Source organism: Balaenoptera borealis (genome assembly GCF_965194805.1).
Source record: "Balaenoptera borealis genome assembly, chromosome: 13".
Lineage (NCBI taxonomy): Eukaryota > Metazoa > Chordata > Mammalia > Artiodactyla > Balaenopteridae > Balaenoptera > Balaenoptera borealis.
The window spans coordinates 74,696,856-75,273,571 of record NC_138870.1 but is presented as its reverse complement, the minus strand read 5'-3'; the positions used below and the strand labels follow the sequence as shown (position 1 = coordinate 75,273,571).

Sequence of the window (576,716 nt, the reverse complement as noted above, 5' to 3'; positions counted from 1 at the left end):
CTGTGCTCCGCAACAAGAGAGGCCGCGATGGTGAGAGGCCCGCGCACCGCGATGAAGAGTGGTCCCCACTTGCCGCAACTAGAGAAAGCCCTCACACAGAAACGAAGACTCAACACAGTCATAAATAAATAAATAAAAGAACGTGAATTTCTAAAAAAAAAAAAAAAAAAAAAAAAGGCAGGGAAATATGTAACAACTATAAGGAAGACAGCAATGGGCTGGGATATATAATCCTCTTACAGGGAAAGAGGAGGTGAATATTGCAAACAATAATACAACCTACCACATGTTGTTGTTTACTGCTCATTTGAAAAAGTCTAGCCCTCATCCATATAGATAAAGTTAAGAATTATGCTGGTTCATCTGCATAAATCATGTTGCTATATTTTTCCAAATTTCTGATTCATTGCTCCAGTGATTCCCTTTTGCTGTCATTCAGAGCTATGTAAGCAATCGGGATTTTCATAGAAGTAGAAATATCAAGTGAATATGCCAAGCAATCAGCTTCAGAACCAATGACACATTTACAGTGAAGTTCAAACATAGGCACAGAGGTGGCAGGAGAAATTTTCTGCCAGTCTGAGTCAAAACAAGTCAGACTGGCAGCATATGTTTATATGAAAGTGGTTTAAACTGTCTTGGATTTCAATATATAACACATTTGTGTGTTCTATTTTAATTAGTTTTTAAAAAGAGTTAAACACTGAATTCAATTTTTAGAGCTTGGTACCTTTACATATTTAAATTGCATAACTCACAACCCCTGCTTTGTTTTCATGCTCACCATGGAAACTTCTCAGTTATTCATTCACTTATCATTCATTCATTCTTCTATTCATATACTATCAAACATTTGTTTAACCCTGAGTAGGCTCAGTATTTGTCATTGGAGAGACAAAGATGAATAATCATGTCTCAACCTGGAAGAACACACAGTCTAGTAGGGGATAGAGACACACAAAAAAATAATTACAATATGAAAGACTAGTGCAAAAGGTAGCCTGGTGAAATGGAAAAGAATGTGTTCTCTAGAGCAGACAGATCTGGGCTCAAATCTCAATGATTACCAGGTGTGTGACCTCAAGCTCTTTACAAAAGCTCCCTGTGCCCCAGCTTGCTTAACTTTAAAGATTACTGTATCTATTCTATTGGCTTTCATGAGGATTAGGAATAACATGTATAAAGCAACAACTACAGTTTCAGAACATAATACATGCTCAACAGAGGTGGCGTTGCTTATTATATTATGATATTTATTGGATGAGTTACAGCGACTCAAAATAACCCAGTTTGGAGTGAAGATACATCTGGAAACATTTTTTTCCAAAAAAGTGACAGTTGAGAGGGAAGTGTATTCAAGGTAAAGGGCAAAAAATGCCATATGGGAAGGGGAAAAAATGTATTTGGGTGTCTCTGGCCACAGAACACATACAAATGGGGAGAAACTGGGAAGATGTGACAGTGTAAACATTGAGTGGGACAGAGCATGAAGTTTATGTGCCATAGTTAAAAAAAATTGAACTCATGAGCTCTTTCCTTATAACTATAGCTGTCTGCTGTCTTCCACCCACCTCAGCCACATTAACCTGCCACCTGTAACTTGTGACAAATATTTCCAAGTTTTTCACTGTGGTCATTAGGAGATAAGATGTTATTGTGTCCTCCTGCCCCACCTCCTTGCATTCCTTCCCTCTAGCCCTAACCACCCCCATCCCTCTTCTTGGTTCTTCTCTCATCTCTGCCCTGAAAGGCTGTGCTACCTCTCACCATGCTTCCTGCTTTGTGAGACATTCCTCATGACTGCTCTGCTTGTCTTGAGGTTTCTATTTCCAGAAGCTAGTTAAGGATTTTTTAATGAGCTCATCCTCGAGACCAATTATTTCATTTTGGAAATATAGGCCTTCTTTGAAATTGCTTTACAAAATATTTTTCTGTTTTCCTTTTAAAACTTTTTGATGTCATTCATTCTATCATTTCTTTCATCACATTCTATTTTGAAATTGCTTATTTCCATTTCTGAACATCTTTTTTTCTTCAGCGAAGCATTTCATTTCTCCAGTCCTTCAACATGGGCTGATGGAACTGGAAACCTGCCCTTCAATAAGCATTTCTTTTTTTTGTTTTTAACATCTTTATTGGAGTATAATTCCTTTACAATGGTGTGTTAGCTTCTACTTTATAACAAAGTGAATCAGCTATACATATACATACATCCCCATGTCTCCTCCCTCTTGCATGTCCCTATCCCACTCCTCTAGGTGGTCACAAAGCACTGAGCTGATCTCCCTGTGCTGTGCGGCTGCTTCCCACTAGCTATCTATTTTACATTTGGTAGTGTATATATGTCCATGCCACTCTCTTAGTCCCAGCTTACCCTTCCCACTCCCCGTGTCCTCAGGTCCATTCTCTACGTCAGTGTCTGTATTCCTGTCCTGCCCCTAGGTTCTTCAGAACCATTTTTCTTTTTTTTAGATTCCATATATATGTGTTAGCATACAGTATTTGTTTTTCTCTTTCTGACTTACTTCACTCTGTATGACAGACTCTAGGTCCATCCACCTCATTACAAATAACTCAATTTCGTTTCTTTTTATGGCTGAGTAATATTCCATTGTATATACGTGCCACATCTTCTTTATACATTCAAGGGAACCCTCTTGTACTACTGGTGGGAATGTAAATTGATACAGCCACTATGGAGAACAGTATGGAGGTTCCTTAAAAACCTAAAAATAGAACTACCATACGACCCAGCAATCCCACTACTGGGCATATACCCTGAGAAAACCATAATTCAAAAAGAGTCATGTACCACAATGTTCATTGCAGCTGTATTTACAATAGCCAGGACATGGAAGCCATCAATAAGCACTTCTTGTCTTTAATTCCAAAACATTCCTCAAACCCATTCAACTACAAAACAATCAAGCATTGTTCAAGTTTGCCCCCTTCTGACACTGGCAGAGAGAAGAGGTGCCCTCTGAAATTTTCCCTGCTGTTGCAGGAGAGCACAAGAACTGTCCACATCAAGGAATCAATATCCTGGCACTGGAGCCAATACATCATTAATATGCAAGAAAGTGGCTTTAAAAGCAACTTTGCAAACCTCACTATGTGACAATATTGAGATCACTCATATTCATTCTCACTTCCTTTCCCTTGTTTTTCCTATTTGTATTGCTCAGCCTTCTTCTCCCTCCTCTCTCCCTCATTATTTTTTAATTGTCCTGACAAAATTACCACTGGTTTGATTTTCCAATTGTAACTTTTCAATTCTGGTCAATATCTCTTTATTTACATTTTTTTTTTTAAACTTTTTTTGGGTTTATTTATTTATTTATGGCTGTGTTGGGTCTTCGTTTCTGTGCGAGGGCTTTCTCCAGTTGCGGCAAGCGGGGGCCACTCTTCATCGCGGTGCGCGGGCCTCGCATTATCGCGGCGTCTCTTGTTGCGGAGCACAGGCTCCAGACGCGCAGGCTCAGTAATTGTGGCTCACGAGCCTAGTTGCTCCGCGGCATGTGGGATCTTCCCAGACCAGGGCTCGAACCCGTGTTCCCTGCATTGGCAGGCAGACTCTCAACCACTGCGCCAACAGGGAAGCCCCTATTTACATTTTTATAGTCTACCTTTTATGATTTCTCCAAGTTTTTTGGGGGGTCTCTTAACATTCTTTTAAATATCATCAACCTAACATTTCAACTGAGACAACCTCAGGGACCTTTAGGTAGAACATTTATTCTTCTTGGGGTCAGCTTTATTGAGGTATAATTTACATAAAATAAACTTCAGCAACTTACAGTGTATAATTAGATGAGTTTAGCCTATGTAATCACCAGTCAAGATATAAAACATGCCCATCAACCAAGGAACTTGCCTGCTGACCCTCTGCAATCAATCCTCTACCTCCAGCCAGTTCCTGCAATCATTGATCTGGTTTCTGTCACTATAATTTTGCCTTTTTGAAAATTTCATATTTCAAATGGAATTATACAGTATACTGTGTCTATCTTTTTCACTTAACATAATACTCTTGAGATTAATTTATTCTGTTGCATGCATAGGTAAGTTACTCCCTTCTATGGCTGAGCAGTATTAGGTTGTATGGCTATACCACAGTTTGCTTATTCATTTACCAGTTAATGAACATCTGGGCTGTTTTGAGTTTTGGGGTAATATGAATAAAGCTGTCATGAACATTTGCATAAAAGTTTTTGTGTGACCATATGTTTTCATTTTTCGTAAATAAGTATGTAGGAGTGAGATTATTGGGTCATATGTCCTGTGTAAGTGTACCATTTTGCAGTTCCAAGAGAAATGTACGAAAGTTCTCAATCCTCACTGATGCTTAGTGTTGTCATTTAGAAGAATTTTAGCCCTATTTTGTACCGATATTTAACTGTGGTTTTATTTTACATATTTATAATGGCTAATGATATGGAACATACCTCGTGTTCATTTGACATTCATGTATATCTTTGATGATCTGAATATTCAAATATTTAGTGTATTTTAATAGGGTGGTTTGTCTTATAATTGGTTTATAAGATTTATTTATATAATTTGGATGCAAGTCTTTTATCTGTTATATGGTTGGCTAATATTTCCTCCTAATCTCTGGTTTGTCTTTCCATTTTCTTAATGTCCTTGAAGAGAAAATGTTTAATTCGGGGGAAATTTATCAATTTTTCTTTTATGTCTTATCAAAGAAATTTTTACCAATCCAAAAGTCACAAAGATTTTCTCTTATATTCTCTTCTAGTGGTTTTATAGTCTGTTCTTGCATTTAGGTCCTAAGCTCTTTATATACGCTGGATTTGGCTCACTAAAATTTTTAAGAACTTTTTTTGCAACTATTATGTTGATGAAGGATATTTTTTAAATATTATCAGGCTAACACATTGATGAAGTGTTCTTTATTTGAAATGCCTTCACATGGTATTATTATCAGGATAACACAGACCTCATAAAGTGAATTGGGAAGTAGCCTTTTCTCTCATATTTTCTGGAAGAGCTTTGTAGTACTGGTATTTTTTAAATCCTTAAATATTTGGTAGAATTTACCAGTGAAGCCATCTAAGCCTGGGTTTTTTTTTTTTTTTTTTTTTTGGTCAAAAGATTTTATAATATGGATTCTTTGAGCTTTGAGCTTTGAGCATGAAAATAACTTTACCAGTGAAAATTGCTACTTTTATCAATTCTGACTAGAATTTTACAGTTTGCGGGCCCTTCCATTGAGGCTCATAAAGACTGTGTGTGAAAACCCAAAAGACACTCTTGTGTTGAAAATTTACATATATTTTTATTGGTTCTGAAGGATTCATTTATTTCAGAGGCCCTTGTTAACTCATTGTGATAATGGGGTTGGTCTGATTGACAGGAGCAATAATATAAACTGGAAACTGGGACACAGATATTTTTCTTAGCTTTACTTTGGTGGAGAGATTCTTGCAAGTATGAGAATGACAGATATTTCGATCTTCAGGGAATAATGGAAAAGCTGAAAGATATTATTATCACAGAATAGATTTTATGTCATTTTTGGTTCTCACTACAAAGGAAGATGTGAAAATGTGGTTTGCTAACTTTAGTACTTCATAGCCTAAGACAGTCTATGCTTTAAACCCCAGAGAGTTTTTTGGTACTTATTTCTGAAGCCTAAGTGATCATCAGATGAAAACTACCCTTTGATTTCATTGCTCTATTATAACAAATTCTCAGGAAAAAAAGCCACTGACATAGACTGTGATAGGTTGCAGAATCCAAAATGCTATTTAAATTGTTGCTTAGTGAGTTAATTTTATAAAATCAATTTTACATTGTGACTGGAGATAAATCTTGGCAATCTTTGATTGATAGGTTGTTTTTTAAACCCACTTTGCCCTAAAATTAACCTGCTTTAAAACTGATAGCTATATCACAATCACTTTTTTTTTTTTTAGTTTTCAAATTTTATTTTTATTTAAAATTTTGGTCATAAAAGGTTCCTATTAAATTTTTTAAACAATATTTAACTTAGGAAGTGAAAAGTCTTCTGTTTTCCCTATACTATGGTTGGTTATTATATATTCTTGCAGAACTTCTTGCATGTATATCACAATCACTTTTATTTTATTTTATTTTATTTTTCATAGAGACATCAGCAGTTTAATGGATGAGGGAGCTTACACGTCTGGAACAAGGTGCTGGAGCGACACCCCACCATGGGTGGCGCTTGGCAGGCAGGACATAGTGGCAGTCTTCGCTGGGGGTGGGGGATAGGGAATTTTACCAGTTACAGGGGAATTGACTTCAAGTGGGCTCATTGGTTACCAGGGAAACCAGTAGAGGGGCACGCCCCTCACCGCCCCTCTGATAAGTTATCACCAGCTGGGGCTGGGGGCAAGTACGTAGGAAGGTCAGTCATGTGAGTAGGTGCAGGTGAGGCAGGCACTGGTCAGGCAGGCGATGTACAGAGAGCAAGAGAGCAGCCATCTTGACCACACCCCCCACCCCTACATACTCTGCACAACCCTTACATCTTGGTCCTCCCCACTTCTGTGGGGTCAGGTATGTAGGGGGCACTGCAACCAGATACCACAAATTCAGTACAGACAGCAGCAGCCAGAGCATCAAGAATAAGACACCTAGTATGTTCAGAACAGTCATTTGTCCGGATATGGGCAAATTTTGGAGCTTACCAAGTCAATGGAAAGGGAGTCAACAGCAGCAGTGCCCTGTCCAGTTATAAGGAAGGTAAGGCCACCTCTGTTTTTCACAAACCCAGTTTCACCCCCATGAAGAGGGGAAGGCCTGGTTTTAAAAGAAATATACTGGCGGCCTAGCCACCAGACAGACTGTGTTGGTCACAGTACAGATCTGTCACCCCATGTAATGTTGAGTGCCATTAGTGGTGGACCCATTAGGTCTTTCCAAACAAAAACCAGTTAATCCCACTAGTTGGACCTGTGTGTCCAGAAGCCAGCCTATTCCATTCCACACAGCATAGTCCGGGGGGACTCAAGGGCAGTCAGTTGTACAGTAACGTTTACCAGTGGGGGGTCCTTCTGATGTACTGGCTTGTGGGACAGGAAGATGGTGAGAGTCTTTCTACCCCATGGTCAGTACTCCCCACAGTCACAATAGCCGGGTCAACTTTTCATGGAAGTCCAGAGGAGGACGACAATGGCACCTCGCTGTAGAACCAGCAGTTAGAGTCATTCCGCAATGAGGCCAGTGCTGCTCAGTCCTTGAATAGATTTCCTCCCTCAGACCTGTTCAGCAGTATAATCTGACACTTATCAGGGTCCTGTTATTGTCAAAAGGTTCTTCCTATAGATCTTCTTGAAGATGAAGCACTTCGTGTGCAATGCAGGGCAGGCAGGACTTGCTGGCAGTCTTCATTCCCCTATCACAATCACTTTTAAATGGCAGGCCTAAATTGTTAAAAGATGCTATTTTTTTTTAAAATCATCACATGAAATGTCTTTCCTAGGAATAGTTGTGGAGCCAAGCTAGGCCTTTTACTCCAGGGATATATAAAGCAATCCTTTCTACACTCAGATGTCCAAATTGCATGCTATTCAGTGCATATTTGAAGTAATGCTTGACTGGGCTTATTTCCTTCTGAAGAGTAGATCCTAGGCAAAATAATAAAGTTTACATTCTGTTTTCAGAGTCTGCAGTCTAGGTCAGTGATGAGTAACCCAAAACTCACCTAGCAAAATTTTAGATGCAAACTTTTATCGCATGCAAAGTATTGTGATCAAGAACAGTATCATAAAAGTTCCAGAAATTGGTTTTAGAATTTTTTTTTCTCAGAAACTGTGGGTTGCAGGGCCACACCATGTAAGCCAGTAAGTGCAATGCTGAGTCCTATAGAAAGCTGGAGATTCACTGAGCCCAGCACAGAGTGAAACAACCGTGGACCCCCTAGCTGTCTAGGAATGTAGTGGTCCTTTGAGTCCTTTGTGCTGCTCTGGGTTCAGAACTTCCCTGTCCACTGTGGGCAAAGCAGAGAAAAAATCCTACAAACATGGGAGGAAACCTAAGATGAGGAAGGGCAGACGTCCACATCTTACTTATCTTTGCATCTTCAAAACCTTTTACAGCATCTGGCACAGAGTAAGCATTTTGTTATGGTGAGTGGAATGAACTAATCCTAGCCTACCTCTGCCATTGATTGTATTATGAGCTCAAGGCAACCCAGACAACTCACTTTTGGCTTATTGAAACCCAGTTTCACCAGATGTGAAATGAAAATAAAGATAATCCTCTACCTTAAGGGGATATTTTGAGGCACTAATGATATGATGCATTTGTAAAAATGTATCTTTCCGATGGGACTCAAAACATTTTTATTTTACAAAAACAAGTTTGGAGGCCTATACATTTTATTTTTCCTGAATTGGACTATATACAAAGAAATTTTAAAAAATGATAATCTCATTTCCAAAAAGTATGATCTCTAATGATATTCTCTTGGATTTTGTACCACCCTTTATTTTTTTACGTAGTATGTTTACCTGTGTATCCTTATTTGTGTCTCCCAGTAAGTAGCCTTATGAAATAAAGTGAGGTGTCTTTCTTCCCAAAGATGCAGCAAACCAAAAGACAGAGTAACTAGTGGTCATTTTTCAGGTGCCTCTGAAATAGAAATGGTTACAGGCCATGAACCTGTCAGGCTCTTTAAGCCCTTTTGCATTGGCAACCATGCCTTCCCTGTGTGAGAGGACAACCCTATCAGGGCTGGAAAGGGAATGGTGCTCCTTGGAGTTGTGCATCGTCTGAAAATACTCCTTGTCTCTCAAGTGCAACAAACCAAGGACATGTCTGGGGCACATGGGAGCAACCTCAGAACTAACCCTTAGTGGTCCTTAGTGGTCCCTAAGTACCACTTGGTGGTTTATCTCATATCTCCCCACCATACAGCTGCCTCTCTGTAGCTGGAAAGTGATCTTCCCAAAAAACTCATACCTGATAGTGTTGCCCACGTCTCTCCCCATCCTCCCTCCCCACAGGACTTAAAACCTTTCATTTCCTATTGGCCCCTTAATAACATCCAAATTCCTTGGCATGGAATAAAAAAGAACGTTATTACCTAACGCCTGACTCAGCCTTGTCATTGCTGACCCCACCCTATCAACAAACACACTCTCTGCCCCACGTCAGTTTATGCTCCAGCGTACTGAACTACTTTCAGTTTTAGGAAAACTTCCATCTACACATATACTTACACATTCATGCACACACTCATCCAGTCCCTTGTTCCCTGGCTAATTCCTGTTCATCCTAAGTTCCAGCTTACATGACATTTCTCACGGGAGTCCTTTCCTGACTGGCTAGGACTAAGTTAGATATCTCTCTGTGTATTTCCATAGTTCTTTGTACTTTCCTCCATCATACAATTCTTGTCCTGCTGTATGCAATGTGTCAGTTTACATGCCATCTTCCCACTGAAATGTAATCTCCCTGAAGGCAAGGACAATATCTTATTCACCACTGTATCCTAGAAGCCTAGCACTGTTCCTGGTTGATCATAAACGCTTAATTTGTATTGAGCAATAAGATGGATGGCTGAAAGCATCATTAGCTTTAAGTGGTATCCTTGGAGAACTGTGAGTCTGTGCTTATATGTTAACACAACAGGGGTCAATTTTAAATAACTTCCTAATACCCTATAGGTTGTATAGGAACTATGCCTGATTTTTTTTAAACGATTTCAGGTTTTGGCAATAAAACCATTCTGATCTTTATTACTAAGCATTCCAAGATACAGCTTGCCGAATTGGGAATTAGCAAGGAGTGTTGCAAAACTGAATTAAATGTAAAATGTATTTAATGAGAGCTTCTCCCCACCCATAATCCCTTCCACAGAATTAAAAGGCCTTATCAGAGATACTATAACTCTAGAATTTAGAGCTATATTATTTGGAACTGCTTTAGATTAAAATACTTCATGTTGAAACTAGGTCTTTTCCATTGCTGATGCAGTAATCAAACTCTGATAAAAACTATTTTCCAGAAAAAAGAAAAAAAAAGACTAACACTTTTGTATGTTTGAATCAGGACAAATGTGTAAGAACAAAATCCATGAAATGGTACATATTTGAGTAGATATTGACAAAAATGAAGAGAACATAGCTTGCTTAGTGAACTGATTCTACTGCAATGACCTGTGTTGTGTAAGGGGATCATAAATTCTCAAGAAAATGATAGATTATGACATATTTGTCAATATTAGCACACATGAAAATATTGCGAGCCAGGAAGCTGTGGTCAAACAAGGGAATATTCTCTGGGAGTACCAACATGAGGCCAAGAATATATTTGCTAAATTGATACAGTGGCACAATCAGAAATCAACCTATTTTGGCCTCGATTAGAAAAGAAAATAATCATAGAAGTTTGGCTCAATCTTCGATTTGCCAACTGGGTATTTTGAAGTCATGCAGGCATTGTTATCACCACTACAGTTATGTCCAGGGACCTTTCCTGGGGCAGATTCTGTACATTCAAGTAAGTGCATATAAAGTTAGAGACACACCAGCAAATTCTATAATGAGCAGAATCAGAGTACTTTGGTTGAAGGGTGAGCTGTCTCCTCTAACTGCATGCTATTATGTTCATTTTAATATTTCCTAACTACCTGTTTGCTCTTCCTGATCTACTTATGAGTATAATTGCCCCAGAGAATGGCCTCGAATATGAAATCCCCAGGAAATTCTGCTTTAAGGATGACAATCAACTCAGAAGATGTTTGAGGTTATTTTTTCAAAAGAACTCTGTACATTGATGAAGAAAAGACAGGAGCAACCCGGTAAATGTCAAACAGTGATGGCCACACCCCATCAAGGAACATGGAAGTTGACTTGCCAGGCATTTAATAGAGTCAAGAACATGGCCATTCTAATCTCTAAAAATTCAGAATGATTACAGCAGAAAATGTTGAAATTAAATCAAGAATCTTATTATTATTAATATTCTTATAATTATTTTACAGTCCCCAAACTTTAAAACATTGTGTCTTCATGCCAAACCAGATTAGCCGTTTAACAAACATCACAAAATAAATCTTGGCAGTTACTTAGGTCACATAGCCAGTGGCATTGATCTTTATTCGTGATTGACTGAACTGAATTTTTTTCTCTTTTTTACATTAGATGCCGTCTGGTAAAGATTCAGTTCTGGAGGTATGTGAAAAGAGCCTTGGCCTGGGTCTAGAGCTGGACTATGTTCTCAATTTTGACACTAACTGGGTAGACTGAGGCTGCATGCTCTTCCTTTCTCTGTCTCTTAGACAGAGATAGATCAAGTGGAGTGAATGGGTCCATCCAGCTCTAGAACTTTCATTTGTCCGTGGTTCTTTGATTCACATAAAAGTGTTCAAAAAATTGGGCTGATGACTTTCTGTTTCCTGGTAAAGGTGCATCCAATCTCATACAGCAGGATAGATAGATAGATAGATATATCTGAATCACATGGCACAGGCATGGTTAAAACACTGTGCTCAATATGCTACCTTCCAGTTTTCTGGATGACAGAGAGTAAGAAGACCTCCTTCATGCAAATCTGATAACCCAGACTTGTAGTAGAACAAAGGCTTGGGGAGGATCAGAAAAGCTGAACAATTGGAATATAAATAAAACCCTTTTAATATTTCTGCTCTTCTTAAGCCAAGAACAGAAAATGGGATTCAACATCAATTTGATGATTACAAGGAGCCAATAATGGTAGTGACAGCAATCATTTATTGAGCTACAATGTGTCAAAAACTGTGCTAAATAATTCAAATATTGTCTCAATTCCTACCAAAACCTCATGAGATACACAACCTAATAAGATAAAAAAAAAAAAATGAGCGCCATAAAAGTCAGGTAACTTGTCCAAGATCACAGAGCTGATAAAATGGTACTTCCAGGAATATTACAAATCCTGTGCTATTCTTATATAACACTTTGCTTGCATGTGAGAGAAATCAGGGAAAGAATAGTAAGTAAATATGGCTACTAGACCTTATATTTGAACAGAGTGTATAGTGATAGGAAACCAAGGCCACAACAACTACCATTGAGGATACCCTGTTAGAATTTTAATTAAAAAGAAAAGGTATTATGAAAATAATTTAGCAAATATATGTAATAAACTTTTAAATAATCAAAATCTCACCTACTTAAGATCATTACTTCATTTTTATATATTCCCTACTAAACTTTTTTCTTAGGTGCAGGTATTTATCATTCTTCTTTTTTTTTTTTTAAACATCTTTATTGGAGTATAATTGCTTTACAATAGTGTGGGGTTTTTTTAATAATAGAAATTGATGGACCTCTTACTGTGAGTGTCAGATACTATTTTAGCCCTTAAACATACAATGGTGATCATTCAGCAAATGCCTTTTCTCATGGAGTTATATCCTAGTGGAAAGAGACAGACAATAAGGAGTAAACAAATAAATTCACAATATAATTTTAGATTATAAAAGCTAATATAAAAGAAATTAAAAACATGACATAATAGAGTGATGAGGTATTAGGTTGGGTGATCAGAGGAGTACTTTCTGAGGAGCTGCAATTTGAGCTGAGTCCTGATGGAGGAGAGGAACCTGATTATGCAAAGAGCCAGGGGAGAACATTTCAGACCTGGGGCTGTGTCCTGGGAACGCAATTGGTATGTTTGAAGAAAAGAAAAGAAGCAGGGGTGCAGGGCTTTTCACTAAACCACTCCTCTTTTTTGGGATCTTGAGATAACTTTCTATTTGAAAATATTATAAATAATGCTGCAATGAACATCTTCCTTTATACAACTTTTTGCTTTTGTTGAACTACTTCTTTTGGGTCAAATAATCAAACAGGTTTATGACTTTTTATGCTAATTTTTAAGAAGAATTTTATTATTATTTTCAAAAGTACTGCTGGTTATTCAGATTACTATAAATTCCTAATAACTACAGGTTTAGCCATACTTCAACATTGAAGTATAGAGACAAATTTATTGGGATTTAATTTTTTTTTTAAACGATACAAATAATACTTGTTATTTCTTAAAGAGTTAGGAGATAAAAATAACAACAGAAAAGCTATAATCTCACCATCCAGATATAACCAACCATTAGTAGGTATATACACTTCCTTGCTCTCTCTCTGTGTGTCTCTCTGTCCTTCTCGCTTTTAATTTATTGGTGGTTGTAGACAAATTTGTCCAGAAAGTACATATATTCAAATAAATAGAACATTTGTCATGTTTGGTTTTTACATTGAAATGTAAACTGTTTGGGGGCAGAAAATATAGTAACTTTTTGATTCCCAAAGAAACTAGCTCAGTGTTGAACAGATAGTACAAAAGAATCATAGAATTTTGAAGTTTAATATTAGAAATTATCTGATTTACTCAATTTATTTTATGAATAGGGAAATGGGCCCAGAGACATTGTAATTTTCCCCAAAGTCAGATGGCTAATATGTGGCTAAGTTGAGATTAGAGCAGAGGTTGCTCATCACCTGTATTGCTCATCAGCATTCTAGAAGCACTTCTTGAGATCGAGTTATATATTTCTTGTGGTCCTCACAAAATCTACTGTTGGACTGGCTGCTATTAAAGAGAATTGTCATGTTGGGATTTCTTTAGAGTTTTTTCTTAACTGAGGTGAAATTCATGAAACATACACTTGACCATTTTAAAGTGTACAATTCAGTGGCATTTAGTACATTCACAATATTTTGTATCTACCATCTCTTTCTAATTTCAAAATTTTCATCACCCCAGAAGAACACCCCCTACCTATTAAGAAATTGCTCACCAGTTACTGTATCCCCCATCCTCTGGCAACCACTAATCTGTTTTCTGTCTCTATGGATTTGCCTATTCTGGATATGTCATGTACAAGGAATCGTACAATATATGACGTTTTGTGTCTGGTTTCTTTCACTTAGTATAATGTTTTTGAGGTTCATCCATGTTGTGTTGTGTATAGGTACATCATTCCTTTTTATAGCTGAATAAATACAATTCATTTAATCCATTCATCCATTGATAAATACTTTTTCTTCAGAACTTTAACAAAATAAATATGTTTTTATCCATTCAAAGTTTGACTTTGCAAGCTCCATGATTTCCAATATGACCCCAGATCAGATTAATTATATTTATTCCTTTACCATTTTATCCTTCTTAAATTTGATTGGTTGATGTTTTACTGTTGCAGTAAATTTTCCTGTCATATATTTTATCTATTTCTCAGTATTATCATTTTTATAATATTATCATGTAGAACTTTGTTTGACTTCTACTTATAAATATCTTTTAACTGACTTTTGACTGTCATTTTCCACTAAGACTACAGGATTAAATGAAGTATATTACTGGGTAAATGAATCTTACTATGCTAGGCTGAAAATGACCTCCCCCAAAGATGTCCATATCTTAATCCTCTTACCCTGTGAAACTTATCTTATATGGCAAAAGGGACTTTGCAGATGGGTTAAGTTAAGGATTTTGAGATGGGGAGATTAACTTGAATTATCCAGGTGGGTCTGATGTAGTCACAAGTATCCTTATAAGAGAGAGGCAGAAGATTAGAGGGAGCAGTAGGAAATGTGACAACAGATGCAAAGGGTCAGGAGCCAAGGGATGAAGGTGGTCTTTAGAAATTGAAAAAGGCAAGAAGATGAATTCTCCCCTCAAGTCTCCAGAAGAACAGCAGCCCTGACAACACTTGGATTCTAGACTTCTGACCCAGAACTGTAAGAGAATAAATTTGTGTTGTTTTAAGCTACTAACTTTGTGGTAATTTGTTTTCACAATAGGGAACCAGTACACTCACTCAAGAGATAATAATTTTTAAACTTAACTCTAAAGTTTTATAGCCACCATATTCATATGTACATATATATAACCTATAATATTCATGAGTTTGACAGCATATATATGTGTAGCTTACCATAGCTTCTAAATAAAAATAAAGGACTAAATGAAGTTGTTATAACAAATGAGATAGATACTAGCAAAATTCTGACTGTTTTACCATTAAATAAAGTTTTTACCAATTAGGGAAAGTAATAATTTTCCAAATATGCTGAAATATTAGGTTCTTTGGATTCCTCAAAGGCTATGTGTATATTCTTTAATAACAATAAAATTTACTTTAGAATATTGTGTTTCAAAATGTTCATGTCCAATATCTATATAGTTCCAAAATGGTTTTCTGCCCAGATCTTCATGTGCCTTGAGATAAACATAGATCCTGTGAACTACATGTTTGAGTTTTAACACTGGACTCTGAAGGGAGAAGCTGGACCACTCAATTGACCTTGTACGTGAGAAGAAAATGGTAGCACTTATTTTCTTTACAGAATGAAAAAACAATAAATTTTATTAGGAAGCATTTTACAAAGGTTAAGAGTTCACTGATTCTGAAGACAAAACTCCAATCTCTTTTCCTCTGAGTTTTTCTGAATTTGCCCCAACTCCTAGTATTTATCTTATCTTTTAGCCAACTGGATAGTCACAATGCATGCACCTTTAAACACAGGAGCTTCTTGAAACTTTTTTTCACTACCTCAGGAGCAGCTTCTCCTTGGTGATGTCATGTTTCCTTCCTGACCTTGGGAATACCATTTAAAAGCAACCATTTCCAGGGAGTAAAAAGCATAGCCTCAGCGTCTCAAGTCATGCTACTGAAATAGTCCATTAAACGGTGCTTTTCAGCTTAGTTACATCATAATGACTCAGTCTCTTCTCCTCTGGACTGTGTTGATGACTATTCCCCACCTTTATCAATTTCAGTATAAATGTGTAGCTGCCAAAGGCATTAGGAGGGGACTAAGGAAATCCTATAGGAGAACAATGACAGGAAATTGACATAGCCATTAAGAAATCTGGAAAAATTAAGTTAGAAGAAAGTGGGGCTTGGCCTATTGCCATTTTTGGAATAAGGAAAGAACTGCAGGCAGGGATGGCTTTAGACAAGCAAACATAAAATTTAAAAAATAAGCATGGTTGTGTGTAAAGTGTACTGAAATAAAGGATAAGAAACTGAGAAAAGAGGTATTATGGTAGGAAATTGTTTTTGTTTTTGTTTTGACTAAGTTGGAATCATTGTAACTTGAAGTTCTGATTTTTTATATCTTTTTAAAACAAAGACTTCCATGGGCTTGTGACCAAGGGGTGGCCAGGCTTCTGAGCACAGAGCTGATTTCACTGAACTGGGGAGTTAGTGAAAGGAGAGATTTGTTTTTCTTAAACATCTGTAAGGAAATATGTTGTCAAATATTTATAGGTTTAGAGAGCAGTCTATAATTACATATCTTGATAAATAAATGCAATGTGTTAGGATCTGTTAACTTGGAAAAAATGACCTCATTCAGGGTATGATACAATGGGAAGCAATTATTACATTTAATTTTTTAAAAATTCATCAATGATTATTTGACCTCATCTCCATGTATCATATGCCCATATGTAAAATCAGTTAGGGAAATGAGAAGTAATGAAAGAAAATCCTCATGAATGACTGGATGAGGCATGTGAGAACAGATCATTTCTAAATTTATCCTTGTGTTGTAAGAAGCTCTTTCTTGCTTTTGCCTGTTGATTTGGAACTACTTTTTGCCAGATTGAAGAAGATTATATAAAGCATAGCTTTATCTTGATAGTCACTTGAGACAGTAAATCAGAGAGATTGGTAACTTTATAAATTTTCAGAGTTGAGAGACACCTTCAAGACAATCTAACACAACTCTCTTATCACACAGTTAAAAAGCTGAGGCTGAGAGCACTTAAATAATTCATCTGAAGTCACACATTACTAGAATAAACAGGTTTCCTGATTCCCAATCCGCTGCTGCCAGAGACTTACTGGGTCATTAGATCCTTGCCTCTATTAATTAATTTTGAATCCTATAGTCAAAGAATATGAGTCAAATGGGCTACTACTTATCATTCTCCAAGCTATGGTGAAATACATGCCTCATGTTAAGTAGATGATGGCTAACTCTTCACATGCAGAAAAAGAAAAAGTGCTGTGAGAGACCCGTTTTGGGGACTGAAAACCATGGCACAGTCAGTGTTCAACCAAGTAGATACTGGCCATGATCCTTGTCACTTGGATTCTATGGGCCTTGGGGCAGTCAAATGTATGTGACTGATCCTTTGGTCAGCTGGATCTACCCTTTATTTAAATTTCAAACATAAATAACACAGGTAAAGAGAAAAGTCTAAGCCCAGATCAAAGAAGGAAAACTCTGTTTTATATGTTATGTTAAGTTGAACTGTCTGCCCCCTGCACAGGGCAAGAGCAGGCCATTCTTTTAATCTACAGTGAGACTGAGAAAACCCCAGAGAGCTGCTTGGAACAGCAGTACTTTATCCCTGCATCCAGATCCAGAGCATTTCCTTAACTTGTTTCTCCTAGTCTCAGCCAGAACTAAATCTAATAATTGGATATTCAGCTACATAAGTTCATGCATTTACTTAAAAACATATATTGAGTGCAAGATATTTAATCTTTTAAGTTTTGGTTTTCTCATCTAAAATAGGGACATTATTTAGGATGGCCTTCAATCTTGTGAGGATTAGATGAGTGCTTGCATGCAAAACTTCCGGCACAGTTCCTGGCTCATAGAAAGTGCTCTAATGTCAGTAACGATGATGCAGAAGAAGAGGATGGAGAGAAGAGTCACAAAGTTCCATTCCAGATGCTAAAAGGAGCATTCTCAACCCTTGACTACAACATGATCTTCCATAGAGAAAGCCTTTTGTCATGGCAGGGCCTGTTTTAAAAGAAAGAAAAAAAGCAGAAGATTTGGGGATTTACTTAGACTGTCTTCAAACTAGACTTGTTGGAGCTGGTCTCCCAATAATTGAAAATAAATGGGTATTGATTTTATGAAAGAGTAGAATCCAGGATAGATTTAATATTAATAATTCACCTACTTCCAAAAAAGGATTTGAAGTGTAACTTACCATAAAAGGGATAGGTACTATGGCACCATTAAAGCAAGGATTAAAGAATGAAGGCCAAGTGATATGAGAAGATGCTTGAACCAGAAAGACTTGGTTAGGGGTGATTACTACAGCAGCACATAAAACTTGCTGCTGTTAAGATCAAAGCACTTAAATAATTCTCTTTATAAATAAAATGAAGCATATCAATTTACATTAGGTACATTTTCCCGGGCTTTCCACTCTGAGGGGAAATTTATCATGTAGACAGTGTCCACAATAGTAGTTTTTATTAGATGAAGCTATCTCTTTTATAAACCTTCATAACACTTGAGGACTTAGTGTTTAAAATGTTCATTCTCTGAAGGCATTTCCATAGGGAACAAAAGTAATCAAAGGTGATACAGTCCAGGAATTTGGCTTTCTGATCATTCAGGAAGAGAGGCTTAGATTGAATCGGTAAGAATACAACTTATACAATACAGTCCCTGTTGGACACTTATTGAATAACCCAGATTTTGCCTGAATTAGGAGAGCCATCAACTTGATATAGAAGTCATCATATGTGCCTAAAATATAGTTATTCTTAATTGTTAAAGGAGATCCATCTGCTTTAGATCAAATGCTTGTCATGTGTTTGATGAAGTTACCTATTTTGTTATAAAAATTAAAGAATCTGACCTGATTCTGATGTAAATGAAAAGGTGACTTTCACAGGTGGGTTGCAGGCAGACAGGTGGGCGGGTGGGGTGCGGGGGTGGGGGGCAGTAGGTGTGGTGGTAAAGAAACATTTCCTAGGAATCCATCTAGATCTCAAATGCTTAGAGACCCAAAGGTTGTTCTCATCAAGCAGTAGTTCCTAACTAGGGGTCCAGAGCACAGTCACTTGGGGCATTTTTTTCAGAATACTCTCTTCACACACCCACCAAATTTGAATCTCCAAAAGTGAGGCCTGGGTATGAGTATTTAAAAACAAAATCCCTAAAAGATTTTGATGCAAGTCTTGAATAAGAGCTCTGTCCCTAGGTTATCAAGAGATGAACTGTGGTCTGAGAGTATATGATAGCAGGAATTAGCTTCTACTGTCTAAAGACTCCAAATATGGTTCTTCTGGAATATTTTGTTTTGAGGAAAATAGCATTTCAGGAGTTCTAATAACTTCGGTTAACTGGAAAATATACTGTAAGACAACTAAGTGGATTTTCTGTGGAATAGGATTTATTTAGAATTATCCCTCTGCATGTCAACATATGCCAAACACTTCTGGTTTTGGTGAAAATGATATTGAGCTTGGTAATAAATTCAGATTGACTTGCTATTTAAGGCTACTTTTAGAATGCCACAGTAAAATCACAGGATCAGTATAGAGAAGAACGTTAACTTCCCATTTAGCATAGCAGGAAGGCAGACATCCTGTAAAAAATGATTTATATCATTTATGTAAGGTCCATTTCATTCTAAAAAAGGCTTGCAGTGGTATACAAATTCTTCATGAGTAAACTGAAGAGGAGGAAGGCTGGGATAGAGTCCTGTTTTATGCCATTTTCTTTTGACATTTAATCCACCAAGGGTCCATTTCTATTCACTTTTTTTAAAAATTAATTAATTAATTTATTTATTATTTGTTTTTGGCTGCATTGGGTCTTTGTTTCTGCACGTGGGCTTTCTCTAGTTGTGGCGAGCAGGGGCTACTCTTCGTTGTGGTGTGAGGGCTTCTCATTGCAGTGGCTTCTCTTGTTGTGGAGCATGGGCTCTAGGCGCACAGGCTTCAGTAGTTGTGGTGCGTGGGCTCAGCAGTTGTGGCTCGCGGGCTACAGAGTGCAGGCTCAATAGTTGTGGCGCACAGGCTTAGGAGCTCCACGGCATGTGGGATCTTCCCAGACCAGGGCTCGAACCCGTGTCCCCTGCATTGGCAAGCGGATTCTTAACCACTGTGCCACCACGCAAGCCCTCTATTCACTTTAATTCCTGTGCTGGTCTGAATATGAATATGAAAGTCTTCTAGGCTCACTTGGGATCTCAGCTAGTCTCATGGCTCTATAGAGATGACTTTCAAATTTACATCTTCTTCCCACAGCTCTCCAATGACTGCTTAAGATCCCCACTTCCATGTCTAATAAACAAATTAAACAACATGTCCAAGACAAACCTCTTGATACTTCCCCCACCCCAACCTCTTCCTTCTTTAGTCTTAAACATTTCAGTTGCTCATTCTTTTCTTCTTAAACTACTCTACTGAGGTATGGTTGATACACAAAAATCTGTACATATTTGATGTGTACAATTTGATGAGTTTGGAGATAAGTATACATCTGTGAAACCATCATCATAATCTAAGCCATAAATATATCCTTCACCCACAAGAGTTTCATCCCACTCTTTTTATTATTTTATTACTATTTTGGTGATAGCGATATTTAACATAAGACCTACCTTCTTAGCAAATTTGAAGTATACAATACAGTATTAATAACTATAGGCACTAGGTTGTACAGTAGATCTCTAGGACTTATTCATCATGCATAACTGAAACTTTGTGCCTTTGTCTAATACCTCCCTATTTCTCCCATCTCCTAGCCTCTGGCAACCACCATTCTATTCTCTGCTTATGTAAGTTTGACTATTATAGATTTTTTTTATATAAGTGGTATGATGTAGTATTTGTCTTTCTGTGTCTGGCTTATTTCATTTAGCATAATGTTCTCCAGGTTCATGCATGTTGTCACAAAAGGCAAGATTTCTCATTCTAAAATCTTGTTTATCCTACTTCTCTCCATCTCCTTGCCATTGGCCTAGGTAGGCTACTACTGTCTCTTACTTGGGTTATTCTAATAGCCTCCACACTAATCTCTCTGCTTGCATTCTTGTGCCCTAGTATCCATCCTTGACAAAGCAGCCAGAGAGATGCTTTCATTAACGCACAGATAATTAATAGCATTTCACCTAAAAAGATCCTTTAAGAAAATGTTTAGGTACTGCATGCATTGAAATGCCTTAAAGACTAAAGCACCCCAGTATTGGTTAAAAACCAAACCAAAACAACAACAACAAAAAACAATTAAGTGCTACGGAGAGTTTATAATCAACAAAACATAGGATGAATGGCATAGGATGAATCAATTTTTATGAGTAGCCTACTTAAGTTTGAAACTTATAGCGGTTGATTTGCAAACTTTTAATGGAGGTAGTCAGTGTAACAAAACATGTAAACTATTCTGCCTCATTAGATCACCATAGCACCATGATTTTTCAGAAAGCATTCAAAAAGATGGTTTAGGAGAATAGTCATTTATTTGTTGATTCATTCTGTTCTAGAAGAAGATGCTTTCTAAAATTCCTCTTTGCTGTGGTATACACATTTAATAACATTTTATTGTTTTCCCTGAATCCTCTATCATATGTGAGACTTTACTTAATCATGCCAGCCTTAGTTCTGCCAGCCCAGGTACTTTTAAGGAAAGTACAGCTCCTGCATTGGTGCAAAGTTTCTGTCATTCCATATGGCTGAAAGGTAAACTGTGAAATAGGACTTGGTGTCAGATGGGGCAGGGGTTAGGTCACATACCTTTCAAACTAGGTTAAGGAGTTTAGAGTTTATCCTGAAAGCAAGGAGAATACAAATGGCACTTGACAACTTTCATGTGTTCTTGAAAACTCTTCAGCTAGATGAAATGTCATTAATTGAAAAGAATTCTGTTATTTTAATGAGACATGTTCTTACATGTTCCATCCCAAATCAAGATATATGAACAATTTTCACATACAGAAAAATAGATATCACATGAACACTAAAACACTTCTATAAGTATGTGAATGGATATTCTGAACCCCAGTTTCCAATGTTTGTGTGTGGGTGTTTCCCCATACCAACAAGAAATGCTCCAACACCAGCTGGGTGTGCTACAATTCAACTCAATTCTGACACTATCTACCTGGAGATAACATCAGATCCCACACGTTAAGGGTTTAGTGCTACAAGACTGCCCCCACCCCCACTTCAGAAGCTAAACACAAGCCCAGGTTGTCACCTGTGCTTCTCACTAACGGCTTTAGATTGGGGGTTCCAACGACCCCCTCCTTGGACTTCAGACACAAGTCACAAGTCCAGTTTGTTACCTGTACTTCTGACCAGAGGTTCCTATGACCCCCTCCCTGAGTTCAATTAATTGGCTAGGGCAGCTCTTAGAGAAACATTTTACTTACTAGATCACCAGTTTATCATAAAAGGATATAATTCAGGAAGAGCTAGATGGAAGATATGCGTAGGGCAAGGTGTATGGGAAGGGAAAATGTATATGCCTTTTCAGAGTGTGCCATTCTCCCCAAATTTCCACTATTCACCAACCCTGAAACTTTTTGAACACCACCGTTTTGGATTTTTATGGAGGCTTCATTACATAGTCATGATCTATTAAATCATTGGCCACTGGCAATTAACTCAATCATCTCCAGCCTCTTTCCCCTCCCTAGAGGTGGGGATGGGAGGAGGATGGGGGGGGGGGGAGTTGGGGAGGGACTGAAAGTTCTAACCCTCTAATCAAGTGGTTGGTTCTCCTGACAGTTAGCCCCTCATCCTCAAGTTACCTAAGGGCTTTCCAAAAATCACCTCATTAACATAACAAAAGAAACCTTAATCACTCTTATCACAGGAAATTCCAAGGTTCTTAAAAGGTGAGAGCCAGGAACCATGGACAAAGACCAAATACATATGAGAAATACATTTTGGCCATCTGAATGACCAAATAAGTATTTCTTATAAGCCATAATATCACAATATGATGGTAAATACAATCTGTATGTATAATATATGATATGATACCTGAAAATTTATTGTACTTGCTGAAGAAAGAACTTGCTTGTGAGTGGTGGAGGAGCATGTAAAGGAGAAAGTCTTGGGAAGGGGCATATGGTTAACTGGTATTCAAACTGCACTAAAAAGGAAGTTTTCACACACACACACATATATACAAACACAAAATAGCTAGAAGCTAAAGGAAAGGCTAACAGGAAAATAGTGCATGCTCACAATAGACTAAAGAGTGATACCTCCTTATCACTAATTCAGCTTACGTAAGCAAAAACAACATGTTTTAGATTCACCCCAAAATTGCATTCACATCAAATTTGTCCTTCAATGTCACTTAAATTGGTAAATGTGCCTTTGCTTAAAATTGTAATGTTATTCCATACGGTGTATTTATTTAGTGTGTTTGGAAGTAAAAATAAAAATTGTTATACTAAAAAATAAGTTTTCTAAAAAAATAACCTAACTCTTCAAGAGCTGTTATAACAAATAGTCAATAACAGTCATTATGGGATGCACATCTTTTGCTAAAAACGGGATATATTCAGCAAGGGGAGGGCATAATCAGATTTGGCAGTTATGCGTACAATTGATTATAGTCAAGCATTTATATAACTGAAAGAAATGAGATGGAGAGTGAACGGATTGAAGCACTAGTTAGCAGATAGGTTTGACAGGACTTGCTGATTGTGTGAAAGTGGAGAATATAGAAAGAAAGGAGTTGATGGGTGATTGTGCATATATTGAGAAATATCACAGGAACAGAAGTAGCATCAGGGTGAGGAGAGAGAAGACAGAGTCTACTTAAGACTTGTTGGTTTTGAAGTCTCTACAGGAAACCTAAGTGGAGATGTCCAGTAGGGAGTTATACAAGTCTGGAGTACAAGAATAAAATCTTGGCTGAAGCTAGAGGTTTGATAGTCATTGTCAAATGGTATTAGAAGCCAGATGAATGGATGGCATTGCTTTGGGAGAGAGAATAAAGGGGACACAGGGGAAAACCTAAGGACCATCAAATTTTAAAAGATGAGCAAAAGTAGAGTTGACAAAAAACATTGAGAAGCAGCTGCTAGAGAGAGAAAGAAAACCAAGAGAGTATGGGGCCACAGAAGTTTTTCAAGTTTTTCAAGGAGTTTTTCAAGGAGGAAGGGTGAAATACCGAGAGGTCAAATGAGATAAAATTAAAAACTGTATATTAGATCTAGCAACAAGAGGATTGAAAATTATCTCGATGAGAATGATCCCCATGGGATATTGGGAGCAGAAGCTATTTGGAATGTGTTGAGGAATGTGTTAAGTTGGAAGGAAACTTGAGAAAATCACCTGGCAGAGTTGACATCTCTAAACATGAAAGTCAGAGTATTTATATTCAGAAACTCCTTTGGGAAGTTCTCATAGCACTTCTTATTTTTCCACAAACTGCTCAGCTGCACAAAGAGAGATGAAAAAAGCCCCTACATTCATCTCACTCCCTCTTTCATTTTCCCCTCTAAATAGAGGCTACAATAGATTTTATTTTACAAATTCAACTTGACTTTTGGTATATTGCATATTTATCTCCCGATTCAACAAACCATTTTGCATGAATGGGATACTTTTTATATGGGCAAACTGGTCCTCTCTTCTGAAAGCTTATCACAAGTTGACCCAGGGAGAACCAGCAATTTCTCAAACATCTAAACTCATGTTAGCGGTCACTTGGACAGAATTTAAAGAAGGATGCCAAATATTTCCTAAAGCAATTCTAAACAATCTTGGGAAAGACAAAAATTATAGACTTAAAACAAATTGTTTCCTTGTAAGACTCAGTTTTTGTTGATGGTGGTTTGTTGTTTTTTTTGTTTACTCTCAGGCTCATGTTTCTAGATTAATATTGGCTGCTTTTAAATGTAACTTATATTGCACTTTAAAATTTTAAAATAATTTTTCTTGTGCTGTTTTATTTAATTCTTTCAACAACTATGTGAAATAGATGCTATCTTAAGTAATTTCCCCAACAGTTGTACTCTTAGTAAGTGGAGTTAGGATGAAAATCTGAGTCGTCTGACTCCAAGTATTCTGATGTTCAATTTAGGAAAACCTGGACTTTTATTCATATGGTCATGTATTTGCTTATAAGCTATATCTTGTATTTTGATGGGTGGATCACGGTACCTTATTATTTTTTATATTTGCCTTTCTCTGATAACTAATGATGCTGAACACATTTTCACGCTGAGTGGTCATTTTGATATTTTTTTTTGTCAAGTGTCTTTTTGAGTCTCTTGCCCATGTTCAGAATGGATTGCTCATTAGATGTATCTGTCAGAAATATTTTCTCCCAGTTTATGGCTTGTCTTTCTATTCTCTTAATGGTATTTTTTGATGAACAGAAACTTTAATTTTAATGAGGTCCAATTTTCAATCTTTTAAGTCACTGTGATTTTGAGTCCTGTTTGAGAAATTTTTGCATATAATGTCATGCAGATATTCCTCTAACTTTTTTAGGCCACAAATTTTACTTTAAGAATTTTTTAGCAGCCAAACAAGAAAAGAATGCACAACCAAGTATAGAGTTCACAGTGTTCACAAGGTAAAAGTAAAATAATATTCAGAAATATCCTGATAATGAGGTCAGAGTAAAACTTCTCCTCTAGGACTGGTTTATATGTGAATTATAATGGTCAACAACCCCCCCAAATATCCTGACAGTATTAACAGTGATGGGCTGCTTTTTATAACATCCCTTGATACAGCCAGTCACTTCATGTTAAAAGGCAAATGAGTAAAAATACTTCTTGAGTCAATATAAGACAGATTTAATTCTAGGGTAGATCATTGAGTATCTAGGCAACTTCTCTAGATAATATTTCCCTTAATAATGCATTTGAAAGGTTTTGAGCAACTCTGAGTATAAAATTGTACTCTCAAAGAGATATTCGAATTCAGTTATTTCATTTTGCTGGATTATTATGGACCATGTGCTTTAACAATTGGGAAACCTGGTGTGGACACACTTGTGCATACAAAGCTATCCTGTTCTGCTGGAACTTGAACGAAGAAGTAACTTTTGTGGAGCCAAATTACCCTGTAGGCAAAGAAAACACTTGTGACGCCTATCAGTAAAGCACAGGTGCTGTGCAAAAATTTTTTGAAAGAATTTGATATTTCAAAACAGGTACTAAAATCATTCACTGTGTGAACAGTTAGAACTTGGATAGATTATTTTTATTTTATTAAAAAAAATTAAATTGCGTTGAGGTGACACCAAAAATCCTGTTTTCTGCTTATGTCCTCTAAATTTTTCCCTGTCCATAGGCCAGAAGAAAGATTCTTTGGCATTATATGGTATTTGGTTTTGATTTTTAAAAATGAAATGAGAGTTCCCCTTAACCCTTACCTGAGTAAGGGTTTCATCATTTCTATCACTCTGTCTCCAGAGGCAATTACTACTATGAATTTGGTGTGTATAATTATATATTACTCATCACAAGGAATATGTATTTGTTGTAGAACATTTGAAAAATGAAGGAAAATAAAATAATTAAGATCATTCACAATCCCATAGCTTAGAGACAACCCCTAAGATTTGATATGTTTCCCTTTAATTTTCTCTATGAATACTATATAAATGTTTACAACAAAAAATTTTATAACGTTTCCACATGCAGCATAGCTTAATGGTTAAGAACAGAGACTCTTGAACTAGACAGCATTGGCATGAAGCCCAGCTCAGTATTTCCCTAGGTCTCGTCCAGACCCCCTCCACACAACCCCCTAACACCTCCACAAACACACACAAAGTATAATACCCCCTCCCAGACCTTCTCTTAATTGTGGTTTATGTTCATTCTCATCATTTTACAGATGAAGACGCTAAAATGCAGGACAGTTAAGCAAGGGACCCAAGGTCACATTGCTAGGAAAGATGTACAGGGGTTTGTGGGGGGGAGGGCAAAGAAAGTATTATAGGCAAGGTAGTCTTCAAGAAAGGTTAGGGCCTGAATTTTTTAAATTTTTATACAATTTTTAAAGGTTACTTTCCATTTACAGTTATTTCAAAATATTGACTATGTTCTCTGTGTTGCACAATACATCCTTGAGCCCATCTTACACCCTATAGTTTGTACCTCCCACTCTCCCACCCCTATATTGCCCTTCCACCCTCACACACTGGTAACCATTACTTTGTTCTCTATATCTGTGAGTCTGCTTCTTTTATGTTATATTGATTTTTTAAAATAACCTTTTTATATTGGAATAATTTTAGTTTTACAGAAAAGCTATGAAGATAATTCAGAGAGTTCCAGTATACTCCCCACCTGGTTTCTGCTAATGTTAACATCTTACATTACTATGGTATGTTTGTCAAAACTGAAACTAACATCACATCAGTACATTAATATATTGAGATTTCTCCAGTTCTTCCATTAATGTCCTTTTTCTGCTTCAGGACAACCCAACTCAGGACAGCTCATTGTATTTAGTTGAACTAAGTTTTGAAGATGAATAATAGCTGGATGTACAAAGGGAAGGAAGGAAAGCTCAGGACAACGAGGTAGCTGCAGGGCAATGAAAGTTAGAGGTATTAAGCAGGACTAAGCAGTGAGATGTGAGGTATAAGGAGGGAACTGACTTGGCCAGAACAGGCTGAGAAGCAGGTAGTAAGGAGTGGGAAGTTTTGGAAAATGAATTTGGATAGGATAAGAATGGAATTATCAAGCAGAGCCATTGTATTTCATGGGCCTTATGGGGAGGGTAGTCAAGGGAGCAAGTGTGTTTAAGGAAGTTGGGGAAAGAACCTGGATTTGCAGCCCTTCCTACTCAGATCCGCTGCTGGAGAGAGTCAGAGAAGAAGTGTGCCTGGAAGAGGCTAAGGGACATTTTGTCATCTAATTCTCCCAGTAACCTTTCAGTTAAGTGTTATCATAATGCTCATTTCAGGAAAGGAAATTGAGGTTTATGATAAAAGTCATGTAATATGTATAAGGTCAAAATATAATAAGAGATGGTGCTGGAAATTGAACCAATGTTTGACTGACTCCAAAGCCTGTGCTCGATTGTCTAGTTCAATCTAAAATTTTCTTAATTACACTGATTGGAGTTCATAGTGTAATTCTCTTCCTCTTTGAAGCCGGTTGCTAGATGTTAGACATTTGTATTTCAACAGCTTTTTCTGAAGGAAACCACTTGGGACTTTGATGTCCTGCAACACTCCTTCACGGTTCAGAACATGTCTCCATTCTTTCATGGACAGTGGTTACACAATAAGGAAACCATTTGAGGGGATCAGTCATTTGAGTAATGGGGTCAGTTTGACCCTGGTGGGGTAATTATGTATTTTCAAATTTCAACTGACTTAGGGGGTTAGATCATGTCCCCTATTGCTGTGTAGAGCTTAGGCTTCCATATTTTGGCTTGGGACTGGAGCCAGAATGAAGACATGCAACACAAAAAGTGGCAGGAAGCAGCTATGGGCAGTGGCATCAGGAGAAAAAAAAGCCTGTATGATCTTTTTCCTTGCTGTGATTCCCGCTTGAAAATTAGTGTCTCTGAGAGGGGAAATACCTGAGGCAAGGTCTTCAGAGCACCTCTCTCTGACTTCTCCCTTCCTTTATTCCTCCTTCTTTCCCTCTACCAATTCTTTTCAGATTTCCAGGTTTTCTCCTGGACTTCTGAAATAAAATAATACTCATCACTTGGTCTGGCAAAATCATTAAAACATCAACATTGGTTCTACGATCACAATACTGACCTTCAAGATTGATTACCTGGCATTTTCTTGGCATCCTGTTAAGATTGTATTCATCATTTTTTATTTGTTGATTTATCTCTGAATTAAAACTGGTTGTCTTTTAGTTTTGCCTGATTTTCTTTTTACCCAATAATTCAATAGATACTCCTCAAACTCTCCTGATGACTTCTCCTCTTATAATTGATAAATGCCCCAGTCTCTGACCTTCAACCCTTCTCTAGCCATACTCCTTTCTTAGGTGAACTTGCCCAGGCCCATGACATTAGAAACCACCTAATGCTGCTAACCAACCGATTTATATCTCCATTCCTGACTATTCTCCCAAACTCAAGTCATGTATCTGATTGACTATTTGACAACGTCTCTTCTTGAATGTCTAATAGTCATCTCCATCTTATCAAGTTGAAAATAGAATTCTTAAGACATCTCAAATTTTATTTTCCCAAAACCCTTCCCATCACTGTAAATGGCAACAACTCCCAACCATTTGCTTAAGCCCCAATTTTAGGAATCACAGCTGGTTTCTTGAGTTCCCTGCCTCCTCACTTCAATCCACAATCAAGTCCCATTGCCTCAACCTAAATCTGACCACTTCTTATCTCCACTGCTACCACCTTAATCTAAACCACTATCCTGTTCAGTCTTAATATAGCAAGAGCCTTCTGTCTCCTTGCCTCCATTTCTGCCCTCTGACCATCTATTTTCCACACAGCAGCCAGAGATACCTTTAAATTTATAAAAGAGATCTGTCACTCTTCTGCTCAAAATTCTTCAACAGCTTCCCATCACACTAAAATAAAACTCAAACTACTTATCGTGGTCTACAAAACCTACCCTACACAGTCTGTTCCTGCTTTCCCTTCTGACGTCATATCCTGCCAATTTCTCCTTTTCTGTTCCTGACTGACCTTCTTGCTAGTCCTCAAACAGGCCAAGATTGTTCCCACCTAATATCTTTATACTTGCTATTTTCTTCTTCCCACCCTCCGTGCAGCTGACTTCTCCCAGGGTTAAGCATCTGCTAATTGAAACTTTCTTGGATAGATCTTCTTTCACTTCTTTTTTAAAACTGAACATTGTGTACCTTCCCAACTAGAATATAAACTTCTCAAATTTAGGGCTTCCCTGGTGGCGCAGTGGTTAAGAATCCTCCTGCCAGTGCAGGGGACACAGGTTCGAGCCCTGGTCTGGGAAGATCCCACGTGCCGAGGAGCAACTAAGCCCATGCGCCACAACTACTGAGCCTGTGCTCTAGAGCCCGCGAGCCACAACTACTGAAGCCCGCGTGCCTGGAGTCCGTGCTCTGCAACAAGAGAAGCCACCGCAATGAGGAGCCCGAGCACCGCAACAAAGAGTAGCCCCCGCTGGTTGCAACTAGAGAAAGCCCTAACGCAGCAACGAAAATCCAACACAACCAAAAATGAATAAATAAATAAAATTTATTTTAAAAAAATTTAAAAACTTCTCAAATTCAGGGACCTCTTGACTTAGCACATAATTAGACCTCACACTTTTTTTGACTGTTTGAATAAATACTCATCTCTTCCTTCTTGAGTATTCCAATTCTAAACTTCCATAAATCTTGAATTGTACAAACGTTCATTTTATGTCTTGTATATAAACCTTAGCAATTTTTATGAAAATAGAGACCCACAGAAAGCCAGGAAAGGCTAATTTAGCTCTTTCACGGTATCTATTGAAACTAACACTATGGTTAATCCATTTTCTAAAAAGTCTCACATGAAAGATGTTACATGATAATTCACAGCTTAAACCTAAAAGTCTGTAAGCATTTTTGTTCTCATTGACACAATTAATCCCTAAATGAAAGAAGATGGTGAGTTGGAGAAGGAGACCAGAAGTAGGAAGAAAAGAGATTAAAAATTATCAAGCACCTGTAATGTGAAAGGAAATTTTGCTGGAAACGTTACATATCTTTTTTAGTCCTCCCTAAAAACCTTAAGGTATGTTTTCACTAACTTTGTTTTTCTGATGAAGAAAATGAGTTTGACTGTTTAATAAATTGCCTGAGGTCAGATAGGTGATTGGTGGTGGAATCAAGGATGCCAGATCTATTCATTTCAATAGCTAAAACATTTTGCACTATATTACCTTGCATATCCAGAGTTATACTCACTATTCAAATATCTTATCCCTCGAGAATGACATGGTTTTATTGGGCCATAAAGTTTTAAAAGTAACTCCATTTGTATTTACTTTCTGCCTTATTTATGGACTTATTAAATCCAACTGCTATTTGATCCAGACTCACTGAAGCTGGTGCTGGTGGAATGGTCTTTTCATAGGTAGGGGTAGTCTAACATCCTGAAAAGTAAGTCATGCAAAACAAGACACATCGAGACAAAAAAAAACAAAAACAAAAAACAAAAAACAAAACTATTACAATAAGAGGAGATGAGAAAAAGAAATTATTCCCAAGTATATGCTTAAGTTTGGTCTTCAAAGTAATACCATCTAAATTAGCCCTATAATTAATCTCATAAATGTACTTCTACTACACATCTAATAAATAGTTGGGGGGACAGGAGGATAAGAAGACAATTATGCCTAAAATATTTTAGAAGTCAGTTCTCCATTGTCTCTAATGTTTTTCCTTATTTTTTACTGACTTTGTTTTTTGTTTTTTAGTTCAATGAACAAGTAGTTCCACGGCAATCATCCTACACTGTTTGCACATTGTTGCCTGTATCTTTAAAATCCTTTGTTGACTTTCTCACTCTTTAGTCAAAACAGTAGCTTTGGGCTTCCCTGGTGGCGCAGTGGTTGAGAATCTGCCTGCCAACGCAGGGGACACGGGTTCGAGCCCTGGTCTGGGAAGATCCCACATGCTGCGGAGCAACAGGGCCCGTGAGCCACAATTACTGAGCCTGCGCGTCTGGAGCCTGTGCTCCGCAACAAGAGAGGCCGTGATAATGGGAGGCCCGCGCACCACGATGAAGAGTGGCCCCCGCTCACCGCAACTGGAGAAAGCCCTCGCACAGAAATGAAGACCCAACACAGCCATAAATAAATAAATAAATAAATAAAAAACCAAATTAAAAAAAAAAAAACCATTAGCTTTCATTGGTATTACATTTATGATTTGTGAAATCTCTTAGATATCATATCATTATCCTAAGAACCTTGGGTTTGCCAAGAGCAGAGAATTTAGGAATGAGTGTCTGGTACTGGATTATCTAGGTTTCACTCTATCATTTAGTAGCTGTGTGACTATTAGACTTAATGCCTTTTTGCCTCAATTTCCACAACTGGGAAATAGAGATATAGACATGCGATACCTTTCTCATAAGATTTTTTCGAATAAAGTATAAGTGAATTAACACTTTAATTAAAAATATAATTATCATCTACTAATTTTAATCAACATTTTAGAATATTCTAAATGGAAGATATGGTTTCTTCTCATGTTGTGCATTTCAATTAGGTATAAGTAAAGCTCTTTCAATCAGTATTTAATTGGCTCCTCACTTGCTAATAGAAATTAAGACCAGGCTCCTCAGCTTAGGAATCCCCAATGTGGGGTTTCACTGTGTGCTTCATGAATAGGTATTAATTTTTGTCATTGCCTTGTGTGTTTTGCACGCCCAAATGGAAACACATTTATTCCACAGCACACTAAAGAATAATTTTGACTAATGATTTATTTGGAAAAATTTAATGATGATAGCTATATGGATAGCATATTAGAGGTTAGGATTTGCTCTCACATCAATTATTTTATGCAGTGTGCATACTTTGATATGTTCTTTTACATATAAGGAAAATCCAGAGATTCACTTATTTTCATACATTTCTACAAGCAATTTTCACACCCATTATAGGGTACAAGATAGAGTGTAGGTTCAGCCATTAGCACTTTTAAGTCTAAATTTCCTTGTCTGTAAACTGGAGATAACAAATACCTACCTCCCTAGTGGATTATTGAGAGTATTAAACAGATAATATGTAACAAGAACCATTCCAGGCACACAGTAGAGGTTAAGTCAATGTTAGTAGTGCTACTTTTAGATAGATGACAGAAAGAGTCCTTTGCATTTCAGTGAAACACTGAGTATCAATATGTATCACCTATAAATTAAACTGCAGTTAAATAAGTAATCCAAGTTGTGTGTGTGTGTGTGTGTGTGTGTGTGTGTATGTGTGTGTTACTGCATTGGTGGCTCAATGAGCTTTACTTAAGATTTTATTCTTAATATGCTTTTCCCAGAATTGGTGCTTATTATAATTTCTGTCCTCATAGATTATGTGACTGCTTTCTTAGAATTCAAAACAAGCCTCCAAAAGCCCATTCTGAACTATAACAACCTGAGATATCAATAAAATTTGCATGAGGTAAATATCCTCTTCTAGGGGAAGACAAGTCTGTAAAGGATATAATAAAGCAATTCCTTCAGTGAAGAAAGCAACAGTATACCTGGGTTAGAAATACACTGCATTTTAAAAAAGTTAATTAATTAATTAACTTTTTATTGGAGTAAAATTGCTTAACAATGTTGTGTTAGTTTCTGCTGTACAATGAAGTGAATCAGCTATATGTATACCTATACCCTCTCCCTCTTAGACTTCCCTCCCACCCTCCCCATGCCACCCATCTTGGTCGTTACAGAGCACCGAGGTGAGCTTCCTGTGCTATACAGCAGGTTCCCACTAGCTATTTATTTTATACATGGTAGTGTATTTATGTCAAACCTAATCTCCCAATTCGCACCACCATCCTCTTCCCCCTCTGTGTCCACATGTCTGTTCTCTATGTCTACATCTCTATTCCTGCCCTACAAATAGGTTCATCTGTACCATTTTTCTAGATTCCACATATATGTGTTAATATATGATATCTGTTTTTCTCTTTCTGGCTTACTTCACTCTGTATGACAGACTCTAGGTCCATCCACGTCTCTACAAATGACCCAATCTTGTTCCTTTTTATGACTGAGTAATATTCCATTGTATATATGTACCACATCTTCTGTATCCCTTCATCTATCATTGGACATTTAGGTTGCTTCCATGACCTGGCTATTGTAAATAGTGCTGTAATGAACATTGGGGTATATGTGTCCTTTTGAATTATGGTTTTCTCAGGGTATATGCCCAGTAGTGGGATTGCTGGGTCATATGGTAGTTCTATTTTTAGTTTTTTAAGGAACCTCCATACTGTTCTCCATAGTGGCTGCATCAATTTACATTCCCACCAACAGTGCAAAAGGGTTCCCTTTTCTCCACACCCTCTCCAGTATTTATTGTTCGTAGATTTTTTGATGATGGCCATTCTGCTCAGTGTGAGGTGATACCTCATTGTAGTTTTGATTTGCATTTCTTTAATAATTAGTGATGTTGAGCAGCTTTTCACGTGCCTCTTGGCCATCTGTATGTCTTCTTTGGTGAAATGTCTGTTTAGGTCTTCTGCTCATTTTTTAATTGGTTTGTTTGTTTTTTTGATATCGAGCTCCATGAGCTGTTTGTATATTTTGGAGATTAATCCTTTGTCCATTGCTTCATTTGCAAATATTTTCTCCCATTCTGAGGGTTGTCTTTTCATCTTGTTTATGGTTTCCTTTGCTGTGCAAAAGCTTTTAAGTTTCATTAGGTCCCATTTGTTTATTTTTGTTTTTATTTTCATTACTCTAGGAAGTGGGTCAAAAAAGATCTTGCTGTGATTTATGTCAAAGAGTGTTCTTCCTATGTTTTCCTCTAAGAGTTTTATAGTGTCTGGTCTTAAATTTAGGTCTTTAATCCATTTGGAGTTTATTCTTGTGTATGGTGTTAGGGAGTGTTCTAATTTCATTCTTTTACATGTAGCTGTCCAGTTTTCCCACCATTTATTGAAGAGGCTGTATTTTCTCCATTGTATATTCTTGCCTCCTTTGTCATAAATCAGGTGACCATACGTGTGTGGGTTTACCTCTGTGCTTTCTATCCTGTACCATTGATCTATATTTCTATTTTTGGGCCAGCATCATACTGTCTTGATTACTGTAGCTTTGTAGTGTAGTTTGAAGTCAGGAAGCCTGATTCCTCCAGCTCCATTTTTCTTTCTCAAGATTGCTTTGGCTATTCGGGGTCTTTTGTGTTTCCATCCAAATTGTAAAAATTTTTGTTCTAATTCTGTGAAGAATGCCATTGGTAGTTTGATAGGGATTGCACTGAATCTGTAGATTGCTTTGGTGGAATAGTCATTTTCACAATATTGATTCTTCCAGTCCAAGAACATGGTCTATTTCTCCATCTGTTTATGTCATCTTTGATTTCTTTCATCAGTGTTTTACAGTTTTCTGAGTACAAGTCTCTCGCCTCCTTAGGTAGGTTTATTCCTAGGTATTTTATTCTTTTTGTGAGATGGTAAATGGGTTTGTTTCCTTAATTTCTCATTCTGATATTTCGTTGTTAATGTATAGGAACACCAGAGATTTCTGTGCATTAATTTTGTATCCTGCAACCTTACCAAATTCATTATTAGTTCTAGAGAAATACAGTGCCTTTTGAACCTAGTACAAAAAGTGTGAAACATAATTTTGAGTTACCTTGGCAAGATGTGACTGGATGATTCAAAGATAAAAGGTATAAATGGCTTATAAAATGTTTCAAAGGGATTATAGAACATCAAAGAATTATTGCTAAACAAAAATTTGATTGAAAATGAATCAGAAACTTCAGAGCTAAATTCACTTAAAATGAACATGGTTGTAAAACTTTTTTAAAAAGGCAATGGTGAAAAGTGAACATTAGATTGGATTTTTAAAAAATTGAGAATCAAAGATTTGGTAAATGCAAACCTAGATCTAATGCAATTCTGCCAATATTAGAAATAATATTATTCTACTGAGGCAGAGGGGGCTGCAAGCACTGCACAGAATAGAGGGCTGGGTTATGATCCTGACCTCTACCAAGTGCCCTTGGATGGACTGAGGGCTCTCTCTGCGTTCAATTTCCTCATCCAGATAATGAGGATGTTTGTAACACCTGCTCTGCCTCCTTCCTACAGAGTGGATATCAGGATCAAAGGAATAGATATAAAAATAGGTTTTGAATTTTAAGATGTTCCACAAATGTTAGATAAGAGTGAGAAACAACAATGAAATAACACTGTAGCTTCAAAAAGGATACATTTCCAGATTTGACTTAAAACAAACAAAAATAAATTGTGTTTCTTTAGAAAGCCATGTGTATTTTCCATTAACTATTGCTATCAGTTATCTAACAAACTATCCCAAAATTTACTGGCTTAACTTACTTCATCATGATTCTGTGAGTTAGAAATTTGGGCTGGGTTCACTCGGGTAGTTCTTCTGCTATTCTCATCTGGAGTTATTCATACAACTGCAATCATCTGGAGGTTTAACTGGGGTTGGATGGTATAAGCTGGTTATGTTTCTGATGATTACTATTGGCTGTCAGATAGTTGGTTGAGGGACCTTCAGTGGGGAGAACCTTCTGTTCTTCTTGCTCCAGGAGGCCTTTTATCTTCGGTTTGTTAGATTAGGTTTCCTCACATGGTACCTCAGCACAGTGATTCAAGGGGGTGAGAACAGAAGCTGTAAGGTCTCCTGGAACCTAAGCTTAAAAGTTCTCTATCATCATTTCTGCTGTATTCTATTGGTCAAACCAAGTAATAGGCCAACTGAAATTTAAGGGCTGGGAAAATAGAGTCTGCCTCTTGATGGGGGAAATGGCCAAGTCACATTACAAAAGCCCACAGGGATGGGAGGAAGTATTGTGGCCATTTTCGCAGACAATTTACCACACCACAATTCGGTATTTGATTACTCATCTTTTAAATTATTGGTAAAGGAAGGACACTCCTTGAGGGAGTTGCAATTGCACAAATCCCAAAGAAAAAGTCACATTATCAATAGAGACACTTAATTAAGAATGGTAAATTTGGGAGTTTGGGATTGACATGTATATACTGCTATATTTAAATTGGATAACCAACAAGGACCTACTGTATAGCACAGGGAACTCTGCTCGATATTCTGTAATAACCTGAATGGGAAAAGAATTTGAAAAAGAATATACACATGTATATGTATAACTGATCACTCTGCTGTATACCTGAAACTAACACAGCATTGTTAATCAACTATACTACAATATAAAGTAAAAATTAAAAAAAAATAGTAGGTCAATGGCAAAAGTGAATCCATTAGATAGCAAGTACAGGAATAAGTTAGGAAAAGACAAGGCAGAATACATGGTCAAGGTAACCATACTGAGAACTACGTGGGTTAAACCAAAGGAAAGGAGTATTAAAGCCATGAAATAAGTAAAGTCACCTTAGGGTAAAAGACTAGAAACCATAGTGAAGGGCATAACTGGAAAGATTTTTGGAGGAGCAGATAATATAAATGAGAGTTCTCTCAATGGGACCCAAGTACGATTGAGTAGAAAGGAAATCAGGGTATACATAACATCATTTCTAGAGGTAGCAAGAGCAGGTGCTGTATTTGGTCCACGATCCAATACATGAAGTTGTGTGAGGACAGGTAGGGTCAAATAGCCTCAGTTAATTTGCATATGCCAAACTAGGAAGACGCTGACCAAGAGGAAAAGTTAGGTTCACAAATTTGAAAATCTATACAGAAACGAAAGAGAATCCCACCAGAATCAGTTCCTAGGGTTATGTGAATAATTTTCTCAGTTGGCATCTTTTCAGCCTGTTAATAGTGTATGTACTAATTACTTATCAGCAGCCATTCAAAAACACATATTCAGCACGCACAATGTTTTAAGCACCAAACTAGGCTGCGGGGATACAGGTCAAGCAAAATGTATTCAAGGGCCTACAGACATTATCAATACAAGTGATAATAGTTATAATAACACAAAGTCTAGGAGAAGTCATAGAAGGGACGTCTCACTCAGGCTTGGATACAGGGCAGGCTTCCTGGAAGATTAATGTCTAAGCTGGGGCCACAAATGTGGGAAATTATCACTGCATGGTGGGGAGAGGAGTGCTGGCTGTATGCTTAAAGGAACCTTAGGCCAAGTACTGCCGGACATATTTATAGAACTCTTGCTTGACACTTTTGCTCTTAGAATGATAATAACCATAATTACAATTGTTATCAACTACTAAATTCCTACTGCATGCTATACACTGTACTAGGCACTCTATATTATCATTAGTCTTCAAAAAACCAAACTGCATAGAGTATTTATTCCATTGCACACACACATACACACACACACACACAAATGCAGAGTTGGATAGGTTAGTAAGATATAGAGGTTGGTTTAGTGCCAAACCATAGCCCTTTACTCTAGGGTATATGGCCTTTTGATAAGACCATGGCAGACAAACCAGGAACTGTGTTTACCACCATCCTTGCTACTCTCAGAAAGACCATCAATTAATCTCAGCTAAAGGACTGCTTATTTCTGAAAAAACTTGCTTGTGTCTTACATTGTTTGCATCTTAAATTCTCTGATTTCTTCAACAAGGAAATAATGGTCATATACATTTACGTTCAACCAATATGTAGATGTGGCTATTTAATAATATTTTTCTTTTGAAAATTGAAAGCAGTGCTTCACAACAGGGTTGTGCACATTTCTGTATCTCTGAAGGGACAGCATATTAGCTTGCAAAGCTTACTCAATGTCATACTTTTAAATTTGAAAAGGGAAAGTCATATTGTACTTATTGTTTTTGTAATTGTTTTGTATTGTTTAACAGAAATGAGCACCACAGAATCTTCTGTGCTGATACTAGAGAGGCAGATGATATTGATTCTGAGAGGGGTTTGATGGGGAGAGGAAGATTTTTGCTGCTGTGTAAGTGGAAAGGATAAACATTTAAAATACACACACACATACACACACACACACACACATACACACACACACACACACACACTCAAAGGGCCCATGATCTAATAAAAAGATGAAAAATATCTTACAAAAGAATGGACATATCTTCTTTTTGGATACTTTCTGATTAGAGTAGGAATTATATAGTTGGGGGAGGGGCTTGCGGTACATTAGAGTCACAATGTGGGTCCTTATCTTCATTCCTAAGCTTTGCAGGAAGTCTTTCAGAATATAATACTGAGAATCTGTAAGACTACTTTTGACTTACAGTGGTCCATTTGGTGAATAAGGAACGTTAAGTTTTCATAAAAGCAAATTTATACATTCTTGGTCTCTAAGAAACTGACTATAAAAATCTTTCAAATTTTAGCCTTCGTTTATAAGGTTACACTTAGAAACGTGTATACAGACTTCTACATAGTAAAAGCAGCAAAAAAGGCACAGTTTTCATATTACTGGGGTGTCAATAATTTATCCAAGTCAAGCAGGTTTGTGGACTTCATTTGAAGAAAGCATTTGCTGTACATGGTGAAACATCTTTTGAAAAGAGTGATCAATGATTGATGACCAAAGAAAAATGACACATATGGAATATAAAGTTGGAGACATGAACACAACAAGCTTCAGAGAGAAACAGTGCAAGTGTATTTAGAATGGACAGCAGGCTTTGCAATCTGTTGCACTGGAGTTTTAGGGATTTACCAGAGACAGTGTTTGTTATTGCAGAACATTTTGCTTCCCAGGAGGAAGGAAGATTAACCGAAAGAAATACAACATTGAAAAATACACAGATGATACAGCAAAATAAAATCCTAGACTCTAAACCACAAAAGGCCCAATATATTTGCTTGGGAATTACTGGAGTGGCCCACAATCTAGTGCTTCCATCCTAACGATGTTTATAGAAAGAGAAGATTGAGTAATGCTTGCCCTGGCTTTTCAGCAAAGCCCCTGCTACCACCTCCCACAATCCCCACTCTCTTGTGGCTTCTTGGGCTTCTGTAATTTCCTTTTGACACATTTGACTTTTTGTCTCCTAAAATCTGGTTTGCCTGGGGAATGTGTGTCAAAAAGCAGGCCTTATTTACTCATTGGGAAAGTGACCACTAGTGTGGAGTTGGGCATACCTAATGGGAAGAAAGAAAGAAGGGCCACGTGCTCACCCACTCATCACACAGGACAGCCACTTCTGGGCAATGTGCCATCTTGTTCCTAACAGCGCAATGAAAACCTCAGGTCAGGCCAATTGGCGTCTCAGGCCTACAGTATGCTGATTAATTGATGTTCTAGCCAGAAGTCTTCTCTAAGTTTCAGAAATTCCTTCTTTGTATTCTGAGATATCTGAAATTCTTCTCTCTCCCTTAAGAGGACAGTCCCTAGGGTTGTTTAAAAATGCATTTGCTTTTTAATTCAACCACAATTGAGATGGTTGTTAGCTTGTAAATAATGTTTCTATGATATTTAACCTAGTTTCTTAACCCAGTAATTACTTTCGTTTTTATTTATTCTTCCTGGTACAGCAATCCTATGAAAGGAAGATAAAATGTAAAACATTTCAAAATAGCTCTATTTCATTATGGAAGAAGGAGATAGTATTATTTTTCCTTTAGGGTCATATTTTATAGCTTTGAATCCTGTTATAGTAAAGCTGGAGGAACTCATCAGTTGATACTCAATGTATACTGGCCATTCCCATGCTGTACTTCCTATTGGCTCTCTATAAAAATAACAACAATAACAGCAACAATAACAAAAACAAATATATTGATGAAAATAATGACATTGAGAACTCTAACTAGAAAATTTGTAATTCCTCATTGAATAGCCTATTATTGACCCCATTATATTATGTTATTGTACTGTTATTATAATAATAGTTGATACTTATTGTGGGTTTACTTTGTACCAGGTGGCTTACTAAACATTTCACATGTATTTTCACATTTAACCAATATGATAGCCCTTTGAAGTAGTACTAATAATATCTCCATTTTATAGGTTTTGAATTGATGTTTAAAGCAATTTATTTGAGGTCATGTAGCTTATTAGTGACAAAGCAGGGATTGCAATGTGTATATCTGTCTGACTCTAAGGTCCCCAAGTTCTTCAACCACTGCTTTACTTACTACCTCTACTATTCTTAGCCTCTTGAACAAGAGTTTCTCTTAAGTGCTGGTCTGCTCTTTGATTTTAAGTTCAGCTAAATTCAACTAACACTTGTTGAACCCTTACACAGTCCCAGGCATACAACCAAAATGTTTCTCTTGACATAGGTGTCTTTGCCTCCCTACTTTGCAGTTTCCTTAATGTAAATAAAGATAACAATACCTACCTCATAGGATAGTTAAGTATATTATGAGTAAAAGATAGCTATTATTATTATTATCATTATTAAAAAAACAAGTTCCTGGCATAAGGTGGGTAATTAATAAATGCTGGATGGATGAATGAATGAAGGTATAGTGAGACAGAGTCTTGTCTATAAGAAGTTAATAGTATGGTTGTAGGAGCAACAGAAATACCTTAGCTATCTGTGCTTCAATGCCATGAGTTTTATACTGATAAGACATACAGGTTCTACTGGTGCAGAAATGAGCACATTAACCTTGGGCAGGAATGACAAGGCAGCAAATTCTGGGAGGTTTCTTGGAGGAGGAAAGGAAAAAAGGAAAAAAAAAAGGCAGGCTGGAAATGTCAGTGTGGCTCAAGGATTAGAGTGGGAAAGACAAGAAAGAGGAAAACCAATTAGGAGATTATTTGATTATTGTAATCCTTAGGACAAAAAAAAAAAAATTGATGAAAGTTTGAACTTGGCAGTGATAGGGAATGAAAAGGTAAGGATGAATTCCAGGGGTATTGGAGTGTTTGGCAAGGCTTAGCGACTGATTAAATGCAGGAGGTGGAGGAGAAGGAGACAGAACTGTTTCTGGCTTGTTCAACCCTACAGAGGATGATGTCATCGAGATGAGAAACACAGGTTCTACAGTGTAATTCTAGGGAAGTTATTAGCTTCTTAATCTTTACTTTCCTTCTCTGTAAACCTAAGAGAGTAACAGTCCTTATCACATACAGTTGGGGTGAGGCTAAAGTGATATGACAACAGGTGAACAATTCAGCACAATGGCTGGCACTTAGTAAGTGCTCGATACATAGCTCTCTTACTCTGTGGGGTTGGCAGTAGGGCTGGAACAGCAAAGAGCAAATACATTCAGTGATGTGGTATCTAGTATGAGTTACTTACAAGTTATCTAGATCAGTGTATGGAATTCCTGAAAGAACATCTGGTACTTTGTGAATGTCAGGAAAAGAAGACACACCCTTTCGGTTGAAATGTGATTTTAGAGATGTTTTCAATTTAAGTACAAGAGATCACAAAATCAATCATGGCCCTTTCTGAGGCTTGATAATAGGGTTAGCCAGTAAGGAAGGCATGTTTGAGGATGAGTCTCTGTCACCCCCACTAGAGGACAAATCTAGGACTCTCACAGCCTCTGTAATTCCATCTTCGAAAGCAGACTGTGACTGCTTGCTTCTGGAATGCAGTAGTTGCTACCCAAACCCAGAAAACTATCTTCCTTCCTCCAAATTGCACTTTGGGGGGTCATAATCACTCTTGACTTACTAATGGGGGGGAGTTAAATCTACTTTTTAATTCAGATTTAATTGGTATGTTATCATGCTCAACCTATTGCTATTTTCTATTTGAGCACAGCTATTTAGTCTGTAATCATTTCTCCCACTTTATACTTTTTTACTGCTTGATATTGGTTTTTGGTTCATTTTACCATTTAAAATTTCCTCATGGTATTGATATTTAAAATAGCCCATGGTCTTTGGCTCTTTATTTATAAAATAAAATTGTATTTAGTTTATTCCTTAGTGAGATTCATCCCCTATTTTACTCAGGAACTGGAGTAAGAGGTGGACTCTTGCATTTTGCGGGATTTTTAGTGATGGCCTGTATTTTAAAAGTAAGTGAATGTAAAAGATGAACTCTTTATTCATACTAAATCCAACCATTTAGCACTCAGCCTTATATGAAAAGAAAATCCATGATATCCAATAGCCAACTATTTGCCAAATCAGTGAAATATCTGACTCTAGGATTTTTATATCATTTTTTGATAGCAAATAACTAACTTGTAGATTAACTTCAGTTCTTAAGGTATCACATAGACATGTAGATGTATTCTTTTCTAATTATTATACAGACCAACTCAAGTCATAAAAAGTACAATTCAGTTTCTTCATGAAGCAAAGTGAAGCACAGTTTAAAAATATATATATATGGGGCTTCCCTGGTGGCGCAGTGGTTGAGAATCTGCCTGCCAATGCAGGGGACACGGGTTCGAGCCCTGGTCTGGGAAGATCCCACATGCCGCGGAGCAACTAGGCCCGTGAGCCACAACTACTGAGCCTGCGCGTCTGGAGCCTGTGCTCTGCAACAGGAGAGGCCACGACAGTGAGAGGCCCGCGCACCGCGATGAAGAGTGGCCCCCGCTCGCAGCAACTAGAGAAAGCCCTCGCACAGAAACGAAGACCCAACACAGCCAAAAATAAATAAATAAAAATAAATAAATTTATATAAAAAAAAAAAAATATATATATATGGACCTTCTGAGGAAAGCAAAGCAGAAATATTTCCCGTTAATAGAACATTTAACAAACACAAAAAATAATTTGAAGAACATTTTCAGCTAAGGAATTTGGGGGAGTAAATTAACAGTACAGTTTGTCGAATCTTTGCCTGACATGTACTGTTTATGCAAAATATTGCCAGCAGACTCATATCTTAATTCACCCAACACCAAATGCAGCCCAGACTGTTTATGTAACCTAAGAACTCACTCTATAAGTGACTGTTTTTCCTTGAATTAGCATTTATGAAGCAAAAACTTACCTATTCACGGTAAATAAACTGACATTTTAAAACTTTGATTTGGAAGCTGTTTAAATATTTAGAGAATAGAATAAGTTCCAAATTTGTTTATGAGAAAATGAACATCAATGACTCTCTTCTGTAGTCTGTACTAAGGCACAAGAGCAGATTTCTGATTAGATTTTACACACTTTGAATATTTTAGAGTGCACATTCATTTTTATTTGTCAAAATTTTAATCCACTTGTTATATTGCAGAATAAATACCTTATTGAAGATTTATCTTATAGATTTGTTTCCCTTTTTCTTTCCATGATCAGAAAGTCACCTTGTTGTCTTTAGCCTGGTAAGCTACCTTTGAGGAAATAAATCACTCCCTTTCTGACTCTGTGTGTGTGTGGTGTGTGTGTGCATGCACGCACAGGTGGGAGGAGGAAATTATAGGGTTCTTTGAGGCAATCAGAATTACCACCCCAGGTAGTTAGGCAGGTTAACCCATAGCAGTGCTTATTTAAAAAGGGTGTCATGACCCCCTTTATCTTTCAGGAGCATAAAAAGAATTGAAATTTTGGAGTGAAATACCCCAGTGAAGGAAAGGGCAAGATGGTTTTAAGTTTGCAGATGGACACGAGAATTAATTCTGACACTCTTTTTTTAAAAATAATTTTATTTAATTAATTAATTTAATTTTTTTTTGGCTGCGTTGGGTCTTCGTTGCTGTGCGCAGGCTTTTCTCTCTAGTTGCGGCGAGCAGGGGCTACTCTTCATTGCGGTGCGCGGGCTTCTCACTGCAGTGGCTTCTCTTGTTGTGGAGCACGGGCTCTAGGTGTGCGGGCTTCAGTAGTTGCAGTATGTGGGCTCAGTATTTGCAGCACATGGGCCCTAGAGTACTTGGGCTTCAGTAGTGCGGCACATGGGCTCAGTAGTTGTGGCGCACGGGCTTAGTTGCTCTGCAGCACGTGGGATCTTCCAGGACCAGGGCTTGAACCCGTGTCCCCTGCATTGGCAGGCGGATTCTTAACCACTGTGCCACCAGGGAAGTCCCAATTCTGACACTCTTGAAGCAGCATTTTAAGGGACTGGCCAGCCTGAGGTGTTGTAAACAATACCAGGCTGAGGTTGGCTTGGGAGAAAATTCACGTTCCTGTGCAGGGACCTGGACCCAGGGTACATCCCCATCACCTCTGTGACTATAAAGCCTTTAGAACCAAAAGCAGTGACAGGCTTCTCTCCTTGGGGAGTGGAGGTCAGTCTTCCCACCCTTCAGACTCCTTGGACCATGGGCTTCCTACCAATCCGACAGGTGAGGATTTGACTGGTTTTATTTTTTTTAAATAAGCAAAACTACCATAATTTAAAATTGCTATAGCAATTCATAGCAGCTTTATTTTAGGTGACTTCAGCATTTTTGCTTTCTTTTGCAACATGTACCAGCATTAAGCACTATGCACTAGTGTCAGAGCTAATTGCATTTTCAGACCATGTTGGGGCAAGTGGTTGGAAATACAAAATAAGGAGCAGAAATTGAGGGTATCTTTTTGAATATAGAGTTCCATCTCACCTGAAGATACATTAATCTCTTGGGTAATTCAGACTACTCAACTGTCTCTAGAGTGGCAAATAACAGAAAAAAATAGAGACAGCGAAGAGATAGCTTAAGTGGTTGTGTCTTGGAGGTAACTGAAGTGCTCTGAGCCAAGGCCACAATGACTATAGCAGGAAGTTTCAAGGAGCTAAAACTGTGTTTGGGAATATAGGCCATGCTGGTTGAATTTCTTAACTCTTACCAAAATATATTAAAATTAAAATATATATACACCCCCTAATTTAACAATTCTACTATTGAACATGTTTCCTAAAGAAGTAAAAGCACTATTATGCGAGAAGAAATGTAAATGTAGGAAGAGATGGAGATGGAGATTTTTATGTTAATTTATTGACACAAATATAGAGATGTTTATGGCAGGATTGTTTGTGGTGGACAAAAAAAAAACCTGGGAAATTGAGAATATTTATCAGTAGAGGAATGATTGAATACATTTTGGTACATCCATGCTATGCAATATTATGCAAAATTAAAACAATGACATACAATTATATGTGCATTGTTCCAGATTGATTACTAGGTTACAAAAGTAAATTTAGGGTGATGTGCATAATATGATAACATGATCCCTTTGTACTAAATCAAAATAAAAACTGTGTGTGTGTGTATGTGTGTGTGTGGTACATGTGCACAGGTGCACATTTTTGTGAGTATGGAGAAAGATGTGGAAGGATACACCAGACTGTTATTTGTTATCTCACTGGAGCAGGATTGGAAGAGTTGATGGGGTAGAAGGTAGGATCTATAAACTAAATCACTTTTAATGACTAGGTTTGTTTAGAGTTGCTTGATTATCAGAGTTTTCAAATTCAGTCTCTTTAAAATGAAAAACAAAACAACAACAAAAAACACAAAAAATTGGCCTAAAGTTGCCAATTTTTTACTTTGTCAAAATAGAATATTTAAAAAATTTATATTATCAATATTTTATAAAAGAAAAGACATTTAAAACAAAAAGAAAGGAAAGGCATGAGCTAGAGGTGTTCTTTCCAAGAAAGGTAAGCTTTCTTTCTTGGGAAGATAACCACATGTAATATTGCTCTTATTTTTCTCAACATAATTCAGTGAAAACCTTATCATGGACCAAGTTTATGAGCCATTTGTCTAGTGGAAAGCACTGAACTCAGAGTCAGGACATTCAGATTTTAGCACTCACTTTCTCAGCTTTAGACAACTTAACCCCTCTGGGCTATCTCATCTGGAAGGTTCATCAGATAAGTCTTTAAAGCCCTTTTGCCTTGTAATATCTTATTATTCATGATGATTTCACTTCTCACTCTTCGAACAACTCCTCTGTTCTTTGTTTTTATTCATTCATTCATTTAGCAAATGTTTATGGAGCACCTTTCTATAGACCAGGCATTGTGATTGCCACTGGGAATGTAGCCATGAACAAGATAGGCAAAGTCCTTTTTCTCTGAAAGCTTAAGTTCTCTTGGGGGGACAATAAGGAAGCCAGTGAGTAAATAGATGGAGAATTCTAGATTGTGGCAAGTGCCTCTGTGGCAATAAATAGGCCGATGTGATGGAGTGTGAATGTGGAGGCTTTAAGGAAAAGTAACCTAAGCTGAGTTTCCAAGGAAGGGCTTTCTGTGGATTTGAGCTGAGACCTGAAGAATGAGTAGGCATCAGCCACATGGGATCTGGATAAAGAGCACGCCATGCAGAGGTAACAGTTCATGAATTAGTAAAGGACTTGGTGTCTCCAGGGACAGAAAGGAGGCCAGCGAAGCTGAAGTGTAATGAACAAATGGGGGAGGAGAGTGAAGGAGTAGGTTTGACCAAAAAAAGGATAAAGAAGTGGGCAGCCAGATCACAGATTGAATTTTCATATAAATGCAATGGGAAGCCATTAAAAGGTTCTAAGCATGGGAACAATATGATCTGATTTATATTTTAAAAATGACCACTGGCTGCTGGGTGAACAATGGATGGTTTGGATGGCAGGGACAACAATTTGGAAGCTATTGCAGCAGTCCAGGTAAGATATGATGCTACTTTGGATTAGGACTGTAATGAAGAAAATAGAGTGGAGTGGAACAATGCAAGAGTATTTTGGAAGTCAGATAGACTAGAATTTCTGGATTGGTTGCAAGGGATAAAAGGAAGGAAAGAACCAAGGCTCACTCCATTGTTTCTGAGTTGGGAAACTAGATAGAAGGTGGTACCACTTACTGAGATGGAGAGAGGACCCAGAATGTAACAAGATTTTTTTTCCCTTATTGGGAGTTGGGTGTGGGAATCAAGAAATTTGTTTCAGCTGTGAAGAGTTGGAAATGCTGATTAGCCATCCAGGTAGAGACATCAAGTAGTGGTTAAGGGGCTCAGGGGGAAAGTCAGGGCAGGAGATAGACATTGAGACTCATCAGCATATGAATGATGTTTAAAGTTATTTAAAGAGAAACAGGGTGTTGAAGCTTCAGCCCTAGGCAGTTCAATACCTATAGGTTGATTCCAGATCTACCAGCAAAGCTAAGAAACAGTGATCTGTGAGGTAGGAAGGAATATCCATGGTGTGCTAAGATGTCTGTAATTTATTTTAAAATATCTCAGCATAGACACTGTGATATGATGTATGTGTCATCAACTGCCTTACTGAGGAGTTCACGGAGAATAGTAGACTCAACATTTAATCAGAAAAGATGACACTCTGGGACATCTTTATTTTACGCTGGTGTAAGAAGCTCTACTTATATTGGAAGTGGTGTTTCATTGATGAAATTAGCTTTTCAGTTAACAAGAGGATGTTTATAAATGTTTTCATTATTAAAAATTAGTTTTATTTAAGTTATGTGAGATGCTTCTCATACACAGGATGGTAAAAATACGTAATTTTGTACCTAGTGCATGGAAGCTCTTCAATAATTGTTGAATGTGTTTGTTTGTTCGTTTTTTTCTCATTCCTTTGAAGCCATTATTTCTCTAAAATTCCTAATTTGTATATAATTTCCAAAACTATTCTTTAACTGTTCTCTTACTCTGGTATTTCTACTATGTCATTTGCTTTCTTTTTAAGGCGCTTAAAAATTTTGCTCAGAGCCTGGAACAAGAATATTTAATGGCAGACCTATCTTTATAAATCACCAGAATTAACAAAAGGTTTTAAAATATGTATAATGTTATGTCCTCCCAGGGGCTTGTTATTAAACACTTAAAATATTGAAGGAATATTTTATGTCAATTATGGGAGGAAAAACTTAGAAAAAGATTTAAAATAGTGAAGTAGAAGAGCAGAAAGAAGAAAAGAAAAAAGTGGTCTGAGGAGAAGATTAGACTGAAGGGCTTCATGCATGCACATGCCAAATATAAACTATTTCTGTCGATGGTCATTTTTGCTACTGGGCCACAGAAATGGACCACATTGTTCCCTGGTGATCTTTAGCAACGGTAAGGAAGATGGTTTGCTGATATTTAACCACACTAAAATATTGCCCCAGGAGAGCATGTTTTTGAAATTTGTAAGAGCTCCCATCACACTGTGGTTTGTGATTTGAACAAAATGCCCTAGAATGAGCTCTGAAACAGCCCAAATATTGCAGCCTGACTCATGTTCTCGTCTAAACTGTTCACAGTAAAAGACAAGCAAAGTACCCCAAATACCACAGAGTAGGCCCTTCAGATAACACTATTTTACTGGTGGAAAATATAAACACTTTTTTGCCCAAATTTCCATTGTGATCAAGGAAAATTTGCTGAAGAAGCAGTACTAATCTACAGAGAATTGTGAAACTTATGAGAGGTTCAAGTTACCCACGATTTGCCTTTGAGCCAAAACAAATGCAATATTTAGAAGCTTTCCCATAGGTATCTAAGGGAAAAGGGGAATTTTCACTGTGATACAAATACTGTTTTTAGGAAAAGGATATTGTGATCCTGATAAGAGAAAGCATGTTCTTAATCTGTGTCTCTAGCTTACTTACATGAGATGAGCAAATTAATGTGTTGTGGTTTTTTTAACTTAAAATAACTCCCTTCACCCCATACCAATTGTCTGCAGGTTTTCTAATTAGGTAAAGTGAAGTAAAGCAGTAACAGCCAGACTCTCTGCCCAAGTCTTTTCAGTGGATCTGTTAACAAGAATGTCTCTGCAACAGCTTGTTCAGAGACTCCTGTTAAAATTTTAGGCCATAAAAGTAAATCTACTGAAAGTATATAGGCATTCTCTGTACCCATAGAAACCTGTCTGCTTCTTTCTGAAATAATCTGCTGCTGCTGTCCTACAGGAATGGTCTAAGGATGTATGTATGCAAAGTCACAGATTAATTCACAAAAGAAAAGGCACAGTTTTGTTTGTTGACATTGTTGACATTGGACAAGCTTTATAGGTTCAGATTAACACTCATTGACAAACCCAAAGGCAAATAAAAAGCAAATGCTCTTTTGTAATATAGACTTTCAGGAAGAAGACTTAGTATAAATACCTAGGGACAATTTTAAAATTTACAAGATACTATATTTCACATACGTATATGCTTTATAACACAGCAAATATTATGGGTAGTTCTCATAATACTCTTACTGGAGGTAGTTGGTGAGATGGTCACATTCCTGAACAGAAAGGCAGCCTGTGTCCATGTGGAGTCTTTTTCAAAATTCTATTACTCTGGTCCCTTTGGGAAGCAGTATGAAGTAGTAGTTAAGAGCACAGACTCTGAAGTCATACTGTTTTCTTATCCCAGGTCTATCACCTGCTCACTGTCTGGTATTGATCAAGTTAGTCTCTCTGTGCCTCCATCTTTGCATCTATACAATAAGTTACAATAATATCTAACTCTTAGAGTTGTTTTGGAATTAGATGAGATCCATCTCTTTATTTTATTTTTTTTAATTAATTAATTTATTTTTGGCTGCATTGGGTCTTCAGTTGCTGCACGCGGGCTTTCTCTAGTTGCGGCGAGTGGGGGCCACGCTTTTTTGCAGTGCGTGGGCTTCTCATTGCGGTGGCTTCTCTTTGTTGTGGAGCACGGGCTCTAGGCACACGGGCTTCAGTAGTTGTGGCACATGGGCTTCAGTAGTTGTGGCACACGGGCTTAGTTGCTCCGTGGCATGTGGGATCTTCCCGGACCAGGGCTCAAACTCGTGTCCCCTGCATTGGCAGGAGGATTCTTAACCACTGCACCACCAGGGAAGTCTGATCCATCTTTTTAGAAACTTCTTAATAGAATTTTTTTTTTTACAACAGATTTAGGTTCACAGCAAGATTGAGAGGAGGAAGGTACAGAGATTCCCCGTATAGCCCCTGACCCTACATGTGCTTGGCCTCTCCCACTGTCAACATCTCCCACCAGAGTGGTACACTTGCTACAACTGATGAACCTACATTGACACATCATAATTACCATAGTTCACATTGGGATTCATTCTTGGTGTTGTACATTCTATAGGTTTTGACCCATGTGACATGTATAATGACATATATCCACCGTTACAATATCATACAGACTAGTTTCACAGCCCTAAAAAACATCTTGCTTCATCTAGTCAACCCCACTCCCCTCAAACTCATGGCAACCACTGATCTTTTTACTGTCTCCATAGTTTTGCCTTTTCCAGAATGTCATACAGTTGGAATCCTATAGCCTTTTTAGATTGACTTATTTTACTTAGTAATATGCATTTAAGCTTCATGTCTTTTAATGTCTTGATGGCTCATTTCTTTTTTTTCAGCTCTACTGAGGTATAATTGACAAAATTATAATATATTTAAAGTGTACAATGTGATGATTTGATATATGTACACATTGTAAAAGGCTTCCCACAGTCGAGTTAACACATCCGTCATCTAACATAGCTACCTTTTTTTTTTTTTGGTGAAAACACTTAAGTTCTACTCTTAGCAAATTCCAATTACATAATACATTGCTGTGAATGATAGTCACCATGTTACACATTAGATCCTTATTCATCTTATAACTGAATGTTTGTACCATTCTACATTGTTTCTATGAGTTCGACTGTTTTTTTTGGACTCCACATATAAGTGATACCATGCAGTATTTGTCTTTCTCTGTCTGGCTTAATTCACTTAGCATAATGCCCTCCAGGTTCACCCATGTAGTTGTAATGACAGGATTTCCTTCTTTCTCATGGCTGAATAATAGTCCACTGAATAGATATACCATATTTTCTTGATCCATTCATCTGTTAATAGACACATAAGTTGTTTCCATACTTTGGTTATTGTGAATAATGCTGCAGTGAACATGGGAGTATAGATATCTCTTTGAAACAATGCTTTTGTAATCTTTGGATATATACCTAGAAGTAGGATTACTCGATCACATGGTAGTTCTATTTTTAATTTCTTGAGGAAACTTCATACTATTTTCCATAGTGGCCATACCAATTTACATCCCCACCAACCGTGTACAGGGTTCTCTTTTCCCTATATCGCATCAGCATTTGTTATCTCTTGACTTTTCGATAATATACATCCTAAAAGGTGTGAGGTGATATCTCATTGTGGTTTTCCTTTGTATTTCTCTGATGATTAATAATGTTAAGCACTTTTTCATATACCTGTTGGCCATTTGCATATCTTCTATTTTTAAAATTTATCTTATTTTTTCATTGAGATATAATTGACATATAACATTATATTTGTTTTAGGTGTACAACATAATGATTCAATATTTGTATATATTACAAAATGATCACCACAGTAAGTCCAGTTAACAGCCATCACCACACACAGTAACAAAATTTTTTTTCTTGTGATGAGAACGTTTAAAATCTATTCTCTTAGCAGCATTCAAATATACAATACAGTATTGTTAACGACAGTCATCATGCTGTACATTACATCCCCAGGACTTATTTATAATAGGAAGTTTGTATCTTTTGACCACCTTCACCCATTTTGCTCACCCCTACCTCTGGCAACCACCAATCCATTCTCTGTATCTATGAATTCATTTGGGGAAGGGGGTAGATTCCATATATAAGTGAGATCAAATGGTATTTATCATTCTCTGACTTATTTCACTTAGCATAATGCCCTCCAGATTTATCTGTGTTGTCCCAAATGTCAAAATTTCCTTCTCTTTATGGCTGCATAATATTCCATTGTACATATATTTGCCACAACTTTTTATCCATTCATCCATCAGTGGAAACTTAGGTTTCTTTTGTCTTGACAGTTGTAAATAATGCCACAATGAACCTGGGGATTCAAATATCTTTTCAAGTAGTGTTTTCATTTCCTTCAAATAAATACCCAGAAGTGGAATTGCTAGATCATATGGTAGTTCTATTTTTAATTTTTTGACGAACCTCCATACTGTTTTCCATAGTAGCTGCACCAATTTACACTCCCACCAACAGTGCAGGAAGGTTTCCTTTTCTTCACATCCTCACCAATACTTGTTATTTGTTGTGTTTTTGATAATAGCCATTCTAACAGTAGTGAGGTGATATCTCTGTGGTTTTGATGTGCATTTCCCTAATGATTAGTAATGTTGAGCACATTTTTATGTACTTTTGGCCATCTGTATGTCTTTTTTTGAAAAAATGTCTATTCAGATCCTCTGCTCACCTTTTAGTCAGATTGTTTGATTTTTTAATTTTTTTTTGTTATTGACTTGTTGAGTTCTTTATATATTAACCCCTTATGAGATACATGATTTGCAAATATTTTCTCCCTTTTGGTGCATTGTCTTTTTCATTTTGTTGATTATTTCCTTTGCTGTGCAGAAACCTTTTAGTCTGATGTAGTCCCACTTATTTATTTCTGCTTTTGTTGCCAAATCCAAAAAATCATTGCTGAGACCAATGTCAAGGGGCTTACCACCTATATTTTCTTCTTCTAGGAGTTTTATGGTTTCAGGTCTTACATTCAAGTCTAATTTATTTTGAATTAATTTTTGTGTACAGTGTAAGATAGTGGCCCAGTTTCTTTCTTTTGCATGTGGCTGTCCAGTTTCCCCAACCAACACCATTTATTGAAGAGACTGTTCTTTCCCCCATTATATATTCTTAGTTCCTTTGTCATAAATGAATTGACCATATACACATGGGATTATTTCTAGGCTCTCTAGTCTGTTCCATTGAGCTATGTGTCTGTTATATGCCATTACCATACTGTTTTAATTATTACAGCTTTGTAATGTAGGTTGAAGCCAGGAAGCGTGATGCCTCCAGCTTTGTTATTTTTTTTCAGAATTGCTTGGCTATTCAAGGTCTCTTGTGTTTCCATACACATTTTAGGATTGTTCTATTTTTGTGAAAAGTGCCATTGGAATTTTTATAGTTATTACATTGAATCTGTAGATTCCTTTTGGTAGTATGAGCATTGTAACAATATTAATTTTTCCAATCCATGAGTGTGAAATATCTTTCCATTTATTTGTGTCTTCTTAAATTTCTTTCATCAATGTCTTATAGTTTTCAGTGAACATGTTTTTCACCTTCTTGGTTAAATTTATTCCTAGGGTTTTTTTTTTTTTTTTGATGCAATTATAAATAAAATTGTTTTCTTAATTTCTCTTTCTGATAGTCCATTATTACTGTATAGAAATGCAACTAATTTTTGTATATAAAGTTTGTATTTTACAACTTTACTGAATTCATTTATTTGTTCTAACAGTTTTTTTGGTAGAGTCTTTAGAGTCTTCAGTCTATAATATCATGTCATCTACAAATAGTGACAGTTTTACTTTTTCCTGTCTGATTTAGATGCATTTTTTTTCTTTTTCTTCTAATTGCTTTGGCTAGGACTTCCAGTATTATGTTGAATAAAAGTGGAGAGAGTGAACATCCGTGTCTGTTTCTGATCTTAGAGAAAACGCTTTCAGCTTTTCACTGTTAAGTAGGATGTCACCTGTGGGCTTGTCACTTATTGACTTTATTATGTTGAAGTGTGTTCCCTCTATACTCACTTTGTTGAGAGTTTTTGCTGTTCCCTCTGGGCAGAGCCTGGGTATATAGCTGGAGGGATTGTTCTCACACCCATTTAACAAACTGCTTCTTCGTTTGCTATATTTTGAGATTTGTGAATGCAAGCTCCATTGGCTCTCAGAGCTAGGCAATATGGGGGCCTGTCCCTCAGGTGTCAGTCATAAAAGTTGGAAGACTAGATGTGTAAACAACCTCTTTCTAGAGTGAACCTTGCAACCTGGTTCTATTGTTGGAGCAAGCCAAAGGGAGAAGGTGGAGGAAATGCCCACCACCTTTTTCAGGCTCTGGGGAAGATCCCAGTCAGCAAATACATGTGAGCTAATTAGGAGCTGACCCTCAACAGCAACTGGGAAAGTATACCATCAAATCCCTTCCAGGGTGAGTTGTGTGAAATAAAGAACCTGTTAAAACAAAGCTGGCTAAACAGTGCCATGTGACTATGACAGAGGTAATAGTAGCCAAAGAATAATCAAGTTCTGCATTTCTCACTGATTTTTCTAAAAGTTATATACTCATCTCTTATTAATGAAAAATCAACATTAATCCAATGTCAGAGTCTTTCTGTCCACATAATAACTATTAAATCATAGTATTAGGTTGGCCAAAAAGTTTGTTAGGGTTTTTCCATAAGATGTTATGAACAAACTTTTGGCCAACCCAATATCTGTAGCGAAATATTTCACAATACTAATACATTCACTTAACAGAATTATAAGAAATCAGAAATTCCAGTTTCTGCCATTTTCTTGTCAATCAAAGGAAACTGAGAACACCGATATTTGCCTATCTCATTAAACATGCACTAAAACATCTGACTATACAGAAAAGAGAATTGGGGTTGGATTAATTCTTTGTGTAAATATAGACCCAGAGACTTTTGGGGGAAGGATAGTTGCTTATTTTGCTTTGGAATAATAAAATGAAAAATGATACATTATATTCATAAATTGTTAACCAATCAGCAACACATGTATTCATATAAACATATCAACAATATATATATTCATATAGTGTCCTTATTCTAAAATACTTGCAATTGTTTAAATATCGTATTTTTTTCAAATGCTAATACCACAGGTAACACACACTTTAAAATATACTTATTGACTTCCCAAAGTTGTGGGACAGCAATAATAGTTTTAAAATCTTCCTTCAACTGAATTAATGAAATTTTGTTTCAAGGAACTACATTACTGCACCCTCAGCCAGCCTAGATTGTAGAGCTAGGCAGAGAGCACTCAGTGAATGAGATTGTATTTCCTTCCATCTCTGCTTGCAGACTGGCTGGCTTCAGACTGTGCACATAACTTTCTTGTAGAATTTTGGTAAAGGTGAAAGAAGTAATCAACACACCCTAGTGTAATAATGGGTGTCTCTCCCATTTCTCTTAATGGTACAGCCACGGTCAGTACATTGAACTATAGGAAACAACTGTATTAGTTTTCATCATCGAATAACAAAGTTCATCATCTTTTTAGAATATAACATCTGAGTCCTCCCCATCCTCCACTTGATTACTAAATCAATGCCAAACATATGGCTTCTATTACATGCAACCCTCGATTTCAAGCTCAAAATTCCTTTGCACTCAATGTTCAGTTACAGATAACAGAAACTACTCTAGGTAGTTTAAGCTGAAAAGGATTTAGTACAGGAAATTAGGTGCCTGGAAATCAACTGAAGGGCTAAAAAGCAATCTTTATGCTGAATCTCTAGAAATGACTCCCAGAACACCCCCATAGAATTGTACCATCAAGCAAGTTTCTACCTTCGCCATGATCAGAAGAATCAAGGAAGCATGTATACCATTCCATGCCTCTTCTGCCAGAATGTAGGGAAGGTGAGGCTGCCACCACATCCAGTTCCAGGACCACTCTCACTTAGACAAGATTCAAGCCAGTAAAGTGGGTATCAAGCACCCTGCCTCACAACACCTATGAAGCTAGGTACCATGCACAGGCCAGTAATTGCTGTTTCATAAAACCAAATGCCACAACTAAGCTCACTAGCAGAAACAGCATAAGTACCAGCATGGCTTCTCAATATACGAATGTCTGTTCAATGAAAGCTAAGGCCATTTGGAACCTGAGTTGTAAAGGAGTCTGAGAAAAGTAGTCTGTAACTTTTCAACATTTGTCATTCAGCCAAGCATGTTCCAAGACACCTGAAATGGACTGAAGTGAGTCAATGTGTAATATATGCCATAGGACCTAAAAGCCCATTAGTGAGAGAGGAGCTAAATGAACGGTGGAACATTTATGCTAAAAAAATATTAACGTTCTATTAAAAAGAATATATACAATGAAATGGAAAACTTATAGTACATATGTTAGGTATAAAGTCAAGTGTCATAAAAACTATGTACACATATATTTAAGTATATATGTATAATTAAATATATGGGGATATATAATTATATTATTTAAAGGTACAATTGAATAAATTTAAATGTGTAGAAGACAGAAGTTTGCATAACAAACTATTTACAGTGTTGCCTTTGGAAAAGATGGTAGAAAAGAGAAAGAAGTAGCCGAAGTGACAAATGTACAGTTTTCTATCAATATTTCTCTATTGTTTTAATATAGATAGAAGATAATAGTTATTTAAATATAATTTTACAAAGTTAGAAAATTATATATATATACTGACATAAAGAGATATCTATATTATATTGCTAAACTAAGAAAAGTACATTGCAAATTATTATATTCAATATGATCTCATTTGGGGAAAAAGTATATTTTTAGTTATATATATGTATATACACACATTATTGTATACACATATATAATATACATATGTGTATATATATATACATATTTTATATATTCACACATATGCGATGTACATATATACCTATATAAATACACATTTACATATATTTATTACATATATACACATATTTATACATACATAAATGCTTGTATATACACTGAAAAAAATATGGATGTATATACATCACTTAGTGTATACCCTTGGGAATTGGGTTGTATTGAATGAAAATAACTTTCATATATTCCTATCTACACTTTCAAATTATTTGACTTTCTATAATGTAATTTTTTTAGATTAAGGACTATTATTTTCATAAAATAATAGAAGTCTGTTATTTAAAAAATTAAAGCAATGCAGAAAGAAACAAAAAGGAAAGTAAAAATTAGTTTCAAAATCCACTCCAATAAATAACTAATGAGAACATACTGTATAGCACAGAGAACTCTACTCAATGCTCTGAGACTTAAATGGGAAGGAAATCCAAAAAAGAGGGGATATATGTATACGCATAACTGATTCACTTTGCTGTACAGTAGAAACTAACACAATGTTGTAAAGCAACTATACTCCAATAAAAATTTTTAAAAATAATAATAAAGCTTTCTCAAGTTACAAAAAAAAAATCCACTCCAACTCCTACTCCCCAGAAATAAATGTCAAAATTTGGTGGATAACATTTAAAATACCATGATATGTGCCTTTGTCCATATATGATAACTATATAGATGGATAAGTAGATAGAAAAAAATGGAATCTATTTCTGCTAATGTTAGAATAATGTACTAAATTTAATTTTACTCAATTTAGAAATGAAAATTAAGAATTAAGGTAAAAACCAAAGTAATTGTTATACTTCTTAGGTAAGTATATTCACAAGCATTATCCCTCTCAGAATAAGACAATATTTTATTGGAGGGTCTTGCCATAAGGATACTAAAAAGTAATGACTGGTTTAAGAAGTGGAAAAGAGGAAACTAAAGTCATTATTTCTAATGTGTGATATAGTTATCCACATAGGGAAACCCATAGACTCCCATCCAAGTATCTAGAAATAATCAAGAGTTCAGTAAATTAGCTGGATGTAATATCAACATATAAAAGTCAATTAATTGGACATCTGCTTCTGACCATAATGGAGAAATATGGGCCATACATAATCTTTTGACATAAATAATTAGAAAACTGGACAAATGGAGAAACAATTATTTTTAGACATTGAACAACAGACAGCACTATGGTCCAGGAGAGAAAGGAAGCAAATGAGGTAAGTCCAATAATCACCCTGGCTTTCTGCCTGGTGGCAATATCCATACCACGGGTACAGGAAAGGAGAATCCAAATAAAGCCTGGTACTCTCACTTAGTTTAGCAGATGGAGAAGGAATTCAGGAAAGCTGAGACAGCTGGAAATTGTGGGATAGAATTTTATAGACAAAGGAGCTATTAAGGAAAAGAACTTCAGAAACTGGCATTGAGGTCCCTTGAGTCTTTGCCATATATTAGTGTCTGCACGTGTGAGGTAAAATTCAATGAAGTCAGGCAAAGAGTTGTGAGATGAACAATCCTCAGATCCTGCACAAGGCAGGAAGACATCTGAGTTCTGACGAGCCAGTGTAGAGATTCTTCAGTCATCATTGAGGCATTCAAGAGATCCCAAGAAGGGTCATATCTTGGTAAAGAAATTGAAGTATACCTGGAATGAAAACTACTCTAGACATGCCATTGAAATGCTTAAAAATAAAAATTAAATGGATCAAATTAATCTTCAAATAAGTTAACTGCCTACCAGAACAAAGCACAACACTCTTTAAAGCAAGATCAAATTACAGATACTCAACAATATAACTTCACAATGTCTAGTATACAATTTAAAAAATTACTGCATATGCAAAGAAGCAGGAAGTTATAGCACATAGGAGAAAAATCAGTCAATAGAAACAGACTAAAAAAATGACAGGGAGGATAGATTAGCAAACAAGGACATTACAATAGCTATAATAAATATGCTCAATATGTTCAGAGATTTAAAAACAAAACAGGAATCATGAAGACAGAAATAGAAGCTACAGAAATATACCAAGTGGAATGACTAGAGATTAAAAGAAATGTGAAATGAACAATTCACAGGCTGGGATAAAGAGCAAATTAGACTGTGCAGACATAGCAATAGAATCAATCCAACTTGAAACACAGAGAGAGAAAAAAAAGACTGAATACTAATGGATAGAACTTCAGTGACTTGTGGGACAAGAGGAAGCAGTCTAACATACCTGTATTTGGAGTCTCAGAAGGAAAAGCAATACGTGAATTAAGCAAGATCACAAGATATAAGGTAAAGACAAAGTCAATTTCACTTGTCTATACCAGCAATAAATAGTTGGATGTTTAAGTTTAAAAACGTTATTTACAATAGAATAAAAAATGTAAAGTATTTCAAAATACATTTAGCAAAAGATATGCACGTCCTGTACACTGAAAATTACAAAATATTGCTAAAAGAACTTAAGAGACCTAAATAAACGGAGAGATATGCCATATTCATGGACTGGAAGATTTAAAATATTGTTAAGATGTCAATTCTCTAACTGGTCTACAGATTCAACTTCATTTATATCAACCTATAGGAAAGACATATTTTATTTAAAATGAAGAAACCGACCAGTGGTAACCAGGAGCAAATAGAATGACTGACTGTTAAAGGGCACAGGTTATACGGGTGTGTGCGTTTATCAAGACTTAACAGAACTGAACATTTGAAATGGATGCATTTTCTTATATATAAATAATACCTTAATAAAGATGATTTAAAAATAAGTCAATTGCATTTCAATACTCTAGCAAAAATTGGAAACCTTGAAAAAATAACCCATTTATAATAGCAACTAAAACTAAACATTATCTAGGAAGAAATCTTCCAAAAGTCTACAACACCTCTGTGGGTGTACATATGTGTGTGTGTGTGTGCATGTGTGTATTTTCCTATAGTCAATCAACCTATGCTTGATTGTATTTTCAGTTATGAGTAATCTGTTTTTTATGGCCTCTGTATTAGAAAGGGCTTTTATTTCTGTAATGGATTTTTTCCCTTCAATTTCTTTTTCATGATTTACAAGCTTCCTTTTCAAATATTCTCATTATCTTATCACATTTTGGCTACTTTATTCTTTGAGATTCTTTTTATTCCGGTTACTGTGTTATTTTAATGTCTTTGATATTATGAAGAACAATGTATCTGAACTATTTTTGTCTCTATTTCTTTGGGTAAGTCTTTATATGATGTAGATCTTTCATTTGCTTTTAGCTTATGTACACTTGCTGCATTTATATATAGTATTTATGTTTAGGTTCTGTGTTTTGTTTTGTTTTTGATAATTACTCATTTTATATTTTATAAATATATACTTTAGAGTAATATATTTTATAAATACATGCTTTATTTTCTTTTTTAAAAAATTTTTATATTGTGTATAGTTAATTAACAATGTTGTTTTAGTTTCAGGTGTACAGCGAAGTGATCAGTATACCTGTATCTATTCTTTCTCAAATTCTTTTCCCTTTTAGGTTACTACAGAATATTGAGCAGAGTTCCCTGTGCTACACAGTAGGTCCTTGTTGGTTATCTATTTTAAATATAGCAGTATATACATGTCAGTCCCAAACTCCCAGTCTATCCTTTCCATCCACCCTTCCCCCCCTGGTAACCATAAGTTTGTTACCTATGTCTATGAGTCAGCTTCTGTTTTAAATAGGGTGGGTGACACAGGGAAAATAAACAGGGTAGTTAACAGTTTTGTTTCTGATTTATTGTTTTGAAACCATCTCACCAAATGTTTTATTTCCTTTGCCCTGATAGTTCATTTTTCCTCAGTGTCCGATGTTTAATATATTTAAATAGCTTAAAACAAAGCCTTAAGTCACAGGATTTTGATGCTGAAGTATAGCAATTACTGCCTCACCTCCATAATTTATCCCACTTCTCCTCAGGAAGTTTCCCATGTCTAGGTTTATAATTCATAGGAAATGTAAATGAGGAGTAAAGATAGTTTCTTTTTTAGCGCTACTTTCTCTGCCTTTATGCTGTGTCCAACCAAGTTTACATAATGATACGCCTTCTGTTATGATCTAACTGCACCTCAAAATCTTGCCACTTTAATCAAGATATTTGGATAGGACTGACACTTTTAGGGAAACTGTTTCCCTCCTCAAATTTTGAAAATTTATAAGTCAGCCCTTAATTTTGTCCAGTTTAGTCCAATTTCAAAGTAGTTGGCCAGAGTATTCTATACATTTTTGTATGTAGCTAAATACTAAAATGTATAAATCAATGCCTCCTTCATCGATGACAATGGTTTTGGTGGGTTCTGGGGAAGGGAACTAGAATAAAAATGTCTCTGCAATTTTCATATGCTAATTTAAAAAATTAACCAACTTCATAAAAAACAAAAAGTTATACCAAAAATGAATTTACACATTACATATACAGGTAGGGAGCCGTAACCCCAAAATAGATTAGTTCCTTTTAGTTATATCTACCCCTAGACTATATTGCTTAGATATAAAGTGCTTATTTACACCCACTTTAATCAAAAATTTCCACAAAAAGATATACCTTAATAATTGGCAAGAACAGTAACCAAGAAGTGATCTCCAGAAAGTAGCTCTGACAGAGACCCAATTGTTTACACGACACTCAAAATGAGGGGCGAATAAATGTTAAAAGCCTCCATTTTTATTTTAATTAACAGACCAGCTCTGCTTGTATCACTTTTATTTCTTCTTATATTGTTAGCTTCTGTGATCCTTGAAGAAAATTCTTTTTATCAGCATGTGCCACAATAAGTGAATATACCCTTAAAATGATGATATATAGCTCATTTTTTTAAAGAAGCTGACCAACTAATTAGATTGTTATTTCCAAATCTAGTTAATTCATACGAATCCAACATAAATCATTTTTATAAAAAACAAAAGTGATGTTACCATCTCTGGCATCTATTTTTCCCTGTAGGTCCTTCTGCTTGACATTGTAGGCATTCAGGGACCCAGGGTGAAAGAGTAGCCAACATCTGAAATGTAATTGGAAAAAAAAGAGTTCTGGAGGATCCAAAATTAGCTATTAAATGCTTGGTCTAGAAATTACACACATCACTTTTGCCCAAAAATCACCGGTCAGAATAAATGTGTGACTAGAATAAACTAGTCACACAGTCCCATCTAACCATAAGAGGGTCAAGAGTTTAAGTATACCATTGCCCAGAACTTTGAGAACTAACCTTAATGACTACAGTGTAAATCTCCCAGAAAAAAAAATTAATGTATGGTTATGCAAATATGGGATAATCAGCAAAAACAACACATTACCTAAACTTCCTGAGGAGACTGATTACTATCCCACTGAGCCAATATTATATAAAATAAGAAATAGTAACATAGGACAGTTAGATGAGTAAGTAAAGTTATAGGCTTCCTATGAGGGCAGTTCAAGGACCTAACAATCATTTCTTGTTATGTTATATATTTTATGTAAAAAAAATCCGTTGGCAGAGACAAACATTGCATATTGAAACATATTGCCAAAGTTATGATCAAGGTTAAAGAAGTAAGGATAGGGACTCTTAATTCCCTGTTATTTTTGCTGACACTCATTCTGGAAGAAATTTTCCATATTGAAGCTAATGAAGATTTATTTTTATTATTACTGTAAAGTTTTACAGCTTTTCATCTTGGGCCAGTCAATTTCTGCTTAACAAATGTCTTTCATAAGTGAAACTTGCTTATCTTCTGGAGAGCTTCTAAGACATCACATTAAGTTTTTTAAAAGTATGTTCGCTGTATCATACTGCTTTTTAAAATCAACTAATTCATTTGAAGTTCCTGTTAATAAATAGTTGTATACAGAAAAAGCAGAGGTCTTGTGACTTTGATCATCAGAAACAGTTCATTTTCTGGGTGTTAACTTGTTTCTTAACTTGTTTCTTTTTATTACGTCATGAATTGGAATTCTCCAGATAGCAAGCTGCTGTCTGTGTTATTGTTCCTTATGGATAGTAAATGTGAAACTTTATTGTATTGAGATCCTCAGTCTTTTTCAAAGTTAATACTTCCAGGTAGCTGAAACGTGAGATGCTGATGGCAAATCATCAACCTGTTATTCATGAGTGTGTCTGAGGGTTTCCTTTAGATTATGAAAATAAAGTGTCCTGCTGCGTAAATTAGAATTTTGATAAAATTATCTATAGATTTATAACCCCAAACCCCAAAGAACTGAGGAAACAGAACAGGGTTATTTAGATATACTGTAAATACTTAAAAATAAGAAGAACCATCAAATTTTTTTTAAAAGTTAATACTTTCAATTATAAAAACAAAAATCATGCCAAAAAAAGGGAAATATTTCTCAAAAGCCAAAAAAAATTTCTGATTCTTCAGAACAATTTCTCCAGTTTCCTTAGGAGATCTCCAAAATTGTAACATTTATGATATTCATGTAGATCCTAATAAAGCAGTGATGTTTTATGTGGACAATGTCAGAGCAAGGTTTTTTAGGCTGCTCTTTCAAAATTCTCTGCCACTCTCTCTGGAAAGACAAATAAGGAGAAACTTGAATGTCTTAATATCTTAGGCATATTTATTATCAGTTAGTGATTAGAAAGGACAAACTCCCCTTCTTTTGACATTATATATATTAAAGTTATATAAACAGCATTTATATTCCAGAATAAAACTCATTTCAGGATCAATAATTATTGGACCACTGATATTTGCTATATGGCATAGTGAAAGTTTAATAAGATTTCAAGTTCTTCTAGCTACTATTTATATTATGTTTCTAAAATTTTCAGTCATGAGACTATAAAAACACATGTTTTTAAAAATATTTGTCTTAAAAATAGTGAAAATGCAAAATTAAGAACTTGAATGAGATTTCTAACGTCAGTCTATATTTGAAAGTCTGTGCCTATCCTAGTTCACGTATACACATAGAACCAACTTTCATTTACTCTGTTCTCTTGAAGATTGTTTCAAAATGAGCATGAACCAGATTTCTTTACTCCAGTCCCTCAGTTATCCTCTGGTGTGCCTTTGGGAGCCTTACTAATGTTCATAGAATTTCCAATGAAGAGTATTTGCAGGCATTGTGAACCTTGAACTTCCAGAAGTGTTAGAAAATACATCATCACTTTTGGGACTTGTTTAAAAGCAATCCAAATATGTAAAAAGATAGTCATCTTATTAGTAGAGTAGTGTAACGGTGAAAAGTTCATAAGAGCAAAGTCCATGATTATTTTATAAATTACTCTATGCATGATGTTACACATAGCAGGCACTAATAAATACTTGTTTATTAAATGAATGAAATGTCTAACTATAGCATAATAATTAAATAAATTACTGAATAATTCACTCAGCTCACCATCATAAACTCTTTAGGAAAACAGATTCATTAGGAAACAGATTCTCATACCATAATGGTGGAATATAAACTGATTCATTATTTTTAGGAGAGCAATTTGCCTTGTGTATCAAAAATTTTTAAAAATGGGCCTACTTGTTGCTCTGTCAACTTTATTTCTAGGAATTTATTCTAAGAAAATAATTACCATGTGTGTTATCACTTAGCTATAAAGAAGTGTATTGCAAAGTTATTCAAATTAGCCAAAATTTATGGAACTATGGCCATTATTTTTCTTTTCTTTCTTTTCCGTATTCTGTCATGTGCTTATATTTATTTACGAATCATTATACATTTAAAAATTATGTCATAGAAAAAGACACTACCACAACAATGCAATTTAACTACCCTATAGGCTTTAAAACCAAGAAGAAAACAACCAAAAAAATCATAAAATTCAATCATTATTAAAACAGTAAAACAAAAGTCCAACAACTCTTAAAGAGCATTAAATAATTCTTAAATTATGCCATCGAAGACCTACAGACCTGTTTTGGAAAAATTTGCCCAACCCCTACCTTAGCCTCACTGCCATGCTACAAGTCAATTATTTTTCCTTCACCCTCAAGTAATTGTTTTTCTGTCTAGTTGTTTTATCAATTACTGATGTTGACGTATTGACCTCTTCAACAATTAATATTGAATTGTCTGTTGCTCTATCTAATTTTGTTAATTTGTGTTTCACATATTTTGTGGCTCTGTTATTAGCTGCACAAATTTATAATTTTTCCTGATAAATTGACCCATCTGTTATTATAAAATATACCTCTTAGTCTCTAGTAATATATCTTTTACCTTAAAATTTATTTTGCCTGATATTTGTATAGTTACTCCAGTTCTCAGTTAGTTTAACCTATTTGAACTTAATATCAGTCTCTTACTGGCAGCATATATTTTGATTCTTGTTTTTAAACCAGCCTGATAATCTATACTTTTTAATTTAAAGTGTTTAATTCATTTGCATTAAATGTAACTATTGACGTGATAGGACTTACACCTGCCATTTTGCTGTTTGTTTTCTTACACATCATGTCTTTTTTGTTCTTCTGTTTCTCTGCTGTCTTCTTTTTCTGTTAAACATATTTTTTTAGTGTACTATTTTATTACCTTTGTTGTTTTTTAAGCTACATTCTTTAAGTTATTTTCATAATGGTTATTCTGGGGAATTACAAAGTACATATTAATTTGAAACAATCTAGTTCAGAGTAAGTCTAAGTTAACTCCAGTAATATTTTAAAAGTTTGCCTCAATCTAACTTCTCCTTCCCCTCCTTTGCGTTACTACTGTCACACAAATTACATTTTTTATATAAGCCCATTAGCAAAGTTTTATAATTATTATTTGATGCAGTTGTCTTTTAAATCAATAAGAGAAGAAAATAGTTAATATTTCCCTATGTATATACCTCTACTGATGCTTTTGTTTCTTTGTGTGGATTTGAGTTAACATCTAGTGTCCTTCCTTTTCAGACTAACAGGTTCCCTTTTTAATTTTCTATAGGGCAGTGTACTAGCAACAAATTCTCTCAGTTTTTGCTTATAGGAGAATGTCTTAATTTCGCCTTCATTTTTGAAGGATATTTTTGTTGGATATAGAATTCTTGGTTGACAGTCTTTTCCTTTCAGGACTTTGAATATGTTATCCCACCTTTTGGTCCTCATGGTTTTGATGAGAAATCAGCTATTAATCTTACTGAGGATCCCACGTATTTGTTGAGTCACTTTTTTCTCTTACTGCTTTCCAGATATTCTCTGTGTCACTGATAATTCAACAGTATGACTATGATGAGTATGCATGTGGATTTCTTTGAGGTTTTTTAGTTTGGAGTTCATTGAGCTTGTTAGATGTGTAGATTAATGTTTTCCAACAATTTGGGAAGTTCTCAGATATTATTTCTTCAAAAGGTTTTTACCCTTTTTCTCACTCCTTTCCTTCCGGGACTCCCATTATGTACATGTTGAAACACCCACAAGTCTCTGAGGCTCTGTTCATTTTTCTTCATTCATTTTTCTTTCTGTTCTTCATACTGAATAATCTCTATTAATTTATCTTCTTTCACTGATTATTTCTTTAACTTCAAGTTCACTGGTTCATTCTTCTGTTAACTGAAATCTGTCACTAAGCCCTTCTAGTTAATTTTTATTTCAGTTATGTTTTTAAACTCCATAATATCTATTTGCCTTTTTTCCTATAATTTCTGTCTCTATTGATTTTCTCTATTTGGTGAGATATAGTTGTCATACTTTTCTTTAATTCTTAAAACATGGTTTCCTGTAGTGCAACATTTAGGTTGCCTCAAGGACAATTTCTACTGACTACTTTTATTTTTCTGTGTATTGGCTAAGCTTTCCTGTTTATTTGCATGTCTTGTCATTTTTTTTTGAAAACTGGGAAATTTAGATGATACAGTTGATTCTTTCTATTCATGGTAGTTATGCTCTATAAGGCCACTGCAAACACTGAATTAATGAATACTAAACTATTACACATATATATCACACAGATTATAATCTTAAATCCTGAAAGCAACTCATCCTGGTAGACTATTTTATTTCACAAAAGAGGAAATGAGGTTTAGGAATGTTAATAACTTGCCTGAGGCTGCCCCACTACTGTCTTCATCCTTTGGTCACCTCTAACGAGAGCTAAAACAAGAAGGCAGACGGCCACCTTGTTTGACTTCACCTGCACTCAACATGCATGTTGAGTGACTACATTTTTGCTACTCTGTGCACTCACATTCATGTGAATGACTGTAAAAGCAAGCAACATGAATACTTATTTTGGTGTTACAAATAAATTTTAGTGAGTAGGTAAATTCACAAATATGGAATCTGAGAATAATAAGGATCAACTGTATATTGTAGCAACTCTGGAATCAGACACTACCCCCGACGATTTTGTTTTTACTGTTTTATTGTTATTGCTGCTGCTGCTGTTTGTTTAATGACTTTCCATGGCTAATTCTGTAGAGTATTCCCTGCAGTGTGTGGCCACTGAAATCTTTGCTTTTTATCTATCTATTTATTTTGTTGTTTGTATTTTTAAGCCTGGATTTGTAGAGTTCCCTCCTGGGTCAGCATAGCTTGGTGGTCAGTCAGTGGTTTGTCAGAAGTTTTCCTTCAGCCGACAAATCTTCCGCCCTTTCCAAGGGGATCTACATGCATACTGAAGCATGCTTCAAAATGCAGGCAGTTTATGCGTCTTCATTAGCCTTCACTCCTGCTTGCAAAGGGCTCCAAGGTCAGCCAGATATGAGTAAGTAAATGGGTCTTTCTCCAATTTTTCTGTGCATGTGCACACATTTGCATGGACCTACAGATCCTTAGGAATATTTGGGGCTTTTCAAACCCTTTAAGATTGGGTCATTCCCTAGATCTTCCTCTCAAAACTTTTGGCCAGCTTCTTATTTGTCCCAACTGGTATTTCTGCCTTAGACAGCTGTACTATTAACTACTGCAGCTAATTGTACTTGTTTTTAATAATGACCTGAATGTAGCGTTTTTCTACCAAGCTGAACTCCAAGTCAGGTTAAATAGCAACAAGGTCCTGAGAACGGGACTTTTTCAGAAAGCTCCAAGTCTGGTCAAATAGTGACAACACTCTGGGGAATGTGGTTTTTGCAGAGCTCCAAAATAATTCAGTCCCCTCAGTGGCTGTGAGGCTGGTACTTGCTGCAGCTGCCATGCTATGGAAGGAGGGGGAGGGATAGGAGTATCTTCAAAACAAAATGACACAGATCCTGCATTTGTTACTAAAGTTCAGTAGCTTCTCTTTATATTAATACTTTATATTAATACTTTATATATAGTATTTATATTAATAGTCTTTATATTATATTAATATATATTATATATTAATATATTTCTCTTTATATTAATACTATATATATAGTATGTTTACATATACATACTATATATATGCAATGAAATGCACAGATATTTAATACTCAGCTCCATGAGTCTTTCAAAAAAAATTTTATTGAGGTAAAATTGACATATTATATTAGTTTCAGGTGTAGGACACAATGATTAGATATTTGTATATATTGAGAAATGATCACCACAGTAAGTCTAGTTAATGTCTGTCACCATACATAGTTACAAAAATCTCTTTTCTGTGATAAAAACTTTTAAGACCTACTCTCTTAGCAACTTTCAAATATACAGTGTTATTAACTATGGTCACCATGCTGTACATTACATCTCCAGGACTTATTTATTTTTTATAACTGGAAGTTTGTACCTTTTGACCCCCTTCACTCATTTCACACACCCCCCTACCCTCCCACCCCCCTACCCCCCCACCCCCTGCCGGCAACCACCAATCTGTTCTATGTTTCTATAAGCTTGGGGATTTTTTCTGGTTTTTTTGTTTTTTTACATTCCACATATAACTGAGATCATATGATATTTGTCTTTCTCTGTCTGACTTATTTCACTTAGCATGAGTCTCTCAAAATCTATTTATGTTGTCACAAATGGCAATATTTCTTTCTTTAAAGGCTGAAATACACACACACACACACACACACACACACACACACACACACACACACATATATGCCATATTTTTTTATCTATTCATCCATCGATGGACACTTAGGTTGTCTCCATATCTTGGCTATTTTAAATAATGCTGCAATGAACATGGGGGTGCATATATCTTTTTAAGGTGGTATTTTCATTTTCTTCACCCAGTAGCTTTTCTTAAATAAACATTTTATACTTTGAACTATGCCTTTGGTTAATTTCTAGGATTCTGAAATGGTTGAGTTAGATCATTTTTGCTAGTATTTTCTTTGTTCTTACGGAGGAGATTTGCCAAGGTTTTCTCTGTCATTCTGGAAGTTCTACCTCAAGCAATTATTTTTATCACTTTGCTTGGAAACTAATTTTTGTAGCAGCAATCTATATCTTTCTTCACCATCATATTATGCTTATCTTACATACCTTCCCTAGCTAAACTGATAGGCTAATCAATTTTAGTATAGTCATTTCTATTTTCATTTATTCAGCAGTTTTTTAAGAATCCACAACATACACAGTCTTTGCTACCTACTGTGGAAAAATTAAAGAAAACTTCACACACTTCACCCTAAAGGACCTTACAGTCAAACTGAATAAGACAGACATAATGCAGATAAATAACAAAACCTTAAATTATGTAATAAATTCCATAAAATGATTGAAGTAGGCAATTCAAACAGTTTTAAGGAGTAAGTGATATTTCACCTAGAGGCATCATGAAAGGCTTCATGAAGTCATGGCATAAAAGTTAATGTATTCATGGATGATAACATTATCCCATTCTAGTTTCTAAATGTGTATTTTTAAGATGTCAACTTATCCACAATGTTATATGAATCTAGGTGCTTTAATCACTGAGACAGGTCAACGGGGAGACGAATTGGAGCAAGCAGGTTTTCAACGCCCCTCTGATCTTGCTATCTCAGTAACATTCTGTTCCAGCTGTACCATGGCATAATCCTCATTATCGGTCATTACAGCTTTTTTTTTTAAAGGTTACAAAGCCATCTAATATTTGCCTGTGCCTATTATCACCACCCATTTGAAAGTTATAATGAGAAGCACCTTTTTATTGGAAGGCAAGGATAGTATTTCACATAGTTAGAGAAAACTAAAAGCAGGTCACATATTAACAGACCTACATTGCAGCTATTTTCATGATAAGACAGTGTTAACTTTTATTTCATCTGTGAGCAGGCTGGTCGTGTCCATATTTGGTGCACTAGAAGATGCTGAATGAACGAGTGGGTCATCTGTGGAAGCCCAAAGAGAATGAACATCTTCCAAATAAATGTCTAGGCAAAAATAAACAATCAAAGAACAGGTCTGTTCAATTCCACTGTTTGCTCTAAAAATAGTTATACATGAAAATAGAGTCAAGTGGTTTACAAAGTACCTTGGCAATAAGAAGTGCTATTCCAGTGAAGTGTAAGTCCTAGGAATTCAAAGAGTTGGGCAAAGCAACTAAATGGTGAAGTTATAAACACTGGTTGCTAAAGGAAGAAGCATTAGTAATAATGACATGGGAACCCCTACACGGAGCACAATAAATCTGACTAACTAACGTCAGCAAGACAGAAAACAGCAGCCGAAACAAAAGATCTGAAAAACTTGCTGCAAAAAGGTCAGTGAGGGATTGTGAATAACTTAGCAGGAATACTAACGGACAATACCAGCCAGTCGTCCTACGTGACCAGAACATTACAATTTGAAACTACTCAAATAAAGATGAAATACTAGATGTTAAAATACATTCTGTGTGTTTACTGGAAGGTGGTTCATGTTAATCCTTTTAAATCTCTGCTCAGTATTAAAGCTTAGAGAATCCTTCATATGGCAGCAAGGAGTCATTTTTCAAAGGGAGTGTAATGGAAGGATAATCCTAATATTTGTTGCTTGATTTTTAGTCCTCATTCAGCTCATGTGAAATTAGGACTCGTTTTGCAGGTTGATTATAAAACATTATAAATCTCAAAATTTAGACAAAACATATACATGAGTGAGTTCCAAATTATCCATCATGTGAAGAGGGGGAGTAGGGAGGACGGAGGCTCAGCTCCAATAATGATGTTGCATTTTCTATAAATGTGCTACTTTTTGGATGCCTTAAGCTACCAAGAACTTTTTACAATAACATATTTAATAAGCTAAATAAATCTAGATACCACAACAAAGACTACTGCTTGAGACTTCTGCATCACTCCCCTGGGGACACTTTTTGTGGTATAAAATAGCACAGCAGCCTCCTGGCCACTTAATGTGGCACAGAAGCACTTGAACTGAAAGCCAGATCAATTGATGCTAATCTGTAATTATTCTAAGCATGGCAGGTGAGTTGGTTAATTTTATGTGCTGACTTAGTAGTCATGGTAATGAGTTTTTGTTAAACACCAGTCTAGATGTTGCTGTGAAGGTATTTCTTAGATGAAATTAATATCTAAATCAGTAGACTTTGACTAAAGCAGATTACCCTCCATAATGTGGGTTGGGCCTCATTTAATCAGTTGAAGGTCCTAGAAAAAAAGACTGAGGTTGCCCAAGGAAGAGAGAGTTCTGCCTATAGATTGCCCTTGGACTCGAGATTGCATCATCAACTCTTGCCTCAGTCTCCAGACTGCTGGCCTGCCTGTAGATTTCAGAATTGCCAACCCCTACAATCACATGAGCCAATTCCTTAAAATATCTGTCTATTTATCATCCATCTATCTACACACACATCCTATTGGTTCTGTTTCTCTGGATCACACTGATTATTACACCAGACAAAATAGAAACCCTCCCCTCTCTTCCATGTTTGGCCATCAGTGTGTCTAAACTACCTGTAAAGGTAAGTGGGTTGACGATCACTAGAAATGCTGAAGACTGTGGTATAGATATATATGCTGAATAGAATTCCTGTAGCTATTGACTTGAAGTAGTAGGCTTTTCCTTAACATTGGAGTGAATAGTATACTTCTGAATGCTTCTTTTTTCCCAGTTGCCTACCAGAAGTGAAAGCAATTTATTATAAGCACTGGAAACTGAATTGCAACATAAATCTGATGCTTTGCTGTGCAAAAAACGATGATCTTATTCCAAAACCAACGGAGTGTTTGGTATGGTTTTCCAGTCATGATGATGTCTTAAGATATGCTATATCTCCATATTTTATTGGTTCCCCCTTATGACCAAAAGTAGACAATAAAATACTTGAAAATTTAACCTTCTTTACCTCAATTCAAAAACATTTGTTGAGGGCCCACTATGTTCAGTGCTGGAGATAAAATGATGAGGAATAACTTCAAAGAGGTCAATGTTCAATAGGAACACAGCATATAAATACTTATTTTTAAAAAAATGAAAATGTCTAACTAACGCCATGTATTAAAGGCATTTTTACTCCACCCTTCAACCTCAAACCCCATCAAAAATAACAAATAAAAGACAAGTAAAAATAGAATATTCATTAAGATGAAGAGATTGCTGTGACTCCTAAGCTAGATTATGGAGCACACCCAGACTGAGAGAAGAGAACATGCTTAGTTCCAACACATGCTGTTTTGGATTTTGAGCCAGAAATAAATCCCCCCCAAATTGTCACATTCTAAAGGACATATACAATAATTTTTTTATTAGAAGGCCCAGTTAGACTGATTTTGACAGCCCGGAATTGTGAAACAGGGACCACATAAGGAAAATTCATGGTGGTGCTTATGTCATTTCTATTGGCCATGGCTTAGCTTCTCTGCCAAAGGTAAGGGATAAGTCAATGGAAAGGAAGATAGAAGAACTTAAAGACTATTAAGGCAAAGTTGCTGCACTTTGCAATGTAAGGAGACATTTGTTCCTCGGGTAAAGAAAATAACTTGAAGAGAGCAGAGTTTGAAATAAATCCCCAAACTTCAACAGCAGGTACTTACCACCATTTAAAGCTCAGTAATATTCAGAAAATACATCATGTTGGGACCTATGGCAGAAAAAATAAAAATAAAAAGAGGGGAAAAAATAGACTGGAAGCAAGCAAGAAAAAGAAACATGAGCAAAAGGCAGCTGAAAAACACACAAAAAAATTAAATTACATGATTCTACCTAGTAAAATTGTAGAGAATGATTAAAAAAAAGAAATTAAAAAGTTCAAAACAGTTATATAAGTGTACAAAGAAGTACTCGATAGAGCATGGAAAGGAATGAAAAACATTCTTTTAAAACTCAGGAATTAAAGGAAGACAAATAAAAGCATCATAATGATGAAAAACATTCTAGCAATAACCCCCAAAATGGGATAAATGCAACTGAAAAAGTCAGAAATATGGAGAATAGGTTAGAGAAACTATCCCCAAATGAAATGGAAAAACTATACATGCAAGATTTCAGGAAAGATAACTGGGAAGAACTAACACACACTTAATGGCTGTTTCTGAAGAAGAGAAAAGTGATTTTCTACTCATTCCAGGAACACAGCAAGATTGCAATTCTCATTTCCTTTGATAGGCATGGCCATGTGACTAGATTGGACCCCCCGAAAAGTGTGACTGATAAAGGCTTTAGGAGTTCACATTTGATTTACTACATTCCCTTTTCTCTCCATTTGGTCAACTTTGGAAACACGTATCAAAAAGGAGGCTTCAGTACTGCATGATATCACTTATATGTATGTAGAATCCCCCCCCACCAAAAAAGGTCCAACTCTTAGAAACAGAGAGTAGAAAAATGACTGCCAAGGGCTAGGGATGGGGGAAATAGGGAGAGGTTAGTAAAAGGGTATAAACACTCAGCTATAAGATGAACAAGGTCTGAGGACCTAATGTATAACATGATGACTATAGTTGATAATATGATATTGTATAATTGAAATTTGCTAAGAGAGTAGAACTTAAATATTCTCACCAAAAAAAAAAAAAGATAAATATGTGAGGTGCTGAATGTGTTATTAGATGGTGGGAATCCTTTCTCAGCGTATACGTATTTCAAATCACCATTATGTACACCTTAAATACATCTTATATCAATTATATCTCAATAAAGCTGGAAAAATAAAACTAAAATAAAAAAAGAGGCTCCATTAGCTTGGGTTCCTGAGTGACTGTAATCAACAGAGCCCTGATGACCCATGCTGGACTTGTAGTATCAACAAGAAATAACATTTAATGTGTTAAGCCACTAAGATTTTAATACTGCAGCATAACTTAGACTGATACAAATGTGGTATAGAAAAACATCTCAAGAAAAATAGTCTATCCCAAAAGTCTTAGTACAGTTTTAAGCCTTATTATGTTCAGAGGTATAAATGATACCAACTTATAAAAAACAGAATTTGAAAGTTTATCTACATTTCCTCTATACTTATTTTTGTTCTTGCCAATGCATTTTTCTTTTTTTGTGGTTGTTGTTTCTTTCAGTTTTTGCCATCTTAAATTAGAGGTACTGAAAAAGTTAAAGTTACATATTTATTGCTTGAAATTCACAAAACTAAATAAGTATAAAAACATATAAATTACTTTCAAGTGATGAAGCTGATGAGCAGCTGTGTGTTTCCCTCACTAGTTTGTGAACTACTTGAAGAAAGAGACTATGTCCTTCTTTCTTTTTAAATCAAGTAGGGTGTCTGGCATTGTATAGATGTTAAATAAACTTTCTTGGACAGAACTGACTTATTACTGCTTTCAGTGTCTCCATGTAGATCATTTGAGGCTGATACGTTTGACTAAGAATTATGATTGGAACTCTTTGGAATCTACATATATACACATGATTTAAAAGTTTTCTAGTTTCTTTACTTTTGATAGCATGGCTTTTATTTAAGGCAATTTAGCTGCATAGGCTACTGAATGTGCTTTAAGTTAAGTCTGGGATTGAAAAATTGCAAAAGAGATGATTGATAGAAGCCATTACATAATTATGTCAAAGTAATTCTTTATAAACTGGTTTAGAAATGACATAACAGCATTTTACAATTAAAATGAAGTTGAAATTGAGACATCTGAACATGTAACTGTCAGGGTTTTACTCTTTCTCTCTTTGAAAGCAAAGTGATCAGTCATGTTCTGGCAAATGAATTACATACATGAGACTGAGTGCATAAATATCTCAGTATAAATCTTTTAAAATGCCATAATTCTTCTTCTCCATTACACACTCGACTCTATCCAGATAATATATGTAGTCTTTAGAAGCCTCCAAAGATCTTTCACCTTCATCTTTAACATAGAAGACAGATTGTTAGAGGAATTCTTTTCAGGTAAATCACATAAGTACAAGTGACTCTTATCCTCTCTGGCTTATATTTTTGTTCCAATCTTTGACTAAATATGTTATCACACTTTTCTGAGTCTCCCCTACTTCTCTGATCACTATTACTTTGTTTCTTTTGCTGACTCTTCTTTTTCCTCTTGCCCTTTGTTTGTGGTTAATTTATTGAATTCAGTCGTCAGATCTATTTTTTTTTTTTTCTCTCTCTCTTTGAGGATTTCTTCAACTTCTATGGCTTAAAACACCGTCCCCGTACTGAAAATTTTCAATTTAACATCCTCAGCTCTAACCAGTTTCCTTAACCTCATATCTTCAATCTCAATTTCTTGTCACACATGCCCCCTAGAATTCTCTGCAGCCTCTGCAAACTCAGCATATCTAAAAGTTGATCTTACTCTCTTCCCTGGGCATGTCTTATCAGATTTTAAATCAATGGGTCTCAACTCAAGTTCTGGAGAGGGAAACTGAAGTTGTTAGAAAGTGAGACTGAATCAGAATTATGTATGGAGGTTTTCAAATCAATCTTTCTCCACAAAACTGTGTCACAATTTCCTGGGGCAGGGAATTGGGAAAGTGGACATAAAGTGAAAAAAAGCACATGGGTTATTTTGTCCAATCTTAATCTCCCACTACTTTCAGCTGAGAATGGCTATGCTAGGCTCATGGATACCCCAATCTCCTTCTTCCTCGTACATTCCTTGTGAGTGGTACCACCAAACGTGATCAAATGTGCCTGAGACTAAGGTGAGGGATTTCTTATTTATACCAGAAGAAAAATAGAGAAAGAAAAGGGGCTAGCAAGTTCTGTGGAATAGTCCTAATTCTGAAACATCTCTAACATGTATTTCATGTTCTTCATTCCCATTCCCTCTACAACTGCCTTTCTACAGGATTACCAGAATCACCTTGACTTCTTAATGTCTTCTCTACCTTTAGTCTTTTTTTCTTTTTCTCTTTTTCAGTGGATATTTGTCTGTTTTAATTTATTTTTTTAACTGAAGTATAGTTGATCCTTTAGTCTTTTTTCGATTTTATCCACCCTACCTCTGCTACCAGATGTATAAATATAAATTATATGTGTGTGTATTTACATTATACCTTGATTATGATATAGTTAAAATATATTTGTAATTTAAGAATAATTTAAATGCAGTAAAATTTGTCAATTCTTATTGTACAATTTGATGAATTTTGAAATTATATACAGTCATGGGACCACCATGACCCTCATGGTACAGAGCATTCCCATCTCCTGAAAAAGCTTCCTCATGCCTCTTTGCAGCATATCCTATCTCTCAACCTTCAGCCCCTGGACACCACTGATCTTTTTTTTTTTAATGTAGTTTTTATTATCTAGAATTTCAAGTAAATGGAAATATATATCATGTAGTGTTTATGTGTGGCTTCTTTAATTGAGTATAATGCTTTTTCATCCACATTATTGCATGCTAGTTATGGCTTAATAGTTATTCCAAAGTATGGCTATATCACAATTTGTTTATCTATTCACTAGTTGTTGGGCATTTGAATTGTCTCCAATTTTCAGCTAATATGAATACAGCTAATATGTGCACTTTTGTTTTCATCTCTCTTAGATCAATATATAGGAGTAGGATTGCTTTTTCCCAAGTGACTGTACCATTCTGCATTCTCTCCACTAATACATGGGCATTCCAGTTGTTCCATATCCTTGCCAACATTTAATATTGTTAGTCTTTTAATTTTAGCCACTGTAGTAGATGTAGAGTGGTATTCATTGTGTTTTTAATTTTCATTTTCCTGATGACTAATGATGTTGAACATTTTTTCTGTGCTTATTAGTCACTTATATATATATTTTTGTGAAATGTCTGTTAAAAATCTTTGTGTATTTTTTTCAGACTTTTGTCTTCTAATTATTGAGTTATAGTTGTGCTTTTTTATAATCAGGATACAAATGTTTTCCAGCTATATATTTCACATATATTTTAAATAGTGTCTTTAGAAAAGCAAAAGTTTTAATTTTAATGAAGTCCAATTTAACCATGTTTTTCCCCCATGGTTCATGCATTTTGTGATATAACTAAAAATTTTTTTTGCTTAACCTAAGGCCACAAAGATTTTCTCCTCCTTTCTTCCAGAATTTTTTTGGTTTTAATTCCTATGTTTAGGTCTACAATCCTTTCAGGATAATTTGTGTATATGATATAAGATAAGGGCCAAAGTTCTTATTTGTATAAGATATCCAATTATTCCAGCACTATTTGTTGAAAAGACTATCCTTTGCCCATTCAATTACTCTAGCTCCTTTGTTGAAATTCCTGCTCTCCCTTCTATTCCATTGATCTATACATTGATCCTAATGCCAGTATCACACTGTTTTGATTACTAAAGTTTCATGGTAAGCCATGAAATCAAGTAGTATAAGTTTTCAATTTTGTCTTTTCATCAAAAATCCTCTTTTCATCATGAATCACCTGGGCTAGTCTATGTATGTAGCATTTCCATGTGGATTTAAGAATAACATTGTCAAATTCTCCAAAAAAATCCTGATGGGTTTTTGAATGGAATAGCATTGATTCTATAGGTCATAATGGGAAAAATTTGAAGTCTTAATACTAAAAGCCCTGCTAAAAAACTCAGTATCTCTCATGTATTTATATCTTCTTTAATTAATTTCAGCAATGTTTTGTAGTTTTAGTTTATAAAATTTGAACATATTTTGTTAAATGTGTCCCTAAGTATCTCATATTTTATGCTATTTAAACTGGTATTTTTATTTTTAAGACAAATTTTTATTTTATTATTTATTTATGAAATTTTTTTTTTTTTTTGCTGTGCCATGCAGCATGTGGGATCTTAGTTCCCTGACCAGGGGTCAAAACTGTGCCCCCTGCATTGGGAGTGCAGAGTCTTAACCACTGGAACACCCAGGAAGTCCCTATTTTAACTGGTATTGTTTTTCAAATGTCATCTTCTAGTTATGCCTTGCTAATATATAGAAACAAAATTGATTTTGTATAATTGCTTTGAATCTGCAATCTTGCTAAATTCACTTATAAATTTTTCTTGCTTTTTTGTAGAATCCTTAGGATTTTCTACATAAACATGCCTACAGCAAATAAAGTCAGTTTTATTCTTCTATTCCAATTTGTATGGGTTTTTTTGCAGGGGAGGGGGTTTATTTTCCTGGCTAGGTCTTCCAGTGCAATGTAGAAAAAAAGTAGAGAGAGGGGACATGTTTGGCTCTTTCCAGTCGAGGGGGAAAATATTCAGTGTTTCATTATTAAGTATGGTGCTACTTGTGGGTTTCTCATAGATGTTCTTTATCATATTGAGGATTTTCTATTCTATTCCTTGTTTACTAAGAGCTTTCTAGCTTTCTAGTTTACTAAGAGCTTTTGAATTTTGTCACATGCTTTTTCTGTATCTATGCAGACAACTATATCATTTTTTTCTTTATAACCTGTTAATAGGTGAATTACATTGACTAGTTTTCATATGTTGAACCCAGATTGCATTGCTGAGAGAAATCCCACTTGCTCATATTGTAATTTTTCTTCATATATTACTGGATTATGTTATATTTGCTAAACTTTAAGTTTATTTTCTAAACTTTAAGTTATAAGTGTATCCATTTTATCTAATCCATCTTGCTTTATTGCTTGCATTGTTTCTAACAATGCGATCAGTCTTATTTTTGTTCCTCTGTATGTACCTGTCACTTTTTTTCTGGCTGCTTTTATAATTTGATCTTTAACACTGGTTTTGAGATATTTGATCACTACGCACCCTGGTGTAGTTTTCTTCATGTTTCTTGTCATCAGGTTTGTTTGAGCTTCTTTGAACTGTGGGTTGATAGTTTTCATCAAATTTAGACAATTTAGGCCATTATATTCTCAAATATTTTTCTGTCTTTTCTTCTCGCTCCTCTCCTTCAGAGACTCCAAGCACATGTAGATTAGGTTGCTTGAAGTGGCCCCACAACTCACTGATGATTTTTTCATTACTTTTATGTGTAAAATGCTCATATTTATTGTCTTTTTACCCGCACAATGACCCTGAGAGGTAAATACTATGTGGTTCATTTTGTAAAGGAGGAAAGCAAGACTGAAAGGTTGACTTTCTTGAAGTTTGTTATTTAATAAATATTTTTAAGCATCTACCATTATGCTGAACACTGGGGATACACAAATAAATACGACATAGTCCCTGGTTTTGTTTTCTAACTTTTCATTATAAAGAATTCCCAATATACACAAAATCAGAATAATTATAAAAATGTCCCATATTCATCACTCTGCATTAATAATTATTAATTTATTAAAAGTTTTATTTTACCAATGTGCTCATCCTATCCCCTCCCCAGCTTTTATATATTACTTTTAACATTTTATTTTGAAATAATTATCAACTCACATGAAGCTACAAAGATAGTAGAGAGAGGAGCCAGATATCCTTCACCCAGTTTTTCATGGTTACACCTTACATAATTATAATACAATATCAAAATCATTGATATTGGTACAACATGTATATAGTGTTTTGTTTGTTTGTTGTAATTGCATATTGGATTTATTTATTTATTTATTTATTTATTTTTGGCACGTGGGATCTTAGTTCCCCGACCAGGAATCAAACCCGTGGCCCCTGCATTGGAAGCGCAGAGTCCCAACCACTAGACCGCCAGGGAAGCCCTGGATTCATTTAACCACCACTGAAATCAAAATACAAAACTATTTTATCCCATAAATATCTCACTTACATTACTCCTTTAGAATCATACTTACCCTCTTCCTTACCATCATCCCTAACCCCTCAAAACCACTAATTTAATCACCATCTTTATAATTATATCATTTCAAGAAGGTTATATATGTGGAATCATGCAGTACATGCATTTTTGAGATTGGTTTTTATCATTTGGTATAACATCCTTGAGATCCATCCGAGTTGTTGCATGTATCAATAATTTTTTCCTTTTTACTGCTGAGTACTAATCCATGGTATGAATATACCACAGTTTGTTTAGCCAGTCATCAACTATAGGACATGCTGGCTATTTCCAGTTTTTGGCTATTGCAAATAAAGCTACTATCAACAACTGCATAGAGGTTTTTGTGTGAACATTAAGTTTTCATTTCTCTGGAATACAATGCTCAGCAGTGCAATTGCTGAGCCATACATTAGCATATGTTTAGTTTTTTAAATGGAAACTGCTAAACCAATTTCCAGAGTGATTGTAACATTTTGCATTACTATCAGCAATGTATTAGAGATTTGGTTTCTCTGCATCCCCACCAGCAGTTGGTTTTGTCACTATTTTTAATTTTAGCTGTTTCCATAAATGTGTAATGGTATCTGATCATGTTCTTAATTTTCATTACCATGATGATTAGTGATACGGTGAACATTTCTGTGTGCTTACTTGCCATCTATATATCTTCTTTGGTGAAGTGTTTCTTCACGTATTTAGCCTATTTTCTAATTGGACTGTTTGGTTTTTTATTGTTGAGTTTGAGAGTTCTTTATACATTCTGGGTATGAGTGCTGTGTCAGATATGTGGTTTGCAAATATTTTCTGCCAGTTTATAGTTTGTTTTTTCATCTTTCCACATGGTTTTTCACAGAAGAAATGGGAAGAGTGAGTCTTCCCATTTTATTCTTCCTTTTCAAAATTGATTTAGCTATTCTTGTTCTTTCCCTTTCCATATTAATTTTAGAATAATCCTGTCTATATATAAAAAATCATGCTGGGATCTTGATAAGAATTATATTAAATTGCAACTGGAATAAATTGACATCTTTATTATGTTGAGTCTTCCAATCCAGGAAACATGGTATATCTCTGTTTATTTCAACCTCTTTGATTTCTATCATTAACATTTTTCATTTTTTATTTTTTCAACATACAAATCCTACACAAGTCATGTTAGGTTTACACCTAAGTATTTCATTTTTTTTTTGAGCAACTGTAAATGGCATTGTATTTTAAATTTCAGCTTCCACATGTTCATTGTTAGTATATAAAAGTATAATTATACCTTACAGTCTTGCTGAACTCATTTATTAGTTTTTGGTGTTTTTTTTAATGTAGATCATCATATCATCTATAAAAAGGGACAGTTTATTTCTCATTTGTATGTCTATCATTTCCTTTTATTAGCTTATGGCACTGGATAGAATTTCCGATAATAGGTTGAATAGCAATGGTGAGAGTAAACATCCTTGCTTTGTTGCCAGTCATAGAGGGAAAGCATTTAGTTTTTCATGATTAAGTATGATGATAGCTGTAGGTTTTTTATACATGTTCTTTAACAAGTTGAAGTTCCCCCCTGTTGTGGACTGAATTGCATTTCTCCAAAATTTATATGTTGAAGACCTAATCTCTTGTACCTCAGAATGTGACCTTATTTGGAAATAGGGTACAGTAGTCTCCCCTTATCTGTGTTTTTTGTTTTCCCCAGTTTCCTGCGATGGGAGCTTAGATCATTAGTCTGTAAATTTTTCTTTTTCCATTGTAAGAATTTAGTGCTATGAATGTTCCTCTCAGCACTATTTTAACAGCATCCCACAAAATATATGTTGTACTCTCATTTTCATGTAATTCAATGTATTTAAATTTTTAAATTTCTCTTGAGACTGTCTCTCTTACTCATAAATTAGTTATAAGTGTGTTGTTGAGTTTCCAAGTGATTTAGACATGATATTGAGAAGCATATCCTGACCTGGACAAGCTATGATGGTCCTGTGAAAATCATCACTTAGAGGAAAATTTTGGAAATGACTATGAGATTGATTTTCATTGCCATTTTGGAATCATGATATTTCAAATGGAGGCTGGTATACCCAGAATGAAGTAAATTTATTGGTATAAGTCTAAGAAATTCTCTTATAAAGAATCAAGTTACAGATGGGTAAATATGGTCAAAAGGTACAAACTTCCAGTTATAAAATAAATAAGGCATGGGGATGTGATATACAGCATGGTGACCATAGTTAATAATGTTGTAATGTACATGTGACAGTTGTTAAGAGAGTAAATCTTGAAGGGTCTCATCCTAAGGAAAAAAAATTTTAACTATGTATGGTGATGGATATTAATTAGGCTTATTGTGGTGATCATTTTGCAGTATATACAAGTATCAAATATTGTGTTGTACACCTGAAACTAATATAATAGTATATGTCAATTATATCTCAATAAAAAAGAATGAAATTACACAGTTCTGATTAAATATGGTGGATTGACCATAAACTCCTGTATTTTCTCTTAAAATCATACTAAAAGGACCATAAAAGGATTTCAAAAACGGTACAAACCTACAAGGAAAAAATATACAGGAGAAAGGTGATAACTATGTTTTAGAAGCTTAATCAGTCTTTTAATGACTGATTTAAAAGACCAGAGAAAGCTGAAGCTTCATCCAGAAGGGTGGGAACCTCTGAAGCAAGCTAGTCACAATGCAGAAGCCCAGAAAAACTCAGGAATAGGAAACACCAGTTACCCTAAAGTGGAGTAGGGCAAAGCTGGGGCTTGTAAGGGGAAATTATTTTAAAAATCTGTTTAAATAGTAGTTCAAACCCCAGATCCACTCCCATGCTCCCATGCTCCTCACAGTTAGGAAATTCCCCTGTATACCCCAGTAGAAGATTAGATTTTGTCTTCTAGAAAGCTGAAAATGAGGGACACCATATACAAGAAATATAGGGGAGCAAAGTAAAAGGCTATATATAAACAGTGGGCCTCCTTGACTCATTTAGTTATGAATGAGTAGCTGGTAGCCAGTCTCATTCCCTTCAGGCAGGACATTACAGAATTCCTCTCTGGAAAACTGCCCAGTCTAAGAAAAGGAATCTGTAGATATTGATAGTCTTCAATACTGGTTCTCCAATGAAACAGCCCAGCCAGATCACACTATGGTGAAGCCCAGAAGTAGACAAGCCTGTTTTCATTCCCTGAACATCCAATTAGCATTTTAGCCTCTTTTAAAGATAAACGGGCAGCCAACAATCACCAAACTTGAGAGAAAATCCTCTAACATGAAAGGCAGAAATCAAAATGAACAATTAAAAAAAAAAAAAAAAAGAAAAACTGAAACAGACAGTGAAAGGAACAGGAAAAGACTCTTTGTAGAAACTATAATTGAAGAGAAATTAAATTGCATTATAAGAGCAGGAAGCAGTAAGAAAGATTCAGAGAAAAAAGCTAGTCTTGGAAATTAAAAATTGAGGAGTAGAAATAAAAAATTCAAAGGAGAAGTTAGAAGATAAATTTAAAAGAAAATCTTAGAAAAAATAAAGAGTTAAGCTGTAGGAAATAACAAACTGATTTTCTTTATAAACGTTATATAACTATTTCACATTTTAAACTATGTAAGTAGTTTTAAAAAATTGAAAGTGTAAGAATTAGGCTGGAAATTGGGAATTAATCCAACCAGATCTACAACTTAAGAAACAGGATTCTTTCCTAGAAGAAAAGAGGGTATGTAGGAGGCAGGAGATAGCTGACTAAGGGCTACTACCTTGATCTACCTGCAGAAACAAGATTTTCTCTAGACTGCTCTGGTGAGGCTAGTTTTCAAGTGATCACTGAAACTTATTTGAGGCTACGTGCTATCAGAAACTAGAGATATTGCAGAGAATGATGGGGCGGGAAATTCGCAGGAAGATTTTAATTGTGGTATAAAATGCTGATAAAATATAGGAGGACTGGCACACCTCTCAGTTGGGCTAAGTGACCACAATTATAAAAGATTTTCAGCATCCAGGATTAGTAATTTTATATGATCTCAAAGTTGTCCATGCATACATTTTGGTAACAGAAGGATATTTAGTAACACGGAGGAAAAGCTGATTAAGTATATCCATATATATATTAAAATTTAAGCAAATTTTTAATAAGCCATGAGACAAGATGCTGTGGAATACAGCTTAAGAAATTGGCCCTGATTAGGGCTGGTTCCTACCAAAGCAACTGACAACAAAGCCTTACTGAGAGACCTTCCCTGATCTGTGAATTACATACACATCTAATCTCTTTCCCCCGAATTAATACTTACTCATTCAACAAACATTTATGAACCACCAGTAGCTGTTAGATACTGTGAGAAGTAACAGAGCTTCAAAGAAAATGACCAGACACAGTCTTTGTCTTCATGGAGTTTATAATCTAACATGGAATTTGATAAGGGTAATAAGTAATTCCAATAAGGTCATCGAAAGGAGATGTCAAAGGTAAGAGTGACTTAACCCACTCTGATAACTCAGAGAAGACTTCTTTGAGAAAGAGATTTGAACTGATAGGTGGGTAATATTTAATTAAGCAAGTAGAGGAGTGAGTATCAAGGCATTTCAGGCAGAAAGAAGAGCATGTGCAAAAGCCTGGGACAGAGAAAAACATGGTGCCTTCAAGGAAGTGAAGGGCTGTCTACATGGACCAGCATGTGGTGAGAAAGAGAGGCATTTTGTGGATTAGGGGCTTTAACCCAAAGGTAATGGGCAGATGTTGAAGAGTTTGAAGCAGAATCTGATCAGTTTTGAATTTTGCAATATTGCTCTGACATCTTTGCGATGATCAGATTGGAGGAGAGGAAAAGTATATTCAAGGAAGCCAGTTGGGAACTTTTGCATCTCGCAAACATTTTGTTGAATTTTCTGTTCCTTATGTTTGGTGCTTTGTTTTCCTTAATAAGAAATAAGGAATAAAGAATAGGAAATTTCCTTGACAGGTTTTTAAGATTCAAATTATTGTTTCTTTAGGGGCCAAGAAACCCAAATCACTGAAATCTGAATTCATGCTTGGTAACCAACAAGTAATAGGTTAGAAACAGGCTCTGTGTGTGTGTGTGTGTGTGTGTGTGTGTGTGTGTGTGTGTGGTGAGGAGAGGTCAGAAGGGCTGGGGGCTTGAGAACTGGGTTCTCTTCAGTGTCCTTTATTTCTTTTGCTTTGTGTCCTCCCGCCCTCAGGCATCTCTTGCTTGAGGCATTGGGCTTGTCAGGGCAGCCTCTCAGCTGTGATGTTTTGTGTAAAGCACTCAGTCAGTTATCCCAGAGCAGCATAATTTCCTTCATGAACTATCAACCTATCTGTTGTATAATTTTATTATCTTAAGCTTAAAAATGAATATGTAAACTGGGGTCAAAAGGTCTGTGTTTCAATAAGAAAATGGATTTGGAAAATTAAGGGCATGCCCTCATTTTCCCTGATATAAACCTTTGCCTAATTTTAAGTGTAACATCAATCAAATGAGTTTGGGAAGAGAAAAAGTTTCAAGTAAGATCTGAAATTCCTGTATCCAAAGACCCCATTTTTTAAACTTTTGTTCCAGCGTAAGCTGCTTAGAATATACTGGAGAGAGGCTTATACAATTATATAAGTGGAAAACTCAATCTCTGTCGATTCTATGGCATGACTGATTGCTTAATCACTCTTCATTCATTCATTTACACAAGTAGTTATGAAGCAGCGCTGCTGAAGGCACTGAGACCCTTGCTCTCGAGTGGTTTTCTTTCAGGCTGAGTGATATAAATTGGCAATGATAACGTAAATAGGCAATTAAAAATTACAGTAGGTGAATGTGGTTGAGTAGCTCAAGGAGCACAAATAAGGGCATTTAACTCAGACTTGGAAGTTGTGTTAAAGGAGTGCAGTGCCTGATAGAAGTTTTCCTCTGGGTACATAGAATTATACCAGGCACAGCAGTGGAGAAGATGTTCTAAAGCAAAGGAAAGAGCATGGCATTCCACAAGTCCAGAGAGAGCACGGCCCTTTTGGGGTTAAGCGTAGTTCCGTGTGTGAGAAGATTGCGTGGGTGGACGGACTAACAGAAGCTGAGGCTGAAGAGGTAAGCAGGGACCAGATCATGATGTGAGCCATGGTGAAGGGTTTGGGTTCATAGTACTCTGTGAGCAGAGGAGAGCCATATAAAGTCTTAAACAGAAGATTATAATTATATTTGCCCTTTGGACACACATCACCGTGACTGCTAGGCAAAAAATGGACTGGAGGCAAGCAAATCAGTTAGGAAACTTAAAGTAATTTAGGCAAGAGATAGTGGTGTACCCTATGTTGGGGCCATGAAGATGAGGAGAATTAGATGGAATAAAGAACAACTTAGAAGTAGGTAAATAGGACTGGGGGATCGATTTGGAAATGGGGGGCTGTGGCTAAGGAAGAGGAAAGAGTCAAAGGTCATGCTCAAGTTTCTGGTTGGGATACTAGGTGGATAGAAGTGAGCATGTTGAGTGTATGGGGCCTGTGAGACATCTAAAATGAGATTTCTAATAGAAAATTATATTTACGGAGTCTAGAGTTCAGTGGGAATGGATGGGTAGATGGGAGGCGAATATCTTATCATGAAAGACTCTTTCATTTACAAATGACACAGTAGCTCACCCATATAATCAAGGAAATGTATTGCCTCATGTTATGGAAAAATCCATAAGTATACTTAAGATTTCAGACCCATCTGGATCTGGGACTTAAATGAATTAATCAGGACTTAGTATTTATCTGCTTCCACAGTAATGGCCTCATTTTTCTGACCTCTAGCAACACTGTACTTAACATCATTCTCACCACCAGCAATTCCAGTAGAAAGAACATAATTCTTCCCTGATGACTTAAACAGAAGTTCTAGGAAAGAATCTCCTTGGCTCTATTTGACCTGATTTGGGTCATGTGGAATCCCTAATTCAACCTCTGTGGCCAGATTGAATGGCTAAAAATGTCCACTGCAGTCATGTAATCCACACATTATAAAATGGACATAGGAAAACAGAAAAATGTCCAGGAAATTATGGTGCTAAAGAAACCAACAGAAGAGTATATTCAAGAAGTTGGAAATGGTCAGTTGTGACTAATGATGGTGCTAAGTCAACTACAAAAAAGAATGTAAAATAGTCATTTGATTTAGCAACAAAATGATGATTTATGACCTTGGCAAAGAAGTTTCAAAGTGTGGTGGGTCAGAAGGGAGAATGGAGTGCCCCAAACAAAAAATTGGTACAGTGGTGGAGGCTGGGAGTATAAGCAACTCTTTTAACTGTGAAGAAGAAGAAGTGAGTACCAGCCTGGTAGTTAAGTTCACAATTACATCTTCATTATTCTGGGAACAAGTAAACTTGACCACTAATGGAGTCAAACATAAGTGGTGCTGGAATGCCACCACCTCCTGCTGCCCCTCCTGGCACTGCCTCTGCATTCTTGCCATGCAAGTCTGGTGTCTCATTGTGAGCCAAAGGAGACTGACACGTACCATTCCTAACAAAAACAACCACAAAAGAGGGAGTCAACACCGAAAAGATGACCGCATTAATTTCTAAGGCAGCAGGGCAGAAGGAATGTGAGACAAAGTTTAAGAATGAAAAGAATATACAAAAAAGTAATGACTTAGAAGGATTTTTAATGAAGCATATCTACTTCTAATTTAATGAGCATCCATCCTTTAATTTTTCTAAATTGTTTTTGGGTCTGTTTCTAATGTCCTTGTGTGTGTCAGAATGGTATAGTAGTTAATTAAATGGGCTTTGAGATTAGAGAGATTAAGAACTGGCTCTAACACCCTTTGTGATTCTTGGAAAAATTAGCAAAGTTCTCTACCCCTCAACTTTCTCATTGGTAAAGTGTGGCCGATAATAATAATAATAATACTCATTACATAAACATGCTCTGAAGATTGTTACATAATGTAAGGAAAGCACTTATCACCATGCCAATCACATACAAAGTATTCAATTGATGTTTACTACTACTGCTATTACTACATTTTTAAAAATTTAACCCCTCTTTATTAAGTAACTAGTATATTTAAATAAGTTTTGTTCAACAATAAATGATGAGGGGCTAGTTTAAAAAAAAACTTTGGTGAATTTTTTTTCTCAATTTGTGATATGTGAACTAAACCTTTATACTTATATTCCAATGTATAATAATATGGGCATCATTAATTAAGAATAACAAAATGCAAAAGAGAAAAAAAGAAAAAAAATCAAGTTGCCTGTTTACTTTGTCCAATCAGATAATACTGTTTTTATTAACTTAAAACTCAGTTTCTACAAGTAGCCATAGCATTTATTAAGCATTCACTCTTTTTTAGCACTTTCTCTAAGCAAACCTATGGCCTTGATTTAGATTCCGGCAATCTCAGATTTGCACGAGAGCCCGGTCTCAGCTTAAAAATATCTTCAGCATCTTACTTTAATTATAAAATGGAAACCAAACTATTTAACAGCATCTTAGTAACAAGGTTCTTTTTCCCACTCACACTATAATTTTCTCCTAATTTGCAAAAAATTGTTGATGATACTAGCTAAATTATGGTTCCAACTACTAATGATGGATTCACAGCGTAGTAGCATCTCATGTGGGAATTAGTTAAGTCCAACACAATTTTTTCTCCAGTGTTAGTACAGAATTCTGCTTTTTTGGTTAATTACCAGATGACAGCTGGCTTGCATGTAAGGCATTTAAAGACCATGTCACAGAAAAAAATATTTACTGTGTGTTTAAAAATTACACTTACCACAGCAAGATACTCACACTCAGGTGGTGGGGAACTGAGATAACCAGGCAAACAGCAGATTCATGTCTTCCGTTTCATGCTCACTCAGAGCCAAAAATTCACCCTGTGGACGGAGGACAAAATCAACTGATCCTTTCCTTTCTCTCTCTCTCTTTCTCTGCCCTCTGCACACATATAATTGAATTTATTTAAGTTAAATAAACATATCATGCTACTCCATTGAAATATTTCCCAGTACACGAGACTTTTTAACATCTACGAACAAATTTTTTTACAACCATATATGAGAGTTAGACTTAATATAACTAAGAGCTTTTTAAAATATTTAAAACCAAAAAAAACCCCAAAGAATTTGGCAGAGCTATTGCCCAAACTACAACTTATGTTAGGAGCATAACAATGATAAAAAAAGATAAGTTATGGGGCCAAAATATCCAGACCAGTTATTTGCGAGGCCCTCCCACTACAGCTGTGTTGTGCAACCAAAATCTGGAAATGTCTGCCTTTTTCTAATATGGGAGTGGAAGAGCATGGGAAGTGTTGTTACAAAGCTGTGTGACCATATTGAATGTACTAATTGGTGTTACATGTGCTGAAATTTATCTTGGTAACTGAGATAAAAGTATTTTCTGAGTAAACACAACAGCAGAATTCCCCTACCACCACAGCTTCAAAAGATATCCTAATGGGACTTCCCTGGTGGCGCAGTGGTTAAGAATCCGCCTGCCAATGCAGGGGACATGGGTTCAACCCCCGGTCCGAGAAGATCCCACATGCCGTGGAGCAACTAAGCCTGCGCCACAACTACTGAGCCCACGTGTCACAACTAGTGAAGCCCATGCACCTAGAGCCCGTGCTCCACAACAAAGAGAAGCCAACCCAGTGAGAAGCCCACGTATCACAACGAAGAATAGCCCCTGCTTGCTGAAACTAGAGAAAGCCCTCATGCAGCAACAAAGACCCAACACAGCCAAAAATAAATAAATAAATAAATAAATTTATTTAAAAAAAAAAAAGATATCCTAACATATCCTTCAATGGTAAACCAGTAATTTTTTTTTTTTTTCTGGGAGCAATTTTACTTAATCTATATATATATCTATATATACCACAGATAAATAAGTGGTGTATCGGGCTCTACAGATTAATACTTAAAATTGAAAAATGAGTATTTTTTTCCTTCCTGAGGATGGACTCACTACATGGTCACATATGGATAGATTCATTGATTTCTATGTAAATAAAATAAAAATGGAGCATGTGTTTAAGGCAAAATGGAGAAATACATTCTCCTTTTCCGCCTAGGCCTATACTGACTTCTGTTACCTTCATAGGTCCACTATTTCTTTTTTGTTATTGTTTTATATATTTAACACAGTGTTGCAAACATTTGTTTGAGGAAAATGTGTAGACTAAGATTCAAAGCAAAGGAGGAGGGAAGAAAGGTAGGAAAAAAGGAAAGAAAGAAGAAAGGAAGAAAGGGAGGAAAAAAGGAAGAGAGGGAGGAGGGAGCAATTAAAGTACACTAGTGAACTTATGAAAGTTGTAATAAACTGGTAGTGTATTAAAGTCATATGGTTATATTTTAAAGGAAACCAAAAAAATTGAAAAAGAATGACAAATTAAGTCTGAAATAATGAAAAACACTCAATTTTGTCTCTGTGTGTTTAGAAACTAAAACACTTACTAGAGTAATTATCTTAGAATCTCAGAGTTGAGGGTTTTTTTTTGTTTTTTACTTTGTAAAATATTTGCCTCCCTTGCAGTGATATATGGAGTATAATAAAAATCAGTGTTGGACAGTAAATAGCCCTCAGTTCAGAGTGCTATTAGTAATTTAGGTAACTATTAAATTACAAGTGCATGGACTACTCATGCATTTCCAATTCTGATGTTAAGGCTGAATTATGATGAATCAGGTTTTAACTGGGCATTTTGTAAATAAAGCACTAAAGTCTCTATAGATAGTACAAAGAATCCTACACCCAAGGGAGCTTTAAAATTATACACATCATTTAATACAAAAAAGGGCATACTCTTTGGACCACCCCATCCCTCCAAAAGGAAAGAAAAATATAAAGGAAGAAAGAATGGAGGCAAGGAAGAAAGGGAAGAAGGAAGGATGAAGGGAGGGAGGGAGGGTGGGAGGAATTAAATTAGAAATATCTTTAAGAGTACACATCCCTAGGAACTTTACTGAAAATTCTGAAAAACTGAATAAAGTGCATTCTGTATACCATCAATGACATTATACCTCTTACCGACCTTCAAATAAAGTTGTAATCAATAAGAAATAATTGAATATTTATTTGAATAGTGATTTATTTAATTACTGCATGTGCACGTACTCTCATTTGAGTTTTTTTAAAAAAGATTTGAGCTAATATTACTTTACCCAATTAGATAGAGGAAACTGTGTTTCAGAAAGTTAATTCACCGAAGGTTATATCATTTGGGGGAGTGTGTTGGGGGAGGGGTGGGTCTCTGATAACAAAGCTCTTCACCTCGTACCATGTTGAAACCTCATTATTTGTAAATCATTCCTAGGATCGATTTCAGAGAAGACTGGAAGTCTAGATTTCATACGAACATGTCAGCTTTTCAAGCCGAAGTTAATGGGTTAGCTGAAGGTGCGGAGGACAGGAGAGAAGAAGAGGTTCTCTGGAGAGCGCCTTTTACATGCCTCTGTTTCTAGCGCTGGCCCCGGCAGAAAGAAATTACGAAGGTAACAACGAAGAGAAGCTATTTACTCCTGGACCCTGATTTTAAGTCCCATTCTATTTGGAAGAAGCGAATGTTTTCTCCCTCTTTCCAAGTTCTTTCCTTAGTCTTTTCTCTCCTCTTCCACTAGCCCACTTTCCAGAGGCCGAGGAGGAGGAGACGACGAAGGAGTGAACCAAGAGTCACAGGACTCGCTTGACTCAGATTCCACTTGGCTTTTTGGGATCTGCCTGTCCTCAGGCCTCCCTCATCTATCTGCTCTGCTTCTGTCTACCAGGTCAGAGCTCCTTGCCCTACAGGAGCAGGCTGGAATCTTCCTAGTGCTCAGCTGAGTTACAGTGATGCTCTGAAATTCTGTATGTAGTTTCTAGGTCTGGATTTGAGAGAGGAAGTAGCTGAGGCTAATTTAAACCAACAGTTTGCACTGTGCTTGCCGGTCTAACATTATAGGGCTGCTCATTTATCTCTGGCTCCTGGTTCAAAATTCAAAAGAAGAGTTGACTAGACATTTCTAGATTCCTAAAATAGTCTTTTTATTGTCGTTATTGCTACTAAGAAAGCAGGATATTCGGTACACCAAAGAGAATAAATTAATAAAAATTTGATCCCCTTAAAGACTCTAATACAATTTTAAGATGGTTAAAAAAAATGTTATGTTTTCAATTTTCTCTAGTGACTGCAATAACAAAATGGGAAGATCTCCAAGCCTTGCTTTTGGGGACATATAAATCAAAGGCAGTAATAAAAAAAAGTGGATAATTTCATAAGTTTTGCAGCTTGACAGTATTGCTTTAAAATCTGCAAATCTTTGACACATTATGGTTTAAGAATATGCTTTCACATGTCTAATTGCTAGCTGATAGAAAGACATGAATCTGCTTTGAATGCAAAGTTTCCATCTGTCTGGCTGATTGCTTCAATGTGAGTTTGCTAATAATGAATTTTATTTTTAAAAATGAACATTTTAAATGAAGATACGAAAATGTGCATTTCTTTTTTTCTGAAGGCTGTAATGTGGTTATATCTTCAAATCACCTAATCCCAGATTCCTTACCCTAGATCAGTCTCCCTGGTCAGGTACTCTCACTGCATCCTTTGCTCCTCATTTGGAGCTGTTATTGCAGGAGCAGTTAGGAAGTTATCGGTGTAACCATGGTTGATAGACTGCATCCCTCCATAGGCTGTAGACTCTATGAATAGAGGGATCACATTTGTTTTGTTCATCATCATATTTCTGCTGTCCAGCATAGAGCTCAATACATAACAAGTAGATAGACTTCAACCAAAAACAGCATATCATGTATATAATGCAGATGCAGATATTAGAACCAGCTATATTTAAGCCCGACATTAAGAAATTTGCAAGTTTGGAGAATTTAATCCATTTATGTTTAAATTATTGATAGGTAGGGACTTAATACTATTGCCATTTTGTTAACTGTTTTCTGACTGTTTTGTAGATCCTTTGTTCTTTGCTGCCTCTCTTGCTGTCTTCCTTTGTGCATTGATAACTTTCTGTGGCTGTATGTTCCAACTCCTTTATCATAATCTTTCTTGTTTCTACCACAGGGTTTTTTCTGTGGTCACCATGATACTTACACAAAATACCTCACAACATCTTATTTTAAGCTGATAACTTCAATAGCACCCAGAACATTTTACTTCTTGCCGCCCCTCACATTTTAGGTTATTGATGTTACAATTTACATCTTTTTTATATTGTGTATCCAATAGTAAATTATTGTAGTTATGTTTATTTTTAACACATTTGCTTTTTAATTTTTAATCTAGAGTTGTGATTTACATACCACTATTACAATATTAGAAAATCTGACCTTATATATTTATCTTTACTGATGAGTTTTGCACGTTCATGTTTTTACGATGCTAATTAGCATCCTTTTATTTCAGCTGGGTGTGGGGTCTCTAGTCAGACATGGTTACTCCCTTTGCTCTGAGGGCACAGAGCGGGTGCGTTGTCTGGGCTCCCCAGGCAGACGGAGTTGCTGTCCAGATGCCCAGGTTGGGTAGGGCCACAGGCTATGCTCCATGATTGGAAGGGGTCACTGATGGACTCCCTGCCTGGACAAGGCTTCAGGCTGTGTCCATCAAACCAGCAGGCCACATGCTGGGCTCTGCGGCTGGGTGGATGGTAGAATGGGCTCCGTGGCTGGATGGTACTGCAAGCTGGGCTCTGAGGGTGCTCAGGGTCATTGTTTTACATTGTTTTACTGGTTATACAAGGCCAGAGGCTATGCTCAACAGTTGCTGGCTTGGCTTCCAGCCCAAGTGGTCCTTAGGATATGCTCTGCAGCTCCTGGGCATCTGTGCCCATGCTTCCTGGAGGGCAGAATTGGAGACTATGCTCATCATTTGAGTGGAAGTACAAATTTGCTCCCCAACTTGGGCAGACACTGTTGGGGGGAATGTAAATTGGTACAGCTGCCATGGAAAACAGTATAGGGGTTCCTCAAAAAATTAAAAATAGAACTACCATATGATCTAGCTATTCCACTTCTAAGTATAAATCCAAAGGAAATATCCTGAAGAGAGATCTGTACCCTTATGTTCACTGGAGCATTATTTACAATAGCCAAGACATAGAAATAGCCTATGTGTCTGTAAATGGGTGAATGAATAAAGAAAATGCAGTATGTATGTATGTGTACACACACACACACACACACACACACACACACACAGAGGAATATTATTCAGCCATGAGAAAGAAGGAAATCCTTGCAACAACTTGATGCATTTTCAGGGAATTATGCTAAGTGAAATAAATCAGATGGAGAAAAATATACTGTTTGATCTTACTTACATAAAAAAATCTAAAAAAACACAAAAAACAAAAAACCCAAACTCATAGAAGCAGAGATTTGATTGGTAGTTACTGGGGACAGGGGTGGGGGCAGTGGTAGATAATGGGTGATAATAGTCAAGGGGTACAAACTTCCAGTTATAAGATAAATAAGTTCTGGGGATCTAATGCAAAACATGGTGACTACAGTTAACAATACTGTATTGTATACTTGAAAGCTGCTAAAAGTTCTCATCACAAAAAAATAAATAAAAAATAGGTAACTATGTGAGGTGATGTATGTGTTGATTAACCTTATTGTGGTAATCATTTCACAATACACATGTATATCAAGTCATCACATTGTACACCTCAAACTTACAAAAAGTTATATGTCAATTATATCTCAATAAAGCTGGGAAGAAAACAAATTTGCAAGAATGTAAAACATCGCCACTCTTCTCACTACTTTTTTATTTTTTATTATTCTGAATAACATGTTTACTTTTCATAGTAATAGATAAATTATGCTAACCAGAGAAAATCCAAGTCAAGCTTGTAGCAAAGTACCTGGAACATAGTAAGTGCTCAATTAATTACTTATTAGTATCATCATTAATAAAATTAGTACTATATGCTTATTGCATTCATAACACAAATGTGAAAGCCTGCTATCCAAATAGTGTCCAAAGCTATGTGTTTTGCCAGTCTTACCTCTAGCCCCTCTTTCCCACGCTATGCCCCATCCACAGAAAATTGTTTGAGATTCCTGTAGAACACCATGTCCATGTGAACTTCTCACCTTTGCATATGACATTTGCTCTGTCTGCAAGGCTCTCCTTTTCCTGGTCTCCTTAGCACACTCAGTCCTGACTTCAAGGCTTCCACATCCGAGTTCATCTCAATCTCATGGCACTTTGTCCATAGTACTTTTAGCACATTTTGCTTCATATTTTTATCTTAATGACTTTTACCCCTTTCAAGCTTCTAGAGCATAGTCAGCATATAACAGGCAAAAATGCTTACTGTGAGAATGTGTGAATGCAAATGAGCAGGTTGTTTACTTTTAGTATAATATGGATTTTTCATGTAGTGCTGTAAAGTTGTTTCAATTTTCTTTTCAGGATGGTAGGGCTCTGTTTACTAAGAGTGATTACTGATATTGTTAAATATATGGGTCCTATTACCTGCCAAACCTCACCAGGTATAGATGTGCCACTGTCTTTGTGTTTTCCAACATTTGCTGCTAGGACTGGCTTTCTCAAACACACAAATTAATTTAATTGGAGAAGTTTTTCTCACAGACTTTCCAGGGACAAGAGGTCACTCTCTGGGTACCCTGGCAGAAGGCCCTTGTTAACTCTCAGCCCAAATTCTTAGTGAAGGTCACAGCCTTTAGGACCTAGCCTGTCTGCCCAGACAAGATAGGACTGGCTTTCATGCAGTATGATAGAGAAGGGAAAACATTTAGAAAGAATTAAATGGTGCATGTGGTATACTTCTTTCTTAGTGGCTATGAATTCCTTAATCTCAGTTCAGGTTTACTGTCTTTCTTAGGCATAAAAGTTGGGATATTGAAAGCCACAAAGTTGCTAAGCGTTATAACAGGATCCTTAGGATAGGGTATATTTGCTAGGCTTCCAATGATGGATGTCTTATTTCTCTTTATTTTATTTTATTTTATTTTATTTTATTTATTTTTATGGCTGTGTTGGGTCTTCGTTTCTGTGCAAGGGCTTTCTCTAGTTGTGGCAAGCAGGGGCCACCCTTCATCGCGATGCGCGGGCCTCTCACTATCGTGGCCTCTCTTGTTGCGGAGCACAGGCTCCAGACGCGCAGGCTCAGTAATTGTGGCTCACGGGCCCAGCTGCTCCGCGGCATGTGGGATCCTCCCAGACCAGAGCTCGAACCCGTGTCCCCTGCATTGGCAGGCAGATTCTCAACCACTGCGCCACCAGGGAAGCCCTTATTTCTCTTCTTGGTAACATCCAGTCGAAATTGATATTGGAGGGTGGAGGGGTAAGGGTACCAGTTAAGCAATGTTTATGGTCCACATTACTATTACCAACTGTCCCAGTTTATCCAGAACTGAAGGATTTCCTGGGATGTGGGGACTGTCTAAAAACTGGGAATGTACTGGGCAAATCGGAAAGGGTTTGTCTCTCTAGCTGATTTGTTTATGTCATGCTTAGAGAGCTTTAGCAACCAGGAGTACACTATTTTATTCATCCCAATACCACCTGAGTTCTATCAGTGAAATAGAGTAAATGAGAAGCTATTGGTAGGAGGTGGGTTTTGATGAACTATATCTACATGTATTTATACTTTGCTTCTTGGGAGATGCATAATGCTTAGTGGCCTTGATTATGAAACTAATTTCTGCATCCATACCCCAGCTCTACCATTTATTTGCTGAGTACCCTTGGGAAATTTATTTAACTTCTCTGTGCCTCAGTTTCCTCTTGTGTAAAGTTTCTAATTCTAGAGCCTATATTATTGACTTGTTATTGAGATTAAATTGGGTAACTTATATCCTTAAAATAGTGTTTATTATTGTTATTGCTGTTATCATTGTAACTATTACTACTATTAATCAGCTATTAATTAGATATTCAATTATTCAATTTCCTTATCTGTAAAATGGAGATAATATCTCACATGGTTGATGTGAGGATTAAAAGGAAAGAGATAATATATGGAAAGTGCTTAGCACAGTAGCAAAATATAGGCTCTCAAGATTTTACTAAGTGTCAGTATTACTATTATTAAAAGTGCTATTATTTTTATTATTATTAGTTTGCCTCATTCTAGTTCCAAAGGTAGAAAACAGCACTCCGAATTACAAGCAAATGCTTTGGATTCTTGGGAAGCTTTCCATTTTCTAAGTTAATGTTTCTTGTGATATTTCCTTCATGTTTTGGCTCCAGCACCTAATAAACTATCTCATAATGACATCCTTCCCAGATGGTGATACAGCTGAGACAAGTTACTTGGCTTTCCCTAGGATGATTGCCCATCAAGTCATCAGACTGCTGCTTTATTTCTAGTATGTGGTGGTCAGGGTCCCAGAAAATTGAGGCAAGTGAATGTCTGGGGCAGATGACTGCCCTGTTTTTGCCACCCTTCCCAAAATTCTTAGTTTTTACAATTCAAGGAGTGCTTAGCCTTACTTTTTCTCCTAAACCTCTAAAGACATATTAGAGTAGATGTACATACATAAAATGCTTGTTGGGAGAGGAAATGAAAAACTGGAAACCTTTTTTTAAATCAAACATTTCTGACTATTAACCAGTGCAAGTGTCATGTTTGAGTTGAGGAAGGAAGAAAGGGAGGGGAAAGGAGATAGAAATTGTAAACCAATTGGGAGAGCTTAGCTAAACAATTAAGACCCCTGGGAACACATTATTAAGCATACGTTCCAAGCCTGTAATGTGACTATAGATTCTTTATGTCTCAGTATGGCATGACAGGTCACAGGCTTTGTAGCTCAGGAGGAAAAAAAAATTAAAAAACCACAAAAGACTGGTGTAAGTATTTAAGTTATAACACCAGGGCTTACATAAATACAAATCAATCTTAAAACAACATTTGATATCCTCAGTCCTATGAACAAGGTAAGCATATCCAGCCTTTAAAGTCTCTGAAAAGGTGTGGTATCAAGTAAAGAATGTCTGTCCTCACATGAACTCATTGTACAGTAGAAGGATTTAAAAGTAGTTCTATTTCTAAGAAAATGTACGAACTTGCCAAAGAGAGATATCAGATACTTTCAGGTGGCCTGAGCCCTGACTCTTACAAATATGTTTGGATGCTCAGTTCATTGACATCCTATGGTTGGATTTGGAGGGCTCTTGCACAAAACCAAAGGAGTGCAGCCAATATGTGCAATGGGATCCGTTTTATTCCATTTTTGTCCATCTCTATAATTCAGCCCTGTATAAAGTGACAAAAAAAAAAAAAAAAAAAAAGCCCTGAAAGGCTCAGCTGTTCTATAGCTTGTGATGTGATAGGGAAGAGTCCCTGTGAGCACACGCAGGATGCCAAATGAAAACCGATACGCGTTAAGTGGCAGGGATGCTGGGCAAAAAATCATGGGCAGGCACGTCTCATACAGGGACAGCATCAGCCTTTCTTAATGCCGGGGAAGACGGAGAAGATTTTCAAGATTTTAGAAGGTACGTAGACCCACTGTCTGAGTGAGAAGTGAATATGCTTTAGGGGTTCATTAAAGTGTTTCTATGAAAGTAATTTTATGAATAAAAGATGATTAGTGGAATTCATTACGAGTTCAGAGAGTCACTGTTTTTCAGGGCGTGTTCAGGAAGTCATAGTAAAATGAGTACATAACACTAAGCAGGCAAATAGAAAACATGGGTTTCTCTTTCTGGGAAGCTGGGGGGTATTTTCTAGGAGAGAAGTTACTTTTCGCCTTTCTACCTTACACGGAATCCATGTGAAAACAGGTCGAGCCATGCTGCATCAACGCCTCATCCATTATGTCACTTCCCAGCATTCCTGTGCTTACTTTTCTCTTAGTTTCTCTGAAGCCTTACCACGTTGATGCATTACAGAACTCATGCTATTTTACAATGACTCAACTAGACCTACATAACAAACCATTTCTCAAGAACTTTCTCTTGCTATGATTCACTGGGTTTGGCTGCTTGTAGTATTTTTCTAAGATCCTCAGACTAGTTTTTTTTTTTAAATAGTATGATTGGCCATGTTTAATGTCACAGTGCATCACTATTTCACTCTTCCCACCAATGGAATAAATCAGATGTGAAAACCTGGCCAATGGGAACATCATCATCAAACAATATTTTAAAATTATTTCATGTGTTTTGGGAATGCATTCAATATCCACTGTTCAACTCATTGATCAATATTTATTACATCATTTCTATATTCTCAGGCACTGCTAGTAGCTAACTGTATTTCTCTAAATTACTAAGCAATTTATTATCTGTAATATTCATTTAACAAAAACTCACGCATTTCAAATAATATATTTTTATTTCCTTCCATGAGTCAGGTATTAGGCTAAATGTTTTAGATACATTATTTCTAATCTTCCCCAAAATCTCTGCAGAGTAGGAATTATTACTCTTTTTTTAATAAATGAAGCCTTGAGACTCATAGGCACTGAGTGACACATCTAGGGTCACAAATCTAGTAGTGGGGGAGGGGTCTTCCACACCTAGACTGATGCCATAGCTCACCACTTTACATGTTAGGGGGGTTGTCTGCCAAATCTTACTGGAAAGTCTTCACAGTCAGGGAAATGTATCTTGAAATTTCACTGACTAGTATGGAGTTTTCCATGATTCATTCATTCAGTATATTTTTACTCGGCTTTTGATTAAATAAAGATCTTAGTTATTGATTTTAGGCAATGAATCAGCAAGGTTATGGGCTGGACAAGGAATGGAGCTAGAAAAAAGCCACAGGAAGGAAGATAATCTGAGAATTAAATCTATGTGCAAAAGATGAGAAGATCTAGACACAGATGATCACTGTGACTCTAGAATTTGAAAATTCTCCTTAGTTGAGAAAATTCTCCAAGGAGAAATCAAATATTCACAAAGTGACCTAGATTCTTTCTTCCTCCCGCTCTCCCTCCCTCCCTTCTTTCTTTTCTTCTTTCCACATTAATTAATTACTGATATGCAAGGTTCTGTGTTTGATGCTGAGACTACAATGATGAATCCTAGAAGACACGCATGTAAGGAGATAATTATAAAATATAATCAATCCTTTACCAGGTCCTAAGAGAGCAAAAACGGCAGTTGAAAATTGCCAAGGTAGAGAATTAAGTAAAGAGAATTAAGCAAATTATATGTGTGTGTGTGTGTGTATCCAAAATTTTAGTCATATGTATTATATATATATATATATATATATATATATATACACACATACATCATGAAGGTATATATACACAGTATTTGCCTTAGGAAAAAAAGTTTCTTGAGAGCATGCATGATGTATTATATTTAATGTTTTAAAATTCATCCACTGAACTTGATAATTCATCCACTGAACCCTGATAACTGATCCTTACTAAATACCTAAATCACTTTCTTTGGTGAATGCCTAAGCTGACAATTTCTTATTCTCTTCAGCTTTATTTTATCTGAGTTTTAAATTTTTTATTTATGTTGAAATTCTACTCAAGACCTCTAATAACAGCCACAATACTTGTACAATGTCTATCGCTTTTCAATTTTCAAAGTATTGTCACATAACTATCTATCTTTTTTCCCTTTTAACAGACTGTGTTCTAACTTTTCAGGTGATTAGACAGAGGTCATTGAAGGCTCTGTGACTTCCTTATGGTCACTCAGCTGGGAAAGGGACATTTAAATCCTGGGCTTATGAGCCCACAGCCCATGACATTTCATTGACTCTATGAGAAAGAATTTAAAGTGAGACCCTCACATTTCATAAGTCCAAAAATTTTCCTTCCACTCTAACAGAGTAAAGCAGCAGTGTGGGCTTTGTAAACAGTCAGACCTGGAGCCACTCTTTACCAACTGTGAGTCTTTGGTAGAGTTACAATAATAGGTTTCTTAGAATTATTAATAAATTTCTTAGATTATTAATCTAAGTTTCAGAGTCTTCATATTTTGAAAAGTGAATAATAACTACCTCTGAAGTGTTGCACAGATGACAGGAGATCACATGAGGGGCTAGCCCACCTAGGCTCCCCAAAATGGAAGGCATTACTATTATCAGAGCAGCAGTCCATGTGAGTTAAGGCAAATCCAAGAAGGAGTATGTATATTTAATCTGCTCAAGGAGGCATCAAGGAAGAGATGGAAATTAAATTGGCCTATAGAGGAAGATAAGCTTTAGGTTGGTCAAAAAGGGAATTCCAGACAGAGGAGAGGCACAAGTAAAGACAGGAAGGAGAATGGTGAAAAACAGAGGCAAATTAGATGACCAGTCTGATCAGGGAATATTTATGTTGAGGAATCAAGAAATTAAGGCAAAACAGTGAAAGGAAATTAATTGAAGGGGGCTTGGATTCTGCATTGAGAAAACATGACTTTTAATTTGCCTTCTACCAACTTCTGAAGCAGGGGATAACACAATAGAAGTGATGTTTTTGGAAAAGAGCTCAAAATCTTAGCATAGGTTGGAGAGGAAGTATTTGAAACAGGAACTAGGACATAGGTTATTGCAATCACTAGTACAGATGTGAAATGATCAGCTTAGCCTAGCAGAAAACAGACATAATGTCTTCTGGTGTGTCTCCTCAGGGCTCCCACAGGAACTTCAAAAAATCAACACTTCCAAGCTGCCTCAAATATGACTTGCATCCTCTATTCTCTATCACTGTCCCACCAAGAATTTTGTCACCCCAATCTAGGAATTATCCTTAACTTTATATTATCCCATCATGTCAACCATTCAGCCATAAAATCCTGTCAGTTCTGCTTTGTAATCTCCTCTCTTTCAACCTCATGGCCACTGCAAATATTCACTGAGCATCTACTCTGAAGTAGGCACCAGGGTACAGTGGTGGACATGTGGCTTAAAGTCTAGCACAGAAGGCAGACATTGAGTAGATATCCTGGGTGTGATCATTGCTACAACAAAGTACAAGATCCTATTGTATGTCACAGGGCTGTATATCCTGATCTGAAGGGTAAATGAAGGTTTTTCTGGAGAAGTGACATTGAAACTGAAATCTAAAGGATGAAAAGGAGTTAAGTGATCAAAGAAAAGTAAAAAATTCCAGAAAGAAGGAATAACATCTGCAATGGTTCTGAGTTAGTCAAGGACGTGGCATGTGTAGAGAAAACAGACAATTTCATGAAACTAAGAGTGTGTCTTTTGCTGAATTACGAATAATTTTCTCATTTTTTTTCCTTCTCTCTTGCACTACTCATCAGCTTTCTGCCTTGCTGCTAGAGTGACCTTTCTAAATTTAAAACTCATTATGTTACAGATTCCACAATGGTTTCCCACAGTCTACTTAGTAAAGGTCAAAAACCCAGTATGATGAGGGGATCCTTCAGTTTCCTGTCATTTGCCTTACTTCCACCCCCTCCAACCGTAAGTGCCAAGGATACTATTTATGGCTCTTCAAAAAACTCATGCCTGTTTACCTACTTATGTCTTTGCCAAATGCTGTTACCCCAACCTAGAATGCCTTTGTCTGTTTGGAAAACTCCTACTCATCCTTTAATGGAACTCATATGCCACATTCTCTAAACCAGAGGTCAGCAAACTGTAGCTGATGAGTCATAATCCAACCCTCTGCCTGTTAACGGATGACCTATGAGCTAAAAATGGTTTACATAGTTTTTAGACACTGAAATAAAATGAAAAGAATAATATTTTGTGACATGTGAGAATTACATCAAGTTCAAATATCAATGGCTATAGATGTAGTCTTATTGGAACACAGTCTTGCTCATCTGTTCACTTACTGTCTATGGCTGCTCAATAAATAATTACTGAATAAACAAATGAATGTGAATGGGGTCATGGCCATGGCAGGTGAGAATGAATGTGGATTGTGTTGAGCGCTAAATTGATATTTAATATTCATATCACAAATTTGTGCTACTTTTCTTTATGACTTTTAGCTGAGTTTTAAAAATGCAATAAAACTAGGAATCATTTTCATTCAAATGCCAGAAAATATGAGATGTTTGATTAAACAGGAGGGGCTATACTGGATATAAGCTCCAGTAACTAACTCTGAACTTTTACTAGCTTGAGGACAATCTTCTGATTTTTATAGGAACATTCTGGGCAGTATATTCACTCTTGCTGATGGCTTTGTGTGCTCTTGGGCCAACTTCCCTTTTCATCTTTTTTTGCTACTAACTCATTTGTCTTCTGCACATGAGGCTGCATTTAACTTGGCTGAAAAGCAAGAATAGACATTACCACAATATAAGGAATTAAAAAACATCCCTGCACTTAAAAGAAACACATACACAGACACACACACACACACACACACACACAGGAGGCCACAGAGTACACAGGGGAGATATTTTTCTCAATTGTTAATACAATGGAGAGCCCAGCTTTCACCTAGTGATATGTCTCTTACTGAGATTTAGAACAGGTTGGTCATTTTCATTGAAGTGTTAGAATGGGAGCTTCAGAAATCTATTTCCGTGAAGGATTTATGAAGCCCCCTGGGAATTAATTCATTCTGAGCAAAAAGAGAGATGGGGGAACAAGTTTAGGGCAGTAGCAGAGCTTCAATGGTCACAGAGGAGAGGTAACTCTGAAAACAGTAGGTCTTTGCTCTTTCTAATTGCCTATCAGACCAGCCCCATGGACTCCTGTCTAGTCCCTACACATGAATGTTAAATCTGAAAGGACAGTTTCTCAGGATCTTGGTATCACACTGAACCATAAGCAGCATTGCTTTAGGTCTTCTTCAAGGCAGTGAATGGGGAAAAAAAAGGTGGGAGCAGGGGAAGGAGAAAGGACTTCTCTTCCATTTGGCAGACTTGAGTTTAAAACAGATCTGTGCTTCAGTGTCAGTGACAGAGGAACAGGCTGTGGCCTCACCACATACAGAGGTACCTGCAGAGGAGCTCTGAGTGAAGAAAGCTGTGCCCAATACACGTGTCAGCAGAGTCTGCACATGGGTGTATGGGAACACATAAGAGGGGTGTCCAAACTGGGAAGGTGGAAGGTTTCATAGAGGATGGTCTGGCTAACTGAGACCTACACAAAGGAGTTGGAGGTGGAGGAACATCTACTACAAAGGCTTGGCTGTGATGAAGATCATAGCTTATTTGGAGAACTGCAACTCATTTAATTCTGACTACAACACTATGAAGTGGGTACAATTATCACCTCCATTTACAAATGAGAAACTGAGGCATAGAGAAGTTAAGTAACTTGTCCTAAACTGCATAGCTAGAAAGTGGCAGATCTAGGCTCTAACCCCAGGCAGTCCGACTCCCAGGTCTGTCATTCTAACCTCCACTGTATAACATTAGTAGTTAATTGCCACCTTTAATTAAACACGTATTATAAGCCATATACCATAATAAGTACTTTATATGTATTATCTGATTTAAGTATGATCCAGTTATTTCTTGCTTTGTAACTTACATAACTCACTGGTATGCTGCGAAGTTAGAGCTAGCCAGGAATGAGGACCAGGAACCTTAGTTCTGCTTTGGGTGTCTCTGTGTGGCCTGGGCATCCTCAGAGCTCATGACTGGGTTTCAAGGTCAATAATCCCAAGAAAGAATCAGGTAGAAGCTGTGTTACTTTCTATGACATGCCTCAAAATTCACATAGCATCGCTTCCACCATATTCCGTTGCCTAAAGAAGTCATAAAGGCCGGCCCAGGTTCAAGGGGAGGGAGGTAGACTCTACCTCTGCATTGCAGGTTCTGGAAGTACATGTGAGACCAAGAATATTGTTGCAGCCATTTGGGAAAAATATATTAGTATGTAATATCTGATTTAATCTTCATAATAAACCTATGATGTGGGTCTTATTGTCTTGATTTTGAAGATGAGAACCCAGGCTCAGAGAGATTAAGTAACTGGACCACCACTACGTAGCTGGTACATGGTGGGAGAGAGAGCATGTTTCTCATCAGAACTCCATGCTTTGTACCATCTTCAGCTTCAGGTTTTGCCTCCTTAAGCCTTCCCTAACCACTACTTTCTCAATAAAATTAATTACTTCTGCTCTGTAATATTTCATGATCTTTTTGCATGTATCTGTTATTTTGTGTATGAAAAGGTAAGGTTTTAGAATATGCTATTAAAGCACATGAACTTTGGAACCAAACTCCTTGGATTCAAACCTCAGCCCTGCCACTTCTCACTAGTTGTTGAACTATAGATGGTCACTTGGCCTCTCAGTTTTCTCAACTCCAAAATAAGAATAATAATACCACCTTCCTATACAAGTTGTGAAGAATAAGTGAGATAATTGTAAACTGCTTAGAACAGAGCCTGGCACATAGTAATTGCTCTTCAAGTGTTAACTATTATTCTGGACTTAATTATTTGAATGTCTGCTTCTCCTGTGAGATGGTCAGCTTTGAAGAGTAAGGCTCCATCTTATTCTTATTTGCTCCAGCATTTAGTCCAGGACCTCAATGTATACTAATTGTACTAGATAGAGGGAATTTTGCCACCTGACTTGTTCTGCTCAATGGGTCCTTGCATTTCAAGTAATAAATGCTTTTTTCCCCAAATTCTTCTTTAGGATAAAGGCATATTTAGAAGTAAACAAAATGTTATTAAAAATTTAGTCACAAAAGCAGATGTCCATCATATATTTAAAATTATTCTTATATTCTATAGCTCTTACATCTACTTCTTTAGTTACAATTTTTTTTTAATAGCTAGAGGAGACATTAGAAATCATCACTGACATCTCCCTTATTTTATAAAATATCAGAGAGGTTAACTATTTTTTCATTGATAAATTAGTGGTAAAGCTCAGACTAAATCCAGGACACCTAATATCCTTGTTTGATTCACTTCCTCCACTCCATTTACTCAAAGAAAAAAATATATCAATGCAATGACTGAGAAACTCAGTAACATTAATTATTTAATAAAAATAGTTTTTGAGCACTCACTCTATGTAGGTGCCATGCTAGGTTCTGGCAATGTGAAAAGAATGAGTCACAGTCATAGTCCTCAAAGATAGACATGTTGAAGAAGACAGGCATGAGCACAGACAACCTCCACACCACATGAGAAGCCCATACCAGCCCATGATAACTGGTACAGTGTGCTTCTGGCGGAAAAAAGTAAATCCAAATTCTAAGAGAGGAATCCAGGGTAGTTACTCAAAAGAGGTTAACATTTGAGTTGTGTCTTGAAAAATGAAGAGCCTTTCACCAGAGGGTGGAATTCTAGACAACAGAAACAACATAGATCAACCATCACATGCTCATGTAAAAGCCACCGTGGGCCAGGACATATGCTGCATACTAGAATACAAGAGTGAGCAAGACAATAATAAGGTCTCTGCCTGTGTGCATCTCTTATCCTACTGGGAATTCGAAAGGTTAACTACAGGTGATTTGTCTTTTTAAAGTACAATAAAAATCTTTGTTAAGGAGATTTAATTTGAGCATAGAGGACAAAAGAGAAGCAAGGCTACTTCCTTTGGAAGTGACACTGAAGTTAAAGCCTGGAGGCTGATAGGAGAATTAACTACCCTAAGTGGATTATGGAGCAGGATGAGCATTAAGAGACAATACCACAGTCTAATGGCCCTGAGGCAGTATCAGCTGTGCATAAAGATGAGCAGGGTTTGCACATAAACAATAGGGACAGGAGTGACCTAAGATGGCTTTAGAGAGGGTCGGTGGAGGAGCGGGTTGGTTAAGGAATATACCCATGAGCAACAGTCAATGAAGCCATTGAAGGATTTAAAAAGAGAGAAGGGAAATGATCGAATTTGTAATCTTAAAAATCACTCTGACTACATGCACAAAGCCACAAGGTTGTGAAAGACACGGCACACTCAGGAATTGAAGCTAATTTTATAAGGCTAAAGTTTAGGGCCTGAGATGGAGCATCTCAGGAAATGCAGGCTGGAGTCAGACCCTGGAGGAAGTTCCTTTCGTCTCAGGGTAGGACTTGTGCATTTTATCCAGCAGGAAATAGGGGCATCTTGAAGATTTACATACAGGAGAATAAAACATGCAGACCATAAGAATCATGCCAAAAAGACTCACGTGTATTCAGGATATTGCAGTTACTAGTATAGATAATGGATTGACAGGTTATATAAATATTTTATATAAGTTGGAAAGAAAAGAAACCTGTGTACTTCAGTTAACCAGAACAGCCTAGTTTCTGCCTTCCAGTTAACTGAAATTTGTTGAGGACCTCAAATGTAAAAAGAAACAAACTCTGACATGGCAGAGAAGGGCAACAAAGACCTTCCTATATAATGCCTGGTGGGATGGACTTTCTGGTAAACCTTGTGTGAGCTCCCAAGGATATGCCTGGGCACATACCAGAATAGTGCCTGCCTATGTGATGCAACCAAATGCTGCCTGTACTTGTTGCAATTTCACTTTGTGCCTCTGGGTGGTAATTAGAGATTGTTTGATCTTAGTCAATAAAATACTATTCAATTTCCCCTGAAGACATCAGAGATGTATTTAGTATAGTAAAAATATTTTCCCATGCCACTATTTGAATTTCAAGCATACATTTCTACTCATTTAATTTCCAGCTACTTACACAGGCTCTTTAACATACAGACTAAGGGCAAATTAAAAATATAAGAACATTACTCATGTTTCTGGAGGTCAAGATGGATGGATGTTCAGTAAATTACACCTACTCTCATGAAAGTTGTTGTTGATGAAGGCCATGAAGGTTAACTTCTTGATCAATCTACACTGGCTGTAACCAGGGACACAGTCTATGTTCTAAAGCTTGTATTAAAAAGATAATGCAAGAAACACCTACATTCAGAACTTGAGAGGTACCTTTGAAAATTCAATGAAATCTTAATATAATAATTCTCTCCATAGTTTGTTTTATATATATCATGGTGCAAATTCTGACCCTCGATTCATTATAACCCTTCAGAGTCTCTCTGTAAAACTGGAAGCTGTCCTTTTTCACACCTCCTTTGTGTTAACACACACCTTTGTGTTATCACAAAGAGGTGCCATTCTATTTAACAATTTATGAGATTGCTAGTTGTAAATGCACTTATAGCAGTGGTAGACTTGGGAGAGCAACAAAGATCTCATGTTTGTCCAATGATTAAATAATTAAAGCTCATCAATACATTCACAAGGAATAGGAAAGAAAATCACACCCTGAACTCAGTGCCATTGCCACCTTGGAAATGTGAATCAGTTTGTATCCTTGTTAATTTGGTGAAATATACAGCTCTAAATTTGGATTGTTTTCTGAAAATAAACAGGACATATTCTGTTTACTTCACTACACTGTATTATATGACATGAAGTAGCAGGTTAAATAAATACAATTTTTAAATGTAAATGATACTATTATTATATGTCCAGTAAAAAATGTCTTTAAAACAAGTGAAAGAACTCACGTTTTGTGTCAAATGCCTTCAAGTTACCAGAATCTCTCAAGATTATGTTGATTCTAGTAAGTTTGGTAAAGGATATAATTGACATAATTTGTAGTAAAAGTTGAAATAATATTCTGAAAATGCATTAGCAATAGTGTTAAGATTTGAATTCATTCATCAGTATAAAAAGCATTAAAATGCTTTGTTTGTTTTGCTTTGTTTCTGAGAAATACAGACTAGCACCAAATCAAGAGAAGTATGGCAGCCCCACTTTCAAAAGGCATATATCCTTGAGAAAATTAGATATGTATAGAAAGTTAAGTAATAGAATGGTTGAATAGTTACAGATCATATAAGACCATAGAAAAATGGATATCATGATGCAAATATGTGATTAAAATAGGAATCCAATTAACATTAAATACATTAAGTGCTATGAGGTCATACTACTGAGGGAAGTCTTGGTGTTGCCAAGAAAACTTCACAAGGAAGTTTGAAATTAATGATCATTAAAGCACTGGTAGGAAATGAGCATGTGGAGAAGCTAAGGAAAGGCTCTTAGGAAGGGAGAGGTGGAAAAAATGGGGCGAGTGTGGTGTAACAGACACCCAGGGCAAAGAGGAGAGGGGAATCCAGTAATAATATCAGGTAGTGACAAATTAGTCTGGATACAATCATCTAGATTCAGATATTTATGAAGAGGAATAGTGAGAAGTAAGATGGAATGTTAAATTGAGGAAAGTATGGGACTCCTTCAGTCAAACTCTTATTGAAAATTTCCACTGAATGATAGTCTTTCACTTTTGACCTTTGGTGGTGTATGGACTTCTGGTAGATTGTGCTAGATGTCTTTAATTCCTTGTTCACTCCATCTTCTCATATACAGAATCAAAATGTGGAGCTTTGTACGAACTGGTTTTTTCAAAAGGAGTCTGCAGATAACTATGAAATCAATTTCTGGAATGCACATCTCAGTTTGTCTTTTATCTTAACTGTCTACTGGGCATTTATGAATTGAAATCCTGCTACTCCTTCCTCTAATCAGGTCAAAAATGAAATTCTTCTCCATTCTGGATGCCCATTTTCCCTGTACTTGTCAGAGATGCTGCAAGGCAGTTTCATCATCACAGCTGCCTGGGCTCTTCTCCCATATATAAAATGACACTATAATTGATCATCTAAGTGAAAGGAGTGCTATCAATAACTACATGGACACAACAGATATAAACTGGTTGTTCCTGGGAAACCAGGGTTAACAGTCACCCTATTTAATCTTTCTGTCATCCAATTCTGACAATTCTTTAATTCTCTTGATTTTTCATTGCTTCTGCCCCCATCCACACACTGAGTTCAATCACACCCTCCTCACTTTCTTGCTAATCTCTCCCTTGTGAAAAATATACCCAAAACTCCATTTCTGGCACCAACATCTTGCTCAAGAACCTACAGTGAATCTGCAGTGTTTCTCTCCCAAAGAATAAACTACTCTTTCTAGCTTTTTATGACCAGTTTGATCTGCATCTGTCCACCTCCTGTTATGTCCTAACCACAGCCATGGAGTCCCCAGAAGTATCCTTTTCCTTTTTCTTTTTTTATGCTTTTGCAAATGCTACTTGGCCAGCCTAGAATGTTCACATCTACCCACCATGCCTTTCTATGTTTTTCTTCTAATCAAGTTGCTGTATAATCTTTAAGAAAGGAATCAATCCTCCTTCCTTTCTTAGAGCCTCCTCTGATACTGAACTCTCCTCCAAACTGCTTAATAACCTTGCATCTAAATCCTTGATCAACCAATAAGCTTTTGCAATAGCACTCCCTTTTGCTACCACGATTATAGGTTTGTGTTCCTAAGCAAATTTCTTTAGCTCAATTGTTAATTCCTTGATGATACAGAATAGGGTGTCATATGTCATTCACATAAAGTGTGTTTTCAAATATATGATGAGAAATGTGTCTTTCCCATCAAAATCGCTTCCAGTTCCCCTCCTGCCTGCTCTCCCTTTGGCCACTTCTAGAAAGCAAAGCAAGATAAAAAAGCAAAGCACCTGTTTATTATTTCATATTTATCTACCTGATAAAATCTAAAGCACTGGCATACTCTCCTTACTAAATAAAATAAATTCCAACACATGGCAGTATTAGTGTTCCATGTCTTCAGTGTCTATGCCCAATTCAGCCAAATCATTTTCAGAAAGACAAATCGTTTGCTTTCCTATGCATAATAGATTCATATATAAAACTTTGCTGATGGAGATTATTCCTGGTGAAATTTAAATCTGGCACTGTTCCCTGTGCTTTCATATTATTCTACCTTTCAATTTGAATGCCTTATGTAAACCTAGAGCTAGCAGCAGAGTCTCTGCTGGATTCTCCCTTTGGCTTGCTGGCCTAGCTGTTTACCCCCAGCCTCTGTTTTCCAGTCACAGTGGTTCTTGAATCAGTGTCTGTGATACACAGAACTGAGGGTGGCTCAGAAACTCTAAACTTCAGGAAGCAGGAGCCACCTTTCCAGGTTACTATGAGGCCGACACCAACATGGCTCCTTCCCAAAGTTTGAAAGTAGGGGGATAGGGAAAAGCACCTTGCCTTGCTCTTTCTCTCAACTTCTAGAACATGCCTTACTCTTTGAGTCCTAGTCATGAAGAGAGCAAAACTTGATATCCCCTTGAAGGATATTTTATCCTATCTAAAAGTGTCATAAGACATTCGGTCCACACAAAAATGTCCTTAAAATCTGGTCCTGTCCAAAACATCCGTAAGACATGTGGTTCATGCCAAAAGGTCCTTGAAATTTGGTCCTATCCAAAATGTCCATGAGCATATTTGGTCTGTGCCAAATGATTTTGGACAGGACCAAATATCAAAGACCTTTTGGTATGGGCCAAATGTCTTATGGACACTTTAGACAGGACCAAGTATCTGTTAAGCTTGATATCCTACTTCTGATTTCCATTTTCTTTTTCCCAGTCCCTGGACATGAAAAAGGGGTAAGCTTTTTTTTCTCTAGCTACCCTTTTTCTTCCCAGTTTTAACAGTGGACTGGGCACTCTAAGAACTAGAGTCCCTAGGTTTTGGCCCTTGTCATATTGAAAGAGAGCACATCCTCCTTACACATAAAGCCAGCCTCTCATCAGTATTATCTTACAAAGAGGCTAAGTCTCAGTCTTCTCCTGCTGTAAACCAGATTTTGCAGAGCAAATTAAGACCCAGCACTTTAATATTTGAAAATTAAATATCTGGATTTATTATGCATGAATTAGATAGAATACTTCTTTTTTCTAAATGACAGAAAAAATTCTTCCCAAATGTACTTCTGTGTGAAGGCACTGGTTTTCATAATTAAATCCTAATAGTGTGTAGCTATAAAGTTATATTTTTTATAGAGTCATATGTCATATGTGTGGTTATAAAAATGCAAAGTTCAAGCTTCAATGTTCGATGCAGTTACCCTACATGTCTTAAAAGAAGTTAAAAATACCAGCTTCCTATATATCATTATTCTGAGCAATAATTGTTGTTACTATTACTTATCTATTGTACCCTAAAATTTTTTGCTCAGAACAATGACATTAATAATATACTGCTGGAATTTTAAGAAATGAAAGCAGCCTGCTAACTCTTTCATTACTCTCTCTTTTCCTTTTAATTCAATGCTCATTCATTCAGCATTTATTAAAAACCTACTTTGAATCAAACCCTTCATGGGGTGAAGCAATAGAGACGAAAGGTAATAAACATAGGTTCTCTACTAGAGGAGCTCACATATTTATTGTTTTTGCTATACTCCTCCTTACTTTCATTTAATTTCATAATATAATATCTTCCCAAATATATAGCAAGTATTTCTCTGAATGAGTACAAATGAATAGCAGAGTCTAATAGAAGTCATTACCCCAAAACAGTAATGCTCCACTATTCATTCATATGTTCAGTTGTTCATTCAAATTTTCATATGTTCATTTGTTCATTCATTCATTCAGGAAATGTTATTAAAGCAGTTACTGTGAGTTAACTGCTTTAGTTGGCCTCTGGGCATAAGCCATATATCTTGGCCTTCAAAGTGATGCCAGTCTACTGACTTAGTGTACATGATAGTGCCATAATAAAGGATTATGAATATGACACGGGGTGGGTGTTGGGGGTGAGATGGGAACCCTTCACAGAGGAATGGATAACGTGAATTGATGTTGAAGGAAGAGAAGGTCATAAAATATTTAAGTAGGGAGGGGCAGTCTCGTTCAAGTGAATTGTATACACAGAGGCATGGAGGCTGAGAAAACGTAATTTTTTTAAGCTTGGAATGTAGAGTATGTCAAAGAGCCTACTGCAGTTTTGTTGGGCATAAAAATGTGCCCAGTGAAAACACGACATTCCCTAGCGTTCCTTGCAAATAAGGGTGAAGAACAGCAGTGCAGCCCAGGCCTGGTCAGTGAGTTAAAAGTGTTCCTTGTCAAGTGAGGCTCCAGGCAAACTCCTTAAAAGCAGAGCTGGCTCAGCTGGGATGGGCCTTTTGCCCTTTTCCCTTCCTGTTCTCCCTGCCTGGAATGTAAACATGATGCCCAGAGGAAGGACAACGCCATATCACCACAAGGTAACAAGCCAGTGCTAAGGATGGTTGAGCAGAAAGATGCAAGGAGCCTGCAGCCCCGAGATAGGAGAGAACAGCTCGGTGGACCCTGCGCAGTCTATCACAGACTTCTCACCACCAGAGGGGAAATGCCTTAAGTAGTTTTAGTTAAGCCATTGTTTTTCAGATTTGTGTTACTTGGGCAAACTGATGGTGTGAACCTGAGCAGACTAGACGAGGCCAACCATAAGGAGCCCTGCACAGTTGTAGAGTTTGAACTGTGTCTGGTAGAGGTTCTTTTTTTTTTAATTTAAGAAAAGATCAGTTTATTAAAAGACCATAACCTCTTAAAATCACAAGTGTAAAACCATCAGGGAACCAGGCGGCTCGTGGGGGCCATGTGGAGATGCAAACACATAGCACTTCTTCCTCTTTCTGCTTCTGAATGTCAACCAGTAAGTTATTTACCTGAACTCTTTATGTTGTTTTTTTTGTAGAGGTTCTTAAACTCCAGTATGTTTGAGAACCACTGGAAGTGTCTGTTAAACACGCACTTTTCTGAGCCACACCCTCACAAATTCTGATTCTGATTCTAGCAGTCCGGGTGGCACACAGGAATTTCAACTTTAGTTTCTGATGCTGGTCCTAAGACCACATTTAAACAAACAAACCAAACTCCACAAATGACAAAAAAATAAAAATTTTCTCAAATGTGTGGAAGTGGAGCAGTTGATGCATTTGATGCACTGGGTAGTCTTTCTGTTTCTCTTTCTCTTCCTTCCCATTTTCCTACCACTCATGGGGACACAAAACTGCTGCCCACAGTTTACAAATCCATATCTGTGACATCTATGTTCAGGCATAAGATTGATGAAGAAAGTATTTTATGTTTCATTAGTAGTAGTTCAATAGTTTCACTATTTCCTTAAATAGCACTTATCAAACTACTGTTCTAAGAACTTTAACAAGTACTAACTCATTTAATTTTTATAAAACTCTACATGGTAGGAACTACTATTACCCCAACTCATAGATGTGAAAACTTAGCGACAGAGATGGTAAACAGCTAGGTCACACAGCTATTAAATGACTATGCTGCATCTCTAATCCTTGGCCATCATAGACTTATTATTTGCAGTTCCAACTACTTATCAGTGATCACAAAATTTCCATGATTTATTCAACTATAATGAGAATAAAGACATTACTACCCCTTTCTCGCTCTCCGGCCATCTTGGCAGCTGCTCTTGGTTGGGGGCATACCGCACCTAAGGCAGGAAGACGGTGGCCACAAAGAAGACGAAAAAGTCACTGGAGTCGATCAACTCTAGGCTCCAACTGGTTACAAAAAGTGGAAAGTACGTGCTGGGGTACAAGCAGACTCTGAAAATGATCAGACACGGCAAAGCGAAACTGGTCATCCTTGCCAACAACTGCCCAGCCTTGAGGAAATCTGAAATAGAGTATTATGCCATGTTGGCCAAAACTGGTGTCCATCACTACAGTGGCAATAATATTGAATTGGGCACAGCATGTCAAAAATACTACAGAGTATGCACACTGGCTATCATTGATCCAGGTGATTCTGGTATTATTAGAGGCATGCAAGAACAGACTGGTGAAAAGTAAATCATGTACAATTTTTCTTTAATAAAATTGGCCAGAGCTTGTTTTAAAAATTAAAAAAAAAAAAAAAGACATTACTACCATATGGCTCTTCTGAGACGTAAACATCTGGAGAAACAAAGATTTTGTAATGAAAGCATCTAGCATAAATTTATATCTCATGGGCTGTGATGTTGGTTTTGATAAGCAAGTTACCTTGCTAGCCTAGCTAATCCCCAAACATCTGTTTCTTAGTTTCTTAATTTCTGGGTTTTATGAATTTGATAATACTCAAAATTTACTTTGGAGCTGTAACCAAAGTAAATATTATGGGTCTACAGTAGCATTTCCCCAAATATTTTTTCTCTTAAACATTTGTTCCACAAGATGCTAGATTTTAAACAGCCTTCCTGCTTAAATAAATTTGAAAAATATTAGGCTATACAAAGTCTTTACTACAGGATTTATCAGAACCTGAATATGAACAAGCCCATTGTAAATCTGCAAAAGAGAAATATATATAGCATTTTCCCAAACTTTGACCACAGAGGCCTTTTTCTCCTGGGTTTTTAGTGGTAGTGTTGTTCCACAGAACACAATTCTGGAAATGATTTCTTACTGTGCATTCAAATTTAAGATTTTTATTTTGTTCAACTTGAAGTAACATATTTTGACAGAACTATTCATAAAAGATTTTTGCAAGCTGTGGGTATGTGTAGTCATGTAGATCACAGAATAGAGGAAGAATAAAAAGAGAGAATGAAAACCTGTTAAATATAACTTTCCTTACCATCACAAGAAAAGTATTGTTTAATTTCTAAATATTCATATTAGTTTCTAAATTCCTTATAATCTGTTTTAGCATTTTGCTCTAAAATTTTTCTATTCCTGCCTTTGAAGTGTTCTGTTGTTTTCCCTTTGAGCTCTTCAAGATCTAGTGTTTCGTGTATTTCCCTGCTCTTTTTTCTTTCTCTAATCATAAAGCTATAACTATAAAACATAAACGAGAGATTCATCACCTTCATCCAGCCAGGAGACATCTTTTTTCATCATCTGAAGTAAGAGGGAGAAGCAATCTTTATGTATGCAGGATAAAAACCAAACCATATTTTTCTTAATGAGCTAAATAAGCAGAGAAATGCTTCTTATTGAGAAACTGTATGGTAAATAGTAAATAAATATGGCTGAACTTCTATGCTAAGGAAAATGCTCTCATTAATGTTGGTGCTTTACCATTTCAGTTTCGTCAAACAGGAAACACGATTTTAATAATTTGATTCTGTAAACTCAAAACTCTGAAAGGATTGCTGGATTTAAGAAGAGGTGCAATAAAGCATTCATTATGAATATTTTTCAATTAAATATTTCAGCTGTTTGAAAAAAGAACTTACCATTTACAGGTAGTAAAGGACTGATTAAGTCAACCAATTTAGTCTGGCTTATCTGTGGGCTTACTATCAAATCATTTACTTTTCACACAGTCTGATTAAAAATATTTCTCAACTGAATTCAGATTTTCTCTTCTCTTTGGGGAATATGTTTTTTAGGGAATGAATACTTTGGAGTATTATTCTCATGCTCCTTACTCTTCCCTGTGTATGAGTGTGTTTGAGTGTGTGTGTGTGATTTCTTTCTTCTGTTTTTATTGTTAAAAGGTCACTTTTTTAATATGTGAGATTTGTGTTCATTATTTTATTTTTTAAGAAAGGAGATAGCTATATATTATTAACATTAATTACTACTGTTTTTCACTCATTTCCAAATATGTCATGTAAAGAGGATACAAAGATGAATTAAAAGTACTCCAATTTACCCAAAGAAATAGTCTATCCTTTGCATAGATAAGCAGTAACAGAATTACAAATCCTATCCATTAAATTATAAGGTGTCCTCTAATAAAGCAGAGTGCTTACTTCTCCAATCTCTTTGAACAAAAATTCCCAATCCTCTGTTTACTGTGATGGAATATATATTAAATGAAATCCAGATATTGGCATATTCTTCATGTCTTCTGTCCTAAGCCCCATATCTTTCTATAGGTATCACCAAACTCTGGTTTCCTAACAAAAAATGGTCATCTCATGCAAATAATTAATCAATCTACCAAAGTTTTTCAGTGTCCTGTTGGAAATGTATCCAAGACCAGCTGGGTGAGTCAGAGCATAATGCTAAAAGGCCAATGTCTTATAATCCCAATCAATCAAAGAACAACATATGAGATATATACTATGTACTTGTCATTACATAATAATCAATAATTGGTGTTCCAGGCTAATTTTTCATTGAGATTATTTACCTTTTTGCTTGAACTTAGCTTGGATTTCTAACCAGAGCCAATTGCCTCATAAATGCATACCCAAGAAATACGTGGCAAATCATTGTTTTTATCTAGATTGTTTAAAGTTTGGATTCAGAATTTGTATTTTAGTCTTAAATCTATATAGCTAATTATTATTACATCAACAGTTGTTGATGTCTAGGGCTGTGCCTTTCAATATATAGGACACTAGCTATATGTAGCTACTGGGCACTCAAAATGTGGCTAAGTACAAAGTAAAATGTGCTGCAAATGCAAAATATATACTAGATTTAGAAGACAATACAAAAAAAAAAAAGAATGTAAAACACCTTACAATCAAATAAAAGGATGTAAAGCTTTTTATTTGACTAAGTATTGACATAATAATGTTTTGGATATATTGGGTCATAAATAAAATATACTATTAAGATTAATGATTGTCATCTGTTTTTGGTTTTGGTTTTTTTGTCTGTTTGCTTTTACTGTTTCTACTGTTTTAAGTACTTATGTCGCTTGTATTGTGGCTCACATTATATTTCTCTAATACATTTAACTTCCAAATGTAGAGCTGTATATTTCACCAGCAGTGTTCTAGAGCAGTGCTTTGTTTATAAAATATTTGAAATAGTACTATTAGTTAATATTTTTAAGAGGCTGAAAGTATTGTATGATCAGTAATTTTAAAGAGACAATAAAAACTGAGAATTTTAATTTAAATTTGGTTAAAAGACTTTAATTTTTAATAAATTCACCAATTAACTTTGGATAAATGTATACTAAGAAAACATTATTTTTTTCAACCACAATCTCTATTTGTTTACAAAATAAATAAGAATTTTTCCCCTAATTAAAATATGTAAGTTCCAAGGCACACTTTTTCTATCCTTGTATACATACCCAAATCTCTCAAATTACTGGAGTATCTGTTGACATAAAGAAATCTTCAAAGAGAAACATCCACCAATATCAAAACTACTTTGAGGGACTTCCCTGGTGGTGCAGTGGTTAAGAGTCCGCCTGCCAATGCAGGCGACACGGGTTCAAGCCCTGGTCCAGGAAGATCCCACATGCCACAGAGCAACTAAGCATGTGAGCCACAACTACTGAGCCTGCGCTATAGAGCCTGCAAGCCACAACTACTGAGTCAGGGTGCCACAACTACTGAAGCCCGCGCACCTAGAACCCGTGCTCTGCAACAAGAGAAGCCACCGCAATGAGAAGCCCACGCACCACAATGGCAACTAGAGAAAGCCCACATGCAGCAACGAAGACACAACATAGCCAAAAAAAAATAAAAAAATAAATTTATTTTTTTAAAAAACCTACTTTGAAAGAAATCAAATAAAGAATTGTATGTACACTAACCAAACCACAAGGGAGGCTTTCAGTTGCTACATGATATAATTGCTACAGTTTTTTTTTAATACTAAAAATATTTTATACTCAGAAACAAATAATTTTTAAAAGTAGTAAATTGAGACACTTGATGCAAAGTTCAATTAATATAACAGTTTCAAAAACCCAGACACACATAGTGATGAACTTGTCTACTTACAGAAATGGAAAAATGATAATAAAATGCAGGATATAAAGCAGTATTATAATATAATGCCATTTACGAATGTGTTCAGAAAAACAGAAGCAACCTAAAGTTGTATCAGTATAGCAATGGTTAACAATGGCTATCTCTGGGTAGTAGAACTACAGTTTAAGCAATTTTTGTTTGTTTTGTTTTGGGTATTCTTTTTTGTTGTTTATTTATCTGTATTTTCTAGTTTTTCAGTAGTGTATATATAATAAATGCATGATTAAAAAAATATATGAACTGTAATAGGCCTTATAAGAGGAAAAGAACTAAGAGATTGTGGGGGGAGCCATGCAGGTGGGCAATGAGAGGAGAACCAGGCATTGGTGAAAGGAGACTAAGAGAATGTTGTCATGGCAGCTAGTGTCTCTCCTGACATTTGGAGCCAGGTAGCCCTGTGTTCAAATATAAACTCTAAACTATGATCATTGACAAGGTTCTTAACATCTCCATGGCTGGCTGATAATAAAACTTACCTTGAAGGCATGTTGTGAAAATTACATGACATGGTTATGAAAAATAAGTAGTATCATGTTCCTCATAGAGTTGATGGCAAACCAGTGATGAGTAGGCTAATATAACCTCTAGTGTGATGGGTACTTTACTCTTCATCAAGGCCAGTGCCTTCCTGCACTCAGTCTAAAGTTCCTGCCACCACTACATAACCTGGGGGAAGGAGCAATGGAAAAATCAAGAGAATACACCCTTCTCCACCAGATGCCACCCAAATCCAAAACTCCAGCAGAGTGTCTGAAAATAATCCCTACTTTTAACTCTCTGTTTACATGAACCATTTCTGCCATTTATTTTAGGCAACAACTCATCTAACTAGTGAATAAATGTTGGTTTTATGTGTGCTACTTTTACGGTCGGTCAGAAATGAACTGACAGAATCGACAGGCACATTGACATCTACAGTCCAAAGGGGAGTGGGCAGCTTGCTGGGCAGAGAGCAAAAACTGAAGGTGTTCAAAATATCTTGGATGTTTCTGAAAGAGGATTATTGAGGAGAAGGTAGGCCATATGCCCCTTGAGTTCTTCTCAAATCTAAATATTTATGATTCTATGATTTTTACTTTGGTACATGATTAAGATTTTTAGACTTTATAAGCAGTTTTTTTTTATTCATTAATTATACATACACTTAAAATATTTTATTCATGTTACTGCTTTTTGGTGCTTTTCTCTTTCATGGTGTGGTGTGCCTTTGCAAGCTTCCTTTTATATGCTTTCACAGCTGGTCAACTCCCATCTGACTTACAGTCTTTTCACTAGATTAATATCTTCAGTCTGATTATAGCCAAATTTTGCAAATCTAAAAGGCATTTTTCCTCTTTAAAATATCTTTTCACGTCCTCCTGATGTGGACCTAACTTCTTGATTCTGAACAAGCAATCTCATTTCCCTTATTTCCAAGTGCTCAAGGGACTGAGCCTATAATACTGATAACTAATAAATTATTGATGAACAAATTATGGTCAGATGTTCACCTACAGTGTTGTTGACTTTTAAGTTCAGATGCAAAGATGATTTATCTTTAATTTGAAAGGTTGTTCATATTTATAAACTAGGTTATGATATTTTCTTCCTTAGATGTGAATATGTAAGTAACAGAAATTAATGTATTTACTTTGATACATTTGTTCACCTTTGACATTTGGAGCCTTAAACTTTATTTTTGAAGTGTAAAAGCTACCTCTTTAGAGCTAAGGAAGAAAGGAGAGTTTAATTTAATAGTCAAATGCCAAAACATTACGTAAAAATCAAATTAGAGACAGAAGGATTTTCTTGCCTTTCAACAGAGCCTCACCCTGAAGAAACCTTGGCAGATTTGTATGCCAAGTCTACTATTAAGAAGGGAGAAATAACATTCACAGAAAGGCACACATGATGAAAAGGCAGAGGGCTATGGACCACATGACAGAACATGATAAAACCACAGAAAAACAACTAAATGAAGTGGAGATAGGCAACCTTCCAGAAAAAGAATTCAGAATAATGATAGTGAAGATGATCCAGGACCTCAGAAAAAGAATGGAGGCAAAGATCGAGAAGATGCAAGAAATGTTTAACAAAGACCTAGAAGGGGAGCTGTGGGAAGATGGCGGAAGAGTAAGACGCGGAGATCACCTTCCTTCCCACAGATACATTAGAAATACATCTACACGGGGAACTGCTCCTACAGAACACCCACTGAACGCTGGCAGAAGACGTCAGACCTCCCAAAAGGCAAAAAACTCCCCACATACTTGGGTAGGGAAAAAGAAAAAAGAAATAACAGAGACAAAAGAATAGGGACGGGACCTGCACCAGTGGGAGGGAGCTGTGAAGGAGGAAAAGTTTCCACACACTAGGAGCCCCTTCGCGGGCGGAGACTGCGGGTGGCAGAGGGGGTAAGCTTCGGAGCCACGGAGGAGAGCACAGCCACAGGGGTGCGGAGGGCAAAGCGGAGAGATTCCTGCACAGAGGATCGGTGCCGAGCAGCACTCACCAGCCCGAGAGGCTTGTCTGCTCACCCGCCGGGGCGGGCGGGGCTGGGAGCTGAGGCTCGGGCTTCGGTCAGATGGCAGGGAGAGGACTGGGGTTGGCGGCGTGAACACAGCCTGAAGGGGTTAGCGCACCACAGCTAGACGGGAGAGAGTCCGGGAAAAAGTCTGCAGCTGCCGAAGAGGCAAGAGACTTTTTCTTCCCTCTTTGTTTCCTGGTGCGCAAGGAGAGGGGATTCAGAGTGCCACCTAAACGAACTCCAGAGACGGGCATGAGACGCTAAGGCTGCTGCTGCTGTCACCAAGAAGCCTGTGTGCGAGCACAGGTCACTCTCCACACCGCCCCTCCTGGGAGCCAGTGCTGCCCGCCACGGCCAGGCTCCCATGATCCGGGGACAACTTCCCCAGGAGAACGCACGGCGCGCCTAAGGCTGGTGCAACGTCACGCCGGCCTCTGCCGCCGCAGGCTTGCCCCACATCCGTATCCTTCCCTCTCCCCCGCCCGAGTGAGCCAGAGCCCCCGAAGCAGCTGCTCCTTTAACCCCGTTCTGTCTGGGCAGGGAACAGATGCCCTCAGGTGACCTACACGCAGAGGCGGGTCCAAATCCAAAGCTGAACCCCGGGAGCTGTGCGAACAAAGAAGAGAAAGGGAAATCTCTCCCAGCAGCCTCAGAAGCAGCGGATTAAAACTTCACAAACAACTTGATGTGCCTGCATCTGCTGAATACCTGAATAGACAACGAATCATCCCAAATTCAGGAGGTGGACTTTGGGAGCAGGATATATTAATTTTACCCCTTTTCCTTTTTTTGTGAGTGTATATGTGTATGCTTCTGGGTGAGATTTTGTCTGTATAGCTTTGCTTCATAATAGCTTTATTTTATTTCATTTTATTTTATCCTCTTTCTTCCTTTCTTTCTTTCTTTCTTTCTTTCTTTCTTTCTTTCTTTCTTTCTTTCTTTCTTTCTTTCTTTCTTTCTATTTTTTCTCCCTTTTACTCTGAGCCGTGTGGAGGAAAGGCTCTTGGTGCTCCAGCCAGGCATCAGGGCTGTGCCTCTGAGGTGGGAGAGCCAACTTCAGGACACTGGTCCACAAGAGACCTCCCAGCTCCACGTAATACCAAATGGCGAAAATCTCTCAGAGATCTCCATCTCAACATCAAGACCCAGCTTCACTCAACGACCACCAAGCTACAGTGCTGGACACCCTATGCCAAACAACTAGCAAGACGGGAACACAGCCCTATCCATTAGCAGAGAGGCTGCCTAAAATCATAATAAGGCCACAGACACCCCAAAACACACCACCAGACGTGGACATGCCCACCAGAAAGACAAGATCCAGCCTCATCCACCAGAACACAGGCACTAGTCCCCTCCACCAGGAAGCCTACACAACCCACTGAACTAACCTTAGCAACTGGGGACAGACAACAAAAACAACGGGAAATATGAACCCGCAGCCTGTGAAAAGGAGACACCAAACACAGTAAGGTAAGCAAAATGAGAAGACAGAAAAACACACAGCAGATGAAGGAGCAGGGTCAAAACACACCAGACCTAACAAATGAAGAGGAAATAGGTAGTCTACCTGAAAAAGAATTCAGAATAATGATAGTAAGGATGATCCAAAATCTTGGAAATAGAATAGACAAAATGCAAGAAACATTTAACAAGGACGTAGAAGAACTAAAGAGGAAGCAAGCAATGATGAAAAACACAATAAATGAAATTAAAACTACTCTAGATGGGATCAACAGCAGAATAACTGAGGCAGAAGAAAGGATAAGTGACCGGGAAGATAAAATGGTGGAAATAACTACTGCAGAGCAGAATAAAGAAAAAAGACTGAAAAGAACTGAGGACAGTCTGAGAGACCTCTGGGACAACATTAAAGGCACCAACATTCGAATTATAGGGGTCCCAGAAGAAGAAGAGAAAAAGAAAGGGACTGAGAAAATATTTGAAGAGATTATAGTTGAAAACTTCCGTAATATGGGAAAGGAAATAGTTAATCAAGTCCAGGAAACACAGAGAGTCCCATACAGGATAAATCCAAGGAGAAACACGTCAAGACACATATTAATCAAACTATCCAAAATTAAATATAAAGAAAACATATTAAAAGCAGCAAGGGAAACACAACAAATAACACACAAGGGAATCCCCATAAGGTTAACAGCTGATCTTTCAGCAGAAACTCTGCAAGCCAGGAGGGAGTGGCAGGATGTACTTAAAGTGATGAAGGAGAAAAACCTACAACCAAGATTACTCTACCCAGCAAGGATCTCATTCAGATTTGATGGAGAAATTAAAGCCTTTACAGACAAGCAAAAGCTGAGAGAGTTCAGCACCACCAAACCAGCTTTACAACAAATGCTAAAGGAACTTCTCTAGGCAAGAAACACAAGAGAAGGAAAACACCTACAATAACAAACCCAAAACATTTAAGAAAATGGGAATAGGAACATACATATGGATAATTACCTTAAACGTAAATGGATTAAATGTTCCCACCAAAAGACACAGACTGGCTGAATGGATACAAAAACAAGACCCATATATATGCTGTCTACAAGAGACCCATTTCAGACCTAGAGACACATACAGACCGAAAGTGAGGGGATGGAAAAAGATATTCCATGCAAATGGAAATCAAAAGAAAGCTGGAGTAGCAATTCTCATATCAGACAAAATAGACTTTAAAATAAAGACTATTACAAGAGACAAAGAAGGACACTATATAATGATCAAGGGATCGATCCAAGAGGAAGGTATAACAATTGTAAACATTTATGCACCCAACATAGGAGCACCTCAATACATAAGGCAAATACTAACAGCCATAAAAGGGGAAATCGACAGCAACACAATCATAGTAGGGGACTTTAACACCCCACTTTCACCAATGGACAGACCATCCAAAATGAAAATAAATAAGGAAACACAAGCTTTAAATGATACATTAAGCAAGATGGACTTAATTGATATTTACAGGACATTCCACCCAAAAACAACAGAATACACATTTTTCTCAAGTGCTCATGGAACATTCTCCAAGATACATCGTATCTTGGGTCAAAAATCAAGCCTTGGTAAATTTAAGAAAATTGAAATCGTATCAAGTATCTTTTCCGACCACAACGCTATGAGACTAGATATCAATTACAGGAAAAGATCTGTAAAAAATACAGACACATGGAGACTACACAATACACTACTTAATAACAAAGTGATCACTGAAGAAATCAAAGGGGAAATCAAAAAATACCTAGAAACAAATGACAATGGAGACACGACGACCCAAAACCTATGGGATGCAACAAAAGCAGTTCTAAGAGGGAAGTTTATAGCAATACAAGCCTACCTCAAGAAACAGGAAACATCTCGAATAAAGAACCTAATCTTGCACCTAAAGCAATTAGAGAAAGAAGAACAAAAAACCCCAAAGCTAGCAGAAGGAAGGAAATCATAAAGATCAGATCAGAAATAAATGAAAAAGAAATGAAGGAGACAATAGCGAAGATCAATAAAACTAAAAGCTGGTTCTTTGAGAAGATAAACAAAATTGATAAACCATTAGCCAGACTCATCAAGAGAAAAAGGGAGAAGACTCAAATCAATAGAATTAGAAATGAAAAAGGAGAAGTAACCACTGACACTGCAGAAATACAAACGATCATGAGAGATTACTACAAGCAACTCTATGCCAATAAAATGGACAACCTGGAAGAAATGGACAGATTCTTAGAAATGCACAACCTGCCGAGACTGAACCAGGAAGAAATAGAAAATATGAACAGACCAATCACAAGCACTGAAATTGAAACTGTGATTAAAAATCTTCCAACAAACAAAAGCCCAGGACCAGATGGCTTCACAGGCGAATTCTATCAAACATTTAGAGAAGAGCTAACACCTATCTTTCTCAAACTCTTCCAAAATATTGCAGAGGGAGGAATACTCCCCAACTCATTCTACGAGACCACCATCACCCTGATACCAAAACCAGACAAAGATGTCACAAAGAAAGAAAACTACAGGCCAATATCACTGATGAACATAGATGCAAAATTCCTCAACAAAATACTAGCAAACAGAATCCAACAGCACATTAATAGGATCATACACCATGATCAAGTGGGGTTTATTCCAGGAATGCAAGGATTCTTCAATATACGCAAATCAATCAATGTGATACATCATATGAACAAACTGAAGGAGAAAAACCATATGATCATCTCAATAGATGCAGAGAAAGCTTCCGACAAAATTCAACACCCATTTATGATGAAAGCCCTGCAGAAAGTAGGCATAGAGGGAACTTTCCTCAACATAATATAGGCCATATATGACGAACCCACAGCCAACACAATGGAATGTTCTTGTGGGAAACACAAGAGAAGAAAAGGACCTACAAAAACAACCCCCAAACAATTAAGAAAATGGTCATAGGGACATACATATCAATAATTACCTTAAAAGTGAATGGACGAAATGCTCCAACCAAAAGACACAGGCTTGCTGAATGGATACAAAAACAAGACCCATCTATATGCTGTCTACAAGAGACCCACTGCAGACCTAGGGACACATACAGACTGAAAGTGAGGGGTTGGAAAAAGATATTCCATGCAAATGGAAATCAAAAGAAAGCTGGAGTAGCAATACTCATATCAGATAAAATAGACTTTAAAATAAAGAATGTTACAAGAGACAAGGAAGGACACTACATAATGATCAAGGGATCAATCCAAGAAGAAGATATAACAATTATAAATATATATGCACCCAACATAGGAGCACCTCAATACATAAGGCAAATTTTAACAGCTACAAAAGAGGAAATAGACAGTGATACAGTAATAGTGGGGGACTTTAACATCTCACTTACACCAATGGACAGATCAACCAAAATGAAAATAAATAAGGAAACAGAAGCTTTAAATGACACAATAGACCAAATAGATTTAATTGATATTTATAGGACATTCCATCAAAAAACAGCAGATTACACTTTCTTCTCAAGAGTGCATGGAACATTCTCCACGATAGATCACATCTTGGGTCACAAATCAAGCCTCAGTAAATTTAGGAAAATTGAAATCATATCAAGCATCTTTTACCAATTTTCTAGGTTCCACATACATGCATTAATATACGATATTTGTTTTTCTCTTTCTGACTTACTTCACTCTGTATGACAGTCTCTAGATCCATCCACGTCTCAACAAATGACTCAGTTTCCTTCCTTTTTATGGCTGAGTAATATTCCATTGTATATATGTACCACCACATCTTTATCCATTCATCTGTCGATGGGCATTTAGGTTGCTTCCATGACCTGGCTATTGTAAATAGTGCTGCAATGAACATTGGGGTGCATGTGTCTTTTTGAATTATGGTTTTCTCTGGGTATATGCCCAGTAGTGGGATTGCTGGATCATATGGTAATTCTATTTTTAGTTTTTTAAAGAACCTCCATACTCTTCTCCATATTGGCTGTATCAATTTACATCCCCACCAGCAGTGCAAGAGGGCTCCCTTTTCTCCATTCCCTCTCCAGCATTTGTTGTTTTTAGATTTTCTGATGATGCCCATTCTAACTGGTGTGAGGTGATACCTCATTGTAGTTTTGATTTGCATTTCTCTAATAATTAGTGATACTGAGCAGCTTTTCATGTGCTTCTTGGCCATCTGTATGTCCTCTTTGGAGAAATGTCTATTTAGGTCTTCTGACCATTTTTGGATTGGGGTGTTTGTTTTTTTAATATTGAGCTGAATGAGCTGTTTATATATTTTGGAGATTAATCCTTTGTCCGTTGATTCGTTTGCAAATATTTTCTCCCATTCTGAGGGTTGTCTTTTCGTCTTGTTTATGGTTTCCTTTGCTGTGCAAAAGCTTTGAAGTTTCATTAGGTCCCATTTGTTTATTTCTGTTTTTATTTCCATGACTCTAGGAGGTGGATCAAAAAAGATCTTGCTGTGATTTATGTCAAAGAGTGTTCTTCCTATGTTTTCCTCTAAGAGTTTTATAGTGTCCGTTCTTACATTTAGGTCTCGAATCCATTTTGAGTTTATTTTTGTGTATGGTGCTAGGGAGTGTTCTAATTTCATTCTTTTACATGTAGCTGTCCAGTTTTCCCAGCACCACTTATTGAAGAGACTGTCTTTTCTCCATTGTATATCCTTGCCTCCTTTGTCATAGATTAGTTGCCCATAGGTGCGTGGGTTTATCTCTGGGCTTTCTATCTTGTTCCATTGATCTATGTTTCTGTTTTTGTGCCAGTACCATATTTTCTTGATTACTGTAGCTGTGTAGTATAGTCTGAAGTCAGGGAGTCTGATTCCTCCAGCTCCGTTTTTTTCCCTCAAGACTGCTTTGGCTATTCGGGGTCTTTTGTGTCTCCATACAAATTTTAAGATGATTTGTTCTAGTTCCATTAAAAAATGCCATTGGTAATTTGATAGGGATAGCATTGAATCTGTAGATTGCTTTGGGTTGTATAGTCATTGTCACAATATTGATTCTTCCAATCCAAGAACATGGTATATCTCTCCATCTGTTGGTATCATCTTTAATTTCTTTCATCAGTGTCTTATAGTTTTCTGCATAGAGGTCTTTTGTCTCCCTAGGTAGGTTTATTCCTAGGTATTTTATTCTTTTTGTTGCAATGGTAAATGGGAGTGTTTCCTTAATTTCGTTTTCAGATTTTTCATCATTAGTGTATAGGAATGCAAGAGATTTCTGTGCATTAATTTTGTATCCTGCAACTTTACCACATTCATTGATTAGCTCTAGTAGTTTTCTGGTGGCATGTATAAGATTCTCTATGTATAGTATCATGTCATCTGCAAACAGTGACAGTCTTACTTCTTCTTTTCCAATTTGTATTCCTTTTTTTTTTTTTAATTTTATTTATTTATTTATTTCCTTATGGCTGTGTTGGGTCTTCGTTTCTGTGCGAGGGCTTTCTCCAGTTGCGGCAAGCGGGGGCCACTCTTCATCGCGGTGCGCAGGCCTCTCACTATCGCGGCCTCTCTTGTTGCGGAGCACAGGCTCCAGATGCGCAGGCTCAGTAATTGTGGCTCACGGGCCTAGTTACTCCGTGGCATGTGGGATCTTCCCGGACCAGGGCTCGAACCCGTGTTCCCTGCATTGGCAGGCAGATTCTCAACCGCTGCGCCACCAGGGAAGCCCCCGTATTCCTTTTATTTCTTTTTCTTCTCTGATTGCCGTGGCTAGGACTTCCAAAACTATGTTGAATAATAGTGGTGAGAGTGGACATCCTTGTCTTGTTCCTGATCTTAGAGGAAATGCTTTCAGGTTTTCACCATTGAGAATGATGTTTGCTCTGGATTTGTCATATATGGCCTTTATTATGTTGAGGTAGGTTCCCTCTATGCCTACTTTCTGGAGAGTTTTTATCATAACTCGGTGTTGAATTTTGTCAAAAGCTTTCTCTGCATCTGTTGAGATGATCATATGGTTTGTACTCTTCAATTTGTTAATATGGTGTATCGCATTGATTGATTTGCGTATATTGAAGAATCCTTGCATTCCTGGGATAACTCCCATTTGATCATGGTGTATGATCCTTTTAATGTGTTGTTGGATTCTGTTTGTTAGTATTTTGTTGAGGATTTTTGCATCTATATTCATCAGTGATATTGGTCTGTAATTTTCTTTTTTTGTAGTATCTTTGTCTGGTTTTGGTATCAGGGCGATGGTGGCCTCATAGAATGAGTTTGGGAGTGTTCCTTCTTCTGCAATTTTTTGGAAGAGTTTGAGAAGGATGGGTGTTAGCTCTTCTCTAAATGTTTGATAGAATTCTCCTGTGAAGCCATCTGGTCCTGGACTTTTGTTTGTTGGAAGATTTTTAATCACAGTTTCCATTTCATTACTTGTGATTTGTCTCTTCATATTTTCTGTTTCTTCTTGGTTCTGTCTTAGAAGGTTATACCTTTCTAAGAATTTGTCCATTTCTTCCAGGTTGTCCATTTTATTGGCATAGAGTTGCTTGTAGTAGTCTCTTAGGATGCTTTGTATTTCTGCGGTGTCTGTTGTAACTTCTCCTTTTTCATTTCTAATTTTATTGATTTGAGTCCTCTCCCTCTTTTTCTTGTTGAGTCTGGCTAATGGTTTATCAATTTTGTTTATCTTCTCAAAGAACCAGCTTTTAGTTTTATTCATCTTTGCTATTGTTTTCTTTGTGTCTATTTCATTTATTTCTGATCTGATCTTTATGATTTCTTTCCTTTTACTAACTTTGGCTTTTGTTTGTTCTTCTTTCTCTAGTTCCTTTAGGTGTAAGGTTAGATTGTTTATTTGAGATTTTTCTTGTTTCTTGAGGTAGGCTTGTATAGCTATAAGCTTCCCTCTTAGAACTCCTTTTGCTGCATCCCATAGGTTTTGGATCATTGTGTTTTCATTGTCATTTGTCTCTAGGTATTTTTTGATTTCCTCTTTGATTTCTTCTGTGATCTCTTGGTTATTTAGTAATGTACTGTTTAGCCTCCGTGTATCTGTGGTTTTTTCCCTGTTATTCATTTCTAATCTCATAGCGTTGTGGTCAGAAAAGATGCTTGATATGATTTCAATTTTCTCAAATTTACTGAGGCTTGATTTGTGACCCAAGATGTGATCTATCCTGGAGAATGTTCTGTGCACACTGGAGAAGAAAGTGTAATCTGCTGTTTTTGTATGCAATGTCCTATAAATATCAATTAAATCTATGTGGTCTATTGTGTCATTTAAAGCTTTTGTTTCTTTATTTATTTTCATTTTGGATGGTGTGTCCATTGGTGTAAGTGAGGTTTTAAAGTCCCCCACTATTATTGTGTCACTGTCGATTTCCCCTTTTATAGCTGTTAGCATTTGCCTTATGTATTGAGGTGCTCCTATGTTGGGTGCATATATATTTATAATTGTTATATCTTCTTCTTGGATTGATCCCTTGATCATTATGTAGTGTCCTTCCTTGTCTCTTGTAACATTCTTTATTTTAAGGTCTATTTTTTCTGATATGAGTATTGCTACTCCAGCTTTCTTTTGATTTCCATTTGCATGGAATATCTTTTTCCAACCCCTCACTTTTAGTCTGTATGTGTCCCTAGGTCTGCAGTGGGTCTCTTGTAGACAGCATATAGATGGGTCTTGTTTTTGTATCCATTCAGCAAGCCTGTGTCTTTTGGTTGGAGCATTTAATCCATTCACATTTAAGGTAATTATCGATATGTATGTCCCTATGACCATTTTCTTAATTGTTTGGGGTTTGTTTTTGTAGGTCCTTTTCTTCTCTTGTGTTTCCCACTTACAGAAGTTCCTTTAGCATTTGTTGTAGAGCTGGTTTGGTGGTGCTGAATTCTCTTAGCTTTTGCTTCTCTGTAAAGCTTTTGATTTCTCCATCGAATCTGAATGAGGTCCTTGCCGGGTAGAGTAATCTTGGTTGTAGGTTCTTCCCTTTCATCACTTTAAGTGTATCTTGCCACTCCCTTCTGGCTTGTCGGGTTTGTGCTGAGAAATCAGCTGTTAACCTTATGGGAGTTCCCTTGTATGTTATTTGTCATTTTTCCCTTGCTGCTTTCAATAATTCTTCTTTGTCATTAATTTTTACCAATTTGATTACTATGTGTCTCGGCGTGTTTCTCCTTGCGTTTATCCTGTATGGGACTCTGCACTTCCTGGACTTGGGTGGCTCTTTCCTTTCCCATGTTAGGGAAGCTTTCGACTCTAATCTCTTCAGATATTTTCTCTGGTCCTTTCTCTCTCTCTTCTCCTTCTGGGACCCCTATAATGCGAATGTTGTTGTGTTTAATGTTGTCCCAGAGGTCTCTTAGGCTGTCTTCATTTCTTTTCATTCTTTTTTCTTTATTCTGTTCTGCAGCAGTGAATTCCACCATCTGTCTTCCAGGTCACTTATCCGTTCTTCTGCCTCAGTTATTCTGCTATTGATTCCTTCTAGTGTAGTTTTCATTTCAGTTATTGTATTGTTCATCTCTGTTTGTTTGTTCTTTAATTCTTCTAGGTCTTTGTTAAACATTTCTTGCATCTTCTCGATCTTTGCCTCCATTCTTTTTCCGGGGTCCTGGATCATCTTCACTATCATTATTATGAATTCTTTTTCTGGAAGGTTGCCTATCTCCACTTCATTTAGTTTTTTTTCTGGGGTTTTATCTTGTTCCTTCATCTGGTACATAGCCCTCTGCCTTCTCTTCTTGCCTATCTTTCTGTGAATGTGGTTTTTTTTTCACAGGCTGCAGGATTGTAGTTCTCCTTGCTTCTGTCTAATTACAGAGTTTTAAATTGTTTATGGACTCACTAGGAGAGCTGAAGAAACACACAGTAATATTTAAGTTTTAGGAGCACTTCAGGGAAATTCTCAGTCATTATTTTTTCAAATATTTATTCCCTTCTGTTTATACATTTTTCTTCTTCTGTGATTCCTGCTATTCACGTATTGATCTATTTTATCTCTTGAGTTTTCTATTTTCCATTTCAGTAATTTCTTAATGCCATTTGGATAATTTCTTCCATCAGTTCTTGCACCCTGCATATACATTCATTTTCAAGTATATATTTTTGATATACATTCTACATATGGAATTCTTCTATCATATTTTTCAAAACCATAATTTCCCCCTGGTCCTTTTAATCAATGTTTGTTTCCTACGTCATATTACCAGTATCTGCCCGTACTCCTTTGAGGATATTAAGCTTACTTTAAACCCTGTTTTCTCTGATATATTCATTGTTTTTCTTCTGGCATAAGCTCTTTAGTTTGCTGGTTTTGTTTTCTGTTGCATGCCTCAGATTCTCCTTATTCTTTCCTGTGTGCTTATATTTCACTAGGCATAGGAACTTACAATAGCAAGTGCGGTATGTAGTCTATCAGATGTTTGCCAATGTTCTTATACTTGTGTAATCTCCTCCGTTTGAGTGTGAGCTGGACCTAGCAATGCTAATCTAATGAGAATATGGCATGGGATGTCATTTTAAAGAACAGATTAGAAAAGACTCTGGGTTCTATCCTCTCCTGCTCCCTCACTTTCTTACTCTAATGCAAGTCTTGTGTCCAGGGGTGAGCTGTCCTATGGAGAGGCCATATAGCAAAGAAGTGAGGAAGGTCTCTGGTCACCAGCCCATGGGAAACTAAATCCTGCCAAGAAACACGTAAGGAAGTTAGTTGGGAAGCATATATTTCCCCAGCTGAGCCTTCCGATAAGACAATAGCCTTTGCTGACAATTTGATTGCAGCCTCATGAGAAGCTTTGAGGCAGGGGTACCCACCTAAGCCATACTCAGATTGCTGACCCACAGAAATTGTGGGATGATGAAAGTTTATTGTTTTAAGCCACTAAGTGTTGGGATAATTTGTTATACAGCAATAAATAACTAATAGAGCAGGTAAAGAATATCTTATGAGAAGGTAAAAACCTAGACCCTACTTCCTATTTGTTTGAGGAGGCGCATGCCTCAGGAGAGACAGCCTCTGGTGTTAAAATGTGGCCTCAACTTTCCACCTTGCCATCCTTCTACCAAATTGCCTTTCCCTTTAGGGAGCCAGTCAGCATTTCTGCCAGAATACTTTTTTTCCCCACCCCTCTTCTTTAGATGCAGTCATCTAGCCCTTGGAGTATGGGAGGAAAAGGGGGGAGCAGGAAACACTCAAGCACTTGTTATTCATCTCTACCTCTGCCTCTTGTGCTTTCCCTACTCACATGGCAGTAGGGCAGGCACTGACCCACCCAAGGAAATGTGGGCAGAGACATTTAATTTTGTTCTTACATTGGAATGAAAGTTTGGCCTGTGTATAGCACCTAAGTAATTTTTCTCTAGTACCTCAGAGACATTGTTTGCTAGCAACCTACCTCACAGCCAAGAAGTCAGATATCATTTTAGTTCTTCCTTCAGAATCATGGGGATATGTTTGTTATATTTTTTATTGTTTGTTTTCTTGTATCTTCTCTAATCTCTCCTTTAGAAATTCTAATAGGAGAGAAACTGGCTTTTCTAGATCTATTCTTCATGCTTCTTAAACCATATAGATGGTATTATGTCAGAATTGTTACTTATGTGAAAAGGTCATAAGGAATTGTTATAATCTGTAAAGAAATACTTAGGCAGTAACTAATAAAATTTAAAATAAGTTTACAATTAGATCAAGAAATCACTTAAAAGAATTTCACCCAAAAGAACTAGTATATAAGAATATATGTACAAATATTGAAGATTTTTTTGTAATAGCAAAACATATGTTTGCCAATACAAAATGGTTGAAAAATATTGTGGCATATATATTCTATAGAATAGTATGCAACTATTTATAAAATGAATTAGATTTAAATATTAACTAAAATATTTTTTCTTTAATACCTGTTAGTGTATTCAGTGATAATGTTATTACTTTTAATTGTTTTTAAGGGAAAACATTAAAAAATGGAAAGAAGGAAGGCAAGAAAAAAGGAAGAATGTGGAAATGAAAGATTAACTCACAAGTCATATCAGGCTTTGAATATCTGATGCTCTTGTATCTTGGAGGGGCTTAGCATTTGTAAACTTTCAGGCTGTTTTCATAGAACTACACAGCTGGGAAAAATAAACCCCTCTCAGATATTTATTAGCAATCCTATTTCTATAATCTCCCTCAACAAACCTATTCAGTAGTAGTAATTTCCCTAAATTAGCTACCCCTATTTTTCTAACAGCCAAGTCCAGGAATAAGTGCAAAAACTGTAATATTTAGGTTTTTGAGAAGTGGTAAGTTTAAAATAATATTTAAATTTAATTACATTCCCAAGTAGCTTCTTTTCAGTGCCATTTTCTATGACAACTTGCTAAAATAGTCAGGATTATTATTTTTTAACATCCTGGTAATCCTTCAAGTTAGGGCTTAAAATGAGTCTAACAAAGGACAAATAAGACAACTTCAGAATGCCAATTTGTTGTTAGGAGCTAAGGAAGGAAGTTTCTTTTTAAAGGCATAAGAATGGAGTCTTAGGAACTCTTCAAACCATAAAAGAATATTTTTAAGTTTGTAGAACTTTTTGTAACAACTCAGACATAGTTAACATTTTAATTTCAGAAAATAGGACAAGGAAAAATAATCAAGTCCAGGATTGTACAAACATAGCTGGGACACTAAGTATTTGTGGGAGGGAGGGGGTCTTAAAATGGCAATGTTAGTAAAGTTAAAGTCCAAAAATTAATTTGAACAGGAACATTCCACTTAAAAGAATGACCCATGGGGAAACAATCCTCCTACTTGAAAATGAGTCGACGTAAGGCTCTGGAAACCCTACTCTCTACCCTGGCATTCAAGTCCATGGCAATATTTATTTCATCTGTTGGATACGTGGACTAAATGGAATTCACAAGATTGTTGAATTGTAGCCATATATCTAAACAAATAACTGGTACCTTGGCAGGAGGATATAAACATTAAAAATTTTTACATCCATCTTATTTGGTAGTTCCATCAAGGCAAGAAGAAGTTCCATTTACATAATACCAAAAGCTCAATAAGAATCCCTTGATAGTAACCAAGATTATAATAGCTGATACACCATTTTATCTACCTTTCCTGATTTTCAGCTGTGAGGGAAAAACCTAAAATTATTTTTCTAGAATCCATTTTTCCTCATGGCATAAATTGTTAAAATGCAGAAGAAAAAGACCCAGTAAAATTAAATTACTAAAATCAGGTCTCTATTCAGTCACATTGCAAAAAAAGAATCTTGGACATTGGAAGCACATCACTGGAAATCTAATGTAAGGAAAGATGTCTCATGCAGCACAGAATTAATTGGGGCATAATTGTCAGTTGATTGACTGGTTTCGAAACTGGTTTTATCCTAGGTTGCTGAGACTGTAGTATAACTAATCATTGGGAAAAGTCTGCAGTTTGCTGGACTTCATTTGAAGGGCAATGTTCCAGCTGTGAAATACATCATAAAAAATACCAGAAAAGACTGGTGCTAGATTTTGGAAAGGGACAATTGGGGATCTAAGTTGACTGTAGGATGAGGTTTTGAAGAAATAATTTTTCCCCAAGGGAAAACGTGAGGGAATATAGAGGTTAATTTTATAGGTCCCATCAAATGGAGTGGTGTCTTAATAAGATTTTTGCCAGGGAGTGGAGAAAGCAACATTAAGTTCTTTTTCTCACAGGCAGAAAAACAGAGTAATCCAGGAGGCCAGAGCATCCCTGGCCTAGAGTCAGAGGAGCAAGGGACTGATGGGAAAAAAGGAGACAGATGTCTGTTTCTAATGGAACCCTGGCGTTTTTTGGAGACCTGATCTGTTTTGATCAATTTCCACCTGAACCACATAACAAGATAAGGAAAGTAAGGAATCCTTTTTACAAGAAGACGCTCCTATTATTTTGTCTGAAATGTAGGTGACTCCAATTAGCTATAATCATAAACCAACTCAGTTTTAATTAGCATTAGCATTTTCCCTTCAAAAACAAATATATCCATTGGCTGGCATAAGCAAAGAAACTTTTTGGAGCGAACTTTTCTCTAAAATGATCAAACCATTCAATCATTTGTTAAACAAATATTTATTAAATGCCTACCATGTGCCAGGCATTATGACTTCAGTAAAAATTGTCCTTAAGGATGCTGGGAATATTGTATTCAGGATAGATGAAAAGCTGGAACAGTTTTCATCTTTTGGGGAAATTACAGATTCCTCTGTGGTATGAGAAAATCTATTGGACCACTTTTCAGAACAATGCATATATGCTTTTAGTGAATTGAACTGTGTTCCTCCAGAAGATACCCAAGTCCTAACCTCTAGTACCTGGGAATTTTGTAAATAGAGTCCTTGCAGATGTAATTAAGTAAAGAATATCAAGATAGGGTCATTCTGGAATTACAGAACAGAAAAGGAGAAGACACAGAAACACTGAGAAGAATATCATGTGAAGACAGAGGTGGAGATTGGAAGTATGCTGCTACAAGCTAAGAAATGACAAAGATTACTGGAAGCCGCCACCAGCTAGGAGAGGAGTGTGGAATGGATTCTCCCTCAGAGCCCCCAGAAGGAACCAACCTTTCTGACACTTCGGTTTTAGACTTCTGGCCCCCCACACTGTAAGAGAATAAATTTCTGTTGGTTTTAGCTACTTAATTTCTGCTAATTTGTTATAGCAGCCCACAAAAACTAATATGATCCTCTTACATGCAATATTTCACATAGAGTATCAAACCCTATGCCTGGACTCCCCAAGGGTCCAAGAAGACTCAGTGAAGAACATATAAATTAGGAAATGTCCAGAGGACTGTGACTACGAGGGGTTTGAGGGAAACTTGCAACTGTATCATTTGTGGTAAAGATCAACCAGGAACATTTAGCCAGCAGAGGAGATGAGAGGCTTGATGACTCTCCTCAAATATCTGGAAAACTGTCGAATCTATGTGACCTCACAGATGGGTGGGCATATAATTTATCATCCAAAATGAGGCATTTCTGACAGTTAAAAGGAGAGATTATTAATAATTATGCTGGGCCAACAGATTCATATAAACCAAGACTGTCCTGAATCAAGTAGGACGTATGGTCTCCCTGCACATAGGATATAGCCAGGATCAAAGGATGGGATAGAGAAAGAAAGAGAGACACAATTTGGCTCAAAACAAGGATGAATTTCTCAGGAAAATAATCCAACCTCTTACTAAATTTGTCCTAGTAGAGACTAGGCAATCACTTGGCAAAGAAGTTTAGAGGAGCAGCATTTTGTTTTAAGGAGACCTCTGAAGTTACTTCCTAGTTTGAGGTTAAATGTTCTGTGATTCTAGTCCAGATTTGAATTATACCATTTTCAATACATACTCCTGGGATGACAATGTATCAAGAACTGATTTTGAATTCTGCTTCTGTCATTTTTGAATTATAAGGTCTTAGCAAATACATTCAACTACTTTGAGCCACAGTAATATCTATCTCAAAGGATGGTTATAAGGTTTAAATGACAAAACACATGTAAAATTCAGCACAGTGTCTGACATATTATAGGTGATCAATAAATAAACTTTCCTTTCACCTTAGTAAATTGTAAATATAAAACTACATATATATTTTAACTATGTATGTATAACAAACATATTTGCTATTTAGTTAATTGAGTTAATGACAACCCTTGAGTTCTGGAGAAATCGTTATTGCTTAGTTTTTTTTTTTAGAGCTTTGGAAGTAGAAAATGATGTTTTTCACATGTGCTTGAGGGGAGGGAGGGAGGAAGGGAGGGAAGGAATGCAGGAACAAATGAACAAATGCATGAACAAATGAATGAACGGGAGAAAAAAGGAAGAAGGAAGAGAGGGAGGGTGGGAAGGTGGGAGGAAGTGAGAAAAAGAAAGAAAAGAAACAAAGAAAAAAGTTCATTGTGATCCTTTTGTTACACTGAGAACAACTTCCCCATGAAGACTTTAACTGGCATCAAAGGGATATAATCTGATTCAGAGTGAAGTGTATAACTAATGTCCTTCAACCCCCCATGACAATTCCTGTAATGTTCTGAATAGATTTGTATGTGAATACCTCGGCTACCGTGCAGTGATTTGTTCTCAGCTGAAATAAGACATAAATGCCTTGGGAACAGTTCATTCTGGTTATCTGGAATATGTTTTTAGCAACTTAAATTTCTATCAGCCAGCCTTCAGTCAGCCGACTGCTTTTAAGGGCTCTAATCAAGACAATAGTTAGGAGGCATAGATGATACATTTGTCCTAGTTTTCAGGATCCTCACGAGGATCAAATGGGATAATGAGTGAAAAAGCTTTAAAACCTTAATTGCCATAGAGTGGAATATTCTATTAATAATAATGAGAGTCAATAATGACAACAATTCTGCTGGAAAAACTCAGGTCTCCTTGGCAGCAGGAACACAAGGTGTATACCTCTGACCGACGGGCATAAGGAGAATCCAGCTCTGCCCTGAAAATGTAGGGCAACTGAAGAACACATGGGATAACTTTGAAGATGACTCCAAAGCAGAAGACCAAAAGCTCTGGCGCTGACAATTTGAAAGAGACAAAGTTGTTGGGGATTTGAAGTACGTCAGATATAAAACCATTGGTTTCAAGACACAGGAGGCCAAGCACTGATAACCTGCACCAGGCCTGCTACAGGCTGCAGGCAAGATGATGTCAAGCATCATGCAGGTGACCGTGAGTGGCCAGGGTCCCTGGCACTTTTCTAGCTTAGCTCAATGGCACCGACCTCCTCTCCCTACTCTTTCCCATGGACCATGCACTAAATGGCAGGATAATGTATTGAAAGATTAAAGTGTGCATGTTCTGCCTACATATTCCCTCCCCCTCATTTCTAACAGGCAGCCAGCTTTGTAATTATGGCCTCAAAGATTTGGGCAGAGCCAAAGCAGAAGCAGCCAAATGTTGAGAGCTTTTTCTGCTTTTATTTAAAACAAAATCTCTAGAATGATTATGCCAGGGAAGTAGAAGAAAGTGGAGAGGGCACTGGAAAAACTATGAGCACTCTAGGATTGACTGAGGAGGGGGAGAGAGGTCTGAGAGGCCTTGTGGTGCAACCTTGTAGCAGCTCATACAGGGGAAAGATTTCCAAGGGAGTGTGCTGCCTTTTGAGCATTTAGAGAGCCATGAGCCCAGGCACCAGGGTTCTTAGTCTCTCCAAAGACAAAGATGCATGTGTCCAAACAGCAGAGTTGCCCAAGCTTAGGGAACCATGAACTTAGAAAAGGAATATTCTCATGATAAGTGGCATGGACTAAATATCCAATAACCAGAGGATTCCCCACAGCCTTGAGCTATGTAAGGTCCAAGGACTTTGCCCAGCAAAGAATGAAGAGCCTCAAAAATGAGATCTGATGGGTTGAGGTTTGGCGTTTGAATTCAGTTAGTTTAAATAAACAATTTTGGGGCTTCCCCGGTGGCGCAGTGGTTGAGAATCTGCCTGCCAATGCAAGGGACAAGGGTTCGAGCCCTGGTCTGGGAAGATCCCACATGCCGCGGAGCAACTAGGCCCGTGAGCCACGATTACTGAGCCTGCGCGTCTGGAGGCTGTGCTCCGCAACAAGAGAGGCCACGATAGTGAGAAGTCCGCGCACCGCAATGAAGAGTGGCCCCCACTTGCCACAACTAGAGAAAGCCCTCGCGCAGAAACGAAGACCCAACACAGCCAAAAATAAATAAATAAATAAATAAATAAAAATAAAATAAAATAAACAATTTTACATGTGATCATTTTTGCCCCTGTAAGTGTGTAGACTGAGAGCTATATCTCGTTATATTGACCTCTGACTTCTGAAGTCATGGCCCTGCTGGGGTATTTCACTCAATCTTAGACTTCCCTGATATTTGATACATTCACCTTTCCCTTTACTCCAAATCAGAACATAGGTGTCTCAGTGTGGCAGGTTCCAGCATGGAGATAGCTGTCCAAGGGACTTTACAATAAGGTGGGAATGAATGAACATGAGGTTGAACTCTCTAGAATACTTGAATCTCTACTTACATAGTTTTTATGAAGAACATTTACTAGTGTTCAGGATGCATCTCAGACATCCTATCCCAATCTTCGTCGATTTCCTAATACCTAGTTAGGTGTCCCCTGTTTCTTGTTCCCTGGGAACTTGTGCCTATTCCTATCGTGACACTTACCATTACATGCAACTGCCTATTTGCCTCTCTGCTTCTCTGTTTCTCCACAGGATTGTGTGTATCCTAAGGGCAGGGACTAGGTGTCTAAACGCTAAAACCTCCAAATAGTATTTCAGCATAATAAAGTTCTATATTGTGAATGAATATAACATTGTGAAGGGTACCTCTTGCCTAAAGACTCTATTAGACACTTCTGAGAGGATATTGACAAATAGATTAGAGTTATGAGGAAAAAATGACACTTCACCAAATGGATCTAGACAGGAAATCCTGTTATTAATAGCATCTCAATTTGGGGGGGATGGTACTTATCTTTTTGCCTAACTTGAAAACCAAAGTTAGACTTGAGAAACAAAAATTCATCAAGTTCAGTTCTTAAACACATACTAACCTCAGTAAATGTTCAAAGAAGGAGAGGAAGATGAAATAGGAGGAGGAGGAAGGGGAGGAAAAATACGCACAATATTATTGCCAGATTTTGAGCGTCAAGTTTCTACTGAAATTGAAAATTTTTGGTGTGAATTTCAAATTTTCAGTGAAATTTAATACAAGGAAAACACTTGAAGTCTGGGAATGAAATCAATCAGAATTCAATGATTTTCTAGATCATAACATATTTCTCCAATGCTTATTTTTATTGAATTCTTAGTTCTTATTCAATATTATGGATTTTTTAAGCATTTTTATTGGCATTCACATGTTATATGGATAATTTTTCTACCTTTCAACACTAGTGAACTGTAAAAGGAAATCTCAGGCTCTTTAGCAACTGATTCTCACACCACATTTGTTGCCATTGTTAACGTTGTTCATTTTAACAGCATTATAAAAAAAAATGTGATCCAGGATGAAACCTGGCTTGTAAAGTCACAACTTACAAGTCAATTTTAAACATAGTCTTATCATCTATTCATCCCTTTGTAACATGCCATTCTATGAATCAAGTATAGACGTGAGAATTTTAGATGCCTTTTGCAATTGCATCACCAAAAAACGGTTTGTTTAAAAATATAGTTGTAATTTTAAAAGTACACATGCCTCATAATATTTTAACACCCCTTGACTTGTGAGGTAGAGGGAACAAAAAAACCAGTTCTTTTTTTTTTAACTTCTGAAAAATACCTCCTCCATTAAAACCTTTCTGTTCTTGAACCTCAAACTTTTTCCTAAGCCAATAGTTTTCAGTCTTTTTTATGGCAATTGAAACTCCCTTTAGAATTATGTTTTCTGCAGAATAACCTACACCGAACAGGTGAAAACAGAGCTGCTCTGATTGAGACAGAGGATTTGAAGCCCTGCAGGTAGGGCTGCCTCCAGCCTCATCCCATGGCCTCTGAAGGGAGCGAAAACGGTGCCAGTTGCTTCAGGACACTCCTGGTTTGCACCAGGTGTTCCAGCATAATTATTAATAGTCCCCCCCTTCCACACTCATAAACTGTATGGTCACCAGGCCTCTGAAGCACTGCCACGGAAGAGAAGAGCTCCACAAAAAACTGATGAAAACCACTGGTCTACGACTGATCTAGAAGTCAGATGACAGAACTCTCCTTTTTTTTATTAATATTTTTTTCTCTCTTCTCTTTTAAAGACTTTATCGTTTTTAAGTAGTTTTAGGTCACAGCAAAATTGAGAGGACGATACAGAGATAACCCACGTACCCCTGCCCCCCCCCCATGCACAGCCTCCCCCATTATCAACATCTCCCACCAGAGTGGTCCATTTGTTACAGCTGATGACTCTACACTGACACATTACCACCCCAGGTCCACACAATAGTGTTCTCTCTTGGTGTTGTACATTCTATGGGGACACCTCTTTTCTTGAGGCATCTCCTCTCCTCATGCCTCGTGGCACCAACAGCATCAATTCAGCCAGGCCATATCACATTCTAGATTATTTTGGCTATCTAATAGTAAAACAGAATTTGTCCAAAATAAAAATCCATCACTTTTCCTACTAATGTACTCAGTCTGTATTCTGTTTCTGCTAATTCTACTCTCTAGTCATTAAAACCAAAACCCTAGTTAATTTTTACTTCTCTTTCCTCCTTGTGCCAAAAGCTATTTCGTTGTCAATTTCTATCAATTCTATTCCCAAACACCTCTCTCCTATGTGCTTTTTACTTCCATTGTCACTATTATTTCTCTAATGAAGGCCTATGTTTGCTCTCGTATCTTGAGTGACAAGGCATAACCCCTCTCCACCTTTCAATTTCTATTTCAATCATCTCATTGATTCCCCTCGTTGGAATTTGCCATCACCCCACAAACCTTTCCCAGTTCCTCCCAGTTTGAAGCAATCTCTCTCTCCTCTGAATGTCATTACAGCTTCATCCATGCCTCACTTGTGAGTCATGCAACAACTTTTTACTTTCAATTATAAGTGTTTGCACATCTTATTTCCTCTATTAGTTTATCAGTTCTTTGAGAGTGATATTCATGATTCATCTTGGTATTTTTGATAACACCTTGCATTTTGGAGGTCTTTTATGAATGTTTATCAAATGGATGAACAAACAAATACAATAATATAAATTGCTTTTACTACATTCATTGCTTCAACCTTCGCAATCTGACTATATGATATTCTATCTTCTCCATTCCAAGCAGGAAAGTCTACCTAATTTGTCCCAAGCATAACCACCTTCTATCATCCTTTTCACAAATGACCTACATACAGAGACTTCCCCTTGCTTTCTGCTACTCCTACATGCCCTCCAGGTTTTCAAAACTCAACTCAAAATTTCATTTCTCCTCACCAATAGCCTAATTAGTGAGCCCCACTGGGCAATATTGTTATTCCATATCCTTTAACCAATCCCTATTCCCTGGTATCATCAACTTTTAATGACGCAAATAACACAAAGAGCAGGTAAAACTAATTCATAGTTGTCTATACCATGCATTTCTCCCAGATCTTTCTTATAGCTCACTGTTTTGGGGTATTTACTATATACCAGACCCTGTTCTAAGAGTTTTCCTATAACAATCCATTAATTTTTGCTGGAGTCTCCACAAAACAGGTACTATCCTCCTTTTACAAATTAGGAAACTGAGGCCAGAGAGATAAGTAAGGAGCAGAACTGGGCATATAGGCAGTAAGGTGTCAGGTTCCACACTTGCACCTACTGCATGTTTCCGCTTCTCAGGGCTTTGAACATGCTGACCCTGAGGTTGAACATGTGGTGTAATATAAAGCCTGACGAGTTTGGCGACCTAGGGTTCAAAATCTACATCTGCTACTCAATAGCTCTGAGACCTGAAACAAGATATGTAACTGAGGCCTCAGTTCTTATCTCTAATATTGGGAAATTTTTAGTATTATGAGAATTGAACGAATTAGGACACATTTCATCAAAAGTACCCAGCAGAAGTTTTAACACAGAGTCTGGGTTCAATACATAAAGTAAATGAAAATGGAAATTTGCAACATGGAGATGATTCAGAAAGCACCAAGGAGCCAGTTGTTATACTGTCTTCACCCTGGCCATAAGGTCCCTAGCCTTTCAACTAAGGGAGAGTGGGTAGGATAAGAGTTCAGAGCCTGGGCTCTGGAGTCAGTTTGTCTAGATGTAATCCCAGAATTACAAAATACTAGCTTCATGAATTTAAGCACATTTCCTAACCTTATTAAACTTCAATATCTTCAACTGTCAAATAAGAATAACAATAACACCTATATCAAAAGGATTTTGTGAATATATGAGTTGAAATGATAAACAAGGCTTAGTGTATAACAAGCTGCTATTATTAACTAACTAGACCTTTAACCCCTTAGTTCAAGTGGTTAAAAGAGCTCCTGAGTGATTTTTATACATTTAAGAACTTTACTATACTGTACAACATTGCCAGGATCTTTGTGCTAAACAGAATTCCAGATGGCCCCTGTGACTTTAGCCTCCTAGTGTTACTCTTGTAACATGGTGAAAGGGATTCTGCAGATGTAATCAAGGTAACTAATCAGTTGACTGTAACATAGGGAGATTTTCCTAGTGGGCCTAATCTAATTACATGAGTCCTTTAAAGCAGAGCTATTTCTCAGACTGGTGGCAGAATAAGAAATCAGAGAGATTTGAAGCATGAGAAGGACTCTATGCTCTGTTGCTGCCCTTGAAGTTGGACGGGGCCATGTGAGAAGAATATGGGTAGCTTCTAGGAGCAGGGATAAACCCCAGATAACAGCCAGCAAGGAAATGGGACTTCAGTCCTACAGCTGCAAGGAACTGAATTCTGCCAACATCTCAAATGAGCTTGGAGGAATAGTCTTCCCCAGATCCTCTAGATAAGCACCCAACCCGTCCAATATCTTGACAAAAGCCTTCTGTGACCCTGAGCAGAGAACCCAGTCGCTCTATACTGAACATCTGTCTTGCAAAACTGTGAGATAAAAAGTGGGTATTGTTTTAAGCTACTAAGTTAGTGGCAAATTGTTATGCAGCAATAGAAAACTAATAGAATCATCTTTCTAGATGACTGATTCATCATTTCAGTGGATTCTAATTATTTTAGCCTGCTGTACAGGACCTTCCAAAGTGTTAAACTAATCTAATCTTTCCAACTGTATCTCATTTTCACTAGTTGCTCACAAGTAATCACCCCCATCAAAAGAGACAACTAACCTTCCATTGTGGCTTTAATTTTCCAAACTCCTGTTCTCAGTAATTGCTCTCACACTGGAGGACAAAGGCACACCTCCTCTTTCAATTCCTTTGTGGCTTCCATTTAGTGTGTCTCATTGGATCTTAAATCTCTGTACAGAGAGGATGGCATAGTCCATGGCTTACACTATAGCATTTTCCATTTCTGGTCCTTTCACAATGGATTTCCTGACTCCTGATGATGAAAAGGTTTGGTGATGATGATGTTGGTGATCATAATGATAAAAAGACTCTAACAATAACCATAACAGCAATAGCACAACAACCATTTTGTTAAATATTTAGAATGTCCCAAGCTCGGTGTTAAATTCTTTACATTCTCTCTTTCACTCCTTTCTGTCAGTCCTATAAAATAGCTTTAAGTAACCTCAGTTTGTAAAGGCAGAAGTTTGAACTCAGCTGGTTTAAATAACCTAAGATTACATAGGTAGCAAAGGATACACACCTAAATTTATTTGAGTTAAAAGTCCCTACTTTTAACTAAATTTTAGTCTTAGTCTAGTTCAGGTGCTAGAGGATATCAGGGGACTTAGGAAGGATTATGGTTTCTAGATTGCCTTGTAGGATGACAGTGTTTTTAGTTGAATTTAGTCAATATTTATTTAACATTTACTTGTGCCAGCCACTGTGCAAGGCACCAGGAACCCGAAGATGAATATAAGCTGCAGTTTCTTAAGAGGTTCACAATCAAGGTAGGACGACTTAAGAGAAGGAACCCTTAGATTGGGACTTAAAGGATGAGTAAGACTGTCAAAGTGGAGGGGTGTTCCAAGCAGAGGAGACAGAGGGTATAATGGTATAAAGGGGAGAAACAATGTGTAGTTGAGTGAAGACTCAGACAAGACAAGCAAAGGGAGAAGAAAGAGGCTGGAGAGGCACACAGTGGTCAAACTCAGAGGGCAGAGTGCACCAAACCCAAATTATACTCAGTGCAGAGGCAGTAGGGTATTTTTGTTGATTAGATTTGAACAAGGTTAGCAATATTAATAAGAATAGATAACATTCATCGCAGTCTTACTATGTTCCTGGCCCTGCGATAAGTGTTTTACATACTTTGTATTTTCTAACTTTCATAACTACCCTATGAGGCAATATTTTGAAGCCAATTTTATATATGAGGGAAACAAGGTTCTGAGACATTATGTATTTAACTTGCCCAAGTTGAGCGCTATTAAGTGGTTGGTTCAAAACTCAAAGCCAGAATTACCTGGAACCAAAGCCCATGTTCTTAACTACTAAATTCGATAAGGTCTCAGTGGTAGTCCTGAGGTAATCTTGCACTAATCTTGAGGTTAGGGCAAACTTTAAAATTAGAGGGACTCATTGACTCAATGGCCAATTAAATAGTTTTGTTTACATGTAGTGTGTCCTGTGATAATTAAAAGCACTTTCTCAACTAAAAGTTTGTTCTTACAATATTACAGCAGCAATGAGAAAGAAAGAGAGAGAACTTACTTTCCCTTTGGATTTAGACAGGATGAATTTGAAATTCCTTTATACTTTATACTTTATACTTGCCTGCTATCTTGAATCATTTATTTTAAAGATACATTTTTTTTAAATGTCTTAAAGTGATTAATCTTAAAACCTCATTGTGTACTTAAATATGCATATTTGTACAAAGCCCCCAGACTTTTAATTTTATGAGTTCTGGGTAAAATAAAAAATGAAATATGAGTTTATTATTTACTCTTTTTGATAATTTGAGAATAGAATGTTCTTATCTCATTTAGAGTATTCCATATGTTACTTGCTTTCTTTCCTTTATCAGGTAGGAGTGCTCAACTCATATCTCAAATATTATTTACTAGTCTGAAAAAAAATACAACTAGAGATTTGACTAAGACAATTCCTGCCTTTGATTAGCTTACCAACCAGATGGGGAGATGCCACATATTCTCATAAAAAATAAAACCAAAATGTCATTCAGTGATCAACACCCAATCAAATCATTAGTGCTGTCAGAATTGAAAGGAGGAAGAGATTTGGAGTGATTTGTGACGGGGAGGGTGTGGCTATGTGGTCTGGGTCTTGAAAGAGGGATCAGATTTCCTTTCAGAGAAGAAGAGAACTATGAAAGGAAGATAAATGGGCATCAGTTACAGCAAGGAGGTTGGGAAGCAGTGTAATTTTTTCTAAATAAAGACAGGAGACTAATTGTCTAGAAATTAAAGTTTGCCTAGAAAAGTAGATTTTAATATTTGGGTGATACCTATGTCTTTGAGACTCTGATGAAAGCTATATACTCACTTCAGAAAAATGTACAAATGCAAATACACTGTTACCCTCTCATACAGAAACAACTACTCACCATTTTAGTACATAGCATTCTAGACCTCCATCTCCAGTCATAGATATATAGGTATATGTGTATAAACCATTTACTGAAAATTAAAGAATAAATGTTCAAATATAAAATAAAATACAAGAAGATGGGAAGCATATAGAGGCATAAAAAATCTATTGGTTTTCTGTATGTATATTTATGTGTGTTTATGTATATATCTCTCCCTCTCCACAATGACTGATATGTAAGTTTGGTCATTTGCAGCAACAGATTCAAGTGCAGGGACCGGCATTCATTTCAGAACCAAAAATGCTATTATATTCAGAAGTTTTTCATTAGAGCAAATGTTCATTCCTTTGAATATTTTTATCTTTTCAAAATAAAAATAGCTTTTATTCTTAATTACATCTAAGAAAAACTACGTGCTCATAGTAAAAATTTCAAGCAATGTACTAAAGTCTAAGAAAGAAAGTGAATATTCAGGTGAAATCCTACCAGGAATGGAGGGGCTTTTGAGCAACAGAACAGTATAATTAGTATAGTTCTCAATTGGTATTGCTCTGTGAGATGAATTGGAAGAGAAAAAGCCTAGAAGCCAGGAAACCAGTTAGACAACCATGTAATCATCTGATAAATAGCTAAGGTTAAGAGGAAAACTATCGCCAGCAGTGACAATGAGAACCAAGTTGTGTTGAGCATCTAATTTGTGCAAAGCACTGCAATGGACATACTGAAGAAAATTTTAAAAACATCCGACCTGTGCTCAATTTAGTGGAAGAGACAAGTTCATAAATAACTGAGGTTCACAAAACATGCCTGGGGAATTTGGGTGAATAAAATTCATTCCTGGTACATGTTCTTTTCCAGCTTGCTGCTGTGTTGGGAAACATTTCAAATCCATATTTTTAATTTAGGCTTAAGAGATCGGTGATAAGCAATAGAGAATTACCATATCAGGGCTGTGGTGATACCGAAGTTTGGAAAACCTTCAAATCTACATAAATCATTTGATTTGAGAATGCAAAGAAAGACATAGGTTTGTAGGAAAAGAAGGACTACAGAGTTAGAGAGAGCCTGGAGGGCGGAAGTAATCTCTTAAAGGTGAGGCCTCATAAAACATTTATCTCTTGGTGGCTGTCTGACCAGAAGGGTCAGGTCAGGGTAACATTTGTTAATGATTATTGAGTGTAGAGCTGCTTTGGAATGTATCTAGAGCTAATTTTCAAAGCAAAAGTAAGATACAAGAGTGATTGAGACTATAGCAACAATTAGTTGGAAACAAAAGGGAAAAAAAGAAGGAGCAACTGAGAAAATAAATGGTTCTCCAAGTAGCCAGAGTTTTTCTCCCCAAGAACATGAATTTTAGTGTCTATCTGGAATATTTTTCAGTGAATCCACTTCTTTACAGAAACATAGGAAACTTAAAATAAATAGACTTTCTTTTATTTTCCATGCATATTTCTGATAAAAAATTAACTGCAATGATATGTCAAAAGTAGCAGAGTTAGAAATGAACAGCTACATTTATAATATTAGTGTGATTTTATACAGTATTCTAACATAATTTTCAAATTAGATTTCCTTTTTTGACTATGTAAGGGGGAGAATGTTGAAAATAGATCTTTGAGAACGCAGACACAAATCATTTCATACTAAAATCTGCATCTGATTCTTCCATGGTTATTGAGGCTGGATCACTTTTTAATGTCTTATTACTCTGGTAATAAGTAATAGACAAAGTTTTAAAGATATGCAAATATATATTGATGTATGACCTACATATGGAAGCTTATATAGATTTTAAATTGAAATACCACTGCATATTCCCCACTTTAATTTCACTAACACTAGACAAATCCTTTTAGTAATCTAAACACAACGTCTAGGCTGGGAGGGGCTGGCATTCATTTTTTGATTCAATTCCAAAGTTCCTTTCAGAGTAATAAAACATTTTCTAAGGAAGCAGAGGATGACTTTGCTTCATTATTTAAGTGGCTCAGTCTCTTTTATTTTCCAAGCTCATGAAGTTGTCTTCAAGGACTTTTTTTTGCCATAAAGGTTTTCAGAGGCGGGATGATATCATCATGGAAGTTGTCAAGCATGATGCTTTCCCAAAGACACTGCTCTGCGATAGATATTAGGAAGGAGGGGCCCAAAGACAGAAATCGCCAAAGACATATCTAGATTTAGGTCCAGATTCACATCTGTTCTTTTTTAGGAAAAGACGATGCTTTGAAAGTAATTCAAAGGGACAAAAACATATAGAAGCAATTATACGTACCTTTTAATGTAAAAATACTAAGATAATAAATCATCACAATCAATTCAGAATAAAAAAAGAAATTTGGTGTTGTTACATTATATTTCTTATTTTAATTTTGTATTTTTTTCTCCTGGTAAGGACATATGGCTCACTAGATAATATAAATTAAATATCTTAAAATTATATTGAAAGTAAATGGTAAAATAGTATGTTAGAAAGCGTCCTAGAATACACATGTAATTAATTTCTCCATCTTGTCCCAAGTTGATGGATTACATCATCCAAATTCCAGTCTAAAGTTCAAGAATGTAAGGAGTTACAGGTAAACTAAAAAAATGGAAGTATCGGGGCTTCCCTGGTGGCGCAGTGGTTGAGAGTCTGCCTGCCAATGCAGGGGACACGGGTTCGAGCCCTGGTCTGGGAAGATCCCACATGCCGCAGAGCAGCTAGGCCAGAGAGCCACAATTACTGAACCTGCGCGTCTGGAGCCTGTGCTCCACAACGAGAGGCCGCGACAGTGAGAGGCCCGCGCACTGCAATGAGGAGTGGCCCCCACTTGCCACAACTAGAGAAAGCCCTTGCACAGAAACGAAGACCCAACACAGCCATAAAATAAATAAATAAATAAATAAATAAATAAATAAATAAATAAAATTAAAAAAAAAATGGAAGTATCAAAAAGGGCTTTTGCTATATGATAAAAAAAATGACAATGTAGATTAGGTCTGCATTCTACACAGTGCCCCCAAATTATTTGGGTCAGATATCCATTTTATATAAACATTTAAGCTCCCCCAAATCCTGTTTCTCGTTATTTTTATTTTAAAGAATTATACTAAGTAGTCCTCAGTCTTTTCTACTTCTTTTCTCAGCCATTGTAAGACCCTTGATTATTTTACTCACCTACTCACTCTAGGTGAAAAATTGCTCCTTAATTTATCTTTCTTCCCAAGTTCATTCACCTTCAGTCCACCCTCCTCACAATCTGATGACGTGATTTTCCTAACACCAAGCCCTTCCCTGAGTCTCTTTGGCCCTCAGCCCAGTGCACTGGCCCTTGATCTTCTCAAGCGTACTTTACCTGACCCTTCTATATCCCCACATACACCCCAAGTTATCTCCTCCAGAAAAACTTTTACACTAGTTCACTCTTGAAACTTTTATCAGCTGTGCTAAGCTTAAAGGTCAATTATTTAGGCCTAAAATCAGTGACCATTTAAAAAAAATAAACTTCACTGTCAATTGATACTTTTTTATCAGTAAAAATATTAAATATTATGTCTCATTAAAAAATATTACATATTGTCTCATGAAAAAATCAATAAAATAACCCCTTCTTCATGTATTTATTTTGTTATAAAATTTTAAGTATCTTAAAAACAATCTACACAGCAGCAGTCACTAAAAGGCCTTTTAGCTCTCCAACTTTTTTATACTCACTAAAATTCAGAACTACATTCATTTCGAGCTCAGTGTCTTCATCAAGTAAAAACTGAGAGAGACAGGAAGTCAACCTGAATTTGAAAAGGTCTTTATTTTTCAAAGTGTTTTAAGGTGAATGCTCAGTTATGTCATGATGAGAAGAATTTCATTCTACATGGTTAACAGAAGGACTTTTGTCAGTAGGACCGGCAAAATGTGCTGGGAATATGTTCAGCTATTTTGAAAATAAATGTCAGGACATCAGCTCCCTGTTTCTCTTGCCTCGGGCTATCATTATTTAGCTATAGAACACTCATTTGCACTGGCCCTGTATATTAACCCCATCAGAGATGTGTAAACAAAATGGGACCGAGCTCCTGCTAACCAACTTCCCATTCTTTAATGTCACACACATTAAAAAAAAAACCAAAAAAACTTACTTTGGTTTTCTCCCTCAGTGTTGTGTTTTCAGATGGAGCAATTTACTATAGATTTATATCTACAGTCATTAAAAAACAACAGAAAAGTAACTCTATCATTTTTCGGTCAGTAATGCTGGTCCATTACGTATGACAGAGACAGAAGAAAATGTAGACTTGATGGAGGAGAGATGAACCTAGCATTCATAAAGCCTTTATAATTACAACTCCAGTAACGGTAATATTCTGTAAGTCTCTGTCATTTTACTTGCTATCTTCATTTTGCAATATTCAAGTGTATTCATAGTAATTTCAAGGCAGTCATGGAATGTTCAAGAACAAATCAGCATTAATTCATTTGTATTTTTTACCTCAATTTATACCCTGCAGAAGCATAAAGAGAAAAGAAAATACACCACCAAATCAGATGGTCAATAGCTATGTGATTTCCACTTAAGATCTCATCATCACTGCAGATTAAAATAATTCAGCTTATTTTTTAACTTGCATGAGAAGTCATTTTGAGGATGAATTGGACACATATATGGAAAGAGGGAAGGAAGGAGAGGTGGAAAACAGTGTTTATTTTCTAGCCATGAAGTTCCTTAACCTATTTATGCAGGTCCATCAAAGCTCCATTTTCAAAATTTCCATATAAGGACATTTATCATGGCATTGTATACAATAGCAAAACAGTTGAAACCACTTGAATGTCCTACACTAAGAGATCTATTGATCAACAAAGATGTCGACATAACAGAATGTTACACAGCCATTTAAAGATACTAAGATATCATTATAAGAAAATAAATTCATAAAATATTATCTTACAGTTATAAGATAAGCATATGTGTATTTATTTATCGGGCATAAATATGTATATGTATTAAAATCTATGTTTATATAGAAGCAGTGGAAGGCCATGTACAAAAATAAAAACATGGTTTATGTTTGTGTGATAGAATTATGGATGATTATTATTTTTTTCTTTTTCTTGTCTGCATTGTTAAAATTCCTATAGTAAACATGTTACAAGTATTACTTTTCTAAAATATATTTTAAGATTGATGTCATTCAAGAAAAAATTTAAAAATATACTATGCTTACTATAAATATATATGTATGGCTCTGTATGTATGTATATCTATATATGTAAAATACATACATATATAAATATGCATAATACATATATAAATTCCCTACCTATCTGTCTATCTACCTATCTACCTATCTAATTTAAGATATATCACTGAAAATGTTTCCTAACACAAAATTGATTCTGATCCTGGATTGATATTATTGCAAATATTTGATTGACAAAATAATTTTCATTTCCATTTTGCATTCAAGCTTAACAAAAGTAGAAATGAGCTAGTACCTTAGAAGTCTGAGTTCCATAGCCTTGCCCTAATCTTGTAGGCATTAATTCAAGGATGGATACATTTTCAATTTTCCTTTTAATCAAATCTATGAGCCAGAAACCAGGAAAGAGATCACAGTGGCTGAGTTACATCTGTAGTCCCTCACCTCCAAAACTGAAAATGAGGCATATCAGTAGTACAAAGTTCATTTAGTGGCCAAAAATAAGGAACAAAAAAATCATACTACCCAGCACACACACACACAGACACACAGACACACACTCCCCAACAGTGTTTCCCAAGATTTAGTCAGAATTCTTAGAAAATATTTTAATATGTGAAATCATTTTGCTTCCCTTTTTAAAAAATAATGTAATCAAATACCTTTTTTAATAGATCTTTATTGGAGTATAATTGCTTCACAGTACTGTGTTAGTTTCTGTTGCACAACAAAGCAAATCAGCCATATGCATACACATGTCCCCATCCCTCCTCCCTCTTGAGCCTCCCTCCCATCCTTCCTATCCCACCCCTCTAGGACGTCGCAAACCACTGAGCTCATCTCCCTGTGCTATGCTGCTGCTTTCCACCAGCCAACTATTTTACATTCGGTAGTGTATATATGTCGATGCTACTCTCACTTCACCCCAGCTTCCCCCTCCCACCCCGTGTCCTCAAGTCCATTCTCTATGTCTACCTCTTTATTCCTGCTCTGTAACCATTTTTTTTTTTTCTTTTTTAGATTCCATATATATGCTTTAGCATATGGTATTTGTTTTTCTCTTTCTGACTTACTTCACTCTGTATGACAGACTCTAGGTCCATCCACCTCACTACAAATAACTCAATTTCATTTCTTTTTATGACTGAGTAGTATTCCATTGTATATATGTGCCACATCTTCTTTATCCATTCGTCTGTTGATGGACACTTAGGTTGCTTTCATGTCCTGGCTATTGTAAATAGTGCTGCAATGAACATTGGGGTGCATGTGTCTTTTTGAATTATGGTTTTCTCAGGGTATATGCCCAGTAGTGGGATTGCTGGGTCATATGGTAGTTCTATTTTTAGTTTTTTAAGGAACCTCCATACTGTTTTCCATAGTGGTTGTATCAATTTACATTCCCACCAATGGTGCAGGAGGGTTCCCAAATACATGTTTTTAAAATGGAAAACAAAAAGAGAAAAAAATTCCCAGAATCCCATTCTAATAAAACCACAAGTGAAATTAGGAAAATATTTTTGTGTAACTATAATTATTAAAAAATCATAAGCTCAGTTATATGAATTTATCATCATTACATCATCATTACAAATCTGAATATTCATATGTACATAATATGTAAAATCCTTTTGGGTTTTCATGACTTTAAATTTGTTCTCTTGCAGCAAATGAGTCCATATCCCCTTATTATAATCTTCATAGGCCCCTATATTTTTCCATTAAAACATGTAATTATTTTATTTTAAATTTATTTTATTAATACATCTCCTTAATAAGACTGTAAGCAATTTGAGTACAGGGACCATTCCAGCTTTTGCTTTTTATGGTACCCCCAGAACCTAGTTCATTGCTTGGCACAGAGTAGGGCTGCATCATACAATTACCAATAAATGAATGGCAGTTACCCAATGAATGACTGAAAAACCCCTCCCTGAATCTGCATTATTTGATTCACTTTGAAACTTCTAACTGCTTTTGAATTAAATATCCCTTTTTACCTTTCAGTGTTTCCCTTCCTTTTTGCTTTGAGGAATAATAATTGCTATTTTGTAGAGTTATTTCAAAAAGTATGCATATAGCAGAATGCCTGTTCATGAGTGCACAAAATTTGCCATTGTGTTATATTGGAAACACCATATATTCTGGAGTAACATTAACCTGGGTTCAAATGCTTGCTCAATTATGTACCTGTGTGGTATTGGGTAAGCTATCTTAACTTCTTTGCACTTCAGTACAAAAACATACACAACCTAACTAGCCAGCCTTGTAGTTGTGGATAAAAAGAAACACGCATAAAGCATCTTGTATGCAGAAGGAATTTCCATAATAGTAGTTCCAACCCCTGACATACTTAGACATTAATACTAAATAGCAACCAAGTGACATTGGTTATCTACTTCGTGCAAGATTTCATGTCTTATACCCTATTTAGGAAATCATCACCTGGAATAAACAATCTGTGAAACTAATGCTGTCTATGAAATTGTCTCAGAATCATGGGCTGCCTTTGCCAAAACAACAGATGATTGGCTCCTGGAAGAGTCTCATTTGCAGCATAAGATCACTAATGCAAAATAAAATAAAATAAAATAAATAAAAATAAAAACCACCATCTCCAGGGGAAAAAGTGGAAGTTACAAAGAAGCTATAGACACAATGAAAAATCATCAATCATGGTATAGATAATTTAGCAAAGCAACAAAATCCACACATTAATTAATGAGGGTGTCTACAGTTTTCTATTCAAAGCAAATGGCCAAGATCTTAGAATCACCTTACAAGCAAAGTAACAACATGCCTGCCCATTTTTATGACAGTGTGCTGCCAGGCCTTTGAATTGCTGGAAGAAAACATGATTTATTCAACAACACACTTTGTGACATATCCAGTTATTCTATCCAGAATTAGCAGAGACTCATACTTCACAGGTATTCAACTGAAGTTCATTGGGGTCTCAGCATAAAAAAATAACATTATAGGGTTTATATAGCAATTAGACCACATATGTGCCTCCTACTGTCACTGACTAAACTTTATTTTTAAAGTAACCGCTTCTCTTGTGCTGGAATAATAGGAAAGAGCATGTAAATAAATGAAATTCACACACAAAACTTTAAATACCTGAAACTTTGAACATCTTTTCCCACAAAACTAATAAAAATAAGAAAAGAATATTTATCAGCCAATAAATGTATAACACTTTATAAGCGTTATCTCGTCTAAGACTTACTACACCCCGTGAGCATTTTCCTATTATTAACCTCAATTTACAGATGAGGAAAGCAGGGTTTACAGAAGTTGAGAAACATACCAGAGTTACATAGTTGGTAACTGGCAAACTCCAATGAATGTTCCATTTATCCACCGCCAAACTAGCTCTTAACTGAAGAGAAGGTAACTTTAGAGATCACTTTGCCCAATCTCTTCATCACCGAGTAAGGTCAAGATAGGAAGATAGGGAAGACCGAGCCCAGCCTGGCACCTTCCCATAATGTCATGGTATAAAATTCTTAACACTATTTCTTCCTAACCAGTTGAGAGAAGATTCCAGCCTACTCCAGACCAATACCTTGATTTTGTAAGAATTTAATAGTTTAGATAATGTGCTATGTGTCTTTCCTCTTATTGTTCTGAAATAAATTGCCATGTCAGCAAGGCCTATGCTTTAGCGATCGGCTCTGTGGACAAGGAAATGAAACATTCTATGAATGGGGTAATTTTCTTCTCTAAGGAAGTGGAAAAATAGTCAGTGAACTAATGTTTAGCATATTTATAGAGTCATTTACATACTACTAAAAAAATATTCAATCCACTTGTGGCTGCATTATGGTTTAAGAACACAACTGAACTATGGTTGACATTAGTTCCAAAACACCTAGGTGTATCAGAAAGGGAAACTTTGGGATTAAAAACTTGATCCAGGGGGCTTCCCTGGTGGCGCAGTGGTTGGGAGTCTGCCTGCCAATGCAGGGGATACGGGTTCGAGCCCTGGTCTGGGAAGATCCCACATGCCGCGGAGCAACTAAGCCCGTGAGCCACAATTACTGAGCCTGCGCGTCTGGAGCCTGTGCTCCGCAACAAGAGAGGCGGCGATAGTGAGAGGCCCGCGCACCGCGATGAAGAGTGGCCCCCACTTGCCGCAACTAGAGAAAGCCCTCGCACAGAACCGAAGACCCAACACAGCCATAAATAAATAAATAAATAAATAAATAAAAAACTTGATCCAGGAAATATCTCCAGTTTAGCTTCTTATTCCTCTAGTCTGTTTTACTCAGGCCCTCAGCATTTTGATGTTTAGTTTGTCTCACTTGTCCTCTTTCTGCTTTCTAAATAGATACTTTTTCTATGTGTACATTTGATCTCCTCAAACTAGTATGCCTCATGGGTCAGCTATCCCTGTTCTTTGTTTAGGACATTTTTGCTCCTTTATCCCTTGCTGCAATACTTTGCATGCCCAACATGGCATTCTAACCCAATTCAGAACAATTTGATATGTAGGGAACTCATTCATGCATTCATTCAACAAATATTTAATTCATGGCAGGTCCACGTTAGGAGCTGACCAACTGTGAACAAGTCGTTGTCCAAATTTTCACAGAGTTTAAAGTACTTAAGAAAGAGCTATGTGCAGGGTGTTATGGAAGAAATCAGCCCAGTTTGTTTGCCACAGATGTCTTCTTTAGAGAAGTAGTCCTGAGCTGAGACTTGAAAAATTAGTAAGAAGTTTAGCCAGGTGGAGGATTAGGACATAGCATCCTAGCCAGAAAGGGTAACTTGGTAAAGAAAGCAGTAGAGAAGTGCCAAAGGGTTAGGCACACCTGTAACGTATAAAACTAACAAAGGATTGTCTTTCAATTATTGTCAGCTAAAGTGAGCAATGGCAATGGTTTTCAAATCATAGCACTATCTTATATTCCCTCTAAAATCTTGGGCTGTTCTCAGTTTCTTTATCTGTAAATGAGGGTATACCGCCTCAAACCACACAGAGTAGTTGGGATGGTTAAGTGAGAAAAGCCCATGTTACATACTGAGCATAAAATGCCTTGCAAAAAAGTATTTTACTGTTATTAGTTTCCAGGTCTAGATAAGGTCATAATGGTGGAAATTTGGAGCAATCTGCTTATCGAAAAGACAGGAGGTCGTTTAAATTTTTAAATATATTGAAATATGTAATTATTTATATGCTTATATTAATTTCTATTTATATGTATTATAAATATATATACCTCCCTGAATAAAACCGTTTAGGCTGGCATAAAAGAGCAAGTGAATAAAGCAGATTCACAACATGGAGAAGTTAAGACAGGTAAGGAGAGTGAGGAATGAAAGAATGCCACTCTCGTGTTTTTGACAATGAACTGAAATTACCTTGGAACTTGCTATCTTAAGGGGAACTTGGTATTCCTTTTGTGCCCTCAGTTAAACCTTGGCACTCATGTCATTCTTCTGGACACAAATGCGTAGTTAATGAGGCTGGACTGAAAAGCACAAGTCTCTGATCAATCTGTATTATGTTTAATGATGCCCCCTCCTCATTCAAATACATGCAGTGTTTTACTTTAAAAAGGCACTTTCCCAGCTGAAGACTGACTTCTTCCAACTGCAAAAGGAGCTTTGACATTTCTTTCTGGAAATCTAAAAAGAAGTGTTAATTATTTACCCAAGTACAAGGCAGCTTACTAAACTAATCTGTTTAATGTTTACCAGAATCTGACGTTTTTTTTTTTTTAAATGATCCACTCTTCAATAGGCTCAAATTAGGGACACTCAATGTTTCTGTTTAATCTCATTTTTATCTTAACTACTTATGGGAACAAGTCTGGAGAAGGAAAGATAAATAAATAAAATGCTGTCATGTTAAAGTTGCTAACTTTATGCAAGCCAATATCTGCAATGCTTTTCCTTTATTTCCATGGTATCTGTGAGCTGATTTACTGTATTACAGGGACCATGAGCTCTTCTAAACTCTGAGTCCCTTGAGGAAAAGGCTATGTCTTTTCTTCTTACTCCTCTATGCTTAACACCAGGCCCACCACTGAAAGGTTTTTGGATGGACGAAAGGATACATTGCACAAACGAACAAATGAATCTTCTTAGGAAGACAAGACATGCATATGTGTAGAAACAAACACAAATTAATCACAAAGCAGTACATAGCTATGTGTGGAAAAATAAGTGGGAAAGACATTGTGTCTTTAGCTCTTAGAAAAATCCAAGTGGCTGCTGATAGTTTGTGGACTTTGAAATAGCATTAACTTGAAATAAGAGTATTGTTTAAATTAAAATAGCTGCTTGGATAGAATGGTTCTTTACATTAAATAAACTTAAACTAACACTGTTTCTATTAATGATTCATTACTTTTCTACCCTGACATCTAATTTAACAAACATTATTGACCAATAACGTGTCATGTGACTGTTTCTTGCAATTGGCTGAAATTATTGAAGTTTAATTCTAGTATCTCAGGCTTGCCAGAACTTCTGATTCATACATGTGAAATTAATTTAAAAAAATGGAAAAATACTTCATTATCTGATAATGTCCAGACTTTTTCTAAATGTGGGTTCCACAGAAGAAGGAAGAAGTAACAGATGGTTAAAAAAAAATTAAGAAGCGTGTGTTAATCTAAAATATTACTCTCTCATGATGAGTTCCTCTCTCTAAAAATCTGTTTTGCTGTTTATACTAGTAATTCATATACATTAATTGTTCAATATACAGTCATATTTAAAACATGTAAAATATGATTACTTCCAGAAACGTACAAAAATGTACACATGCTTATTTTTTAATCAAAATTTAGAGAAGTGAATATTATGGAAAGGGAAAATCCTCCATAAAACAGTAGAAAGTCCTAATTCTATAGCAAGAGCAATCTGGGGACCTGAGACTCTCAAAGGGACTGCCCTATCCACACATCAGCCAAGTTAGTAATCCAAAAAAGACTTATTCCATCATTTCATTTACTCTATAAATGCAAAATTAAAATAGAATTTTCCATTCTGTTAGATATAATCATCTGATTGGATCACAGTAATTGGTAGAATTAGATGAACAAATAAGATAAAGTAACATGTGCTGAAATCCGTGCATGACTTTAGACTCTATGATCTTGTTGATTCTACCCTTCCAATTACGTTTTGGTGGCACTTGAGAGCAAAGTTATTGTTTTTTGCCACTGTCTCATTTTACGTGCGACTTGTGTCTGTTCTTTGAAGCTCACTTTATCATTTTGTGACCCCAGTGTACACATAGAGCTTTGCTAATGATAGGAATATTTTCCTTTATCCATTGTTCATCTCTGGCAGATCCCCAAGAAACAATCAACTGTAGGTAATTAGAAGCTACTGAAACTAAAATAAGAAAATAACAACAAAAAAAGGCAGCAGGCAAAGAAATAAATCTTAGGACAAGGATCTAAAAGGGTGGTTTTTAACCAGTTAGAGTATAACGAATATAAGGAAAACTAGTCAATTTTTAAAATGTAGATTTTTCTAAAAAAATAATTTCCTTTATGACTGTTAGGAAAATCATCCCTCTATAACTGTCTTCTGGCTGAGATAAGACTAGTATGGTAAAAGAGACCAAAGGTCAAAAATAAAGATCTATGTACTAGAAAGAGATGAAATATTAGAATGAGTCAATGCTCTCTCGACTTCATGTTTAACCTCTGGTTCACTTGAAGAAGCTTCTTACAGTGAACATGAAACCCATTAAAAATTAAACCAAAGTATAGAGTGTGTACAGAGAAGAAAATCTTCCATAAATAACTTGGTTAGAGAAGATCTATATCATTTTTCTTCTGATTTAGTTGGAAAAAGGAAAGACAGAAAGAAAGTTATTGATTTGGAACCCAGAAATTACATTACTGTTGATCTCAAATTTAAAAAGAAGAAAACTCCTTGTATAATCACAACCTGGGAATAAGGAAAATAAAAAGTCTGTTTCAGTGGTCAGCATGATTGCAGCTATTGCTGAAAGTGTAATAAAGGTTTTCCAACCAAGAATGAGCCTCTGCCCTTGCCCATGTTTTCTGTTTCATGCAGACCTCAAGGAGTGATCCAAATTTGGAAAGCAGATGGGGTAGAAAGAGCAGTTAACTCCCATTCTAATCCTCTTGTTTGTCTAGGGCACCTCTCTCCTTCCCTGCATGCTTACTTATTTTTATTTCAAAGGACTAAGTGTTCTTTAGCTTCCAAAATGATCATTTTTCATACATGGGTGAAAAGAAAACAGCAAGAATTCTTGTCATTAAGGCTATTTTATTTCAAGACTGAGAATAAAATAGTCAAAGAACCAAAATCCTTCTATTAGTAAGTGATTTTAATTTAACAGTTTCCTCCCAACGTTAATCTTTAATTAATCAAAATCAAAAAGAAGACTTTTGAAAGGAAAACAGTTGGAAAAGTGCTGAAATTGGCATAACTGTCTAGATATATTCAGATAAGGCATGTTTAATAACACGGCATGTGAAAATCAGGGGACACATTTAATAAGCTTGCACTTATGGTAGCATTTTTGTTCTTTAGTGAATAATAAGTTAGATTATGCCAGGAGAAAATTCATTAAAATAAAAGAAAAATATCCCTGGTATGATTTGGAAAGCTGATCATAAATATGCAAAAAATATAGCAGTAAAGAATTAAACTCTTCATATAAAGCAAAAATAACAATACTAACGTTAGCCAAAGTCAAACATATGGTAGAAAATGTTAAAGTAAGGTCATTTTTGATTGATAAAAGGCATCATCTAAACTGAAGGCATAACAGATCCACTATTATAGATGAATAATATAGTATCAAAATGCAACAAGAAAAACACTACTAGAAATAAAAAAGTAATATATATAAAAAGACTGTAGTAACATAAGAGTTAACAATTCATTGTCAGTCCATCAAAAGCAAATAAAAGACATAAATCAGAACATAAATAATAGCTCTGTTACTATTAATAAAATAAAATAGTTATATTTTCAAACATGCTATTTAGCAACAAAACAAATACACTTGCAGCTCAAGTATTTATAGAAAAATTATAAACACTGCTCAAATACCTGGTAGCAAAAAGTTATGTATTTTATAAAATAGAAATTTTACATAAATATGACTACATTTTTTAATCAAATTGTTTAGATATTTAAAAGCTCAAAATATTTTGTCAATAACACCAACTTTGAAAATAATAAAGATGAAACTGCCACATATCAAATTTAAGGAATACAATAAACTATAGATAAAGTTAATTTCATGGCCTTAAATACTTTATTAATAAAGTAAATGAATAATAGTACTTATGAATAATTTGTATTCTTAAATGTTTATTATTTTAAAATAGAGAAGATAAATGAAAACATCCAATTCAGTAATTTTACGAGGGAAAAAAAAAAAAGACCCAAGGAAAGAAAGCAGAATGAAGTAATTAACATAAAAATTTTTTTAAAACAAGAAAAAAAAGAGGTATTTTTTTAAAAATCTGGTCTTTTGAAATAAAAGCAATAATATTGATTGACCTCTCAGAAATCTAATGAAGAAAAATTTTTAAATAAGAATGGAACTATGGAAAGAGCTGAAAAGAAAATTTTAAATATTTCAGAGAATATTGTCTACATATGCTTACAAATAAATGTAAAATCTCAGTGAAATGGATTCTTGGGAAAAATATCAAAATTGACTAATGAAGAAGTATGAAACCTGCTTAGGTCATTCACATAGGGAAAGAACTAGAAAAGATTGGCCCACCAGCAAAACTTTGGAGCCAGTGCCAATATACATAAATAATCTCACACTTTGAAGAAAGAGATGATTCCCATTTTACCTAATTCTTCCCAGAATATTACAAAGAGGAGACACAGTCCCCTGCTGAATAGGCAGCAGAGTTATGACACAGACCAATGGTATCTTACAGACCAGTGTTTTTTTTTTCACTATATAGCAACAGTCTTATTCTCTAGTATGGCAAAGCATGTCTTTCTACAAAAATATGTTTATTTTTCTTTTTTAAACCCATTTTCCTAGGGAGAATACTAAAGCTCAGTGAAGTAAAATAATTTTCCCCAGGTCACCAAGTAGAGGAATCTCATCTATCTCTTCTAAAGCTCTTTCCACTTCCTGGTACAATGCTCGAGCCCTGAGCCATCAACCTCCAACCAGCAGCCTATACCCAAACAGTAATCCTGCAGTTACACTCACAACAGTCCAGCCTCATTTGTTTTTTATAACCACATTTAGCTCTCAAGCCTTGATTCTATTTGATAGTACAAACTTGAATTCCTTTAAAACAAAATAACTCAGTTACTTCTGTTTTGAACTGGATTTCTTTGGGGAAACTACTCAATCACTTCAGGATTCTTCTCAGGACTTTTCCCCCTTCCCTTTCCTTATTTTCTGTTATGAAGCTCTGGAGGTTCTGGGGTGAGGGTGAGGTTTACACAGACTCTGGGTATAAGCAGAGGGGCACCTGGTCCATGCTAACTTCTCTGCTGGTGGACATGGCTCCAGCTCCTCAACTCTTCCATTGGCTCGGGCAAGGCTGGCACATTACCATCATCATAACCCAGCTTTGGTGGACTTCCGCTCATCCTCTGCTACAGTGTTCCCTTACTCTGCATCTCTGGGACCACCATCAGGCATGCCAGCTCTCATCTTTAGTCTCCTTTCTTGCTCCACTCATTGGATTTCTTCATTACCAGATAGATAAACTGTTCCTACTCATGGACTGCTCTTCCACGTTGAGATGGGCAACTAAAGGGTACCCGCCCCAGCAGTTCTACACAAGAGGCAGGACATCCACCTTCTGGAGTTTTACCAGCTTTTGACTCTCAGAAGGGGCTGACTAATGAGTATTCTCAGAAACCCCGTGCATTGAATACTAATACCTGCATGTTTAAATCTCCTTTCTCTAACATGCCATAACTTCTATACTAGCCCTGAAAACATGGTGGTGCCTGAGATGGAGTAGAGACTTACCCCGAGAACCCCAGAGAATTCTCAGATGTGGGATAGTCCACTTCAACACTTTATGTTTAGAATAGGATAGAGGATTGTCATGGAATTCCAAGTCTGTAACCTTCATTCTCCAAACAAATCCACAATCCACAATTTGGAAAGATAGACTCATTTTTTCTTTTATTCCCAGATTATGTAACCATCACTTCAGAATGCATAAGCAAAAGATTGAGTAAGGAAAAAATTGTTTATTAACCTAATTGGCAGTTTTCAAATGTTCCTTTTGATCAACATAATTAAAAAAGTTTTTCTACCTTCACAGTATAAGCGTATGATGCTCAATCACTATGGTAACCAAGGATGTACAGAAGATATATACCTAGGAACTTTGCAATTTTAAAAGTAAGTGAAATTTTTAGTGATAAGAATTAAGGAATTATCCCTTGGCTAACTTACTTAGTTCAGGCACTGGTACAGTTTATCTGGCATCTGAACTACTCTACTTCTATAGTAAATACAATTCAGACAAAAAAAAAAAAAAAAAAAGATCTGCACAGTTAATCTATTCACTTAACATTTTAATGACAAATAGGCCAGTCAGAAGAGTCTATGCAGCTGATTTAGTCATATCACATAGACATGCTCTTTACACAAAACCTACGAACCACAAGAAGCTCCCAGAAACTTGGAAGTCATCTTAAAACCCTCCTTTTCCCTCAGCCTCCCCAACCTAACATTTATGAAATATTGTCAGTTTTACTACTTTAATCTCTTTGGTCTCTCTCTTCATTCTTCAATTCTGGCAGTCAATGATTGAGTTTAAGATTTATCATTTTGTGACATTTATGACACTGGCGTCATTCTTTCTTACTCTTCCTGCCTTCACCTCCAATTCAACTGCCACACCTGCCAGATATTTCTGATCTGATCTGTCAGCGTTCCTTTTGCGGCTTACTATTGCCTTCAGAATGAAAAGTCCAAACAGCTTAGGGTAGCCTGCCAGGAGCTCCACAGTCTCATGCCAGCTACTTCCCCTGCCTCACCTCTCCCTACTTCCTCCTCATTTTATTCTGCTGGCTACACCTGGAAATTGTCACGTCTTCTTTCATCTCCGGACTCTGAGCTTGCTTGCTGTCCCTCTTTCTAGAACATCCTCTCTCTCTTCCATTTCTTCACCTAGCTAGTATTTACTCATCCTCCAATGTGCAGTTTAAGCAGCGTCCTCCTTCCAACTCCCTGCCCATCCCCGATCTGATCGGAACGCTGCTCTCCACTGACCCCAGAGGCTCCTGTGTATATCTCCTCCCTTAAGCACCATACTAACATTGTTTACTTTGTTTCTCTTTCGGCAGTAAATCCCCACAGGACAGTGAATGTGTCTTTGTCATCTTCATAAGCCCTGGGCCTAGCACAATGCTAGGCGTAGTAACATTCAAAAAGTATTTGTTGGCTGAGTCACTCAATAAAATAGTTACTTGGAAGCTGTGTACTCTTGAGCAAAGTACCTAACTGTCTCACCTGTCTTCATCTACAAAATTGTTATAATATTACGCTTATCTCCTAGGATTTGTAAAAAAGTTAAGTGAAATTATGTAACAAGGTTATTTGCTCAGGAACTGTTATCTGACAGATTTATGTTTATATCCCTATTATCTTTTATTGGTAGTGTGACCTACTTTCACTGTATTACCTAGAGCAAATTTAATGATCTTCCCAAACTTTATCTTTCTTATCTATTAAGAATTTAATGTTATGGTTTCCCAATGATTAAACTACATATGTGCATAAAAGATGTACCAGAGCTTTGTACACAGTTGCTACCTAATAAAAGTTTGCTGTGATTATTATCACTATTAATCTTTGGTCTAGTAATATTTATTATTAATGACATAGGTTATAAACAAAGTGATTATGAGTCTAGGGATCAGTATTACAAAGAAGGTTCAGGACTTTCATTAGACTTGTAAAGAAATAAATTTCCTATGACAAAAATTGAACACTTTTGGAAAAACAACATAATAAAAATTAATTAATTATTGTTATAACATATGGAATTTATTTGGAACTAATAACAATAAATTATTCTCAAGATTTATATCAGATTTCTTCTTAGAATTGAGAAGACTTTGAGGACAGGGCATAATAATAATTAGCAATGTACATATCTAGGGCAATATATTTTGACATTCTTCAACTACTTTGGAACATTAAACATCAAGGGAAGCAGAAATAGCGCAGAGAAAAAGGAAAAGAAATTAAGAATGACTTTAAAGAAAGCAAAGGAAACATGATTTTCATTTGACCTACATTTAGAAAGGGAAGTTCTGTAACATAGAAATAACAAGGAAATGTTAGGCACACTGAATGTCTAATACTTAAATCCACCTGTTGCTAGAGATTAGAAAAATTATTAGATTTTTTAAAACCCCTAATTTGTTGACTATATTTAAGGATCAAAAATGTCTCTTGCAAAAGCAAATGTTAAAGATTCGGTTATTCAAAAAGGAAGTTTGTCTTAAATTGTTGCTTATGATCAATTCTGACAGAGAACAAGTCTTTTAACTGCCACAGCCAGTCTGAGGATTCATTATTTCCTATTTATTTAACATTACAGATAAAGTCAGTATTGCATCAAACGTAGACAGCTTGGTGCCTGCCCTAAGGGTAGAGGAAATTTCAAAATGGGAAGAGGACACAGCCTTAATAAGTATATTATATTTATCTTTTGACTTTGGCTATATTTGGCAGCTCCTCAGTACAAATGGCATTTTCTCTGTAGTATCAACTAAAATACTGCAGAAAGTTTAGTAATGTTACTTTCAAAATAAATTAAACAAGCTGTGCTGATAAAGCTGCTTTCATTGTTCTCCATTTACCTAAGTAGCTGAAAACCTTTTTTGGAAGAAGCCAGGGAATGAAATATAAACATTTTCCTTAAGCAAAGCACATTCTTTTCAGAGCAGCACTGGTTATATTGGGATCCGACTTATCTAGATAAAAGTTGGAGGTGCTTAGATCATGGTGAGAGGGGCATTGCAGTCAAATTTTAAATATTTCTTTTTATGACAAGATTAGAGCCAAAAATGGTATATCATTGGCAGAAGTCTTGGCTTGAAACCAAAACACATCTGTCATAGTGAATGAGCCTCTAGTTCTATGATCAGAATCATAGAAGAACTGATCACTCCATAAACTCAATCAGGAGAATGTGTGTGTGTGTGTGTGTGTGTGTGTGTGTGTGTGTGTGTGTGTGTGTGTGTGTGTCTGGGGGCAAGGGGGACAGGAGGAAAGGAAGTGGAAAATAAGCAGAACGTGTAATTCAGGACATAGACAAATCCTAGACAGGAGAAAGGTAAGAGCATTGAAGAAAATATCATGAACAAAATGGTCAGCTCCCACCCCCCAAATAGGTCCTCATGCAATTGCTCAAGAACTAGGAAAATACAATTTTTTTCATGTTTGCGTCTCACAATGAGTTTCTCAGTTAGTTTTTATGAAACCAATGTTATTTAGCAACCTCTTGCAAGCTTCTTATTTTATACATTTAAATACAGTCCTTTCTTTTATTTCAGAAAACGTATTACTGTCTGTAAACTTTTGAGTCTACAACAGCTAAGTGTGAGGTTCAGAAAGCAAGTTATTTTAGTAATTAAGTATTTCTGCCTCCTGACATTTCATCAGTTTTTCAGTTTGAAACGTTATTACTATCTTTCCTTAGCATTTAACTTTTCATCTGCCAGTCTTATATTCCTAATTAGATTGCAAATCCTTGTGTCTGATTTTTCCCTGTGTCCTCCATAGGACCAACCCAGTATCTTGTATGTAGAAAATAACTGGTTTTCATTTGATTTCATTGGAAACAATATAAGGATGGAAATCAGAAATAAATAACAGCTTCATTTTAAAGTTAACATGGACCCACTAAAAAGAAAGTAAGAAATGATACTAGAAATAGATAGAAAATTAATACTCTACCCACTCATTTACTCACTGAAAAATATTAGAATGACTTCCATGTGCCAGGTACTGTTCTAGGCTTTTGGGACATGTTGGTGAATAAAACAGACAAAAATACTTGCCCTCTATAAAAACTATATGTCAGAGGGTAATAAATGCTATGGGGAAAAACAAAGGGTAAGGGGAGTGCCAGGGGCAGAAATGCTGGGGGGAATGGGGTGGATTTTTAATAAGGTAGTTAAGGAAGGCCTCACTCAGAAGGTGATATTTGAGCAAGGCCCAGTGGAGACAGGGAATGAGCAAGGAGAGTACCTGGGAGAAGACTCCAAGCAGGGGGAACAAGTCCAAAAGGCCTTGAGGTTGAAACAGGTTATGTTGCTCAGTAATCAGTGAGGCAGCCCCTGTGGGCCAAACATCGTGAGTGACAAGAGTGTTGTGGGAGATGAACTCAGAGAGATAGTAAGCTTGGGGAGAGGTGTAGGTTGTGTAAAGCCTTACAGACCATTGCAAGGACTTTTTTTTACTTGGGGAAGGGGAGTGGACAGTGAGATGTAAACTTAGAAAATCTTAACAAGAGAAGTGCCATGATCTGACTTATAGTCTAATTTTTACTTTAGGATCACTCTATTTGCTTAATTGAAACAGTGTTATAAAAGTGTAAGGGAAACCAAACAGGAGAAATGTCAACAATCTAGGCAAGAAATGATGATGGTTGGGCCCAGAACGATAGCAGTAAATGTAGTGAGAAGTGATAGGATTATGATTACATATTGAAGTTAAGGTCAATGAGGTTTGATGATGCAAAGCACAAAAATAAGACAGAAATCATGGATGACTAAAGGTGTTAAGATATATTACCTAAAACTTGGAAATAAGACAAAGGGATGACTGTGTGTCCTTTTATATTAGACCACTGTCTCACAGGCCTGGGCAAGGATGACTGAGTTCTCCAGGGCATATACCGATGTTGACTTACTATTTACTATTGTGAAATAAACTGCCATGAAGTTACATGTTCCTTTGCAAACTTTTGTGCAGTAGAGATGCAAATATTTTCCATCCATTACAGAGGATAACCTCAACAACATGATTGTCCTAAAGATTATTAACCACTTTTGTCTCCAATTTAGCAAACTTATTTTGCTTGCTTTCCTGACTGACTATACAACATCTGTTTCTCCTTTGAATCAGCTTTACCTCTTTTGAGTCTTTGATTCTTTTTGAATCAGCTTTACCACCCTGCTGGTTCCCTCACACGTGAGCTAATAAAATTTTGGCACAAGTTCACCTTATACTTGTATAAGAGTCATGTTTTTATCTTATTAAAACATTATACTTTGACAAGGGCTCTGGGTGTGAGCAATTGGAAGAATAAAGCTACCATTTACCAAAGTGGGGGAGATTGTTGGAGGTACAAGGTTTAGAGGGAAGATTGATAGTTCAGCTTTGGACAGGTGACGTATGAGATGCCTAGGAGGTCTTCAAGTGGAGATCTTGAGTAGGAAGTTGGATGGAAGAGTTGGAGTAAGGGAAAAGAGCTGTATTCAAGATACAAAATTGGGAGCCATCAGTGTTAGACATGGTCTTAAAAGTCATGAGACTGGATAAGATCTCTAAGGGAGTCTAGCTAGGAAAAAAAACTCTAAGGATTGATTCCTGAGGCCTGCCAACCATTAAAGTTCAGGGAAATAGGATGGATGAGAAGAAAAAAAAAAAAAGTACCTAGGAAATTCACGGGTTTATGCTGTCCTGGAAGCTAACTGAAGAAGATGTTTCAAGTAGGATATAGGAATCTACTCTGTCGATGCCACTGAGTCCTCAAGCTAGATAAAGACTGAGAATTGACACTGAATTTAGAAACATATGTGTCCTTAGTGCCCTTAACCAAAGTACTTTTGATGCAGTTATGGGGTTAAGAGCCTAAATGGAAAAAGTTCCAGAAAGAATGAGGATGAAGCAATTGAAGAGAGTAAATACAGACGATCCTTTGGAGGAATTTTACCTTATCTCTTAGTAGGAATTGTTCATCCACAGTAAGAGGAGAACAGGCAGAGGCTGTGTGCACAGATTCAGGCCCAGGTTCATGGCTATGCATGTGAACTGAGACAAGTCAGCCTGACTGTGTGCTTTTCTTAAGTCATACTCTGCTCTGAGGGTATGAGTATAAGAGGGACTAAAAGTTTGAACAGCAGCTGGCAGCTTTCCAGGTGATCATGATGGAGCAAGAGAGGCTCAAAAACTTGAGGTTATACAAAGAAGTGATTAAAGTGATGGACCACAGAATTAAGCTGGAGACGGAGAGTAAAACGTACATGAGGGAGTAAATGAATAGTGAAAAAGAGGATCATAGGATCTTATAAAATTAATGTTGAAGTCAGAGAACTCTAGAAATAAGTTATAAAGTCAGAGAACTCTAGGGAGGTGGAATTGGAAGGTTAAATTCTGGTAATTCAGACTATAGCTGGTTAATTATAAAGTCTAGATTATGGCTATGAAACTTTGTAGCTAAAATAGGGTGGAGACTCAGGGTCAGAACCATGAAAAAAGAAGAAGCAGAGACACAGAACACATTTAACAGTGAACAGGCACATGGCATTGACTCCCAAGGAGTAGTTGCCCAGCTATGAAGTGGTGCGGTGGAGTGAGGCCCCCAGCAATTCTGGGTGTAGAGACTGCTCTTAGATAATACCTGGCAATGTCATGCAATTGTCCAGCTGATGTAAAGTAAGTGGCATTGTTTTTCATAGCCTTAAGTTAGAGAAACAGGAAGCATTGTAGAAATATTTATTTTGTATACTAGAGTGGATAGTCTTCTAAATAACACTTTAAAATACCCATCTTTTCTACTCCTCAAAATAGCATTTCCTAAGTGAACAATAGCTCACCTTTTGGCCCTTTTCACCAAGAACACAAACAGAAAGCAAAGTAGGCAGTATAGAAAGCTAGGTAACAGTAAAACCAGTGGCCTACACATGAAAAGAGGAATATAAAACAAATCAAGTGGTGGAGGCAAAAAGAGGGAAAATTTTTTTTTTTTAAAGTGTCAAAGAAGGCGGGAAATGTATGTTCAGGGGAATGAGAAAATAAGCTTATAAGGCTTTGCATAGGGATCCGGAAAGCCTACATATAGTAATAATAGTGAGTAACCTATGGAAAAAATTACTCAAGAATTTATACTGCAGGAGAACAAAGGAAGATGTCTGATGAAACAATAAAACCAAGGTGCACCAGTCACTTCTGGTTAATAAACTACAACAGGTATCCTGGGACTGGGGAAGATTTGGAGTGTTTAAAATTACTCACATTGACATCATTTGCTCAATAAAATACGGCTTATTTGTAACTTATTGTGTAAAGTTTAACTATTTAGGGCTTCCCTGGTGGTGCAGTGGTTGAGAGTCTGCCTGCCAATGCAGGGGACATGGGTTTAAGCCCTGGTCTGGGAAGATCCCACATGCCGCGGAGCAACTGGACCCGTGAGCCACAACTACTGAGCCTGCGCGTCTGGAGCCTGTGCTCCGCAACAAGAGAGGCCGCGATAGTGAGAGGCTGGCGCACTGCAATTAAGAGTGGCCCCCACTTGCCGCAACTAGAGAAAGCCCTTGCACAGAAACGAAGACCCAACACAGCTAAAAATAAATAAATAATAAAAATAAAGGAATTCCTTTAAAAAAAAAAAGTTTAACTATTTAATACAAGTATTATTTTACTCATACCATCTACATCATAACTCACAAATAATGCTTTTTTTTGTTTGTTTAAAACACAAATACTACTAGTATTAGTAATGCTTGAATCCAAATGACCTTAGGAAACATGAAAGAGTAAACAGAGAGTAGCAATGTTCAGGTAGCAATGGAGGCTCTCAAGTTGGTTCTGCTGGCATCTTCTTTCTGCAAGATGGGGTTACAGATTTAATATTTGAATATGTTTGGTTATACAATCACTCCTCTCTTGATATAAACCAAAGTGTTCACTCAAGAGCTTGGCTCAACTTTTTTTTTTTTAATAGAGCATTAAAAAGATAGTAATTGCAATTAGATTATTATCATGTAAATTTCTCACTGTGATGACAGAATAGGTAGAAAAATCTAATAAAAACAAATTTAAAAGAATGGTTTTGATATCTACTGAATCTGCCTGTGAAGTCTCAAGTAATCTCTTAAAGACTTGTCCACACTCTCATTATATAAAGGCGATCCTCTGTCACTTTTTCATGATTTTAAAGGAAAAACAGTTTGAGAACAAGTGTTAATTGCAAACTGCCAGTTTTATAATAAAGACAAAAAGACTTGGGGTTGGAATGGTGTTATTTAAACAATTCAATTGAGAAATGATTTCGATCTGTCCTTAGTACAGCAAACACAATTGAAAATATACACATTTATTCTGTTCATTTAACTGGCAGGAAACATTGTTCCTTAATTCCAGTTTACACATTCCTAGTCATTTTCATAACAGCACTGAGAAAAACCAAACAGTACATTTCTGGGGGATTATAGCAATTCTCAGATAGTCCTAATCACTTGAAGAGCATTACTAGGTGCAAGGCTTAAGGCCAAAATATGCTAATTATGCACAAAGGCACTGACTATCTTTAAGGAAGGCATCTGAACAAGACAGAACAGTATCTCTACATATGTCTTATCTTACAACGATTTAAAGGATTTATGGTCATCAAATAACTTGAAATTTTAGAAAGTATTTTTGGTCACTTGTAGAAAAGTCTGTAGTCAAATTATAGTTTCATGACACCAGTACTAGAAAATTTTAGAGTTTGCATTACCCTTTTGCCATCAAAAATGTAGTCCCACTGTTTACTTTGATATATAAAAATTTTCATTTTGGATGGATTAATTCCCTGCACTCTCCACATACACACATCCTATTACGCATTTGTCACATCCCATGTAGTTAGTTCATCTACTACTAAAGTTTGACTGGACTGTACGTTATCTGTAAATTCCCCAAATCTTGATGAACCTGTGAAAATTTCTTTCTCCTGGAGTCAGCAATCTCTGCAAGTCAGTTTATTCCAGGGGCAGCTGAGAATCTTGGTCTGTTTCACAAATCTTAGAATGTGTCTAAAGATTATGTTTGCCTCCTGAATTATAAAGCAACTCAGGATTTCCTGACAGAAAATATTTGTCACTGACCTTATTTATGTTTGTCAAATGTTTTGGATGCTCCAAATTGCTTCATGTCCATTATTTCTCTTCAATTAACTTTGAGAAAGGGGGAAGGGACTGGGTTCTCTTTGTTCAGGTACTGGTCTTGCATAATATCTCAAGGGTTTCTTAATACTCAGAACTCTTAAAGTTAAAAGTGAGAGGTGAGGTACCAACACATGTTTAAACAACAACAACAGCAAAGTGTGTATAAAGTGAGAAGGGAGTTAGTTGGCTTACGGAACTTGAGCATTAACTTCAGAGAAGCCTAAATACAACAGAATCTAAGTTATGTCATCGATGCTCAGTTTCTCTTGACCTCTGAACTCTGCTTTCCTCCTGTGTCCTCTCTATTCTTAGACTGCCTCAGCCCTCTAACGGCAAAGTGGTTGCCAGAAGCTCCAGATGTACCATATTTCATGAACCCTACATCATCACTGATTGTAAGGAAAAAAATTAATTTTATGTACCAGCAAGAAAACTGTTGACCTTTAAATAATAACACAATAGTTTATGACATAGATTGTAAAATGCACCCCAATCTCAGAGAAATTAAAATGTAAGTGAAAATGGGGCATCCTAGAATCAATGAAATATAATTGGCCATTTTCTCAGCAACTCCAAGGTCATAATAGAATTTATAACACTTATCAGGAAGAGCTGGACTTAAATAAGATCATGCCTATCTCTGAATGAATTAGAGTGGCTGGCCAGAAAACCAGTATATGCTGATCAACTTCACTCCAGCCCCTTGGGCCAACAGGAAGGAAAGGGTGGTTTCCATGAGGAAAAAATAAGATCTCTTCCAGAATAAGAGGAAATAAATTCTGGAAAGGCAATATAATAATAAATGTCCAATATTATAAATCTATATAATAATAAAACCATAGGATGTCTGACTGTCACTGAATAATTATATGTCTTCACTGAATATTTGATCTCTGTAGCAAGAAGATTTTTAGAACTCTAGAAGAATTTATAGAGAAGGAAAAATAACATTTGGGGGGCTGAACAGTATCTGAAAATATTTCACTTCTTTTTCAAAAGATTGTTTCTCTTTTTATACCCCATCTCTTGCTTCAAATTTTTTTTACAATACAGAAACCACCTACTGTTAGTCCTGAGGCCTATAGCATCAAGGTTACAAATATTTCTAGCCGATGAAACAACATTATGATAGTATTCTTCCAGTATTATATTTGTTTGGACAGTACCCAAAATTTGACCTCAATTTCATCTTATGTTTTAGCAAGGATACAATTTATATAATAACTTAGAATTAGTTGAACACCCTATACAGCACTTTCATCACCAAAGGGAATAAACAATAAAAAATGAAAAGCTCCTCTGTAGATCCTTATAATCTGAGTAGCTGGTTACTTTTAATTTAAATTATAGGCAAAAACTAAGAAGTACCATAAAGAGGCTATATGAGATTTTTAGTTGTTTGGTTTTTCCTGTCAATGGGTAGCACTGATGCCCCTTTGCTAGGATCTCAGACCCTTTTTTACTTTAAAAGATGAAGCAAAAGATGCCCCCCAGTCTGGCCATTCAGCGTTAGGAAGAGCATTAATCGCAAATCCACCAGCGTGCAGCTACTCTGCAGCCCTCAGTGGGGTGGTGACCAAAGGAATCTGAGTGACAGGCAGCAGAATCAGAAGTGGCTGCAGAATTTAAGAGCTATTTAAGATTCAGTCATTATGCATTGAGTCTCTACTCTGTAGACACTAACATGCTTTTTCATTTATTACCATTTTGAAAGTAGAATTTAATTCAGCAACTAAAGCAGTCAGTGCAGCAAGAGCAGCCAAATAATGAAGAGAAGAGTACAGGACAACATCAGGATACAGGTGGCCGCAAAGAGTGCAAGAGTGAAAGAACTGTGAGAATGAGAAATATATTCTATAAGGATTTACAGAGAGGGCAGCAAAGCCCTAACAGAAATAACTAAAAAACTGAGCACTTGGCCACTCCTAAGAGGGTGGAGTTTAAATCTTCGGTAACAAATGTAAAAAGATGTTTAGGAGGCTGGAAAGGATGGGAATATAGTTAAGCATCTTTTGTATGCCAAGTACTGAACTAGACACAATTTCATTTAGACTCTACAACAACTTTAGGAGGTAGACATTGTTCTGTGTTACAGATGAAAACACTGAAGCGAAGAGGAACTAAATAATTTCTTTAAGGAAACATAGTAGAAAACTGAGGAAAGCAGGACTATCTACTAGGCATCCATTCATAAATTCAACAAATATTTATGGGTACCTTCTATGTGCCAGGTACTCATGCTTACTTAATCATAGGCAAAGTCCATGACACATTTTTAAATAAGAATTCTAAAATTAGTAAAGACGTAAAAGAAGAAATCTAAAACATAAGAAAAATAATATGAAGAAAGAATAATCTGATTTGGAAAATAACTAAATAGAACTTCTAGAAATGAAAAATAAAGTCACTGAGATTTTTTTTTTTTTAATGCAGTGGATAGGCTCATAAAATAACTGTCACTTCCTGGGCACTTACTGTGTAACAGATACTGTTCTGAGCATCCACTTACTTTGTCCTTACAACCCAGCTTTGAGGTAGGTATTATCAGTATCAACATCATGCAGATACACATAAATGTGGAGGAACTTGCCCAGAGTCACATGGCCAATTTGAGATGCCAGGATTTGAACCTGGCATTGCAGAGTCTTTACTCTTTAAAAAAAAAAAAAAGCTGAATAAAGATACAAAAATAGATACATAATTCACATACCATACAATTCACCCATTTAAAGTATACAATTAAATAGTTTTTAGTAAGTTCACAGAGTTGCACGATCATCACCACAAGCTAATTTTAGACATTTTCATCACTCACAAAACAAAACCCATGCCCATCCCCTGCTCCCCATTTCTAAGCAACCATTAAACTACTTTCTGTAGTTTTGCTTATTCTGGACATTTCATACAAATGAAATCATACAATATGTGTGTTTTGTGACTTGCTGCCCTCACTTAGCATAATGTTTGAAAGGTTCATCCATATTGTAGCAGGCATCAATACTTCATTCTTTTTTTATTGTCAAATAATATTTTATTGTGTGAATAGACCATATTTAATTTATCCATTTATTAGCTGATGAACACTGAAGTTTTCACTTTTTGTTATAAGCTGAATAATTCTGTATAAATAATGCAGCTATGAATGTTCATGTAACAAGTTTTTGTGTAGATATATGTTTTTATCCCTCTTAGGCATACAGGTAAGAGTAGACCTACTGGGTCATATGTAACTTTAGGTTTAACATATTGAAGGACTACCAAACTACTTCCCAAAGTGGCTACACCATTTTACATTCTAGCGGCTGTGAAATGATATCACATTGTCATATTGATTTGCATTTCCCTATTGACTAAAGATGCTAAATATCTTTTCATGTGCTTAGTGGCCATTTCTATATCTTCTTTGGATAAATGTCAATTGAGATCCTTTGCTCATATTCTGGATATATATTATTTACATTGCCTTTAACCTAGCTCTTAGCAAGAAGTCTGTGAATGGAGTAGCAGGATAAAATAGGAAAAGGGAGGTAGTTATCATTGGATGAAAAAACCATAAAGCCTGTGATATGAAGTCCTCTGCTGTGAGACTTGCCAAGCCCAGAACACCAAAACTGGTGGAAATTCCATCCCAGAGGAGACAAAATAAATGATTGTGTGAAACGTTTTAAGACAGACAAACAAAATTGAAGCTTCAGACTATGCCAGCTCACTCCCCTCCCCTTCTACAAATAATTCTTCAACGAATAACTGGCCTCAGGGCTTCCCTGGTGGTGCAGTGGTTGAGAATTCACCTGCCAATGCAGGGGACACGGGTTCAAGCCCTGGTCTGGGAAGATCCCACATGCCGCGGAGCAACTAAGCCCGTGCGCCACAACTACTGAGCCTGTGCTCTAGAGCCCGTGAGCCACAACTACTGAGCCTGCGTGCTGCAACTACTGAAGCCTGCATGCCTAGAGCCTGTGCTCCGCAAGAAGAGAAACCACTGCAAAGAGAAGCCTGCGCACCGCAACGAAGAGTAGCCCCCGCTCGCCGCAACTAGAGGAAGCCCGCACACAGCAACGAAGACCCAACGCAGCCAAAAATAAAACAAATAAAATAAATAAATATATATAAAAAAAATATTGGTGGTCAGGAGAAGGGAAGGTGGCAATCTCTAAGTGCATTTTAATACCAGCATATCTCAGAGATATTGGGGATTCAGTTCAGACCACTGTAATAAAGTGAATATCGTAATAGAGTGGGTCACACAAAATTTTTGGTTTCCCAGCGCATATAAAACTTATTTATACACTATACTGTAGTCTATTAAGTGTGCAAAAACATTATGTCTAAAAAAACAATATTTGTACTTTAATGTTAAAAATATTTTATTGCTAAAAAATGCTAACCATCATCTAAGCCTCCAACAAGAGTCATAATCTTTCTGCAAGAGTAACATCAAAGATCACTGATCACAGATCACCATAGCAAATATAATAATAATGAAAAAGCTTGAAGTATTGCAAGAATTATCAAAATGTGACACAGAGACACAAAGTAAGCAAATGTTGGAAAAATGGTGGTGACAGACTTGCCTGACGCAGGGTTGCCACAAAACTCCAATGTGTAAAAATCAAAATATCTGAGAGGTACAGTAAAGTGAAGTGCAACAAAACGAGGTATGCCTGTAGTTTTTTCTTAACTAGTATTTTTTTTTAATAAGTTTATTTATTTTTATTTATTTATTTTTGGCTGCGTTGGGTCTTTGTTGCTGCGTGCGGGTTTTCTCTAGTTGCGGTGCACAGGGCTTCTCATTGTGGAGGCTTCTCTTGTTGGGGAGCATGGACTCTAGGTGCGTGGGCTTCACTAGTTGTGGCTCACGGGCTCTAGAGCACAGCTCAGTAGTTGTGGCGCATGGGTTTAGTTGCTCTGCAGCATGGGAGATCTTCCCGGACCAGGGCCCGAACCTGTGTTCCCTTCATTGGCAGGCAGATTCTTAACCACTGCACCACCAGGGAAGCCCTTAACTAGTAATTTTTAAAAGAAATTTTAAAAGTAAATTTTAAGAGAGGAAGATCCTTCATTTTAAGGGAAATGATGACTGAATTTCATCAAGTGGTATGATGTGTCCTACTGGATTTGAATAAATATTACTTTTAATTGGATTATTTGTATCACTATTTTATTTAGAGAAAAAAATTAGGTATGGTACCCCCCCAATCAGCATATGCCTATTAAGTATGCATTTATATAATAAATTTTGTCTCCTTTAATTTAATATAATTAATTGCATTAGTAATTTTTGATATTGAGCTGTCTTCACACTCCTTGAGTAAATTCAGCTTGAATCATGGTATATTCTTTGATGAATTGTTCAATTCTGTTAACTAACAATCATTCAGAATTTTTATATTTATATTCTTAAATATATGTATGGGGGTGGGGGGAAGGTTGTACTAGCTTATCAAGTAAACACCAGCCTCATAAACCTTATTAGAGATTTTTGTCTTTTTCCAAATTTTAAAATGGTTTAAATAACAGTATACTTATCTAATTTTTAAACATTAGCCTTTTTATGGTATTCTTACATTATCTTCCAAATCTTTCTATAGTTATTATCTGTTCAGGTTTTCTATTTTTACTTAAGTTAGTTTTGTTTACTCAATAATCACCCAGTTCCTTTTGGCTAGAATATCATTCAGTGCCTCTTGGTCTTCAAATTTATTGCCACAGAATTGCAAGTAATATTCTCTCACAGTTCTCTTAATCTCTTCCAAATCTTTTGTTATATTTCCTTTCCTCCATCCCAACCCAACACATCAAGATGGAATCTTCAGAATTCTTTTACTGCCCCACTCCACACACACCCACATATAAGACCTTTAGAACACTGATTCCTTAATTCCTGGGTCTCGCTGATCTACAACAGAGGTGCAGTTTATTCAGTTTAGATTTTTAAGTCATAAAATTGCGCACAGGGAGGAAGGAGAAGATGGCGGAAGACTAAGATGCGGAGATCACCTTCCTTCCCACAGATACATTAGAAATACATCTACACGTGGAACTGCTCCTACAGAACACCCACTGAACGCTGGCAGAAGACGTCAGACCTCCCAAAAGGCAAGAAACTCCCCACGTACTTGGGTAGGGCAAAAGAAAAAAGAAATAACAGAGACAAAACAATAGGGATGGGAACTGCACCAGTGGGAGGGAGCCGTGAAGGAGGAAAGGTTTCCACACACTAGGAAGCCCCTTCGCGGGCGGAGACTGCGGGGGGCAGAGGGGGGAAGCATCGGAGCCGCGGAGGAGAGCGCAGCCACAGGGGTGTGGAGGGCAAAGCGGAGAGATTCCCGCACAGAGAATCGGTGCCGAGCAGCACTCACCAGCCCGAGAGGCTTGTCTGCTCACCCGCCGGGGCGGGTGGGGGCTGGGAGCTGAGGCTCGGGCTTCGGAGGTCGGATCTCAGGGAGAGGACTGGGGTTGGTGGTGTGAACACAGCCTGAAGGGGTTAGTGCACCACAGCTACCCGGGAGGGAGTCCGGGAAAAAGTCTGCAGCTGCCGAAGAGGCAAGAGACTATTTCTTCCCTCTTTGTTTCCTGGTGCGCGAGGAGAGGGGATTCAGAGCGCTGCCTGAACGAGCTCCAGAGATGGGCGCGAGCCGCGGCTATCAGCATGGACCCCAGAGACGGGCATGAGACGCTAAGGCTGCTGCTGCCGCCACCAAAAAGCCTGTGTGCAAGCACAGGTCACTATCCACACTGCCCCTCCTGGGAGCCGGTGCAGCCCGCCACGGCCAGGCTCCCATGATCCAGGGACAACTTCCCCAGGAGAACGCACGGAGCGCCTCAGGCTGGTGAAACATCACGCCGGCCTCTGCCGCCGCAGGCTCGCCCTGCATCCGCATCCGTATCCTTCCCTCCCCCCCCCCCCCGGAACCGTGTGAGCCAGAGCCCCTGAAGCAGCTGCTCCTTTAACCCGGTTCTGTCTGGGCGGGGAACAGACGCCCTCAGGCGACCTACACGCAGAGGCGGGTCCAAATCCAAAGCTGAACCCCGGGAGCTGTGTGAACAAAGAAGAGAAAGGGAAATCTCTCCCAGCAGCCTCAGAAGCAGCGGATTAAAACTCCACAAACAACTTGATGTGCCTGCATCTGTTGAATACCTGAATAGACAACGAATCATCCCAAATTCAGGAGGTGGACTTTGGGAGCAGGATATATTAATTTTTCCCCTTTTCCTTTTTTTGTGAGTGTATATGTGTATGCTTCTGGGTGAGATTTTGTCTGTATAGCTTTGCTTCATAATAGCTTTATTTTATTTCATTTTATTTTATCCTCTTTCTTTCTTTCTATTTTTTCTCCCTTTTACTCTGAGCCGTGTGGAGGAAAGGCTCTTGGTGCTCCAGCCAGGCATCAGGGCTGTGCCTCTGAGGTGGGAGAGCCAACTTCAGGACACTGGTCCACAAAAGACCTCCCAGCTCCACGTAATATCAAATGGCAAAAATCTTTCAGAGATCTCCATCTCAACATCAAGACCCAGCTTCACTCAACGACCAGCAAGCTACAGTGCGGGACGCCCTATGCCAAACAACTAGCAAGACAGGAACACAGCCCCATCCATTAGCAGAGAGGCTGCCTAAAATCATAATAAGGCCACAGACACCCCAAAACACACCACCAGACGTGGATGTGCCCATCAGAAAGACAAGATCCAGCCTCATCCACCAGAACACAGACACTAGTTCCCTCCACCAGGAAGCCTACACAACCCACTGAACCAACCTTAGCCACTGGGGACAGACACCAAAAACAATGGGAACTATGAACCTGCAGCCTGTGAAAAGGAGACCCCAAACACAGTAAGATAAGCAAAATGAGAAGACAGAAAAACACACAGCAGATGAAGAAGCAGGGTCAAAACACACCAGACCTAACAAATGTAGAATAAATAAGTAGTCTACCTAAAAAAGAATTCAGAATAATGATAGTAAGGATGATCCAAAATCTTGGAAATAGAATAGACAAAATGCAAGAAACATTTAACAAGGACGTAGAAGAACTAAAGAGGAACCAAGCAATGATGAAAAACACAATAAATGAAATTAAAAATACTCTAGATGGGATCAATAGCAGAATAACTGAGGCAGAAGAACGGATAAGTGACCTGGAAGATAAAATGGTGGAAATAACTACTGCAGAGCAGAATAAAGAAAAAAGAATGAAAAGAACTGAGGACAGTCTCAGAGACCTCTGGGACAACATTAAATGCACCAACATTCGAATTATAGGGGTCCCAGAAGAAGAAGAGAAAAAGAAAGGGACTGAGAAAATATTTGAAGAGATTATAGTTGAAAATTTCCGTAATATGGGAAAGGAAATAGTTAATCAAGTCCAGGAAGCACAGAGAGTCCCATACAGGATAAATCCAAGGAGAAACACATCAAGACACATATTAATCAAACTATCCAAAATTAAATATAAATATAAAGAAAACATATTGAAAGCAGCAAGGGAAAAACAACAAATAACACACAAGGGAATCCCCATAAGGTTAACAGCTGATCTTTCAGCAGAAACTCTGCAAGCCAGGAGGGAGTGGCAGGATGTACTTAAAGTGATGAAGGAGAAAAACCTACAACCAAGATTACTCTACCCAGCAAGGATCTCATTCAGATTTGATGGAGAAATTAAAACCTTTACAGACAAGAAAAAGCTAAGAGAATTCAGCACCACCAAACCAGCTTTACAACAAATGCTAAAGGAACTTCTCTAGGCAAGAAACACAAGAGAAGGAAAACAACTACAATAACAAACCCAAAACATGTAAGAAAATGGGAATAGGAACATACATATGGATAATTACCTTAAATGTAAATGGATTCAATGTTCCTGCCAAAAGACACAGACTGGCTGAATGGATACAAAAACAAGACCCATATATATGCTGTCTACAAGAGACCCACTCCAGACCTAGAGACACATACAGACTGAAAGTGAGGGGATGGAAAAAGATATTCCATGCAAATGGAAATCAAAAGAAAGCTGGAGTAGCAATTCTCATATCAGACAAAATAGACTTTAAAATAAAGACTATTACAAGAGACAAAGAAGGACACTATATAATGATCAAGGGATCGATCCAAGAGGAAGGTATAACAATTGTAAATATTTATGCACCCAACATAGGAGCACCTCAATACATAAGGCAAATACTAACAGCCATAAAAGGGGAAATCGACAGCAACACAATCATAGTAGGGGACTTTAACACCCCACTTTCACCAATGAACAGATCATCCAAAATGAAAATAATTAAGGAAACACAAGCTTTAAATGATACATTAAACAAGATGGACTTAATTGATATTTATAGGACATTCCACCCAAAAACAACAGAATACACATTTTTCTCAAGTGCTCATGGAACATTCTCCAGGATAGATCGTATCTTGGGTCACAAATCAAGCCTTGGTAAATTTAAGAAAATTGAAATCGTATCAAGTATCTTTTCTGACCACAACGCTATGAGACTAGATATCAATTACAGGAAAAGATCTGTAAAAAATACAAACACATGGAGGCTACACAATACACTACTTAATAACGAAGTGATCACTGAAGAAATCAAAGGGGAAATCAAAAAATACCTAGAAACAAATGACAATGTAGACACGATGACCCAAAACCTATGGGACGCAGCAAAAGCAGTGCTAAGAGGGAAGTTTATAGCAATACAAGCCTACCTCAAGAAACAGGAAACATCTCAAATAAACAACCTAACCTTGCACCTAAAGCAATTAGAGAAAGAACAAAAAAACCCCAAAGCTAGCAGAAGGAAAGAAATCATAAAGATCAGATCAGAAATAAATGAAAAAGAAATGAAGGAAACAATAGCAAAAATCAATGAAACTAAAAGCTGGTTCTTTGAGAAGATAAACAAAATTGATAAACCATTAGCCAGACTCATCAAGAGAAAAAGGGAGAAAACTCAGATCAATAGAATTAGAAATGAAAAAGGAGAAGTAACCACTGACACTGCAGAAATACAAAAGATCATGAGAGATTACTACAAGCAACTCTATGCCAATAAAATGGACAACCTGGAAGAAATGGACAGATTCTTAGAAATGCACAACCTGCCGAGACTGAACCAGGAAGAAATAGAAAATATGAACAGACCAATCACAAGCACTGAAATTGAAACTGTGATTAAAAATCTTCCAACAAACAAAAGCCCAGGACCAGATGGCTTCACAGGCGAATTCTATCAAACATTTAGAGAAGAGCTAACACCTATCCTTCTCAAACTCTTCCAAAATATTGCAGAGGGAGGAACACTCCCCAACTCATTCTACGAGACCACCATCACCCTGATACCAAAACCAGACAAAGATGTCACAAAGAAAGAAAACTACAGGCCAATATCACTGATGAACATAGATGCAAAATTCCTCAACAAAATACTAGCAAACAGAATCCAACAGCACATTAAAAGGATCATACACCATGATCAAGTGGGGTTTATTCCAGGAATGCAAGGATTCTTCAATATACGCAAATCAATCAATGTGATACATCATATGAACAAATTGAAGGAGAAAAACCATATGATCATCTCAATAGATGCAGAGAAAGCTTTCGCCAAAATTCAACACCCATTTATGATAAAAGCCCTGCAGAAAGTAGGCATAGAGGGAACTTTCCTAAACATAATAAAGGCCATATATGACAAACCCACAGCCCACATCTTTTTCAATAGTGAAAAACTGAAACCATTTCCACTAAGATCAGGAACAAGACAAGGCTGCCCACTCTCACCATTATTATTCAACACAGTTTTGGAAGTGTTAGCCACAGCAATCAGAGAAGAAAAAGAAATAAAAGGAATCCAAATCGGAAAAGAAGAAGTAAAGCTGTCACTGTTTGCAGATGACATGATACTATACATAGAGAATCCTAAAGATGCTACTAGAAAACTACTAGAGCTAATCAATGAATCTGGTAAAGTAGCAGGACACAAAATTAATGCACAGAAATCTCTTGCATTCCTATACACTAATGATGAAAAATCTGAAAGTGAAATTAAGAAAACACTCCTGTTTACCATTGCAACAAAAAGAATAAAATATCTAGGAATAAACCTACCTAAGGAGACAAAAGACCTGTATGCAGAAAATTATAAGACACTGATGAAAGAAATTAAAGATGATACAAATAGATGGAGAGATATACCATGTTCTTGGATTGGAAGAATCAACATTGTGAAAATGACTCTACTACCCAAAGCAATCTACAGATTCAATGCAATCCCTATCAAACTACCACTGACATTTTTCACAGAACTAGAACAAAATATTTCACAATTTGTATGGAAACACAAAAGACCCCGAATAGCTAAAGCAATCTTGAGAACGAAAAATGGAGCTAGAGGAATCAGGTTCCCTTACTTCAGACTATATTACAAAGCTACAGTAATCAAGACAGTTTGGTACTGGCACAAAAACAGAAATATAGATCAATGGAACAGGATAGAAAGCCCAGAGATAAACCCACGCACATATGGTCACCTTATCTTTGATAAAGGAGGCAAGCATATACAGTGGAGAAAAGACAGCCTCTTCAATAAGTGGTGCTGGGAAAACTGGACAGATACATGCAAAAGTATGAAATTAGAACACTCCCTGACACCATACACAAAAATAAACTCAAAATGGATTAAAGACCTAAGTGTAAGGCCAGACACTATCAAACTCTTAGAGGAAAACATAGGCAGAACACTCTATGACATAAATCACAGCAAGATCCTTTTTGACCCAGCTCCTAGAGAAATGGAAATAAAAACAAAAATAAACAAATGGGACCTAATGAAACTTAAAAGCTTTTGCACAGCAAAGGAAACCATAAACAAGACCAAAAGACAAGCCTCAGAATGGGAGAAAATATTTGCAAATGAAGCAACTGACAAAGGATTAATCTCCAAGATTTACAAGCAGCTCATGCAGCTCAATAACAAAAAAACAAACAACCCAATCCAAAAATGGGCAGAAGACCTAAATAGACATTTCTCCAAAGAAGATATATACAGATGGCCAACAGACACATGAAAGAATGCTCAACATCATTAATCATTAGAGAAATGCAAATCAAAACTACAATGAGGTATCATCTCACACCGGTCAGAATGGCCATCATCAAAAAATCTAGAAACAATACATGCTGGAGAGGGTGTGGAGAAAAGGGAACACTCTTGCACTGTTGGTGGGAATGTAAATTGATACAGCCACTACGGAGAACAGTATGGAGGTTCCTTAAAAAACTAAAAATAGAACTACCATATGACCCAGCAATCCCACTACTGGGCATATACCCTGAGAAAACCATAATTCAAAAAGAGTCATGTACCAAAATGTTCATTGCAGCTCTATTTACAATAGCCAGGACATGGAAGCAACCTAAGTGTCCATCATCGGATGAATGGATAAAGAAGATGTGGCACATATATACAATGTAATATTACTCAGCCATAAAAAGAAATGAAATGGAGGTATTTGTAGTGAGGTGGATGGAGTTAGAGTCTGTCATACAGAGTGAAGTAAGTCAGAAAGAGAAAAACAAATACTGTATGCTAACACATATATATGGAATCTAAGGAAAAAAAGAAAAAAGGTCATGAAGAACCTAGTGGCAAGACCGGAATAAAGACACAGACCTACTAGAGAATGGACTTGAGGATATGGGGAGGGGGAGAGGTGAGATGTGACAGGGTGAGAGAGTGTCATGGACATATATACACTACCAAATGTAAAATAGATAGCTAGTGGGAAGCAGCCGCATAGCACAGGGAGATCAGCTCGGTGCTTTGTGACCACCTAGAGGGGTGGGATAGGGAGGGTGGGAGGGAGGGAGATGCAAGAGGGAGGAGATATGGGGATATATGTATATGTATAACTGATTCACTTTGTTGTAAAGCAGAAACTAACATGCCATTGTAAAGCAATTATACTCCAATAAGGATGTTTAAAAAAAAAAATTGCGCACAGGCAAAATTATCTTTGATTATCCTTGACCACAAGATGAAATTATTGTCTTGATTTTACAAGCCATGCTGCTTAAATAATATGTATCTTTAAACACTAGAATCATTGAGCATGAAGACACACACTGTCAGAGGCATGTGGGAAATGCCACTGAGTGAAGAAATATATCTTCCATTTCACACTCATTCAGGAGTATCTGCTTATTAAATGAAACGAAAGATGAAATTGGTAGCAGTATTTAAATCTCTCTCTGTCTTTCCCTCCCCCTCTACCTAGCCCCTACTTCCACACCAGATAATTTAGCTCAAGGCAATTATTAGGTTTTTCCATAGTAGAATAAATAAATATATCATCTATTTCAACCTTAAGACTTAAAAATATATAGTCACAGCATCACCTTCAATTTATTACCTATCACTTTTTCTTCTTGAGATGTTGAGCTCTTCTTCAGTTATCCTTTAGTTAGGACACAGATTTGAGTATCATTTTTCAGATAAAGGATAACATGGTATACACTCTGAACTCCCAAATTTTTGGAAATTTTTCTTTCCTTTGTCTGGTTAGACAGATGCTATCTTGGCTGGGTATATGATCCTTGAACTGTAATCTCTCAGTCAGTGCTGGAAAGCTGCTATTTTCTTTCTAGTTTATCTATTCTCTGGAAACATCTAAGATTTCCTTTTTATTCTTGAAATTCTGGAAAGCCAACAAGATAGGTCTTGGTGTATGACTTTGTAATTCTTTCTGGTTCGCAGGAGGGTTTTCCAATCAGCAGACTCAAATCCATTTTCAGCCCAGTCAATTTTTTTTAAATTATGAAATTATTACCACTCTATTTCTTCATTTTTCTCCCTACAGAACTTAGTATTTATATGTATGTTTTTAGAATATGTTCTCTAAGATTCTTATCTTTTGTTTAATGATATTCATCACTGTGTAATTTCCTTTTGTGTTGTTAGAACTTTCTACCACTTGATCTTCAGGAAAAAAATCTTGTTTCTCATCAGTGACTCTCTACTTTAGTAGGCATAGAAAGGTTTTTTTGACAGTGATCCGAATTGCAACTACTGATTTGTTAAAACTGTCTTCTGATCCTCCCACTGATTCTGCCACAAAGGGAGTCATTTATTCTTCCTCTCAGTAACCGGGTCTCCTTAATTAAGTTGTTATTATTGTTTGCTTACAGGTTTATGTCCCAATGGCACTTGTACAGTGATGAAGTGTTCATCATTGCTCTTTACCAGGTTAGAGCCACAGTCCAGAGAAAGTATGGCATTTTGTACTTGATGGCTGACAGTGGAGGTATTGATAGCTGTTAATACTTTGATGACATACAAAGGAGCAATTTGGCTTCCAGTATCCTCCCCGTGTAAGCAACAGCTCTGTCCAAGTCCTAGAATCAGGAGCAATTCAGCTACAGTGCAGTTTGTCTCCACGCTCACAGGGATTCCAGGTTTGGGAACACACAGGAAAAAGGCAGGTGCTGCTACTCCCTGAGGAAATGTAGGTGTTTCTTTAGTGACCCTATCAAGACCCAAGAAAGCCAGGTCTTCCTCCCAGGCCTCATGCTTTTCCACTGCCATCAATCTCTGGACAAGTAATACCTATACCTCTGTTGGCTATTAGATACTTACTAAATATTTGTTAAATGAATTACTTAGTATCACATGATTTGGCAATGGGCAATGATCATGGTCTCCCTGCTCTTGGTCAAGTGACCTTCCTTCTATAAGCTGTTTCATCTTGATACTATACTGTTGTCCTCATGGTTAAGGTGGTTAAACTAACTCTGCTTGCCATGTTGTGGTCTTTCTCTATACATGTGTTCACATAACGTCCATGTGTGACTCTGAATGATTTGCAGAGTCACCTCGGGAAATAGGCTTCAGCCTTCTTGTACCTCAGTTTCTCTAAAAATAAAACGAGTATAGAATGACATTTATAAAGGCTTTGATCTTATAAAAGTGTAAAATGTCATTACTTTAATACTAGGTTTTGTGATTGTTAAAAATATAACACCCTGTACTCCTTTAGTGCCTTTCATCTGAAAATGTCAAAGTGTTTCATAACCTCTTACTAATTAATCAAGCACCATTGTAAGGTAGGGACAGTATTATTATCTCTATTTAATGGATTGGAAACAGAAGTTCACTGGATTAGACTGAAGGACAGACTCCAGTCAGGGCAATGACAGAGCAAGAGCAAAAGTAACTTTATCTGGGCTTTGTTCTTAAGGACACCCAGTCCATTGAAGGGCCTCTCTATTCATGACAAATAAGTATACACTGTAAAATTTTTATTTTGCCCTCAAGGCAGAAGAAAATACTTCCCACTCATTCTTCCCTTCTTCTGAATATAACCTTGACCCAAGGGAGAGAAGTGGTAGTGCCTTCTCATTTGTCTGTATCTCAGGGATACAAATCTCCCAAAGGCAGATGGGAAGACCATGGAGAAGATGCTCACAGATTTTTCAGCAGTTTTTATAGGCACAGTTTGGGTAAAAGTTGATTGTAAAGCAACATATATTAGTAATATATAATTTTTTAATAATGAAAATGCTTTCATACATTCATTGAGTCAATAAATGTTTATTAAGCATCTACTGTGTGTCAGGCACTGTTCTCAACACTAGGGATACAGCAGTAAATAACAGTTGTTACTCTCAAAAATCTTACATTTCAAAGGGAATAGAAGTGAAAAGAGACAATAAGCAAAGAACTACATATATGGTAGGGAAAGTGAAAAAGAAAAGTAAAAGAAGGTAGAGAAATGAAGAAAAATGGAGAGTCCATGCTATACTATATAGATGCCAGGGAGTTGGCTTTTAAACAGAGGCATAAAGGAAGTAGAGGGGTCAAGCTATGAATAAATGAGGGGAGATTTTTCTGGCAAAAGGAACAAGGGCAAAGGTCTTGAGGAAAGAGTGTGTTTGGCATATTCTAAGATCAACAAGGAAGCCAGAGTGGCTGGAGAAAAGTAGACAAGGTGAAGAGCAAGATGAGATTAGAAGGTGGGGGCAAAGGATGGAGTAGCACTCAAATCATACAAGGCCTTGTTGGCCACGGGAAGGGTTTCCACTTTTATTCCAAGTGATCAGTGAAGCAATTGGATGGTTTGGAGCAGAGGAGTGACATGATCTGACCTACATGTTTAAAAAGTCACTCTAGCTGCCATATGGAGAATAGACCACAAGGATGGAAGCAAGAGGTTGTTGCAATACTGTAGACTTGAACCAGAGTGTGGCAGTGAGACTCCAGAGGACATATTAAATAGCTGGATATATGAGTCTTGAATGCAGGGAGGAGGGCCAGGCTGGGCATATGAATGTGGACTGGATGAGATCACCAAGCAAATGAATGTAGAAGGGAGGAGAAGGAGTACCAGGCTGAGCCTCAGCACTTCTCTGTATGTAAGTGGGAAATTGAGGGAAATGCCACAAAGAAGACTCAGAAGTGACCAGGGAGGTAGGAGATGAACCAAGAGAGCGGTGTCCTGGAGGCCAAGTGAAAAAAAAAATGTTTCAAAGAAGAGAGAATCACTAACCGCTGCTGCTGAGCAAAATAAGGCCTGAAAAATTTCAAGAGAATACTGAGAATAAAAGTCTGATTGTAGTATGATAAATTTTCTTTACAGAAATTTCTTTTATCCCTCTCTCTGACTCAATTCTATAGTGCTTAGGTCTCTTTCTTATCAGAGAAACTTTCTCCAACCCTGAGCAGCTCTGACTTACCTTCAACTCCTAATGCTTGTGTTTTCTTGTTGTTTTTTGTTTTTGTCTTGCCTATTGGTTAGTAAAATATTATTTCACATTTCATTCATCATTCATTCAACAAATACTCATTCAGTGCCTGAAAAACACTTTCTTGGAGAGCTGTAATGATTTTTACAGATAGTATTTGAAAATTATTGGGATAATGGATATTGGATATTGGATCCAATAATGGATATTGGATATTGGATATTGATATCCAGATAATGGATATTGAAGAAAAATCTTATTATTTTGGTAACATTATTGTTCTGGTGCAATATTTATTCCCATTACAGATCTAAACTGCTTCAAGCATAATTTGTTGCAATAAAGTGGCTACAGAATACTCTGGGGGTAACCAAAATTTGGATAGCAAAAAATCCAGATAGGCCACAAACCTTCTCCCTTTATATGCAGCTCAATATAGGCTTGCATATTATAAAATATGTGTTAGATCTTATCCAGAAAATGGTCTGGATAAAAGAGAGGCAGAGATAGAACTGACCCATTTTCCAATAGTATGGGGAATCAGACACTGACACCAGCCCTTCTGATGAATAAAATATTTTTAAAATCTTTTGAAGTATATTTAGCCAGCTGGCAAGAAATCAAGGAATCTCTAGAGAGCAAATGTGAAGCAAAAGCAAGAACCCGAAGAGGTAAGTGGATTTTCACCCTGTCCTAGCTCAGACTCCCCAGAAGCAGAACCTGAAGCAGGAACTCAGATGCATGGATGTAGTCTCATCTAAAGTCTAGCCTTGGTCTGGACGCAGGGAGCAGAGAGGGCAGGAGAGGTGGAGCATACATTTCACTGCAGTATTGTTCCTCTCAAGGCAAGTGGACCAGATTTTTGAACCACTGTATTAGTCAGTTATTGTCTATGGGCTGATAGAGGCAACCTCATGAGGGAATCAGCTCCCATTAGCCCTAACTGGGACAGTTCTTCAGAAAAGAGAGGGAGCTGTGAACTTTTAGCAACCAACTCACATCAACTGTGGGATGAAAGCACCAGCCCAGTAAAAGGGTCTAAGGAGGGGACTCTCTGAATCACCACAAGACTATTGCAGCCCACCACTTGCACCACTGAGATGCATTTTCTTCTCACATCAAGTTCACTCCAGCTGGTTACAATGTCTCCAGGGTACTATGATGTTAACTCCTGGGAAAACTTAGGAGGCAAGTATTATTGGAATGAATAGAGTTCCCACTGCTGCAGTTGATCTCTGAGAGAAGACTGATGCATATCTTCTAGCTTTCCATCAATCCAGGATAGCACATCTGCAGTCTAATGACTTGCCTAATGGGGTGTCCCAGATTCTTATCCCTGAGGGGTTGAACCCCTGGTTATCATGGTCTCATCAGGCCATGATTGCTTTACATGCCCATATACAACTAAAATGGGGCACAAAGATACCCAAAAATGACCCAGTTCACCGTTGTACTAGACACGTCCTACCAGTCACAACACATAACAGCAGTCATACCTCCTCATGAAGATCAGGATCAATTACACCTGCCAGTACATCTCCTTTCTGTGCCTGCTCTTCTACAGGCACAGGGGACTCAAAATGACCACATGGCAGCTGCATCTTTAAATTTAGGCAGACTCTTAACTCTATACCTTGGGCACTACTATCCCCACTACTAGCCAAGACCTCTAAACCCACTGAACCTAAACTTCTGGGGACAGGAAACACAACTTTCCCCTAAGTAGTTCACTGGGAGGGATAGTACATGGGGCCACTTCTATTTTCACCCCTTGATTTCTGAAACTATTTATTCTACCTATTGCGGACACATCAATAAATAGTAGTTGTTGGTTTAAGGAGTGTACTGCATCTTAAAGGACAGCCCCATAGTGGATGTATTGGTGCCCCAGCCAGATCTTGGCTGATAACAAATCACATCTGTCCCGTCACTAGAAAATAGCCCTCAGCCAATGGAGCCACTTGCCCAGGAAGCTATGTACACCTCCATTCTGGGGAAGAGGAGGGAGTAGATTTTAGCCAATGAGTGACTGACACAAGGTACAAAAGGTCATCACACTTATTCAATATAGAACTAACTCTATGATACAATGTGTGCTCCAGATCTTCCCGATGGGATTAGATTGAAACTAGTTTCCAGCTGAAACCAGAGTCATACTTAGCTTTTCCCCTCTACCCTATCCAGCTTCAATCGGGGCCTTTCTTCTGAGAATACTCCCTAAATAAATCACTTGAACTGGAGTTTCTTTTTCATGTTTTACCTCTAGGGAACTGTACCAAAGCTAGCACTTCACCCTTGCAAAGCAGCATTTCTATGCATACAATAGATGTGATATTAAGAAGCCAAACCACCACCTGAAAAGCACTGAAGAACACCACTGCCATGAAGAACTATGGAAACAGTAAATAGGTGGGTAACTATACGAGATTGCTTTTTCTTTTAAAAATTCATTAAAAGTTAAATATTTAAAATAAAAATTAATATTAATGTATTATGGGGTTTATAATATATGTAGAAGTAAATCTATCACATCGATATCCCAAAGAATGGAGGAAAGGTAATTGGAATTATACTGTTGTGAGGTTTTTACATTATATATGGTGCAATAATATTAATTCAAATAGACTGATAAGTTAAAGACCTATTGTAATCTCTAAAGCAACCACTAAAAAATAATACCAAGAGCTATAGCTAAAATCTGTCAGAAGAGCTAGAATGAAATCCTAGAAAGAAAATGATTGTCAGACTAGTTGAAAGCCTAAGACTCAATTGATATTGTTTGAAAAAGACGCATTTTAAATATAAAGACACACACAAGTTGAAAGTAAAAGGATGTAAATAAACATACCATTCAATCACTAAGACTAAGAAATTTAGTGTGACTAAATTATTTCAATAAAAGAAGTATTACCAGAGAAAGGGGGCTATTTTATAATGATAAAAAGATTCATTCATCCGGAAGACATAATTCTAAATGTGTACTCATCTAATTACAGAGCTTAAAAATAAATGAGGCAAAAAAGGACAGAACTAATGGGAAAATAGAAATTAACAATGATAGGTGGAGATTTTAACACCCCTCTCAAAATAATTGATAGAATAACTAGCCAAAACTATTAGTAAGGATATAAAAGACTCGACCGGTATGCTAAAGGGCACATCAATACATATCCTGCAGACATTAAATAATAATACATAGATGTTATGAACATCTTTATACCAATAAATTTAATAACTTAAATTTGGAAAATGTTTGTAAAATGGAAACATTCCTTGAATAATAAAACTTTCCAAAACTGACAGAAGTAAAAATAAAAAATCTGTATAACCCTATACCTATTCAAGAAATTGATGTAATTAAACAACTTCTGAAAAAGAAAACTCTAGGTTTAGATGGCTTCACTGTTGAAGTCTATCAAATATCTAAGGAAGAAATACCAATCTTTGCAAGATCTTTTTAAAAACAGAGGAGGTAGATGCTTCCCAATTTGTTTTATGAGGGCAGCAAAACTTGACAAAGAAATTATCAGAAAAAAATATAGAGACCAATATCTCTCATAAATGTAGACACAAAAAACCTTACAGATTATCAGCAAACTAAATCTACTAGTACACAAAGAGGAGAATACATCATGACCAAATAGAATTGATTCCAAGAAATTTTGAGAAAAAATGTACATGATTATTTCAATAACACAGAAAGTCATTTGATATAGTATACCAGCCATTTATGCTAAAAACCCTTGGCAAACCAGGAAGAGAAGGGAATTTCCTCAACTTGATAAAGGGCATCTTTGAATAACCTACACTAAATATCATATTTAATAGTGATTATTCCCCCTGAGATTGGGAAAAGCAAAAATGTTTAAACTCACCACTTCTATTTAACATTGTACTGGAGATTGTTGCCCATGATAAACCAAGAAAAAGAAGAAAAAGCATCCAAGCTTGCAAAGGAAGATATATAACTATTTGCAGACATCATTGCACACTTAAGTGCAATAATTTACTGTTGTGTTTATGACAAATTAACATCATTGCACAACATCATTGACACTGTTGGGCTTCCCTGGTGGTGCAGTTGTTAAGAATCCGCCTGCCAATGCAGGGGACATGGGTTCGAGCCCTGGTCTGGGAAGATCCCACATGCCGCGGAGCAACTAAGCCCATGTGCCACAACTACTGAAACCCCCGCACCACAACAAAGAGTAGCCCCCACTTGCCACAACTAGAGAAAGCCCACGCGCAGCAACGAACACCCAACGAAGCCAAAAATTAATTAATTAATTAATAAAAAAAAAAGAATGACACTGTTCTACCTGTTTTCTCTTCCAATAGCAAGAACAATAATAAAACTAATGTTTACTGAGCTCCTGTTCTTTGTGAGGCACTATGATAAGTTCTTCACACATGTTGACTAATTTAACCTTCTTAAGAATTCTTTAATACTTCATATCATAGATGTGATTATCTCCTATCTCCATTGTATACATAAGAAAGTTGACGCACAGATTATTGCATCAATATGCTCAATGGCTCACAGGTAGAAACTGGTAGAGACAGTCTATTAATCTGGGCATTCTAAACCAGTCTATTCTAATCACCTAGCTGTGCTAATTTCTACCCTATAGTTACTACTGATTGACTGAACGATAAACAGTTAATTTTTTAGCAATATTAGATTCCACACGGTTGAAAATTCCTGAGGACTTCGACACTAGGAACCAGGTAAGCACATGTAAATCCAAATTAACTTCTCTGGGCATCTGTTTGTGTAACATGGAACTACAAAAGGTATATGTCCATCATTTCTCCAAGTGTTACAGACAGGCTGCCAGTTCCTCAAAGCTGGCAACATTACCAGCAGCTGGTCAATCAGGCTTTAGCAGCATCACTGTGTGATCCACCAGAATACTTTGGATGTTTCCTGTTCTCCTTTCCGTTCCTGGGCTCCACTAAAAGTCTCCAGGTGTGCCTGGTTGCCAGGTGTTTTCAAAAAAGGCCCACTATCATCTTCCTTTAACAACCCATGAACTGAACCAAAAGAGAAAAGGACGTAGGCTTGTGGTAAGTTTCTCAGTGGAGGGCATATCAAGATTTATGCTAGAATGGTAGGCATTTTGCCATGTCTGCATGGAGTGTATGCTTACTTGACAGCCAACAAGTTGTAACATACAACAGAATCTTACTTATTAAACTAATCAACACTGTAATCTATAGGTTTATATTTGCCAAAACACTTAAGAATTGGATTTCATGTCATATAGTCAGATTTTATGAAATTTTTGTACTGCTTTGTAATCAAACCAATGCGTTAATTTGCTTTTCTATTACATGTTTGTGTGTAGTACCCATAGTTACCATTGGAAGGCAAGGTAATCGTACTTCCTTTGCAATCTTTTTTTTTCATTTTTTAAAATAATTTACTGTTGTGTTTATGACAATTTGGAGTAAAAGAGAACTCATCAGTCGGACCTAGAAAATATCTTGCAAAGAAGGTTGTTTAATACTCGCATGTTCGCTTTGTTCCAGAGTTAAATTAGGCCAATGTGTTTCTAAATGACCTCCTGCATCAGGGTCGACTCACTGCTCACTTATAAAGTAGCGTCCTGGGTCCCACCTCCATGCCTACTAAATCAGTGTCTTAGCTGAGGATCCCAGGAGTCAACATTTTAGCAAACATTCCAGATGGTTCTTATTTACCCTTAAATTTGGCAACTTCTGCTTTAGGCCTGACAGAGAGGGAAAAATAGCCATCAAACATTTTATTTGTATGAAGCAATTCCTAAAGTGAATGGAGAATTAAACCGCAGCCAGCAAAAGAAATGTTTCACATCAGCATGGCAGCTTCTCTCTGCAAAGGGCTGCTTACCGGCTTGAAAACAGGATCTGTAAAACCTATAGCACACGATGCCATTATCTTCAACTACACAAAGAGGGTTTTAGATCTGCTACATGAAAGATGTTGTAATAAACCACACAAATGCCACAATGAACTAAAGCAAATGCAATGGGAGAATTTAATACCTACAGATAGAAAACCTCAGTTTGTTTTTAAAGATCCTTTTCATCTCAAGAAGAGAGATTTAATCAGCTCTTTTGCAGACGTTATCCCACACCAGACTTGTGCCTGCCTTACTTTAGTTCAAAGGGGACAAAGGTAATTTCTTCTTCTAAACCAAGTTGGGAAGGGGCAGGAACTAAAATAAATGAGCAGCCACCTTTATTTGCATGATCAGATGATGTATAATATAAGAGGCATTTCTATTTTGAGGAAAATGAACGTGGCTCTTATAGAATCCTTAATGCAGTTGAGCTGTGGTTTCTTTTTTTGTTTGTTTTCTTACTTTTTCCATTAAAATGGAAATGAATGAACAAATGAATGAACTAACAAATACTTTTAAATAATTTGATTGAGCATGTTTTATGTATTTCCTGTTCTTTGCATGATTTTTCACCTGTGACTGGAGACTGCCTGAGCATTACAAATGGGCTTCCCCTACCTCCTGAACCCTGGCTGGCCTTGGTAAACCTGACAAGCTAAAGAGCAAGGCAAAGATCTTTGGAAACAGATGGCTTCAAGCAAGACTTTGTCCTTTGAAAGCAACTCACCCCCTAGCTTCCGTAAAAGGCTGGATATCAGTGTGCTACTTTTCTATCCAGGCTATTGTCATCATTGGTAGCAGGCTTTGCACCAGCTTCTTGTCTCACTCTTTGTTCCTCTGAACTCAGCTGGAGAGTAGTCCTCCAATCAGCTCTGCAGAACTATGATGCAAGAGCAGGAAAGAGGCAAACTAATTTCTTCTTGTTACCAAAGCAAGTACATTCACTGAAAACCTATTTAATAAAATGGCCGCACTTGATACAAACTGCAAATGCTTAGAAGAAAAGGAGAAGAGGTTTTGAAGTGTGTATTAGAATGAAAGGGTCATATCATGAAGTACTGAATGCTATTAATACTTTTCTTACATATTCTAAATAAAATGACCACCTCATAGGCTGACCACTTAATTAGCTACTTGGGGGTCAGGTTTAGGTGGTTAAAGAAGTGTGGTAGGAAATAAATAGGCTTTTTGGAGGGATGCCAATAGAAATTAGAAAAGCAGTTCTGGAGTCTTCACTTAACTGGCAAGGATTTTCAAATCTGTTCTCATCGATATTATTCATTTCCTCTTCTGCCACACCTGGCACCATTTCAATTCTCTATCATCCTGAATCTTCTTATTTATTATATTGCCCACACAGCAATCACCTGCATTTTCTGTTATCTTCAAATAATTGTCCATTAACTGTCCCCTGAACTTGACATATAGGGTTTACATAGATTGGTATTTGTCTAATCTAATTGCTCTGCTTTATGAGGGAAAACCAAAACAAAGATTTTGGTGCTAACATGTTGACGAAAGCCCCACACCACTTGGAAACTTAGCAATGCTCAAGGAAGGGTATTTTATGTAATAAGGTATAAGGTGTAAAACTGGAGACTTACAGAGAAAGATTAGTGTTTCTAGGACTAACTGAGGATGAAGGTCACACTTGTTCTCTTGTTAATGCTTGTTATGGTGATGGGGTTGGAGGGTTACTGAAACAAGAGTCTGTACATTGCAATTAGAGAAAGGATGTATAGCTATAAGGCTCATCAAATGTCTTTCCTTGAGCTGATCTTAGAGCTATCCAAAGCCATAATCCCACAATTGCAGGAAGTATGATGGCATTTACAAAAATCTCTTTATAATTTGGACATACTACAACCTCTACCCTCTGTTATCATAGGACTTGAAGGGACACAAATAATAAAGGAATTGAGGTGGGACAATAGCCTGTACAGTTAAAACCAGTAATATCACATTAATATCCATAATGGAGGAGCACAGATGAAACAACCAAGTATAAAATAAATGGAAGCATACCCTCCAAATCTATAAAGTAAAATATTGATCCATCATTCGAGTATTCATTGAATACCTAATACAATCAGTGCTGTGCTAAATGCTGGGGGGTTAGATGCATGCGGAGCATAAAATGCTATCCCTGACTTCAAGAAGTTTAGATCCAAAAAGTGTATTGTGACAGTGCATTATTTCTTCTATCATCCCATGGATAATCACCTCCTTTCTTGGTAAGAACTTAACTTGAATGCATCATTTGCACACACTCTCTGCAGGAATTCAGCCTCATGAAGGAAGGCAAAAAGTTCATCTGATTCCCTGTGGCTTGTCTGTTCTGAATTCATTTCACAGGTAATCAAAAGCTTATGCATTTGAAAAAACACACACACACAAACTTGTGCACTGGTAAGAATGCTAAGGGAAATAGATCAGCTGAATATTTGGCTTCTCTACTTTCAACATGTTCTATTTGAAATATGAAATTGTAGTTAAAGACAGTCTCTATAAAACATATCACCAGATACAAATTTGAGATTTAATTTATTATTTTAGCAAAACTGGATAAACCATGCTGAATATTTTTTGCTTCAGTTAGCTTTATGTTCTGATAAAATTTGCCAGAGAAATTCCACTGACCTTTGCTATGTTCACATAAATTCATTATGTTCCTGTGATCAATATTTGTGTTTTATTACATGAATATTCAAGTTAGTTTCCATGAATCTCATAATTAACTAAATTTGTATCATCTTTATAATTAATATAAATATGTACATTTTTACATTTCAGCTGACACTAATTTAATTCTTACTGGCAACCTGTCTCTTTCCCACTCTCCCTCTCTCAGTGCTTCTGTGAGACTGGGTTGAGTATTACTCTCTGAGCTCCTAGATTACTATGTATATACTGCTATATAGCATTGATCTGATTACCCTTTAATCATTTTCCCTCTCACTCTGTTTTTCCAAGTTCTATAAGGACAGAGGCCTTGTTTCATTTGTCCTTATTATATCTCTAAGTCTTAGCACACAATTTGTCACAGGATAGGTGTATAATACATATTCATTCAATAATTAAATGATACATCCCCCTGAAAAGATCAAAATTTAGTTGGGCTGGAAGATACGTATGCAACTAACTGTAATGCAAAGCAAAATATGATGAAAGAGTTATTACTTAGAACTTGAGAGATGTATTTGCTCTATCCATTTATAGAGGATCAAATTATTTTTGCAAATACATTACAATCACTAAAAATAAAAAATTTCTGGCAGAATTTCACATAAATAATTGCATAGCACTTTTTTCCTAAGTGTGCTATTTTCCTGATATTTCTTTCCCTTAGAAAATAAACAATGTGTTTGAATTTTTAAATACTGACTTTCTATTTTACAATAGTTTCTTGCATAATTATAATGAACTTAAATTGAAAATCTGTCTTCTGTTTTCTCTCTGACTTTGGGTATATCTGGGGAAAAAGGTGTATATAAACTTGACTGTAAGTAAAACAAAATTATGTCATTTATTTCCAAAAGGAGAAAGAAAGTGAAGGAAGGAAGAGGAAAATAAGAAGGAAAGAAGAAAGGAAGGAAGGAAGGAAGAAGGAAAGAGAAAAGAATGGAAAAAAAATTTTCCAGAGTCATGGAAATGTAACCTCCCTGTATAGAAATAGAACCTTAGTCAAATATTTGCCTGATATTAGTACTTAAGCTCTTCAAAATGGTACTTAATATTTTTTTCACTATGATGATGGTACTACCAAAATAAATATAAGTGATTCATGTCGGTGTTTTTATTTTTTTCAGTATTTACCAAAGAGTGCTGTATTTACAAAGCACAACTGAATATTCAGAAGCTAGGTAATTTTTAAAATCTTGAAAACCTTGCTTATATTTCTGTTTCCATCATAGCAGGGTTCCTATGATTACACAATCTTGTCTGGTTAATTTTAAACCAATGATGGCTAAAAAGGCCAGGGTTTTTTTGCTGTTCCACAAATATGAGTTTAATCCTGAATTTGTTACTATGAGCCATTGGCTCCGTTTTTACAGAAAATAAAAACTTCCTCTTTTTAAAACAAACCAGAAGTAAGATTCTTTTCCAAAAAATGTAGCACTTTATTACTTCAACCTATTGGACTCAAGCCTTCTTTCTTAGGAAAAGTAACTGTGCAAGAGGTGGATGACTCATATTACTGTCATGCCTCAAGTTTCATTTGTTCTTTTGAAGAATTCTTTATAATGGTTACTATTGTCCATGGTCAAAATTCAATTACTTTTTAAAGGAAAACCTTTATTTCTGTTTATCATGAAACTTTCAGCAACACAAACCAATACCAATTAAGTTAAGGTTTGAAACAAATGAAATATAAAAATAATACTTTAAATTTACAAGGATATACATACACATTCTGAGGGGACCTAATTTTTTAAAGGATTTGTCATTTGAGGGGATTTTCTGCTGAGTGATAGGAGCTTTGGCTTCAAATCTTGACTACAATAATGACTAGTTATGGAACCTCAGTAAAGTGACTTACCGTTTTTAAGCCTCAGTATCTTCATCTATAAAATAGTCATGATAATACAATTACCTCATAGGGAGAGATGTGGGGGGAGATAACATTAATATGTAAAAATATTTTAACTCATGATTGCCACATGATTACCTAACAAGGATTCAATAAAACGGCAGTAATTTTTATCAACATTATTATTATTATTATTTCCAATTGATGGCTTTAGATTTGAATGCTGTTTGCCTTTTATATGTGTGTGTGTATATATATATATATATATATATATATATATATAAAATTATGTAAATTCCAACTATGAATACCTATGTCTTAGGTTGGTTTCCTTAAAAGTAGACACCGTGGGGCAAGAATTTTAGTGTAAGTAGTTTATTTGGGAGATGATTTCAGGAAGCCTCAGTAAGAGAGAGGGAAACTGAGACAAAGGGGAAGAAAGAGGAGGGATCTTGAAAATGTTAACCAAAACACATACGAGCTTTAATCTGCAAACCCTGAGACAGTCTTCAAGTTAGCCTTAGCATATACAAGATCCAGACTATGATCTTAAGGTGCAGCTTAGCAGACTAAAGAAATGACTGAAAAGAACAAGTTTATCTCTTCTTCAGAGATATTATTCTAGGATTGGTCTCTTCTTAAAACCTTACCTAAAGAAGCAGTGTTACAAAAAATTTAACAATAGCATCTACTAACTACGAACGTGTCACATTTTCCATTCTTGTTTGATTATTGTTTAGTATACAGGAAGCATTAGGATAATCTTTCTGAAAGGCTGTTTAAATACGGAAGCTGATCCCTGTAACCAGTTACTTTTCACACTAAAGCTTAAGAGATAAGTATCACTCTTGTGCTCTGCTAGTCACATGCAAAATATGTTTTACTATCATAATTATCACCTTCCTTATTTATAGAAAACCTGTAACTTTGTGAATAACAATCTACTTTGTCAGTTTTCTATAAATATAATAATAATTATTATTAAAACCGGTGGATAAATTTTGAACATAGCTGAGATAATAAACAGGGATGCCATTTACATGCCAAAAATGCAGAGGGAGAAAGTATACAATAAAAAGGCTGTAATCATGATCTATTTGTTGAATCCAGCCCATAATTTCCAGTGTCAGAATTCTATATCCATATGGTTCATGATAATACTCACTTGGTTAAATTGCATGCATTAAAAAAAAAAACTACCAAAACAAACAAACAACTCTAGGATAACTGAATGACTAAGCACAGGTCTGAAATGATGGAGTTCAAATTATTTCCTCTATTTAAGGGAGCAGCACTTAGGCTAAACTATGAGATAGTGCTTTTGGAATGTTGATAGCCTTCTCTTTAAAAAGTATTTGAAGGAATTTCATGTCTCCAGAAATTTATCTTATGTAACATCTTTGAATCTGGAAACGTGGATTTTACTGTTGGTCCCACCATTGGTTTAGAAACAGCAGTCTAGACGCATGTTTCCCTTCTCTCCTTTCTTATCCATCCTATTTTACAGAGTTTTTGGTAAAGGCAAAGTATAGGTAAACCTACTCATCAGTCTCATTTTTAATAAATAAAAATTCAATAACTAAGTAGACTTTCACATTAAAGTATGTTGAATGCATACATAAGTAATGTTCATTTAAAGATCAATTTTTTTTCAGGCTTACTGATTTCTGATTTTTATAACTGATTGACTCAAACAGGCTATGACCTGGTATTACTGTTTTCTATGAGGAACTTTTCACTCACTATTCTTCACCCTTAGGTTTCTGCTACTATTCATTCACCAAATATGTTTTAGCATATACATCAGCTACTGTTACAGCTGCTGGGAATGCAGGAGTGAATAAAATTTATACAGTAAAATTGAATAAAACAGTTTGTCCTGGAGCTTATGTGTTGATTCAATCCTCCAAGATTCCAATAAGTTCCAATTTATTGTTAAATTAGAGTAATTTCACCAGGAATAGTGAATTCTTTGACTTGCAGATGACAAAGAATAAACAAGTATTTTGGAAAGGAAGGTAATTTATAAAGTGAAGAAAACACACATTTCTTGATTATGCACATTTCTTGATTATTCATGATCCAGGAATGAGGGCCGTGTTTGACCACATGTTCTACATAACTCAAGAATTAGTACACATGCACAAATCATCTACTCTCTCATCATCAATACTTCTTTACTCTTTTCCCTTAGCATGTAAATATGCTCAGATTTTTCCAATATTTAAAAAAAGAAAACTCACCATGGTTTGCCTCCCTCTCAATCTACTACTTTCTCTCTTTTAAGCATATTTAGAAAAGGAACTTCCCACTTATTTTCAGCCCTCACCTCTTATTGCCCTTCAATTTGCTGTAACCCTCCCTAATTCGTAACTCCTGATGTAAAAGCAAAGGTAATTTTAATTTTGTCTCCCAAGGGTAACTAAAATTAATTCAGGGTAATTTCCCCTGCTCGTAGAAGAAAACCTTGGCCAATTCTATGGCTTCTCTGCTTAATATTAAGTAATAGATGCCCCTGCTGTCAGTTTATGTCTCAAACTCAGTCTCTATTCAATAATTAGAACGTCTTGTCCAAGATATTAATCAAAACTCCAAATATGATTTTAGCATTAAGCATTCCCTCCCCCAGGTAGGGCCTGCTTCAGGCCCTCTTCTTTCCTACTTTGTGCCTGAATGGGAGGAGGGAGGAGTTGATAGGAAAGAGGAAAGATGATAGGAAAAGTCTTAATTAAACAAAAGTAAAGATGATTAATTTTTAGAAAATTATAAATATTTAAAATATACCCAAATATTTCTTTGGAGAGCATGTGCCTGACCCCCTCCAAAATTTAAAATAGGTTGCCCCTGTTATTCCCTCTTATATAATCTAGTTCTTCTCCTTCACATTATTTATTACTATTTATAAGATTATATGTTTTAATTACTAGGTATGTGTTTTTTTCATGTCTGTGTTTCTCACCCAAATTGACTTGATGTTAAGGCATGTCCATTGTGTTCCCCACTCTTTACTCAGGGCCTAGCACAGTGTATAATGCACCATAAGTGTTCAGTATATATTAATTGAATATGTGAAGACACAGTCAAAGTAACATGGATAGAATTCATTTTTCTAAGATGAATTAGAATTCTGCTTAGAAACTGTCAGCGCCTCTGCATCATCCTAGTAAACAGCAGTCATTACACTATTAACATGAAGTTCTACAATCCAAAGTTTGTTCTCAGTTTTAGTGTTATCCACATTAACTCTTAGTATTCATTTAGAATTCACTTTTCATTATTCAAACTCCTTTCCATTTCTGCTTTGTTAATCATGCTACACATATTTTACTTGCAATGTGTCTCAAATCAGTTTTTAGAAGGAAGCAGGAAGGAAAATATGAGAAAGGGAAAGAGGGAAATGGACTATTATTGATTATAGTGGAAGTATGAAACTGCACCATTCTTAACGCTTGAGAACAGCTCACCAAGCAAGCTGCCATGAATCCAAATGTTAATTATACAGCTAACTAATAAAAGACATTTGCTTGATGTTTTACAATTTATAAAGTACTTTCACCATATATACTCTCATACCTAATGTTCACAACAACCCCAAGGGACAGTTAATATGTGGATTTTGGCCCACATTTCAAATATGGATCAATTCAGGCTCAGAGAAACTGCATGACTTGCTCAAGTTCTCACAGCTATTGGGTTGGTCAAGATACGACTCAGATATAGATCAGCTTTGCCAAGTTCATTGCTCTTTATAGAATACCATTGCACTTCCTTCGACAGTGAAATTTCTGTGTGTAATTGAAAAAACAAAACTTAACTAAGAATGGCATTTTAATTAGTATTTCTTTTAGGGAAACAAGTAACAAATAGGATCTGCTTATCACATTAAATACCAAGAGGAGTCCATTTCCATGTACCCATAGCTTTGAGCTTATTCAAGCTACATTGAGATACTGAAACAAGTTCTACCAGGCATTTCTGAAATAAAGTGATGGAGTTTTTTGAATTCTGCATTTTATCAGATGCAGGTATAGTATTTTATATAGTGCTTGTTAAGTGAAAATATCTAAAGCAGATCATTGTTTAATTACAATGAAAGCCGAAGTAAACAACAGGAGTGATTTCTGAAAATCTAACCACTGAACACCACACCCTTTGGCAACTCTCCCAAGACTCACAAGAAGACAACAGGGTAGATTTTGTTAAGAGAAAATTTAAAAATAAGCGTTAAGTTCTGTGCCAAGACGTGGCAAAAGATAGAATCCTGATGAAAACTAAAGAATAAACGTACTTAAACTTATGTAAGGGAACCTTCTTCTGTTTTTTTCATTTTTGGCCGTGTTTTAGCCAACGGTTTCCTGTGTTTTATGATTACCATGTGAAAGGTATGGTTCTAAACAGAAAAGAACTTTCAATTCAGTCCAATGTAATATTTTTTAAAAGCATAAACTTGAAGTCATATAAATGTGAATTTGAATCCCACCTGCTAATTATTACTATTATCTATGAGAATGAAAACAAACTACTTAAACTTTTTGATAACAGGACATAAAGGACTACTGTCAGCATTAAACAAGATGTCATATTCATCTATTCATTGTTTCATTTAGAGCTTACTTTGTGTCAGGCACTGTCCAAAGCACCCAAGATACAGTAGTGAACAAAACAAAATGCCTGTCCACCTAGCTTCCATTCTAGTAGGCGTGAAATAAGAAAGTGCATACCATAATGCACGATACATAAAAGGTACACAAGAAGCACTGACTTTCTTTTTCTGTTCCCTATATCACTCCACCTGAAATCCTTGGTCCTTTGTTAACAGTAATTGTATGGATTAGGCCAACAATACTTAAGCAGTACTGACAGCAGCTACCTCTGAAAGTGGAATAAAGGGTCTATTAAAAATAATAGTGGTAAAAAAAAATAATAGTGGCTAAAGTGTGTTTAAAATGAGTCCCACTCAGCCAAGTAACTGCTTATTCCTTACATTTGCTGAATGTTTGGAGATCAAGAAATCAAAACAAAAAAATAAGAAATGGCCCTGGATATATGTATATGTATAACTGCTTCACTTTGCTGTACACCTGAAACTAACATAACATTGTAAATCAACTATACTCCAATAAAAATTTAAAAAAAAAATAAGAAATGGCCCACAGAATGGCCCACAGAATGACTAAATCCATCACCCAGGTTTGATTAGCCTGGTCATCTACATGAACTAAGGGACCATACTTGAAGAGAATAAAGGTTAGTCCAAAATTGTCATTAATTTCATCCATTTACTCTTTTATATGAATATGAGTCAGGCTATTTCCAGGAATCAGTTACCAAATGTACTCATCCACACGCTGCTGAGGGAAGGAAAGAAAAACAAAGAAGAAGTCGCTATAGATGTTATAAAGAAAGAAGAGTCAGAATTTGGCAGCTACTTGAAGACATGAAGAAAAGAAAAAGGAAAAATCATATAAATTTCGAGAATCTTGAGCTTGTCGCCTAAGGGTGGGTTTATTTTTATACTCCTACAGGGAAATTAAGAGACAAGAAAAAAGACTCTGGTAACCTTAGTATTGCATGAATGGTTGCATTAAGCATCACTGAAAAAGGACAAGGAAATCTACAAGTTGAACTGCAAAGATGTGAAAACAAAAGGAAAACTTCTGCTATTAACTTAAAACCAGCAATCAAAGCATAAGAAACAAAATCTGCGGTGTGTGGGTCACTCACATTAACCAAATTAAAGTATGGTGGGTCTAGTAATTATCTTAAAGACTGATTTTAATTGTTGCAATCAACTTGATACAGTTTGAATTATTAAACATTTAAAATGTCTCAAAACTTAAATCAATATTATTTTGGCTGATTTGATTGTATAATATCCAGATGTAAACCCAGAAAGTAAACCAAGTAAAAGGAAGATGTGCAATTAAGGAAATGGGACAGAATAAGGAAAGAGGCCATTAGAATATCCAGGATGATGGGGAAATATCCCAGGATGGCAGTCCAGTAGCAGACTTAGAGAACCATTAATCTGTTTTGAGCAGGAGGACAGAAGGCTCCAAGATAGATGTGTCTAAGAAGAATGCAGTGTTAAAATACCTGCTCTGTTTATTAGTTTGAATGATTTGGGGAGGTCATTTGTCAAGAGATACAAGGGAAAGTAAACAATTGGAATGAGATAATAACTAAATCCACAGAAAACAGAAGTTGTACCATAGTTCACAATACAGCTCACCTTTTAAAGTGTTTACACAGAAATAATAAACACTAAAGATTTGCCTTGCCCTAATTAGCTACATTGAGAGGACAGGAAGAGATGAATGTGTGTGTTGATGGTCGGGGGCAGTTGGAAGTGGAGTGGGGATTTAAAAGACCTAATTCTCATCCTTCATATTGGGAAATATCTACAACTGAAAAACCAAAAGCGTTAATTTAAGAATACTACTTAGAGATTTAGGGGCATGTAAAGAATAAACGGTGGCGGGGAACAGAGGAACAAGAAAAGGGAGCAAGAAGAAGCCTTGTAGGGGCTTCCCTGGTGGCGCAGTGGTTGAGAGTCTGCCTGCCAATGCAGGGGACACGGGTTCGAGCCCGGGTCTGGGAAGATCCCACATGCCACGGAGCAACTAGGCCCGTGAGCCACAACTACTGAGCCTGCACGTCTGGAGCTTGTGCTCCGCAACAAGAGAGGCCGTGATAGTGAGAGGCCCGCACATCGCGATGAAGAGTGGCCCCCATTTGCCGTAACTAGAGAAAGCCCTCGCACAGAACCGAAGACCCAACACAGCCATAAATAAATAAATAAATAAATAAATGGATCATCACATTAAAAAAAAAAAAAAAAAGAAGCTTTGTAGACCTGTTTAACTTTCTAAACAATATGCAAATATAATTTTTAACAATTAAAATCAGAAACAAAAGCAAAGACCACGGCACTTTAAAGACTTTACCACCATTGCTGTAGAGCTTATCAAGGTAAGGCAAAAATGAAAATCTAACATAATCTGGTGAGTATAATATCTAAAGCTGAGTTTATAGAAACACTGTTGTCTGAAGGCACAGTTTCCTAAGATGCTCTTCACTGAATTTTAAGCAATGCTATTAGATCATGAAAGTCTACAATGTAAGTCTACTATCTAGCCCTAAAATAACACACAGTGATAAGTACACGTGTCATTTTGTGATGCACATTCTTATTTTAAGATAGATGTTGCAAAAGGAAAGAGACAGCGTGAAGTTTTAAAAGTTTATTATATCAGAGCCAACAAAGAGATTGAGCAACTCCATTTTATCTTTCTCTTAAGCTGTCCACTGTCCCAAAACTATAAATGAGTCTAACCCATAATATGTGTACTTTTCCCACTACCCCAAACCCTGAAAAAGCACCAAACCTACCCTCCCCGACATACCTACATCCACACACAAATCTGCTCAAAAGAAGACACTTCTGGGGACTTCCCTGGTGGCGCAGTGGTTAAGAATCCGCCTGCCAATGCAGGGGACACGGGTTCAAGCCCTGGTCCGGGAAGATCCCACGTGCAGCAGAGCAACTAAGCCCATGAGCCACAACTGCTGAGCCTGCGTTCTAAAGCCCGTGAGTCACAACTACTGAAACCCACACACCTAGAGCCCAAGCTCCGGAACAAAAGAAGCCACTGCAATGAGACGCCCGCACACTGCAACGAAGAGTAGCCCCCCCTCGCTGCAACTAGAGAAAGCCCACACGCAGCAGTGAAAACCCAACGCAGTCAAAAATAAATTAAATAAATAAATGAAAACTTTTTTAAAAAAGAAGACACTTCTGTTATGTATAATTGTCGATGATCCTCCTGAGATGAGATGGAGAGACATGATAATGAGTAAATAAATATTCCAAAGAGGTCTGCCACCCTCTCATTCTATCAGTACCTGCTTAGAAACTATCTGCATATCTTTGATATCCACAGGCACTAACAATATGACTAATAATAACAGGATTGAAAAATTATTCTGCTCATCTACGTGTAAAAAGGAATAACTTTCAAAAATCAATAAAACCTTTCATTTCTATAGTTTGTGGTGATAATCAGTAATGGTACCAACTCAAATGATTTTTTATGATAAGAGAAAACCACACTCTAATTTGTATTCAAAGAGTGGTAATAATACCCCTAAAACATTCTATTCCTTAAGCATATATATTTATTTTCAATTACCTCTATTATCTCATTGCACAGATCTATACCATTACAAAAGCATGGTAAAGTCCAAAAATAAAATGTAAACTTTATAAATTTTAACAGGCTTGACAGCCACTTTGTACTTTTAAAAATCAATGAGGCAAATGTCTTACTCTTCGGAATTCATGTTTTAGTCTCTCACTTTTTAAATAGCTGTGATATTTCCTATTCTTAAGTGAGATTCTGTTTTTCATTGAAAGATTGCAATCACAGAACCTGAAGTGACACAAAGATCATTTCTCAACTTTCATATTTATTAAGGTTTGATATGAAGGAAAGTGTTTATATCTGAGGTAATACTTTTTAAAATAATTTAATAGTTTATCTATCAATCCCTCTCCCCAACTACTGAAATGATGATGAGAATGCTCCCCTCAAATGGTATTCAAAGAAAGGAGTCTGGTAATATAATGAAATTCTCTAGGTTTAACCTTCATAAAAGTAGAAAATATTCATTCATTCCTAGCTTCTTTGTCAAAGTGTTTATTGTCTGCTCAGTTCCCAGCACTGTGAGTGTTTTGATATTAGTTTCTGATTTCCAGACCAAGGGAGCTGTCCCTTCTCCTGTCTTTGGAGACCTGGTTGTTCAATATTTCTTTATCTTTTCTCCCTCCCTCCCCCTTACCACTCCTCCCCTCTCCTCCCCTTCTTTCTCTCTCTCTCTCTCTCTCCTTCCACCAATCCTAGATTTTCTCTCTGTCTCTTTCTCTTTCTCCCTCTCTCTGCCTAAATTCTCTAAGTCAGTAGCATTCTTGTAATCCAAGAACCCTATTTTGAGCTCTGCTATTCTACTTACAACATTTCATAAATGTTTTCCTATTCAGTTTGATGGTTTATTGAGCATAGCCTTAAAATTATCTTAATGGGCATAGGAAATGTCACTGTGTTGATAGAGCACAATTATTAAAATGTTCCCTTAATGTTGGCTTTTTACTGTTTCGTTTGTTTGTTGTTTCTGGTTTGCTCCTCTAGATATTACTACATTGATGAGAAGACATATTTTTATAGCATCTTCTCTTTGGTGACCCCTATACAGGGACTAATCCTCCATCCTTAGAACTTCCACCTTTAGAATGTCCACCTCTGTCTCTCTGATTACCACCTGACCTTGAACAACATCACCTTAGTGTTTCTAGATTTAAGGCTTTTGTCCTGCTTTCAGATGCCCCACAACCCTTGTATCAATGTGGCTATTTCCATCACAGTTAGCTTCCTAAGGAATAATACAATGGGATGGGTGGTAGGGCACAGTGGGTTGCATATGGGGAGGCTTGGAGGCAGAACAGGAATAAAGAAGTAAGCAAAAGATAATTAGCACTTGCACATTTCTTTCTTCTGGGGAAGAAAAATAAAATAGTGAGAGAAAGTTGACCAAAAAATGATTTGAGAAAAATCATGGTAAGGATAAGGAAACTACTGAGACCTATACAGAGAGACATTTTATTCCTTCCAAGTCAAATTTGGGTCATATCAACGTGCAAAAAATGAATAGGTTACAATATGGCCAACATTTACTTTTAGTAAGTTAAGTATTAGTTCATTTCTCTGAATGTCTATTTTGCTGTGATGATTTGGATCAATAAGAGAGACAGTTAACCTTTAAGCTATATTGCAGTTTGGTTCAGCCACTACATAAAGATATAATCCTCATCTTTTATATTTTAGCTCCTTTCATTTAAAGCACGATAAATTTTTCAGGGAATTTTCAAAGACCAGTTTCTAAAGGAAATATGCCTTTGGAGATCAATCAATGACAAAATATAATTTGATTTATTAGATTCCCATTACTGCAGCTACTGCTATATTATCTGTAGACATTAAAAAAGAAAACAGAGAGTGACTTTTAAATTGAGCTTCTTTAATTGTATATTGGAAAATTGGGAAGATTTGTTGAATGCAGTTTAAGGTTCATATTCTTTCACGTAATAAAGATTTATTCAGATAGTATGGAAAGATACTTTATCATAAATGACTTTGGTCTTACTGATAAGAGTCTTCATCCTTAGGAGAAACAGGGTCTATAGGGAAAGACAAGGGTAATGAAAAGTACCCGAGGCTACGTTCCTGTCATAAGCTCAGCGTCAGTCTTTCTGAGACTACTCATTAAACGGCTGACTCCCTTCCCACAATCCCACAATTCTGTTCATCTTTTCTTTTAGATTGGCATAGCGAATCTACTTTCTTGGGCAAAACTACTTTTGTGGGAAATAACATAATACAGTAAAGCGTGTATTTGAGACCTGGCTCCAAAATCTATAGGTACCGACACAATCTTATAAATTGCTCAAACTCTCTGAACATCAGTTCCTTAATCTATGAAATGGAGTGTTAATGTCTGTCAGACAGGCTTGTTATTAGGACTAGGTGAAATAAGTTAGCAAATAAGTACTCTATAAATATTAATTCTCTTCCTGCCTCCCATAAGAAAATAATGCTCATTCAAGCCAAATAAAAAGGTCAGGCAACCTTCTAAAATGTGGATGGCTAACTTTATATGTAGCGACCTAGATAGTCAGTATTGGACCATAGAGTCTCTGTTACAACTACTCACTTCTGCAGTTGTAGTATGAAAGTAGCCATCAACAATATGTAAATTAATGAGCGTGGTTGTGTTCCTATAAAGCTTTATTTATGGAGACTGAAATTTCACTCATACAAATTTCACAAACATGAACCTTTATTCTTCTCCATTCTTGGGACCTGCAAAAACATGTGCATGCTGCACATGGTCTGTGGACCATAGTTTGCTAGTCTCTGTTCTAGGGAATCAACAACAAGTGAATGAGAAGATTGCTCAGAATCAAAGAAGATCCAGTTAAAGTAAGAATGGTAAGGCCTGGGGCAAATCAGGATTGCTTAGCATCTCTCCTCTGCTACTTCCATGATTGGTTTTGACACATATTCATCTCTTCCTTCCCTGATCTCCCATAGTACTCATGTTCTCTGTTTTCACACTAAGGGAATATTTGTCTGCATTATATAAAACCCAATACTCCAATGTGTGAGCAGAGATGTCTCAGATAGAAAGAACTTGGTTAAGATGGTCCCATTTATTTTTACCCTAAGCTCTTCTCTAGTCATACTTAGGAGGCTTTTATATCTAGTTTATTTTATTTTATTTTATTTATTTATGGCTGTGTTGGGTCTTCATTTCTGTGCGAGGGCTTTCTCTAGTTGTGGCAAGCGGGGACCACTCTTCATCGCGGTGCGTGGGCCTCTCACTATCGCGGCCTCTCTTGTTGCGGAGCACAGGCTCCAGACGCACAGGCTCAGTAATCGTGGCTCACGGGCCCAGCTGCTCCGCGGCATGCGGGATCCTCCCAGACCAGGGCTCGAACCCGTATCCCCTGCATTGGCAGGCAGACTCTCAACCACTGCGCCACCAGGGAAGTCCTATATCTAGTTTTAATATAGAAAGAGGAAGCTATTTGGATGCTACCTACATCCAGTCTTTTTCTGTTCTATAGTTGCTTTACTTATAAACTTCTTAGCTTCTCATGAAGATGGCAAGGACATTGAAACCAAGAAACATGCCAGGTAATTGTTTTGAATTTTTTACCATGAAATTGTATAGAGCAATATTAATAAATGACACTTAGAAGTACTTAGAAATTGTTGGACACATTTAAACAAGTTTGTGCTTTACCAAAGTTTCCCAGTAAAATAATTTGTGAAATTAGAAGGTATTAACTTTTATGTGACCTCAGAAGTACATCTGTTTCACATTGTTATTCTTAAACTTGTAGGATTGCAAAGAGCACCCAACTTCATCCTTATTTTATGACCAATAGCACATATTATGATTCATCTGGCTGGAACTGAGAGCTATAAAACAGAGTATATTGTAGTATTTAATTTTTGTTTTTTAATTTTTGTGTGAAACATGTTGACTGACAGAGAAATCAAATGCAATGATGTGGACTTGATAGCGACACAGTGTAAACCATTGGTCTCCCAAGGGGAGGGGAATACTTGCATCATAGGGTGCCAAGATGATCCATTGAAGGATAGGGGAAAAAAATTACAACCTCTACTTATGTTTACTTTTAATTGAAACAATTAAGAAGTTAAGGTTAACTAATATTTAACATATGCTTGAACTAGTGTCATCACTTACTATCTTTGTCATGTAACCAGATGTCAAGCCCAGAGGCAAGGGATCCTGTGAAAGAATGGGAGGGAATTCTGACACAGGGCCTCTCATTTACTTGTTAGCTCCCAGTTTATTGCAGTTTAAGTAGGCTCATTGTATGTACAGATTAAATAATGTAGATTTAGCTAAGCCTAACTTTACAAAATGGACAAGTGGCATAAAAACTTTCCAGTGAATAGATTACAAATTGAGAATACTGCTACTAATGCAAGCGCAGCAAACTATTTACAAAAAGAATACAGAGCTGACGCATCTCATGCTCTTAGAACAAGCTGTTCATCATTTATAATACAAGATTAAAGACAAGGACACCCTAATCCCATCTGACAAGAAGTCCACCAAAGAAATTCAAATAACCAATACTATTTAAACAATGGATGTATATCCACAATTGTTAACAAAGAAACTTGTTCTACACGTATTTCACGCTGTAAAAAATTAGCTAATGAGGGACTTCCCTGGTGGCGGAGTGGTTAAGAATCCGCCTGCCAGTGCAGCGGCCATGGGTTCAATCCCTGGTCCGGGAAGATCCCACATGCCGTGGAGCAACTAAGCCCGTGCACCACAACTGCTGATCCTGTGTTCTAGAGCCCGTGAGCCACAACTACTGAGCCCTCGTGCCACAACAACTGAAGCCCGCGCGCCTAGAGCCCATGCTCCGCAACAAGAGAAGCCACCACAATGAGAAGCTAGCACACCACAACAAACAGTAACCCCGCTCGCCGCAACTAGAAGAAGCCCGTGCATAGCAATGAAGGCCCAATGCAGCCAAAAATAAATAAATTAATGAATTAATTTTAAAAGTAGCTAATGATAACATAAAGCCATCACTTCTAATAATACATTTTAAAATATGGTTTACTCTTCATTTTGACCTTTTTAAATGTCTGTGCTTTATATCATTTATATAATAAATTAGTAAAGAATTCTGTGTATATAATTTATAAATAAATTTCCCAAGACACATGGGTAAGGATGTGGGCAAAAGGTTTTACTAATAGAAGGGGGTGCACAATCAAAAAGTTTATAGAAAAAATTTTGAAATAACCAACCCAAACAAATAAATATCATGAAACATAGGTTAATTTTATTCCATGTGTATATTGTCAACAGGGGAAGTGTGTTTAATTTCTGAACCTTAAGGGTGGTATGCTTATTAGATGACCATAAAGCAGCCAGGTTTATATATGATATTAAAATTTATCCTGATACTGGAAACTTACAAACTATTTGGCTTTTGATAAATATCAGAATAACCTATTATCAACAGATATTTGGAAAACATTTTTTAATATGGAATACCAATTACAATACCTTCAAAAACCAAAATATATGCAGGGAGTGAACATTAAAAACTACAAACATTGCAGAGAGAAGTAAAAGAAGAGAGATTTACTATGTTCACAAGTTAGAAAAATCGTATTTTTAAAGTTAATCCTTCCCAAATTGATCTATGAATTAAATGCAATTCCAATGAAAATCTCGGGCTTTTTTAAAAAATAGAAATTGACAAGCTGTTCTAAAATTTTATAGGAATATATAAAACATAAAATAGCCAAAATAATTTTTTAAAAAGGACGAAGTTGGAGGACTTATACTATCTGATTTCAAGACTTCTTATAAAACTACAGTGATCCAGACAATGTGGTATTGGCATAAGGATAGACAAATACTTCAATGTAACAAGATAGAGAGGCCAGAAATTAACCCACTTATATATAACCCCTTAATTGTCAACAAAGATGTGGGGAAAGTTAGTCTTTTCAACAAACAATGCTGGAACAAACAACCAGCTATTCATATGGGGAAAAAAATTATCCTTGACTTTTACCTTATCCTATTCATATGGGGAAAAAAATTACCCATGGTAAAAAATTATCCCCTATTCATATGGGGAAAAAACGATCCTTGTGCTACACACAAACATTTATTTGAAGATGATCATAGTTCTAAATGCAAAAGCTGGGCTTCCCTGGTGGCGCAGTGGTTGAGAGTCCGCCTGCCAATGCAGGGGACACGGGTTCGAGCCCTGGTCTGGGAGGATCCCGCATGCCACGGAGCGGCTGGGCCCATGTGCCACAACTACTGAGCCCACGTGCCACAAGTGCTGAGGCCCGCATGCCTAGAGCCCGTGCTCTGCAACAAGAGAGGCCACGACAATGAGAGGTCCGCGCACTGCAGCAGGGAGTGGCCCCCGCTCGCCGCAACTGGAGGAAGCCCGCGCACAGCAACGAGGACCCAACGCAGCCAAAAACAAAAACAAATAAATTAATTAATTAAAAACAACAACAACAACTACAAAAATAAATAAATTAATTAATTAAATAAATGCAAAAGCTAAGGTTATAAAATTTCTTGAAGAAAAGATAGGAGAAAATCTTTGTCATCTTGTGCTAGGCAAGTATTTCTCAGAACACAAAAAAGCATAAATCATAAAAAAACAAAAGTTATAAATTGAATTTTATCAAAATTAAATGTTTTTCTCATAAAAGAAACACCATATGAAAATGAAGCTATAGCTAAAGACTCATGGGAGGTGGATATTTGCAGTTCATGTATATAACGAACGAAGTACATCCAAATTCTTTAAGAACTCTTACAACTTAGTAATAACAAAGCAAACAACTAATTAAAAGTGGTCGAAAAATTTAAACAGAAACTTCACAAAAGATATATAAATGGCCAACTAGCACAAGAAGTATTCTTCACATCATCTGTCATTAAAGAAATGCAAATGAAAACCCAGTGAGCTTATCTGCCATGATCGTTTCGGCTTGCAGGTGACCTGTGCCTGCCCCTGCATGTGCTTCTCCTTACTTGACCCTGATTAGGATGATGGGAGTCATGTGTTCTTGGGGTGAGACAGATGGATGGTGGGCACTGGGGCAGGGACCGACTAGGGATAGTTTTTTCACTCCGTCAAAAGAGGAGGGCAATAGCTCCCGCCTTATTGCTAGGATGACAACATACAATGAGTGCAAGATCCTCAACACACACAGTAAAACTTGCCCTTCTCAGGCACAAAGTAAATGCTCAAGAACTCTTTGCTATTATTATTATTTTTTGCATGTCCTCTGAGACCAAGGGGCAGGTGGCTCTGTGATTTCTGCTTTTAACTTTAGGATTAATAAATAGACTGTAAGTGCATTGCCCCATACGGTGGCATACCTAGACACATGTGCTTACTGAGCCCTTGAAATATGGCTAGTCAGAATATGGATGTGCTGTAATGTAAAATACACACAGGACTTAGTATGAAAAAATCATGTAAAATATCTCAATAATTTTTTATACTGATTACATGTTAGATTGATAACATTTTGCATATGTTGGGTCATATAAAATACATTATATTATTATATGTATTATATAATAATTATATGTAATAATATACAATAATTATGTTAGTCAAATTAATAATTAATATATAATAATTATTATGGTATTAATTTTTTAAATTAATGAGGTACTACACACTTACTAGAAATAAATTAGGAGTATAGGCTTCACAGATACACACTACTATACATAAAATAGATAAGCAACAAGAATTTACTATATAACATAGGGAATAATATTCAATATCTAGTGGTAACCTATAATGGAAAATAATCTGAAAAAAATATATATATATATAACTGAATCACTTTGACATATACCTGAAACTAAATCAAATATACTTCAGTTAAAAAAAAAAAAAAAGATCCTTAACTCACACACACAGAAAAGAATGGCTAAAATTGAAAAGAATGGCATTACCAAATGCTGACGAGGATGTGGAGCAACTGGGTGTACCCTCACATATTGCTGGAAGGAGTGAAAATTGAATAGCCACATTGGAAAATAGTTTGTCAGTTTCTTATGAAGTTAAACATACTCTTACCATATGGCTCAGCAATTCCACTCTTAGGTATTAAAAGAAATAAAAATATAGGCCCACACAAAGACTTGTATATAAATGGTCATAGCAGCTTTGGAAATTGAAAATAATTGAAATATTCATTAAGAGGTGAATAGATAAATTATGGCATCTACCTAAAAGAGGATATTATTCAGCAACACAAAGGAACGAATTACTGATATGTACAAATCTAAAAAATATTATGCTGAGTGAAAGAAGCCAGATAAAAAGGAATGGTATTGTAAGTTTCCACTTATATGACATTCCAAAACAGACAAAAACTTATCTCAACTAATAAAAAGTAAGTCAGTGGTTGCTTGGGGTGCTGGGATCAAGGAGGGACGTACTGACTCCAAAGAGTTCAAGGGAACTTTCTGGCACTATGAAAATGCCCTATATCTTGATTAGACTTGTGATTATCAAAGTCATTAAACAATACCCTTAAAATGGGTGCATTTCACTGCATATAAATTATGCCCCAATAAGGTCAATTTTTTAAAATAACTTCTTAAATTAGTTATTCATAAAAAATACAGATGTCAAGTGAAAACAATTGTACAATATGAGAGTTGTGAGTTAAGTTTTATTTGGGGCAAAATGAGGACTATAGCCCGGGAGACAGCATTTCAGATAGCTCTGAGAAATTGCTCCAAAGAGGTGGGGGAAAGGTCAGGGTTTTATATGATTTTAGTGAAGGGGGTACATGCAGTCAAGCACACATTTTGGCAGAGGCTTACTGCTAGTCATGAGGAGCAGATGTCACCATTAATAATTTTAGTGCTTTTCTAGATACGAGGAGATGCAAGAATTGGGCTCATAAAATCTTCTCCTGAAAATATCTAACTATCTAAAGACCTGTTCTGCCAGTTTTTCCCAGGGCACAGAGTGCCTCATTCCTGATCTCGGCCCTGAACTCCTTTCAGGGGGTGTTGAAGGTCAGCAGCTGCCGCAGCTCATGATTTAATCCTTGTAGAGGTAGATGGCAAGTGCCAATTTTTAGGTGGCACAGACTTAGAATGTTTACTTGCTGGTTGTTGGTTTGAAACCTCAGGAGCTCCTTGAGCGAAATCTGAAACTGGGCCCTGTACACGGAGGGCAAGAAGAGACTAAAGATAGAGGCAGACCACTCCAGATAGGTAGGTGGCAGGTTTAATAAGCAAGGGAACTTACATATGAGGCTTGTCTTGGGCACCACAAGATGAATAGATCTCTGCACCCACCTGCCAGAATCCTAAAAGTTTACATTAGAGGTTTTAACTGGTTTCAGTCACTTATACCATCCAGATGGTTCAACAGCACATTGCTCCCTCAAAGCTGTGTCCTTAGAATCAGCTCCCACTGTGGGCAAAACATACATTCCAAGGACAGGGGAAGAGGTGGGGAGCCTCCAATTGCCTGGGACCAGCTTGTTGGTCAACTCTCAATCATGTCTTCTTGATGACCTCCTCCAACATTAGTTTTCTCATTGATTCTCTGTTTCTCTCAGTAGACTATAATTTCCACAAGGAGATGAACCATATCCCTTTTATTAACTGTGCCTCCAAGGCATATTGTACTTTGCCTGGCTCCAACAAGGCACTCAGTTAACACACCTTGAATAGATAAATGCGTGAATGAGTAAATGAGTAGTCATTTCCATTCCATTGCCTCTTGCACATCAGTTTTCTTAACTAAATCCATAATCAACAAGCCTGTTAATTTCCTTATTTTGAACTCAATCCATTATAAAATGAATAAAATTCAAATGTCTTCTGAGAATCACTGGACTCTGAGATTTAGATAGAATCTCCAGAAAACAATTCATAGGCGAAGTAATACACAGCCCAGACCCATCCTAAGGTCTGTTAAAGGTTTAGAAGCCTACCTTAATCAGTAGATAGGTATTTACTTCCACGGAGCCTGAATTCCAGCCCCAGAGTCCCAGCTGGTTGGACATTGAATATGCAGTAAGTCTAATCCACACACAACTGCCTTGTATGAGTGATATTTTTTGGTGGAAATCAAGCATAGCACGCTACGATCCATGTCAGGAATAAGAAATGGTTGCAGAATTGAAATAGCAGAACAACCCATAAATTAACTTACAGTGGAAGCATTAAACTATAGTTTAAGGAGTGAAGAGGCAGAAGTGTTTAGGATCCCATTGTGCCCCCAACATCATTGGAGAAATGGTGAGCACAGATTGGGGTTCCATTGCAAATGGTGTGTAATTGACACAATGTGATATGAATTCCAAAGGTCAGGGTTTCCTCAGCTGATCTTTGGATTATACTAAGTGCAGAAGTAGGTTATAAGGCAGGAGCCTGTTCTGTGGACAAAACCAGTGGGAGGGTAAGAAATAAGAACTGTGACTCAGAGCCATATGGATAGGTAGAAACAGGGGAGTCTAGAAATTCTGGCCTTGTTATACTTAGATTTTGGAAGGGTGACTCTTTTTTTAAAATTCTTTTTCTTTTATTAAGACTTTATTTTAAAATAAATAGGGAACTAGACACCAAACAAGTAACTTTACAAATAATTGCTTGTTTACAAATAAATAATATGTGATTAAAAAAAAACCCTTTTTTTAGAACAGTTTTAGGTCCCCACACATGCATAGCTTCTCCCATTATCAACCTCCCCCACCAGAGGGGTACATTTGTTGTATTTAATGAATCTACACTGACACATCATCATTACTCAAAGTCCATAGTTTACATTATGGTTCAGACTTGGTGTTGTACATTCTATGGGTTTGGACAACTGTATGATGACATGTATCCATCATCATGGTATCGTACAGAATATTTTCACTGCCCTAAAAATCCTCTGTGCTCTGCCTATTCATTCCTCTCCTTCTGCATCCCTCATAACCACTAATCTTTTTACTGTCTCCATAGTTTTGCCTTTTCCAAAATGTCATATAGTTGGAATCATACAGTATGGAGTCTTTTCAGATTGGCTTCTTGGTAACTTATTTTTCAAATCTCAAAGACCAGCAAGAGAAGAGTATTAAATGGTACAGGGATGTTTTCTGGTGAGCCAAAGTTGGCCCAGGAAATGGGATTAAGAAAAGAATCAATGAATTCTGTTGGGAAAAGCGGAGACCAGTTACACAGGGGCTGGGCTGATGTAGGGACACACAACAGTAATATTTACCATGCTCAGGAAAAGAGGGGCTTTGAGAGTGGGCAGTGGAACCAGCAGTGGGGAAGGGAGAGGCAAAAAAGGAGGGGAGGTTGTTAGGTAATGGTCCTCAGTGTGCTGGATACTAAATAGAACCTTAGATTTCAACACAGAGAAGCTTAATAATGATGACCTTTTTTCTCCTCTTCCAAGTTCTTTCCTGTCTCACATTTCAGTTATAACTGAAAATGGCTCTAGAATAGATAGTCTCAGGTGTGATTATCACATTTTAAGGAAGTCAGCTGTTATGGTCTTAAGGAGGGCAGCTTTCTCCCTGTTTTACTACAGTGGGTCTATTAAAGTTGATTACCTTTCAGTAATAGGAAGAGTGGCCTAAATTGCCCTAATTCAAGCTCTTATTAGATTTTGTTGCTTTCAGAGAACTGACCAACTCTGGTTGATTCCAATCTCCTACTTTAAGATGAGCTAGCCTCAATCTACTAAGCAGGTAAACTGAACTTTCTACCAAAGCACTGGGCATCTGGTTAAAGATTTTCTATTTTTAAAAGTGAAAATATTCAATAGATCTACCAATAACATGGCATGACTAGGTTAGCATGTTTAAAATATGTGACTCTAATACAGGATTTAGAAAAATGGCATTTTTGTGGGAGCCAAGGGCTCACAATGGATATTGGAAGATTGAGACAAGTCTTTTGGAGTAAAGCAGAAGCTGTGAAATAGACATAATTTGGGGAAAAGGAGATCATTCTTGACCTTAAAACTATAATAAAGACAAAATGCAAACTGCCAAATAAGATGAATATATATGGAACTTATTTACTCACAAGTACATGTATCTGATATATGATATTTTTCTTTTGCATAAATATAACTATGTAGGTAAATGTCTGGTCAGTGATTGTTTCATTACTTGACCAAAAACTCTACAGTACAATGTTGCATAACAATGTCACCAGCTGTTTGTAAGAGCTGTTTTGTTTCGGTTTGATTTATTCAGTTCAGCTTGGGTTGGTTTGGATTGAATTTAAACCGTTGCGCTCTGGAAACATGTACTTTTGTCAACATGAGTCAATCCATCTCTCACTAGATGCTAAATGTCACAAGACTGGAAGCAACATCTAAGATTCTCTCTACAAATGCCATTAGCACTATCAGTACTACCTTGAATGTAGGTCTGCTCTGGACCTGAACATATTCCAATTATCTTGAATGTAGCTGGGTGAATATGGTCTTTATATTATCACTTATAGGTAAGTGGGTTAAGATAACTCATCTGCTTTCCAGAGTAAGTGAGATATAGAATTCCATCTTATCTGCTCTATGCCTTGGGGTGGAAATGTAGTAACACTTCACTGGACTTAAGCTACTGGATCATTTCATTCTCAGACCCATTAGAAATAATAGAAAGTACCTGAGCTTTGTAGATCTGGGTTCAAATCCTAACCCCATCAATAGCTGTGTGCCCCTGGGCAAGATATGTGACTTCTCTGGGATCCAGGTTCCTCCTCTGTAAAGTAAGAATGCATCATCTACTTCATAGGGTTTTGTGTGAGTTAAATAAACTAACACAGATAAAGCACTGAACCCAGGTTTTGTAAAACAGTAGGTTCACAAAAAAAAAAAAAAAAAGAAAAAAAAGCGGAATTCTCTTGCCATGTTCAAAGAGAATCCTATGTGATTTCATTCTAACTAGCTAGGGCCATCACCTAATACTTTATTTCTGTTTGTTTCCATTTCTCATCTATAAGAAGGAATAGAGACAGGTTTTAATGACTGCATTCACATTTTGCAGGGATGGAATTCTGGCATGGCCTAGCATAGATTTGGGTATGCATATCCCCTCTGACACTCACTGGTTCCATGAATGTGGGATCTTTTTTGTTCCTTAGGGTCTCCTTACACATGGATTGCCTAAGCTGTGCCCCATTTTGATTTGAGGCTTTAGGCTGTTGACTTTTCTCAAATTCTTAAACCCTGTGAGCTTCCACCATCTCCCCCTCCTCATTACCTTGCTCTTCCATTTGATTTCAGTGGTCCTCTCACTGCAGAACTTCACACCGTCTACCGCAGTCCGGCTGGGACTGGTACAGGCCATAGCACATTGGGAACACTTACCAAATGGTAATTTTCTGACAGCAATTTTACCTGTTTTTTAATATTACATCAACATATAAGAATAAGATTACTTCGATATGGAGGCTTAATTATTCCTCAAAGTAATTTATTTCGAAGTAATATAAGCCCATAATAACATTTTAGTAAACAAAAATGAACATAAAATGTATCCATAGTTCCCCTTCTATTAGTACAGTGACTATGAACATTTTGGTCTATTTTACTTTATTTTTTTCTTTAAACCATGACATTTTTCTCCTTTAACACAATTATAGTCACAAGACACATGCTATTTTATATTCTGCCTTTTCACTTTATATTACATTAATTTTTGCAGTGATTAATAATCATACTTTAATATCCAAATTACTATCCTAACAAGTAGATATAATTTTATGTATCTAGTTTTTCCTTTTGGATGAAAATTTAGGTTGTTTCCAAGTTTTGATTATATAAACAATACTGTGATAGATATTTAATGCATAAGGTTTATTATTTGCATATTTATAATTTATTTTTTAGGATTCTCAGAGGTGAAATTACTGAGTCAGAGTGCGCACATTTTTAGGGCTTGCAGTGTAGTTGCCAAACTACTTTCCAAATGGATGTAAAAATTAATGCTAGGAGCTAATTCTGACTATATCTCAGCTAGAAGTAGGATCAAGCTCCACATAGAAGTTGGAATTAAAGGACTTTTAAGTGACTTTTGCTTCCTCCTATCTTTTACTTGGAAGAAAATTTGATGTATATTCTGCTCAGTTTTGTCAAGTCTGTTCTGAGTTATTGTTATAGATACATTTACTTTCAGGAATAAGATGGGGTTTAAATAAATACATGATATATTCACCAACCAAGCACAGGCAGGTGTCTGAAATGTTTTCAAGGTTTGGGGGAACACAGTCTACTAGTTCTGTGCGTTATACTCTAAATTCCAGTTGGTGCATAACCTCTGACAAGATCAAATTTTTCTATAACTCTCTCTGAGGAAATGGCTGCTTTACTGTCACATACAGCTGGTGCCCAGTTAACACAACATCAATAGATCATTTTGAAAACATACAAAAATAGATCATCAAAGGAAAAAAATACTAATATATTTGGGCCATATAATTTTGCTCTCAAAAATTAATTTTAGAGAAAAATGCTTACTGTTGGATATATATACACTACGAAATGTAAAATAGATAGCTAGTGGGAAGCAGCCACATAGCACAGGGAGATCAGCTCGGTGCTTTGTGTCCACCTAGAGGGGTGGGATAGGGAGAGTGAGAGGGAGGTGCAAGAGGGAGGAGATATGGGGATATATATGTATACGTATAGCTGATTCACTTTGATATAAAACAGAAAGTAACACACCACTGTAAAGCAATTATACTCCAATAAAGATGTTAAAAAAATAAATAAAATAAAATAAAATAATCACATTAGAAATCAATCCACCTTGACAGGGGGGCATGATCATGAAATTAGTGAAATTGAAAAAAAAAAAAAGAAGCTTATTGAAGCTAAATGCTCAGAAATGACTTAAATATTCAACTGTAGAGAAATGGTTATATAATTCATAGAGCATTAGTTGAATAATAGTACAAGTGGACATTTATGATATTTTACTGCCCAACATGTACAACCTCTTTTTCTGCTAGCAATTCTCAAATTACCCTTTACCATGTCCTGAGTGTATCAATCAAGTCCTTCTAGTTGCTGTAAAGATATCCTCTGTTACATGGAGTAAAAATATTAAAATGGCTCCATTCTCAAAATAGTCAGGGGTAATTATTAACTATACAGTTAGGAAGAAAGATTTCTGACAAATGTACTTTGACAGATGGAAAAATGTAAGAATTAAACTTGTGAACAAAAGTAGCCTTTCATCCTTTTTGTGTCCTGATTCAACAGAAGTTCAGGCCAATATCAAAGAGCATTTGAGCTGAATAAAAACTGAGTAAGGACAGAAGCTTAAAAATTACTTAGGTAGAGACTAATACAGTATGCACTGTTGAAAAATGTAGCCTTATTTTCTTTTATATTTTCTAGGTAAATTCAATATTCATTAAATATTCATAACATAATATATAACATAACATATATACATAGATAACTTAAAATAAGTTAAAATGAATATATATATTTCATTATCACAGTAGAAAAGTAAATATTAGTATGCCATGATGATGAAAATTGAAAAAATATGATATATTCTCAATAACCTACATTAACTATATTATGTTCTCAATTTTTGATATTTGGTACAACCATTTTTTATTCTGATTTTCTGAAGGTCTTCATTCAGCAACATCTCTTCATTTTCTCATTCGGCCAGCATAAATTTACCATCTACTGTGTGTATGTATTGCTCTCGGCTGCCGTATCCATGTCTATTTCCCAATATGTATTCTTCAGGAAGGAAACTGAATTTAATGTTAGCCCAATGAAAAATACAATTGGGAAGGCAAGACTATAACAAGAAAATCATATAGACCACCACAAAATCTAAAATTTAGATATTCATTTAAATCCCATATGTTAGCAGGAACATATATGGATTCCATATATTACCAATGTCTGTACCAGCTTCTGAAATTTAATTTTAATAAGCAGTGCTTGAACACAAAAGGGAAAATATAAAGAAAACTAAAAATTCAAGAAACACTAAAACCTAGAACTACATACTTTAGGAAAGGAAACTACTCCAAAGAAATAAAATACAACTATGACAGAAAATAAAAATTAGATCTTATTCGAAATCATATATGACAAGAGTAGATTATTGGCTTAAGAGTTACCCATTTGGAAAATATTTGCCAAAAAACCCAATAGTGTGACTATGCTGAATCCATCTAAGCATTCATTTCTAATAGATAAGACATTTGTGGAAATCATTGTCCTTGATTCTCTTAGGTCCTAAAATATGTTTACCCCAAAGTCAAAGCACTTTTAATGAAATATTACTCTTTTGAAAGAAAAGTTGTGTTTGGTATCCCACAGGGAACATAAACAGCTCATTAGAAAAGAGTAAAACCCTTAGACTTGTAATACAATGTTATAGGGAAGTGCAACCTCCCCCAGCCCTCCAGAAGTCTTAGCCATGCTTACTAACATAATCTCCCAGTTTATCCTTCAAAGCTGCTCTTATCTTGGCAATGTTTCTCCAAGCAGCTGTGGGCTTTGCTCTTAGTGTGTGTGGCCTCCCCCATCCCCATTACAGAAGGTGAATCTTTGACAAAGTGCCTCAAAACTTTAGCAAAATTCTCTGTATACATACTTAAGAGAAGGGGTCAACACATTTCTAGAAGCATAAAAGCTGATTACCTTTGTCTTTGAACACAGGGCAAATAATCAGTGGTAGAGATGGGCCAGAGTGCACTGAAACAGACAGTAGCCTGTGGTTTAGTTCAGTTCACTCCTGTAGAAAGGAGAGGAGAGATAAGAAGCTACTTTATGAGATTAGGGGAAAGGAAAATCTATACTTTCCATATGGGAATTTCTCATGTGTTTTCTTCATGAACACAGAGAGAAGTTGAGAGACACTTTTAAGCTGTTAAAACTTTTAACATATTCTCTTTGGGGCTGGGAGAGTATGAATTTCCTAATTTCATCAGAACCATTAATGACTTCAGTTCCTTCCTTTTTCAACAAAGGAAGTGGAGGGATTTTTTTTACTGCACTATGATTTTGAAAAGCATTAGACAGCAGGAGAAATGATTTGTAATCATGCTGTGAAAGAAAAAAAAAATTTTTTTCTTCTCATTCTAGAAATGATTCTCATTGTTGAAATTCTAAAAGCTTTTTAAAGGCTAGATAATTTATTGTAATGGAACATACTTATGAGTTAGCATTTCATAATAACAGGGAAGTTATCTTTTCTCTCAGAAGGTTTATTTCTTTAAAGGCTGTCTTAGCCTCCAGGGAAGATTGCATGTTTCTATTTCAACTATAAACGCAAGACAGAACTAAGGAAATGTCAAGAGGGACACATCCCCTCTCATGCTCATCTTTCTCCATGATCTTTTAAAGGAGAGTCTTTTCCTCACCCAAATAACTGAGGTCAACAGAAGGAAGAGGTCAAATGTCAGATAAACAGACCAGAACCAGAAGATAATTCTTGAAAGTAGGAAAAGGAACATTGTCCAATGCCCAGGTAATCTGAAGTGCTGTAAAAGTGGGTAAGGTACAAGCAGGGAAGAAAGCACAAGTTCCTGAAACCAGAAAGGGCAGAGAACTACACCCTAGGACTCAAAATGTAGGCCTGCAAATACTTTGTAGAGCAGGAGGAGTGAATAGAAGGAAGCAGCAGCTACTGTGGTAGCAATATTGTGCTAGCTATTGTGCCTGGCTAGAGCCAGGCAGAGATTCATCTAAACAGCTAAATTAAGTGATATAAGTACTAGGAAAAAATTTTTTTAAGATTTAGGTATAAAGGGACTGCCCAGGTGGTGCAGTGGTTAAAAATCCACCTGCCAATGCAGGGGACATGGGTTCGATCACTGGTCTGGGAAGATCTCACATGCCACTGAGCAACTAAGCCTGTGTGTTACAACTACTGAGCCTGTGCTCTAGAGCCCATAAGCCACAACTACTGAGCCCGCGTGCTGCAACTACTGAAGTCTGTGTGCCTAGAGCCCGTGCTCCCCAACAAGAGAAGCCACAGCAATAAGAAGGCTGCACACCACAGCAAAGAGGAGCCTCTGCTCACTGCAACTAGACAAAGCATGCGTGCAGCAACGAAGATCCAATGCAGCCTAAATAGATAAATAAATAAATAAATTTTTTAAAAAAATTTAGGTATAATTTATTTGATTGAATTAAGTCAAATAAGGCATTTGTTTAATTCAGGCCAGTTTTTGCAATGCATGTGTCCACACTCACAAATTCGATAACTTAGGTGAGATGCACAAGTTTATTGAAAGACACAAAAACACAACACACAAAAACAAAAACACACAAAAGGAGAAGTAAATAATACAAATAAACTACATCTATTAAAAGTATTAAATTAATAACGTTCCAAAAAAGAAAGCAAGGCACAGATGATTTTCCTGGAAAATTCTACCAGACATTTAAGGAAGAAGTTATACCAATTCTCTATAATCTCTCCCCCAAATATAAGCAGATGGAACACTTCCAAACTCATTCTATATGACCAGAATTATCCTAATACAAAAGCCAGTTACAGACACTACAATAAAAGAAAACTATAGGCCAATATCTCTCATGAACATAGATATAAAAATCCTCAACAAGATATTAGCAAATTGAAGCCAACAATGTATTAAAAGAATATCCACCATGACAAAATGGAATTTATTCTATGTATGAAAGGCCGGTTTGACAAACTTACAAAATCAATTAATATAAATTTCAAAAAAAAAATGTAAGTCAAACCATTATGCTGTACACAACTTATACAGTGTCCATTATATCTCAATATATATGGAAAAAGAATCAACTAACGTAATCTATCACTTCAACAAGCTAAAGAATAAAAGATAAAGGATTAAGTCAATAGATACAGAAAAAGCATTTGGCAAAATCCAACAACCATTCATGATAAAAACTAAGCAACTAGGAATAGAGGGGAATTTCCTCAACTTAATAAAGAATATCTATAAGAAACCAACAGCTAACACCATTCTCAATGGTGAGAAACTTGAAGCTTTTCCACTAATATCAAGTAGAGGCAAGAATGTCCCCTCTCACTACTCCTTTTCAACATCATACTTGAAGCCCTAACAATAAGACAAGAAATAAGACAAGAAAAGGAAAAAAAGAAAAAAAAGGAATACTGGTTGGGATGGAGGAAATAAAACTGTCTTCATTTGCAGATGACATGATTGTCTAGGTAGAAAATCCAAAAGAATCAACAAAAATCCAGAAGTTCAAATCCTGGAACTACTAAGCAATTGTAACAAGGTTGCAGGATACAAGGGTAATAGACAGAGTCAATTGCATTCCTATATATCAGCAATGAACAACTAGAATTTGAAATTAAAAACACATCACCGTTTACATTAGCACCCCCAAAATTGAATATTTAGGTATGAATCTATCAAAATACATATAAAATCTATATGAGAAAAACTACAAAACACTGATGAAAGAAATCAGAGAAGATCTAAATAAATTGAGAGACATTTCACATTCATCGATAGGAAGACTCATATTAAGATATTTTTTCTTCCCAACTTGATCTATAGATCAAGGCAATCCCAATCAAAATCTCAGCAAGTTATTTCATGTATACCAAAACCTGATATTAAAGTTTATATGGAGAGGCAAAAAACTCAAAACAGCCAACACAATATCAAAAGAAAAGAGCAAAGTCAGAAATCTGACACTCCTTGACTTCAAGATTTACAATAAAGCTACAGTAATCAAGACAATGTGATATTAACAAAAGGATAGGCAAATAGATCAATGGACCAGAATATAGTCCAAAAAGAGAGCCACATAAATATAGTCAACTGAACTTTAATAAAGGAACAAAGACAATAAAATGGAGCAAAGATAGTCTTTTCAACAAATGATGCTTGAACAACTAGATATCCAAATGCAAAAAAATGAATCTAGACACAGATTTTATACTCTTCATAAAAATTAACTCAAAATGGATCACAGGCCTAAATGTAAAATACAAAACTATAAAACTCCTAAAAGATAACATAGGAGAAAACCTAGATGAACATGGGAATTGTGATGACTTTTTAGATACAACACCAAAGGCATGATCCATGAGAGAAATATTTGATAAGCTGAACTTTATTAAAATTAAAAACTGTAACTCTGCAAAAGATGATGTCATAAGAATGAACAGACAAACCACAGACTGAGAGAAATATTTGCAAAAGACACATTTGATAAAGAACTATTATCCAAAATATACAAAGAACTCTTAAAAATCAACGATAAAGAAACAAAAAACCCAATTAAAAAATGGACCAAAGATATTTACAGACACCTCACCAAAGAAAATATACAGGTGGCAAATAAGCATATGAAAAGATGCTCCACATCATATGTCATTGAGGAAATGCAAGTAAAACAATAAGATACCACTACATGCCAATTAGAATGGCCAAAATTCAGAATACTGTCAACATCAAATACTGGTGAGGATGTGGAGCAATAGGGAGCTCTCATTCATTGCTGATGGGAATGTAAAATAGTACAGCCACTTTGGAAGACAGTTTGGCAGTTTCTCACAAAGCTAAACGCAGTCCTACTTTTCAAATCATAAGACATGGAGGAACCTTAAATTCATATTGCTAAGTGAAAGAAGCCAGTCTGAAAAGACTACATACTATATGGTTCCAACTAGATGACATTCTGGAAAAGGCAAAACTATAGAGACAGCTAAAGTTTCAGTGGTTGCCAAGGTTTTGGTTGGGGCAAGGATGGGGGATTAGGGGAGTAAATAGGTGAAGCACAGTGGAAATTTAGAAAAGTGAATTCTGACTAACATGATAATGCTGAATACATGATATTATGCATGTATCAAAACCCACAGAACTGTACAAAGAGTGAACCTTAATGTAAACTATAGACTTTAGTTCATAATAATACATCAACATTGGTTCATTAATTGTAATAAATGTACACAGTACTGTAAAATGTTAACGGAGAAAACTGTGTGAGTGTAGGTATATGGGGATGGTCTATGGAAACTCTCCGTACTAGCTGTTCAATGTTTTTATAAATCTAAAACTGTCTTAAAAAAGTGAAGTTTAAAAAAAAGAAAAAAAATTAGAAGTATTTACTCTGTCTTTAGACAAGAAAAGAAACAAATGCTTGCCCTGGTTTAAAAAAAAAACAAAACTCTAGTTTTATTTGCCTTTCTTTACCATTTGAAATACTGTACTGACTTCAAGATTCTCAAATTCCAAATTACTCCCAAACAGAAATCTTATTTTATTATTTTCATTTTTTTATCCTAAGTCAGGGTTAATATATTCCCTCATATGTGCTTTCTTGTGTTTTACATCACTCTCTAACTGATTTCACCATTATTTATGTACTTGCCTCTTCTCGCCTACTCGACCACAGATATTATTTATTTCCCACAGCACCCTCGGCTACGAGTTCTGAGGCAACATTAATACAGAAGTTTAGAGCTGGAAGGGGAGATGTTGATACCTGATGAACTCTCCTAGAGCATCACAGACTAGGCTGACTATCTTGAATGCTTATTTTCAGATTTCACATTTAATAATTTTCATTGTTTTCAAAAATCTGTATGGCTCTCCCCCTTCCCCTTTGGTTAAACTCCGCAACCAAAGAAGCATTTACTTGATATGATGGATAAATATAATTAGTGATTTTTTTTTGTAATGAATCAACTTCTCTAAGGGAAATATACAGGGTAGCCATAAAGTCTGGCAACACAGGTAAACTGTGCACACTAAATGGTTTATTGCTATTATGTTACAATATGTGATCTGTTCAACCTTCTGTTCCTCATCACCAATGAATAGAGTACAGTAAGGGAGCATTATTTTAAATCGCTACTCATGTGTCTGTGATGTGTTGCCTCAGGTGGCTTGTATGTCAGTTTGCTAGGGCTGCTGTAAAAAAGTACCACACCTGGGTGGCTTAAACAACAGAAGTGCATTGTGACATAGTTTTGGAGGTTAGAAGTCCAAGATCAAGGTGTTGGCAGTTTTGCTTTCTTCTGAGGGTTGTGAGGAAGAATGTTTCATGCCTGTCTCCTAGCTTCCGGTGTTTTGCTGGCAATCTGGCTTTCCTTTACTTGTAGACACATCACTCGTTATCTCTGCCTTTACATTCACATGGCGTTCTCCCTATGTGTATCTGTGTCCAAATTTCCCCTTTTTATAAGGACATCAGTCATATTAGATTAGGGGCTCACCCTACTCCAGTATGACCTCATCTTTACTAATTATATCTGCAACAACTCTATTTCAAAATAAGGTCACATTCTGAAGTACTGGAAATTAGTACTTCAACATGTGAAATTGGGAAGGACACAATTAAATCTGTAACAGTCTGTGTCTCTAATTTTCACTGAATAAACCTGCACCTTAAGAGTATTTTAGAAGAAGTAATCAAGAAAGCCCTTCTATTTAAACAAAAAATCTATATTCCCGGTCTTTATGGCCATCCTGACTAGTACAGCAGCATTGAGCACAGGTTTTGAATAACTGGATTTTAATCTCAAGCACTTACAATCATTATAGACTTTGGCGAACTACTTAAATGTTCTCCACCTCAGTTTTCTTATCTATAAAATGGGACTGGGACTTCCCCGGTGGTGCAGTGGTTAAGAATCTGCCTGCCAATGCAGGGGACTGCGGTCCGATCCCTGGTCCAAGAAGATCCCACATGCCGCGGAGCAACTAAGCCTGTGCGTCACAACTACTGAGCCTGCGTTCCACAACTACTGAAACCCACACACCTAGAGCCCATGCCCCGCAACAAAAGAAGTCACCACAATGAGAAGCTCACGCACCGCAACGAAGAGTAGCCCCCTCTCACTGCAAATAGAGAAAGCCTGCACACAGCAACAAAGACCCAACTCAGCCAAAAATTTAAAAATAAAATAAATAAATTTAAATAAATAAATAAATAAATAAAATGGAACTAAGAATTACATCTGGGCTTCCCTGGTGGCGCAGTGGTCGAGAGTCTGCCTGCTAATGCAGGGGACACGGGTTCGAGCCCTGGTCTGGGAAGACCCCACATGCCATGGAGCAACTAGGCCCGTGAGCCACAACTACTGAGCCTGCATGTCTGGAGCCTGTGCTCCGCAACAAGAGAGGCCACGATAGTGAGAGGCCCGTGCACCGCGATGAAGAGTGGCCCCCCCACTTGCCACAACTGGAGAAAGCCCTCGCACATAAACGAAGACCCAACACAGCCAAAAATAAATAAATTAATTAATTAATTAAAAAAAAAAAGAATTACATCTGCACACAGGGTTATTGCAAATATTAAATAAAATAATTTACATACAGCATTTTTGGCAGTGCCTGTCGTAAATTCTAATATCAGAAAGAACATCATCTTATTGACCATCATCTTGCTCCAGAAAAATTCCTGATAGAATGTAAGATCCTATGATTTGTCTGTCTGGTTCAGAGCTGTACCTCAAATCCCAATGCCAATCATAATACCTAAAACATGATGGTGGCCCATAAAATCTTTTTGAGATGAATATCTGATATTCTACTTAATCATACCTCAAACTGAATTATTGATACTTGCACATACACACACACAAAATTTGCTCAACCTAAGATATCTTTTACACACAAAATCCCAGTTCTAGGATCTCATTTTTTTACACCAGCAATGGTGAAGCATCCTCTTAGGAGCCTTTAACACCATTAAAGTAGAAACAGTTACTTGACCAATATGACAGGTCAATCAGATGAAGAAGTAAACCATACTTACTTTTCCTGTAGGCACTTCAGGGAAATAAGAATCATTATTCCTTTCTTTCTCTAGAAGACAAGCAATATTTTTGTGTTCTAGAGACTTTTGCTCTCAAATTTAATTAAAAAGGATCAGGATTATTTTAGAAATAGACAGTCTCACAGGGATGAAAGAGGGTATCCTGACTCCGGAAGGAGGGGAGAGCTCTGGGGACTGGAAAATACTCTGGGAGGAACCAGTAACTCTAATGTAAATGGACCTGGAAAGTTTGGGGAACTGAACCCTAAAAACCAAAGCTTCAGAAGCTTCATGGAAGGTCTAAGAAGCCAGAAATCTATGCGGTCAGCTGCAGAGCTCCCAGCCTTCTGATGAGCCATGGCAGCCTAGGCAACAGGCATCTTTTGAGGTGACGTAACCCTTCTTAACTTCAAGGTAAGGAAGAATGTTTAATTTAATTTAGAAAAATTAAATTAGTTTGTTTTGGAATAAACTCACATCTGATATAACAATGTAACAAAATCCTAACCTATCCTGCTTTAGCAAACCTGTCCTTTGGAGCTAGATCTACAGGGTAACTGGGGACCTCCCAGGATTTTAGGGTATCTCTTTTCTGGAAAAAAAGAGGAAAGAAAAATAAAGATTAGGTGGGATCATTAAATTCTAATGTCAGAAAGAACATCATCTTATTGACCAAACTGCAAAACTGTAGAAAGATGGAGCACCTTGGTGCTTAGAAAGGTGGTTGAGTACATGTTACTAAAGTATTTGATAGAATACATGGTAAAGCCATGTTCTTTGCTTGATGTAGTGAGATGATTCACATTTAAAAGACAAACTCTAGACGGTACTAGATAAATTCATGATACTAAATGGGAGCATTAGAAATAAATAGGTAGACCTTTTTTCATATCAAAGGCAATCGTAAGGTGATTAGAAACTTCTCTCTAAATCTGAGATCTCAGAACAGGTAGACAACTGAACAGACTGGAAATGGCTCACAATTCCCCATTTTTTCTATTTAATTCTTAAGAGAAGATGAAATTCATGCCCTCTTGTGGTAGGGAATAAAAGAGAAAAAAGGTAAAAGCTTTTTGGAATCTTGATCTATTCATAAGGTTGAATCTGACATTGAGATATTTGTAGAATATGCAGACAATCTGTTGGGGGGGAAAGTGTTTTTTACACTTGTAACAAAAAGAAATGCTAAATGAATGATGACTTAGAAGAACAGAGTGGTCTAAAATATACTCATTTCAAAATGCTCAATGGAACATGAATCTATTCAGCCAACAAATCATTATTGATCACCAACTGCATGCCAGTCACCATGCTATCACCTCTTCCTCCCCCCTTCCCATAGCTTACCACAATCAAAAAAATATTACATCTCATCTTGTATGTTCTCCTCTCAGAACACATTTACTTCCTAGAATCCATTTCCTACTCTGGCTAACGTTAGTGTCTCTCATGTTCGCGATACTCCTTAGCTGAATGTTGTCTTAACTGGGCAGATAAACCAATAGAAATAAGTTGTTTGTTTGTATAATGTATTTCTAAAGTAGCTATAGAGATCAGGATTAAATATATACAAATTTCCCCTGCTTTCCTAGTTTTTTAAAATCTCTGGAAACTTTCCACTGATTCCTTCCTTTGACTGGATTTTCTATTTTTTTAAACCAACTCTACTTGCCTCACTGACTAATTATCTTGGATCTTTTCTGCTCCTCAAATTCAAAATAAGGAGAAAGTGCAAGTGAAAATAATACTCCTTGAGTGTCTCCGGTATTTCAAGAAAGTGCTGGTCACTTTACATACATTTTGTCATTTATTCCTTTCAACAACTCTAGAAAGTAAGTACAATTTTCCCTACTTTAAAAAGCAGGCTTGGGGCTTCCCTGGTGGTGCAGTGGTTAAGAATCCGCCTGCCAATGCAGGGGACACAGGTTCGAGCCCTGATCCGGGAAGATCCCACATGCCACGGAGCAACTAAGCCCATTTGCCACAACTACTGAGCCTGCACTCTAGAGCCCACGAGCCACAACTACTGAGCCCACACACCTAGAGAAACCATGCTCTGCAGCAAGAGAAACCACCACAGTGAGCAGCCCGCGCACTGCAACGAAGAGTAGCCAGCGCTCCCTGCAACTAGAGAAAGCCTGCACACACAGCAACAAAGACCCAATGCAGCCAAAAGTAAAAATAAATAAAATAAAATAAATTTTTTTTAAAATAACAGGCTCTGAGAGGTTAAAGAGCTTCCCCAAGTTTCACAGAGCTAGTGAATAATAGAGCAGAGAACCAAGATTAAAATCTGGGTCCATGTTCCTTTCACTACAATGCATTTCTTTCCCAAACTAAGAACTTTTGCTTCTTTCAAAATTCTTTGTCCTATCTTTCCTAGATTATTTAATAATACCACTATTCTTCTATTTCACAAGCTGAAAAATTAGTCATTTACCACTCTTCCTCTTCCATTGTATCTACCCCTTCTTCTCTTTCTCATTGATTGGTCACCAGTTCTTGTCAAGTCCGCCATCCCCAGTGAGTTCTCGGACCCCACTGGTCTTGTCTGTTTCCATGGTGAGCACTGCATTTGAGACTCTCACATTGCCTATTAACTACTAACTGGTATTCCTGTCATGGAGTTTTTCTGGAAGGGGTCTATTCTCCTTTCTGTTACCAAGGTGATCTCTAGTACATGATCTCCATTTCCTCTTCAGGTTAAGTGATACACCAGGTCTGTACCAAGGTGCCCCCAGCCTCATTCCCATCCTCACCTCCTGCTCCATAGGACTTCTCACCACCCTTCACACTCACGGTGCTCATGATATTGCCCTTACTAAAATACTCGTCTCCTTATTCCTCTAGAATCTTCCACAAACATCCTCTCCCGTCTGTAGCCCTTCTTGGCTGGTTCACCTCTCCCTAAACAGAATACAGTGCTTCATAATGCGTGAGTCTCTGAATGTGTGGGTCTTTTTGTGTACTTCTTTCATAGCACTTAACCAATCGCCCTATAATTCTTTGTCTACAAGCTTATTTTTCCTCAAGACTATGTTATAGATACTGAGCACATTGTGGGGTGTTTTGTAGGTGCTCTTGTAGGTGCTCAAATTCATTGTAGTTTTAGAGTGAAGTTTTGGTTGCTGTTAAAACAGCAAAAACAGGGGCTTCCCTGGTGGCGCAGTGGTTGAGAATCTGCCTGCCAATGCAGGGGACACGGGTTCGAGCCCTGGTCTGGGAAGATCCCACATGCCGCAGAGCAACTAGGCCCATGAGCCACAACTACTGAGCCTGCGCGTCTGGAACCTGTGCTCTGCAACAAGAGAGGCCGCGATAGTAAGAGGCCCGCACACCGCGATGAAGAGTGGCCCCCGCTTGCCGCAACTAGAGAAAGCCCTTGTACAGAAACGAAGACCCAACACAGCCATAAATAAATAAATTAATTAATTAATTAAATTAAAAAAAAAAAAACAGCAAAAACATCTGCATAACAAATTGGCAAAGGATCTATTAAAGAGAACACTTACTACTGGAAACAACAATAATTTATGGTCATTAAAGTGTTATTTAAATAAGAGGTGATAAATGATTGTGCATAAATGCTTTCAAATATATTTCCTCAAATAACTGTCCAAGAATAACCCTAATCTATGAAGGCATAAAGAATACAGTGTTCTGATACTTTATTTGGATAGGGCACTAGGTGTTTCAGGAAGTTCTGACCAGTAATTATAACAACTAACAACTTTAAAATTTAAATCAAATTTTTCTCTAGAATTATCCCTTGTGTGGAGTGAGTTAATGAATCTAACTTATAAACTCTTGTAATAAATCAAATCGTATAGTAGCTGACAGTAGCAATTGTTTTATAGAAAGCATTAACTCCCTTCCTAAGAGAGTAAATACATATTAGATAAAGTCTATAAAACACTCCACAAATGTTAGACAAATAAGGAAATTAGAATGCCTTTGTATAAAAAGAATGGGTATAATTCAAAAGCAAAAGAAAAATTACTCCTTAAAATGTTTGTAAGTTGTTGTTTAAAATTAAAAGTAATAAGGCATGAATGCATACAGCTTTTTCTCTATTTAAAAAAAAAAAAACTGGCACAGAATTTCTTGCTCTTAAATAAGCATTTCAAAGACACTGCTTAATAGGAACACTTAAACACTCTTATTCAAACAGTAATTGTTTTCCAAACATTAGTTTAAGAAAGAATGCCTCTATAGATTTTTTTTTAAGTGTTAGTTATCAGTTCTCCTTCTTTTCCCTTCCTGCAGGTCCCCTGGCCAAATTACATCCATGACAGGGTGCAGGAGAAAATTCTCTCCTCCTAGTAGCTTCCCCTAGCCTGTCCCCACCTGCACACGTAGAAGCAGAGTTCATTGCTCCCCAGGCTGCAGTTCCATGGCATTTTATAGACACCATTATTATAGTCACTGTTGCTTTTGATTATCGCCATTTATACGTGTAACTCTTTCTCCTGCTAGACTGGCAGCTCATGCAGACAAGGACCACTCCTACCGTTAGGCAACAGAAACATAACAAAGAATAAACCTTCCGAGTTATCATGGTAAAACAGCAGCAAATTGGCAGAACACAGATGGGTTCCAGTACTATTCCTTTACTCAGGGAAACATTATGGCAGTGACTCTATCGTGTAGCTTACAACTGTAAAAATTCAGCCATTAAAAGAAGAGAGGCAATAAGTTAAGTATTTGTTGGAAATCACTGAAACCCTAACACTAAACTTTAGTGACCCCAAATATAGGCCAGAGGGGAGGGAGACATGTTAGAAGAAGTGGGAGGGCACATTTTTCAATGTGAGAATGCCTGAGAAGGTGTAGCGTGTCATTCTGAGGACGAAGTATATGTAATCTCCTCAGTTAAGGGGAGCAAGATTGGTTAAGAAAGTGCTAAGAAACTGCTGAACTGCTTTGGGCTCAACAAAGCAAACAATGCATTTGACTAAGTTGATGTCTCTTTCCAGGCAAAATGGAACCAGAATGCCTCAAAGAACCAGCAAGCTTACCAACTCCCTAGGATAATGGTCCTTTTTTGGGTACTGGGACATTTTGAAAATCTGATGGAAAAAGATATAAAACGTATATATGATCTGTTTCCCAGAAAAAGACATATATGCAATTCTTTTTTATTTCATGAGATTCCAGAAGCCCATCCATCCATGTGAGGATGAGGACTCCTGAGGAAGTCAGAAGCAGCTCCAGCAGAAGCATCCAGACTGGTGGGCTTTGGAAATAACAACAGCAAAGACGACTTTCAGAGGTTGGGTGTAATCTTCCAGAAGCCGAGGGAGTCCTCTAGCAGCAGAGCAGAGCAGTTGGGAGCTGAGCCAGTGGCTGCCAGATGCTAAAAGCATTTGGGACTCCAAGCCAGAGTTAGATAGAGCTGCATGAAATGAGCCCGAGGTAGGAGGTTCAGAACACCACTTCCCCGCTCTGATCATCTGTTTAAACAAGGTTGCCTTGGACAGTTTCTAGGCCCATGAACGGGATTGGCTCTCCCTGATTCCCCTCTTGGAGCTCTCTCTTTGAAGAGACTTTGCAGGAAGGGAGTACGGATCTTTGAAACTGGTATTTCTATAGGCCAGCATAGCTCCTGTTGATGATCTCATGAGAAAACTACATAAGTGACAGTATTAGTCAGAGTTCTTCAGAGAAAGAGAAACGATAGGATATATATATATAAAGAGATTTATTATGGAGAAATAGCTATTGTAATTATGGAGGCTGAGAAGCCTGCTGTAAACTGGAGGCTCAGGAGAGCCAGGGGGATAGTTTGGGTCTGAGTCTGAAGGCCTGTGAACCAGGACAGCTGATGGTGTAAGTTTCAGTCTGAGTTTGACTCCAAGGGCAAGAAAAGACTGATGTCCCAGCTCGAAGACAGTCGGGCAGAGAGAGAAAATTCTTCCTTACTCAGCCATTTTATTCTATTCAGGCCTTCAACGGATTTGATGAGGCCCACCCACATTGAGGAGAGCAATCTGTTTTACTCAGTCTGCCAATTTAAATGTTAATCTCATGTAGAAACACCCTCACAGACACACCTAGAATAATGTTTAACCAAATATCTGGGTACCCCATAGCCCAGTCAAGTTGACATATAAATTAACCAACACCATGACCTCTAGTGGAAGAACAACCAAGGAAACATTTAAGGGAAACCAACCATAGCCCAGAGGACATTAAAAAGACTTCAAATACTATTGCTGACTATTATAAACACAATTAACAAAAGCAGTCAAGAGGACATATTGATATTATACCATTCCTCTCTACCATAAGCAAAATAACAACCCAAAAGTATGAGCTATTTCTTAGATCCTATCCCAAAATATAAGCAAAAATATTTTCTTTTCATATTTCCTTTAAGATAACGTATGCATTGAATGTCTATCAAGAATACATTGTGATGTCTGCCTTGTCGATCATGCTTTTTACAAAGGGTTGTTTTCTTTGTATTTGTTGTAAATTTACTTCTGGGGCCATTATGATAGTTTAGAAGGTTACACAATATTTATCTTGGCAGAAGTGGTCTAACTTTTTCAAAAATGTTGTATGTAATACTCTAACCCACCACATCATAAGTACAGAAAACTAGGTTTTGAAAGAAAAAAATTTTTTAAACTATTGCTTGGACTTTAAAATGAGATCAAGGGTGATTCTAAAGAAGTATCGAATGTTTGGTCATTTAAGAATGCACCTATCAGTGACTTTATAGTATTTGATAGTCTTCTTGTTTATCTGTGAGTTCCAGGCACCAGAATTTGTTCAACTGGTAGCCATCCATGCTAGTTAAGAGGAGTAATTTTAACAACAAATAATCTCAAATCATGAACAACCTAAAGCACACTGTATTTGATTTTAGATGTTCTGTGAGATTTTGTCTTTTTCACAAAAAGATTCCCTATGTTTTGCTGACTTCACCACAGCCTTCTTCGTGTTTACGTATCAACGGCACAATGGGAGGAAATTCAGACCCTAAAACTCTACTTAATATTTTGATATTAAATTAAAAAGGAGTCTTAGATAATCCATGCAGTAAATAAATGTTGTGCAGTTGATTTAAAACTAAATATACACAGTAAATCCAGCTTAAGAAAAATGTTGACGGTGACTTTACTAAACTAAAACCCATGGGAACAGAGGGGAGCAGAAACCTTCTCATTCCCTTGACTGTAAGTTTCCTCACTAACATATCCCCACTATAACTCTAATGCACTTTGGTTCACTGCCATGCAAGGCTTTAATGGCAGAAGAGGAGAGGACAGAATTTTTTTAATATTGATTTAAGGGAAATTCTCAGAGGCCCTTCTCCATTAGGCTCTGAAGACTGGTTAAGGAAAAAAAGGAAATTGGATTTTCATATCTAATAATCATATTTATTTTTATGAACTTTCATAATATATAACTTTATAGATATTTAATTATTTAATGGGAACACCTACTGCTTTGAAGGCTGTTAGATTACAGAAAAGTCCAGGTGTGGGGAAAGCATGAATGTACACCATCTGTTAGGGGAAACTCTGAAATGGTCTCTAGCACATGGTTCTTTCTTAAGTGTCCTCCTGCCTTCTTTCCCAACCTCTTGATTTCTCTGTTAACATTTCCTAACCAGTTCTTCCCCACATCTTTTCCTTCTCAGCCGGACTCCCTTTGATTTTTTAGCTATAATGTTTTCTTTCCCAGGTGACACCCAAGCTGTCTCTTTTTGTCAGGACATCCTGTGAGGAAATCCCTCACCTCCCAAGCTTTCTTACTCGATACCTTCCTCCTCCTAAGATTCCCTTTCTAACGTCCATATTTTTTGAGGTTGGGCTCCTTCATGATCTCAATTATAGTCTCTCAGGCCAACTCCTCAAGAGTCACTTTCCAGGTGATAGTCTCTTAACCATGGATGGGGTAAAATGAAGAAAGGGAGACTAGAAAATTAAGGGAACACAAAAGCAAAAAGACAAATTAATAGTAAGTTTATTCAATACTGGCTGAGCATCTCAGGGCAGGGGACCTGGTAATAGGTCACAACATCCAGAAATCACTTTGACAGCCCAACATCAGTCATGACTAAGAGCCAGGCCCTGTCTGTGCCTGGCGCCAGGTCTGAGGCACCAATTTATATCTCCCTTTAAGGCCCCTGACTCCTGATATAATCACTGACGTAGGGCATGCAGTGTCAACCACAATTAATACCCACGTTCACCTTCTAATCCCAGGCGTTGGACTATTGACTAGCAGTAAAGATTCTTTTCCCCCAAAGATTAAAACTAACTATACTTAAGGAATACTATCTATAAAACCCTCACTGTTTGGGCTAGAATGAGCCAATATGAATTGGGTGATTTTTAACTTGATGACAACAATTTGAGACAAATTAATTTCATCGTCCCAGAAGTGTCTCTATTTATCTTTAAACTGAAAAGCTCAAGGAGGAGAAAAAAAAAAATTGAGAGCTATAGAAGGACTATGGATCATGCATTTTTTATTCGTGAATCACTGTTACTGAGTGTGGCTTTGTATTGCTTAACCTGAAGAGAATTTTGGAGAATAAAGCAGTGACTAAGAAAAAACAGCTTGCAAAGCAGGCATTGTATCAATTGAGGAATTCCAGGGTGATAGTGAAAAACAACACTGTGACTGATTACAAAGTCAGATTGTTTTTCCATCAAAATTCTCTTCTATGAGATCTGTCAATCAAGTAAACTCCATTCATCTTTTCAAAGTTAGATGACCTCTAAGAGTTCAGACTCTCCAACATTATCCATCTTTTTCATTGCAATCAAATAGTGGTCTTGTATATCTGGATAAGATTTAACCCCCATACCATCACATAGGGTTTAATAGTCTATGAAATCACTTTTAACAGGATATTGCTAAACTTAAGGACATTTAAAAAATGTTAGCCTAACAACCTCTTAGAATTGCTTACTTACTCAGTGAACACTGTCCTTTTCACTACTTAGCACAGAATTTTTTTTCCTTTGTGCGAACCTCTCTCGTCAGAGTCCATGCTCTGGACTTTGCTTTTTTATAAGCAATAGTCCTGTAAAGATGATTTTTTTCAAACAAAAGGAGAATCTCCTCTCAACATTATATCCTGCTCCCCCCACCATTATAGAATTCATAAACAGTTGCACTTTTAAAATATTGGCCCATTGCATGTATTAAATCACTGCAGTCTATGCAAAAGTGTTCTTAGGGCTCAAATGTGTTAGACATGTCACTTTTCAAAGGAAGAAGGAAGAGAGGCAGAGAAGGAAGGAGAGAGGGAGAGAGAAAGGAAGGGTGATAGTTCTAGGGCTGTAAAAGAAAAGGAAACACAGCAAAGAAGGGCCACAATTTCTTGCAAAATACAACTGGGACTTCAATATCCTACATACCATCAGGAAATTTCAGGGTACTGTTTGTATGTGTGTGCATGTGAATGTGGTTATTTTCCTTGTGGTTATGATATACCAGCCTATACCGAATTCAGTAGAGTACCACACATAACAGTGAAACCACATTTTTATGTCCTTAACAATTGTAATTTTAAACAAATGTAAGAAATTCTCACAAATTCTGTACAGTGAAATTCCAAAGAAGGAAGAAATCCTCCTTCTTCCTTTTTTCTTTTTTAGGTTAGAAGCCAAGCAAAGGTCAGCAGAAGAGATACTCTCTATCCTAATACTCTCCAACCGCTTGCTCCCACTTTCTTATATTAGGGTATAACTCCAAGGCCATTTCACCAAGTTAACCCTCTATCACTGTGTGGCCATCAAACAGGGAATCTGGTCCAAAGTGCCAGAACAGAAGCAAAGCAGCTTGCAGGAGACCTAATTATCCAGTCACTAAACATAGAAAGGAGGTGAGAGTAAAGAAAGCATCACACCCACACTAAAGGCTACTTAGCATTTCAATGACCTCCATGTTAAAGAATTAAACTTCTTTATGTTTACAACACTCTCTCTATTCCCCATGTCTCCTCCACCAACCTCATCTCCTGCCCCAGCCAGTTCCAGACACTTCACACCTAAATACTTACAAATAAGGAAGAGATAGGTGAAATTTTAACAACTGCTCTATTACCACATTGTCAAGGACATGCCCCATAACGGACACCCATGACCATTAGCAGCAGGAATTCCTGTCAGAGATAAGCACCCGAGGGCTTGATAACCTCAGGTTTCAAAAGTTTGAAACAATAAACATGATTTCATTAAAACCTGCTTCTTACTTTAGTAGGACCAGGCACAAACACAAACATGATAATGAGAAGATTTCTTTGGAGGAAAGTTTCTTCTTCACAGTGCTGTGTCATGGTTACAATCATACAAAGCATAGAATCCTGGAACTGCAAAGGGATGCTCAATGTTCAGATGAGAAAGTGAGACTCAGAGAGGGGAGCCATGTGTGCAAAGCCCACACCAATGGTAAGTGTTAGAACTAAAACTCAGGCCCTCAGATTCCCAGTTACTACTCTTTTATATGTACCAGTGACCCTCAAATGTTTGTATATACCTTGGAATCACCAGCAGTGATCTTGAAAAATGCAAGCTCCTAGGTCTCACCCTCAGAGCATCCAGGCTGGTAGATCACGTGGGACCTAGGAATCTGTATTTCTACTGAGCAGCCCTTTGTAATTCAAATGCAAGTGGACCATACTCTGGAACAGCGTACAATACCATCTGGCTGCTGAAAAGAGCACCAAAGTTTGCTTGTGATATTTATACACATTTTTCTTCTTTTCTTGGTTCGCCTCTCTCTCACATTTCTTCCTTTGCCAATGGGCTCATGACTAATTTGTCAACAAGAAGAATTCATATTAAAACCCTCAGTGCTTTAAAACTCCAAGTAGTATTTTGTGCTGGGGTAGTTGTGGAAAGGACAGTCTCCCACATAAGGAGATACTACCACTTTTTAAAAACTGCACAAGTAATTCATGTGTATATGCTCATTGAAAAATTTAAACAGTGCAGAAGACTATAAACTAAAAAGTGAGGCTCTACCTTTATCCCTCCCCTAATCTCACTCCGCTCCCCAAAGTTACTTACTGCTGCTGGGTGTGTACCCTTCAGGTTTTCCTATACATTTACATACACAGATACATAAGTATGTGTGTGATTTTTGCCCTTATTTGGAAAGTTCTGCTTAGAGAATGATCTCAGCAATTTTTTTTTTATTATGTAGGTGACAGAGGATACTGTCACCAGCACAGAACTTAAATCAAGGACATCTCAGGATATGTGACTGCTACTGGTAATTACAGCATCCGCCCTTGATCTTTCTAAAAATGAAGACTTCCTGGACCTCACTTACCTCCTCAAATACATTTTGGTCAGTAAGTAGTGTTCCTCAGTTATATAAAAAAAACATCTGTGAGGATGCTAAAGGAAGAGGAAAGGGCGGGCAGTCACATAAAAGGGTTTACAGTCACCCATGTAAATGGGTGAATACTATTATAGAGTTCTCATGGGAACGCAAGGTGTTAAATTAATTCAACTCGTTGTAAGCCCTGCATGACTGAGGATGTGTTTCTGTGAGAAGGGTTGCACGGGGTAGGGCCAAGGGCATAAAGGGGGTGCCGCCATGCATTCATACAAAATGTACAGCATTTGTCCTGCTTTCCTACCTTCTAAACCCCACAATCCAGCTGTCACCTTCAGCACCCAACTGAAATGGCTCTTGTTAAGGTCACCCAAGACCCCTAACTGCTGAACCTCATTCTTACCTTCTGCAGCATTTTTTATTTAACCATTTCTTCCTTCTGCAAAGATTCCTCCTCCCTTATATCTCCTTTGGTTCTGGTGAAACTGAGTATTCACTGTCCATCTTTACCAGTTTCTCTTAAATATTCACATACCTCAGCATCCCATCCTAGGATTGCTTTTATTCTGGCTCTGTAGCCTCTGGTCTGATGGAGCTCATAGCCTCAGCAATGATACCCAGATTGTCATCTACAGCCCCATTTTACACTGAGCTCAGGGCTCACCTTTTTAAGAGCATCTGCAACTCAAATGTGGCATGTCTAACAGCAAATTTGTGTCTCCCTCCCCATCTTTCCACCAACCTATTCCCTCTACCCCATGTATTACTCGTATAAGTTAAGGATAAAATAATATATCAATTCCCAAATCAGAAACTCCATCAACATTCCTCATTCCTCCCTTTACTTTATTCTTCTCATCAAATCCTATGGATTCCACCTCCAAAATATCTACGTCCTCTATCATCTCCACTCTGCTCCCATTGCTACTACCCTAGTCCTCATCATCTCCACTTGGACCAAAGTCACGACTCCCTAGCAGGCATTCCTATATGAAATTTCTTTCCTCCTCCAATTCCAAATATTTTGCACCAAAAAATGTTCACGTTTCTGCAACATATAACATATATGTCACTCCCCACTTAATAACCTTAAGTGGTTTCCCATAACCTACAGGATACAAACTTAAAATTCTTAACATACTTTCTAATCCTGCCCCAACCTACATTCCCAGTCTTATCCCTGGTCACAAATAACTCAGCAATTCCCCCCAAATGACAAGCTTCCTCATCTATGTTTTGGGCATTCAGTTCTCTCAACCCAGAGTGAAGTCTACCAACAACTCCTCAGTCTGTAAAATAGTGCTTTCTCCTCTGTAAATCTATACCCAGCAACACCTGTCCACAACCTCCTTCAAGGCACTCACATCTTTCTCTGCGCTCCCACTCTGCACCTACCTCTAACAGGACACTTTCTCTAGCATTCATTCACATATTCTTTCAGCCAGCATGTAAGTAAGCATTCATAACAGTGTATAGTAATATCATTTCTAAACCCTATTGACCCTAATAAACCTGCTAACCTGGAACTCTGCACCAACTTCCAACATATAGAAAAGTGCCTTATATACAAAAAGTTCTCAACAAACGTTTGTCGTTAAATGAATGGATAAATGAATGGAACATAAATAATAGCCATGCATGGAAATGACCTTCATCTTATTTCTCATGAAGCCAGCTGCTAGAAAGCCACAGATTTGAACCCTATTACCAGGTCTGAACCCTGTCCTCCAGAATTTGTTCATTCAATCTTTTATGTATTCAGGTATTCAATAACTGTTTAGTACCTATGGTGTACCATGTCTCAAGGTGTCAGGGAGACAACGATGAACGAGAGAGACAAAAGCCCTGATCTCCTGCAATTTACATTCTAGTGGAAAAAATACAAACTATAGACAAATATAGAAGTAGAATATTTTGCATTCTAGTCAGTAATGAATATTACGGAGGAAAATAAAGCTGAAAAGGAGATAGAGTGCTGCGAGTATGATTAAAGTTTTGAGGGGGTTAATTCTAAATAGGGAGGTCAAGAAATGGCTTAGGGAAGCATGATTCTAATTTGTACTCCAGGGATGGCTTCTCACAAAAGCCAAGAAATAGGATACCAAACCTACTTTCCCAGTTCCTTCTCAGGAAAAAAAAAAGGGGGGGTGGGAGGGACAAAGAGGCCCCAACACACAACCATGTGAGGTGGATTTATAAGGAGCAGGACAGAAATGTTATCAGCCTGGTCCTAGAGTTATAGGTTCATACTTGGGAGATCCTCTGGACTTTGTAAGAGAGAAAAAGCTTGAAGCACTAGGGCCTTGCAGGGAGCTTTGGAGAAGAGGCTCAGGTACTTTATCAGAGACAGGCTTGGACCTGAACTCTCTAGTCAGGTCGAGGCAGGCTTGGTAGCATGGAAAAGCAGAAGTAGCCCAGGGTTAAGAGTCATGGAATGAGAAATGAAATGGGCAGTAGGCTTGAGCAGGGTGCCTTTTAAATTTATGTTTATTTATCTTTTTTTCCCCTTCACAGGAGACATAGAACCCAATCACAAACTATTTCCAATTCCATGACTTCCGATGATTTTACATAATTAAATTTATAAAATAATGCTTATTTTTAAATGGTGTCAACAATTTTTATGATACAAGGCTGATGTGTACTTCAGAAAACACTATTTCCAGAATTATTTTCATAATGATATTTCGTTACAACTAACAAATATCATTTGGAAAAAAAGGGAATATTCTAATGAAGAAATACTAGCGTTTCATTCTCTAATCAAATATGGATCCTTTAAATGCCATATTTAATTGTTTTAGTGACATTTTAGAAGGCTTCTCTGGGCTTCTCTTACCTTATAACTAAATGGCAGAAATTATCAATGAGAGTACTGTGACTAAAACTGTACCCAAAAGTCAGATTCATTAAAAAAAAATTGACACATTAAGGATGGCTATTTTTAAAGGATTTAGTAAGTTATGAAAACTACTCTCATCATATTGCTTGGAATTTCTTTTACCATTATTTAGGTTGTAAATTTCTTCTGGAAATAAAAATTTTCTTCTGGAAATAAAACGATATAAATTCACAGATTTAAACACTGAAAACTCTCACCCTAGCATGTGAGCTAAAGAATATTCTTGAAATACCAAATTTGAGAATGGCATCACTTGGAAGATAGATTGCTTCAAGCAAGGCAGAACATTTATAAAGGAAAGAGAGAGAAGCTGGAAGATTTTTGTACAAATTATCCCATTTATTTCATTCCTGAAGCTGATTAGAAACAAGCAACTCACTACCAGACAGAGAAATCCTTTCCTTCAGTGACTGTCTTACCTATTTCATACCTCTCATGCTGTAGGCTTGAGAATGAAGCATCTAATCAAAAGCAGGAGCCAAGGCATTACTAAGGTAATAGGCAAGAACCTTTGTATTCTATTACAAGTTAATCACTAAGGGGATGTTGCCTATAACATAAATTATACATAAATGGTGCATCTCTGGGAAACCTGCCTCCCAGGTAATGAGCATTAAGCTAAAACACTTTTGTTTAGCTCACAGGAAACATCCTGACCAGGCCCAACTGTGAATGACTGCAGGAAGGAAGAAATTAGCACATCCCCTCTGGAGACTGACCAGAACCAGGAAATGTGTGACTTTACTCCCTCCCCTTTTAGTATAAAAGAAGCCTAAATTCTAACGCAGGCAAGATGGTTCTTTGGGACACTAGTCCACCATCTTCTCCATCTGCTGGCTTTCTGAATAAAGTTGCTATTCTTTGCCCCAACAACTCGTCTCTCGATTTACTGGCCTGTCGTGAGGTGAGCAGTACAAGCTTGGACTTTGGACTCGGTAACACTAATAACCCAGAAACCCAGCATATCTACCCGGGAGAAAGAAGGCAGGGACTGCCATATGGTGCCTCTTAGGCTTTTGCTCCCTACTCTGGCAGGTACTCCAACTTGCTTCCACCTGCCTCTAACCTACGCCCACAGAAAAATTTTAAAAAATGAATCTAAGCAGACCATGGCTCAGACGATTTTCAATGACATAGCTAGCTTTTTCTTGCTGATGATACTGGTACATATCACTCAGATGATCTGCCTGGATTCAGGCAACTTCTCACCCAATCTCTTTGCCTAGTCGCTGACCCCTCGTCCATTATACCTGCCTGAGTTATAAACCTCTGTGGCAGTACTGGTAGTGTGCTGGAGCTGGCCCAAACTATCTCATAAGAATGAATTGTTAAAATTTCAAAAATTTTTGCAAGCCCATTTATCTCACTTTGGTAGATTGAAAGTGATCATGGTAGGAGTATTCACACCAGGGAAATTGGCACAAGCTACAGAGTCTCTTCCCCTCGCCGACTCCCGCAACCCCCATGACTGCTACCAACCCACTGCCTGTTTAACTTGCAGAACTTGCATGCAGATCCCTGCTTTATCTAATTTCCACGGACGTATCATCATGCTCACCTGATCCTTTCTGTCTGTGGGTTCTTAGTCCCACCCCTTCTAACTTACCCTATCCTGCTGCTGCCCATGTCTTAGAGTGGGAATATACTCTGCCAAAAGCTACCTCAGCAGGGGAGATAGATATCCCTCTCGTCCAGAGTATGATCTGGCTTCAGAGTATAAGTTAACCTGAGTCTACAGGTGGATTGTACAGTCATTAGCTCTTCAACCACCTATCTTATATCTAATAACTAACTGCCCTTCTGTGACATCCCAATGTGCACAGCCCAATTTTAGAGTGCTAAAATGTGGCCCCAAGAAAGTCTTAGAAGTGAAGACGCATACTAATTAAATATAAAATCTTCAAGTAGTATTAAAAAAAAGAAAGCATATTTTGGCAACATAGGTGACCATTTCAGAAAGGAAAAACTACTTGGAGCAGAAAACATATATATTTTTTCTCTTTCCTTCAATTTCTCCTAAATCCTGCTGCCGTATTATTTTCCTAAAATATAGATCTTATTGTGATGTCAAATTTTTTGATGGAAGTGTATATGGTTGATAAGGCTCTTGCAATTAATACTAATTTTTATATCTCAGTGAGAAAGAATAATTAGGACTATATAACAATAGACAAAATAATGCAAAACTCACTTGGAATTCAAAAGTACAAAATCTGGGGATTATACACTCCTTTGAATTATTAACATCCTGCTCCCATTATTTATGATGATTACGAATTAAACGTAATTCTACTTAGTTTATCTTCCTATATTAAAGAATTGGACAACTAGAAATTACTCCAAAACTTGCTTAACCGTAAGAGTCACGTCAGGGTCTTGTTAAGAAAAGGATACTGAGCAGACCTACTGAATCTCCACAAGGAGAGACTTGGAACATTATTATAACAAAAGCCTTAGGCAATTTCGTGGTCATACAATCTGGAAAATACTGGTGTGGTATAATCTCCTATTTTTTAATAAATGAGGTAGCTGGTCTGGAGAAGTAAAATATTGATGGTTAATAACAGCCAACCTGAGACTATTAATTAACTTTTCACTATGTCATAGTTTAAGGCAGTAGACAGAATAATTTAAGATTTATAAGACATCTCCACAATAAAAACAGAGAACTATCCTTTATGGAATGGCAAACAAATGTATTACATGACAGCATCAATATTGATTATATGAATCATTTTCAAGAAATTAAGTACTTTTTGAACTATATGAATCATTAAAAAAAACAAACATATATTTTTAAAACATGCCTAAAAATAGTTAACTGAGCTAATAAAAAAAAACTGCCATGTTACTTTTTATGACCTGTTTTCAGAAGTCCCATAGTATCTTTTCTGCTGCATTCTATTTATTGAGACAGTCATAAAGATCCACCAAGTTTTAAAGAGGAGGGTTGCAGTGGGGAGAGACATAGACTCCACCTCTGGACTGGGAAATTGCCACGGTCTATGGGACTGGAAATGTTCTTGCAGCCATTTTTGGAAAATACAATCCCCAACCATGGGGTTCTTATTGAACATACTTGGGATGATTTAACTCATAGTACAACCCCACATAATTTATTTTAGTCTATACAAACGTATCCAAAAACCAGGTTGAATGTAGCATGAAACTATAGGTTAATCTAAAAGAGAAACTTTTCAAATGCATTTTTAAACAGAATGCTTTTAGCATGGTGAAAATATATGATGGTGGTTATTCATTTGGTCATATGTAACTGGTCAATAAATAGGTATATACTTTTGGTTGTAAATGTATGCGTTAAAAGGTAGATGTAAACACAGCTGTCTCTCTATTTCTCTACTACCTAAACACATTCATATATATGTGGGGATACATCATATATATGTATGTGTATGTATATATATATAAACACACACACACATATATATAGTGTCCTACTAAAGCTAATTCAGCAATGTCATTTTTTTTTTTTTAAGAAACTTTATTCTCCACTAATCTATTTCCATTTTCTGTTTAAAAGTCTGCGGAAGAACAAGCTGAGACCACTCAGTGGTCATTCCTACCTGTTCAGTGGCCTGAGCAGTGGAAGCTGCAGTCCAGTCCCCCGTGGTGGGCTGAGCGCTGCAGTCTTCAGTAGGGAACCGCTGGTTGGGCACAAAGGGCGCCTGCAGACCCATCTGCAACCTCAGGTCCAGTAGCAGTAAATTCGGCAGCTGGAGCAGTCCATTCACCCTGAACTTCCTCCTGGGTCACAGCCTTTCCAGCAGCGGCCTCCTCGGAATCTCTGCTGAGTAAAGATCACGCTGACCTCCCGCGGGTGCTCACGGGAGCTGGTGTCACGCATGCGCAGAACTTCCTGCGGCCCCCACCCTACCCCGCCCCGCATCCACCACCGCGGACCCACCTCGGGAGCTCCCTTGTTGTTGCTGGGGATGGCGATGTCCACACAGCGCAGAGGAGAGACTGTGACACAGTGATGGCAGGCGGGTTAACATAAAATGCCTCCGAGATCAGCCTGGATCAGTAATCACTGAAAGTCGTGGCTCTGGGAAGGCGGCCTGGATCTGGTTAGGGAAGTTTCCAGAAGAGAAGTGTCTGGCAATAGGAGTGGGTCCTGGCAGCAGCAAACTTCAGCACAGCTCGCTGGCCAATATTCCTAGAGGATATGACACTGACATCAGCCCTGTTTCCAATGGCAACAACGGCGCAAGCCGCCAGGGGAGGCTTCTCCCAGGTTCTCTTTAAGCGTATGAGGTGATGTCATCACTTTTCCTTTTGTAGATGTACTGTTCCAATTGGTAGTCAAGGTTGGTGCCACCTAAGTGGGTTCCTGATCCAAGGAACTGGAGGAAATTCTCCTCCTTCATTTGCAGGACATCAAGGGCTCCGGACTTTGTGACCGTTTCCCTTTAACCTCTGAGGGGAACCCAGAACAATGCCTTATGGACCCCTCTCTGGGTAACGCAGAAAAGCAGGAATGTCACTTTTAATAAATAAATAAATAAAAGCATTATATTAGCAAATTAAATTGTGGTCAGTTTATATGCAGTGAAAATTTTGAAGAAAATGCATGACATTCTAGATCTGGAAGAACTCTCAGCTCTTTGCAGCTAAAGGTCACTGTTATGAGCTGAATTGTGTCCCTTCAAAATTTATATGTTGAAGCCCTAACCCCCAGTACCTAGAATGTAACTGTATTTGGAAAGAGGGCCTGTAAAGAGGTGATTAACTTAAAATGAGGCCTATAGGGTGGACCCTAATCTAATCTGACTGCTGTCCTTATAACAAAAAGAGATTTGAACACACAGAGATACCCAGGGACAAATGCACAGAGGGACAACCATGTGAGGACACAGCAAGAGGGTTACAATCTGCAAGTTAAAGAGAGGCTTCAGAAGAAACCAATGCCACTGACAGCTGTGATCGTGGACTTTTAGCCTCCAGAACTGTGACAAAATACATTTCTGTTGTGTAAGCTACCCAGTCTGTGGTAGTTCATTGTAGCAGCCTAGTAAACTAACATAGTCACTCAATCTACTATTTGAATGTATAAACAGAATTAGATATCTTTCAATATTTTTCTAAATATTCTATGAAGAATTTTCTACCCAAAAACTTTAAATAAAATTTTGGGAAGTCTATCCTTTGTAAAGCCTCATGTTTCCCTAAATTTCCCTCCTACACTTGTGCCCCTGAGCACTCACGTTTAAGGTCCTCTGGCCTTGTGTGTTTGGGATCCTTTTATAAAAGAGTTCTGAGTATATGCAAAGCATGTTTTTACCACAATTCCCCAGGAAAAACACAAATATTGTTTAAGATTAGAAGTTCTATTATGAAATCAACCTATGTTTAAATAACCTTTTGGTTTTAATTGATGTTTTTTAAAAAATGAACAAAATGCAGTGTCAGGGTCAGAGCATTTGAGACTTGATAGCCATGAGAGACTTATGCACTCCTCGGTGTGATTATAAATGCATTGCCCTTCCTACACAAGGATGACGCTATGACCGTACAATCATTATTTAAGCATAAGCTGACAGGAGAAACAACAACAACAAACACCTTTGTCTCATTTTAAAAGGGAAAAATATATTCATAGTTTTTTTAAAAAAATAGAAGTTGCAAGTACTTGTGTTTACTTATGTTTGTTGGTTTGTGTCTGTATATTTGTGTTAGCATATTAATTCAATAGATTAAACCATTTATGAACTCTGTGTCCTAGGATAAATTCCTAAATCTAAAACAAAACAAAACAAAAACAAAAAACAAAAAAACACTGTCCCCTCATCTATAAAATGGGGCAAATAAAACTCTCTAAAAGATTGAGGTGGGAGGATTAAATAAGAAAACATATGCAAAACTATTGGCAAAGTGGCTAATACGTAACAAGAGATCAATCAAAAGTTGGCAACTATAAGTTTTTATTACCATAAAGCTCAGATGCTGAATTCCTCAAAGACAGAGACCTCCGTTATCTTAGGGCCAGCATCATGCCCTAGAGAATAGGCTCCCTATGAGTATTGTAGGTTGAACTAAATTATTGTCTGTTGGGCTGAACCAAAATATATATTATATTACATGTACATGTCTTATACTTCTGTTACTTTCTAAAAGTATTTTAATATTGCAAAGAAAAAATTTTTATCAAATGTTAAAGCAGTTAACTGAGGAAAATAAACTATTTTAAGAAATCTAAGTTAGTTTGGGCTTGATTCTTATAAACCCAATGCTTTTAAACAATATGTAGTCATTAACCGTGTATGATAAGAAGACTTCTGTTTCAAAGAAAATTTAATAATTTTGTTGGTATTCCAATTTGCTTTATTGATCAAAAATGTAATTTTTCCTTTGCTATTTAGAGTTGATTAATTTGATTTCTGATCTTAAAAACTTTAATCTTTTTTTTTTTCTGAAAAAAGGCAAAACATTTTGCTAATTTTCAACTTTCAAGGGTCTGAAATCTGTTCAAGGCTCAAAGCTGATAGTGGCACAAGTCCACTCAATTTAGCAAAAGTGAGTTCTCTGTTCCTCTCTAAATGTTAGAGAGAATTCATTACCTTTTTTACACTTAAAAAACTGAAACAATAAGCCAAGGATATCAACACATCATGAACTCACAAGAGGAAAGCCTATCTTGATTGCTGATTTCTTGCTCTTACAATTTACTCTAGGGCTTCCCTGGTGGCGCAGTGGTTGAGAATCTGCCTGCCAGTGCAGGGGACATGGGTTCGAGCCCTGGTCTGGGAAGATCCCACATGCTGCGGAGCAACTAGGCCCGTGAGCCACAATTACTGAGCCTGCGCGTCTGGAGCCTGTGCTCCGCAACAAGAGGCCGCGATAGTGAGAGGCCCGCGCACCGCGATGAAGAGTGGCCTCCACTTGCCGCAACTAGAGAAAGCCCTCGCACAGAAACGAAGACCCAACACAGCCATAAATAAATAAATAAATAAAATAAAAAATTAATTAATTAATTAAAAATAAATAAATTTTTAAAAGCTGGTATTACTTTATTAAAAAAAAAAAATTTACCCTAACAGAGGATTTCTGGAAAGGTATACCAGAACCATAGGACAGTGAGACCGTTGGGTGATGGAAGGATCACGGAGACAGAATTCAGGAGTCCAGATTCCAGGCCTGATCCTGATAAATCACAGCATTTCTGGTGAATATCACTAAATTTCTCTGGATCTCAGCCTTCTTTTCTGGAAAATAGGGAGTATGATGTGTGTATCCTTCTCCATGAGAATATGATTATGTTTTGAAAAATGGAGAACACGATTTAAATAAGGGAAATTTTTGTCTCATATGTTGTCTGCTATGGCATATATTTTTCTCTATGAAAATGAGTATTGAGTAAGCCAATGCCACCAATAGATCTCATGAGAATTTAACAATGTACTCTGAACATTTACTGCATGTCAATTGTGTACCACTTATTGCCTGGCTACTATGAACTAGGGACTTGAAATGTATTACTGTCTAATCTTTAGAAGGTAACTACTAGGTAGTCATTTTTATTCTGATTTGACAGAGCAAAAGCCATCAAGAGCATCAGTCCTGTATGTTTTGTCCACATGTGTGGGAAAAATGTTCTAGATTGGAGCCAGAAAGCATGACTATTCCCATTTTATAGATGGAGCTTCTGAGGCTCAGAGAGGTTGAGTTGCCCAAAGTCAAACAGAAGGTTAGTGACAGATATAGGCTCCAACACTTCTGGGAGATGGGTACTGGGAGCTCCATTTAACCTATGGGGAAACTGAGGCTCAGAGAGGTTTAAGAAGCTGCCCTAAATTTCCCAGGCGGAAAGTGCTGAAGCCAGGATTTAATCCCAGGTCTATTGACTGCAAAGCCAATGTTCTTTTCACTACCACACAGTGTAAAAGGAAGCATGTTAGATATACAAAATATACTTCCCCCTTTTATTTAATACACAGTTGTAAAATTAATCATTTTGCATTTTACAACTTCCTTGTTCACTTTTCCCTCCCTCCTTGACTACAAAACCTCTCTCTGCTCTTCTGCCTGATTTAGCTGGTCTCCAAAAGTCAAACCTGTTCTATTTTCTTTTCAGAAGGAAAGGTTTATATAGCATCATACTTTCTTTTTTTCTTGCCAGTTCTGCTTATATTGCTGAGAGTTCAAGGACTATCTTCCTTAACAATGCCAGATCTTTGATGCATTAGATTTAGGAGAACAGCTTCAGCGTAAGGATGGATTGACAAAAACTCTATATTGAAGTTCAAATAGGAAAACTTTGCACCACTGCAAATCATCAAGATTTTAGCCAACCCTCTTTGTTCACAACATCCTATGGTGTTGATATTCTTTAGTGAACCTTCTCCCTAGGAAGCCTTCCTTCTTCAAATACCTTCTTTAGGTTCGCTCTCAGTGCTTTAATACCTTTACTACTTTATTTCTGCTCAGTGCAAACTTTTTGGTTTCTCTTTTCCTAGTTAGCACCATTGGAAACCAGATGAAAGGCAGCTTCTCACTTTGCACTGATAGTTGATCAAGATAAGCCGACAAACACAAGGGTTACAGAGATGATATTGTACAAGCTATATTAAGGTCGGGTAACCAGAAACCCAATAAGGTGGATTAGGGGAAAAATCAGCACAGATAATCTTAAGCTTCCAAAGTTTGCCCTGAAAAGACTCAGTGCTAGCCTATTTCATTTGCTCTACATTAAAGAACATTTCTTTGCTTTTGGAGCTGTTCATTGTCATGAAATCAGTCATTTGAATCAAAATCCTTAAGGACATTTTCCACGCTGAGAGTCCTGCTTTGAAAAGTGTCTAATTATCCTATAGTCCTGATAGCTACCCAGCATGCCCTAGACTTGATAAATTATTTTCTATCATTAGACCCCATGAGAAAACTCTGCAATGTAAATACTGTACTATCAGAAATAGTTAACTCACTTCTTAACCCATAAATTCTTCTATTAATAAGAAAAAATCATTAAGGGATGCAGTAAAATATCATGGTTAGAAGGATGGGCTTTTAGAGTCATTCAGGTACAGGTTAAATCCAAGATTGGGCACTTTCCATCTGTGTGACCTTGAGTAGTCACTTAACTACCCTGTGGCTACAGTTTTCTCATCTGTAAAACAAGTAACTGTGCCCACCTCATAGGTGGATTTGATCATCTTGTTTCTCTTCCTGTAGATAATGACAATGATTAGCATCACCCTATGCATAGATGGTTTACCAAAACCAAACAAACAATGCAGTTGTGCTAGGAGTATTGTGAGGATTATTGTATAGATTACTATAAAGGTTAAATAATATTTGCAAAGTACTTATCACTTGGTAAGTGTTCCATAAACAATTATGAACAGACCTCAAGCCAATTCAATATGCAAAAGTCCTAGGTTCTTTATGGTAGATTATGTGGCCACCAGATCATTTTTGAAAGCAAATCACAGACCCAGTTCTGCAACACATATAGACCAATATATTGACAAATAGACATGAATCAGGTCACACAAAATATTCTTTATAGCTTGATAAAGTCCCAGCTCTTGATACAGTTAAGTGTTCCATTAGCATCTTACATGAAATATTTTCTCAAAACAAACACATTACTAGAAATCCTCTGACACCAATGGCTGGAACCAGTCTGTTTAGGGCTCAAGTCTTAAAAGCATTATTTCTACTGCTAAAAGCTTCAGGCCTCCTTGAATTATTATACCCTGTTCATGACTGCTTCTAGAACAATTTTAGCCAGTCCAGATATCCTGAAGAGCTTTAATTTTTGCCGATGAGATGGTCTTCTTACATTAATGATGCTGGTCAATAAGCCACCATTTTCACCTCTGAAAAATTATTTGCCATAGAGTATGCTGTTTATGAATAATATCAAACATTCTTATTTCTAACTTATCTCCAAAATCTATGCTGAAATAAGCTAGATTTTGATAGCATAGATATGAATAATAGAAGTGCTTGCATTAGTAACCTCTAGAGCATGGAACTTCTAGTTTGAAAGCTAGCTGGTTGGCCCTGGACTGAAATTCTTGAATAGAATGTTTCCAGTACCTGGGATGTACCCTCAGTCAAATAACACACACACACAATACCACACTGCATATTTTAAGCAATAATCAATCCAATTTAAGCATGCGTTCTTTATAAATGAAAAATAAAACATATATTTAAAAATCAATGATTATGACAATAATCAGCTCATCTTATTTTTATCTACTGTCTCACCTTGGGTATAGTCTTCAGAATAAGAAAGCTGGTAACAGGGATTTGCCATGGGAGCCTCCATAGTATGGAATGACAGATTTGAATGGAAAAAAAATTTTTTTAAAGGAAGGTGGGTGAGGGTGGCCAGTGTGTGTGGCTAAGATGACAATGTCTTGGGCTTACTAGCCATTCTAAGCTTGGATCTCAATTCTGAAAGCCATCTCTTCCCTCAAGGCCTCTTCAGGCTAGGTTGAAAACTGGTCAAGATCCCCATAGCCTCTGAAGATGGGGTCATTGCAAATAGTTTCTAGCTGAGGGAAAACATAGACAATAAAGTACATTGTTAACAAATGTCTTTTATCCAAACTTGATAAGTGGTCTGATGACACTGGAGGGAGACATGAAAAATCTGCTACTTGTCCAAGCAATTTGAACGTCCACTAAAAAAAAAAAAGTATCCACAATGCTTATTTCAGACTTTGGAACCCACAATGGTAAAGTTTATCTGTTCCCTAGCTGCCTTAATGTCAAATTCTTTTCACCCACCACCTTGCAGAAGAAGAAAGAAAGAAGAAAGTTCCAAATACATGACAGCTTCTCTGTTATTGCCTGTTTATAATTTTTAAAGGAAGAGATAACTAGGGGAGTCATATTATATCATTAGAGCTTTACAAAGTACTAGTGCATTTGTCTATGTCTCTACACTCTTTATTAACTGTGCCATTCAAGAGTTGTATAGAACAAACTTGTCAATTAGGAAATAAGCCATACTCTAGAAACTTCTCATTTAAATGATTCATTAGAGGACACATTTCAAAAGTACAATGTACAAAAGAACACTGCCACAGTTGATGTCACAAATCTCTTTTAAAATCAGATAAGTGGAGAGGATAACATCACTGACAAAAACATCAACCTAAATTAATTTATCTAATACACATAAAAGTTATGAGATGTATATGAAAGTCTTAATATCCAGGAAAATTATGCAAAAACATAGAGTTTAATATATTTTTAAATGTCATGGAGAAGAGGGACCTGTAGTAAAATATATAAAAGTTGTAACAATTCATGGTATTTGATTGTCTAATATATATATATATACTCAACATTCTCCTATATTCTGGGAATATAGACTATAGAAAAGCTTATTCCCAGAATATACATATTATTTAGAAAATCAATTCTACCTTCTTCTCTTCTCTAGAAATTCTCCTCTAAATAATCTTAAAATCACTGTCTTATTAATAAACACTCTTTACTATAAACAAGGGTAGAATATTTACTCTTTGATCTTGATTCCTTGGAAGTAGTGTTTCCGGACTAGCCAGAAAGTGTTTCATAAGTCAATTCTGGAGACAAGTGTTCTACTCCTTATTCAAATAAGCCTCTCTGTAGCATCAATTCTTCATATGTAGATTAACTGTGTAAACCACATTTTATCAAAATTCTCTTCTAGTTTTAAAAGCTACGTGTTTGTGAAATAACTCAGTTTCTGAAATCTTTAAGGATTAGAAAAAGACATAAACAAAAACATTTATATAAGTTAAATGAAATAATTATAGTTATTAAAAAATAAATTTTGAGTCAAAAAATACTTGTTAAACTTTTAGTAGCAAAAAAAATAACATGAAGACATAGTTAACATTTACCAAGCCCCCATATGCATATTCTCTCCCTAGAATGTTCCCATCAAATTTCCACAGTTCATTTTATTCTTTCACTCAGCACATTTTGAGAAGTATCCTTCTCTCCTTCACTGAATGAGGGCTCATGGATTACAAAATAATTTTCCCATTAATTGTAAGCCTAATGAAGTTTGTAAAGAATGAGCAACCACTCTGCTTCAAAGAGGAAGTGTTATTTGAACCAGGATTTGAATGATGAAAAGGAGATTTCAGGCAGAAAAATAGAGAACAAGCTACTACTCCGTGCTAAAAGAACAATGTGAACACAGGAACAAAGGTGTCAAAGAGAAAATGTTGAGAAGTCCAATATGGCTAGTTGGAAGCAAGTGGCTAGTACAGTTGATGAGTCTAGGGAGCTACAAATGTTGTGGCCAAATTGTGGGGAGCTTTGGATTTTATTCTCTAGGTACGGAGAATCAGAATACATTTATAGACAGTGAGGTGCTGTGCCTAGATTTTTATAGATGCTACAGTAATGTTGGCAGTGATGACAAAGTGGATGGGAAGAAGATATTTGGTGAAGTGGATGGGACAGGATGACATTTGGTGAATATACTACAATAGTTTAAGATTCATCAGCTCTGAAGTGAGGCAGTGATAACAGAAATGAATGATACATTTTAGAGGAGATTATTGGAGGTAATTAAAAATTATTTGTTATAATTACTGGAAGTATTAAAATATTTGTCAAATGAATTAATTAATGAATAAATAATATGAGTTATTTCTGCAAAGTTGAATTAATAGTTTTAAGTGTACCAGGAAATTCTTTCTCTAAGATCCATTGGATTCCTTTTCACTCAGGTTTCTACTAGAATGTTTAAATAAGTTTATTCCTTTAGAATTTCTTGATAATCTCACTTTTTCAGTAGGTCATGATGTCTAATAACTTCTAGATTATTTGATATCCATGGAGGATAATGATCTTTGTATATTATAATTATCTTCAGGAAACACTCCTTTCTTTTTGTCAACCAAATTCCTTTTGATATGTGATCAATATTTATTAACAACACTAAATTGAACATTCTGAGTTAATATTGTAAACATCTCTAGATTTCATAAAAGAGTTAAAAAATATCTCTGATTTGATATCATACAGGCTCAACTCTTTTTCAGGAATGTAATTATTTACTTTTGTTTATAAATTGGACCTGTGATTAATTTTTAAGCACAGTGTAAAGGGAAAAGAAGGCCGACTATCAATAATTTAAGTATTTACTATCCTTGGCAATATTTTCTAATCTTTAGTCTATAATCAAGAAAAAACTAAACAAATGAGTTTGATGGTATTCCCTGAATATAAGAAATTTGGGGTTTTTCAAAGAATAGTCTGTGAACGGATATCTTTCATCATTTTTAAGGCTGGTCAAACCAGACACCAACAGGATAAAGGAAGCTTCACGTTTTTGTAGCTTGTGGCAACTCCATAGGAAGGAGGTAATCTTTCCAATTAACTTTAGCAGGAAAATACCTCAGTGGATTCTGATTAGCCCATCTCAGGTGATATACCCATACCTCACCAATCAGGGGATTGGCCAGACCTGGATCCTAAACCCACCCCTACAGTGAAGGGGGAAGGGGAGGCAAAGGCTTGTGAATGACAATCCCTCCTGAGAGACATGGGATCATCTTGCCTGATTTCTACAAAAGAAAGTGGGATGCTAGTAGCAGAGGAAGAAGAATAGGAGAGGTGCTGAGCAGATAAATATCCTAACCGTTGTCCACATGCCTTTTCCACTTACCAACCGAGGGATCTTGAATAAATTCCTTAACCTTATTGGTCCTTAGTTTCCTTATTTATCAAACAGAAAAATTATCTCCCTTACATGATTGTTGTGAGAAATTGTTGATGTCGTATAAGCTCTGGGCCTTGTCCAATTCCTGCCTCCTGCCTGGCATCAGTAAACTAATTCAAAAAATATTTAAGAGGGGTTTCCCTTGTGGTGCAGTGGTTGAGAATCTGCCTGCCAATGCAGGGGACACGGGTTCGAGCCCTGGTCTGGGAAGATCCCACATGCCGCAGAGCAACTGGGCCCGTGAGCCACAACTACTGAGCCTGCGCGTCTGGAGCCTGTGCTCTGCAACAAGAGAGGCCGCGACAGTGAGAGGCCCGCGCACCGCGATGAAGAGTGGCCCCTTCTCGCCACAACTAGAGAAAGCCCTCGCACAGAAACGAAGACCCAACACAGCCAAAAATAAAAATAAATAAATAAATTAATTAATTAATTAAAGAAAAATATTTAAGAGATTCACTGTGTTCTGCTTACTGTACTAAACACTGAAGATAAACCAATGAGTGAGGACAGTCATAGTCAGTGACTTTAATCAAATAATCACACAAACAAATGTTTCATAAATGCTACGAAAGAGGGAATTCATACTTGAGTTTATAATAAGAGGGAAGCTGATCAAGTCAGAGGTTAGGGAAAACCTGCCTGAAGAAGAGAATATAGGGAATATTGAGTTGAGATCTAAAGAATAAGAAAATATTTACTGGGTAAAGAGGAGAGTTGAGCAAAGTGGTCTCTGCAGAAGCAGAAGGAAGAGTATAACCAAAGGCTCTGAAATGGGAGGGAACTCTGAGGAACAGAAAAGGTTTCTTGCCTCTGGAGCAGGGAGCACAGCACAAATTGACGTTGGAGAGGCAGGGAGGGGCCAGACCCGGGAAGCCTTAAATTCTTTGCTTTTCTTTATTCCAAGAGCAATGGCAAGCCACCAGAGTTCTCAGCAGAGGAAGTTTTGTGATCCAAGAGTGATGTGTCTAACAGAGGGCAGCCAGAATGGGTGAACAAAAAAGAGATGTTTCATACGCACAAGACAAGACTTAACTAGATTTACTTACTAAACTAAGCCTATCTCTTAACATAAACAACAACAAATGTTAAAGCTCAAAACAGAAAAATCTTTCCAACAATTAGATTAATCAAAAACAGCATGGTGGACCAACTAGCATTGAAAGTATGCAAGTAAAGACTAGATAATCATGGATAGACTTTCTTCCCAATGTATCAAATGTTGAACTCCCTGCACCCTATAACAGGAGCCTACTTTTCTAAGAGAAAAAATTCCTGATGTGTCCTATCCATTTGGAGCATAGCCCTGCCTCTTTTTCACTTTTAAGTGGCTCCTGGTTTTCTTCTGCTAAGGGACTGGACACTGGCCTTTGTCTCCTCTCAAAGGCCTACACTGAAGAAAGATCTCTGTCTTTCTGACCTCCTGATGAGCTTGCCCACAGTCTTTGATTTGCGTGCTAGCTCTTCTAACCTCTTTGGTATCTGCTTTCATATTCTCTTCATTTGAGTTCAAGTGTCATGATTATACAGCATAACTGTAGTGCATCAGTATGAAGGAAACAACAGGTACAGAGTTATGGATGAGAAAGTCAGTGATGATATTAGTGTAGCTAGAAAGCCATTGAGCTGTGGAGGTGGGAGGAGGAGAAAGAACTGAGAGGGAGAAGAAGGGAAGGAGGGAGGAAGGGAAGCGAAGAGAGTGAGTCACTCTAGGAGATTAGTATATTGAGTCCTGAGATCAATTATCCAGTTGATGATTGAAAAGAAACTGGGTTGAATTTCTGCTAGGTCTACTCCCCGGTTTCTTTAAACCTGTTCTAACCTATTAGGCTCTTCCTTCTTACTGGTTTCATAAAATTAGTACAGTTAGATTGATGTTTGCCAAGCTTCAGCAATTCTACCAATGTCATGATTTTTGTCGATATACACCTTCCTTTACTACCAGTTATATTTATTTAATGTTATACATTAAACTGCTTTTAAATTGACCCTTCAAATTTCTTTTTTCTAAGCAATAATCAACTTGGAATCATCTGTTTGATATGATATATGTGTGTTATACATGTATATATTAGTATACATTTTAAAAATACACATTTTAATTTATACTCATTTGATAAAATAAACAAAGATGTTCATCAGTGCAGCACCTACAGTCACCTGGGGAACCTTTGCAGTTATGCATGCCACACTGCTAAACCCCTGATTGGTGGCAAGGTCATAGAGCCTGCAACAGAGTCTGAAATAGAATCAACCTTTCTCAAACTCGTTTCCCTTTCCATTAGACCACAATGATACAGTTCAGGAGTGTAACTCCTTTGTGCATAATATATATGCAACTCTTTGGAAGATTCCGGCAGACCAAAATTACTCCTAAAGGCTGGCTGTGTTAAGATTGGTATTGGCAGAGAGGAGTCATTAGTTAGATGATTTTCCTATACCGTCGCATTTGCTTCTGTTTTCAGACTTCTTTCCACTTCTGCTTAAAATGGTTTGTAGCACTGTTTTGATTGAAAGTAAAAGTAATTATTTAATACTCTGAACTTCGGTTGCAGTCTTTTTTCACACATTTATTTTCGTAACCATGGAGGGGGAGGTAGTCTCCTAGTCAGAGCTCTGTAGCCACTTGGAGTGAAGTACTTGATGAAGGATGCATAGTGACATAACAAGCCCACACTTCCACTCCATGTTCTCCCTGAATTTGTTCACTATTGAGTGTGGTGGAGAGAAGAATACACCCCTGCCACGCCCAAAGATGTCAATGTCCTAATCCCCGGAACCTGTCAATAGGCTATGCTAAATAGCAGAGGGGAATTAAGATTGCAGATGGCATTAATGATGCTAATTAGCTGATTTAGGGAGTATAGCCTGGATTATCCAGGTGGGCCCAAGGTAATCACAAGGTCCTTAGAAGTGGAAGGAGGCAGAAGGGAAGGGCAGAGTGGGTGATGTGAGGACTCAACTCATCACAACTGACTTTGAAGAGGAAGGTGGCTATGAGCCAAAAAATCTGGATAGCTTCTAGAAGCCTGGAAAGGCAAGAAAAGGAACTCTCTAGAGCGTCTATAAGGAACACAGCCCTGACAACATTTAGCCCAGGGAGATCCATTTTGGACTTCTCACCTCCAAACTGCAAGATAATAAATGTTGTTGTTTAAAGTGATTAAGTTTTGGTTATTTGTTACAGCAGTGATAGAAAATTGACACAGCGAGCTTCAAATTTTACCTAGTTTCTTGTTTCTTATGGTTATAGGTTTGGCATATTCGTTTGTAAAAGAGGCACACTGAACTAATTAAGGCAAATTTGGAATCTTACTCTCTTATTAAAATACCTAATTCCTAAATTTACACATTATTCTTATTTCATAGATTATTGATGTTAATGTCTAGTAAATATTTTCTTTAAAAAAATTAATAAAATGCTTTTTAGTGTTCTCCAGTTATAAGAACAAATATAAAAGGGTTTTGGAGCCCGCCTACGGCAATGAAGACACAGCTCAGACTTAAAAAAAAGCGGGGGGTGGGGGGGCGGGGGGCGGGGTTTGGAGAGTTAATATTTGTTTTAAGTATTTTTTAAAAGCTCTATAGGGGACTTCCCTGGTGGCGCAGTGGCTAAGAATCTGCCTGCCAATGCAGGGGACACGGGTTTGATCTCTGGTCCGGGAAGATCTCACATGGCTCGCTGAGTCTGCGCTCTAGAGCCCCCGAGCTACAACTGTTGAAGCCCCGAAGGCCTAGAGCCCGTGCTGCGCAACAAGAGAAGCCACCGCAATGTGAAGCCCGAGCACCGCAATCAAGAGTAGCCCCCCGATCGGGCAACTAGAGAAAGCCCACACGCAGCTGCGAAGACCCAACGCAGCCCAAAACAAACAAACAAAAAGCTGTATAGCCAGGGCTCTGGATTCAAATTAAGTTCTGCCATTTCCTAGCTGTGGTTTGGGAAAATTGACCTAAGACTGTTTCATCAACTATAAACTGGGAATAAAAATGACAGGACCTATACAATAGATTTATGGAAAAGATTTGACGAGATAATCTCTGTAAAGTACTTAGCACGGCGCGGCGCCTGGTATGTAATTAAGTGCATCATATAATGGTTTTATCTACTATTACTGTTGTTGCATTATCTTTCCGACTCCAAAACCTTCTCCAGCAAAAAAGTACAGTTTTCAAAACTCTGGCTGGGTTGGTGATCTCCGCGTTTAATAACCTATCGCTTCTCTTTCAATCTTAATTTCTAAAGAAACAGCAGTAAACCATTCTGGAAACAGCATCTCCCTTAGCAGTATTCAATCCTGAGTCAACAGTTATTTCAATGATTAAATATTCATTCACTAAAGTAACTGTTTAAAAAAAACAAAGGTAAGACAATGGCCTCACTATATAGATCCTAGTTAAGCTTTAAAAACATTTCCATAAAGCAGGAAGGGGCGAATTGTTTGCTAGGCCCCCAGTGACCTCTCCCGCACCGTCTCTACAGAAAAGAGGGAGCTCCGGGCCCTCGCCAGCGCGCGAGGTACTCCTTCCGTCCCCCGGCGGTGCCAGGTGAGCCCCGGCGGAGCTGAGAGGCCGAGCAGGGACTCTCCACTACCCGCGTGCAGCGCGAGCGGCGGCTGAACGGTGTCCAGCTTCACCCTCGGCGCCCCCGCGCCCTGGTGGCCTCCCGGCCGTGCGCACACGGGCCCCCCGGCGAGGGGACGCGCTTGGCTTGATTTGTCCAACTCTGGTGTATTCGCGGGGCTCCGGCCGCCCTCCCGGGTCTCCCTCCCGTGCCCCAGCCCAGTCTCGCTTCCCCGGAGCTCCGGAAGGGAAGGAGGCGTGTCCGGAGTAGGCGGGAGGGAGCTGTATAAAAGTGCTGGCGGTTGCCTAGCTCGGGCTTCACTCGCCGCCTCTCGCAGGGACCGGGAGCGCTGCGCGAAGCACGGGCAGTGGAGAGGGCGTTGCGCTCGGGCTACCCAATGCATGGACTATCTGCAGCCGCTGCTCATGCAATATGCTGGAGCTCCAGAACAGCTAAACGGAGTTGCCACACCGCTGCCTGGGCTGGATCACAGCGCTGCCTTTCCTTATGAAGAAGACACAAGTGAGTAGGGCGCGCCCGGGAGCTCGCCGGCTCTCCAAGAAAATCGCGCCTGGAGGCCGGCGCGTCCCGGCCCCAAGTGCCGGGGCGTTCGGGGCTGTGCCTGCCGGAAGAGCCTGGAGGGCGCTGGGGAGGCGGGCGTGGCGTGCGAGCCCCAGCCGCCCGGCCCGGGTGAGCCTGGGAGAGGAGGAGTGGGAGTGATGAGAGGGAGCCCGTGTCAAGTTTGGAGCTGCAGCCCTTAAGTTGGGAGCTGTCAGTCGGGACCCGCAATTCCTGTAAGATGGAAGGATCTGTTCTTTGGCCGGAGAGTTTAAGGGATTACTGAAAGGCATGTCTTTGCACCGGAGGCATTTTCCCGTGGATTTCGGGGACATTACACAAGAGCTCCCCACGCGCCACGCTCGCTCGCGCACCCAGATTTTTGTGCAGCCCCTGGGTGGGTACCTGGCTCGTGCGGACGCGGGTGCAGCCGCTGGAACTTAGCCAACCCAGAGTTCCTTCGTGGCCGCGTTCGGCTGGGCGGAGAACCTGCCCGGCCAGCCCCGGGAAACTTGACTCCCGCGGCGTCTGCTAGGTTTGCGGCTCTAGGCAAGAGAGCTCTAGAGGGGGTAATACCTCCACATTGCACCCACTTTCTTCCATTACAGAAGAGAAAAAGTTGTGTGTGTGTGTTTTAATGGGCACCTCTGATGGTAGTTATTGAGGTAATTCCCAGTGCTGCAAAATTGTGCATTATACAGAAGCACAGTGGTACAGCACCGTCCAGGGGTACAATTAGTTTTGTTTTTGTTGTTTTTTCTTGCAGCATATATCTGGATTGTCGTTTAGAAAGGGCCGCCACTGTACTCCCATGCACAGTTCTTTTTGCCACTGCAGGTCTTACCTCTACTTACTTCTCCCCTTAGGAATTTTTCTGTTATCTGCTGCGGGTTGGGTAAGGCTGCCCTTTCACCCCCCAGAGGTGCTGTCGGAGATTGCAATTCCTGAAGTGTGTCGAAGGGGTGGAAGTGGTGGGGAAAAGGTTTGTACAGATCTTCAGTTTAGAACGTGCTGAAAATGCTTTATTTCATGACATACTTAGTGTCATATTTTAAATAGGTGTCTAGACCTGGGAAGGGTACACATTCAGAGGGGAGTAGGAAGACTCGAGCCTATTGCACCCGTGTGGAAAAGGGCAGGAGGGAGGGACATGGCCTAGCAGAAAGGTTTGTGTAGTCTAGGGCAGCTGCCCAAGACCGAGGAGAGGAGCGGAGCGCAGGTTCCTCTCCTGCAAGCAGGTTAGTTTATAGGCAAAGCACCTGGGATCACCACAGTGGGCTGTTGAAATGCAAATGTTAAAGACTGGCAACAGAAGAGAAGTTTTAATGTAATTACTTGATTCGTACATGCTTTCTGCTTTGTGGAATAATAAGCACGGGCGGACGGGGAACCAATTCTTTGTTATAGTAGCATCTGCTCACGTGAATGGTAGTGGTGAGATGTGGGTGAAGAAACCTCTACCTTCTAGTTCAGGAAAAGAGCCTAAACCTTCCTATTTAAACAAGATCACTGGAGACAGATCAGGTTAATGACCAACAATCCAAAGGGGGGCGATGTACTATCAAGTCACTTTGAGAGTCAGTAGGATTGATGATCCTTGCACCCTTGCTTTGCAAAACAAATGTGAGCTCTGTAATCTCCTTTCTCACTTTGATTAAATGGCTGTGTAAATTGGATTACATGGGATAATTCCATTGAAAACTAGAAAGAGGTCAAACTAGCCTGAAACTCCTTGGTGTTAGTGACTCAGTACTACTGACCAGAGACACTGCAGACAGCTAAGTATTTTAGAAATGTGACCTACTCAGGCCAAGTAAAAGTGCAAGCCCTTTGGGCGAACTTGCTGCTGTTAAAGGACTGAAGGCAAAGGAGGGCAGTGCCCTTGGTGAATGAAGGCATTCATTGCTTGGGATCTACTGACCTTCAAGGTTTCCTTTAAAGATACTTCTAGCAATTCCACATTCTTGCCATTGAAAAAGGGGACCCTGGAAATAGCATGAAATCAATGAAATAATCAGTGGAAATGGGGGGGGGGTGCTTAGATCCTCATTCATATTGTTAAATTTTCTAATCCAAAAGTTACAAAGAAATTTCCGGTGCAACTCTGTATGGATGGAGAGTAGTATAAGGAAATCTGACATTAAGATGTAAGATTGTTCTACTGAATCTAATGTTATACTTGCCAGGGAGGAATATCTATTAACATTCAGTAGTTTAAATAATCATTTATAAAGATGGCGTCAATTCCAGAGTTCTGTTATAAAACAAACAGTTGTGTACCCTTCCATTACCCAAGATATAAAATGAGAATTTAATGATAATTTTAAAAATACACTTGAATTGTGCAGCTCTCCAAGAATCACAGGGACATCAGGCATTCTGGACTCTCAGTCAAGCTAAATAAATGTGGAAATTCACCAACGACCACTTGAGGTTTGATAAATGATTCTTTAATTTATTTAGCACGTGTGATGAACTTTTAGCATATGGGAAATAATTACACGGGCAGTAGTCATGAGGAGCAATTTTAACAATAAGTTTAGTCACAAGTCTACAGAAATGAAAGCATTTTGCATTTTTCAGATTTCTGAATGTATTTTATCCATATTGTGTGGTTTTATGTTTTCTGAAGGGAATTGTGTCTCTGGCTTAGAAAGAACATCTATTTCAATGTATAATCATTTCTTTTTCAGTGTAATACTCTGATAAACTGGTATATTAAATAACAATTGAACATCTTAATTTGCAAGACCAATTAGAAAAGTGCTATCAGTTTAAAAGGGCTGGCGCCATGTTTATTGATGTTGTACTTACATTTTAGTTTTGAGATGGTCTGTGAGAGTTTTCACGACTGCTGTCAGTTTTAGAAATATGAAGATAGGAAAAATTCATCTGGCAAACGGTGTAGAAAAGGCCATTTTGGGCACACATTAGTTCTCAGAAGAAGCAAATAGAATGCTTATTAGCTTTTGTTTTTCCAGAGAAAATCTCTCTTTTGTCTGTATGAAGTTTGTCATCTGGGTGATGATGCAAGTTTATAGAAAACTTTAACATTTATGAAAAGAGCATTTTTTAATTTTGTCCTTAAAATCACTCCATTTGGAATGTGTGCTTTGAACAATCCTAATTTTTGTAGCTTTTAATTGATAGATTCTGCCAAGACTTTAAAACTCAAGTGCTAAGTCGATTACATGTAACATAAAACAAGGAAAATAACCATATGGAAGTCTGAAGGCCTGAGCCAAACCAATTAAAATCGCCAAATTTTATTTATATCTAACTGCTGATTTGGAGATAGCAAATTATGAATCACATTTATTCTATAATGATAGGGTTATTGAAATCTTTCCATCACCATCAATAACATTAAAAAAAAATTCTCCCCAAATAGCTAGTCTGAAACTGGAGGTTTCTTGCATGGTCCGGCGAGCCCCACTGCATGTGCCCTTCCCCATCCATGTGTAGGGAACACCTGAGATATAGTGGAGAGATCTTAGGTTCTAGCTTTTCAAGACTTTGATTCTAATTCCTGTTTTACCACTGGGAAGACAAATGACTTTAGGCACATGGTTTAACTTCTTGGGATTTCCATTTTGCAATCTGTACAATGATTATAAAATAGTTATAAAGACCTGTAAGGATTAAATGAGATTTTATATATGTCTGTATCCCAGCACAGTGGCTCACTGTAGTTACAGCCTGAATGTATTATCCCTGAGAAGAGAATTGCCTGCCAACTAACTTAAAAGCCAGAAAAAAAAACTAGCTTTTGCAGGTAAATGATGCTTAACCATCAAAGCACAGAGACCAAATTTTCATAAATCTGGATCTCTGCATTCAGCCTTATAAACTGATACCTGTTTGTACTATCAAATCAGGAATGTGAAAAGAAAGGCTATCTGTGGCAGGAGAGATGATAAATGCTTTAAAGTTTTTCTTAAAAAGTGAAAATAAGAGAGTTAAAATTGAAAATTGGAATAGAAAATGGGAATATAATCACCATCTCCGATTCACTTCTGTATTTCCGTACTCTTGCTTTCTAAGTTCCCTTTGTCTGACTCTGAGGGTTTATTTTATTTCATTTTAGACTAAAGAGACTGGGTCAGTTTCCTGTCCTTGGTGTTCTTGAACTTGCTCTTCAGAGTGAGGACAAGCGTTCATGTCTGCAGGGTGTCTTTATGGTCTTTACCAGGCAACATGTGGTGACATTTTAATTTTTTTCATTATGCAAGTTTGGGAGATTTTTTTTTTTTTCTTTTCTCAGTTACCTTAATGTTCCCTTTCGTAAATTAGGGTAAGGCGTTTGGATATAAATCTGTCAGGAGTGATCTTTTATCTTTGTTTTCTAGTACATGAATCATAAGCAGCTGCAGGAGACTCTCTTTTTTGGTGTTAGTCACCTGTGTAGTCAGAACAATTTATAAAACAAATTGAAGGAACACCAGGATGCTTTTATAATCTGTTTTCAGGGTTATTTTGTTTAGACTTCGTCTCATAAAAACCATTGACTATAGCCTTACTGATTTATAGATGCAGTGAGGTGTTTTTGCCTTTTCGCTTAATTATGGGCATGCTAAAAATTGTTTACAGGGGCTGGGAGTTGGAGAGAATTGTCATTATCCCATCTCTACCTATTTCCTTCTGTCCAGAAAAATGGAGGTGATAGGGGGTGATTTTCTCATAATTAGGCCTCGTGGATCTTTTTCTAAAATTGCAGTGTGTGTCATCTAAAGGAAGACTGTCCGTTACGTAACTCTCTTTGTCTTTTGACTACATTTTACTGTTTTTTCTAGGCTGCCACGTTGACTTGGTTATTAGGGGATGGAGTTCATTTATTAGCGCAGGTACTATGTTGTATGACTTCGGGCAGGCATTTGAATCTCTCTTTCCTCCGCTGTAAAATGAGAGAGTAGGACTAGGTGATTTCTAAGTGCCTTCCAGTTCTAAAATTCTCTATGTCTAAGGTACTAGTAAAATAGATGTTTGAACCAGATGGCATTTTAGCTTCCTTTGGTTCTGAGATTCATGTAGTCATTGCTTTGGTGTGAATAGAAATTTTAACCATTGTTTTATGATAATAAAGCAGACAATGGGGAGAAATGAAGGAGATTTCAACTTAGACTGTTGTACTTTTAGCCTTTTCACCTGCTACTTGGTATTTCTCTATAACAAGAATGGTATTTGCACTTGCTATTTTGGCAATATCCATAGTTGAAGGGGCTCTTTACTTTCTCTCTTCCAATCTTTAAATCCTCTGAGTGAAGAAGAATCATAAGGCAAAGTCAGACAGCCAGAGGAGGTCATCTTACATAACTAATGAATGTCTGCCTCTCCATATTTGCTTATTGTTTCTACCCCTGCGGTCTCCAATAGCTGTGTGCGTGGAGTAGAAATGGAGAGAATTTGATCCTGTAGTGGAAAGAACTTTTGTGGAGGGAATCAGAGGTACGGACCCTGCACTTGGCTCTGGCTCCAGGGCCAGTCACTGGATCTTCGTAGTCTTGGGCAAGTCTTGGGCAAGTCACTGAGCCTCAGTAATATTGTGCCCTAGAGTTAACCCTGAGAAGAAGAGTGAAGGGGAGAGGTCTGCAGCTGGAGACACAGAGGCTGAAAAAGGAGGGAGCAGCCCTTCTGCCTCCGGGAAAGACGGTTTCTGTGGATGGCACGTTGCCGAGTCTCAGTCTCTCCTTGCCCTGACTTTTTGCGGGTCTGAACCCCCTCCTCCAGGCAAGAGACCACGGATTCCGCAGAAAATAGAGCTGTGACAATGATGATAATGCTCTTCTGCTCTAAGCACCAGCAAAATCTAGTGAACTTCCTGCTAAAACCATGTTCAGAATTGAGGCAATGATCCAGACACTTTAAAAAAGCAGCAGTAGCTATCTTTCATTTATCTGGATGAAGGAATTCAGCACTTGACTTTGCAGGTGTAGCTGTTGCCTTGGGGCTTGGAGTGCTGCTGATTAGAATGTAGTCTCTAAGGGGGCAGTTAGGGTGCCTTTTCTGTGTTCCTGGTGCACAGACAGCAGCTCAAAAATCTGACAGTGGCCTTGCAAAGAATGCCTTTGCTCTCTAGGGTGACCATGCAAAAGGGCGCACAAGACGAGAGAGCGAGAGCAAAGCCATCGTCAGTGCTCACTTGAACAAGTAAGCCCCAGCCTCCTTCACCTTTGCAGAAAGGGCATCCCCACTGTATAATGTACTCTGACTGCATACTGTGCCCCCACTGGAGACCAGGGAGGACAGAGCACAGCCTGAAGGGGGCCGTTGTTTGTCTTGCATACACATACTCTGTTGCCCTTTCAGGAGCAGAAGTTCATCTTTTGTTTAAAAGCCCTGTGGGTGCTTAGCACTTTTGCCTCTTTTTCCCCTTGACTTGAAATCTCTGAAGCCAAGGACCTTTCCATTTAAGTGCCTTTACTAAAGTCCAGGGCTGAATCACATCTCGTAATTGGCCTGTTTTTCTAAATGCCAGTGTTTGAGTGGTAGTAAACCAGGTCGCCTCTAAAAATTGCAGCTTAATAGTGGTTGTCTATTGTGAGGAACCCCGTTGTGCCGAGTTTTCCACTGTTTACTTGGGGTCCCTTTCGCAAAGCCTTCCTAGACAGCTGCCTTGTGAAAACACAGATTCCTTGATTTCCAAGAAGTGTTGCAAAGAAAGTAGGTTGTGTTTATAAAGGCCTTGCACCCTTCCTGGGATGCGTTGTCCACATGGATGGCTGTTAAAATTTACATTCACTGCAGAACTTTAGATGGGAGGAGGGAGGCAGGGTAGAGGTGCTTCATATAAAATGGTTTCTAATGTGATCTAGAAAACCCAAGGATTGCAAAACAAACCCCGGCAGTCACACATCGTTATTTCTGGTTCTGTGTTAAACCTACAGTTTGACACTTCTGAAATAGTCAACACGTTAGGGATTTCCATTTTTGATGACCGACTAAAACCTCTGTCATTACTTTAGTTTGGATCTCTGGCGATTTTAGAAAGCTGCTATCTTCAGCCGGCCCTACCCAGAGATCTCTGATGTGTTCTGTTAGGTGGAGAACTAACACAGGTCACTCTACTGTTTGTTAGAAAGATAAATTATCACAGTAAAGGAGCTGGGCTGGTGTTTTCTGCTTCCAGGTGGTGCAAAGGGGTTGCTAAAATGCAGGGATAATAAAGTAGTTAGAAAACGTTCATGAAGAATCAAAAGGAGGATATTAGTATAATGTTTTTAGTACTGGATGAAATTAATTCTATGTAGAAAAGCATCCAACGACAAAATAGGGTTTATATAATCCTTCCATTGTTACGCAACAAATTGTAACAGTTTTGTTTTTTCTAATTCTTAACCCCTGCCCAGGAAAATACTTTAAAAGTTTAGGACACGTTTGTTTATAATGTACTATGGCCATAATGGTACTCTACATCTTAACAGTACTAGAAAATAGTGGACCATAAAAAATAGTTCCCCGTTTGAAATTTGGATCTTTCTTATTCTTAAACAATTCCATAGACTTTTATCGATTTGACCATTTATTGTTTGCATTTCTGTATAAATGTCACACATAAATGATTCAGCTTGAAGGAATGAAATTTACTACAGTCTGTGTCAAGCATTTGACATTTAAATGTGTATCCATTTTAAATACTTTCATGATTGTTTTGTAAAATCAAATCACCCTGATAATAAGATCGTGCCAAAATGGCACTTAATAGAAAACAGTTCCAAGATGAATTCAAAGAACTTTTCTTCTGGGAGGTAGGTACTGTTTTTTTAAACCCCAATTCACAGAAGAGGAAAAGGTCTTTAACTTGCCAACTCCAGGTGTTTTATGGTCATGATTAACACCCAAAGAGATTTAGCTGGCACTACCACAGAGTATTAGTGCGGCCTATTTAGAAACTCAAAGATACATGTTCTGCTTATAGGAACATTAAATCAAAAGCAAACACAATTCAGATATTAAAAACAGTTGCCTGTAATAGTTGGCAACAAAAATTTTGTGATTCCAGTTACCTAGCAGAGTGGCTCATACTAGAGGTTCAGTGAACACAGATGGAATGTTGTTGAATAAATAAATGCCTGATTTCAGGTTGTTAAGTGCCAATAACCTTTTTTAGAAGCCTTTTTCTTTTTTTTTTTTTAAACAGAAGGCAAATTTTAACTACTATCCTGGCTCTGTTATACACAGATGTGTCTGGTTGATGATTAGAAAGGCTACTTTGTTCCCCATTTACAGTATTAATTTTCAGTGAATGTGCACTATTATTTACTAAGTGAAACTGGTGGGCATGTGAGAATACAGAAAACATTGGACTGAATCAAATGTAGTAGTGGTTCAGCCGCTTACTAGCAGTGTGCCTTTCAGTAAGTGTTTCTCTCTGAACTTCTCCTTCCCAATCTTTAAAATGGGTGCAGAAATAACTATCTACTGGTAGTACTGATGTCATGATTACGTGAGATAGGCTGTGTAAGGGCACAGGGACTTGCTTTTAGTAAATAATAAGTTCCTTCTCTGCAAGAAGAGCGAATCATGGAACCTTTCAGCAAATCCACATGCTGTAAGACATAAATTCATTGTTCACAGTTCCTGCCTTTGGCTATAGGGCTTGCATGAATAAATGAATTAAAATAATAGAGCTTAATACCTTAACTGCCTTATTTATACACAATCTACCTTCTTTAACACTCTCAAGCACTCTTAGCAAACTAAACAAAATTTTCCTCCAATTTTACCCCCTTTATCATTCCCCCCTTTCTATGAAAGGCAACAGTTATACAAAATAGGCCAAAAGACAAGCTGCTTAAGAAGAGAAAGGATAGGGGACTTCCCCGGCAGTCCAGTGGCTAAGACTACGCACTTCCAATGCACAGGGCATGGGTTTGATCCCTGGTCCGGGAACTAAGATCCCACATGCCACGGGGCATGGCCAAAAAAAAAAAAATAAGAGAAAGAATGAAGTAATAAGACTAGTTAATATGTTAATATCCGTTGATTACTCGCAATAGATGAGGCGCCAGGCCACAAACTGCACAAGAATATCTCATTTGATTCTAGCAAAAAAAAAAAAAAAAAAAAAATGTTATGAAGCAGATATTATTATTGATATCATTTTTTTTTTTAACAAATAAGGAAACTAAAGTTCAGAGAGATTAAGAACACTTGCCCAAGATTAAAAGGGAAAAAATTTGCAAGTAAGTGGAAGAGCTTGGATTTGGAGCCAAGCCTGTGTAATTCTAAAAACTAGATTCCATTGAACCACGTCAATGGAATGAACCCATATTTAAATATACATATACATACAATCTGTAAGACTCAAGCCTTTTTTTGTTTGTTTAAATTTATTTATTTATTTATTTATGGCTGCGTTGGGTCTTCGTTTCTGTGCGAGGGCTTTCTCCAGTTGCAAGCGGGGGCCACTTTTTTTTTTTTTTAAATTAGAAATTCAAGAATTACAACATTGAATTTTTTTTTTTTTAATTTATATTTTTAGCTGTGTTGGGTCTTCGCCTCTGTGCAAGGGCTTTCTCCAGTTGCAAGCGGGGGCCACTCTTTTTTTTTTTTTTTAAATTAGAGAGAAATTCAAGAATTACAACATTGAATTTTTTTTTTTTTAATTTATTTTTTTAGCTGTGTTGGATCTTCGCCTCTGTGTGAGGGCCCCCTCCAGCTGCAGCGAGCGAGGGCCACTCTTCATCGCGGTGCGCGGGCCTGTCACTATCGCGGCCTCTCTTGTTGCGGAGCACAGGCTCCAGATGCGCAGGCTCAGCAGTTGTGGCTCACGGGCCCAGTTGCTCCGCGGCATGTGGGATCTTCCCAGACCAGGGCTCGAACCCGTGTCCCCTGCATTGGCAGGCAGACTCTCAACCACTGCGCCACCAGGGAAGCCCCCTTAAGCCTGTTTTTTAAAAAAATTTGCATGTGAAGATGATGGTTTTTTAATCCTATAAGGGGAAGGCTGACAGCAGGCAAAGCAGGGCTCCCGGGGAGAGTGAGGGGTTGCTTCTGATTGAGCTCCTCAGTACCAGCCAGGAGGGTAAATGGCTGTGCAGAGCAGCAGCACTCCCACAAGTCAGGGAGCCAGGGCGTGGTCCCCAGCCTCTCCCACCTCCGTCTCCTTAGCCATCGAATGCCTGCCTCAGCTGACCTGTTGTGTGGGAGGTCCTTGTAAACTGGAAAAATGCCATTTTAATTTATGGAATTAAGAATTACTGCCGAAACCTTGGTGTCTTTCAAAATAAAATGGTACTTTTCTTGGCAGAGGGGAGGTTTTTAAATATTTGAAAATTGTGTTGCAAAATAACTTCTTGGGGGAGAAAAGATGCTTTGGGGATTACTTTAATCAGTTTGCTCTATTTTCATGCTGTTTCCAAACACAATTTTATTTTATTTTATTTTTTAATTTACTTATTTATTTATTTATTTTTGGGTGTGTTGGGTCTTCGTTTCTGTGCGAGGGCTTTCTCTAGTTGTGGCAAGAGGGGGCCACTCTTCATCGCGGTGCGCGGACCTCTTGTTGCGGAGCACAGGCTCCAGACGCGCAGGCTCAGTAGTTGTGGCTCACGGGCCCATTTGCTCCGCGGCATGTGGGATCTTCCCAGACCAGGGCTCGAACCCGTGTCCCGTGCATTGGCAGGCAGATTCCCAACCACTGCGCCACCAGGGAAGCCCCAAACACAATTTTAAGTGGCGGTGATCATTTTTAGAAAACTACTTAATAATGTCTTTATGCTTATGTCTGTTTGTTAAAGCTACCAACCATTAAAGTTGTGACCTTTGCTTTGTAATTCCTTGTCAGTCCAACTGCATGAATAGTAAAAATTCATTTTCTGCATTGATGTTACTATTTTTTGAAACAATCGACTGTTGGAGCACCCTTAGCGGCAGCATCGCCATGTAATTTATCAGTTTAGCGGAAATGAAGTTGTTCGCTAAAAGGTCCTGGAATCATTTGAACACAGGTGAAGGAAACAACAGAACAGAGATGTGATGAACCAAATAGACTGCAGTTAGATGACCCACTTTGGTTGGCTAATCCTCAGAGCCTCAGTTTCCCCATCTGCCAAAGATGGAGAGCAGGAGTACATTTCTCAAAGGTGGTTGTGAAGATTAAATGAAATAATCCACAAAAAGCCCTTAGTCCAGTGCCAGGCACCTAGGAAATCCTAATAGCATTAAACAAATGGTAAGCTTATCAACAGTGGTGACTCCTTTCTTAAGAAAGTGACTTTAATTACAAAGTCTCCATTGTCAGAATGAAAGGGAAAGTTCAAGCAATTTATCCAAATACCTCAGGCTTGGAATTCACTTTAGTCCTGAATAATTGTTTTCATTCCCTACTTTAACCAAAAACTGAAAAAGAGCTAAATGTGTATAATTATAATCGCAAGATATTTTACCTAGAGCGAAGTTACTTCTTTCTATCCTGTGCCCAAGGTCACAGAGCTAATACGTGGTGGAGCTGGCTTATGAACCAGGCGGTCTGGAACTAGAGCCTACATTCCTAAACTCTGTGCTATACTTGGAATTGGGGGGACAGAACATGAGTCCTTCCCATGAATTGGTGAGTGATCTACTTTTCCCTATCTGGGAGGAGAAGTCATTTTCTGCATCAACAGAAATATAACCACTTGTCAAGAGGGAAAGGAAAGAGCATGGCTTTTGTGTCAAAAGCACCAAGGTTTTACGTCTGGCTCTAGCTTGCCAAGGGATCTTAAGCAAATTATTTAACTTTGCTTAACCTTCTCTTAAACTGAATTTCCTCTTCTGTAAAATGGAATAATAATACTTTGTAGCTTTTTAACCTGGAAATAGGATGTTGCATACCTGCTTGGTGATTGTCACTCACAGAATTGTACTATTATAGAAAAGTACTTTTCAGACTCAACACGTTTTCCTGCTATACTATTAAGAACTAAGTTGTGTTTGTACAAATGTTTGACTCATTGGCCTCATGCAGACACTCAAAGGAGCATGGACTTTGGAGTTAGAACGAGGCTTAAGTCCTTAGCTCTGTTATTCACCAAGACCCACGTGCATGTTGTTTACTTTCTTTCTCAATATCCTCGTATGTATAATGGGGTGGTAAGGATAATATTACATGGTTGGAAGAATACAAAGATTAAATGAGATAATATATAGAAATTGGCTGACCCAGCACTGATGTTCAATAAGTAGTATCTCTAATCTTTAGGGACTGGATTCTACCAGCTAACAGATCAGTATGGCTCAGTGTGCTCTGTCTGTTTGCTCCACTTGTGTGACGGCTATAATTTATTTAAACCTGTTGTCACTGAAAAGCAGAGAGAGGTTATGGGTGATTATGGGAAATTGGATTGTGTGACCGTGAACTGAGATTAGTAAGGGTCTGGATCTGGGTCAGCATCCCCCTTTGTGACCAAGAATGCTGATACACGTCTTGGCTACGTCCCCAGTTATTGTGTGTGTTGTTCCATTCAGAGGCCTATGGTTATACTTATTATTCTAAGCCTTGAGTAATGAAAAATTCAAACTTTCTAAACACATGAAAGCTTTGAGTTTATTAATGTCTTCCAAAATGAGCCTCACACTACTTTATATAGTATGTATTAATAGCTTTGGAGATGCATAGATCTGGAGTCGCCTCTTCAAATTGGATGACTTTGAATCATGTAATTCTTCTAACATTCTGATTTTCTCATTTCTAAAATGACATTTATAATAGTGTTTAACTTCTCACGTGGTTTTGAGGATTAAATGAGCCAGTACATGACAAGGGCTATTTCATGCCAGGTACCCAGAAAACCTAGGTAAATGCTAGCTGCTTTCAAGAAAAATTCATTTTTGCATTCAAAGTTGGTTGTGTTTTTTTTTTTTTTTTTGCTGTTGTTGTTTTTGTTTTTTTTTTTCTTTGCATGTGTTGAATTTAGTAAAGGTGTAGGATCAACAGTTTGGGAATGTTTGCATTATGAATTCAGGTTTTATTTTCTTGTGGGTGATGGTATTTAGAGTTTAAGGGCTTGATTGTCCAGGTTAATCTTCAAGTAAGTTTTGTATCCATCAAGACAGACGTTACTTTTATCAGTCCATTACTTCAGGTAAACAAGCATTCCATTCTTATACAGAACATTAAACTGTTATGTTCCTTTTGATGGACTTGTTCAAAGCGCTTGTGAAAGACAGAAAACAGCTCCTGTTTTCTGACATTGTATAATCTGAACGCTCTTTCTAGAGGTTTCTTGACTGAATCTTTGACTATCACTACCTCAAAAATTAAGTTATCAACCCAGACAAGTGTGAAGTAACTTTGGGTTCAGTTTAGAGTAGGATCTAACACAACAATTTGAGCCAAGACTCAAGTGAAACCAAAAAGCAAAACTCTCTTTTAAATGTTGAAAAAGGACAAAGTCTATTCTTTTAAGGCCCAAAGGAGAATGGGACAGAATCATTGGTTTTTATAAGTCACTTAGGAGAGCTGGATTATAAAGGGACTTAGTTTTGCATCTTTCCTTGAAAATGTGTGTCCTGGCACTTGGGCGGGGGGAGGGGGGCAAGGCAGGAAAGTCAGAACAAGCACTTTCTGACTGTATAGGAGATCCACATCCTAAATTCAACTATGTGGTGTTGATATGGGGTTCATCCCTCCGAGGGCATCCATTTTGTTATCCAACAAAATGGAGAGTGAATTCTGTAATTTTAAAGATTCTCTCTAATGCACACAATCTAGATTATTAATGGAAGTCTGACCATGTGACTACCCTGGTTAAAATCCTCCATTGACTTTACATTGCCTGCAGGATAAAGTCCAAACCCTCAACACACTGTACAAGATTCTCTGTGATTGGCTGTTGCTTATCTCTACTGCTCCCTGAGTGGTAAATTTCATGCTGGCATCACTTAACAAAGTACAGTGAAATAGTGACATATTGCACACTGCATTTGGTCCTGAAAGCCCTGATAGCCCCTCTTCATCGTCCAGCTGGTCTAGCTGAGATGGTTCCTCCTCTCGGAAGTCCTCCCTGAAGTCTGTTTGCCCTTCTTCCCTGCCCCCACTTTCCTTGTGTTTAGTGATCTTACCCCGTGCTTCTGTAGCATTAAAAAAAAATCATATATTGAAAACAATACAATGAAATTATCTTCTTACTTAGCTGTCTACCTGGCTAAATCGCCTCATGTTGGTATCCCCAGCTAGTGGTACAACACCAAAATCTTAGTAAAGGTTTTTGGAACCAAACTATGAGTTAATGAATCACGTCAGATGTATCTTTGACTGAATCTTTGACTGTAGCATTCTAAGCATGGATCTGAGTACTTACAGTTTTATGCCTGCTGACCTTAATTGACACACGGGTTGGCACCAAGGAGGGTGATTTGGAAGGTAGGAGGAACATTACTATCACGCATTGATGTCATACATAGGAAACGCATATAACTGTGCATGCAGTACCACCTGGCACAAACATTCGTTGTTCAAACATAATTCTGTTTGGAGAGAGAAGTGGGCCATTTGGGGTTGTAGAAGAGGGTAGAGACCATGGATTACAAAAAGAGGAAGGTGGGGCAAGTTGCTGGCCATTTTTAAGGAAATAACACAGTAGGTTGAATAGCAGGCACCAGATGGTGCTTGCTAATTCAAGATTATAGAGGGTGTAAGAGCCAGAAAGGATTTTAGTACATAATACTGCTGCTGCTGATGATGAAGAAAATGATGATTCTGATGCTCATTCCATGTGCCAGGTCCTGAGCTAAGTATGTTACATACTTTTATCTCCCCTGATTCTCTCCACCTATGAGGGTGGTTATATCATCCTTCCATTTACAGAAGAGGAATGTGGGCTTAGGAAGGTTGTGCAAGTCGCTCAGCATCTTACAACTAGTTAGTCTTAAACCCAGTCTGTTTGCTTAGTATTAGTATTGCTGACATCTTCTCTTTTTGCCTAGGTAAGATGTTTTTCTTGATACATAATAATGAATAAGACTGTTATAAATAGAGTAAATGAATTCTTCTTTCCAGCTCACCCACTTTCAAGAAGCTTCCTTTCATATTTTCTTTCCACGGTTTGTGTTGGTTAATGGTTAGCCAGTGCAATAGACAAGGAAAGGATGTTGTGTAGTTTTAGATTCTGATGTGTATAATCTCTAGCAAGAAATTGATGAAAGAAATATGAGACAATAGACAATATGAGAAATTTAGATGGTTCATTTTAAATGATATTTGTGGATTTAAGACTGATGTGATTAAGGAATTTAGCAAAAGCGATGTTTCATTACTCAAGATCAAAGACGTATTTAAGTGTGGAGGAAGAAAGTTGGAGAAGGATTTAATAAGAAGTGATGTTTTCAGATTTCATCTGTGATTAGAAGTCACCATCTTAGTGACCCAAGGCAATGATACAACTGCTTTACAATTCAGTGCTCTAAAGTTAACATTTTTTAGATTTGTGTACTTTAAAACATTCACAAAACTATTGGGTTGGCCAAAAAGTTCGTTTGGGTGTTTTCATAACATCTTACAGAAAAACCCAAATGAACTTTTTGGCCAACCCAATATTTTGATGCCAAGTTTTCAAAAATTCTAAAGTTGTTAAAGTTATGCAACCTTACAGCATGGCCTATTTTACCTTTTCTTTTTTTCTGTTTTTTAAATCAGGTAAGCTGCTTGTTTTTGTGTGTAAACTGAAAGGTTATCATTTCTGAAACCCATAAAACTTTTTCAAGTTTTGGATAATAATCACATTACAAGTAGTGAAATCTACCTCCTGTCTCAATTTACAAACAAAATCTCCAAAAAGGACCATAAATGAGAAGAGGAGATGACACACAAAAATTAAACAATGAAGTGGATGTGCAAAATGGCTTGTGCAGATTTGGCACTTGAATCATATAGCAGCTGAAGCATATCTTTTAAATTTCATTTAGCTGGATACACGGCCCTGTCTTCATTTCCTGAGATTCCCATTCTCTCCTATATGGTGAGAGAATCTCTTTGCTTTCCAAGCAGTCTTCCTGTTTACATGTATTCCTCCAGCCACTTTTGATTCCACAGCAAAGCAGCTGCTTTGAAAAAAGCCCAAAGGATAATCTTGCAATGGATACTCACTCATCTTCTTTCCTGACCCAAGGAGAAAGTTCCTTTTTATTTTCCCCTAGCATTATTTAGAGTTAGGACTTGAGGGTTTAAAGTACATTTTCCATATTCTTCTTCTGTTTTATTAAACAAGGAAGCTTAATTGATAATCTTCCCAGGTCATCTTTGAGGAAGAATTTCAGAACACAAAATAGTTGACATTTACTTTGAAGATTGTTAACTCAGAACCTTTTAAAAAATAGTAATAATAAACTGTGTGATGCCACTACTCACATCCTGATACATTGTAAAAAGTCTTCTCCTTTCTTATTTCTGTCCTACATCTTCCTTTCTCTGCTGAATTTGGAGTCTCTTCCTACATAGTGATATTATGGAGAATGCTCAGCACAATTCCATGATGTCATGGTGAAAAATCGGAATAAAAGAGTTTGCCACTTAATCATGCTTATTAGCATGAAAATGCAATAATAAAGCCTATTTTGGAGGAGGGGTGGTGAGGGGGAGTGTCATTTGAGTCCACTCCTGAGTAGTCTGGCATGCAACTTTCTGCTTCTTGCAAACAAGTCTTGTCAGAGGGGAACAGTGATATTATGCCTGTGTTACTCTGAAGCAAAGGTAGTTGATTTTATTCTTTAGTCAAACTAGGAATGGGTCTGGATGACGTAAAAAAAAAATAATTTAGTTCTGTGAGTGTGAGCTTTTTTTTTTTTTCTTTTGCCTTCTCTGGTAGGGATGACAGATAAGAGTCATCCAGTGCTTTGAGAAGAGATAAGATTAGCACTTAAAAGCTTAACCTATGTCATCACTTCTGAACACGCCTGCTCCCAAATGAAATCATATTCCTTGCATGTGTTTACCAGTGCAGAATCACCATGAATAATTTTTTATGCATGGCTGCTGTAGAAATTTTGATGGATTGCAGCTCATTGGGAGAGAGGAAGAAATTTATAGATGCATCTTATACTGAATTCTAAATAAAATTGTAGACCTCTCAAAGACTTCCACTGAACTTACTGTAGGAAAGTGTCTGCATTCCAGGTCTGTGGGGGTTTTTTTTTGTTTTTCTGTTTTGTTTTGTTTTGTTTTGCCCCCGTTGAGTCAGTAAAGGAAAGTAACTACACATGATACTCATCTAGTTCCTTTAGAAAGGGAATCTGGGGATTTTACAGGCGGGTCTGCACTTTGGGTTATTATCACATTTTGGCCACATCTGCCAGTGAAGGCATTTTCCACTGGTTGTTCATTAAAAATAGTTTATTTAGCATTTACTACAAGCAGATCACTGTGCTAGAGGCTAAAGCTACAGCAGTGAGCAAAACACATTATTCCTGCTCTTCATGGGGCTTACAGTCTATCCCTGGTTTTATATCCTAATTTTCCATTTTCATGGGGCTAGAGAAGTATTTAAAGGTGCAAAGAAAAAGTTTAAAAGTTCAAACTGAGAAGCATTTAGCTAATGTCACATTTTGGATAATTAAGAGAATGTTGCAACATTACTCACCCTTGTTATCATTACGGTTTAGCAGTTATTGGACCCAAGAATAGGAAGGAGGACAGTGGTTTATGCCCAATGGATGAGCAAAACTCTTCTGTTTATCCTTCATTCATTCATTCAACAAATATTTATGAAAGGCTTGTCTGTACTCAGCACTGCTCTACCCACTCTGGACAAAACAGTGAGGGATGGAAAGTACTTGCCTTATGGGACTCAAACTCCAGCAGGAGACAGGTAACAAGCACAGCTGGTGGGTAATGTTGCAATTCCATTGTGTGATAGGGCCACCATCTGCTAAGGAGTGAATCACACACTGTCCTGACTTCATCTGTGCCCCATTTCACATACCTGAATTTATTCTCTATTCAGACAGTTTAGAGAGTGCTACCACAATGGTCTGTACCATATGAAAGATAATTTGATGGTAGGAGTATTTGAGCAGTTCAAGGTGCTAGAGATAAGAATGATGAACAAGAATAGTATAATTCTCGTCCTCACCCCATTTGCACACTTGTCAGAAGGAACAGGTGATGAGAGTAAACGAATTGGGTTATCATCAGTTTCTTATTTCTGATGAAAAGTGCTTCGGTGGAAATAAAATTGATCTGAGAGTGCTGGAGCTGCTTAAGGCAGGTCACCTGAGAAGGTTTCTCCTAGAAGGTGATATCTGAACTGAAGCCTGAATGATCAGAACGACTTGCCTCTTTCAGAGCCCAGGAGGGAGAAAGCTTGTAATAGTAAGTGCAAAGGGCTTAAGGCAGGAATACATTCCCGGTGTTTCAGGAACAGAAAGGAGGCCAGTGTAGCTGGAGTATGGTGTGGGAAGAGGGCATGGTGAGAATGATCATGGAGGTGGGCAAGTCTGCGTTAAATAGGGCCTTGTATACCTTGAGCAGGAGTTTGTATTTTATCGTAAATGTGATGGAAAAGCATTCAGAGGCTGTAAGCAGGTGGCGATGTTTTGCATTCCCTGAAGACCACAATCTTGTGAGTAGCAAGCATGAAAGCAAAGAAGGCTATTTAGAGGGTCCTTGCAGTCTTCCAGGCAGGAGTAGGGAAGCTCGGCACAAGCTGTAGTGGTACAAGATGAGATGGAGGGAAGTGAATGTTTCAGGATGTATTTTGCTGGTAGAACTAATAGCACTTGAGAGAGTGGATATGGAGCTAGGGGAATGGGAAGGATCAAGGATGGTGCTCAGAGTTGTGGCTTGAACCACCAGGCTTCAATTTTGGAAATGACATTACTGGGGATGCTTGTTCCAGGTGTGGTTGAAAAGACAGCAGTGATACTAACCATCATGGACATTTATGAGGGTGAGCTGGCTGTCAGATACTATATACCAAGTGTGTATATACCTTTGTGCGAAGTTTGTGAAGTAAGTTCTTTTATTAGGCCCATAATACAGGTGAGGAAGCTGAAGCCCAGAAAGATGAAATAACTTTCCAAAGGCCACAAGGTTAGTCAGTGGCAGAGTAGAGATTAAAGCTAGGGCAGCCTGATTCTAGAATCACCGCCTCCCAGCCCCCCACTCTATACCGTTCTCTGTGCTTGAGTAAACACACTTTGTTTTCTTAAGCCATCTTGGATTATTACTGAAGCTAAAGTTGACTTTTGAAACTCTACTATTCGGGTTAACATTCACCCATTGCCCAAACAATTCAGTCTCACTTTTGCTCCAGGTAGAGATGGGCCTGCCCGCTTTGGGAGAGCTGATCCCAAATCCAAGCCCAAGGGTCAGTTTCACAACCTCTTTTTATCACCTTGCTGTGCTGATCTTTAATCTATGGGGGAAGCAGAACATAAATGGGATTGTGACATCCACTGTTAGCATAGCTTTTAATTTAAAAGTCAACATTTAAAAAATTAGTAGTAGTGATAAAATAATAACTACAGGCCTACCTTGTTTTATTGCGCTTCACTTTATTGTGCTTCCCAGATATTACAGTTTTGTGGGTTTTTTTTTTTTTTTTTTTTTTTTTACAAATTGAAGGTTGGTGGCAACCCTGCCTGGACCAAGTCTATCAGCGCCACTTTTCCACCAGCATTTGCTCACTTTGTGTCTCTGTATCACAAATTTTCACAGTATTTCAAACTTTTTCATTATTATAATATGGTGATTTGTGATCAGTGATGTTTGATGTGACTACTATGACTTGCTGAAGCTCAGATGATGGTCAGCATTTTTCAACAATAAAGTATTTTCTAATTAAGATATGTACATTGTTTAAGTTGTAATGCTATTGCACACTTAATAGATGATGGCATTAGTGTAAATACAACTTCTATACGCAATGGGAAACCAAAAAATGAGTGTGACTTGCTTGCTTTATTGCAATAGTCTCTTTATTGTGGTGGTCTAGAACTGAACCCTCAGTATCTCCGAGGTATACCAGTATAGCATTAACAGTCATGTCATGGTCTACTATAACATTGTCTTATTTATTAATCTTTTCAAAACTCCAAAGAAATGTTATCACCATGAGAAAACCGAGGCTCAGAGAGGTTCCATAATTTGTTGAAGGTTGCAGCATGTAAGTGACAGAATCAGGATTTGAATCTACATCTTACTTTGCTGATGTTCTTCTTCTCTAAACATCATCTCATCTCTTTCATAAGCAATGAACCTGCAGTTGAAGTGTATTGTTATCAGAGGAACATGTCCTGAGCACATCAAAGGCAGATGCTTTGCTGGGCTTCAGGTGGTAGAATTGCATTAACATTCTCATGGATTGTCAATCAAAAACTGCCTTTTTAGGACTTCCCCAGTGGCGTAGTGGTTAAGAATCCACCTGCCAATGCAGGGGACATGGGTTTGAGCCCTGGTCCAGGGAGACCCCACAGGCTGCAGAGCAACTAAGCCCGTGCACCACAACTACTGAGCCTGCGCTCTAGAGCCCGCGAGCCACAACTACTGAAGCCCACACACCTAGAGCCCGTGCTCCGCAACAAGAGAAGCCACCGCAATGAGAAGCCCACGTACCACAGTGAAGAGTAGCCCCCGCTCGCCGCAACTAGAGAAAGCCCACGTGCAGCAACAAAGACCCAAGGCAGACATAAATAAATAAATACATTTTTTTAAAACTGCCTTTTAAAGATAAAATTTAAACGATTGTTATTTTACAATTTGAATTTTGAAATACTAATGGAAAATTCCTAAGGAAAGTTTAGACTGACCTTTATGAGAAATAAATGCTCAGTAACTTGGATTTTTCTCTCCTAGTGCTTAGGGTTTAGTTGCAGACAATTAATCTACTCTAGCTAGTCTAAACATAAAGGGATATATTGAAGTTTATTGAATGGGTTATAAAACCACCGGAAGGGCTAGAACAACAGGTTGAGATTTCAGAACACTCCCATAACCCAGAACACAGTTAAGTCCAAGGCAATCGGTAAAGCAGCTACATAACAGCAAGTGCTGTACGGCCAGGACCGCTGCTGACGGCAGGGTCTCACTGCCTCACTACCACCCAGCAAAGTGCCTCCCCTGCATCCATCCAGCTTCTCTTCTCCAGGATTTTCTTTCCACATCGAATCTTGCAGAGTTGTGCCTGACTGCTGAAACCTAAGTCATACCTGCAACTTTAGCTAACTGCAATGGAGTCCAAGACATGGAGATTTTAATTTTGCAGCCACTACAGCATAGAAGAATATGCTCAGAGAGAGCGGGAATGGGAATTGAGTCAACTCACAGTATCCTCTACACTCATTACTTAACTTTTCTTTTTCCCAGTTTCTCTAAATCAGGAGTATCTAATATGTAGCCCTTGAACCAAATGCAACCTCATTTACCTTTTCAGACATTTTTGTCTTCTCTAATGATATAGCACCCATGAGCTAGTACAGCCTAAAATAGTATGTCTAAGACTTCAGAGAGTACCTAAGAATCTTGTTAAAAGTACACATTCCTGGGCTTCCCTGGTGGCGCAGTGGTTGAGAATCTGCCTGCTAATGCAGGGGACACGGGTTCGAGCCCTGGTCTGGGAAGATCCCACATGCCGCGGAGCAGCTAGGCCCGTGAGCCACGATTACTGGGCCTGCGCGTCTGGAGCCTGTGCTCCGCAACAAGAGAGGCCGCGATAGTGAGAGGCCCGCGCACCGCGATGAACAGTGGCCCCCGCTTGCCGCAACTAGAGAAAGCCCTCGCACAGAAACGAAAACCCAACACAGCCATAAATAAATAAATTAAAAAAAATAAAAATTAAAAGTACACATTCCTGAGATGGACCTTCAGAATTTTGGATTCCACATGATGCCCAGGAATCTGCATTCTAAATAAATACCCCCAGATGATTACACTTTGATCTAAACATAAGACAGCAACTCCCCTTGTTTCAGTTGGGGCACCTTCCATGAAGGGGTACATTTCAACAGTTTTTTCAGTTCAACCAGAGGCACTTGGTATGTACAGCACACATCGCATAATCAGGGAAGCTCATACAGTGACCTTTGCAAATCTGGCTTGTCATCTGATGTGATGGAGAAAATGATCAAGATTGTGAGTGTCCTTTGAGCTCAGGCCTTTGACCCCCTTGTTTTGATGCTACTTGGAACAGTTCCAGCAGAGTATGAAGGTTTAGTTTATTTGTAGTCCAAAAACCCAGGTGGGAAACAAACAAACAAAAACTTTTGTTGGAGATTTCCTGAGCTGCTTCCTCAGATTGAGTCTTCTTAAAAATTAAAAGGGCCTGTGAGACCAAACTTGTCAGACTCCCAGTAGCTGATCTGACAAAACATCTGAGCACATTTAATTACAGCCATAGGGGAAAAAAACACAAGAAGTTCTAGGAAGTTAAGGCATTCAGTCCAAATTCAGTGCATGGAGTCAGCACGTGGAGCCCACGCTCATTTTCCATCTCTCAGTTGTTTGGAGTTCAGAAGATTGTACAGATTTTGCAGAACTTTTGATTTACAGGAGATCACAATTTCAGAAGAGAGTCACACAGTTGGAAGAATACAAATCATGATTTAGGTTTTTGGAGCTGTTTTTGGAAAGCTACAACCCTCAGATTGCATGTCATCATGGTTCAATTTTAAGAGCAACTAATTGACATAATAGTGAACAATGCCATCCCCAAAGAATCAGTGCCCACGAAGTGCTGAATTTGGGTATGTGGATTTCAGAACTGTCATTTTTTTTTTCTGGCGATATTCCTGTACTTGCCAATGTTGAGGGCCTGTCGCTCTTATTTTTTTTTTTGAAAATAAACACTTATAGCAAAAAGAATTGGCAACAGATATGTAAATCTAGGTTCAATGGTGAACTCGCACCCACCAGTTTTCTAGACCAGTTTGGTTTGTTACATGTCATCTTCTCATAATATTGATTAGAATTAGTCATCAACTCTCATATCTGTAAAATACATCCTTTCCCTCTGCATTTTTTTTAACCATTTTAAAATTTATTTTAATTTATTTATTTATTTATGGCTGTGCTGGGTCTTCGTTTCTGTGCGAGGGCTTTCTCTAGTTGCGGCAAGTGGGGGCCACTCTTCATCGCGGTGCGCGGTCCTCTCATTATCGCGGCCTCTCTTGTTGCGGAGCACAGGCTCCAGACGCGCAGGCTCAGTAATTGTGGCTCACGGGCCTAGTTGCTCCGCGGCATGTGGGATCTTCCCAGACCAGGGCTCGAACCCATGTCCCCTGCATTGGCAGGCAGATTCTCAACCACTGCGCCACCAGGGAAGCCCTCCCTCTGCATTTATAAAACTGCTGAAGACCTATATTTATGAATAGCTAATGACCTATCTATTACCATTGTTTCTGATGAAATCTATACTGCTGGCACAAATACTTATTCTATCACGTATGCCTCTATTAAAAATAATAAAACTTGAATACCTAGACCCTACATTCTAGCCTGAGGTAGAAATCCTTTGTAGGTATTTTCACACAGGGGCAAAGTCTCTGAGCTAACCTGGTTCTCCTTAACCACAGGTGGGTTCCCCCATGCACAGGCTATTTAAGGAGGAAGAAGGCTTGGTTTATCATTTTAGCCCCCTTCTTTCAGAGATGTCTCTTCTCATCTACCAAGACTGAACTGAACTTTCTAGCCCTTCCAGACATTACCACTCTGTTGTAGTATGCCCTTGAAATTCCCTCACTCTCACTGACCCCTATGGTTCATCCTGCATGGTCTCACTCCATGGAAACTGTCCTCATCAAGGTCAGCTCCATTAGGTCCTCTTCAACAACCAACAGGTTGACATATTTTCAGTGCTTATTTTATTGATTATACTCTCCCTTTGGTACTTTTTTTTCCTATTGGCCACAGTACCCCCAAATCAACTGATTTGCCTCTCATGTATTTGGCTTCTCATTCTCTTGTCTCCTATGCAGATAATTTTTTCTTCTTATATAATGGTATTCTCCAGGGTTTTGTGTGATAACTTCCAATCCCCAGCTGCCACTTCTGCTACATATCCTGGCTCAGGGAATAGCACCACTTCTGCCTCAGTCACCCAAACTGGAGCACAGAAGTCATTTGTGACTCTCCCCCTGATACCCTACACGCTTTCTGTCAGTCACCCAAGTTCTTCCTTTTTACTTCTACATCCTCTTAAATTTGTCTCTCTCCATTCCCACTGCCATTTGCTAGTTAAGGCCCTCCTCATGTGGCCTCTGGATAACTTCATTGACCTCCTAACTGACCTCCTGCCCGCAGGCGTTTTGGCTGCCCCCCTCCACCCCACGTATCCTTCATTCTGATGACTGATAAACTTTTCAAAAATAAATCAGATCTTGATACTCCTCTGCTTAGAGTCTGCCAGGAGCTCCCCAGTGCCTTTAAGATAAAATCCAAATCAATTAGCAAAATTGGGAGGACCTCTGCATATCTTTCTAGCCTCATCTATTGTTGCTTATTCCTTGAAACTCATTTTTCACTTCCCTCACTTCTGTGGGCACCTGCTTCTTTACTTTCTCTGTCAGGGGTCTTTGCCCCAGCTCCCTTTGACCTGGCTACCTTCCACTCACCTTTGGAAAAGATGTCTCCTCCCAGAAGCTATCTCTGAGCCCCTCCCTCAGTCTCCCTCCCCGACCCCAAAGTCAGGTTTAGCTGTCCCTCTGGGCCCTTCCCTTCTTAGATACTCCACCTGCTGTGTTTGCCAAGAGCTTGAGCTTCCTGAGGCCGTGACCATATCTTCTGTATCTTTACCTTCTGTAATTATCAGGTACTCCATATGTGTCTGTTGAATGAATAAATAGCATAAATAGCTCTTCTTAGAAGTCTGAAAGCACTCAGTTTTGTTTTTATCAGAAAGAACCACTTATCACTTTTTTTGAGCTCTCCTCTCCCTCTAGCTATGCATTTTTTTTTTTAAGCTACTGCAAGTATAACCTGATTTACATGCACTACTTGTTAATCCAGCCTGGTCATAATTTGACATTGTTGTTTCAATTAGAAATTGATGCAGTTCAAGAGACCTATATGCTGTCCACAGCATAGGCATTGTACATGAAACTTAATTGTTCATTAGATATAAATGAAGTCAGTTTTATTATCTGATTGGCCCAGTGTTTTTCTTTCTAGTCTTGATTTAAACTTGGTCCAGGCATACAGATGGCCAATGGGCACATGAAAAGATGCTCCACATCGCTAGTTATTAGGGAAATGCAAATCAAAACTACAATGAGGTATCACCTCACACCAGTCAGAATGGCCATCATCAAAAAGTCAACAAATAATAAATGCTGGAGAGGGTATGGAGAAAAGGGAACCCTCCTACACTCTTGGTGGGAATGTAAATTGGTACAGCCACTATGGAGAACAGTATGGAGGTTCCTTAAAAAGCCAAAGATAGAGTTGCCATGTGATCCTGCAATCCCACTCCTCGGCATATATCCAGAGAAAACTGTAATTCAAAAAGATACATGCACCCCAATGTTCATTATAGCACTATTTACAAGAGCCCAGACATGGAAACAACGTAAATGTCCATCAACAGATGAATGGATAAAGAAGATGTGATACATATACACAATGCAATGTCACCCAGCCATAAAAAAGAATGAAATAATGCCATTTGCAGCAACATGGATGGACCTAAAGATTATCATACTAAGTGAAGTAGGTCAGACAGAGAAAGACAAACATCATATGAGATCACTGTTATGTGGAATCTTAAAAAAAAAAGAAAGAAAGAAACAAGGGAACTTATTTACAAAACAGAAATAGACTCACAGACATAGAAAACAAACTTACGGTTACCAAAGGGGAAAGGGAGGGAGGGATAAATTAGGAATTTGAGATTAACAGATGCACATTACTATATATAAAATAGATAAACTACAAGGACCTACTGTATAGCACAGGGAACTATATTCAATATCTTGTAATAACCTAAGAATGGAAAAGAATATATATATTCAACTGAATTACTTTGCTGTATACCTAAAACACTGTAAATCAACTATACTTCAATAAAATTAAATTAAAAGAATAAACTTGGTCCAGGGATTTACTAGCAGTGTAGCCATAAACAAGTTACTTAATCTCATTGAATCATGTGTTACTCACCTACAAAATGGGATAAAAATAATCTACCTGGTTGATGGGAAGATGATACGAAATAATGTCTGCAAACTGCTATGTGTGGCCCTTAGTAGGAGTCAATATATGTGAGTCATTTCCCACATATATGTGGGAAATATATTGACTCACAATATATGTGAGTCATTTCGCATGAGTCATTAAGTAGCATTTAAATATAGAATAAGGATGAACTGTCACAGGGTAATTCTCCCCGTCTCCCCATTTTTTCCTATAGATTGAATACCTTGAAATCCTTAAGTTCTCCTTTTACCTTAAAGCCGTTGTCTACCTTTTTCTATTAAGCAATTCACTTCTAGGATGTTCAGATTTTGTTATAAGAGCATACTTACCCATATTTCCAAATATTCTCCTTCTCAAAAAGATCTGCATTGAGAGAGGCGGAAGAGTGAGTAACTTTACAGGATTTTAGTGGACCAACTTGGACTTCAAGCTGGTTTGAGTTGCACTTAATTGGCCTGTTAATGTCTCCTTTCCTCATAGCACTAAAAACGACCAATCTGCGGTCTCCTTTGACCCTTCGAGATTACTGGAAAATCAGTAGAGAAGAATTTGAGTCAGTGTAAGTTGCTTAGGTATTTCCTTCATAATGTTGAATGGTAAAATCTTGTTGAGCAATAAAAAATCTTAAGGAAGAAGTCATATAGAATTAAACCGTTATTCACTGACCGACAGTCTGTTGTTGGTTTAGGTTAAGATTATTTTGGGAGGGTATGGTTCCTATGACCGCAGAAAATCTGAACTCAGGACTAATTCCTATACCTGTATCTTGGTAACTTGCTTTCCTGGCTCTGGGTAGCTGAGCCAGTTGGCTCTCTTCCAAAGCACATTTGGGCTGCAAGGGAACTGCCTGCTTGGCTAGCTGGCAGGCGAGATTAAAGAAGAGATGAATGTTGTTTCTGGCAGCAGCTGCTGTTTTGTTCAGGGCAGTCCTAGTACTATTTTGTAGTTCTCTGCATAAAGAAAACGAGCTACACAGATGCCCCACATACCTTTTCGACTTTGGGAAGTCTGTAACGTGGATCCTGTCAATGAATATTTTATAACCACTTCTCATGGTCATTAGAAAAGTTTGTTTTTTTTCCCCAAGTTTAGAAGATTGGAATCTTCTGGTTTCCTGAACAGCATATGTTGCCCTGATGTTCTTGGGCTGCATGCATGTTAGTTTCTACTAAAGGAAAGGAGTCTGCAACTTGACTTCTGTGTAATAACATATGTTCAGATCAAGTAAATAGTTTGCTTTAGGGGGGCTTTGCAGTTCCTTTCTCTGGCATGTGGCTTTTTATTGTAAGGAAGGCTGTTATGCTCAGGAAGAATTGATGAATGGGTGAATATTCCACTGGGGTCTGTTGAGATTGGTTCTCAACAAAAATGAGATTTAAGGAAGACTTTTGCCTTCAGAGTCTCCAGCCTTGTCTTCCTGTAAATTTTCCCTTTTAAAGTTCCTTTTCAGTACCATCTGCCACTGTTAAAACCTGCTCCCAGAAAGAGACCTGCTATATCTGTCATTCACAATTGAGTGTGTATTTTAGTCACTATTTCTTCCCTCCGCCACGACTGTTTCTACTGCATATTTTAGTTCTAACAGTGCATAAGGATTTCTCATTAGTTTTTTCATCATGTAAATAAATTGAAGGCAACTTTTAGCAATGAAAGGGTTATTGGAATTTTGTGTGTTGTGCAGAGTACATGGGGGACACTTTTGACGCATGCCTCTAAATTTAAAAAAATCTAGAACTGCCGACAATAAGATTAGTTTAATGTGACCGTGCAGTGAGAGGTTATCGTGAAATGAGAGGTTATCACACAACAAGCGTGACCTAGAGAGAAGAGTTGTACGATGCTAAAAACAAAGTAGCCAAAGAAAAATGTCATATGCAGAAGCAGAGAGTGTTACAGAAAAAACAGCAAGAGATGATTACCCAAATGGAAACGATACATTTTAGAGCAGAAGTCACAAATGCAGGGACATTTCGCTTCAGCTTTCTATCTAATACGATGTGTGTGTGCGCACCTGCCCACATGTTCAGGCACCCGAATACCCTTGTTGGAGTCTCCAGAAGTTAGAGAAAGAGGAAGAGAGAGAAAACTCCATTGGAAGTCAATTGTCTATTAACCGAAGCTACTCTCAACACAGTTGAGAACTAAGAAATAAATTGAAAAATGCACCTGACTCCCAAATCAGCATCAACATACCCATGTACTAAAGGTCAGACTCTTTGTTCATGCAAGATTGATTCTATGAAGTCCTTTCCCGGACTCTCTTATTTGTATGGTTTTTAAGCACTTGTTTCCCTGATTTCTAGACAATCCAAAACCTATAATCCACACAGCAAATCATTGCACAACACCTGTGGTTTGAAAAGATTCTCACCACCACTCCATGAATGGGTAAGGCAAAAACGATTCTCATTTTAGAGACTGATAAACAGATACTCCGAAGGATTCACTGGCGTGTTTGAGGTCACATGGTGGGGCTCAGAGGTTTTCTGGATCCATCTTCTATACCCTGCCATCACACTACCAGTTTTCAAAAGCGTGAACTTTTTTTCTTTTTTGCCCTTGGAAACCTTTGTTCGAACAAAATTTTACCCAGAAGCATGAACAAATAGAACAGAAAAAAAACTGAGCTGCTTTGCTTAAAACAGGCGTTGGGGGCCCAGAATACTGGCGGGGCAGTATGTTTTCCTTACCAGGAACAGCTTGAACATTGCACACTGCTCCATTCATTCAGTAATTCACCCAGAAAGTAAGTTTATTGAGCTCTGATTTATTTTTCTCTTGCTGTTGGAATAAATCACCACCAATTTAGTGACCTAAAACAATACAGATTTATGATATTATGGTTTTGGAGATTCAGAAGTCCAAAATGGGGCTTATTGGGCTAAAAGCGAGGTGTCGATGACACTGTGCCTTCCTGAAGGCTCTAAGGGAGACTGTTTCCTTGCCTTATTTCAGCTTCTAGAAGCCACTTGCATTTCTTGACTCCTGGCCCCTTTCCTCCATCTCCAGTGCCAGCAATGGCAAGTCAAGTCCTTGTCGTGTCACATCTTTCTGACCCTTCTCCCATCACTGCATCTCTCTGACCAGAGCTGGAAACGTTCTCAGTTTGTAAGGACCTGTGTGATTAGATGGGACTCAGAGAATCCAGGATAATCTCTCCACATCAAGGTCCTTCACTTAATCACATCTGCAAAGTCCATTTTGCCATATAAGTCAATATAGTCACAAATTCCAAGAAAATTAAGACGTGGCTGTCTTTTTGCTATTATTCTGCCTACTATAAGCACCCCCCATGGGCCATGTGTTGTGTTTGCCTCCGGGACTACAGGAGGCTAGAGATGGGCACGTTAACAGTAAAAATATGTTGCAAATAATGACCTGACAGTATGGGAGAAATAGGTAAACTAAGAAACAAACCAACAAAAATGAAAATAAAATTGTAAAAGCAGTCGTTCAAACAAGTACAGTAAAATTTGGAGCTCCTTGGAGGTGGGCAGTCACAGCTACATAACCAAAATGCTTTTTCCCACCAGCTTTATTGAGGTGTGACTGACAAATAAAATTGTATATATTTAAGGTGCACAATGGGATGTCTTGATATATGGATACATTGTGAAATGATGACTACAGTCAAACTATCCCGTTACCCTTTTTTCTGTGTGTGGTGAAAACACTTGGGATCCACTCTCTTAGGAAATGTCAAGTAAACAATATAGTATTATTAGCTGTAGTCAAAATGCTGTACATTAGGTCTTCAGAACTTACTCATCTTATAACTGAAAATTTGTACCCTTTAATCAATATCTCCCCATTTTCCTCTACCCCCTAGCCTCTGGCACCCACCTTTCTGTTCTACTCTTTGTTACTATGAGTTCGACTTTTCTTTTTCTGGATTCCACACATAAGTGAGATCATACGATATTTGTCTTTCTGTGTCTGGCTTATTTCATTTACTCTTCCCTTTATTTGATGAAAATGAATCATCAAAGAGAAGCAAAGTTTAATATTTCTAGCCACTGTTTAGGAAATCAGGGAAATGTGTGTACTATATATTAGAAAAATTTCTGCATAGAATAATATGGAAAAAATACTTTTCCATTTAAAGAAGTAAGCTCCTCATTGCGGCCCTCTCCCAAGAATACTGATAGGGAGGTATTACTACTGCTGTGCAGAATTCTCAGTACATTTCTGCCTTGACTGCTCCCCCATCCTAATGTTTAGTTATGCCTGAGTGAATGATTGAATTTTATGAAAGGTGAATACTCATCAGTAGCAAAGTACTTGATCCTTGAACAACATGCGTTTGAAACTGCATGGGTCCACTTATATGTGGATATTTTTCAATAGTAAATACTTGCAGTACTACATGGTCCCAGGTTGGTTGAATCCCCGGATGCTGAGGAACCAGGGATAGGGAAGGCTGACTATAAATTATACACGGATGACTCCTGCATTGCTCAAGGGTTAACTGTATATACAAAATTAAATTAAAATATCAGTTTACTTAATAGCTTTAAAATAAAATGCCTCATGAAATATAAGTTTCTCAGGGATACTTGGTTTTTATTTTTAATTTATTTTTAATTTATTTTATTGAAGTATAGTTGATTTACAGTGTGTTAATTTCAGGTGTACAGCAAAGTGATTCAGTTATACATATATATATATATATATACACACACACACACATACACATACACACACATTCTTTTTCATATTCTTTTCCATTATGGTTTATCACAGGATATTGAATATAATTCTCTGTGCTATACAGTAGGACCTTGTTGTTTAACCATTCTATATATAGCAGTTTGCATCTGCTAATCCCAAACTCCCGCTGCATCCCACCCCCACCTCCCTCCCCCTTGGCAACCACAAGTCTGTTCTCTATGTCTGTGAGTCTGTTTCTGTTTCGTAGATAAGTTCATGTGTCATATTTTAGATAACAGATATAAGTGATATCATATTGTGTTTGTCTTTCTCTGTCTGACTTACTTCACTTAGTATGGTAATCTCTACGTCTATCCATGTTGCTGCAAATGGCATTATTTCATTCTATTTTATGGCTGAGTAGTATTCCATTGTATATATGTGTCACATCTTCTTTATCCATTCATCTGTTGATGGACATTTAGGTTGTCTTCATGTCTTGGCTATTGTAAATAGTGCTGCAGTGAACATTGGGGTGCGTGTATCTTTTTGAATTACAGTTTTCTCCTGATATATGTCCAGGGGTGGGATTGCAGGATCATATGGTAACTCGATCTTTAGTTTTTTGAGGCACCTTCATACTGTTTTCCATAGTGACTGCACCAATTTATATTCTCTCAGGGATATTTGAACGTATTAACAGATTTAAGTTTAGTCCTAACCAAATAGACTCCAATAAATTGAGCAAAATCATCCGTACAGATGTTTGTATATAACTGATCCAAAAAAAAAATGCTGCCCTGGTGAAATTATTTTGCAATTATTATAGAAGTCTGTATTATATTTTTAAACTATCAAAGAACATATATAAAAATTATAAAATTAAAAGTTCTGAAAAATGTACAATATTCAGCTTTGGCTTGGAATAGGGAACAAACTTGTCTCCATATGCGTGATATTTGAAAAATTATTAAAGTCTTGGAGAGATGGTGTCAGAGTCCTCACCAGTGATGTAACAGCTTTCTTGAAGTGCTGTGACAGTATGAGGTGGTGAAGAGGACAGGATTTCGAATTGGACAGACCTGAGTTTTCGTCCTGATCTCACCACTTAGAAGTCACTGAATCTCTCTCTACCTCAGTTTCTTCATCTTCAGAATTAGGATAGATGAAACTTAAATTTTGTTTGTGGTAAGCTAGACAAAATGTTTGGTACATAGTAAATGTTCAGTAAGTGGAAACTGTTATTCACTGTATTGTTCAGAAAGCACAAGCATCTGCATACACATTCAGACATCCTGCCTGATGGTACTGATGAACGACAGTATGTACTCTATTTAAAGCCAGGCCCTCTGCTTGAGACAGGATCTCACCCCTTCCTGTCTTCTCAAGGACATCTGATGTCTCTCTGTTCTGACCCACAGTGCCAATTGCACCTCCTACTGGACCATCCCCATAGGCATACAGACATCCTGGTATTTTTACCATCTTATAAATAAGACTCTCCCCTCCCCCCAACCTAATTCCTCACCAACTCCCATCTCACTTTGTTTTTACTTATTTCTTTGTTCATTTATCTATTTGCTCTCCTTTGAAGGACACCGCTTAAAAGAGCTGTCTATATGCACTGGTTTTAATCACTCACCTCTCATGCTCTGTTAAATCCACTCCTGCCTGGCCTTTCCCAAACTGCTTCAATAAAAGTGCTCTTGTTAGTGTCACCAGTGACTATGCTACTAAATCCAGTGACCAGTTCTCAGTCCTCATCTTACTTGACCTATTGCGAGTATTTGACATAGTTTCATAGTTTAACCTTCTCCTTAAGGTACTTTTACTTTTTCTTTTTTTCTTTTTTTTTTTAACTTGGGTTCTTCCTCCTCCTCTGGCTCCTCTCTCAGGCTCCTTTGTGTGTTCTAAATCTTTTGCCAGACCTCTTAAGGTTAGAGCACCATAGGATCCAGTTCTTTGTTCTTTTTCCCGTTTGTACTCACTCCCTTGATGGTCTCATCCACTCTTTTGCTTAAAACTCCATTTATATATCAAAAGCTGTCATATTTATATATCCAGCCCAAACTTCCCTCCTCAATCCAGATTGAAATATCCTGACCTAGTTTCATCACTAGGATGTCTCAAAACACATCTCAAACTGAGCACACTCAAAACTTAACTCCAGATCTGCCCCCCAAATCTTCTCTACCCCTCAGCCTTCTCCATATCACTTGATGGCAACACCATCCTTCCCAGTTGCTCAGACCAGAATCCTTGGAGTTGTCTTTGACTCTCTCTCAAAGCACTCTCCAACTGTCAGGAAATCCTATCGGCTCAATCTTCAGGAGGCATCCAGAATCTAACCACCTCTGGGCAATGCACTGCTACGACCCTTTCTTGCTTGGATTATAGCAATAGCCCCAAACTGGTCACTCTGTTTCTACCTATTGTTAGCCTAAAGTCACAGCAATTAAAGTGATCTCTTTTTTTTTTGGAAATAATTTATATTTTTAGAGCAGTTCATAGCAAAATTGAGAGGAAGGTACAGAGATTTCCCCAGTGCCCCCTGCCCCCCACACATGCATGGCCCCCTCCGTTATCAACATCCCCACCAGAGTGGTGCATTTGTTGCAACTGAGGAACCTACCTTGACACATCTTAATCACCCAGAGCCCATAGTCTACACTAGGGTTTACTCTTGGTGTTGAACATTCTATGAGTTTAGACAAATGTATAATTACATGTATTCAGAATTATAGTATCATATAGAGTACTTTCACTGCCCTAAAAATCCTCTGTGCTCTATTCATCCCTTCCCCTCCAACCCCTGGCAACCACTGATCTTTTTACTGTTTCCATAGTTTTGCCTTTTCTAGAATGTCATAGTAGTTGGAATCAAAACAGTGTATAGCCTTTTCAGATTGGCTTCTTCACTTAGTAATATGCATTTTTTTCCTCTGTGTCTTTTTATGGCTTCATAGCTCATTTCTTTTTAGTGCTGAGTAAAAGTCCATTCCCCAGATATACCACAGTTTATTTAACTATTCACCTGCTGAAGGACATCCTGGTTGCTTCCAAATTTTGGCAATTTTGAATAAGCTGCTATAAAAATCAGTGTGCAGGTTTTTGTATAGACACAGATTTTCAGCTCTTTGGGATAGGACCAAGGAGCATGATTGCTGGATCATATGGTAAGAATATGTTCAGTTTTGTAAGAAACTTCCAAACAATCTCTTTAAAAAAAGTTTTAAATATGTCGTATCTCTCCTATGCTCAAAATCCTGCAATGAATCCCTTTTCGTTCACAGTAAAAGTCAAAAGTCCAGGTGGGTATACAAGACCCTACATGATCTGGCCTCTCCATTCTCTCTGACATCATCATCTTCACTGCCCCCCTGGTTTATTCTTGCTGTTCCTTAAATAAAGCAGATTCCTTAAATCAATGAGTATGCATTTATTTTATAATAATGGGGAAAAAAGATATACTTTCTAAAAGTTGTCAGGGTAGTGACATTCCAACTAAGTTTTTTTTCTTCTCCAAATGTTTGATAATGATGATATATTACTTTTATAATAAAGTATCTTGAAAGATTCAATTGAAAACAACAACAACACGAAATAGACCTTAGGGCCTTTGCACTAGCCTCTCTGTCTATAGTACTCTCCCACAGACACCTGCTTGGATAACTCCCTTAGCTCCATCTAATCGTTGATAAAACATTGCCTTCCCAATGAGGCCCCATCAGATATCAGCTCAGTAGTACACTTGGCGCTGCATGAAGCCTCTGATGCCTCATGAGTGTGATTGTCACCTTGAACCTAAGACCATGCTGCTAGTAGAGCAGAGTAGGCATTATAATTCTAATCCCCTTTAGTGTGATCTAATTTTTCTTTTTTCACAGCACACCTTTGACCTACTATATAATCTGGTTATTTATTATGTTTATTGGTTATGGTCTGCCTTCCCTCACTAGAAGCCAAGCTTATGATGGCAGGAATTTTTGCTTTTTTTTTTTTTTTTTTTTAACTAATGTATCCCCAGCATCTAGAACAGTGCCTGGCACACAGTAGCACTAGGTGCTTAATAAATATTTGCTGAATGAATGAATGAGTGAACAAATGTTTGTGTAGTTTCTTCAGTGTCAGGCATAAGACATGGCAGCGAGAAGTCAACAGAATTTCTGCCCTTATATTTCTTTTCTTCCGTCTAGTCTTATTGAGATATAATTGACATATATGTTGTATAAGTTTAAGGTGTACAGCATAATTATTTGACTTGCATACATCATTCAGTGACTACCATATTAAGAACATCTGCCATCTCATATAGATACAAAATCTATATAAATACAAAAGAAATAGAAATGTTTTTCCTTGTGATGAGAACTCTTAGGATATACTCTCTTAACTTTCTTACGTAACGTACAGCAGTGTGAATTATATTGATCATGTTGTACATTACGTCCCTAGTACTTATTTATCTTATGACTGGAAGTTTGTACCTTTTGACCACCTTCCTCCAGTTCCCCCTCCCCCACCCCATGCCTTTATATTTCTTAGAGCCTAGAATATGAATATGGTTATTAGTGAGATTGGCCATTTACAGAGGTCCTTAGGGAAGATTCCAAAATCATATCATGGAAGAGGATCTCGGAGAAATATATTTCAAGGGAGGGTTAGGTCTTAGCAATGACAGTATAAAAGAAAGCTTGAGTTTAAGCAATTATACTTACGTACATGAAGGGATATTAGAGGATATTTTATGTGTTGGGATTGTCCAAAAAGAAGAATCATCCCCCAAACAAATCATTTACACAATTCAGTCTTCATTTTGGTCCAAGGGAGATGCTGCTATGAAAAGTGGGACCCCACCGTGCTCAAAGTAGCCTTAAACAAAATTAAGCAGGATTACTGCTGAAATACGTAGATTACAGTGGTAAAACAATAAGAGGGTTTTAGTTTTGTTTCGAAGCCACTATTATCTATGTAGGTAGCATTGTAGTCTTAGAAATTTTAGTAAATGATAATTACAATTTGGTCCAGTGTAAAATCTATTTAGCTTGCAGATATTAATTGAGAATAATAATCCAGTTCCATATAATACATGGCTGGTTACATAATAAATAGGAAGGATTTCTAGCCATGTGCAGGTGGGCCTTTGTGTAATTTTAAGATGCCATGGATGAATGTTAACTCTTAAAAGAACTCTCACATTTTAAAATATCTTCACATCTCCATGTTTTGCTCATGCTGTTTATTTTTCCTGGAATACTTGTCCCTTCCTTGTCAACTCTTGCAAACTCTTCTTTTGTCCCCTAAAATCCAGCCAGAGTCACATTTTCTCTCTGGCTTTTCTTGGCACTGTCTTTCTGCTACGAGTTGTCTCCCTTAAGGTCAACTGATTAATTTTTTCCTCCTCTGAGTTCCCAAAGCATTTATCACTGGGTGTGGGTGTCACCTACTTACCTGCATCTGCATTTCAAGGGTGTCTTATCACCTTTGTTTCTCTAGTGACTGGCTCAGTCCCCGTCTCATAATACAGGCTCAATAAACAGGTATCAAATTTGAAGCATTACACTCTTTTTTTTTTTTTTACCTTGGTCACTGATTCATCCAGCAAATATTTATTAAGAGCTTTTTATATTCAAGGTTCTGCTATGTGTTGTAAAGATACTGAAGAAAAAAAATAGATGCCCAGATTTTTAAAAACATAAAATATAGTGTAATAAGAAAAAATAAGCCATGCACAAAGGTAACTATTTTACATATTTGAAAGAGTTATTTTCAAAGAGAGGTGTTTTGGGGGGCGTGTGAGTGTGGGTTCATGCTAGGATTCAAGAATGTCTTCCCATTGACTAAGAAAATATTTTTCCTTATTAATTGACATATTGGTTATGGTCTGCCAATAAATGGCCAAAAAGCTGTGATTCAAAACAATGATTCTTTTGATGTCTCACAAATTAGGTTAAATTCTGTCCTATATCTAAATCTCTCTCTCTCCCCCTCACTTTAACTGGGTATACTATTAGATTATCGGACTAAAGCACTGCTCAGGGTTTTGCTGCTACTTGTCAAACAGTCTACATTTAAAGTAGAGAAAGTTTCTTTTGGTGCCTTAAGGTATGAATTTTATGCATTCCCTAGTTTTTAGAAAACACCTTAAGTGATAAATCCTTCACACGTTGCTACAAGTTCATTCCTAATTGCCATTGGGGAATTGCCCGTAGAAAGCTTTTGACACAAGTTAACAATACTGTCATTGAAATGAAAAATCCAAACCATATTTTAACAGAAAATTTTTTAAAAATTTGGTCAGCATAGTTTGAAAGCTCAGCATCTAATTGCATCTAATTGTATTTAAGCCAGTAGCGTTAAAAAAAAAAAAAAAAAGGTAGATTCCCTTTTCCACATTAAGGCAGAAGATGTTAATTGTTAATAGTTTTAGTGACTATGGATTTTCACTGATGATCACCAGCATGTTTTCTGTTTTCATTTAGACTTGGATTATCACTTGCATTTATCTTCAACTGCTCCTATTTAGTCCTCTCGTCAAAACTCAAGGAATCTGCAGGAACCGTGTGACTGATGATGTGAAAGACGTTACAAAATTGGTAAGTAAGGAATGCTTTCAATTGCTGTGACTCTTTTTCTTGTACTTTTTGAAAAAGATTTCCTTTTTTCTTGCCCCAAATTAGTATTTTTCGAAGACCAGGAGAGAAGTCACTGAGTTATTCTAAAGAGTTTGTAGAGAGCAGGTAGGGAGATATTTAAGGTCATGGAGCATCTTGTTGGTAAAGTTGGCCTGTTGCACCCCACGGAAGTGGCTTTGTTTCTTTGCTGGTCTTTTCATCTCCTTCACAGGCAGTGAAGGACACTGGCGAGTTCTCTGTGCTGATGTGCCAGCACTAGCTTGTTCCCCATTATCTCTTAAAAGTGTTTTATTTCCCTTCCACATGCCTTCCTACTCTTCTCTAATGAGCCTAACAAAAGATCTGAGATGGTCTTTCTCCCCCTTTCCAACAGCTTGAAGACCCTGTCACATGCGGGTGTGTGTTTGCTCCCTCAGTAAACACAGTTGGAGTCATTTGTTGCCCAAATGTTGACCAGATTCATCTCCCACGTCCATCACATTGGAACTCTTCCCTCAGGAAAAGCCGTTTTACACTGGTGCCCCTTGGTCACTGCCGGCTTCGTGCCATGCTTCTCTTAAGATGCAAACCACAGAGAGGGAGAGCATAACACAGCATCTGAAATGCCTTCCTCCCAACTCTCACGATCTAGCGGTGATTGTACATGCTCACTTGAGCTACAGTGTGTGCTTTCAGGATGAACAAAGTTTGAGAAGCAGTTTTCTAAGTTCCTGGTTCAAAAGAGCCAAATGGCACTCAGTTATTTGAATATTGTCTAGGGAATGGACGTGATATGAGAATAGGAAAGAAATGAGGATTGTAGTATGTAGAAAGAAAGAAAAGTATATTTTTTGAGATATTTATCTTCCCTATTTTGATATGCATTTCCTGGTTTGTATGTTTTACTTTGGGTTCATAGCCAAACTTCAAAACAGAAGTTTAATGCTACGATCTGAGTGTTGCTGGCTTAGTCTCAATGCAGAATTAAGAATACACACACACACACACACACACACACACACACACACACACACACACACACCCCATGCAGATTTCTTTGGATACTTACAAAGTCCAGGTTTAAAAAAAATTCTCTGGTGCAGTGCCTGAAGATGTAGCACCATGTTTTATTTGAGGAGCTGGTGACCAAAGCAATGCAACATTTGCCTACTATATGCCCAGCTAGGTATAAGAATGGGGGTGGGGTGATGAAGTACTTTTTTCAGAACATGTATCATGATCCTTTCCCTCAAGCTGCATGTTAGTTTGTGACCCAAGAAACTATATTTAAAAGAAAATGTTTATATTCGAAATTTGGTATCAATAGAAGGCACTCATGAAATGTTTGTTCGATGAAGTAAGGATGTGTACCACTGTGCAGCATCATAATCACCTGTGGCGCTTATGAAAATCATAGGTGTCTGGGCCCCACTGATTCAGTAGGTCTGAAGGCATCTACATTTAAAGACATTCCTTAAAGGATGTTAAGAACCAGTGCTCTAGATGGTCTATTCTGTCACAGATTAGAGACCTAAATATTGTGACCTTGATTTAATCTCATTTCTTATTATGAGTAGTTTTATCTATGTTGTATGGATTTATATAAATGTTAGATTAATACGAGTCTCCAAAATGTGCTTAAAGTAGGCCACAACTGGGAAATTACAGCTCTCATGGGGCTGCTGGTAGAACCATGGAGCTAAGATGAGCGGGGAGGTCTGAAGTGGTCCTAGGTGTCCAATTTCAAATATGTGGGCAAGGAGTCATAGATGGAAGGTGATGGTGTATCTGACCACACGCTGAGCATGTCCAAAATTAAAATGGTATTTAAGAAAAATTACTTATAGTCATTATTTTTTGCTGTTCGAGGAATACTACTTAATGAGCACCACTTCCTGTGAAATGTCAAACCGATACTTTCAAGTGGCATAAGTAGGTATTATAAGCACCTTCCAAGACTTTCCACTCTTGTCTTTGACCATCTGCTTATTTTCACTCTGTTACCTATCAGTTGGTACAGTGAAAAATGGCAGGAAGCATGGCGAAAGAAGTGCCTGGAAAGAGATACTTATTAACACTAAAATATAATTCCTTCCCCCAAGGGCAAATGTAAAAAATCATTAAACTGAAAAAAGTCTTTCTGTCACCCCTCCAGCACCTGACTCAGAGGGGAACTTTTTAATTTCAAGAGTTGATCTAAATGAAATTAGTGTGTTTACTTTGGATTATTGGGGGAAAAAATCAAGTTAGTAACAAAAAAGGACTTAGAAGATCACTTCTAACTGAATAAAGACCTACTTAATGCCCAGCCAGTATTTCATAGAGTAGGACATTGAAAGATATAAAATAATCCCTGGTCTCAGAGTGTTTATAATCTAGTTTGGGAGCTAACCCATCTCTATGAATATATGAGTGCATATCACTCAGTCCGCAATAACCACACGTAAATGGATACCATTTGAAAGATTTTCTGGTGTAGCGTGGGACCCAACCTATGCTAATTTATTGGTTAAAAGAATGGATTTTAGAATCTGGCACACCTGCTCTTTGACCTTAGATAAGTAACTACGTTTCTAAATGTCAGTTCTTACTTCCCATTTTGTAGTGTAGATTAAATAAGAGAATGTATATATAAATTTTTTTACCACAGTTATTATCACAACCTCTCTGTGCCTCAGTTTCCTCATCAGTGTAACAGATTAACAGTACAATTGACCTTTGAAGAACATGGGGGCTAGCAGTGGAACATCCTTCTCACAGCTTGTAGTTGGCCCTCTGTATACAAGCTTCCTCCCTAGCTGTGGTTCTGCATCTGCAGATTCAACCAACCATGGATTATGTAGTACTACCGTACTTAACTGTTAAAAAAAAAAAAAAAAATGAGTATGAGTAGACCCATGCAGTTCAAACCCATGCTGTTCAAGGGTCAACTGTACTTAACCTCATAGAGTAACTTTAAAGATTAAATAAGTGAATAGAACAGTGCTAGGAACATAGCAAGTGCCTGCTAAATACTGTCTGTCAGTAATGGTAGTTGGGGCATTTGTGGGGTCATAGGATACTGGAGTCGGAAGGGAATTTAGAGACAATCTAGACAAAGTACTTCAGAAATAGGAAAACTGAGACCCAATAGTGGTGAAGCCCAGCTCCTGGTTCCATTACCTGTGCTGTATCTTCTAGGACAGTGGTTTTCAAACTGGCTTCAAGAGCCCACCTAGCCTCTCTGCTTTTATTATTTATGTGTCTGGGTTTCTAAATAAGACTTGGCTTGAAAAAACAATTGAGCTTATGAAAAAATGTTTGCGAGCCACTGCTTTAAATCAGCGTTTGTGGGATATCATTTGAGAACCATGCAGTCACAATCTCTTAGGGTACGTGTTAGAAGTATAGCTATCAGGGCCCTGCCTCAGAAATACGGAATCACAGCTTGTGGAGATGAGATGTAGGAACGTTAATGTTTCTGACTAATATGCCAGGTGGTAGTTATTTGTATAGAAGTGGCAGGACCGCTTAGGCCATAATACTTAAAATATTGGGTTGTTTCCATGTCTGAAAAAAAGCTGTGCTCCCATCCTTAGCCTAAAACTCATTAATTTCACTAATTCTAGCAGCAACATGAGTTACTTTTGAGTTTTATGGATATAGATAATCACAGCCTCTCTCTAGAGAACAGTGGGGCAAAAAAGCATCTTCAAGTAGGTCAGGCTTACCGGGGTGTTTTTGAATACCATCTCTGCTATTACCCAGCTGTGTGACCTTGGACAAATAAGTCCCTGGACCTTTCTGGGATTCAACTTCTGGTTTTGAAAATGAGGAACTAGGACATGATCAATACTTAGTTCTTAATCTAGGATTCATAAACTTTGAAATTCTTTCAAAATGAGCTCTAAATTATGCCTACGTGTGCCTTATGTGTGTTTCTAAGAAGAGCATGTATAACTTTCATCTGCTTCCCAGAGACGTCTGTGACACCCAAAAAGATATGAACTACTAAATCCGATAACTTGGGAGACCCTTTTTAGCTCTGAGATTCTTTTATTCCATGGCGATACTTTTTTAGGTTGTACCTTTTGGAAAGATTCAGTTATGCCTTGACTAAAGGAGGTTATATCGAACAAGAGGATCTGGTTTCTTTGCAGACATAACTTCGCTACATTTTATTTGAGAAAAAGAAAGTGGGTTGAGAGTACCTTTTTGCCTTGTTTTTCACAGTAATTTCTTCAGCTGAAATCATTCCTTTGCCCATTCTGCCAGTTCCTCCTTTGCTTTAGGTGGCACCTTGCACTGTGCCCACAAACATTGAGTTTGTTTGCTTGGGGTGATTCTCATGTCACAGAAGCACACGATTTATGACTTTACTGTCATTTTCTTTTAAATTTCTTATTGGACACTTTGTACTGCCCCTGCAATCCCCATGGTTTTCATTTGAAATCCTTCTGGCATGTTTACTCAGCATAATAGTTCATCTATTTACAGAACATTTTGCTTTGTTTCCAAAAAATGTTGCAGGACTTGTTTTAAATGGCAAACTCAGACCTACCTAAAGAAAGGGTCGAGTATCTGGGAAGGGGATGAATGAAACTCTAAAAACTTGTATCTATGGGATGGTTCAGCTGTAGCTTTTCATGATTGTTAAGTGTTAATATAAGGAGGAATCCAAATATTGAAATAGTTCAAATTAATTTTTCCTTTTGTACTTTCTGCTATTCCTTTCATTTGTGATATTTTTTCCTTCATTTGGGGGAATTTAATTGATTTTCAAGGTCAGTCTACAAATCAGTAGAGTAGAATTAAAAGTCAAGAATTCGTGGTTTTCCAGGTCTTGAAGTAGGCACTTATTTTAAGTAGATTATATTAATACATGACTCTTAGAGTTTAAAATAATGGAAGATTATAAAAATATACTTAGATAACAAATTTCACACTTTGGACAGTTTTGAATGATGCGGAAGTTTTAGTCTTCTTCAAATACGATGTTCTTTGGATAGAATTACCACTGCCTTAAAATGGAAGATTGGAGTCTCTGAGACTTCCCATTTCTAGGTGAACTCTGAGCTTTATTAAGCATATCTTCTCTTTAAAAGCAGAGGTCTCACATAATTTTGTTTGACCCTTGAAGAACAATGGTTTGATAGCTGGAGAGTTTTTAAAGTTTATTTTGATTAGTTTGCAATATTTAGCATTTAAATTTCTGCTCCTGTGGTCAGTAGAAAATTTTTTTCTCTGTTTAAAGCTAAATTTAGGACTTATAGTATGCAAAGAAAGGACAGAAGCGTATTAGAAATAATATTCGTAAAAACTGACAAGTAGTGGGCTATGTTACCAAGCATGTCAATCTTATCATAAAGAAAAAATTGTTCTTCCTTTATAAGATAAACCACTTAGGTACAAAATCTCCTGCTCCTTGACTTTTTAAAGTAATCATTATTGTGTGAGTATCCAGGTAGTATGCAAAGCACTTTGTATGGATTCTCTCTTTTAGTCATCACAACCCTAGGAGGTAATTATTATTAATTTTTTATTTTATTTTATTTTTATTTATTTATTTATGGCTGTGTTGGATCCCCGTTTCTGTGTGAGGGCTTTCTCTAGTTGTGGCAAGCGGGGGCCACTCTTCATCGCGGTGTGCGGGCCTCTCACTATCGCGGCCTCTCGTTGCGGAGCACAGGCTCTAGACGCGCAGGCTCAGTAATTGTGGCTCACGGGCCCAGTTGCTCCGCGGCATGTGGAATCTTCCCGGACCAGGGCTCGAGCCCGTGTCCCCTGTATTGGCAGGCAGATTCTCAACCACTGCGCCACCAGGGAAGGCCGGAGGTAATTATTTTTACCAACAGCTTATTGATTAGGAAGCTGAGGCCTGGTGATGGTTAGTAACCTGACAATCCTCACCTGGAAATAGGGAGCTGAATAGAGGTTTGAACCCCTAACTGCCCATCTCTAGAGCATAAGAACCCAGTTCATAATTTATGATGTTTTAACTTAAGATGTCAATATCAACTGTAATTTAAGAATTAGCATTCTATCCTCTTGAATTTTATTTCCTAGGTAGTAGTCACCTTATCTTATGATTAGGAAGCAGTCATATTATAGAAGTTCAATTAGTACTACTTAATTGGAATCCACATTATAAGGTGTGTCTATGAAATAAACCAAAAATGTTTTTAATCTCTTCTATCTGAAAGGAGAATGAGGGTCATCTAACTTCATTTAGATATTCTTCACTGAGAAAATATGACCCAGAAAAGTCTTTATGAGTTGTCCTGTTAATTTTTTCTAAATCACTAATTGAGTTGTTATTAAAGGAAAAAAAAGGTAATTAACCTGGTTAGTTAGATTTTTAGTCAATATTAACAAGAGATGGCTTATAAGGAGAAATAAAAAGACAAAAAGCTGGAACTTCCCTGATGGTGCAGTGGTTAAGAACTCGCCTGCCAATGCAGGGGACATGGGTTTGAGACCTGGTCCGGGAAGATCCCACATGCTGCGGAGCAACTAAGCCCATGCACCACAACTACTGAGCCTGCACTCTAGAGCCCGTGAGCCACAACTACTGAAGCCCGCATGCCTAGAGCCTGTGCTCCGCAACAAGAGAAGCCACCACAATGAGAAGCCCGCGCACCGCAATGAAGAGTAGCCCCTGCTCGCCGCAACTAGAGAAAGCACGCGTGGAGCAATGAAGACCCAACGCAGCCAAATAAATAAATTAATTTTTTTTAAAAGCAAAAATCTTTGTCCTGTGTTATTTCTGAAGACTGAACAACCAGCATTACACTAAGCTGCTGCAGGAGTGAACTGGGATATTTAAAATATAAGCGTAGAAGGTTTTTCGCTCTACAGCAGTGATTCTTAAACTTCTCTGGGTCTCCCAACACTCTGAAAACTGGACTCACTCCTCAGAAAGGTTCACATATGTGCAACATTTTATGTAGTGTCAAGGGAATCATGAGTTATTACTACTGCATTTTGATTCTTATCTAGAACTTGGGAGAAACAACTGAGACAAGTGTGTCTCACTAAAGATGTCCAGGAAGCCACTGATTTCATGAGACTTAGAGACCTCAATGACATTTGAATCATGAAATCCAAAGATTTCAGATAAGTGATCTAGAGAGGGTGTTAAATGTTCTGACTTTGAGTTCTTTTTCTCCTGAGTCCAAATACCTGCAGGGTATGGTAGACAGCCAGTGCCTGTTTGGCTTGCAAAGACTTTTTCTTGGCTGAGTTTCCAGCATTTCTGCATGCCATTCTCGTATGCATTTTACCTCCTCATGTCACTGAGTATGGTCAGTCCTTAAGACATCCAAAAAAAGATAACAAATGGGCCCATCTAGTAGTAGAGTGAGCCCATCACAAAGTGACTTGTTTTTGCAGTTTTATGCATTTAATGATCTGGCACAGTATTTACATCCTCACACTCCAAACCACAAAGTTCATTGGAATAATTGGACCTTTGGTAAATTTTCCACCAGTTAGGTTCTATTTTATTTTATTTTTTGCCCTGAACATATTTTACTAGAATAGATTGGTTTTTTCAAAATCTGTAGCCTTGGTTATGTATCCATTTCACCCTACCAACAGTATGCTTCCCTGGAATCTAAACCACGTCTCTGCTTTTTCAGCTTCCGGTCTCTGTATAAATATTTTATGCATGTTCAGTACTTTCCTAGTGGTGTTCTAAACTGCCCCCAGTCTCTATTCTCTTCTTGCTCCAAGCCATCCCTCCAGACTAACCTTCCTAAATTGACGGTCATGTTCCCTTCCAGCTTAAACACCTGCAGTGTAGCACCACTGCTTAAGTCCATGAGAAAGGTAAATCAGACTGAATTTTTCATAGTTACCTACTTCACCCTCTTCATCTTACAGACGAGGAGTAGAGGTTCCACGGGGAAGAAGCGGTGTGCCTGAGGCAGGAGTGACTTGCTGTGGGGTTCTGGTGGTGGCACTGGTCCGGGGAACCTCATTGCCTCCCTCTTGGCCTCCTTGGCCCGACATTCAGGTCCCTCACTAATAATGGCTTTCCCGGGGTATTTCTTTTTCTTTTTTTTTTTCTTCCCTCTCTTTGTTTGCCAAGTGCTATTTAAATTTATTTATTTATTTTTATTTATGGCTATGTTGCGTCTTCGTTTCTGTGCGAGGGCTTTCTCTAGTTGCGGCAAGCGGGGGCCACTCTTCATCGCGGTGCGCGGGCCTCTCACCATCGCGGCCTCTCTTGTTGCGGAGCACAGGCTCCAGACGCGCAGGCTCAGTAATTGTGGCTCACGGGCCCAGTTGCTCCGTGGCATGTGAGATCTTCCCAGACCAGGGCTCGAACCCGTGTCCCCTGCATTGGCAGGCAGATTCTCAACCACTGTGCCACGAGGGAAGCCCCTCCCAGGCTATTTCTTACCTCCTACCTGCTAGAGCCTGAATGATCTATCCATGGTCTCCCATGTCCTTGTCTTTGCATATAACCCTATACCTAGAATGTCCCATTCCCTTGCAATTAATAATAAACACTCGTACTCATTCACACACCACGCTCAAGCACTAAGTATTTTAAACAAGTTATGTAATCCTTTTTTAGTCTTAATAAATCCACTAGCTCGATTCTATGATTCCCATTTTACACATGTGGAAATTGAGGCTAAAGAAGATTAAGTAGTTTGCCCAAGATCTCTGAGTTAGCACCTGGCAGGATCCACCTGGATCCAACCTGAGCAGTGGTGTCCCCGGGACCTGTGCTATGAGTCCTACATCAAACTAAGTGCCTCGAAGGAACAGCTTATCTTCCTAGTTCTAGGTCAAAGACTCCCTCTACTCTTATCAGATTTCCACAGTGCTCAATATACATAAGAGAAACCGAATTTATCACAAGGTTATCTGTGCTTTCTGAATGCTATTTAACGTACTATAAATGCTTGGAAAGTAATATAATAATTCATGAAGCAGCCATAAAAATATATAACTTGACTTCCTAATTTCTCTTCCAAATGTAATTGGAAACAAACCAATGCAAGCCAAGAAAGTAATAATGCGGAGAGTGATCTGTAGATAACTGTGCTGAGACCAGCACACAGAGCCAAGATTTATATCCTTACCTCCAATAGGTACTCCTGATGACTGTGACCTTGGGATGCCAGTTAACCTCTCTGAGCCTCTGTGTTTTCTTCTGTGAAACAGGCTTAATAACACATATCTCTGGGGTTGTGATAGAGACTGTGTATGAAAACTTGTTTAAATTGTAAAGCACTTTTCAAAAATTGTATTACTTTTCAGTTCCATCAGAAATTAAATATCAGTAAATCAGTTTAATGCAGAAATTATTATTATATACTCCCCAAGTGGGAAGGTGTGGAGATTTCAGTGTGTTGGTCAGAGAACTTCTTGTAAGGTTTCTTTGACTTCTTTCCACCAATTTTTATGTATAGATTACTAATAAAACAGAATTGGCCAGCATATCGCTTACATTTTTTCTGCCCTTTCGGTACATACTCAGATCCTAAGTTATCTGAATACCATTTCGGTCAATTCTATATTTATTTTCTGATAATGTTAATTGTGCTTAAGGACGGCTAGATTGTCAAGCAGCTTGTGTTCAGAACACCTGCCACTTCTTGCCATGTTTCTCCATCTGGAATGACTTTCATTTACATGGTTGGTTCATAACAAAACAGAATGTTGCTGCTCATTCTGATTCCAGCTTTTAGGTCAGCTGTGTCTTCCACTGGGTCTTACATAAAATAACAAGGTACTTTTGCTTTTCAAAAATGGGGATGAAGATCCACAAGACAAAAGAAATTAGGGAAGCATGGTGGGAAGTTTGACCAAGAGGAAGAAAGTTAAATGTAAAGAGTAAGAGAGTCACCCCGAAATTAAAGATAAAAAAAATGCCACCTTCTGTGGCAGCCCAGATGTGTTTTCAGTAAGCAGCAAGGACTTTACTGTTTTATTGGGGGTGGCATGAGGAGGGTTGATGGTGAGCCTCACAAGTGGAAAATACCTAGGACCAGTGTGCAGAGGGTAGATAGATGAAAATATGTAGTTGAGCTAAGAGGCAAGGGAGGGTCTGCTGTCAGAGACCTGAGTTCTAGTACAGACTTAACACGTAGTAATCGTGTGACCTTAGTCAAGTTTCTTGACCTCTTTGAGCCTTAAGTTCTTCATTCATTAAATAGAGATACTATGTGAAAGGGATTCTGAGGCTTGGATGTGATCATGCAACATAAGCCCTTGATAAGCACAGTGCCAGCACATCATAAATGTTTGGTAAGTGTTAGGCTGGAGGCTGAGATGTGTGGGAGATGGTACCATTGGAAGTAGAATTGTAGCATGCACAGTGGGATCAGCTACTTCCTTGGCTCCCCTCTGACTGCTTATGCCTTTAACTAGATTCTTTTCTCACCAAACTGGTCTCAGATTCCAGAAGCTATTGGCAAAGCCAAGAAGAAACCATATGGATTGTGTTCTGGGAGACTTGTCAGAGATGACCTAGTCTGGCAAACATGCACAAGATCCCAGCTTACTATGGGGAATAGTAATGATTTTAGAGACAGGGTAAAGGGGAAAATGAGTCCACCAAGGCAAGATGGACCCATTGAGTATATAATAAAGCAAAACCACTTTTTTTACATTGTATATTGTTTTCAGACTCAATGGGCTAAGTCAGTTTATACATATTATAAACGGGCCATATGATACAGATGAAAATTTTATCCGTGCTGGAAGGGTGAGATGTAAGAGGTGGTACTATATGTAGAAAAGGAGACAAGTGAACCTAGAACTCTTTAAGTTACCAGGATGTGTGCCTTGGAAGTCAGTTGCCAGTATAGCTCTCAGTGAAGAATATGGATTGATTGGCATATTCACTCATCTCAGCTCATAAATTGACTCTCAGACATGGGTACTTTTTTTTTTTTTTTTTTTTTAAAACATCTTTATTGAAGTATAATTGCCTTACAATGGTGTGTTAGCTTCTGCTTTATAACAAAGTTAATCAGTTATACATATACAATATGTTCCCATATCTCTTCCCTCTTGCATCTCCCTCCCTCCCACCCTCCCCATCCCACCCCTCTAGGTGGTCACAAAGCACCGAGCTGATCTCCCTGTGCTATGCGGCTGCTTCCCACTAGCTATCTATTTTACATTTGGTAGTGTATATATGTCCATGACACTCTCTCACCCTGTCACATCTCACCCCACCCCCTCCCCATATCCTCAAGTCCATTCTCTAGTAGGTCTGTCAGACATGGGTACTTTTATCTCCACTTTACAGATGAGAGAAACCAAAGTACAGTTTAGATTTCTTCCAAATTCCCTGATTCTAAATCAGGTGCTTGTTCCACTTATGCCACAGTGACTGGTGGAAATGGGTTAGATAGTCTTTGAAAGCCTTTAAAAGAAGCTAGGTAAACACTTGAGGCATCTCAAACGTTCAGCACCAGCTAAGTGGATTAAGTTATATCACAGAACTGAATCTTTCTAAATTAATTAAGTGATAAAGCATTTGCCACTCATAAGTATCATTGATCTTTTGAAATTTCACAGACATTTTTTTCTAGGATCAACGTAGAACAGTAGTTCTCCAACTTGAGCGTACATCAGAGTCACCTGGAGGACTCGTTACATAAGATTCAGTAGGTCTGGTGTGGCCCGCGACTGCGTTTCTACAGATTCCCTGGTGATGTTGACATATCACTTGGTAAACCACTTACAAGAAAAATATACTGTGTTACGCATCCTTTGGAGGAACAAATAGAAATATAATCCTAGAGGGAAATTCCAAGACCACAGATGGAAATTGAAATTCAAATCATGTTTCCAAAACTCAGTAGATTATACTTAGCCACCCAGAACAGAATTTGGAGTAAAAAAGATTTGTATTATCACTTTATTTCTGGAGAGTGCCTTTGATTGCAAAGGGAAATCAAGAATGAAAAATCGCTATGTATGTAAATATTGAAATTCAGTAGTAACTAAAAGTATAATAGGTTTGTAGGTGTTTTTCTCCAAACCACTAAAAACAATATGACTGATATGTATGGATTTTCTTACAGATATTTTTTCCTTTTGGTCTCTGTAGGTGGCAAATCTTCCAAAAGACTATAAGATAACCCTCAAATATGTCCCCGGGATGGACGTTTTGGTATGTAAACTGTACATTTCTGGGTTTCATTTTGGTAGCTGACAAAAGAGATGGGATCATTCATATTGAGATAGGAAATTATCTGCCATTTAGGAGTTTGCTAATTGTCAGAATTTGAAGAAGGTATTTTTGGAATTTGACTTAACATATTTTTTTTCCTCAGGCAACTGCTAAACTTTAGTTTTGGATGGGCATTTCAGCACATGTGTCTTACACCTGTACTCCCAAAGTAAATAAGATCACCTTCCTTAGAGCTAGCCACTGATTTCTCTTTTTCCTTCAGTCTTCCCCCAAAAAAGGCTTGAGTGTAAAATTATGTAAATTCTTTTCATACCTGAAAAGGTCCTATATAAGTCTCCTATTTAATTTGAGTTCATTTGAGAACCCAAAATGTTTTATCTCTGAATTTATTTGCAATGTGATTGATTCTTAAAACCTTACAATAAAAATATGTGGCTATGATTATAGGTACTCCTTTATTACTGTAACTAAGCAATTTTGTTTTTCTCATTACATAGTGTCAGTATTCATACATGAAGAAATATTTTGAGCATAGGGAATAATGTAATGCCTGTGTACTCATCACATAGCTTGTCAAATGGTACCATTGTACAGTATTTGCTTCAAATATATTTTTTAATAGTGAATCATGATAAATATAACTAAAGCCCCATATATGCCCCTTTCCTATACCCATTAGTGCTCACTTTGTCTCTTAGGAATAAGTATTCTGAGCTGGAATTTTTCATTCCAATGCATGTTTTCAAGGCTTGACCTGAAGATACCATCCCCTTGGAGCTGTGTTGAGTGCAACAGCCCCCAGTAGCCCTGCTCTAATACTTTGATTGCAAACTGTACATCCATTCATAAGATACCAATTTTTTTGCATATTTTATGTTAATGCCATTATACTGCATGTGTCACTTTGCAACTTGCTTATATTTTGCAACATGCCTTTGACGTATAACATGTTCCATGTTGATTCATTTTAACTACTGTATTGTTCCTTTGAGTTAATTTAAAATCATTTGGGTTACTCTCTGCTCTGCAACTTGACATCTTTCCATAACTTACCAAAAATACTTATTACACATCAACTTTGTGCAAGTTGTCTTAAACTTTGAGTCCTTTCTGTGGACGAGTCCATCAAAATTATTACCAGTTCAAGTATGTTAAGCACGTCACTCAGTGCTGTGTTTAAAACGTCTTTCAAAGACTATAAGGTTGTCATTTCAAGACCATTCTCTTGAAAGGCATATTTCTTTTCACTAGTTTATGCTAAAATATTTACTATCTACTACGTTCCTTAGAATTCCTTAGAACATGTACCTTCTTGTTGAACAAGTTATCCTCTTTGTTGACCTAGCAAGTCTAGGTCAATGTCTGTCCTATTGAATTAGGAGAGTTCTCTGGAAATAATAATGTAACATTATAGCAGCCTGAAACTTAATCATTTGCTTACTCACTCAGCCAGTGTCCGTTTAGGAAACACTATGGAGCTAACACTTTATGAGACACTAAGAAACAAATATACATCAATTAGCCTTATGTTCAAAAACTTTAATAATAATGGGCGGGGGGAGTAGCTGGCCTTTTCATAATGCTTTTCTATTCTCAAAATGATTTCATGTTTTTAATCTCCTTGGATGATCAGAAAAACCCTGTGAGGAAAGCAGGGATAGCTACTGTGATTCCTATTTTACAAATGACATCCTGAGCTTTACAACCCAGAAGCATTTTGCCCAAAGTTAAACAACTAGAAAGTGATAGAGCCTTAAAAAGAAACCCTAGGTCATCTGACTCTTAACCCTAAATGTGGGTATCTAAATAATTATAATAACAAGGGAAAGTGTTCTAAGTGAGGCATCTAAGTAATAAAGATGCACCCTGCTCCTGACTATAGAAGCACTTAGGCCTGGGATTGCCAAACTCTCTCAGAGAAATCATGCAACTCTTTGATAAACAATATGTTAAACTGAAAATAGCGAAATAGATTATTTTGTGCTGGTATAAATCATAGATTGTGCTAGTATAATCATAGATTGTGCTAAATCATAGATTTCAGTATCGGCTAGTGATAACAAGAGCTAAACTTGTAAAAATAAAGCTGATTCATTCCACCTATTTTTTTTTCTTGTTTCTGTAATTGAGAAAAGTCCGCTATTATTTGGTCTTGGCACACTGTCCTGGCACAACTGGAGAAACTCTGTTCTTGGCTACCGCAGTTGGCAAGAAAAACAAGCCCGTGCATAGGCCTTTGGGTAGAAATAGGGGATCTTATGCTTTGTTTTACCTTCCTTTTAAAATGTTAGTTTCTGCCAAGACCAGAGGAGTTTCCCAGTGGAGAGGCCCCTGATTATTTGTCAGTGGTCAGAGCCCCAGCTGCTGTATCTTTTGTCTTTAAACAACAGAGGGTAGAGTGGGAACCAGTATGGGTACCAGAAAGATTCTCTGGGGCCAAAGCAGTAAAATTCTGCCAGAGGCACTAGGCAGAAGAAAGCAATAGGATAGAATACACTTTATTTTTTGCTTTTGTTTTAAAAATAAGCTAAATACTCCTGAAAAGGGGAGGTTACTTTTCTAAGGGTCTCTTAAGAAAATTACCCAGCACATTGTCTCTCACAAATAGCAGGGTGTGATCCACTGGTTGGTATTTAAATCTAACAATAATTACCAATTTTATTTTAAACTCTTTGAAACTATAATACTGTCAGACTGTTAGGATTTCCTTTAAGTTCCTAAACTAAAAAATCCTAAACGTTTCTGACCCTTTCCACTTACTAGTAATGTTGTTATAGAAAGAACAAAAACTGAGTTGCTGAATTTGGGCCACACATCTGCTGTCATTCTGACCTCTCTAAAATGATATAAACTATGAGTTGCTTGTGGTATTTGAGTAAAAAAATTCATCCATTTGTAGTTAAATTACATATTTATCAGTTTTCTTCTAACTCTTTATTTGAAAATACTTTCAAATTTCCAGAAAAGTTGTAAGAATATTTAAAGAACACCCATATACCTTTTAATACAGATTCATCTATTTTTAACATTTTGCCTCATTTGCTTTACTAAATGCTTACTTTCTGTGTTGCACATGTGTTATTTTTCTAAACCCGTTGAGTAAGTTGTATACAAAATGGCTGTTTAACCCCTAAAATACTTCAGTGTTTGTTTCCTAAGGATTTTATCTTACATAACCACAGTATGGTTGTCCGCTTCAATAAATTTAGCAGTAACTAAAATACTTCAATCTATTGGCTGTATTTCAATTTTATCAATTTTTTTTGCATTTTTTCCCTCTAGTACAAGATCTAATCTAGGATCATGATTTGCATTTTAATATCATCCATGATCGGCAGAATAATGGTCCCCCAAAGATGTCTCATGCTGTGACTATATTACCTTCCATGGCAAAAGGGTCTTTGCAGATGTAATTAAGGATTTGGGGATGGGGAGAGTATTCTGGAGTATCCAGGTGGGCCCAGTCTGATCACATGAATCCTTATGAGAGGGAGGCAGGAGTTAGGGACCAGAGAGAAGATGTTACACTACTGGCTTTGAAGATGAAGGGGCCACAAGCCAAGGAATGCAGGAGATCTCTAAAAGCTAGAAAAGGCGAGGAAAGGGATTCTTCTGTAGAGCCACTAGAAGAAACACAGCCCCTGTGATCACCTTGATTTGAGCCTAGGAAGACCTATTTTGGACTTTGACCTCAAGAACTATAAAATAATAAATTTGTGCTGTTTTAAGCCCACTAAGTTCATGGAAACTAATGCATCGTGTCTCTTTGGTCTTACTTTAAGACTACCCAGCCTTTCTTTGTCTTTATGACAATGAAATTTTTGAGTTATACAGCCCTCCCCTTTCGATAAAATATTTCTCTTTGAAACAATTGATGTTTTTTAATGATTATATTCAGAATAAGCATTCCAAGCCGTGATGCTACATTAAGTGATGACATGTCCTCAGGTTATCACATCCAAAGGCACACAGTGTCCATCTTCTCTCCATAGTGCTGCATGTTTTGATCTCCTGGTTCAGGTGTTCCACCTTTTCTGTGTATTTACTCATTAACAACTAAGAAGCAATCTTTGGGGAGATACTTGAAGACCATGTACAGTTCTTCATCAAAATTTCTCTTGTGGATTTAGCATCTATTGATAATTTTTACCTGAACCAGTCTTTACTGTCATGTCAGTTTTTAATCATTATTCTTTTAAAGACAAGGTTAAACAAATAAGCCATTGGCCATACATAATGTTATTCTAACAATATGCCTCCCAGCCATCTTCCCTCTGTAGCACCCTTCCTCCCGTCTGCACGATTTTCACTGTCTCAACTCTCCCCACCTTCTTTTGCCTGGTCTGCTCCCTCTGGGCTCTTCTCATCTCCCTCGCCATTCCAGGATTTATTATGTGAGGTTTCAACTCTTCTTTAGAAGACAGGGTCGTTCTTCTTTAAAAAAACAAAACAAAACAAATACACCTGATCATTTTACCCCTCCTCTTCATATGCTTTGAATGGTTGTTCTTAGGAAAAGGAGCTCCTTAAACAAGGCCTCCAAGGCTCTCGTGATCTGGCACCTTTCCAAATTCTTGTTCGGTCCCTCAACCTCACGTGTTCCTTGCTGCCACTGTTCCTTTCCTGCATGCCTTTCTCTGTACCTAGAGTGCTGGTCAATCCTTTTGTTTAGGTAACTCCTGAATCTTTCATTTTCTTTTTCTTTTTTCCTTCTATGGTTTTCTTTTTTTTTTTTCTTTTTTAATTGAAGTATAGTTGATTTACAATGCTGTGCCAATCTCTGCTGTACAGCAAAGTGACTCAGTTATACACATATAGACATTCCTTTTTTTCATATTCTTTTCCATTATGGTTTATCCCAGGAGATTGGATATAGTTCCCTGTGCTATACAGTAGGACATTATTGTTTATCCGTTCTAAATGTAATAGTTTGCATCTTCCAACCCCAAATTCCCTCCCCCCCTCCCCCTTGGCAACCACAAGTCTGATCTCTATGTCTGTGAGTCTGTTTCTGTTTTGTAGATAGGTTCATTTGTGCCATATTTTAGATTCCACATGTAAGGATATCATATGGTATTTGTCTTTCTCTTTCTGACTTACATCACTTAGTATGATAATCTCTAGCTGTATCTATGTTGCTGCAAATGGCATTATTTCATTCCTTTTTCTGGCTGAGTAATATTCCATTGTATATATGTACCACTTCTTCTTTATCCATTCATCTGTCGATGGACATTTAGGTTGTTTCCATGTCTTGGCTATTGTGAATAGTGCTGCTCTGAACATAGGGGTGCAGGTATCTTTTTTAATTGTAGTTTTGTCCTGGTATATGCCCAGGAGTGGGATTACTGGATCCTACGGTAGCTCTATTTTTAGTTTCCTCAGGAAGCTCCATGCTGTTCTCCATAGAGGCTGCACCAACTTACACTCCCACCAAGAGTGTAAGAGGGTTCCCTTTTCTCCACACCCTCTCCAGCATTTGTTATTTGTCTGACTCCTTCATTTTCAATTTCACTTCTTTAAGGAAGCCTTCCCTCTCCTTGAGGAAGCCATATCTTCCTATTAGAAACTCTTTTCATAGCACTCTTCAGAGCAGTAATGCTTTCGTTTATTTGTGGAATTATTTAGTTGATAATCTTCCATTTACCTGTAAACTTCCTGAGGGCAGGAATTGTATAATTTTGCTCTTCTATCCTCAGTGTCCAACATATGATAGGCACTTAATAAATTATCTGCTGAAAGAAAATGAAGAAGGAAGGAAGGAGGAAAGTGCCCTAACATGTAATCACTTGTAATTTCCCTGAGGCACCAATTGAATAGAATCTACAAGATTTTGATGATGAGGCAAATGACTGTAACTCATCACACATTATCTGCACCTCAATGTCATACTGTTACCTTCTTTTAGATATGTGTGCATTGTGTAAAAACTCTTAGGTCTAAGAGCTGTATCATGCAATTTTGAGGAATCATGGTTTCCGTGAGCCTTCTGTTAGGCTACTTTTATTGAGTCATTTCCTTAATCAAGAACCTTCTTATTGTTCTCGGTGATTGAAGGCCGAAAGCCAAATTCCTGAAACTGATGTTCTTGACCTTCCCTAATCTTGCCCCACCTCAACCACCTCATCTTAATACCCATTCTTCCCCAACCCAAACTCGCCCCTCCAGCCAGATGCATCCCTGCCTCCTAGAATCACCTTGCTTAGTCTCAATTCCAAGGCTGCCTAGTACTACTTCCCTTTGCTAGGAATGTTCTTTTCTCCCATCCTCTCATCCAAATTCTAACCACAGAATTACACAATACCCTGGGGCTAAAAGCATCTTAGTGGTCATCCGCCTCCAAGGTCAACTTAAGATCCCTCTTTCTCATAAGACCATTTCCTACTGTTCCAGACCATGCTCTCTTCCCTGTATCATTTGGCCAGTAAAAATTGACATCACCCCTATTTTGTGCATCTGCTTCGTGCTTGTGGGGGACAAGTAGTCAGCAACACTGATGTGGTATCTGCTCTGTAGATCTTACCTTTTAGTTTATTATCTCTGAATTTCTATAGAATTTGTCCAGAAACTAATCATTTGGGGTACTTGATCATATATTGCTTACATTAGCTGTTTAAAATCGTATGCGTTATGGACTTGTCTCAAAGTACTGTTGTGAGAAATAATTAAGATATGAAAAACCCAAGATATAGTATACGTACAGTGATTGTCCTATGTCATCACAATTATTTTGTTGTTATATTTTCTCTTTTTGCTGTATTTTATCTAAGGATTAGGGATCCAATCTTTTACTCCTTTGTATTGCCTTACCATTTAAGAAGGTAGTAGCTACTCAAAAACTACTTACCAGTAAACATTTAACTGTTGGCAAAAAATGCGTGATTTCCAAATCTCGAGGAGCCCATCTTATTTGTTTATATTCCTTTGGTTCTCACTAACAGTAATGAACTCAAGCTTTACCAACAAAACAAAACAAAACAAAAAATCCCATTATTATAAGGAGACTGGAGAATAGCATTCCAGTCAAGGATAGGGATGCAGCCAGGCCTCATGAAGGGCCTGGAGCCAGGATTGGAAAGCTACCAGGTTTTCCTTTCCCCTTCTCTGCATCTCTGCCTCATGAAGGGTGTGGAGCCAGGATTGGAAAGCTACCAGGTTTTCCTTTCCCCTTCTCTGCATCTCTGCCTCATGGAGGGTCTGGAGCCAGGACTGGAAAGCTACCAGGTTTTCCTTTCCCCATCTCTGCATCTCTGCCTCATTCTGTTTTGGCTGTGCAGAATTTTTCTCTGTTCCAGTCACCTGGGGGGCATATCACTGCCCCAGAGCTCCCACATTTACATATTAGTTTTGACACTGCTCAGAGACTCGTTCTCAGTTCCTATCATTACTACCAGTTTTGGGGAGGGACTTTCTGATTGACCCATCTGGCTCAGGAGGGCACTATTGTTCAATCAGCTGTGGCCGCAGGGCAAGTTCACTATTTGTAAGTGTGGATCCACCCCTCAGAATCCACCCCTATGATTTGATGTGCTCCCTATAGAAATAGACGTCAGTCAAGTAGACACTGTACTTAACTACTTCTATCTCTCATATAATAGAGTATTTATTTCAAAGGAGTAAGTGTAAAATGTTAGGTAAATGAATAAAATATAACATTAAATACGATTTTTAAGTGGCTCTTTTGTATTCTCAAACTACAGGGCCCATCTTAATACATAACTGATTATATTAAGATACTTTCAGAACATCTAGACCATTACTATCTGATAGAAGCCGCATATGTAATGTTAAATTGTCCGGTAGCTACATTTTAAAAAATAAAAAGGAACAGGAAAAATTAAGTATATTAAATTTTATTTAGTCCAATATATTCAAAATGTTATCATTGTACCTTACAATCAATATAAAATTATCAGTGGGATAGTTTTCATTTTTTTATATTTATTCAGAATCCACTGTGTATTTCATACCTACAGTACACTCCAGTTAGACATTAAATGTTCATCAGAAATATTTACTCATTTAGCTTTTTATAAAATTTACAGTTGACAATGTATATTCCCATACCTAAGCTTTTCCAAACATACTTAAAAGTTTTCCAGTCACCAAATCAAGTATTGATTTTTTAACTTTCAACAGATTGAATTAGTTAAGCAAAACTAATATTTTAGTTCCTCAGTCACACTGGCCACATTTTGAGTGATAAGTAGCTGGAGGTGGCTAACGGGCCCCCTGTCAGCCAGCACAGATTAGACCCCTGTATTTTATAGAGAAACTGAAGCTCTGAATAAGTGACTTGCCTAAAATCACAAAGTGTGTTAACGGAGTTGGAATTAGACACAGCCTCTAGTTCATCATTGCTGCCCTCACCTCCCCATGCTGATCTTTCCTCGTGGTGCTATTTTGCGTCTGGTTCAGAGGCCATTTATAGGCCTGCCCCGGGAAACATCACATATTTATAGTGTTTTGACTGATTACCATCTTAATCAGATTGAGGTTTCTACATCACTTTAATTCAAACAAGAAAATGCAAAGTTAGATGTCTACAGTGAACACTGAAAACCCAAATTAATTGTTTAGACAGAAGACTAAAATAAATAACGACAAAACCCAGCTCCTCTAAAAGGGAGTTAAGATTTTGGAGACTCTACAGTAGTAATGTGAGCACACAATATTTTACAAAGTGTTATTGTAGGAATGTTTTAAATCTGCCTGCCCATGGAATGTTTGAGAGTGGCAGAGAGTGTCAGCTTTCTAGCCCTAAGAGTAAAAACCAGAGAGAGTTCGCTAAAGGCGATTAGCATTTGCTCTTTGGTTGCAACGATTGCTGGGAGAAATTTGCTTTCCGTAGTATAACTCAGGATTCATTGAAATGAGACAGAGCCATTTCCAATTCTTAAGAAATCTCTTAATTGAGGTTAAGGACCAGTGTGCCTCGTCCAGATGTGAGACCACATGAGTCATGGAGAACCCAGCAGAAAATACTGCAGCTGTATGTGCTTTGACTGTATTCACTGATAAAAGAACTAGACGAGTGCTTGGGAGTCTTGGTTTCTAATATTTGTTCTAAGTTTGTTGTGTAATCTTGGCAAGCCACTTCACTGCTTTAGGCCTTGGTTTTCTCATTTATGAAATTGGTGGGACTGGACCAGATGGTCTTCAGCATTTCTTCCAGATCTAAACCGTTGTGATTCCAGTGGCATGGCTCTAGATTCTTTTGTCTGCCCAGCCAGGAGGTAAATGCTAGAAGCACAAGAGGAAAGAAAGGAATGCTTCTGTGCCCTGGGCATCCATACCTCTAATTCTGGCAAAATTGAGGGTTGACACTCATTAAAGAAAACAAAACAAAAGCAATCAAACTGGGTGGTAATGCTGGTAATTAGATTGGTTGGATTAGAAGATGGGGTGAAGACTCACTGTGAATATTCCTCAGAAGCCGCATAGTTTATGAGCCAGGCCATTCCTCCCTCGGAGTCTCTAATGGATATTTTACCCCAGCTCCTTTGTGAAGAAATCCCTCACAGTGCAGACAACTACTTGAGGCCCACTAAGGAAGCAGACACGTATCTAAGACAGTTACCAAATGGAAAAATAGTGCCAAGTGCATCCATGAAGAAATGTTAGGGTGTGTTTTGTCCACTTTCAGATTCTAATTCCAAAAGGCTTATGGTGACTGCTCTTAGAGACTCTCTCTTCATCTAAGACTGATGTGGAAGAGTGTGTCAAATGTTTTCAACTATTAAACCAGAACAGTTTCTTAAATGAAGCAGGGGATGGAGAGGAGAAAGCAGGCCAGATTTAGCAAGTCCCCAGGATGTTTTTATTTCAGCCAGCGACTCAAATTTACCAGTTCTGGGTCCACAGAGGTATTATGTCATACATCTTATGAAATTCATATATCATCTATTTTAAATTTTCATTGTTGGTTTTTGGAAGCGGTCATATTCCTGGTTATGTTTAGAATGCTTTCAATTGTAGTAGTTTTTATATCTTTAATTGTTTAGTTAAATCATTAATTTGGTGCTTATTGTATTTTAAAATCCCTTAGGAAGTTCACAGTTTTTACCCAAATCTTCTGTGGTGGCATGCTAGCAGGTCAAGGACATTGAGTCAATATCATTGATTCAGTTAGCATTCTAGAATGATACATGTTATATATGTGTGTATATATATATAATTTATATATACACACACATACAAAGATGAATAGAAAGCATGTGTTGCTCCAGTAGTCCTAAATAGAGCTGCTATAATTGACCCAGAAAATGTAAGACAGAGGCTACCAAGAAAGAAGGTAAGAAATTAAGAGTATGGAGTTAAGGAGTTTGGAGTTTTTCAAAACAAAAACTATATTTCTTTTTGTATGTATATAGGTGAATAAAACATTAAATTATGTGTACTTCAGGAATTTGAAAGGTACTCCTTACATCACCTCTTTGACATCCTGTGTGACTTTATCAACTTTATTAATGCTTCACATTCTTCTAGTGAAATAAAGAACGTTATGTATATCTTACATTCTTCTGATATATGTTGTGAGTTAATATTTATATAAAACGATTTGTTTAAAATGGTCTCTGAAAGATAAAGAGCGACAATAATGCCTGTTATTAAGGTGAAGGAAAAAATTAAATTTGTGACCCTCAAACTTTTAATTATCTATTTCCTAATCATAATCTTGGAAGAGGTGAAAAACAGAGTGACTTCCTATCATCTCACAAATGAAATATTTAGTTCACTGAGTTTTGTTCTCCCTGCAAATCATTGACTATATTTAATTAAAAAGAAAATGCGAAACTGCCTGATATTCTTGTCAAAACTGGTTTCCTTTCTTGCAGGCAGACAAGTTAAAACTGGCTAATATTTAATATTGTTTACCTCAGTTTTATCTTTAATAAATCCAATAATCTTTAAAAGCTAAATTATAACTGTTTAAACAAATTTAGTGAAAAGAACGAACTTTGAATTGATTAGTCTTTTCCAAGAATGAATAATGAATGAAATACAGTTAAAGACGTTTAGGAATATATTTCTCAGCAGTGTAGTCCAGAAGTTTATGTCAAATATCAACGAATTTTTCATAACTCTAAAAGGGCAGATATTGGGCTAGGATTAGACTGTGGGATTTCCAGGATTTAACTAAGAAATTAGAGGTTTAGGGTTGAAAATGTTACTGGGAAAAGTTGATTGCTTGGACTGTTGATTAGGTATGTGAAAACAAGGGTGGGTGGCCATGGGGCAAGTAGTCACAGTTAAATAAGAACTTGAATATGGAATGTAAACATAGAGTTCATTTGAAAATAGAGACAAACAGAAGTGGCAGTAAGCACCCCAGAGTTCCCAGTTAAAAATAAGAAACATAAACAAACTCTTTTCTGCTTTAACCACAAAATAAGCAACAAAAAACAAACAAAACCAAAAAGAAACAACAACAACAACAAAAACCAACCTGTTCATTTAAGGCAAAGACCACAGAAACAAAAGGAGTACCTTAGTTCAGAACAAGGGAATTTGATTTTGGTTTCTACACGTCAGAGGATCTGAGAGAAGGACAGGCAAGCTTATTCACAAAGTGAAGCAAGGACAGAGTTTGAAAAGATTAATACATGAGATCTGCTTGCTGTGGAAAAATTTGCACAATTTCAACGGAATGAACGAATTGGTGAAGGCTGTTCTACCCAATAAGTACTATTAAGGCAGTATTTACAGAATGTGCTGTTTCCTATATCCTAGGAAATCTGTGCCTTGCTGATAGGGCTGACTATCTAAAAGGAATTATCACTGTCTAAACAGAGGGAAACTTGGAGAGCAGTCAGCCCCAAAAGAGAGACTGACAGCTTGTAAAGAGACTTGTTAACGATGCAAATATGAACTTGCATATGCTTGAGATAAGCGTTAATTTTACAAAACAAAGAGTTCATTCTCAACATGTTTTGGAAACACAGTCTTTGAGAACTTGGTTGATGAGTCAAATGAAATGGCCTAATTGAACTAATTCCCATTTAGGGGTTTGTTTATTCTACTTATCTGAAGCCAGAGCCAACACTCCCTAAAAGTTTTGAATGGCATTTAATGCTTCCAGAAATTGCAGCTTACCTATCTGTAGATAAGACAGTTTCCCTTTCAGCTGAATCATATTAATTAAAACTGTTCTGTTAAATAAATATAAAATGGCCCCCTTGTATAATTTAGAATACATAAATTACTTGACCTTCCCCCACAGAGATATTCTGCTGGTAGGTAAAGAAATAAAGTTTGGTGGTTTTATTCGTTTTACATGGCATCAGTTACTCTCTCTGATTACAACATTTTCATTACAATAGGAGTCATTTTAAATTATTTAGGATCTTAACAAGCCAAGACCATTTTATCTTTGCCAATAATTATCTTATTTTTCTCACTATAACATTTTAACAGGGTTAAAAAAATAAATCAGGACCTTTACTTAAAAGATCTTTATGAGAGAGAAGATAACGTTACAATATACCAAGTATGTGAATTTATGACCAATTATTATATTTTAAGTGATGTCACATTAATTTAAAAAAATTATAATCCATTCTAACATACTAAGAAGTTTTTCCTAATAATCTAAACTTTTACTGATCCACAGCCATTTATAGCAGGGGTTGGCAAACTATACCCTATAGGCCAGATCCAGTCTGCTGCCTGCTTTTATATGGACAGGTAGCTGAGTTTGTTTTTTACAGATAAACATTTACAGTCTATTTGATGATAGAGAAGGCTTTTAACCCCAAGCAAAATGTTGACCCAAAATAAAGCATTCCATTCTTCTTACTGGTAGACCTGTATTACAAAAGAAATTAAATTCAATTTTTTTTTAATTTATTTAATTTTTGGCTGCACTGGGTCTTTGCTGCTGCATGCAGAAAGGGTTTTCTCTAGTTGCTGAGAGCGGGGTCTACTCTTTGTTGCAGTGCGCAGGCTTCTCATTGCGGTGGCTTCTCTTGTTGCAGAGCACGGGCTCTAGGCACGCAGGCTTCAGTAGTTGTGGATCGCAGGCTCTAGAGCTCAGGCTCAGTAGTTGTGGTGCACGGGCTTAGTTGCTCCGCGGCATGTGGGATCTTCCCGGACCAGGGCTCGAACCCATGTCCCCTGCATTGGCAGGCGGATTCTTAACCACCGCGCCACCAGGGAAGCCCTAAATTCAATTATTACGCAAAAGAAATTATATTCAAGTATAATCATTACCTGTTAAACTTTGTAATAAAAAAATTTGTGGAAATTTATTTTCTCTTGTATAAATGGACCTACACAATATCCTTGATTTTTGCCTCTTGGCATAGAAAGCCTAAAATATTTACCATATAGCCCTTTCCAGAAAAACATGGACCCCTGTGATGGAGTATTTTTTCTCATTCATTTTTATTTTTTAATTTATTTTTTATTTTTGGCCGCTTTGGGTCTTCGTTGCTGTGCGCAGGCGTTCTCTAGTTGCCGTGAGCGGCGGCCACGCTTCATTGTGTGGGCTTCTCATTGCGGTGGCTTCTCTTCTTGCAGAGCACAGGCTCTAGGCACGTGGGCTTCAGTAGTTGTGGCACACAAGCTCAGTAGTTGTGGCTCACGGGCTCTAGAGCACAGGCTCAGTAGTTGTGGCTCACGGGCTTAGTTGTTCCGCGGCCGGTGGGATCTTCCCGGACCAGGGCTCAAACCCGTGTCCCCTGCATTGGCAGGCGAATTCTTAACCACTGCACCACCAGGTCCGTGTCCCCTGCATTGGCAGGCGGATTCTTAACCACTGCGCCATCAGGTAAGCCCCTCTCATTCATTTTTTAATCACACCTACATCAGTTCAGTGAGTAGTTTCTGAGCAACTCCCATATGACAGACACTGTTCTAGGCCCCAGGAGACACTGTAGAGAACAAGGTTTTATAAAAATACTGCCTTCATGAAACTTACATTCAAATTATGTACCTCATCTCCTCAAAACTACCTTGTTTCCATTATTCCCATTCTATAGAGAGGCAAAGTGAGGTTCAGAGAATTTATGTAGCTTGTCTGGAGTCTCTCAGCCAGAACTGAACCCAGTTATGCCTGACTCCAAGGCTTGAGCTTCTAACCAGTGGGCAGGGCTGGCTTCGTGGGCAGGGGGCTCCATGCTTGGTTTCATGCTCTGCTGTCGCCATCTTGAAACTCTTAATCATTTTTTTGAACATGTTTTTGAACAATACATACATTTCCATTTTGCCATTGGCCCCACAAATTATGTAGCTGGTCCTGCCACTAAGGCAAACGTGCTTCTCTCTCAGACCACATTCTGCCAGGGCTACTTTTTATTTTTTAAACACGCATGGGAATTCATCTATGAAGAAGCCTTGAAATCTATCAAGGTCTTTAGAAAAATAAGTTATTATTAATCCACTGATTCATTTTCCAATTCACCAAAAGACTGGAAGTTCCTTGAAGACTAGGACTCTCTCCCACAATAATTTTTTTGTAGTTTCCTCTGGGCCTGAAGTTCTTTTTAGAATACAGTAAGTAGGAAATAAATATCTTTCAATAGAATTAAATTCCATTAGTATCTGAACCTTGTCAAAGGCTCTGTCTTGGCTCTTCTTGTCTTAATTTTACTTCCATGGAAGAGCAAAATCTTTACCATCAACAGTTTCCTCTGATCTTTATGCATTTGTAAATTTTGAAACAGATGTTAGGTATGAGTTAAATAAAACATAAGAACTAACCTGTGTTGATATAAGGAAATCCTTTGTCCAGGAGTCCATGACTGAAACATTGATGGCTTTGAAGGGTAAGCCAAGGTTACTGTACTTAAAATAGGTGCTTTATCTTCTTTTCTTTCAATTTCTTACAGCCTAGTCATTGTTGGATAAGCGAGATGGTGGAACAATTGTCAGTCAGCTTGACTGATCTTCTGGACAAGTTTTCAAATATTTCTGAAGGCTTGAGTAATTACTCTATCATAGACAAACTTGTGAAAATAGTCGATGACCTTGTGGAGTGCATGGAAGAACACTCATTTGAGGTAACTTTGTATTCATTGGGATTGCTTTTTATTACTCTTCTCTAAAACCTGTGCTGATTGGTCATGGCAGGGATGGGGGCATATTTGTGAGATTTCTAATTTATAAGTTTTTAATTAAAAATTGTTTTAAGATGAACACATCTCTTAGAGAGTTAACATCTCTTTTTATATCAATCATATCAGTACAAATAGTGTGCTAATGGCACTGATAAGAAGTAGAGGTCACAAAAAGTAGGGTATATCAGATGAGGTATCATGAAGGAAATAACATACGCACTGGGGCCTGAAAGATGAGTTAGGTGGTCAGTAAATGGCAATGTCTGGAAGAGCATTCCAAATACCAGAGAATGTCCATTTACTAATCATAGAGTAGTACATAGTAAGTGCTACATAGGTGTTAACTCATTATTACCTGCTTTTATTTATAGATAATCATGTATTTATGAATTCCTAAAATAGAGCTTTGACTTGTTTGGAGGATTTTATAGAAAATCGTACTCTTTTTATTCTTTTGAGACTTGCTTCTTTCACTCTGCGTTATTTTTATAAGATATATTCACATTGATGCATAAAGCTGTAGTTAATTTTTTTTTTTTTTTTTTTTTTACTGTTTATAGAGCATTCCATTGATTCAATATACCACTGTTTATTAAACCACTCTCCTGTTTATTGGTGTAAGGGTTTATAAACACTGCTGGGAAGAACTTTCTTATATGCCTCTTGGTGCAGTTGTGCAAGAGCTTCCTCAGAGTATTTACCTAGAAGTGGAATTTCTGGGTCACAGGATGGGCACATGTCCAACTTTACTAGACAATATCAAATGTGCCAATTTATGTCATTCCAGTGATTTATAAGAGACCTCTCTGCTCCATGTCCTCGCCAGTACTTATTATCGTCAGACTTTTAAATTATTGGCTATTTGGAGCATGTATTATGGAGGGGTATTTTTTTTTAATGAGGAGTAATAATTTTAATGAGCATCTCTAAAGAACAGTGTCTGTAATTTGTTGTTAGGATTATTTCATTGTTATGATGTTGTATTCACCTTTCTCACCCTCACCACCACCCTCTTCCTTTTATCCGGAGTTGAGCCCCAGACTGAACTGGATGGGATCATTTACCCTGCAGTACCAATTTGAATTATATGTGTTAAAACAGTTGTCTAAAAGTGTCCGTTTCACTTGAATCTTTCAAGGACACATTTATAGTCTATTATTTCCTTGACATCAGTTAAATCTATAGACTATTTGAAAAATATAATCCTATTTTTTTTCTTCTTCTAGAATGTTAAAAAATCATCTAAGAGCCCAGAACCTAGGCTGTTTACTCCTGAAAAATTCTTTGGAATTTTTAATAAATCCATCGATGCCTTCAAGGACTTGAAGATGGTGGCTTCTAAAACTAGTGAATGTGTGATGTCTTCAACATCAAGTCCTGAAAAAGGTAAGACATATAAGCATTTCTAATATAAGTATAAAAAGCAAGTTTGAATCTTGTATGTATAGGTAAGAATCTACCTTTGACTCAAATATATGTGTAGCTAGGGAAAGATGTGTGTATGTCTAATATAAAAGCAAATGTCAGTGGCATGAAAGAAACAAACAGTTGTAGATTTGTTGGTGTTCAAGCCAAAACAACACTTACTGTGCATGAGTAAACAATATATGAGATAGTCATATTTTTATCTGATATTTGCTAGTAATGTACAATTATATTATTCTTCACCTCCAGTCTTCTTAATGTCCGCTTCTCAAATCTGAATAATCTAGATTTGGGAAGCAGACCTGGAAAGTACTCTGATATTGCACTTCACCTTTTGAGGACTCTGTAATTTATGTAAATCACCATGCAACACTGACACATTATTGCTTTCTATTTAGATTCCAGAGTCAGTGTCACAAAACCATTTATGTTACCCCCTGTTGCAGCCAGTTCCCTTAGGAATGACAGCAGTAGCAGTAATAGTAAGTACACGTATCTGACTTAATGCATGCATGGCTCCGATTAGCATCTGTAGGAGTATTGCATGGGCTTTAAAGGAAATTTCTACAATCATTACTATTAACGCTGTTCTGTTGCTATTCTTCCTGTTATGATCTTCCTGAGAATTAAATATTAGGTTTGTACAATTGGATTTCCCTATAGCTAGAGATAATGTTTAATCGGGGTAATAAATTTTCTGCTAAGATTATTTTAAATAAGGCATGAAATTACTTTTAGATGTATGATTTATAAACTTTTTTCATTGTTGACTTAAAGTATATTTCACGTGGAATTTGCCTGACAAAAATGGAATTTTAAAATGGAAAATACAAGTGCTGGTTGTATAAAATTCCAAGGATACTTTCTGTTCTGTTTTGTTGTGTGTTTAGAAATTTGATGATTTTTGTTATTTTACTATAAAATTACATGTTGGGGGAGAATATTCTTTCTCTGAAATTTCTGTCCTCAGTGGTGAAGAAGAACCCAGTTACCTGGAAGTCTAATGTCTTTTTTTCAAATGTAGGCAAAGGTCACTATAAAGGTCATTGGATTTACTAAATATCCTGATCCTCTAGCCTCATGGCAACTGTAGGAGGAAAAAATTCATCCTTTGATCTTAGCTAAGAAAGTCATCCCTTAAGACTTAGTAATGGGGCACTCTCATATGTTCAAGGACATCAAAGACCTATCTGTAAAAAGGAGTAATCAATTTAATACAAATCCACAATAGCAATGCTACAATTCAGAAATTAAAAGAAAAAGCTCTAAAATCCAATTTGTTTTGGAATTTTTGCCAACAAAACCTGACCTGAATTGTGATGAGGCTATTTATAATATTTATCTTTCTAAAAGTGAATATCTATGCATTTCACTAGGAAATATTAATGTGTTTGATTATAGGGTGCTACCCAGACCTCATTGAAGATATTATATAATATACAATATTTACAGGACCAAACCTTCTAAGATCAAAAATTCTGAATCACATAACACATTGGATCTGAAAAGTTTTGAAAAGACTCTTTGTGTGTTAAGTCAGTTAAGGTCTTTCCTACTAACTATGAATATTATTAATCTTTCCAAAGAAGAAATTTTGTCTTCTTAAATTCTGTTTGTATTTCATTGATTTCTAATCTTATCTTTATTATTTCCCTACTTCTACTTTGGGTTTAATTTGCTCAATTTGTTCTAACTTCTTAAGTTCTTTTTTTTTTTTAAAGTATTTGTTTATTATTTATTTATGGCTGTGTTGGGTCTTCGTTTCTGCGCGAGGGCTTTCTCCAGTTGCGGCAAGCGGGGGCCACTCTTCATCGCGGTGCGCGGGCCTCTCACTATCGCAGCCTCTCTTGTTGCGGAGCACAGGCTCCAGATGCTCAGGCTCAGTAATTGTGGCTCATGGGCCCAGCTGCTCTGCGGCATGTGGGGTCCTCCCAGACCAGGGCTCGAACCCGTGTCCCCTGCATCGGCAGGCGGACTCTCAACCACTGTGCCACCAGGGAAGCCCCCAAACTTCTTAAGTTCTTAAGGTAGAAAAAGTAGATCATTGACTCTAAACCATTCTTCTTTTCTAATATAAGCACTTAAAGGTATAAATTTCATTAAAAGCAGCTTTAGCTATATTCTACACATTCTGATATGTTGTGTGTCCATTATCATACCTTTAAAATACTTCAATTCTTGTGATTTCTTCTTTGATTCATGGGTAATATGAAAGTGGGTTGTTATCTAAAAATATGTGTTTTTTCTAGATACCTTATTATTAACTCCAACCATTGTTAACCATTGGCACTTAGATACCCATGCACAAGACTAGTTCTTATGTAGTGTACATTCTCATAGGAGAAACAGACACAAATAAAAATAGTCATAGTATTTTATAATATATATTATTTATATTATAATATAATATGTATAATAGAAGTATGTAAAAGCTTTTAGTTGTAGCATAAAGGAGGTAAGACTTTTTCGGGAGTAGGGTCATGGAAATTTGAAGAAAGCATGCTAGTTTTCAGGGATAAGACAGACCCCAAATGTGGCCATGCTGGCCAGAGGACCAGTGCATATGAAGGAGGAATCCAGAGGTGTAAGTGCCCTCTCTGTAGCTTATAAGGGAGAATCATGGGATAATGTACAAGTGTATAAGTTATCCAAAGGGAACTGTGTTTTCAAAGTTACAATAATATCCTTTGTACCAAGCTAAAAGGATGTTTTCAAAATGATTGAGATTCTTACAGATAGTATATTTAAATGATAGGGAAGAAAATCCTTACTTTGGCATTAACTTACTCATCTTCTAGACAGTCTTGAGTCAGGCTGCCTGGGTTTATATCCCAGCTCTAGACCTTGGCTAGCTATGTGACCTTGGGCAACTGTCTTAATCTCTCTGGACTCCTCAATCAAATGGAGGTTGATAATCTCTCCTTCACAGGTTTTCTGTGAGTTTTAAATGAGTTAGCACATGTATACTTGGAGCCATGCTTGATGTATAGTACATGTTCATCATTAATTATTAGAACAATGAGATCTAGCACCAAGGCTGGGTCAGTGGTGAGCTTTGAAGTGCCGGCAAGCCTGTGGTGAGCTTTGAATCTGAATCAAGGGAGAATACTGAGTTGCATACTTTTTAAGGACCAAGGAGAGAGCCATGTTCATAGGCATGGTCCCCATAAGCAGACTCACTCTACAAAGGAGTTCAGCAAAACTGTAGCACAGTTTTTTTGTGTTCTGTGTTTGTACAGATGTCTGATGTTATTAGTCAAACCACACAAATCAGTTCACCCAAATTTTGAACTGTGGACAGCTTTCATAATAATGAGATACAATTAATATGAAAACAACCCAGGAATTTGGGATTACTCAAATCCTGTCCAGATGAGCTCCACCACCCCATACACTTTCTGGGGCGATCTTTTCATAAAAGAAAAGCTTTGGCCCTAATACCCTTCATATGGGCCTTGAGGCACATAATTCAGATCTCATTGATCCCTGGCCTCATTGATTCCTGGCGGATAGCAGCAGTAGTAAGTATTGGGAGTCATGCCCTGGAGGCGTAAGCAAGCCTTTTCTGATAACATCAATTTTTCTCTCCCTGGAAGAGGAATGGCAGGATCACTGAAGAGAACCCAAGGCCTGGCTGTGAAGCCATTTGCATTAACAAGAGAAATAAGGAAAGCAAGGTGACACCTCTGTGGGAGGGAAGCTCAGTTCCTGTGGGTCTGACCCCCTCCCTTCTCCCTCCCTCTCTCCTGCCGGAGGACTGCTGCTGCGTGTTAGTCAGATTCCAGAACTTTGTTCAGGGCCATAGTCCTAGGGGTGGAAGTTTAAAGTGGTTAAAAAGTCACAGTGCTCTGGTAGAGGGAGGTGAGCTTTCTTTAGCCTCTAAAGAAACACCTCCTTCAGGGGCTGTCCTCCTACCTGAGAAAGATTTTGAGTGGGGAGTCCCAGAACACCTCACTCTGTAGCAAGCTTATTGCTGGTGGGTGTGGCCTTTCTTCTGGTCTGATTGATGCAATTCAAGATTTGACTTTTGGATAGAACAAGAAGAGCAGGGTTTTAGCTGCCTTGATTCTGGGGCATCTGGCTGTCCAAACATAGGTAATGGAGTTCTCCATAGCACCATCTTAGCTCATTAGTTTTCCATTGGAGCTGGGGACAAAATATTAATAGCTTTCTTTGTTCTCTCTGTATATGTCTATGTATGTCACCTGGCCAAATCATAATCACATGCCAGCAATCCCAGTAGACAGTGTGGACCATAGTGGGCTGGCCATCAAGGAGAATTCAAACATGTCACTGGAATATAAACACAAACAGCCAAATTATTTACAGATAATGATATAAACATTTCTAAAATGGTCGGAATTGCGTGTTAACTCCAAATCCATTTCCTCATAGAAAACACCTTTATAAATGGTAGTAAAATCCCCGACAAGTACACATAATCTTATATAACCCTTAAAATAGCTATATTATTGGAATAACAGTATTACTTCAGTTATACCAAATCCCATTTTATAACTAAGGCTTAATTTGGTGATAGAATTCATGTTGAGCTTTAATTTAAGATGCCTAAAACATATTTCCATGGGGCTGTAGGATGTGAGGTGGGCCAAAAGAGCTGTCAGTCTAGTCTTAAGGAAGTGATTCATGGTTACGTGAATGGAAGATTCCACTTTACCCAATGTCCCTTAGTATAAGGGACACCCATGACTCACTACATCCCCCTCCATTCCCCACCCCAGCACAAACTTACTGTTTTGAGAGCCTCTTTGGAAACATAAGAATCATAGAATTAATGAATTTCCTGTACCAAGTTTAGCAATGGTAGGGAAATGGGCAATTCCTGTTCTCACTATAATAGATAACATTTGTTTCTTGCCTCTTCGGTTAAATCTATGAGTTTATTTTTCCATCTTAAATGCTGATACACATACAGTGGTTTGGTTCTTTTATATTATGTACTTTAGGTACTTTATCTGTTAAATAGGTGACTATAGGCTGACACAGTACCCAAGTATCATTGCAAAATATCATAGCCCAAAACAGTCACTTTCCCTTGGATTGGTTTACATTTTGATCATACAATTGTTGAAAGTGTACAATTTCTAAATGTATTACATCTTCAAAAGAAAACTGAAAGTTTAACTCTTACAAGTTGACACATATGTGTCAATGTTTTCAAACAACTAAGCTGTTCCTTGTAAGGAGATGATAGACAGAAAAATCTGTCAACATGTTAAGTTTTGTGTTGGGAGCAAGAGACGCTTGGGGGAGATGTGTTGTTTAATTCCTGAATCATTCTGCTTCTCATGGAAGAGCAAAGCAGGGTGAAGGGAGGTGTCCCAAGTTAAACTCATGTGTGTGTCTTCTCTCTCACTAAATTACATATTTAGAGTCAGCTTAAGGAGACACTGGTACTTCCAGCCATTCTTTCATGTTCAGTAGTCTCAGACTTCCAAACACAGAAATTCTGAAAATTCAAACCTTTACTCCATAGTACAGTTCTGGGCCCTACCTGGCATCCAATAAATGTCAGCTGAAGATGTGATGAGGAGACACCATAATTCTAAACTTGAGGTCCCTAAAAGTACTCTAACCACAAGGTACAGGTATTAACTTAATATTTGAGGCAGGCCAAACATAGCTTGATGCATGCATCCAGACCTTGATCCGGGTTGCAAAATGTCTTCTTTAAACTTTCTTGGCAAGATGTGAAGTGTGAGAAAGTGAGAAGATATTAGAAGATAAAGGCATGGAAGATGGATTTGCTTGATGATATAAATCATTTGCAGGTATATGTCATCTGTGTTCCATATGGGTCCGCATTAACCAAGTCAAATAGCCTTCTGTCTGTGGGGTTTCTTTCTTTTTTCAACTTGTATCTTTTGGAGACTACATCGACTTGTAGTGCAAGCAGGAAAATCAGTGTTTTAAATATTTTAAACAGATAGGTCAAGAGTACATTTCGGAAACAGTTGGGAACAACCACAGGATGAGAGCAAAACCTCTGGCATGGATAAACTGTGTTCACCACTGTACTGTTTAAATTACAGGGAAGGCCTCAAATCCCATTGAAGACTCCAGCCTACAATGGGCAGCCGTAGCATTGCCAGCATTCTTTTCTCTTGTAATTGGGTTTGCTTTTGGAGCCTTATACTGGAAGGTAAGTGTTGCTATTTGTTTTTTTTTTTCCCCTTGATCACAAAATTTCTGAACTTTATATATTTATTTGTTCATACTCTATTACATCAATGATTAGCTAACAAACTGACCTTTTCTAAGAAAGGATCCTACCAAGAAAACAATAAGATGGGATATATTTTAATTCATAACCTCCACAGATCGTGCATCTTAGAAAGGTTCCCCCATTCCTCATTATCCTTTGAAGACCACCCCTCTAGCTGAGCATGCATACATAAGAAAATGCAAACTGGTTTTATTAGCCTGAACTAAATATAAAAAGGAAGAAATAGGCTGAAAAATCATATGATGATTTGATTAAAACCAGCTAGAAATGCCATTTGTATGATCTGCTATTTTGTATTTCTACTCTTTTCTTCTCTTTGTCTTGAAGCCTGTCTAAAATTTTTAAATGTGCTAAATGATTGCAACTCAGCTTTTTGAAATGTCTTTTTATTTGATTACTATTTAAATCTTTCAGTTTCTTTATTATTCTTTCATCTCCAACATCCTAAAAATGCTGAGTTGATAAAACTGTGCATTTTTCATAATTTCTTATTGCAAAAGTATTTTTATATGCTGCAGGCTGATGAAAACATAGAAGTGGAGACTGTTTACCTCTTAAATAGCACATGATATATTGATATTTTTACAATATATGTATATATCACTGTTCTTTTCCCAGAAGAAACAACCAACTCTTACAAGGGCAGTTGAAAATATACAGATTAATGAAGAGGATAATGAGATAAGGTATTTTGTTTTACTAAATGTGTGCATAAGTAAGCTTGACCTCGCCACTTCACATCCCGTGCATGTGCTCATAACACCTTTAAGAAGTGTTTCACTCTCATGATGGCAGCTCCCAACTGATGTCTTCCAAGTTTTATCCACATTTCTGATCTCTCATTGCCTCTTCAATCCTACATCTCCATTTACTTGGGAAACACCTTCACATAATCATCTTCATGACCCTTCTGACAGTATCATCTCTGCTCTCTTTATTTCTATAAACAGCAGAATCTTGCTCACGTTCCTGGTCATGGAGCTCGGGAGGCATGTTTGCTTATTCTCCTCTTTTCCACACTATAGCCAAGACATGCTTAGCTCTTTCTTGGCAATAGTCATTATCTTCATGCATATCTTTATTATGTCTTGACTGAGTTGCTGCCACAGAACCTTTCTTTTCCTCGGTCTTTCTAAACTCCACCTTTGTCTTTCTTCTGTAAACCCCATTCTTTTTTTTTTTTTTAAGATGTTAGCTAGGAGTTTTTCTTTTCTTTTTTTTTTTTTAAATTAATTAATTAATTAATTTATTTTTGGCTGTGTTGGGTCTGCGTTTCTGTGCGAGGGCTTTCTCTAGTTGCGGCAAGCAGGGGCCACTCTTCATCGCGGTGCGCGGGTCTCTTACTGTCGCGGCCTCTCCCGTTGCGGAGCACAGGCTCCAGACGCACAGCCTCAGTAGTTATGGCTCACGGGCCCAGCTGCTCCGCGGCATGTGGGATCTTCCCAGACCAGGGCTCGAACCCGTGTCCCCTGCATTAGCAGGCAGATTCTCAACCACTGCGCCACCAGGGAAGCCCTAAACCCCATTCTTAATATCACTTCCTAGTCAAGATACTTTCAGTGATTTTTCTCTTGCATACTTCATATATTTGACCTCACTCTGGCTTTCAGAGCCCTTAATTTTTCTCAACCTACTCAGTATTTTCTTCAAAGCCAAATACAAAAATTGTTTTGTGAGACCTTGCCACTTGTGGTAGCTGACGCTGATCACTTTTTTACCCTATCCCATACTGCTCCAGGACCAATGCTTTGATTTTACATTCAGTTATAGTTTTCATATGGCATGTTATTTTCTCTTATATCATGCTGCATGTGTACATATTCACATATTAAGTGCATATAAGCATTTTCTGTATGTGTACCTGCATATGCGTAGAGAATTTTTTAACTACTTGGGGAGACTATGTGGAAGCAGATGAAGTCTTCCCTCTTCCCTATACTAATATTATGAAGGTAAGCTTCCCACTCAATTTTGCAATCTTTTGCTACTGTATTTACAGAAAAATGAAAACTGCCCTTTACAATGCCCAGATCATGGTTACTTCAGAATCTCTGTCTAAATGCAAATAAACATGTTTCTTATTCTTTTTCAGTATGTTGCAAGAAAAAGAGAGAGAGTTTCAAGAAGTGTAATTGTGGCTTGTATCAACACTGTTACTTTCGTACATTGGTAAGTTTTAAGAATTCAAGTTGAAAGATATAACAAGAACTATACAGCATCCTAGACACCAAAATTTATTAAGTCTTCTATCAAGCTGGGGTCAGTGTGTTAGCTGAAACTGTTACGTAATTGAATTGTGCATTCTCAAGTTTTGAAAGGCAAGCAGTATTATTCCAGTTTAGTGGATTCATCTTGTATGGGAGATATACAAAGCATTAACAGTTGAGTGTTTCCCAATTTTTTTTTTTTTTTTGGCTGCGCCACTGGGACTTGGGGGATCTTAGTTCCCCAACCAGGGGTTGAACCCGTGCCTTCAGTGAAAGCATGGAGTCCTAACCACTGGGCCACCAGGGAATTTCTGAGTGTTTCCTATTCTTGAGGCCAGAAAATAAATTAGACAAGGGGCAAAGTAGGACTAAAATAAAATATTATTAATAGAGGAAGAATAAATAAAATCAATTTCAATTAGGTGTGATTACTATAACATGATAGGAAAAGTATCTCATGTGTTAAATGCTGAAACAAGCAAAAATCAAAAACATTGCCCTGCTATTTTAAGGAAAAGGAGAAAAGGTCAAAATCCCATACAGTAGGAGAGGGAAATTGTCAAGGTAAAGTGCCACTTGCCACATGACTGGTAATACTTGTGCCTCATCACAGGCCAGAGCCCAGGACACACTGAATATAAACCGGGGAGAGATAACCTGTTGGGATTGTGTGGGTCTGTGAAGGGCCTGGGGAGAAGGGAGACTAGGAAAACATGACCAGAGGGCGCTGATGTTTATACCTCCTCTCCCCTCTCCTGTCTACTTTCTCAACTCCCAAGCTGCAGACGCGGTGCAGGGAGCACCCTGAATGGCACTAACCTGATCCAACGTCATGCATGCTCTTCCCATTTGTACTTCTGCCAACTCACTGTTAATTCTGTTCTGCTCCTGAACCCCCATTTATTACAGTGGTGTATGAGTGTTCTTTCATCTTCCTAAATCTTCAGTTCTTCCCCTGCACTCCCTCGCGGTTAGAGGATCATTTACTCGCCCGATTATTATAGACATGGTCTCTGGTGCGCGTCACCTTTTCCTTACAGGTCACTGTCCTTCCAGCTTTCCCTTCTGTCCCAGATTCAGAGATTTCTCTCTAGATTGAACCTTCCCCAGGGGAACTGGGTCACAGAGCCTCTTGTCTCCTCCAGGAACTCACTTTTATCAAACATCCTTTTTCAACAACCCAAAATAACATCGTATAAAAATAGTAATTATGTCACATATGCCTCTAACACTTTAACCCTGCTATTACACAGACTTCATTTTTGCCTTGAATCATGCCCTTGATCACCACCTCTGGAGCATGAATAGCACCCTTTCTTTCTTCTGCTCCCATCCTAGCTCTCTCTAGGCTCATGTTTCCTGTCAAACACTGTAAAGGAATAAACCCTTCCCTTGACCCTTTTTATTTTCAGGTGCCGTATTCCCCAAGCTGAAATCATTGTTATTCCAAGAAACATATTTCTTTGACCTCCAATCCCAGTACAAACCTACTGTTTTTTCCCCGTCTGCTGTTTCAGTTCCCTTAAGCCAGACATCCACCAACTACACATTAAATGGTTCATTGAACCTTAAAGGCTCAAGTAATGTTCTCTGTGGTTTGCTTTTGGATGGCATCACTGGCATCCTGTTTTGGCACATAGGTGATGTGGTGTTTAATTGTGGCATTTGTCCTGTGACATTTGGGAAATGGATTATGATGGAAAAGCCCAGGGCACTTGTCTAGGAGAAAGAAAGATGGCATTTTAAAGCAGCTGTAGTCAAGCAACTTACACATACTAGTCAGGGGACATACAAGGACAGGAACTGAGGCTGTCTGGTTCTTGCTGTATCTCCTCACAAGTACCTCACTTGTTGCCTAAGCATTGTAGGCGCTCAATAAATGTCTGTTGAAGAAGTGACTGAGTGAATAAATAAACCCTAAATGAAAATCTCACCAAGTAGTAAGGAAGATAGTTCTGCTGAAGTGGCCTTTTTTTTTAAGGTTGTTTTTGTTTTGCAAGACAAATACGGTGTAGAGACCTGCTCTACAACATAATGCTTAGAGCTAAAAAAAGCTACATTGTGTATTTAAAACTGTGTTCAGAGGGTAGATCTTGTGTTAAGTGTTCTTACTGCAATAAAATGTTTTAAAACAATCTTTTAAAAAGTGCAGTAAGGTTTATTTTTATCTTGTATGTGTATGTGTGTGCTTAATTTGCTGATTTTGGTCAGTAGGACAGCAAAGTATGTACAGCAAGGGGGAATACAGTCATATGGGAAATGGCTAAATTATTTTTCTTAAAATCTGAAATATTACTCATATAATTAAACGAATGAAATCAGACAGGTTAAAGAAGCCCCAAATTGTTTAGAAATAAACTCATCACATATCATTGAGGAGTTGGTGTAAAATAGATGATGACCTTATTCCTCACCATCTCTGCAAAGCTCTCTCAAGGCTCAGTTCAGAACCACCACCTCCAAAAAGCTGCCTTCCCAAATGAAATTCATCTCTCTTTTATGGCCCTCTAATTATATTTTGTATTACATTTCATACAATATTAATATGGTATTAGTTACTGTTACTTACATAGACATTACTTACTCACAGCCACTTACGTAGACGTTTTGTGTCCTCTTCTAAACCATAAGCTCTTAGAGGACAGGATTGGTTTCTGAATTTCATTTTGGAATCCCATTAAACTATATAGTTTACACTTTGCACATGCAAGTGATGAATGTATCTGTTGAATAAATGAATGGAGAGATGGATGAATACCTCAGAGAATTGCAGTAATGTGAGAATAAAATTTATGGAGTAAAAACAAAAATAGACGTGTGTAGGTAGAAGTAAATAAGAATTCAAATACTGAGGGCAAGATAGATAGATAAAAGGAAGAAAAAAGAAGCAGCTCATTATCATGAATCTGCAACCCCCGAAGTCAAAATATATATGTATCATTTGTAACCATTTATTGAGTACGCATTGTATAGAGAAAGCCTGTTCCTTGTACCAACAGAGGTTTGGTAAAACCTGCCAAGGAAATTTGAGTATAATTTGGGGAAAGGGATGTGGTGGAGGGAAAGGCTTGGGAGAACAGACTATGACATGGTAGGAGAGGAAATATGCCAAGAAATAAGAAGAACAGTAGTAAAAAGTACCAAGATAGAAATGAAATGTGGAGTTGTAATTATATATTTTAAAAATTAGATATAATTTGGATTATAGTCATTTTCTTGCTTAAGAAAAAAAGGGGAAAATAATATAAGGAATGACTCAGGTTTGTGGCAAGGATTTCTCCCTGAAATAGAAGTTTCACGAACTAAAACAAATTAAACCAGGACAAATATTGGAACACTAGAATAGAAAACATATGGAATAGTTCTCCAACCTATAATTGGAAAATGAAGAGGAGGATTTGATATTTTAAATACAAGGAAGGAATGTAGATAATGAACCAGAAACAAAAGAAGTTGCCTCTAAGAGAAAATATACGAGAGCTGTGTTTATTTGACATCAAACATGAAATTATCTCTGTGAAAAGTTAAAAATGTACTTAGTCAACTAGCTGATGACAAGTATACGTATGTGGCATCCCAGAAGGATTTTTCATTTATTGGGTTGCGTGTAGCACAGTTTAAGAGAAAGAAATAGAGTAGATCATAGCACAATTTTACTCTTCATTCTAACCACAAATGTGACACCAACAAGCTCTAGTGGGTGCATTGTTGGATGCAAAGCTTAATATAACCTAGTTCTGTCCTCAAATTGCTTATGGCCTACAAAAGGAGATAAGACATATGCATAATAACCTATTTTAAAACAGACTAAAGGAGCTTTTGGTTAAAAAACAACAAAAGGAGCTGAGAAAGAAATGCAATAAGGAATCAAAGGCAAAGCCACTGCATATGGTTGTACAGAATGTGCCCTGAACATAGCTCTAGATAACGAATGGTACAGATGGCATCCCATAGAATTGTACCACCCATACACAATTGTCTTATTTAACAGGGGAGAGAAATCACTCTGAGAAAGGCTTTATTGTATGGGTGATGGAGGTGGCATTTGTATGGAACTGGATCTTGGATGATTGCTAAAATTTTACTGGCAATAGGGAAGGGGTAAATCCAGATACTGCAAATGGCATAAGTTAAATCAGGGAGCCAAAAGTACAGACTGTGTTCAAGAGTTTGTACAGCTGGACTCCAGTAGAAGTACACAGAAAGGGTTGAAATGCTGAGAAAGGATGGGCATCAGTTTGAAACAGGATCTGAATTCCAAGTACAGGGCTTACACTCTATTGAGTAATATAAGGAGTTGTTGGAGGGTTTAGAAAAGACGTGAGTAATACAATCAAAGCAGAGGTTTAGGAAAGTAATCAGACGTTGGCATGGCCAGATGGATGGGCGTGGTGACCTGGAGTCAAGGAGTCCACTTAGGAGGCCAATCTTCAAAACAGATGTGAGAGAATGACAACCTGAACTAGGGTCACAGCCATGGAAATAGGAAAGCATAGGCCATTTTGGAGTCACTGCAGTGAAAGAATCAATAAGTCCTAGTTCCTGATGGGATGTGAGGCTTGACATCACAGGCAGTAATCAGGGATGATTTGGAGCCTATGGGACTAACCAGATGGCAGTGCCATTAGAAAAAAATGGGAGAAGGAGCCGTTAGTAGTTATTAACCAGTGGCCAAATATGCTTCACTGGAAATTCAGAGTACAGTAAGGGCTGGAAATAATAGATTTAGGGTTGGGAAGTCATCCACAAAGAATTTTAATTGAGACCTTGGGAGAAGGACCGAGTAATCACGGAGAAGGCCCAGTTTGGTTGACGGTAAATAGCATGAGTTTGTAGATACTGAGATGGCGATGTTTAGGGACTTATCCCAGCATGGTAAGTGTAGAAAGTAATTCTTTTTTTTTTTTTTTTTTAATTTATTTTATTTATTTATTTTTGGCTGTGTTGGGTCTTCGTTGTGGTGCACGGGCTTCTCATTGCAGTGGCTTCTCTTGTTGCAGAGCACGGGCTCTAGGCGTGCGGGCTTCAGTAGTTGTGGCATGCAGGCTCAGTAGTTGTGGCTCGTGGGCTCTAGAGCACAGGCTCAGTAGTTGTGGCACACGGGCTTAGTTGCTCCGTGGCATGTGGGGTCTTCCCGGACTAGGGCTCGAACCCGTGTCCCCTGCATTGGCAGGAGGATTCTTAACCCCTGGGCCACCAGGGAAGTCCCTAGAAAGTAATTCTTATTATAATTAGGCTGGTGGAGAGATTCATTAAAGAAACACAACCTGCAAGTTTCCAGTAGATCTAAGACAGAAGAAAGTCGATCCTAGAACTGGAATAGGGATGAGGGCAAGTTATGCTGGGACATTTATTGCACAGGACTCAATAATGGTTGGTTACCAATGGCCAGATCTTTGACTCTTTACCACATATTTCCTAAGAATTTCTAGAGCTTTGAAGGCTTTGGTTTGGAGCTTGCTCTCTGTAGATACATTGTGATGCAGAGGATTAGAAGGGATTAGACTTGGGTCTAATCTGCACCTTAACTAGCTGTAGGTTCCTGGATGAGTCAGTTGTCTTTTAACCCCTGATTCTTTAAACGTATTGAGGGGATAATAACACTCACCCTATTTATTTCATGAGGTTGTTGCCAGAATCCACGGTATTATAAAAATGGTAGTTTCGTTCTATGGGAAACCAGTTGTTGGCTTTTAAGTTTGTTTTCTTTGCTAAATGATCCAAAGACATAATCAGAATAGATTTCCAATCTTGCTTCTCTACGCTTAAGTTTAGAGTTTCAAGGTATTTGTAGCTTTTTAAAAATATATATTTTGCTTTTTTGTGATTTCCTTCTGCTTTTCTAACCAAGTTTTATTTTTAAAATATCTGCTAGGTAATTTGCATTTCTGAAATTTGCTCTTAATGCCTGTTCATTTTTCCTTCAGTATTTAATTCTGCTTTCCTAAATACAGGTTTTCTATTTTGTAGAGTTCTCTGTTTGGTAACTTGTCATGTAATATGCTTTTTAGTATATTATTACATTTTATATATTTACATTTTCAATATACTACATTTAATGATTGCATACGTTTTATATATTACATTAGAGTAATATACATTTAGCATATTACTGGAAAAAAACACTGTACTTCTTATCACTCATACTATAAAGTTTTATATATAGTCTATGTAATGATATCAAACATTTTAAAACCAGTGATCTCTGGTTCTGGGATTGATAAATAAGGACAAAATAGGAAAAGAGTAGGGAAGAAACTAAATGCAAAATACATATTTATTTAGGGGTTGTGATTAAAGATAGCATGCAAATGCTGCCTATAATTTAAAAAAAAAAAAAAAAGGTAAGGAAGTACAAATACTTGACTTGAAAGTTGAAAAATCTGAAAGCTGAGTCCATAGCTCAGTGGTTTAACACAAGCACTGAAAAACTAAAACAGAGTCTGGCTTTCATGCTTCACCAAGTACAGTAAGCTGTGCTGCAGCCAAATGAACTTCCCCATAGGCTTTGTCAGGATGTGGTGCCAGGATTTCTATCTTTCTTTTTTTGGCTGACAGTACTAAAGGAGATCTTACTGCTGCTATTTCCTCAGTTGGGAGAAGTGATTGCTAGAACCTGGCTAGGCAGTCAGGATACTGGCACTGATCTGTGGCTAGGAGGCTGTCATTTGTGGGTGGCCTCTGATCAGCCTCTCCACCTGTCCCAGATATCTCTTTCATGCCACTCCATCAATCTCCACTTCTCCACTCTGAACACCGCCATTGTTCTTCAGACCCTCTCCCCTCACCACCTGTTTACAACCTCTTCGTAGCCTTGTTAGAGAAATTCAAGGCTACATAGATTGATAACCCTCTTATCAGAAATGGAGATAATTTGTGGTGTGCCTGGGGGTATGAAAGCCACAGAGTATTCATTCATCCACTCTATGTTCAAGAAATATTTGTTGAGTACAAGTGGCCCCCTCCAGCGCTATGCAAAAGTAGAGCATTCCAATGAAACCTGTCTTCAACCAAAATGGCTTAAAGCAAAGAAGCAATCACCTTAGGATACATCTTGCTAATGGGATGCATAAAATAAATCTCGATGTAAAGCACAGATGCTCATAGACACAATTCAAAGCTATGGTGGCTTTATGCTGAGATGCTAAGTGTAGTTCCGGGGAAGGAACTTGGCGGTGCCACTCTCACTGCTGGCGGTGCACGCTGCCTCTGTAGGCTCACTGCAGAACAAACCCTGAATGCGACGGTCTCTTTTTGCCTTTTTTCATAAAAGCAAAAATCCTCTTTGGATTTCTTTCGTTTGTCGAAAACAGGTACTAGTTATAAAGCAGAAACTAACACACCATTGTAAAGCAATTATACTCCAATAAAGATGTTAAAAAAAAAAAAAAGGTACTAAAGTAGGTCTTTTGTAAAAGCAAAGTGGTATAAAGGGAACTTTGAAAAAGCAGGGACACCCATATCTATTTTGTACCAGGCACTGTTCTAGGTGTTGGAGTACAGCAGTGAAAAAGATAAACAAAAGCTCTATGTCCTCATGGGGCTTACATTCTAATGGGAAGAGACACTCAGTAAACAGTAAGGTCATTTCAGATTATGTGAAATGTTACTAGGGAGATCAGCGAGTGACTGATCACTGCATCTAGGAAACATTTGTCAAGTTATTTTAGGCTGTGTAAGCGAAGCATACATTGTAAATCTATTACTCATTCTGTAGTCATATGAATTCAGCTACTGAGAATGAAAAGAAGGCAGAAAGCAGATATGCTATAATCTCTCTTTTTTCTTCTCTAGGCGGGTAACAGTTCACGTTTGCTTCATAAATGAAGCAGCTTTAAACAAATTCCTATTCTGTCTGGAGTGACAGACCGCATCTTTATCTGTTCTTGCTACCCATGACTATGTGGATGATTCAGAAATTGGAACAAAGTGTTTCACTGTGAAACTGGCACTGAATTAATCATCTGTAAAGAAGAACTTGCACGGAGCAGGACTCTATTTTAAGGACCTGGGGGATTTGTGGTCTTAATTAGAACTTGCAGCTGATGTTGGGAGAGAAAGCACGTGTCCCAGACTGCACATACCGTTTTGCATGCCTCCAGAAACGTCTAATTGTTGAAAAACCACATAGCTTTATTTTACAGTTACAACCTGCAGTTCATAGTTATCTTGGTCTCTGCAAGTAGATTTCAGCCTGGATAGTGGGGGGGGGTCATCATTTTTACCAAAGGGATCTAGAAAAAATTCAAAAAACAAAAACTCAATAGCATCAGCCACTGTTCATTTAGAAAGCAGTGGGAAAAGAGGGTGGGAGTAGGCGCAGGTCAGTCTTACAGCTGCTGATCAATGAATGATATGGGTCTGAGCTTGGTCTCTTTCTGACACAGAGTGTGCTCAACCACGTCCCACTAGACAAATGGACATGGTTGTCTGACTTTAGTCATGCAGGGCAGCCGGTACTGAATTACACCAGTGATGCCTTCGCAGAGGAGAGACTCCGAAAGAGTCATCACACGAAGAAGCTGTGGACACTCCAGCAGAACAGTCTGCCGAGGAGGGCATCTGGCACCCCTGGTGAAGTCAGCCTTTGCCCTTGACCACGATGGCGTGTACAAATTGTGCTTGCAAATTATATTACGAAATGTTTCTATTCTAAAACTATTACAGAGTTACGTAAAGGGACTTAGGAGAAATCACTGAATGTATGGAGGCCGCATTTTCAATTTCTGCTGTGGGAGAGAGTAAATATAAATTATGATATTTAGTATCTATGGTTAGATAACCACACTCACATGCTAATATGGGTGTTGAAAACTAGGTGACTTGGCTTTTTCAAGAATGCAGGGAATCAGGAAACTTTAGTTATTTATAGTATAATCACCATTATCTGTTTAAAGGATCCATTATTTAAAATCAGGCACTCTGTATTCATTAAGGTTTATGAATTAAAAATAAAAAGAAAGCTTTATGTAGTTACGCATGTCAGTTTGCTATTAAAATATGCGACAGCGTTTTTGTCATATTGAGTGAACTTGACAGGAATTCCCAAGATGGACATTGCATTTTTAAACCAGAACTTGTAAGACATTAAGTGAATTTCCCTTGCCATTTTTTTTTTATTTCAAAGGAACATCTGACTAAGGTCAAAGAATGATTTCTTTTGGCTTATTTTGATCAAGATTCTTTTAATATATCACAAACGTACACATAAAGGAATCCAAAGCTTTCCATTCTAACTTGATCCTTGTGATAGCATCATTGCCATGTCTATCACAGTCACATGACTATTTTCAATGCAGTGATAGAGAAGGGCATGAAAAACTGCTATCTTTCCTTTGTTTTCAAAAGTCCAAGAATTTCTAGTAGAGTTGGATTTTAGCTTATGTTCAAAGCTAATTCAAATACAACTCTAGTAAGTGGCCTTTGCTCTTTTTTATACCAAAGAGCTCAGATGATTTCTACGATCCCTTCTCTAAAGTGCTGTGGTTCCTCAAACACTAGTCATGTCTCTAAAATACAACCCAGATGCTTTGGGAAGCTGCATTAATTTATTCAGTCCCTCAAATATCCCATGGTACAACTGATTATATATAATAAAACCAGAGATCAATTTAATGGCTGAAAGGACCTGTCTCAGTGTGTGATATTGATTGTTTTGAAGAAAATAGACATAGATTAACATGAGTATGTGTGTAGGTCATGTGTCGATTGAGAAGATTGATACTTCTCAATCTAATAGTTTGTTTCAGCAATGGGTTCAGTTTTTGTAAGTATGTAAAAATGCTGCTTAATGAGCTTTAGAGTATAATAGATGTACTTTTGTTCTCAAAGCTGGTAGCTGGGTTTTAACACACAAGGACATGGTCCTAATCGATAGAGTTAAATAAACAAATTCAGCAAGTTATGAAATCTGGCATGGTAGGCGAAGGGAGATGTATTCTGCCTAATTAAATGTATTGGTTCATTGAGAGTTGTGTGGATTACCAATTTTTAAAACACTAAAATTCAGTAAAATACACGAACAATAGAAAAATGCTGAACATTACTTTGGTTGGTAGTTGCTTGGGAATGAACTGTCATATCTACTTGGAGATTAAAATATATATATATACATATATGTCTTTGCTTTATTTTATCCAATATGTGTTCTGAACATCCTTTATAAATCATGGAAAACTCACAACTGACATCTTAAACTGTAAAATCACCTTTTAAATTGGTGCCATGTATCTGATAGTTCTCTTTTGTAATGTTTCAAAATTGTCTTTTAAACTGGTTTCAGAAGTCTGCAGATTCTAAATTATACTTTAGTATAAAGTATAATTAAGCTTTGTACCTCTGTGGTAGAACCCAAATCTATAGAGAAACTGGCACTGATAAACGGTGCCTGCCCTGTGATATCAAAGCGTTGCTGGATTTTGTATTATAATCTGATGTGCTTACCACACAGCCGGTTTCTAATGAGTCAGAAACAAGTTATTTTTTTCAATACTTTAATAGAACAAGTACCCTATTCTCTTTGAAAAGGATTAACTATGTGAAAAATGACAATGTATGATAAAGTATGTTCACAATGAAATATCTGCTTTTAGTAAGAATTAAAGTACTTTGGAGAAACTTTGTGGCATATTTTGGTATTCTAATACAAATGAAGTTTTAAATTAATAGAAAAATCCATTCAGAATTCATGGATATTTCTTAATGTTTTTCTGAAGCTAGGTTCTGGTTTCAAAATGTAATTCCAGTATGGGGCTTTTAGCCATTCCCTACCTATTCTAATTTAACTAAGAAATATATTTTTCAAGAAGGCAGTTTGACATAGTGGGATGGATGTTAGGAAAAATTGTCAGGAGCTTCCACTCTGCCATTAACAGGTATTGGTAAATCACTGCCCTTCTTTGGCTCTCAATTTTTATTTATCTATATGGTGAAGTCAGGTCATACCATAGGTATGAGAGAAACCTATTGATATGTGACTGACAAAGATGATAAAATAGAGCTGAAACTATCATATAAAATATCCAACTCTGATCTCTGTGAATAAGCAATTTGAACATAAAAAGCTATGGCTGTTCTTGTTTGTAATGTAAATAGGGTCCATTCGTAAAAGTGAAAATCAGTCTCCTGTAGGGTGAGTTGGATAACCACTTACACAAGAGATGGCTTTTTCTTTTGCTTAAATAAACATTTTTGGATCACCTCTGAAGAATGAAAACCAAGAGTACATTTTACCCAGGAAAAGATAAGATGTGTGTAACATTTGGAAGTATACCAAATTAAGCATTTAAATGCTCTCATTTTCTTAAAAGCTAAGAGCAGAAAATGTAAGATGCTTATAAAGTTGTTAAGTGCAAAAAGATACTTTAGAATCCATTTGGAGATGGGTAAACCATAAATTATATTTCAGTTGGAATATATTTCAGTTGAATTGGAAAGTGGGATAAGAATTTTAAAGAAAGCCAGCTTGTTTTGAAACAGTATTATTCTGAAATTGGCATTAAAATATAAACATTCAGATTGAAATTCCAACCACTTTATTTGTGGTGTTTGATCACACAGTTTATGGTGTTGCTGGAAATGCCTTTGTCTGTAAAGATAAAATAATGGTTCTTTCATTTCCTAACAAGATACTGTTTTGAAATAATCCATATTAAAATGGATATTCTTGATCCTAAAATGTTTCCTAAGCATTGTATATGTATTTATAACCGCCGTCTCCAATTACATCTTAATTATGTTGTTTTTTAAAATAAAATTGTTTAAACTAAAAACCATAGTATTTTCAGTTACTTGATTTCTGAGCTATGACTCACTAAATAAAAATTTCCGATCAAAATACCCTATTCTCCTATATTCTAAGGATTAATGTGTGATTATAGTGTCCACTTGCCACTAATTTTTAAATCAATGGACTTAAAGTATTCAGACATTTAGATGGATGCACAGATATATTGCTAGTTCAGTCATAGATTGGAGTTTGCATATTGTAATGTAAATGTATGTCAACATTATTCTATAGTTTTATTATGACTGAAGTTTAATTAAATAAAAAAGGTTGTAAAATGTGATGTGTATGTGTATGTACTGTATGTGTACTTTTTAAAATAGGTTTATGTCCTGACCCTTTTTTATACAGGTTTGAATTTGAAATTACATTATATATACACATACTTTATTGTTCTAAATAAAGAATTTTATGCACTCAAATTTGCCCTGTCATTATCTTAAAGTTATCACACATGTTCATAACATGGTTGAGCATTTAAGCTAAACTCAAATTTTTCTGTGGAAACATTATCATTACTCTAGATTTTGTTGTAATATGCACAAAAGGAGATAAATCATTTTATTCCAATAAATATGTATTGGTTAAGTATTCAAGGAAGATAGGTAAGGTAATCAAAGAAGGTAAAGTTGAATTAATACATTATTGGATCTCAAGAGGTTTCTAACTTAGTTGGGGAGAAGATAGGAAAACCACTGTCAACTGCATAAAGCCACAGTGAAGTAATTACCTAAGCGCAAAACTGCGGTCTAGTTAATGTACTTGGGGCACACAGGAAGAAGAAATGGATAGACTAGGGATGATAATGGGGGAGTTGGTGTTTGGGCTAAGATTTACAAGGATGAGAAATTTTGATAAAGAAGGATAATTATGCCCAGCCTGGGCAGTGTTTTCCAAAGCAAGAAGTTTTAAAATTTCTCAACTTATCCCATCAAATCCAACCCGTGTGTCCTGAGCATACAGTGCATAAAGAGATACACAGTGAGATGAGACCAGAGCCTTGAATGCCACAAGGAGGGCAGATTGTTCTTAGGCGCCATGGGAAGCCATTGCATGTTTCTGAGAAGAGGGATGGAATGGCAAGATCATACACCATTATGGCTTACGTGGTTTAGGCAATAAATAATCATCCTACCTAACCCCTGGTTGGTATTGGACTCCTGAGACCACATCCTCTAGCTTTATGACATCACACTTATTCACCCACCATTTCTTTTCAGTTTCTTTGCTGACTTTTCCTCCTCTGCTCATGCTTTATATTACAAACTTCCATCAATATAAGCCTAGACAATAATAGCCTTGTAACTGATCGCACTCCTCAACTATTTAGCCCTTTTTCAATCAGTTCCTCATGTTAGAGTGAATAATATGGAGACAACTGATAATACTTTTCTCTGATTAAAACACTGAAATGGCTTCTCATTATTTTTCAGGACCAAACCCAAACTCAACATGGTTTATAAGGCCCTCCTCAACACATCTCATAATTTTTTGGGGGGGGCAGGGGGTTGCTAATTGTTTGTTTTCCCCTTTAAGTTATAAACAACATGAGGACTAGGACCATGAAGACTTATATCATTGCATTCCCCAAATTTAATGCAATAATAAAGCATGGAATTGAAACAAAATTTGATCTGAATAGAAATTACGTATTGCAATGTTCAATAAGTTAAAAGTTATTTCCTAAAACTTTTTATCATGGACAGTTTGAAATATATGCAAAAGTAGAGTAGTGTAATGAACTTCCATGTAACCATAACCTAGCTTCAATCTTACTTAACTGCTGAATGATCTTATTTTATCTAAGTCACCTATTATACCCCTTACCCACCACCCCTTTCATATTATTTTTAGGCTAATACCTACAAATATTTGATCTGTAAATATTTATATGTGTATCTCTAAATTACAAATTTTAAAACATAATCAATACCTTTGTCACACCTAAGAAAAATTAAAAATAATTCCTTAATATCAAAGACCCAATAAGTATTCATATTTTGTCTCACATCATCATGCATTGCAATTGTGTACTACAGCAGAGTATAAAATAAAGGTAAAATTCTCCAACATTAAAGTTCGTTCCTCCAGAGGAAAACAGGTACTCAGAAAAACTATGTGTACATACATATTTATGTAATACTATTCTCTAACCTTACTTTTCCCATTTATTAGAAGAATGTGTAACACTCTGCATCAGCCCAGATAAACCTTTATCCACTACCATAGCCAGGAAATTATAGATGGACATTGAAATTGTACTATAATGTGTGCCTTTTGGAATTCCAGTCCATACTTAGCAAAATCCAATGTACTTTCAGAACTTTTCCTTCAAAATGAAAATGTGGCTCTCTTTTGAGTATATATCTGCCTCTTCAGCCCTCTCAGTTGGTGGCTGTGTTTCCTCCATAACTGTCACTGTGTCTGGCAGTGAGTTCTCTGGTTCTCATTGCTGCTTCTGGGTCATCACTCCCTAATCCCTCCCAGATTTGAATCTCATGTTATCATATTACATACCCACTGCTGTTCACTGTTGCTTTCATGTACTAACTCTCAGGTTCTTCTCCTTCATTTCTTGATGGTATGAGCACCTAGTTCACTGTCACTCAACTCATCTGTACTCCTGTCTTATTTCTTGGGATTTTGATACACATATAAATGATCCTTTCAACACCCTGTCCTTTCTGGTCCTTGAAATGTCTCTCTTAGTGAGCCAGTCCTCAACACCACCCTAGCCACTTAGTCTGATGGTCACCCTGTAGGCTTTGTCGCTTCCAATAACAGCAACTCATCCATATCTCAATACCATGCATCCCATTTCTTGCCACCACTTTGTATCTTTCCAGTTTACCCCCTCATGGATTCAATTCCAACGATCCTTTGATCCACAAGGCCTGTCAATCTATTGATTCTACCATTATCCACTAACTGTCAACCTCTGATATCCCCTCCCCTCTCCTTATGCAGGTTAAAATTCATATCCAGCATTAGAATCATTCTATTGCCTACAGCTTCCTCTCTCTTGATCCCCCTCACTTCCTAATATTTGCTTGGTAAATGATGCCCCTGCTCAAATCCAGTTCTCCACCCACTCTTTGTCTATACTTGTGTGGCTAAACATGGCTGCAGTACAGTATACCATCCTGCCTACTGGTTTCTCTATAAATTCCTTCCCATGAACTTCAGGTGGGTCCTAATGCTGCTCAATAATTATATTTCCCTAGTCTATTTCCATTCTCATAGCTATTTCATATATTATTTTCTCTCCCAAACCACCCACCTCATTCCCCATTCTCACTGTTAGCAATCCCGATTGCTATTTTACCTTGAAAAGTGAAAAAAATTAAAGAGAACTTCCAAAGACTCCTAGCACCCGGAAGCTGATTTTCTGTGAAGCTGGAGAAGCTTAAATGCTTGGTCCTCACTTACATAGGTCTTTTATAAGTCATAGCAGGGGGCCTAGCAATATATTCACATAGAAATATATCCATTTATCTTTATTCCATTTATCTTTTAGGTATTAGTAGATGTTCTGTGTGGCAATGGCTTCCAGCAACTCTCCCACTGACCACTGTGCCAATTCACTAGGGCATCATGACCCAAAGGTGTGTGGTCAGAGGCTGTGTCATGATGCCCTGGCGAATGTGTCCTATGGACCTGGCCCCAGAAGTATGTGGGTGAAGGAGGAGAAACAAGGTTAAAAATGAATGGAACCAGAAGCCAGTTTTTGGAAAATTCTCACAATCATCACAGTCACCTGTAAATTGTAAATGGAAGAATCAGGATTTATTAATGCCTCACCAAAACAGTAGCTTTCCTTACCAGAAAATACTCAGTAAGGCAGAGTATATATTTATAAACAAACCATACTTTCTTTTTCTCTTAATGGTGAGGAAACACAATAGAATTTAACAAAATTGCCATGTTTATAGAACCAGAAAATCTGTATGTGAGGACACTGACAAATGCATAGCATTGTATATCCAACATTATATTATTATACAGAATTGTTTCATTGCCCTAAAAAATCCCTTGTGCTTTACATAGTTAGTCTTCCTTCCCCTCCCCCTGTACCTCTGGAAACCACTGATTTTTAATTGTCTTTATAGTTTTTACTTTTTCCAGAATGTCATATAATTGAAATCCTACAATATGTAGCCTTTTCAGGCTGGCTTCTTTTAATTAGCAATATGCATTGAAGATTCATCTATGTCTTTCATGGCTTGACAGCTCATTTCTTTTTGTCACTGAATAATATTCCATTGTATGAATGTATTATAGTTTGTTTATCCATTCACCTATTAAGGACATCTCAGTTGTTTCCAGTTTTTGGTGATTATGAATAAAGCAGCTATAAACATTCAATTTTTTGTGGACATCACTTTTCAAATCAGTTGGGTAAATATTAAGGAGTACAATTGCTGGACTGTATGGTAAGACTGTTGAGGTTTGTGAGAAAATGCAAACTGTCTTCTAAAGTGGCTGCACCATTCAGCATTCCCAGCAGCTGTGAGTGAGAGGTCCTGATGCTCCACAGCCTTGCCAGCCATTGTTACTGTCAGTTTTTGTTGTTGTTTTTTTTTAGCTATCCTAATCGGTAGGTAATTGCATATTATTGTTGTTTTAATTTGCGGTTCCCTGATGACAAATGAGCATCTTTTCATATGCTTATTTGCCATCTGTATATCTTCTTTGGTGAGATGTCTGTTCAAATCTTTTGTCCATTTTAAAATTGGGTTATTTTCTTATTGTTGAATTTTAAGACTTCTTTGCATATTTTAGATGCAAGACCTCTGTCAAATATGTGTTGCTGCGCATATTTTCTACCCGTCTGTGGCTTGTCTTATCATTCACTTAACAGTGTCTTTTACAGAGCAGCTGCAAGGATTTTTTAAAAAGCACATGTAAGAACATAGAGTATGTATCCTGTTCAATTCATTCCCTTAATCTCATCAGAGTAAAAGCAGTTTACACAGTACCTAAAATTGCTGATTACTTTGGTATTTTGCAACTATTAATATTTTTTCTTTTCAGGGTCCTCTTGTTTAGATAGAGTATTTTAAACACATGAAAACTTGGACCTTCTAATGTGTTTTTGTGTAACAAGATGTCCTCCCCAGTGTAAGGCTGTTGGGACATAATGACATTTTAAAGACTTCTAACATATATTTTTTAAAGATTCAAAACAAAAAGTCAAAACACATGAGAAGAAAGAAATTGATAAAATTCAGACACATCATTTAACTCCAACTTGGAAAGATATTTTGGAATGGTTCATAAAAACAATTGAGAAATTATAAACTCCTGATTCAAACATGTAAAATAGATACAAAGGATCCCTTTCTGTCATTTTTGTATTTATTTATTAAACAATTGAAAAACTACTTAAATAGATGTGAAACGAAGTCCATAAAGATGATTGAAGAAATAAATTTAAATTACTATGAGGTTAAGAAGCAAACTGTAACAAAAAAATGTATCACATCAAAAGCAGTTAAAGAAAATATAAATATACTATTATTTATCTTAGAAATGGGAAGGTATTATGAATATAATTGTATCTTTGCTTATATTTAAAATATAGACTGTTAAATCATAAAACAAATTAAATAATTACCTGTGGGAGAAGGAGATAACTGCCTCCTCTGGAAGGAAAAAGCAAGAAGCTAAACTTCTCTGAATGTTTGTTTTGTAGATTTGTCTTGAGAACAACGTTTGGGTCCTAATTCTCACAATCCAACTAGAAACAGTTTATGAAGCAATTCAGGAAATTAAAACTCTTGCTGGATAATGAGTTATATTAAAAGGTTTTTTTTTTTTTTTCTTAAGGAGTGTTAATGGTACTATTGTTACATATTGGATTCTTCAGCTTCGGTTGCCATAACAAAATTCCATAGACTGTGTGGCTTAAGTGACAGAAGTTTATTTTCTCACATTTCTGGAGGCTGGAAGTCTGAGATCAGGGTGCCAGCATGGTTGGATTCTGGAGAAGGCTCTTTTTCTGGCTTGAAGACAGCTGCCATCTTGCTGTATGTTCACATAAACTCTTTGTGTGTGTGTGTGTGTGCGCGCGTGCAAGCGCATGGGGGGAAAGACAGAGTGGGAACAAGCTCTCTGATGTCTCTTCTCAGGGCAATAATCCCATCATGAATCCCCGCTCTCGTGGCCTCATCCAACCCTAAACACCTCCCAAAGGCCAGATCTTCAAATACCATCACGTTGAAGGTTGGTGCTTCAACACATGAATTTGGGCAGGGACACAAACATTTAGTCCATAACATATATTTAAAAAAATACTCTTTATCTTTGAGAGATATATGCTGGAATACATAAAATTGAAATGTTATGAAAATTTCTTAGAATAATTCAGTGTTGCTGGAGATGGATGAGACAAGAGTATTTATGAATTAATGTTTATTGTTATTCCTGGATGATAAATACATGTGTTCATTTTTCTTTCATGTCTACTTTTTCTATTTTTGTGTATGTTTGAAATGTTCCATAATGAAAAAGTTAAAAATAAAAAATTCATGAGGTAATTTCATTTTGTGTCTGCATACATGTTCCTTTTAATTATGATCTCATTGTCTTACCTCCTCATGTACCTGATTATTTCTGACTTCTCACTAGACATTGTATACAACCAATTGTACATATAGCCTGAGTCCCAGAATAGCATTATTTTCATCCCAAGAACATTTTATTAGTGTCCAGAGGCAGCTAGGGGCACTAGCAACTCCAGATCACCTTAATCCAGAGTTTCTCGACTCAGCACTGTTGCCATTAACTGTATACTTTTGTGTTGTATTTTAGGATGTTTAGCAGCATCTGTGATCTCTACTCACTAGATGTCTCAGATATGGCCAAATACCCGCTGAGGGGCAAAGTCAGCCCCCTCCCCACTGATGGCCTTAATTTAATGAGAAACTGAGATCTTCTGAAACTAAATTTGGATCCCTGGGTGGGTCCATCTATTCCTATTCACTCCATCATCTTCAGGATCCCAACTCAATGTCTGGGATTTTTTTTTTTTAAAACCAGGGCTCATACTCCCTGGCAAACCCTGAGTCCAATGTTTGTCCACCAACCCTGAGAATTTGTTGTGAGTTCTACTTTGCTTCTTAATCTTTTAGCTGGCAGTTCCATTATCAGTAGATAGCTCTGAGAAAAAGGCACTCCTGAATGCATATCTCTCTGAGTTTTCTTTTTTAGTTCACCAGTCCCCTGGAAAAGTTTTTTGGTTTTTTTTGTTTGGTTGGTTGGTTGTTTTTTTACTATTTTGTCTAGTTTGTTTGCCTTATCTGGAGGGTTGATCCAATTTACCTATAGGATTACTAGAGTAGAAATCCTCCATTCTTTGTTAAACCCAGATTTTCATTTCCATTGCTCCAGTGAAACTGTTCTTACCAAGATTTCTATTCAATGAATTCCATTGGTCAGTTCAGAATCCTCATTTGCTGTAGATTCCCTGGTACGTATTTTCAGTCTTATTTTGTCTTCTTTCCTATTCACTCCTTCTCCTTCTCTTCCTTTGTCATCTTCTTCCGGTCCTGTCAGTGCTGGAGTGCTCCATGGCTCAGTCCTTGGCCCTCTTCGGTCAGAATACACGCATTTCTTGATGATCTTATTCCATCTACTTTCTTTAAGTAACACAGATATAGCAAATACACCCAATTAATGTATCCAGCCCAGATCCATCTCTTGGATATCTGAGTGTAATCTCAAAGTTAAGGTCCAAAACTGAACTTCTGATCTTACCACAGAAACAAAAACTAAAGAAAAAATACAAAAACCCCCGCTTAACTTGATGTTTTTAAAAGGAGTTCTTTGTTTCTATTATCCAAATAAAGTCTTGGAAATATTAAAATTATACCCTAGGTTTATACTTCTACTAATTGAAAATTATTCTATGACTAGTATTTTTGCTACAGTTAAAAATTATTTATCCAACAGGATAAATTTTATACTAATAACAATTTGGCTGTGATTTAAGTACATCTAAAGGTATATTGCTCTTTTTTATATATGAACAGTGATTTTAGTACCTATTTGTCTGTAAGTAACCCTAATAATTCTCATTCTGAGATGAACTCACTCAAGTGTGGTACTTATATTGGGTCATAAAGACTCTCTAGGATTTTAATCTCAGGAAAAAGGAAATCATGTGTATAATTAAACATAATCATGTAATATTCATATAATGTAAAATATTTGTCATCTAAAATATTTTCAAGTGTGTCAGCATAACACTCCCTCTAAAAGCTTTCAGAACATAATGTAACCTGAAAGACTGCTGTCTAAAAATAACTCACTCTCTTTAGATATTTGATGGTGAAAACTACTGTAAAATAAATTATCTTCTACTCTTTATGCACAATTGTTTTTAAATAGAAAATTGGGCACTGCTGTGCTTAACTACTTACTGGAAGGATTTCTTTTGTAGGAGAAAATGGGGTGGGGAAAGAAGGATTTGTAGCCTGTAATACTCTCAAGGACAGCTTTACATTTTAAAGAATGATGTCATTAAATGATTCCCTTCTAAGGTACAAAGCTAAGTAGATACATTTATTAACTTAAAAAAATGAATATTGAAATATATACAATAGTGGTTCAAACTTTCTATATCTCAACTTTAACAGCTGTAGAGCTTATTAAAATATCAAAAGAGTCAAATGTAAGTGTTTTTTCACTAAACTATTCATTCCTTTTGGAATATAAGTACATTTAAAACTTATTTTAAAATGCAATGATTCTGTATTTCTCTCAGAGCAAAGTTCTTTAACGGCCCCTGTAACTTTCCTCCTTGACCTTTACTTGACCTTACCTCCTACCACTTTGCATCTGGCCCACTCTGCTCTAGCTATATTGAACTCCTCCGACGTTTCTAGCACATTCCCATCTTGGGGCTTTTGCACTGGCTGTGCCCTCGGCTTGGAACAGTCTCCCTTCAGGTACCCATCCCAGTGGCTCACTCCCTCACCTCTTCTAGGCTTTGCCCAAATGTCTCAGTGAAGGCCAAACTATCAGCCCTATTTCAAATAGCAATCTTCCCCCTTTCTACCGCCAGCGCTCAGGCCAATTATTGTGTTCTGCATTTTTTTCATAGCACTTATCACCCTCCAACAAAGAGGTTCCCAAACTTTATCAGTTCATGGTGCCCTTAGTCTCTTAATAATTTTTTCACAGTCCCTCTAGCCAAAAGAAATAGCTAACAATTCCATTTATTAAATAGTTAAGTCCAAACAACTTAATAGCCATTTGAAAAAGTAATAGACATAAGTTAAAAGAAAATAATATTTATATTTTGTTCTTAATTAACTATTCTTACTTACTAATGTGATGTGTGTGTGCCTGTTGGGCCTTGAACGGTTTGTCAATGCTTGGAAACATAATGGACAACAACACCCTCATTTCCTGATGCACCTTGATTTTTTTTTTTTAATTTTTTTAAAATTTTTGGCTGTGTTGGGTCTTCCTTTCTGTGCGTGGGCTTTCTCTAGTTGCGGCAAGCGGGGGCCACTCTTCATTGCGGTGCGCGGGCCTCTCACTACCGCGGCCTCTCTTGTTGCGGAGCACAGGCTCCAGACGCGCTGGCTCAGTAGTTGTGGCTCATGGGCCTAGTTGCTCCGTGGCATGTGGGATCTTCCCAGACCAGGGCTCGAACCCGTGTCCCCTGCATTGGCGGGCAGATTCTCAACCACTGTGCCACCAGGGAAGCCCGCACCTTGATTTTTGATAAGTGTTAGTTTGCTATTGTAGCAACCACTGAAATGCTGGCTCTAAGAAGATGTGATGCCACTAAAAGAAATTTGGCATGAACTCATGAAATTTTAAGCTGTAGTAATGTGTACCTTGTCTGATAGATGGTGCTGTGTTCCCCTTGAAAATTTAGATAACCTCCATTGTCCCTGTCATTTTGCTGGATTACAGAGATGCTTTGGCATACAGTTTGGGAACCTTGGTGCTGACCTATTATATAATTATTTATTAGCTGTATTATTTACAGTCTTTTCCACTACCATTCCTCATGAGAGAATGTGCTGAAGCACTAGAATTTGTGTCCATTTTGTTCTCTGATATATTTCAAGCACTGTGAATAGTCCTGGCATATGTAGATTTTCAGTGCACATTTGTAGTATAAATAATTATTGGTCATTTATGTTTGTCTATGAACTCTCTGTTTATATTTTTGCCAAATTTTCTTTCAGGTTTGTCTTTTTATTGGTCTGTGAATATTTTTTGTAAATCTAGGAAATTAGCCTTCTGATTATATGTTCAGCAAATATTTTCCCAGTTTGTCTTTTTGCTTTTGACATTTTTATCATACTTTTTGCTGCATAGATACCTTAAATCTTTATGTAGTCAATTCTGCCATTTCCTTTTCTTTATAGCCTATAGGTGATATTTTATTTTTAAACAGATTTTGCCCATTACATGATCCTAAATAAAGAAAAAAAATAAAACTGTGTCCAATTTTTTTTCTAATTTATTAGGGTTTGTTTTTCTATTATTATTATTATTTTCAACCACTATCTTACCAAGAATTTATTAACCTCTAGGATAGAGATCCAGCTTGCTCTTCATCCAAGTGGCTAGCCAGCTGTCTCAACACTGCCTATTAAATAATTGATCTTTCCCCACTGCTTTGAAATAACAGCTTTGCCACACACTAAATCTCCCATGTGTATTTTGGTTCTATTTCTAGAACTGTCGATTCTGTTTTAGCTGTCATTTTGTTCCTTCTCAGCACTAACCTCTTTGACTTACTATGATCTTGAAAATTGTTTTTAGTTTTGTGTCACAAAGTAATGGATTTTTAATTTGGGAGGCATAGAATATTACCCTTTGAAACTATCCTTTAAAGTTAATTCCAACAAAACAACTTGGCAAGTATTAGAAATCACAATTCAAAGAGGACCTAAACAAAAGTTCTCTAGGAGACTTCTTTTTTATCCATTCAACCATTTATCACAGTTCCGGATATATTGTGGGCACATAGAATTTCAATGAATCAAATATCTTCTAACACTGGAAACAGGGCAGCATGAATGAACTTCTTATACATGAAGTACAGTAAAGATGAGTAACGGCTGGATTTTTCTGTACACAACCAGCAACCTAGTTATCCTGTTATTAAATTTTTAACACAAGGACAGTGATGTCATGAATTCTATCTTGCTCTCAGTGAATACTCCAAAACCTCACAATATGCAGTTAGAAACACAAAGCAAAATATTAATAATCTCTTATTTTTAATGATATTTTAGAATGGACTTTGCTCATATCAATATACTTGATAAGAAACACTGCTAAAGCGTGAAACTAACAGCTAAAGAGCATAATTACCCTCTAAAGACTCAACAAAACCTTTATGCATCTACTTGAATTCAAAAGAGATACTTACGCATATTTGCATATGCATATGTAAAAAAGTAAGGTAGTTTTTGGTAATTTGACGTAAATAAACATTCAAAACATCAAGACTGGCTAAAAAAGATTTCAACAATTTCAACACCCAGCCGAGTAATTCTATTTCATTTTTGCCTGTCACTCTACACAAGTCCACTAGATGCAGATAAGACCTAAATATACAGATTAGAGAGGGTTTTTTTCCTTCATACATGTGGGAGACATGGGCTCTTGGTCAACGACAAATACAGAGACGGTATCCCTCATTCTTGGCAATGTAACATGCTTTTCTGAGCTGAAGGAAAAATTTTCCTTGGAAACCGACCACAACAGTCCCTCTTCCTTGTAACTAGTAACAAACAGATTCAACGTATAATAGTACAAATGGACCAGTTAGGGTAAAGAACATAAGAACAGAAAGGCACTATGTACCGTTTTTATCAAATTTAAGTAACTATATCCCAAGCACCCATTTTCTTTTAGCCCCCAATTTCAGAAGATCTTTGTTTGTAACCACTTATTCTGTGGCATAAGAGACTGTTTAACCAACTGCATTATGTGTATTATTTTACCCCTAAAGTTATCATTGAAATGTCTGGGGCATTCATACCACTGAAAACATAATTCTGCCGGTACAGTCAGGTAGAAGCATTTCCAGCTTCTACAGAAAATGGACAAAGCTGGGATGTTTCCTGTGCCAATTAGCAGTTTCACTGAGCAAGAAGGAAGTGTGTCTAAAGATTCCTGAATGAGAACCCAGCAAGCTCAGTATTTGAATGAGAACAACCCAGCAAGCTTTCTTGGGCTTTTGGCTCGCACAGAGGCCACAGTAAAGAGTTCCCAGGAAGGTCATCCAATTTCAATGAGCCAGAGGGATTATGTGGGAGGGAGGCAGTTGTGTGGCTTGTTCCCTTCAGCATATGTCCAGGGAGGACCTTTGCCAATGCCTGGCACCATAGGGCTTATAAATATCTTCTAGCTGAACTTGTGAATACAGCTTTTCAAATACCAGACAAATGATGGTGCAAAGGAATAAGTTCGGCGAAAACTATGAATTGTCTGAAAATTCAATGAAGCTGCAAATTTGTATTTGGAAGTCACACACATGCCTCAAATATATAATTTGATTTAGATGCAGGAAACAAGTTTATTTAACTATGGGATACTTATCTGATGATTTGTCTATGCTGCTGCTACTCAGCCATTTGGAAAATGACTAACTTTCCAACATTTCACCAATACTTTCATTTTAATGGAGGCATACAGCATTATAGTATAGTTAGTATCATTTTAGATGTGTAAGTGACACACTTGATTAAGCTAGAATTCTGTCCTCCCTGAGATCTTAATTCATTTAAAAATCCAGGGACAACCTATTCTTTATTTTAAAACTGTAACCTATATTTATTTACCTATGTGCAAGTTTAACTTCTTTCTTTCTACACTCTACTGCCTTTCATCAATTTAGCATTGCTCTTCTTTGAAATTAAGCTTAATGTAATCTTTTCAGATTGCACTTGGTAATACATTTTTCTTATGCCTAATGAAGAGAATAAAACTAATTCAACAAATATATGATTTCCCATTAAGTCTCTCAAACACTTGTAAGTCACAAAGATATTTAGATAAACAAGCTGCAGCTTTTTCAAAGGGGGAAGAGATGCCAGAGATTAGTAAACAGCTAATAATCATATAGTGTGATAAATGTTTCCTAAAGTCTATTCTCAATCCAGCAACCAGAATGAGCCCTTAAAAAGAGAAGTCAGATCCTGCCCGTTCTCTGCTCAAGCTCTTTATTCAGAGCAATAGTTTACAAATCCTATATGATCTGGCCCCCATTTTCAGTTTGGCCCACTCTTCTACCTCTCTCACTCCTGTTCTACTACACTGATATACTTGCTTTTCAGTGGCACACTGACATCGAACATGATACATATACTCTTGCCTTACTTTTCCCCCAGACATCCACTTACTTTCTTATCTTTGTTCAAATTCACTGCTTTTTTCCTAATAAATTTATTTATTTATTTTTGGCTGCTTTAGTTCTTCGTTGCTGTGTGTGGCTTTCTCTAGTTGCGGCGAGCAGGGGCTACTCTTTGTTGTGGTGCGCAGGCTTCTCATCGTAGTGGCTTCTCTTGTTGCAGAGCACGGGCTGTAGGTGTGCGGGCTTCAGTAGTTGTGGCACACAGGCCCAGTGCTTGCGGCTCAAGAGCTCTAGAGCTCAGGCTCAGTAGTTGTGGCTCACGGGCTTAGTTGCTCCGTGGCATGTGGGATCTTCCCAGACCAGGACTCGAACCCGTGTCCCCTGCACTGGCAGGAGGATTCTTAACCACTGCGCCACCAGGGAAGCCCAAATTTCACCTTTTTAGTGAGATCTTCCCTTACCACCCTATTGCAGTCTCTCCCCAGCACCCTCTACCCTCATTTTCCAAGATTTATTTATCCATAATTTATCTCCAAAATACTTAAAAAATTTTTTTAATAAATTTATTTGTTTTTTATTTTTGGCTGTGTTGGGTCTTCGTTGCTGTGCGCAGGCTTTCTCTAGTTGAGGTGAGCGGGAGCTACTCTTCGTTGCGGTGCACGGGCTTCTCATTGTCGTGGCTTCTCTTGTTGTGGAGCCACAGGCTCTAGGTGCGTAGGCTTCAGTAGTTGTGGCACGTGGGCTCAGTAGTTGTGGCTTGTGGGCTCTTGAGCACAGGCTCTGTAGTTGTGGTGCACAGGCTTAGTTGCTCTGTGGCATGTGGGATCTTCGCGGGCCAGGGCTCGAACCTGTGTCCCTTGCATTGGCAGGCAGATTCTTAACCACTGCACCATCAGGGAAGCCCACCAAATACATTTATCTCCATAATATTTTATATCCCTTTACATCTTACCATTTTGTTGGTGGTTAGTTTCTGTCTTGCCCTCTAGAATATAGGCCCTATGAGGGCTGAGATTTTTGTCAACTTGCTAATTTCTATGTTTCCAGTGCCTATAAAAGAACCTGGTACATACAAAATGCTCAATAAATATATATGTTGAATAAATGAATGTCTATTTGAAATAAGAACAAGGGACAATGGAACAGAGAATAAAAACCTAAATGATTGTTGCTCATGGGATAAAGAAAGCTTCACAGAGGTTGTAACAATTTAGGTTGGCTTTAAAAGAAGAGTAGATATTAATATTTTCCAATTATAGAAATGGGGTGGGGGGGACATCATAATCATGGAGAACAGTGTATCAGGATGCTTTGAATAGCTAGTAATAGAAAACCTGACTCAGAATGGACTAGTCAATGACAAAATGCATTGACTCGTGTAACTGGAGGTCCTGAAGTCAGGTAGGCATCATGATTGGCTTCATCCAGGGGCTCTGGCTCTCTTTCTCTATGATACCTCATTTCAGGAGTGGCTTTGTCTTAGGCTGGCTTCCCTCATCAGAGCAAAGCAGCTATAATGGTTCCAAGATTCAAACCCTCACATTACAATACCCAAAGGAAAGGAGAAAGCTCTCAGAACAGTAGGTACCCTTCTTTCTCAGATCCCAAGTCTATTCTTTTTTTTTTTTTTTACATCTTTATTGGAGTACAATTGCTTTATGATGGTGTGTTAGTTTCTGCTTTATAAGAAAGTGAATCAGCTATACATATACATATATCCCATATCTCTTCCCTCTTGCATCTCCCTCCCTCCCACCCTCCCTATCCCACCCCTCTAGGTGGTCACAAAGCACAGAGCTGATCTCCCTGTGCTATGCAGCTGCTTCCCACTACCTATCTATTTTACATTTGGTAGTGTATATATGTCCATGCCACTCTCTCACTTTGTCCCAGCTTACCCTTCACCCTCCCCGTGTCCTCAAGTCCATTCTCTAGTAGGTCTGAGTCTTGATTCCCGTCCTGCCCCTAGGTTCTTCATGACTTTGTTTTTTGTTTTTTTTAGATTCCATATATATGTGTTAGCATACGGCATTTGTTTTTCTCTTTCTGACTTACTTCACTCTGTATGACAGACTCTAAGTCCATCCACCTCACTACAAATAACTCAATTTCGTTTCTTTTTATGCCAAGCCTATTCTTAAATCAGCCACTTTGGCTATGGATATGCCATAGACCAAGTGATTTACACCTGGTTTATATGAATCAATCACAAAGATAAGTGGAAATGGATTCCCATGTTTGGATTAAATTAATCACGGCCACCCTTGGATCTAGAGGTGGAGTCATTTTCCCTCCAAGTCCATGATTACTATCCAATGGCTGAGAGGGTTGTTGGGAAAACCATCATAATATCCATAATAAATAGGTACGAACATAATATCTTGGGATAACACTGTGTGTTCTTAGAAGAACGCTTAAAGAATAGAGGGATTTGAGGGACTTCCCTGGTGGTCCAGTGGTAAAGAATCTGCCTTACAATGCAGGGGATGTGGGTTTGATCCCTGGTCAGGAACTAAGATCCAACATGCCGCAGAGCAACTAAGCCTGCACACCACAACTACTGAGCCCACACACCTCAACTAGAGAGTCTGCATGCCACGAACCGCAGAGTCCACATGCTCTGGAACCTGCGACACATCTACAGAGCCCACGCACCCTGCAGCCTGCGCACCACAACTAGAAAAGAGAAAACCCACACGCCACAACTAGAGAGAAGGCCATACGCTGCAATGAAGAGCCCGTGCACCGCAACGAAAGATCCTGCATGCCTCAGCAAAGATCCTGCGTGCTGCAACTAAGACCTGACACAGCCAAAAGTAAACAAAATTAATAAAGTAAATAATAAATAAATCTAAGAAAAAAAAAAGAATGGAGGGAATTGATTCTAGAAAGGCTAAGTTGAGGTGAGATGAGTCAGGGCCCTGCAGAACTGGATATAAAGATTAGACTTTATCACGGAGCTGCTAAAAAGCCACTGAAGTTTTTTAAAGCAAGACAGTGTCATGATAAGAGTGTTGTTTATTTGTTTGGTATTTTAACTACTTTAGAAAAATAATTCTGCAAGCAATATTAAAAACTAGATTGGAAAAATTTACAGAAAGAAAAGTCATCTAAGATGCTATTGTAATAGTCCACCACAGGTTGAAGTGAGACAAAGGGAGAGAAACTTAATTGGAGAGATATTTTTCACAAAATACAATACAATACAATATACAATACAATATACAATACAATACAAAAATAGATGATAAATAAGAGGAAAGAGAGCTGACTCTGAGGCCTATAATTTGGAGGACTGGTATGTATAATGGCTCTCAACAGAAAAAAAAAAAAAGAGGACCCAGGATTAGAAGGAGTATATTGGAGAGGAAAGTTATGAAGAAATTTTACACAAGATTGAATCAAGAACCCTGTGGGAGAACTGGGAAGAGTAGAACCAATTATTTCAGAGCGACAGAAAGTATAGTGTAGTGGATTTTTGTTGTGTTTTGATTGCTTCACTAGCATTCATTTTCCCTTGTTCATAGGACCCTAATTCCCTTTGGGGGAAGTATTGCTTCTCTGTTGATTACAGTCTGATGGGGTGTAAGTGGAGGGCTTCCACTTAGCCAAGAAGTAACATCTGTAAACCAAGCCTAAGTCACTTGGATGCTCTCTTCCTGAAGGCTTAGTAATGGGCAGAGTGAAAAGAGACTAGAAACAACTGGATTCATCCCAGAGGTCAGGCTGGAACACCAAGCTATTTTTGCTGTCAAAGAGAATGTTTTATAATTCCCTCTGTGGTTTCCTTGGTTCCTGTAAATTTCCAAGTCCCCATCTCCAGGCTTCTTTTTAATACTATGATCTCACAATATCTTTCTGATAAATTCATTTTTTCTTCAGGAGAGTCCATTTGTGTCATCCTAGTCAAAGAACATTAGCTGATACGGAAGGGAGAGAGAAAGATGCTGAAAGAATAATGTTAGAATAAACAGCAAAATTGAAGATGCTCTTGTAAGATGTACAAATTCTATGTCACACAAAAACTAGACTATCATTTTTGTGAATTAGGGGCTTGAGAAGAACCATAAAGGTTTTTTTTTTTTTTCTTTTTTCTTTTTTTTAACTGTTACAGAAAGGAATGTGTAAAGGGACTAAGAATGATTAAAAGGATTGCTTATCTTACTGAGGCTGAAAAACATAAAATTTTAATGGAGCCAAACTAACATAATTATGCAGTTTTATTTAATAGTATTTAGAGGGCTTCCCTGGTGGCGCAGTGGTTAAGAATCCACCTGCCAATGCAAGGGACACGGGTTCGAGCCCTGGCCTGGGAAGATCCCACATGCCACGGAGCAACTAAGCCTGTGCGCCACAACTACTGAGCCTGAGCTCTAGAGCCCGCAAGCCACAACTACTGAGCCCACGTGCCACAACTACTGAAGCCTGCATGCCTAGAGCCCTTGCTCCACAACAAGAGAAGCCACGACAATGAGAAGCCTGCACACCGCAACGAAGAGTGGCCCCCACTCACCACAACTAGAGAAAGCCCGCGCGCAGGAAACGAAGACCCAACACAGCCAAAAATAAATAAATAAATTAAAAAAAAAATAGTATTTAGAAACCCTGGAATGGAATTAAAGAATGCAAATCAGTAGAGTGATCCAGATTTAGAGATTAATGGACTATACGCTCCAGTTAACAGTCAAGGGAGTAAGAGAATGAGTGGCTGATATACACTTGACATGATGAACCCTGGGATTCTGCCTGGGTAGGAAGCTATCTAGATCATATATATGGAAGTGGGTAAAATCAGTAACAGCTTCACCTATAAGGCTGTGGCAAGGATAGGATTCAGGATTAAACAATTTCAGGAAGGATATTTATCCAGATGCCTATTGGCAGCACAGACCAAGGGAAAACCCAGTCTATGATCCGAGGGAAAATATTTATAATCCTAAATGCTGCAAGCCCAGAGAGTAATAAAATGCCATAAATGTCAAAATTAGTGATAAATTTGGATATCTATGGGAGTATGGTGTGATCCAACAAACTTGGAGAATGTTTATAGCAGCAAGGCACAGAGGTATACCTGCTTGTTGAAAGTGCTTCTAATAAGCAGAAATGAAGCTTAGACCCTAATAAACTGAAAGATAATAATAAATAAATTGGGGAAAGGGAAGCTAATGATGAAAGCAAAAGTAAACTTACTAAAATTGAGGAAGTAGAAGAGGTGGAGGGTTCATCTGGAGAGAGAAATCTCAGGGTTCAAGATATTAGAGGTATAGACAGCCAAGTGAGTGCTTAGAGGTAAAGTTATTAAGGTAGAACAGATCAGGGCAATGGACCTACAGTATTAAATAAGTCATAAACATGGAAATTATTTATGGTTGTTGGAAAGTTATTAGAAGGAAGTGTGAAAAAAGTGTTAACATCCTTGGTGAAAACAGTTTCTGACAGGCTAGTCAATGATAAAGGGACAGATTGAGAGATGACAGTCAAGGGGGAAATGATTGAAACTGGAGAGAGTATAGACTACTACAAACGAATTGTACTAGGAAGAAGCCTGGTTTTGTAGTAACTGTGTCTATTCTCACTCTGACTTTCCTTTCCTTTCCTTGACCTTTGGCTCAGTCTTCTTGAAATGAAATGATGCCCCTGCTCATATGAGACCCATATCATTATTGTGAGAACCAGGCCTCCCTTATACAGACATCTTCCTTCTACAGCTTTAGTTTCATCATCAAAAGTTTCACCCAGCTTAGGAGATAGCTTAGCTTAGCTTAGGAGATAGTGGGGAGAACGTTGAGTTCCCTGGCCTGCGAGATGGCCATCAAGGAGGTAGAAAAGCCCCTATAATGGGTGCAGCAAAGGTGCTGGACATAGCAGCTGCCTGAGGGGCACAAGAGCCTTGGGTGTGATGCCTGGAACAAGGGTAAATAGCATCTTGAGAACATAATTCAGATTCTTCATAGGGGAAGTGTCTTTGTAAAACATAATTTTTAAGATGATTCATAGTAATAAAGAGCATGGACTTTGAAATCAGACAAATCTTGATTAAAATATTGGCTCTGCCACTTAATTGTGTAAACTTGATCAAGTTCCTTACCTCTCTGAGCCTGTTTCATCATCTTTAAAATAGCTAATAATACTTTCTCATTACAGAAATTAAACTATATGTATATAAAATAAAACCAATAATTTTTCCTCACTAGGTGTGTCCAGGATGTGAGTGGGCTGTTAAGCACATAGTCAGTGCCCATAAAATGGTGGCTTAAAACAAAAATCTAACCAAGTGGATCTAAATATCTTTGGGTTTCCAATTTCTATTTCTTTTCTGCCTTAACCTCCTATTTTTCAAAATGTCTTCTAATTTACTTTGTTCCCATTTTCCTTTTTTTTTTTTTTTAAAACCTAACCCATTGAACCTATGGCCATATTTTCAGTCATTTTGTTTCTTATTGTAGTATCTGTGTCATAGTGTAAATAGTATACTATAGTCATAGTTTTCTCCTTGACAGTGTAAATTCAATGGTTATTATGAATTGAGTAGAAATTCAAAAAGGAAAACATAAAATCACTCTCAACCATCCAATGATTTCCCATCATATTAAGCACGACAGTGGAAGTATCATGTACTACAAGACTCCCTTCATCTGACCCTGACTATCATTAATGTAATTTCCTCTAGTCCACTTCATCTCACCCTACCCCTATCCCTGCCCTAGCTCACTCTGTTCCAGCCCCTTGCTGTTTCTAGAACATTCCAAAAACATTCTTCTCTCCTATTATTTGATCTTGCTCTTCCCTTTTTCTGGAATGCTCTTTCCCAGATATTTGGATAGCTACCTCCCTCACTTCATTTGTAACTCTCTTGAAATGTCATATTCTCACGTAAAGCCTTCTATGATCAACCTGTCTAAAGGAGCATACCTGCCTCCTCATTCAATCCCTTTCCTGCTTTTTTCTTCTCATGACACATATCACTACCAGATACTACAGGTTTATTTATATATTATCTATCTTCTTCACTAGAAGGTAAACACCATGAGGGTAGAGAATTGGTCTAGTTTTATTAATCCATTCCCAAGTGCCTAGATTACACCATGCACATAGTAGACACTCAGTAAACATTAGTTCTAATTTATTATTTTTTTCTTACTTGGCCTAGGTAGATCAGATCAATATCCAAAATAAACTAACCTCCTGGAACTAATAAGTGATCACTAATAGCAAAATTACAGGATATAAAGTGTCTTAGTCCATTAAGTCTGCCATAACAAAATGCCATAAACTGGGTGGTTCATACGCAACAGGAATTTACTTCTCACAGTTCTGGAAGCTGGAAAGTCCAAGATCAAAGCACCAGCAGATTTGGTGTCTGGTGAGGACCGTTTCCTGGTTTGTACATGGCCATCTTCTTGCATTTTAAAAAGGGGCATAAGAGCTCTCTGGGGTCTCTTTTATAAGGGCATTAATCCCATTCATGAGGGCTCTACCTTCATGACCTAATTGCCTCCCCACAGCCCCACCTCCTAATTCCCTTACATTGGGAGTTAGATTTCAACAAATGAATTTTGAAGGACACAAACATTCAGTCTATTGCACAAGATTGATAGACAAAAGTCAATCACTTTTCTATGTACCAACAATGATCAAGTAGAATTTGACAATAAAAAACACAATAACATTTACATTAGCATCCCCCAAAATGAAATACTTTGGTATATGCCTAACAAAATATGTGTAAGATCTACATAAGAAAAACTACAAAACTCTGATGAAAGAAATAAAAGAACTAAATAAATGAAGAGACAGTCCATATTTATAGATAGGAAGATGCAATACTGTCAAGATGTCATTTCCTCCCAACTTGATATATAAATTCAATATAATCCCAAACAAAGTCTCAGTAAATAATTTTGTGGATATCAACAAATTGATTCTAAGATTTATATAGAGAGACAAAAGAACCAGCCAACTCACTATTGAAGGTGAAGAACAAAGTTGGAAGACTGATAATACCCAGCTTCAAGACTTGCTATAAAGCTACAGTAATAGAAGCAATGTGATATCAGTGAAAGAAGAGGCAAGTAGATCAATGGAACAGAATAGGCAGCTCAGAAACAGACCTACATAAATAGAGTCACGTGATTTTTGACAAAGAAGCAAAGTCAATACAATGGATCAAAGGTAGTTTTTATAACAAATGTTGCTGGAAAAACTGGATATCCACATGCAAAAACAATGAATCTAGACACAGATCTTACACTCTTCACAAAAAATTAACTCAAAATTGATCACGGATCTAAATTAAAATGCAAAACTATAGGGAGGAGGAACCAAGATGGCGGAGTAGAAGGATGTGCTCTCACTTCCTCTTTGGAGAACACCAGAATGACAACTAGCTGCTGGACAATCATCGACAGGAAGACACTGGAACTCACCAAAAACGATACCCCACATCCAAAGACAAAGGAGAAGCCACAGTGAGACGGTAGGAGGGGTGCAATCACAGTAAAATCAAATCCCAGGGCTTCCCTGGTGGCGCAGTGGTTGAGAATCTGCCTGCCAATGCAGGGGACACGGGTTCGAGCCCTGGTCTGGGAAGATCCCACATGCCGCAGAGCAACTGGGCCCGTGAGCCACAACTACTGAGCCTGAGCGTCTGGAGCCTCTGCTCCTCAACAAGAGAGGCCGCGATAGTGACAGGCCTGCGCACCGCGATGAAGAGTGGCCCCCACTCGCTGCAACTGGAGAAAGCCCTCACACAGAAACGAAGACCCAACACAGCCAAAAATAAACATAATAAATAAATAATAAATAAAAATTAAAAAAAAAAAAATCAAATCCCATAACTGGTGGGTGGGTGACTCACAGACTGATGAACACTTATATCACAGAAGTCCACCCACTGGAGTGAAGGTTCTGAGCCCCACATCAGGCTTCCCAACCTGGGGGTTCAGCAACGGGAGGAGGAATTCCTAGAGAATCAGATTTTGAAGCCTAGTGGGAATTGACTGCAGGCCTTCGACAGGACTGGGGGAAACAGAGACTCCACTCTTGGAGGGCACACACAAAGTAGTGTGCGCATCAGGACCCAGGGGAAGGAGCAGTGACCCCAGGGAAGACTGAACCAGACCTACCTGCTAGTGTTGGAGGGTCCCCTGCAGAGGCGGGGGTGGCTCTGTTTCACCGTGGGGACAAGGACACTGGCAACAGAAGTACTCCTTGGCATGAGCCCTCCCAGAGTCTGTCATTAGCCCCACCAAAGAGCCCAGGTAGGCTCCAGTGTTGGGGTGCCTCAGGCCAAACAACCAACAGGGAGGGAACCCAGCCCTACCCATCAACAGTCAAGTGGATAAAAGTTTTACTGAGCTCTGCCCACCAGAGCAACAGTCAGCTCTACCCACCACCAGTCCCTCCCATCAACCCTCTTAGATAGCCTCATCCACCAGAGGGCAGACAACAGAAGCAAGAAGAACTGCAATCCTGCAGCCTGTGGAACAAAAACCACATTCACAGAAAGACAGACAAGGTGAAAAGGCAGAGGGCTATATACCAGATGAAGGAACAAGATACAACCTCAGAAAAACAACTAAATGAAGTGGAGATAGGCAACCTTCCAGAAAAAGAATTTAGAATAATGATAGTGAAGTTGATCCAGGACCTCGGAAAAACAATGGAGGCAAAGATCGAGAAGATGCAAGAAGTGTTTAAAAAAGACCTAGAAGAATTAAAGAACAAACAAACAGAGATGAACAATACAATAACTGAAATGAAAACTACACTAGAAGGAATCAATAGCAGAATAACTGAGGCAGAAGAGTGGAACAGTGACTTGGAAGACAGAATGGTGGAATTCACTGCTGTGGAACAGACTAAAGAAAAAAGAATGAAAAGAAATGAAGACAGCCTAAGAGACCTCTGGGACAACATTAAACGCAACAACATTCACATTATAGGGGTCCCAGAAGGAGAAGAGAGAGAGAAAGGACCCGAGAAAATATTTGAAGAGATTATAGTTGAAAACATCCCTAACATGGGAAAGGAAATAGCCACCCAAGTCCAGGAAGTGCAGCGAATCCTATACACAATAAACCCAAGGAGAAACACGCCGAGAAACATAGTAATCAAATTGGAAAAAATTAAAGACAAAGAAAAATTATTGAAAGCAGAAAGGGAAAAACGACAAATAACATACAAGGGAACTCCCATAAGATTAACAGCTGATTTCTCAGCAGAAACTCTACAAGCCACAAGGGAGTGGCATGATATACTTAAAGTGATGAAAGGGAAGAAAGCACAACCAAGATTACTCTACCTAGCAAGGTTCTCATTCAGATTCAATAAAGAAATCAAAAGCTTTACAGACAAACAAAAGCTAAGAGAATTCAGCACCACCAAACCAGCTCTACAACAAATGCTAAAGGAACTTCTCTAAGTGGGAAACACAAGAGAAGAAAAGGACCTACTAAAACAAACCCAGAATAATTAAGAAAATGGTCATAGGAACATACATATCAATAATTACCTTAAACGTGAATGGATTAAATGCTCCAACCAAAAAACACAGGCTTGCTGAATGGACACAAAAACAAGACCTATATATATGCTGTCTACAAGAGATCCACTTCAGACCTAGGGACACATTCAGACTGAAAGTGAGGGGATGGAAAAAGATATTCCATGCAAATGTAAATCAAAAGAAAGCTGGAGTAGCAATACTCACATCAGATAAAATAGACTTTAAAATAAAGAATGTTACAAGAGACAAGGAAAGACACCACATAATGATCAGGGGATCAATCCAAGAAGAAGATATAACAATTATAAATATATAGGCACCCAACACAGGAGCACCTCAATACATAAGGCAACTGTTAACAGCTATATAAGAGGAAATCGAGTGTAACACAAAAATAGTGGGGGACTTTAACACCTCACTTACACCAATGCAGAGATCATCCAAAATGAAAACAAATGAGGAAACAGAAGCTTTAAATGACACAATAGACCAGATAGATTTAATTGATATTTATAGGACATTCCATCCAAAATCAGCAGATTACACTTTCTTCTCAAGTGTTCACGGAACATTCTCCAGGACAGATCACATCTTGGGTCACAAATCAAGCCTCAGTAAATTTAAGAAAATTGAAATCATACCAAGCATCTTTTCTGACCACAGCTCTATGAGATTAGAAATCAATTACACAGAAAAAAATGTAAAAAACACAAACACATGGAGGCTAAACAATACGTTACTAAATAACCAAGAGATCACTGAAGAAATCAAAGAGGAAATCAAAAAACACCTAGAGAAAAATGACAATGAAAACACAACGATCCAAAACCTATGAGATGCAGCAAAAGCAGTTCTAAGAGGGAAGTTTAGAGCTATACAAGCCTACCTCAAGAAACAAGAAAAATCTCATATAAAGAATCTAACCTTACACCTAAAGTAACTAGAAAAAGAAGAACAAAGAAAACCCAAAGTTAACAGAAGGAAACAAATCATAAAGATCAGAGCAGAAATCAATGAAATAGAAACAAAGAAAACAATAGCAAAGATCAATAAAACTAAAAGCTGGTTCTTTGAGAAGATAAACAAAATTGATAAACCATTAGCCACACTCATCAAGAAAAAGAGGGAGAGGACTCAAATCAATAAAATTAGAAATGAAAAAGGAGAAGTTACAAAAGACACTGCAGAAATACAAAGCATCCTAAGAAACTACTACAAGCAACTCTATGCCAATAAAATGGACAACCTGGAAGAAATGGACAAAATCTTAGAAAGGTATAACCTTCCACGACTGAACCAGGAAGAAACAAAATATGAACACACCCATCACAAGTAATGAAATTGAAACTGTGATTAAAAATCTTGTAACAGGGCTTCCCTGGTGGCGCAGTGGTTGAGAGTCTGCCTGCCAATGCAGGGGACACGGGTTTGAGCCCTGGTCTGGGAAGATCCCACATGCCGCGGAGCAGCTGGGCCCGTGAGCCACAATTACTGAGCCTGTGCATCTGGAGCCTGTGCTCCGCAACAAGAAAGGCCGCGATAATGAGAGGCCGGCGCACCGCGATGAAGAGTGGCCCCCACTTGCCGCGAATAGAGAAAGCCCTCACACAGAAACGAAGACCCAACACAGCCATAAATAAATAAATAAATAAATAAAAATTAAAAAAAAAAAAAAAATCTTGTAACAAACAAAAGTCCAGGACCAGATGGCTATACAGGTGAATTCTATCAATCATTTAGAGAAGAGCTAACACCCATCCTTCTCAAACTCTTCCAAAAAATTGCAGAGGAAGGAAAATTCCCAAACTCATTCTATGAGACCACCATCACCTTGATACCAAAACCAGACAAAGATACTACAAAAAAAGAAAATTACAGACCAATATCACTGATGAATATAGATGCAAAAATCCTGAACAAAATACTAGCAAACAGAATCCAACAACACATTAAAAGGATCATACATCACGATCAAGTGGGATTCATCCCAGGGATGCAAGGATACTTCAGTATATGCAAATCAATCAATGTGATACATCATATTAACAAATTGAAGAATATAAACCATGTGATCATCTCAATAGATGCAGAAAAAGCTTTTGACAAAATTCAACATGAATTTATGATAAAAACTCTCCAGAAAGTGGGCATAGAGGGAACCTACCTCAACACAATAAAGGCCATATATGACAAACCCACAGCCAACATCATTCTCAATGGTGAAAAACTGAAAGCATTTCCTCTAAGATCAGGAACGAGACAAGGATGTCCACTCTCACCACTATTATTCAACATAGTTCTGGAAGTCCTAGCCACAGCAATCAGAGAAGAAAAAGAAATAAAAGGAATCCAAATTGGAAAAGAAGAAGTAAAACTGTCACTGTTTGCAGATGACATGATACTATACATAGAGAATCCTAAAACTGCCACCAGAAAACTGCTAGAGCTAATTAATGAATATGGTAAAGTTGCAGGATACAAAATGAATGCACAGAAATCTCTTGCATTCCTATACACTAATGATGAAAAATCTGAAAGAGAAATTATGGAAACACTCCCATTTACCATTGCAACAAAAAGAATAAAATACCTAGGAATAAACCTACCCAGGGAGACAAAAGACCTCTATGCAGAAAACTATAAGACACTGATGAAAGAAATTAAAGATGATACCAACAGATGGAGAGATATACCATGTTCTTGGATTGGAAGAATCAACATTGTGAAAATGACTATAGTACCCAAAGCAATCTACAGATTCAATGCAATCCCTATCAAACTACCAATGGCATTTTTTACGGAGCTAGAACAAATCATCTTAAAATTTGTATGGAGACACAAAAGACCCCGAATAGCCAAAGCAGCCTTGAGGGAAAAAAACGGAGCTGGAGGAGTCAGACTCCCTGACTTCAGACTATACTACAAAGCTACAGTAATCAAGACAATATGGTACTGGCACAAAAACAGAAACATAGATCAATGGAACAACATAGAAAGCCCAGAGATAAACCCACGCACCTATGGTCAACTAATCTATGACAAAGGAGGCAAAGATATACAATGGAGAAAAGACCGTCTCTTCAATAAGTGGTGCTGGGAAAACTGGACAGCTGTGTGTAAAAGAATGAAATTAGAACACTCCCTAGCACCATACACAAAAATAAACTCAAAATGGATTCGAGACCTAAATGTAAGACCGGACACAGTAAAACTCTTAGAGGAAAACATAGGAAGAACACTCTTTGACATAAATCACAGCAAGATCTTTTTTCATCTACCTCCTTGAGTAATGGAAATAAAAACAAAAATAAACAAATGGGACCTAATGAAACATAAAAGCTTTTGCACAGCAAAGGAAACCAGAAACAAGACGAAAAGGCAACCCTCAGAAGGGGAGAAAATATTTACAAACGAATCAACAAAGGATTAATCTCCAAAATATATAAACAGCTCATGCAGCTCGATATTAAAAAAACAAACAACCCAATCCAAAAATGGGCAGAAGACCTAAATAGACATTTCTCCAAAGAAGACATACAGATGGTCAAGAAGCACTTGAAAAAGCTGCTCAACATCACTAATTATTAGAGAAATGTAAATCAAAACTACAATGAGGTATCACCTCATACCAGTTAGAATGGGCATCATCAGAAAATCTACAAACAACAAATGCTGGAGAGGGTGTGGAGAAAAGGGAACTCTCTTGCACTGTTGGTGGGAATGTAAATTGATACAGCTACTATGTAGAACAGTATGGAGGTTCCTTAGAAAACTGAAATTAGAACTACCATATGACCCAGCAATCCCACTACTGGGCATATACCCAGAGAAAACCGTAATTCAAAAAGACACATGCACCCCAATGTTCATTGCAGCACTATTTACAATTGCCAGGTCATGGAAGCAACCTAAATGCCCATCGACAGACAAATGGATAAAGAAGTGGTGGTACATATATACAATGGAATATTACTCAGCCATAAAAAGGAATGAAATTGGGTCATTTGTTGAGACATGGAAGGATCTAGAGACTGTCATACAGACTGAAGTAAGTCAGAAAGAGAAAAACAAATATCGTATACTAACGCATGTATGTGGAACCTAGAAAAATGGTACAGATGAGCCGGTTTGCAGGGCAGAAATTGAGACACAGATGTAGAGAACAAACATATGGACAGCAAGTGGGGAAAGTGACGGGGTGCTAGTGGTGGTGGTGTGATGAATTGGGTGATTGGGATTGACATGTATACACTGATGTGTATAAAATTGATGACTGGGGCTTCCCTGGTGGCGCAGTGGTTGAGAATCTGCCTGCCAATGCAGGGGACACGGGTTCGAGCCCTGGTCTGGGAATATCCCACATGCCGCAGAGCAACTGGGCCCGTGAGCCACAATTTACTGAGCCTGCGCGTCTGGAGCCTTGCTCCGCAACAAGAGAGGCCACGACAGTGAGAGGCCTGTGTACCGCGATGAAGAGTGGCCCCCGCTTGCCGCAACTAGAGAAAGCCCTCGCACAGAAACAAAGACCCAACACAGCCATAAATAAATGAATAAATGAATAAATAAATAAATAAATAAATAAATAAATAAATAAATAAATAAAATTGATGACTAATAAGAACCTGCGGTATGAAAAATAAATAAAATAAAATTCAAAAACTCAAAAAAAGGGCTTCCCTGGTGGCGCAGTGGTTGAGAGTCTGCCTGCCAATGCAGGGGACATGGGTTCGAGCCCTGGTCTGGGAAGATCCCACATGCCGCGGAGCAACTGGGCCCGTGAGCCACAACTACTGAGCCTGCGCGTCTGGAGCCTGTGCTCCGCAACAAGAGAGGCTGCGATAGTGAGAGGCCCGCGCACCGCGATGAAGAGTGGCCCCCGCTTGCCACAACTAGAGAAAGCCCTCGCACAGAAACAAAGACCCAACACAGCCATAAATAAATAAATTAAAAAAAAAAAGATAAAATCTTAAACGGTCATTATTTGCAGGTAACGTTGTATAAGGAAAATCCAGGAATCTATAGACAAACTAGGAGAACTAATAAGTAAATTTAATATGATTTCTGTTATAAGATTAATAAATATTCAAAAAATCAATTAAAAAAAAAAAAAAAAGAAAAACTCAAAAAAAAAAAGAAAAACCAAACATTCACATCTATATTATTTCTCTGTCTGCTTATGATATCAGAACTCTTCAGCTCTGATCCCCTCTTCCTATCTGGAACATTAAACTTTCCAAGGAATTTCTCTAGCTTCCTGTCTCTTCTCTTCTCAACAAGAATCAAGACAACTCACTACACATCACATTTTGCATATTGTTGGGCTGCCTCAGCCTCAGAGAGATACAGATGAAAGAACACTAGATTGGAGTCAGGAGGTCTGAGATCTAACTCCACCTCCCCAAACAATTGTGCAATGTCTGACAGTATGCCTAGTCTTCTCTCCCTGGGCCTCAGTACTTTCATATGTGCAAACAGGGAGCATGACTAGACTATCTCTATTAGGTCATGTTGATGAATAGTTTTTGGATTTGTATTCTACTTATTTCAGCTTGCCCAGATACCATCTCCTTCACTCCTTAAGGACTTTAGACGGCATTTCATCTCTCTCCACAATTGAAAACTTTTCCTTCCTTCCAACATTGCGAGTTTTTAATCTCAAGCTGAGATTAACTTAATAGTTTTTAGACCATCTTCAATAAAAAAGGATTCTATGTGTTCCTATTTTATATTCATATCTGAAAAATATGCTAATGATATACCAAAAAACCTCTCTGCATATCTCATAATTTCTTATGAGATAAGAAACAAATTAGAACCATACTTTACCAGTGTATCTTGGGTTGATTTTTTTTAGAAGGATCTTGTGATATATTGACACGGGTGTACGTCAGAGATACTGTGAATTCATTTCCATACCACTGCAATAAAGCAAATATCGCCATAAAGCGAATTACATAAATTTTTAGTTTCCCAGTGCATATAAAAGTTATATTTACATTATACTGTAGTGTTTTAAGTGTGTAATAGCATTATGTCTAAAGAAACAATGTACATACATTAATTTAAAAATACTTGATTGCTAAAAAATGCTAACCATCATCTGAGCCTTCAGCTAGTTGTCGATGTAGATGGCTACTGACTGATCAGGTGGTGGTTGCTGAAGGTTGGGATGACTGTGACAATTTCTTAAAATAAGACAACAATGAAGTTTGTTGCACTGATTGACTCTTCCTTTCATGAACGATTTCTCTGTAGTATGCAATGCTGTTTGACAGCATTTTACCCACAGTAGAACTTTCAAAATTGAAGTCAATTCTCTTAAACCCTGCTGCTGCTTTATCAACTAAGTTTATGTCCTATTTTAAGCCCTTTGTTGTCATTTCAACAATCTTTACAGCATTTTTACCAGGAGTAGATTCTATCTCAAGAAACCAGTTTTTTTTGTTCATCCGTAAGAAGCAACTACTCATCTATTAAAATTTTATCATGAGATCACAGCAATTCAGTCACATCTTCAGACTTCACTTCTAATTCTAATTCTCCTGCTATTTCCATCACATCTGTAGTTACTTCCTCCACTGAAGTCTTGAACCCCTCAAAGTTATTCATGAGAGTTGAAATCAACATCTTCCAAATTCCTGTTAATGTTGATAATGACATCTAGAATGGTGAATCCTTTCCAAAAGGTTTCAATTTACTTTGTTCAGATCTATCAGAGGAATCACTATCTATGGCAGCTATAATCTTATGAAATGTATTTCTTAAATAATAAGACTTGAAAGTCAAAATTATTCCTTGATTGATGAGCTGCAGAATGGATATTGTGTTAGCAGCCGTGAAAACAACATAAATCTTGTTGTACATCTCCATCAGAGCTCTTGGGTGACTCAGTGCATTGTCAATGAGCAGTAATATTTTGAAAGGAATCTTTTTATCTGAGCAGCAGCTCTGAACAAGAAACCATGTTGTAAACAGATGTGCTGTCATGAGACTTTGTTGTTCCATTTACAGAGCCCATGCAGATTCCCTACTGGGAAATTTGATCCCTGTTCCAGTTTTGGAAAGTGAATCATAAATGATCTGAATTAATTATAGTAATGCCATTCCTTTCCTTCCTCCTCTGACCTGTAATAATTTATCTCTGGGCATTATATGACCCAGTTCTGACCAAGGTGATGTAAAGAAGCTCTGATGGATAGAAGCTTCTGGGAAATTTTGTTCTATTAAAAAAATTAAAGGACAGACTTTGTTGGTAGACTCTTTAATCTGTTTGTGCTCCTCCCTTCCTGCCTGTAGAGTAGATATCACACCTCAACATACTGTGACCATATTGTGACTATGAGGCAATAAAGAATAGAAGCTAACATGGTCCTTGCTGACATCAGTGAACTGTCTCACCAGCCTTGGGCTGCCTACTTCTTGACTTCTTGTTATGTGAGACAAATGAATCTCTGTTTTATCCACTCTAGTTTTGCTTTATATTACTTGTAGCTGAATGCACTCCTCTATGATACAACTACCAACATGGATAGAAATACTTACCTAATCATGATAACAAGGTTGGATTTCTGAGAATCTCCATAGTTTTGAATGGTTAGATTAAGACATTTAAATGTCAAAACCCCACAAATTCAGTGCTTAAAAACATAGCACAGTTAATTGTAACTGCAAGAAGAAAGCAAGAATGTATGGTTTTGGTAAACTTCTGTAGGAAGGACAAGTCTTACTGGCTTACTAAGTTCAGGAATTTTTAATCAGGCTGAAAGAACATCTCTGGCCCTCAGTTAATGGGTAAAAGTAAATGTTAGTCATTTTAATGATGTTGATGAGTTTAAAAGGATAATGATATTAACTTTTATTAACTGTTTACTAAAAGCTAAGTATTTTGCTAAGCTCTTTACAACCGCTGTCTCAATCCTCATAAATCTATGAAGGACCACTATCCGCATTTTGTAGACAAAGGAACTGAGGTTGAAATGGGTTAAAGTGACCTGCCCAAATTCACAGTGAGTTAAGTGGTGGAGCTCAAACCCAGACGACCTCACTCTAGTCTGTCCTATTTACCACTAAACGAATTCAACAGAGCTTATTCCTCTACTTTATTTCTAATTTTGCTAGTTGTGACAGTCTCAACTTATTTTTAAAAATGCAAGTATAATACAAAGAACTCTTTTTTCCTAAACATCTGAGAATAAGTTGCCAACATAATACCCTGATCCTCAGCCTCCAAATACTTTAATGTGTATAGCGGTTTGAATAGTGAGCACCGCCCTCCCCAAACACACACACACAAAGATTTGTCCAAGTCCTAACAGCTGGTACCTGTGAACATGGCCCTATTTAGAAATAGGATCTTTGCATATGTAATTAAATAAAGGATCTTGAGATGAGATCATTCTGGATTTAGGGTGAGACCTAAATCCAGTGACTAGAATCCTTATAAGAAAAAGGAGGGGAGATTTGAGCTACTTAGATACAAAGGAGAGACACAGGGGAAATCCAAGTGAAGATGGAGGTAGGGATTGGAGTGATGCATCTCTGGGCCAAGGAACACCAAGGATTGCTGGAGCCACCAGAATCTATGAAAGAGGCATGGAATGGATTCTCTCTCAGAACCTCCAGAAGGAACCAACCCTGCTGATATCTTGATTTCAGAATTGTGGCCCCCAAAACTGTGAAAGAATAAACTTATGTAGTTTTAAGCTACCCAATTTGTTGTAAGTTAATTCAGCAACTGTAGGAATCTAATACAGTGTGTAATTCCTACAAACAAAGGTATAGTTGCAGCACTATTTACAATAGCCAGGACATGAAAGCAATCTAAATGTCCATCGAGAGATAAATGGATAAAGATGTGTCACATATATAAATGGAATATTACTCAGCCATAAAAAGAAATGAATTGCAGTGAGGTGGATGGACCTAGAATCTGTTATACAGAGTGAAGTAAGCCAGAAACAGAAAAACAAATACCGTATGCTAACACATATATATGGAATCTTAAAAAAATGGTTCTGATGAACCTAGGAGTAGGACAGGAATAAAGACGCAGATGTAGAGAATGGACTTGAGGACACGGTGATGAGGGGAAGGGTAAGCTGGGACGAAGTGAGAGAGTAGCATTGACATATATACACTATCAAATGTAAAATAGATAGCTAGTGGGAAGCAGCTGCATAGCACAGGGAAATCAGCTTTGTGGCCACCTAGAGGGGTGGGATAGGGAGGATGGGAGGGAGGCTCAAGAGGGAAGGGAGATGGGGATATATGTATACAATAGCTGATTCACTTTGTTACACAGCAGAAACTAACACAACATTGTAAAGCAATTAAACTCCAATAAAGATATATATTTAAAAAAGGGCATTGCTTTATGATAAATGGCCCTAAAACTTACCAAATTAAAACCAGCTGAATATCCTATTCTTGAAAAATCATTCCTACATTGATATAAAATTTTAGATCCATTTTACTTAAATTTAGTAGGTAACATCCTAATTTGATGGCTTGAGTTTGTAAATATGATTTTTTAAAGAAGCTACCTAAATGCGTCTTCAAAGCTTTGTTACTTGGCACGAAATCAACTAGAAGTCTAGAAACAAATACTGGTATTGCCTGCTCCTTATATTTCTACATCAGTATCCCAATAAATGTCTTTCAGAAAAACAAACAAGCAAATAAACAAAGGCACAGAATAACCATTAAAATCAGGGAATTGATCTTGATCCACCACTACTATCTAATACGTTCAGTTTCACCAATCGTCCTAACAATATCCTTAAGAGCAGAGGATCCAATTCAGAGTCACACTTTCCATTTGTGTCATGTCTCATTTAAACTCCTAAATCTGGAACAGTTCCTCAGCCTTTCCTTGACTTTCATTACCTTGACAATTTTAAAGAGTATAGATTACAGGTATTTTGTAGAATGACTCTCAATTTGAGTTTTTCCAGTGTTTTCTTATGATTAGATTCAGGTACCGTGCCTTTGGCAGGAATACTGGAGAAGAGATGTTGTGCTCTTCTCATTGCATCCCATCAGGTGATACACAGTTCAGTTTGTCCCATTACTAATCACGTTCTCTGATCACTTGGTTAGAGCTGTGGCTGCCGTGGCTGCCAGAACTCTCCACTGGAGAATTACTCATTTTTCCTTTGTCATTAATAAGCATTCTATAGAGAGTTACTTCGAGACTGTTATCCCTCATCACAAAATATGGACTCACGGTTTGCTATTTTATTCAAGATTCATAATGTTACCATTGTTTTATATTCAAATTGTCCCCCATTGGGCCAGTGTGAGACTCTTCAAATTGGCTTTCTTTCCTTTTAACGTGTTCATGTCTTTCTGCAGGCACTTTCTGTCTGGCACAGAAAGATGTCCTAGAACCATTTTGCTCTTTTCCCTGCCCCAGCCTTGAAATCAGTCATATACTGGAGGATCGTATTTAAAAGTCAAGATCTGGCTACTAGGTGTCCTTGAGCATATGGAAGTATAGCTGCTACCTCACCCTCCCAACGCTCACATACACTTTCACATTAATATCTATGTATTTCTTTACCTATATAGATTGAAAACTGTGGGTTCACAATTTCAATCAAATAAGACAGAGCTCCTTCTAGTTTATTTCCTTTTCTGTACTTGGAATTCCCTTATCCAAAGGTGAGAAATGGGGCTCTCACTATCTTCATACTTTTACTGATTTACTCAATCCACGGGTAAACAACCAATCTCTCACTGCTTCTGCCCCCATCTTCCCCACATGGATATACTCTTTACCTTTTTCGGGCTCTGATTCACTGTACCAGACTCCCTCCCTGTACGGACACCCTGCTCACCTGCCTGGTTCTGACACCCCTCATCAGGTAAGCTCCCTCACCCTTCCCTCCTCACATTGTTGGGCTCGGATGCTGTTCTGAAAGGACGCGGCCTCACTCTACTTGGGTCCTGACAACCCAGGTGTGCTGATCCAGACTCAGCACAGAGGTCTTTATATTCCCAACCAAACAAACAAAACAAAGAAAGCTAGAGGGTTTTTTCTAAATGAGTGTTTTTCCAATCCTTTTTTAATAAACACTTTTTAGGATAAATTTAAGGATCTCAATTGCCCTCCAGTCTAGATTTCATATTTTAAAATTTATAATCATTTCTCCTTTTCCAAATATAAATTAAACTATATACTGAACATATTTTTTTCTAATCTTATAAGGCTTCTGGAGATTCAGACTTCTACTCCACCTTACAATCTCCTCAATCCCTACTGCTATGTCTTCATCTGTTGAAAACCAAAGCTCTAATTACCAAATGGAAAATAGAATCACTTCCATTTTTCAGCAGCCATAGCTATATATTAATCGAAAGTTAATGAGTATGATTATTTAAGAACGAAAGTTAGGAATTCATGATAGAAATTGTTCAAACACAAGTGAATTCCCAAAAAAGGGCAAATATATATAATTTTAAATTAATGATGATTTTTCAGATCAACAAGTGTGATAATTACATGGCCCCTAGTTATACACAACTTACTGCCAAATGGTGCCTAGCCCTCACTTAATCCCTTATCCTTATCACCTAATTTACTCTTATTTCACTCGTCACTATAGCTATTCCAATTCTTATTGCTTCAATTACACCATTGCCTATTTTTCTCTCACCTAAGGAACTGATCTCCTACTTCATCATGAAAACAGACTGTCTGGCATTAACACTGTGGAAGGCAGAACAATGGCTCCCCAATGATGTCCATAGTCTTATCTCTGCAAGCATGAGCATGTTACTTTGCACAGCAAAAGGGACTTTGCAGATGCAACCAAGGGTATGGACCTTGAGATGGAGAGATTATCCTGGATTCTCTGGATGGGCCCAAATCACTTGAGTCCTTAAAAGCAGAGAACCTTTCCTGGCTGCAGTCAGAGAGATGTGCCAATAGAAGATACTGGAGAGATCTGAAGCATGAGAAGAGCTTGCCCTGTCATTTCTGACTTTGAAGATGCAGGAATAGGGCCACCAGCCAAGAAAAGAAGCATCCTCTAGAAGCTCCTAATGGCTCTCAGCTAAGAGCCAATAAGAAACCAAGTACTTCAGTCTTATAATCACAGGAGACTGACTTCACTTCTAAAGCCCCAATAGGGAACACAGCTTTGCTGACACCTTGATTTCAGATCTGTGAAACTGGAGCAGAAGAATCATATAAGCCCATCAGACTTCTGACCTACTGTAAGATAATAAATGTGTATTGCTTAAGCCATTAAATTTGTTATGGCATCATTAGTACACAAATATACTCTATTGTCTACAATTTTGGTTTCATGCTTGACTGCTTCCAGGCAATATCCAAAGTGAGAAATATTATATTATTTGATGTTATTTGATATCTACTATTTTTGTAGTTAATACTCATTACAAAATTATTTCTTTAACCTTTAATGATACTTTTTCAGCCCTAATGTTCTGGTTGAATAGTTTACTTGAGTTTTAAAGCTCAGAGTCTCCTCCCTTCCTTCCTTCCCTCCCTTCCTCCTTCCCTTTCCAAGAAGGAAAGAAGGAAAAGGAGTTACATGGTGTTTTATTAGAGTGAAGGGTTTGTGAAAGTTTAGTAGTTTAAAATGGAAAAAAAAGGAATTGGTGATGTTCCCACTTTGGAAAATGTTCAAAGAGGCTTTCTTAAAGTTAATTTTCTTCATCTCATTTTAAGGACCTTTGTGATAAGAAATATTGCAATGTTCTAGAGACTGATTTTTTGATAACCACACGGTTTCCAGCCCTCTTCCTTCTAAATCTGTATGATTTTGACTAGTTTATTGAGTTGTACTCAGCAGGGTTCAAGTAGAAGGCAACTTTACTGTTTCTCTACATCCCCCATCAAATGTACTCTCTTGGCTCATTCTTCCTCTTTCCTAGATAAAATCTCCAGAAGATCCTATAGTTTTTAAGATACTACCAGGTGTGAAAACATAATCTTATTTTTTCTGTAATAACAAGTTCAGTTCAACCCGCAATCAAAACTTAACTTTCTCATTCTTATCTGTTTTAAGTCTGCTTCCTTCCCCAGCACAGGCTTACCAGAGGCTACAGAGAAGGGAAAGGGGCATTACATTACAGTCTTCTTCATTGTTTCCCCCCTTTGCTCTTCTACTCCTTTCTCCTAATGCTGGATCCTCCTGGAGCAGAGAAGGAGGAGATGGAAGCAGGCAAACAGTTCTTATTAGATTTGTTTGACTATAATCAGGTGTTGGTGCCTTGTGGGTGTGTCAGATGACCAATGCTTCTCTCATGGGATGTTTCTGTGTGTCCCTTAGAGATCGTCTTGCTGGGATGTCCAACTGCTGCTCCCTGGCGCTCGGGCTATTTCCTCTAGCCAGTCAGATGTGATTGCTCTCAAGCCCCTAGCCTCTTATACTAAGTGTTAGCCCTCCAGGCAGACTTTTTTAGGAGAAAACGGTCTAGAGAGTTCACAGCAGACTACCTACCATGGGCCTCCTCCAGTTCATAGAAAAAAAACCTGCTTCTGTTTCAATGTCCCTGGAGGTTCCCTTTGCTCCTTCTCAAATTCTCTCCCTTCTCTTGGCTTTTGGCAGAACTTGCCAGTCATTTAGTGTTTCCAGACATGAGCCAGGTTCTAATCTTTATGTTTTCCTGATTTCAGTGCTCACAGGCCAAGCATTTTTAGTGGTTCTCTTGAAGTCTGCCTCTCTTGAGAAGACTTCCTCAAGCTGAGAAATATAACGAGAGCTGGGGTGACTTTCTCTTTAAATAACCCTCAGTCTCCCATCACTTACCTCCTATTGAATTGGCGAAACCATATTTTTTTTGTGGGGGGGTGGCACTTCCTTTATAAATGGTCCACCTTGATTTAACCGTGGGAGCACTTTATACATATTATTCTCAGCTTTGGCCTAAACTTCCAGACAGGAAGAGACATATTTTGATATTCTATTACATTTCTCCAAATGCTCTGTTTCTATGATAGTGTCTGGTAAAATAAAAGTTAAAGTTATCTGAAATCAGTGTAACTGCTAGCACCTTAAGAGTGCACATTTAGAAAGTCTCCACACAGCACCTGATCTTGCCATCTAGTTTTATTAAAAGGAAAATAGACACAAGACTATTTCCTGAGGGAGGCTTCCAGAGAAAGTTCTGCTGCCTGAGGTTGACTATTTACATAAAGTCTTCTATAACTTTGAATTGTCCTAAAATCCAGTGGATTAGAGAAACACTTTATATAATCACTCTTTCAAATACATGGAATTTGCTACTGTTCACTTAAGAATTTTTCTTTTTCAGTATATATATCATCCAGTTTAAGGAGGATTAAATTTTCAGTACTTCTTTATCCAGATTCATGATTTATTGAACCAATGAACTGCTAACAAAAACAGATATGTCTAATGCACATGTAGAACCTCATCAGATTGAGAAAACAAAAGGAATTTACTGATTGAAAGGCTCATAAGATTAAAATTGATAACAAATGATGCTACATATCTTTATAAAACATGTAACATGAGATTCCACACATGAGGGATTATAAAATATTTCTTAAACCAATTATGCTTTATTAAAAGATTAACAGGCACAGGGTTGGCAGGCATATAATAAGACTAGCGGTTGGCTGTCACCCAGGAATACCTAGCTCAGAGGCTGTATCTTAAAGCAAAATCTTAATCCTCATAGGAGCGCCTCAGTATATGGAGAAACTTTGATGTTAATTTAAAAAATTGCTGAAGCAAAATTCTATATACTGGACGCAGCTTTCTCATTGGACTTACACGATACAATTAAAGATAATTCTTTCAGGTAAGAGAAATTTGTCTAAATTATACTTAATAATAATACTTCTTAAAATATTCAGCCAAAGATAGAGAAAGAAACTGCGGTCCCAGTGATATGACTCAAAGCGACAGAACCTAAAATAAAATAAATATACTCAAAACTAGGCACTATCAGGTGAGATGGAAGTGGCCAATAGCACAGAATACTTTGGTGGTAGCAAATTCAAATACTTTTTATTTTGTCCAAATTTCCAATCTGCCTTTTCTCTCTTTTCTTCACATATCCTACAGTGTGTAACATTCTATTTGGTCTTTCATTCTTACTCTTTCAGTATTTCAAGACCCTTTGTCCTCTCCAGCATCTTAAAATTCAAATTGCTATCTCATGTCCTATTTCCTCAAGAGTCTGTCAAGGATCAATTATGTTTATCTGATAAATTATTTCAGGCTAAAATGTTAATGGCTGGCTAAAGATTTATGTCATTTACTCCATATGATACATGTGTGTTTTCAGTTCTTCAAGTACCTTCTGTAAAGATTATGACTAAATAAAAATTTCAGTCACTTACCATGCAAGCTGGTAAGGAAGATGTTTTGGAAAACTGCTTTGGGTAGAATGTACAGTGTATTAAATTTACCGAACCTTCTGTATATGCCAGGCACTATGCTAGCCACTGGGGATTGAAGGAGATTTCATATCAACAACAGGAAATGGGGTATGGAGGAAAGGGGAGAGTCAGAGAATGAGAAAAATATAAACAAGGGCAAGGTGATGAAGCGATAAAAGATCTGGAATAAATACCTCTGAACAAAGCTACTCAGAGAATGAAGAATTTGAAAGCTCAGTTGGCTCAATAAATTCTGTTGAAAACCTTAAAAGAAGTAGATTATTTAAAGATAGGAAAGACAGATATTTTTATAAAAGATGGAGGGAAGTGACTGGCTGGGAGAGAGTATAGCTGCCTAAGAGAAGAATATTAAAGAAGCCACTTGCTTCAGGAATTAGGAGAAAACATCAAGAAGGGCAAGGGACTTTTTTTTTTTTAATGCTGAAGAGGTATTGAAATAAGATTTTAAAAAATGCAAGACTTGGACTCAGCTTAAGAGATCTCAACTAAATGCTGAGGTTACACTATGGCGTGAAGATGAAATTTTGAGAAGAGGTATATGAAATGACCTTTGGGGGAAGCTTAGTTTAGAGAAAAGATCGATGGAATGCAAGTCAGGAGCTCTCAGTTCTAACTTGAGCTTAGTTGGGTGGCTCATGATTACTCATTTATGCTCTCTGAGGCTTATTTTCCTCAAATGCAAAATCCAGTTGAACTCTGAAAGTTCTAAATCCCCTTCAAACTGCAGAATTCTACAACAGCTGATGATTAGAAGAGTCCCACAAAACAGTGACATTTTATTTGAAATTGATCATTATAGATTTGCATTAAATAAATGAGTACCAAAATAAATGTACTCATCAGCTAGTTTGAAGTTCCTGTAGGAAATGCTTATGGATCTTTGGTAAGTTCAAAAAAAACATTCCTCCAGCTGTTTTTGAGTGAGCCTGGCAATCCTTCACAAACTCTATCCATCTTGACCAGTGCTATACTGATCATAGGTGAGCTGGCAAAGTGGTCCAGAAAATGCAGAGAATCACTGTAGAAGACTGGTTGACATGCATAGGAATCATGTCTCACTTCTGGAAGGCATATAACCTATAATTTCTGCATTATCTCACCTACATTGGAGCTGTAGTACTCACAATCATCTCCTTATTTGCAAGGGAGGAAAAATGCTCAGATTTATGAAGTATGTTGCCCAAATTGATATAGTTAGTTAGTGGCAGAGTCCTGGCCTGTAAGTAATTAAAAGTAGATATAATGCTTTGTACCAGAGAGAATGAGATTCTGTAGTAGGAAATAAAGATCTGAAAAACTAATGACATACTCTCATTCATATAGTGACTTATTTCTCATTCACATAAAATAAATTCAGGGGTAGGCCTTCCAGGGGAATATAGAAGCTTCACATTGTTAGGGACCTAGGCACCTTGTATCTTTTTGTTCTACTGAATGTGGCCTGCATCTTAAAACTCACTGCATTGCCCAAGAGAACTGCTGGAGCTCCAGCCATTATATTTGCATTCAAGGAAGCTTGAAGAAAGAAAGAGGGTAAGAGCGCCTTGACTTTTGAGGATGCTTGCTAGCGATAAAATGTAATTTCCCCCCTATATCTCATAGCCAAAATTTAACATAATCACTATGTCTAGCTACAAAGTAGACTGGAAAATTTAATCTTTCAGCTGGAGAGAAATGTGACTGACAAAAAATTGGTGTTCTTATAACTAAGGAATAAGTGCAGAATGAGTCCTGGAAGATAACTAGCATCTTGCTAGTCTTTCATTTTGCCAGATCAATTGTGGATTAGCCTGGGACTCTACTCCATTTCATCTTCATGCAGTAATAGAGGCTGGTAAAGCCTCTATTATCTGGAGTGTAGATGGTTCCTGGGGCGAAGGAATATAGCACTTGTCACTTCCACACACTTCCTTTGGCCAGTGGAAGTCACATGGCCATATCTGATTTCAAGGAGGCAGAGAAATGCAATTTCATCACATGCTTTGATGGGAAGAACCAGGATATTTGTGAAAAGGCCTGATGACTACCAGAGGGGCCTTCCTCAAAGAACCAGTTATGCTAAGATTCTAGATCAAGATCTTGAAGGAACAGCTAAATGACTACCCAAGAAGTTTCAACCACAGCAAAGGCATGGGGAACTCTTCTAAAGGCAAACTTTAGTGCTCTTCAGAATCACAATCTAATTATTCATTAAAAAATGCAGATTTCTTGACACTAGCCCAAGTGAGTCTGATTCTGTAGGTTTTGGATGGGATGCAGAACACTTCATTAAAAAAAACATCTCAGGAGATTCTCAGGCACATGAAAACCCTTTGAGAAAAACTGCATAACAGGTATCAGAATAACCAAAATAAAATAAATTTACTAAACAAATAAAGCCCAATCAAAACTTCAAGGCATTTTTAGTATGAGGAAGATGGAGTTACTCTTAAGACTGGGAGATGATAAGTTAATTTTTTCAGCTCTCCAAATGCTAGAATATAATCCTGGTTCATTTTAGATTTGAGAGGATTTTTGAAAACAATTATCCTTTATTTTTTGGTTTATTTTTGCTCACTAAACTACTAACTCTAAAAGGTAAAAAATGGTTATAAGCACTAACTTTGGTGTCAGCACACCCATGCTTGAGTATCAGATCCCCCAGTTTTTTCTTATGTAAACTTGTACAGATTTATACTTTGAGGCTGTTTTCTCAAAATAGGGATAATACTGTCTTCCTTAAAGTTTTGTTACAAAAAATAAATGAAATAATATATGTGAAATACTTAGCAACAGTGCTTATTTAGTACAACTAAACACGAAGAATTAGTTAGAAATTAAAGAGTTTCTTCCAATGGTCATTGTCAACATATTCAGTAATCTAAAGATTCTCTGAGCACTAGTATTAAAGAAATTCATATTATTTAATACAATGTTGGCAGTTTAAATAAATTTCAGTGTTGCATGCAAAAGCCTTATATTAATTTAGAATAATGAACTACTTCTTTAGGCCAAAGAAAAAGAAGATACTCAGCATAGAATATCATTAGACTGCAAGAATTAATTTATTAGGTAAATATTTTCCCCATGCCATTATTCTCCTGATAAGTGCTTGCAAAATCCACGGTAAGCACAAATGTATATTACCTTGTTAAGCAAATCTGCGTTATGCAGTGAAAGGAAATAAAATCTCTGAGTAGTTTTTCAAGGTATAAAATAGAGCCAGGAGTCAGCACGAATAAATAGAAGTAGTTTTTGTCTGAGCAAGTGATGAATTGACCCAAGAACTGTGTAACCAGAGTGAAGACTAAAAATAATGCTGTTGCATGTGTATCCACAGAGGCTCCACCCTAGTCACTGGTATCAACTCTGTTATCAGATGGCAAGAGAAAACCATTAAAGCCTTGAAGCACAGCCAGTTCTGCTGCAACAAAGTTTAATGGCTGCCTCCCAACCGTGCTCAGCTGGTCATCTAACAGTGGTTGATAACAAAAGCCAGATACCTCCCCAGCTGCTGTCCACTGCACTGAAATGGGCTGTCCCAAGGGCAGACAGATGAAATTCTATGAAAAAGTCACTGAAGGAGAAACTTAAATAGTGCCATACAGTTTGCTGTTGACGGTGGGAAGACAATCACGGCTGACAAAGGAGCCAACCGTAGGTGTGTACAGTGTTTTGACAGTAATTAGAGATGAAGAGCTCACTTCCAGGAGAAGCAAAATGCAGCCAGTGAGGCAAAGTAGGAGGCAGAGGTGGATTTACAGAGAAGCAAATGAAGCTTGCAATGGCGTCTTCCAAGGCACTAGACAGGGAGCTAGCACTTGGATTCATACAGTCATTTGTTTTTGTAAAATTTTCAGAAGTACCATATTTTAACAACAGCTGGTTGAGATCACTGTCTCTTTCTCTCTCACCTTAGTCTCCATCACACTTCTCTTTGTGTGGAGGGTACTGAAGCTCTCAAGGGCATTTTTGAGATCCAACTACAGGGAAGTTGTGTTGGGCAAACATTTAGTTTGGGTTTAATGGGATGTATTTATCACTTCTGTGTATTATTTAAATTCTTGTCTTGGTGGAGGAAAATTAGGAATACTCCTATTACCTGTTGGGAAGACTCAGCCGGCATCAACACAAAGAAGTTTGCATCACAAACGTGTCCTGTGCTCTGGGCCTGGAAGAATGTAGGCAGTGGAGGTGAAAGAGGCTAGTCTGTGGGAAATTCTTCTTGGTTGTTAGATAGGCAAAATGTAAAGTAGAGGATTCACTTCCTGAAAATTCCTAGTCAATAGAAGTTCTCTGCTGTTGGGAAAATACTTTATAATGCACATTATAAAATTATAAAAGCACCATATTTTCATGGGAATTATAAGAAACAGAATTTATCAGAATTCCTGTGTTTGGAGAGTCTAAGCTTATAGTAAAACAACAAACAGTAAATACGTCTGTGTAGGAAATCTTATGTTTTCATTTTAATTAAAAAAAATTGGATCACCATACTAAAGGAAAAACGTTTTTGTAGTCTCTCTGTAGAAAATATTATAGACATATCATTATGAAGAGGCAATCAAAGAATTTGCCATTATAACATGTAGGAAAATAAATCTTACTTGTGTTTCAGGTAGTTAATTAATACAACCGTTTTGTTATATTCTTTTTTTTGTTCTAAAGCAATATTCATTTTGTAGCTAATTTTGTATTCTTTTATTTAAAGAGGGCTCCCCTCAAAAGTTAGTTACCCTTACTATCAGTGTTTTCAATCATTTCAAATTTCCTTTCCTGTTATTGTTGTATTAAGAGCCTGGTCTCTCTATGATAAAATAATGCCAGTTTTCTTAAGAAGAATATTTATATGTATACAAAAGTTATGTATATCATTATATATCTTTGAAAAGTTATCAAAGTATAAGATATATATCAAAAAGTATACAGATCATAAGGATATAGCATGATAAACTTCCCAAGTTTCACAAACTGAACACATCCATTTAACCAGACCCAAGAAGAAAATTAATAGAATCTCAGATTCTCCCCTGGAACTCCCTGAAGTTTCTCCACTCCCCTCTAAAGGATAGCCACTCATGACTTCTAATGCCATAGATTAGTTTTCCTTTCTTTTTTTCTGAACTCTATATAAAAGGAATTATACAATATGTATTAATTTGTGTCTGACTTCTATATCAATGTTTGTAGCTATAACTTTTTTATCCTCATGGCTGTAGTGTGTTCCACTGTGTGAATAGATCATAATTTATGTGATTTACTGTTGATGGGAATTTGGGTAGTCTCCAGTTTGGGGCTACTACAGATGATATTGTTATGAATACTCTTGAATATGCATGTAAATGCATGTACATATTCTAGCTGAGTATATATGCAGGAGTGAACTATTGGCTTATAAATATCACTGAATTTTAAAAACAAAATTAATTGCCATGAGTTAGTTTTATTACTGTGTTTTTAAATCTCAAACCAAATTAAAACTTATATGAGTTGTTGAATATTATAATTTTAATATTGAGTTTAAATTTTATTATGCCTTTAGCTATAAGATGATATATTTTGTTCAAATATGATGTAAGACGTTACATTTTATTTAAAAAGTAATAAATAAAACCTCCTTTAAATTGCTGTTGGGAAGGCTAAAAGCGGGAGCTCTCGGGTCCTACCACTCATTGCCATCTGCAGACCCCAGCCAGGAAGAGATGTATCTTGCATCTCCAACTGGAAGAAGGTTACTACTTTGCTACTCCAGCAGGAGGAAGGAAGATTTTCTCCTTGTCTGGTAATAGCCCAGCCAATGAGAGACTGTCACAACTCAGCCAATGAAAAGTCACTAAACTTTGAACTCCCAGTTCCCTCCAATGGACTCTTTGTTTGTAACAGTCCCTCTCAACTTCCCCATTTCTTCCATAAGAGAGCATTCCTCTCCTTTGTTTCTCCAAACTTGACTATGGCTTTTGTCATAGCATGCTTGTCCTGAATTACAATTCTCTGCTATTCCTGAATAAACCCATTTTGCTGGTAAAATAACTTGGCCATTTAGTTTTAAAAACTAAAACTTAAAAACTCAAGGACACAGATAGCCAAGATGAATAGAAGAGGCAGAAACAGAGCATATAATTCTGGGTCTGGAGTATTATCTCTTTTACTGAGGGTCAGAGAGATTTGGGGATTAGATAGGGTGACCCCAAATCTCATTTATACCCAGGGTTTTGGTATACTTATTAGTAGCACTCCTAATGTCACCTAGGATAAGGAGAAACACTTGAGCCTCTGAAATTACTACTAAAATGCCAGAAGGCAGACAGATAGTCCTTGGCTGAGAGGGCAAGCAGGAGACACTTTGGACTTTGGGGTTGAAGGCTAACAATTATTGGTAATTGTTCTATAGGTTTTGCAATCCACTTAGTCTCCTGCTTCATCTCAGGAATAGTAACACTCTGCGTTGAGAGTCACAGTTACAAACACGGGAGAGAGCAATGAAACAGTGCCCAGACGCAGGGTGAACAAATGTGGGCCGTTCACGTGGGCATGGGGACTCAGGAGAGGAGGAAGGAGAGAAGAAGATTTGAAGCCTGGAATTATTAATTAGTGATGGAAAAACTGAGTCATGAGGACACAGCAGAGCTATGAAAACAAACAAAATAGTACACAACAGAATCAACCTCTTGCTTCAATTTGGCATTTTGATTGTCTATGGAACAGTAAATACGGGAAAAATTAATCCAGACTTATTCTCCTTATCCGAGAGTTAAATTCTATGCAACAGTACTCTCTTCAAAATAGAAAGCAGCTGTGGCCGCAAAGAGTTAAAATGACAGAAGCTGAAGTGTTCAGTATCCTCACTTAGCACATCTATCGTTTATAACTCCATAATATTTTACTCGGGGCCAATGAACTCTAAAATGATCTTTAGATATTTAGATCTTTAGATATTTAGAGCTTCTTGCATAATGGGTTTCAACTCCTGTTTCTATTGTGCAGATTAACACTGCATACTGAGAAAGTATTTGCAAAATTAAATGTTGATATTAATAGAAAAAAATTGATTCTCTCCTGTGTTAACAGCCAACAGATATATATTGTATACCCACTGTATTGGGGTTGTTCAGTGTATTGCACAGGAAATAACTCTATGCAGTAGGTACTATTATAACTCTTATTTTACAAAAAAAAAAAGTATTTTAAAGGAAACTGAGGGAAACCAAAGTTTAAATAACTTGCTCATATTCACACAGTTTACACGTGGAAGAAGCTTTGATTCAAACCCAGGAAGCTGGGCCCCAGAGCTCAAATGCTCAGCCGCTATGATATAACTCCATGAGCTAAACTGTGGCAGGTGAGGATTCAGGTAGTTCCCACAGCAATCAGGTGGTTGTAGAAAACAAAGTAGGAGGCTTAATGGAAAGAATGTGGGCATGGGAGCCAAACTGAATTCACTTCTTCCACTTATTGGTTACATGATCTTGGACACAACTTCTGGGGACTTCTGCCTCTTTATACTGACAGTCAGGAACCCAGGCTGACATAGGCTCTACTATCTTCAACCCTTTACCTTCCAACCTTGCTCTCTTCATCGCCAGTTTAGCCAGAAGGAGAGGAAAGGGATATGAAGGAATATGCTTGCAGTTTCGTAGGAGATTGGCTAGAAGTGTGGAAGTGAAACTCATCACTTCTGTCCACATTTCCCTGGTGAGATCTTAGTCACATGTCCACTCCTAGCTGCAAGGGAGGCTGAGAAAAGTAGTCCATGGCTCGGCAGCGACACCCTAGCCACAGCTCTATTACTCAGTGTTGTGGGCTCAGTTGTATGGCCCCTAAACTTATATATTAAAGTCCTAACCCCTAATACTCAGAATGTGACTATTTGGAAATAAGATCTTTAAAGAGATGATTAGGTTAAAATGAGTCCATTAGGGGGGACCCTAATCCAATATGATGGATGTCCTTATAAGAAAATTAGACCACAGACACACACAGAGGGAAGACCATGTGAAGACATAGGGACTAAATAGCCCTCTACAAGCCAAAGGAGAGAGGCCTCAGAAGAAACCAATTCTGCTGATACCTTGGTTTCCAACTTCTCACCTCCAGAATTAGAGACAATAAATGTCTGTTGTTTAAGCTACCCAGTCTGTGGCACTTTGGCAGCCCTAGCATAGTAATACACTAAAGAGGAAGGACAGATCTGGGGGGACAACCAGCAGTCTCTGTTGCATTATGTGAACTATAAATTGGCTACTGTCTTAGCTCAGGCTTCTATAACACACTGCCATAGACCAGGTAACTTAAACATCAAGTATTTATTTCTCACAGTTCTGGAGGCTAGAAGTTGGAGATGAGGCTTCCAGCTTGGTTGGGTTCTGGTGAGAGCTCTCCTCGGGGCTGCAGACAGCTGGCTTCCCTGTGTATCCTCACATGGCAGAAAGAGAGCTAGCTATCTCACTGGCTTTGTCCTATAAAAGCACTAATCCCATGCACTAGGGCTCCACCCTCAAGACCTGATTACCTCCCAAAGGCCCCACTTCCAAATACCATCACATTGGGATTAGGATTTCAGCATAACAAATTTCGGTCCAGGAGAACAAAAACATTCAGTCCATAACAATGACTATACCATCCATGAATTTAGTTAGAAGCTATAAACAAATTGTTTAAAGTTCTTTAAAAACAGAGACCTCCTGATTAGTCCCCCTGCCCTTCAACAGTCAGTGACCTTTTTAAAACATAGATTATTTTACTCTTCTGTGTGAAAACTTCGAATAATTTCCCATTTCATCCAGCACAAAACTGAAGTCCTTGTGTCTTACAAGGACCGACAGTATCTGGCCCTCCACCAACTCCAACCTTGGCTTCTACGACGCTTCTCCTCATTCATTTTGCTCCAGATGCATTGGTCTTCCAGCCATGCTCTCACCTCAGGGCTTTGCTGTTTTCTTTCTAGATGCTCTTTCCCAAGAGAGCCTCATAACTTACTTTTTTACTTACTTTGCATGTCTGCTTAAAAGCTATTTTCTTCCCTGAGTGTAAAATCACAACTGTCCCCATGTCTATGCAGCACTCTTGTCAACCTTACCCTGCTTTGTTCATCCCTACAACACTTATTGTTACCTAATATATCACTTACGTATTTTTTTTTTAAACTCATTTGTGTTTTCTTTTATTTTTAATTAATTAATTTATTTATTTTTGGCTGTGTTGGGTCTTCGTTTCTGTGTGAGGGCTTTCTCTAGTTGCGGCAAGCTGGGGCCACTCTTCATCGCAGTGCGCGGGCCTCTCACTATCGTGGCCTCTCTTGTTGCGGAGCACAGGCTCCAGACGCGCAGGCTCAGTAGTTGTGGCTCACGGGCCTAGTTGCTCCACGGCATGTGGGATCTTCCCAGACCAGGGCTCGAACCCGCGTCCCCTGCATTAGCAGGCAGATTCTCAACCACTGCGCCACCAGGGAAGCCCTCACTTATGTATTTATTTGTGTAGTTTGTCCTGCCTTCTAGAATGCACCATGAGTTCATAGAGTTTGTTTTGTTCCCTGCTGTATCCCCAGTATCTAGAACAGCTCAGATAAACCTTTATTGATTGGATACATCAACCAGATGTTTTCAGACATCTATACAAGTATTTTTTTCTAGCACAGAAAAACCTGAATTGTAAGCCAAAAATGAACAATCTTAAGGAGATACAGAGAGGAGCCAAAGAAATGCAGGGATGGTTTTGGAAGGAATCTATTCTTAGTATTTCCAAAAAATCAAAATATCTTTTCAGACCCTTCTGTCTGCACTGCAAATCAAATCAAAGGCATCTAAAGGGTGAGGACCATTTAATCTATTTCATATATAGGATGTGCTCAATATATGTTTGTAGAATAAATAAGTAGTACGAGAACCCTGTGTATTTCTTTTCCCTTGGTTTGCAAGAGTCTTTCTTTCCTGATCTTTGTTTCCCTGACTTCCCATTAATTCCACCACCTTCAGGTTGTCTTCATTTCAAGTTCATTTTTCATTTTTTGGCTTGTCTCTTTAGATTGTCGTGACCTGTTTCAGAGCATGTATTCTCACAAGTTAGACCAGTTTTCCTCTGTGTGATAGCTCCCAAATCCAGAAACCCAGACTGATCCTTCTCTTTTCAAACCTCAGTTTCACGTATTAAACTGTCTGCTGCATATTTACACGTGGAAGTCCTGTGGTCACTTCAACCTGACCCATTAACATCCCCCTAAACCATGTCACCCTTCTAAATCCCTACTGTGGTTTTGGGTACCACCATACTCCTAGTAACTCAGGCTCTGAACCTGCAAAGCCCCCTTACCTTGGCCTTTGTTAGCATTGCATTCAGGAAATGTTTTGCATCCTGGCCTGTGTGTTTAAGATTAGGGGTTTGTACCTTAGTATAACTTTTATTTGTCTAATTTAGTTTGGGAATTTCATTCATTCATATTTATTGTGGCCCCTGATAGTATATATTTCACCCTGCCATCTTATATTTTATTGTTTGATCCCATTTTTATATGTAATTTACTTCTTTTTCCCCTTCTCTCCTTCCCTCTCATCATCCTTTTTCTTTTCCTTTGCTTTCCTGTCTTCTGCTAAATGAAACATATTTTTATGCTTTTTTCTTCACATTGAGTGGTTTGGAAGTTCTAGATGCTATTTAAATTCTTTTCATTTTATATCTTAAATTTTTAAGATACAAATACAAACTTTATTTTTCAGTGAATATGAAGAAATAGTATCTATTTTTTCTCCTCTGAAAAAGAAAGGCTATTAATATTCATTTATTTCACTTTTTCTTCCATCTCCCATGTTTTTTAATTAGTAGACTTTATTTTTATCATATAAAAAGTTTCAGGTGTGCAGCATTATAATTTGACTTCTGTATGCACTACAAAGTGATCACCACCACAAGTCTAGTTACCATCTATCACCATGTAGTTGACGCTCTTCATTCATTTCACCCACTCCCAAGCCCCCTTCCCCTCTGGTAACCACTAATCCGATCTCTGTATCTATGAATTTGCTTTTGTTTTATTTTGTTTGTTCATTTTTTAATAGATTCCACATATGAATGAAATCATACGATATTTGTCTTTGTCTGACTCATTTCACTTAGCATAATACTGTCAAGCTCCATCCATGTTGTCACAAATGTCAGGACTTCATTCTTTTTTATGGCTAATATTCCTTTGATATATATCTCCCACATCTTCCTTATCCATTCATCCATCAATGGACACTTAGGTTGTTTTCATATCTTGGCTATTGTAAATAATACTGCAATGAACATAGGGATGCATACATCTTTTCCAATAAGTGTTTTTGTGTTCTTCAGATAAATACCCAAAGGTGGAATAGCTGGGTCATATGGTATCAATAGTTCTATTCTTAATTTTTTGAGGAATCTCCATACTGTTTTCCATAGTGGCTGTACCATTTTACAGTCCCACCAACAGTGTACAAGTGTTCCCTTTTCTCCACATCCTTGCCAACATTTGTTATTTCTTGTCTTTTCGATAATAGACATTCTAACAGGTGTGAAATTATATCTCATTGTGGTGTTTTGATTTGCATTTCCCTGATAATTAGTGATATTGAACATATTTTCATGTGCCTGTTGGCCATCTGTTTGTCTTCTTTGGAAAAAATCTATTCAGATCCTCTGCCATTTTTTAATCAGCTTATTTGCTAATTAGTAGACTATTTTCTAAAACAGTTTTAGGTTTACAGAAAAATTGGTTCTCATATATCCTCTATCACACAGTTTCCATGTATTATTTTTAATCATTTATACTTATATTTATCTTTTATTATATATAATGCCTTCACTATTGTAGGAATTTTTTTTAAATTTATTTATTTATTTATCTAATTTTGGCTGTGTTGGGTCCTCGTCCCTGCGCCAGGGCCTCCTCTAGCCGCGGCAAACCGGGGCCACTCCTCATCGCGGTGCGCGGGCCTCCCACCACCGCAGGCCTCTCCCGTTGCGGGGCACAAGCTCCAGACGCGCAGGCTCAGTAGTTGTGGCTCACAGGCTTAGTCGCTCCGCGGCATGTGGGATCCTCCCAGACCAGGGCTCAAACCCGTGTCCCCTGCATTGGCAGGCAGACTCCCAACCACTGCGCCACCAGGGAAGCCCTGTAGGAATTCTTTTTGTAAAGAACTACACTGAAATTTATGGCCCAACTGTCAATAATTGCTTAAGCTTAACAGTATAGTCAACTGATTTCTATATTCATGTACTTTAATATATCATGTCTTCTTTCTGGATTAATTTTGAACAAATGAAATACATCTTGAGTAATTTTTTTTCTTGAAACACATCTCAAGTGATTCATTTCCTGACTGTAACTTTTCATGTCCAGCAAAAATCTCTGTTTCTCAAATATTTGCAAACTAATTGGCTGGGTATAGAGTCCTAATTACAAATCCTTTTTCTTTCAGGACATTGAGGTCATTGCTGCATTTTTCTAGCATTTAGTGTGAAGACTGAGAAGTCCCATACCAGTCTGAGTCTCAGTTATTTGTTTTCTTTTTTTTTCTGTGGAAACGTTAAAATTTTACTCTTTATCCTTAAATTCAAAAATTTCATCAGGATATGTCTGGATAGGCATGTGTTTCCTTACTCCTGATCAATCCATCAAAGATTTTTCCATTGGAACACTTGGATCTCTCTTCAGTTCAGGAAATTTTTCTTATATTAATTGCTTATATCTACCTCTCTGTTTTATTCTTTCCTCTTTCTTTTCATTTTTATAGATGGTTATTGAATCTTCTAACATTCTCCTCTATGGCTCTTAACTTATTTATCTTTAATATTTTCTATGTCTTTGTCTTCTGTATGTCCTGGGAGGTTTCCTTAACTTTATTGCTCACATTAATTTGGCCTTCAGTTCTATCCATTTTGTTGTTTGACTCATATGTATAGGTATGTATGTGTGCTTGTTTTGTTTTGCAATTATATTTTTATTTTCTAAGAAATCTTTTTTGTTCTCTGACTGTACCTTCTTCCCAAGCAGCCTGTACTTGATTCATGGCTTTAATAGCCTCTTCAGTCTTTCTGAGGATGCATTAAAATGCTTACATTTCCTATAGCTCAGCTCTTCTGTTAGATAATCTTTTATGATGTTGGCTTTCCTTAAATGCATGGAAATTCTTTTGTTCTTACAGATTTGAAAATGAAAGATTGCATTGATTTGTATATGTAGCTAGTATAGGTTTTCTTAAAAGTTGTATATGTCTGATTTCTTACCAGCCCATCCTTCCAAATGATGGGGAAATCTGATTAGACCCTTAAGTGAAAAGGGCAAGATTATGCTGAGTGATGTGCTCCAGCTGCCGAGCAAGACAAGGAACTCTTCCAAATGCCAAAATATAAAAGGTAGAACACTTGAGTGTATTTCACTGCGGTGTTGAGCCATTTATTCCCTCCCATCTTCATTCATCTCATGTCTGTGTGGTTTTAAAATCCCCCAGGCTCTGCATTATTTTGTTTTCTGCCTCAAAACCATGTTTAGCTTTTACTATCCCTTCTTACCACCTCTCTAGCGTCAACAGAGTCTCCATTTTGTTTTAAAAGCTGTTCTCATTAGGTTTATATCCTGGAGGCAAACACTTCAGCTAGCTGCCCGATATAGAACCCATCAGGTTGTTTCATAACCTTTAAATTAATCATTACGCTAGTCATCTACGGTGAGTTTCTAGTCCTGGGCCAGTTTATTCTGACTTGAATTCTGCAACCCTCTCCTGTGCTTGTTTCAGGTTTCTCAGTTTTGACTTCTTTCTCAATCAGATCTCCAAACTTCCACTAGTCTGCTGATTCACACTTTCACTTTTTTAGCACGATTATGGATCTTGAAAAATCTATCTCCTCTGTTGTTTCAAGAAATGTTGGAACACAAAGAAAGTAAATGAATATATTTGCCCACTATCTTGAGCCAGAAAACTTATATTTTATACACTCATTTGTAACTGATAATCCCACACTCCACCACACACCCATACATACGGAAGCAGTTATCAACTTTTCTGAGTTTTTATTTGAAACGCCTTTGTTTTCTTTATACTGGCATGTCCACAAACTCAGTTAAAGCCTGTACTATCTCATACATAATGATTTTAGTAGTTCCCTGCTTTACTTATGCTTAGTCATGCCTCCTCTAGATGATCAGCATGATATCCAGGGCTGCAGTATGACTTTTGTCTTGACTTGGCACTTTTGCCCTGTGGTCTGTTAAATACAATGAAAAATCATATTTAATGACTATGTTGGTATAAAGATGAATACAATCTAGGTTGTATTCATTATTGTATTCATGATTATTATGTTCATTTTGACATTCTGATTTAAAATAAATTAAAATTAAAACATTTTCATGGGTCCCTAAAAGTATGTGGGCTCTAGGCACTGGGCCTACTATGTCTAATAGATAAGTTGGTCCTGATAATATTCCTAGCTTAACCTTTACAAAAATTTCTTTTTCTTCATGTCGGAGTGTGCGTGTGCGTGTGTATGTGTGTGAGTGTGTGTAAAATTCATTGACTTTCCAGTACATATAGGCTAAAGCTGAAATTCTTTTAATGCCTTCTCAGGCATTCAATATTCAAATATTCAAAACCCTTCATAACTTGTTCTAAGTTATTTTTCTAGCCATACTTCCCTTTTTTTAAAAATAAATTTATTTACTTATTTATTTATTTTTGGCTGCGTTGGGTCTTCATTGCTGCACACAGGCTTTCTCTAGTTGTGGCGAGCGGGGGCTACTCTTTGTTGCGGTGCACAGTCTTCTCATTGCAGTGGCTTCTCTTGTGGAGCACGGGCTCTAGGAGTGTGGGCTTCAGTAGTTGTGGTGCACGGGCTCAGTAGTTGTGGCTCACGGGCTCTAGAGCACAGGTTCAGTAGTTGTGGTGTACGGGCTTAGTTGCTCGGCGTCATGTGGGATCTTTCTGAGCCAGGGATCAAACCTGTATCCCCTGCATTGGCAGGCTGATTCTTCACTACTGTGCCACCAGGGAAGTCCCCATACTTCCCACAGCTTTTTTTTTTTTTTTAATTAATTAATTAATTTATTTTTGGCTGCATTGGGTCTTCGTTGCTGTGCGTGGGCTTTCTCTAGTTGCAGCGAGTGGGGGCTACTCTTTGTTGTGGTGTGCGGGCTTCTCATTATGGTGGCTTCTCCTGTTGCAGAGCACAGGCTCTAGGCGTGCAAGCTTCAGTAGTTGTGGTGTGCGGGCTCAGTAGTTGTGGCACACGGGCTTAGTTGCTCCGCAGTATGTGGGATCTTCCCGGACCAGGGCTCAAACCCGTGTCCCCTGCATTGGCAGGCAGATTCTTAACCACTGCGCCACCAGGGAAGTCCCTCCCACAACTTTTTAAGCTAACTTCCTGACCTCTTGAACAAGATTGGAACTTTGTCACCTCTATTCATCTGCCCCTGTTGCTCCATGGATCTATCCCCACCCCCCCCCACACACACAATTTTGCTTTACTTACCAATCCTAACAATCCCATCCAGTATGGAGTGTGATTAAGAGCACGGACTCTGGAGTCAGTGAATTCACATTTACTATGTATGTCTTGTACAGTTATATGAAGTTGAGTGCACCAGTCTTAATTATAATATGGGGGAAATAGTTGTTCCTATTGAAAGGGTTTGGAAAGAGTAAGACAATAATAAGAACTATAAATAACACTTATTAAGCATTTATCATGTGCTGCTTACTTGTCTAAATACATTACATATAGTATGTGTAAAGAGCTTAACACAGTGCCTGGCACAAAGTATTCAAGGATTCAATTATTCTCCTACAGTATTACTCAGTATGGCAAATACTACTTAAAAAGAAATCTTTCTGGACAACATCAGCCACGGGGATTGCTTTCTCCTCTGATTTCCTGCCGCATGTATTATGCACATTCTTCATCTGACTGTTATCATATACGACTTAAAAATAGGGACAGTGCTTCATATATCATCTCTGTATCCCTTGTACAACTTGTCTGAGCCTTGCAGATTGTAGAAGTCCATTATGCATCAGTTGATTGATTGCTTTATTAATTTTATGATTTCTTCATGTCCAGCAGCCAGAAGTCCACTCCACCGCCACATATTGGGAGAAAGGCAGCAGAGCGGTCGGCCGCAGCGAACCCGTAACAAAGAACCACCGTGCGAGTTTCCATTCATCTTGCTCTGCTACTAGCAGCACTTCAGCCTCCATACTAGTGTGGAACAGAATCTGGGGGGGGTGTGCCTTTCCTCACACACGGCTAGTGGAAAACTGTTTTCCTACCATCTTTGGAGTGCTAAGGCCACGCAAGAGGGAAGGACAGGTGGCTGATTTAATGGTGCAATTTTCCTCTGAAATGCTATAATTTACCACCAAAATAATTCCCTTAACCAGAAACCACAGTGGTTAAAATAACACGATTAGTCATCTTTATCACTAAAGATTTATTCTCTGACTTATTCCCCTTGAGGTAATTACAAATCCTCAGACTAATTTTTCTTAAAGCAGCAGTGACTTATTTTCTGCTGGACAATCAGAGCAGAGGACTGAGAACCAGAATAGGAGGGAGGTGAGAGAGAGAGAGGCCTGGGAAAAAGAGGAAAGGGCTTCATAAACAGGAAGTGAGGGGAGCAGAAGACAAGCTTTGCCTTCTTCACCACATGGTTCTGCCCGGAAGTCACACGGCACTCTGGACTAGAATGCAACCTCTGAAATGCAGACCACAGACCAGAACTTCCAGACCAAGATTAGTGAATATGACCCCAACCTTCTCACTTGCTATGAAAAATATGTGGCTCTGACTAACATAGATTGAAAAAGTTAAGACAACTCAGATACCTTTCTCCGAATTCTTTTCACTCCTGGCTATAAAATGTTGCCCCGATTTATCATGTTTTCATGGGATATGTGTAAAAGAATTATTATTATTGAGTGTTCTTTATAAAATTTTCACAGGCATTTCTAAAGCAATGGACTGTATATTTGGTAACACTGTCTATATACCTCTATTATCTCAATAGCCACAAATCCTATCCCTACTCTCCTGTGTTCATATACCTTCCCAGGGCTGCCTGACCATCAGAGGGTTTGTAAAAGCTGGATACAGTGAAAGGAAACAAGCTTGGAAACGGTCACTGCTGAGAGGTGTTCTGTGAGGGAGATGTTACATTGTGACTGGAAATAAGGCATGGGAGTCACACAGGTTTGGGTAGAACGGTGGTCCCATGTTTTGTGCCCTTGTACAAATCTCATAACTCCTTGGAATCACAATTATTTTAACCATAAAATGGGAAAACAGTAAATAACTTAGAGTGTCCTGTGAAGATTAAATGGGATCATGTTTACGGAGGCTCTGTTTCTGACAGAGCTGTAGAGAGGCCATGGTGGAGGAAAGTGCCCTGGAGACTGAACTAGAGGGCTGTCCCACTGAGTCTTGGACGTCCCAGTCCAGGAGAACTAAGGAAAGTATTTCTGAAACCCCCCAAGGGAAGTGTGGAAGTGCTGAATGAGCTGAGGGTAACTAAGGAAGACAGAAGGCAAAGTCCACAGCTGCATGGCACCTAGCCGTGCCTGTGGTGGCGCCAGGCCAGCAGCAGCAGATGCAGCAAGGGCAGAGAATATCACAGACAGGTAGTGAAAGCATCACTCCTGCGGGCTTAATATGGGAAGAGTACTGTACTGAGTGCTTTCCTAAGTTATCTTACTGAATCCTCACAATACTCCCTCAAAGTTCTGCTATTAATATACCCATTTTACAGATGAAGAAAGAGAAGAACCAAACAAAGTGTCAGTCACCAGCCTATGATTGCAGAACAGGTAAGAAATAATAAAGTCGCATCTCAGTGTCTGGCTCAGGAGCCTGCCCTCCACTGGCAACAGGACAATGGCCCCAGGAACAGGTATTGCCTCCAGGGTAGACATCAAGGAGAAGAGGGAAGGGAAAAGACTCTTGGATTGAGTAAATTTGCTTAAAAGAACGTGCATTTTAAACTAGAGGTGACCCAGACATCTTTGGAACTTCAGTCCGGGTCTTTTTTTTAATATCTTCCATGTATCTAACTCTACGTGCTCAGTCTTTTCTCTGGCTTCTTACACACATGGAATATTCCATAACTATCTGACCTATAGTTACAACAACAGTTTTAATGCCCTTGACTAATAATTCTATCATCTGTGTCATTTCTGGAACTGATTTTTCACCGTATTATGAGTCATTTCCACTGTGATATTATGATTTACAATAAGGAATATATATTTGGTCTTTGTCCCTGTTCCTGGCATAGAGCTCCTAAAACCCTTGGGATTTCCTAAGTGATAAGAGTGAGGTAAATGTATCTTTTATTATTTATAACAAGCCCCTTTCAACTACACCTGAATTTATGTTAAGAAGGTGATTTATGGAAAGCCCCTTAGGAAAGGGAGTGGTTGCCAGGGGAACCAACCCTGTAATTAAAGTGTTAGAACTTTCAGCCTCATACCCCAGGATCCAGGGAAGGGAGAAGGGATGGAGGTTGAGTTCAATCACCAATGGCCAATGATTTAATCAACCATGCCTATGTAATGAAGCCTCCATAAAAATCCAAAAGGACAGGGTTTGGAGAGCTTCTGGGTTGGTAGACGTGGAGGTGTTGGGTGAGTGACGGTGCCAGGAAAGAGCATAGAAGCTCCAAACCCCTTCTCACATTCCTGGCCCTATGTGTCTCTTCTATCTGGTTATTCCTGAGTTATAGCCTTTCATAATAAACCAGTAATCTAGTAAGTAAAATGTTTTTCTGAGTTCTGCAAGCTGCTCTAGGAAATTAATCGGACCCGAGGAGGGGGCCGTGGGAACCTCCGATTTATAGCAGTTGGTCAGAAACACAGATAACAACCTGGACTTGAGATTATTAGCATCTGAAGTTGGGCCAATGCAGGTACAGTCTTGTGGGACTGAGCCCTTAAGCTGTGAGATCTGACACTAACTCCAGGTGGGTACTGTCATAATTGAGTTATTTGTAGGACACCTAGCTGGTGTCACAGAATTTCTTGGCAGGGGCGCTGTGGGAACTCCACACATTTGGAAGATAGAAGTGCCAGAAGTGAAGTATTCTGTGGGTAGAGTACTGAGATTAGAGGAGACGAACGGGAGTGGTTTTCCTTTACATCCACTTATTGCATAACTGGTAGTTTTTTTTTTTGTTTTTTTTTTCTACTGGTAGTTTTTTATTGCATGCCAGACATGGTAAACTTTAACTTATGTGGTACTAGATATTTTTGTATTCCCATAAATATTTTCTAATTTTAAGGAAGCAGCTGAGTTTTTCTTGTAAACAGTTTGAACCTTTTGAGGCTTGGTTTCAAGCTTTGTTAGGCAGGGTCAGACCAACCTTTAGTCTAGAGCTGATTTTGTCCCACTACCCAAGGCAAAACCATGAGAATTATGAGCTTTTCTACACTGGCTGGTGGAAACACAAAGTTTTCCTGGTTCTATGTGAGCTCCAGGAATTATTCTCTCTGCTTCTTTTCAGTGATGTTATCTGTAAACTTAAGTAGTTTCCTTCTCACATGTGCTGATTAGTACTGAACTGAAGACTTGAAGGGGACCCTCTGCAGATCTCTTACTCTCTGCAGTGTTCTCCTTTCTGGGACTCTGTCCTGAAAACATGAACCAGCTGGTCTTCCCAGATTCCCAGCTCTATCTCCTCAACTTAGGGAGAGCTCCAAGATCCACCTGGGTTTTCTCTCCCTACACTGCATCCTTGAAACTCCTTCCAGGCTGTAAACTGGGGCAATCATAGGGCTCATCTGATTTGTTGCCCCTCTTCTCAGGGATCGCCTGCACAACCTGGTATCAAATAGCTGAAACTGTTGTTTTATAGTTTTTGTCGAGTTTTTTTTAGTAGTTTCAAGTTAGGAGAGTAAATCTAGTCTCTGTTACTCTATCTTAACTGAAAGCAAAAATCCTCCTCAATAATGCCATTTTTAATACTCTTTAGTCCAATATGCTTAGCATGGGAAAGGGAAGTTACAAGTAGATAAAATATATTCTTGATTTTGAGTATGTGTGTGGTTGTATGTTGCATAAAGGAATTTCATATGGTGCACATGGAGAGGCAAGAAATAAAGTTGGAAAAGTGCCAGGGTCAATAGTTGTTTTGTCATTTCTCTGAGGGTCATGAATCTATATATTCTAATGCTATCAGGGCCTTTCTTCCAACAATAAGTTGCAATATTTATTCTGAGTTTCTTGACCTAATTGACATATCATATTTAGTCATACAAATTCTTTCACATAAAAGTCACATGATAATTTTCTATAAAAGAGTTTTATAGACACTATTACTGAATTATAAACTATGAACCTAGTTCAATAGCATATAGATTCTCTGAAGACCTGCTAATGGAGTTTGACACACATCCCCTTTCATTACACTGAGTGTCAATACATGGACGACAGTGTCTTTTGACAATGATTTTGATGCACTTGTAACTTCAATTTTTTGCCAAGTGAAAATGAACGCCTTTCTAGAGATTATAGTTTCTGCAGAGAGTACAGAAAATCTTAGCAGACTAAGCACTTGTCCGTTATTCTTTTATATACTACTGGGGATTTAATTGATTAAATGGATTTAATTGAAGCAGAATAGCTTTTTGTTCCCATGAATTCTATTCTATTTAGCTATAATTATTAATTTTCCTTTAATCCTTTAAGCAACTGTACCATATTTATGACACAGTTTTAACTGTTATGAAAAAACAATTTTTCTATAACTTTATCATTTAAAAATGTGTTCCATCATTTGAATGATTTTATTACATATTGAAGTTTTTAATAAGAGCCAAGGAATATTGCTCCAGTCCTGTAGAAGAGAATGTGATGCACCTAATGCTAATAGCAATAAACACCAACACTTGCTGAACATTTACTATACGCTAGGCATGCAATTACAAGTCTGTAAGCTCTTGTTCTGAATATTTATTTTGCAAAAACTCACAGCAATTTATATTCATAAACCTGTTACGTACGAAGCCTGATACCTGAAGACTTCAGTACATGCATACATTTTTTTCTCCATTTCTCAATATTTGAGTTCCTGGCATTACCATGAGTTGGGTACTGCCACTGTTGCAAGTGACATATAGATATGGATATATAGATATATTTATTTATAAATATATAAATCCATGAGTAAACCTGTGAGGTGGCTACTATTAATTAAAGTAACTAAGCCATGCCCTGGCAAATGTCAATGCTTGGGTTTGAACCTAGGCTACTGACATCTGTCCCTGAGCCTTTAACCATAACAGTAATCGCTAATCCTATTGAATACTTCCTCTGTGTTAGGCACTGTTCTAAGTGTTTTACATACAACAACTCATGTAATCTTTACAACAACCCTAGAAGGTAAATACAATCATTATTTCCATTTTACAGATGAGGAAACTGAAGCCCCAAGAGGCAGAGTGACTGTCCAAAGACATATGATTGATTACTGGCAGAGCACCAACCCAGGCAGTGTCACTCCAGAGCCCACGTTCTCCAGTACTGTCCTCCCAAGCCTCCCTGTACACATTCCTTCTTCTAATGGCAGATGTACCTTCCACCAAAGGGAATCTGTGGCCTTTCTATTTCTGCCCTATTTGTCAGGTAAAGGCATGGGTTAAAAGCAAAGGATAATCTTTCATCACTACGCCCAAGCCAATCCCATAAAAGTAGAATTATAAAAAGTTAGGTATTTAGTTCAATCTCTTCATTTTACAGGTGGAGAAACTGAGGCCCAGGTTGGTTAAAACTTTTGTCCAAGGTTAAATATAGATTTCCGATTTTTGTCAAAGCAGGGCGCTTGGCAGAGTGCTGAGTTCTCTTGTACAACAAATATTGAATGCTCCTGCTCAACAAATATTGGTGGAATTGAATTGGAAGTCGAATTCTTTCTTGAGATTAGATTAGTGCAAAGCACCACGATTAGAAATGCTTTGTAGATCATGTCCACTTGACTGGCTTCTGTGCATTAAGTACTGGTCTTTCTAGAAATATTAAGTACTAGAATCATATTGCCTACTGTTATACTGATATTCTCACAACTTTCTATTGAGTTAGCCTGGAGTTGTTTTATTTTTTGTGTTATAGCCTTAAATTTCCACCATAGCAGAGAGGTTGTTTTTTCAGAACAGCTTCCCTCGGGTTTAACAAATTAGAATCTATCGATTTTTTGACAAAGTAAAGGGTATTGCTGTACACTCAAGACAGACATGGACTGAACTTTACTCAAGTAGAAATATTTCAGGTAGGTTGGACAAGAAAAGTCATTTGAACAAACCAGCAATTTGAAACAACCTTAAATAATTTGATAGGAAAATTTCATTCACCAGCAAGAATCATTATCATAATTTTCTCATAAATTAACATGTATTGATATGAATGTTATTCTTCTTTTTTTTTTGCTTCTTGATGGATTTGAAAATGCGTTTACATTTGTTCCTATAAATCTCAAGCACTTTAGAAAGATTTTTTTTAATTATTATAGTTAGATTACTTTTCCCCTATTTTAATCAATTTTTTTTTCAAATTTTTACCTCATGAATAGTATTCTAGCAGGGATGCATTCATATACAAACTTAAATAATGTGGTTTCATTGATTTATTTTTGTTTGCAGACCACAGCATTGATGGAAAAGATGTTAGATAATCTTTAAAAACTGAAATTAGAGAACAGAGGCTTAGAAACTCAAACACTTCAAGCTCTCTTGTCTTCTTATAGTCCATTGTGCCTTTATGAAACATAGTTCATTCTGATAATAAATTTCAGAAGAATATTTGAAGCTATTGTTTCAACACTTAAAACATATGTCTAGATTTTAGTGATTATAGATATCTTTGGATGAATTTAACCAAAAATGTATTAGAATCCCACTCTATTTAAGGCAATTTTTTTTATATTGCCAACAGTTTAAAATTTGAGAAGATAATGCTTCAATTCTAGGGCTCCAACAAAGAATGCTTTACCATTCTAGAAATAATTAAAGTTTCTTTTTTCACTGTTTTTGCAAAGATTTGCATTTACTTGATTTTTCTTGTAAAGATAAATATTTTGAACATTTTATGTAAAAAACTGTAGTTATTTTACAGTAAAGCTTTTCATTTGTTCACCTAGTTTCAAACATTCTACATATATGTATAATTTCTGATATTTCTTTCAAAACATATTGATAAAACATATCAATTACATGATCAAAACATATAAATCGTGTGATTAAATGTGATTCAGTAAGTTACCAGTATAAAAAACACTTTAAAGACAATTTTTTTTTTTTTTTTAACTTAGAATGCCTGACTATAAGCCCCTGTGGTTATGTTCTCACAAGAATGTATTGTTTATTCAATCTGTGATTCAGTCAGATTGTTTTCAGAAAACTTCTGTGATAAATTACAATGGAGACATATTTTTGTTAAATTTGAAACACAAGATAAAATAAATATTACCCACTTCTCCCTCCCCATTCCTCCAGAGTTCTCAGTTATCTGGGAAGGTGGATTATTCATCTTCTAACAGCAAACAATGGTAAGTAAAAAAATAAATGAAAACCCTATTATCAAACTGTTACTAACAATGACCTTTTGTTCAGCACAACACATCTATAATGAAACAGGCACGGGGAGGAAATGCTTATTCATTTAACAGAACCAGAATTAGCATCAACAAAAAATATCACCAAGGATTGAAAAATAACTTCTTAAGGGTGTATAGTTAACAAACTGTGCCAACTTACAGCTCTTCCTTGAAGATGAGCTTGTCACTAATCAACCTCCACCAATAAGCTATTAGGCAAAGAGAACTGTTCTGATATGTCAGATTTTAAGATGTTTATTTAACTGATGACTGATAGTTTCACCAAGTTCTTTCACTATGCAAATATAAGACAAACCAAAACTATCACTTTGGAGAACTAAGAATGAAATACACAATTTATCACTTTATGTTCCCCCAAAATAAAGTTTAAAGGTGATATGTGCCTTAATCAAAGGCAAAATAAAAAAAAAAAAAACTAGTTAAACAAATCACTACCTTGCTAATAGAACTATTAATGCGATCAGTGATCTTGATATACTTAGAACTTAGTTCCTAACATTCAAATTCAGTAATAACATAAAAAATTAAAATGCAGAAAAGTTCCATTTCCTTCAGTTTTAAAAGATGTTAAAATTATTTTCTTATTTTAAAGCTAGAAAAGAAAATAAACAAGTGGACCTACATCAAACTAAAAAACTTCTGCACAGCAAAGGAAACAATAAATAAAATGAAAAGGCAACCTACCAAATGGGAGAAAATATTTGCAAATCATATATCTGTTAAGGGGTTAATGTCCAAAATATATAAAGAGCTCATATAATTCAATAGCAAAACAAACAAACAAACAAAAAATCTGTTTAAAAAGTGGGCAGAAGATCTGTATTTTTCCAAAGACATACAGATGGCCAACAGGTACATGAAAAGATGCTCAGCATCACTAATCATCAAAGAAATACAAGTCAGAACAACAATGAGATATCACCTGACACCTGTCAGAATGGCTATTATTAAAAAGACAAGAAATACAAAGTGTTGTCGAGGATGTGGAGAAAAGGGAACTCTTGTGCACTGCTGGTGGGGATGTAAATTGGCACGGCCACTATGGAGAACAGTATGAAGTTTCCTCAAAAAATTAAAAATAGAACTACTGTATGATCCAGCAATTCTACTTATGGGCATTATATGAAAAAAACAAAAACGCTAACTCAAATAGATATATGTACCCCCATATTCATTGCACCATTATTTACATTAGCCAAGATATGGAAACAACGTAAGTGTCCATTGATGGATGAATGAAGAAGTTGTGGCATATATATATATATATATATATATATATATATATATATATATACACATACACGTATATATATATATATATATATATACACGTATATATATATATATATACGTATATATATATATATATATACGTATATATATATATGCATACATACATACAATGGAATATTATTCAACAATAAAAAAACAAATAATTCTTGCCATTTGTAACAACAGGGTAGACCTTGAGGGCATTATGCTAACTGAAATAATTCAAACAGATACTGTATGATCTCACTTATATGTAGATCAAAACAAAACAAAAACAACGACCAAAAAACTCCCAAACATGTTCATAGATACAGAGAACAGATCAGTGGTTGCCAGAGGTGGGGGAGTAGGGAGTAGGTAAAAAGGGTGAAGGGGATCAAAAGGTACAAACTTCCAGTTATAAAAAAAATGTCTTGAAGATGTAATGTACAGCATGGTGACTATAGTTAATAATACTGTATTGTATATTTGAAAGTTGCTAAGAGAGTAGGTCTTAAAAGGTCTCGACACAAGAAAAAAAAGTCTTATGACTATGTATGGTGACCAATATTAACTAGACTTATTGTGATCATTTTGCAATATATACAAATATTGAATCATGTCGTGCAACTAAAGCTAATATAATGTTACATGTCAATTATAGCTCAATTAAAAAATAAAGCTAGAAAAAAAATTTGAAAAGAAGACATCTTTATACTTAAACAGGTTTTAAAATTTCAACTTTCAAAATTTCAAAAATGATAAAGATTATACATAACACAATTTTTTAAATTAATTAATTAATTAATTAATTAATTTTGGCAGCCTTCTCATTGCGGTGGCTTCTCTTGTTGCAGACCACGGGCTCTAGGCACACGGGCTTCAGTAGTTGTGGCACACGGGCTCAGTAGTTGTGGCTCACGGGCTCTAGAGCACAGGCTCAGTAGTCGTGGTGCACGGGCTTAGTTGCTCCACGGCCTGTGGGATCTTCCCGGACCAGGGTTCGAACCCGTGTCCCCTGCATTGGCAGGCGGATTCTCAACCACTGCTCCACCAGGGAAATCCCCATAATACATTTTAACATATATTTTTTCTTTCTTTTTTTCTAAATTTGATAGAGTTGAGGGTGATCATTAAAAATATGCCTTTTCGGGGTATTAACCAAGATGGCGGAGTAGAAGGACGTGCTCTCACTCCCTCTTGCAAGAGCACCAGAATCACAACTGGCTGCTGGACAATCATTGACAGGAAGGCCCTGGACTTCACCAAGGAGGATACCCCACGTCCAAGGACAGAGGACAAGCCACAGTGAGACGGTAGGAGGGGCGCAATCAGAGTAAAATCTAATCCCATAACTGCTGGGTGGGTGACTCACAGACTGGCGAACACTTATACCACAGAAGTCCACCCACTGGAGTGAAGGTTCTGAGCCCCACGTCAGGCTTCCCAACCTGGGGGTCCAGCAACGGGGGGAGGAATTCCTAGAGAATCAGACTTTGAAGCCTAGTGGGAATTGATTGCAGGACTTCGACAGGACTGGGGGAAACAGAGACCCCACTCTTGGAGGGCACACACAAAGTAGTGTGCACATCGGGACCCAGAGGAAGGAGCAGTGACCCTGGGGGAGACTGAACCTGACCTACCTGCTGGTGTTGGGGGGTCTCCTGCGGAGGCGGGGGGTGGCTCTGTTTCACCGTGGGGACAAGGACACTGGCAGCGGAGGTTCTGGGAAGTGCTCCTTGGCGTGAGCCCTCCCAGAGTCTGCCATTAACCCCACCAAAGAGCCCAGGTACGCTCCAGTGTTGGGTTGCCTCAGGCAAAACAACCAACAGGGAGGGAACCCAGCCCCACCCATCAACAGTCAAGTGGATTAAAGTTTTACTGAGCTCTGACCGCCACAGCAACAGTCAGCTCTACCCACCACCAGAGCCTCCCATCAAGCCTCTTAGATAGCCTCAACCAGCAGAGGGCAGACAGCAGAAGCAAGAAAAACTACAATCCTGCAGCCTGTGGACCAAAAACCACAGTTACAGAAAGATAGACAAGATGAAAAGGCAGAGGGCTATGTACCAGATGAAGGAACAAGAAAAAACCCCAGAAAAACAACTAAATGAAGTGGAGATAGGCAACCTTCCAGAAAAAGAATTCAGAATAATGATAGTGAAGATGATCCAGAACCTCGGAATAAGAATGGAGGCAAAGATTGAGAAGATGCAAGAAATGATTAACAAAGACCTAGAAGAATTAAAGAACAAACAAACAGAGATGATCAATACAATAACTGAAATGAAAACTACACTAGAAGGAATCAATAGCAGAATAACTGAGGCAGAAGAACGGATAAGTGACCTGGAAGACAGAATGGTGGAATTCACTGCTGCGGAACAGACTAAAGAAAAAAGAATGAAAAGAAATGAAGACAGCCTAAGAGACCTCTGGGACAACATTAAACACAACAACATTTGCATTATAGGGGTCCCAGAAGGTGAAGAGAGAGAGAAAGGACCCAAGAAAATATTTGAAGAGATTATAGTCGAAAACTTCCCTAACATGGGAAAGGAAATAGCCACCCAAGTCCAGGAAGCACGGAGAGTCCCATACAGGATAAACCCAAGGAGAAACACGCCGAGAAACAGTAATCAAAGTGGCAAAAATTAAAGACAAAGAAATATTATTGAAAGCTCATTCAGCTCAATATTAAAGAAACAATCAAATCCAAAAATGGGCAGAAGACCTAAATAGACATTTCTCCAAAGAAGACATACAGATGGCCACGAAGCACATGAAAAGATGCTCAACATCACTAATTATTAGAGAAATGCAAATCAAAACTACAATGAGGTATCACCTCACTCCTGTTAGAATGGGCATCATCAGAAAATCTACAAACAACCAATGCTGGAGAGGGTGTGGAGAAAAGGGAACCCTCTTGCACTGTTGGTGGGAATGTAAATTGATACAGCCACTATGGAGAACAATATGGAGGTTCCTTAAAAAACTAAAAATAGAATTACCATATGACCCAGCAATCCCACTACTGGGCATATACCCAGAGAAAACCGTAATTCAAAAAGACACATGCACCCGAATGTTCATTGCAGCACTATTTACAATAGCCAGGTCATGGAAGCAACCTAAATGCCCATCAACAGACGAATGGATAAAGAAGTGGTGGTACATATATACAATGGAATATTACTCAGCCATAAAAAGGAACGAAATTGAGTCATTTGTTGAGAAGTGGATGGATCTAGAGACTGTCATACAGAGTGAAGTCAGTCAGAAAGAGAAAAACAAATATCGTATATTAATGCATGTATGTGGAACCTAGAAAAATGGTACAGATGAGCTGGTTTGCAGGGCAGAAGTTGAGACACAGATGTAGAGAATGGACATATGGACACCAAGGGGGGAAAACTGTGGTGGGGTGGGGATGGTGGTGTGCTGAATTGGGCGATTGGGATTGACATGTATACACTGATGTGTATAAAATTGATGCCTAATAAGAACCTGCAGTATAAAAAAACAAACAAACAAAACAACTAATACTAAAGTTTCATTGGGTTATTTGTATGGAAATATGTTAATATAAATGTTTCAGACATTACATGAAATTTCTAAAAATCTTATATTTGTATTTGTATGGAAATGTGTGTGGAAATATGTTAATATAAATGTTTCAGACATTACATGAAATTTCTAAAAATCTTATATGTTCTGGTATAATGTTATAAGTAATAACCCTAGTTATTACTTTAAAATGTATATCTCAGAAATAACTAATTTTCTTGTCAACTGCATTATTATGAACTTTCATCAAATCTCTAACAGTGGTCATTATTAAGTCTTTTGTCATTTACAGACAGTTCTGGGTGTACTCTGATGCTTTTGCAAATATGTTACTATAAAAGGGTTTCATCTTCAAGAAATTCATGGAAAAGACTCTGACAAGTACAGGTTTCTGGTAACTGACTGTACTGCTGAACTGAATGAATAAGCATTTTCAGAACTCTGATGAAAAACTGATGAACTCATAAAAGTGCTAACAAAAGATCAAGATAAAAAAAAAAATCAATTACATGGGACTGAGTGATCTGATGAGGATGAGTATAATTTTTGTGACTTTCTGTCTGAATTAAAAAAAAAAAATCCCACAAGGACTCAGAGGCAAAGAATATACAAATCAATTTTCACTGCAAAGTAAACGAGCTGTTACAGTGGAGGATTACTGGACTGAATATCAATATTATGACATAGTATGAGTGTGTTTCATGTTTGGTAATTGCAATCATTGTTGCTTTTGTTGTGGTCATCCATGTACAATGCTTGGTGTCAGTCTATTTATCTCTTGTAAAAATAAAATACAGTGTGTGTGTGTGAAAAAAAAAAAAAAAAGAATGGAATGTGCCAGGAAAAAAAAAAAATATGCCTTTTCACAGATGTGGACACTGATATCTAGACTAATGAGCCAAAATGACACAGCCAAGGTGACATTTGCCTTTCAGTGGCATACAAGTATCTAACAGCAATAAGGGTTTACATGTATGAATGTTTATTCTATGTCAGGCACATCCTAAAGTACTTTAGCATAGATTATCTATAACATAAATACTATCATTACTCTATTTTACAGATAAGGAAACTGAGGCACTGAGAAGTATTGAGTTGGCCAAAAATTTTGTTCAGGTTTTTCCATAACATCTTACGGAAAAGATGTTAAGATGTTATGGAAAAACTCTAATGAATTTTTTTTTTTTTTTTTTTTTTTGGCTGTGTTGGGTCTTCGTTTCTATGCGAGGGCTTTCTCTAGTTGCGGCAAGCGGGGGCCACTCTTCATCGTGGTGCACAGGCCTCTCACTATCGAGGCCTCTCTTGTTGTGGAGCATAGGCTCCAGACGCGCAGGCTCAGTAGTTGTGGCTCACGGGCCCAGTTGCTCCGCAGCATGTGGGATCTTCCCAGATCAGGGCTCAAACCCGTGTCCCCTGCATTGGCAGGCGGATTCTCAACCACTGCACCACCAGGGAAACCCTCAAATGAAATTTTTGGCCAACCCAATACTTATGTAAAGCAGTGGGGTAGAGTTTGAACCCAGGCACTTTCTTATTCTTGCCATCATGATAACTAGTTTGATTTTTTTCTCCCTCCAATAGATTGTGAGTGATTTTAGAGTAGGAACCCATATATAATATTGCTAACATGTTTTTCAATTCACCTGTCCCAGAACTGGTGCATAGTAGGTGTGCAATACAATTTATTTGTTGATTGATCTTAAGATCATCGAGGTACATGAGCAAAAACTCATCTCAAAGACATTCGCCCCTGTACCACAAATGGATCTGTGCTCTAGGACTGACAACTTCTAAAGAGAAATGAGTCTCATTTGTGCGCTAACATTATGTGGTCTCATACCTGTATTTATCTTTCTACTGCATCTGGAGAGAGCTTTTATAAATTCATTGAAAAAGATGTAAGGCAGTGTAGTTTCCAACTGAAGACCAGAGGGCCCAGCTCTAAACTGTCTTTACAAGTGAGAGAAAGTGGTTCTAAACTGCTGTCCAGATGCTGAGGGACCTAGAAGTAGGCAACAGGTAGGTGAGATATACATACACAAGCCCTACAGACATAGGGGCAACTCCTCGCCACTTCCTCTATAAGCAGCTTCTATAGGGTTCTACCTTTATGTCAAAGAAGTGATGAGGATGTGCTGCTTTCCATAATCCCTACTGTGGTTGCGATCAATTGTTAGAGGCAGTGGAAGGAAGTAATGATCATACAAACAGATATTTGGAATCACTATCATCAAACCAGCTGCCAAAACTGTTTCCAGGAAGCTTTATCCATAGCCATGATGGCAACACACAATTGGAAAAAACATCAACACCAAGTTTCTAATATTTAGACAATCAAGTAGTAGTGTCAGACGGGGTTGTCCAGAGGTCTCTGGCATTCTCTACCATTTTAATATGAGTAACTGTTAATAACTGTGGGAAGGGTAGATAATGTTGGTCTTTCAATATATTTACAGTGTTAATCTGATTGGTATTGAGCCTTCAGCTTATAAATAGCTGGCATCTCTGGAGGACATGTGAGACTAGAGGGTCTCTACGGAAATAACTCATTTATAAGGAAGACAGAGTCAAGACAAACAGCCTCAAAGGCTGTCTCAGAAGGGAAAGATAATCAGCTCAATGTCCTTTATTCAGATCATTAACTGAATTAGCCTGATTGATGTCCATGCCACAGGGAGAGAAAGAATACATTTAAAGTTTCACTAAAACCTCTGCAGGACAATGGAAATCAAGGCAGCACTGATTTGTAGCCTATCTATCTTTTAGAGGTGGCATCAGTGGGAGGAAAGGTAGTAAGAATATATATTCTCAGTCGTGGAACAAGAGAGCTTGGGAAGACACTGGCTGAAGCAGCAGGATGGACCAGAAAATAATCTATTATATTCCATGGTCATCAAATCCAGATGCTGTTGGTGACTTCAGTAGAGGAACAAACAGCTTTATAGAAGTGTTGTAGAGTCCTTGGCGGCTTTGAAACATCTTCAAGGGGGCAGAGGCTGCCTCAGCAACAGACATTGCTACAGGAAACAACAGCAGGGGAGAAGAAAAAAAGCATATGACAGTGAAAGAATAGTACTTGGGAGATGCCCAGAAATAGTTTGAGGTTGACTCAAGTGAGGGTTCAAGTTCCTGTAATCGGTAGCGGGGCAAACCAGAGATAGGACTCTTAGAGTTGAGGAAGCATGGGCTCTATGCACTTCACACAAACACAAGATTTGATCAGTTATTAGTGGAGGCATATGGAATCTAGTTCCCTGACCAGGGATCAAACCCAGGCCCCCTGCATTGGGAGCGCAGAGTCTTAACTGCTTGACCACCAGGGAAGTCCCTCAACCAGTTTTTAAAAATTCAATTGTTTTCCAGTCCTTGGATTTTCATTAGAGGGCATGGCCCAGCAAAGAACCATCTACTGCATTTCTTGTTAAACTTGAAGGGGTTAGGGGGACATTTCCTAATTGTTTTTTAATAAAAATGTAACAATGCCATTACCCAATCAAGTTTTTTTTTTTTTTAAACTTTATATCCTACATATTTCAGCAATCTATTGCTGTATTACAAACCACCCCAAAACTTATTGGCTTAACACAACAACATGAGTTATTTTTCATGCTTCTGCATGTTGGCTGGGCTCAGTTGGGTGATTCTTCTGCTCTTCATGGTATTGTCTGGGTCACTTATGTGACTGAATTTCACTGGTGGCTCAGCTGAGGCTAGAACATCCAAGATGGCCTCCCTCACAATATGTGGCAGTTAATGCTGGCTGTTTTCTGGGGAGCCTTGCATTTTTTTCCATTTGGCCTCTCATTCTGCAGGGCCTTTCTCTCCATGCTGCTTCCTCCACAGGATAACCCAGACTTCCTTACATGGTAGCTGGCTTCCAAGATGTCAAAATCAAGAGCTGCACTGCATAGTAAGGACTAGACTCAGAAGTCACTCATGTCCCTTTGACAACATTTTATTTGCCAAGGCAAGTCACAGGACCATCTCAGTTTCAAAGTGAGTCTGATGAGAAGAGTGGAAAAGTCACTTGCAAAGGCATGTGTAGGATGGGAGGGATTGTTGCATCCATCTTTAGAACAATCCCACACTGAACAAAATACTTGTGTCATACATTTGAGTTCTAGTTCAATACGATGAGTGACTATTCTTCTATGGGGGAGAGAATGATTAATGATTCAGTCAGATGAGCATCTGCTTTCCATTGACGCTCTTCTCAATGGATATTTATTATGTAAATTTACTGAAACACAAAAGATGCTCTATTAGGCTTTGGATAGAAGTTTACTGTGAAGAAATCAGATGGCTCACTGAAGACCTCTCAATTCATTTGTTTCTCATTCTAGCATCTAAGTAATGATAGGCCACAAATCACAGACTGCCTCAAGAGAAAAATTGAGGTCTGGCTGACATTTTTATTACCTTAATATAGTTTAGTCTTCATTTTCTCTAACTAGAATTATCAAATAAGTGAATATACTAATTCATATCACTAGAAAAATTTAGAAAACAATAGAGAAAAATAAAATTCAACAAATGAAAGTCACTTTCTAGTAATAATTGGGGGTTAGAATTTTTGTGTGTGTTTCCTTTGTTGGCTGTCCACAATCCAGATCTGTTCTTATGCCAGGGAATCCCTTATTGTATGGATTTTAGTGGGAGGCAGAACTCAGGCTTCTCCTTGGCAGCTAATAGGGGTTACATATTGTCTCCCGGGACCGTGACAGCTAGATTGTTGGCACATAACCTAGGAGGCTCCAGCTTGCTGACTGGCGCTCCAAAAAGAGAGGAAATGTGCAATGATACAGGACAGAGATTGCTTACAAGGGTAGAAATAGGGTAAAGAAACCCTAGGGTAACATTGTCTAGTTCTCTGCCTGGGTGTTGTGCTACCCAGCCTTCTTTGATTCCTAATCATCTACTGAGTCTGGTGTTTTAACCTTCCAATCTCATTTCAATAAATTATTTCTCCACTTAAATTATTTAGGACCAGGTAATATTGTAATTTTGCAACTCTAAGCCCTGACTGAATAGGAGGTGGGAAGATTATTTTATAAATATTTATTGGATGTCTAATAGTGTATCATGCCCTGTAGATACAGCATTAACAACAAACGAACAAAAAAGGACAAATATTCTTATCCTCCTAGAGCTTGCAATCTAGTGAGGGGGTTGGGAAACACAACAGGAAGTCGGCAAATAAGAAGCTCAATATCCAAACAGGCAAGTAAAATGTATGCTATACTCACTATGGAGTGCTAGGGAGAAAAACGAAGCAGGAAAGGGCACAGATTGCTGGGGAAGGGTGTCCAGCCAATGGAGATTTTGTAATTCTAAATACAGTGATTATGGAATCCTCACTGAGAAGACAGCACTTGAGCAAAGGAGATAACTAAGGGCCTGAGGCAGGAGTGTGCCTAGTAGTTTGCTATACACAGAAGGAAGCCAGCATGGCTGGCGTGGCATGAGAGACTAGTAAATGAGGGCAAAGAAAGAATCTGGTGAAAGCAAAGTACGGACTTGAAGCCATTGTCAGAACTTTGGCTTTTATCCTGAGTGAGCAGGAGAGGTACTGGAGCAGAGGCAAGTCTTGATTTAATTTAGCTTTTAAAGAGATAACTCAGGCTCATATTTTGAGACTAGACTGAGAAGGGGAGGTGTGTACTGGTAAGAGTGGAAGTTGGAGACCCACTAATTATCTCAGTAATTTCAGTTAACGGATGATGGTGGCTTGGGCTAGAAACAGTGAAGACAATTTATTTATTTTTTGCACTCTGGTTGCTTTTAGTGCTAATATGAGTTTAGAAAAGTAACAGTAGCTGGCATAGCCTCTCTCACATTATTATAAATTCTTCCTTAAGTCAGTGTTTTCCAAAAGCTCTATTTCCTATTGAAGAATACTCTACTACAATACATATTCCCATTTGCCTTCCAGTTTTGTTTTTAAGGCTCCCAAATACACTGCCACCCTCCATGGCTGGTTGGTGCAAGAGGCAGCTGCCCACATGGCATTATTCTGGCTCCCTTAGAGGAATCCTCTAATTCTGGCTGAAGTTTCCCCTACCAATGAAGTTACTACTCTGGGTTAAGGCTTTGCAAATTTAGTACTTCCCACATGTAAAATATAAAAATTTAACTTTGGAATGCCATTAACATATTAGTTTGGATTCATTCACCAAGGAAGCATTAGATATAAAGTTTAGGAACAAAAATTGCCAAAGGAGGAATCCTCCTCAATAAAGACATGGCTGGAGCAAGAAAAATAGGTCCAGGATTCAGGCTAACAAGGACCATGGATGGTCTCTCATCTGGAAGAGCAAAGAGAAGGTGAAACCAGCAATGAAAATACTGCATCTTTCAAAATTATATCTAGGAAAGGGCCCACCATTAAACACACAAGTAATCAGGTCCTACCTGCTCAAGGCCTCACAGAATTTGTCAAACTACACCCCTTTTAAAAGTTAAGCAGAAATTAAGAAGAAAATAGAATATGCTCTGCCCTTTGTTCTTAATCTCTCTTCCATCTTATAGGGATTCTGTGGGTTTTCAAATGGGAGGACTTGAAAACATTCATTTGCTAGAGGCTGATTTCCAAATCCTTCTAGTTAAGCTGTTGAACTTGTGAGAAACTAGAGGACTGAGGACAAAGAGAGGCTAATCTGGGGAAGAGGAAAAGTGAAAAGTCTTAAAGACATGTAGTTTCCAAAAAATATTTTCAAAGCTAAGTTTCTATTTGTGACTCAATATCTAATTATAAATGAGAATATATATGCTCCAGCCCTCTTACTCTAAAAAGAAACATCTGAATTTATTCTCATTTTGTAAAATGTCATGCAACAAATAAAAATCGCCTTTTGTGCTCAATTCTTACTTCTTATAGTACCTGCTGTGATCTCAGAACAAAGACACACCTGCCTACACCCTCCCTGCCAGATTCAAAACGAACTCCTTTGGTAAATATTTGCAGTTATACAGAGGCAGTGAGATGGGAGAGAACAGCAGAAAGTGAATGAGAATTAGCAACGCACTGGTATTCCAGTCACAGGCACATAGATTCAAACCCTGGCTTCTGTGCTCCAGAGATCTGGGCTACTGGACAAGGCTTTTCATTTTTCTTAGCCTCAGTTTCCTCATCTTTCAAAGGGGAGGGATAATGCTTACCTGGAGGGATGATTATAAACATCAAAAGAGATCACATCACAAGTGTCTGGCAGAGTGTTGTTCAGTTAGGATGCATGTGACTGCCAGAAACTCAACTAAAAGTGATTTCAATGCAAGTGGTTTATTTTTCAATAAACACAGAGGTAGGGATTCCCTGGGTTGATGCACATGCTCAATGGCATCAAAGTTCTAGGTGAGTTCTCTGTGATTCTCTTGGCTACAGTAGCTCCCAGTAGCATGTCCTTATATGACAATGCCCAACGCAGAAAGGTGGGCATTTATCTTTGCATCTCTATCATCAGGGAAGAATTCTTCTCAGAAGGTCTAGTAATAGCCCTTAGCCTGCATTGGATTACATGCCTGTGTCTGGGCTGCAAGCAAAGCCTGGAAAGTAAGTATTTAGTACTTTCCTTTCTTGTGTGAGGGGGGCTCTTCAGCAAGAGAAAAACTCGGAGGGAAATGGCAGATGGGTAGAAAGGCCATGATGTCCGTCTCTGGTGCTTGGTTTTGTAATCGCTTATCAATGTCAATTTCCTTCTCACTTCAATTAGAACCGCAATACAGCATATGCTGGCAGACACATCCAGACCCCTCTACCTGCCGTGAATGTTGCAGTGCGCTAGCTCACTTCCCCTCTTTCACACAGAGCTTTCCTCCTGACTCACCACCTAGAGTTCTATTTCTGAAATACAACTAAACTGCCCATTATAAAAACAAAAATAGCAACAAAAAACAACAAAGAAAACTTCCTTTTCTTGCCAGGCTTACCTCTGTAGGCACACGCTGTGGTTAGACAAAGGTACAGACATGAAAGAAGAGCCAGGGTTCCACACTATTTCTTATCTTGAAGTTCTAACAAAAGTACATGGCTATCTCGATGATTTTCCCAGATGGAGTTACCTTTGATATGCGATGTGTTGCTTCCTGCTTGTGCTGGCCATATCATTTTGCTCAATCTATTCCACATGGGAAATGACTTTTTTGGTTTAAAAAAAGATATTGTTTCGAAATCCTCTATTCTTTTCAATGATCAATTACACTAAACTATCAAAATGATCAAATCTAATGTACGCACGTGTGTGTGTGTGTGTGTGTTAGGATGGATAAATGACAAAATATCTAAATGATTTTGTAATCAAAACCTTGCACTTATAAGCTGGTAAGCCCACCATGGGAAAAAAAACCCAAATATCTCAAATATAAAATTAATGGGAAAAAAGGATATTAAATATTTTAAATAAAGCCCTTTCCCAGTTGCCCCAGTGGCAGGGAAGGACAGTGGAGAACAGTGATCCGGGAGAAAGAACAGAGTTAACAGAGAGGAAAGAGTGATGGACCAGTTAGGCTTGGGGGACAGCACTGAAGTAGGCTAGAGCCAGTGACCGTATTTAGAAAACAAAGCAGTCAATATTTCACAAAGGGCTTAGGAGGAAAGCAAGACTCTCATTAAAATTAATTGATGAAGATGCAGGTCTTAGAAGCTCTATTTAGAAAAAGTGCAGAGACACATTTAGAAGTAAAACCAAAAAATAAAATGTGGACACCGCAGCACAGACAGCATTGGTAAATGTGCTTTGGAATAGTGAGAAGATGATAGAGACCAGAGACTATTATCTTGTTTGTAATGCTTCAGGATTCTTAGTAATTTTTTAGTGAGAAGAAACTGGAGGTTACTCACAGGACCAGCTATAATCCCATTAGAGTTAGTTACACATGAATCATCACAGGAAAAAATATAAATAATATAAATATAACCATATGTGTGTATGAGGGTATGTGTGTATACATATTTGTGTGTGTTTGTTCATTTATGTGTGTGTGTGTATATATATATATATATTAAACTTACTTAAAATGAATCCTTTAGCCACTGTTGAAACCTACATTGGATTGACATTTCTTGACTGTAACAGTCAAGTTTCTGATGGCCAAAATGGGAAAAACAACAGTGTCCTAGATCATTTTTTTTTTTTTTAACCAGCCTAAGTTCTGTTCCAGTGTGCTCTTTATTATAATAACTGGGGGTATTTATAATGTCAAGCGAAGATATAGTTTTGATTTTTAGGATTGGGAGACTTAGATTTATTGGTAGGAAAGAAAAACTGCATATTATTTGGTGATTATTTTCAAAGCGTTTTCTGCATATTTGGTTGGTTCCTCCAAATATATTACAAACACTTTGGGTTAGAAACTGCTTCTCATTTGTTATTTTAATTCTATGTAGTGTATCTCTTATAATAGGTTGCACACAAGATCTGATTAATATATTTTTGGGCTGCTCATTACTGTTCTAGTACAGTTCTTAACTCATTCTTCAGCACATTCAAGAATAATATATAACTGTGCTTATTTATATTAGTTTTATTAATTTATTATGTTAATTTGGACATTACAACATTAGTTCATTACTACATGCCTCATGGATGTTCAATGCAGCCAAAATGTACTAACTGACTTGTCCATCAACCACATGGCCTGAAAATCCACAGTGAGCAACTTTGGGCATGCAGTGGCCCTTTAAGAAAAATACCAACGGCCATTATTGTTGGTATGTTACATACTGTGTTTAAACATAGACAAAAAATAAAACCTCCAGAATTCTTTCATGTTTTTTTCTATCACTTTAAAACACAGTATATGTATGTATGTATGCACACACATGTGTGTGCTTGTGTGTCCAGACTTTTATTCCCCTATGGTGAACCTAAGTTTTACCTGCAGAGGATGTATATACTGAGTTGGACATGCACAGATCAGTTTAGTATTAGACTGCAGCCTGGGAATGCTGGTGTTGCCCACACAAACCTGGAAGATATGACATACTAGGAGTTGTCTTTTCTCACTGTTTAGGACAGCTGAGGGTTGGGTACCATATTGTACCACAACCGGGTGATGAGAGACAGTTTTAAAGGCCTGATCACCCCTATTTGAAAACAAAGGTTAAAACCTTTATAAACATGTCCATCAACTCAGCAACCACAGAGTTCCGAGTCAACAACTAAAAAGAGTATAGAAAGAGAGGAAGATCCTTGTTTGTTTACTCTTTTGCCATGTACTTTCAAAATACAATGGTGGGAGAAGGTTAGTTCCAGTTTTTCCCATAGATACTCCTTAGGGAATGCATTTGCACGGAACAAAATAGTCTTTTTATGACTCAACAGAAATAGAATCTGTAGTATTATTTTAGCTTAAATGTGATTAGGTGAGAACATTCTTTTGTTATTTGTTTCCTGTACTCTAAAGGTGACGTTTAACATAATCTTGTTTCACTTGGATTTCCCTTTGATAAACGGGAATGATTAATTTCTCTTTAACAAAAATTGAGAGTTTTACCTACCCGCCTCTAGGTAGACATCTATTTTTATTAATAGATGAAAATATTTTGTTTCAAAGAACTAAAAGTACTTAGAAACTCTCCTTGTCATTGTAATATTCTTGTCAGGTAACTTGGATAGGCATTAGAAAGCATTCAGTCCTTTTCTACAGAGAATAAATGTGAGCAGTACAATGAATTGCTGAGCACTTTATAGGTATTCTTACACAAAGGGATGGAGGATTAATTACAAGTACAGATGCTCTCAAATACGGCTTCTTGAAAGCATGTAGCATGGCTAAGAGAGGATGAGAGGCACTATCTTTAACCAAGGTTAAGCCTGGAAGCCCCATCAGAAGCTGGCTTTTAAGAAAAATGAAGAACCATCAAAATTTGTGTATAGCTCTTCTGTCCTTGCTATTTTATAGTATTTAACTCCTCCAAGTAACCCCTTATTTAGGTGTTGCATTTTTCCTACTCATTGCAATCTCTCTCAGTAGGTCAACTTTAAGTTAATATGTTATCTGTCTCAGGGACTATTCTTTTTTTTTTTTCATGGACCAAAGTTTTATTTCTAATATATAAAGTTCCTATAAATAGATTAAACAAAGTACCGTGAAAATGGCATTTGTACACTGCAACTCCAAAAAATATACAAATTGGAGCACATCTTTGAGATGTACCCACACAGAAACTTTCATTGAAAAGAGCAACTAAATTGAGGGGCTACCTCTTGCAGGGCAACCTGAAACCTCACTACTAGAATGTTATGTTGCCTGTAATGGTGAAGATTAGCCATATCTGAAGAACACTGTGTTCTTGCTGTTCTGCAAAACTGTGAGAGCAGCTCTTACAGCTCTCAACAGAAAAGCTGTTATTGCCATGGTCAGTGATCCCATACCTACCGTTTCCTCTCAGTTAGATGTGACCCGGGGGATCAGCCAAGGAACAACTGCTCTTCTTCCACAGCCTTCATCCAATCAGTACTTAGTAACAGCTAATGACCAGGAAGACAGCTGGTAAACAGAAAGGACGAGCTCCTGATGGAGAAAATCAGGTCTGAGAAATGTTCACATTTGAGCACTGGATTAAAAAGTGCTACCTCCTTGGACTTCTGCACAGCAATTAATTTTTCCTCGAGAAAAATCAATGATAAATAGCATGATTTTCAAATGCTGACAAGTTAGCAAAGACACTTTCTGTGTGATGGTTCTTGGGCTTTGCTTAACCATTTCAAAATATGCATCCTTTCAGATTCTTTGCTAAGAGGTTCATGGTGCTAGTGTCTGTTGTGTTCCCTCAAAATTCAAGGTGATGGGAGGTGATTAGATCATGAGGGAGGTGATTAGATCATGAGGGCAGAGCCCTCCAAAATGGGATAAGTGCTCTCATAAAAAGAGACTACACAATTTTCTTAAATTAACTGAGGCTTGATTTGTGACCCAAGATGTGATCTATCCTGGAGAATGTTCCATGTGCACTTCAGAAGAAAGTGTAATCTGCTGTTTTTGGATGGAATGTCTGATAAATATCAGTTAAATCTATCTGGTCTATTGTGTCATTTAAAGCTTGTGTTTCCTCATTAATTTTCTGTTTGGATGATCTGTCCATTGGTGCAAGTGAGGTGTTAACGTTCCCCACTATTATTGTGTTACTGTCAATTTCCTCTTTTATAGCTGTTAGCAGTTGCCTTATGTATTGAGTTGCTCCTATGTTGGGTGCCTATATATTTATAATTGTTATATCTTCTTCTTGGATTGATCCCTTGATCATTATGTAGTGTCCTTCCTTGTCTCTTGTAACATTCTTTATTTTAAAGTCTATTTTATCTGATATGAGTATTTCTAGTCCAGCTTTCTTTCGATTTCCATTTGCATGGAATATCTTTTTCCATGCCCTCACTTTCAGTCTGTATGTGTCCCTAGGTCTGAAGTGGGTCTCTTGTAAACAGCATATATATGGGTCTTGCTTTGTATCCATTCAGTGAGCCTGTGTCTTTTGGTTGGAGCATTTAATCCATTCACGTTTAAGGTCATTATTGATATGTATGTTCCTATTATCATTTTCTTAATTGTTCTGGGTTTGTTTTTGTAGGTCCTTTTCTTCTCTTGTGTTTCCCACTTAGAGAAGTTCCTTTAGCATTTGTTGTAGTGCTGGTTTGGTGGTGCTGAATTCTCTTAGCTTTTGCTTCTCTGTAAAGCTTTTGATTTCTCCATGGAATCTGAATGAGGTCTTTGCTGGGTAGAGTAATCTTTGTTGTAGGTTCTTCCCTTTCATCACTTTAAGTATATCTTGCCATTCCCTTCTGGCTTGTAGAGTTTCTGCTGAGAAATCAGCTGTTAACCTTATGGGAGTTCCCTTGTATGTTATTTGTTGTTTTTCCCTTGCTGCTTTCAATAATTTTTCTTTGTCTTTAATTTCTGCCAATTTGATTACTATGTGTCTCGGTGTGTTTCTCCTTCGGTTTATCCTGTATGGGACTCTCTGCGCTTCCTGGACTTGGGTGGCTCTTTCCTTTCCCATGTTAGGGAAGTTTTCGACTATAATCTCTTCAAATATTTTCTCTTGTCCTTTCTCTCTCTCTTCTCCTTCTGGGACCCCTATAATGCGAATGTTGTTGCATTTAATGTTGTCCCAGAGGTCTCTCAGGCTGTCTTCGTTGCTTTTCATTCTTTTTTCTTTATTCTGTTCTGCAGCAGTGAATTCCACCATTCTGTCTTCCAGGTCATTTATCCATTCTTCTGCCTCAGTTATTCTGCTATTGACTCCTTCTAGTGTAGTTTTCATTTCAATTATTGTATTGTTCATCTCTGTTTGTTTGTTCTTTAATTCTTCTAGGTCTTTTAAAAATATTTCTTGCATCTTCTCAACCTTTGCCTCCATTCTTTTTCCGAGGTCCTGGATCATCTTCACTATCATTATTCTGAATTCTTTTTCTGGAAGGTTGCCTATCTCCACTTCATTTAGTTGTTTTTCTGGGGTTTTATCTTGTTCCTTCATCTGGTACATAGCATTCTGCCTTTTCATCTTGTCTATCTTTCTGTGAATGCAATTTCTGTTCACAGGCTACAGGATTGTAGTTCTTCTTGCTTCTGCTGTCTGCCCTCTGGTGGATGAGGCTATCTAAGAGGCTTAAGCAAGTTTTCCTCAGGGACTATTCTAATGTTGAATTTTTCCCATAAGTAAATAAAGAGAGTTGTTATATGTTAATGAAATTACAATCATGACATGACGTGAAATTTTGGTCTCAGTTACTCTTGAAATCATAAAATTATTTCCATGCATTCCACCAAATATAAAGTAAGCCTTTGCAAAAACAATACCCTTTCCTTCCATGCTGCATTTGTGTACTGTAAGGGTTTTTTGTCCTGTTTTTGTGCTTTCCTGATAATTATTAAAGTGCCTTTCAACAAAATGTACATAAAACTTTACATTTAAACAAGAATGAAAAGCAAGAGTAATCACTATCTTGGGGGAAAGGACTTTCACAAGGTACTCTAAAGTTAAGATTATCTTCTTCCACTGGTTGTGAACATAAATGCAAAAGGATAAGAGAGAGTAGTAGTATAAGTATAAAACTTTAGAAAATATCCATCAGTCTACTGGCCATGAATATACATTCCACATTACACAATGCCAAATCCTGAAGACCTAATATATATTATTCTCTCCAGAAAGTAACTTTTCTTTAACTCATTTAAAAAGGACAGACCGGATTTCCCTGGTGGCACAGTGGTTAAGAATCCGCCTGCCAATGCAGGAGACACGGGTTCAAGCCCTGGTCTGGGAATATCCCATGTACTGTGGAGCAACTAAGCCCATGCGCCATAACTACTGAAGCCCATGTGCCTAGAGCCCGTGCTCCACAACAAAGAGCCCCCGCTTGCCACAACTAGAGAAAGCCCACACATGCAGCAACAAAGACCCAACATGGCCAATCAATCAATCAATTTTAAAATAAATAAATATATAAAAAGGACAGACCAATAAGTGTGTTGTTGATGACACCAAAGGATAAGAAGGTATAAGAATTCCCTGAGATTAAAAGAATAATAATAATGTCTCCACTAGAAAAAGAAGAGAATTCTGTCAACATTATTCCTTTCATTTTCCAACCTTGATTTTTTGTTATTCTGTAAAAACTTTTAAACTATACATTTAATATTCTGGCAAAAGAGTGAAACATTAGTGTTTATATCTAGGATTGACTATGGATCATCCTGGTGATGGGACCACCACATGGAAAAAACCTACACTAGAAAATGCATTTATAGATTTCCTCCAAATATTGCTTACTGCTGGAGCTGGCACTTCACAACCATATGTGTGAATTCAGTGGTCAGAAACTAAACCTGTAATTTTTATTCATTGCCACCAGGTGGTGGTGGTACCCTAGCCACAGTTAATAGAGTCACTTCATATTTAAGCATCAGGTGTAATTGAAAAAGAATAAGTGTGCTATTCCTTTTTAAAAGGAAATCAAGAGATATAGCGTCCTGATAGAATGCAATATAAAAATAAAATAATTACATTGTGTTCAGAGTAAAACTTGCTGAAAGGCATCAACTACCTTTGGTTTTCAATTGTCATGTATCTCTCCCATGGGGACAAAAATATACACACATATTTGTCAGGGAGAAAGTTTAAAAACAAAAATGGTTTTAAAAAATCATGATGAAAGCCAAGATACACAGTGTTAGTTGATTTAAGCCACTATTTCTCAAGATGTGGTTTGAAGACATCTGTACTCTCCGGGGTTATTAAACATGCAGATTCCTGGGCCTCACTCCAGACCAATTTTAGGAGACAAAGAATGTGTGTGTGTGTAATTATATAATATGTAATTATATAATATAAATACATGCATTATGTTTGTATTATATATATTTGTATTTATATATATATATATATATATATATATATATATATATAATTAACAGGATCGCTAAGTAATTTTTGTGCACACCAAATTTTGTGAACCTCTAATTTAAGCATTTCAATAAGTTTCATAAGCTAAAACAGTTTATTCCCTCCCACCCTGTGGGTAGTTTTGTGCCTATTCCTCTCCCCTCATATGCTTCCCTTCTGCTCTCACAAGGGAGGGTAGACTGCCCTGGGGGACAGGGAGGCCATTTCCAGGCCACATTTTCCCTGATATATTCTTACCCCTATTCATTTTTGAATAACACCAAAAATAGAAGACCAAAATATAGATACACATTTATTTTCATAATTGTAACTTTATAAACATATATAAGCATATATCACAAATAAATATATTGATTTTTCTGCCCAGGCTCTAATTGTGCAATCTTGAGTTTTGTATCATAAGAATTGTTTGTTGGTAAACAGATCAAACAAAGGTGGAATGGAAGCTAGAGGTGAGATAACGCAAACTCTTGGAGAGTCATAGGAGCAGGGAATGGTCTATGGACATTTTTTAAATCTGTAAGCCTTGACTCCAGCCCTGACTGTCTATTGGGTTGGCCAAAATTTCATTCGGGTTTTTCTGTAACATCTTATATCTTACGGAAAAACCTGAACAAGCCTTTAGGCCAACCCAGTACATACAAATCTGACTTAAGTATGGTTTAGAAACCTCTGTTTTAGGAAAACTTCACAGCTTATTCTGATGTACAGTCTTAGTTAAAACACTATTAGAGAAAGATGTTGAAAACAGAATATTATGTTAGGACTTTAGGCAAAAGACAAAGAATCAGGCATTGGACAGATACTGAATAGACTGGGGTACAAAGGAGTGTATTGGTCAAGAAGAAAGACCTGACATATAATCACAAGAAAACTCCGAATGCTAAAACTGTTTTGTTATAGGGAAGTTTTGAATAGGGAAGTTTCTCCTGCTAAGAGTAAAACTGGGTTTAGATTTGAGGATAAAAGTGAGCCTTCAGATATGGGACAAATGGCCCTTGATACAGGATTTGAAGGAGATTTGGGTATTAATCACAGAGTCAAAGAGATAATTTCAATAACCCCTTATTCTGGAATTCTTATTTCATTAAAGAAAATTCATTTTTCATGAGCCTGAAAAATCACTAATGAGTTAAATTAACAGAAGATTGGAAAAGGATGAGCAGGTTTTTTATTATAGCCTGTATTTGGAAAATACCCTTGATTTAACCTGCTCTGAATCAGTGTGCAAAATTTCAAAAGGAACAAAACCACCAGCACCTCTTTCTGGCCTACACTGCAACTAATTCACAGATCCTGGTCCACATCAATCTTCACGCCTTACTTGCTCTGTTCAGTTGACTTTAAATGGACGAATGATCAACAAATGCCTACTAGCTCAATATTTAGACAAGCAAACCCAAAATAACTACCTCTAAGTTCACCAGAGTTTATAGTAAGTAAAGCAGCAAAGTGTATAAAATAGGGCACTATAAGTTTCATTAGTTTTTTTTTTCCCACTAAAAAACACTTTAAGTTGATTGCAAAATGCAATGAAGTTTGTTTGCCTCTTGTATCTATCTTGGATACCAGCTGGCAGTTTGTTGGCTTCTTCTCAGCCAAATCCAATAGAATTATTTTGTTTGGATTTTATCTGCTCCTTAAAAGAAGCCTCATCTTGCACAGGAATTGTGTGTTACCATAACATGTGTCCATACCTCAACAGCACATGTCCTTTCCTTCATGGCAAAGGATATGTCCTATTTTGTTTTTCCTGAAGAAACTTAATAAGGAGGTGATTAAAATTCAACATAACACCTGGCATTCCATTTGCATATTTCCTGCACAGTGCTTTGGAGTGGTAAAAGTTTCACAGACAAAATGCACTGAGCCAAGTCCCACAAAGACAATATCAGTGCATTGGAGACTCTTGTTGGTCAAGAGGCAGCAGCAGAGCAGTGAAAGCAGGACCATTTTCTGAGTGCATCATTTTCTCTTTTTCATTCATTCTTCTACACTAACATGGAGCACTTGTTCATAAATATTACTTAACTGTTTGGATAGGGAGACAATAAGAGTAAGAGTAAAAGCAGAATGCCAAGGATAAATGCCCTCAAATTATTATGCTTTCAGTTAATATTTTTTTGTAAGAAAAAAATGCATGAACCCGATTATCCCTTATCAACTAAATGACAGGATTAAAACTCAGAAGAAAAATACTGAGTACTTGTAATTTGCAAAGCCATGTCCTTGGCTATATGAGAGGCAGATAAAGAAGAAAGGCAAGGCTGAAAGGAAAGGTTAGAATTTAATTACATGTTTTCTTGTTCGCCAAGTGTTTCACATATCACGTTATGTAATATGCATGTACTATCACTTCAAGAAGTTTGGAAATTCAACTGTAGAGTAGACCTTGAATGAATTGCCAAGTATTTCCTTACAAAGAATAGGAGAAATTGTTTTAATGAGTACTGCAGAAGCTTTAAAAAACACATCTCAAATGAAAGGTGCAAACAAAATATTTCACTCACTTAATTGGGCAGCTCAGAGCAGGAAGAAAGGGTGGACTGATATGATCTCAATAGCTTGGTGTGGATTCTGCTAACCTGCTCAGGGACTCCACCAAGAGGCTCACCCATGAACCCCACATGATGACTTGCCTACAGAACTTCTACCAACGAACCAATATGCATCCCAAGAACCCCATGTGCCACATGGCTGGCACTCTACAAAACCCAATGCACTGCACCTCATGTGCCCCCGCAGATGGCTCTGCAAGCCCATGCAAATAGCACATGGATCTCACTATCAGGTGCAGATCTTACAGCCAGCTTGACTCTGCAGGATAGGGAAAAGGTGTGCAACCTTGAGTACTTCAGGGCATTGCACTAGGGAAAATAAATGGGAGACTATCAAAATTCCAATGGTATTTTTCACAGAAAGAGAAAGAAAATCCTAAAATTCATATAGAACCACAAAAAAACTCAAATAGTTAAAGAAATCCTGGAGGCATTATTGTGCTTCCTGACTTCAGACTGAATTACAAAGTTATAGTAACCAAAACTGTCTTGTACTGGGATAAAAACAGACACATAGACAAGTAGAACAGAATCAAGATCCCAGAAATAAGTCCACACATATAAAGTCAACTAATATTTGACAAGGGAATCAAGAATATTCAATGGGGAAACAACAGTCTCTTCAATAAGTGATGTTGGGAAAATTGGACAAACACGCACACACAAAGAAATGAAATTGGAGCCCTCTCTTACACCACTCACAAAAATGAACTCAAAATGGATTAAAGACTGAGGTGTAAGGTTTGAAACCATAAAACTCCTGGGAAAAAATACAGGGAAGAAGCTCCTTGGCATTGGTCTTGACAATGATTTTTCTGAATATGATACTGAAAGTACAAGCAACAAAAGCAAACATCAACAAGTTTGACCACATCAAACTAGAAAGCTTCTACACAGCAAAAGAAACCATCACAAAAATGAAAAGGCAACCTATGGAATGGGAGAAAATATTTGTAAACCATCAACTGATAAGGGGTTAATATCCAAAATATAAGAAACCCATAAAATTCAATAGCAAAAAAAAAAAAACAAAAACAAATAATCCAATTAAGAAATGGGCAAAGGACCCAAATAGACATTTTTCCAAAGAAGACATATAAATGTTCAATGGGTACATGAAAAGATACCCAATATCTCTAATCATTAGGGAAATGAAAATCAGAACTACAATGAGGTATCACATCACACATGTTTGGATAGCTATTATCAAAAACAAAAGAGATAACAAGAGTTGGCAAAGGAGTGGAGAAAAAGGAGAACTTGCGCACTGTTGGTAGGACTGTAAATTTGTTCAGCCACTATGGAAAACAGTGTGGAGGTTTCTCAAAATAATTAAATAGTAGAACTACCATATGCTCCAGCAATCTTATTTCTGAGTATATACCCAAAGGAAATGAAGCCACTATCTCTAAGGGATTTCTGCACCGCCATGGTTATTTCAGCATTATTCACAATAGCCAAGACATGGAAACAACCTAAGTGTCCATTGATGGATGAATGGATAAAGAATATGTGGCATATATATAAAATGGAATATTATTCAGCCATGAGAAAGAAGGAAGTACTGATATTTGTAAAAATATGGATGAATCTTGAGGGCATTATGCTAAGTGAAATAATTTAGATAATTACTGTCTGGAGAAATACAAATACTGTATGATTTCACTTATATGTGAAATCTAAGAAAGTGGAACTCATAGACACAGGGAGTAGATTGGTGGTTTCCAGGTGCATCAGGGTGGGGGAAAGGAGATGTTGGTCAAAGGGTACAATCTTCCAGTTATGAGTAAATTCTGGGAATCTAATGTACAGCATGGTGATTATAATGAACAATACTGTACTGTATATTTGAATGTTGCTATGACAGTAGATTTTAAAAGTTCTCACCACACACACAAAAAGGTAATTGTGGAGTCCCTCCCACCAGGAAGCTTGCACAAGCCTCCTAGATGGCGCCATCTACCAGAGGGCAGACAGCAGAAGCAAGAAGAATTACAATCCTGCAGCCTGTGGAACAAAAACCACATTCATAGAAAGATAGACAAAATGAAAAGGCAGAGGATTATGTACCAGATGAAGGAACAAGATAAAATCCCAGAAAAGCAACTAAATGAAATGGAGATGGCAACCTTCCAGAAAAAGAATTCAGAATAATGACAGTGAAGATGATCCAGGACCTCGGAAAAAGAATGGAGGCAAAGGTTGAGAAGATGCAAGAAATATTTTTAAAAGACCTAGAAGAATTAAAGAGCAAACACTTAGAAGAATTAAAGAACAAACAAACAGAGATGAACAATACAATAACTGAAATGAAAACTACACTACAAGGAATCAATAGCAGAATAACTGAGGCAGAAGAATGGATAAGTGAGCTGGAAGACAGAATGGTGGAATTCACTGCCACAGAATAAAATAAAGAAAAAAGAATGAAAAGCAACGAAGACAGCCTGAGAGACCTCTGGGACAACATTAAATGCAACAACATTCACATTATAGAGGTCCCAGAAGGAGAAGAGAGAGAGAAAGGACCGAGAAAACATTTTTCAGAGAGAATGGAGAAAGAGAAAGGAAATAGCCACCCAAGTCCAGGAAGCACAGAGAGTCCCAGGCAGGATAAACCCAAGGATAAACATGCTGAGACACATAGTAATCAAACTGACAAAAATCAAAGACAAAGAAAAATTACTGAAAGCAACAAGGGAAAAATGACAACATACAAGGGAACGCCCATAAATTTAACAGCTGATTTCTCAGCAGAAACTCTACAAGCCAGAAAGGAGTGGCATGATATATTTAAAGTGACAAAAGGGAAGAACCTACAACCAAGATTACTCTATCTGGCAAGGATCTCATTCAGATTCCATGGAGAAATCAAAAGCTTTACAGGCAAGCAAAAGCTAAGAGAATTCAGCACCACCAATCCAGCTCTACAACAAATGCTAAAGGAACTTCTCTAAGTGGGAAACACAAGAGAAGAAAAGGACCTACAAAAACAAACCCATAACAATTAAGAAAATGGTAATAGGAACATACATATCGATAATTACCTTAAATGTGAATGGATTAAATGCTCCAACCAAAAGACACAGGCTCACTGAATGGATACAAAAACAAGACCCATATATATGTGTTCTACGAGAGACCCACTTCAGACCTAGGGACATATACAGACTGAAAGTGAGGGGATGGAAAAAGATATTCCATGCAAATGGAAATCAAAAGAAAGCTGGAGTTGCAATACTCACATCAGATAAAATAGACTTTAAAATAAAGAATGCTACAAGAGACAAGGAAGGACACTACATAATGATCAAGGGATCAATCCAAGAAGAAGATATAACAATTATAAATATATATGCACCCAACACATAGGAGCACCTCAATACGTAAGGCAACTGCTAACAGCTATAAAAGAGGAAATCGACAGTAACACAATAATAGTGGGGGATGCTATCACCTCACTTACACCAAGGGACAGATCATCCAAACAGAAAATTAATAAGGAAACACAGCTTTAAATGACACAATAGACCAGATAGATTTAATTGATATTTATCAGACATTCCATCCAAAAACAGGAGATTACACTTTCTTCTCAAGTGCACATGGAACATTCTCCAGGATAGATCATATCTTGGGTCACAAATCGAGCCTCAGTAAATTTAAGAAAATTGAAATCATATCAAGCATTTTTCTGACCACAATGCTATGAGATTAGAAATCAATTACAGTGGGATAAAAAGGAAAAAACATAAATACATGGAGGCTAAACAATACGTTACTAAATAACCAAGAGATCACTGAAGAAATCAAAGAGGAAATCAAAAAATACCCAGAGACAAATGACAATGAAAACACGACGATCCAAAACCTATGGGATGCAGCAAAAGCAGTTCTAAGAGGGAAGTTTAGAGCAACACAATCCTACCTCAAGAAACAAGAAAAATCTCAAATAAACAATCTACCCTGGCACCTAAAGGAACTAGAGAAAGAAGAACAAATAAAACCCAAAGTTAGTAGAAGGAAAGAAATCATAAAGATCAGAGCAGAAATCAATGAAATACAAACAAAGAAAACAATAGCAAAGATCAGTAAAACTAAAAGCTGGTTCTTTGAGAAGATAAACAAAATGGATAAACCTTTAGCCAGACTCAACAAGAAAAAGAGGGAGAGGACTCAAATCAATAAAATTAGAAATGAAAAAGTAGAAGTTACAACAGACACTGCAGAAGTACAAAGCATCCTAAGAGACTACTACAAGCAACTCTATGCGAATAAAATGCACAACCTTGAAGAAACAGACAAATTCTTAGAAAGGTATAACCTTCCAAGTCTGAAGGAGGAAGAAATAGAAAATATGAACACACCCATCACAAGTAATTAAATTGAAACTGTGGTTAAAAATCTTCCAACAAACAAAAGCCCAGGACCAGATGGCTTCACAGGCAAATTCTTTCAAACATTTAGAGAAGAGCTAACACCTATCCTTCTCAAACTCTTCCAAAAATTGCAGAGGAAGGAACACTCTCAAACTCATTCTTTGAGGCCACCATCACCCTGATACCAAAATCAGAGGTACTACAAAAAAAGAAAATTACAGACCAATATCACTGATGAATATAGATGCAAAAATCCTCAACAAAATATTAGCAAACAGAATCCAACAACACATTAAAAGGATGAAACACCATGATCAAGTGGGATTTATCCCAGGGATGCAAGGATTCTTCTATATATGCAAATCAATCAATCTGCTACACCATATTAACAAATTGAATAATAAAAACCATATGATCATCTCAATAGATGCAGAAAAAACTTTTGACAAAATTCAACACCCATTTATGATAAAAACTCTCCAGAAAGTGGGCATAGAGGGAATCTACCTCAACATAATAAAGGCCATATACGTCAAACCCAGAGCAAACATCATTCTCAATGGTGAAAAACTGAAAGCATTTCCTCTAAGATCAGGAACGAGACAAGGATGTCCACTCTCACCACTATTATTCAACATAGTTTTGGAAGTCCTAGCCATGGCAATCAGAGAAGAAAAAGAAATAAAAGGAATACAAATTGGAAAAGAAGAAGTAAAACTGTCACTGTTTGCAGATGACATGATACTATACATAGAGAATCCTAAAAGTGCCACCAGAAAACTACTAGAGCTAATCAATGAATTTGGTAAAGTTGCAGGATACAAAATTAATGCACAGAAATCTCTTGCATTCCTATACACTAACAACAAAAGATCAGAAAGAGAAATTAAGGAAACAATCTCATTCACCATTGCAACAAAAAGAATAAAATACCTAGGAATAAACCTACTTAAGGAGGTAAAAGACCTGTACTCAGAAAACTATAAGACACTGGTGAAAGACATCAAAGATGACACAAACAGATGAAGAGGTATACCATGTTCTTGGATTGGAAGAATCAATACTGTGAAAATGACTATACTACCCAAAGCAATCTACAGATTCAATGCAATCGCTATCAAATTACCAGTGGCATGTTTTACAGAACTAGAACAAAAAATCTTAAAATTTGTACGGAGACACAAAAGACCCAAATAGCCAAAGCAGTACTGAAGGAAAAGAACGGAGCTGGAGGAATCAGACTCCCTGACTTCAGATTATACTACAAAGCTACAGTAATCAAGACAATATGGTGCTGGCACAAAAACAGAAATATAGATCAATGGAACAGGATAGAAAGCCCAGAGATAAACCCACACTCCTTTGGTCAACTAATTTATGACAAAGGAGGCAAGGATATACAATGGAGAAAAGACAGTCTCTTCAATAAGTGGTGCTGGGACAACTGGACCACTACATGCAAAAGAATGAAATTAGAACACTTCCTAACACCATACAAAAAAATAAACTCAAAATGGATTAAAGACCTAAATGTAAGATCAGACACAATAAAACTCTTAGAGGAAAACATAGGAAAAACACTTTTTGACATAAATCACAGAAAGATCTTTTTTGACCACCTCCTAGAGTAATGGAAATAAAACCAAAAAATAAACAAATGGTACCTAATGAAACTTAAAAGCTTTTGCACAGCAAAGGAAACTATAAACAAAATGAAAAGACAGCCCTCAGAATGGGAGAAAATATTTGCAAATGAATCAACAGACAAAGGATTAATCTCCAAAATTTACAAACAGCTCATGCAGCTTGATATTAAAAAAACAAACAACCCAATCCAAAAATGGGCAGAAGACCTAAATAGACATCTCTCCAAAGAAGACATACAGATGGCCGAGAGGCACATGAAAAGTTGCTCAACATCACTAATTATTAGAGAAATGCAAATCAAAACTATGATGAGGTATCACCTCACACCGGTTAGAATGGGCATCATCAGAAAATCTACAAACAAGAAATGCTGGAGAGGGTGTGGAGAAAAGGGATCCCTCTTGCACTGTTGGTGGGAATGTAAATTGATACAGCCACTATGGAGAACAGTATGGAGGTTCCTTAAAGAACTAAAAATAGAACTACCATATGACCCAGCAATCCCACTACTGGGCATATACCCAGAAAAAACCATAATTCAAAAAGACACATGCACCCCAATGTTCATTGCAGCACTATTTACAATAGCCAGGTCATGGAAGCAACCTAAATGCCCATCGACAGATGAATGGAAAAAGAAGTTGTGGTATATATATATGCAATGGAATATTACCCATAAAAAGGAACGAAATTGGGTCATTTGTAGAGACGTGGATGGATCTAGAGACTGTCATACAGAGTGAAGTAAGTCAGAAAGAGAAAAACAAATATCGTATATTAATGCATATATGTGGAACCTAGAAAAATAGTACAGATGAACTGGTTTACAAAGCAGAAATAGAGACACAGATGTAGAGGACAAACGTATGGACACCAAGGGGGGAAAGTGGGGGGGTGGGTGGTGGGATGAATTGGGAGACTGGGATAGACATACATATACTAATATGTATAAAATAGATAACTAATAAGAAACTGCTGTATAAAAAATAAATAAATAAAATAAAGGCAAAAAAGGTAATTATGTGAGGTGATAGATGTGTTAACTTTCACATTTGGTAATCATTTCACAATATATGTGTGTATCAAATCATGTTGTACACTATAAATTTACACAATGTTAAATGTCAAATATACCTCAATAAAGTTGGGGTGGGGGGAGACAGATTTCCGAAGAAAATCCAATACCTTAAAATTCCTGAATTATATATAAATGTTTGAAGCAAAATTTTCATATATATTTTTTAAGTGATTTGCTTTCTTGATTTCTTAAGATCTAGGACAGAGATTAAAAAGTGGGGAACACACGTTCATTGTAAGAGAGTAGATAGATATATGTTATTGTTGATGATACTGATTCAAACATCTCTGTTTCTGACCACAGCCTCCAATCTTTTGGGTTTGCTGGTCCAACTCTTTCCTCCATGAGCTCAATGGTAGAAAAGAATTTGTCTTCCGTATTTTCTCCCTCTCTATAATTGCCTTCCAAGATTCATGTATCTCCCTACCAAGTTTAGATTTCATGGTTTAGCATTTACTGTATTGCTGATTCTCACATCTTCTTTGTTCCTCTGTTTGTTTGTTTTTTATTATTACATCTATTGGCAAAACCTTATCTTTATTTCTATATGAAATGATATATCCACCTTAACTGTGCTTGAAGCCAGTCAACTGGGTGCCACTGGAGCAAATCACACAAAGGATAAATTGGTATCTTTATAAAGTAATGGTCATGTGCCTCAACTGTGCCTTGAATACTGTCAAGCAATTCTATTGCAGGATTTAATTCAACTCCCACTCCATACCACATACACATTAGCTTTTCACACCTTCTATACTCTCCTCGGCCCATAATGCCTCTACCTCGCCCCTTCATTCTCAGCAAATATTCTTGCCTCCTACTTCAGAGAAAATACATCAATGGATTGAAAGTCCCTTAACTTTCCATTGGCAAACATCCATATCTACTAGCAATTGCACCCCTACACCCTCCTGTTGCACTTATTAAGGTGTCCCTCCTCCCCTTCAGGGCCCAGCTGCCTTCCTTATTCTAGATCCTACCCTCTGCCCTCTTTTCAGACATCTTGCCCTTTTAAGTACCCCTTCTCACTTGCATGTCTTCAAGCCTCTCCTGCCCTGCCAAATATTCCCATGAGACCTATTCAGGTCTTTCTTCCACCTTAAAAAATCCTTTGTCATCACATTTCATTCCATCCATGGTCATACTCTCTTGTTCCTTTCAGAGTCACACTCCTTTTAAGAAATTTTCTACCCTTTATGTTTCCATTTCCTTACCTCTTATGCATTCCTTAACCCATTCAAGTTTGACTTCACTTTGTATTACTCTGTTGAAATGACTGTTGCTAAAGTTGCCAACAACTAGGATAGCCACATCACTGAAACACTTCCATTGGGAAAGCAGGTTTCAATGAAGACAGTTCTGGGAAAACTGGAACACAAGGTCTCCTTATCCAATGACCTACCTGTTACTACAACTAGTAATATTTTGTCCTCATCTTACTTCTCAGGAGCATTCAGTTGGCCACTCCCTTGTTTCTAAAATATGTTATTTCCTAGTCTTCTGATAAATCCCTCCTTCCTCTCTCCCCATTCATTCTTAGTCCCCTAGTCAATTTCATTCTCATTTACTTGAACATTAGATACTAGAGTCCCACAAAGCTGTTTTAGACACCATTCATTCCCTAATCTATACTCTAATTATGTAACTCCACCAATTACCATGGATTGCATTGTCATCTCTACATCAACGGCTTTCAAAGTAACGTATCCAGCCTAGACTTCTCTGACCATCACAGACACTAAAAACTAGTTGAAAATTTCAGTGGGAAGTTTTGCATGTGTACTGAGACACGAGGGTGCTCCAGGCAGGCAAATACTTTGGCCTTTCTTTTAGTGGTCTTTAAATATTTGTTAATTATATTTTTCATGGGAAGAAGAAGAAACTACTTACTAAAAAAATTATTATGCAGAAACATTTATTTACTAAATTATTTTATCTAGATCTCTTGAAAAAAACTGACAAAACTCTCTCACATTTGGTCTTTCTTTTTTTTTCTCTTATAGCTTTTCAAACACCTTTATTAGAGGTAATAAAAATTTAAAGAGATTTAATAACTGTTCATCTTGGAAAGCTCAGAAACACCAAGATTCTCAATGGCAATGAAGCCTGACTCTCATTACTGCTTCTCTGTGGTCATTATTAATAGAAAACTTGAATTACTCTGATCACTTCATCAATTCCTTCATATCAAAAATGCTTGAAGATATGACCCAGCAATCCCACTACTGGGCATATATACCCTGAGAAAACCATAATTCAAAAAGTCATGTACCACAGGGCTTCCCTGGTGGTGCAGTGGTTGAGAATCTGCCTGTCAATGCAGGGGACATGGGTTCGAGCCCTGGTCTGGGAAGATCCCACATGCCGCGGAGCAAGTAGGCCCGTGAGCCACAATTACTGAGCCTGCGTGTCTGGAGCCTGTGCTCCGCAACAAGAGAGGCCGCGATAATGAGAGGCCCACGCACCGCGATGAAGAGTGGCCCCCACTTGCCACAACTAGAGAAAGCCCTCGCACAGAAACGAAGACCCAACACAGCCATAAATAAATAAATAAATAAAATAAATAAACCCAAAGTTTAAAAAAAAAAAAAAGAGTAAGCTGAAATATTAAAAAAAAAAAAAAAAAAAAGTCATGTACCACAATGTTCATTGCAGCTCTATTTACAATACCCAGGACATGGAAGCAACCTAAGTGCCATCAACAGATGAATGGGTAAAGAAGATGTGGCACATATATACAATGGAATATCACTCAGCCATAAAAAGAAATGAAATTGAGTTATTTGTAGTAAGGTGGATGGACCTAGAGTCTGTCATACAGAGTGAAGCAAGTCAGAAAGAGAAAAACAAATACTGTATGCTGACACATATATATGGAATCTAAAAAAAAAAGTGGTTCTGCAGAACATAGGGACAGGACAGGAATAAAGATGCAGATGTAGAGAATGGACTTGAGGATACGGGGAGGGGGAAGGGGAAGCTGGGACGAAGTGAGAGAGGAGAGTGGCATGGACATACATACACTACCAAATGTAAAACAGATAGCTAGTGGGAAGCAGCCGCATAGCACAGGGAGATCAGCTCGGTGCTTTGTGACCACCTAGAGGGGTGGGATAGGGAGGATGGGAGGGAGATGCAAAAGGGAGGAGAAATGGGGATATATGTATATGTATAGCTGATTCACTTTGTTATAAAGCAGAAACTAACACACCATTGTAAAGCAGTTATATGCCAATAAAGATGTTAAAAAAAATACTTGAAGAAATATTTGAAGAATATTTAGGATAATAGAAATCAGAAGCAATGACTTCAGTATAGGTCACATAGCAATGTGGAGACACTTGAATCTTAAAATTTAGTTCCTGCGAGACAACCAACAGAGAAAAATCTTTACTTACAGGAAAATATATACATATGCACAGAATGTCTACTCTTATTGAATGTATACTCTTTCCCAGGTACTATACCAGAGGTTTCATGTAAGATGGTAATAAATTGCCCAAGTTTTGGTGTCACAAAGATCTGGATTCAAAATCCCATGTTATCACTTATTGATGGTAATACTTTGGACAACTCTCTTTTTGATTTCCTGAAGGATCATTTGCCTTGTGTAAATGAAGAACAGTAAGTTGTGTAAATGGGATTGTTGAGAGATTTAAGAGTGTATGTAAAACGCTTGATACAGTGCCTGGCACATAGTTCATAATAATAGGCTTTATCAATCAGCAGCAGCAGCAGAAGCAGCTGATATTATCTCTGGACCTGCCTCAGTTTTCAGTTAATTTCATTTCTTATGCATCTTCATACCACTCCTATGTACCAGATTATCATCCCCATTGTAGATGAGGAAACTGAGGCTCAAGGTAATCCAGCTAATAGTTGGCAAAAGGGGGAGTTGAATCCATGTGTGTCTAGCTATGGAGCCCCTGCTCTTTCCACAGTACTATGCATACACAGTGTAATTTGTCCTGATATAGGGAACTGACTTCTTTTTTCCAAAGCAACTTGCACATACTTTTGCTTACACAAATTCCCAGATCTACTGACTCGTTTGGACAAAACAAGAATTTTATGTGCCAATGGAATAAAGAATTGGTGCCGAAGAGATATATGTGTCAAGATATATGTACCAGCACTTCATTAAGAAGCAAGCTACTGATACACATACATGCATATGAATACATACACATATCTGCAACAGCAAGTCCATATTAAAGTATATTTCTTAGAATTAATAATGCACAATTCAAACTCAACAATTACCATGTAAAATTATGAAAGTAGAGGGAAAGACTTCTTTCATTACTTTGAATTCTTTACTTTTCTGTAATCCTTTTTAAGGTTCTAGTTTTTAACAGTTTTTAATCTGTGCAATCTTAAATTTCCCTAGAGAATTCATCTGTAGTGTAGGATGTTCTGCTTTGTTGAAAAATAAAAGAACCTTATATAATTGAGGTATCATTTACATAAGTGGAGTTGCTGGAGCTTGCTTCTAACACAGGGCAAAGCCTCAAGAAAGTCTTTGGAAATGTGCAGCAGACAGTATTATCAATAGAGAAACAAAGCTGTGCCTACAATACCTTCCTGCCAGGGAAGAGTTGGGATGATTACACTTCTCCCAAGCTATATAGATTAAGATCTACAAGGCAGTATTTAATGCCACTTAAAATTGTAACCACAAGTAACTGCATGTATAACTTTGTTGCCACCAGTCCAAAAGAAGTTAAATGTTTCCAAGGTAATATATATGTTTTCATATATACATTCATTCTGTACAACCTGGAATAGTAGCGGATAAATAAGAAATAGATTACTTACGTTTATTTCAGGTCTAGGCAGTCTATTTAAACATGTGAGTTTCATTGGTACACTGGTTTAATAAAAATTTCAGTGCATATTTTTTTCTGTTAAGGCAAACTCTTTCGAACAATACTTAGAACGTAGGCATAAGCAGACAAGACAAAAAGAGTCTTTTGCTAAGCAATGTCAGCTCTACTCTTGCAATACAACTGGTAAACACACAGCAAGGAGGAGTATCTTTCAGCCTTCCTGAAGGTATTCTTAATTACATGTTAAAGTTCTCTGCATATTTCATCACTTCACTACTTGCCTAGAGACCTATAAATTTATCAAAGAGTAACATTTTGCAAATCAAATGTAGAAAACCAAGACATGTTACATCAAATCAAAGTCTGTCTTGCAACAAGCTGTTTTGGAAAGGTAAGGTTCCAAACTTTCATTGTTGTTTTTTTTTTTTTTTCCAGTTTTATTGAGAAATAGTTGACATATACTACTGTATATATTTAAGATGTACAGTGTGATGGTTTGATTTACATATATTGTGAAATGATTATTGCAACAGGTTCAGCTAACATCCATCATCTCATATAGATATAAATAAAAGAAAGAAAAAAAGAAAAAAATTTTCTCCTTGTGATGAGAACTCTTAGGATTTACTCTCTTAACTTTCCTATATATAATACACCAGTATTTTATAGACATCAGATTGTACATTATATTCCTAGTACTTGTTAATCTCATAACCGGAAATTTGTAACTTTGACCACCTTCCTCCAATTTCTTCTCTCCCCACCTTCCGCCTCTGGTAACCACGTCTGATCTCTTCCTATGAGTTTGTTTTCTGGTTGTTGTTTTTTTTTAGATTCCACACGTAAGTGAGATCATGTAGTATTTGTCTTTCTCTGTCCAACTTATTTCACTTAGCATAAGGTCTTCAGGGTCCATCCATATTGTTGTAAATGGTAGGATTTCCTTGGTTTTTATGGCTGAATAATAGTATTTCATTGTGTATATATACCACAACTTCTTTACCCATTCATCCATCAATGTACACTTAGGCTGTCTCTGTGTCTTGGCTATTATAAATAATGCTGCTATGAATGTGGGGATGCAGGTGTCTTTTGGAGTCAATGTTTTCATTTCCTTTGGATATATTCCCAGAAGGGGAATTGCTGAATCATATGGTAGTTCTCGTTTTAATTTTTGAAGAGCTTTTATGCTCTTTTCCATATTTGGAAAAGTGGCTGTTCCAATTTACAATCCCACCAACAGTGCACAAGGGTCCCCTTTTCTCCACATCCATGCCAGCATTTGTTATATCTAGTCTTTTTGGTGATGGCCATTCTAACAGGGGTGAAGCAATATCTCATTGTGGTTTTAATTTGCATTTCCGTAATGACTTGTGATGTTGAGCATCATTTCATATACCTCCAACCTTCTATACTAAAATGCTCAACCATCCTCTGACTCGCTGTGAAAATGCAGGTTTGGCAAAATGTATAATGCAGGCTTCTGAGATTTATGAGACTACTCACACTTTTTACATATGTATAAAAACGTTTATCTTGCTATCTTGATGCTCTTTGCACATAACTAAGAGATAGCATTGCTTGCTCAGTGTTTAAGAACACAGAATCTGAAGGTAATGTAAGGATAAAGCTCAGCTCTACCACCTTCTACTTGTGTGGTCTTGAACCTCTGAACAAATCTCTTACTTTCCCAAGTCTTAATTTCTAGTAGCTGTCTTAATTTTCTTGTTTAATGGGGGAAAAAATAATATTATCTACCTCCTAAGGTTATCATGAAGAATATGAGATAATTCATTAGAAGTTTTTAGTGAAGTACCTACCTAACTGTAAGTGATCAATAAGTGTTTGCTGAAAGGGTGGAAAGGAAGAAGCTAGAGAGGAGGGAGGATGGGAAAGGGAATTTGATTCTAAATTTAAGCATAACCAGAGTCAAGATTGGAGAAAGGATTGTTTGCAAGGGGTGGAACATGAAGAAGCAATAGCCAAACACAAAATGACTTTTGCAAAAAAACAGACTGTCTAAATATTTCATACCCTCATACAAATTACATAGCTCAACAGTGAAGTTTGCTGGACAAACTTATTTACCTTTTTACTTTATTTTCTTTCTGGTTTTTAAATATATATATATATATATATTTTTTTTTTTTCTGTTAAGAAGCAAATCTAGAAGATGCCATTTAATCTTGAAGTTGCAATAAGTGAGCCAGAGAGGGTAGGGCTATCTTTAAAAATCACACACCTAAAACTATGCTAAATTTTTCTCCTGGCTGGCAAAATTATAATATGTGTCTGGCATTAGTTTCCTCCACCTCGTTAAAGACCAGTGCCAAAGGAATCCCCAAATATCCAGGTACTGTTTTACTTTGTTCTGAACTACAGTTGAAGCTTTGGTGCCTTCTGTTTCTTCTCAACTGGAAAGGATATTCATTTCTGCCCAGCTCAAAGTTTATCTCCCTCCTTACAGTAGAATGTACATTCTGCCATTAAATCTAAAACTACCTTGACATGTTGTTATAATACCTCATGGATGTGGAAAGTTTGTTGTGACCTAGTGTGAAACGTGGGAGAAGATGTGATCTGGCTGCTCCTGGATGTGTTCTTACACTGGCACAACAAATCACACTTTCTGTGGGTTAACACGATAGCCAATAGGTAAATTAACTCTTACTACCCTTTTGTATGCTGCTAAATTATATTACCATTTTTTAAAGAAATAATTGGGCTTAGAAGATATTTTGCCCTCAGTCCTTCTCATACAACTGAATTCCGTAGTGGAATTACAACCATGGGAGAGTGCCTAAAGATCTCATTTGATAGAAAAAAATTCAGCACGAACATTTTAGCTTTTTAAGACAAGTTTTCTGATATTTCTGCAGTGCTACAAAAGATCCCCTATATGGTAACCATGGAGGACTTATTAGATGGCAATACCATTCTTGGTACTTTACCTAATTATGTTTGATTCTCACAACAACCTTATTAAAGAAGATATGATGAGAAAAATGAGTCTGAGAAATGTAACTTACCCAAAGTCATAAAGAAAGACAAAAGTAATTCTAGGTGTTGAATCCTGTCTGAGTAAAAGTGTTTGAGGAATGCATGTATTCAATGATAGTTTCATGGGCAAATTCTGTACTTCACCAGGGAAGGTTTAGGCACCTATGCTGAGCAAGGCATCATCCTAGCACTGAGACTACACCAGAGGAGAGACCAGAGACAATCTTTGTACTCATGGAGCTTCCAATCAACCAAGGAGACAAATATTTAAAAACTGCGTTTAACAAGACGAGGATATTCCATGTGCAAGCGTTCACAGATTCCACCCCCTCTCAATTAGTCAAGTGGGAAATAAGAGCTCATTTTCCCATTCTACTCTCACCCTGTCCCAAATAAGAAAAAGACAGAACTTCCCTGGTGGCGCAGTGTTTAAGAATCCGCCTGCCAATGCAGGGGACACAGGTTCGAGCCCTGGTCCGGGAAGATCCCACAGGCCGTGGAGCAACTAAGCCCGTGCGCCACAACTACTGAGCCCGTGTGCCACAACTATTGAAGCCTGTGTGCCTAGAGCCCGTGCTCCACAACAAGAGAAGCCACCGCAATGAGAAGCCCGCACACCACGACGAGTAGACCCCGCTCACTGCAACTAGAGAAAGCCCGCGCACAGCAACGAAGACCCAATGCAGCCAAAAATAAAACAAAATTTTAAAAAAATTTTTGAGAAAAGAATATATATATATTTTTAAAAAAGAAAAAGAGAATCTTGAGAAAGAGAAGGAAGATCAGTCTATATAAAAACATATATACTTATATTTTTTATTATCAAATATAGTATTATTATAAAATATACCTATAAAAATATATGTATAGGTAAACACTAGATTGAACAACCATGCACCCACCACTCTGGCCAAGAAATACCCTTTAAGATTCAATCTGCTCATTCCTAATGTGTCAAAGATGTCAGAGTCAGCGGAAATTCTGAAATAATAATTTTTACAGTCATGCTGCTTACAAGTAAGAATAATCACTTATAACTGGTTATAAGTAATAACATATTTAACTTTTTCTATTTAATCATAAACAACATGATTATAAGTAAATCAAAGCATGTCGATAACCATGCTTCCTTTTAAAAGTTCTAGCTGATTCAAATAGAACTTTACTTGGTGGCACAAATATTAAGTGTTCTGACCAAGGTAGAGACAGAGATTGACGAGGGATTCATGCAGAAAATCAAAGCAGGGCCAGGTAAGTGGCCAACCCAGGCTAGAAGCTGAGAGCAGCTGAAAGAAAACATTTCTAGCCTAAGTAAAGTTTATATAACCTAGTAAAAAAAAAAATTACTGATCTTATGTCCCAGGTGATGCTGAGCTCCTGTCAGAAACCTATCCATTCATGGCATGGAGTAAGTTATTCAATGACGTTAGCCCATATATCTACAGCATTAAAGAAAACATACACTGAAACAGTTCATTCAAAATTAAGGAAAACACGGATGATTGTTCAGATGTTATTTTCAACAATTCACTCATAGGCATTTGAAATCTGTTTTATTTCCTACCACAAAAAAAAAAGTTACTGTTTTATGAATAAACAGTTTAATTTTAGACAAGCTCCTTTTCTCTAATTTATGGCAACTGGTTCAAAAAACTTCCAAAGCAGCCAGGGAGCTTAGTCACAGATGTCAGCACCGGGTGGTAGTAAAATAAAGGGCTCTGACATCAAAGAGTTAGGGAAGATTTTTCACAATGTAATAAAAAGAATGAATGTTGCAGACATCGTAAGTGGCAGAAAGGGCCAGAAACACAGAAATGAACATGTGGAGATAAGTCAATGTCTGCTAGGTGCTGTGTTTTCAAAGTTATTTCACTCTTCAGCAACCATCCAGACACCCATATTTATCTTCCTTTTTTGTGCCTGTGACCCCAGATTAACTCTATCTCCCATAACCTCCTCTCCTACTACCATGTCACTCTACTCAAAACTCCCTTTTGGCAAGCTGGAAGAGAAAGACTTTTATGACGGGAGAGTTTTTTGAGTTGATTTGTTCTTGGCACTAACAGTGCACTCTTCCCACATTTATCTAGGAGCTTAAAAAGTGTTCTCAGGTCTCTGTTCTTTGATGTTGGCCACACTCTCAGATAGGCTCTTTCCGCAGAATGACCCCCATCAAGTACAGGGTTGCATGGTCCTCAGTGGCCACAAGCTCAAAAGGAGATTCCTCTCTCCCCAGCATCTTTAACAATTCCTGGAAAAGAATTCTGATTGGCTGAGACTGGGTTCATGCCTGAAACCCATGGCCAGGGAGAGTGGTGGAGTATGCCTCAATTTGGGGCACCACAAGGGAGAGAAGGAACATCGTCCAAAAGAAAAGAGGGAAGGAGTCTTTCACCAGAAGAGCAATGATGCAGTGCTCCAAAAAAAGCCAAGTCTAGGAGGCAGTTTGAAAGGTAACTATAGAGAGCTAGGACACTTGCAGTCCCCCAGTGACTCAGATCTCAGGGAGACAATAGGAAGACCTCAAAGTATCAAAAGATAATGCTTGGTAACTACCTTTTACCAGATGGTAATCCTTGGGATAAAGTATAGTGAAGTAACCAAGATGTTAACGATAACAGGAAGCTACCAGTATCCTTAAAGCAGTTGGGAGAAGGTGATCTTACTGGAGCCTATAAGCCAATTAGTTTGACAGGAACTGAGATCCACAGAAAAAGTAGCCATGTGGCAGGGGCTGGTGGCATGGAGGAGGTGCAGTCACACTGGGGTGCCTCCTTTAGTGGAGAGAGAGAGGGAGATGCACAAGGTTCTCTGTTGCTTCCTCTCTCCAGTCTTCCTCCAGTGTATCCCATTGGCTGAATGGAGTCAGAAGTAATTGACAAAAGTTCATGTCCTCTGGAAAGGAGATGTCAAGATGGATTTAGAAGTTCAAGAGATTTACTGAGGTAACACCTATGAAAGATAAAGGGAAGGAGTAGCAGAGAAAGCCTTCAGACCCAGGGCTAAGACCTGTGAAAGGAGAAGGGGCAGATCAAAGCGTTGGGTACTAAGTGTTTCAGACTGTTGTAGAACTCTGAGAAAGTCTCAACCAGTCCAACAATTTGCTCCATCACATAAATTCTCCTCAGAGGGGTCTTCTGTCCCCACCATGCTCAGTCACTGACTGGGGGCTGCCTGCAGAGCAGGGGGCCTCGGCTCCAAAGTTGAGGCAGATCCTGAAGGCACCAAAGCTGGTTGCTCTCGGCTTCCCAAACTCCCTATGGCACGTTCTCTCTTGAAGGGAGGTAAGGACATCTTATCCTCCACGGTTGCTTCAATGAGGGAGTCTGAGAAACATAGATTGTTGTGTTCAACCCCCAAAACACAAAGCAGAGCAGGAGGAGAAAGGGGAACAGACCTAGGGGCAAACGGGCTGATGCATGGCACAAGAGCAAAGAAAGTATTCATTGGAGTAATTACACTCAATAATTGTGGTATGTAATGTTCTACTATGCCTAGATTTGGGAGCATTGCTCTAGGATTAAAATTGTCTTTAATAATTCTTTAAAAAACATTTTAAATTCTTTAAAAGGATTTTTAAAAATTCTTTAAAAAGATTAATAATTCTTTTTAAGAAATCAACTCTTCACCAGATAAAACAAATTTTACGTTCAACAATGTTTAGAACCCATATGAAAGACTTAAAAAAGAAAGTTGCATGATGGACAAAGAATGCAAAGCTGGAGCAACCCCACACCCACATCCAGCCTCTTCCTTTTGTAGATATCGAAACAATTTCAGATAGACTGAGTCAGATGCTCCAATTTGGAAAACTAATTTGTGACAGAATCAAGGCTAGAACCCCAATTTTTTTTTTTTTAACTTTTGCAAGATGCTCACATCAGGGACCTAATAATGTTTAGCTTAATTTAAAAGCCAATGCTTGATAGTTCTACACAGCAGAAGCTACACAGTTTTGTATTTAAGTATACTGCCATGTGAGAAGGGAAAAAGAAACACAGCCTCACTGACAGTTTATTCCTTAAGCTGACATTATTAAAAGTGAAATTAAAAACCACCAGCCCCCAGAATAAATTAACATTTCTATTTTACTGCTTTGGCAAGTTTAACAGATCCCTAATAATTTATAAGTTATTAGGTTGAAATGAGTCAACCTAGGCATAATCTACTAATTGATATATTTTTAATTTTTTAACAGTTGTGTATACATCTATAAATATACTTTGAGTAGTTTTCTCATTAAGAACAACGGCATAACAATGACATACTAAAAGGTCTCAGATTGAGAGTAATTTGTATAAATAGTTGTAATGAAACGTCGAGTTAATTGTCTCTATTGGGATTGCAGTACCATCCAATTACAGCCTCCTTGAAGATTTCTAAATATATGCCACGTTACTTATCCTTTACTGGATAAGCACAGTGGTTTTATTGCTGCTTATCTGTTATAAAATGTTGGATTGTAAAATGTCAGTAGCGTGATGTATTTTGCTTACAAATAGTTATATCCTGGAATTTTGCAGTTTAATCACTTAGTCTACTGAAGACAGACTACAGGGCATTATTTAAAGATATCTTAGAAAAACTGCCTCCAGAAGATATTCAAACACACACGTGCATTATCATCTGCAAAATATGGCTGGACCTTGTAGAAATTCTGGTGCATTAAATTTTGCTACAAAAGGTATACAAGGACATAAAAGGTTAAAGTTATAGAACCAAGAGATTGGATCAGAGTCTCTGGAGCAGTGTTACTTTAACTTTGTTTTATTTTTCTAAGGAAAACTTGCAGACCTTGCTGAGTGAAGCACTTAAAAAGTCCAGAGAGATTGAAAGAAAATAACAGAAAAATGTAGACACAGTTTAAAGTCCTTACGAAATTAAATAATTTTGCAATACAGCCACTGCAACTCAATGAATAAACATTTACTAATGATTATCAATTTATGAAAATATTTTTACAGCCTCTATCTGTGAGCAAACCACACATATAGACTAGAATTACAGTTTCTCCACCTGAAAGGCTGATGAAAAGTTAAAAACACTGCACTTGTCTTTAAAAAATAAATTCAGGGGCTTCCCTGGTGGCGCAGCGGTTAAGAATCCACCTGCCAAGACAGGTGACACGGGTTCGAGCCCTGGTCCGGGAAGATCCAACATGCCACGGAGCAACTAAGTCCGAGCACCACAACTACTGAGCCTGCGCTCTAGAGCCCGCGAGCCACTTCAGCTACTGAAGCCCACGCGCCTAGACTAGAGCCGGTGCTCTGCAACAAGAGAAGCCACGGTGATGAGAAGCCCACGCACCGCAACGAAGAGTAGCCCCCGCTCGCCGCAACTAGAGAAAGCCCTAACGCAGCAAAGACCCAATGCAGCCAAAAATAAATAAATAAATTTATATAAATAAATAAATTCAGATTGAAGTAATATTTAGAATAACAGCCATGGAAATCACATCATAAAATGTTAAATAAGACTGAAAATTCATTTTAAATGCACAGTTTTACAGTATATTTCAAATGTATATTTCCATGATATGTACTTTCAACTAAGGATTTAAGGTATCTGCATGTTAAAAATGTATTTGATGTACCAAGATACAAATACACTGTCATATTTTACCAAAAATATTCAGGTGATCTTGGATATATTGTCAGCACACAATTTTATATTTCAAAGATGATAGGTAAAATTCTGGGCATCTTGTAGGTTTTTCCATGACAACCATATTTACAGGAAAAAATATAGAAGTCTTTAGTGATTTATAAGTCAGGAAAAATTTCTTTCCAATGGTCTATCTAGGGAAAATGTGTAATGGAGTTTTAAATTCCACATTGGGCTCTAGAAAGCGCTTCTAAATATTCAACAAAATCACGATAATAGAGTTTCTGCTGTCATAATGTTTGAAGAATTGAAATATATTTTTATTTCCCTAAGATTTTGTACTTAAAAAAAAAAACCTCATCATTTTCTTCCAATTTATAATTTGATTTACTCTTTTCCAGATAAATTGCAACTGAACTTTGATGTTACAGTGCTAGCACATTTCCATCTCTTGATGGTTTGTACTTTGTGTCGTTGAATATATATTTTCTCCTTTTTTGATTGAATATAAGCCTTCTGTATGCCAGGGGGAATTTTAATTCTATTCTATTCCTTCCCTCCCAGTTCCTTCGCACCATCCATTAGGAAGAAGAGTGTTGCTGTGATAGGTCAGGTTTAAGGGCATCTTATTTTTTGCTGTGTCTAAAGAGCTAGGGGTGGGTAGGCAGTCACCGTGTCAAGTTAAATGTTAGCAAGTGAAACAGTGGCATGCAGACATGAAACCTTCAGATGATCTCATGAGATGAAGAAAGATAACTTTAAGGGCAGCTCTCTCCTAGGATTTGCCATGTCCTCTTCACTCATGCACTTCAAGATTTCAGTAACAGGGTAGTTGTATCAATTAGGATAATTTAGTTTACAATGCAATAATAAAAATTCCCCAAGTGTCTGTGGCTTAAACAACAAAGATGTGTTTCTGACTCTTGCCCTGTGCAGGTCATTTGGGGGCAGAAGTAAATGCCAATAGCAGAACCACTCAGAGATATATAACCATGATATTTAGCTACTAACTATGCATGCTGATACGTAGAATTGCTTCTACTTTATTATGACTATTAATTCTAAACTTAAAGTGTCAGTCTACATGAAAGTGGAGATAAAATGGGTAAAAAGTCATGCAGCTGTTATAGTCAGAGGCAGTGTTTAATAATAGCAACCATGAAGTACAATAACATCTTTGGTGTTCTCCAATAGAAAATCATAATGTTAGTGGGAATCAAACAGGAAATTGGTCTTTATTCCAAAAGAAGTTGAGATAGAATCCAAGCACTACCTCAGGGCCAGTAGAAAATAGGGGCAGTAGTCAGAGGGTACTCAGCAAAGGTCAGAAAGCAGTAAAGTTCCACATATTCAGATGACAAGATTAATCCTGGCTAATTCGTAATTTGACACAAAGCATTTTGAAGAGCTGGGCATATTAAACAATTTTAATAATGGTTTGATGGCATTTGGTTTTTGTTGAATATAGGTTTGTTTACTGTCTTTTTATCCTCCAGTATTTTCAACTATTCTAAAACAGAAATGTATTTTGTAGAAAAAAATGAAAGAATCAATTGATGAGTTCTCTTATTTTTAAAAATTAATGCATTTTAAGGATCTTGATATAAGGAAATAATTTAAATACAAAATGGCATGGGGCATGAAGAAGAGGGTCTATGGAATTGGGAGGGAGGGAGAAGGAGTGAGAGAGGGAAGGAGAGAGGGAGAATGAATTCCTTTATGCAAACAAGAGTTTTCACAAACTCCCTTAGTAGAGTAGAATTAGAAGGTTATACAAGATCTCCAGCACATATTATTTGTGGTAGGCTATACCATTCATGTTTCTATTAACAGTATAGCAAAATGTCAATAATCGCAATTCCATATTGTTGGTTCCATCATTTAAAATAATAATTTGTGGGGATTAACCAAGATGGCGGAGTAGAAGGACGTGCTCTCACTCCCTCTTGCGAGAGCACCAGAATCACAACTGGCTGCTGGACAATCATCAACAGGAAGGCACTGGACTTCACCAAGGAGCATACCCCACGTCCAAGGAAAGAGGAGAAGCCACAGTGAGACGGTAGGAAGGGCACAATCAGAGTAAAATCAAATCCCATAACTGCTGGTGGGTGACTCACAGACTGGCGAACACTTATACCACAGAAGTCCATCCACTGGAGTGAAGGTTCTAAGCCCTACGTCAGGCTTCCCAACCTGGGGGTCCGGCAACAGGAGGAGGAATTCATAGAGAACCAGACTCTGAAGCCTAGTGGGAATTGATTGCAGGACTTCGACAGGACTGGGGGGAACAGAGACCCCACTCTTGGAGGGCACACATGGAATAGTGTGTGCATCGGGACCCGGGGGAAGGAGCAGTGACCCTGGGGGAGACTGAACCTGACCTACCTGCTAGTGTTGGAGGGTCTCCTGCAGAGGTGGGGGCTGGCTCTGTTTCACCGTGGGGACAAGGACACTGGCAGTGGAGATTCTGGGACGTACTCCTTGGCGTGAGCCCTCCCAGGGCAGAGCCATTAGCCCCACCAAAGAGCCCAGGTACGCTCCAGTGTTGGGTTGCCTCAGGCAAAACAATCAACAGGGAGGGAACCCAGCCGCACCCATCAACAGTTAAGTGGATTAAAGTTTTACGGAGCTCTGACCGCCACAGCAACAGTCAGCTCTACCCACCACCAGAGCCTCCCATCAAGCCTCTTAGATAGCCTCAACCACCAGAGGGCAGACAGCAGAAGCAAGAAAAACTACAATCCTGCAGCCTGTGGAACAAAAACCACATTCACAGAAAGATAGACAAGACGAAAAGGCAGAGGGCTATATACCAGATGAAGGAACAAGAAAAAACCCCAGAAAAACAACTAAATGAAGTGGAGATAGGCAACCTTCCAGAAAAAGAATTCAGAATAATGATAGTGAAGATGACCCAGGACCTCGGAATAAGAATGGAGACAAAGACTGAGAAGATGCAAGAAATGATTAACAAAGACCTAGAAGAATTAAAGAACAAACAAACAGAGATGAACAACACAATAACTGAAATGAAAACTACACTAGAAGGAATCAATAGCAGAATAACTGAGGCAGAAGAACGGATAAGTGACTTGGAAGACAGATGGTGGAATTCACTGCTGCGGAACAGACTAAAGAAAAAAGAATGAAAAGAAATGAAGACAGCCTAAGAGACCTCTGGGACAACATTAAACACAACAACATTCGCATTATAGGGGTCCCAGAAGAAGAGAGAGAGAAAGGACCCGAGAAAATATTTGAAGAGATTATAGTCGAAAACTTCCCTAACATGGGAAAGGAAATAGCCACCCAAGTCCAGGAAGCGCAGAGAGTCCCATACAGGATAAACCCAAGGAGAAACACGCCGAGACACACAGTAATCAAAGTGGCAAAAGTTAAAGACAAAGAAAAATTATTGAAAGCAACAAGGGAAAAACGACAAATAACATACAAGGGAACTCCCATAAGGTTAACAGCTGATTTCTCAGCAGAAACTCTACAAGCCAGAAGGGAGTGGCATGATATACTTAAAGTGATGAAAGGGAAGAACCTACAACCAAGATTACTCTACCCGGCAAGGATCTCATTCAGATTTGATGGAGAAATCAAAAGTTTTATACAGACAAGCAAAAGCTAAGAGAATTCAGCACCACCAAACCAGCTCTACAACAAATGCTAAAGGAACTTCTCTAAGTGGGAAACACAAGAGAAGAAAAGGACCTACAAAAACAAACCCAAAACAATTAAGAAAATGGTCATAGGAACATACATAAGGGTAATTACCTTAAACGTGAATGGATTAAATGCCCCAACCAAAAGACACAGGCTTGCTGAATGGATACAAAAACAGGACCCATATATATGCTGTCTACAAGAGACCCACTTCAGACCTAGGGACACATACAGACTGAAAGTGAGGGGATGGAAAAAGATATTCCATGCAAATTGAAATCAAAAGAAAGCTGGAGTAGCTATACTCATATCAGATAAAATAGACTTTAAAATAAAGAATGCTACAAGAGACAAGGAAGGACACTACATAATGATCAAGGGATCAATCCAAGAAGAAGATATAACAATTATAAATATATATGCACCCAACATAGGAGCACCTCAATACATAAGGCAACTGCTAACAGCTATGAAAGAGGAAATTGACAGTAACACAATAATAGTGGGGGACTTTAACACCTCACTTACACCAATGGACAGATCATCCAAAATGAAAATAAATAAGGAAACAGAAGCTTTAAATGACACAATAGACCAGATAGATTTAATTGATATATATAGGACATTCCATCCAAAAACAGCAGATTACACGTTCTTCTCAAGTGCGCACGGAACATTCTCCAGGATAGATCACATCTTGGGTCACAAATCAAGCCTCAGTAAATTTAAGAGAATTGAAGTCATATCAAGCATCTTTTCTGACCACAACGCTATGAGATTAGAAATGAATTACAGGGAAAAAAACGTAAAAAAGACAAACACATGGAGGCTAAACAATACGTTACTAAATAACCAAGAGATCACTGAAGAAATCAAAGAGGAAATAAAAAAATACCTAGAGACAAATGACAATGAAAACACGACGACCCAAAACCTATGGGATGCAGCAAAAGCAGTTCTAAGAGGGAAGTTTAGAGCTATACAAGCCTACCTTAAGAAACAAGAAAAATCTCAAGTAAACAATCTAACCTTACACCTAAAGAAACTAGAGAAAGAAGAACAAACAAAACCCAAAGTTAGCAGAAGGAAAGAAATCATAAAGATCAGAGCAGAAATAAATGAAATAGAAACAAAGAAAACAATCACAAAGATCAATAAAACAAAAAGGTGGTTCTTTGAGAAGATAAACAAAATTGATAAATCACTGGCCAGACTCATCAAGAAAAAGAGGGAGAGGACTCAAATCAATATAATTAGATATGAAAAAGGAGAAGTTACAACAGACACCGCAGAAATACAAAGCATCCTAAGAGACTACTACAAGCAACTTTATGCCAATAAAATGGACAACCTGGAAGAAATGGACAAATTCTTAGAAAGGTATAACCTTCCAAGACTGAACCAGGAAGAAATAGAAAATATGAACAGACCAATCACAAGTAATGAAATGGAAACTGTGATTAAAAATCTTCCAACAAACAAAAGTCCAGGACCAGATGGCTTCACAGGTGAGTTCTATCAAACATTTAGAGAAGAGCTAACACCTATCCTTCTCAAACTCTTCCAAAAAATTGCAGAGGAAGGAACACTCCCAAACTCAATCTATCAGGCCACCATCACCCTGATACCAAAACCAGACAAAGACACTACAAAAAGAGAAAATTACAGACCAATATCACTGATGAATATAGATGTAAAAATCCTCAACAAAATAGTGGCAAACAGAATCCAACAACACATTAAAAGGATCATACACCACGATCAAGTGGGATTCATCCCAGGGATGCAAGGATTCTTCAATATATGCAAATCAATCAATGTGATACACCATATTAACAAACTGAAGAATAAAAACCATATGATCATCTCAATAGATGCAGAAAAAGCTTTTGACAAAATTCAACACCCATTTATGATAAAAACTCTCCAGATAGTTGGCATAGAGGGAACCTACCTCAACATAATAAAGGCCATATATGACAAACCCACAGCAAACATCATTCTCAATGGTGAAAAACTGAAAGCATTTCCTCTAAGATCAGGAATGAGACAAGGATGTCCACTCTCACCACTATTATTCAACATAGTTCTGGAAGTCCTAGCCACAGCAATCAGAGAAGAAAAAGAAATAAAAGGAATCCAAATTGGAAAAGAAGAAGTAAAATCGTCACTCTTTGCAGATGACATGATACTATACATAGAGAATCCTAAAACTGCCACCAGAAAACTGCTAGAGCTAATTAATGAATATGGTAAAGTTGTAGGATACAAAATTAATGCACAGAAATCTCTTGCATTCCTATACACTAATGATGAAAAATCTGAAAGAGAAATTATGGGAACACTCCCATTTACCACTGCAACAAAAAGAATAAAATACCTAGGAATAAACCTACCTAGGGAGACGAAAGACCTGTATGCAGAAAACTATAAGACACTGATGAAAGAAATTAAAGGTGATACCAACAGATGGAGAGATATCCCATGTTCTTGGATTGGAAGAATCAACATTGTGAAAATGACTATACTACCCAAAGCAATCTACAGATTCAATGCAATCCCTATCAAATTACCAATGGCATTTTTTACGGAACTAGAACAAATCATCTTAAAATTTGTATGGAGACACAAAAGACCCCGAATAGCCAAAGCAGTCTTGAGGGAAAAAAGCGGAGCTGGAGGATTCAGACTCCCTGACTTCAGACTATACTACAAAGCTACAGTAATCAAGACAATATGGTACTGGCACAAAAACAGAAACATAGATCAATGGAACAAGATAGAAAGCCCAGAGATAAACCCACGCACCTATGGTCAACTAATCTATGACAAAGGAGGCAAAGATATACAAAGGAGAAAAGACAGTCTCTTCAATAAGTGGTGCTGGGAAAACTGGACAGCTACAAGTAAAAGAATGAAATTAGAATACTCCCTAATACCATACACAAAAATAAACTCAAAATGGATTAGAGACCTAAATGTAAGACTGGACACTATAAAACTCTTAGAGGAAAACATAGGAAGAACACTCTTTGACAGAAATCACAGCAAGATCGTTTTTGATCCACCTCCTAGAGGAAATAAAAACAAAAATAAACAAATGGGACCTAATGAAACTTCAAAGCTTTTGCACAGCAAAGGAAACCATAAACAAGACGAAAAGACAACCCTCAGAATGGGAGAAAATATTTGCAAACGAATCAACGGACAAAGGATTAATCTCCAAAATATATAAACAGCTCATTCAGCTCAATATTAAAGAAACAAACACCCCAATCCAAAAATGGGCAGAAGACCTAAATAGACATTTCTCCAAAGAAGACATACAGATGGCCACGAAGCACATGTAAAGCTGCTCAACATCACTAATTATTAGAGGAATGCAAATCAAAACTACAATGAGGTATCACCTCACTCCAGTTAGCATGGGCATCATCAGAAAATCTACAAACAACAAATGCTGGAGAGGGTGTGGAGAAAAGGGAACCCTCTTGCACTGTTGGTGGGAATGTAAATTGATACAGCCACTATGGAGAACAATATGGAGGTTCCTTAAAAAACTAAAAATAGAATTACCATATGATCCAGCAATCCCACCACTGGGCATATACCCAGAGAAAACCATAATTCAAAAAGACACATGCACCCCAATGTTCCTTGCAGCACTATTTACAATAGCCAGGTCATGGAAGCAACCTAAATGCCCATCAACAGACGAATGGATAAAGAAGTTGTTGTACATATACACAATGGAATATTACTCAGCCATAAAAAGGAACGAAATTGAGTCATTTGTTGAGACGTGGATGGATCTAGAGACTGTCATACAGAGTGAAGTCAGTCAGAAAGAGAAAAACAAATATCGTATATTAACGCATGTATGTGGAACCTAGAAAAATGGTACAGATGAGCCGGTTTGCAGGTCAGAAGTTGAGACACAGATGTAGAGAACAGACATATGGACACCAAGGGGGGAAAACTGCGGTGGGGTGGGGATGGTGGTGTGCTGAATTGGACGATTGGGATTGACATGTATACACTGATGTGTATAAAATTGATGACTAATAAGAACCTGCAGTATAAAACAAACAAGCAAACAAAACAACTAATACTAAAGTTTCATTGGGTTCTTTGTATGGAAATATGTTAATATAAATGTTTCAGACATTACATGAAATTTCTAAAAATCTTATATGTTCTGGTATAATGTTATAAGTTATAATCCTAGTTATTACTTTAAAATGTATATCTCAGAAATAACTAATTTTCTTGTCAACTGCATTATTATGAACTTTCATCAAATCTTTAACTGTGGTCATTTTTAAGTCTTTTGTCATTTACAGACAGTTGTGGGTGTACTCTGATGCTTTTGCAAATATGTTCCTATAAAAGGGTTTCATCCTCAAGAAATTCATGGAAAAGACTCTGACAAGTACAGGTTTCTGGTAACTGACTGTACTGCTGAACTGAATGAATAAGCATTTTCAGAACTCTAATGAAAAGCTGATGAACTCATAAAAGTGCTAACAAATATCAAGATGAAAAAAAAAATTACTTACATGGGACTGAGTGAACTAATGAGGATGAGTATAATTTTTGTGACTTTCTGTTTGAATTAAAAAAAAAAATCCCACAAGGACTCAGAGGCAAAGAATATACAAATCAATTTTCACTGCAAAGTAAAGGAGCTGCTACAGTGGAGGATTACTGGACTGAATGTCAATATTATGACATAGTATGAGTGTGTTTCATGTTTGGTAATTGCAATCATTGTTGCTTTTGTTGTGGTCATCCATGTACAATGCTTGATGTCAGTCTATCTCTTGTAAAAATAAAATACAGTGTGTGTGGGTGTGAAAAAAAGAAAAAAAGTAGTTCTGGCTACATAACTGGGTTTGTAGTCCCTGGGAAGCTAGAATTTTATAACAATAGGCCAAAAAATGAGTCACACAGGGAAACTTTCCTTTGTAGAAGACTGAAACTGTTTTATTAACTTTTATATTGCATACATTTACCTTTTCCTATTATACTGATTATGCCTTATGATTCTATAACCATTATTATTTCTTTTCTCTTTTTCATTTAAGCAATTGTCACAAATTTAGTTACATAGTGCTCAATAAATATTTATGTAATGGAAAAAAAAAAAAAGAAAAGAAAATAGTTAATATGACGGAGAATGCCAGAATGCAGTGGATGATTTAAACAGTGTGTTGGAAAGGTCTCTTTGAAAAAGTGGCATTAGATTTGAAACCTTGTGTGTAAAATGTAGCCAGACTAGGGCTAACCTAAGGAAAGCACTCCAGGCAGAAAGAACTACAAGTACAGAGCAACAAAGGGCGGAAAATGCTTGGTGACAGCCCAGACATTGGAGAACTCAGCCCTGAACTCAGATCACAGAACCATTTTCATGAGTTGTATATTCATGGTGACACAGGTCAGCCCTGCTTCTTGCCCCCAAACCATGAAGCAGCATAAATGAGAGGTTACCACCTTATGGTCTCATATGAACTGGAATTTAAGACTTGTAGGAAAATCTCAGATCATTTAGCTAACCTCTCCTTGAAAACCAGTTAACAATGACCTCTGAATTATAAAGGAAAGATCTTTAAAAATTACAATACATTTTTCTATCTATGAAAGCAACTCATTATCAAGTAAAAAGTTAAACTATCTATATGCATTTCTGAATGTAAAAGTAAAATAACATTAAAAATTTAAAAAAAATAAATAAATAAAATAAAATAAAATAATAATTTGTTGTCTTTGTAAAATCAAAATTTAACAAATCCTACCATGTATTGTTACACATTGTGCTTTGGATCAGTTGGACCCAAATTTATAATCATAGTCAAAGTCTGGAGCTCAGAATATGATGACAAAAAGAAAGAGAGAGATCCAGGTCCTGCCCCTAGGAAATGACAAATTCCCAAAAGGAAATTACTGTGAATTCGTGAAAAGGCTGAACCCTAGACATCAGGCTCACAGTTTCATCAAAGATTCCTTTGCTCAAGCTTGACCTGAGAGCAGCAGAGCAGCCTCCCCTCAAGGGGCAATGCAGGCATGACCGTAAAGACATCTGTAATTAAGTAAAGAGCTGCAGATAAGGGTCCTTCCCTTATTTTATGGGTACCACATACGCCTCAGAGACCCTCATGTGTCTTTAGAGAGGGGAGATTTCCTCCCTTCAATAATATATGAGTTTGAATTTCCTAACTTCCCAGTAAGAGTTGAGATCCCAGCAACAGATTTCATTTAATAAAAGGAAATGTGATTGCTTTGCCTGAAAGGGGGTCATTTGTTTTTGTTTTTTTTAAATTAAAATGTATCTGACATATAACATTGTATGAATTTAAGGTGTACAATATGTTAATTTGTTATATTTATATATTGTAATAATAATTAGCACCTCTATCATGTTACATTATTAACCTAAAGAAAAAAACAAAAAACAAAAAAAGAACAAGGAAGGTGAGGTCTCTGCCCTCCATCTACTTTTGACATCCTGCCTCCAAAGCTGCTTTTCACTGATTTGGAACACTAAAGTGAACTGTTAGAGCCTTATATTTTAAGATTCTTTCCAGCATAATTTTCATTTCTTATGAAGACTTTCTATTTGTTAATTTTTCTTACTGTTATTACCTCCTCCAGATTAATCCATAAGAACCTAAATAAAGCTAGACATTTCAACATACAAAAAAAAAAAAAGGAAATGTGACATTCCTTACACACTTGACTTCATGGAGTAAGGTTTTACCTGATTTTTTGTCTATACATTTATTCATTTATTCATTCAAAAATACTTACCAAGTACTTATTACATATTAGGTGTAATATTTGCTGCTAGATATATAGTTGTAAACAAACCAGTCATGTCCCCTGCTTTCATGGGGCTTAAGGTTTACGGGAGGAAAGGAGGTTAACAATTAAAAGGTAGATATGTTGGTTCATTGCAGGAAAAGAAGATGGGATCACAGGAGAGAATAAGAAGGAAGACCTATTTAGAACAGGAGATGGCATCCATGGATATTGAAGTGATGCACAGTGATGTGACGTGTGACGGGGAAAGATGTGCAAGTAGAAGCAAGAGCCATGAGGCAGGAAGAAGCCTGGCACATTGAGGAACTTAATGGAGGCCCGTGGGACTGGAGTATAGCGAACAAGGGGCATACTGGCATGAGATATGGTTGGGAGTAGGCAGAGCCTGAATTTTGCAGGGCTTCGCAGATCATGCTAAGTATTTTGGTCTTTATTCTAAGCACAGTGGAAAGCTTTTGAAGGGTTTTAAGTAGAGAGAGGTGATGTCATCAGAAAAATGTCTTAGTCATTCTGGTTGCAGTGAGAAGAATGGAAATGAGGAAAACTAAGAAGGCAGGTAGGATTTCTAGCAGTGCAAATCTGGACACACCTGTGGTGGTCTCACTGAGACGTGATAACGCCATGGGACTAGGGTAGTGGTTAGGAAGATAGGAATATATGCTTTGGAGATAAAATTGGCCAGAGTTGGTGAAAGTTTTAATACTGGCGTTGAACAAGTAGGTTAGGAGGAAGATGAGATCTGTGTTTTTCACTTGGCCAATAATAGATAGTGCCATTCACTGGGTAAGTTGGATTTGGATCAAAACTGGAGTGCTCAGCGTTGGGGAAAAGAAGGTTTGGTTTTGGGACATGTTAAGTGTGAAATTCTTACAAGAAAATGTTCACATATCAGGATGATATTGAGATGTACTAGCTCAGAGCTCAAAACAAGATTCCTTGCTGGAGATCTAAATTTGACAGCCTTGGGGACACATAGTTTTTCGAGGCAGGAGCCCGCTGTGTCCCCCCTTTGCCTGGCAAAGTAATAAAGCTATTCTTTTCTACTCCACCCAAAAAAATAAATAAATAAAAAATAAATCTGTCAGCCTTGACATAAATGTGATATTTACAGCAATGAGTGTTGATAAAATCACTTAGAAAAGGGTATAGAGGAGAAGAGTATATATATGGAATGTCAACAAATCACATGCAAACCTATCTACAATCTGAATTCCCAGGGAAAGAGAATGCAATTTGGGGGTCTGTTATAATTCATTTTAATATAATTCTGATAAATTAAACCAAAAAATTTAGAATAAAGCAGAAGAGGATCATCTACTATTAACCTTGGCCAAAATCAAAAATACTTCCTTTTCCATGGATGTCAATGTCATTAACAAAATTCCAAAAGATTTTCTAGGAATCAGTGCATTTAAGAAGTAGCTTGATTAGCTTTCCCACTGGGGAGTAAAAGATAACTTACCATGATAATCATTTCAAATCGATTATTACTTTCTTGTGAATTGTTAAATAAGGTGTTAAATTAAATTTTCCTTTTCATATTAAAGAGTAGTGGCTATGTTTTCTCTGGAAGGTTATTAAGCTACAGGGAAGATTTTATTTTCACAGTAGAAGCAAATCATATATTATAGGAGAATTCCTAAGGCCAAAAGACTTTATTTAGAAAGTTAAGGAATTATTGCTGTGTATAAACATTATTGTGGTAATTACTGTCTTCAAGTATTTATTGTCAATAAAATCCTTTCCAAGTTTCTCAAGGGTACTTCCACATAGAGCTGTATTTCTATTTTCAAGGAAGTATTAGGCAGACAACTTTAGATACTCTCAAACACCAGAGCCAGGAAATCTCTCGGGGTAGAAAATCTCCCACTACATTTGTTACATTAAAATCCAATTATGCACAGAGGAAGGACAAAGAAACACAATAAACGGGAGAACAACATATGTTTAACATAACACACATACATTACAAATAGGCTTAAATATCACATATTAGTTAAAGCTTCCAAGTGTTTTTCTCAGAAATCTGAAGAAAAGCATGCAATGAAAGTTAAAACAAACAAACGAAAAAAGGCAAAACAAAACAGTGGAGTATTAGAAATGGATTCTAATTCATGAAAATATAAGATCAGCAACATCTTACCTGATAATTTTCCCATAACATGACCTTCTCTTATATAATACATATTCTACCTAATTGCCATACAAATATGATAAGCATTTAGGCATTGTAAACAGTCTCAAGCGACATCTCTGTAAAAGTCCAAAACTCCTGAAAAGAATATATCAGAATATATGAATGTTAACAAAGAGCCACTTTTTTTTTTTTTAAATAAATTTATTTATTTATTTTTGGCTGTGTTGGGTCTTTGTTGCTGCGCGCGGGCTTTCTCTAGTTGCGGCGAGCAGGGGCTACTCTTCGTTTTGTTGCGTGGGCTTCTCTTGTTGCAGAGCACGGGCTCTAGGCGCGCGGGCTTCAGTAGTTGTGGCTCGTGAGCTCTAGCGTACAGGCTCAGTAGTTGTGGCACACGGGCTTAGTTGTACCACATCTGTGGGATCTTCCCAGACCAGGGCTCGAACCCGTGTCCCCTGCAATGGCAGGCGGATTCTTAACCACTGCGCCACCAGAAAGCCCAAGCCACTTTTTAAAGGACTATTTGTGGGTGGATAATTTCAGTGGAATCTATTTCTCCAACTGACTTATTTTTTTCTTTTAAGACAATGGAAGCTTTAACATAGTGACAAAATTAAGACAATTCAGTTTGTAGACCATTAGGCTTTACATGTAAAGTTACACTGTGATGAGAGAAAGAGACACTTTCATTTGACAAATGCCACTTTGATTTTAAAAATGAGGTTAAATGCCGAAGACAGACTGCTGAATGTCCTAGAAAACCACCACCTCAGACTTTATACCTAGACTTCAACAAAAGCCTGGCCAGAAGTCTAAGCATAAAAGATTCCTGTGCCAAAGTCCTAGGTCGGGTCCTCCTTGGCTCTCCCCCAGCCTGCTGCAACAGCTTCTTAAAAGGAGCATTTTGTTTTCCCACGAGAATTTACTCGTGGTCAAAGTCTTGAACTCTTTGATTGTGCTCTCTTGTTTAATCAGGTAGCTCCAACAGGAAAGGTCATGTCCCACACCTTTACTTGTCGATCTCTTATTCAGCCTTCACAGTCCTGCACAAAGAATAAATGTCCCCCATCCCTAACTGTCAGAAATCCCTTTTCCCGTGCTTTCAGGATAATATTATCATCAACAGCATTTGTTGAACACCTCCTTTGTGCCAGGCACTCAGCTAGCTGTAAGTGTTAAATGCTTTTTCTAATTGACAAATGTCTTTGCAAGGAAATTAATTGCAATCCTCATTTCACAGGAAAAGAAAGCTAAGTCATGAGGTTATGAGTCATGACTATTAGGTGACTCAAAGAAACCTAACTTTCTGCCCAAAGCTCCTTGATTAGTAAAGAGTGGAGAAATTCAGAACAGAAGCCTGCCTCCAAATCCCAGCCATTTCCCTTTGTAGTCAGTCTAAACTGTCATGGAGGATTGTAGAGCTCTCCAGGTAGAAATTAAACTTTATCTTTTTGTCCTCTAGCATTTAGCATAGCCTCTAGCCTTGCACAGAGCAGCCCGTCAGTAAGTGGTTGAATGTGTGGGACCCTCTATTCATCTTCTTCCTACTAATTAATGTGGTAAATGATCAAACACTCATCCAGAATGGACAGTATAGTGAGAAGTGAAAAGCATTTTGATAAGCAGATCATTTCTTCATGGCTGGATATTTGAAATCTTTGAAGGTATAACTTTTGGAGATAACTAATTATCAAGAATTACATGTGGCTCTGTTAGCTAGTTTGCAGCTGGATAAGTTCCTTTAGCTGATAGGGAGAATGATATAATAGGTGACTTGGGTTTGGATTTTGGTCTTACTGGAGTTGAGATTGTGACAGTTGGCAGAATTCGTCCACTGGAGTGGGCCTAGGAGGCTTCACTGTCTGCCCAGATAGTAGAAGTCACAGGGCAAAGAATGTGTCAGGCCTCCTCAGAGGGAGAAGGGACCTTACCAGGCAAGGAACAGTAACCTAAAAATTTTTTAATTTGGCATTCAGGACCTTTAATGATTGGACCCTGTTCATCTCTCCAGCTATCGTGCCCACTCCTTGCATTTTAAGCTCCAACCATCATGAATAACAGCATTTGCATTCCTCTGAATAAGCCAAGCTCCCTATCATCTCAGAGGTTTGGGCGCGCTATTTCTCTGCCAAGCAAGCAATCTACCCAGCTCTCGTTTCTCCATACCGTCTCCCATCCCAGGAATGCTTACGTGTAAGCAGGTTCAGATCAGTCCAAATGTCACCTCCTCCAGGAAGCCTTTCTGCCCCCTGAAAATCTCCTAGCACCCTGTGCTTCTCCCTATCATAACACTTATTAATGTACTGTTCTTTCTTTGAACTTCTTCCTCACCCACTAGACTGTCAACATTTTGACTAACTACTATGTTACTGGTTACTGTGATGGTCAATTTATGTGTTAACTTAGCTAGGCCCCAGTGCCTGGATATTAGGTTAAATACTATTCTAGCTGTTTCTGTCAAGATGTATTTTAGAGATTAACTAAATGAGATTCACATTTGACTTTGAGTAAAACAGATTACCCTCCATAATATGAGTGGGCCTCATCCAATCAATTGAAGGTCTTAATAGAAAAAGACTGACCGCCTGGAGGAAAAGGGAATTCAGCCAGCAGACAGCCTTCACACTGGAATTGCATCTCTTCCCTGGGTCTCCAGGCTGTAGGCCTATCCTGCAGATTTTGGACTTAGCAGGCACCATCATTACATGAGCCAGTTCCTAAAAAATCTCCCTCTCCCCCTCTTTCCCTCTCTGGAGAACCCTGCCTAATACAATTACCATTGTATCTCTAGCACTAAGCATAGTGCTTGGAATACAGAATAGGTCAAGTAAAATTGGATTAGGTTGAATTGATCTGACTTGCAAGAAAGAAAACCACTGCAGACATAATGTCAAGACTTCTTTCTTAAGAGTCAGAGACCTGCACAGGTTACACTACTACACGCAACAATTGGTTTTGCTGGCCTGAGAGTTCCTTTCTCCTGATCCAGTGCAAAGAACAGAGGAAATGAAGGATACTGCAAACCCCCACCTTTTATTATTTTAGCCCATGAATTAAATATAATTGGCACTCTGACTAAACCTACTTTTAGCATTCATAATAGTGCTATCTAACAGTCTTAAATGCAAAATTCATACCGTCTGGCAGAGAAACGCAGGTGCCTGGTCTCGGTGGGATTATCTCAGGTTTCCCAAGTCACTAGGGGAGGAGACACTCTCAGAAAGAAAACTCAGCCTTTCTGTCTCCCAACATCCTCACCATTCAGCCTGGAATTATGAAGATTTTAGACTTAGACAGAATTCTTGGATTATTTGACCACTCAGGTTCTTAAATGTCCAATGTGAATGAGGAGATGGTTACAGAAAATGACCTAGTAGAAGACTTTCTTGTTAGCTGGTCAAATTAAACTTCTCATTTAGAACAGCCTGGGGATTTACTAACCCATGGAAATGCTTGGATGAGTGTGGATAAAGGATTCTGACTAGGGTTTAGGATTAGGATAGCTACTTTGTGACTCTTGGAGAGAGTAACTTGTATTTTGCATGCAGTGAAAAGAATGGGGAGGTCACTGGGCCAAGGTTTTAACTTGTTTCTTTAAATGAGACTGATTTGTCCAGATTTTCACTAATTTTGATCATTCCTCTGCTTTTCTTCCTAAAAAATAAGTCATATAATGCAAGCAAAAAAATATTCAGCTAACAACAAAGAACAAACCTGATAGCATCAGGGAATAAGAGATGAAAGGAGAAGGGAAATGAAAATTTGCAAATCCACAAACTGGATAATTCATTCCAAATCCAAAATCAGCATCATTTTTTCTAATAAACAGTTTCTTGGTTATATAGTCTTATTCATACTCTAATCGTTTAAAAACTTCTATTCTACTTGCAAAATCTTGCCTCCAAATTTTCTTTTTATGTTATTTTGGAAGATTTTTCTGAAAGGTCTTATAAATAAATAAATATATTTCAGTTTTCCCAAACACATAAAAGCCACGGTGACATGTTTCCTGTGTGTACTTAGTTTTGCTGCAGGTATGCTCTTTTGGGTTCCTGGATCCAATTCCAATGTGTGTGGGGAGTGGGGTAAAGGGAAAGTTGGGGGTTCCCACACCAACAGGCAATTATCCTACACCAGCAACGTGTCTCAGAATTCAGCTAAGTTCTGACGCTATCTACCCAGAGATAGCGTCATGGTCCACAGGTTGAGGGCTCAGTCCTGCAACACTGCACCCGCCCACCTCCACTCCCAACACACACACACTTCAGACACCAGTTGTGTCTTCAGCCACTTCAGCCACTCTGACCAACTAGCTATAGATTAGAGGTTTCTACAACCCCCTCCAGGTTGTTACCCGGTCCTCTGACCAACTGGCTATAAATAAGGGGTTGCCACGACCTCCCAGTTAGGTTCGATTAATTTGCTAAAACAGCTCACAGAACTCAGAGACACATTTTACTTACTTAGATTACTGGTTCATTAAATAGGTACAATTGATTAAATCATTGGCTGTTGGCAGTTGATTCAACCTCCAGTCTCTCCACTCTCCCCAGGGTTTGGGGGCGGGACTAAAAGTTCCAACCCTTTAATCACAGGGTTAGTTCTCCTGGCAACCGCCCACATCATTAGGTGCAGTCCAAAAGTCAGTCATTAACATAAGACATCTTTATCTCTTATCACTTAGGTAATTCCGAGGGTTTTAGGAGCTCTGGGCCGATGGGAGGAAGACCAAATATGCATTTCCTGTTATAAATCACAAGATCACATATGCTAAAGCATATTTTAAACACGATTTGAATTGTCTGTCAAAAAAATAGGTCAGTCTCCCCAATGTTATATAATGTCCCCAACCAGTTAACCATGTGTTGTCCAACAAACCAACCAGAAAGCAGTTTACTTGAAAACCCAAAAAACAAGCAGTGCATTCCGTATTAACTTTAATTTCCCATGCATTCCTCAGCTTCACAGTTATTTATAGATCTTTTCCCAGAAAAATTTGTAGTTTAAGTAGATAAACTTTAAAACTACGGGAAGTGGCTTCACTGTGAGGTTTTTTTTTTTCTTTTCTTATTCATTTGAATAAAAAAGGGATATGGAAAAAATAATGCAGCTAGCCTTTGAGTGGGAAGCTGTGATCCTCACTGATCAAGGACCATAGAAATAAATTTTATATGGTACTTTACAACCTATATTATGCTTTTGCATATATTACCACGATCATGCTCAGAATCAGTGCCAGTGTTTAGTGATGATCAAGAAGAGAACCTGCCTTATTAAAACAAATCCCAATCCACCAAGATTTGGGCAGAAAAGAACTCAGAAAAATCTTCTGATCGAAGGGATAACCAAAAAATGGTCCCTTCTTTCCTCTTAAGAACTCTTTGTTTTGTTTATTTTTTTCGGTTGGATTCCCATCTGGCTCTTTTGGCAGGAGGTAGAGCGATTACATATAAATTCCCGAGAGTATCTTCTCTCTGTGTCCTTATGGCCTTGCTCATTTTGGCATGACTAAACTGGAATAACCTTGTTAAAAGCAGCTCTGCAATTAAACGCTAAAGAAAAAAACAGATCTGGCATAAAAGCCACCATAATTCCACAGCACATTTCCAAATCTATATGTGGTACCAAAATATCAAAAGCAAACAATATAACAACCAAAAATGACCTTTACAGAGTTCCTGACCCTAACAAAAATTGCCCACTAGCTTCTCATGTGCCAATATAAGTTTGTAAGAGCCATTGCTGATGTTTTCTACTTCTCAGCCGCTTGTCTCCTCAAGATTTTTTGATTTGGCCTGTACCTCTCTCTCCAGTCTCATCCTGGGGAATGCTTCCTGTTCTCCTTTGGTGCCATGGGTCATCTTGCTCCAATACTCTGAAAAGAATCATCTGGGATGGTCTTCCTTCTCTTCCCATCACACTCTGGCCTAACTAATTTCCACTCATCCTTTAGCTATGAGGCCAAATGCCTGATCCTTTAAAGGTATAGACCTTTTTATACTCCCTATCCCCAATCTAAGCTTAGTTTCCTTCTGTATGGCTCTTATGACCCACACAGCTTTCCAACCTAACACAGGTTCTAATTGTACATTTACTGGTGGAATAGTTAACTAATGAATTTTTCCTTCACAAAACTGTATGATTCATGAAGAGAATGACCATGTCTATTTCCCCATGATTACATCTATAAAACCTAGGGAGTATATGTTAAATGAATGAATAGGTGGATGGTTGGAAGGATGGAGGGATGGACGGATAGATAAATAAAACAGGGATGAATGGGCTTTCTCCTGGTAGATATGTTCTCTAATCCCATATATATGTAAGGGTATCATGATATTGTAGAATTAATCATCCAACAGAAATGTGAGCCACGCATGTGATTTTAAACTTTCTTGTAGCCATGTTTTTAAAAAATAAAAAAGAAACAAGTGAAAATTTAATATTTTAATTAATCTAAAGTATACAAAAGATTATAATTTCATCACATAATCAATATAAAATATTTTACTTAGGTATTTTACTTTTTTCATACTAATTCTTTTTTTAATTAATTAATTTATTTATCTTTTTATTTTTGGCTGTGTTGGGTCTTCGTTGCTGCGCCTGGGCTTTCTCTAGTTGTGGCGAGTGGGGGCTACTCTCCGTTGCGCTGCGTGGGCTTCTCATTGCGGTGGATTCTCTTGTTGCGGAGCATGGGCTCTAGGCGTGAGGGTTTCAGTAGTTGTGGCGTGTGGGCTTAGTAGTTGTGGCTCGCAGGCTCAGTAGTTGTGGCGCACGGGCTTAGTTGCTCCATGGCATGTGGGATCTTTCTGGACCAGTGATTGAACCCGTGTCACCTGCATTGGCAGGTGGAGTCTTAACCACTGCACCACCAGGGAAGTCCCTATTTTAATTTTCTTCTAACCATCTTAAAACTAAAATTGAGGTATAATAGCAGCTAAGACTGCTAGAACAAACCTAAACCAAACAACACAAATATGTGATGTAAAGCACAATACAATTATAACATGTATCAACTTGAAAAGAGCTAACATGTTCTAGTTGCTGGGATAAAAACATATATATATATGTTAGATATCTTGGTGCTGTAATATGCTTTCTCAATGACTCTAGAAAAGCCTCTTTTTTTGCCATCTATGTCTTTTAAAAATCTTTTTACACATATGAGCAAACTCATAATTTTTTTTCCTGAGAAAAGAGAAGGATAGAGGGAAGAAGAGAAAAAGAAAGAAGAGAAAGAGGAGGAAGATGAGAAGAAAACTAATATTTATTGAGCGTCTTTTATGTAACAGGCACTGTGCTTGACATTTGAGCTGCATTTGAGCTGCAATGGTTATATAAAAATTCAAATTTATATGAAGTCAGGGATATTAGTTTGTATCTGCTCTTAGAAGTTAAAAAAAAAAAGATAGAAATGGCTTAAAACTCTTACAACAAGCAAACTCTTCTTGTTCTAAATATTTAAAGAAATATTTTTACCCTTATTCCCAAGGATCTGTTATTTTTAACTTTCCAGTACTAGCAGTCTTTAAAAAAAGATTTCTTTTTATTGGTATTAAACACTTCTTAAAGTAATGTTAAAACTATTGCCTATGACGTAGTTAAGTAGAAAAGAGAAAATTCATTCATCTTAAATCACAATATAAACCCTTCAGCTCACATCTGCATACTTTTATCACCAAAAATCAAGATAAAAATCTCATGATTCTATTTTAGCAAGATGTCTTTCTCAAGAATAATTTTGGAATCCCTTGGCCAGATTCTTTGTCTAGGACTGGGTTTCTGTGAGAATTAAGCCCTAATGTCCTAAGATTACTGTCACATGCAATGAATTAATTCATCTTTTATACATTTAGAATGGTACTAGCTATGTGTCACCTATGGGAAAATTGAAAACAGGCACTCTAATAACTTTTCTGTAGTATTTAATCCACTTAAGGAACACTAAATTGGCTGTTAGGTATTTTCCTAATGAAATCATGCTTTTCAAAACCCTGTTGCCAGTGAATAAAATAGGAGATAAATGTCGTAAAAGTAGATGTCAATTAATATAGAGAGTTCATATAAACTGAGGAAGTAGAAATCTAAAACCTTTACTACAATTGGAAGCCCTCTTTTCTACCAAAGGGCACTATTCCATAGGAGAAAACAAAATACTAATTAAAAGATTGCTTAGGAAGCAATTTCAATGCCTTTTAGAAAAAAAATACAAGAATGTATAGTTATATCATTGGACTTTTTTTCTTTCTTAAAGCAATCCTCAATAATAGTGAAACTAAATAATATATAAAAAGCAATAATGAACAAGGACCAACGTAGCAATCAAATACCAATTTCACTACATGGCTGACCAAAGAGAGAGAAAAAGACAGGGAAAAAGAACTCAACAAATTCCTACACATATGAGCTCTGATTCCCACCTGCTCTCCATACGGTTGGGTAAAACTGTCACCCACCTAAGCACCAAGTTTATAAAAGGGTAGCCTAACCCTATATGGAGGATAATATTCTATTCACACTTTCACTACCAAGTCACTCCTCAGAAACCTCATTCTGGTAACCTGCTTCACTTGACTCAGCATAAGAAGACCAATGTTCATGTTCCAACTACATCCATTATTAAAGAAAAAGATATCAACAATTTACTGAAAAGAGACAAAATTGGGAAGACAGCATTGTAGTCAATAGCAGCTCTGTGAACAAAGGCATGACACCATAAGAGTCCATGAAAATGTAGTCCACTGAAATTAAATACAGAGGTAGTTTGATAGGGTGAAGACAAAGAACCAAATACTTGTTGAATGGATGAAAAGGTGATGTGAATATCTTGCCTTGAACACAATTATGCATATATGGTTGGCAGACTGATAGTTTTCTTTTCAAATCTATTCTCTCCTCCTTCATTGACACATGACCAGCTAGCTAGATTGCATTTCTCAGCTTCCTATGCACATAGGTGTAGCCATTTAACTAAGTGCTCACTAATGGAATGTAGGTGGAAGTAATGCATGCAATATTGGCATCACTTTATTAAAAGGAAATTGCTAGTCTGGATTTACTAATTTCTCCTCACACATTTCTGATGGCCTCAAACATGAACATGGTGGCAATTCAGCCTTGACCATGCAGTTGAGGACATACCCTAGAGGATGAGAGTTAGCAAGATGAAAAAAACCTTGGAACCCAGGTAACCTTGTAAAAAAGAAGCAGCCCTACCTGCCTGTGCCTGTCGGATTGTTACAAGAGAGAAACAATCTCTTTCATTAAGTCATTGAACTTTGGGGTATCTTTTTACAGCATCTTAGCTTTTACTCTGACTTAAAAAATAAAAATGGGAATCTACCAAGAACTTAAGCTAAGTAAAGGACATGATCACATATGTTTTAGAAGATTAATTTGAGTAGCCACAGGGAGGGTGGCTTAGAGGGCAGAAAACCTAAATAAAACTAGGGAACCACATAGGAAGTCAACTCCTGATGACTATGTCTCCTAAATGTTTTAGAACCTGCAAATTCTGTTGCCACTTCCTCTATACAACTTCCTCACCCTCAATTACCTGTAAGATCTCAACCATCTTCTACCTAATTTTTTTCTCCTTATATTCTTTTCCCCCTCAAATCTGTTTTTAACACAGCAGCAGATTTTTATCTAAAATATAATGTGACCAGGTCCTTTTTCTGATTAAAATCTCTAATAGTTTTATCAGCTATAGAAGTGCTTTTCAAATGTTATTTTCTTATTTACTTCCTTGAAGAATATTTGAAAAGCTTTGTAACCCTTCCACATTTTAAAGCTTACCTCTAAAATTTTTTATCCTACTTGAATGGTTGAAAGGATAAAATTTCCAAAATATTAAAAATACTGATGTTAATTAAAACTGATATCACTCATTTAAAAATATCAGTAGAATCTAAACAGCATAGTGATTTCAAACTAACATTCATCTATGAAAAATTTATAAACAAACCAGTCAGAAATCTTATATAATTCTTTTTGCTCCTTAAACTCATAGTTTTTCATTTCTGCACGAGATTTTAGCCTTATATAAAATATATTTTATGTCTCAAGAGCTTTTTGATTATCTTAATCAAAATATTAAGATAATCTTCTTAACAAAAAATTGTATATGAGTTGATGTTTTTATTCCTCAGATCAAAAGGCCTATGTGTCAAAAATTTCTTTGGGATTTCATTATTATTATAATTATTATTAGTAAACAGTTGGTCAAAGATAAATTTTTGTAATTTTAAAACAAAGTAAATGTTAATGGAATGAATATACTTATGATATAGATGAAGCTGCTTTTTATCAGTTTATATATTTGATGATAATAATTTGTTAGTATGAGCTAGAATTCATATCCAGTTATATTTATATTTTTCACTTTTATTGATACACATCCTGAGAAACATTGGTAACATAAATAAATTAGAATGGAAGAAACTTTGTTGAAGAATTTCACTCAATTATTTGAAGTACTTCCAAATAACATGCAAAAAATCACATGCCAATATATTATCAAAAATAAAAAACCAACATTTAAAAATTCAATTATTTCTTTATTAATTCCATTGAAGGCCAAGATTTTTAAACCATTTGATATTCAATAGGATTTTTTACCCAGTTATTTGGATCACTCAATTTCTTAGTTCTAGGAAAGTCTACCAAAAAGACTTTACCAAAACTTTTCAAATAACTATTAATTATGCCCATCATGCTTTCACTTAGAGACACCTTGCTTAATATACACAGAAACAGTAGGATAAATCTAAGTATTATTAGTATAAATATATATTTGCCAACACGACAATTTTATCATATCACATTTTTACATTTGATTTTTTTAAAGATATATATTTTTAATGCTTTTCTTTTCTTTTTTTAAAAAAAGTTTATTTATTTTATTTATTTATTTTTGGCTGCATTGGGTCTTTGTTGCCGTGCGCCGGCTTTCTCTAGTTGCGGAGAGCGGGGGCTACTCTAAGTTGCGGTGCGCAGGCTTCTCATTGCGGTGGCTTCTCTTGTTGCGGAGCACGGGTTCTAGGCACGCAGGCTTCAGTAGTTGTAGCACGCCAGCTCAGTAGTTGTGGCTCGCGGGCTCTAGAGCACAGGCTCAGTAGTTGTGGTGCACGGGCTTAGTTGCTCCGCGGCATGTGGGATCCTCCAGGACCAGGGCTCGAACCTACGTCCCATACATTGGCAGGCAGATTCTTAACCACTGCACCACCAGGGAAGCCCTATATTTGATTTTTGTCAAAACATTGTAACTAGCTCATTATTGAAAAATGATCAGCATATAAATAAATTGGTAAAGTCAATCCTAATGATCAAGGCAATCAATCAATTCGGACTTTTTTCTAGAAAATATCTCACTTCATTTTCCAATACACTTTATGATTTAACATGACTCCTTACAACAAACACCTGCCTACTGATTCTATCAATATTATCTCTGTAATTTTGCTTCTTTATTGACTGATTGTTCTCCTCATTATGGGCCATAATTTCCTGTTTCTTTGAATATCTGTTAATTTCTTATTGGATTCTAGACATTGTGAGTATTATGTTGCTGGGTGTCAGATTTTGTTTTGCTTCAGCAGTTGTTTAGTTTTGTTGCTGTTTTTGTTGTTTCGTTTTTTTTCTGGGACAATTAAGTTACTGGGAAACAATTAGATCCTTTAAGGGAATGCTTTTAAGCTCTGTTAGGTGTTCCTAAACAGTTTTTTAATCTAGGGCTGATTTGGCCTCACTACTGAGGCAATACTCTTCTGAGGACTATTCAGTATTCTGTGTGTTAGGAGGCTCTGTGTGGATACCCCTACTTGTCCTATGACCTGGAAATTCAATGCAGGCAATAAGGTAGGACAATTCTATGGCTCAGCTCATTTGTTTCCTCTTCTTAAGGAATCACTGTCCTGCACTGCCTGTTGTCCATGTATGAAAATCATTGTTTCATATATGTTTGCCCTTTTCAGTTGTCTAAGTGGAGGAGGGAAGGTGTCTGCTTCCTGTTTCTCTATCATGACCAAACATGGAAGTTTCACTTTTCCACTCTTGAAGATATTCTAATTCAAAAAATCTCAGAGGCCAAAACACTCTGCTTCCAACTTCACATATCCTTCTTAGCAAAAATTTATATAAGACAGGAAAGACATGAGACATGACCATGGGTTATAATTATTAACATTACAAAGCTTTATGCTTCTCAGTACTTCAAATTTTCTTTTTGGCATCCTGACAATTTTATTCTTAGTGAGGATGCACCATATAAATATTTTGGATGTTTAATTAGTACTTTGTATCATTAGGGTCCAACCAAGAGAAAGAAACCACTCAGTAATTTGAGTAAGTATGATATGAGAAAAAAAAAAATTAACTTTTCACAGAATTAGCTACTAAAATGAAATGAAGAAGAATGTTAAAAAGTATTGTAGGACTGAGGGAGAGTACTGAAAGAAGGAATAAGCTTGAAAAGGGGCCCCCTTCTCAAAGCTGGAATCCAGACCTCTTTGGAGAAGGTGTGGTTGTGCCTACTAGATGGTGGTGAAGTTAGCAAGGTTACCATGGGTCAGAGTTGGTCCATGATCACTAGGCCAAGGCTGCCAGATAGGAAAATACATGCTGAGACTGGCACACTTGAAGGTGAGAACCACTGTGGGTTCTGCATCCTGCTGTCTGCCACACACTGCGGTAGCCAGCTGAGAGTGGGTGTACTTGAATCCGAAGGAGAAGCCCCTCCCTCCTGTAATTTTACTCCACAGCCCTCTACTGGCAAAGGAGAAATGTTTACAAGATTGAGCCCCAGTATCACAAGCAGGTTGAACTTGGAATGAAGAAGCAATCATCTGACAAATGACCCATGCTATTCTTTCTTTCCTTCTTCTCACTTCCCAGAGGGATAAGTGTGACTATGAAAGGAGATAGGAAGTAAGAACCAACATGAATAGTTGGACTACATACCATTCACAGACTGATCAAGTTTAGTAAACATGGAAAGTGAAGCTATCAAAATTAATTTGAAACAAAATGTGTCTGGGTACTTCCATAGAAAGTGTTCGTGCATCTTCAGGATAAAAGCCCTCTGTGATTTAGCTCATGCATGCCTACCTCTCTACCTTCATTTCTCACTGCTCCAGGAATATCAAACTTCTTTCTGTTTTTTTTTTTTTTTTCCCACAAATTCTGTTGTTTCTCACCACTGTATCTTTAATTATAGTGTCTCCTCTGCATAGAATCCCGTTTCTACTCCATATCACTTTAAGCATTACCTTAACTAGAAAGCTCTTCCCTGACTGAATGAACTGGACTGAATTCAATGCCCCTCCTCCGTGCTTCCATGATTTTATCTGTTTTTCTCCATCAGCACTTATTAACTTGTCATTTTCACTACACTATTTTATTGTTAATTACATGGATTGTGATTATTAATCTCTTTATGTCCAGTACCTAACAAAAAAAAATGGTTTGTTTCATAAGTAAATAAATGAATAAATGAGACAAATATAGTTATCCTGGAAAGATTTTACAGGATCTTGAAGAAGAGCATTGTAAAAGAGGTGTATCCAAAAAGATATAAAATATATATTCAACAAGATTTGGTGATAAATTAGATAGGGAGGTATGGAAGAGGAGGAATGCAGAAATGCTTACTTGCTTTCTATGTTTTAGTTTAGGTAAATGGATAGAGATAATATTGTTAGAGCTAGTAAATGCAGGAGAAAGGGCAAACTTAGATCTGGAGAACAGCAGAGTACATTGGCTATATACTGCTCTGTTGAACAAACAAGCAAACAAACAAAACCCAAAACCCAAAGCCAAACAAACTATTGGCTTAAAGTAACAGTGGCAAACTTTTTCGTAAAGAACAAGATAGTTACTATTTTAACTCTGGGTCATACAGTTTCTGTCACATCTCTTCAACTCTGCTACTGTAGCCCAAAAGCAACCAAGGAAAATAAAAAACAAGCAGTAGACTGGATTTAGCCCATGAGATGTACTTTGCTATCCCACGTAGCTGTAGTCATTCTAACGGCTCAGCTGGGGTGGATAGTACAAAATGGTCTCATTCATATGGTTGAAATTGGTCCTGGCTTTTGTCTTCAGCACTTGGTATTCCCCTACATGTCCTCTCATCCACCAACAGGCTAGACTGGTTTTTTGATTTCGGTTTTTTGTTTTGTTTCGTTTTTTACAAAATAGTGTTCCAAGAGAGTGAAAATGTTAACTGTTAGGCCTCTTAAGGCCTAGGGTCACAGTTGTACAACATAATTTCCACCACATTTTATCAGTCAACATGAGTCTCAAGGTCAGCCCATATTCAAGGTATAGGGAAACAGAGGAAATATTACGGCCATTATTTCAGTCTACCACAGGGAGGCATAAGGATTTGGAGTTTAGGAGAAAGTTGAAAGTAAAAATATATTTTGTAGTTATCAGTACATATAATTGAAATTGTGAGAATGAATTAAATTTCTTGGGAGAACTAAACACATGTATACACATGTATCTCTTTATTACTATATATTACCATATATATTTTAAAGTATATTACATATATATATTTATTACCACATATTTCAAAATGAATGAACCACTTTAAATATCAACATGGATAGAATATGAAAACATAATATTGAGTGAAAAAAGAAAGTTTCAGAATTTTACACAAATATGAAAGCATTTATATAAATTTAAAAATACATTAAATCTATATATTGCTTTTGGATGATTAATAATAATAATAACACATACTGCTTTTATATGCCAGATCTTCTTCTAAGTATATTTTATATACTAACTACACACCTATTACAAGATAATTTTGAGATTGGCACACCAATTCAATAGTCCTTTTTAATACAAATGATGAACTCTACCCAAAGAGAAGCCAAGAAACTTGCCCTAGGCCACACAGTTAAGTGGCAAAGTTAAGATTTAAACCCAATTTTAAAACATGGACTGAATATAAATCAACTTCTAGATAGATGTTGCCTTAAGGTAGGGAGCAACCGGAACAGAACCCGCCAAAAATGCAGGGAATTGTAACTTTACCAATCTCTAGATAGATAGAAAGATAGTCTGGCTTTTCCAGTAAAAAGGCCCAAAAACAATTACCAAATATCCTACTCAGTTGTGATGAATATCCCTACTATCCTGACTGTGATCTTAAAATATATTTCTTATGAAAATAAACAAGGTTTAACAAAATAGACGACTCCCAATCCAGGTTTGTGTCAGGAAATGTATAAGATGAACACGTGAAATAACTTGATGTACCAGATAGCAAAGATAACAAAGACTATTAAATCATGTCAAAAAAAAAAAAAAAAAAAAAAAAAAAGCCCAAACCATCCTGGCCAAAGGTGGGAAAACTTGAACCTCAATGAGGAAGTAACTGCAGTAGATTGAATCATACTGAATCCACTTAATCCTGGAGTTCACAGTGATAAGTAAACCTTATTGTGCATCAATGCAGAATGCTTGAGAATCAGCTCATTTTCCTGAAAACTGGTAAAGCGACACAAGCCTTTGTTCTGCCTTTCCTATACCAACTGCATCTTTTGGTAACCAAACAGCTGATGAGGGGAGGTTTCTTTTTAGAGAAGTTAATCAAATAACAAATGCAAAAGGCAATAGAATATCATCATTTTACAACCCCAAGTGAATTAATGAATCTGTGCAATATCAATGGCTGCTAACATCACAAGAAGAGAGCTATCCAGATATCGCAAACTTCCTTAGAGAACTATATATACCATCTGTAAGCAATCTTGCCAAAAATTTAAAATGAAATCAGATCAAACTTCTTCCGCCAATTACCAATTTGCAGAGTACAGAGAAAGATGTTAAATGCTATCATAAGGACAGGCCCAGTAAAATGCAATAAAATTCAGATAGATAACTAAAGACTCTACAACAGACTGGTTAAGAAAAAAAGAGACTTCTAGTCTGGTTTCCAGTCTGACATGTAAGAATTTAGAAGTCGCTACATCTTTCGAACAAAAAGTAAAAAGCAGAACAAACTGAAAAACCAACAACTTTTCTTAGCTCTGTAACAGAAGTAAGGTCACACGGCAAACCGCTGTCCCCAAGATTGTAGATATCAACAGAGGAATATAGAGAATCACAACTTACCAGGAGCACAAGCTTCTGCAGGAACCAGGCAGGGAAATCCGAACTGTAACTGACGAACTGGTGAAGGCTCAACATGGACCCCTCTGAGAGATAAAAACCAGAGGAGGACCAGTCATTAGGGGAACGCCGCACTTTTGTGAATTTTACCTCCAAGAATTCCACCAGGTTCTCACAGTGAATCTAGGAGAAAAATCACCTTGTGCTTCTGGCAGGGGAAAGGGAAAAGGAACCATTCTGAAACATGCCACAGCATTCTACTCTTAACAAGGTCTGCCCACAGCTGAAACTATTTAACTAGAGGCTAAACTGCTGAGGTTTTATCAGAGCCTAATTGACCTGGGGGAGAGGAAATTGGCAACTCCAGCTGCCTGCAGTCATCCTATCCCACTTAAGGAAAATGCGAAGCTGTGTATGGTTCACAGCCCAGGGATACAAACTCACTTAAAGACTGAGACCTAGGACTATAGAATGCTACCCCTCCCTCCACGTCTCACCACCTCATTACGCAAGGTCTATTTACAGAAGTTCCTTTTACCCAGTAGATCATTTGTAGCTATCAAGAAAAAAATTACTAAACATACAAAAAGGCAAAAAAAAAAACCCCACAAAACCAAAACAAAAAAAAACCCCACCGTTTGAAGAGCCAAAGCAAGCATCAGAATCAGACTCAGATATGGCAGACATGTTGGAATTAACAGACTTGGAATTTAAAACAGCTGTGATTAAGATGCCACAGGCTCAACCTCATAGAAACAGAGAGTAAATTGGTGAATGCCAGGGGCTGGGGGGTGGGAGAAAAGGGAAGATGTTGATCAAAGAGTATAAACTTCCAGTAAGATGAATAGCTTCTAGAGATCTAATGTACACCACAGTGATTATAATTAACAATACCATATAGTATTTTTGAAAGTTCCTAAAAGAGTACATCTTAAATGTTCTCACCACTAACAACAAAAAATGGTAATTTTTTTTCCCCAGTTTAGCCATTTTAATAGGTACATAATGGTATCTCACTGTTGTTTTTTTAACATCTTTATTGGAGTATAATTAATTACAATGTTGTGTTAGTTGCTGCTGTATAACAAAGTGAATCAACTATACATATACATATAACCCCAAATCCCCTCCCTCTTGCATCTCCCTCCCATCCTCCCTATCCCACCCCTCTAGGTGGTCCCAAAGCACGGAGCTGATCTCCCTGTGCTACGCAGCTGCTTAGAAAATGGTAATTATTTGAGATGATGTATGCATTAATTTATTATGGTAATCATTTCACAATGTATATGTGTATCAAATAATCACATTATACACATTAAACTTATCCAATGTTTTATGTCAACTATATCTCAATAAAGCTGCTAAGGCTCTAAAGATAATGTAGACAGCAATAATAGATCGAATATGTAAGCAGAGAGATGGAAATTCTAAGAAAGAACAAAAAGAAATGGCAGAGATAAAAAACACTGTAACAGAAATAAAGAATGCCTTTGATGGGCTCATTAGTAGACTGGACACAGCTGAGGAAAGAACCTCTGTGCTTGAGGATATCTCACTAAAAACGTCCAAAACTGAAAAGCAAAAAGCAAAAAGATTTAAAAAAAGAACAGGATACCCCAAAACTATGGAACAATTACAAATGGTGTAACATACATGTAATGGGAATTCCAAAAGGAAAAGAGAGAACTGAACAAAAGAAATATCTGGAAAAATAATGTACTACTCTCTACATTTTTCCTCTCCCCCTGAGGATTTCCGCAAATTGTCAGATACCAAACCACAGATCTGATAAGCTCAGAGAACACAAAACCATATAAATGACCAACTGTCCCCACCAAAAAAAAAAACGCCAAAAAAACCCCAAACAACCTAACCTAGGCGTATCATTTTCAAACTACAGAAAATCAAAGATAAAGAAAAATCCTGAAAGAAGCCAGAGGAAAAACATTTTACTACAGAGGAACAAAGATAAGAATCACTTCTAACTACTCAGAGACCATGCAAGCAGTGCAAGAGTGGACTGAAATATTTAAAGTATTGAGAAAACAAAAAAAATCAGCCTAGAATTCTATACTATGTGAAATTATTCTTCAAAAGAGAATGAGAAATAAAGACTTTCTGAGAGAAACAAAAATTGAGGGAATTTGTTATCAGAGATCTACACTGCAAGAAATGTTAAAATAAATTCTTTAGACAGATGAAAAATGTTATAGGACAGAAACTTGTATCCATGAAGAAAGGAAGAGCAACAGAGAAGAAACAAGTGAAGGTAAAATAAAAACTTTTACTTTTCTTATTTTCAATTGACCTAATTGTTCAAAATAATAATAGCAACAATGTATTCAACTATGTATGTATATATAGACATATATTAATATATATATATGCCTATGTATAAGTGAAATGAATGACAGCAGTTATACAAGGGATGGAAGGAGGAATTAGGATGATCTGGTGTACGCACACTGTGAGCATATCAGTTATACTTTTTTTTTTAACTTTTTTTCAGTGGTTGCCCTAGAGTTTGCAATATACATTATAGCTAATACAAATACATTTTCAAATAACACTATACAAGCTCACAGATGATCCAGCAATCATGCTCCTTGGTATTTACCCAAAGGACTGAAAATTATGTCCACACAAAAACCTGTGCACAGATATATATAGCAACTTTGTTCATAATTGCCAAAACTTGGGAGAAACTCAGATGTCCTTCAATAGGTGAATAAATAAATAAACTATGGTACATTCAGACAATGGAATATTATTCATCACTAAAGAGAAAAGATTTATCAAGCCAGGAAAAGACATAGAAGAACCTTAAATACATATTACTAAGTGAAAGAAGCCAATCTGAAAAGGCCACATGCTGTATGATTCCAACTATGTGACATTCTGGAAAAAGCAAAACTATGGGGAAAGTAAAAAAGATCAGTGATTGTCAGGAGTTATGCGGGAGGGAGGCATGAAGAGGTAGAACACAGATTTTTAGAGCAGTGAAAATACACTGTATGATACCATAATGGTGGATACATTTGTACAAACCACAGACTGTGTAAACCATAATATCAATTATGAATTGGGTGATTATGATGGGTCAGTGTATGTTCATCAGTTATAACAAATGTACTATTCTGGTGGAGGATGTTGATAATGGGGGATAATGCATAAATGGGGGCAGGGAGTATGTGGGAAATCTCTGTACCTTCTGTTTAATATGGCTATGAGCCTAAAACTTCTGTTTAAAAAAAGTTCATTTTTAAAATGAAGAAAAAACATTTGAAAGGGAACCTATAGATTTACTATATGGTTGTTCCTTGTATGGATCCTAATTTTAACTATATATATATATATATATATATATATATATATACTTTTAAAAATAATGAGATAATGGTAAATTTGAATTTAAACACTGGATATTTGATAATTCTGAGGAATTAGGTTTAATTTTTTAAAGACTGATAATAGAATTGTGGAAGATATTTGCAAACAAAGCAACCAACAGGGGATTAATCTCCAGAATATACAAACAGCTCATGCAGCTCAATATTAAAAAAAAACAACCCAATCAAAAAATGGGTGGAACAGCTAAATAGACATTTCTCCAAAGAAGACATACAGGTGGCCAAAAATCACATGAGAAAATGCTCAACATCACTAATTTTTAGGGAAATGCAAATCAAAACTACAATAAGGTATCACCTCATACCGGTCAGAATGGCCATCAACAAAATATCTAAAAACAATAAATGCTGGAAAGGGTGTGGAGAAAAGGGAACACTCCTACACTGTTGGTGGGTATGTAAATTGGTACAGCCACTATGGAAAAGAGCATGCATGTTCCTTAAAAAACTAAAAATAGAACTACCATATGACCCAGCAATTCCACTCCTGGACATACACCCAGAGAAAACCATAATTCGAAAAGATACATGCACCCCAATGTTCATTGCAACACTATTTACAATAGCCAGGACATGAAAGCAACCTAAATATCCATTGACAGAGGAATGGATAAAGAAGATGTGGTACATATATACAATGGAATATTACTCAGCCATAAGAAAGAACAAAAATAATGCCATTTGCAGCAATATGGACCTAGAGATTGTCATACTGAGTGAAGTAAGCCAGACAGAAAGACAAATATATGATATCGCTTATATGTGGAATCTAAAAAAACAGTACAAATGAACTTATTTACAAAACAGAAATAGAGTCACAGATGTAGAAAACAAACTTACAGTTACCAAGGGGTAAGGGAGGGGGAGGGATAAATTGGGAGATTGGGACTGACATATACACACTACTATATATAAAATAGATAACTAATAAGAACATACTGTATAGCATAGGGAACTCTATTCAATACTCTGTAATGGTCTATATGGGAAAAGAATCAGAAAAAGGGTGGATATATGTATATGTTAAAAAAAAATTATCAAGGGAATAATGTGGGTGGGGCATTGGATTAAATGAAGTTTTCCATAAATTAATCCACACTGATGCTGGTGACATGAACATGAGGTATATTATACTAGTCTCTCTACATTTGTATAAGATTGAAATTTTCCTCAATAAAAAGTAAAATAATTCAACAAAATCATACATACCCAAAAAACACATACTCATTCTATGAATTATAATAATAAAATTAACACATTTTACCACCCAGTTTAGGTTACAATACCAATACTGTTACATCTAGCTGGTGTTTCTCAGTGATCTCTTCCCTTTTAGCCATTATCCTGACTTATTATTCCCTAAAACTTTCATCATCATTATCATCATCGACGTTATTATTTCAGTGTGTTTCAGAGGTATCCCTAAATATTTGGTTGTGCTTGTTTTTTAGCTTTTCAGAAATATTGTCAGAGTTTAAGTAATCATCTGGGATTTGCTTTTCACCCAACGTTGTAATTCTAAACTTCATTCACATAGTTCATTTCACTTAGTTCATAAAATCTACCTCTCTGAGAACACTTACTACATAGCCATAATTAGTAACTTAAATATCCAGCCCTCAAGAAAACCAAAAAGTTTTAGAGAACAGACACCATGACTTATCATTAGTTTTCTCAACTACAAAAGACAAGCTGGCTACATAGTAGGTATTTAATAAATGCACATTTAATGAATAAGTATTAATGAACAAATAAGTGTTTGTGTGAATAAAACAGCTAAAAACTGTTATTCAACAACAACAAAAAAAAGTGGAAATAGTTCCTTGTAAAAAAGATATTCTTTCTAAAATTTTTAAGGTAATTTATTAAAATCGCTGCAAAAAGTCAGAGGTTACAGACCCTTGTATTAGATGATATTGAGCAGAGGTCCTTCAATCCTTGGACTTGAGGCCCCCCATTTCTAAGTTATAACATATAGCCTTAAAATACATATTTGCTCAATGCATAACCTTCTCAATTTTAGAATTCAGTTATTTAAAAGTTAAATGCTGATTTTGGTATTAATGCAAAAAAAAAATCAAAGAAACCAAGTATCAGTCCAATAAATGACTAATAATAACTATTTAGTTAATTGAAAGCTGACAGATGGCTGGCACTAAAATTGGTTGATGCCTTAAAGTCAAAGCTGATGCTGATTCTTTTTTAAAAAAGAATGTGACTCAAGTTCAAACATTTCTCTTTTTCACTCAGGAAGGATTTTACACTTGGAATAGAGGCCAGTGATTTATTAGGTTAAGTTTGCTCTCAGCAGCCCTCTGATCACTCTCAGTATTCTAACATAACAGCTTCATTGTACAAACCCAAGCATTATACTTTATTTTTATTACTTTTAGGAGACTGTGATAGTATTGAATTTAGAAAGGGAAGACTAATATCTTCATTGACATTATTGTTGATCAAAGCACTTATTTGCGAGGAGCATGTGCTTTGCCAACAATGACTATTGATTCTTTGGATAAAGTTTTATAAAAAGTTCAGAAGGGAAATGATGAGCTACAATTTTAACCCAGCAACTGGAATCATTGGCCAGTATTATTAAGAACTTTAAAGTCTCAGTAAAACTTGATCAACCTGAATATAAAGATAGGCAAATTTACCTGTTAAGTATTTCCAGTCTTCTTTCCAAATATTCAGTGGAAAGAAATTCACTGTCATTCAGTGATGCCATATAGTTTGGTTCTCCTTTGCTTCTTTTAGAAAGAGAAACTTTCTACTTTCAGTGAATTGAGGGGGAAAAAAGACAATGTCACTAAGCATTTTAATGTCTTTCATTTAGTTATAAATCTGTTTTCTTGTCAGACACAATCATGGAATAAAGGTATGCATGAGTCTCAGAAATTATCAGGTATTGACCCTATGACAAATTATATATTTTCTGCTTTTGGTTATTATTCCCAACTTATGGTTGGAGCATCAAGTCAGCCAAAGTTTGATAAAAAATTGTGTCACAGGTTAAGCTTTGTTGCTGTTTCCTACCACCCAACATGAAATGATAAGGATTTGTTAAATGAAGCTGGAATAAGGCTGATGGTCATTGTATCAATAATAACCACAGTGAAGTATTGTGGCTTAACGTGGAATTTCTCAATAGGTAAACATTATACTGATATTGATACTCATACCCCTTGGACGACTTTGGAGAGCCAAGGAGAGTCAGAGCTCCGGGCCCATCAAGCAGCCTCATCAGTTTACTTCAGTATATCACACTGATATGATCATATTCTCTGTGTGCCATAATATAAAAATGATTGTAAAGAACTGACCTAATGTATTAAAAAATTAATCAAAGAAATTCTTTCTCAATGATTACATTTTCAATTTTTCATATACTCCCACTGGTATAAATTAAATATTATAATTATCATTTTTTGAAGTAAGTGAATAGCCTGTATATATAAATTCCAAAAATATTTTATAACAATAAATATTCCTATAAAAATATAAAAATACTTCACATAAGCTCAAGAGAATGAGATTATATATCATCATTCTTACTTACTGTTAGATGATTAGGGATATCTTATTTATCTAATTAATTTCTTATATTATAAATAAAATCTGGAGTCACAAAAAGGAATTAAGAGTACTAGAATAAGTAAATACACAGGCAAATATAAAATATTTTTCTTCTTATGTAGATTTCTTTAAAAAATAACCAATTGTTTAAAGCAAAAATAATAACAATCTAGTGTGGGGTTTCTAACAAGCGTAAATTAAAACATATGACAACAGCAACACAAAGGCCCAGAAGAAAGAAATGCAAATGTAAGATTCTCATACTACTTGAAAGTAGACTATACTAAGTTGAAGTTGTATGCCATAAGTCATAGAGCAATCATTAAATGACACAACAAGAAGTATAGATAAAAAGGCAAAAAAGAAGATAAAATAGAATCAATTGATACTAAATTAATCCCCAAAAAAGGCAGAAAAGTGGAGAAAGGGGGAAAAATAACATATAGAACAAATAGAAAGCAAATAGCAAATAGCAAGATTATTTATTTAAACTTAACCATATCAGTAATCACATTGTAAATGGTCAACCTATCTCAACTAAAAGGCACTGATTGTCAGACTGAATTTCAAAAAAAGCAAGACCCATGTTATGAGATGAATTATGTTACCTCAAAAAAGATACATTGAAGTCCTAACCTCCAGTACCTCAGAATGTGATCTTATATGGGGAAAGGATCTTTACAGAGGCAATTAAATTAAAACAAGTTCATTAGGGTGGGTTCTAATACAAAATGATTGGTGTCTCTTATAAGGGAAACTGGAAAGAAAGACAAGAGAAAACACCCACAGAGAGAAGAAGATATGAGAATACAGGGAAAGCACCATGTGAAGATGGAAGATTAGAGTGATGTATCTGCAAGCCAAAGAATGCCTGAGGCTATCCGGAGCTAGGACAGAAGCATGGAATATTTAGTTCTTCCTCTAGCACTACAGAAGGGAACATGGCCCTACTTACACCTTGGTTTAAAACTTCTGGCCTCCAGATCCATGAAACAATAAATTTGTTAATTTTGACGCTTCCTTCTCCATAATGGATTGAGTGGATGGATTAAATCAAGCAACTTGACCTAATTGACATGTATAGAATGTATGTTTTTGTTGACTACAGCCAACATTATAATATGTATTCTTTTTAAGTGTAAAGTGGAAGATGAAGTCTATTCTGAACCATAAAAGAAGTCTCAATAATTTAAAATGACTTATATCATACAAAGTATGTTCTCTGATCATAATGAAATTAAACTTGAAATCAACTACAGAAAGACATCTCAAAAATCTCTAAATATTTGGAAACTAAACAACATAATTCTAAATAACTTATGAGTTAAAGAAGAAAAACAAATGAGAAACAAGAAAGTATTTTGAACTGAATGAAAATAAAAACACAATATGCTAAAATTTGTAGCATACAGCTAAATCAGTACTTAGAGGGAAATTTATAGTAGTAAATGCCTGTATTAGAAATGAAAATAGATCTTAAATGAAGGCTTCAGCTTCCACCTTATGAGACACCTATGAAAAATCAACATACCTTACTATATTAAAAAAAAAATTAATTAAAACTGTAGGGTCATCTCAATAGATACAGGAAAAAAAAAAGAGCAAATAAAACCCTATGTGAGAAAAAGGGAAATAATAAAGATCAGTGTGTAGATCAATGACTCAATGAATTAGAAACAGAAAAACAGTATAGAGAATCAATGAAACCAAAAAATGCTTCCTCGAGAAGATCAACCTATAACCAGACTTACTAGGGAAAAAAGAAAAAAAGAACAGATTACCAATACCAAAAATGAGGGAAATGACATCACTAGAAATTCCATGATGTAAAAAGAATAATAAGTAAAGAATATGAAGAAATTTAAGTTAGATAAAATGGACAAATTCCTTGAAAGAAACTATCAAAGCTCACTCAAAAAGTAATATTTAATGTGAATAACAATATATCTACTAAAGGAACTGAACTTGTAGTTTACAAACTTCCCACATAGAAAATTCTAGGTCCAGATAGTTTGACTCATGAATTCTACCAATTATTTAGGAAGAAGTAATTCTGATTCTACACAAATTCATCCAGAAAACTGAAGTTAAGGAAATCCAATATTATAACCAAAAACATTAGTAGAAAAGAAAACAACACATACTAGTTAGAATGGTCATCATCAAAAAATCTACAAATAATAAATGCGAGAAAGGGTGTGGAGAAAAGGGACCCCTCCTACACTGTTGGAATGTAAATTGGTGCAGTCACTATAGAGAACAGTATGGAGGTTCCTTAAAACACTAAAAGTAGAGTTACCATATGATCCTGCAATCCCACTCCTGGGCACATATCTGGAAAAGACAAAAACGCTAATTTGAAAAGACACACACACCCCAGTAGGACATAGCAGCACTATTTACAATAGCCAAGACATGGAAGCAACCTAATTGTCCATCAATAGATGAATGGATAAAGAAGATGTGTGTGTGTGTATATATATATATATATATATATATATACACACACACAATGGAATACTACTCAGCCATAAAGAAGAATGAAATAATGTCACTTGCCGCAACATGGATGGACCTAGAGATTATCATACTAAGTGAAGTAAATCAGACAGAGGAAGACAGATATCATATGAGATCACTGACATGTGGAATCTAAAAAAATAATACAAAGGAACTTATTTACAAAACAGAAATAGACTCACAGACATAGAAAACAAACTTATGGTTACAAAAGGGGAAAGGTGGAGGGAGGGATAAATTAGGAATTTGAGATTAACAGATACACACTAGTATATATAAGGTAGACAACCAACGAGGACCTACTGTATAGCATAGGGAACTATATTCAATATCTTGTAATAAACTATAATGGAAAAGAATGTGAAAAAGAAAAAAAAAATATATATATATAACTGAATCACTTTTCTGTACATCTGAAACATTGTAAATCAACTATAGTTCAATTTTTAAAAATTTTTGAAAAGAAAAGAAAACAACAAACCACTATCCTCATGTTCTTTAAAAAGTTTTATCAAATCAAATCAAATCATAAAATAAATAAAAAGGATAATATACTATGACCAAATGGGGTTAATATTCTAATGCATAGTTAGTTTAACATTAGAAATTAATTAACATACTTCACCATATCAACAGAAAATAAAAAATGAAAACCATATCACCATCACAATAGATTCAGATAAAGCATTTGACAAAATCTCACACCAATTCTTATAAAAGCTGTCAGCAAACTAGAATATAAAGGAACTTCTTCAACCTAATAAAGGCATTGTATTAATTTTTTTATTGCTACAATAACAAATGCCACAAACTTAGTGGCTTAAAACAACACAATATGTTATCTGATAGTTCTGGAGGTCAGAAGTTTAAAATAGTTGGCAGGGCTCTTTCTTCTGGTGGTTCCAGGGAATAATCCATTGTCCCTTCTCTTTCAGATTCTAGAGGCTCCCCTACATTCTTTGGCTTGTGGTGAACAGATAAATACATTGTGGTACATCCATGCAGTATAATACTACACAACAGTAAAAGAGAAATGAACTACTGATACACATAAAAACATGGATGAATCCTAAAATAGCTTTGCTGAGTGACAAAAACCAAACAAGAAAAGAATACATGCACTATGATTTCATTTACTAAAATTCTAGAAATTACCAACTAATCTGTAATGATGGAAACCAAATTAGTGATTGTCTGAGGATGGTGAGGGGATGGAAGGAGTGGAAAGTGTCTACAGGGAGATATTACAAAAGGGCATGAGAACACTTAGGGGAGGAATGAATATGTTTATTATCTTGACTTCAGTTATGGTTTAATGGGTGTATATACATGAGAAAACCTCAAATTGTACACTTAAATATGTGCAGTTATTGTGTCGATTATACCTCAATAAAACTTTCAAACCAGATTAACTAAATCCTTTAACAGTTGTTGGCCTTTCATGTTCCAAAATATAAAATTAATATTACAATAAACAGTAAGTGTGCTAGCTTATCTTGTATCTGAGAATTTGGATACATATCCAAGACGTTTGACCTCAAGAATCATGCTACCGAAGGTTAACCATGGATCAGACTCCACAGAATTTAAACACTTGTGGAACTTCTGAAGAATGAATCTGAAACGAATCAGAAACAAACTTAATGATACTTAAGGAAGAGCTAAGATCTATGTGATTATTTAAGGATTCTTAGACATTAACATCTCTCAGATGTCTGAACACATTTATTTAGTGCTCTAAAATTCAATAAACAAAAAAGAATAGATGTGTTGTTGGGAACAGGAGGGAAGAGGAGTTAGTGATTATAGGAAGGGAGAATTAATGGTGAAGTTTAGTTATTTTATGAGCACAAAAAGGTAATATTTCAGATATTAATCAACAATAAATATTCTTACCTGTTATCCAAGAACCCCTGAGGTCCAGGAATAGGCTCAAAAACATGTGTGAGTGTTTCATGGACACGTGTATTTTTCCTGAGGTGAGGGCCCATAGATATGATCAAAGTATTAGGAGGCTTCATAATCTAAAATATTAATGACTACTCAATGACCTATATCAAGAAAATATTTATGGCAAAATCTGATGGAAACAGTCTAATCTGTTTGATCTCCTGTTCTTTATTAAGATGATTTTATGATCAGCTGGCTGATTTTTATGAGCTTTGTAACACATATTGTAACCACGTATTGTGACTGTGAGGTTCTTTTGGTATGGAAAATAGGCCCTCAGCAAATGTGTTATTCAAGCTTTTCCCCATTAAATGCTACTCTTGCTGAGCAAAGAAAACCGAACCAATCAGATCTTTCCAACCAGTTCTCCTCTCATCACATATATAGCATTATCAAATTTACTGGATACAATCAACAGTTTAAATTACTATGTCAATATTTTTATTGCAAATATCCTGCTAGGACAACGTTCAGTATATTAATGGCAGCCAGCCGTATTAAAGGTAATCAAACAATTTATCCAACTGAACCGTGAGTATATGCTTTCTTAAGTCCTTACAACTTTTCAACATCAACTTTTCAAAACATTTTCAAATGGTGATGGTAAAAGGCAAATATACTCATGCTATATGTATATACATACATCTGAGTGAGTCCTCAGCAATCTTCATTTCTATTTCCTCAATTGTCCTCTTTTACATTTTCTCTTTCAACTGTTACAGTAATTTATAGCTATGATGATCTTATTTTTTCTGCCAAACCTTGTAATACATTGATCAAATTGGTTAAATAATTTATTGATGAAACAAAATATGTATTGTAAAATTAGAAATGTTCTAGAAACTCCAAATCCCCTCAAATTACTCCCCTCCAATCAATTATATTTTTAAATGTCCAGATGCTGAGAGCTCATTCCTCTGTGCAGTGTTAGTATTTGCATGTGTGTTTCCATCTATCTCTTCTATCCTAAGATGTTCTAAACTACATTTTAGAAATGAGCTAAAAAACAGATTTGATCTCAGTTGAAGTGGTTGTGCTTTCAAATATTTATATTCAGTATAGACTTCTCAATATTCTTTGAATTATCTTCACGCTTTAACATCACTTTTCTGCAATCCTTGTTCTTACCCAATGTTAACATAGTTTTCATTTTTCTTGTAACAACCACAGCTCTCTTCCACTCTCTCAGCTGTAGTTCTTTCTCAGCTATGCTTTTCTTTACCTTTTTTTTAAAAAAAATACCAAGTAACATGTTTATCTCATTTGTTGTGTTCAACTGCAACCCCCTACCGTAACTCTTCCACCTTGAGAGCCAAGGGATGAGGTTCTGCTTAACTGTAGTCTCATTTGGTGTAACATTAACATGTATTTCTTTTCTATTCCTTGTCCGATTCAAAGATATATTAACAATAAGGAAATAATTTACCAATTAAATTAGCTCAGAGGAGGAAATTGTGAAGATTGTAGCAACGGACTTTATTTAAGTCTGTGAAAATATTGCTTACTGAAAATGAATAAACAGAAAAACTCTAAACCCAAACTACTTTATCTCTACAACTGAGAATTCCCCATTCTTCAGTGTTTCCATCTGGACAATCATCATTCTGAACTCGTACAAAAGAGGCAAATTCTGCAGGAAGTTCACAGCAGCATCACTGCAGATGCACATCCAATTCTGGCACCAAGGCAAATTTGCAACAATATTGTCATGTGAACTACATCCATGATGCTTGTTTCTTTAACATCAAGACTGAAGAAATATCAGGACAGTATTCAAAGTGTAGTTTCTTTTGATCACCTATTCTCTCCAGGATTCTCATCTTTATACTGCTCTGCACTTCTCTGGAAAAACAAAAACAAAAACTGTTCTTTATCTCTCCATCATCCCTCACCTACACAATGGAATAAAATCTTCCTAACGTCTATGGAAACTTCCTAACTAGTCACATTCATGTTAAACTCTTATCTGAGGTTCTTGACATCCAGCAAGGGCATGGTCTCCTTCTAGAAGTGATGGTAATTTGGATCTCCTTAGATTCTCCTCATCTCTGAGATTTTAAGGCACATGGTTCAGTGTCTTTCTCTCAAATCCAACTTTGCAGTTATCCTAATTTCAGCATTCATAGGGAAAATAACATCCAGTATAGTAATTTCATAATTCTTTGCCTTCAAAACTACTGACTTGTGTCTGCATTCCACATCAGGAGCGCCACTAGATGACCTGGGATTTCAGTCATCATCTGGAACTACTCCACCTATAAACTTTTAGTCTTCACTATTCCATTTTCAACCAAAAATTCTTATGATTCTCCTGCCTTACTTTCTTCCTTCCATGAAACCTACTGTTTCATTGTATTGTGGAACCCTGCTTTAGTCTGTTGAACTTCACTGTCCTTGAGCTCTCAACCAGTTCTTCACCAAACTTCCTTTTTTATTGAATGCAGATTCACTGAAGATCATTTGAAGTACTCTCTTAATGTTTTGTAAACTTCTAGCTTCTTTGTTCTTCTGTAGCAGTTCTATGAGCTGGCTTCTTTTTAAATACACTTGAGCTACTAATGCAGCTTAACAAAATCTGACAACCATGAAGATCTGTGCTTCTACAGATTTATAGTAGCAATTTACATCTAGATCCATGGTGCCACTTGACAATTGTTCCATTTTCCTGGATTATCTTTTTTTTCCCTTCTATTCCTCTGCACTGCTATCACAAACCTTTATTGAAGCTGTAGCAGAGGCTGATTGATGGGATTGGTAACGAACATGTAAAGAGTTTTCTAGCACATAAGCTGGATAGTGAATTCCTGATGTTTACTTTCTTGTTTTGCATTACATATATATTACATATATGACTTTAAGTGTATAAAATAGTAGTAATTAGAAAAGAAAGTCTCTCCATATTCTCTTCATGGTCTCTACTTCATGCAATTTCAACACATGACCTTAGATCCAATATCTCAGAGAATAGTGTCAGAAGGAAAATGTCTCAACTCCCCTTCACAAAATCATTCAGATCTGCAGCTATTCATGTTCAGGGTGTTCATTCTTCTTTTCTAACGTAATTCTTCAACACTGGTCTTAATTCAATCTTTTGTATCTCATTCGGGACTTTGCTTCATGTTTCACCAATAATACGGTCTCTTTCTATGAGATCCTTCTGTCCAGTCTATAAATGTGCTTGTATGTCTTCAGTCTTTTAAAATCAAGTGTGTTCCTTCAACTCCACTTTCCCACACTACCTCAACTCACTGGAGTCAGACTCCCAGTAACACAGCTCCACTGAAAGTGCCTCTTCAAGGTTCTCAAGTGCTGGTTTCAATGGACATACTTCATGCTTCATCTTACTGTCCTCTCAGCAGAGTCTCCGGCATTGTTATTGCTTTCTATCTAAAATTTTCTTTCACTGAATCTTTGTTATCCCATAACAATTCCTCAGTTCCTCCATGCTAACATTCCCCACACTCTGTCCTTCGTTCTCTTCACACTCTATGCTATTCTTAAGTGATTTCACTCACTACCCCAAATTTAAGACCACCTCCCATGTCTACATCTCCACCCAAAACCTTTCTCATGAATACTAGTCCTGTTTAACTCCCTGCCTACCAGTATATTACAGAGGAATCTTGAACTCTGTGTCTAAAAATTAATAATCTTCTTATGAAATTCTGTTCTTCCTCCTGTATCCCAGTCATTACCAACATCAATCCAGACACTAAAGTCATAAATCTGGGAGTTGCCCTAGACTGTCCCTAATTCATTACTCCCCATACAGGGTTAGTCAATATCTCATTAATTCTTGCAAATCCATTTTCTCCTTTTCATCTCTGGTACCATAGCCCTGATTCATCATAGTTATTTGCAGCAACTTCATAAATGGTTCCAAAGCTCAGTCCCAATGCCTTTCTATTAAACCTGATTTTTCTGTTTTAATTTTTATTATTCTCTAGTATAGCTGGAGTCAATCCTGTACTAATATATTTTTTCCTGCGAGTATAAGTGGCATATTTTCTGAATCTTTGCTTATCTAATGATGCCTTTTTTTTTTTTTTTTGCCTGCATTGCTAAAAATAACTTAGCTAAGTACTTAATTTTAGATCAAAGGCATTTCCACCTAAGTATTATAGAGGCCACACATTACAATAAAAAGAGCACATTTTGGAATCAAATAAACATAGGTTAGATTTTAATTCTATGACAACTTTCTGGCTGTAGGATCTTGGTTATGTTAATTGTCTGAATCTCAATTTCTCCAAATGAGATTACCTATCTCACAGGGCTGTTGTTTTAATTAAGAAGATAAAATGTGTCATCATGTTGCATGTAGAAGGCATTCAGTTAAATGGTAACTATGATTATTATTAGATGTTGCTTATTATACTGGTACTGAGGGTTGTATAAGCAGACTGAGGGTTGTATAAGCAGTCTGAGTGTATCTTAATTTTAACTCCTATGCTGGGGTCAAGATGTTGTTGCTTCTTTGTTTATTCATTTTCTATATTTTGGACAAAAAGAGGACTTTTAATTTATGGTTATAAATCAAAAATTACTCCAAGATATATATATCTATATATTTCAGAAAACTTTTTTATTTACGTTTTTCTTTATTACTTATTCTGATTTTGATGAGGTTTTTTCTGCTAAATCTATTACCTATATATTCTCTATTCTTTTTACTCCATGTTTCATCTTCTGTATCATAATTTTCTTACCTTTGCCCTTTCCTACTGTGTTTTGGAAAAGCTTTGGAAGTTTCTTTAAATCACTGATTTAATTTTATGCAATATCATTTCTGCTTCTTTGCTTCTGCAATAAGTTTTAATCATGCTAATTTTTCTTATTTCCTTGAAATCCTTATTTAGTCATCTCCCTTTTTACCTGTTTGTGTTACCCTTTTAACTGATCAGACTTTCCCCTTATGAAAAAGCAAGACTTTTTGCATTTTATTGAGAATGTCTACTCATTTTTCTAAACCTTAGAATGGATTATATCTTAGTTTATTTTCAGAAATATTCTCTTCCTATGAGGTTTTAATTTCCTTTCCCTTGCTCTGCAGTAGTTTTACATTGCTCTCTCTTGCTTCTTTTTCTTTAGCCACCATTGAATGAAGCCAAATTTTTTTTTTTTTTTTTTTTGACTGCACCGTCCGGCTTGCAGGATCTGAATTCCCCGACCAGGGATTGAACTTGGGCCTCAGTGGTGAAAGCCCTGAGTCCTAACCACTGGACCACCAGAAATTCCCTGAATGAAGCCAAGTGTTTTCAAATTTTATACTTGTCAACCAACAAATTGTGTGGATTACCCTTGGTTCAATTCATACATTCTTGTATAATGGTTAAATCTCTCTTTCAAATCTACAACTGGAAGAGAAGGCTGGTATAAATATCTCCTGGGTCAATTCTCAGTTTCTTGCAAGAATAGGTCTAGTTCAGCTATGTACCACTGTGGTGGCTATTTATCCTACAGAAAATTTCCTGTTCTCTTCTATTCTGAATGACAAGCTAAATAAATTACTGCAATTCCTAGGACATACTCTTTCTAGGAATTTCTGATAGTCTCCAGTTCTTGCTACAGCGTTTTATTTGTGGAAACTATCTCTTAGGTAATAATGCTTTATTACTAAACCTCTATTGTCCAGCTGACCTTCTGGGATTTTCTGTCTTTGATTAGATAAAGAATAGAAGTCAAGAGGCAAAAAAAAAAAAAAAAAAAAGTGTAACCACACAATTTTAGTGGTCCCAAAATGCAGTAAATGCATGATAGAAGGACAATAACTTAATATTCTGCTTGCTACTGATGTCAAGTATCCAATCATTGAAACTACAGTGGGATGGGAGCAAAGTATCATCTCTATTTATGAGGTGAAATCTGGATGACCTAGTGAGGTGACCTTAAGTTTTGTTTTGTTTTCTAATCATATCAACTCTTACATACTTAACAAAGACTCTTCCCCAAATCTGACTTTCGGTGATCTGTGGATTTGAATGAAGAGTTGCTATTTTTGAAAAAGATAACTTATGCATTTTGGACACCTACACTGACCAGCACCATGCTAAATACCTTGGTGAATCTTTTCCTATTTAAATCTTTGAAAAAAAGAACATCTAACTACCAGTAATAGAGGTGAGACAAAATGAGCCTCAGAGAAGTCAAGTGAGCTGTTCAATGTCACACAACTTGTAAGTGGCCAGCTAAATTTTTAACCCAGCTCAGATCTGTGTGACTAGTACGTCCCTGGTCTTTCCAGCACACCACGATGAACATTTAATGTATGAAAGCCATTCACACATTCACATTTATGTGTGCTGTCTTTAAGAAAATTCTTTTTTTTTTAAAGATTTGTTTGATGTGGACCATTTTAAAATCTTTATTGAATTTGTTACAGTATTGCTTCAGTTTTATGTTTTGGTTTTTTGGCCCCTAGGCATGTGGGATCTTAGCTCCCTGACCAGGGATTGAACCCGCACCCCCTGCATTGGAAGGCAAAGTCTTAACCACTGGACAGCCAGGGAAGCCCATTTAAGCAAATTCTTAACCAGATACAAACAACAATTGAATTGTGCTGATGATAACATTTCCAGATCTTTGTTATTCTGCCTTTTGCTGAAAGACAAAGTTTGGCAAAGCAAATAGTTAACAATACTCTTGAAAATCTTTCTACTCTTTCATAATACACGATAAACTGTTTACAAAATTAAAATATTTGAACCATCATTTCCTCCTTGTTATGCAATAAGCTACCATTTGAAAGTACTTGTTTTGATAGCTGGAGTTGCTAATTTTGGGAAAACAGATGCTTCCAGATAGAAGGACTTTGGAGGAAAGTATTAAGTTTGGGCACCTATCCCTACACTACCATCTGGAAATGTTAGGAATGCTACCCCTTTGTTATACAAGCCATAAAATAATCAACTCTAATAGCTGATTCACTTTGTTATACAGCAGCAACTAACACAATAATGTAATGCAATTATACTACAGTAAGGATGTTAAAAAAAAAAAAAGCAAATATACTCACTAAAAATACAGGAGTGATAAAATACTCCTATATTAAATAAATATTTTGCTATTTATGCATCAAAAAAAAATAATAATAATCAACTCTAGCTTCCAGCAGGGTGTTACACCACTTGCTCTGCAGACCATAAAGCCTGGTGGGAAGGAAATGGGGTCTATTTTCTGGAGTGGAATTAGTATGAGTATGTATGAGGAAAATGAGTAGGAGGCAAAACATGGATTAAAGCTGTGGCCCTAATGGTGGAGGGGAGGTAACAGTGACAGTCTCCAAGAAACTCAAGCAAATACAGGATATTTATGGGCCAGATAGAATTTAGGGGAGATAAAGTGAGCTACAGAGGTGAATCATGGCAGGAAATGAGACACGTGAGAACATGGATGGGGTCCAGCTCTAGAGAATAAGTATAGCACAAGTGTAAATGGACACAGACTCAAGCCAACTGGTTGAGTCAGAGTCATGTCTGTCCACCACAAGTGCTCAGGGTTGGAAAAGCAAAGAAACCCTGGATAGTGAGATGACCTGGCACAAGGGAACATATGTCATTTCCCCCAGGCCCCCATCATAACCACCATACACACATATATACAGGCACGTGTATTTTGCAGGAATGTGCTTGTCCTTTCACAATTTTAAAAGATGGACAAAACAGGACAGGTAGCTTGACAGCCTTCCTATATGCATCTTGTTCAGGCACTGTTTTATAAGGAAAACAGGTTTCTTAACAGCAGTTTTCATTCTGAAACTCAGAGAATTGCAAATCTCTATTGGATCTTCTTACTTGAGTATTTCTCCCTGAACAATAGCTGAAAGGGAATCTTTGCCTTCTAGGTTTAACAAAGATGCAGCATTTTATGAGTGAAAAGTGCAACCCATATTAAAGAATTAATTTTAGAAGAATAAGAGAGATACTGATATACATTGATGGTCTATGATATGCAGGGTGACTATACAACTACATAGAGAATATATGTTATTTAATAGACACCTAAAACTTGAGCATAATACATATCAAACAACTAATAACTTAGAGCTATAAAATAGTGTGATTCTAGTGTCACTAATCAACTCCTCCCAAGGATATTGGTGACACTCTTATCCACTCCTTCTCTTCTACTTTTCATGTTAATGACAGAGACAATTCATCTTGGAGTGGTCAATTCCTTTCACTAGAGGTAACATACAAATCACAACTATTTCTATGTCTCTAAGTTAAACCGAAGTGTTCAAATTTAAGGCATAAAAACTGACTTCAACAATGGTGGTTCTCTTGCTTTAGCAGCATATTTCTTTCCTACAACATAGATCTTTGCAAATACAAGGATTTCACTAGGTTCATTTTCTTCTGAGTCATTTTCTGAAAAATATCTGTTACAAAATAATTTCTCAGTGCTTTCCTAGAAGGTTGCTTAAAGACTTTTCTGACTATTGGTGGAAAGAGAACATTAAGGACAAGATCTACAGAAAAGACTTTCCCTTCTTCATCCCTAAAACACTTACTCTATGATTATGTAATATGATTAAAAATTGAATATATCCTTGATAGTGTTATCTGAATCAATTTTGTTATGATTTTACAGTTTAATACTTTCATGCACTCTGAATTAGTTGTAGGAATTAGGTCGTATGGAAATGTATCAACGTTTCCCCTTAGGAATTATTTGGTAATATTTATCAAATTTTTAATTGTACATGCCCTGGCCTTCCTATTTATATGAATTTGTCCTTAGATATACACGTACAAATCCTTAAAGGTATACACAAAAGCACATTTATTGCAGCATAACTGGCATATTGGAAATAGTTTAAATGCCCAAAAAAAGACATTTGGTATATTAGTTCAGCAACCTTGCAGTAGAATACTAAGCAATTTTTAAAAGAATGAGGTAGATTCTGTAAGAATCACTATAAAGAGATATCTGAAATATATTAAAGAAAACAAGGCATAGATTATTGCATATAATACAATCACATTTGTGTTTAAACGTATGTCTTTGAAAATGCTTGTATGTACATAGAACATTTCTAGAAGGATATGAAAGATATGGCTTACAGTGCTTATCTCTGGAGAATATGATCGGGGTAGGAGGAGGGAAGGATGCTTTTCATGTATAAAGTCTGCATTGGTTGACATTGTTAACCATGTATTATTTTTATAATAAGTTTAGGGGACTTCCCTGGCAGTCCAGTGGTTAAGACTTCACCGTCCAATGCAGGGGATGCGGGTTCAGTCCCTGGTCGGGGAGCTAAGATCCCACATGCCTCCCGGCCAAAAAACCAAAACATAAAACAGAAGCAATATTGTAACAAATTCAGTAAAGACTTATATATATATATATATATATATATAAAGAAGTTTAGTATATGTTTTCCACGTTATTGACCAAAGAGTTTCATAAAATTAAGCACTCCTAACACCAAGCCCCTAAACAGAGAAAGAGGTATTTTTACTGGATATAGTGATCCCAGAAGGAAATACTGGCACCAGTTTCCCATGCCACTACTCTTCCAATCTTGAGTCCATGCAGGTTCCTCTGAAGGTTCAGGCATCCCCTAGGGGATGACTGTAATTGAAAATGAAGATCATGTAAATGACGTCTTTTGATCTTGACTTGCATTTTCAATTTCCTAGGGCTGCTGTAACAGATTACTGCAAGCTGGGTGGCTTAAAACAACAAAAAGTTATTCTCTCACAGTTCTGGACATTAGAAGTCCAAAATTAAAGTGCTGGCAGGGCCATACTCTCTCTGAAGGCTTTAGGGGAGAATCTTTCCTTGCCCCTTCCTAGCTTCTGGTCATCGTTCGCAACCCTTGGCGTTCTTTGGCTTGCAGCTTAGTCCAATCTTTGCCTCAGTCTTTACATGGCTTCTTCCCCTGTGTCTGTCACTGTATCCTTCTTACAAAAGTCAGATAGGATTAGGGTGGGCCCTAATCCAGTATGACTCCATCTTAACTTGATTACATCTGTAAAAACTCTGTCCAAATAAATTCACATTCACAGGTACTGGGAGTTAGGGCTTCAACGTATGTTTTTGGTGGGACACAATTTAACCCACAACAACTTGATTTGTTTTAGATCCTCCGTTTTAAATTGCTTATTCCATGAGATGAATCCTAAAGAATTATGTAGGGATCCGTGTAGCAGCTGAATCAGCGGTGTTGATCCCACAGCAATCTCAGTTTACGACGGGGTTCAAGGCCTCTTGTGCTGCCCCTCTCCATCCTCCTCAAGGACGCTTCTCTCACGGTGTATTTATATCACAAGTGGAGGCTTATCTTTCACCGGGCTTAACACTTCCTAAAGCCCAATGTGAAGAGGGAGATACTTAAATACCCTTGGTTCAACAACTTTATATTATTTAGGATGATAATACTCAGGAATTAAAACATTTTTATGGCTTAAACTTGCTATATGAAACTAAATGATCTCTGATGTAGTGTGTATTTAAATACACTCATTATCTGAAACTAAGCACACAGAGTAGAACTCTTCTCTATTAACAAGGGAAAATAGACATAACATCATACTTCAGAATTTCATGATAAATGCAAGTCAACATTGACTTTCGTTTTCACTTACTAAGGGAAGTGAAAGGGATGATCACAGAGAGCCAATTACGTAGTCTCCCACACACCCACGTAAATAAGCTTTGCGTGAGTTTGCAGAGTTAGAATCCTGCTCTTTGACTGTTGAAAAATCTCTTTGGCTGCTTAACTGTATGAATATTCTGGGCCTTCAGTGATATGAAAGCCAACCAACTGTACCATCTCTCCTGCTACCAATTCATGATAATGCTGGATAATAATTTTTTTTTTAAGTTTTAAATACATAGCTGAGCTCACAAGAAAAAGAAAAACATATTTAAACCCCAGGTGTCAGAAATCAAGAGAAAATTTAAGCCATAGTGATAAGCACCTGAGCAACCCAAAGAAATCCTTGACCATATAGAGGTATTAGCAGGTGGGGCTAATGTTTCGTTGTTATTGTTTTATATTGTATTTTACTTTTAAATGGATAATGCATCCACATGGTTCAAAAATTAAAACTATATAGTAAGTGTTATTCTCACCCCATCCCTATGCACCACTTCCCTTTCTTCTTATAAATAATGTATTTTACTAATTTATTATGATCATTCCAGTGTTTCCCAGGCAATAATAAGCACATATCAATGTACACTCATTCTTCCTTTCCACACAAAAGGTTCCTTTTTATGCAGTCTTACGAGACTTCTTGTTGTTGTTTCAGTTAACAGTATGTCTTGAAGATATTTCTCCATCAGTACATGGAGACTTCCTTGGGCTTTTAAAACACTGCATAGTATTCCTTTGTGTTGGAAGCAATCATTTATTGATCAACACAGGTCGCTGCAGTATATAAACTTGTAATTACATCATCAAGAACATTCATAGATATATCTGTAGGCTTAATTTCTAGAAATGGATCCTTGGATCACAGAATAACTTCACTTTATTTTGAGAGCTACTGCCAGATTGACCTCCATAGAGATTATACCATACAACAGTCTGACCAGCTTTGTAACAAATGTCTGTTCCTCTGCAGACTGACACAGAAAGCACATGTCAAATTTTTGGATTTCTTCCAATCTTTTTTTTTTTTTTTCCAGTGTTAACAGCTCCTTTACTTTGCAGTGAAAATTGATTTGTATATTCTTTGCCTCTGAGTCCTTGTGGGATTTCTTTTTTTTTAAATTCAGACAGAAAGTCACAAAAATTATACTCATCCTCATCAGTTCCCTTAGTCCCATGTAATTAATTTTTTTTTTCATCTTGATCTTTTGTTAGCACTTTTATGTTCATCAGTTTTTCATTAGAGTTCTGAAAATGATTATTCATTCAGTTCAGCAGTACAGTCAGTTACCAGAAACCTATACTTGTCAGAGTCTTTTCCATGAATTTCTTGAAGATGAAACCCTTTTATAGTAACATATTTGCAAAAGCATCAGAGTACACCCAGAACTGTCTGTAAAAGACAAAAGACTTAAAAATGACCACAGTTAAAGATTTGATGAAAGTTCATAATAATGCAGTTGACAAGAAAATTAGTTATTTCTGAGATATATATTTTAAAATAATAACCAGGATTATTACTTATAACATTATACCAGAACATATAAGATTTTTAGAAATTTCATGTAATGTCTGAAACATTTATATTAACATATTTCCATACATATTTCCATACAAATACAAATATAAGATTTTTAGAAATTTCATGTAATGACTGAAACATTTATATTAACATATTTCCATACAAATAACCCAATGAAAGTTTAGTATTAGTTGTTTTGTTCGTTTGTTTGTTTATACTGCAGGTTCTTATTAGGCATCAATTTTATACACATCAGTGTATACATGTCAATCCCAATCGCCCAATTCAGCACACCACCATCCCCACCCCACCGCGGTTTTCCCCCCTTGGTGTCCATACGTTTGTTCTCTACATCTGTGTCTCAACTTCTGCCCTGCAAACCGGCTCATCTGTACCATTTTTCTAGGTTCCACATACATGCGTTAATATACGATATTTGTTTTTCTCTTTCTGACTTACTTCACTCTGTATTACATTCTCTAGATCCATCCACTTCTCAACAAATGACTCAATTTCGTTCCTTTTTATGGCTGAGTAATATTCCATTGTATATATGTACAACAACTTCTTTATCCATTCGTCTGTTGATGGGCATTTAGGTTGCTTCCATGACCTGGCTATTGTAAATAGTGCTGCAATGAACATTCGGGTGCATGTGTCTTTTTGAATTATGGTTTTCTCTGGGTATACGCCCAGTAGTGGAATTGCTGGGTCATATGGTAATTCTATTTTTAGTTTTTTCAGGAACCTCCATATTGTCCTCCATAGTGGCTGTATCAATTTACATTCCCACCAACAGTGCAAGAGGGTTCCCTTTTCTCCACACCCTCTCCAGCATTGGTTGTTTGTAGATTTTCTGATGATGCCCATTCTAACAGGAGTGAGGTGATACCTCACTGTAGTTTTGATTTGCATTTCTCTAATAATTAGTGATGTTGAGCATCTTTTCATGTGCTTTGTGGCCGTCTGTATGTCTTCTTTGGAGAAATGTCTATTTAGGTCTTCTGCCCATTTTTGGATTGGGGTGTTTGTTTCTTTAATATTGAGCTGAATGAGCTGTTTCTATATTTTGGAGATTAATCCTTTGTCCGTTGATTCGTTTGCAAATATTTTCTCCCATTCTGAGGGTTGTCTTTTCGTCTTGTTTATGGTTTCCTTTGCTGTGCAAAAGCTTTGAAGTTTCATTAGGTCCCATTTGTTTATTTTTGTTTTTATTTCCATTACTCTAGGAGGTGGATCAAAAAAGATCTTGCTGTGATTTATGTCAAAGAGTGTTCTTCCTATGTTTTCCTCTAAGAGTTTTATAGTGTCCGGTCTTATATTTAGGTCTCTAATCCATTTTGAGTTTATTTTTGTGTATGGTGTTAGGGAGTATTCTAATTTCATTCTTTTACATGTAGCTGTCCAGTTTTCCCAGTACCACTTATTGAAGAGACTGTCTTTTCTCCATTGTATATCTTTGCCTCCTTTGTCATAGATTAGTTGACCATAGGTGCGTGGGTTAATCTCTGGGCTTTCTATCTTGTTCCATTGAACTATGTTTCTGTTTTTGTGCCAGTACCATATTGTCTTGATTACTGTAGCTTTGTAGTATAGTCTGAAGTCAGGGGGTCTGATTTCTCCAGCTCCATTTTTTTCCCTCAAGACTGCTTTGGCTATTCGGGGTCTTTTGTGTCTCCATACAAATTTTAAGATGATTTGTTCTAGCTCCGTAAAAAATGCCATTGGTAATTTGATAGGGATTGCATTGAATCTGTAGATTGCTTTGGGTAGTATAGTCATTTTCACAATGTTGATTCTTCCAATCCAAGAACATGGTATATCTCTCCATCTGTTGGTATCATCTTTAATTTCTTTCATCAGTGTCTTATAGTTTTCTGCATACAGGTCTTTTGTCTCCCTAGGTAGGTTTATTCCTAGGTATTTTATTCTTTTTGTTGCAATTTTGTTGTGGTAAATGGGAGTGTTCCCATAATTTCATTTTCATATTTTTCATCATTAGTGTATAGGAATGCAAGAGATTTCTGTGCATTCATTTTGTATCCTGCAAATTTACCAAATTCATTGATTAGCTCTAGTAGCTTTCTGGTGGCATTTTTAGGATTCTCTATGTATAGTATCGTATCATCTGCAAACAGTGACAGTTTTACTTCTTCTTTTCCAATTTGGATTCCTTTTATTTCTTTTTCTTCTCTGATTGCTGTGGCTAGGACTTCCAGAACTATGTTGAATAATAGTGGTGAGAGTGGACATCCTTGTCTCATTCCTGATCTTAGAGGAAATGCTTTCAGTTTTTCACCATTGAGAATGATATTTGCTGTGGGTTTGTCATATATGGCCTTTATTATGTTGAGGTAGGTTCCCTCTATGCCCACTTTCTGGAGAGTTTTTATCATAAATGGGTGTTGAATTTTGTCAAAAGCTTTTTCTGCATCTATTGAGATGATCATATGGTTTTTATTCTTCAGTTTGTTAATATGGTGTATCACATTGATTGATTTGCATATATTGAAGAATCCTTGCATCCCTGGGATGAATCCCACTTGATCGTGATGTATGATCCTTTTAATGTGTTGTTGGATTCTGTTTGCCAGTATTTTGTTGAGGATTTTTACATCTATATTCATCAGTGATATTGGTCTGTAATTTTCTCTTTTTGTAGTGTCTTTGTCTGGTTTTGGTATCAGGGTGATGGTGGCCTCATAGAATGAGTTTGGGAGTGTTCCTTCCTCTGCAAGTTTTTGGAAGAGTTTGAGAAGGATAGGTGTTAGCTCTTGTCTAAATGTTTGATAGAATTCACCTGTGAAGCCATCTGGTCCTGGACTTTTGTTTGTTGGAAGATTTTTAAGCACAGTTTCAATTCCATTACTTGTGATTGGTCTGTTCATATTTTCTATTTCTTCCTGGTTCAGTCTTGGAAGGTTATACCTTTCTAAGAATTTGTCCATTTCTTCCAGGTTGTCCATTTTATTGGCATAGAGTTGCTTGTAGTAGTCTCTTAGGATGCTTTGTATTTCTGTGGTGTCTGTTGTAACTTCTCCTTTTTCATTTCTGATTTTATTGATATGAGTCCTCTCCCTCTTTTTCTTGATGAGTCTGGCTAATGGCTTATCAATTTTGTTTATCTTCTCAAAGAACCAACTTTTAGTTTTATTGATCTTTGCTATTGTTTTCTTTGTTTCTATTTCATTTATTTCTGCTCTGATCTTTATGATTTCTTTCCTTCTGCTAACTTTGGGTTTTGTTTGTTCTTCTTTCTGTAGTTCTTTAGGTGTAAGGTTAGATTGTTTACTTGAGAGTTTTCTTGTTTCTTTAGGTAGGCTTGTATAGCTATAAACTTCCCTCTTAGAACTTCTTTTGCTGCATCCCATAGGTTTTGGGTCATTGTGTTTTCATTGTCATTTGTCTCTAGGTATTTTTTGATTTCCTCTTTGATTTCTTCAGTGATCTCTTGGTTATTTAGTAACGTATTGTTTAGACTCCATGTGTTTGTCTTTTTTTTGTTTTTGTCCCTGTAATTCATTTCTAAGCTCATAGCGTTGTGGTCAGGAAAGATGCTTGATATGATTTCAATTTTCTTAAATTTACTGAGGCTTAATTTGTGACCCAAGATGTGATCTATCCTGGAGAATGTTCCGTGCGCACTTGAGAAGAACGTGTAATCTGCTGTTTTTGGATGGAATGTCCTATATATATCAATTAAATCTATCTGGTCTATTGTGTCATTTAACGCTTCTGTTTCCTTATTTATTTTCATTTTGGATAATCTGTCCATTGGTGTAAGTGAGGTGTTAAAGTCCCCCACTATTATTGTGTTACTGTCAATTTCCTCTTTCATAGCTGTTAGCAGCTGTCTTATGTATTGAGGTGCTCCTATGTTGGGTGCATATATATTTATAATTGTTATATCTTCTTCTTGGATTGATCCCTTGATCATTATGTAGTGTCCTTCCTTGTCTCTTGTAACATTCTTTATTTTAAAGTCTATTTTATCTCATATGAGTATAGCTACTCCACCTTTCTTTTGATTTCCATTTGCATGGAATATCTTTTTCCATCCCCTCACTTTCAGTCTGTATGTGTCCCTAGGTCTAAAGTGAGTCTCTTGTAGACAGCATATACATGGGTCTTGTTTTTGTATCCATTCAGCCAGTCTATGTCTTTTAGTTGGGGCATTTAATCCATTCACGTTTAAGGTAATTATCGATATGTATGTTCTTATGACCATTTTCTTAATTGTTTTGGGTTTGTTTTTGTAGGTCCTTTTCTTCTCTTGTGTTTCCCACTTAGAGAAGTTCCTTTAGCATTTGTTGTAGAGCTGGTTTGGTGGTGCTGAATTCTCTTAGCTTTTGCTTGTCTGTAAAGCTTTTGATTTCTCCATCAAATCTAAATGAGATCCTTGCCGGGTAGAGTAATTTTGGTTTTAGGTTCTTCTCTTTCATCACTTTAAGTATATCATGCCACTCCCTTCTGGCTTGTAGAGTTTCTGCTGAGAAATCAGCTGTTAACCTTATGGGAGTTCCCTTGTATGTTATTTGTCGTTTTTCCTTTGCTGCTTTCAATAATTTTTCTTTGTCTTTAATTTTTGCCAATTTGATTACTATGTGTCTCGGTGTGTTTCTCCTTGGGTTTATCCCGTATGGGACTCTCTGCGCTTCTTGGACTTGGGTGGCTATTTCCTTTCCCATGTTAGGGAAGTTTTCGACTATAATCTCTTCAAATATTTTCTCGGGTCCTTTCTCTCTCTCTTCTCCTTCTGGGACCCCTATAATGCGAATGTTGTTGCGTTTAATGTTGTCCCAGAGGTTTCTTAGGCTGTCTTCATTTCTTTTCATTCTTTTTTCTTTAGTCTGTTCCGCAGCAGTGAATTCCGCCATTCTGTCTTCCAGGTCACTTATCCGTTCTTCTGCCTCAGTTATTCTGCTATTGATTCCTTCTAGTGTAGTTTTCATTTCAGTTATTGTGTTGTTCATCTCTGTTTGTTTGTTCTTTAATTCTTCTAGGTCTTTGTTAATCATTTCTTGCATCTTCTCAATCTTTGCCTCCATTCTTATTCCGAGGTCCTGGATCATCTTCACTATCATTATTCTGAATTCTTTTTCTGGAAGGTTGCCTATCTCCACTTCATTTAGTTGTTTTTCTGGGGTTTTTTCTTGTTCCTTCATCTGGTACATAGCCCTCTGCCTTTTCATCTTGTCTATCTTTCTGTAACTGTGGTTTTTGGTCCACAGGCTGCAGGATTGTAGTTTTTCTTGCTTCTGCTGTCTGCCCTCTGGTGGTTGAGGCTATCTAAGAGGCTTGATGGGAGGCTCTGGTGGTGGGTAGAGCTGACTGTTGCTGTGGCGGTCAGAGCTCAGTAAAACTTTAATCCACTTGACTGTTGATGGGTGGGGCTGGGTTCCCTCCCTGTTGATTGTTTTGCCTGAGGCAACCCAACACTGGAGCCTACCTGGGCTCTTTGGTGGGGTTAATGGCAGACTCTGGGAGGGCTCACGCCAAGGAGCACTTCCCAGAACCTCCGCTGCCAGAGTCCTTGTCCCCACAGTGAAACAGAGCCAGCCCGCCTCTGCAGGAGAGCCCCCAACACCAGCAGGTAGGTCTGGTTCAGTCTCCCCCAGGGTCACTGCTCCTTCCCCTGGGTCCCGATGCACACACTACTTGGTGTGTGCCCTCCAAGAGTGGGGTCTCTGTTTCCCCCAGTCCTGTCGAAGTCCTGCAATCAATTCCCACTAGGCTTCAAAGTCTGATTCTCTAGGGATTCCTCCTCCCGTTGCCGGACCCCCAGGTTGGGAAGCCTGACGTGGGGCTCAGAAGCTTCACTCCAGTGGGTGGACTTCTGTGGTATAAGTGTTCGCCAGTCTGTGAGTCACCCACCCAGCAGTTATGGGATTTGATTTTACTCTGATTGTGCCCCTCCTACCGTCTCACTGTGGCTTGTCCTCTGTCCTTGGACGTGGGGTATCCTCCTTGGTGAAGTCCAGGGTCTTCCTGTCAATGATTGTCCAGCAGCCAGTTGTGATTCTGGTGCTCTCGCAAGAGGGAGTGAGAGCACGTCCTTCTACTCTGCCATCTTGGTTAATCCTCCTGATTTTTTCCAATCTTATAGACATGAAGTGACATCTCACAGTTGCATTTATTTTATTATTTATAGTGATGAGTATCTTTTCATATATTTAAAGATCTTTCATATTTCTTTTTTTCCAAACTGTTTATGTCCTTTTGCTCATTTTGCTATTGGGCTTTTGATGTTTTTGTTATTGATTTCCTGAAACACTTCATACATGAAAAAACAGTATCTAGATCATGGTATTTCCATACTTCACAAAGAAAGAAAATATTACATAAAGGTTATACTCTGCAAAGAATGACCCTCAAAAAAGGATCAGAAAAAGAAATGAGTCATGAAAATCTATCCACTAGGTCAGGGAAGAGACAGGAATTTCTGGTTGTTTCTGACAAGTTTATTCCTGGTTGTACTGTAGGGAAGAATAAAAAGTTCTCAGGGAAGAATAAAAAGTTCTCTGTGAGAAATTTCTGTGAGTCCATATTTATAGTATCCACTTAGCATGGAGATTCTCAAAGCTTAGAGATTAATGTAAACACTGGTCTGGAACCAGTGAGATTCTGGAATACACTGAGGATTGGCCCACAATCCATAATTGCTATTCTATAAGCTTCCTGATGGCACTGTTTTTCTATCAGAATTTCTATAATACAGAAATGAGAATGAACTAATAAATGGATAGATTACCACTATAGAAATATACTTTCAGGGCAGTGATCCCTGGATATTTGCCAAAAAGAGAGCATTAGTGCATAGAAAGCATCTGATTAGTGAATTCTTCATTTAAAGGGAAAAAACTTATTTTTTTAAATTATTTTTTTTTATTGGAGTATAGTTGATTTACAATGTTGTGTTAGTTTCTGCTGTACAGCAAAGTGAATCAGACATACATATACATATATCCACTCTCTTCTAGACTCCATTCCCATATAGGTCATTACAGAGCACAGAATAGAGTTCCCTGTGCTATACAGTAGGTTCTTATTAGTTATCTTTTATATATAGTAGTGTGTATATGTCAATCCCAATACCCCAATTTATCTGCCCTCCCTTTCTCCCTTGGTAACCGTAAGTTTGTTTTCTATATCTGTGACTAAATTTCTGTTTTGTAAATAGGTTCATTTGTACCATAAATCCAGAGAAAACCATAATTCAAAAGGATACATGCACCCTAATATTCATTGCAGCACTATTTAAATATAATAGCCAGGACACGGAATTAACTTAAATGTCCATCGACAGAGGAACAGATAAAGAAGATGTGGTACATATATACCATGGAATATTACTCAGCCATAAAAAAGAACGAGGAGGACCTTCAAGATGGCAGAAGAGTAAGACGTGGAGATCACCTTCCTCCCAACAAATACATCAGAAATACATCTACATGTGGAACAGCTCCTACAGAACACCTACTGAACGCTGCCAGAAGACCTCAGACCTCCCAAAAGGCAAGAAACTCCCCCACGTACCTGGGTAGGGCAAAAGAAAAAAGAAAAAACAGAGACAAAAGAATAGGGACGGGACCTGCACCAGTGGGAGGGAGCTGTGAAGGAGGAAAGGTTTCCACACACTAGGAAGCCCCTTCACAGGTGGAGACTGCAGGTTGTGGAGGGGGAAAGCTCCGGAGCCGCGGAGGACAGCGCAGCAACAGGGGTGCAGAGGGCAAAGCGGAGAGATTCCCGCACAGAGGATCGGTGCCGACCAGCACTCACCAGCCTGAGGGGCTCATCTGCTCACCTGCTAGGGCGGGTGGGGGCTGGGAGCTGAGGCTCGGGCTTCGGAGGTCGGATCCCAGGGAGAGGACTGGGGTTGGCGGCGTGAACACAGCCTGAAGGGGGCTAGTGCACCACAGCTAGCCAGGAGGGAGTCCGAGGAAAAGTCTGGAGCTGCCGAAGAGACAAGAGACTTTTTCTTGCCTCTTTGTTTCCTGGTGCGTGAGGAGAGGGGATTAAGAGCATTGCTTAAAGGAGCTCCAGAGACAGGTGCAAGCCGCGGCTATCAGCGCAGACCCCAGAGACGGGCATGAGACACTAAGGCTGCTGCTGCAGCCACCTAGAAGCCTGTGTGCAAGCACAGGTCACTATCCACACCGCCCCTCCCAGGAGCCTGTGCAGCCCGCCACTGCCAGGGTCCCGTGATCCAGGGACAACTTCCCCGGGAGAACAGACACGCGTCTCAGGCTGGTGCAACATCATGCCAGCTGTGGCAGGCTCACCCAGCATTCCGCATTCTGTACCCTTCCCTCCTCACAGCCTGAGTGAGCCAAAGCCCCCTAATGAGCTGCTACTTTAAACCCATCCTGTCTAAGCAAAGAACAGAAGCCCTCAGGCGACCTACATCAGAGGCGGGTCCATATCCAAAGCTGAACCCCAGGACTTGTGCGAACGAAGAAGAGAAAGGGAAATCTCTCCCAGCGGCCTAAGGAGCAGCAGATTAAATCTCCACGATCAACTTGATGTACCCTGCATCTGTGGAACACCTGAATAGACAACGAATCATCCCAAATTGAGGAGGTGGGCTTTCTGAGCAAGGATATATATATTTTTTTTCCTTTTTCTCTTTTTGTGAGTGTATATGTGTACGCTTCTGTGTGTGGTTTTGTCTGTATACCTTTGCTTTTACCATTTGTCCTAGGGTTCTGTCTGTACTTTTTTTTTTTTTAAGTATAGTTTTTAGCGCTTGTTATCATTGGTGGATTTGTTTTTTGGTTTGGTTGCTCTCTTCTTTCTTTTTTTTAATTACTTTTTTAAAAATTTTTAATAACTTTTTATTTTAATAACTTTTTAGTTTTATTTTATTGTGTTTTATCTTCTTCTTTCTTTATTTATTTTTTTCTCCCTTTTATTCTGAGCCGTGTGAACAACAGGCTCTTGGTGCTCCAGCCAGGTGTCAGAGCTGTGCCTCTGAAGTGGGAGAGCCAACTTCAGGACATTGTTCCACAAGAGACCTCCCAGCTCCACGTAATATCAAACGGCGACAATCTCCCAGAGATTTCCATCTCAATGCCAAGACCCAGCTCCACTCAACGACCAGCAAACTACAGTGATGGACACCTCATGCCAAACAACTAGTAAGACATGAACACAACCCCACCCATTAGCACAGAGGCTGCCTAAAATCATAATAAGGCCACAGACACCCCAAAACACACCACCAGATGTGGACCTGCCCACCAGAAAGACAAGATCCAGCCTCATCCACCAGAACACAGGCACTAATCCCCTCCACCAGGAAGCCTACACAACTCACTGAATCAACCTTAGCCACTGGGGGCAGACACCAAAAACAACGGGAACAAAGAACCTACAGCCTGTGAAAAGAGACCCCAAACACAGTAAGTTAAACAAAATGAGAAGACAGAGAAACACACAGCAGATGAAGGAGCAAGGTAAAAACACACCAGACCTAACAAATGAAGAGGAAATAGGCAGTCTACCTGAAAAAGAATTCAGAATAATGATAGTAAAGATGATCAAAAATTTTGGAAATAGAATGGAGAAAATACAAGAAATGTTTAACAAGGACCTAGAAGAACTAAAGAGCAAACAAACAGTGATGAACCACACAATAAATGAAATTTTAAAATCTCTAGAAGGGATCAATAGCAGAATAACTGAGGCAGAAGAACCGATAAGTGACCTGGAGGATAAAATAGTGGAAATAATACTGCAGAGCAGAATAAAGAAAAAGGATGCAAAGAATTGAGGACAGTCTCAGAGACCTCTGGGACAACATTAAACACACCAACACTCGAATTATAGGGGTCCCAGAAGAAGAAAAAGAGAAAAAGAAAGGGACTGAGAAAATATTTGAAGAGATTATAGTTGAAAACTTCCCTAATATGGGAAAGGAAATAGTTAATCAAGTCCAGGAAGCACAGAGAGTGCCATACAGGATAAATCCAAGGAGAAACACAACAAGACACATATTAATCAAACTATCAAAAATTAAAAACAAAGAAAAAATATTAAAAGCACCAAGGGAGAAACAACAAATAACACATAAGGGAATCCCCATAAGGTTAACAGCTGATCTTTCAGCAGAAACTCTGCAAACCAGAAAGGAGTGGCAGGACATATTTAAAGTGATGAAGGGGAAAAAGCAACAACCAAGATTACTCTATGCAGCAAGGATCTCATTCAGATTTCATGGAGAAATTAAAACATTTACAGACAAGCAAAAGCTAAGAGAATTCAGCACCACCAAACCAGCTTTTCAACAAATGTTAAAGGAACTTCTCTAGGCAGAAAACACAGGAGAAAGAAAAGACCTACAATAACAAACCCAAAACAATTAAGAAAATGGTAATAGGAACATACATATTAATAATTACCTTAAAGTAAATGGAGCAAATGCTCCAACCAAAAGACATAGACTGGCTGAATGGATACAAAAACAAGACCCGTATATATGTTGTCTACAAGAGACCCACTTCAGACCTAGGGACACATACAGACTGAAAGTGAGGGGATGGAAAAAGATATTCCATGCAAATGGAAATAAAAAGAAAGCTGGAGCAGCAATACTCATATCAGATAAAATAGACTTTAAAATAAAGAATGTTACAAGATACAAGGAAGGACACTACATAATGATTAAGGGATCAATCCAAGAAGAAGATATAACAATTGTAAATATTTATGCACCCAGTATAGGAGCACCTCAATACATAAGGCAAATACTAACAGCCATAAAAAGGGAAATCGACAGTAACACAATCATAGTAGGGGACTTTAACACCCCACTTTCACCAATGGACAGATCATCCAAAATGAAAATAAATAAAGAAACACAAGCTTTAAATGATACATTAAACAAGATGGACTTAATTGATATTTATAGGACATTCCATTCAAAAGCAACAGAATACACTTTCTTCTCAAGTACTCATGGAACATTCTCCAGCATAGATCATATCTTGGGTCACAAATCAAGCCTTGGCAAATTTAAGAAAATTGAAATCATATCAAGTATCTTTTCTGACAACGACGCTATGAGACTAGATATCAATTACAGGAAAAAAAATCTGTAAAAAATACAAACACATGGAGGCCAAACCATACACTACTTAATAACCAAGAGATCACTGAAGAAATCAAAGAGGAAATCAAAAAATACCTAGAGACAAATGACAATGAAAACACGACGACCCAAAACCTATGGCATGCAGCAAAAGCAGTTCTAAGAGGGAAGTTTATGGCTATACAATCCTACCTTAAGAAACAAACATCTCAAATAAACAACCAAACCTTACACCTAAAGCAATTAGAGAAAGAAGAACAAAAAAACCCCAAAGGTAGCAGAAGGAAAGAAATCATAAAGATCAGATCAGAAACAGATGAAAAAGAAATGAAGGGAACGATAGTAAAGATCAATAAAACGAAAAGCTGGTACTTTGAGAAGATAAACAAAATTGATAAACCATTAGCTAGACTCATCAAGAAAAAAAGGGAGAATACTCAAATCAATAGAATTAGAAATGAAAAAGGAGAAGTAACAACTGAAACTGCAGAAATACAAAGGAGCATGAGAGATTACTACAAGCAACTATATGCCAATAAAATGGACAACCTGGAATAAATGGACAAATTCTTAGAAATGCACAACCATCCGAGACTGAACCAGGAAGAAATAGAAAATATGAACAGACCAATCACAAGCACTGAAATGGAAACTGTGATTAAAAATCTTCCAACAAACAAAAGCCCAGGACCAGATGGCTTCACAGGCGAATTCTATCAAACATTTAGCGAAGAGCTAACACCTATCCTTCTCAAACTCTTCCAAAATATAGCAGAGGGAGAAATACTCCCAAACTCATTCTACAAGGCCACCATCACCCTGATACCAAAACCAGACAAAGATGTCACAAAGAAAGAAAACTACAGGCCAATATCTCCGATGAATATAGATGCAAAAATCCTCAACACAATACTAGCAAACAGAGTCCAACAGCACATTAAAAGGATCATACAACATGATCAAGTGGGGTTTATTCCAGGAATGCAAGGATTCTTCAATATACGCAAATCAATCAATGTGATACACCATATTAGCAAAGTGAAGGAGAAAAACCAGATGATCATCTCAATAGATGCAGAGAAAGCTTTCGACAAAATTCAACACCCATTTATGATAAAAGCCCTGCAGAAAGTAGGCATAGAGGGAACTTTCCTCAACATAATAAAGGCCATATATGACAAAACCACAGCAAACATCATTCTCAATGGTGAAAAACTGAAACCATTTCCACAAAGATCAAGAACCAAACAAGGTTGCCTACTTTCACCACTATTATTCAACGTAGTTTTGGAAGTTTTAGCCACAGCAATCAGAGAAGAAAAAGAAATAAAAGGAATCCAAATCGGAAAAGAAGAAGTAAAGCTGTCACTGTTTGCAGATGACATGATACTACACATAGAGAATCCTAAGGATGCTACCAGAAAACTACTAGAGCTAATCAGTGAATTTGGTAAAGTAACAGGATGCAAAATTAATGCACAGAAATCTCTTGCATTCCTATACACTAATGATGAAAAATATGAAAATGAAATTAAGAAAACATTCTAATTTACCATTGTAACAAAAAGAATAAAATATCTAGGAATAAACCTACCTAAGGAGACTAAAGGCCTGTATGCAGAAAATTATAAGACACTGATGAAAGAAATTAAAGTTGATACAAACAGGTGGAGAGATATACCATGTTCTTGGATTGGAAGAATCAACATTGTGAAAATGACTATACAACCCAAAGCAATCTACAGATTCAATGCAATCCCTATCAAAATACCACTGGCATTTTTCACAGAACTAGAACAAAAAATTTCACAATTTCTATGGAAACACAAAGACCCCGAATAGCCAAAGCAATCTTGAGAAAGAAAAACGGAGCTGGAGGAATCAGGCTCCTGGACTGCAGGCTACACTACAAAGCTACAGTAATCAAGACAGTATGGTACTGGCACAAAAACAGAAATATCGATCAATGGAACAGGATAGAAAGCCCAGAGATAAACCCATGTATATATGGTCACCTTATCTTTGATAAAGGAGGCAAGAATATACAGTGGAGAAAAGCCAACCTCTTCAATAAGTGGTGCTGGGACAACTGGACAGCCACATGTAAAAGAATGATATTAGAACACTCCCTAACACCATACACAAAAATAAACTCAAAATGGATTAAAGACCTAAATGTAAGGCCAGACACTATCAAACTCTTAGAGGAAAACATAGGCAGAACACTCTATGACATAAATCACAGCAAGATCCTTTTTGACCCACCTCCTAGAGAAATGGAAATAAAAACAAAAATAAACAAATGGGACCTAATGAAACTTAAAAACTTTTGCACAGCAAAGGAAACCATAAAAAAGATGAAAAGACAACCCTCAGAATGGGAGAAAATATTTGCAAATGAATCAACAAAGGATTAATCTCCAAAATTTACAAACAGCTCATGCAGCTCAATATCAATAAAACAAACAACCCAATCCAGAAATGGGCAGAAGACCTAAAGAGACATTTCTCCAAAGAAGATATACAGATTGCCAACAAACACATGAAAGAATGCTCAATATCATTAATCATTAGAGAAATGCAAATCAAAACTACAATGAGATATCTTCTCACACTGGTCAGAATGGCCATCATCAAAAAATCTAGAAACTATAAATGCTGGAGAGGGTGTGGAGAAAAGGGAACCTCTTGCACTGTTGGTAGGAATGTAAACTGATACAGCCACTATGGAGAACAGTATGGAGGTTCCTTAAAAAACTAAAAATAGAACTACCATACGACCCAGCAATCCCACTACTGGGCATATACCCTGAGAAAACCATAATTCAAAAAGAGTCATGTACCACAATATTCATTGCAGCTCTATTTACAATAGCCAGGACATGGAAGCAACCTAGGTGGCCATCGACAGATGAATGGATAAAGAAGATGTGACACATATATACAATGGAATATTTCTCAGCCATAAAAAGAAACGAAATTGAGTTATTTGTAGTGTGGTGGATGGACCTAGAGCTTGTCATACAGAGTGAAGTAAGTCAGAAAGAGAAAAACAAATACCATATGCTAACACATATATATGGAACCTAAAAAACAAAACAAAAAAATGGTCATGAAGAACCTAGGGGCAAGACGGGAATAAAGATGCAGACCTACTAGAGAATGGACTTTAGGATACGGGGAGGGGGAAGGGTAAGCTGGAACAAAGTGAGAGAGTGGCATGGACATATATACACTACCAAATATAAAATAGATAGCTAGTGGGAAGCTGCCGCATATGACAGGGAGATCAGTTCGGTGCTTTGTGACCACCTAGAGGGGTGGGATAGGGAGGATGGGAGGGAGACGCAAGAGGGAGGAGAAATGGGGATATATGTATATGTATAGCTGATTCACTTTGTTATAAAGCAGAAATTAACACACCATTGTAAAGCAATTATACTCCAATAAAGATGTTAAAAAAAAATTTTTTTAAGATGTAATAGGTTTGCAACAGATGTTTTTTATCAAAATATAACAAGCCTCACAAATAAATGCAAACTTGGGAAAAGTTAAAAAAAAAAAAAAAAAAAAGAACGAAATAATGCCATTTGCAACAACATGGATGGACCCAGAAATTGTCATACTGAGTGAAGTAAGTCAGACAGAGAAAGACAAATATCATATGATATCGCTTATATGTGGAATCTAAAAATAATTTATTAAATGAAGAATTTTATGACCTTTGAAGTTGAAGTTGTATAATATATTTGTGTGTGTGCACCTGAATGTGTTATGCACAGGGACAGAAAATAAACAATCTAAATATTATTTGTGTCTGAACACAATGTGTGAAGCCAGATTAAGAAATCAGAAATGTAGAAATCACTGCTTGATATTTTTAACAGTGAACACTGAAACCAGTGAAACACAAATATACATGTAACCAGTATTTCAAATAGATTTGCAAAATTAAATGCAGAGTTTGAGATCATCTTAAAAAAAAATTTACAACCCATTTATTAAGAATAAAAAGAGAAATGGATAAGCAAATATCCCCAACATCTTCACCTTCATCTTCCATAGGGAGAATTTTTCAAAACCATTTACCACTGCGGGTGGCTGTGGCACCAACCTATCTCTCTATAAATTGATAATTAAAGAAAGATGTTAAGACTTTATCCTGCCTTTTTATACGAAATGTATGATAGGGAAAGCAAATAGCCCTAGTATATGATGGAAATGTTCTTTCAGTGAAAACTTCCAGGTAACACAAGCAAGCAAATGATATCATTAGAAAATCCCCATTTTTGCAATCCTGCAAGAAGTAAATGACTCAGGCAAGATTCATTAATGGACAGTTAAAACAAAATAAATGAAAAGTTGCTGGGGAAATTTGAAGTGAAGAGATCAAGCTTCCACCATTTGAACTGAATGAACAATCTCAGCGTCATTAAAAGCCAGAAACTAAGTGCTATCTGATGTGAGGCAATACGATCAGCACAGAATGACCTTTGAAACAGTCTGACTTTAAAAAAGAAAGAATCTAAATCTAATCAAGACTTACATCTAAATTCTCTGGAAATAACAGGGTATTTAAGAAAAGTTAGGTAATATGATGAGGAAACATTCCAACAACCTAGAATGTGGAACATTCTTCAGAGCAACTGAAATCGTTCCTTCATCAAATCAGTGTGTGTTGCTTTCTCACTAGAATATTATAGTTGTTTGTAAAGTGATTTGTCTTCGTCTAAATCATTCTTCTTCTTTACCACCTAGTCATGCAGATAATATAAAATTTCTTGGCAAGCTATAATAGCAGAATCACTGAATAACCAATTACTAAGCATCTACTTAGCTAAACAGTAGGTGTCTAAGTAAAGACATAATACATACAATCCCTTTCCCACCCACTTTAGCCTTCATCTCTTCTAGGGAGAGGCAGAGACAGCATACCTTGTTCCTTTTCTGTCTTTATTTTTCCCCTTTTGTTTTTCATTTTTCTCTTCTAGTCATAGCTGGCTAAAATTTCCTGGATTTTTATAGAAGTTTTATTGTCATATTTATTATTTTAATTATTCTAAATATGTTTTAATTAATAGATCAAAGTAAAAAGAACAGCATAATAATTTTTTTCACATCTAGTTCACACAACCCAAAAAGTATGAAGTAGATTTAGCCAGTATTTTCCCAATATTACAAAGAAAATCATGAATAGTTAAAGAACATGCCCAAGAACACAAACGTACAAAGTAGAGAAGGAAATATTAAACTTTGTACTTCTTTGCTAAATTTCCTTTGCTATTATAGTTATAATATTTTTCATACTTCCAAGCCAATTCACAAAGTTTAACAGTAAACATAGGTTAGCAGAGGAACCTGAAGATAGTTTTACCTGATCTGCTTTATCCAGAACATTTCCATCATGGAAAAGAACAAAATACCTGCTGCAAGCAGCTTCCTAAAATTTGGAAATTTTTAGTGTTTGTAATTTTAGCAATTTCTTTTCAGTCTTGTGCAAGTCATTGCACCGACATGCTGAGAAAAACAACTATGAGACAGATAAGTCTAGATAATAAGAATCGTTTACAGAGTTAGAGTTCTGATTTTTAAGATTTTTTCAAGTTTAGTAGGATGTGTTTTATTAATCTCAGGCATTATGGCTTTATCATAAATGTAGGTCTTTTCTGGAAGTAAATATTTTATCCAACTCTATTTAAAGTCCTAAGGAAGGTAATTATTTCTAATAAAAGTATTTGCTAAATTGAAAGGGTGTGCTTAATGCATTCAGGAAGTTTATAAATAGTAAAAATTCAAATATTTCAACACATCAGTAGCAAAGTCTATCAAAGCTTTAAAAGGAACAGAGAGGTTTGATACTATTTAAAATACTTCAGATCATAGAAAAAGAAAGAAAAATTCTAGTCTGTATAACAATGAATACAAAAAGAAAAACTATAGTTCAAATGCAACATTATTCCAAAACTTTTAATATTAGAAAATAGAACTCACCTGCCTATTACAGGAATAATACAGTATAATAAAAAGAAATTAATTTAAGGAATGAAAGAAAGATTTAATCTTAGGATATCTATTAATATCATTTCCTTAATAATAGGTTAAAAGAAAAAGCTTTAATCATCTTCACAGAGGTCAAAAAGGAATTTGATGTATCTGCTAGCCATTACTATTTTTTTAAACATTATTATGTTAGGCCTAGTAGGATATATACTTGACATTATAGTTAAATATATATCAAAATTAAAAAGCCATCATAACACTAAAATTCTAAAAAATATTGTCATGAAATGCAGGAAAAGACAAAGACCCAGAATTTTTCCTCCTTCCTTAAGTGGTTATGGGGACACCTGCAGGGCGACTTGAGAGAGACACATTGCTTCAATACAGGGGATGTGAAGGTCTTGGCTACTTGATTGCCCAGGCCCAACCCCAAATGGACTATCTCCATAGTTTGATGGATTGCTGCTTTACCTGTCCAACCTTATGACTTTGCGGGTCAGAGCATAAGGAGTTGCATCATGATGATATCCCATGGTCCCCAGTAGTATGCCAAGAGCTTTTTTTTTGAATGTTGAATAGGTTCTGCTTTCTATGCCACAAGAAGTATGGCCCTGCTCTAGAAGCCAAGGGATCTGGTCTGCAACTCTCCTGTCAGGACATGCCAGAGATTCCTAATCTACCATACTCTTACTTTCAACAGCATGGTACTTACTTGCATATTAAAATCTAGAGAAAAGTTCCAGAAAAAACATTATCAAAATTAATCCAACTAAAAATAGGAAACGTTAATAGATTGACAGTCATTACGGAAATGGAAGCAGTAGTCAAATTAACCTCCAAAATATGCAAATTTTACTATTTCAAACACACCTGGAACTTTACATAGATTGACTGGGTTATAACATGTCTTAACAAATTTCAAAATAAAGGTATTCTATGCCACACATTCTCTGGCCACAATTCAATTAAGTTAAAAATAAATTTAAAAATACATATTTGAACATTTAAAAGTATACTTCTAATTTTTCATGGTTAAAAAAGAAATCAGTAGGTAAATTAGAAAGATTTTGAATTGAATCATAAAAATATTACATATTTAAAACTATGGAATGCAGGGAAGATGGTGCTTTGAGAAGAATTTGTAGCTTTAGAAAGAATTTGTTTCTATTAGAAAATAAGGAAGCCTGAAGTGAGCTAAGTGCACAATTTAATAAGTTTAAAACGCGAACACAATAAATCCAAGGAAAGAAGTAGGAAGGTACTAGGGAAAGAACAGAAATCAATGAAACTGAAAATAATACAGAGGATCAAGAAACCAACCAAGTAGATGCATCTCTGGTGAGATTAATCAAGAGAAAAACTAGAAGATGCAAGTAAATGTATAAATCAAAAACACCAATTAATGCAAAGTTAAATGAGAATAAGAGTATTTTTAGCAACAACTCTAAGCCAATATATTTGAAAACTTGGATGAAAGGACAATTTCATATAGCAATATAGCTTAGAAAAAATGGAATCATAAAGAAAAAGCCTAAAACAAATAACAGGTTGAAGCATTTGATAACAAAAATATCCCATGTTTAAACTTGTAGATTGCTGGGAAAATGATGTTTTATATGGTGGGAAAACAAGGCAGGTGCCTTATTGGACAACACTTGGCCTCCTCTGGATCCACCCCATCCACTGTCCTGGGTAATCTCATCACACAATCAGCTAGAAGTATTGAGCCATCTAAATGAAGAAAGGAATTGTCCCATTTCACAGTCTATTTTCTGTTGAAATTCTGAAAAGTTAAAATGCATTTTGGAGGACAACTTCCTTAAACTTGATAGTTTAAATAAGGTTAACAACACATGCAAGATATAAATCGCTTATCACATTTTCTTTCCTTAACTGCTCCATGTGCAACAAGATTCCCTCTATGTCAAATCTCAGTATGTCTAAGGCATTGGTGGTGCTACACAGCCACGGTTAAACCCTTGAGTTAAAATGGAGATTCACTGGTAACCCCAGATATTTGAAACAAGTTATTTATAGTAGGACAAGGACTTATTGTTATCACAGTGCCTCTGTATAATTCTTATTAAAGAAGTTTGTGCTTTAACTATTGAAGCATATACTCTTGTCTAAATAAAGGAGGTAAATTAAGTTGATTTCTGCTTGGTGAGGTAGGAAACATAGCATGTTATTAGTGTGAGAAGGAGAAAGATTCAATTGTAATGGATTTAAAGATTACATTCACACAAGGAAGATGATGAGTTGAGGTAACTTATCAAATAATTCTGTAAAACAACAACAGCAACAACAAAAACTCAGAAAACTCCACTATCCTACAAAGCATGTGTATTGTGAGGACTAATCAATTATCTTAACTTTTCCTGAAAGGCATTCAAGTTCAGTTTTTTGGGTTTTTTTAAATTTATTTTTATTTATTTATTTATTTATGTCTGTGTTGGGACTTCGTTTCTGCGCGAGGGCTTTCTCTAGTTGTGGCGAGCGGGGGCCACTCTTCATCGTGGCGCGCGGGCCTCTCACTAACTATCGCGGCCTCTCTTGTTGCGGAGCACAGGCTCCAGACGCGCAGGCTCAGTAGTTGTGGCTCACGGGCCCACTTGCTCCGCGGCATGTGGGATCCTCCCAGACCAGGGCTCGAACCCGTGTCCTCTGCATTGGCAGGCGGATTCTCAAACACTGTACCACCAGGGAAGCCCCAAGTTCAGTTTTAATTACAATTATTAAATACACTAAATTTGCTTTCAAAGGCTTCCTATTCCTTCTTTTGTTACTTCTCTTTTTGCTTTTGCTTTTTCTAGGCATCAGTCCTAATACCCCATCTTTATTCTCTTCTCCCAAGTTTGCCTCATTCAAGCACTGTCCCAAGTTCCAAAATAACTTCATACTTTCTTTTCAAAGTTTAAGGATTTCCGCTTGTGACTTATGGCATTTTCAGCTATGACACATCTAACAGTTGAAGTTCACATCTGCAGCAGGCTCCCATGGGCATTCTGAGCATGAGAGATTTGACTCTTCCTTCTTCTCTCAAGAAACAATTACAGGATGCAGAGGACTGAAAGGGATATGGGTCCAAGAAAAAAAAAAATCCTCTCTGGTTTTTAAAGTATATCATTAGTATTAGTATTAGTAGTACTATCACTAGTAGCAAAAGTTGTAATACTTCTCAACTGATCACTACATCGGTATGTGAAGACAGCATAGTTAAGAGTGGTGAATTAGAGGAAATAGTAATAATTCTGATTAGGCTGATTCATCCTAAGGTAAACATTACTGACAGTCTCCCTTAGGAAACCTGAAAATTTTTTTCAACCATTTTTATTTCTAAAGATCAAGTTGCAAATTGAGAAATTCCATGAAAAATGAATATATACAATTTTGCCCCTTTGTATCTATTTGCCTTGCTTTTATCTCCTGGTTTTAGACGGTACTTAACTGTAAATAGAGGGATAGTTAATTTTTCAATGGGGCAGGATATTTGAACTTGCCTGTAGGACCCATGGGAAGGAAACTGATTTACTTAGGTGTCAATTCATTTTCTTTTGTGAAAGTGAAAAAAAAATAAGGAGTTAGATAAAGACTAAAGGAATTGAAGTAAAGTACTCAGATGTCTTGAGGATAAATATATACTAATACACAACTGGAGTTTTCTAAATAGGAGGGAGGAAGGAAGGAAGGAAAGAAGGAAGGGGAGAGAGAGAGAGAGAGAAAGGGAAAGAAAAAATACAGGGAAGGAGGGAGGGAGAAGTTAAGGGGAAAAAAAGATAATTTCATAACAAGATATTGTGTCTTCAAGGGAACTATCAACTCCTGGAGGAGGTCAGGGACAAAATTTTATATGGCATTGCTTTTGAATCTTCTCCTGAATCTACTCCAGCAGTGGGTACGTGGTAAGCATCCAATAAATACACATTGTTTGTTAGAAATAATCAAGTATACAAGATATATGGGAGATTTTTGTTTTCTTTTAGAGAAATCCCAAGCTATGAAAAAGAAAAATAATGTATTTTTCACAAAGTTGCACAAGCTACAGCAGAAGGGGCTCATATTTTTCCTGTGAGATGGTTCCATTTGATGCTTTACATGCAGCATCAACCCACGGTTACCCTGCCAAACTCAGGCAACTCATAGGTTAGGCTATCGAGGGGAGATCTCCAGGGGCTAAAATAATTAATAAAAGGAGTGTGATAATGAGTCAGAGCCTTCTCCTCTCCTTTATCACTGATGTTTAACCTCTCCTAAGCATAACAATTGCTTTCCTGTACGTTACTTTTCAAGATTAAGTGCCCGTAGAATTTATTGTGCCTAAAATGACTCAAAAATGGGGTTCAGACATATAATTCTAATCTAGTCAGGATCTGAGTAAATTATGATATCTCAATGACTGTAAAATCAAGAGACTGTCCTTGCGAAAAGACTCAGAAAAATTCAGATGTGTAAAGTAAATAATGTAGAGTTGACTATGTCTAATCAATGAGAACATTTTTTTTTCAGATCCTTAGCTCCTAAATTAACTATTATTCTTTCTCTGAAAACCAGCTCAAAGAAATGGATTTATCATATAACCATAGGGAATTAATTAGTTAAAAAAACATGTATGAATGCATCTTATGGCAAGCATAGTATTAGATACCACGAAGAAAAAAATAAGGAGATGACCCCTTCTTTCTCTAGTAAAGAATGGAGAGAAATGAACAGACTTTTTAATTCCACAAACACATCTGAACATTTACTATGTGCTAAACATATGATAGTTTCTGAAGTTGAAGAAATGGAGAAGACAGACCCAGACCCGGCTTAAAGAAGTTCAGCATTGGGTGGGGGCACAGAATATAAAGAAGCATTTACCATATGGTTTAATAGACACTAAGGAGGTATTAACTGGATGCTATGAAAAATAGCTGATTACTGAAACACAGGTCATTTGCAATACAAAATTAAGTACTACAATAGGAGTATAAATATGTGATGTGGGAGCATAAAGGGCTTCAAAACACTTACTGGAAAAGTCAGGGAAGGCTTCCTGGAGAAGGTGATACTTGAGCTGTGGTAGAAAAGTTGTGTAGGATATGCCAGGTGAAAAAAATTCAGGTGGGGGTGACAGAGGAACAACGTATCAGAAGCCATAAATCTGTCAACAAGCCTGACTTGGGCAGGTAGCACTAAGAAGAACAGTAGGGTACATATCAGGGAGTGGTGTAAATGACACCAGAATGAGAGCTTAGTTACAGAATGTGAAAGGTGACTTGGAATAAACCAGAAAAGAGATGCACTTTTTCCTGTAGGCAGGGAGCCAAAATAACTATTTAAGCAGAGGAAGAATATGATCAATATTTTCTTTTTCCCTGTCTCTCTCTTTCTCTCTCTCTCTTCTTTCCTTCCTTCATTCCTTCCTTCCTGCCTCTCATAACTCCCTCCCTTCCTTCTTTCCTTCCTTCCACTGTTCTGTAGAAAATGAACGGGAGTGAAAGGAGACATAGAGGAGAGAAAACCCAGTTAGGAGATAGTTGCTGAAGTTCAAATGAACAACAACAAGCATCTGGGAAAAGGCAGTGACAGTGGAAATGAAGAGGTGAAGACAAAATAGAAAAGCATTTCTGGGGTAGAAGTAGGGTTTGGTTAGGACATGAGTGAGTTTGTTTGGAGTGTAACATAACAAGAGACAAAGAATAAAATGTAAGAATCAAGAAGACTGAGAAGATTTTCAGCTTGAAGCCTAAGCAACATCATTGACTTAAATGAACGATTCAGGAGACAGGTAGTTTTAGGAGCGAGGAAAGTTTTAGGAAGGAAAAAGATGTCTACTTTGCAAATTTAAATTCTAGGTATCTTTACAGGTATTAAAGAAATGAAAGAGGACACTTCAAGTGGTTGATTTTCCAATGCATGATCCAGTGTGCAGGGAGAGGTTCTTCTGGCTCTGAAAATGAAAGTGGTACACATAGGAGCCTAGAGGTGGAGAGTGAGGAAACTGAAGGAATTTTCTAATGAACTTTCCTTCCTCTGATAAGAAGAGGCATTGTTACCTGCTGAGTTCAGGGTAAGGTCAGGCTGAGGTTAAGAAAAGTGAATAGGGATTGGGGAGACCATTTGAACGTGGAGAATAAGAAGGAAAATTGACCAAGTATAAGTGAAAGATTTACCTTGTAGCCAAAGTCAAGATGAGAATAAAACCCCTAAATTTATAGTTACATGGTGCTCTATAGCAAAAGAGAAGAAAGTAAGTGATTGGGTTATTCTAGAAGGTGGAATTCAACTCCTCTCTGGAAAGCCACAATCGGAAAGTTTGTAAAGTTGTGTCACAAGCTAAAAACACGTGTACTAACATCTCTGGGATTCGTAAATAGATTAGATTTGGTTAAATACCTATGTATGGGAGAGAACTGAAGAGAATTTTTGGCTGGAAGGAACCAGACAGACCAAAATGAGCTCTATTGGTCATTAAAATATCATTGCTAACAGAAAACTACTATACTAGATCAACTTGTGCTATTTTAGCCAGTTTAGAAAGGTGAAATTTATCTTAAAATATATCTTAATTAAAGATACAAAGTAGCTAATGATCTAATTAATTCATTATGTTTAACTAGTCTTGACTTTTCAACTGCATGATATCTTTAAAGAGTGTTCTATTTTCAGCCATTCTCTAAATAAAAATACATTCACATTAGGACTTCTGATTGAATGTAGCCAAAATTTTCTTTTGTTCCTCTTGGTCCTTGACCAGTATCCTGAGTTTAGACAACATGATGCATACTGACTGGTTTTTGACCTCTTGCTGACTCGGCTCCAATTAATATTAAACACAAATTGAGAATCTACAGCGGAACACACAGGCATTATTTTATTCCTTTGTCCCTTGACACTTTAAGCTGAGAGAAGTGCCAACAGAAATGTAGCAGAGCACAAACATTCACTGCTTGATATGCATAGGCTTATCTTGCTGTTGGCTTATGTGTGACCTTTTCTGAATGGCACAAAAGGTATTGCTTGAGATATTTAGGCAAAATATTCATGCTCAAGTTTGTCTAAGCACACGAATCTCCTTGTATCATGAACAATTATATTTAGTTTTGTTTTGAAAGAGGATTAGCTCCTTAAAGGATAAAAGGACATCCTAAACACCATAAAGTGAAGTTTACAAGTTAAATATGTTAAGTGAATGTTTGGAAGCCAAGCACACAAGTTTGGAAAAGGACCTAGAATACAGCTTAGGTCCCAGTGGACATAAAACTACTAAAGAAAATTCTCCTCCTCTCTATTAAAAAAATAGGGAAACCAAAGTAGGGGATGAGAGGCTAATGGTGGGACTGGAGATGGGGGATGAGGTTAACTCTTAGGAAGTAAGATCGAAGAATGAAGATGGAGTTTCTCTGGCTGAAGGTGAAACTCTATCCGAGGGGAGGGAGTATCAAGGGAAAATTAGAGATGTGGCCCCAACATGAAACCCCAGTTCCAAAGGAAGATAAAGCTTTGCCTCAGGAAGTATGCAAGTGAGACTCAGGCCTCACTGGGCCCATCCTGGTGCCTGGCGCCTGGAATCTGTGGCAAGGGATGGTGGTGGTAATGACAACATTTACACCAATGGGACAAAATGGCAGTTGTGGAGGATTTACGATAGCATGCAATGGAATTGGCAGTGGCAGGACCAACAGCTGAGAGTTTTGAAAGATAAGGAGCATCAGCGTCTGGAAAGATGCCCCTGGCCCCACAGGGCATGGTGGCACTGACAACATAATTTGAGGTCACAGAGCTACAACAGTGTTTATAAGGACTAATAATCATCAACTTTTTAAATGTTGCTTGATTCTAACGATTAATCTTAATCCAAGGTGAGTAGATAAATTCTTAATCCAAGTTAAATAGATCAATCTCGTCACAAATTTAGATTTCTGAGCTGCTAAGCATGCATTTCACTTAGTTGACTTGATAAAACTATAGACAGAGACACACCAAATTGGTTGGGAGGGGAGGCTCTAAAATTAGACTGGGTTTGAATCCTGTTCTGCCATTCATTATCAGTTTGACTTTAGTTGCTAAATTCCTCTGTGCCCCAATTTCCTCATCTATAAACTGCAAATAATAATGATAACGTCTTCATGGGATTGGTAGAATGATTAACACATAAAAAAGACTTAGGCCAATTCCTGGTACTAAGTAAAAATTAAATAAATACTGGTAATTATTATTATATGCCTTATCAAGGAGAGTTTATAAGGCCTCCCTTGTTTTCTAATCCTGTCCCCCTAAACTAAGACCATAATGAAAGTACCAAGGAATAGGAGACAGGACTAGATGTCACTCAGTGATAAATTCTCAATACTTTTGCCTTTGTGTGTGCTTGCTTGAGTGTGTATGGGGGGGTAAGGGAGATACCTCTCTTCTTTCGTTATCCTGGCTGTGGCCTGGGAAACAAGTAGTCAAGAATGCCGAGTCTCACATTGTGGAAGAAAGAGATAGATGATAGAATTACCTTGGTAATGCCCTGGCTCTTAGATGAGTGGTATGTTTGCATTTCCTTTTATTCTGACTTTGGAGGTTGGCTGCTTTAATGAAACAGTTCAGATTGAATACCTTCATTCTGGAATAAACTAAATTTGGAAGGAGAGCAGTTTGAAACTAATGGAAAGTGACCAGAGCAAAATGCAAAATCCAAATTAGCAGTGTTTGTTGCATAGGGAAAAGGAAAAGTATGAAATCAATGTTACTTCATAATACAATACTGATGTGTAATTATTTCTAATTTTAAACATACTTAATTAAATACTCATGGGCTAGATGAGTCTCTGTTAAGTAGACACATCTTTTATCTTGATCTTTTATCTTTAATAAAAGATTACACATAAACAAAAAATTTATAACAGACATCAAGTCTTGTAAGGAACCACAGGTACCTGAATGAGATTTCCTAAGAACAAAAAATTTAATCAAAACTAAATGTGAGGGTTGGGTAAATAAATTATGGCATGAAATGGACTATAATACAGCCATTAAAATATGCTATAGCTCTATATTTTTTGAAATCTAAATATGTCCATGATATATGTTTTGTGATAAAAGCTGCTTATAAGGTGGTTTTACAGCATTAAATAATTTTAATTATTTAAATTAAAGTAGAGGGCAAGATTTTGTGTGTCCCTGTGTGTGTGTATGTCTACTAAACATTTTGGAAAGATGTATATGAAAATGTTAATACTGTTCATCTTTGCATGAAGGATTAACAATGATATTTTTCTTTTAAATTATTTGTTATTATTACCATAATCTAAAATTTTATAAACATATGTTTATTATGAGTTCAAAGAGAAAAAGCCAAAAGGCAATTTCCATTTTTAAAATAGTTTGGTTGAAAAAAGTTACGCTTACTCATAAAATTTAAAATCTGATTCTGCATTTTTATGAATCATTTTTAAAGAGCAGTTGAAATAGCAACCAAAATAGATGGCAAAGATTAGCAGAATGAGTTTGCTTTTTTAATGTACAAACTTGAATCAAATTAGATTTCCAGGAAAAATAATTATATGAGTATATGTTTGCATAGCACACTAACCAAAATAACAAGCACAACAGAGAACAATAAAAGAATCTCCATTTATAAGGAAGTTAGTAAATTACCAAAATCCCATACAGCAGAATCTATATTTGCTGTTTACAATGATATTTGATCTAAATAAGAGGAAGAGGCTCAGTTTGACACACATTTTCCACAGTCAAAAGTGCGATGCTGTTTGGGGAAGAAAGTAAAAAATCCTTTATCTGGAGATAGGATCCCTTGTAGTTTGGGTGGGTTGTAGAAGCATGTGTCACCATTTGGGATACTCTAGATCACAAGCTCTGTGAAGTCAGGAACTGTAATGTTTTTTTGTTAGCAACCTTATCCACAGTTTCTGGAGTATAATAAGGTCTGAATAAATATTTGTTGAATAAATGCCTGGAGTTGTTTTCCTGCCCACATAATGGTAGCAGTGGAAAGAGAAAGAAAATGGCAGTGTCATTCAATTTACCCAACCTAGTTTCATATCCAGGAGGAAACAGCTGCTCAGCCACAAAGCAAAGTTAACCAAACAGACATAAATAAATATTAATCCATCAAGTAAAAAATCTTGTGAGCCTTCGAGCATTACACTGATATACACTGCATTACACTGATATGGAAATCTTAGGATGACCTGAACCGGACTCTCTAAAATGGAGGGACAGCTGAAATCCAGGAGACTTAAGATTTGAAATAACTTGAAATATCATGCTTTTAATCATTGCATTCAACTGCTTCTTTTTCTAAGGAGAATATAAGTAATCTTCCCAACGACTAAATTATAATAATAGACGTCGTAAGATAATATTAGACTAAATTACTACCTTGCTCTTCTAGATGGCCCTAAATTAATTAGGGAACTAATTAGAGAACTTCTCTGATGCAGTTTTAATCAAACACTTGGTGATTCAGACCACCTCCTGAGAGATTGCACAAAAGGTACATGAGACCCACAGGAAGTCAGTGTGCAACCTTACCAAGATCTGGTCTCAGGCTGTGTCCTATGGCATCAAGAGGTCACAAAGTCCTGCTGGGTTTAGAATGGACTCAAGATTTTAGGGCCTTGCCTTCTAAGAATATTTTCCATACTTTATTCTATATTTGTTGTGAAGGTACAAGCTCATCAAAAGTCATAACTGCATCTTATTTTGGTTAGACATTTGTCAATGTCACTTTGACAGTAGGTTTTTGTTTTAGTTTTTTTTTGAATTGTGGAAAAAACACATGAGATCTACTCTTTTAACAGATTTTTAAGTGTACTATACAGTATTGTTAATGATGGGCACTATGGTATATAAAGGATCTCTAGGACTTTTTCATCTTGCAGGACTGAAACTTTGTGCCTACTCAATAGCAACTCCCATTTCCCCTTCCCCCAGCCCCTCACAGCCACATTCTATTTTCTGCTTCTATGAGTTTGAGTACTTTAGATACTTCATGTAAGTGGAATCATGAAACACGTGTGTATATATTATGCCACATCTGTAATTATGTGTGTATGTAAAATTATATCAGAAATCAAATCAAAATAAATGAGAAAAATAAGTGGGAAAAAAGTGTTAGCTGGGACTATAGAAAAACTAACCAACAAGATGTCAAGTAGAAATGCCTTAATTATTCATCTGAATATCCCACATATCCCTGCTCTCATCAATCTATAATAAATTTATACTTATTTACTTACTCAAAAAAGTCATAACTAATTTAGCCATAAAATAGTTCATTTGCCTTTTTTTTATAACTCACCTGTGTGGAAGACTAAATTACAGACTTTTAATAACCACAATCTTAAAGCAGAGGTTTATTTACAAGGGATATACTAGACAAATAAGGTAGGTCAAGGCATAACTATTAAAAAACTGAAAATTATTCTAACACAAGCAAGAAAGTTAAATTTATTAGATTACTAAGATAACACACAGAAGTGCAAAACGTATTGAACCATCATCCTGCCTTGACAAAGTCTGGGAACAAAGGCTGCTCTGGGTCTTCAGCATCAAAAACTGTTGAATCTTCTCCTGACTATTGATTTTAGCTATGGCAAACACTCGTAACCTTCATTCTCTATGTGGCTCTCTTCAAGTGTCATATTTCCAAGAAAACTGGATTTGCCCAACTTAGATCAGACATTTCTGTCTTTGATAAATCAGCCAAGCAAGTGTTTGGGGGCAGAGGGTGGTGACATTGACACAACCACAGGGTAAAAACTGAAAAATGAGCTATTGTCCCAATTCGTATCACTGCAATGGGTAATCCTCCTGGTCAGAACATGTTCTCTTGGGGTAGAAGTGGGTGGTGATGCATGAAGAGTCCTCTCAGAATGTGGCTTGACCATATTTGGGTTTGCTCTAAGACTAAACCAAGTAGATTTATATCTCTTAAATTGACTTGAATAAGCAGAATGTAGTTTGCCAAATCCTACAGCCCTGACCTATGATTCAGATTTAATATCAGCATTCCTCCCTCTTTCCGCTTCCTCTAGCTTTTGTTGATAGAAACAGTGGCCACGTTTTCTTTGTTTCATTTTTCTCAAGATTGCTTCATAAGAAATGAGAGCTGTTTTCTCATTGACTTATGCAGTTCTGTGTTTAGCTCATTAGACGTGAAAGGACCACATCTTGTCGGCTCATTGCTCATGCTAGGAATTATTAGTCAATATGGTGGTAATCATTTCCTTAAAAATGCAGTATCATATCTACCTCTTTTAACCAAAAGTGGTATGTTTTGAACTTGAACATAGCCTAACAGCTTATAATTCTCAATTTTTTCCTCTTTTAAGGTGAGATAGTCATAACAATATACTTATAAAACTTCCTTTAAATAGGAATATCAGAAAAGAGACATGGCCAGATGTTTTAGTTATCTATTAGTTCACAATGTATTATCCCAAAAGTTAGTAGTATAAAAAACACACATTTATTATCTCATTGTCTCTGTGGGTCAGGAATCCAAGTGCAGCTTAGTTGGGTGCCTCTGGGATCAAGGATTTTCATAAGGTTGTAGTTAGGGTGGCAGCTAAGACTGTTATCTCACTTGAAGGCTCAACCAGGAGAGGATCTGCTTCCAAGTTCCCTCAGTATGGTCATTGACAGGATTTAGTTCCTCATGGGCCGTTGTTGGCCTCAGTTCTTTACTGGCTGATGACCAGAGGCCTCCCTCTTTCCCTTTCCACATTAGACTCTCTAGAGAGCAGCCCAAAGCATGCCATCTGGCTTCTATCAGCAAGCAAGTGAGAAAGTAAGAGAGACTGCCAAGACAGAAACCATAGTCTTTTTGCAACCTAATCTTATAAGTGACATCTCATCATCTCTGTTACATTCTACTCATTAGAAGTGAATCACTAGGTCCAACCTACACTTAAGAAGAAAGTATTACACAAGGTTGCAAATCCCAGGAAGCAACAATTATTGGGAGCTCTCTTAGAGTCTGCTTATTACACCAGGGAAAACCAGATCTGTAATTCCTGTAATTGGAATTACAAGTATATTTGACATTTAGGAAATAGAAGAAAAGTGATAAGGTAATGCCCAAAAAGGAACATTGAAACTGAGGAGAGACTTTGGATAAAAATGAAAAGCATTTACTAATATGGTTCTATAAACCAGAAGGGAAAGTGGTTTGATTGCTAAGACAGATTTTCATCCACAAGCATGAGAAATTTTACACCAAACATTTACTCCAAAGATTCACTAGGCCATAGATTTCTGTACAAGTGTTAAGAATGCACCTAGTTACCTTTTACAAGAGTAGCTGTCCATCATGAGTTGTGGTTATCAGTACAAAGAGTTGAGTAAAGACATTGGCAATATAGAAATGCCCTGTAAGAGAAAACTTTGTCAACACAAGAAAAAAATGTGAAAAAGTATGAATTTTAACAAGAAAAGCTTACATAAGAAAGATCTATAGAAAGAAAAAATGCAACAATTTAAACAACTTACAGTAACACAAAAGCAAAATATTTTCAGGCAAAGAAGTTCAAGAGCTATGGGCCTCTTTCAGCTCTAGAGGAGACTAGCCAATTATACCTCTTCATAATAAAAAACAAGGAGGATAAACAATTTCCTTAACAATGAAATAAGAATGATCATATTTAGATATACTAATCTTTTTAATGAACTACTCTGATACACATACCCAGAATGAATGCTGTTTGGGGTGGGTGGAGTAGCTGAGAAGTAAACAGAGAAAGAAAATTAACAGACATTGGAAGAACAACTTAATACATCCAATTTGGAGATGTTAAAATCAACATGGCATGTTTTTCTTAAGAACTGGCAGATAGTCTACCCCACTAGCCACGCTGAAGATTCACCTTTCAGATGACAGGAAGCTCTCTTATATGTTTTGTTTCAAGAGGAAGAATGGATAGGTGAAGTCAGTAATAATACACGGGTGCCCTATTTGGAAATGAGGGAAAAAAATTTTAAATAAACACTTTCAGATCAATTCACCAGAGAATTTATAGGAACATAATGATTGAAAGATTTTTAAAAACGTCAATGAAACAATATTCCTAGCAATTCACCAAGATTTATTGAATGTTAACAATGTGAAGAGCACTGTGCACCACAGGAAGCCAATGAACCATGGTTTACATAATTATTTTGTCTTACAATAATATTTTTCTAGTTATTATTTGGAAAAAAATGGAAGAGTATAAAGAAAATGTAAAATCACTCACAAAAAACATAGTTTACATTTTGCTGTGTTTTCTAATAAAACTTATATGTGTTTTTACATATGAATATGTGTCTGTAAATTTTAAATATTGGTATATAATTTTAAAAAAATATTTTGCACCTTTCTTTTTTCCCCACTTATGATGTCAGGTTTTTTTTTTTCTTATGTTACAAATATGTAATTTATGTAATAAATTTATGTAATGTAATTTATGTTTTCTTACGTTATGAGTATCCTTTTAAAACCATGACTTTTAGAATATATTTAGTGTTCTATTTGTGGTTATAACAAATTAATTTAATTATATTCATTAACAATTTAATATGTTAACATAGTTGTAATTATATATTATATTATTAATTTACATTAAAATATGCATCATTACCTCTGCTCATATAATGGATAATAGGTTATTTCCAACCTAAATATTTATTTTGTTTATCTTTGATATTCATGTAGTGATAAACATCCTAAAGCAAAAATGTACAGGTCATTTATAATGTAACATATAATCTGTGCTTTCAAAGAGTTCTTACTCTGGTGGGAAAAAAAAGAGGTATAAATAACTGCTTTGACATATAGTAAATTTTAAAAGATGAATATCAACTGCAATGCAAGTATAGGTGATGGATGCAGAACTACCTGCCTTCTGCCTACCAGTGAAGGTCTCACAGAGATCTCACTTGTCTGAGTCTGCAAGGAGAAATATGAGCTTGTTAGACCACGAGCTTAAAGAATTCCAGGCACAGAGTATCAGGTGCAAGTGGGGCATTTGAACAGTGATTAACAGTTTTCCTCTTGAAACATTCTCTTCTCTTGATCTCCGAGAGTCTAAACTCTCCCTATTTTCCTCCTGTCTCTTTTTGGAGGAGGAGTATATGTATTTTCCATTTTTCTTGTTTCCAGTGAATGGACTTCACTAACATAGACTTCTGGCCTCTTGCCCCACCCCTTAACCACTCCTCCCTGTGAAGACAGCAGATTCTGTTATGGTTGAAAGTCAGTGGTCCATCTTTTATATCAATCATCTGCTATCACTGAGGATTTGAATGTCTTTTCTTCTTTCTCTACCAGACCAGTGGGAGGCAGAAAGCTTATTACGTTAGTTTTTCAACACCAAATTTACTCCTAGAAGAACTTTCTTAAGACATAGATGGGATGTATGAGAGGAGCCAGGGGCTACCACGACTTTCTAGTCAGTCCGTTTAGCTTTCATACAGCTTCAGGAGTTTAGCAGCAATTAAGATAATATTTAATGGTGCAGCTATTACGGAAAACAGGGTGGAGGTTCCTCAAAAAACTGAAAATACAACTACCATATGATCTAGCAATCCCACTGCTGGGTATACATCTGAAGAAAACAAAAGCACTAATTTGAAAAGATACATGCACCTCAATGTTCGTAGCAGTGTTATTTACAATAGCCGAGATATGGAAGCAACCTCAGTGTCTACTGACAGATGAATGGATAAGAAGATGTGGTACATATAGATTGAAATATTACTTAGCTGTAAAAAAGAATAAAAATTTTCCATTTGCCACGACATGGATGGACCTGTAGGATATTATGCTTAGTGAAATAAGTCATAGAAAAAGATAAATATTGTATGTTATCATTTACATGTGGAATCTAAAAAACAAAACAAATGAATAAATATAACAAAACAGAAACAGACTTACAGATATAGAGAAGAAACTAGTGGTTACCGGTGGGGAGGGGGAAAGGAGGAGGGGCAAGACAGGAGTAGGGGATTAAGAGATACAAACTACTAGGTATAAAAAAAGACAATATTATGATCTCCACTTTCTGACACGCTGTTTCTCAGTTGGTTCTGTCATGGACAAAGAAAAGGGGGTACTATGTTACTGACCACTTAAAATCCCAGTAATTTTATCCCACTTGTAATTATTTTTTGTGTGCCGTGAGAAGTGGTGGTTGGTTGGATATGGGAAGTGAGGGAGAGAGAACTAGAATGATTCCCAGATGCTAAAACAGAACCTTTATAGGAGAAGTGGCAGAAAGGGTGGAATACCATAATTCTGTTCTTTGAGCTCAAGGCATCTGTGGGGCTCTGTATGGAGACATCAAGTAAGAAGTTATAAGAAGGGTTATAGCCTTGTTATGTGAGATGCTGAAAATTCATATCAGAATACATATTTCATAAGTCAACAAGAAAAGAAAGTTGATTTACAGATTATTAGAGGCAACACAACATAGTAAGAAATAGCAATAGTCTCATAAAAAGACTACCATATCCTAGAAGAAAAATTTTAGGAATCAGAAATATTGAAGTCATTTCATTAATTTGAAAATCTGCATAATGTGGGAAAAAGCAGCAATGACAATAATTTGCTGCTATCTATATGTCTTTAAAATGAGACTGTGACAGATTATCCCATTTCCCTCCTCTGCCCTAATCTCAACAGCAGTACTGTTACATGATTAACTGGAAAATGTCAGTGTCTTGGAGGCCTAAATAAAACCTTACCAGGCTAGGTAAAGGAAATGTTCGAGATTATAATTTAATGTGTAAACTCTGACAGCGGGAGGTATGCCAGCTTTTAAAGAATAATTTATGACTCAAAAGCAAGCAGGAAAGTACCTAGTAGGTATGTGAAAGTATAGCTAGTAAGATAAAGTATATCTTCCAAGAGGAGTATATTTGCAGTGGGTGACAACCTTCCTTATTTTTATCTTAATATGTGTATGTTTGTAGCACTTTGTCATTTAGCTAGTTCACTAAAAGTTACACACAACGTGTCACATAAAACAGTATAATATATGTCAACCCAGGCTTCTGTAAGTTTTCAAACCCAAAAGGCCAGTTTGCTATTTCAATGTGCTGACAAACTTGTATTCTTTACAAATAGTATAAAGAGAATCTGCAGAACTTTAAAGGAGGGAGTGAGAAATCACATCCAATTGGGGGACTAAAGAAGATTTTAAAGAGGAGGTGGAACTTGAGCTAGACCATCAAGAACTTTGACAGATGAGGATGTGGCAGAAAGAAAAAGACTAGAAATATGTGTTTCTCAAGATACATTAAACATTGTAAAATGAAATTGATATTTTGAAATCAGTTTTTTCTCTTTCCTTGCTATCTTAACACTATGCATTTAAGGTAGCCTGAACTCCTTAGAACCAGTAACCCAAACAAAAATGAGCCCCAGAGCCATCTGGGGGATTCATGACAATCATCAAGCATCCCATCAATTCCTCTCTAACCCGCTCCTATTCTCATTCTTATTTTCAATATGGCTCTGACTCTTAGCCCTGGCTCTTATTTGAAGCTACATGTTTTACCTTTTGGATTTGGGTGTCTATATTCAGTCTCCCTGATTTTTGGTTATTAATCCTCCGTAATAATTTCTTGACATATACTCAACCCTGTGACACTTCCCACTCTAGACTGTCGCTGGTAGGATGGCTCTCCTTTGTTTTGGCCCTTTGAGATCCGCTCCCAGTGCCAGAATTGGTTGATAGCCAGAGTAGCCTAACACAGATCCACATGAGGAAGGATTTGGACAATGTCAACCATGGAAGTGACTTTTGTGTTATTGCTATTTTTTTCTGGTAATAAAACAAACACATGTTCATTGGAGGAAAGTATAAAAAAGAAGAGAAAAATCAACTGCCGTTCTACTGTTCAAGATAAACACTATTAACCTGTTGATATATTTCTTTCTAGTCTTTTTTCTATATATTTGTTTATACACATATTTTTAAAAATAAAATTGTTTCATAGTACATATACAGTTTGTATGTTTGCTTTTACATACTTATCATTTTACCATGATCATTTCCCAGTATTATTAGTTTTGGCAAAAAAAAAAAATGCTTTTTAATGGCTGTACATTTCAACATATAAATATAATATGATGAAACTCTATTATTAGGCATTTATGTTATTTTGATTTTCCATTATTGTATGAGAAACACTAATATTTAGTGGGCTATGTAGTGTAAGTCACAATCAAGGAACTAAAGGTATAAAGCTAAATGTAACTAAAAATAATACAAATTCTACACTTGAATCTTAGAAAACATTCTTAGAGAACCCATTCACAGGACACTGAAAATTTCTGTAACATCCCCTAATCATTTGAGTCTATGTAAATACCCTGTTTCTCCTTAAAGTTTTGCCCACTAAATACATACAGCATTCATCAGTGGATCTTGTCTATAGCAAGTATTAATGTGATGTTCTAATGGTGATTTTCTATTTCCCTCATTTCTTCTTCATCTATTATTTGGAATCCTTCTGTAAGAAAGATTTATCTCTTCCCTTTCCTCCATTTCTTTCTTTCTTTCTTTCTTCAATGATTCACTTATATCAGTGTATACCCATATATTTTAGGGGAGAGGTGTTATAATCCAGCAATATTGTTACTTATTTTGTTCAAATTGTTCCAGCATTGGCCATTGGGAACTCTTTCAGGTAGGCTCCTTTGTCTTTTTGATACAACTCTATCTCTGCATCCTTTTCTATCTCTTTTTCTCTCTCTTTCTTTTTTTATTTTCTTTTTCTTTTTTTTTTAGCATTTCCTAACTTTCTAGTATTATGCAAATCTTTAGGCTTATTTTGCATTTTCTCTGACAAGCCCTAATATCAACCATTTCTCCAAGGAGCCCAGGTCTCTTTTACTGGCAAACTGTATTTAGAAATCAAGATCTAGGTACCAGGTGAATTCATTGCTACTAGGATGTTACTACTTATAGGCCTTCTCAGCAGACAGAACTAGGAAATATGCATTTGTATACTAACTACCTATGCACACATATCCACATTTCTGTATCTAATTGTGGACTTAAAAAATTATTCACAACCTAAAAGTTGAGAGTTATGTTTTATTCAGTGGGAATTTTTAGGACTTCAAGCCCGGGAGGCAGCATCTCAAGTAACCCTGAGAAAACTACTCCAAGGATGCGAAGGGGGGAGCCAGGTTTTATAGACGTTTTGCAACAAAGGGCAGGTAGTCAGGAACATCAAAAGATTATTGTTAATTGTACCAGATATCCTCAGTTAAGGAATTTAGCACTTTTCTATATGAGAAAATGCAAGAGTCTGAGCTCACTGAAATCATTCCTTTGATATGCACCTCAACTATCTGGGGCCAGTATCTTGTATTTTCACATCCTGTGTTTCCTCAGGGCTCACTAGCTCACATTGGAGGGCTGAAATTGCTGAGGACTTTGACATCCTTTGTTTACTGATATGGCAGGAAATATTCCATTTCTCATATCTATCTATCTATCTATCTGCATATCTATTATAGTAAACATGAGTTTATGCCCTTATCTCCAACTCCAATCCAGCACTTTAGTTTTCTCCCTACTTGCTTATTTGTAAATTCTTTTTTCTGACAGTGAGAAAACTTATCCACAACAAGAGTACCATACAGAACAGTTCTATCACCCTAAAAATTCCATTGTGTCGCTCCTGTATGGTCATTTCCTTCCTTTTTACAACTAATGATCTGTTATCTACTTCTATAGTTTTCCTTCTTAAGAATGCCATATAAAGGAGACATACAGTTGTAGGGGCTTCCCTGGTGGCGCAGTGGTTAGGAATCCGCCTGCCAATGCAGGGGACACGGGTTTGTGCCCCGGTCCGGGAAGATCCCACATGCCGCGGAATGGCTAGGCCCGTGAGCCACAACTACTGAGCCTGCACTCCAGAGCCCATTTGCCACAACTACTGAGCCCGTGTGCTACAACTACTGAAGCCCACGTGCCTAGAGCCCATGCTCCACAACTAGAGAAGTCACAGCAGTGAGAAGCCCACACACTGCAATGAAGAGTAGCCTCTGCTCACTGCAACTAGATAAAGCCTGCACACAGCAACGAAGACCCAATGCAGCCAAAAGTAAATAAATATAATAAATAAATTTATTTAAAAAAAAAGAAAAAACATGACACTAGCTTAAATGTGTTGAATATGTGTACTAAGAAAATTCCCAGGTATTTGGGTTAAAGAGTAGATATATGCAGGTATCATTCATCAAGATAGACTCAGAAGAAGAGAAGATTTGGAATAAGAGGTAAATCCTGGTTTGAAATTTTTTTAAATAGAGAGGTCCATTACTCATTGGGAGTTCAACAATTAGGTCTGGGTTAAAGATACAAATTTGGTTGTTACTGGCTCATAAAACATTAATAAAATGTGTGGATATGGATGACTTATCACAAGGAGAAGGACAAATATTAAAAGCTTAGAATGCTGCTAAGTGAAACACTGATAATTAAGTAAAATGTGAGAAGACAATGACGGAGACAAGAGAGCTATGTAGAAGACAATCCAGGAAACAATGATATAACAGACTTCAAGAGAACGGGGTCTTGCAAGGATTAGGGTGCTCAACAGTGACAGAGATCAAAAGAGAGGAAGTAAAAGACACCAACAGAAATGCTTCCTCTAGATTCGACTGTCAAAGGTTGCTGGTAATGACAAAAGTTTCAGTGTGTCAGAAGCTGATAGCAGTTGGTTATTAGAAAGAGTCTATAGGTATAGCCTATTCTCTCTAAAAGACTGAATTAGAAAAAGAATTAAGAGAGAAAGAAATGTGATCTGAGGAATTTATAGGATTGGTAGGCAGCATTAAAGCTGTACTTTAAAATATTTAGAACATGGATTTGATTTTCAGATATTTTAAAATAATTGCTATTATTTATTTCTCAAAATCACTGCTTTGTAAATGTTCCTAAGGGTGCTTTAGTTAAATCTGTACTTGTTATATAAGAGATAAATAAAATTACATAATCTTACACCACTCGCAAAAGTTAAGTCAAAATGGATTAAAGGTTTAAATGTAAGATCTAAAACCACAAAACTCCTAGAAGAAAACATAGGAATAAAGCTCCTTACATGGGTCTTGGTAATGATGTTTTGGATATGACACCTAAAGCACAAGCCACAAAATAAAAAATAAAAATCAAACTAAAATGCTTCTGCACAGAAAAAAAAAGTCAACAAAGTGAAAAGACAACCTATGGAATGGGGAAAAATATTTGTAAGCCATATATCTGATATGAGGTTAATATCCAAAATATATAAAGAATTCATACAACTCAATAGCAAAAACCCAAATAACTCAATTAAAAAATGGGCAAAGGACCTGAATAGACACTTCTCCAAAAAATATATACGAAGGGACAATAGGTACATGTAAAGATGTTCAGCATCACTCATCATTAGGAAATGCAAATTAAAACCATAATAAGATATCACCTCAGGCCTGTTAGAATGGCCATCCTCAAAAAAACAAGAGAGAGTAAATGCTGGCATAGATGTGGAGAAAAGGGAAGGCTTGTGCACTGCTGGAGGGATTGTAAATTGGTGCAGCCACTATAGAAAGCAGTATGGAGGGTTCTCAAAAAATTAAAGATAGAACTACTGTATATTATTAGCAATTCTACTTCTGGGAATATATCCAAAGGAAACAGAAATACTAACTTAAAAAGATATTTACACCCCTATGTTCATAGCATTATTTACAATAGCCAACATATGAAAACAACCTAAGTGCCCATTGATGAATGAATGGATAAAGAAGTTGTGGTAAATACTGTATGCAATAGAATATTATTCAGCCATATAAAATGAGGAAATCCTACCATTTGTAACAACATGGATGGAGCGTGAAGGTATTGCGTTAAGTGAAATAAGTCAGACAGGGAAGGAAAAATACTGTATAATCTCACTTATATGTGGAATCTAAAAAAAAAAATGAAAAAAAAACCACAAACTCATAGAAAAAGAGATCAAACTTGTGGTTATCAGAGGCAGAGGGTGGGGCGAGGGGGAACTGGAGAAGGGACTCAAAAGGCACAGACTTCTAGCTGGGGATACAGTGTACAACATGATGACTATAGCTAACACTCCTGCATGATGCATAGTAAAGTTGTTGACTGAGTTAATCCTAAGAGTGCTCATCACAAGGAGAAAAACTTTTTTTTCCTTTTTTCTTTTCTTTTTATTCTATCTATATAAGAAGACAAATGTTAGCTGAACCTATTGTGGTAATCATTTCACAGTATATGTAAATCAAACCATCATGCCATCCACCTTAAACTTATACAGTGATATATGTCAATTATTCCTCAATAAAACTGGAAAAAATAAAATTACATCCAGTTAGGAGCATATCTCTAGAATTTCTGGAGTCAGCTAAGGTAAAAGAAAGAGGTTTTTAGAGATGTCAAAACTTAAAAGTGGCTCACTGTTCCTCCTCAGGGTCCTAAATACTAAAGACAAAATTTTCAAGTATGTTGGATGAGAGTTTACTGGATGCGCCAATTTTCATACCAAAAAAAAAAAAAAAAAATCAACTTAAGCAATCAAACACACAAAAAATTAAATCCTGAGTCCTGAGCCCTGACACTTTTGGAATCAGAAAGAAAACAGATGAGCAGATACTAACACTAGGTATGGTTGACATGATAAAATCAACCATGTCGGATTTAAGAAGAAAAAAAATATGTATATATAAATATATATATAATTCAAAGACAACAAACTAAAAAATGGGATAAGAGGGAGAAGAAAACATTTATTATTAATTATTCTGATTAGGGATCTTATACCAAAGACACCTAGGCAATAAGTGTCAGTTAGCTCTGCCACTTAGGAACTGGTAATTTAATCTCCTGAAGCCTCAGATATCTCCTTTACAAGGTTGGAATAATCATAGCAACCTACCTCCTGGAGTGTTTGTGAGGATTAAATGATGTAATAAAAATGATGCTGTAAGAGCAAGGACTGAGTTAAGTCCTCAACAAAAGTTTGATGACGATAATGATTTCATTTCAGTCCAGTTTCCAAATTCCTCTGATACAATGCAGTGGAAAAAAAAAAAAATCTAGGAGTTAAGAGAGCTCCTTTCCAAGTTTGTATCATTTTCTAACTAGCAGAATTGCATCAGTAAAGTCATTTGGACTGAATTTTCTCATATTTTTAGTACATTTTTAGCCCTCAAATGCTACTATTCAAATATACTGCATCTCTTTATGCAATATAAAATTAAAGAATGGTCAGTTATGTCTGGAGAGAAAAAAAAACAAGCCAAGTGACAAGAATCTCATTTTCTCCCATAAGTAACAGAAAAAGTTTAGTTGAAAAAAACATTCTGTAAACTATTAAGAAAAAAAATCATTTTTCAAGTATTTGAACATTATTTGGCACACTTAGGTTGAGTCATACAGATTTGAATAGTTTACGTGTATGGCCAAAGTTAAATTTTGTTTTGACATTTTCTTGGCCTACTGTTTGAGAATTTTTAGAGTAATTCTTCATAAAATCTGATATAAAACAATTGTTTTGGAGAACTGCCTCTTGAAATCTTGACCTTTTTTGTCCTGATGAAAACACTGTAGCTCCATTTATTTCGTTTTCACTAAATTATTTGAACAGGTACACTTGCTTTCAGAAATATTTGAAAATATTTACTCTAATTATGTACTAGTTAAGAAAAAAATTCAACTGGAAAAAATGACTCAAGAAAACCAACAAAATGTAGAGAGTTGTCTCAAACAAACCTAGACAAAAAAAATTTTTTAACATAAACTAAATACAGATTGAAAGCTAATAGACAATAAATGGAAGACACATCACAGTTTTGAGGTTTTTAAAACATACACTTAGTTGGGATACAGAATCAGATGTGTGGGCAAAAGAGCATCTAATTCCTTAGAAAATATTTAAAGAAACATGCAAGTTTTATGGTGTTTCCCCTTCCGATTTGAAGTACCCTCCGTGGGAAAGCAGTGTGGGAATGTTATTTTTATTTGGGAAATTTTAAATTATTCTCGTACTACTACTATTATTATTTTCAAAGTCAAAAATAAAATAAAAGAAAACATGGAAATGTACAAAGTAATCATTCTTATCATAAAACACTTTCCTTTTGTATCATTTATAAAATTATGCTATACCTGTAAATGTTATTTTATGGAGTTGGGTGAATTTTTCTCAGTGGTAACATTTCTTTTTTTTCTTTTTTAACATCTTTATTGGAGTATAATTGCTTTACAATGGTGTGTTAGTTTCTGCTTTATAACAAAGTGAATCAGCTCTACATATACATATATCCCTGTATCTCCTCCCTCTTGTGTCTCTCTCCCACCCTCCCTATCCCACCCCTCTAGGTGGTCACAAATCACTGAGCTGATCTCCCTGTGCTATGCAGCTGCTTCCCACTAGCTATCTATTTTACATTTGGTAGTATATATAAGTCCATGCCACTCTCTCACTTCGTCCCAGCTTACCTTTCCCTCTCCCCGTGTCCTCAAGTCCATTCTCTACGTCTGTGTCTTTATTCCTGTCCTGCCCCTAGGTTCTTCAGAACCATTTTTTTTTAGATTCCATATATATGTGTTAGCATATAGTATTTGTTTTTCTCTTTCTGACTTACTTCACTTTGTATGACAGACTCTAGGTCCATCCACCTCACTACAAATAACTCAATTTCATTTCTTTTTTATGGCTGAGTAGTATTCCATTGTATATATGTGCCACATCTTTTTATCTGTTCATCTGTTGATGGACACTTAGGTTGCTTCCATTGTGGTAACATTTCTAACTGTCTGATTTTTATATGTCAGTGAGACAATATTAATTTATAATTAAAATTTATATGTAAGTAACTAAGGAATAACAAATATTTCATTAAGTGAGGTATACATCAAATCATAGATGCAAAAAAATTAATTCATTTTACATGAAAAAATTTCTAAGTTACACAGCAAGATTTTCTCTGTTGAGAGAAGACTGGCACTAGAGTAAGTTACTGAGGTTGGCTAGAGAATATAAATCTTTGGAAATATTTATATGTCAAATAAAGTGATGTGATATGTATATCCTTCACTTTGCTTGTACCTCAATATAAATAAATACATAAACAAATGTTTATTTATTTATTATTTATATGTTTCTCACTTCATTTAAGCTTTTGCTCAAAAATAAGCATTTGGAAAAGGTTTTCCCAAATTATGCTATCTAAAATAGTCCCATTACCTTACATTATTTTTGTTTAAAGCACTTTATGACTATCTAATATTTTATATTTATTTGTATGCTTACCTTTTTACCTCTCAATAATATAAGTTCCATGTAAGTAGAGACTCTGTTTTATTTACTAGTGTATCCCAGAATCTATTAAAGTGACTGGAATACAAACGTGAGCAGTAAAAAATATTTGACTAAATGAATGAAATACTGTTTATCTTCCCTAGCAGAAGTTGTTGTTGAGAGCCAGAATATTCTCACCCTCCAGAAAAATATTGTACCTTGTAAACAGTTGGCTTATAATAGAGAACTAATGAATTTTATTTTAATGCTAGAAAAATCCTTTGAGTGTTTAGGAAGATAATATTGCATTATGTGGAAAATATTTAGAGTTCTCGCCTCCTAAGATGTCAGTTATCTAATTTGGGCATGTTGTATAACCTAGTGTAATATTCAAAATTCTCCTTCAAGGTTAGATAAATTGGTTTTCCAAATGATGACCTGCATGAGCAAAACTATATATATTGCTATTTCTCAGTGCTTTACTTTGCCTCTAACTGAAACTCTTCCTTAGTGGAATTAGCTGTCTCTTGTCCCTACCCACCACTCAACAACACCACCACTTCAAGAGCTCAGGAAGTCTGGATAATATTCCATGATCCAACTTGGATGATCAAATTTAATCTCTCTGCTACACTCTTTTTAGTTTCCATTTTGTATTATGGATCTGATCAATTCCTTAGCTTACATTACTCTCCCTTTAAATTAAGAGGTTAACTAGATAGGAACAAAGTTCTCATTCATGTCTATGATCTTATATAATATATTATCTCTTGGAAATTCTAACTAGCATAATTATAGAATTGAGGATAAAACATTTCAAACTACTTTTTTTTAAAACATCTGTTTCTAAAAATAATTTTAACTGTAAAACAGAAGTCATTTGATCATGGATTAAACTCATAAATATAATCTGCTCATTAAGAGCTGATGTTTATTTACCCATCGACACTCTAAATTTAATAATTACTTGGTTATCATAGCAAAGCTAAGCTAGAATTCATGTTACTTACAACTGGCTTACTCTTCTAATAATTTTTATTTGTCTAAATTATATCATAGCGTTGTATGATCTAGTACTCTGAATTTCTCTTACAAACTGATATCTAGTTACTATTATATACACTACTTTTTTTCGCACTACCAGATTTATTCTGTCTGTTGTTAATGTGTTACAATTAGTGTTACCTGCTAGTTGTAAAAGGTATAGAGATTTAGGAAAATAAATTATTCAAACAAACACTGGTAACATATTGTATTTCCTTCTAGTCATACAATTGTGAAAAACCAAGATGATTATCTAAGATCTTATATATATAAATGAAGTACTAAATTATAGTATCTTTACCACACATTTTTAAACAATATCAATCACACCTTGTCTCTTTTGCATCTGTTTTAGTATTTAAAATCGACACTTTCTCACATCATCAAAGTCTATTTTTTAAGAGCTTTGATTTTCTAACAGTTTTTATTGGCTTTTTCAGTTATCTACTACTGCATACCAGAGGAACTTAAAGCCTATGACTTAAAACAGCAACTATTTTATGGTGTCTCACAATTCTGTGGGTTGACTGGGCTCAGCTGGGAAGTTCTAATGGACTACATCATGTTGACTGTGGCCTCAGTCATGCTGAAACCATGCACCTCAGACTGGATTTGATCTCACGTACTGGGACTTGACCTCAGCTGAAACACAGATTGGGACTTGAACCCATGGGCTGGGACTCGAACCAGCCAGAACCCATGGTCTTTTATTTGAGATCACACACCTAGTCTCAGAACTTAGTGAAGTTCAGGTTCTTTATGTCTCAATGCAGAAAGAATTCATCGAGAGACAGAGTGATAGGTAAGAAGCAGATTTATTTATAGAGAAACACACTCCACAGACAGAGTGTGGGCCATCTCAGAAGGTGAGAGGTCCCTAATATGGGATGGTTAGTTTTTATGGGCTGGGTAATTTCATAGGCTAATGAGTGAGAGGATTACTCCAACTATCAATATTTTGGGGAAAGGGTGGAGATTTCCCCTGGGCCACTGCCCACTTTTTGGCCTTTTATGGTTGGCCTAGGAACTGTCATGGCACTGGTGGCCATGACATGGCACATGTCATTTAGCATGCTAATGTATTACAATGAGTGTATAATGAGGCTCAAGGTTTACTGGAAGTCAAATCTTCTCCCATCTTGGATCTAGTTAGTTCTAACCAGTTTTTGTCATGTCCTATGACTATGTTGTTCTTTTAGAGGTTGTCCCCTGCCCCCTTCCCTCCTGTTTCAATCTGGGTGCTCATTTGGGCTGGAATGTGCCAGGGGGCTCACTCACACGGCTGACAATTGATCCAGGTTGTAATAAACATCATTTTTAACAGCAAAGATCTACATTATAAGAGAAATATCTCTAGATGGTGGAATTGTATGTGATTTTTATTTTCTCTCTCTTTTTTTTTCCTTATCTGTAATGTCTAATTACCTTGTGCAGATACATTGCTTTTGTGCCAGGATATTACTAAGTAATTATTATTCATAAAAAAAGTATTTTTCTAAATCAGATTAACATTGCATATATCAGTAAAAAATAAATAGTACAATATTTACAGAGGCAAATCACAGGAACTCTATATGTAGTTTAGAAGATTTAACAGAAAAATTTTTAAAGCGCTATGTCCTTTAGGTAGCATTAACTTTGTAAAAGTTAAAATTTTAATACCTATCTTATAATTGAATAATATTTAAAGCATATCCTTTTTCCTTCCTCCTCCTTCACTTTCCCCCTCCACCCACCTAGATATAGCATAGGAAAACATTTCAGTGCTTTTAAAATATTTCTTCTAGCTTTTACATTGAAAAGAACAACGTTAAGACTATCCTTTGGGCTTCCTTGGTGGCGCAGTGGTTGGGAATCCGCCTGCCAATTCAGTGGACACGGGTTTGAGCCCTGGTCCAGGAAGATCCCACATGCCATGGAGCAACTAAGCCCATGCGCCACAACTACTGAGCCTGTGCTCTAGAGCCCGCGAACCACAACTACTGAGCCCACGTGCCACAACTACTGAAGCCCGCGTGCCTAGAGCCCGTGCTCCGCAACAAGAGAAGCCACCACAATGAGAAGCCCATGCACCGCAACGGAGAGTAGCCCCCGCTCGCCGCAACTAGAGAAAGCCTGCGCCCAGCAACGAAGACCCAACACAGCCAAAAAAAAAGAATATCCTTAATAATGTAGTTTAGGGACAGATAGCCATACAAAAATAACCAAGTTTGCCAAAATGATGGCAAAAATGCCACATTTCTCTGAACACAGTCACTGAGCAACAGGAATAAAATTCAAGGTTTTTATGCCCCTTTCCTCAGAGCTGAAGAGTGTAGTAAAGTAATAGTATGAGAATCAGTCAATACTTTCCCTGTTTATTTCATTCAGATTAGTTGAAGTAAAGCCTTAACATATGAATAGTTCGACCTCTCTCTGAATAGTCTAGTTGTTAAAAACCCTCCAGGCTGTGGATTACTTTATCTTTCAGCTTCCTCATCTGTAAAATAAGGAATTACATCCTTGAATGTTTTCTAACTTTGAAGTGATTTTGACTCCAGATATGAGAAAATGACAGTAGCTGTGACTTCCTAGGAGGTCTTGGTTCTTACTCTTCACTCTGTTCACAACCCCTCTCACCACTTCCTCACACAATTTAACTCAGCATCTTTTGTTAACTTTTATTAAGCTAAACATATTTTTTTTACTTAAGTGATAAATTAGTTCAGTCAGCAGCTGACTGAAGACTTTGAATTTACTAAAATATTACTTTAATACCAGTATTCAGTAATTTTAAATCTCCAATGAAAGACTGGATTCCATTCTGCTTTTGGTCAGAGTACTTCCAAATACTCAGGTAAGGCAAACACAGGCATCAAAAAGAGAGATTTCTCCATTTCTAAATCAGAATCAAACTGGTAGGAACTTCTGAGAATCAAGAGAACAGTCTTTTGGCGAAATGATTAGGAACTATAAGCTTAACATGTTATTTTTTTTTTTAAAAAAGCACTGTTGTGTCTTTTTGATCATGTTGATGAAGAACAAATCTCTAAGCTCTTTTTGTTCATTCATTCACACATTCAACAGACATTGCATTAAGTATTAAATTTTATATTAAGTACCAAAATATGGAAATAAGACATCCTCATTACATTCATGAATCTTAAAATTTCTTCATTTGTACTGGATAGCATCTTCAGAAAAGATCAATTAGTAACTTGTCTGTTTCTATAATGAAGACAGCTCCAAAATGTGCTAATAGATTTACAAAGCCATTTTAAAGAGGTGGGGGGAGTGTTAGTGAAAAAAGATAGAGATGAGAGCCATTTAGCTTGTCCTGAGGAAGTATTTCCTATATATAGAGTATTGTCACTGAAGAAAGACAATGTATTCATTGTCTATTAAAATGATCTGGGGAGGGATAGGGGTGAAGGGAGAGAGAATTTATGTAGACAAACTGACAAAGGAACATTTCTTTGAAATCCTGTATTAAATTTCATTTTCTCTATTGAACTAATTGCCTTTGTTAGTGAGGTTTCCAAGACATTAAAGCTCCCATTCCTGCACTGCATCTGTACCCTGTTACGTGGCTTGGCCACTAAAGATGGCTAAGCTATATGATACTAGCTACACCTCAGCAAAGTGTGTGTACATTATTCCTTGCCAGGGCTCCTTCCCCAAATCCCTGCCATAACAAGTTTGGTTGGATAAGTCATAAATATCAAAAATCCCCCCCTCACACACACACACTTTTCTTTTTTAATCTATTCCTCAAAGTTTAGTTCACAGCTAGTCCATCTCCCCTTGATCCTATGCTGGCTCCAAAAGGCCATCCAGAGTTGAGGATCTCCCAGAATGTTTTATAATCCTATTGGGAGGTATTAGTCTCCTAACACAGAATCTTTTCCAAAGAAGAAATTACCAATCCAATCATAACATTCCATTGTTGAAGATAAAACACAAGGAGAAAGGGAACTCTGACTCTCTTCTCTTCCCCTCAGAACTCCATCCTAGTATAGAGATCACACTGTGTATCTGTTAAGAAACCATTCCATATCACTAGCCTCTCTCTGAAGCTAAAGTGATAAGAGCGTGGGAAGTTATCTTTACTGAAAAGAATAGGATTAAAGGAAATCCAGTGTTTGAGAAAATCTTAGTCATGGCATTGCTGAACCAAACAGAGGAAAGAGAGAGACAGAGCATCTAATTGAAAGAAATTCTTGGGTAATAAAAAGCTGCTGTCAAGCTTTTACAGAAAGGAGACAATCAATTCTATCTTTGTCCATATCTCTGAGATAAATATTGTTGAGCAACAAATGATGCTGACTCTCTGTTTTAAAGTCTGAATGATGAACAATTCCTGATGGGGACATTGAGAGTACTGGGCAATTGTATTTAAAGCCCTGAGACACCTCCCTGATACAAAGGAAGTGGTTATTCCAATTCAGACAAGATTCGACACAGACTTGGAAGATGGAGAAATGAATGAAATGATTCAATAATCTTAAAAGAGATTTAATCTCTTTAATCTCTTTTAATCTCTTTAGAGATTTTCTTTGGCCACATATGCCTAAGGGTTTCACCAGAGAATTAATGATGGAGGTTCCTAAGGACTTCATTGTTTAGAGCAGGTTGTATTTATGGTTATTCTTAATGTAATTGTATAGTAATTTATATATATTTTCAAGTCAGTGAATATTTGGTTAGTTTCAAGATATTCTTACTTTTTTAATAAAGTCCCAAGTAAAATAACTCTACATTTTTATTAAAGGCAATTAGGTATTCCAATAGAAACAAAGGAATTGCTAACATTCAGATGTCCTGAATGGCTAGGGAAGCAGAGCCCTCTGAGAATAATGTTTTGATACAACTGATTCCTGCTGAGTTGTGCGGCAACCTTTCATAGACCCTGCTATCAGTTGGCCAATAGGAGTAAACTTTGTACAGTAATTTGGATTGTCAGTGAGCTAAAATGTTTATGTACCTCCATTGTCACTGAGAGGATTTCTGGTTCTCTAAACAAAACTGTAAGAGAAGGAATAATAAGTAGTAATAAAAGTTACCACCACTTAACATAATCATAAAAGATACAGATTCAGAATATAGATTTTAAAAGTACTTTAATTTAAAATATTAGCTAAGTCAGTGATGGAACTGAGAATTTAATGCATCCTAAAATTTATGCTAGACTTAAGGTGCATTTGTTTTCTCCTGATTTCAGATGTACTAGCCACTCTTACTCAATTCTTTAAGACCTATTTCAATTACCACCTCTTTGCTGAAGCTGTCTTTGTCCTCTGTCTGCGAATACACACACCTTGTCCAGCAGTACTCACTGTTTTCCACATGGGTTCTTAGAACACTTTGTACATAACTCTGTCATAATTTATTAGAGTTAGTTGTTGTTACATAATCCTTTTCCACTAGCTGCGAAATTATCTAAGGCATGGACAGCATTTTATTAATATGTTTATCTTAGTGCTTAATACATGTCTAAAACTGAGTGGTGGAATGGTGGATATGCAGCTAGTTCCACTAAAAAGTGACCATGGATTACACCAGCAGCTGCCATTAATAACAGTTTTTAGCCATAAAAATTCTACATTGTTTATTTATCTTTTGTCTCTTTGATCATTCTCCAAATGCATCTTTATTTTCAAAATTCTCTGTAGATTATGCTCAGCCAAAAGACAAAATACCTACTGACTTAAACAGATTTCCCTTCTGTTAAGAGCTCTTTAAGCAAGTCTCAGAATTTGACACCTTTTTACAGCTAAGGAAATAAACTATAAAATGTAATATAAAATAGATTATATGTCTGGATCAAGTTTTTAACTGTATTTTATTTAAAAGTGCTATGATTTATCAGGAAACAGATCAACCATTAAGAAACAACCAACCATTAACAAACAAATGAAAAAAAAAATGTAAGCAACTACTGAAGCACCTTATGTGATGGGTCATGTCCTTCTGAATACCTGATAAAGGGTTTTACAGGGCTTCTTACTGATTATTCAAGGAGTTCATCTTTATAACCCTTGTAAGAGTAAAAGAATATATCGTGATTAAATAATGCCCAACTGACAACAGGGAGTCCTGAAGTCTTCTACTGATGTGACTTTATTTTGAAGTACCCTAATTAAAGTTGCTTACAAAAACCTAGCTCACTTGCGGGAAAGTTCCAATAATCATGAACACATGGTGATAATTAGACTGACCAGAAACAAGGTTTTCCTTTTTATTGTATTTATAACCGTTTGTTCCTAGCACATTTATTATAGGTTCCTCCTTGAAGTGTTTTTATTGGTATTTGTTTAGATGGAAACTATGAAAATTTTGGCTAGGTACAAAAGATAAAGAATTCGTTTGGGATTACACTGGTCTTTTCAGTCTAGGCCACACACAGGAGACAACACTGTCACAGATATCCTCAGATAATGAAAGGATGACAGGGTAGACAATGTACTGGATTAGCACTGAACTCTAATTTTAAAAATCCTATAATGTTCAGTAATTAAACAATTATTCCCACTAGGAAAACAAGGGCACTCCTCATTCACCAGCAAGAAATTAAGGATAGCATCAATCTCAATCAATCCCAGCTGGCTTTTTTTTTTTTTTTTTTGTAAAAATTGAGAAGCTGATTTTAAAATGTATATAGAAATGCAAGAACCCAGCATATCCAACACAGTCATGAGAAAGGAGAGACTCCAGTTGGAGTGCTTATATTACCTGATTTCAAAATGTAATATAAAGCTACAATATTTGAACAGCATACTGGCATAGGGATCAACAAGTAGATCAATGACAGAATAGAGAGCTCAAAAACTGACTTACACTTTCATTCAGTTTTTTGGTTTTTGACAAAGTCTTTTCAGCAAATGGTGTTAGAAAAAACAGATATCCATATGAAAACCCCTAACTTACACCATATACAAAAATTAATTTGAGATGGATCAAAGATCTAAATGTAAAAGCTAGTGTTATAAAATTTTTAGAAAGAAATATAACAAAATATATTTGTGACCTGGGGGTAGACAAAGGTTTCTCAGATAAGACAGAAAAGGCAATAATAACTGTAAAACAAAAAAATGATAGCTTAGATCTAATCAAAATAATAATTTCTACTCATCAAAAGACATCATTAAGAAAATTAATAGGCAAGATACAAAATGTGAAAAAATATTTATAAAATTTATGTCTACTAAAGAGCTGGTATAGTTTATTATATACATAGATATAACCCTATCAAGAGTATAGTGGTTTTGTTTGCTGTTGATAGGTAGGAAGTTAATGAGAAACAGTAGCCAGGTCAGCCGTGGTCAGAGGAAATTCAGGTTGTCGAGCCCATGCATAGCCTCTATCCTTGTCACCATGGCCACTTTCCTGTGAGCTCATTGAGCAACCACTGGAGTGGCTGGAGAAAGAGGCATCTAGTCAAGGATCAAGACTACAGCGGAGAGAGCAAGTCAAGAGAGAAAGTTGTTCAGATTGCTTCATTTCCTCCATGAGAATATCAAGGGCTTGAAGGACCATCTCATAGAGCTCTCCTGTAGTACAGAGACACTTCCTGCCCCATAACAGAAAAGCAGCCAAGCTTGCTGCTGCTCAATAGCAGAAGGGAGATATGACACAGGGAAAGGAAAACAAACAAAAAGCCCATTTTCTGGTCCCAGGGGAGAATAGGAACAGGCAGTAAGAAAGAAAGGTAAGCATGAGTGTATGACAACTTCCCCTCGCCCTCCAGCCCCTGACTTAGTTTAAGAAAGAGGAATAGGTGATTTAGAAAAGTGAAGTCAACATGGGGGGAATAGTATGGCTGTTCCCCAATCTCTTATTTAAGTTGTAGAAAGGGTTTACCTTGTGTAATGCTTTTGTACCAGTCTGGGGCTGGGCCATACGTCCTTGATGTTCTATGAGATAGGAGAGAGAGGGGCCTTAGGGATTAACGTTCTCAAGCTGCTTTCCAGCTTGAATGACACGGGTGAGCATTGACAGTAGAGGGCTTGCCATGGGGTCGGCTGGAAGGGGCACAATAACCCCTGCAGAGGCTTAGGGTTGACAGTAAGAGGACGTGCAAGTGCCTCTTGGGTCTGCAGCCAGCAGGAGATGAACTCAACTAGGCAATGCCATCAAAATCTGGCCAAGACAAGAGGTGCCAGTTTATGAGTTACATTACCTACAGACCAGAGACTGCTATAACTGAGACCAGAAGCTAGCCAGGCATGCTCCACAGCTATTCTAAGACTTCCTTTACAACACCATCTTGGGAATTCCTTACACTTTCCCTGGGTTGGAACACTTGTTTCTTGAATCCCGTATTTCTTTGTTTTCATCCTCAATATTTTCTGGAGCCTGAAAAGGGGTGTTTGGGAGGAAAAGTTTTTGAGTACTTGGGTATCTGAAAATGTCTTTATTATACACTTATCCCCCAATTAACAGTTTTAGTTTATTTCTGAGAACCCTGTTGCTAAGTAAACAGTTGTTAAATGAAAAACTAGTCCCATTAATTTAATGGGGAAAATGATGATACATTCTTTCCCAATCCAAAATAAACATATGATTTTCACAGATATATCAATTGAGCAATAAAAATGTTTATATAACTAAAATATAACAATTTGAAAATGAATAAATGTAAAATGTATTGGGTGGGCCAAAAAGTTCGCTCGGTTTTTTCCGTAAGATGGCTCTAGCAGCACTTAGTTGTCTTTAACTTCATTCGAAACAATTTTGTTAGATAGTATGTGACAGCTGTCATATCAGCGTGCATTTAAAAAAAGACATCAAAATTGGTGAATTTTTGTGTAGCCATTTTAATACTGAAGATGGAAGAAAAAATCAACATTTTCCGCATATTATGCTTTATTATTTCAAGAAAAGTAAAAATGCAACTGGAACGCACAAAAAGATTTGTGCAGTGTATGGAGAAGGTGCTGTGACTGATCAAACGTGTCAAAAGTGGTTTGCAAAGTTTCATGCCGGAGATTTCTTGCTGGTTGGGTAGACCAGTTGAAGTTGATAGCGATCAAATTGAAAAAATAACTGAGAACAATCAATGTTATACCACACGGGAGATAGCCGACATATTCAAAATATCCAAATCAAGCACTGAAAATCATTTGCACCAGCTTAGTTATGTGAATCGCTTTGATGTTTGAGTTCCACATAAGTTAAGCGAAAAAAACCTTCTTGACCACGTTTCCGCATAAAATTCTCTAATGAAACGTAATGAAAACGTTCCGTTTTTAAAACAAATTGTGACAGGTGATGAAAAGTGGTTATTGTACAACAACGTGGAATGAAAGAGACCGTGGGGCAAGGGAAATGAACCACCACCAACCACACCAAAGGCCGGTCTTCATCCAAAGAAGGTGATGTATATGGTGGGATTGGAAGGGAGTCCTCTATTATAAGCTCCTTCCGGAAAACCAAACGATTAATTCCAACAAGTACTGTTCCCAATTAGACCAACTGAAAGCGGCACTTAATGAAAAGCGTCCAGAATAAGTCAACAGAAAACACATAATCTTCCATCAGGATAACACAAGCCTGCATGTTTCTTTGATGACCAGGCAAAAACTGTTATAGCTTGGCTGGGAAGTTCTGATTCATCCGCCGTATTCACCAGACATTGTGCCTTTGGATTTCCATTTAGTTCGGTCTTTACAAAATTCTCTTAATGGAAAAAATTTCAATTCCCTGGAAGACTGAAAGTCTTCCCTGGAACAGTTCTTTGCTCAAAAAGATAAAAAGTTTTGGGAAGATGGAATTATGAAGTTGCCTGAAAAATGGCAGAAGGTAGTGGAATGAAATGGTGAAATGAAAAATGTCTTTTATTTTTAATTTAAAAACTGAAGGCACGGGCTTCCCTGGTGGCGCAGTGGTTGAGAATCTGCCTGCCAATGCAGGGGACACGGGTTCGAGCCCTGGTCTGGGAGGATCCCACATGCCGCGGAGCAACTAGGCCCATGAGCCACAATTACTGAGCCTGCGCGCCTGGGGCCTGTGCTCCGCAACAAGAGAGGCCGCGATAGTGAGAGGCCCGCGCACCATGATGAAGAGTGGCCCCTGCTTGCTGCAACTAGAGAAAGCCCTCACACAGAAACAAAGACCCAACACAGCCATAAATAAATAAATTAATTTAAAAAAAACAAAGTAATTTGTCTAACTTAAAAAAAAAAAGTATCAGCCTTTAAAAAAAAAAAAAAACCTGAAGGCACTTTTTGGCCCACCCAATAGTATAAACATTTAATAAAATGTTATTAATAAAATAAACATTTATTGTACTCACCAAGGGAGGAAGAGTAGACTTGACAGTGAGTGGTGGATGGTGGAAGAAGGTACAAGGAAGCAATTCTTTGAAACGCAGTGCAGGATGAGCTAGATAATCAACTTTCAGGCAGGCATTCAATGTCTGCATCAGGTGTGCTGATGATATTTTTGTTTTCTTTGAGGCTTTGGTAAAATAATGCTATGCATAAGAGCACTTTGAAATACATGAACATAATAGAACACAATATATATGCATCAAAGGGTCATAGAAAATCTTGCCTCTTCCTCCTTCTTGGCTATTTATTCATACTTAAGAATGAAGCCCGGGGCTTCCCTGGTGGTGCAGTGGTTGAGAATCTGCCTGCCAATGCAGGGGACATGGGTTCGAGCCCTGGTCTGGGAAGATCCCACATGCCGCGGAGCAACTGGGCCTGTGAGCCACAACTACTGAGCCTGCGCGTCTGGAGCCTGTGCTCCGCAACAAGAGAGGCCGCGATAGTGAGAGGCCCGCGCACCGTAATGAAGAGTGGCCCCCGCTTGCCACAACTAGAGAAAGCCCTCGCACAGAAACGAAGACCCAATGCAGGCAAAAATAAATAAATTAAAATAAATTTTTTAAAAATACAGCAAAAAAAAAAAAAAAGAATAGCTGAAGTGAAACTAAGAAAAGTTTAGACAGAGATGGGGAAGAGTTCAGGAAATGACTAGCACTTGATCACTTTTATGATTCTGGTAAAACGTAATAGGTAGTAATATAATGGAGAATGAGTGGATGAATATATTTTTTAAAGGCATCGCTTTCGGTAAAGAAAGGTAAGAGTTTAGTATTTGATATTAGCATGATTGATCTACAGGAAATCATTCAGAGTTTGGAACTTATGGTAAACATTTAGCAATCAATCCATACAAAGTTGGTAATTCATACCATGAGAATGGAGGCGCTTCTGAAAAGAATAAATGTTACAGGAAAGGAGCAAAGAATAAGACATTAATTCTTGAGAATTCCTAAAGGATGGTAGGAAAAAAAAGGGAATCAGAGAAAGAGCATTAAAGGAAGAAATTGAAGAAGAAGAAATGAATGTTATAAAATTTGCATTAGGTCTTTTAAAAAAATTCTATGTTATTTGCAGTCAGAGAGTTTGTGTATGGGATGATGTAACTAAAATAAAGTGTTCTGTGAAATTCCTCCTGATTCTCCTTTGGGTCAGGTAGGTTTTGATATTAAGCAGGCTAAATGGTTCCAATTCTTCTTTTCTGGGAATTAAATAAACCAGAGCAGCTTTTTGGACTGTTTATAAAAGAAGAAAATGAGCTGCCAAGATACAGTTAATAATATTGTGTATCTTTGAATTTGTCATGGAGGAACTTTTAACAAGTCTTAGCATGACATCTTATTTTTGCATACCCCAGCCAAATAACTTCCCAAATTTCTTATTCTTAAAACGGCTCATTAGTGTAAGCTGGTAGCCAAACTACAGCAATAGCAGAGAAATAGTTTGTGCTTATTCAGCCACAAACTGAGTTGCTTTAAGTGATTTTACCTACTGACTCATTAAAATGAACCATGATAATCCAATCTTTTTATTTATGTTGAAGTAGCTAAAGACTAAAGGTATTTTAATCATCAACATGAATTTATATAGAATTGACTATGAAAAAAACATCATTTGGGGATGTCATCCAAGAACATAGACCCTGCAAGAAGAGAGAGGAATCAAGGAATGAAAAAGCAAAAGAAGAAAGTTTATACAGTCCTGCAACTCTTAATTTTCCGTTATCAAAGTGTTTCAGAGGTTGATATGCCCAGGGATGGCATATACTGCCAATCCCTTGTCCCTTGCCCATTACCATTGATCATTCTCCTCGTTTCTGCTGAATAGGGATGAGCCAGCATAGGACTCTAGGCATCCACTGCCAACTGATCTGAGCTAGCTTGCTAAATATTTGAAAACAAATCGCCATCCCCAAAACATTCAAAGGTTATCCAGGAAAAGAGTTTGAAATGGATTATTTTAATGTATTTTCAGAAGAGTATATGCCCATAGTTTCATGAATCCATAATCAAGAAGAATGGTACACTATTATCTCTCATATCTATCTATCTATCATCTAGTCATCCATCCATCCTTCCATCAATCTATCTACTTTTTGTTACATTTCCCCTTAGCACAGGCTCCTGTGAGCTATTGTTTTTGAAAGAGCTTAAAATTGTCATTTTGAATTTCATTAATTTGAGTGAAAAAATACAATTAATTATATTGTATAAACTCTATTTACATGTGAAGAATTCCTAATTACATTTATGATGGTCTTATATTGGCTTTGCTGTGATTTTTTTTTTTTTTTTTTTTTTTTTTTACAAATCTCCGCTTTATTTCATCTAATCTGCAGCATCTTCCAGGGCCAACTCTTTGAACTCCCAAGAGATAGGGAAAGCATAGCTACCATGGATGTACTTGCATTTACCTGGAATGTTGCTAATATGTGATTCTCAGTGGCAGGAGATGGGAAGACAATAGACAAGTCACTTAAAAATATGCTGCAAGAGCAAAGCTCAGAGATCACTTACTCTTCTTAGGGGAGAAAGAAAGCCTTCACAGAAGAGGTGACATTTTATGCAAAAATAAGGTTAGAGGTTCTTCAGCAGAGGGGAAAAAAAGGGCTTGGCAGTTTCCAAAAGTATTCAGAGGAGGACACATGGGATACAGAGGTGAATAATAAGTCAATATCATTTGTAAGACCAGATGTGAAACAACTTTGGGTGCCAAGATAAAGTGTTTGGATTTTTATGCAGTAAATGAGTCAGTAGAGATTTCTTAAGCTGGGTAGTAAGTACATAATCAGATTTGGAGTGGAGGTGAGTGTAATCTTTTTCTTTTATCAGTTTTGGTTTTTCTTCTTTTATTATTATCAGAAAACAATATCTATTTATGCTTAAAATTATAAATAAAGATAAGTAAAATCATGGAAAATAAAAATCAACTATAGTCTTATGCACTCAGAGATGAATCTCTTAAAGTTTTGTCAGCTAATATAAAGTACTTTTCCCCATGAATCAGGATAAATATAAATATACACATGATATATTTAAAAGTAATTATACAGTTTAATGAGTCCTATTATACAAAGCTTTTTAAAATTTACTTTTTTCCACTTAATACTATACTGTAAACATCTTTTCAGTAAATTAACATCATTTTCAATTTTTCAAGATCATAAACAATCCTGAAATGATGTTCTTTGTATTTATATTCTTATATATCTATTTTTCTAGGACTAATTCACAGTAATAGAATTGGTGGATCAAAGAGCATGCATATTTTAAATCTTACGTTCCCATTTTCTAATTATTCCCTCTAAAAGGCTGTATCCATTTACATTTCTGTTAGCATTCATGGGAAGAATGCTATGTTCCTCCATGTCTGCAATATTTGATGTTACCATTTCTTAAATCCTTGTCTATTTGATTGGGAGGAAGACCTCACTGTAATTTTTTTGGTACTTGTTGATTACTCCTGAGGTTAAATATTTTTTATATTTGTTTTGTATCTTTGGGGGATATTATCTATTCATTTTCTACTGAAGGGATTGTGCTTTTCTTTTCTTTTCTTTTAAAAAATATTTATTTATTTATTTTGGCTGCGCCGGGTCTTCGTTGCAGCATGTGGGATCTTTAGTTGTGGCATATGGGATCTAGTTGCTTGACCAGGGATTGAACCTGGGCCCCCTGCATTGGGAGCATGGAGTTTTAACCACTGGACCACCAGGGAAGTCCCATATGCTTTTCTTTTTTATTTACAAGAGTGTTTTAAATATTCGAGTAAACTTTCAACTCTATACAACATATAAATACATAATATGTAAACATACATTATATATTTCAAATATTCTTCCAGGTTTGATTTTTATTTATGATGTTCTTAGAGTACAAAAATTGAATTATTTGATAATAAAATCCATCAAGTTGTTTTTAACTTGGTGATTTTATTACATCTGAAATTAATTTTGATAAATGACGTGACAAAGGGTTTTAAACAGTCATCCCAATATCATATATTTAAAAATTAGTTTTCCTTATGAAACTTAAATGCCAACTTTATCACATTTTAGATAATTAAAGTTAGTTTCACAGAGTAAATGAACACATAGGTTTTGGCATCACAGAAAACCTATTTTTATCACTTTGACCTCTTCAAATCTTAGCTTCCTTGAGAGGGAAAGATGAAAATAGCAAAATAGCAATAGCTTATTGTATTAAATTAGATAATGCATTTAAAGCACTTAGCACAGTGCTTGGCTCACAGTAAGCATCAGTAGTTCATAGCATTGTTACTTTTATATTAGAGTATGGTTTTTGATTTTTTATCTTCTTCACTGATTAGTGTATCTATTTTTGCATCAATATCATAGTTTGATTATTTTGTAGTATTAAGTACTTTTAAACATCTAATAGAGCAATTTTATTCAACCACTCAAAAATACTTGTTGAATGCCTTTTACTTGTCTCTAACAGCTAGGATCTGAAGGTATCAATATATGGTTGGGCAAATCAGCACTGGTCCCTGATCAATTAGCTTACAGTCATATCTTTCTGAGGATCTGACCTATTTATCAAGATAAAAGTTTTTAAGATACCCTTTACTTTTTATTTGGTTCTGAAGACAACTTTGTTCAATAGCAACATATCTTTAGCAACATATCATTAAATCTAGTTTATATCTACTGATGGCTCATTTCATCCATTTTAACATTGAATTTATTGATTACAGTATCAAAGGATAAGTTTTTTTATATTCTTATGACAATACTCTTGAGTATATCTTACAAGATTGGAATTCAGTCCTCTTCTTGAATAAATCATGTTCGATTTTTAAAAAAACACTTTAATTATGCCACTTGACATACAACATAAAGCAGATGTGTTTGTTTGCTGATAGATTTTTGAAAAGAGGAATTGAACATTTGGATTTGTCAATATTTACACTGTACTGCCCAAGAGGGACAAACATAAGCAGGGAAAATGCATCACGTTTGAAAAGGAATGGACTCTTGGAAAGGAACAGATCTTGATTTTGAACTCCGGTTCTATCCATTCCCATGGTGTATAAGATAAAATCACTGTAAGTTTCCTACTGCTGCTGTAACAAATTACCACAAACATAGTGGTTTAAAACAAATGTATTCTTTCACAGATCTGGAGGTCAAAGGTCTAAAATCGAGGTGTTTCTAAGGCTATCTTCCTTCTGGAGGTTTCTGGGAAGGATCCGTTTCCTTGCCTGTTCCAGTTTCTAAAGGCTGCTGGCATTTCTTGGCTCATGGTCCCTTCCTCCATTTCAAAGCATATCACAACCACCTCTGCTTCCATTGTTAATCCCTTTTCAGCTTCTGACCTTCCTGTCTCCCTCTCATAAGGACCCTTGTGATTATATTGGATCCACCCAGATAAACTAGGCTAATCTTCCATCTAAAGATCCTTAATTTAATCACATCTATAAACGCCCTCTTGGCCATATAAAGTGACATCTTTACATATTACAGGGATAAGGACATGGACATCTTTTGGGGGCCATTATTCAGCCTACCGCAATCACTATAGCAGGGAACTCATAACTAACTGGAGAAGACACTCAGCTGATCCACACACTTATTTACTCATATTTAACCTACTTTTATAAAAACAGTTCATTGTATGGTTGCACATTTGGGCAAGTGCCAGTTCTCTGAACCTTGTGTGTCCTCCACCTGTAAAATGGAACTAATACCTACTTACCTAATAGACATGTCCTGAGGACTAAATGACATAGTGTACAAAGAACTGTTCCCACTCCATCATATAAGAGTACTGTGGGCATTGTGCTAAAAAGTGACTCTTGAGGGCAAAAGAAATAAACTTAATACTTCTGTTGCATGTTTGCAGTACACTGAAATTTCATTCTAGTTACATGGAAATTACTTGAATTAACTTGCATTCTTGAAGAGAGAGAGATAAATAATGTAAATAATATATGCCATTCTACCTATCATTCCACCCAATGGGCACATGAAAGAGTGACTGTAGACTACTTGCTTCTACTCTTTCTGAGTTAGGCTCTATTTTCTCATGCCTCCCATAGCATGAACCTTTTGAGATCAATTGTTTAAATATATGTACTCTTTTAGATATTATTGCAATTAATTCTTCATTAAATGTCTGTTTTTACATTATAAAGTAAACCTGACAAGAATATTAGTTTTTTAACACAATACCTAGCATGTAGTTGGTGTTCAATATATGACACCTATTATTATGCAAATAAACATTTGTTTAAAAAACAAGTGCTCAGCAATAAACTGGGAACATGTAATTGAGGGAGAACAGCCTAGTGGAATGAACAAATTTCAAAGTCAGATATATCTGAATTCAAGTCCTGAGTTTTCCATTAGCTGTTTCCTTGGATATTTTCCTTAACCTCTCCAAGCCTCAATTCTATCATTTTAAAAATAGAAATTATAATCTGATCTATTTAGATGTGAGGATCAAATGAGAAATGTACTTAGACTCCTAGAATAGTTTCTGTCAATAAATAATAATTATTATTACCTAAATAAATACTTTCTTAATTTAAATATATTTAGCAAACAACTTTCTGAATAATAAATATAGGTATTATAGATAGAAAAAATAGAATTATTTAAATTCCATCTAATCACCTAGGTTTCTGAAGCATATGAACTTAAAGGACCTATGGCCCATTACAAATTGTTTATTACTAAGTGGATTTTGAGTACTTGTATCGGTCAGGCTACTTAAAGTCACATGCACAATCACTAATGTACCTTCAATGAAGGGGTTTATGAGAATACAAAGAAATACTAGTAGCACTGTTCTTAATGTTAACAACAGCACAGTCAACCTCTGTTCTAGATCTTCTGAGACTGGGAAATGCAATAGGATCTAAAGATAAGGGACTCAGTGTCCCTCTATTCAATAACTGTGGCTTGATTGACTCAACTTCTCTGTTTTCACCAAATATTTAATTTGAAAAGTACTCAAGCCACCACAAAGGTGCCTGAGTTTCCTCTTGCTGAGTCATTTAAAAATTATCTCTGATTCACAACAGCCAAGACATGGAAACAACCTAAATGTCCATTGACAGATGAATGGATAAAGAAGGAGTGGCACATATAAACAATGGAATATCACTCAGCCATAAAAAAGAATTAAATAATGCCATTTGCAGCAACATGGATGGACCTAGAGATTATCATACTAAGTGAAGTAAGTCAGACAGAGAAAGACAAATACCATATGAAATCACTGACATGTGGAATCTAAAAAAATAATACAAAGGAACTTATTTACAAAACAGAAACAGACTCACAGACATAGAAAACAAACTTATGGTTACCAAAGGGGAAAGCAGGGGCGGGGGGTGGGGGATAAATTAGGAGTTTGGGATTAGCAGATACAAACTACTATATGTAAAATAGATAAACAATAAGGTCCTACTGTATAGCACAGGGAATTATTCACTATCCTGTGATAAACCATAATGAAAAAGAATATGAAAAAGAATGTATATATAAGTATAACTGAATCACTTTGCTGTACAGTAGAAATTAATACAACATTGTAAATCAACTATACTTCAATAAAATAAATTAAAAAAAAAAAAAAGGAAAATTACCTCTGGCTCCTGTTCATCCCTGATCCCATCCATACCAGCCAGGAGCAGTGCTGACCACAAAAGAAAAAAAAAAAATCTATCTTCAAAATGTGTCTGCATGGGCTTCCCTGGTGGCTCAGTGGTTGAGAATCTGCCTGCCAATGCAGGGGACACGGGTTTGAGCCCTGGTCTGGGAAGATCCCACATGCCGCGGAGCAACTGGGCCCGTGAGCCACAATTACTGAGCCTGCGCGTCTGGAGCCTGTGGTCCGCAACAAGAGAGGCCGCGATAATGAGAGGTCCGCGCACCGCGATGAAGAGTGGTCCCCACTTGCCGCAGCTAGAGAAAGCCCTCGCACAGAAACGAAGACCCAACACAGCCATAAATAAATAAATTAATTAAAAAAAAATGTGTCTGCATGCTTTCAGAACTTTAATAACTACCTCTGCTGTCCACCCAAGTCCTAGCTCTAAACTATGTATAAGCCTCAAGGGCTTTTTTGCCTTTTTCTGCTTAAAGGCATGAGTAGGGACTACTTGCTCCTTTCCTACTTGCCACTGCATGGAAACTTGGGCCTACATTTCTATGTCTCATCATTCCAGCTATGCCTAAAAGTAGCAAGTAAAATGTTGTCTACCTCACAGACCCTATCCTCTGAGCTACACCTCAGTCATCTTTGGCTATTCAAGATTTTCAAAGACCTTCTTCTCAGGAGTGTTCCTAGATGTGAACCCATATATAAGCTAACTTGGAAGGAAGATAACTAAGGACAAAGGAATAACGATCAAAAGAAAACACAACAAAAAGAAGAAAGCACTATGCAGAGGAGAGAATTATTAAAAGAACATATTTTATAGAATCATAATATGTTTACTCCAGTCCCTGAAATCTCCACAACCTCCCACAGTTACCCTTGTATATTCTGATCCTAGGAACATACATTCTAGGAAGGCAGTGTCCTAAACTGTGGACTTTGAAGACTTGGCCTCCATGGTAATTAATTTCCATTTTTCATTTTTAATAATTCTCTTTCAAGAACTTAGTTTTCCATTTATTATGGTCTGGCTTATAATCAATTGTTACCTCTTTTATAGGTCTTTACACTTATGCATTCTTCAATTTTTCATTGTTTTTGGTGTTCAGTTTTGTTTGAGAAGAAATCTAAATGACTTTTGGAACCCATGTGGATACATGGAAGAAGTGTTTCTAGGTAGAGAGAATGGGAAGTGCAAAGGCTCTGGGGTGGGAGCTCAGCAAGAAGGTGGTAGAGATGGAGTGAAATGGGTGAAGTGGAGAGAGACAGGAGATTAAGCCAGGAGGAGGATCATGTAGGACTTTTAAAGGCATATTAATCAGACTTATTTTTTTGCAGATTTTTAAAAGAGGATACAAAACCCAGAAAATGTGAAAAATAATCCCTATATTCCCTCCTGTTGAGCAATTTTATCAGTTCCAATCTGTCTTTGATTAATGTCAGACTTGACTCCAGAAAAACATGTTGCTTTGAAAAAAGTTTTTCTTGGATTACAAAGGATTGAAATGTATTTAAATGTTTAAAAAACTATATCAGTGGGTTTTATTTAATTTCATATAACAGGATATCCAATCCAAGGAGTTTAAGAACAAAAGGAGAATAATTGCTTCACGTATCTAAAAAATCCAGTTTTTGGGTTCTACTGCATCTTGACTGGGGACCAAATGATGTCACCTGGACCCAGATTCTTTCTGTTCGATTCTGTTCATTCATCGTGCTCCTTTACTGCCAGATTCCATGTCTTCTCTTTGGAGGTGGCTGCTCTAACTCCAGACTTAGATTGTCTCTCAGTCAAATCCAATGGAAAAGAGGAAGAGATTTTGGGAAGTTCCAGCATCTTACTAATTCTGTCACATACAAATTCCTGAACTCATGGTTACAAATGGCTATAGTCCAGGGGATGAAATACACTTATTTCTTTCAGTGTGGATCACTTTCTTCCCTCTTATAGCGCATCCCTGAATGAATCTCCAAATGGCAGTACTAGAAACAGGGTGAATTGTTGAATAGCAAACAAACACAACCAAGGAAATATCCATTCATTTGTCTACCCCATCTTCCCATTCAATCACCTTCAAAAATATCTCTGCCTCCGTAGTAAACCTATACTATGTCCCAATGAAAACACACTCTCCTCTACCTTCCCAAAGCAATAACACCTAAAGTCCTGTTCATTTACAGATACAGCTCAAAGCCCAAAATATCTGTTTGGTGCACAGTCCTCTCAGCCAGACTTCTCTCTAACTCCTCTTGGCCTAGAAAACTAATGCTAAATAGTAAGTTTAATGAATCCCCAAACATCTAAAACACACTTTTTTTCCTAGGCTGCCATTGGGCAAGGGAAACAACACAAAGCAGTTTCTGGTATATAACTTACATTGTATCATATGTGAAGTATAAGGCAAGGACCCCTCAGTCTAGTAGTGAAATGCAGTTCCTTTGTCAACGAGTCTGTCTGTTCTAGATCTGCTCTCTGGAAGGATCTTTCTTCCACTGTTGAGGAGAAAATGGTTAATCACAGGTCAATAAACCACTTCTTCCCTAGTGGAGACAACAGGAAAGAATGACTTCCACCAGATCCCCTTGCACACAGGGATTCCCTATCTACAAAATGTTTTAGTAGGATATTTCTGACCCATCTATTTTTCTTATTGTAGGCAAACCTGAAATTTATGGATTCTTACCTATACTTGGTGTTTGCTTATATCTTTTGATATAAAGTTTGGTGTAAAGTAAGATCTATGATTTTATGAGTCTGCTTTGACAATCCAATCTATTGAGTTAACACGATTGTTTTCCATGACCACATCTGAGATGCCTCTTGTAATTCTTTATCAGTGTACTTTAACTTCAGGTTCTGGAGCCTGAGGATTATTTTAAGGTTTGAGCAACCCTAGCCTCTTGTTTGTAAGGCTTGGGATTTCTCTAATTTCTCTAAAATTTATTTAAACTCTTGATATACTTTTAATATATTTCCATTCACTCTATATCAAGGGATAGTAAACAAAGAGATATCAAGAAGAGTCAATCTTTAAATCTGGAAATCACCCTTGGATTTCCTGTCTTCTAAACGATTGCCAACAACTGTCAGAAGCTAGGAGGAAGTTATGAAACAGATTTTCTCTCAGTGCTTCCAGAGGAATCAACCTTGCCAACACCTTGATTTCAAACTTCTAGTCTCTGGAACTGTGAGACAATACATTTCTGTTGTTTTAACCATCCAAGCTTATGTATGTTGTTACAGCAGCCCCAGGAACCTAATACAGCCACAACGCACGGCCAATCTCTTTAGCCCTGAGCTGAATGTCCTTTTCCTTACTATTTGTACCTCTGGACTGCATCTTCTCAATAGGAGTAATTTGTCCCTGCCTCGGGCAACGTTTGCTTAAATGGAAGCATGTGAAAGGGACCTGAGATACTAGGTTACAATTTCCTCATCTACCATTCTTGCTAGGTCTCCCACCTCTGCTTTTGCTTGAGTCAATGTTAGTTTGGGGCAGAGACTCTGGCTTGCTAACCCTTGCCAATCTGGCTACTGTAGTAGCAGCTGTCTCAGACTTCAGACTGCAGGTAGAAAGGATCGTTATACTAAAATAATATTCTCTGATCCGCTTGCAGAGAGAACAGATCCACTTTAAAACGTTCTCATTCTTGTTTGACCTTCCTAAAGGCTCTAATAAGTTGAATTTTTCAAAACCAGGTCTCTCACCCTGTTTCCTTATTCAGCACAAGACAGTCAGTTTAACCAGTTGTCTTACACTTACAACTGCTACCTTCCAAGACTTGGATTGAGTGGCCCATACTGCCCTTCACGTGACTTCATGAGCTTGGCCAGGCTACATATAAGGTCTAGTCCCTGTTCAAAAGTTCACACAACCACTCAGCTATAGCTCAAGTTGCTTCCACTTTGGTTATCTTTATTGTCTTTTCAGATGCAGTTGGACCAGGTCTCCAACAATATCTCTGTGACCCAATTTCCTACCTCAATGATCTGCCTAACTCTGTCCTGACTCCATTCTTAATAGGACCTCTCTTTACGGTGGGAAGATGGCTGCCACAAATATAAACCTACATTCTCTCTCATTTTAAGTCAATAAAATGTTAGCAAAATCATGGGTAATTCCATTCGTTTTGGTTTGGTCAAGTTCCCATTTCCAAATGAATCACAGTAGATGGGTCAATACCAAGCGCTGAATGACTTAGGTCTGAGTCATATGCTCTGGCTTCCACACCTCCAGAAACACGTGGACTAATAGTGAATGAGGACTAAATTCCCAAATGGCCATTTGTAGAAATGGTGAAAGAAGTCAGACAAAATGTATGATTCCATTTTATAAAATTGTAGAGAAGGTAAACTAATCTATAGAGACAGAAAGCAGATCAGTAGTTTAGGGACAGGGCTAGAAGGCAGGGATGGAACTGAAAAGGTTTCAAAGGGCATGAGGAAATTTTGAGTGGTGATAAATAAATTCACTATCATAATTGTGGCGATTTTTTCACAGGTGTGTTAATTTGTGTCAAAACTTAAATTATACAACTTAAATATTCCACTTTTCATGAGTATTTTGGTTGTTTGTTGTGGCCCTAATAATCCTAAGAATATTCTTGTAGCTGTCTTTTAGTGCACATTATATGTATTTCTTTTGTCTATGCAACTCAGAGTGGGAATACTAGGTCATGGATATTTACATACTCTTAAAAAGTTCCCCTGGCCCCAACCCTGTAGTTCTAGACATCCGCTATAGATTAGTTGTAACTGTTATGGGATTTCATACAAATGCAATTGTATATAATGTACTCTTGTGTATGGCTTCATCTGCTCAGAGATTCATCTATATAGTTGCATATGTCAGGTTTTTTTTTTGTAATTGCTGAAACATATTCATTGTTGGAATATATTACAACTTATTTTCCCATTTACCTGCTGACGAGCATTTGGCTTGTTTCCAGTTTTGTGTTACTATGAATAAAACTGCTATGAACATTTGCATTATGGTCAAAGAACATCATCTCATCTTTTGGAATTTATTAAGGTTTCCTTTGTGGCCTGATACATAATCTACTCCTGTAAATATTCCATATGTGCTAGGAAATAATGTGTATTCTCCACGTGTCAAGTAATTCTACATAAATTTAGTAGTTCAAACTTATTATTTAGGCATATATCTGCTTATTTTTTTCTCTGCTGCATCCATTAGTTTCTCAGAGGGTTTTAACATATCCAGTTACAATTTATCTATTTCCCTGTACTGTTGTTTGTTGTTGCTTGGTTTATTTTTAGATTGTAATGTTAGAAGACATGTACATTCGTGATGGACATATCTTGTTGTTCTATTGTTCCTTTTACCAGTATACACCACTCATTTTCCCTTATGCATTTTTTTTTCCTGTTTGGCCTTCAATTCTATTTTGTTGTGTATTAAAATTGCTACCCCAGCTTGTTTTAGTTCATATTTACTGGTAGACTTCTTGTCATAGTTTTATTGTTGGACCTTGTATTTATAATTCAATGTAATATATATGTATAATTTAATTAAATATAATTAAAATATTTAAAAAAACCCTATTTTGTTAGGTTTAACCCATTTACATTCACTTTAATTACTGCTACATTAGCCCTTTAGTTTAACACCGTCTTTTGTACTGCACTTTCTATTTATTAGCCCTGTCTTCATTACTACATTTCATTGGATAGAGTGAATTTTCTTCTGGATTACAAGCCATAAATTTTTTGTGTATAATTGTAGTATCTATTTTTAACCTAAGTCCCATAATCATGTTTATTTACCCTATTGGTGTCTTAAACTTTATGTTTTGAGTATTTGAGTAGATACTATACCATTATCAAGATCTCATGTCCCTTTGGACTCTACCTCCCTTCCCTGCTTTAAGCTGGATATATTTTCTTTCTTAGAGTAAACTTATTATCCAGTAGGCATGAGATTTGGAAGAGAGGATGGGAGGAATGAATGCCTGTGGATGTGATGTTCAGTAGACCACTGGACTCATAGGTCGGGGGCATAGAGAAAATCTGGGCTGGACATTTGGAATCACATATAGCTAAAACCACTGCTCCAAGAAGAGGGGGAAGAGAGAACACTAGATTTTAAGGTATAAGCAGAGAAAAAGCCTGCAAATGACACTGTAGATCCACCTAAGGAAATGGTGTCATACAAAGGGACCATTTTAAATGTACACACTATATCTACTGCCCAGGAATTAATTTTACAGATATCGCTATTAGGTGTAGGTGCAATTCTGCTGACAGCCCAGTTACGCTGATTCCACTTCCAAGGGGCAGTCACCTGCCAGAGCCCATCAAAAACAGGACTCTGGTCAGGAGTGGCCTTGCTGTGGTTACAGATCTTTTTTGTGGCCTCTTTCAATTCTATGCAGAATTCTCCCTCAATTCTTAGGAAGAATGGGGGAGAAACTCCATATTCCTCAAATAGATCCTACTACACTGCCTGCAACTTTACAAAGCAAGAGGTTCACTTGAATTAACTGCTGAGATGGCCACCCATCACCCATACTTTAGTAAGGATTAATTTAATCAGAATATGCTCCTAATATCAGAAACTAAAGCCACAGGGGAAAGAAGGAGTAAAGAAGACTGAGTTTTAACCATGTAAGTCTTTAAGAAAGGGCAAAGTAGAATGGTTTGGTAAGGGGTATTCTGCTCAAGGCAGAAACATGAAGGTAACAGGTTCTTACAGAATATATATGCTACTTAGTGGGAAATATGCTATCCATTACTATAGTCACAGAATTCATCAAGAAAAGTATCAAGTCTTCAGAGACTTTTAGGTGTTAATATCTCATCTTATGCTACCTCCTAATGGCAGTGAAGAGCAACAGTGAGGTAGTACAATTTTAAGGTCTTAGTTTGAGTTATTTGTGCATTTTGATAATTTAATTTATTAAATAAATTTATACACTTAATACTTAATAAATATATATTATTTTAGCTTATTTATGTACCTGATGCCTATGGAACAAGCATTCATACTATATTTCTAATAATTTGTTTGCTATCATGACCATCATTGACATTACTTCTGCTAACACGTATATAAATCAAATAATAAACATCAAATACAAGCCCAAATCTTGCAATTACATTAATAACTAACATCTATTATTTACTATGTGCCAAGAACTGTCCTAAGCAATTTAAATCTATTAATATATTTAATATAAATATATAACATATTTCCATTTGCTGAATTTATTTAAACAGACCAATTTAGAAATGTCATAGAATTAAACAAAACTTGACATGTAAACATACTGTCATGTTCCTGAAACAGACGTTGATACCTGATAAAAGTTAATAATTGCTTGTTGGAAAGCTGTCCATAAAT

At 37.1% G+C, this 576,716-nt stretch overlaps 1 protein-coding gene, 1 long non-coding RNA gene and 2 pseudogenes across 7 annotated transcripts; 2 read left to right on the top strand and 2 right to left on the bottom strand.

Annotated features, from left to right (window-relative positions):
- Nucleotides 1-112,057: 112,057 nt before the first annotated feature.
- Nucleotides 112,058-121,637, top strand: LOC309608727 (large ribosomal subunit protein eL30 pseudogene; annotated as a pseudogene). Its single transcript has 2 exons — nt 112,058-112,139; nt 113,551-121,637. The product of its transcript is annotated as a large ribosomal subunit protein eL30 pseudogene (transcript).
- Nucleotides 121,638-222,842: 101,205 nt separating this feature from the next.
- On the bottom strand, nt 222,843-254,748 carry LOC309608726 (small ribosomal subunit protein uS2 pseudogene; annotated as a pseudogene). Its single transcript has 3 exons — nt 254,688-254,748; nt 251,531-251,612; nt 222,843-248,879 (listed from the first exon to the last, which is right to left on the bottom strand). The product of its transcript is annotated as a small ribosomal subunit protein uS2 pseudogene (transcript).
- An 8,250-nt stretch (nt 254,749-262,998) lies between these two features.
- KITLG (KIT ligand) lies at nt 262,999-355,081 on the top strand. 3 transcript variants are annotated; one of them, XM_082351847.1, is made up of 10 exons: nt 263,003-263,233; nt 300,503-300,616; nt 312,696-312,758; nt 327,611-327,781; nt 329,065-329,224; nt 329,662-329,745; nt 335,317-335,426; nt 336,129-336,196; nt 337,603-337,679; nt 345,512-355,081. In XM_082351847.1, the coding sequence occupies exons 1-9, from the start codon at nt 263,219-263,221 to the stop codon at nt 337,640-337,642; spliced, it is 825 nt and encodes a 274-aa protein (XP_082207973.1). In that variant the 5' UTR covers nt 263,003-263,218; the 3' UTR covers nt 337,643-337,679; nt 345,512-355,081. The 3 variants fall into 3 exon arrangements, with proteins under 3 accessions (XP_082207974.1, XP_082207975.1, XP_082207973.1); XM_082351848.1 differs by lacking the exon at nt 312,696-312,758 and having other exon boundaries at nt 262,999-263,233; XM_082351849.1 differs by lacking the exon at nt 329,662-329,745 and having other exon boundaries at nt 263,000-263,233.
- Nucleotides 271,142-569,719, bottom strand: LOC309609848. Of its 2 annotated transcripts, XR_014233616.1 has the most exons (5): nt 561,691-569,719; nt 559,257-559,309; nt 484,414-484,496; nt 287,911-288,003; nt 271,142-283,443 (listed from the first exon to the last, which is right to left on the bottom strand). It is a non-coding gene; the product is annotated as an uncharacterized lncRNA (long non-coding RNA). The 2 variants fall into 2 exon arrangements; XR_014233617.1 differs by lacking the exons at nt 271,142-283,443; nt 287,911-288,003; nt 561,691-569,719 and having other exon boundaries at nt 474,143-484,496; nt 538,363-561,212.
- Between the last annotated feature and the right edge of the window lie 6,997 nt (nt 569,720-576,716).

Bases quoted from the DNA above. Each gene is read 5' to 3' on its own strand.
- KITLG (XM_082351847.1), top strand. The intron at 300,617-312,695 runs GTAAGTAAGGAA...TGGTCTCTGTAG, and splicing joins TGAAAGACGTTACAAAATTG to GTGGCAAATCTTCCAAAAGA. The intron at 335,427-336,128 runs GTAAGTGTTGCT...TTCTTTTCCCAG, and splicing joins TTGGAGCCTTATACTGGAAG to AAGAAACAACCAACTCTTAC.